Here is a 576,716-nt window from a genome sequence, read left to right on the forward strand (position 1 = left end):
GTTAGTATTACTGTTGCTATAATTACATTACAGGTCATGATGTGTGTTTGTTAAGCATTGTGGGTATGAGTCCCCTTAATGATGAATCACAGGATCTACATATTAATCTGAGTATTAATATCGCATACATTGAGTTTTTTTGCATCAGATTGTCAAAATATGGGCCTAGGTTGCTATCATAAGACAGCAACGACAGGCATGCAATGGTTAACATCTAGGCTTCTTTTGTTGACAACTGAGGAAGCCGTCATTGGGAGTTTCTGTAAGCTGGACACAGTTATCTCTTGTGAAGATCCCCAAAGCTCATTGAATGCTGTTACCTAAGTTACTGAACCAATCCAAATTGTAGAGGGTTTTCCACAATGTCATTTGAAGCCTATACGATATTACGACTTAACTAACAGTAACAAGATGGCCTTCTTGGAGGAACCAGTTGGTAGTTAACAGAGAAGACTACAGTAACTTGCAGGAGAGTGGGCAGTGCAGTGTCAATAGGAATTTTGTAATTGGGAAAAATACTATTCACCCTATAACCACAGTGCTGATCTGATTGAGTGAAAGTCCCCGTGTTGAAGAATTTTTTGAAGATGTTCTATGGGCAACTAAATGGGAGTTTTGTTTAGAAAGGGGTGTTGAAGTTATTTGAAATCCTGTCAGGTGCATATCCAATGTCTGGGTCTGGAGTAGGTCACAGTGTGGTCCCCTCTTCAGTCCCCCCTCAAATGTAACTTCCTTTTAGCTCCACTTACAACAAATTGCAGATACACAGGATTTTGATAATTATAAAATAAAACTTATAAAATGAACAATAAAGGAAAAGACAGAGTGCTACTTGCTGTAAAGAAGACACATTAATTGCAGATAGGTGAAATTAAAAGACACTGATATAAAGCTTTCAGCCACAGCATTCATCAGTCAAAGAGAGACACACACCATCCATACAAACAAACAAGCACATCTTGTGCACACATAACTGCCTACTCCAGCATCTCAAGCTGGAATGTTGCTTGCATCCCCCATGATAGTAGCATTCTGGCCCGATATGCTGGAGTTAGCAGTCATGTGGGTGACCTGTGCATGCTTGCATGTATGTTTTTTTGCATATGAAGGCTCTGGCCAAATGCTTTATGTAAGTGTATTTTAATTGTGCCTGCCTGCAACTTAATGTGTCTTCTTTATGGTAAGTAGCAATCTGTCTTTTCCTGCCAGAGTTTCCATTGCTTAAACTTATAAAATGATTTAATATGGTAATAATATTTTGTTTATATCAGTGGTAAGAGCATCACTTTACCAGCAACTTCCTGGAAATTGCAATTAAGAGAAATGCATCATTTGAAATGCAGTCATCCAAAAATTTGAAAAGACCATGTTTCAAGCAATTGATTTAAGAACTGTTATAGCAACACACTCTTAAAATTTCATCACTGACATACCTGATGTGATATAAACATGGAGTGAGCACTCAGAGTTATCGGTAATTCGGTAAACACTACTGTTGTGTACAGATGTCTGCATACTATTGCTATGTGAAAGTATTAATCTGGAGGGGGATACTGGTCTTTTACAGTTGTTTCTGATTATGTTCCAGAAAGTTAGTCCTTCTCTTATTATTTTTTCCTCAGCGGAAAGTATTTCCCTTTCTGCCATGCCTCACTGAAATGCATGTGGTTCACCAATTCAGAAATAGTCGTAAATGCATCTACCGATTGTAACTTCATACTTTAAGCTTAATTATTTACCACAACTCTAGGGGGAAAAAGGGGTCTTTCAAAGACTAATCTTCACTACTATCAACCCTGTGGGATGCAGGTGTGGTTTGAAGAGGGTAGGTGAGGGCGGAGGGGGCATTGTCATAGAGTCATCCATATCTACACTGATACACTGTCATACACAGTACAGCACCTGACAGAGAGTACCCTGTACCACTACTAGTCATTTCCTTCCCTGCTTCACTCACAAATAAAGTGAGCAAAAAGTGGCTATCTATATGCCTATAGAAGCTATTAGATTGGCAACCTGCAGCTAGGTTACTGGAAATTTTCCTCACTGACATCTCCCACAAAATGATGAAAGGTAAGAAGTTTATCAGTTACTACATTTTCGCTGTTCATGCAGTAAAATGTCATAAGGCATAATATTGTCATTTATTAATTCTTGACTACAAACTCTATTCACAACACATTTTGCAGACAGTATTTATATATACCACGGAATGTACCTGCTAAATTACATCATTGTGTGACACACAGTTCAGGATATACAATTCCATAAACATTGAGATGCATGAGAAACTAGCTTTTCTTAAAATGGAGCTGTTATATACATGGGAGTCTGATTCTTTAAAGAACTGGGGTAGATATTACTGGCAATTTTCTGAATTATAATTTCATGGACATTATGCTAAAGCAATTTATTATTCACTAATGTAAACAAATTATTATTATTATTATTATTATTATTATTACTGTACATTAATGTATCTTATTCTAACTGAACAATTTATTGTCATATTAAAACATTTTATGTATTTTATTGCTGCTATTACTAAAATTGCACATATCTGTGGCACATTAAAAGTGGCAGTGGGGAACAGAGAGGTCGGGGGTTGGCGGCAAGACAGAAACAAACTATGACCCCACCCACCAAATATACCCCCTCGAACTTAATCCTGGATCCACATGTGTAATTAGTGCACAGTCGAAGTAGTGTATGAAACTGGCATGTTCCCAATAAAGCTGAGCTTGCACATGTAACTAAAGTGATACTGTTTGAGTGAAACCACTAAATCTGTATGTGCAATCATCCATATTGTGGTGTTGTAACTTGAGAGACGTCACGTTTGGCTGTGCCACTAAAAGTTGACTTATAGAAACTAATTTTCCCTGGCCAACAAACACCACTGATGTCATGACTGCATGATGGACAATTGGCTGGAGGGGGCCAAATATTTTTCCCATTCACAATTCAATTAATATTAAAATTGCTCATAACAAATTTTCTTAATGTTGGAGCCATTATTTTCAAACTGTCCATGAAGCATGCCAGTATGTAAGAACATCAACTGTCCACGTCATTCAAGGAATTGGTACCCAAATAGGCTTGGTAACCTAAGCCTCAAAGGCCGAGCTGAATTGCTGGTATGGGGCCGTAAAAACTGTTAACGCTTCTCTCTAAATTATGTTGGCCTCAGGCACTTCTCCGCCTACCACTGCGAGGTGGTGCCTAAGGAACAGGAGCTCAGATCTGATCTCCAGATCTCAGTGCCTTGAAGACAAAGATGTAGGACATGTCTCTTTGAGTAGTTGCTGCAGCATGGAAGTAACTGCCAGCTTAAAGTTACGGCCACCTTAGAACACAGTTGTCTATCCATGACCTCGGAAGACACAATGTTTATGCACCAAATAGCAATCAGGTAACATGACAGGTGACTGATAGTTTGTAGCACATACAGTAGCTGCTCTTGTTCAATCACATTGAGGAGCCATATCAGGCATCAAGGGTGAGGGGCGTCTGTGCTCTCCACTCCGCCTCCGCCTCCACCTGCCCCTCCCCTTCCCCCTGCCAACAAATTCTCAGGAAAAGGAAAAAAAATAGTATTGCCAGTTTTTTTTTCTCCAAGAAAATGATTTAAAAGTCGCTATTACACAGTTTTTAACTTTTTTTGTGGCTACTTACAAGTTGCCATTTGTCTTCCAAGATATTAAAAATACTCCATACCCCCAAGTCTTGCCCCCCACCCCCAACCATCCCTGTTATGAAATACATCAACAGCTAGACACCATCCACTGCAAGTAGGTGATGAAGATGAATGTCTATGTTGTCATTGGACAGCAGCTGAGTGACACTCTTGGCATACTTCATTCTTGTTATCTCAGGCATGACTGACATGATGACAGCCACAATCGCTGTAACATTGCATTACGACTGAGTGATAAAATTCCAGTCACTACAAGTTGGACAAACATTTAATTTATTGAAACTTCCTGGCAGATTAAAACTGTGTGCCGGACCGAGACTCGAACTCAGGACCTTTGCCTTTCGCGGGCAAGTGCTCTACCAACTGAGCTACCCAAGCACGACTCACGCCCTGTCCTCACAGCTTTACTTCTGCCAGTACCTCGTCTCCTACCTTCTCGGTCCGGCATACAGTTTTAATCTGCCAGGAAGTTTCATATCAGCACACACTCCGCTGCAGAGTGAAAATCTCATTCTGGATTTAATTTATTATTGCTGCATTCACAACCAGTACATAGAAATGTAAACATTTTATGTTGTACAAAAACATTCTAGTAAACATGACAACAAAATGATGGGCTTTATGTTGTGGTAACAGAAACATGATATTCTCTTCTGACCTTTTATTTATAAACTTTCTGACTTGTCATTCCTCTTACGGGCTCATTGTGCATTGTCCTGTGGATAAGACATGCTCCTATATAAATTACATTTCAGTTAAATAAGCACAATTCACTGGCCTATAACAAAGACTGTTTGTAGTTTCCCAGTCTCTTTTTTTTAAAAAAAAAAAGAGGAGAAAATTAAAGAACTACAGTGACTGAGACCATGTTGTTCACTACTGGGAGAATATCTAAGTTCTGATAATGGCATTTCAATCTGCCCATAAACGGAGTATGAAGACAACTTTCTGTAGGCTAGGTGCACAATAATTTCGATTGGACTTACCATCTTATTGAGACATGAAAATCTAAACACCATCTGTATTTATTATTCAGTACTTAAAGACAAAATTAATGAATGGAGTACTGTATTTATAAATTTGCATAAAACATGATACCAGTAGCTCCTTATTTGGCACAGAATAATTAACAACATTGTTGATAATAGTGTTTAATATTCACATGTTGTTTGTGCATGCCATCCATTTTTGAACACTATATTTTTTATTTATATTCTTCCTATTTAGTCCTTAGTGCAGCTTTACTTCTATAAAGTATATGGTATTAACTGTTAAAGTAATTGATTGCCTGAGGGGGTAGTGGAAAGTGGAGGAAAAGAAGCCCTGCTCCTGTATACACTGCAATGAGGGGAGAACGAGCCATGCCTGCCTCTGTTGATGTTAGTATCCCTACCTGTCATTTATGCTTCCGTGAAAGAAGTAGTCAGAGAACGAGGTAAAAATTGCTTAATTGTTATTTGTAATCGAAAGTGAAATTGTCTTACATATTAACATGTTTAATAAGATCGTAACTTCAACAGTTATGTACACTTATCACAAGGGAAGGAAACAGTGTGAGGTACAACTAATTAACAAGCAGACAACAATGGATATCTCAACCAGTACTGTCAGCTACCTAACATAGGCTACAACCAAAAATAGCTGACTACCAGCCAAACACTTCCAACTTCTGTCAATTTCTACCAGTTCAGGACTAGGAAGCTGACAGATCAATTTAAAGTTAACACACTGTAATGGCAGACAACATATTTCCAGTTGATGCCATATTGAAAACCGAGTCTCTAGAATTTTTAGCTCAGTTGTGGAAACCAGTTAACTCAATATAAACTGGAGAGAGAAATCACAGGTATAATCTTCCAGAAAAAAAAGTTAAGGATGCGTCATACTGGTGAGGACTATTTTGGAGTTGTTAGCAGTGTTTGTGTTAACAACTTTCAAATGATTGTTTCTCTTAAATTTGATATAAAAAGTCAAGAGGTGTAACATATAGATACAGTAATCAACAGACAACAGGAAGTGATATTTGTGTCCACAATGAAGTTCTATATGCTATATAACTGCAAGAAAATTATCTTTGAGAAAAACAAATAATGCTACTATGAAATGTAAAATATTTTTAGAAATCCTCATTTGCACCAAGAATTAAAAAACCATTTTCATGCTGTACTCAGGGAATACTGGAGACCATCAAAATACATATGACATCATTTGTAATGATCATTTTGTAAAATAGAACTACTTACGTACAATAACCAACAGTTAATTTATAGCTGCTGAAATATGATGATGCAGCTAGTTTATTCAGTTTTGTTGACCATTTGCAAAAGAAAATCAGTCAGACTAGGTAATTACTCGTACATTTGCCAATGTTTGACACAAAGTTGTAATTAGTTATGTATTGCAATGGAAAAAAAAAGACAGAGAAACAGGAAGAAAATGTGTTTCTTTCTCTCTCTCTCTCTCTCTCTCTCTCTCTCTCTCTCTCTCTCTTTGTCTATTTCCTACATTCTCTCTCTCTCTCTCTCTCCCCATCTCCCTCTCCCTCTCCCTCTCTGACCATATCTTTCTCCTCCCTCCCTCTGATCATATCCTTCTGTCCCTCTCTCTTTCCATCAGCACCTCTCCTCCACTTCCTTTTCCACCTGCTCACTACCCATCTACACCTTACACCTTCCTAATACATCTCCCCAGCCCTCCCTCCTTTTGTTTGTCCATTTCGTCCTCTGCCTCACACTGTCCATCCCCTCCTTTGTCCTTCTCAACCTGTCCCCAGCTCTTATCAACCAAAGCGTGGTTTTAAAACCACAGTACTTTATTAGGCATGTTCCTACTGGTGGTTATGCACCATTATCTGCCTCTGACCTTTGAACAGATTGACCCAACCAGTTACAGAGGGATCTACAGCTTAACATGGTCTCCAAATGACACTACAACTAGGCATTTTTTGCATTAAAAAATACTGCCAAAGATGAAGGAACTGATATGTTATGAGTAAAAATTGTAGGAATGACTGAGGATTGAACCTAAGACCTTTGGATCTGTTATTGTATTAACATCAAAGCATTTTTCATTGTTTGCAACTAGTTTGATTTATTATTTAGGTTGATTATTTAGGATTACGTATAAAGTAGGCACTGGAAAATAAGGAATGATTGAGTAGTTATGTTGCCTAATGACATATAAAGATATTTTTTGTAGGCATAGGGAGAGAAATGTTTCCATCAGAAAAGACTATCAGGATCCAAAAGTGGCCACATTAAAATGATTTACTGAATCTTCACAAATCATTTGGTGAAATAATCATATGAAAAAGTTATGATGTTACTGCTTCCCCCATTTGGTATTGATATGCTGTCTCGTGACTCTGATATGTAAAGTGGAAGCTAACCTCTTTTGTACAGAAGTAAGATTTCTGAGGAGGTGATTACAGTAAATCTTCAGCAATATAATGAAAATTACATCTGACAATGGAACATAACAGTTGTGAAACTGATCTTGCAGAGGAGAACTGGCAGATACAAATCAATATTAACAGTGAACTAGAAATTAAACAGGGACATTGTTGCATAGTATCAGTAAATAGTTATTGCATTTCTCGCGTCTGTCAACAGAATTCAACAACTTGTCTAGACCCATCTTGACAGTTGTGAAGTCATGGCTTTTTGGCTTATTGTTATCAAATTCACTGCCACCATGCCTCTCTCCAACCAAAAAGTTTAAAAACATATAAAGAAGAAACAGTATAATACACAGGTGAAATATTTACAAATGTTTTTAAAATTAATTAAAGAAGAATTTGGATAGTGGTTCATGCATGAATTTCACTGTAAACTTTCCCAATTTTTGCTTTATATTAAAAAACTATGAGATACAATGAAAAGATATTTAAAGACTTGGCAGACTGCTGCTGATCTTAAAAAGAAGCACTGTGCTTTCACTAAAAATGAAGGAGCTGCTCTGGAGAAATGTTTTTTAAGATATGGGTATAAGCAGAGGGATCAGGTGGACAGAGATGTGAATAGGTGTTGGAGTGGATGGTGGGGAGACAGAAAGGGAGTACGAGTTGGCGTGTGGACAGTGCCATAGTATGAGCAGGAAGGGATAGGGAAGATGGAGAGCGAAGGGGAAAGGGGAAGCCACACCTGGGAGGAAGAGGGGGGGGGGGCAGAAGAGGTGGGTGTATGCTGTAGGAAGGAAAGAGTTTTAGTTAGTAGGATGGATAATTACTGGAGTGAGTTTCATTTTCTGGGAAGAGATTATGACTTGAAGTCCTGTCAAGAATGAGGTAATTAGAGGTGGAACGCAAGCTCAGACTAAGGATATCAGCACTGCCCTGTCAAAGAAACCACCCTGACTTTCACTTTAAGTGCTTTAGGGAAGTCATGCAAAACCTAAATCTGGATGTTAGATGAGGAAACAAACTGCCGTTCCCCCGCATACGAGTCCAGTGTTTTATCGCTGCGCTATCTCACTCGGTCATTCTCTAGGAGAGGTAGTTGACTGAAATTTTTGGTACGGGAGTGGCAGCGTATTGGGATTGGAAAATATAGGCTACTCAGTACAGTTGTTAGAGTCAAGTTTGCAGATAGTAGTAGTCAGTGTTCAATGTGAGGATAGTGGGAATTCAGTGAGATGGTAAATGGACTCACGGAGAAGGTAAAGGGATGAGGAAAGTGAGGTGGAGTCTGTCGTGTTTAATGATTTGGATGGAGTGACATAGCTTTGGTGGAGTGGACATCTGTGCAACATTGGCATAGGTAGGATCTAGGTTTCGTAGGTGTGGAAGGATGCAATCCCACGTCGACGTCGTGCGTAATGGCATATCTCCCCGTGGAGTAGTCTCTCCAGTTTAGTACTGAGCTCTCTGGCGTTAACTGTAGCTCACGACGCCACTGCTGACTGAGCCTTCACGTCACTCGCTGCTGTGGATCTCCATCTCCAGACACTGCGAGACTTGCGTACGGTGGCGGGCAGCACAGCCGCCCCATTGGCTGCAGTGCGTCGGTCACCGCGAGAGGAGCTGCCGCAGCGCCCCGCACAGCAGGAGCACGGCGACGGTGGCGCCGGCGCGGCGGCTGCCGGACCTGCCGATGCCCTCGGCGCGCGTCACGTTGAACTCGCGCGCCTCGAAGTCGCGCTGCACGCGGAACGGCCAGTCGACGCGCAGGTAGGGACCGCCCCGCGGTTCGTACGGCGGCCACTTCGGCACGCCGTCCACCCGGCTCGTGTTCGGCGTCGGGTCCCTGCGCAGTGGGGATGGGCCAAATTGTCACTTTCCGCTATGTGAATGCTACCTTCCGGTCACTGTGATTCCTAGTTGCGATTTGTCACAGTTTAAAATCGCAGTTCACGAATTCTGAAGTTGTATCCCTCCGTACCCTACCAACGTTGAAATGCGATTTATCTGATTCTGACCATTGTGAATGGTTTTCTTGAAAGCCTGCAACTGTAAAAACCATGGGTTTGTTTATAAATAACTTTCTGCTACCAGTAACGATTTTGTTTTATTTATGTTTTACACGACGCGTTTCGGGAAATGATTCTCATTGAAATAAACATTTCACATAATATGCAAAAAACTGGTGATTTCTCAAACTGGGGAACAATCAAGAGCGGGGTGCCGCAAGGTTCGATCTTGGGTCCTCTGCTGTTCTTAATATATATTAATGACTTACCATTCTATATTCACGAAGATGCAAAGCTGGTACTTTTTGCCGATGATACAAGCATAGCTATCACACCCGACAGACAAGAATTAACTGGTGAAATTGTAAACGATGTTTTTCAGAAAATCATTAAGTGGCTCGCTGCAAATGGGCTCTCATTAAACTTTGACAAAACACAGTATATACAGTTCCACACAGTAAATGGAATGACCCCATTAATAAATGTAGACTTCGATCAGCAATCAGTAGCTAAGATAGAATATTCAAAATTTCTAGGTGTATGCATTGATGAGGGGTTGAACTGGAAAAAACACACTGAGGATCTGCTGAAACGTTTGAGTTCAGCTACTTATGCTATTAGGGTCATTGCAAATTTTGGCGATATACATCTGAGTAAATTAGCTTACCATGCCTATTTTCATTTTCTGCTTTCGTATGGCAGCATATTCTGGGGTAACTCATCACTGAGTAAAAGAGTGTTCATTGCACAAAAGCGTGTAATCAGAATAATTGCTGGAGCTCATCCAAGATCATCCTGCAGACACTTATTTAAAGAGCTAGAAATCTTCACTGTAGCCTCACAAAATATATATATATATATATATATATATATATATATATATATATATATATATATATTCACTTATGAAATTTGGTATTAACAATCCGAACGAATTCAAAAGTAATAGCAGTGTACATGGCTACAACACTAGGAGAAAGGATGATCTTCACTACTCAAGGTTAAATCTAACTTTGGCTCAGAAGGGGGTAAATTATGCTGCCACAAAAGTCTTTGGCCGCTCACCTAATAGCATCAAAAGTCTGACATATAGTCATATAGCATTTAAAAGGAAATTAAAATAATTTCTTAATGGCAACTCCTCCTTACTCATTAGATGAATTTTTGGATATAGTAAGTGGGTAATTTCCCAACCCCCACAAAAAAATTATTGAGTGTCATGTAATATTTTGTCTAATGTAATATCTTGTATAGACACCTTTTATTAACCTGACACGTTCTACACCATTACGAAGTGTCGTATTCATGATCTATGGAACAAGTACTAATCTAATCTAACCTATTTTCAGGTATGTATTACTCTGTACTATACCATTTTTTTGTAATGTTTTCGATGTTTGACGTTCTGCTTTGCTTTGTTGACTTTATTGCAATACATAAAAACCGCTCAATTTTTAGTTTACTACATATAACCATCGATACCTAACGAAAAATTGCGCAGTTTTTTATATATTGCAGTAAAATCAACAAAACAAAGCAGGACCCCACACATCGAAAACATTGCGAAAACATAGAAATACACATTTGAAAATGGGAGTCATATCCCGAAACGCATCGTGTAAAACATAAATAAAAGAAAATCGTGACTATTACCAGAAAGTTATTTATAAACAAGCCCATGCGTTTATCACCGTACATGTTACTGTGTGGTTAGTCACAACTCGCAATTAATACGTGCCTTTGCTTGTATATACTGTACGAGAGGTACTGTGGCTGCGCGGGTCATGTACGTTTCACACAACTTTTTTGCAGAAACTGACGTAATCGTGACCTAGTGGCGCTGTGAACGAGACCAAGCACGAGACTATTTGTCGATCGCTATAGCGCCGAGTTGATGTTTACGGACGTGAGAATCTCACAGCTGTAACGAGAACTCTTTGTAGGAATGTGTTGGTGATTGCGCGACGTGCGAAATATACTATGTGATCAAAAATATCCAGACACCCCAAAAGGATACGTTTATCATATTAGGTGCATTGCACTGCCACCTACTGCCAGGTACTTCATATCAGCGACCTTAGTAGTCATTAGACATCGTGAGAGAGCAGAATGGGGCGCTCCGCGGAATTCACAGACTTCGAACGTGGTCAGGTGATTGGGTGTCACTTGTGTCATACGCGTGTACGCGAGATTTCCACACTCCTAAACATCCCTAGATCCACTGTTTCCGATGTGATAGTGAAATGGAAACGTGAAGGGACACGTACAGCACAAAAGCGTACAGGCCGACCTCGTCTGTTAACTGACAGAGACCGCTGACAGTTGAAAAGGGTCTAATGTTTAATAGGCAGACAACTATCCAGACCATCACACAGGAATCACAAACTGCATCAGGAACCACTGCAAGTACTATGAAAGTTAGGCGGGAGGTGAGAAAACTTGGATTTCATGGTCGAGCGGCTGCTCATCAGCCCACATCACGCCGATAAATGCCAAATGGCGCCTCGATTGGTGTAAGGAGCGTAAACATTGGACAATTGAGCAGTGGAAAAACGTTGTGTGGAGTGACGAATCACGGTAAACAATGTGGCGATCCGATGGCAGGGTATGGGTATGGCGAATGCCCGGTGAACGTCATCTGCCAGCGTGTGTACTGCCAACAGTAAAATTCGGAGGCAGTGGTGTTATTGTGTGGTCGTGTTCTTCATGGAGAGGGCTTGCATCCCTTGTTGTTTTGCGTGGCACTATCACAACACAGGCCTACATTGATGTTTTAAGCACCTTCTTGCTTCCCACTGTTGAAGAGCTATTCGGGGATGGCGATTGCATCTTTCAACACGATCGAGCAACTTTTCATAATGCACGGCCTGTGGCGGAGTGGTTACACGACAATAACATCCCTGTAATGGACTGGCCCGCACAGAGTACTGACCTGAATCCTACAGAACACGTTTTGGGATGATTTGGAATGCCGACTTTGTGCCAGGCCTCAACGACTGACATCGATACCTCCCCTCAGTGCAGCACTCCGTGAAGAATGCGCTGCCATTCCCCAAGAAGCCTTTCAGTATCTGATTGAACGTATGCCTGCGAGAGTGGAAGCTGTCATCAAGGCTAAGGGTGGGCCAACACGATATTGAATTCCAGCACTACCGATGGAGGGCGCCACGAACTTGTAAGTCATTTTCAGCCAGGTGTCCGGATACTTTTGATCACATAGTGTATTTGTGACAAGGAAGAGTATGAATGTTATTTTTCGTCGTTTCGTTTTCAGCAATCTAAGCTGTCCTCTTAGGTTCCTCCCTGACCACACAGCGGAAATCGACACGTATTCGGAAATAAACTGCGAAGTATCTGTGACGAGGAAGAAAATGATTTTTTTTCTGTTGGTTTCACATGCAGCGACGTAAGGATGTCCTCTTATGTTCCTGCCTAAACAAACACTCAGTCGGAAATGAGCACCCAAATGTTTATTTCATCTTTCGTTCTCTAATCAGACGGAAATGTTAAATCGGAACATACTTATATTACATTCGTAACAAACTCCAAGACTGTGTTAGCAACGCTAAGATGAAAAAATATTGGCATGTAGCGGGATGCGAACCCATACCCTTTTACTGCGGAAACCATGACGATATCCATTACATTGAGGCTCCATCATACGACTTTTATCTCAAGTCTTCATTATCGTAATGTTTCTTCAGGCCTTGCATTGTTGTTGCGTTGTGAACTGACATTTAATGGTAAGAGTGACTTGTCTGTGATACATCTTCATTGCGCCATTGCTTTAAACAGCATACTGGGGCACACACACTACTAAGTACATGAATGCACGCAGTTCACACAGGGGTCGTTCACACGCGCTCGGTAAAGTCGGAAGTCCTGTAGTCACGTAACGACTGCAAAATACGAGGCCCAAGCTTTGGACCCGTAAAAACAGTAATGTGAAGTCTACCCGACCTGGGCTGCGCTCCTTCCAAAGAGGTACTTTGGCTTTCTCGAAGGCATCGTCCTGATTGCGGTAGCCATTACAGCAGACGAATTAAAGCAGAAGCTTTTTATATATTCAGCTGATTCGTTCATTGCAATTCTGGAAACTATTGTTGTCCTTTCTTTTTTTTGAAAGTTTGAAGCTGCCCACTTCGTACTCGTTACTTACATTGCGGTATGTAGTACGAAAAGTACTTACGAATCTCACCAGATGCTAAATAAATATACTGGTTGTGTAAAGTGTGTTCTAATTTCTGCTAAAAATTACAATGCTGTATTTTCTTTCTTTAAAAGTGTGAACCTGTCACCTACATACTAGTTATTTACATAGTGGTATTTATCACAGAAAAATCTTGAGAGAAAGCTACCTCACTGAGAAGTAAATGTGCTGGTTGTGTGAAGTATGCTCTAATTTGTGCGAAAAATTACAGTTCACTGCCAGGAAGGTAAATTCTTGCTTTGCTCTTGAAAGTAACTGGAACAACGAGAAAAAATACCAGCGGGAATACGCCTTTACCACTGCCAGAATATATTTCGTCTGCATATTTGCTTAATTTGAAGACATTCTTGTTCGGGAAAAAAATCTGCTAAAATAACTAGCTTGTAAATTTTCTTTTATACTTTATATGCGGCTGACTGTAAGTCACATTTTAATTTTTTCTCACATGTGTCAGTCCTTTTTATGTTTTTTGTTCTCACAATGAATGGTAGCTTGTTTTTACCAGATAATCAACTCGTTTTGAATATTCAGAATTGTAAATTATTGACGATGACAAGTCCCAGATGCTCTCAGAAACGTGAAAGCGAATAATAAAATTTGCCCCGATGGCAAGACAAGAACCAATATTTCTATAAACACAGTTCCATCTCTTCATTCCCTATATAAGATGCCGACCATTAAACCACAGTAACAGAAGAAAACTTGATACTTTGACCTGTGCCGTACACGTCATGAGAACTGTATACACCGATAACTCATTATCTAAACCTTAACGTCAATATCTTTTCGAGAGATCCTCAATGTGCTTGAGTATTGGGACAGCATTTATTTATAGAAGACAAATTATAATGTGGCTATAGTACGAAACAAATCAAATATAAGATTGACGAAATCCAGTATGGCTTCAGCTGGGTGCTTCAGCCAAAGTTTATCTTTGAAAGCAGTCACAATACCTTTCGTACGTATATGTAGATAAAGATACGTGCTAATACAGCGACTGGCAAGTATATTTGCTAAATGGTATTTCTGGCCAGGTGAACTGTATCAATGCAACGGAAAGTGATACGTTGTCGCCAGTAAAGTGCGCAAATTGTCAACAGTGTGTCATTGAAGTCGTTATGCAACTTGAAAGAGGCGATAAGTGAATGTGAAATACTCCTAAATTTTCTGCTAAGTAGTTGTATTAAAGACTTCGTTAGGTGTTTTAAGGTTGATGATATGCATATGGAAAGAGTGGGAAGTACAGTTTAAAGTTGACATTGGGAATAGTTTGAGAGCAGTGCTTGAACATACATACAAAAGTTTACCGTTACCTGTGTACTGTAAAAAAAAAAAAATGCATAAGTTATGCAGTGGATAAATCCTGGTATGTTTCGTCGTTTATGTACATTTATTTGTATAACACACATGAAAGTGCTGGTCTCAGCCTTGTACAGTACCAAAAATATATTTTCTGAATTTACATTGCAGTTTCAGTTTTTATGATGAAAAGTGCATTGCGTGTGCTTAAATATGGCAATGTTTCTGATGTTGCTTGTATTAATTAAGGGCGAAACGGTCAATAAAACGTACTGGGAGAGACTTGTGTCTGCGTTTGGCCATATGATTACATTTTCATTTATAGAATGTCCCTTGTGTCTGTATTCTGAATTACATTACACACTGACAGGTTAAAGCGTGAACAAAATTCCCTACACATTTGAAATGAAGTCTCGTAATTGATTCGTATTCTTCACTATCAGATTGTCATAGACCGACGTAATTACCAATTTCTTTTCAGTGTCCTATAAAAATTCATATCAGTTTGCGTTATAAAACACAAAGGATAAATATTATTCTTAGAAAGCGTGTTCATATAACGTTTTCAAAGTCAGTCTTATTATATACGGTACATTTGATCAGAGATTCCTGTATCAGTTACGTTACAATCATCGACATCGGCGATTTAAGAATGAGGAAAGAAGAATAAAAAATTGTTTTCGGAAAATAGATGCCATCCTTTTTTTGCACGAAAGGAAGGCTTATCAATCATGTAAATTTTATCTACAACGATATAGACAACAACCGCAGATGTCCCGGCACACAAATCGTATTAAAAGGAAACGTGAAAGTGCTGCGAATCTTCAGTACTTGACGCCTCTACAGGAAACACGTAGAGCGTTCCGTATGTACAACTGCATATTGTACGGCGCAGTTCCCAGGCAACAGCTGCAAATATGTATCAATACAAAGCGCTGTCACTAAACAGAGGAGACTTCAGTACTTTTGAGGAATGCACTATTAATCAGAACAATGGAAACAACTTCACCAACATGTAGAAAGTACCTCAGCAGGAAAATTATTCTGAAACACTACCAATGATTTGAGGATGAGCCGATACACAAAATTTTGCAATCTTACAGTAAGGTGCTACACCATCCGGTATTGGACCCACAAATCAACAGCATCAGCATTCTCAATGCTAAGCACGTTTCAAAATCACACACAAAGAATGCGACTGCTACCCAGTTCTGAACAACAGTACGAAAATACCAACTACGTATGGGAAAAACAGACCGTTCAAAACAGATGCCATTATTTTAGTTCTGAGCAACGGATACTTTTCGATTTTGTTTGGTCTCGGTTATAAGTCTTTTTTAAATATTTTATTAATAACTGAAAAAACAGGGATATCAATTTGCCATAGCAGAAGTGCTAAAATTTATTGTTTCCGAATGATTTTTTTTTTACAAATGGTTAATGTGTATTTGTAAAATTCCCGTTGCTTTGAAATATTGAATTATTATAGAAAATGGGAAAAGCGATCAGCGCTACTTTAATCGCAACGACGACAGTTAGAAACTAGCAACAAACAGATGGCATAATAATCAGTGCAGCATTGCTGAAATAATAATGTTCGGTACACTTGTACGCGCAAGACTTGTCTCCGCCTGGTCTGTATGGTAATTTCTCCCCGTCGTCACTCGACGCTGGCTGTGTTGCAGAACGACACGATCCCTAGTTTGGAAGTATTTTACGAAGTGTCGTAGCAATGGAGGAAAATGCTTCATTTTCTGTAAATGAGTAGAAAAGGGAGGGGGCACAACAAACCCGCGACGTCTTATAAGGAGAAAGCATCCACAATGTTCCTTGGAAGGGAAGGGAATTTTATTGATGTATCATAAACTTGGGATAGTAACCGAACCCTTAATTTTGAAGGTGAAAAACTTATACCATTCAAAAGTGGCAACGGAGGACGCGTCCTTCATCTTCACCATCTTTACTGGAGACAGTGGGACCTATTTCTGACACAACCTCAACCTCATATTGACCGAAGTCTCTTACTCCTTCACTTTCATTAGAATTTTTCAGTCTTTGTTTGTAGTCTACGTTTATTGCTGGAAATAACAGCAATAAAAAACCGAAAATCGGCTATCTCAGAAACGGGTAATTTTGAGCGGTTTTAACGGTCAGGTTAAACTGGAAACAAAAAAAGCGATGCAGCTAAAAACCGGTTGTTTCAGCTACAACCGCCATCCCTAGTATCAACCCAGTACTGGACTTACACATTTATATAGATTACTCTAATAATCCAGTAATTAACAACAGCAGTTTAGAAACCCATCTGCAACAACGGCCAAGTGCTGCGTGTATACCGATGGGTCCATGTATACCGAAGCGCCAAAGAAACTAGTATAGGGATGCCTATTCAAATACAGAGATATGTAAACAGGCAGAATACGGCGCTGCGGTCGGCAACGCCTATATAAGACAACAAGCGTCTGGTGCAGTTGTTAGATCGGTTATTGTTGCTACAATGGTAGTTTATCAAGGTTTGAGTGGGTTTGAACGTGGTATTATAGTGCGCGCACGAGCGATGGCACACAGCATCTCTAAGGTAGCGATGAAGTGGGTTTTTTTTTCCGTATGAACATTTCACAAGTGTACCGTGATTTTCAGGAATTTGGTAAAACATCAAATCTCTGACATCACTGCACCCGGAAAAAGATCCAGCATTAACGGGACCAACGACAACTGAAGAGAATCGTTCAACGTGACAGAAGTGCAATCCTTCCGCAAATTGCTGCAGACTTCAGTGCTGGGCCATTAACAAGTGTCAGCGTGCGAACCATTCAACGAAATATCTTCGATGTGGGCTTTCAGAGCCGAAGACCCACTCATGTACTCTTGATGATTGCACAACACAAAGCTTTACGCATCGCCTTAGCCCGTCAACACCGACATTGGATTGTTGATAACAGCAAACATGTTGCCTGGTCGGACGAGTCTCGTTTCAAATTGAATCGAGCGGATGGACGTGTACGGGTATGGAGACAACCTCGTGGAATCATGGACCCTAGTCAACATACGACTCTGATAGGTGACACGTGCATAATGATCCTGTCTGATCACCTGCAGCCATTCATGTCCATTATGCATTGCGACGGACTTGGCCGATTCCAGCAGGACAATGCGACAGACCATACGTCTAGAAACGCTACAGAGCGGCTCCAGGAACACTCTTCTGAGTTTAAACACTTCCGCTGGACACCAAACTCCCCAGACATGAACATTATTGAGCGTATCTGGGATGCCTTGCAACGTGATGCTCAGAAGAGATTTCCACCCCGTCGTACTCTTACGGAATTCCTGCAGGATTCATGGTGTCAGTTCCCTCCAGCACTACTTCAGACATTAGTTGAGTCCATGCCACGTCGTGTTGTGGCACTTCTGCCTGATCGCGGGGGTCCTACGCCATGTTAGACAGATGTACCAGTTTCTTTGGCTCTTCAATGCATAATTACTGCGTTGGCTGTGCTTATGTAGGCTACAAAAATAAAAATGGCGGACTGTTCCGTATACTGAAAGAAATATCTGTTTACACAGAGGAATTCTTAGCCACTGAAAGAGCATTAAAAAGCTGTAAGATATGTTATATGACGATCCAAGCTGACCATTACGTAATGATAACGGACTCTCTCCGGCTTGGAAAAATTAACATCAATTGTAAAGACAAAGCAACCTGCTATTTACCATGTAAAATAGCTGCTCCTGTATCAGAATTACGAAGAAACACTACAGAAGTATAATTTGTATGCCTGATAGGAAAGGGAGTCTTAGCGTAAGTAAAAGTAGGTCGAGTCGTGACTCGTGATTGGAAAGCTTCGTCGATAGTTCACTTGGCCACAAAAGGCAATGGTCTCAGGTTTGAGTCCCGATTAGGTACACACTTTTAATCTTCCAAGAAATTGCATCAGTTATATTCGCCAAAGGTCGTTGTGGGATTGTGGGGAGAGACAAGGAAGGTCAACTGCCAAAGAAGATAAGAAAGAATGAGATACAAGACATGTGACCTCCAGTTGGAGATCTTATTGCTGCAGACAGCTACATAGCAGAAGCAGATGGAATAAGGAGTGGGAGATTGGAGATCTGTATAAGAGCGCCTGTTACAGGCAAATCCAATCATGTACATGGAATGCAAATGGTCTGCCACAAAGTTGAATACGGAACGTAACTCCACTGGCTAATGGAACAATAGGCAGTTCACAATGAGTATCAGTAGACCGAACGATAGCTGCTATCGACAACACATCCACAGAATCCATGTCATAACATCACCATGCTGATTCAGGAAATCAGTCACATATTACTTAAGCCGACATAAACACGAAACAAATTACACTGGCTACATACGAAGCTGTTTACAAGAAACAAGAATTTCTCTTAGAATTTAATGGTACTCTCGATAACAGTGAATTTATAAGCTTCATAGAATGGCTCTGAGCACTATGGGACTCAACTGCTGAGGTCATTAGTCCCCTAGAACTTAGAACTAGTTAAACCTAACTAACCTAAGGACATCACACACATCCATGCCCGAGGCAGGATTCGAACCTGCGACCGTAGCGGTCTCGCGGTTCCAGACTGCAGTGCCAGAACCGCGCGGCCACTTCGGCCGGCAAGCTTCATAGAATTCTCGTTAAAAGTAGACATTAAAATCTATCTGAACAGGTCGTCTGAGTGTGTGTGTGGGGGGGGGGGGGGGCGTTCATGCATATTTATTTCGCTTATTGAGAAATTGGTTTGTTAACTTCAGTTACGGAACCATTTGGTCACTTAGCTTACTTTTGGATTATAGGAACTTGTGGAAAGGGAGTCCTGTAATTTTGAACAGGCTCTGTTGGTGTAACCAGAATAAAATAGAAGATTATGTAAATTTACTCCAAAGGATTTTATAAGTATAATTTATTACACTTATTATTACAACGTCATATACAACAATCGAGTTGATCATTGAACATGTGTTAGATTAGAGACACGGATTGATACGTTCAGGCGTTCAGAGTCGATGGGCATTATAAGGGAAAACAAATATGAGTTAACAGTTGAAGGAACAGGCAAAGATGCGAATAACTCAGCTCGAGAGGGCAAGGTGTGTGATATATGACAGCCAAAAATCGCTTGATTTTAAGACCTTTATTCCAATTACTAATTTCGACAGAATCGTGCTTTCATCCTCAGATTGGCATTATACTGTACAAAAAGAAAGTAGGTAATCGGTAATCTGCGCAAGATACAACTGCTCCCTCGCCTTGGTCATTGGATTTATTTTTGTTTGACTAGGCTTGGATGGCTCACTGAATCATATGTATAGGATATAATTAAAAGATCGTCGTCTACAGTGGGCGAGCTCATCGGCTATTGTAGTGTAATGAGAGCCTTGTAGCACATAATGACAGTCTAAGAGAATTACGAATGACACTGAAGTAAAGGTGTGAGTACCGGCTGCGAGTCGTGCTTCGGTAGCTCAGATGGTAGAGCACTTGCCCGCGAAAGGCAAAGGTCCCGAGTTCGAGTCTCGGTCGGGCACACAGTTTTAATCTGCCAGGAAGTTTCATATCAGCGCACACTCCGCTGCAGAGTGAAAATCTCATTCTAGAATTACGAATGTTTGTTACCATTACGTTTTTCCATACATGTAATTTATATTGGTGAAATGCGCCATATCTTTGTATATGAATCAGGCGTAAAGATTTACCTTTTTGATTCCTATAGTATATAATATGCTTTCTAAATTGTGTAAAAATTTTCATGAGAGTAATTTCAAAACATTTCAATATATCGTCGGTTAATACGATGGTGTCACCTGACTTCTACACGGCAAGTTACATGGGCTCTGTAGCGCCTCAGTTTCGTCCTCGTGAGGTCGTCGACATGGCGTATAGTTTTAACCCTATTGGTGCTATGGACGTTGTACTTTTTATACCTTTTATTCATTTCACATCCCATTTGGGAGCATTCTGTTTTATAAACGACAAACCATATGGAGTTTTTTAATGTATTTACGCTTTGTTCTCAAACTGTCGACGGTACATTTATGTGAACATATACGCAAAGGTATGTTGGAGGTTTCTGTAACATTTGGATCATCCCAAAAGATGGTTGTTTCTTGTGAAGATTGCCTGTTTTCATTTCATACAATGTAATGCTAATCTGAAGATGACAGCAGGTTTCTGTCGAAACTAGTAATTGGATTTAATGTCTTAAAATCAAGCGAGGTTGGTTTTTATAAAAAAGTATAATCAGTACTGTATTTCCGAGAAGCTGTAAACGCTTACTTTGAAGTCAGATAGTTCTGAGAGACGCGACCACTTACCCATACATGATGAAGTTCGCGTGCAGATGAACGAGCCTCCTCGAAACTTTTTCGTCTTCTTCAGACAGTCTGAAGTCCGATCTCGGTGAAAGGTACAGCACATCCATACCATGTTCGACAGCTGAAACACAGAGTTTATCCAGAACTGTGTTAAACATGATCAGTGTGTCGAGCATGAGTTTGAGGTATCATGTGAAACTCTGAAACTACGACGAAAATGTGTGACCTACTTGTGAAAAAAACCCTTACCTTGATTGGGGAAACGGCCCACATGATTTAGCGTGTACACATACGTCCTTCCACCGTGGTTTGTGTTGCAGTTGGCTGACTTTATCATGGGACCTTTAAACTTAGCCGCACCGATGAACTGAAACACAGAAAGCGACGAATATGTCTGTGTTGATTGTGTCGGTAGGCACAAACGTAATTAAGCTACAAGATCACGAGCTACAAAACATTCTAGGCACATTTTATGTGCACAATCAGATCTTTAAGTCAGTTATCTTAAGGGTTTATATGGGTTCAGATATATGCTGGAGTGGTTCCAGCAGGCAGTATTAGAGCTAATAATCTGCCGCTCCTTTGTTGACCTATGTTAGTGCTCCATCTTCAATGAAGAATATTTTGTTCAGCCACAGTACACTCAGAAGAGCTTTTGACCAACTTTAAAGCACGCCATGCCCTGGATAATGTATGAAGGCTAGTCGGAAAGTAAGGTCACGAAATGGAAACCACTGTGAAAATCCCATGAAGCTCTGCACACGTGTGTTGGACAGTTTTTCTGGTATGCCAGTCGATCGTGTCACTTCACTCTTTTCAGTTCTGAGAGCAAACGACCACGTAAAAATATCTAGAAAGTAGCGTCTCCCGTCAAGTGTGAGTGCCTGCGAGAGATTTCGCCTGATTTCATGCAGCCCATACAACGTAACTGTCAGGCATTTCCTTCTTCGTGACAGTTCTTGGCTGCACCCTGCAGGGGCAACGAGAACGCTCCTGCAGCGTTTTCGATGGGAAATGTTTGATCACCCACCATACAGCCCGGACTTGGTCCCCTCTGATTTTCATTTCTGCTCACATGAAACGCCGCCTATGAAGACAACATTTTGGCACAGACAAGCTGCAGATCAGTGTAGTATATTGGCAAAAAGCACAGGCGGCTGCCTTCTACGACGAGGGTACTGGAAAACTGGTACAATGTTACGACAGATACATCAATCGGAGCGGCGACTATATAGAGAAGTAGCTGGAAGATACAGCGAACTGCTACAAATAGAACATTTTGATTTCTCTATGGTCCGCAGCTCGAGGTCGTGCGGTAGAGTTCTCTCTTCCCACGCCCGGATTCCCGGGTTCGATTCCCGGCGGGGTCAGGGATTTTCTCTGCCTCGTGATGACTGGGTGTTGTGTGACGTCGTTAGGTTAGTTAGGTTTAAGTAGTTCTAAGTTCTAGGGGACTGATGACCATAGATGTTAAGTCCCATAGTGCTCAGAGCCATATGAACCATTTTTCTCTACGGTTTCCATTTCACGACCAATCGGACCTTACTTTCCGAACAGCCCTCGTATGTCAAGTAAGGTGAAAGCATTGCAAAGATTCACTTTGGACTGAATGTAATATTCGTAAAACAATGACATATTAAAGACTGATGCAGATTAGCTTCAAATGAAAACAGGGGGAGACTGAATGACAAAATTTAACAGTAAATCACACATAAATCTAATCTCTCTGTCGGCAAAGGGTTTTTGAAATTACTCCAGAAAATTAAGATTCCCTGTCCAACAGCTTAGAGAACTGAAAAGTTCTGAGTCGAGTTCCTTCACCAAAGAAGACGCAGTAAATATTCGAGAATTCGAGTCAAGAACAGCTATCAACATAAGTAACTTAGAAGGAGATATCCTCAGAGTAGTGAAGCAGCTTAAATCACTCAACAAAAGCAAGTCTTCCGGTGTAGACTGTACACAGGTAGGTTCCTTTCAGCGTGTGCTGACGCAACAGCTCCATACTTAACAATCATATACAACCACTCCCACGAAGGAAGATCCGTACCAGAAGACTGGAAAGTTGCACAGGTCACATCAATATCCAAGAAAGACAATAGGAGTAACTCATTAAATTAAAGCCCCAGATCATTAAAGTTGATATGCAGCGGGATTTTGGAATATACACTCTTGCTCACAAATTAAGGATAATTGCAGAATGTGGTACCACACAACGTAACACTACACAAAACTGGTGCTAATAGCATAGGCACATAGGGAACACACACGACACAGATCTGTAAGTCCACGGTATTGGTGATAAGTTGGGAAAACCGTCCCGAAACACATGCGATACAAAATGTCACTGTTCCCTGCGCATGTACCCCGACATCAATATGGGATATTGTCACCATGCACACGTACACAGGCCGCACAACTGGTTGGCATACTCTGGATCAGGTGGTCGAGCAGCTGCTGGGGATTAGCCTCCCATTCTTGCACCAGTGCCTGTCGGAGCTCCTGAAGTGTCTTAGGGGTTTGAAGACGTGCAGCGATACGTCGACCGAGAGTATCCCAGACGTGGTCGATGGGGTTTAGGTCTGGAGGACAGGCAGGCCACTCCATTCGCCTGATATCTTCTGTTTCAAGGTACTCCTCTACGATGGCAGCTCGGTGGGGCCGTGCGTTATCATCCATCAGGAGGAAGGTGGGACTCTCTGCACCCTAGAAAAGGCGGACATACAGGTGCAAAATGACGTCGCGATACACCTGATCTGTTGCAGTTCCTTTGTCAAAGACATGCAGGGATGTACGTGCACCAATCATAATCCCACCCCTCATCATCAGACCGAGTGGCTTTCAATCAAATCGCGTGCTTATGGAATAGAGTCTCAGTTATGCGACTGGATTCGTGATTTCCTGTCGGAGATGTCAGTGTTCGTATCAATTGACGGGCACACTTCGAGTAAAACATAAGTGATTTCTAGCGTTCCCCGAGGTAGTGTTATAGGTCCTCCGTTGTTCCTTATCTATATAAACGATTTAGGAGACAATCTGAGCCGCCGTCTTAGGTTGTTTCCAGATGATGCTGTCGTTTATCGCGCAGTAAAGTCATGAGAATATCGAAACTAATTATAAATAAGATATCTGCACAGTGCAAAACTTGGCAATAGATCCTAAATAATGAAAAGTGTGAGGTCATCCACATAAGTGTTAATAGGAATCCATTAAACTTCGAACACACGAGAAATCAATCAAATCTAAAGACCTTAAATGCAACTAAATACTTAGGAATTACAGTTACGAACAACTTAAATTGGAAAGAACACATAGGAAATGTTGTGGGGAGTCAAATCATAGTCTGCGATTTATTGGCAGAACACTTAGAAGATGCAACAGATCTACTAAAGAGGCTGCCTACACTGCGCTTGACCGTCCTCTTTTAGACTACTGCTGCGTGGTGTGGGATCCTTACCAGATAGGGTTAACGGAGTACATCTAGAAAGTTCGAAGAAGGGCAGGACGTTTTGTATTATCAAGAAATGGGGGGAGAGTGTCACAGACATGATACAGGATTTGGGGTGGACATCATTAAAACAAAAATGGTTCAAATGGCTCTGAGCACTATGGGACTCAACTGCTGAGGTCATTAGTCCCCTAGAACTTAGAACTAGTTAAACCTAACTAACCTAAGGACATCACAAACATCCATGCCCGAGGCAGGATTCGAACCTGCGACCGTAGCGGTCTTGCGGTTCCAGACTGCAGCGCCTTTAACCGCACGGCCACTTCGGCCGGCATTAAAACAAAGGTGTTTCTTGTTGTGGAGGGGTCTTCTCACGAAATTTCACTAACTTTCTCCTCCGAATGCGAAAATATTTTGTTGACTCCGACTTACATAGGGAGAAACGATCATCGCAGCAAAATAAGGGGAGTCAGAGATCGCACGGAAAGATATAGGTGTTCTTTTTTCCCGCACGCTGTTCGAGAGTGGAATAACAGAGAATTATTGCGAAGGTGGTTGGATCAGTCCTCTGCCAGGCACTTGAATGTGATTTACATCATAGCCATGTAGATGTAGGTGTAGAAGAAGTAAGAAAATTTAAAGCCTAAATGATAGGTTCTGAGTTTCACAATTTTTTTCCGATAACTATCACCCTACGGTATCCCTGCCTGACCGTCATTTTCATTTAAAAATCGGGAACTGGTTAGGAAAAATCATGTACTAAATGGGAGGAATCTAGGCCCACGCTGACGGCATCAACCCAAAATGAGCGTATTAAAAATTTACTCTCGGAACTTAACGTTCTTTTTGTGAAACCTTGCTATATTATTTAATAACTAACTATTCCATGCAGTTGTAACCATTCTGCAATCTCCATTGCGCAATTAACGCATGAAAACAAAAAAAAATTGAGGCGGGGAGAGATATTTGCCTTCGTCTTCTCAGAGGAAATATCCAGGCGTTCCCCTCAATCGATAAACCACATAAATTGGAACGAGAATTTATACCCCATTCCTCTCAAATGCGAGTCTTGCGCTTTAATCACTGTTCCACCAAGCTTCATAGAAAATCATCGTGTGTGTGAAAGTATTCAATAAGTTATTTTATTGTGACACCATTTATCAACGAAAGATTTACGAAAGTTACCCCAACAACAGAATGTATTTTCTTGCACATTGGCTTGCAGAGTATATCCGCTAAATTATTTAAAAAAAAAATTGGCAGCTATGAACTCCTTCTTAAGCAACAGGTGACAGTTTATATCAGGACAAAACAGATATTCCTCAGTGAAGGAAGATGGAACTGGTGTACCTCAGGGCTCGATCTCAGTCCATTTCTTTTCATCTTTGGAGTAAATAATTCTAAGATTAATTAAAGTTGAAAGACTATAATCTGTCTGGCTTTCCTTCTTCAATTAATAAGCTAACACTGTCTGATCATTGTCGTGACTGGAGATATGAGGAACACTTGATCCTCACAGCTTTATTTAACTCTGATTACCGCGCTTCATTTTGAGTATTGTATTTGATAAAAAAAAGTTGCAGGTGTTGTCCGAATGAACTTATATCGCTTCGGCCAAGGGAATTCATGGGAACGTTGCAGTTCGTTTCGACAGGAGTTGTGGAACTGTCGAGGCACACAAGATTGGGAATAACGGGACAGTCTGCTCGCCACTCAGACTCACAGGATTAAGTCACTTTCTGACGCGAATGGCAGAGCCACACGAGTGAGGCTTGAGGGAGTCTCGTGTCACTCAAAGGAAGTCGGGGTTCTCGGAGTTGTGGCTTACGGTACTGTCCGGTGCCCAGCCAATTGGTTTTCGGTCTTGGCCCACCACCTGATAACAAATGGGCATACCTCACTGTTCTCGAAGAGGTCAGGCCAACTGCTGTGGGTACGGGACCTGTTGGAGTTCCCAATGAGTTCGTTTGGCGTGTTGGAAATTCTGAGTAGTATTAACAACGCTCTTATTTGCCTCTCGCCTCTTGGCGTAGGGCGGGAATTTCTGCAACAGAGTTTGAGAGACGGGTGTATCCTGATTGGTCCTCTTTTCCGCGGCGGGGAATTACTTACCATTATCGTACCACTGAACAGATGTAATTAACGTTTTGCCTGATTGGTGTCTGCTGGCGCAAACGGGGGAGTCCGGTGCAGAGACGCATGATCGTGGACACACTTTGATCGGTCGTCTTAGAGGTCACTTCACACGCTCGATCGCTGAGGGAGCGACCATTCTGGTGTTCTGCGGTGGGACGTCGTGCTGACGACTTAGCGCCATGCGCAGATTCCGGGCTGGTGCAGATTTCGTGCTGCCCCACATCTTCACGTCCAGCGAGACGACAAGAGACTGGCGAGCATACCGTGCACCACCGGCTCGTTAGGTGGGAGTTCACCGCTTTATAAGGCTACATCGACACCGTAGTGTCGTTAGGTTCCCGTTACAAAGCTAGGTTATTTTCAGTTTAGTTCGGACAACCCATCACTGCGTAGCCAAATTCGGATTCGTAGTGTTTATTCACGTCACTGAGGGAATATACAACTTGACTCCCTTATGCTTCCCTGCAAGTCATACTTGTGCTGGTTAATTGTTTTTCATGTTGTTGTTGTTGTGGTCTTCAGTCCTGAGACTGTTTTGATGCAGCTCTCCATACTACTCTATCCTGTGCAAGCTTCTTCATCTCCCAGTACGTACTGCAGCCTACATCCTTCTGAATCTGCTTAGTGTATTCATCTCTTGGTCTCCCTCTGCGATTTTTATCCTCCACGCTGCCCTCTAATACTAAATTGGTGATCCCTTGATGCCTCAGAACATGTCCTACCAACCGATCCCTTCTTCTAGTCAAGTTGTGCCACAAACTCCTCTTCTCCCCAATCCTATTCAATACCTCCTCATTAGTTATGTGATCTACTCATCTAATCTTCAGCATTCTTCTGTAGCACCACATTTCGAAAGCTTCTATTCTCTTCTTGCCCAAACTGTTTATCGTCCATGTTTCACTTCCATACATGGCTACACTCCATACAAATACTTTCAGAAACGACTTCCTGACACTTAAATCAATAATCGATGTTAACAAATTTCTCTTCTTCAGAAACGCTTTCCTTCCCATTGCCAGTCTACATTTTATATCCTATCTACTTCGACCATCATCAGTTATTTTGCTCCCCAAATAGCAAAACTCCTTTACTACTTTAAGCGTCTCATTTCCTAATCTAATTCCCTCAGCATCACCCGACTTAATTAGTCTACATTCCATTATCCTCGTTTTGCTTTTGTTGTTGTTCATCTTATATCCTCCCTTCAAGACACTGTCCATTCCGTTCAACTGCTCTTCCAAGTCCTTTGCTGTCTCTGACAGAATTACAATGTCATCGACGAACCTTAAAGTTTTTATTTCTTCCCCATGGATTTTAATACCTACTCCGAATTTTTCTTTTGTTTCCTTTAATGCTTGCTCAATATACAGATTGAATAACATCGGGGAGAGGCTACAACCCTGTCTTACTCCCTTCCCAACCGCTGCTTCCCTTTGATGTCCCTCGACTCTTATAACTGCCTTCTGGTTTCTGTACAAATTGTAAATAGCCTTTCGCTGCCTGTATTTTACCCCTGTCACCTTCAGAATTTGAAAGAGAGTATTCCAGTGAACATTGTCAAAAGCTTTCTGCAAGTATAGAAATGCTAGAAACATAGGTTTGCCTTCTCTTAATCTAGCTTCTAAGATAAGTCGTAGGGCCAGCAATGCCTCACATGTTCCCATATTTCTACGGAATCCAAACTGATCTTCCCCGAGGAGTTTTTCCATTTGTCTGTAAAGAATTCGCTTTAGTATTTTGCAGCCGTGACTTATTAAACTGATAGTTCGGTAATTTTCAGATCTGTCAACGCCTGCTTTCTTTGGGATTGGGATTATTATATTCTTCTTGAAGTCTGAGGGTATTTCGCCTGTCTCATACATTTTGCTCACCAGATGGTAGAGTTTTGTCAGGACTGGCTCTCCCAAGGCCGCCAGTAGTTCTAATGGAATGTTGTCTACTCCCGGGGCCTTGTTTCGACTCAGGTCTTTCAGTGCTCTGTCAAACTCTTCACGCAGTATCGTATCTACCATTTCATCTTCATCTACTTCCTCTTCCCTTTCTGTGACATTGCCCTCAAGTACATCGCCCTTGTATAGTCCCTCTATATACTCCTTCCACCTTTCTGCTTTCCCTTCTTTGCTTAGAACTGGGTTTCCATCTGAGCTCTTGATATTCATACAAGTGGTTCTCTTTTCTCCAAAGGTCTCTTTAATTTTCCTGTAGGCAGTATCTATCTTACCCCTAGTGAGCCTACATCCTTTCATTTGTCCTCTAACCATGTCTGCTTAGCCATTTTGCACTTCCTGTCGATCTCATTTTTGAGACGTTTGTATTCTTGTTTTTCATGTCAGGTTCGTATTGCAATCTGTTGGTTTTCTTGTGTACGAAGTCGAACTTTTGTAATAAATCACTAGTTTATTTTGATTTGAATTTCATTTAAAGTAGGTAGTGTTCCCTTCATCTCCCTTTCATGGTTTTTAAAATATATTTAACAACTGATTTTATAACAATTCTCTATCTTAGGATCTCAAATTGGGGCCAAATTTCAGATAGCGTATTTCCATTGTGTTAAGTGTATCAACATTGGGTATTGTTGTGTTGGAGCCTAGATACACCAGTAACGATTCCTAAGTTCACTCGTGCAGGGTATTGCAAAGTTGCGTAAAGGAAGCCAGTACAGTTGTGAGTCAAAATTAAACTGGGAGGAATATATCAGGTATTTCTGCAAGAGAATAGGTCAAGCGTGTCATCTCATGAGGAAACTGATAGATGCATTCCGTAACGAATATGTGATGCATTGCTCTTTTCCAGTCTCACACCTCCTCTGACACTGATAAGAGGACACTCCTGTTATACCAGTGAAATACAAAAAAAATAGAAAAGGTAATCAGAATACCGAGCAGATTGAATCCTACAGAACACCGTATTCCACTCTGTATCAAGTAGAACGTACTGACTGTCATAAACCTATATATCTGTACAGCATTACTTTATGTCAAAAGCAACTTAAGTGAGTCTGACTCCATAAAGATCGTTTATCATTACAACACTAGAAGTAAACTGGACTTCGATAACTGTGGAGACTGACTCACAAAGAATCAAGTGAAATAGAGGGTTCAAATTATTTTAATAAAATTCTAAAATCTGTTAGATCCTTGTGATATAATGTTTTTAAAGTTAAAATGCATCATTTGTTGCTGCAACACTAATCTACAGAGTAATAGAACTTTCTGACGTAATACAGATGTTGGTTTTTACAATATTGTTAAGGAAGTTGGTATTAAATTTTACGATATTTGCTGTAAAGAGATCCTTCTATTTAGTTGTTCATTTAATACCTAAACCTATACAGCTGTAAGGGATCATTGGTTGATGAAAAATCTTGAACCTGTATCCAGACTCAGGTTATGAGTCGGACGGTGCATCTATAAGTCATCCAGCCTGCAGAGATATGGCGCTCGTACAAGCTTAGTAGAGCCCCCTGTTTTGTGATTAAAATTCTGTGTTCCGCAGAGCTCAATCAGAGAAGAGTCAAACGGAACGAAACTGTTAAAGGAAATGCCAGAAAGTCTCGTCAACGTCAAAGCGTGCAATACCTACACATGAGTTCAGACGGACCAGACGAACTCTTTCCGTAAAATCGGTTTGTTGTACTGACATATTTCGGCTCGCGGGGCATGTTACTAAGACGGTGATGGAAATGTGGAGGCAGTGGGTAGAAGAGGGTCATACACAGAAAAAAAATGGTATTGGACCACGCAATGTGAGCGCAAACGAGATTACTGCACCTCTGTCACAGTTTTGACGGAATCTAGAGAACTGAAGAGCCTGTGTACGTTTCTGTGTCGACTGTTCAGAACCGTCTGCCTGTTAGTCTGGCGGCGAACACAGCAGTACCTCCATTCCCGTTGTTCCGAAACTACAAACACATCAAAATGCAATGGCGAGGCGAATCTCGTCACTTGTGTGCAAAATGCAGTGTTTGTAGACGAAACCACAGCTCCGCACTAACTTGTAGTGAACAAAATACGAACTTAACATGTAAAAGATCAGATTTATGTCATGATCCAGGACTTGCTAGGAGAAGCACAGAAAAAGGAAAAGTAACACCCTCAAAGACTGTTGTTAGAAAATGAAACACCTACAACCGTCCTCGTTCGAATCCTGCCTCGGGCATGGATGTGTGTGATGTCCTTAGGTTAGTCAGGTTTAAGCAGTTCTAAGTTCTAGGGGACTGATGACCTCAGTAGTTAAGTCCCATAGTGCTCAGAGCCACTTGAACCATTTTTTTACAACCGTCCTTATTTTCTTATATACTGTGTAGCTACCAGTCCCGGGGCTTCAGTGCGCCATCTTTAGGCCTTAGTTGAAGCTGAAGGGGTTATCACAATCCATACATACGCTGCATCGGTGACCAACATAACTGCTGTTATGCAGACTATCTGTAACTGTGATGTCAGCACTCCAACCATCAACTGACAACTGTGCTGAGATCACAGTTACAGATAATTTACTTAAACCAGTTACATTGGCCACTGATGCAGCCTATATATGGATCGTGATAACGCGTTCAGCATCAACTAAGGCCTGTAGATGGTGCACTGAAACGCCGAAACTGGTATCTACACAATAAATAAGATCATAAGGACGGCTGTATCGGTGACCAACATAACTGCTGTTATGCAGACTATCTGTAACTGTGATGTCAGCACTCCAACCATCAACTGACAACTGTGCTGAGATCACAGTTACAGATAATTTACTTAAACCAGTTACATTGGCCACTGATGCAGCCTATATATGGATCGTGATAACGCGTTCAGCATCAACTAAGGCCTGTAGATGGTGCACTGAAACGCCGAAACTGGTATCTACACAATAAATAAGATCATAAGGACGGCTGTAGCGTTTCATTTTCTTACAATAGTAAACGGCTGTGGTTCCCAAGACCTCCAGTCGAAAGGGTGGACGTACAAAAAACTCAAAGAGTGTGTTCAGTGTCACCAGGGTATAATATGCCCTGGCTGTAGTGTTAGTGATTCATTTGTTACGGTCATCGCTGTCAGATGGCGTTCAGGAGGACTGTCTGTGCGCCCTGTTTCGACCCTGCAAGCAGTAACTGTGCTGAGTTTGGAGACGAACAGCGTTTGCGACGTCCATTATAGGTTACAACCATGCCTCAACGGCGACTATGTACTACTGCTGAACAACTTCAGCTGTTTGAATGGGGGCTGGCTGTGGGCCTGCGAGAAGCTGTATGGATGTATCGCTGGACTGCTGCACAAGTTGGGCGCAGTGTATCGATGGCGTATCGCTGCTTTCGACAGAGGTCTGTGGAACATTTCCACACGTGCAGACCAGGTTCTGGACGTCCGCCGTCCGCGTAGCACAGAGGCACATCAAGATCGACGCATAGTACAAGCAGCGGTGGCTGACTGAACATAATCGAGGGACAAAATCCAGGAATATGTTGCACCTGCTGAGCAATCAGGGACCGGTGGGAACCGTCTGTATGGAGGAGGATTACGATCATTTGCGTGTTTGCCGAGTCTATCACTGACGAACACCCCGACACAATCAAGCGTGGCTACTCTGTTGTCGTGAAAGAGTTGACTGGAAAGTGGACCGTCACGCTGTTGTTTTCCGTGATGATAATGGGTTCTGTCTGCATGAGAGTGATGGACGTTCACGCTACTACTGCTACCGTGTGAAATCTGATGGAACTTAACTGCTAAGGTCATCAGTCCCTAAGCTTACACACTACTTAACATAAATTATCCTAAGGACAAACACACACACCCATGCCCGAGGGAGGACTCGAACCTCCGCTGGGACCAACCGCACAGTCCATGACTGCAGTGCCCCAGACCGCTCGGCTAATTCCGCGTGGCGGACGTCCACGTGTATTGCGTAAAGCTGGTGAGCTGATTATGTCAGAGTGCATTCGCCCACGATACACAGGTCAGGTCCCATCCCAGGCCTCATGGTATGGAGGGAGGTGGCATCACTTACAACTCGCCGTCACATCTGGTACTTCTGCAGGGTAAAGTAACGAGTGCCCGCTACATTGCACCGGCTGTTATCTCCGCGCTACTGCCATTTCATCGACAGAGAGATGATGTGCTTTTTCAGCAGGACAATGCACATCCACACACGGCTGCCGCGACACAAAATGCTCCCCATGATGTAAGACAACCGTCCTGGCCAGAAAGATCACCAGATCTCTGGCTAATTGAACACGTGTGGGACACAGTGAAGCGGGAACCTTCTCGTTCTCCAGGGCCTGAAAGAGCCACTGCCAAATTATAGCAAAAGTCGCAAGATGCTTCGGACAGTCTATTGCAAGATGCCATCCGGCACATTTACGATCATTTGTGTGGTAGAACACACGTCAGCACTGCCGCCAGAGAGTGGTACACAGTGTATTGATGCGACTGTTTGGGCCCTCTTAACTGTGACATGTGTGATTTCATTTGGCCTGAGTTCGTTATCATATACTCCCACAATGATGAAGTACCTACTGCGGTATCTGCCGCTATCCGGTCGGCCGCACTTTCAAATTACGCCGCCGCGATTCGAACAGCCGCCACCGCTGCACGAGGGCGCTGACACGAACAATTACGCCGCTGCCGATGAGATGCAAACATAACCTCTCCGGAACTCCAGCGGCAGGTGAATTTAGGTTCGAAGATTCATGCACTGAGCCTTTTATGCGTTTACCAGTTGAATAATATTTACAGATTTCATAGTGGCTAGGGCTTGTGATCTACTGAATAATGATTGTGTTGAAGTTTTACTGATTTGTGAATCAGCCGGCCGCGGTGGCCGTCCGATTCTAGTCGGTTCAGTCCGGAACCGCGGGACTGCTACGGTCGCAGGTGCGAATCCTGCCTCGGGCAGGGATGTGTGTGATGTCCTTAGGTTAGTTAGGTTTAAGTAATTCTACGTTCTAAGGGACTGATGACCTAAGATGTTAAGTCCCATAGTGCTCAGAGCCATTTGAACCATTTTTTTTTTGATTTGTGAATCTGTGCTATGTGTCCATGTGCATAGCACAATACTAACACCTCATCCTCTTTCTGAGCTCAACATCTCACTCATTATAGAGGGATGCTGACTCAGTTTTTCAGGATAGCAAATGGGAAGTTGCGGTACAGGAAATGGCCCAGAGATCACCAGTGTGTGTGTGTAGTGAGTGAAGTGTTATGAAACAATGCCTGTATACCGCGTGCAGTGACTGATAGTCAGATATAAATGTACAGCGTGGCATTATATTATTTAATAAGTTATTTGTAAAAGAAGTATTGTATACCAGGAGTAAATCTAATGATTATGTCTAACTAGAATTCTGTAAATACATGTGTATAGGAATTAGCTTATTTTATATTGGTCTAAAGTTGTAAATCCTTTGACATGTCCTATATCCTTGTAAAATGAGATCTACAGATGAATAAAACTACTACTACTACTATGCATCAACATTCAAAGCTACGAGGGTCAGTCAAAAAGTAATGCCTCCTATTTTTTTTCTACGTTTAATTGTCAGGAAATTTAAATGCAATTACATAGGTTGAAAACCACAACATTGAGGATCATTTTGTCATTTTTCAATGTAATCTCCGCCCATCTCTACAGTTTTGGTCCATCTTTGAACAAGGGCATGTATCCCAGCACGGTAAAAATCACAGCTCTGCGTCCTAAGCCATTGACGCACGGATGTTTTGACGGCCTCCTCATCTTCAAAATGAATCCCACGATGAGCTTCTTTTAGTGGCCCGAACAGATGGAAGTCTGATGGTGCCAGGTCAGGGCTGTATGGGGGATGAGGCAAAACTTCCCATCCAATTTTGACAATCTCGTCAGAGGTGTGACGATTGGTGTGTGGTCTTGCATTGTCATGCAAAAGAAGAACATCTGCCATTGATTTTGTTGGGCGAACTCGCTGAAGACGTGCTTTAAGTTTTTTGAGGGTTGTGACGTATTGAACAGAATTTATTGTGCATCCCTGCTCCAAAAAATCAACCAGAATCACACCCTCTGTATCCCAGAAAACTGTTGCCATAACTTTCCCTGCCGATCGCACAGTTTTGAATTTTTTCTTCCTCGGCGAGCTTGTGTGACGCCACTCCATTGACTGCCTCTTTGATTCGGGTTCAAAAAAATGCACCCATGTTTCGTCCCCGGTCACAATTTTTTTCAGAAACTCATCTCCCTCCAAACGGAAGCGCTGCAAGTGTTGGGAGGCTATTGTTTTCCTTGCCTCTTTATTCTGATCGGTTAACATTCTTGGAACCCACCGTGCACAAACTTTTGAGTACCCCAATTGTTTAATAATCGTGATCACACTGCCTTTACTAAGAGAAATAATGCGACACACTTCATCTGCAGTCACCCGACGGTCACCACGAATGATGTCATCAACTTGCTGAATGTTGTGTGGAGTCACTGCACTCACCGGCCTGCCGCTCCGCTTTTCGTCAGTCAACGGTGTTTGCCCTTCAGCTTCCTTACAACGACGAACCCATCGTCTAACAGTGCTGACATCCACTGTCACAACACCATACACCTTCTTCAGTCTTTCATGAATGTGTATGGGCGTTTCACCTTCTGCATTCAAGAATTCAATCACACAACGCTGTCTCAAACGAACATCGATGTCGGCCATCTTACAAACTTCTGCTGTGCTGCCACCTGTTGACACAGAAAGTTACTACTGCAGTGGATTGCAGAAGAAGGTTTGAGGAATGGCGCCAAATTCAAATTTTTCACTTAACTTAATTTCTTTAAGTAGAAAAAAAATGGGAGGCATTACTTTTTGACCGACCCTCGTACTATTAGCAACTGACGCTGCAACTACAGCAACAAAAAGCATTCCGTCTTCAGACCACAAGTGGTCCATTGGGACCATCCGACCGCCGTGTAATCCTCAGCTGAGGATGCGGATAGGAACAGCGTGTGGTCAGTCGTTATGATGGTTTTCTTTGACCGGAACCGCTACTATTCGGTCGAGTAGCTCCTCAATTGACATCACGAGGCAGAGTGTACCCCGAAAAATGGCAACAGCACATGGCAGCCCGGAGGGTCACCCATCCAAGCACCCGCCACGCCCGACAGTGCTTAACTTCGGTGATCTGACGGGAAACGGTGTATCCACTGCGGTAAGGCAGTTGCCCACAGCAACAAAGGTGTGTATTATTTTTACTGTTTGATATAGTATGTAGACTAAAAAAATATCATAAAGAGCATCTGTTCCTCGCTCCTGTATCGTCTAAAGAACCACACGGCGTGCAAGGAAGTTATGACACCTGACACGTCACGCGTCACTAAAATGACTTGGTTCTTAAAAGTTTTGCATTTTTACCGGCAGTGTGGACCTCAACATGTTGTTCTTAATGAGAAAAAAATCGTCATATGTGGCAAGGGTAATTTTGGGGAGTGTCCAAAGCGAGTACTACATCACCGTTACTTTTTAAATATAAATGATCAACTGATGGTTCAAATGGCTTTGAGCACTATGGGACTTAACTTCTGCGGTCATCAGCCCCCTAGAACTTAGAACTACTTAAACCTAACTAACCTAAGGACATCACACAGATCCATGCCCGAGGCAGGATTCGAACCTGCGACCGTAGCGGTCGCGCGATTACAGACTGTAGCGCCTAGAACCGCTTGGCCACTTCGGCCGGCTGATCAACTGAGTAATGTCGAAGAGTCTTTGAGGGTGTTCGCGGACGATGATGATGATGTTGCAACGCTAGAAGACCAGCCAAATACAGGAAGACCTGCAGGGGATCGGCGTTGCTGCAGAGACTGTCAGTTGACCCTGAACGTAAAAAAATGTGCGCGTAAATAAGCGAAGCAATTCGTTACTGTTGATTACCCTGTTGATTATAAATCACTGGAAACGTAACGACCGTAAAATATCAAGGAGTAAACGTCCGGAGCAACCTACAGTGGGGTCGCAACATAGAACTAGTTGCAAAAGCGGGTGCCAGTCCCAGATTCATTGGAACAGTCTTGAGGAAATGTAATTCATCAGCGAAAGAAGTGGCTTCAAAAAACTTTTAAGAGATACTTGTTACGTCCTCCCAAACAAAACCTCCATCTATTTAAGATTTGGAAGAGCTGCTTGGAACATACAAGGCAGATTTTAGCCTTAACAACACGCACAGCTCGAAATGCTGTAAACCATTACGACCGATCTACAATTGTGTAACATGTCATCAATTGAAAGAAAAATTATTGCTGAACTCGGACGGATTAAAAAACTGTTTGAAGACATTATTTGCGTCATCGTCCTAAGCCTGACATTTCCAGTACTCCCAGTGTCCTCAGAAGCGTCATTAGGCATCTTTCAATGACTTATAACTTGCTTCATTCAGATCAACAGCGACACAATCGAGATTCGGCCATCCACTCATCGATGTTTACCAAGACAGAGCTGCGAAAAATAACGTTACGAACGTTGTGAAAGAATTTGTTTCCTAAACTGTGGAAAGAAAAACTAAGGTTGGAAAATTGCACATAACAGTTTACAGGCCTACAAAGAAATAAAATAAATGTCTTCTTTTTTTTGAAAGAAATGATGTTTGTTTTTCATCAAAGACCTGTGGTGTCACCGCCAGACACCCTACTTGCTAGGTGATAGCCTTTAAATCGGCCGCGGTCCGTTAGTATACGTCGGACCCGCGTGACACCACTATCACTGATTGTAGACCGAGCGCCGCCACACTGCAGGTCTAGTCTAGAGACCCTAGCACTCACCCCAGTTGTACAGCCGACTTTGCTAGCGATGGTTCACTGACTACATACGCTCTCATTTGCAGAGACGACAGTTTAGCATAGCCTTCAGCTACGTCATTTGCTACGATCTCGCAAGGCGCCATATTCTTCAAGAATGTATTCTGAACAGTTAATATTGTGAATCATGTACCGTCAAGAACGACGTTCATCATTAATGGATTTAAGTTAAGTACGAAACTAATTACGTCCGCTTTCTGAATTCCAATTCCTTGTCATGTTCCAGACCTCACGTCAGTATAGTTCTTCCCTCCTCACGCCAGCCTGCGTGAGCTAAAACGCGTGCATTTCGGCCTCCTCTAGTAACACGGTGTTGGCTCTTCTGCCAACACAACAACAACAGTGTTTCTAAAACGGGAGTAATATAATAATAATAATGATAATCAGAGGTATTACTATGGCGAATTGATATTCCAATACAGAGTAAATCTGACGTCTAGTTCATACGTGGTCTCACAGCAAAATATAACTAGTGTTCCCCAAGATTTATGACTATTCTGCCTTCAAAATTTAAAAAGTAGTTACCAAACAGGTTATTTTGCTGAAACATGTACAGGAGGCGGACAAAAATATGGAACCACCAAAAACACTGCACATTAAGTGGCTAGTACGGTTTGGGATGCCTGTTGATACACAAAACAGGTACCACGCGTCTATGAATGGATAAATAAAGGTCCTGTGTGGTTTTCAAGAGAATCGTATACCATTCTTCCTGTAAAACAGCGGCAAGTTCAGGTTACGGTGCTGGAAGTGGACAGCGATGACGCACCTTTCTCTCCAAAGCACACCAGAAAGGCTCAATAATACTGAGATCTCGTGACTGTGGTGGCCAGGGGAAGTCCTACAGGTCATCCTCGCGCACATAAAACCAGTCCTCAACGATGCGAGCTGTGTGAACAGGAGCCCTGTCGCCTTGAACACTGCATCACCATTGAAGAAGAAACAATGTAGCGTGGGATGGACTTGATCAGCCATAATGGCCACATAAACCTTGACAGTAATGCGATCTTGCAGAGTGACCATGGCACACATGGAATACCACGATATTGGCGCCCAAATCATCATTCAACACACGCCATGTTTCACTCCTGGGACGTAAAGTGGTCCAGGAGTTGGAAACAGTGTGAAACAAGATTCATCCACCGAGCGAGGAGGCGCAGTGGCTAGCACACTGGACTCGCATTCGGGAGGACGACGGTTTAAACTCGCCTCCGGCCATCCTGATTTAGGTTTCCCGTGATTTCCGTAAATCGCTTCAGGCAAATGCCGGGATGGTTCCTTTGAAAGGGCACAGCCGACTTCCTTCCTCACTCTTCTTCCCTAGCCTGATGGGACCGATGACCTCGCTGTTTTGGTCCCCTCCCCCAAATCAAACAACTAACCAAAACTCATCCCACCAAATGACTTTCTTCCATTGCCCCATAGTCCAGGTTGTCTGGCTTCGGCATCACGTTTTTCTATTAAAGGCATTTGCCTTTGGAATTACAGATCGTACTCCAATTGCCTGCTTACGGAGCTCCCTTCATGTTGCTTTGACGCTGTCAAGGTTCGCGAGTGCGACGTACAGACTTACAGTGACGTCAGTAGCTGTCGTTCTTTTATTTTTCGTAGCAGTCCTCTTCAACGACCTTCTCTCACGATCACTCAGCACACATTTTCGTCTGAGTCATGACTTACCGGATGATGTTTTTCTGCTTTCCCTGTATGCGGTATAAATCTTCGATATGGTGCCTCTCGAAACACCAAACTCCTCGTCTACCTTGGTTACGGAAGCACACACCATATGACACCAATAATCTGCCCACGCTCAGCTCCGACATAACGCGCTCACAACGACACAGAACACTGGTCTGACTACGACTGACACTAGCAACGTGTTGAGGAGATTTCACAGGTGCCGTTCGTTGTAATATAAAACAGCGCAACCCGCAGGCTTGTCTAGCATCTGCATTTATGTCCAAGCATGCATATGTCGCGGTGTTTCCATATTTTCTTCCAACTCCTGTACGTCTAATTCACATTAGACGATATCAATTGACAGGGCTGCTTATTCCCCCCTAAAGAAAAAAAAAATAGTACACTACTTTATGGATGCCTGGATAGATGGTTGTTTAAAGGTCTGTAATTTTGAATGGTATGGCTGTGAATTTGGACGAAATATCCATTTACGATTAGGCATAGACATTATGGACAGCCGCAAAAACAGTTGCGCCTGCTGTGCTGGTGTACATTCTTAGTGCATGTGAAGCACGACAGTAGTGACAAGCTCTTTACTCACGTCCGTCAGGGCGATGAATATGTCCTCGGTCCTGTTATATCCATTCAAGTACTTCTCGTACAGGGCGTCCGCGATCACCGGGTCGTACTCGGTTTCTGCATCAGAAAAGTGTGCTGCATATCATCGTTACACATCGTGCTAGCAACGCGTTCGTCTCTCTGTCCGTGACTTGTAGTGGACTTACTCAGGCTCTCCATTAGGAAGGACTGCATCCGGTATAGCCGCTCTCTCTCCGTCACATTTGAGTTCATCCATACGTGAAGGCCATCTGAAAGGGAAAAAAATGCTTTTATCATGCAGTGCAGATACTACATTCGTACAAAAAGAAAGTATTGCACTAAACAGAAGTGAAGTTGTCTACTTTGTGATGCTTATTAGACTATGAGAGACTTTTGTCTCAAATCCTGATTGGTATCGGTATTTCACAGAGGAGAAAACAGCATTTCTCACAAAAGATTTTTGTGACCTAAATGGAGGACATAACATATGCACTAGGTGTTTCGTGTACAGACAGTCCCTAAGTGAACAATGAAACAGCAGAAGACAGATCCAGTGCAGCAGTCATCAAACTTCTTTGCTCACGAGCCTCGTAGTTCCATTACAATACATTCCAATACAAGTAGATCCATTGTGGGATGCAACCTCGGGACACTTGTGCACCGATCTTATTACTAACTGCTAACCTAAATAAATAACAATGTTACGAGCCGCCTACAAACTAGTTATTCTCAATGGCGCGATAAGTTGGCCGACTGCCCCCAAGAAATGATCGTTAAAAGTCGGCATCTTCAGGAACACTTCGTGTCGACTGTTCTGTTTCACAGTTGTGCCACCTTCAGCGACTCCACGTTTTGCTACTGTGCTGCCTGACGAAGTGCTGTTGTGTTGTCAGTGTGACCGGATGAGTAACTGATCAATAGCAGTAACTGTGCATTTATTTAAATGCATTATGCAATCTGAAACACGATCGCAAACGTTATGAATTTCATTTTTCTTCTACACATCGTGTTGTATAACACTAGTCTTAATTTAATTTTATAATCCTTGCTACAAACATGTCTCGAATTTGAACATGTCCCTCTCTATACTGCGCAATCATGTATCCATCTTTCTTCGGTTTGAAATTTATACCACAGCTCTTGGATGGTACGAGTCGCGCACGCCCGTGAGTTGTCAGCACCGGAAGACGAACAGCAAAACATTCGCCCGCTCACACCTTCTAACTACACAGTAGCTGCGCCACTTACCCCTTTGTCTCTAAGGTAAGCTGGTAACTTTACTTTCCTAACAGCCGAATTCAAGAACGGCAATTAAAATTATGCACGTGTTAAAATATTATGGTGTATTTATTTGTTACTGAGCAGGAAAACCACACTTAAGAATATCTTAACATTGGTTGACATTTTTGAATTTGGCTGTTAGCTGCTAGATTCAAATCTCTATAAAATACGACTGATAACCGCAAGCCTCACCAATACTTGATTCGGGCTGCAGTTTGATGACCACCGTTCTAATGGATGAAAGTTTCGGCAGGGTCTTATCAGCAAAGAACACTCTGTAATCCCTCCAGAGTTAATGACAGTAATCTTACAGTTTTTCAAATATATAAATCAAGGTTGAGACTTTTACACTCTGTATGCAGTAATATAGTATAGTGAGCCCACCTTGTTTGAGCTTCTATAGCTACGAGACCTGGTCGAGCAAACGCTTTAGTTAACCAGTACTTCGCTGAATCTACTGACGACAAGAACAAATGAGAAACCTCGGTTAGTGATACAATAATTTCATCACTGGTCAATGGCACACCCAGTCGGGTGTGTGTGGCCTGGTGAATTCCCGGAGAAAGGCTTTTAGCTGAGTGGAGACCTTATTGACAATGGTGTGAAGTATTGTACATGTTTTTGCTTTTTTGTACTCGTAATGTTGTCAGAATGCACGCAGGTGCTTAGAAAAAGATTTTAGCCATACGAGGTTTTTTGGCGCGCCTTGGCGCAAAAACTGTTTTTTTATACCTAAACTTATTTTGGAGGGATCTCTACTATCAACAGTGCACCATTATCATGAAAAACTCGTTAACTAAGCATGATGATATGTTGAAATAACGTTTTCCTCTTTTGACCCTTTTTGCATATCACCGTACATGCTGTGTTTCTGCATACAGTGTGGCACCTTTAACATTAGCGCCTTGTCTAATTGCAGATTGCTATTGCTGTCTATTTTTTAATTATTCGGGGAAACTGTGAATTTTGACTGTAAAGGGATGCTTAGGCGACTGTAAAGAGAAGATGATTTGTCAGCACTTTTATAACAGGTGTGTTGTTACTGTGAACTGTGTCATCATTTATTACTTTTGGAATTCGACTGATGCCTTTTATATATACCAATTTTCGGCTAATCATTTCCACTATCCACTGTTTCTTCTCCTTTTTTTTTTCTTTTTTTTTCTGGAACAACCTGTATATATGTTTTAATTGTGTTTCGATGGTGGGTCTGGTTCATTACATATTCTGTGAAACTGGAATATGAATGTCACTCCTTAGTGCTCTCGTGTCACCTGTGTACCTGCTTATGAAAAACTTACATGTTTGACATGTTTGTCCCACCTAGTGAGAGTGGTTTGTTCCTGCATTGCTAAATTTGTCTGCGATTCTATTGTTAGCCCTTGGACTTGCACATGTTGTCTGCTCTTGAGGCTAAGGTAAGCTTTCAGGGGCATTCTGTTTAATCTGTCAAGTAGGAGTGTAAAGGTAGATTATTTATGACGAGATCCATGTGTAGTGAACGACTGTTCTATTGTCTATGGGCTTCCTGTAGACGAAAAACTCAGATTAATTATTTTTCTTCGTTTTCCATGAAATTCGCATTCTTCCCATTTCCTTTACAGTATAAAGTGTATCTTTCGTTGAGGCATGTCTTCTAGAGGTTCTATACTTCACATAAGAGACAAATTATCTCATTAACAGACTGGTACAAGTACGTTATTTTCTGTTAAATTGGATTCACACTGTTGTTAGATATTTTGTTGTCAATTTGCTCCAGAAAAATTCTGGCACAGCTCCTATTAATGTAAGGTACCTCAGGGAAGCAGTGATTGCTCTGGGCTTGCTCATCTGAGTCTGCTAATACCAGGACGCGTTAGAGATAAGAAGTGTAATTAGAAATCAGATGTAGTTTTAACTTAATAGCACATAAAAATTTGTAATGCATATGCCAAGTAGATCAGCAACGTACACGATCTGAACTGTTCTCATCAAATACACTGAGCGAGGTGGCGCAGTGGTTAGCACGCTGGACTCGCATTCGGTTCAGTCACGCGTCCGGCCATATTGGTTTAGGTTTTCCGCGATTTTCCTAAATCGCTTCAGGCAAATGCCGGGATAGTTCGTTTGATAGGGCACTACCGTCTTCCTTCCCCATCCTTCCCTAATCCGATGAGACCGATGGCCTCACTGTTTGGTCTCCTCCCCCAAAACAACCCCCTCATCAAATACACTCCTGGAAATGGAAAAAAGAACACATTGACACCGGTGTGTCAGACCCACTATACTTGCTCCGGACACTGCGAGAGGGCTGTACAAGCAATGATCACACGCACGGCACAGCGGACACACCAGGAACCGCGGTGTTGGCCGTCGAATGGCGCTAGCTGCGCAGCATTTGTGCACCGCCGCCGTCAGTGTCAGCCAGTTTGCCGTGGCATACGGAGCTCCATCGCAGTCTTTAACGCTGGTAGCATGCCGCGACAGCGTGGACGTGAACCGTATGTGCAGTTGACGGACTTTGAGCGAGGGCGTATAGTGGGCATGCGGGAGGCCGGGTGGACGTACCGCCGAATTGCTCAACACGTGGGGCGTGAGGTCTCCACAGTACATCGATGTTGTCGCCAGTGGTCGGCGGAAGGTGCACGTGCCCGTCGACCTGGGACCGGACCGCAGCGACGCACGGATGCACACCAAGACCGTAGGATCCTACGCAGTGCCGTAGGGGACCGCACCGCCACTTCCCAGCAAATTAGGGACACTGTTGCTCCTGGGGTATCGGCGAGGACCATTCGCAACCGTCTCCATGAAGCTGGGCTACGGTCCCGCACACCGTTAGGCCGTCTTCCGCTCACGCCCCAACATCGTGCAGCCCGCCTCCAGTGGTGTCGCGACAGGCGTGAATGGAGGGACGAATGGAGACGTGTCGTCTTCAGCGATGAGAGTCGCTTCTGCCTTGGTGCCAATGATGGTCGTATGCGTGTTTGGCGCCGTGCAGGTGAGCGCCACAATCAGGACTGCATACGACCGAGGCACACAGGGCCAACACCCGGCATCATGGTGTGGGGAGCGATCTCCTACACTGGCCGTACACCACTGGTGATCGTCGAGGGGACACTGAATAGTGCACGGTACATCCAAACCGTCATCGGACCCATCGTTCTACCATTCCTAGACCGGCAAGGGAACTTGCTGTTCCAACAGGACAATGCACGTCCGCATGTATCCCGTGCCACCCAACGTGCTCTAGAAAGTGTAAGTCAACTACCCTGGCCAGCAAGATCTCCGGATCTGTCCCCCATTGAGCATGTTTGGGACTGGATGAAGCGCCGTCTCACGCGGTCTGCACGTCCAGCACGAACGCTGGTGCAACTGAGGCGCCAGGTGGAAATGGCATGGCAAGCCGTTCCACAGGACTACATCCAGCATCTCTACGATCGTCTCCATGGGAGAAGAGCAGCCTGCATTGCTGCGAAAGGTGGATATACACTGTACTAGTGCCGACATTGTGCATGCTCTGTTGCCTGTGTCTATGTGCCTGTGGTTCTGTCAGTGTGATCATGTGCTGTATCTGACCCCAGGAATGTGTCAATAAAGTTTCCCCTTCCTGGGACAATGAATTCACGGTGTTCTTATTTCAATTTCCAGGAGTGTACAAATACAAATACAAATAAAGTAAGTTTCGCATTCTGTGTCACTGCCACGTAACACAGATCGACGAAACTTGCCCCGTACTTAGAAACAAGTGCTATAGTGTAGTACAGAAGGTAACAGAAAGAAATACGAAATGAGACGTACAGAAACGACACTGTGATTCAAAGACAATAATTACACTGAAGTCATTGCGATTTATGATGATCCCTGCACATTACAAAAGGCGGAACATGGTTGTTAATGCGATGTGTGATCAGAGCGGGCATGCTCTGAAATGTGCTCGCATGCTGGCCACAGAGTCGGTTAGGAGTTCTTGCGGTAGGGCGTTCCACAGCCCCAGCGCGGTTGACAACTGATGGAACGTATCCCCTCGTTCCAAGATCTCCTTGATATGCGCTGTTCGATGTCTCATATTGTCATAAAAAAATGAAATCAGGGCTAAATGCACCCCTGAAATGGAAATGAGCGTACGGCATTGTGGGCCAGGAGTCCCCCATTCGGGGAAGTTCGCCCGCCGAGGGCAAGTACTTATTGCATTTGACGCCACACTAGGCGACTCGCGCGTCGGAGATGGCGATGAAATGATGATGAGAACAATACAACACCCAGTCCCTGAGCGGAGAAAAACTCCTTCCCCAGCCGGGAATCGAACCCGGGTCCCTTGGTGTGGCATTCCACAGCGCTGACCACTCAGCAAATGGGGGCCGGACAAAATGCACCCCTTAAAAGACGCACACGGGAAAGGGGTACACAGTAACATTGACCGGCGAGTGTATCGAATTCAGAGATTTGGTGGTAGGTCCGTCCATGCAACACTTTGCCTTCCCACGCCATAACACGTGGAACACCGAAATGATCACCTTCGATATTGTTCCTGGGTGCAATACGTACCCTCAGCTGGCGAGAGGTGAACACAGGTAATGAACCCAGGAACCCTGTCGAACCTGACAGTTTTTGTGGTGCAGGTGTTGTGGTGTAGGGAGACTTCATATTCACGATCTTGACAAGTTGTAACGGGACATTCTCCTAGCATTACGTTGAGTTAGTTAATTAGTTACGTGTTTCATTGATCAGTTTTACGGTAACCGTTATGATGTGAAACGTGTCAAGTGCATAAGAAATGGACACATGAATGAAGGTTCTTTTTTTTATTTTTTATTTTTTTAAGCCTAAAATTTTTATTACCTACCCCATTCCCTGAAATGGCACAAAATGCATATATTATACCTATAGATTTATTCAAGAATTGATCTGTGGTATAGAAGAAGTTTTCAAGGAGACAAGATTTCAATTTCTTTTTAAAACTGTTACTAATGTCTATCATCTGGTAATTTATCGAAATGTTTTACGGCAGCATATTTTACTCCTTTCTGTGCCAAATACAGGTTTAGTAGAGGATAGTGTAAGTCTTTCTTTCTTCTGGTATTATAATCATGAATGTCACTGTTGTTTTTAAACTAGTCCATGTTGGTGAAAACAAATTTCATTACTGAGTAAATGTACTGTGAGGCTGTTGTAAGGATTCCTAACCTTTTGAAGAGATGCCTACAAGATGTGCAACTATGAGTCCCACAAATTATTCTATTCTGATTGCAAGAGTTGCTGAACCTACTAGCTTTAGGAGATCAAAAATATGAATTTTCCAATTACGATTCTTATCTATATGAATCCCCAAAAACTTAATATCCTCTACCCTGTCTACTGACATGTGTTAACGTGTTATATTTATTGAAGGAACTGTACTCCTTGCAGTAGAAAATTGGATGAACTGTGTTTTTTCAAAGTTCAGAGCAAGCCCATTCGCAGAAAACGAATCAATAACATTATTTGTGTCATTTTCTATTAGGGTTTATTTTACTGGATTAATAATGATGCTTGTATCATCAGCAAACAGTGTCAGTTTAGCTTCTTGTTTCAGATGAGAAGGGAGGTCACTCGCATATATTAAGAGCAGCAGGGGACCCATGATCGAACCCTGTGGAACACCTAATATAATTTCACCCCAGTTAGATGAAGTGGGAAACTTCCTTAAATCACTTAAACCATATAAAGAAACTTTTTGTTTGTTGTTGTGTAGGTATGACTTAAACCACTCATATACTGTTCCATATATACCATAGAATTGTAATTTCTGTAACGTTGTGTCGTGGTTCACACAATCAAACGCTTTGGATAAGTCACAGAAAATTCCTATTGTAACATTTTACACAAGTGTCCGCTGTGACGTCAGGCAACACACCACTGTTCACTCGATTTCGCAATACGGGCATAAGTAAACACATTTTTAAGTATATATGAAGATAGTAACTGTTCTCGAAAGAACAGATACCCTTGATGACCGTGCAGCTTCTCTAGAATAAATGATAATTAATTGAAACCCTCAGCTACCGACAGGTGTTGTTGGTTCAAAATGGTTCAAATGGCTCTGAGCACTATGCGACTTAACATCTGAGGTCATCAGTCCCCTAGAACTGAGAACTACTTAAACCTAACTAACCTAAGGAAATCACACACATCCATGTCCGAGGCAGGATTCGAACCTGCGACCGTAGCGGTCGCGCTGTTCCAGACTGAAGCGCCTAGAACCGCTCGGCCACACCTGGGTCAGATGGCTAGTGTGTCTGCCATGTAAGCAGGAGATCCTGGGTTCGAGTCCCGGTCGGGGCAGACATTTTCAACTGTCCCCACCGAGGTATATCAACAACACCTATCGGTAGCTGAGGGTTTCAATTAATTATCATACATTTTTAAGTAATTAATTTTGTGTACACCCACTCACAGTCCACATACATATAAACATCTTTTTTTTTCTTTTTCTTTTTTTAAGCAGAAAAGTTACAAGCGGCAGCAGTGAAGCAGAGGTAGACGTACGGCCCACGAAGAAGTGCCCGTCGTGCTTGGTGACGCCGACCATCATGGGCCGCCCTCGGTAGGCGCTCCTGGGCGCGCACAGCTCCCGCGGCGAGGCAGGCAGCACGGCGGGAGAGCGCAGCCGCCTGTCCTGCACCACCGGCGTCACGCCCACCAGCGTGTCCACGTCGTTGTCCCAGAACGACATCTGTGGAAACAGCAGGCGAGCACCAGGCCCGCGTCTTTATCAGCGAATCACACAAGCACCGGGGCTGTGTTTAGGGTCTACAGGTCACTGGGCTGAACCTGTGGTGCGGGCCCCGCCAGGGGAAACCACACTGATGAGACAAAACATGATGACCACCTCGTTAATAGCTCGTTTGTCCGTCTTTGGAACGAAATACATCACTGAGTCTGCGTACCAGGGATCAGACAATTTATTGGTTTGTGGAGGTATTAAGGTGTAACGATCCTGCCTTGGAGGCGGTTAAGTGGGAGATGTGTCTCAGAGCCGGATAGTGACAGATGGTGACGCGAGACTGGACGAGCACGTAGTTTATGTATCAGCCGATAGAGGACAATATTGGATAGGGGGACTGTGATTTTAGTTTCGATTGTGCCCACTAGAGTGCACTAAAGTAATTGAATGTTTTTCATAAAGTGTTCTAGTATTGTATTATATCTCTTTTTATGTATGTAAAATGTTGTAAATGTGTTTTACAGTATGAACGATACGTGAGTGTGGTTTAAGGTTAATATGGAGATAATTGTTTAACGAGTTATGTAGTAGGATATAGTGTGGGAACATTTCGAAGAAGTATTGATATGGACAAAGGGGATTTTTGTAGAATAGATTTGTAAAGTAAGTTTATGGTAAAGGGAAAGATAATTCAGGTATAAATAACAACATTAAATAACTTTATGCATAAGCAAAACTTCAGCATATTAGATAATAACGTCGGTAAAAAGTGCAGTCGTGAGGTTTACTATTTTGCGATTGGTTATGGATGAAAAGCGCGGACTGACGCGGGAGAGTGTTATTTGATATTGGCTGTTGAGTAAACTGACCAACGGTAAAGCAATATTATTCGCGCGCCTTTCTCCGCTGGTAGAGAAGACTTAGAGTATTCTAAGGAGGGGTCGAAGGCTAGCCATGAAAGAGATCGGACGTGTGCAGTAGTAGTTCCGATGGAAATGATAAGTTGCCGGATCTAGCTGTGTTTCATACATCAAAAGTATTGGAAAGTGACGGCATAATTATTCCGATGTGTGTGTAGAAATTTCGAAATATTTAAGTGAATTTTGTGACGAGATAAGACATATATTCCGCGTGGCGTATTGAGCAGGTCGGTGGCTAAAGACTGTGACTGCATTTGGTACCGACAGACTTAATATTTGGCCAGCATTATCAATAAAAAAAATTAGTATTTTTGTAGCTATTACGTTTTCGGGAAATGCAATACCATAAACTTGCTAACGTGAGTGAAAGGGATTGTGAGTGACTGTGTTAAGACTAGCACGGGCTTGGCAGTGGAACTTGTTCACCTAAGTTTCAGAATATATTAATTGAGGACAAAATTTCCAAACTTTCATTTCGTGTTTCTCCCAAAACGTAGATTAGTGACTTAAATTGCAGCCTGGTTCACGTCGAAGTACAGTAGGTTTCACTCGGCTTTCCTACTGATGATCTGCTGAGACAATGTTCACAGGTAGGTGCAGGTTCGTCGTAAAGGGACGGAAAGAACCGCGCCGCCGCAGTATGTGGCATTAGATGACCGCGCACAGGTCATGTAATTCGCGTAAATAACGGGCAGCGGATTTGCGTACGCGGTGATGACGCCCGACACCGACCCAGATGGGTTCCACAGGTGAAGTTGGCCCCCGAGACATCAACGTGAGCTCACTATAATGCTCCTCAAACCACTGTAGCACGGTTCTGGCTCCGAGGCACGGACCATTATACTACTGAAAGATGATGCGGCCTTTGGGGAAGACATCAAGCATGAAGGGATGCAGGTGGTTGACAGCTGTCAGCGTGTCTTCGACTACTACCACAGGTCCCATGCAAGCGCAGGAGAATGTCTCCCGTAGCGTAATACTGCTCCCACCATCCTGCGTCCGCGGTGCGCTGTACGTTAAGAGCCACCGTTCATCTCGACTACGGCGTTTGTGGAGACGACCATCGACATAGTGTAGCAAAAATGTGATTCACCCGAAGAGCCGAGACTTTTCCATTGAGCAAAGGTCGAATACTGATGTCGCGTGCCCACTGCAACCGTAACTGACGATGTCATTGGGTCAATTAGCAGTGGTCTGCTGTCAAACTGCATGTTCAAAAATGTACGATGAACGGTGTGCTCCGAAACACTTGCGCGTGCACTGGCATTGTGCTCTTTTGGCAGAGATGCCACAGATCACCATGTATTCTACTTTACATAGCATACAAGCCTCCGAACCCAGCCCTCTGTGAAGAATCGTGGACCACCAACCATTTAGCGCCTAGTGATAGTTTCTCTGTCTTTCTACCTTTTTCCGTAGATGCTCGCGACGATAGCACGTGAAGATTCGACCAGCTTCGCCGTTTTCGAGATACTCGTTCACAGGCACTGCGTAATAATAACCTCTCCTTTGACAAAATCGCTTATCTCAATGAATTTGCCCGTTTGCAGCCGATATCTTCGCTAGTGTGATCCCCCGTCCGTGTCTGCTCCGGTTGCATAGTTTTGCCATCGCGTCACGCCATCAGACGATATCCAACGTCGCAGTGGACAGTCGTCAGAATGTTTTGGCTCTTCAGTGTATCTAGTGTCTACAGACCACTAGGCTGAACCTGTCGTGGGTGCCCCAACAGTGGATATTACGTGATGAACAACCCGCAAAAATAACATTATACAGCAATTTTCGAATTACAAGTCTTTAAACACAGTGCTTAAGTGCAAATGTTCAAATGTGTGTGAAATCTTATGGGAATTAACTGCTAAGGTCATCAGTCCCTAAGCTTACACACTACTTAACCTATTTTATCCTAAGGACAAACACACACACCCATACCCGAGTGAGGACTCGAACCTCCGCCGGGACCAGCCGCACAGTAGTACTTAAGTACCTGTTTTGTAAATAAAACTGCCTTTTCCTGCTGCTAGTTACTTTATTTATTCCATACGCGTTTCGCCTCCTCCTGTTCTAGGGCATAATCAGTGGGATCTGTAACGATACAGTTTTGTTAGTTACAGATTAACACTGTTCGACATGGGTTCTATTTCTGATATTAAAGTATGTGCTTCTAGACCATTTTACCGTGGGAAATTCAAATATGTAAACAAAATATCATTGTCAGGGATACTTTTTATGTAATATGTATGTATATGTATATTCACAATTCGTGGCATACACAGAGACGTTATAGAGAAATACGGGTATGTTGCCGCATCCAGTAGTCACAGCACGTGATAATTTCTTGTGCAACAGCAGGTGGGAAGAATCAGACATCATTAGGTTATCCCCCGCCACACCTACGTCACTGAGACCACCGGAAACATCTCATCAACTCGAACGGCGACAGCCGGTCGCTGCCTCGGCAGTAAAGCTTCACGCCTCCTAGGGGCAGGTGCATCGAGTTTACAACAGTGGTGTTAGCCGCAATTTGTGTCAGTCTTAACGAGTGGGTGTTTTGGCTGACAAGTAACTGTCTGTCATATTTCCGAGCACGGTTGAATGCCAGTGCAGCATTCCGACAACCTTCCAGTACCTTCAAGAGCTCGAGGTCAAATTCCGAGTGACAGTGAAATAAGCAGTACTGAAGAAATCACAGATGATGATTCTTTATATCACTGCACAAGTGAGTCATCGCCACATTTGTTAACACAGGCAGATTTAAATGATTTAGTACGTGATCTAGGACTAAGTAAACAAAAGGCACAGCTGCTTGGTTCAAGATTACAACAGTATAATCTACTGCACCAAAGTACTAAAATCAGTGTGTTCAGGCACAGAGAACATGCCTTTATTTCTTATTTTTCAACTGACGAAGCACTGAAATTTTGCAATGACGTTGCTGGCCTGATGAAAGTGCTGAAATTCACTTATATTTCACAGGAGTGGAGACTTTTCGTAGATGCATCGAGAACAAGTCTGAAGGGTGTTTTGGTCCATAACGGAAATAAAATACCCTCTGTTCCAGTAGCTTACGCTAGTTTGACAAAAGCGAATTACGAATTCGTACAAAGGATGCTAAATTCATTAAATTACAATGAACACAAATGGAAAATATGTGCAGATTTCAAGGTAATTGCTGTGGCACTGGGAACGCAACAAGGCTACACAAAGTATGCCTGTTTTCTTTGCGAGTGGGATAGTAGAGACCGAAATTCTCACTACGTGAAAAAGAAATGGCCTAGGCGAAGATGCAAAGTTGGCGAAAAGAATGTACAACATGAAAGTCTGGTAGCTCCTGAATATATACTACTTCCACCGCTTCACATCAAACTTGGCCTGATGAAACAATTCGTGACGTCCATGGATCCAACATGCTGTGGGTTTGCATATCTAGCTACCAAATTCCCCCGTCTTTCAGCTGCAAAAATAAAGGAAGGTGTATTTGTGGGCCCAGAAATCAGGGAGCTGCAGAAAGATGCAAATTTTGAAGCATGTTTAACTGATAAAAGAAAAAACCGCATGGGACTGTTTCAAGATGGTGTCGGAAAACTTCCTCGGAAGAAGAAGAGCTACTAACTACAAAGCAATGGTAAAGGATATGATCAAAGCATATCAGGATTTGGGGTGCAATATGTCTTTGAAGGTACATATGATGGACTCTCATCTGGACTACTTCACAGGGAGTTGTAGTGACGTATCGAATGAACATGGGGAAAGATTCCATAAAGACATTTCTACCATAGAAAGGCGCTATGAAGGGAAGTGGGTACCTTCTATGTTAGCAGATTATTGCTGGAATATCATTCGAGAGAAGAAAGATTCACAATACAAGAGAAAAAAGTAATGTGCATTACAAAGCAGTGGCTCATTGTTTGACGATTTTCTGTAATTTCTCATGTCGAATAAATGCTTCAAAGTGTATACACAAAGGTTACTGTGTTATATGTTAGATCCCACTCTCCATTAATGTGATGAACTTATAACATCATAAAGATGTGCATTTGTTTGTCGAATTTCACCTCACGTTTGCTGCACTATATCAGAAACTGAAAAGAGAAATAAAATTGCGATTACTCATAAACTATCCCTGACAGAAAAAAACCAATAACAGTTTTCAATTCAGCACTCAAAATACAACTAGGATCACAATATTTTTTAGCAAATCGTAAGTAATTACTTTTTTTACAAAAAATCACGAAGTGAACTGTTTGATAATCTATAACTAACAAAACTGTATCGTTATAGATCCCACTGATTATGCCTTAGAACAGGAGAAGGCTAAACGCGTATGGGATAAATAAAGTAACCAGCAGCAAAAAGGCAGTTTTATTTACAAAACAAGTATTTATATGCTTGCTGCGGAGGATGCGAACAAACTTGACAGTACTTAAGGTTTATTGTTTTAATGTTTAGAGTTTTGGTATTCACTGAGGTGACAATAGTCGTCGCATACCTCCTAATATTGTGTCGGATCTCCTCTTGCCTAGCTGCTTCGCGGGTTAGCTGCAAGGTCAGGGGCGTTTTGTCACTGTCCTCGCGGCTTCCCCCGTCGAAGGTTCGAGTCCTCCCTCGGGCATGGGTGTGTCTGTTGCCCTTAGCGTAAGTTGGATTAAGTAGTGTGTAAGCTTAGGGAGCGATGACCTCAGCAGTTTCGTCCACAGGACATTGCCACAAATTTCCAATTTCTCAACGTTGTGCTGCAACTCATCGTGGCATGGAATCAACAAGCCGTCGGAAGTCCCCTGCAGAAATAATGAACTATGCTGCCTCTACAGACGTCCAAAATTGCGAAAGTGTTGCCGATGGAGGAGTTTGTGCACCAACTGACCTCTCCATTATGTCTCATAAATGTTGGATAGGATTCATGTAGGCCGATCTGTGTGGCCAAATCATTCCCTCGACATGTCCATAATTTTTTTCAAACCAATCGCGAATAATTGTGGCTTGGCGACATTGCGCATTACATCCATAGAAGTTTCATCTTTGTTCATGAATTCCCTGAACGGCTGCAAATGGTCTCTCAGTAATCGAACATAACTGTTTCCAGTCAATGATCGGTTCACTTGTACCAGAGGACCCAGTCCACTCCATATAAACACAGATCATACCATTATGGAGCCAACACCAGCTTGCACAGTGCCTTGCTGGCAACATGGGTATATGGCTACTTGGGGTCTGCTCCACTCTCGGACCCTACTATCTTACGATTGCTTTGAACTTTTTCCGTTAACACTCAACATTGTCAGTGACGGAACAGAAATTTTCGTATTGATCTGTTAGGTAGTCTGAAATCTGCCTCCTATTACTCTTGCTAAACAGATAAACCTTTCTCCCTTTTTTTATATTCCTATTTACTTCCATATTCAGGGATGCTGCAACGGCCTTATGATGACTGATTCCCTGTTCTGCACTTACAGAGTCGAAAAATTCGGCTCTGTTTGTTATCAGTAGGTCCAAGATGTTATCTCCACGAGTCGGTTCTCTGTTTAATTGCTCGAGGTAATTTTCGGATAGTGCACTCAGTATAATGTCACTCGAGGCTCTGTCCCTAACACCCGTCCTGAACATCTGAATGTCCCAGTATATATCTGGTAAATTGAAATCTCCACTTAAGACATAACATACTGAGGAAATTTATGTGAAATGTTTTCCAGATTTTGTCTCAGTTGTTCTGCCACGAATGCTGCTGAGTCGGGAGATCGATAGAAGGAGCCAATTATTAACCTAGCTCGGTTGTGAGTATAACCTCCACCCATAATAATTCACAGGAACTATCCACTTCTATTTCACTACAGGATAAACTACTACTAACAGCGACAAACACGCCACCACCGGTTGCATGCAATCTACCCTTTCTAAACACCGTCTGTGCCTTTGTAAAAATTTCGGCAGAATTTATCTCTGGCTTCAGCCAGCTTTCCGTACCTATAACGGTTTCAGCTTCGGTGCTTTATATCAACGCTTGAAGTTCATCAACACAACGAGACCAAAGATCCTTTAATTACAGAACTTCCATTAACACTCCCCACTAAGGAACAAGAACCATTTATTGACAATTCTTCAGACTCCACAATGAATCTCTGCTTGAGCGAGAGTATCCGGAAGTTGCTAACGACATAAATTAATAACTGATGGTACTTGCAGAAGCAGCGAAAAAAGCATGCCAAACTTAAAAGAACGCAAAATCCCCAAGATTGGCAAAGTATTGCAGAAGTTCGAAATATAGCGCGTACTGCAATGTGAGGTGATTATAATAATTTCTACAACGAAACTCTGTCTCGGAATCTGGCAGGAAACCGAAAGAGATTCTGGTCATAATTAAAGCACACCAGTGGCAAGACGCAATCAATAGCTTCACTACGCGATAACAACGGTGAAGTCACTGATGACAGTACCACAAAAGCAGAGTTATTAAACACTCTTTTCCGAAACTCCTTCACCAAAGAAGACGAAGTAAATATTCCTGAATTCCAATCAAGAACAACTGCCTGATGAGAAAAATAGAAGTAGATATCCTCGGCGAAGCAAAGCAGCTTAAATCACTTAATAAAGACAAGGCCTCCGGTCCAGATTGTATACCAGTCAGGTTCTTTTCAGAGTGTGGTGATACAATAACTCCATATTTAGCAATTATACTCAACCGCTCGCTCACAGAAAAATCCGCACCCAAAGACTGGAAAATTGCTCAAGTCACACCAGTACTCAAAAAGGGAGATAGGAGTGATCCGCTGAATTACAGGCCCATATCACTAACGTTGATTTGCAGTAGGGTTTTGGAACATATACTGTGTTCGAACGTTAAGGATTACATCGAAGAAAACGATTTACTGACACACAGCACGGATTCAGAGAATATCGTTCTTGAGGAACACAAAAAAATGGCTCTGAGCACTATGGGACTTAACATCGGAGGTCATCAGTCCCCTAGAACTTAGAACTACTTAAACCCAACTAACCTAAGGACATCACATACATCCATGCCCGAGGCAGGATTCGAAACTGCGACCGTAGCGGTCGCTCAGTTCCAGACTGAAGCGCCTAGAACCGCTCGGCCACTTCGGCCGGCTGAGGAACACGACTAGCTCTTTATACTCATGGAGTAATGAGTGCTATCGACAGCGGATGTCAAATTGACTCCATATTTTAAGATTTTCAGAATGCTTTCGACACCGTTCCCCACAAGCGTCTTCTAACCAAACTGTGTGCCTATGGAAAATCACCTCAGTTGTGCGACTGGATTCGTGATTTCTTGTCAGAAAGGTCACAGTTCGTAGTAATAGACGGAAAGTCATCGAGTAAAACAGAAGTAATATCCGGCGTTCCCCAAGGAAGTGTTGTAGGCCCTCTATTGTTCCTGAACTATATTAACGGTATAGCAGACAATGTTAGTAGCCGTCTTAGATTGTTTACAGATGATGCTATCATTTGCCGTCTTGTAAAGTCATCAGATGGCCAAAATGAATTGCAAACTGATTTAGATATCTGTATGGGGTGAATAGTGGCCATTGACCCTGAATAAAGAAAAGTGTGAAACTATTCACATGAGCACTACACCTGCATCTACATCTACATCCATACTGCGCAAGCCACCTGACGGTGTGTGGCGGAGGGTACTTTGAGTACCTCTATCGGTTCTCCCTTCTATTCCAGTCATGTATTGTTCGTGGAAAGAAAGATTGTCGGTATGCCTCTGTGTGGGCTCTAATCTCTCTGATTTTATCCTCATGGTCTCTTCGCGAGATATACGTAGGAGGGAGCAATATACTGCTTGACTCCTCAGTGAAGGTATGTTCTCGAAACTTCAACAAAAGCCCGTACCTAGGTACTGAGCGTCTCTCCTGCAGAGTCTTTCACTGGAGTTTACCTATCATCTCCGTAACGCTTTCGCGATTACTAAATGATCCTGTAACGAAGCGCGCTGCTCTCCGTTGGATCTTCTCTATCTCTTCTATCAACCCTATCTGGTACGGATCCCACACCGGTGAGCAGTATTAAAGCAGTGGGCGAACCAGTGTACTGTAACCTACTTCCTTTGTTTTCGGATTGCATTTCCTTAGGATTTTTTCAATGAATCTCAGTTTGGCATCTGCTTTACCGACGATTAGTTTTATATGGTCATTCCATTTTAAATCACTCCTAATGCGTACTCCCAGATAACTTATGGAATTAACTGCTTCCAGTTGTTGACTTGCTGTATTGTTGCTAAATGATAAAAGGATCTTTCTTTCTATGTATTCCCAGCCCATTACACTTGTCTACATTGAGATTCAATTGCCATTCCCTGCACCATGCGTCAGTTCGTTGCAGATCCTCCTGCATTTCAGTACAATTTTCGATTGTTTCAACCACTCGATATACTACAGCATCATCCGCAAAAAGCCTCAATGAACTTCCGATGTTATCTACAAGATCATTTATGTATATTGTGAATAGCAACGGTAATACGACACTCCCCTGCGGCACACCTGAAATCACTCTTACTTCGGAAGACTTCTCTCCATTGAGAATGACATGCTGCGTTCTGTTATCGAGGAACTCTTCAATCCAATCACACAATTGGTCTGATAGTCCTTATGCTCTTACTTTGTTCGTTAAACGACTGTGGGGAACTGTATCAAACGCCTTGCGGAAGTCAAGAAACACGGCATCTACCTGTGAACCCGTGTCTATGGCCCTCTGAGTCTCGTGGACGAACAGCGCGAGCTGGGTTTCACACGATCGTCTTTTGCGAAACCCATGCTGATTCCTACAGAGTAGATTTCTAGTCTCCAGAAAAGTCATTATACTCGAACACAATACGTGTTCCAAAATTCTACAACTGATCGACGTTAGACATATAGGTCTATAGTTCTGCACATCTGTTCGACGTCCCTTCTTGAAAACGGGGATGACCTGTGCCCTTTTCCAATCTTTTGGAACGCTACGCTCTTCTACGATACACCGCTGCAAGAGGGGGGGCAAGTTACTTCGCGTACTCTGTGTGAATTCGAACTGGTATCCCATCAGGTCCAGCGGCCTTTCCTCTTTTGAGCGATTTTAATTGTTTTTCTATCCCTCTGTCATCTATTTCGATATTTACCACCATTTTGTCATCTGTGCGACAAGATAGAGAAGGAACTACAGTGCAGTCTTCCTCTGTGAAACAGCTTTGGAAAAAGACATTTAGTATTTCGGCCTTTAGTCTGTCATCCTCTGTTTCAGTACCATTTTGGTCACAGAGTGTCTGGACATTTTGTTTTGATCCACCTACTGCTTTGACGTAAGACCAAAATTTCTTAGGATTTTCTGCTGAGTCAGTACATAGAACTTTACTTTCGAATTCATTGAACGCCTCTCGCATAGCCTTCCTCACACTACATTTCGCTTCGCGTAATTTTTGTTTGTCTGCAAGGCTTTGGCTATGTTAATGTTTGCTGTGAAGTTCCCTTTGCTGCTAATTCACTAAAGGCTGCTGATAGCTGACTAAACTGTGGTTACTAGACACTTATTGTTGAAAACAATGAAAATAAGCAGTACCTACCTCTGGACTGTATTCAGAACAAACACTAGCACTACTGGCGCTAAGGTTGACTAAAGGGACTTTCTCTGACTATTCAAAACAAACACGAAATCTATGGAACGCTGTTACTAGTAGTCGAAAATTAAAGCTTCCTAAAAGCAAAAAGACACGGAAGAAGTAAAAAAGTAAGAAAAATATAGTTAATACTTAAATTAACGTAGCTCGGTGCACAGCAGATGTGAAGCAGACGGCAGTTACGACGAAAAAAAATCCACTAAATTACGCGATAACTCACACAAATCTGAAGGCTGTAAATTCAACTGAATACTTAAGGACTACAACTACAAATAACCTAAACTGGAACAATCACATAGATAATGTTGTGGGCAGAGCAAACCAAAGACTGCGATTCATTGGCAGAACACTTAGAAGATGCAACAATTCTACTAAAGAGATTGCTTACACCACGCTTATCCGCCCTGTTCTGGGGTACTGACGTGCGGTGTGGGATCCGCATCGGGTGGGACTGACGTATGACATCGAAAAAGTACAAAGAAGGGCAGCTCGTTTTGTATTATCGAGAAATAGGGGAGATAGTGCCCCAGACATGATAGGTGAATTGGAGTGGCGATCATTAAAACAAAGACGTCGTTGCGACGGGATCTTCTCATGAAATTTCAATCACCAGTTTTCTCCTCCAATTGCGAAACATTCTGTTGGCACCCAGCTACATAGGGAGAAATGATCATCACGATAAAAATAAGAGAAATCAGGGCTCGCAAAGAAATATTTAAGTGTTCGTTTTGCCCGCGCACCGTTCGATAGTGGAACGGTAGAGAGACAGCATGAAGGTGGTTCATTGAACCCTCTGCTCAAAAATGGTTCAAAAGGCTCTGAGCACTATGCGACTCAACTTCTGAGGTCATCAGTCGCCTAGAACTTAGAACTAATTAAACCTAACTAACCTAAGGACATCACACACATCCATGCCCGAGGCAGGATTCGAACCTGCGACCGTAGCGGTCACGCGGTTCCAGACTGAAGCGCCTTTAACCGCACGGCCACACCGGCCGGCGAACCCTCTGCCAGCACTTTACTGTGAATAGCAGAGTAATCACGTATATGTAGGTTGGTTGGTTGGTTGTGGGGAAGGAGACCAGACAGCGTGGTCACCGGTCTCATCGGATTAGGGAAGGATGGGGAAGGAAGTCGGCCGTGCCCTTTCAGAGGAACCATCCCGGCATTTGCCTGGAGTGATTTAGGGAAATCACGGAAAACCTAAATCAGGATGGCCGGACGCGGGATTGAACCGTCGTCCTCCCGAATGCGAGTCCAGTGTCTAACCACTGCGCCACCCCGCTCGGTTCACGTATATGTAGATGCAGATGAAACAAGACCCTACGAGTTTTGATACCATTTGCAACATCCTACTTACGTGAGGTCGTTTTTCAGCATTGGGAGTCATCATCACGAAATATAGTTCTCGACTGAATATGCAGAAGGAAGTGCTAGACGTAATTTGCAATATGGCGAGATTTGAAGAGCTCTTGATGATGAAGAAGCCAATGACCTTGCCACAGTAGTAACACCGGTTCCCGTCAGATCACCGAAGTTAAGCGCTGTCGGGCTTGGCTAGCACTTGGATGGGTCACCGTCTGGGTCTTCCGAGTGCTGTTGGCAAGCAGGGCGCACTCAGCGCTCGTGAGGCCAATTGAGGATCTACCTCGCTGAGAAGTAGCTGTTTGCTGATATCGACGGAACTGATTTGATACTATGGAAGTTCAGATGGTTATGAGCACTATGCGACTTAACTTCGGAGGTCATCTGTCGCCTAGAACTTTTGAACTACTTAAACCTAACTAACCTAAAGACATTACACACATCCATGGCCGACGCAGGATTCGAACCTGCGACCGTAGCGGTCGCTCGGCTCCAGACTGTAGCGCCTAGAACCGCACGGCCACTCCGGCCGGCTACTATGAAAGTGGGCACTATTATTTGCAGTGGAAGAGCAAACAGCGTGGGCGCCAGAAACCGACGGTGCTGCCTCGTCTCTATTTATAATGTTATATGCCAAGAGTCTCAGCTGCTTCCATTAAAACTGTCCCAATAACTAGACGCATCATAAAACATTCCACACCCCTGGTTAAGAGAGTGTTCCACCACTACGTATTTCACATATTTGTCAGGCTGCATTAATCATGTATGGCGATAGTACTCAGTACATCTGTCGTGAATGATGCGAATGCTTTAGCTAATATACGTTTTCACACAATGGCAAGATTCTTGTAAACGTCGGGCTTCCTCAATCCTAGGTCATCTTTTACTGAGCCAAGGAGGGCTCTAATATTGGCTGGCGAACGAAATAAATTTTGGTATTATATCATCCTAAACTCAGTTCTCTCCTGAAGATATTCCCGCAGCATATGGTAAGAAAGCCGCTGATCTACACGCATCTTGTACTGTTTCCGGCGAGGGTCAAATCTCGAAGGCACGAAGGATCTGTTTCTCTATGTAGCCATTTTGCACTAACACGTGCTTGACGTGTTGCATCTCTTGTGTCAAGCCTTCTGCGTCTGAGATGGAGTAAGCCCTCATTTCGAACATCCGCAGGACTCCGATACTTTGGTAAATAGAGACAAGAGTTACGCTTTAAGTAAGATTTGAAACCCTGTTTTATCTGACAAAACAACGATCGAATGTATCGGCAGTGGTTCTCGATAACCATTCACCGTTTTTGCTATCACTTGCGCTAGAGGGCAGCAACGTCGATTTCTGGCTCATACGCTGTTGTGCTGGTCTTCCCCAGCATAAAAGAAATGACTGCCATTGATGGCATCGATCACTTCTAGCCAACAGCGCTCTCACGTGAGGCTCATGGCCAGATGGATCGTGATAGTGTTAGGTGTATATGATTGCATGACCTGGCTGCAAACGTGACTAGAATATCATTGTTGCTTTTTCAGCAGATTTGTTTTTAGATACTAACCTAAGCAGAGGCGACAGTAGATCTTTTAGAATGACCACCATGCAAGTCTGGGTGGGGAGTGGCTGCACTCAATATTTACAAAAAGTGTGAGCCCCTCCAGGGCTCAGCATTTCCCCTACAGCGCCTGCCTGCAACCCCCACTACTCTCCGGTGCTCTCCCCATGTGCCCTACCGACTGTCTACCGGCCATCTTACTCGTCGTGAAGGTTCCAATGGACCACAGCTGACCCTAACAAGGGAGAACCACTGCATTGTGTAGCACACACATCATAACCCTATCACATCAGCTTCTGTCATCCGTTAACAAGTAATGGATTCCCTGAAACATTCAGTGTCATTCTACCCCGCTGGTTACAGACAGGCAGCAGCCAGAGTAGGGAATTACCACCCCACACGTAGGCTGTCGTTAACACAACAAAACAAACGGCTGCGTTTGGTGTCCTGCCTTGACCGGGAAGCATGGTCTGCTGACGAATGGAGTTGCACTGTGTTTAGCTACGAACTACGAATCGTCATTCTGCATTTCCCTGGACGACCATTGTCAGTGAGAATGTCAGGGCTCAGGGTAGGTCCCATTCTTCCAATGCTTTGCAGAGACATAGCAATGTTAGTCCTGCTGTCATGACATGGGATGCAATCAGAAATGTCTTCAGGTCAGAGCTGATAACGATTGAGGGAACTCTGACAGCACAATGGTACATCATGGACATGGTGCATCCTCTCGTATAATATTACCTCTCATGTGAAAGTATCGTGATGCCATTTTCCAACAGGACAATGCTCGTTCATATGTGGCACGTGTCTCTATGAATTGTCTGCGTGATGTTGAGGTATTCCCGTGGCGGGAGGGATCCGTAGACCTGTCCCCAATAGAACGCAGGTGGAAAAGGAGGAGATTAGTCTTTAATGTCCTGTCGACAATGAGGTCATTACAGACGGAGCAGAAGTTCGGATTAGGGAAGCATGGGGAAGAACCATCTCGGCATTTGCCTGAAGCGATTTAGGGAAATAACTGAAAACCTAAACCAGGATGGGCAGGCGTGGGTTTGAACTCTTGTCCTCCCAGTGCGAGTCCAGCGTGCTGACCACAGCGCCACCTTGCTCGGTCAACACGCGGGCAACCAGCTCGGATGTTCACTCTGTCGCAGTGCCAGCGTCCAGGACTTCGAGGAACAGCTACAGCAGTTGTGGGTCAGCTTACCTCAAGAGAGGATACAGTGGCTTCGTGACACCTTTCCCAAACGAATCAGTGCAGGCCAGAGGGCGAGCAACGTAGTACTGATCAATCATACTGCCAAGTTCTGTGTGAATTTGACTTCGATTTTGTGATCACTGAAATAACATCACACACCCTCTCAACGTCTGAAGTTTCATTCCGTTTCGTCTCCTCCTTTTTTCAGCCAGTGTATTTTATGTTATGTTACCACCTGCGACTACGAACTCCTTCACTGTGATACTACCAAAACCGTTTTAAAATGGCGTGTACATACGTGGCATTGCTCTTAAGAAAAATGGCTCTGAGCACTATGGGACTTAACTGCTGTGGTCATCAGTCCCCTAGAACTTAGAACTATTTAAACCTAACTAACCTAAGGACATCACACACATCCATGCCCGAGGCTGGATTCGAACCTGCGACCGTAGCGATCGTGCGGTTCCAGACTGTAGCCCCTAGAACCGCTCGGCCACTCCGGCCGGCTGCTCTTAAGAACTCCCACTTTCTCATACTATACAGATATGCATACAAGACCAGCAGTTGCCTAGTGCTACGCATGAATCAATCAGCTGGTTGTACGAGACAATTTATCTTCATAATTCGTGAACACTGGTAATAGCCCCACTTTTATGGAGTACTAGCTACTTTAAAGCTGTTTTACGTGCAAAACGTTTCCACAAAAATCTAAAAGCTTCTCACGTTATCTTTTTTCCGAAAAGAAGACCATAGAAATGAAAGTTAGAATAAATACTTGCTGCGTGTTCCATGTAAATATCGGAGAGATTTGCGATGGGGACGGAGCGCAGACAGCCGACCATCTCCTCGGGTCTGGTCGAGTTGCAGCCCGCGAGGCGCGCGATGTTCTTCGCCGCCCTGATGGCGTCCTCGGGCTTCTCCATGGCCCACGCCGCGTGCGCCGACCCGCTCATCGGCAGCACTTGGTGGAACAGCTCTGCGGGCAGCGCGCCACAGGGGTAATGTACGTACTGGGAATCTCGCTGCAGACTTGCAAAGGTAATCAGCACACGGAGAACAAAGATACTATGCAATAACTCACTTATCTTGCTAAATATCTTTACGCTAATGTGACAAAACTCGTGGGATACCTCCAAATACTGTGTCGGACCTCCCTTTTCCCGGCGTAGTGCAGCAATTCGACGTGTCTGGACTCAACAAGTCGTTGGAAACTCCTGCTGAAATACTGAGCCATTCTGCTTCCATAACCTTTCCGTAACTGCAAAAGTCTTTCCGGTGCAGGAATTTGTGCACCAACTGACATGATTATATCACATTGGTGTTATATGGTATTCATGTTTGGCTACTTGGCTAGCCAAATCATTCGCTCGAATTGTTCAGAATGTTCCTCAAACCAATCGCGGACAGTTGTGCTCCAGTGACTGTCACTAATAAAATAAATGGCAGTAAATGGTATGCAAGTGGCCGAACATAACAATTTCCAGTCAATGATCGGTTAACTTAGACCAGAGGATGGAGTCCATTACATGTAAACACAGCCTATACCATCATGGAGTCACCACCAGCTTGCACAATACCTTATTGACAACTTGGATCCATGGCTTCGTGGTGTTTGCCTCACACTCGAACCCTGCCCTCAACTCTTACCAACTGAAATCTACATCTACATGGCTACTCTGCAATTCACACTTAAGTGTCTGGCAGAGGGTTCATCGAACCATTTTCATACTACTTCTCTACCATTCCCCTCTCGAATGGCGCGTGGGAAAAAGGAACACCTAAATCTTTCCGTTCGAGCTCTGATTTCTCTTATTTTATTATGATGATCATTTCTCCCTACGTAGGTGGGTGTCAACAAAATATTTTCGCATTCGGAAGAGAAAGTTGGTGATTGGAAATTCGTAAATAGATCTCACCGCGAAGAAAACCCCCTTTGTTTTAGTAGCTACCACCCCAACTCGTGTATCATATCAGTGACACCATCACCCCTATTGCGCGATAACACGAAACGAGCTTCCTTCTTTACACTTTTTCGATGTCGTCCCCTCAACCCTACCTGGTAAGGATCCCACACCGCGCAGCAATATTCCAGCAGAGGACGGACAAGGGTAATGTAGGCTTTCTCTTTAGTGGATTTGTCGCATCTTCTAAGTGTTCTGGCAACAAAGCGCAGTCTTTGTTTCGCCTTCCCAACGATATTATCTATGTGGTCTTTCCAATTTAAGTTGCTCGCAATTGTAATTCCTAGGTATTTAGTCGAATTGACAGCCCTTGGATTTGTGCGATTTATCGTATACCCAAATTTTATCGGATTTCTTTTAGTACCCATGTGGATGACCTCGCACTTCTCTTTGTGTAGTGCCAATTGCCACTTTTAGCACCATACAGAAATTCTCTCAAGATCATTTTGTAATTGGAATTGATTGTCTGAAGATTTTACTAGACGGTAAATTACAGCGTCATCTGCAAACAATCTAAGGGGGCTGCTCAGATTATCACCTAGATCATTTATGCAAATCAGGAACAGCAGAGGGCCTATGACACTCTACCTTGCGGAACGCCAGATATCACTTCTGTCCTACTCGATGATTTACCGTCTATCACTACGCACTGTGACCTCTCTGACAGGAAATCACGAATCCAGTCTCACAACTGACACGATACTCCATATGCAAGCAATTTGATTAATAGTCGCTTGTGAGGAACGGTATCAAAAGCCTTCTGGAAATCTAGGAATATGGAATCGATCTGAGATCCCTTGTCGACAGCACTCATTACTTCATGGGAATAAAGAGCTAGCTGTGTTGCACAAGAACGATATTTTCTGAATCCGTGTTGGTTATGTATCAATAAGTCATTTTCTTCAAGGTGATTCATAATGTTCGAGTGCAGTATATTCTCCAAAGTCCTGCTGCAAATTGAGGTCAGTGATATGGGTCTGTAATTCAATGGGTTACTCCTATTCCCTTTCTTGAATATTGGTGTGACCTGTGCTACTTTCCAGTCTTTAGGAACAGACCTTTCGTTAAGTGGGCGGTTGTGTATGATTGCTAAGAAAGGCGCTATTATGTCTGCATACTCTGAAAGGAACCTGATTGGTATACCATCTGGACCAGAAGACTTGCCTTTCTTAAGTAATTTGAGTTGTTTTGCAACACCTAAGGTATCTACTTTTATGTCACTCATGCTAACAGCTGTTCTGGTTTAAAATTCTGGAATATTTACTTTGTCTTCTTTCATGAAGGAATTACCGAAAACTGTATTTAGTAACTCCACTTTAGTGGCACCGTCATCGGTAACATTTCCATCGCTATCCCGCAGTGACAGTATTGACTGTTTTTTGCCACTGGTGTACTTTACATACGACCAGAATCTCTTTGGGTTTTCTACCATATTTTGAGACAATGTTTCGTTGTGGAAACTATTAAAAGCATCTCGCATTGACGTCCGCACTAAATTTCGAGCTTCCGTGAAACTTAGCAAGTCTTGGGGATTTTGCGTTCTTCTGGATTTGGCATACTTTTTTCGTTGCTTCTGCAACAGTGTTCTGACGTGTTTTGTGTACCATGGTGGATCTGTCCCGTCTCTTATTAACTTAGGCGGTGTGAATCTATCTATTGCTGTCGATACTGTAACTTTGAATTTGAGTCATATCTGGTCTACACTTACATAATTAGTGTGGTGTGCGTACAGTAAGACCTTCGGTACACACACCATCAGATTATTTGACTTGTCGCTCTAACGAAGTAGGCGAGTGTCAGCAATATGTCTTGTGGTCTTATCGTGGCGTGTTTACCTTCTGCCGTTACGTCAGACGATAGAAATGCCACTTGCACGCTTAGAGTAACAGATTGACGGTGACCAACTTTAAACAGAACTTGATTAATTTTCACACACATTTATTAAAATAATAAAAAGCATAGATATTACGTATCTTGATTCTGGATGCTTTTTACAATTGACAATTTGAAGTTCCTTTAGTCTCGGTACGTTAATCTTATTCTCACATATCTCTGATACGTGACAAAGTGTCTATACATTTCTCTTCATGGCTATGCACAGGAATATGATAATCTTATTAGGCGCAGACTGAAACTTGACTATAGACTGGTACAGATTAATGCAGACTGACTAATCGGAGGTCTGTACACTCGTTATAATACCTCGAGCGTTCAGGTATAACTGCGCGAGTGTGATCCGCGAGGAGAAAGGTTCTACATTAGCAGCAATCTCATTGGCTGCGTTACATATTAATACGCGGATCGGCGGAAGCAGAATTTGATCCGTCTCTAAGACAGCGCCATCTCGTAGTGCTCAGACGGACGAGCGCTGCGCCTGCGCTATTGTGCTTAGCGGGGCGCTCTTTAGTGGGAAAGTTGTGTGCGCGCCGACTACGCTGAACTATGTACACAACAATTAGCTTGGAGGGAATGGAGACTCTCTCTTAGGAAGGTATCTAGCGAATTTTTATCTGCTGTTTTAAATAGATATATTTTGCGGGACTCATACGACTGGGCCACGGTTTTTCTGTGGTCTAGGATCCAACTGATTAAGTGATGACACCAGAACAGACGCTGCAGCAATTTCATGCTGCACTCGCATCGATCGTCTGCTACCACAGCCCATTAATGCAAAAGTTCGTTGCACCGTCGTAACGGATACGTTCGTCGTACGTCGCACACCGATTTCAACGGTTATTGCACACAGTGTTGCTTGTCTGTTAACACTGAGAACACTATGCAAACGCCACTGCATAAGTGAAGTCAGTCGGCCACAGCGTTGTCCGTGATAAGAGGTATTGCCTGAAATTTGGTATTCTCGGCACATTCTTGACATTGTGGATCTCATAATATTGAATTCCCTACGATTTTCGAAATGGAATGACTCATGCATCTAACTCCCATTCCGCGTTCAAAGTGTATTAATTGCCATCGTGCAGCCGTAATCATATCGGAAATCTTTTCACATGTCTCACCTTAGTACGAACTGCAGCTCCGCCGATGCACTACCATTATATACCACGTTACGCGATGCTACTGCCATTTGTATATGTGAATACCGCCAACCCATGACTTTTGTCAGCTCAGAGTAAACTGAAATTTCGAAACTTTACAATATATTAAATAAATTACAGTGACTTTGGAATACCAAGATGTCTTCCTTCAAACAATAATAATAATCACGATCAACCACAAGTTATTAACAGCTTATTAAAAACAGACAAAACGATACTAATAAAAATCTAATAATTAACGGCAATGAGTCATTGATCGAAATTCAGTGTCTTTCCATTAAATGAAATATTTGTTATAAAAGTAATTTGGTATCATAAAAATGTTCGTAAAGTATTCCGAATAGATATGTAAAATTGCATATAATGTCCAGTAATCACCAGAAACGCTAATGCTATCTGGAATGATTAAAAGAACTGAATTTTGCCTGCAGACTTACATATACGGGTGGTAAGAACAGTGAAATAATTACGGAAGTTAAAGCTTGGCAGTTGTGTCGTGAGATCGTAACTAGAAATTGAGTATATTTTTTTTAATTACAGTCTAGAGACATGGATTATCTCCGAATGGAAGGAGAACATTGATAAGATTAAACGGTATGATTGACTACGTATTAACAATTACGGTTGCTGGAATAGAGATCTTAGTAGGCGCACCATTTCCACGACGTGTTTTCATAAAAATAAAAAAAGTTACTACTAGACACGACGCGAAAACCTTTCGTTTCTACTATCTATATAATCTGATACCTTTTTTGCGACTGTATAATAAGTAAATCGAAAGGTAGTCTTGCACGTCGATTTATGCGTTTATCGACAGACCTGCTACACTTTTGAGCCCAGCCTTCCTAATTTGTGCAATATACATAGAATAAAAACAAACTACCAGACGAAACTGAAGAAAAATTCGTAGTGTGGAGCGTCGTATGAAATTGTGACATGAGCGTTTGAAAATCAGACTGTGGAGCTACTTGTGAATCATATAAATTAAATGAAGAGATGCAATGTAAAGTGAGGCAATATTAGAAATACTGGCCGGAGAAAGAAGTATGCAGAAAATCTGTATCGGAGGAAGGAGAGAAGTTGATGATTTACATGCTAAGGCGGCCATGAAAAGTGAAGTTCCAGTCATCACATCAACGAAGGACGTAGAAGATCGCTCAACAGGGGAAAGGTGTGTGATAGGATACCGGTACGTATCTATATAGATTATGGGAAAGTCTTTGCTCTAAATCTAGCAAAATTTTATCGCAGGTCGCTGGTGCGACGATGCACCCAAAACAACTGGAAAATGCGTAGGTCATTCCCATTTTCACGAAGGTATCTTGAACACATGTGCATAAAAAAGGCCTGCACATTAAGCACAGCTGACTGAGGTGCCACTATTAGTTTATTGTATACTTTGTCGAAAGGAATGATTGAAATATAGTAACGTAATCATGACAAAAAAGATTCGAATAAAACTTCAACTTTCGCGAACTGGACGGCATTCCTACTTGCGGATTACTGTGCAATGCTCTTCCGAAAGGCAGCCGTAAAATTCAGAGCACTACTTGGCTTTCATTCAAATACTTCCTCCGACCAACTGTTGGCTCTCGACACGTCTGTAGGTTTCACTTTAACGCTTGTCTGCCGCGCTGACGCTCCTTCAAAAACCGCTAACCGTCAAACTCATTTTCGAGCCCAGAGGTGATTAACGCATAGAGGTTGTATTTGTTCTTGTGAATGTCAAGAGGTAGCAACGGTGACTCACAAGTTGAACAGGTAGGCTGCCTCTTCCTAGATGGCCTTAAAGCATTTGACTCTGCACCGCATTGTCAAATACTAAACAATATAAGATCACACGGAGTATCCGAAGCAAGTATGTTATTGCATAGAGGAATAGTTGAGTTAATAGGACCCAAAACGTTATGCTGGACGACAAATCCTCAATAATAATGACTCAGGACAATAATAATTAATATTATCGATCGAAAATAGACGACAATAGTAACTTTTAACTACAAAGTACACATTATTGTGAACATCCGCAAATATATCTGTAGATAGCTGCATCGATGCAGCTTTTCATCGACCAAGTATGAAGAGCGTTCATTTAGTATTTCAACACTTTTTCTGCTCGGCCAATTTCGGTTGAAGATATGTAGAACTTATTGTGCGACACTGTGGAATATTCCGGCTTCAGGTTCTACAGTTTCATGAAGTTCCTACACGTGACGGAGCCATATGTAGCTTTCACAATTACATTTGTAAGAGGAGGTGCTTTCAAAGCAGAGAGCTGTCATTGAACTTCTTTTGGCGGAAAACGCACATATTTTTAGGCGCTTGCATAATTTACGCGGAGACGTGGCAGTGGAAAAAAGCACGGTAAGTCGTTGGCTGAGGCGTCTGTCATCATCATAACAGGGTCGGGAAAACCTGTCCGATCTCCCGAGTGCCGGACGGCCGCCCACAGCTGTGAATCCTGAAGTGTTGGAACGTGCGGACATACTCATTCGTTGCGATTGACAGATGACAATTAAACATATCGCTGCTCAACTGAACGTCTCTATTGGTACTGTTGACACACCCGTCCTCTACTCAAAGGTGATGATGATGTTTGGTTTGGGGGGGGGGGGGGGGGGGGCTCAACTGCGCGATCATCAGCGGCCGTACAATGTCCCAATTTTTACACAGTTCAATTTTTTCACAATCCAATCTAGCCACCGTCACGAATGATGACGATGATGAGATGATGAGGACAACACAACGCTCAGTCCCAGGGCAGAGGGAATCCCCAACGTGGCCGAGAATCGAGCCCGGGACCCTGTGATCCAGGGGCAGCAACGCTAGCCAGTGGACCACGAGCTGCGGACCTACTCGAAGGTGTGTGCCCCGTTGGTTTCCTCGCCGTCTAACAGAAGACCCTAAAGAGCAGCGAACGGCCATCTGTGTGGACTGCTTACACGTTACGAGGCTCATCGTGATAATTTTTTCGTTGAGCATCGTAAAAGGCGGTGAAACATGGGTTCAGCACATAGACCTGGAAAGAAAACAGCAATACGCTGAATGGCGGCACACCACCTCTTCTCCGAAGAAAAGTCGCATCCTCAGCCGATACAGTCATTGTGAATGTCTCCTGGGACTCTGAAGGAGTTTGTAACACCGAAAATGCAGAATGCATGGCACCTGCTACCGATATATAATTTTTTTTTTGCTGGATTGTATGCAAATATTTGTAATTTAAATGCTTTCTTTTAATAAGTAAGGATGTTGCTTCACTGTATGTATAAATTTAGGTAGAAGTCTGTTGACATTACATTATATTTATCTGTGTCTTCCTGTGAAACTTATAAGCTCTGGGTAAAAGCCAAAGGAATTGTTATTTGCATCGACTAGCGACGATAATAGCAGTGCTTGTGCGTTGTAAAATCTTTGTGTAGTTTGTTGCTGCATGGAGCGCGTGGAGAGAGAGAGAGATGGGTTCCAGCGCTTGTAGTGTGCGGAAGCGGGAGTGTGGTCTTAACGCTCTCGCAGTAGAGAGTACCATTTGGCCGCATCATGTATGCGCGCCGGCCAGATGTTTAGTAACAGGAGTAAGGACAGTGGACGGGGGAAGAGGCTGTCATAAGTACGGTTGCCCGTTCCTGTAATTAGCCGTGGCTCCACACGATGCTACCGTCTTCAACAACAGCAGCGGTTCCAGCAACACAGATTCGTCGTCAGCTCCGAGTTTCGTCTTATGCACAGTGCTGAAGTAAGACTGTTCATTGGTAGAAAGTATTAACGGCTAACACAGCAGCACAACTGAATGTGATTTGATTGATAAAATTTATTTAAATAATAATCAGTTAAACTCAGGACGATTGTGTCCTCATTGTCCTCAGACATTGTTACCAAGCAGGATCCTTGTTCCTTTTTTTCCTTATATGCTAACCGAGTATCATAAGAAACAAATTGAATAGTTACAGCCAGTTTATTAATGAATAATTTCACTTTTAAGAAATTTTGCCTCAGTCTACTTTCAATAAACTGTTGTACAACAGAGGTTTCAGTATATGAGTAATCTAAAGCAATTTCATTTTTCAAATTTGAGAATCAATCACCGGAAAAATCCAAATCTAAGGAAATGCACAAATTAAGAGTGCGGAAGCTTTATTTATTTCATACATAGCTTGGACCACATAGCTGTTTGATTTGGTACGTAATCTATTATTTATTTTTGTGCAAGTAAGTAAAAAAAAAGGCTCAGCTGTTCAGACAATAATTTGAAATTCAATTTGCAAAATTAGTAACTGCAAAGTAAAAAGTGCTTGCTCATTTTTTCTAAACTTCTTTGATGACGTTACATTGAGGCAATTTAATTGCATATTTTCAAATCATTATTCGATTGTCTTTTTTTCAAAATTTCATGACAAACATAACGTAAGAGTGACTTCTCAGTTTTCTTTATCATTACATACTCACTTAAAATTATTGTTAAAAAATGACAACCTTCAGTTGCCACGTCAGTGTTTAATAATACATGTTTTTCTTTCCCATCATCTTGTACAGGATTTTGGATGTAAATTGCCATAGTGAGCTGGCGACCGTTAATTATTTCCTTTTCGTTCATTAGTGTAACTTTTGGATTTATGATCAGTTGTACCCCTTTTCTGTCCAGTGTTGTTCGTGAGTGAATGCACAAAATAACTTTCATTTTTCCAAATTACAACCCTGTTTGGTTTAATTACTTTTTATTTTTGGTAGACTTTTCCATCAGAAGAGTCTGTTGTACACTTTCCTCCTACTTATCGGTATTATTTCTTCGGGAAAGATAGCCTTATCCGATTAGAAAAAAATCCATTAGGCATACACCAGATCCACGGTCATATTTTATATCGCAAGCAGGACAGGCCGATTACTAAGGGGGAGGTTACAAGTTATTGTTTGATGTCCTCCCTCATGGCGCAATAATCAAATCTGATGTGTATTGCGCTGTGGCGAAGGCCATTTAATTTTTAGTCTGGGCCCCGGTTTCTCTACGGCGCATTTTGTAGACGATTCTCCAGATCCCTGTTTTTAGCTGTATTATCTTCCGTCGACTGGGGTTGACGTATAGTCGTTTTTAACTCCTCTCCATGTCTTCGTGTTTCACAGTTTTAACAGAGTATGATCCTAGTTGTTTTTGCGCCCTAAAACATAAGAAACATACAAATCCTCAGGAAATTGGCTAAAAGAATTCAACAGGTCTGTCGCCACAAAAACGCAAAAGAAATTCTCCTTCACCATGACAACTCAAGGCCTCATACAGTTTTGCGCACCCAAGAGGAGTTCGCAAAGCTTCACTGGACTGTTCTTGGTCATCCACCCTACAGTCCTTCCAACTTCCATCTGTTTGGCCCCATGAAGGATGCACTCCTCTGGAAGCAGTACGTGGGTGATTGGTCGGGGGGGGGGGGGGGGGGGAGGGTTATACAGTTCCGCACTGTCGCCTGATAAACAAAGTAAGAGCCTACGGTATATCAGACCAGCTGTGTGGCTGGATTGAAGAGTTTTTAGCAAACAGAACACAGCATGTTGTTATCAATGGAGAGACGTCTGCAGACGTTAAAGTAACCTCTGGCGTGCCACAGGGGAGGGTTATGGGACCATTGCTTTTCACAATATATATAAATGACCTAGTAGATAGTGTCGGAAGTTCCATGCGGCTTTTCGCGGATGATGCTGTAGTATACAGAGAAGTTGCAGCGTTAGAAAATTGTAGCGAAATGCAGGAAGATCTGCAGCGGATAGGCACTTGGTGCAGGGAGTGGCAACTGTCCCTTAACATAGACAAATGTAATGTATTGCGAATACACAGAAAGAAGGATCCTTTATTGTATGATTATATGATAGCGGAACAAACACTGGTAGCAGTTACTTCTGTAAAATATCTGGGAGTATGCGTGCGGAACGATTTGAAGTGGAATGATCATATAAAATTAATTGTTGGTAAGGCGGGTACCAGGTTGAGATTCATTGGGAGAGTGCTTAGAAAATGTAGTCTATCAACAAAGGAGGTGGCTTACAAAACACTCGTTCGACCTATACTTGAGTATTGCTCATCAGTGTGGGATCCGTACCAGATCGGGTTGACGGAGGAGATAGAGAAGATCCAAAGAAGAGCGGCGCGTTTCGTCACAGGGTTATTTGGTAACCGTGATAGCGTTACGGAGATGTTTAATACACTCAAGTGGCAGACTCTGCAAGAGAGGCGCTCTGCATCGCGGTTTAGCTTGCTCGCCAGGTTTCGAGAGGGTGCGTTTCTGGATGAGGTATCGAATATATTGCTTCTCCCTACTTATACCTCCCGAGGAGATCACGAATGTAAAATTAGAGAGATTAGAGCGCGCACGGAGGCTTTCAGACAGTCGTTCTTCCCGCGAACCATACGCGACTGGAACAGGAAAGGGAGGTAATGACAGTGGCACGTAAAGTGCCCTCCGCCACACACCGTTGGGCGGCTTGCGGAGTATAAATGTAGATGTAGATGTAGACGTTGGCTCCGACGTCGGCCAGTAGAGTGGTGCCATGCGGGCGTACAGGGCCTCCCAGTAAGGCGGCGTCAGGCCGTCGCACTGAACGGAGGTTTTGTTGTAAAATAGGGTTTTGTAGCCAAATGAGTGCGGAATAATATGGTGTACTGGAATCCAGAATAAACTGCTTTCAGAAAAAAATGTTTTGCACTACTTATTGAACGCCCCTTGTAGTTACTAGTGCGGATGTCCGCTTATACATCTGATTCGACGCAGGCCTCTAGCTGTGGTATACGTTAGGACGGAACAGGTGGAGAGGGAGACTTACGCGAGGCGATAGGGCTGTAGGCGAGCAGTTCGACGGCGGCCGCCCCCGCGCTGCCCCCGGAGATGGTGACGCGGCCGGGGTCGCCGCCGAAGCTGGCGATGTTCTGCTGCACCCAGCTGAGCGCCGTCGTCATGTCCAGCAGGCCCATGTTGCCCGGCGCGTCGTCCGTGCCCACGTACAGGAAGCCTGCGCCAACCACACTCACTCACTGGCTGCCACTCACTTACTTGCTGACGGCATTACACACTAAATCTGCGTCAATGTTTGAAAGTTGCTTTCCTAAAAAATTATCAAAAAGATCCATGAGACAAACAAGTAAGTTGTGGATAAATAAGGGAATTAAAATATCATGTGAGAGAAAGAGGAAAATTTTCTGTAAGGATCTGAGTAAGTCAAGATCTGACATTAATTGCATACTACAAAGAATAGCCGGCCGGAGTAGCCGAGCGGTTCTAGGCGCTACAGTCTGGAACCGCGCGACCGCTACGGTCGCAGGTTCGAATCCTGCCTCGGGTATGGATGTGTGTGATGTCCTTAGGTTATTTAGGTTTAAGTAGTTCTAAGTTCTAGGTGACTGATGACCTCAGCTGTTAAGTCCCATAGTGCTCAGAGCCATTTGAATCATTTTTGAACTACAAAGAATACTGCAGTATTTTAAGGAAATTCATTAAAATGTCCAGAAGTATGCTAGTCCTGATAGAAATAAATAATGCAGCTAATAGGATTAAAACTATTAGGTTGTCTCATAAGTTCGTTAGTTTCGCTCTCGCGTTCCACCTATGTCCTTGTTGTGGTCCTCAGTCCAGAGAGTGGTTTGATGCAGCTCGCCATGCTACTCTATCCTGTGCAAGCTTCTTCCACTCCGAATAATTACTGCAACCTACATCCTTCTGAATCTGCTTAGCGTATTCACCACTTGGTCTCCGTCTATGGTTTTTACCTTACACGCTTACCTCCAGAATTAAATTTGCGATCCCTTGACGCCTCAGAACGTGTCCTACCAACCGATCCCTTCTTCTAGTCAAGTTGTCCACAAATTCCTCTTCTCCCCAATTCTATTCAGGAGCTCCTCATTAGTTACGTGATCTACCCATCTAATCTTTAGCATTCTTCTGTAGCACCACATTTCGAAACCTTCTATTTTCTTCTTGTCTAAACTAGTTATCGTCCATGTTTCACTTCCATACATGGCTACATTCCATACAAATACTTTCAGAAAAGACTTCATGACATTTAAATCTATACGCGATGTTAACAAATTTCTCCTCTTCGGAAACGCTTTCCTTGTCACAGCCAGTCTATATTTTATATCCTCTCTACTTCCACCATCATCAGTTGTTTTGCTCCCCAAATAGCAAAACTAATTTACTACTTCAGGTGTCTCATTTCCTAGTGTAATACCCTCAGCATCACCTGATTCAATTCGACTACATTCCGCTATCTTCGTTTTGTTTTTGTTGATGTTCATCTCGTAACCTCCTTTCAAGACACTGTCCATTCCGTTTAGCTGCTCTTCCAGGTCCTTTGCTGTCTCTGACAGAATTACAACGTCGTCCCAAACCTCGAAATTTTTATTTCTTCTCCATGGATTTTAGTTCCTACTGCAAATTTTTCTTTCGTTTCCTTTACTGCTTGCTCAATATAAAGATTGAATAACATCTGGGATGTTCCACCTATAGCGCCTGCATACCCTTCACCCGCCGTGTCTGCCGGGGTAACACAGCTGCCTAACCACACCTACGACGCAGATGTCGACAACCTGACACGACATTGCATACGTCAGTGTGTGTTTGTGCCTGGAGTTGGATGGAACAGTGTGGACGTTTGTTTACAGGCTGTGTAATGCAAGAAGGAACATATCCGTCATCTCATGCTGTTTTACTATAGTAAGGGTAAAACCGCCTACAATGCCGACAGAAGATTTGTTCTCTATACGGGGTCGATACAGTAATGGCTCGAGCATGTCAAAAATGGTTTAGTCGATTCCGAGCTGAGAATTTCGCCCTAACAGACAAACCTCGACCTGGACGGCCAACGGTTACACACGTGGAACGCCTTAATGACACGATAGTCAACAATCCACGAATGATGTCTCTGGTGTTTTTAGTGACTGGGGTAACATCACAAAGATAGTTTCACAGGCTTCGATTTTGGGTCCAGCCCTACTTCTTAAAAATGTGAACGACCTTCAATTTAACATTTAACAAGCAAAATTGGTACTTTTTGCAGATGATACTAGTGCTATAATTAATCCCATTACAGAGAGAACAACAGAACAGTAAGTAAATGATATTTTCCAAAGAACTGTAAAGTGTTTATCTGAAAATATGCTCTCCCCGAAATTTTGAAAACAAAAAAACAAAAAAAAAAACACGCTACATTCAGTTCTGTACAGCAAATAGAGTCATACCAACAATTGATGAAACACATTAGCAGGAGACAATATATTCAACAGAATGTTCCAAATTTTTGGGTGTACATAGTGATGAAAACTTGTTCTGGAAGAAGCATATCACTGAGCTTCTCAAACAATTAAGTTAGCTACTTTTGCTCTTCGTATAATAGCTAATCTTGGAAACAAATATGTCAACCTCCTGACATATTTTGCTTATTCCCACTCAATAAGATCATACAGAATAATCACTTGGAAAGAAAGTACTGATTGTACAAAAGCGAGCAGTAAGAATAAAACGTGGTGTTCACCTATGGATGTCATGAAGGAAGGAGCTACGCATTTTAACTGCGCCATCACAATACATATTTTCGCTAATGAAGTTCATCATAATTCGAGACCAGGAAAGAACGTAACTGCAACACTAGAGGGAAAAAGATCTTTATTACCCATTGTTAAAGCTGTCGATGGCTCAGAGAGGAGTTCAATATGCAGTAGCAAAAATTTCTAATTATTTGTCCAATAACGTAAAATGTCTAACAGGTAGACTTACATCTAATTTAAAACCACTTCTGCTGGACAACTTCTTCTATTCCATTGACGAATTTTTAGTTAAGAAAAAAACTTGTTTTAACTGTAGTTGATGAGTAGGAACAAAATGATGTGTTTATTAGTCTTAACACTAATCACGTTCACATATCCTGTAAACTGACTCGTTTCACAACTTTTCGATACAAAATTGTTCCAATGATATATGGAACATATAATTAACCAACGAACTGCTCTATTATCAAAGAACTGAAATACACAGGCGGTGGCAAAAATATGAAAACGCCAAAACCACAACACATTACCATATCTAATACGGTGTACAAAAACAGTTGCCATTGGAAACAGCTTCCAGTCGTCTGGAAATGGATAAATATAGGTCCAGTATGGTTTTCAGGGGAATCTTATACGATTCTTCCTGCATAATAGTGACACAGGTAACGATGATGAAGATGGATAGCAATAGCGCGCTCTTTTCTTCCAAGTAGGCCACAAAGGCTTAATAATACTGTAATCTGGTGAGTATGATGACCAGGGGAGGTACGACAATTCATCCTCGTGGCCACAAAACCAGCACTGGGCGATGCGAGCTGTGTGGTCAGGGGCCTGATCGACTTGGAACACAGCATCACTACTGGGATGGACCTGATCAGCCGAAATGGTCACACAATCCTTGGTAGTAATGTGACTTGGCGGATTATCCATGGGGGCCCTTCGGATACCACGAAATAGCTGTCCATATCATCAGTGAACGCCCGTCTTGTGTCGCTCTTGGCAGTAAACACTCTAGATTGTAGGCTTGGGATGGCGTACGCCAGACGTATACTCGGCCAGAAATTGGAAAGCGTGTGAAACAAGACTCATTCGACCAAATGACTTTCTCCACTTGCTCCACCGTCCAGGAGTGACGGCTTTGAGAACACGTTTTCCTTTTAAGGGCATTTGCAGCGCTGATGTGTAGTTCTGGAATTCCAGCACGCTCTGCAGTTCCCACCTTATAGAGCTTCCTGCGTGTAATAAATCAGATAGTATACAATCTTTTAATTCTTCTGCTTCAGTAGGAAGGTGACAGACAATGGGCAAAAATGCATACCAACCTCCTCTTCGCAATGTACAAGTTGTTGTTGTGATGGTGCTTGTAGTCTCCAGCCCGGAGATTTGTTTCATGCAGCTGTCCGTGCTAAGTCTGTTCTGTGCAAGGCTCAACACCTCTGTGTAACTCTTACAGCCGCGCGGGATTAGCCGAGCGGTCTAGGCGCTGCAGTCATGGATTGTGCGGCTGGTCCCGGCGAAGATTCGAGTCCTCCCTCGGGCATGGGTGTGTGTGTTTGTCCTTAGGATAATTTAGGTTAAGTAGTGTGCAAGCTTAGGGACTGACGACTTTAGCAGTTGAGTCCCATAAGATTTCACACACATTTGAACATTTTTGAACTATTACAAACCATCCAACTGGGCCTGCCTACTTGAGCGCCATCTACAGTTTATGCCCAACACTTTCCACCATCATCAAACTGACTTTTCCTTGATTCCTTGATTCCTTTTCCTTTAGTCGGGTTGTGCCATAAGTTTCCTTTTTCTCTCAGTTCAATTATGGACCTCTTCATTAGTTAGTCTATCTACCCAACTAAGCTTCAGCATTAATCAGTAGCGCCATATTTCAAAAACTTCTCTTTTTTTCTTGTCTGAACTGTTTATATTCCCCGTTTCACTTCGGTACAAGGCTACATTCCACAAAAATAACTTAAGAACGTATTGTCTTACAACAAAATTTATGTTAAATGTTAAAATAATTCCGTTTTTCTGAAAACTCTTTCTTCCCACGCACTGTCTGCATCTCCCCCCCCCCCCCCCCCCCCCCTTTTCCCCTGGTTTGGCCATCGTCACTTACTTCACAGCCCATACAGTAAAGCTCAACTACTGTTTTTAGTGTCTCAGTTCCAAAACTTATTCCTTCAGCGTAGTCTGATCTATTCGATCAGATGCCCTAGTTTTTCTTTTTGTATATTCATATTACAATCTCTTTCTAGTACTCCATCCATTTCGTTAATCAGCTCTTCGAAGTCCGTTGCAGTCTCTGTAAAATTACTACGTCCCCGGCGACCCTCACACTTTTCATTTCTTCTCCTTGGATTTTAATTCCCTTCCCAAATTTCTCCTTCACTGTAAGCGCATTGTTCAGATTGAATAACATCAGAGGTCGGTTATAACAGTGTCTCCCAGCTTCCTCAACTACTGGTTCCCATTCATATCAGGTGGCAGACCTAGTTGCTGTATAAGTTCCAGAAAAAAGGTTTCACTCTTTGTATTTTGTTCCAACAGGATTTGAAAAGCTGTATTCCAGTCAACACAGGCAAAATCTTTCTCTAAATCCACAAACGCTGTGAACGGAGTTTTATCTTTCTTCGACCTGGCTTCTAAGACATGTCATAGCGTTAGTATTGCCTAGCGCGTTCCACCATTTTTTCCCAAGAATGGCTTTCATAGGTCTTTTCATTCTTCTGTAAATAATTTTTGTTTAAATTTTGCAGCCGTCACTTGTTAAACCTCTCTTGTTTAAGATTTACTCCGAAGCAATTCTCAGAAAAGTGTTGGCGGAAGAAAGCAATGGGATCATTATACACTCCTGGAAATGGAAAAAAGAACACATTGACACCGGTGTGTCAGACCCACCATACTTGCTCCGGACACTGCGAGAGGGCTGTACAAGCAATGATCACACGCACGGCACAGCGGACACACCAGGAACCGCGGTGTTGGCCGTCGAATGGCGCTAGCTGCGCAGCATTTGTGCACCGCCGCCGTCAGTGTCAGCCAGTTTGCCGTGGCATACGGAGCTCCATCGCAGTCTTTAACACTGGTAGCATGCCGCGACAGCGTGGACGTGAACCGTATGTGCAGTTGACGGACTTTGGGCGAGGGCGTATAGTGGGCATGCGGGAGGCCGGGTGGACGTACCGCCGAATTGCTCAACACGTGGGGCGTGAGGTCTCCACAGTACATCGATGTTGTCGCCAGTGGTCGGCGGAAGGTGCACGTGCCCGTCGACCTGGGACCGGACCGCAGCGACGCACGGATGCACGCCAAGACCGTAGGATCCTACGCAGTGCCGTAGGGGACCGCACCGCCACTTCCCAGCAAATTAGGGACACTGTTGCTCCTGGGGTATCGGCGAGAACCATTCGCAACCGTCTCCATGAAGCTGGGCTACGGTCCCGCACACCGTTAGGCCGTCTTCCGCTCACGCCCCAACATCGTGCAGCCCGCCTCCAGTGGTGTCGCGACAGGCGTGAATGGAGGGACGAATGGAGACGTGTCGTCTTCAGCGATGAGAGTCGCTTCTGCCTTGGTGCCAATGATGGTCGTATGCGTGTTTGGCGCCGTGCAGGTGAGCGCCACAATCAGGACTGCATACGACCGAGGCACACAGGGCCAACACCCGGCATCATGGTGTGGGGAGCGATCTCCTACACTGGCCGTACACCACTGGTGATCGTCGAGGGGACACTGAATAGTGCACGGTACATCCAAACCGTCATCGAACCCATCGTTCTACCATTCCTAGACCGGCAAGGGAACTTGCTGTTCCAACAGGACAATGCACGTCCGCATGTATCCCGTGCCACCCAACGTGCTCTAGAAGGTGTAAGTCAACTACCCTGGCCAGCAAGATCTTCGGATCTGTCCCCCATTGAGCATGTTTGGGACTGGATGAAGCGTCGTCTCACGCGGTCTGCACGTCCAGCACGAACGCTGGTCCAACTGAGGCGCCAGGTGGAAATGGCATGGCAAGCCGTTCCACAGGACTACATCCAGCATCTCTACGATCGTCTCCATGGGAGAATAGCAGCCTGCATTGCTGCGAAAGGTGGATATACACTGTACTAGTGCCGACATTGTGCATGCTCTGTTGCCTGTGTCTATGTGCCTGTGGTTCTGTCAGTGTGATCATGTGATGTATCTGACCCCAGGAATGTGTCAATAAAGTTTCCCCTTCCTGGGGCAATGAATTCACGGTGTTCTTATTTCAATTTCCAGGAGTGTATATGGAAAGCTAAGTAACAATATTACGTACGCAGATGAGGACAGATAATTTAATCTCGCGCAGTGATGAGTTTAACATGTTTGTCAACACTTACAAGTCCAAGGTTGTAGTCTTCTCTAAGAGAACAGTGCAAGCAGCCTTGTCAATAATAGGAAATAAGATTGAACAGGGCACTATGCAGTCTGACCGCAAGAAAGAGATCAGATCTAGAATAGAACAGGCCAGAAGTCAATTTATTAGCATCAAGAAACTTTTCAAAACATCTGCTCTTAGTCTGCAACTGAGAATGCGTGTTCTCCATTTTTCTCTATGGATGCGAAAGCCGGATCCTTGACCTACAGAAAAGAACTGATGCTTTTGAAATGTATCTGTATCGCTGTCTCTTACGCATACCTCGCGTGCTGAAAACTAAAAAGTCTTTCATTGGATTGAAAATCAAAAAGAACTATTATCATGGTAAAACAAAGGAAAACTAAATATCTAGGATACATTATAAGAGGCAAAAGATATCAGTTCTTATAACTCGTCATTGAAGGGAAAATAAAGGGAGAAGGTCTGCCGGAAGACGAAGGAACTCGTGGCTGAATGATATTCTGAGATGGTACAATTGCATGCCAGAAGATGGCTTCCATGCTCCAACGTCACGTCCAGAGCTGGATACGTGGACCGCCAATCTCCTCCAGAAGAACGCGCCTTAATAAAAAAATAAAAAAAGGAAGGAAGATTGGTTTTAACTTCTCGTAGACATCGAGATCACTAGAGACGGAGTACTAGCTCGGATTGTGTCAAACGTGGGGAGCAAATCGGCCGTGCTCTCTCATAGAAACCATCCCGGCATTTGCCTGTAGCGATTTTGGGAAATCACGGAAAACCTAAACCTTTATGAACGGACGCGGGCTTTAACCGTCGTCCTTCCGAACCCGAGTCCAGTGTGCTAACCACTGCGCCACCTCTTTCTGTACGCGCCTGAAGACGAAGAATTCATTAAACTGATGCTTCGGCATTATTCACACCTGTCAGCACCTGCATTCATTAGATGTGGAATTATTATATTCATTGTGAAGTCTAACAGTATTTCGCCGGTCTCATATATCTTGCAGGCCACGTGGAAACGGTTTGGGTCTCAACGATTCTGGGAGAGTGGCGCCTAATTCAGGAGCCTCTTTTCGACTATCAATATCTGTCAAATTATTTTCGCAGTAGCATATCACATCTTCATGTAGTTTAATTCCTCTTCTCTTTCTAAATAATGTCTTCAAATCCGTTTTCCTTGTATTATTTTCTTACATATTCCTTTCACCTCTAAGCTTTACCTTCTGTGCATAGTACTTGCTTCTCATTTGGGCTCTTGATATTCATACGTCCGCTTCCGTTTCCTCCAAAGATCCCTCTAATTTCCCGACAGGCGGCATCTGTATCTCCAACAGCCATGCGTGCTTCTACTGCTTTTCATTTCTCCTCTAGTCATTTGTGCCTAGCCATTTTGCACTATCTTTTAATATTTTCCTCTTTCGTCTGCTTCATTTGTTATATTTTTATGTTTTCTCTTTTCGGCAGTTACAACCAATGTCAGCTGCGTTATCCACGTGTTGAACTGTGCGTTGCTTTAATGAATGGCGCTGGTGTTAACTTTGTGCTAGGTCGGTTGGCGGCTGTGGTTATTTGCTAAAATTGCTGGCAATTGGGATCGGATCCATTTCATACTTACAAGCATGGAGGTTTCGTTCTAGAACATGATTTTGGCTGGAATAATTGCACAGCAGAAAATTAGAGAGCACCAGGATAGCAGGTTCAATAAATTGACAGAAAAAAGTCACACAGATGGAAAACAACACAGTTGTTTTATTCAATAAACGATGAGATTTGCACAGAAGGAAATCACTGGCAAATAACAGCAGTCTTCACTGCACTAAACATGCCGAAATATTGGAATGGTTGGAAAGAGTAAGAAGATAGAGTAGGAATGAGACTGTTGTGGAAAACTGAACTCCCAACTAGTGCGAGTTCTAGAGGGGAAGTGACAGTATTTGGTGCTGCGGCAGCTGCATCGGCGGCGAATTGCGAACAACATCGGGATGCGGTCGGTGAAATTACTATTCTGTAACACATGGCTTAATGTGCAGAGGTGTACTTGACATCCTCCGCTAACAGTTGCTAAACATTCCTGTGTCATAAAACAGGCAAAGATTGATTGCCTATGCTAACGCTTTTGTTTTAACGGTCCATCTTCTGTGTCGCATAACATGTCACCACCAAGATGAAGCGTAGCCACAACGTGAGCTAAAGGCGAGGCGTGCTCTCTGTTTCATTAGCTCAGACTCCAAAAAACAGGAGACTGCCAACTCTGCAACTCTCTGTCGCTTCCCTAAGGTCCTAGGGGACCGTTGTATGGTGTAAGGGCCGCTTGCCTGACAGACCTGCAACTCATCTCACACCTGTGATATGCGAGTGGCCTAACCTGGAAGGGGTTATATCAGCAGACGACAGAACTTCAATGAAGTGCGATGACTAGGCCAGCAGGCAGCAGTGTGAGCTTCGCTAGCGGTCGCCGGCACTGTGGACTCGTTTGCTTATGAGGGCCCCGTGATCGCAAATAGTTGCTCTAGTATCACTACGTGGGCTGGATATTTAGGGCCGTCCGTGGTCAGTGTCCTTCGCCACCAGTACCAGGGCATGGCTTATGAATCAGGAATGACTGGGGCTTGGACATCAGCTGTCAACCTGATCTTCGTACAACATTCTTCTACAAAGTAAACCATAGACCTTGTTCTGTTTCCAAGTGAATAGTAAAGTTTGACTATTTTATCATTACAGCCTTTATCGTAAGTTTTGTCTGGTGTAAATTCCATGCTAACGACGAACTTTCACAAACTACTGTAGTCATCAAATTTCCTCCGACAGAGAAGTATTCTGATTTAGGTACTTTTCAGTACAAATGTTCTGCATCGTCTGCTTGGTCTCTGTTCTCATTGTGCCTCACCCAGCATGAGAAACATCTGGTGGCACTCACAGTGTGTAATGAAGACGACCTTCTAACGAAAGAGCCACGTTCAAACTGCACAATGGTTCCTTCTCGTTAGCCACCATCTTGTCGATATTAATTAGGAATAAACAACTAATGCTGTCAGGGTGTAGCTTTGGGCAGAGCTCTTCCTGTACCCAGAGAAGTCTGGATAATTATATCACAAATTAAATTACATAACTATCTTTCTTTGATTATTGCTGATTATACGATACGACGATTTACGGGATGCTCTCGATATTTGAGGTGCTACACATGGAGTTATTGGGCTTTGTCTTTTTCCTACTTGGTCCTCTGCTTACCTCAAAATTTCGTCTCTCAAAGTTACCCATTCGTTTCTGTTCCCTTTCCGCTGTTTCAATCAATATTTGTCTAATACTTTCAACACCACGTAGTTATTTCAGTTTATCCAGATCTTATCTCCTTAATTTTCTACCTTCGTGTAATTCCTTCACTTTTAATGTGCAGTTAGCCAAAAATTATGGTCAGAGTCTTCATCTGCTCCTGGAAGTGTTTTGCAATTGAAAATTTGGTTTCGAAACATCTTACCACTAAGTAAGCTGTCTAAAACTTCAGTGTCTCCACATCTCTTCCACATTTACAACTTTCTTTCGTGGTTAAATTGTGCTGTTGCTGTAAGTAACCTACTGCTATTCAAAATGAACAGTTATGTACACAATTGCAATAACAGAAGAAAAAATTCCATTCATCGCTCCACATTAAGTTGTATTTAGCAAAAGAAGGGGGTGCACAATGCTACAACCAAAATTTTTGATTACCTACACAATGATATAATGTCTAACAGATAGTAAAATTAATTTTGAAAACAAACCAAAAAAGTTTGTACTGGATAACTTTTTCTATTCCGTAGAAGAGTTTCTATTTTTGTAATGTGTCAAGGTGGTGCGTAGGAATTAGTAACTCAAATCTTAATTAAAGAAGCTTGTAAATTTTACGCATGTAGCCATATTTGCATACGCATGTGTGATGTGAATGTAAAATGACTCGTTCTACAACATTATGATAAATCATACTAATGATCCATGGCATATGAAACGAAATAACTAATTAATTCTGTGCAAAATTCTACCAGACTGTCTCCCTTTTCATTGATATTCCCAGTGCACATCCTATTACTTTGCGTTCTCTTCATTTATCCTACTTTTGAACTCAGCCCTCAAGACAGTTAAATTTTCTCTCCCTTAACTACGTGAATAATTCGTTTTATCTCTCGTATGTTCTTTCAGTCTCTCCATCTTCTGAGGCGAAAGTGGGCATATGAACGTACACAACCGAGGTGGTAGTTGGTTTTGTATCTATCTCGGCTACGGTAATGCTTTCATTAAATTTTATTTTTTGAATATTAGTTTATTATCACCAAGTACTCTATTTTAGGCGCCCCCACATGTTCAATAACACGGTCAAACCGTCAATATATTTACTATGAGGGCGTGTATTGATGTGTTATCAATATTATAAATTGCCCTAACAATAGTCTCAGTATCGTCAATACGTACTGAGCATGTGAAGTTGAGAATGGATGGTTTGACAGTCATATGCTGATAGAGCTTCATCAAACAACCACATGGCGTTTGCGTGCACTGTTTATATTTTCAGTTTGTTTTTGTGCGCATCATTCCTCAGAAGCCGTTTTCAAGTTGTATTTTAATGAAACAGGGCTATATAGGGGTAATCGCTATATTTACCCCTTTGGGGTAGTCAGTGGAGGATTCACTAAGGCACTCCTTTCTCTGTTAATCTGAAAACGTAGTAGACTATTAGCTTGTTGAATTACAGGGCGGTGTGGAAAAGGCTTGCAATTCGAGAAGTATGTCATATATATAGAATAACTGGCAAGATATCTGCGAAGTACATGTGAGCCTCACTACATTATCATAAAAGTTAAAAAATATTTTACGTTCATTAACTGCATACATCATTGCAGGACAGATATAATTACTTCACAGGTCTCAATAACAATACTGCTAATTCTGTTTGTTGATATTGCAGCACTAAGCTTCAAGGAATCGACTGACCTGCTCGTCACCAGGCTGTGACTGCAATGCCCTCTCCAATTAACTTAGTTTTATTCTCCATTTTATGTTGTATCAACATTAATAATTTGTCATAAGACGCAGGAATCATCTGAGTGTAGTTTATGAAATCTTTTGGGTCCGTGGTTACGATTTCATTCAATAAATTAACATAAAAGTCCGCTCCTTTTTTCAGCCATTGTTGGGCCCATTTCATCTTTGTCGTTGTTTTCTGTTGTTTACTAGCTGTAGCTAAATCCAATAGTGGCATATGTTTTCTTGTGCTTGTTGGACATTTTAAGCTTGTAAATGCGCGTTGCTAAATGACAATGTTATTGATATAAATGAAATGTATTCGCGATTGAGAATGGGATTTCATCAGCTGTATAATGAAAGGACGACAGTAAAAATCTGCGCCGAACCGCCGGGACTGCCCCCGGGTTTCCCGCTCGTAGTAATCTTACCATTGGGCTGTCCGAGCACGACTCATGGACAGGCTCAATCTCCCACATGTCCTCAGCGATACGTCTACAATCTATAAACGTGCATATATTATGTACAGTATATTCCCGTACAGAGAAGACTTTTACTTGAATGTCGCTTGCCCGGTGTCGGCGGATAAATACGGCGCTTGCTTGTCCGAAGGAACATTATATTGTAATTCAGAACACCACAGACACTGCAATATCGTGTTTATCCGCTGACACTGTGAATATACATAATGGATGTACGAGTACTGGTTGTGAACGCATGGTTGACGACACATGGAAGATTGTGCTGTCCGTAAGTCGTGCTCGGATAGCCAAATGTAAGGCGCACACTCGCGATACGCGGGAAATCCGGGTTCGAGTCCATTTACGGCACAAATGTTCTTTTTTGTCATTCCATTATACTGCTGATGGCTGTCCATATTCGCAGCTACGAATACATTTCATGTGACTTCGTAGGCTTTCCCGACGTAATAAGTGTTGAAAATCTCTTCAGTTTTTCCTAAAATCAACTCGATTCAATATTTGGGGGATCCAACTGTTAGCCATCTTCACGAGAACGCTGCTTCTGCTGATGAGTCCCGCTGAGAACTGACGTCAGGCTTTTTTTTCCCTTTATTGTCATTTTAGCTCTCTACCAGGGGCGGACTGGCAGCAGCATAGGCGCTGCTCTTCAGCCTAGAGATTTTACAATCAGACAGGAGGACATTTAAACCAATAAAAAGGAGAAATGGTTGAACATATACAGGAGGGAACATAATGGGAGAAATTTTTTAAACAGAAACCGCACACTGTCAGAATTAAAACACAGAGCCAGACATAAGTAAAAGGTTGGCAGGAACATGAAAAATTTCATAACGATTAAAACAGCCATGTGACGGGCGGCGCAGCGCAGAAAAACCACTGACGCCAAAACTATATACAAGTCGAGCGCACGATTAAAAACCACACTACTTGATGACACTTCAGAAATTCACAGAACAGATAACTGACGCAGCACACATGACGATGAATAAAGTCTGGGAGGATCTGCCAGGGGTGCGGATACGAAAGTGAATGGAATAGGGGGAGGGGGGGAAGAGGCGTTGCTAGAAGGGGGGGGGATAGAAGGGGAATGTGGGATCAGGTGGGAGCGCACCGAAGGGACGGGAAAGGACGGGAGAGGAAAACAGTTGAGGAGGGAGTGCAGAGACTCAGGGGGGAAAGGTAGATAAACGTCTCAGGGGGAAGGAGGGGATGGGAAAGGGGAGTCCTGGGGAGGGGAGGAAACAAGGCCGGGCTACAGTTGGGAGGAGGGGTAAACAACACAGCAAAGTTCATCAAATGGATCTGAGCACTATGGGACTTAACATCTGAGGTCATCAGTTCACTAGAGTTAGAACTACTTAAACCTAACTAACCTAAGGACACCTCACACATCCATGCCTGAGGCAGGATTCGAACCTGCAACTGTAGCAGCAGCGGGGTTCCGGACTGAAGCGCCTAGAACCGCTCGGCCACAACGGCCGGCAGCAAGGTTCATCATCTGGGAGGGGGAGGTGTTTGATGAATGATATAGAGGTTTTGGAGGTGGAGAGAGGGAGGGATACCGTGTAGAGGCGCGGCAAGGGGCAGGGGGTGGAGAGGAAGGGGGACACCAGGGCAGGCAGTGTAAAGGATTTGGATACGTTGGAGGAAAAGGAGGAGATGGAGGAAGGAGATGAGTTTGTACAGGATCTGTGTGGTGAACGGAAGGCAGATATGGAAGGCAAGGTGGAGCGCATGGCGTTCACAGATTTGGATGGCTTCATAAAAGCGGGAAGGGGGGGGGGGGAGGGGCAGAGATCCAGGCAACGCTAGCATAACAACATAACAAAGGATAGGGCGGATTAGGGATTTGTAGGTGTGGAGGATGGTGGAAGGACGCAATCCCCAAGTCCTGGCAGACAGGAGTTTTAGGAGGCGGAGGCAGGGTACAGGCTTTCTGCTGTATGTCAGATGAGGAGTCCAGGTGAGCTGACGGTTGAGGGTGCGGTTAAGCGCCAGGCTGCAAATCGACCTTGTACGAGGGCGGTTCAGAAAGTAACCTCCGATTGGTCACAGTGCGGGTTGTGGGGGGAGTAGCGACGCCATCTGTGCGTTCACGCACTCAACAGGTCAGTCGGCATCAAGCCGTGGTCGAGTGAACGTCGTACCTGCGCTAGTTTAGTTTTTGTGGCAGTTTGAAATGTGTGCTGCAATAGAAAACCCCGCCAAATGTGAAGTGCGTGCTGTCATAAGGTTTTTTACAGCCAAAGGATATTCTGCAGCAGCTATTCATCGTGAGCTTTGTGCCGTGTACGGACCAAGAGTTATGAGTGAAGGAGTTGTCCGTGAATGGGTACGTTTATTTAAAAGTGGACGAGAAAACGTTCATGATGAAGAGAGGAGTGGTAGACCATCATTGGTGACTGACGAACTCGTTCAGACAGTTGATGCAAAAGTTCGTGAAAATCGACGTTTCTCAATGTCGGAGTTGTCTACTGGTTTTCCACAGATTTCTAAGACTCTCTTGTACGAGATAGTGGCAGCAAGATTGGGTTACCGTAAGTTCTGTGCACGATGGGTGCCCAAAATTCTTACCGACCACCACAAAACTCAAAGAATGGCCTCTGCATTAGACTTTCTGTCACGTTATGAGGACGAAGGAGAACCATTGTTAAACAGAATCGTGACCGGTGACGAAACCTGGATTAAGTACGTGAACCCTGAGACAAAAGAACAATCAAAGATGTGGACACATTCAAATTCGCCTACCAAACCAAGAAAAGCCTCGCCAGATTTTTCTGCCAGAAAACTGATGGCAACGGTGTTTTGGGATGCCAAAGGGGTGTTGTTGGTTGAATTCATGGAACGTGGTACGACCATTAATCAAGACGTGTACTGTGAAACAATAAAAAAGTTACGACGGGCTATACAGAACAAACGCCGTGGTATGCTGACTTCCGGTATCGTTTTTTTGCACGATAACGCCCGTCCTCACTCTGCTCACAGAACAACAGCCCTTCTTGAGTCCTTCAAGTGGGACGTTATCAACCATCCACCTTACAGCCCAGACCTGGCGCCAAGTGATTATCACCTCTTCATGCATTTGAAGAAATGGCTCGGGTCACAGCGGTTTGATGACGACGAAGAGCTCAAAGATGGCTGGCTCCAGGCACAAGCGGGTGATTTTTATGCAGAAGGAATTTCAAAGCTTGTGAAGAGATACGATAAGTGCCTCAATCGCTATGGAGACTATGTAGAAAAATAGTGCAAAGATGTAGTTGTAAGATGTATATATTAAAATATTTTTATTTAACTTGGTGTATTTTTTTAAATCAACCGGAGGTTACTTTCTGAACGGCCCTCGTATATAGGTCTCCATACCGTACAGGTCGAATTCGGTGCCCATCACGGTTGCTTCCCTCCAGGACTGGGCAGGTGGAGCCGCCCTTAGTAGAACACCGACGGCAACGATATATCGCACTCAGGGACGATTTTAGAACACTCGGAATGGCCCCACCGAAGAACGTTCTGCTTTGATGCGGGGCAGTACAGGATTCCACATCCTGCTAAGAGGAAACTCATTGTCTTTAATAATTAAATTATTCGTCAACCTAATTTCAATTGCCTGTTTATATACAGTTCTAAAAACCGGAAGTACTGGCAACTATCACAGTTTCGTCAAATTTCATACTGTGTCCCTCATTTAGGTAATGTTCTGCTACAGCCGATTTTTCCGACTGTTGCAGCCTCGTGTGACGGCGATGTTCCACACACCGGTAATGTACTGTGCGAATCGAACGACCGATATAAGCCTTCCCACATTGACACGTATACACCGGGTTTCCTAAGCCCCAAACCATCTTTCACAGAGCCGAGTAGTGCCATACCGCCAGCATAAGAAATAAAGGCCACCAATCTATGTTCGTCTTCTTGCAGCTCTGGTGATGGTCCAAACTCTATAGCAAGACGATCTACTTATCAGAGTATCCATTTTCCTTAAAAACAGCAATCAAATGCGCAAGTTCTTGGGTTAAACTGTCCGCGTCGGAAAAGGGAAATGCTAAGGACGCCACTGCGTTGGTGTGGTGGATGACAACTCTTAGAGTGCAGATACCGATCTGTGTGCGTCGGCTATCGGTGAGCACTGTGTCCCAAAGTACCATCTGGTTTTTTGTAAACCATAACGTCCAAAAATGGAAGCATCCCATCACTTTCAACCTCCATGGTAAATTTAATGCTGGGATGAAGACAGTTGAAGTGGTCCAAAAATCTATTAAGAGCATCACGTCCATGTGGCCAGACGAAAAAGGCATCATCCACATATCTCCAGAAGCACGTCTGTTGCAAAGCCGAAGTCCTCAGTGCCATATCCTCGAAGTCCTCCATAAATAAATTGGTGACTACGGGTCATAAAGGACTATCCATAGCCACTCCGTCATTCTGTTTGAAGACGTTGGCGTCAAATAAAAAATACGTGGATGTCAGTACATGACGACAAAACTACACCAATTTAGAATTATATTAATACCTTCATCTGCTAACGGGCGTTGATATATATCAACGGGGACAGGTGAAAATGTGTGCCTCGACCGGGACTCGAATCCGGGATCTCCTGCTTCCATGGCAGACGCTCTATCAATCTGAGCCACCGAGGGCACAGCCGACAGTGTAACTACAGGGACTATCTCGCTCACGCCTCCCGCGAGACCCACATTCTCACCTTGTATGTCCACACACTACATTCGTATTGTCCCACCCCAACACACTCATTACTCGTGGAAGACATTCTTACCAAGTCCCGTAAGAGTTCGGGGAATATGTGTGCATCCGCACAGAAGAAGAAGGTCATGGCCGGTTTTGCCTGAACTATATAGTTATATGTCCCAAAGAACAGACACCATATCCATATAAGTATATACACTCCTGGAGATTGAAATAAGAACACCGTGAATTCATTGTCCCAGGAAGGGGAAACTTTATTGACACATTCCTGGGGTCAGATACAGCACATGATCACACTGACAGAACCACAGGCACATAGACACAGGCAACAGAGCATGCACAATGTCGGCACTAGTACAGTGTATATCCACCTTTCGCAGCAATGCAGGCTGCTATTCTCCCATGGAGACGATCGTAGAGATGCTGGATGTAGTCCTGTGGAACGGCTTGCCATGCCATTTCCACCTGGCGCCTCAGTTGGACCAGCGTTCGTGCTGGACGTGCAGACCGCGTGAGACGACGCTTCATCCAGTCCCAAACATGCTCAATGGGGGACAGATCCGGAGATCGTGCTGGCCAGGGTAGTTGACTTACACCTTCTAGAGCACGTTGGGTGGCACGGGATACATGCGGACGTGCATTGTCCTGTTGGAACAGCAAGTTCCCTTGCCGGTCTAGGAATGGTAGAACGATGGGTTCGATGACGGTTTGGATGTACCGTGCACTATTCAGTGTCCCCTCGACGATCACCAGTGGTGTACGGCCAGTGTAGGAGATCGCTCCCCACACCATGATGCCGGGTGTTGGCCCTGTGTGCCTCGGTCGTATGCAGTCCTGATTGTGGCGCTCACCTGCACGGCGCCAAACACGCATACGACCATCATTGGCACCAAGGCAGAAGCGACTCTCATCGCTGAAGACGACACGTCTCCATTCGTCCCTCCATTCACGCCTGTCGCGACACCACTGGAGGCGGGCTGCACGATGTTGGGGCGTGAGCGGAAGACGGCCTAACGGTGTGCGGGACCGTAGCCCAGCTTCATGGAGACGGTTGCGAATGGTCCTCGCCGATACCCCAGGACCAACAGTGTCCCTAATTTGCTGGGAAGTGGCGGTGCGGTCCCCTACGGCACTGCGTAGGATCCTACGGTCTTGGCGTGCATCAGTGCGTCGCTGCGGTCCGGTCCCAGGTCGACGGGCACGTGCACCTTCCGCCGACCACTGGCGACAACATCGATGTACTGTGGAGACCTCACGCCCCACGTGTTGAGCAATTCGGCGGTACGTCCACCCGGCCTCCCGCATGCCCACTATACGCCCTCTCTCAAAGTCCGTCAACTGCACATACGGTTCACGTCCACGCTGTCGCGGCATGCTACCAGTGTTAAAGACTGCGATGGAGCTCCGTATGCCACGGCAAACTGGCTGACACTGACGGCGGCGGTGCACAAATGCTGCGCAGCTAGCGCCATTCGACGGCCAACACCGCGGTTCCTGGTGTGTCCGCTGTGCCGTGCGTGTGATCATTGCTTGTACAGCCCTCTCGCAGTGTCCGGAGCAAGTATGGTGGGTCTGACACACCGGTGTCAATGTGTTCTTTTTTCCATTTCCAGGAGTGTAGTTCTGGTAACACCTGCCATGACCTTCTTCTGTACGGATGCACACATATTCCCCGAACTCTTACGGGACTTGGTAAGAATGTCTTCCACGAGTAATGAGTGTGTTGGGGTGGGACACTACGAATGTAGTGTGTGGACATACAAGCTGAGAATGTGGGTCTCGCGGGAGGAGTGCGCGAGGTAGACCCTGCAGTCGCACTATCCTCTGTGGCTCAGATGGACAGAGCGTCTGCCATGCAGGCAGGAGATCCTGGGTTCGAGTCCCGGTCGAGGCACACATTTTCTCACGTCCCTGTTGATATACAGGGTGTTACAAAAAGGTACGGCCGAACTTTCAGGAAACATTCCTCACACACAAAGAAAGAAAATATGTTATGTGGACATGTGTCCGGAAACGCTTACTTTCCGTTAGACCTCATTTTATTACTTCTCTTCAAATCACATTAATCATGGAATGGAAACACACAGCAACAGAACGTACCAGCGTGACTTCAAACACTTTGTTACAGGAAATGTTCAAAATGTCCTCCCATGGAATGGAAACACACAGCAACAGAACGTACCAGCGTGACTTCAAACACTTTGTTACAGGAAATGTTCAAAATGTCCTCCGTTAGTGAGGATACATGCATCCGCCCTCTGTCACATGGAATCCCTGATGCGCTGATGCAGCCGTGGAGAATGGCGTATTGTATCACAGCCGTCCACAATACGAGCACGAAGAGTCTCTACATTTGGTACCGGGGTTGAGTAGGCAAGAGCTTTCAAATGCCCCCATAAATGAAAGTCAAGAGGGTTTAGGTCAGGAGAGCGTGGAGGCCATGGAATTGGTCCGCCTCTACCAATCCATCGTTAACCGAATCTGTTGTTGAGAAGCGTACGAACACTTCGACTGAAATGTGCAGGAGCTCCATCGTGCATGAACCACATGTTGTGTAGTACTTGTAAAGGCACATGTTCTAGCAGCACAGGTACAGTATCCGGTATGAAATCAGGATAACGTGCTCCATTGAGCGTAAGTGGCAGAACATGGGACCCAATCAAGACATAACCAACAATGCCTGCCCAAACGTTCACAGAAAATCTATGTTGATGACGTGATTGCACAATTGCGTGCGGATTCTCGTCAGCTCACACATGTCGATTGTAAAAATTTACAATTTTATCACGTTGGAATGAAGCCTCATCCGTAAAGAGAACATTTGCACTGAAATGAGGATTGACACATTGTTGGATGAACCATTCGCAGAAGTGTACCCGTGGAGGCCAATCAGCTGCTGATAGTGCCTGCACACGCTGTACATGGTACGGAAACAACTGGTTCTCCCGTAGCACTCTCCATACAGCGACGTGGTCGACGTTACCTTGTACAGCAGCAACTTCTCTGACGCTGACATTAGGGTTATCGTCAACTGCACGAAGAATTGCCTCGTCCATTGCAGGTGTCCTCGTCGTTCTAGGTCTTCCCCAGTCGCGAGTCATAGGCTGGAATGTTCTGTGCTCCATAAGACGGCGATCAATTGCTTCGAACGTCTTCCTGTCGGGACACTTTCGTTCTGAAAATCTGTCTCGATACAAACGTACCGCGCCACGGCTATTGCCCCGTGCTAATTCATACATCAAATGGGCATCTGCCACCTCCGCATTTGTAAACATTTCTCTGACTGCAAAACCACGTTCGTGATGAACACTAACCTGTTGATGCTACGTACTGATGTGCTTGATGCTGGTACTGTAGAGCAATGAGTCGCATGTCAACACAAGCACCGAAGTCAACATTACCTTCCTTCAATTGGGCCAACTGGCGGTGAATCGAGGAAGTACAGTACATACTGACGAAATTAAAATGAGCTCTAACATGGAAATTAAGCGTTTCCGGACTCATGTCCACATAACATCTTTTCTTTATTTGTGTGTGAGGAATGTTTCCTGAAAGTTTGGCCGTACCTTTTTGTAACACCCTGTATATCAACGCACGTCAGCAGCTGAAGGTATTCATATAATTCTAAATTCGTTCTAGACGACTGTAGGTCATCAATGGTGTCTGTTCTTTTGAACATGTCCAGACACCATATCCATATAAGGATAAACTTCACCAACTCTTCATCCAGTTTTTCATGTTTTCATAACGGCTGTAGTCGGAATTATTCGGAATAACGCAGGCACTGCGATACGGTAATGTTGTCGATGGTGTGACAGCCGCTTAACTGCATGGAAGGTTTGATAAGCAGGTATTGTTTGTAAGTACCGAGCGTGTGCGTGCCCCTTGTGACTGACCTGGCACGAAGAGGCGGTACTGGACGGTGACGAGCAGCAGGTCGTGCTCCAACATGAAGCCGGGGCGCGCCAGCAGCGGCGACCCCGCGATGTAGGAGCCGCCGTGGATGTGCACCAGCACCGCCATCCGCGCCCCGGGGTCCAGCTGCAACACGGCGAGCGGCGCGGGTAGCCAGCAGGCTAGGCGCAGTGCAAAGTGCTGGGCCGCGGGGGGCAGGCAATGTGACAGCTGACGGGTAGCGCGTTTGAAGTCACGAAGCCACAGCGAGTCGTACACGAAATCCCCACTCATTATTTCACATCCAGTAGGCTACGGCCGTGTTTTTTTGTAACGTCTCGTATGTTTCCCACCCTCCATCACGAGTAGAAGTTATAACGTAAGTTTCAATAAAATATTAAGTACTAATTCTATGAGTAAATTCAACTTCAGATTACGTATAAGTGTTCATCGGAGGTGAGGGTATCATCTGGAGTGCCCCAGGGAAGTGTGGTAGGTCCGCTGTTGTTTTCTATCTACATAAATGATCTTTTGGATAGGGTGGATAGCAATGTGCGGCTGTTTGCTGATGATGCTGTGGTGTACGGGAAGGTGTCGTTGTTGAGTGACTGTAGGAGGATACAAGATGACTTGGACAGGATTTGTGATTGGTGTAAAGAATGGGAGCTAACTCTAAATATAGATAAATGTAAATTAATGCAGATGAATAGGAAAAAGAATCCTGTAATGTTTGAATACTCCATTAGTAGTGTAGCGCTCGACACAGTCACATCGATTAAATATTTGGGTGTAACATTGCAGAGCGATATGAGGTGGGACAAGCATGTAATGGCAGTTGTGGGGAAGGCGGATAGTCGTCTTCGGTTCATTGGTAGAATTTTGAGAAGATGTAGTTCATCTGTAAAGGAGACCGCTTATAAAACACTAATACGACCTATTCCTGAATACTGCTCGAGCGTTTGGGATCCCTATCAGGTCGGATTGAGGGAGGACATAGAAACAATTCAGAAGCGGGCTGCTAGATTTGTTACTGGTAGGTTTGATCATCACGCGAGTGTTACGGAAATGCTTCAGGAACTCGGGTGGGAGTCTCTAGAGGAAAGGAGGCGTTCTTTTCGTGAATCGCCACTGAGGAAATTTAGAGAACCAGCATTTGAGGCTGACTGCAGTACAATTTTCCTGCCGCCAACTTACATTTCGCGGAAAGACCACAAAGATAAGAGAGATTAGGGCTCGTACAGAGGCATATAGGCAGTCATTTTTCCCTCGTTATGTTTGGGAGTGGAACAGGGAGAGAAGATGCTAGTTGTGGTACGAGCTACCCTCCGCCACGCACCGTATGGTGGATTGCGGAGTATGTATGTAGATGTAGATGTAGATACGTAAATCACAGATGTAGAACAAATGTGCACTATGCTTACCTTCTTATGTTTTGATAATTCCATAATGCAATACAGCTTCACTTTTTTGGGGTAGCCATCAGGCCAGCTAAAGTTTTCCGAATCTAAAAATCGTTTAATATGAATAATTTATGGTGTGAAATCAAGAACATTTTGCAGAGGTCTGTTTAGGACTGGGGATACTAACTACAGCTTCCCACTACATGTATTCCTTAAAGGTTTGCTCTAAATTTAAAAAATAATCTAAGTTAATGCGGATGAGTAAGAAACAACATTCTGTAACATTCCAATACAGCATTAGTAGACTGCTCCTTGAAACAATCACATCTACCAAATGTCTGGGAGTAACGTTGTAAAGCAGTATGAAATGGAACGAGCTCATTAGGAGACAGACAGTTCCGAGTCGTTTACGTGGTCGCTGATAGGGGAGCAGTCTGGCGTATGCCTGCAGGTAAATGGATCTCTAACCTCAGATGCCAGCTGATTTATGTCAGACTGTACGCTCAGGACGAATAAAATATTTGTTTCAAAATGATTCATTCGAATCCGCAAGGCTAGATCTTCTACATCAATGGAGATAGGCACTTGGAGTGATTTTTAGCTTACGCATGGAAACTAAAAGTATACTTTGGCATCAGTTATAGGTTGCCATTTCATATTGTTGGTCCATGAGTCTGCCAGGTGCAGCTAGTTCGGTCACTGGTTCATTACCCAGTGTCAAGTCGAGATGGTGCTCACACAGCAACAATTGGTGGTTTGTGTTGTCCTTTTCAACAGGTACAATTTACTTACAATTGTGCAGCGTGATTTGCGTCGAGAGTACGCAACAGATAGTACGACAGCAGAGCATAGTGGGGTGATGACAGCTTGTCCGAAACAGAAGAGCTGCCGGAACTAATAACGAGGCAGCAGAATCTGCTTACAATTTGGGCGCAAGACTAGAATACTTTAGTTACGAATATTAAACAATATAGTCAATAACCATAGACGAGGACAAAGGAATAAATCTCCTTATAAATTTCCTGTATTAATTGTGTTCTAATAACCTTAAAAGCAAAAGTTTATATATATATATATATATATATATATATATATATATATATATATATATATATATATATATATATATATAAACTTTTGTTGCTGACGCGTTGGTGAGCAGGAAGTAGAAAAAGATGGCATGAGGCTTTTCGAAAATCTAACACTGGAATTTGTTACGCTAAGGACTACGTCTTGGCCACAGTTTGGTCTGGGGCACGTGACGTGTCACTTATGAACTTTTCATTATACGAGATACCTTGATGTTGTATGTTGATAGGTTTGTTTATACTTGAGGTAGAAAATGGTTCAATAGCTCTGAGCACTATGGGACTCAACTCCTAAGGTCATTAGTCCCCTAGAACTTAGAACTAGTTAAACCTAACTAATCTAAGGACACCACACACATCCATGCCCGAGGCAGGATTCGAACCTGCGACCGTAGCGGTCTCGCGGTTCCAGACTGCAGCGCCTAGAACCGCACGGCCACTTTGGCCGGCACTTGAGATAGAGAATGGAGACTTTAGAACTATGACACATCACGATTGTTTTTCAGTAATAAATAGACCTGAAGTGATGATCAGTTTTTAGTTTTGTACTTTGCAGTTCTGGGGAACGGTACACTTGGCTGCCTCAAATAGATATCGATTAATGGCATCCCTCTTTATTATTCATGACAACTGCACCATAACCCAGAGGTCAAATAATCAGCTTCATGCAAATAACTTAATTTTCAGCCAGTAAATGCTATATATGTGACAAGGGGTAACACATTGAGTGGTATATACATCGCCGAGACCACGTCAATGCCTGCACAAGGCTTTAGCACATATAAGTTCTTTATCCACACCGCAGCTCCCTTTAACTTCGTGACACCACTTTTCTTCCCCCACCACCGATTAGCATCAGAAGAAAAACAAACCGCCATCATCTTGATTTCAACGCCTCCGAATCTTTTGATAGTTTTCGTACATATATTTGCATACTGCGCAAATATGCGGTTTCAGTGAAATATCACATTCAAGATCCCTCAAAAATGCGTCGTTTTTAGTACAATGTGTTGTGCTACAGTGGCCGGAAGTGTAACTTTTGTACATAAAATCTTTATGAGCACATAATAGTTAATTTATATTCTATTACATGAATTCATGTTTCTATTACATGATGCATGGATTTGCTTTGCGTATAGTTATGAAAGTGTTATTGAGTAATTAATGAAAAGTAGTTTGTAGTTTCACGGAAAATCTCTTAATTCGAGAAGTGTTGAAAACTAATGCAATGCTTGCAATATATTCAGAGTCTAGTACCGGCAGCTTTAATGCTTTTAAACACTTGTTCAATGGATTTGAGAAAAGAAGTAACAAATTTTCCGTTGGCAGTATAATTTCAGATTGAGTGTAGCTAAGGAAATCAACAAAATTACAAGGTCTTTTAGTGCATTTGCACAGAGCGTAACTCCAAAATTCAGTACAGAAGAAGTTCAATATTTCATCGTATTTAGCCGATGTGGGATGCAAGAGTGAAATGAATCTGTAAGGCATCGTAAATAGTATCCAACACGTCACTCGAGAACTCTGAATTTTTACTTTTGAGAATGTCGTATAAATATTGAAAAGGTGATAAGTAATCGTTGCAAGTCAAATATCGAAGTGTCACTTCTAGTTTCGCTAGGGCCAGGACTGCCTCTCTGAAGAATCAGATTTTTTAATAGAGTTTAGAACCCGAATCACAGCCCTACGAGTACTTGAAGCTGGCTTCTGTTACTCGAAAGTGTTTAAAAAATGGGTCTTTGTTTACGAATGCTACATCTTTACAAGTCTATTCAGTGCCACTATGTTTTCTGTGCGTAATGTCCACTCCCAAATCCAACTGTTGTGCTCTCTCTTCTTAATATTATATTCTGGGCTCGGTTCTAATGCTATAACCTGAATATCAATACTTGCGTCCGCAAAAATAATCCCAGCTGGGGCCATACTGAATACTGACAGGACCGTGCGGAAACAGTAGAGTCACTGCCAGTGACGTGTCAGCCGTCATACCACCTACTGTAGCATCACTTTTGTTACCTGTCGAAACCCGGCTTCAGACAGACCACGGAGGTAGATTGTACAACTCTGATGTTTGTTCCAAGTACACTAAATACTGCAGGGTGCACCCGGAACATGGCTGAATTCATTCAATTGCCGTTTTCAGTGCTTCAGGAGGACGTGTTGTTTCTAGCAGGCAACAGTGGTGCACCCACGTCTGGTTTTGCTCAATGTGCTCTCCAAGATGTACGCCAGTTTTTCTGGCCAACACTTTCACAAAACCCGGCATCCACTGACTGCGATATGATGCATAATGGGATAGCTCGTGGTCCCATCAGTCTAAGTGACAACATCCCTTTCCGAAATTTACATACACGTCGACGTAGCGTGTAACACTGACAAACCTGTTGTTGTCTCTCTGCACGAATGAAGAACTGCTTTGTAGCTGTACAAGATACAAAGGCTATTTTTTTCCCAATGTCCGAGCGGCCGCGAAACGCAAACCACAGTGAAAACCAAAAGTGTTTTATTTTCAACATTAAGCTACACCTTACAGTTACCCCTCTACATAATCGCCGGTCCGACTTAGACGTTTATCGTACCGTTGTACAAAATTTATAATATCCTCGTTTTTCGCTAATTCACCATGCTAATCTGCAGTTCGTTGTCCGCTCCAGAATACTGTTGTCATAGCCGGTGGTTCATGTAAGCAAAGGGATGAAAATCAGAGAGAGCTAAGTCCGGGGGGTATTGGTAGGTGAGCAAACACTCCCCATTGATAATGCTGCAGGAGCGTCCTTTTTGCAGCTGCAGTCTGCAGTCGAGCATTGTCATGATGAAGGACAATGCTTGACGACAGCATTTCGCTTCACTTGTTCTGAATTGCCCTTCGTGGACTATTTTCTCGAACTGCCTGGTTCCACTTGCAGAACAAGATCATCGGTTGACGCTTACTTCACTCCCTGACTGATGCGGGATGAACAGATGTTCATGAAGCAGGCAAAGCTTCTGCGCCATGCCGCACTTTGCAGTCACGCATGATACTTAAGCTTTGTGGGCTGCCTGAAATCAGGCGGAACCCTTCAGCACGAAGAAATACACCGAAGCGCCAAAGAAACTAGTATAGGCATGCGTATTCAAATACAGAGATATGTAAACAGGCAAATACAGTGCAGTGGTCGGCAACGCTTATATAACACATGTGCCTGGCGCAGTTGTTAGAACGGTTACTGCTGCTACTATGACAGGTTATCAAGATTTAAGTGAGTTTGAAGGTGGTGTTATAGTTGCGGCACGAGAGATGGGACACAGCATCTCCGAGGTAGCGATGAAGTGGAGATTTTCCTGTACGGCCGTTTCACGAGTGTACCGTGAATATCAGGAATCCAGCAAAACATCAAATCTCTGACATTGCTGCAACCGGAAAAAGATCCTGCAAGAACGGGACCAACGACCAATGAAGAGAATCATTCAAAGTGACAGAAGTGCAATCCTTCCTCAGATTGCTGCAGATTTCAATGATGGGCCATCAACAGGTGTCAGCATGCGAACCATTCAACGAAATATCATCGATATGGGCTTCCGGAGCCGAAGGCCCACTCGTGTACCCTTGATGACTGCATGACACAAAGCTTTACTCCTCGCCAAGGCCCGTCAACACCGACATTGGACTGTTGATGACTGGAAACATGTTGCGTGGTAGGACGAGTCACGTTTCAAATTGTATGGAGCGGATGGACGTGTACAGGTATGGAGACAACCTCATGAATCCATGGACCCTGCATATCAGCAGAGGAATGTTAAAGCTGGAGGAGTCTGTAATGGTGTGGGGAGTGTTCAGTTGGAGTGATAAGGGACCCCTGATTCATCTAGATACGACTCTGACAGGCGAAACGTACGTAAGCATCCTGTCTGATCACCTGCATCCATTCATGTACACTGCTGGCCACCGTAAATGCAACACCCTGTAGGAAGCATCCGAATCAAGTGAAATTTACACCATGGGTTTGCAGCGATGAGATATGCAACTGATTAGAATTTCAGCGCAGACGCAGATCACGCGAGCCTGTGGCGCCACCTCATAGCGCCATTTAAGGCTTGGCGATTTCGACGAGTGTACGTTCGGCACGTGTGTTTACCTTGTGGTTGTTTCACAAGACGATCAGTTATGCCTCGTAGACAACAGCGAACATCTTTTGATCAAGTATCCGAGTTCGACAGAGGAAGGATAGTGGCTTACCGAGATTGTGGATTATCATACAGAGAAATCGCTAGTCGTGTTGGACGAAACCAAACAACTGTAACGCGGATATGTGACCGTTGGATGCAGGAGGGTACGACGGACCGACGTGGTCGATCGCATTCACCTCGGTGCACCACTGCACGTGCTGATAGGCAAATTGTGCGCATGACAGTGACGGATCGCTCAGTGACATCCCGAACCATAGCACAGCACATTGCGTCTGTAACGCATCATCCAGTGTCTGCGCGTACCATTCGACGCCGTTTACAGCAGAGTGGTCTGTCCGCAAGACGTCTATTGCTTCGTCTACCATTGACGCAGAATCACAGACGTCTCCGTCGCCAATGGTGTGATGACAGACGGATGTGGACGGCAGAATGGAATGACGTTGTCTTTACTGATGAGGCACGCTTCTGTCTGCAGCACCACGATGGTCGGATTCGAGTGTGGTGACACCGCGGAGAGAGGATGCTGGACAGCTGCATTATGCACCGCCACACTGGTCTTGCACCGGGTATTATGGTATGGGGCAGCATTGGATATTACTCTCGCACGCCTCTAGTATGCATTGCCGGTACTTTAAATAGCCGGCGCAACATATCCGAGGTGCTGGAGCCAGTTGTCCTTCCTTACATTCAGGGCTCGGCCACAGCCATATTTCAACAGGATAATGCGCGACCACACGTGGCAAGCGTTGTCCAAAGGTTCTTCGTCAATAACCAGATTGAATTGCTTCCCTGGCCGGCTCGCTCTCCGGATCTTTCGCCGATAGAAAACATGTGGTCCATGATTGCTCAACGAGTGACCCAGATTACATCCCCAGCTGCCACACCAGATGATCTTTGGCAACGTGTGGAAGCTGCTTGGGCTGCTGTACCCCAGGAACACATCCAACGTCTCTTTGACTCAATGCCGAGACGTGTGGCAGCGGTGATCTGCAACAATGGCGGCTACTCTGGCTACTGATTCTGGCAGGAACCACATGTCACAGACGTCTGTAAACGTAATCATTTGATACTTGGTCAACATGTTATTCACAAAATAAATCTTGTTGTGCTACCTCCTGTCTTTCTTGGTGTTGCATTTACGGTGGCCAGCAGTGTACATTGTGCATTCCGATGGACTTGGGCAATTCCAAAAGGACCATGTGACACCCCACAGGTCCAGAATTGCTACAGAGTGGCTCTAGGAACACTTTTCCGAGTTTAAACACTTCCGATGGTCACCAAACTCCCCAGACATGAACATTATTGAGCATATCTGGGCTGCCTTGCAACGTGCTGTTCAGAAGGGATCTCCACCTTCTCGTACTCTTACGGTTTTATGGACAGCCCTGCAGGATTCGTGGTGTCAGTTCACTCCAGTGCTACTTCAGACATCAGTCAAGTCCATGGCACGTCGTGTTGCGGACTTCTGCATGATCGCGGGGGCTCTACACGATACTAGCAAGTGCACCAGTTTCTTTGGTTCTTTAGTGTAAAATGACAGCACGCACTTCACAATTGGCAGATGACTATTTTTCTGAGCAGCTTTACATGCTGACTCTGTGCTCAGAATTAAAGAGTGAGACGTGACGCAATCGACAGGCATACTAGGGGCACTGTGCAACACATCTGCGAAAGCTTCATTGCGTTTTCACTGTGGTTTTAATTTCGCGCCTGTCGGACCATAAAAAATAGCACTTGTATTAAACTTGTCTGAGATCATGCATCTGTATATTAGATTAGATCAGATTAGGTACGCTATTACTTACGTAGTCGATTATATTAATGATGCAGAACGTGTTAGAGAACTGAAAAACACATTAAAAATAATGTACTTAAGTGTCTTTCAAAGTTCGTAACTGACATTTTTGTCTAGGAAATGGGAAAAGTAATATATACACAAACCAGCTGCATCAGTGCCCTGAAGATCTACAAAAATCAGTTATGAGAGATCTATTTCTCGTATTACATAACATTCATTTTATGTGATGGGGTAAGATAGATACTGCCTACAGGAAAATTAAAGAGACCTTTGGAGAAAAGAGAACCACTTGTATGAATATCAAGAGCTCAGATGGAAACCCAGTTCTAAGCAAAAAGGGAAAGCAGAAAGGTGGAAGGAGTATATAGAGGGTCTATACAAGGGCAATGTACTTGAGGACAATATTATGGAAATGGAAGAGGAAGTAGATGAAGATGAAATGGAAGATATGATACTGCGTGAAGAATTTGACAGAGCACTGAAAGACCTGAGTCGAAACAAGGCCCCGGGAGTAGACAACATTCCATTAGAACTACTGACGGCCTTGGGAAAGCCAGTCCTGACCAAACTCTACCATCTGGTGAGCAAGATGTATGAGACAGGCGAAATACCCTCAGACTTTAAGAAGAATATAATAATTCCAATCACAAAGAAATCAGGTGTTGAAAGATGTGAAAATTACCGAACTATCAGTTTAGTAAGTCACAGTTGCAAAATACTAACGCGAATTCTTTACAGACGAATGGAAAAACTGGTAGAAGCCGACCTCGGGGAAGATCAGTTTGGATTCCGTAGAAATATTGGAACACGTGAGGCAATACTGACCCTACGACTTATCTTAGAAGCTAGATTAAGGAAAGGCAAACCTACGTTTCTAGCATTTGTAGACTTGGAGAAAGCTTTTGACAATGTTGACTGGAATACTCTCTTTCAAATTCTGTAGGTGGCAGGGGTAAAATACACGGAGCGAAAGGCTATTTACAATTTCTCAGAAACCAGATGGCAGTTATAAGAGTCGTGGGGCATGAAAGGGAAGCAGTGGTTGGGAAGGGAGTGAGACTGGGTTGTAGCCTCTCCCCGATATTACTCAATCTGTATGTTGAGCAAACAAAAGAAAAGTTCGGAGTAGGTATTAAAATCCATGGTGAAGAAATAAAAACTTTGAGGTTCGCCGATGACATTGTAATTCTGTCAGAGACAGCAAAGAACTTGGAAGAGCAGTTGAACGGAATGGACAGTGTCATGAAAGGAGGATATAAGATGAACATCAACAAAACCAAAACGAGAATAATGGAATGTGGACTAATTAAGTCGGGTGATGCAGAGGGAATTAGATTAGGAAATGAGACACTTAAAGTAGTAAAGAAGTTTTGCTATTTGGGGAGCAAAATAACTGATGATGGTCGAAGTAGAGAGGATATAAAATGTTGACTGGCAATGGCAAGGAAAGCGTTTCTGAAGAAGAGAAATTTGTTAACATCGAGTATAGAGGTATTGAACAGGATTGGGGAGAAGAGAAGTTTGTGGCACAACTTGACAAGAAGAAGGGATCGGTTGGTAGGACATGCTCTGAGGCATCAAGGCATCACCAATTTGACTTGGTAAGATATCCCAAAATGTGGTACCGTATGACGTAACAGAATGAAAGACAGCAAATTGTGCCAGGTTATTCCGTCTACATCACCAATGTCTGATAACAGTCGCATTTCGGAGATTCAGAGGCGCGGCCGTGTGCTCTTTTGAACGCAATGTGCTATCAAATTTTAATTTCATTTCATAAATTTAGGACTGTCAACCAGCGCTTTCTCGTATTTTAATAATACGTCGCATGGTAACCTCTTCTCAACAGCATCTAGTAAGTTATTCAAAATTTAGTGACTGAATTGCCTAGAAGCCATTTAGCCTTTAATCAGTGTAGCGGGAGCCGCCGAGCCGAGAGGACACGCAGCAGAGCAGCAGCAGCACTTGCCTGATAAACTGTAAATTAACTTAGTCTGTGTTTTTTTCACGTGCTTCTCCAAAGAAGTGAACTATACTTGTGCATTTTACTGTATAGACTAGTGGTTAGAAAATTAATACAGCTTTTGTTTTTGGTAAGTTTTGTGAATATCCGTGTAGCGTAAATTTTGCCGTCGCCAGATACTCCGCCACGCCACTAAGTTTTAATTTTGTGTTAATAGACAGCACACAGTTTAAATCAGTGCATTCTAGTTCGAATATTCATCTCGCGCAGTAGCTTTTCGGTAAACAGGATTTCTAATAACAGATATATGCAAATAAATCAACTTCATTAGAGAAATTTATTTCTGTTTAAAAGCTTGCGGTCTCAGAGTATAGTGACAAATCCGCACAGCAACTTTCAGTCTTACTTTATTCTCGTTTGGTATACTTCCAAACTTACCAGCGCCGTTTGAGAGCTTATATCTATTTTATCCACAGTACGATATGGCTAGGGACTGTGCTTGTTGCGACTGGACACAAGTAGAGTTGGCTGCTGTCCGTAAACAGCTGGAAGCTGCGTAGGCTACCGTCGACAAGCTTCTAGCTAATGCTCTAAGTTGCGGTGACGTCTGGGCGCCAGTGACGAGACCTGCGACACCTTTGGTGCTACTGGAATCCCCTGGTGACCCGGACGCTTCTGATGCGCAATATCTGACCGGTCCGTCCTCACTCCAAAGTGAGTGGCAAGACAGTGGTGGGTTCGCGTGTCACTGGGGGGGGGGGGGGGGGGGGGGAGGCGAAAGAGGGAGCAGGCCGTGCGGCTGGCTCCCTACGTCTTACCGACAGGTACGAGGTGTTACCCAATGTTGATGATAACTCTGAGCCAGTACGGGATGCCTCTCCTGTTGGGCCAGCGGTCGATTTTCCTGCCCAGTCCGGACAAGTACAGAGGGTGGGTATGCTTGTCATTGGGAGCTCAATGTTAGGCTGGTGATAGAACCCCTCAGGGAGATAGCAGGGAAGGCGGGAAAGAATTCCAGTGTGCATTCGGTATCTTTGCCGGGAGGTCTCGCCCGTGATGTGGATGAGGTCCTGCTGGCGGCTACTGAGCGCACTGGGTGCAACCGGCTGCATGTAGTGGCACATGTCGGCACGATCGACGCTTGCCGCTTTGGTCCTGAGGCCATCCTCGGCTCCTTTCGGCGGCTGGCTGATTTGGTGAAGGCAACTAGCAACGCACGCGGGGTGCAGGCTAATCTGTCTATTTGTAACATCGTACCCAGGGTTGATCGCGGCCCTCTGGTCTGTAGCAGAGTGGAAGGTCTAAACCAGAGGCTCAGACGATTCTGCGACAGTATCGGATGCGAATTTATCAACCTCCGCTATCGGGTAAAGAATTGAAGGGTTCCCCTTAATAGGTCAGGCATGCACTATACGCAGAAAGCGGCTACTAGGGAAGCGGAGTACGTGTGGCGTGCACAAGGGGATTTTTTAGGTTAGAGAACCCCTCCCTTGGGATCAAAGACGATTTGCCTGTTAAATCAGCAATAACGACCTCAGAGAATCTTGGTCCTTGCAGATCAGAGATAGAAAAAATTAATATGATGTTAGTAAACTGCAGGAGACCCAAGGAAAGGTCCCAGAATTAGTATCGCATACTGAAGGTGATAACGCACAGATAGTATTGGGAACAGAAAGCTGGTTGAAAACAGACGTCAATGACAACAAAATCGTAAGTTAAGACTGGAACTTTTATTGTAAGGATAGGCTTGTCGCCAATGGTGGCGGCGTGTTTATTGCAGAAAAAAAATCGATAAAATCTAGCGAGGTTATCGGATTGCGAATGTAGATTAATATACGTGAAACAGAGTATCAAAGAAGAGTAAAAAATGGTGATCGGATGCTTTTATAGACCATATAGGTAACCGAGCGAGGTGGCGCAGTGGTTAGCCCACTGGACTCGCATTCGGGAGGACGACCGTCCAATTCCGCGTCCGGCTATCCTGATTCAGGTTTTCCGTGATTTCCCTAAATCGCTCCAGGCAAATGCCGGGATGGTTCCTTTGAAAGGGCACGGCCAACTTCCTTTTCCATCCTTCCCTAATACGATGATACCGATGACGTCACTGTTTGGTCTCGTCCCCCAAACAACCCCAACCATCTGGGTCAGGATCTGTAGTTGTAGAGCGCTTCAGACAGAACTTGCAGAATACGATTAGTAATTTTCCTGATCATGCCGTTGTAAGAGGGAGTGACTTTAACTTTCCAGGTATAGATTGGGAGTGTTATACCATCAAAACTGGTGCCAGAGACAGGGATTCGTGTGGTATTGTTCTGGATGTCTTGTGCGAAAATTACCTTCAGCATATAGTTAGAGAACCAACTCGTGAGGGTAATGTCTTGACCTCCTGGTAACAAACAGACTTGAAATAATCGAATCAGTTAAAGTAGAGGAAGGTATCAGTGATCATAAGGCTGTGACAGTATCTATGACGACGGATTCTACAAGGATTGTTAAGAAAGGAAGGAAAATATATTTGCTCAGCAAGGATGACGGGAAGCAAATTTCAGAATATCTCGGCGGGCAGCATCAAATATTCGGTGATGAGAACGAAGATGTGGTGAATAAATGGAAAAAAAAAATTCAAAGGCATCGTTCAATATGACCTAGACAAATATATTCCAGTAAGGTTTCAAGGGAAGGGAAAGACCCACCATGGTTTAATAGCCGTGTTAGAAATGCGCTACGTAAACAAAGAGCGCTTCTTCTCCGATTCAAAAGAAGTAAAAACCTAGCTGATAAATAAAAGCTGAACGAAGCGAAAATGAGCGTAAGGAGAGCAATGAGAGAAGCGTTCAATGATTTTGAAAGTAAGACGTTGTCAATCGACCTGGGTTAAAACCCTGAGAGTTTTTGGTCGTATATAAAATCAATAAGTGGATCAAAATCATCTATTCATTCTCTCAGCAAACCACAGCGGGACATTAACGGAAGATAACAGAGAGAAGGCCGAAATATTGAATTCGGTCTTCCGAAGTTGTTTCATTGTGGAAGATCGTAACACTGTCCCTCCTTTCGACCGTCGTACGAACATTGAAATGGCAGATATTGAAGTAATCGATGACGGAATTGGAAAGCAGTTACAGTCTCTTAGTAGTGGAAAGGCTCAGGAACAGATGAGATACCTATAAGATTCTATACAGAATATGCGAAAGAACTTGCTCCCCTTCCAGCAGTAATTTATCGTAGATGGCTTGAGCAACGAAAGGTAACTAACGACTGGAAAAAAGCGCAGGTCATTCCCGTATTTAAGAAAGCCCTTAAGACAGATCAACACAATTATAGACCTATATCGTTGACGTCAACATGTCGTAGAATTATGGAAAATGTTTTATGTTCAAGAATTATGACTTTTTGGAAAATGAACATCTCCTCTATAAAAATAAACATGGATTCCGGAAACAGAGAACCTGCGAAACTCAGCTCGCTCTGTTCCTCCATGAGATCCCTAACCCTGTAGACAATGGCGCTGAGGTTAATACCGTGTTCCTTGATTTCAGTAAGGCATTAGACACCAACACGCATTGCCGTTTAATGGAAAAAATAAGAGCTTACGGAGTATCGGAGCAGTCTTGCGATAGAATTCAAGACTTTCTTGCAGATAGAACTCAACACGTCGCTCGTAATGGAACTAAGTCGAGAGTGGTAAAAGTAATATCCGGAGTACCACTGAGAAGTGTGATAGGACCGTTGCTGTTTACAATATGTATAAATGATCTAGTAGAAAGCGTCGGATGCTATTTAAGGCTATTCGCAGATGATGCAGTTGTCTATACCAAACCAGCAACGCCAGAAGGTAGTAAGAATTTGCGAACGACCTGCAGAGAATTGATGAATGGCGCAGGCTCTGGCAATTGACCCTGAAAGTAAATAAATGTAACATATTGCGCATACGTAGGAAAAGAAATCCACTACTGTACAGCTACATTATTGATGACAAACAGCTGGAAACAGCGCCTGCCGCGTAATATCTAGGCGTAACTATCCAGATCGACCTTAAGTGGAAGGACCACATAAAACAGAAAGTGGGAAAAGCAGACACCAGACTCAGATTCATCGGAAGAAACTTTAGGAAATGTAACTCATCCACGAAATAAGTGGCTTATAAGGCGCTTGTTCGCCCGATTCTTCAGTATTGTTCATCCATCTGGGATCCTATCAGATAGGACTGATAGATGAGATAGAGAAGATCCAACGAAGGGCGGCGCGCTTCGTCACGGGATCGTTTAGCTGGCGAGAGAGCGTTACGGAGGCGCTAAACAAACTCCACTGGCAGGCGTTACAAGAGAGGCGCTGTGCATCACGGAGAGATTTACTGTTTCAATTTCGGGACAGCATTTTTCAGGAGGAGTCGGGAAAAATATTACTTCCCCCCACATAAATCTCGTGTATTGACCACGGGGAGAAAATTTGAGAAATTAGAGCCAATACAGAGGCTTACCGACAATCATTCTTCCCACGCACTATTCGCGAGTGGAACAGGGTTGGAGAGATCAGATAGAGGCACCGAAAGCACCCTCCGCCACACACCATTAGGTGGCTTGCGGAGTATGATGTAGATGTAACAGCTCTTCCTAAAACTACATTTAATTTATGGCAATGTTTGAATCCTCGGCAAACTAAACAAAATTAGCATCTGGTAAATAACACATTGGTGATGGTACTAGATGGAACTTCCAAATGCCACATGTATATTGACGACCTCCAGTTATACCCTCATGTAAAACTATTTTTAACTTGAAGACAGCTATCGAGGATTTCATTCTAACCTGGGTGCACTATCAGAATTGGCATAGAATATAAGGGTAAAACTCAATCCATCCAAAAGCCAAACCGTTCTGGTCAAACATTCTAGGCTCTTTAGCCCGAAATATCTGGACTTCTTACCATCCTTAATCCTAAATGAGACAAATATCAGTTTCTCCAGGAGTCATCATAGATGAAAAGCTAAAATGGGCTGAGCACATAGCTGCAGTGTGCCAGAAACCGCCAGCTCCCTCCATGCCCTACCAAAATATAAAAAGCTCTTCCCTTTTGACCTGAAAACGAAATTTGTGCAAACGTTTGTAGTTTAGATTGTTCATTAAAGTAATATAACACTGTAAGGTAGTTTTCCGAAAGCTCATGGTTCCTGGAACTGGTGATGAACGCTTGCGTTCTACATAGCTGTTACGTATGACTTTTTGATTATATTTCACAATTTTACGCACAGTTATCCAGGCTACGTAAAACATACGCAAAGCTTTACATACTCTCTGTCTCCTCTACGGTGTTACTCAACGTATACAGACCCTCAAATCTCTTCTCGACCTTAACGCTGTTGTTTGGAAAACACAGCAGAAACATTGATTCTCATCAGAGCAAAATCCTCTCCGTAGCAATCCATCACTTAGTCACTTTCTCGAAATTCGTTTCAGTAGCAGGAAATCCACTCTGAAATGGCTGCCCTCATTATATCAGAGAACGCTTCAAAACACAGTTAATGTCGTGTCTCCTAAAACAACAGTGTCTACCTTTGCGCTGGTTCTAACAGAGTATCCTTCGCACGAACCAGATCTTCCCATTTCTTAAAGCCCCTAACTGGTGCAGTCTACCTAAGTTCTCTCCCTCTCAGAAAATATGACTTTTGCACACATGTAAATGCATATTGCATGTGTTGTGATGTTGTTGGTGCGGTCTCCAGTTCTGAGACTGGTTTGATGCAGCTCTCCATGCTACTCTATCCTGTGCAAGCTGCTTCATCTCCCAGTACCTCCTGCAGCCTACATCCTTCTGAATCTGCTTAGTGCATTCATCTCTTGGTCTCCCTCTACGATTTTTACCCTCCACGCCGCCCTCCAATACTAAATTGGTGATCCTTTGATGCCTCATAACATGTCCTACCAACCGATCCCTTCTTCTAGTCAAGTTGTGCCACAAGCTCCTCTTCTCCCCAATCCTATTCAGTACCTCCTCATTTGTTATGTGATCTACCCATCTAATCTTCAGCATTCTTCTGTAGCACCACATTTCGAAAGCTTCTATTCTCTTCTTGCCCAAACTATTTATCGTCCATGTTTCACTTCCATACATGGCTACACTCCCTGCAAATACTTTCAGAAACGACTTCCTGACACTTAAGTCTATACTCGATGTTAACAAATTTCTCTTGTTCAGAAACTCTTTCCTTGTCATTGCCAGTCTACATTTTATATCCTCTCTACTTCGACCATCATCAGTTATTTTACTCCCCAAATAGCAAAACTCCTTTACTACTTTGTCTCATTTCCTAATCTAATTCCCTCAGCATAACCCGATTTAATTCGACTACATTCCATTATCATCGTTTTGCTTTTGTTGATGTTCATCTTATACCCTCCTTTCATGACACTGTCCATTCCGTTCAGCTGCTCTTCCAAGTCCTTTGCTGTCTCTGATAGAATTACAATGTCATCGGCGAACCTCAAAGTTTTTATTTCTTCTTCTTGGATTTTAATACCTACTCTGAATTTTTCTTTTGTTTCCTTTACTGCTTGCTCAATATACAGATTGAATAGCATTGGGGAGAGGCTACAACCCTGTCTCACTCCCTTCCCAACCACTGCTTCCCTTTCGCGCCCCTCGACTCTTGTAGCTGCCATCTGGTTTCTGTACAAATTGTAAATAGCCTTTCGCTCCCTGTATTTTACCCCTGCCACCTTCAGAATTTGAAAGAGAGTATTCCAGTCAACATTGTCAAATGCTGTGATAATAATAATAATTATTATTTTTTCCCTTCTCGGATGAGCAAACTAAGGGCCACGTGCCAATCTCAGTTTTTTGTTCGTTGATGTCTTTTTAGCGTTCCGTATCCTAGTCGGTAGAAACGGGCAGACTTTGTTGTTTGTCTGCCGTACTACTAAAACCCATATTTCAGTAACGGGTAGAGGTGTCAAATTGCAGTTCTTGTCATGTACTAAGGTCCTCTGGCGACGTAAAAAATTGAAGCTTCTAAGTCACTTCTGTCAAAACATACGGCCACTTATTTCGCGTATTTTGAAACGCGCAAAACCGCTTATCAAAACCCTGTAGTATACTTCCCGTTGACCTAGAATCATGAAATGTGGCAAGCAGCAAGCTTTCACAGTAAAAGTAAAGGGAAAAAAACGAAAATTGTTATCTGTGTACGTCACAAGAGAAAAAAAATTTTTTTTTTGTTGCTTGTTATCCGACTTCAAACTTAAAATGAAAACATTCTCTAAATTCTTGGAATCCCCGTGACCGATATCCTGCCAGTATCAATGTCGACAACAGGGAAAAATCGCGGAAATTCTAGATTCCCAGGATGGATGACCTGTCTGTATAATCATCAAATTTGTGCAGAACGCTAAGAGCGCAAGTCCTACTCGCCCTGACCACTGTTTTTCTTCCAGTACACTTTCAGCTGTTCGCTATGTTTTTTTCCTTTCCGCCTTCTGACTACTTCTTACCAATTTCGTTCTCTCTTCTACCTCGGAATGCAACCATATTTAACACTTCTTTCCTAAACCCTTCTCTGTCATTCGTTTCTTCAGCTTTTATATTATTCTTTTTCTAAATATTTTTTTTAATTCATGGATTCAAATTGTTTACTTCTTATCCCACAAATACTCGAAGATCTTTATTTCTTATCCCACAAATACTCGAAGATCTTTTTGTTTAGTATGCTGTCTTGCATTTGAATTAAATGTCGAAAAAATACCAATCTACTTTTTTCCATTACTTCTTATATGTTTTCAATGTTTCTATAAATTTTATCATTAATACGTAATTTCCAACCTTCCATAGTTTTTCGTGGGCCTAATATTATCCTAATGATCCACTTTTCTAGTATTTCTAATGTATCTAAACTATAGTTTAATATTAGACATTCGCCTACATATAGACATTCTGACTTCACTGCTGTATTGTAATGTCTTATATTTGCATTTTTAGATATGTATTTTTTCTAAGGGTCTTTGGTTATACCAAAGGCCCGTCCCGTTTTATGTATCTTTTCCTCTGTACCAGCTTTTTCCAAAACATTTTCTTGCATTATCTCCCCAAAATATTTTAATTGTTTTCCCTTTTCAATTTGTGCAATATCTGTTTTCATCAATTTCGGTGCAATTTTAATGTTTGTAAATAAACTGATTTTCTCATGCACAAATTCTTAAGCCGATCCTACTGGATATTTCTTCTAAAAGATTAATTTCTTTCCAGCAGATTTCGCGTTTTCAGAAGTTGTAGCAAAGTCGTCTACAAATCATATTATTGTTTGCGAATAAGCCCATCACGATTACGCAAAGTACATAGAGGTGGGAATTTACCCACCTTTGGGCCCATACTTATTTCATTCAGACTCTGCTGCTCCAGTCTTGTTCTTTGGTTTTTTCTTCGTGGTCACTTGCTATTGCCAGCCGGAGTGGCCGAGCGGTTCTAGGCGCTACAGTCTGGAACCGCGCGACCGCTACGGTCGCAGGTTCGAATCCTGCCTCGGGCATGGATGTGTGTGATGTCCTTAGGTTAGTTAGGTTTAAGTAGTTCTAAGTTCTAGGGGACTGATGACCTCAGAAGTTAAGTCCCATAGTGCTCAGAGCCATTTTTGTAAACAGGCGCTACTTCAGACGTCGAGTCCATGCGACGTCGTGTTGCGGCACTTCAGTGTGCTCGCTGGCGCCCTACACGACTTTAGGCAGGTTACTAGTTTCTCTGGCTCTTAGGCGTACATTACTGCATTTGTCTAATGTACTGTTGACTGCATTCGCAGGCGATGCTATAAATAGTTCCTCGTACGTTGAGTTAAAATGGGTCCTTCGTAGAGCCAATCCACTCTCTCGTCTTCGACGGTGGTCGAAAGACGGTTTTTATGTTCGATTTTTCCAGAAGCCGTCTTCCGACTACCAGCGCAGTTTTATTATTCTGCGACTGGGCTACAAACCCGAGAGCTTTTCATCATCAGCACATACTGCGAAAGTCTATATTCACAAGCCTCTTACTACTATTTCAAGCAATTTGGAACATCCTGTATGTCGAGCTGTGAAGATGGTGACATTGATTACCGAAACCGGTTTTGTAGAGTAAAAGCTATTATTAGCGACCTTGGCAAACAAGTTAATCTTCTCTAATCTGTCATAACAAATCGTACCTTGCGGCTCAAAATGAGCAAACTAAAAAACTGTTTATTATATTAAAGTTATTGTCAGTTCTCAAGTAACTATTATGTAAAGCATACAGTACATGTAAAACCCCGCTCTGATGAAAGAGAGTGCCTGAAGGCCGTAATCCGATGGCGTTGAATACGAAAACAAAAATAAATTCGTTTAGTAAGTTTCTCTACGGATGAGGACGGATAGCGTAAGCCGGGAATCTTTCCTGTTTACATTTGGAAGAGTCTTGTATTGATTAGATTAGATTAGATTTACTTTCATTCCAATTGACCCGTAGTGAGGAGGTGCTCCAGGATGTAGAACAAGTCAGAAAAACAAAAATACATGACAAACATTTACAACTCAAACAAATAAGCTACTGTACCATTCCACAGCTCCCAAGTGGCATGGTCGTCATTTTTTAATGAACGCTATATGAAAGAATAATTTTACAAATACTAATGCACTGAATGTAAAATAAAAAAGTTTTTTATTTATTTATAAGGTAATAAACGTGTAATAGAACCACTAAATACTTATTTATAATGAACACATTGCTGCACTGAACTGGTGCAGGAGTTAGATTGTACTTATACACACTCACACACACACACACACACACACACACACACACACACACACACACACACACACACTTGTTTACAATGAACACATTACTGCACTGAAATTGTGCAGAAGTTATCAGTTGGTTCTACTGGGAAATTCATCAATGGAACAGAAGGAGTTGGCCACCAATAAATCCTTCTCTTAAACTGAATTTCATTGGTTGTTAATTTTTTTATGGCTGCTGGCAATTTATTGAAAATGTGTGTTCCTGAATAATGCACACCTTTTTGTACAAGAGTAAGTGACTTTAAATCCTTGTGAAGATTATTCTTATTTCTAGTACTGATTCCATGAATTGAGCTGTTGGTTTGAAAAAGTGATAAATTTTTAATGACAAATTTCATTAAGGCATAAATATATTGGGAAGCAGTAGTTAGTATCCCTAGTTCCCTAAACAGGCTTCTGCAGGATGTTCTTGAGTTCACACCACATATAACTCTTACTGCACGTTTTTGTGCCCGGAAAACTTTAGCTTGGCTTGATGAATTGGTTCAAATGGTTCTGAGCACTATGGTACTTAACTTCAGAGGTCATCAGTCCACTTGAACTTAGAACTACTTAAACCTAACTAACCTAAGGACACCACACACATCCATGCCCGAGGCAGGATTCGAACCTGCGACAGTGGCGGTCGCGCGGTTCCAGACTGTAGTGCCTAGAACCGCCCGGCCACTCCGGCCGGCCTTGATGAATTGCCCCAAAAAATAATCCCATATGACATTATGGAATGAAAGTAAGCATAGTATGCCAGCTTTTTCATTTTTATATCTCCTGTGTCTGACACAATTCGCATTGCAAATAGAGATTTGTTAAGACGCTTCAGCAGTTCTGCAGCTGTGTGAAGTATCAGCCTTCGTGCAAATAGCAGTAGGTGCGCGATCGTGTGATATAGTGTGCTACCTGGAACTTCGTTCAAGCGGACCATTTCTTCCAAGCCCCTACCACGCCGTAGCGGAGAAGCGAGGCCACTGTCCCACAATTGAAGCAGCTGATCGCCGCCATTTGCAGGGATGAATCCTTACAAGGGAACCTCCCCATCGCACCCCCCTCAGATTTAGTTATAAGTTGGCACAGTGGATAGGCCTTGAGAAACTGAACACAGATCAATTGAGAAAACAGGAAGAAGTTGTGTGGTACTGTGAAAAAATAAGCAAAATATACAAACTGAGTAGTTCGTGGGAAGATAGGCAACATCAAGGACACTAGAAACGCAGGAGCGCTGTAGTCTCGTGGTAACGTGAGCAGTTGCGGAAAGAAAGGTCCTTGGTTCAAATCTTCCATCGAGTGAAAAATTTAATTTTTTATTTTCAATTTATGTGACAAACTCTTATGTTTTCATCACTTTTTTGGGAGTGATTATCACATCCACAAGAAAACCTAAATCGGGCAAGGTAGAAGAATATTTTTACCCATTCGCCAAGTGTACAAGTTAGGTGGGTCGACAACATATTCCCGTCATGTGACGCACATGCCGTCACCAGTGTCGTATAGAACATATCAGAAGTGTTTTCCTGTGGAGGAATCGGTTGACCTATGACCTTGCGATCAAATGTTTTCGGTTCCCATTGGAGAGGCACGTCCTTTCGTCTTACTAATCGCACGGTTTTGCGATGCGGTCGCAAAACACAGACACTAAACTCATTACAGTGAACAGAGACGTCAATGAACGAACGGACAGATAATAACTATGCAAAAATAAAGAAAGTAAAATTTTCACTCGAGAGAAGACTTGAACCAAGGAACTCTCGTTCCGCAGCTGATCACGCTACCACGGGACCACGGCGCTCCTGAGCTCACGTACTCCATGCTGTTGCTTATGTGGCCCATGGACTACTCAGTTTGTATATTTTGCTTATTTTTTCACAGTTCCACACAGGTTTTCAAGGCCTATCCACTGTGCCAACTTATAACTAAATCTGAGGAGGGTGCGATGGGGAGGTTCCCTTGTTAGTACTGGGGTTGTGATTTGAAGTATATAAGACGCAAGAAGAGCAAATTGAAGCACAAATTAAACACAAGTTTGTTTAAAAAAGTACTGAGTATTCGAGTCTATTTTAAAAGTATACTTAAATGAATGAAGTTTCCTTATTTCCGAAATACGTCTGCATAGAGACGCGAAATTTAAGAATGTAAGGCTCTTTCCTGACAAGGTGGAGCGAGTTTACATCGAGTTATTTGCATTTGATAATTACATGAAACTTTTAAAGTAGCAGACAGTACGATTATTATTTAATTCACGTAATTTTCCTGCCAGGTCCTGTTTGCTTTTTGCCGATTACTGTGTACATTTTGCACGTTTACTTTTGTTTAGCACAGTATTATTTACACTCGAATTTTGGTATCATTAATTGTAATAGCCCATGTCACTTTAAATGCCGTAGTAATTTCATTCGCACATTAGTTTTTAACACTGATAGCACCTCTGAAAGTGGTTGAGTTTGCAACATTTGATCAAATATTTGACCATTTACGAAATATAATCACCACCTGACAACACATGTTAAGTATCTAAACGCAATTATTCAACCTACCACTGATTCATACTTAATATATATTTGATTGCCCTGGTAATCTGGAAAACGAACATTCAAAATTATACACACTGACAGCATTTCCACACTATTTAACCTAGGCCTATATTGCACGATTTCCAGGACACTATACCTTTTTCAAATGAGTTGGAAATCTAAATACTGTCGGTATAGCATCGTCCTTCAGTTGACGTCTATTTATATAATTTTCCATCTAACAATTCTCTTCAAAATGAAGAGAGCACTGCAAATAATTTGCTGAATGAGATTTTCACTCTGCAGCGGAGTGTGCGCTGATATGAAACTTCCTAGCAGATTAAAACTGCGTGCCCGACCGAGACTCGAACTCGGGACCTTTGCCTTTCGCAGGCAAGTGCTCTACCATCTGAGCTACCTAAGCACGACTCACGCCCGGTCCTCACAGCTTTACTTCTGCCAGTATCTCGTCTCCTACCTTCCAAACTTTACAGAAGCTCTCCTGCTCCTGCTAGAGCACTTGCCCACGAAAGGCAAAGGTCCCGAGTTCGAGTCTCGGTCGGGCACACAGTTTTAATCTGCCAGAAAGTTTCAAATAATTTGCTGTCGGTTGGAAGTTCTCTCTCCGAGTAGCAACTATCCATTTCCGATTTAGGAAATCATTTGTAAGGGGAAACCTAAACAAAAACAAACACTCATGATGTATTATTTCTCCATGAAAATACTATATACAAGTAATAGAAAGTAACAAACAACCAGAAATGACTGACCTGTGAAATATAACATTGTCTCCGTCTTCGTCTTTGCTTCCATTATACTGTTACAATTAAAGGCAGCACACGAACGAACCATGTTTACGCACTGTTTCCCTGCAAATGGTGGCTTCTATCACGTTCAATGTGGGGACGCGACACTAGCGCCAATGCGCGGTCTAGTTTTTATTTAGTAAGTCTATGATTTCTTCGGGCTGTAGGTTTTTGTTTTCCACTAGTTTGATACAAAGCCTGCAGGCGAGTTTGTTCGCACACAGCGGCGCACTCACCGTGGGCGTGAAGACGTTGAGGAAGAGGCAGTCCTCTTGGTCCTCGTCCTCTGCGGGCTGCCGCAGGTTGGCGAGAACTTCCGGGTCGGGGTCGGTGAACCAGTCGTTGGACCAGCTGAAGGCCGGCGGGCAGGGTGGTGCGAACTGCGTCGCGTTGTAGACGCCCAGGGGACCCACCGGCTGCGAGTGCTGCGGGCACACACACAGACAAGTGTCTGGGGGGCTCGCCTTTGAGTAATCAGCACGCACTGGATGTCAAAAAGTTTGCAAAGCTGTGGCACAGTACTCAAAAACGACGCCGCTGCTAGAAACTGAAGGGGTCTACGGAAGAAACTGTAACCCATAGAGCATAGTTTTGAGTTATTTCATGTTATACGAGGTCTGTTCAAAAAATTCCGGAACATAATTTCGCACCAATATTGTGCTGGAACGAAATACTGTTGACACCCCTGAACAGGCCTGTTTTTAATGTGTGACTGCCGGAAGATCCACTGTCGTACGTCCATTACACTACTGGCCATTAAAATTGCTACACCAAGAAGAAATGCAGATGATAAACGGGTATTCATTGGACAAACATATTATACTAGAACTGACATATGATTACATTTTCACGATATTTGGGTGCATAGATCCTGAGAAATCAGTACCCAAAACAATGACCTCTGGCCGTAATAACGGCCTTGATACGCCTGGGCATTGAGTCAAACAGACCTTGGATGGCGTGCACAGGTACAGCTGCCCATGCAGCTTCAACACGATACCACAGTTCATCGAGAGTAGTGACTGGCGTATTGTGACGAGCCAGTTGCTCGGCCACCATTGACCAGACGTTTTCAATTGGTGGGAGATCTGGAGAATGTGCTGGTCAGGGTAGCAGTCGAACATTTTCTGTATACAGGACCTGCAGCATGTGGTCGTGCTTTATCCTGCTCAAATGTAGGGTTTCGCAGGGATCGAATGAAGGGTAGAGCCACGGGTCGTAACACATCTGAAATGTAACGTCCACTGTTCAAAGTGCCGTCAATGCGAACAAGAGGTGACCGAGACGTGTAACCAATGGCACCCCATACCATCACGCCGGGTGAAACGCCAGTATGGCGATAACGAATACACGCTTGCAATGTGCGTTCACCGCGATGTAGCCAAACACGGATGCGACCATCATGATGCTGTAAACTGAACCTGCATTCATCCGAAAAAATGACGTTTTGCCACTCGTGCACCCATGTTCGTCGTTGAGTACATCACCGCAGGCGCTCCTGTCTGATGCAGCGTCAAGGGTAACCGCAGCCATAGTCTCCGAGCTGACAGTCCATGTTGCTGCAAACGTCGTCGAACTGTTCGTGCAGATGGTTGTTTTCTTGCAAACGTCCCCATCTGTTGACTCAGGGATCGAGACGTGGCTGCACGATCCGTTATAGCCATGCGGATAAGATGCCTGTCACCTCGACTGCTAGTGATACGAGGCGGTTGGGATGTAGGAACGATTCCACATTCTGCTAACAGTCATTGGATGACGACCAACGCGAGCAGCAATGTCGCGGTACGATAAACCGCAGTCGCGATAGGCTACAATCCGACCTTTATCAAAGTTGGAAACGTGATGGTACGCATTTCTCCTCCTTACACGAGGCATCACAACAACGTTTGACCAGGCAACGCCGGTGAACTGCTGTTTGTGTATGAGAAATCGGCTGGAAACTTTGTTCATGTCAGCACGTTGACGGTGTCGCCACCGGTGCCAACCTTGTGTGCATGCTCTGAAAAGCTAATCATTTGCATATCACAGCATGTTCTTCCTGTCGGTTAAATTTCGCGTCTGTAGCACGTCATTTTCGTGGTGTAGCACATTTAATGGCCAGTAGTGTAGTTACTGTTCAGTGATGTATGGAATAGAACGGTGTGTAGCGCAGTTTGCGGATCTCGAGATGGTTGAGTTAGAGGAGCAACGCAATAAATTTAGCGTGAAACATTAGAAAACCTTCACAGAGACACACCAAACGATGCAGGAAGCCTGCGGTGATGGGTGCTTAAGCCGTACTCGGTGTTATGAATAATTCACACCGTTTAAAAAAGGCCGGACGAAAGTTTAAGATGACCCTCGCTCAGGACGCCGTTCGTCGTCTACCGACGACGCTCATATCAGGAGCGTCAAAGAAACTGTGCGTGCTAATCGAAGACTGACTGTCCGAGAGATTGCGGAAGAATGTAACATTTATGTTGGATGATGTCATGAAATTCTGACACAGCATCTTGGAGTGCATCGTGTTGCCGCCAAGTTCGTCCCACGGCTCATGAGTCAAGACCAGAAAGACCTTTTCCCCGCAGTCTATGAAGAGCTTTTGGATTACGCAAATGAGAAAGAGGTGTTCCTTAAGAGAAATGTAATTGGTGATGAGACGTGGGTCTACGGTTATGATGTTCACATCAAGGTTCAGTCTTCAAAATGGGTCGGGAAAGGTTCTCCAATACCAATTAAAAAGCTCATTAGGTCAGGTCGAATGTCAGATACATGCTGATGGTTTTCTTTGACTTTGAAGGTTTCGTTCATAATTAATTCGTGCCACAGGGACAAACCGTTAATCGATGGTACCATCAGGACGTGTTACTAAGACGCCGAGAAAATGTGAGAAGGAAATGGCCTGAAATGTGGCGAGACAATTCATGGCTCTTGCATCACGATGACGCACCCACATATTCATCCCTGTTGGTGCGAGACTATTGCACAAAATACGAAATCACTGTGCTGCCTCGCCTCCGTGCTCTCCAGACCTGGCCTCTGCCGATTTTTTTTTATTTACAAAGTTGAAAACCCCGTTGAAAGGACTAAGATTTTCAACGATAGAAAAGATAAACGAAAATTCGCAGACGGCGTACGAAGACTCTTTCCGGTAGCGGAAACGGCGTTGGTAGCGGCGTATTAATTGCGGAGGAGAGTATTTCGGAGGAGACAATGCACAATAAGTAAAAGGTAAGCGTAGAGAAATTTTTTGGACGAAGTTCCGGAATTTTCTGAGCAGACCTCGCATGTTTGGTTAACTCTGTACACCATAAATCACAATCCACTTACTTGTAACTTTTTCTACAAATAGTTACACTATTCGTTAAACCATTTAATCTGAAATATGAGTAAGAAAACTGTTAATAACTCTTAGAAAATAGTTTGCTTATAATTTTGTCCCTACTATTGTGGGTTAGCACTGTCATCATCAAAAATTACCTGGAAAAGTTTTGAGAGTGGAGAGATTAGTACTCTAGAGATGCTAAACAAAAGAAAGAAAAAAGACTGTTATAGAAATTTTCAATGAGTAACTATTTCAGGTTTTCTGTAGTGACTCAATTAATACACTCAGTGCTTTCCAGCTTTCGCGTTCGTTTTCTTTTGCATTAAAAACAGAATACTGGATAGTCAAAGTGTTTCCCATAAACTACAGTCTGACGATGTCAGAGTTGAAACTGCAAGTCACTGCAATTGAAAAAGTGAAACGGGGGAAGATTATGAAAGATTGACAGTTAACAGACGACACGATACTAGCTGTGAAATTGAATTGGGCTTAAATTCTGGTGGTACACAATTTGAAAATGGACCATCAGCAATAGGTGCCGATTCACCACCGACAAATCGTTCTTCTCAACTTCAAGATAATCAGCAAAATGCATAATTCACCAGTGACAGTGGATGATTCCAAGGTAATGAAGAAATTAAACTAAAAAAATTATAAATACCAGGCCATGCAAGCCTCACGGCCCTGTACCTTGAGACACTAAGACCAAAAAATCATTTAGCTACGATTAATATTGTAATTATACTAAAACAGGCCACAAAATTGACCGATTCTGGCTATACTGTTCCGCTGCTCTAGATGCAGTATACTGTGTAGCGTGCTGCTTATTCGAATATGGAGAAAACGCACGGCTTGATCGACAAAATAATGATTATCAAGGTCTAAGCAACAATATTAAAAGTACATGAAACTTGCACTACACATTTAAATGTGTGTGTTACATACAGCAATTGGAAACATGGCAAAACTATGAACACTCTTTTAGATGAAGGGCATGACCAAATGAAAGCTATAATTTCTAGAGTACTGGATGTAACAAGGACATTAGCTTTATGTGAAATTGTTTTATGCGGCTATCGTGATTCTGAAATAGGGAAACAGAGCCGAAATTCCCTAAATATGATAGGCCTCGTCTCCAGATATAATCCTGTTCTGGGAGTACATCATTTAAATGAAAGAAAAAACTAAAATAAAAGATCAGAGTCTATAAATTCGGACCGAGATGATACAACTATTAAATGATAGTGTTTTAGAGTGTAACATCGGTGAAATTAAACAGCATCCGTTCTTTTCATTATTGTAGATTCAATCCGTGTTGTTGTAAGATATTTGCACTTAGATTTAAGCAAACCAAATATAAAGGAGTTATAATAAAGAAATCGTTTTTAGGATTCCTTGCAGTAAGGGTCCATGATGCCTAGACCTTTGAAAAAGAACTACAATAAGTTCTAGATTATCTGCAGTAAATTGGGACTTGAAAAGCTTGTACAATCGAATTCCGCAGATAATCCGCAGTTAAAGTGCACAGTAACGTACCATTAACACAATGTAACACAATTATGTTTTCCTTGCTTGAGTACAACCAGGTGCAGTAAACTCCTGAAAATCATTACAAAATTCAGAACCATCCTTATTATCCCCACTTAACCTTTCTCCATAGAGTGCAACATTCCGGATACCATGACACTGTTTAAATGTTGTTGACCAGCCAGAAGATGCATCGAAATCTCCTTCAGTATCCATTGGTTTGAAGAAAATGTTCCGGCATGAAGTCAGCGGCGGCACGCCAGTCGGGAACGACAGAGAAGAGAAGGCTGTGAGAAGAGGTCAGCCAATCGTATGCTGATCGACCTCCCTCCAGGACAATAACGCGACAGCAGCGGCCCCTACGTGAAACGACATAATCGCCGAGCCCGACTGGTGGCAAGCCACGTCGATAGCATCTTCAACATTAGCCACTTCGTTAGCCGACGCATCATAGCCTCTTCTTTAGCAATCTCTACGTAGCTCAGAGACCAGCAGTCACTGCAGTTCAGTTGACAGGCTTCGGTTAGTAGCGGTCGCTAGGACCAGAAGTGTTACTTGTGTTTGTCTATTCTGAAGAAGACTGATTATTTTGTTTTGTCGCCCTTTGGTTGCGACACATCTGTGTAATTGCTCTTGTGGATGATCATGTATGAAGGACTACAAGAATTCTCTGATCAAAGTTAAGTATTTGTACTTGTCTTGTTGTAATAAAACTCATTAATACAAGTTGTTTGATTGTTTGTCTGGCGAACCGAGTATGCAGGATTTCTAGACACAACAATATGGCGACGAGATGTACGAAGAAGATGGTGCCGTCGATATAGGAGCAATAACATAGCGACAAACTGTCCATCTTTCGAACGCAGAGCCACCAGCTGCCACAGATTGTCTCTGTTTTGTTTTGTCGTGGGCTTTTGTGTTTTGCTGGTGCCTTAGTTCTAATTTGTCTTTCTTAGCAGGGGTGTGTATACATCTTTTAACAGTGTCTCTTATAGTGTTTTTTCTATTCAGTTTTTTCCAGTGGGCGTTGCAGGTATTTTCTTTGCTTGTGGCTTATTTTTATTGCTTGCATTGTCTGTTTATTGCATATGCAGATTCCAAAATAAGCATCCCACCACCTTCTCAGGCGCCTCAGCTGAAAGCGATAGATGCAACGCAGCTAACGTACATGTTTCAGTTTCAGACGCAGCAGATCGCCCTTCTAAACACGGTACAGCAGTTACCGTGTAAGTAGCCTGTTTATGTGTTTGTATGTTGGCAGCGCTATGTAGCGCTTTGCATTAATAACTCTGACAGCTCTGTGCTCACTCTGTAAGAGACTCTGTGGCTGGTCAGACTAATAGTTGGAGGCGAACAGCTAGCAGTGATGGAAGTTGAAGGTAAATAGCCAGCAGTGATGGAAGTTGGAGGTGAACAGCCAGTAGTGATGGAAGTTGGGATTGAGTAGTCAGCAGTGATCGAGGTTAGAGGTTAATAATTAACAGTGTTGGAGGTTCGCAGTATTAGCGAGAGCGGATGGACTGAATGTATATCCGTCATTGAGATTTATTACTGATGATTATAAAATTTTTGATCTGGTTGTCACATTCTTAAGGTAAATACATTGTTTGCTCTGCAACAAAACCTTTTCTTTGCTAACCACATGCCTATTAGTAGTTAGAGCCTTCAGTAGCTGGCTGTATTGGCGCTTGCTGTATTGCAGTAGTTGGTGTAATGCAGATTTTTATGAGGTAAGTGACTTATGAAATGTATGAGTTATTGTTAGGATTCTTCTAATTCAGGGCCATTCTTTTGTATTAATTATATGAACTCAGGTTATCAGTCAGATCGCATTATCCTTGAATATTGTGAGTAACTAATGAATAGAATAAGTTTGAGCTGTATTAATTAGGACAATTCTGTAGGTCAGAAATGGAACGATAAACATAAGCAAAGAGAGTACATTCTACTTCACTCAGCAATATAAGCAGTTTCAGAATTAAATTAAGAAGTTTCACCTTCTCAGTTATTTCAATTTAAGTAAAAAACTTTTTTTTATAAAGAAGTTTTAACTGGCCAACCAAGCAACAAACGCAGCGCGCCCAACCGACCAACATGCAACAACTGTAGCCTCAAGTGCCATACCGCCTTTCCGCCAGTTTAACGAAAAAGAAGAGGAATGGCTCGAATGGTTGCAGACTTTTGTTAGTAGCTGTCGCTAGAACCAGAAGTGTTACTTGTGTTTGTCTATGCTGAAGAAGACTGATTATTTTGTATGTCGCCGTTTGCTTGCGACATACCTGTGTAATCACACGTGTGGATGATCATGTATAAAGGCCCACCAGAACTCTCAGATCAAAGTTAAGTATCTGTACTTGTCTTGTTATAATAAAACTCAGTAATACGAGTTGATTGATTGTTTTTCTAGCAAACCGAGTATGCAGGATTTCTAGACACAACAGAAAAAGTGGTCCTATTTGTCGCATATTGGGATGGATACTTGTAGGCCCTCTGCTCTTTACTGTTGAAACCATTCCAACATGGCTTTATCGAGTTCCGCATAAATAGACATTTTCATAGCCTTCCGTTTTGACAAACTTCTAGACAAGTCAGGCCAGCTAGACAACTGACTTATTTTGTCATTGTTTTTCTGAATACCAAGGATCATAGCTACACCTAGATTGAGAAACAATGCCAATTTATGTGTACGAATACTGCCTTCTTCGACCTTGTGTATTAGTTCCAATTTCTGCTGTATGAATTGTTCGGCTGTAAAAATGACTATCTTCCGCAACAACTACTTTCCATGCTGGGAGTGTTCGAATAGCACATTGCTTACTACACCGATTTGAAGAAAAAATTTCAGCGAAAAATAACTGTGACAAATATGCTACGGATAATCCGCAAAGCAGATAGTCCATCCGCGGGAAACCGAGAGTTTACTGTAATAACCGATTTAGAGAAGATGAACATACAACTGGGTAAGTGCAGAGTTTGAGGATATTATGGTGCTACGTCTATGAGTGGCAAATACTCAGGTTTTCAGTCAAGAGTTAAAGCATGTGTCCCAAATGGTGAGCTTATCAATTATTCAACACGTAATTTAAATCTGGTACTAAATGATTCCGTTATGAATATAGTGGTATTAAAACAGTTTTATGAGAAAATACATTCCATTTATGTTGTCTTTAGTACTTCTGTATTTAGGTGTCAACAGATAAATGAAACTATGTCAAATGGCAGACTCTGAAGCAACTGTGCGTAACTATTTGGTCTTCCAGATTTGATTCATTTTTATCAATCAAATAGAAGTTATACAAATTTTGCAGTGTCTAGCCAGTATCTTTTTAAAGATTAAAAAGGAAGCAGCGAGGAAAGAAGCTTCTAATTTGATAAAAAATATGGAAACTTTTGATTTTGTCCTGCCTTTCGTAATTAAAAGTGATGTTTTGGAAAATATTAACCTAGTATCCAAGCTACTGCAGTCCCCTAATTCTGATGTACAAAATACATTTGAACTCCTTCAGACTTCAAGAAACGATCCAGTGACACTAAGAAACAATTTTGAAGTTTTTGTAGCAGAAACGAAAGTCCTAGCGAAAGTTGAACTTAGAACGTACCCGTAAAGTGAAAAAAGTTTTTGACGAGCTGTCTGTAAATCAGAGAATTGTGGTTACACTAAAGTCTTTTGTAGTCACAATTCTCAGTGACTCTGTTGATATTTTAATTCATCAATTAAACAAACGGTTTATCAGCCTACGCGATGTTAACGATTATTTTTCTTTTTTACATATGGTTCAACTTTTTAAGTTAGAAAAAAGTATAAAAGTTGGTAGAAAGCACGAATCAGATTTAACCATAAATCTACCACATGAACTTATTAGCTTAGAAACACTCATAGCGAAAGAATATGGAAATAAAGGAAACATGTTGCCAATCAAAGATGCAGCAAAATCTTTGTTTCTTAAGAATACATTTCTACCAAGTGGTCTCCCTAATTTATGCATAGCTCTTCAGCTCTCTCGGCTCTGCCAGACACTTCTGCTCTGCCAGACACTTCTGCTAAGGCAGAAAGATAATTTTCTAAATTGAAACTAATCAAAACGTTTCTTACAAAACTCGACTGGCAGCATGGCGACGGGCGTTATGGTGCAACTTCGACTGCGCCGGTCCTCTGGTCGTCGAGTTCTTCCAGCGTACAATGACAATCAATGCTCAGAGCTATGAAGACACTTCGCAGAAACTGTTACGCGCCATTGAGTCATAACTCCCGTTGGACGGAACCAGAAATTGCGCGATAACGCCCGCCTCCTCACTGCCAATAGGACGAAGGCTACGCTTGACCTACCTGGTTGGGAAACACTGCAACATCATCCACATAGTCGGGAACGCTTATCTTTGGCGACCTGAAGAAAGACATGCGGACGTCGGTTTCCGTTCGGATCACGGATTTACTTCAAACTTTGTACATCTTTAGTAGACCATTAAAGCAAGATAATTTGCAGTTAGTGAGGTCCTCTATTCTGGAAATTCCGAGAAAATTGCAAGAGGAGTCTTACGCGTCTATTACGTAACCCCTGTATGTTTGTGTAGGTACAGTACGTTAGAGTTCAAGGTGGTCAAGTGGTTAGCGTTCAAGCTAGATAAGACGAACTTCTATGAGGTGGTGGTTCGACTCCCTCTGAAAACTTTAATTTTGTAGTTCAAGTGAAAATTCTGTGACATTAAAAAAAATTGCACCTATACTATTCGTTCTTGCTACATTAGCAACGTTTCACCGCTACGCAGGTTAACTGCCAAATGAGGCCTGCCTCTGTGTCTGCAGCTCGAGGCGTCGAGGTGCAGAGTGCTTCCGGGTATCTGACCAGATTGCATGTATAAGGGATTTCGCAAACCACGACAGGCATACATTTTCAGGAAAACACTGTGCGTTTCTTCCTTTGCTTATTGATAGCTATAAACACATTCGTCCTAATAATTAAATGTAATTAAAAATAGTAGGTAGCCAAATAACATGAAATTCGCTGAAACTTCATGCAAATACACGTGTTTTTAAAGTATTATACCTCTCAAATATTATGTAAATTAAATAATATGACCACTGGCGGAAAAAATATAGATTAAAAATACTGCTTGAGCGGTAGTCGAACCGTCGCCTCATACACATTCGTGTTATGTAGCTTTCTTTTTTTCCATTTTTTTAAGGAGCCTTCCCCGCGTCTAAAGGGAGGTCTGGGGCCAAAGTGGGCAGAGGTGACAATCCGAGGCCTGGCCACGATATCCCGTTCCCATCCTCCAGGAACCAAGGAAAGCGTAGGTAACGTGGAGTTGAGGTACAATGAGCATCATTTATTTATTTATTTTTATTTTCGTTCTTTTTTTAGTTTTCTATTTTTTTGTCAGTAACACCACCGAGAACATCAGGAAACGGGCGTCATGCGAGGAGAAGGGCGCAGCAAGACGTCAGACTAAGAAGAACATTCCGATCACCGGTTTAAAGTGTGGAAGAGACGGGGATCTTCATGTCAGGAACACCCCAGCTCTGGGGTGGATTAAGGAAAACACTGCAGAGGAAATTGGAGAAAAATTGTCTGTATTGTGGATTGCGGACAAATGCGCAGTGGCGCTCATTAAGGAACTGCCAAAAGTCGAGGCTACATTTCTCGCCATCAGAAAACAATTAGTGTGCTGCGTGTCTACAAATCCACCTCACATAGTTTGTCTTTTCTTGCGGGAAGTATCCCGCGTCCGGAAAGAGGAGCACTTGAGTAGGTATCTGATGAGGGATCGTATGGGTAATTAGGGACAACATCTGTCGCACCGAAAACCAGAGACCTCTCGCCAATCTGCACACCAGGCGGTGCTCATCTGTGTCCATGACGTCACAATCGACATACAACGGGGTGTCTGCGAGGTGAATCCTGTGTAGGCGTGACCAGCATACTTGTTTCCCATTGACAGTAAGGTACCATGCAGACTGGACATCAGTGTCAACATGAAAAGCACACACCGATCGCCAAACTGCACGCCAGTCTACGTGGGGAAGCTTCCCCGACCAAAGTCGGTGGCCTGTGCTGCTGGCTACCGCTTTGTCAGGCACATGACACAGACCTAAACCGCCCCTGCACCGTGGGAGGGAGAGGGTTTCGCACCTTATATGAACAGCAGGCCGCGGCAAATAAACGAACCCAATGCTGCCAGCATGCGGCGGGCCATGGACGGAGGAATAGGAACTGTCTGTGCCGCTTGGGGGATACGTGACGCCAAATATGTATTTACGTATTGTGTGCGTTGCAGGAGATCGAGTGCTCGTAAAGGGTGATCTAAGAGCCTAGCTCGTAGTTGGGAAAGTAGACGTCGTCAGTTGAGGGCAACTGTCCGCCACAGATCACTAGCGAAATCGAGTCCTAAGCATCGGAGAGTATCAGCTACACGCAATGGAGTAGCACTGTCCGCAGGAAATAGCTTGAACGCTAACCACTTGTCCACGAATAACTGCAAGGTGCGGCCCCTACGCACAGATACATGAGTTACGTAATAGACGCGTAAAACTTCTCTTGCGATTTTCTCGGAATTGCCAGAATAGTGGACCTTACTACTTGCACATTACTTGTTTCAATGGCCTACTAAAGCTGTACAAAGTTCGAAGTAAATCCGCGATCCCAACGTCGTGGTCCCCCTTGTTAGACGGTTTCGGTCACAGCTAAGCAGTGTGTCTGCCGTGTTTGAAGATGTCAGTCATTTGCGCAGATGAAGTGACAGGGGAATTTCACGATATCCAATGCCTCGCTCGAGAACCATTTCTACAATTAGCCCGTTGGGAAAGCCTCAGGCAACCCAAAACAACATTCAAACTGGATTTCTGAATGAGAAACCAGCTGCGTAATCTTTCCTTCTACACAAGGTGTAACTGACGTTACACCTACATATTTTGACCGGTGCGGTAACTGCTAATAATTTGCACATCCAAGCATGAAGTAAACTCCGTACTAATTTGACATTTGTTGCACGCCACCATTGTTGTTGTTGTTGTAGTGGTCTTCAGTCCTGAGACTGGTTTTATGCAGATCTCCATGCTACTCTATCCTGTGCAAGCTTCTCCGTCTCCCAGTACCTACTGCAGCCTACATCCTTCTGAATCTGCTTAGTGTATTCATTTCTTGGTCTCCCTCTACGATTTTTACCCTCCACGCTGCCCTCCAATACTAAATTGATGATCCCTCGATGTCTCAGAACATGTCCTTCCAACCGATCCCTTCTCCTAGTCAAGTTGTGCCAACAAGTTGTGGCACAACGCCACCATTATGGACAGCAGCGTAATACTGCCGCGTACTGCTGAGAACAGAGGTGAGAGTCCTCGTGAAACTCTAGTTCTTGCTGGATATTTATCTCGTTTGTAACGCTCGTTACAAACAAGTGTAGGAGCAGCGGAGGCAGGCCGAGATGGAATAAAAGCAGCAAAGACGGGGCAGATTAGCGCCGTCCTACACGGGTGGCTGTTGTTGTGCGGCCAGCGGTCTCACGTTTCTGGCGGAGCGGCTGTTTTCTGGAGGGGGGTCAAATGACTAAATAGAGACATCCGACGTGGCGCAACACTTGTCTTAGCCGCACACGTGTCAGCTGCCAATAGCGCTCCCTCTCTGCGTAGTCGCTAATGTGTTCTCAGACTGAAATCTGAAACACGTCCTTAAATGGACCATGCTCTGTTCTCCTTAATTCTCAGTTTGTGACCCTCATAATGTTTTCCATCTTACTATCAACCATTAAACAACAAAAATGTTATTTTTGTGGCGTATAGTGCAGGCTATGGCTGTCGGCTTTGGTTGTGTCCCATAAACAGCCTGGAATTAGTTTACTGAAAAATGGACATGAGCATAGTTTAATCCTATCAACAGACTGAATTTTTTTCTCGATAGGCAGCTGAAGCTCAATTAAACTGTTGATAACCTTTTCATGTTTTGGGTTCACAGTCATTTAATAATGTCTGAATGATATTTCCGTCGTTTGACTATGCAACTCTATTTTGTACACTAATCAGCCAGAACATTATGAACACCGACCTATTATCGGTATAAACCCGTCCAGGCGATAGCAGCATCACTTGGCGAGGAATAACTGCTAGTCAGACACACGCATGGTGCATGTAGTATTAGTGAGCGTGCAGTCCTTGTGTAGAATTGGGAAGGCGCAAAATCAATCTGAGTTTGACCAAGGGCAAACTTCGATGGCCCGCAGGCTCGACACGAGCATTTCGGAAACTGCTCGACCTGTCGAGTGTTCGAAGAGTGCTGTGGCGAGTGACTTCAGCGCTTGGCGAAACCACGTCTTGGGATTGGGTGGCCACCCCTCATTACAGACGTCAGACGTTGCAGGCTCGGTAGACAAGTAAAACAGGACACGCGGCGGTGTGTGGCGGTACTTCAAAATGGTTCAAACGGCTCTGAACACTATGGGACTTAACACCTGAGGTCATCAGTCCCCTAGAGCTTAGAACTACATGAACCTAACTAACCTAAGGACATCACACACATCCATGCTCGAGGCAGGATTCGAACCTGCGACCGTAGCGGTCGCGCGGTTCCAGACTGAAGCGCCTAGAACCGCTCGGCCACAATGGCCGGCGCCGTGGAACTAACGCCATACTCTATTACTGGGATGACTGCAAGTGCGTCTGAACACACAGTGCAAGGAACACTCCTAACGATGGGCCTTCGCAAGCGACTACCCACACATGTGCCATTGTTAACGATATCGGCAACTACGACTGAAATGGGCACATGACCACCAGAATTGGATGTTGGCGCAATGGCAGAGCGTTGCATGGTACGATAAATCCCGATACCTTCTTCGTCATGGCGATGGGAAGGCACGAATCCGTCGTCTTCCAGGGGAACAGCTCCTTGACACCTGTAATGCGGGACGGAGACAAGCGGAGCCTCCATTACCCTCTGGGAAACACTCACGTGGGCATCCATGGGTTCAGTGGGGCTCGTGCAAGACACCATGACGGCCAAGGAGTATCGTACACTGGTTTCAGACCACGTACACCACTTCATGGCAATTACGTTTCGCTATGGCAGTGCCATTTTCCAGCAAGATAATGTGTCATGTCACAAGGCCAAAAGTGTGATGGAGTGGTTCGAGAAACACAGTAGTGAGTTCCAACTGAAGTGCTGGCTTCCAATCGCGCCAAATCTGAACCCGATCGAACACATCTGGGATGTGACTGAACGTGGCGTCAGAGCCCATCGCCTCTTCCCCGGAATTTACGGGAATTAGGTGTCTTCTGTGTGCAGATGTGGTGCAAACTCCCTCCAGCGACCTACCAAGGCCTCATCGCTTCCATGCTACGACGCTTCGCCACTGTTACCGGTGCCAAAGGTGGACATATCGGCTATTGGTTAGGCGGTCATAATATTCTGACTGATGAATGTTTACTATCACGATTTCGGCCTTAAACCATTATCAAGTACAACTGTGTATAATTAGACTGTCTTAAGTGAAATCATCGTCAAGATCTATTGAACTGGGTATCCCAGCGTGTAGATAAGTACAAAATCAACGAAATGTATAGCAGACAGGAAGCGAACATGTTTTTCAGCCATAAAACAATTGACCCAATTGGGGAAGGATGGGGAAGGAAATCAGATATGCAGTTTCGAAGGGACCATCGTCTTAAAGCGGTTTTGGGGCATCGCGTGAAACATAAAACCAAATAGCTAAGAGAGGATTGGAATCTCCCTCCTCCTGAATATGAGTCCACTGTATATCTCACTCGGTTAACATTTTTTTCTTACAGTAGTTTCACTAACGTCGTGTATTCAAATGGTTCAAATGGCTCTTAGCTCTATGGGACTTAACATCGGACGTCATCAGTCCCCTAGACTTAGAACTGCGTAAACCTAACTAACGTAAGGACAGCACACACATCCATGCCCGAGACAGGATTCGAACCTGCGACCGTAGCAGCCGCCTGGTTCCGGACTGAAGCGCCTAGAACCACTCGGCCACCGCGGGCGGCTTAACGTCGTGTAGTCTCGCTGCAACGGTGTAGCGAAACAAAGCAAACACAAGATAACAGCGACATACCTTTATTCACTTTTATTGGCCACTATAAAATTTCTGTAACATTAATAAACTGGTTTGAAACTGTCAGCTAAGGGATCTTTCTGAAGTGATCGGAGCGTTGACAACACACGTCTTTGGACCGCCTTGAAATACGGCGCAGGCAGCTACGCTCTGCACATAGTCTCTCGTTCACAGGCACCGGTGACATTTTCCTAAGTGTTCCGTTGTGTTCATCACTCAATTTATGTCGTAAATAGCTGTAAACACACGCTTTTCCGACACTTTGCGAAAGATGCATCGACACTGTCCTTGCTAACACCAATTCCTCCATCAATAGCCCATTTGTTGGCAGCACCTGTGTGCTATGTGTTCGATGTTGTTCGACACTGCCCTTTGACAGCAGAGTTATTTCCCCACTGAAAGCGGCTGGACTAACAAATACGGCTCGTTCTCATAGCTTTGGTTCCGTGCAATTGCACCAACATAACAGTTGACTCCATCGATGGGTCTTTCGTTTTCTGACGAACCAGAGTGTTTATTAATTGCTAAATTCCTCTATGATGCAAGCCTTCATACTGACTGCGTTACGCTGGCCTCAGCTAACAAATCTGTCTCAGGCTAGCGCGTTCGATGGAACGTGGTTCTTCACTATTTTTCTCTCCGTGAACATATGTGTGCATACACTTTTAAATAGTCGCCATTTACATATCAGACCATAAATCGAAATTTTAAACTCATTTTAAGATATTTTTTCTCAAGAAATGGTTCAGCATCAAGAAATATCTGTAATTTTCGTCATGATACTGGTCTATTCTTCCTTGCTGATGCTACCCTCCATATTGTCGTATTTATGCACTTATTCTACTGATAATTACAGTTATTTATAAGGTTCTCTACGTGTCAGCTGGTTTAAAATCCACGAGCTTTCGACCGAGTACTTCTCGCCCATTTTCAAGTGGTGACTGGCTTTTGGTTGCTGGTATCGTCGTTATACAGCCTCGCAGCCTTCTCTGACGTCACTGGTGCTCGCTCCAGCGCGATATAAGGTAATGTTTGGGCGCCCGCCGTGCCGCCTTCAACCTTCCGATAACCGGGAGCCAAGCCGTGCTTAGCTGTGGGCCGCCGTCTTTACTGAGCGCGTTGTCACAAATTTTTATCTCGATCGCCTCTTTTATTACAGCGTACAAAAAATATGATAAGATGAGCGAGTGCTTAAATAAATCCACAAAAGGGTCGTTCCTTGTATGACGGAGAATATTTTAACCAGACGGACGGCTTCGCTATGCGAAGTCATCAGTTCCCTAGAACTGAGAACTACTTAAACCTAACTAACCTAAGGACATCACACACATCGATGCCCGATGCAGGATTCGAACCTGTGACCGTAGCGGTCGCGCGGTTCCAGACTGAGGCGCCTAGAATCGTTCGGCCACATTTTCACAATTCTCTATTATTCCAGTCTCGTATAGCACTCGGAAAGAACGAACATCCATATCTTTCCGTACGAGCTCTGATTTTTCTTATTTTATCGTGGCGATCTTTTCTCCCTGTGTAGGTCGGTGCAACAAAATATTTTCACAGCAAGCTAACAGCTAGCACCATCCGTCGCGCTAGCGGTTCTAGGCGCGCAGTCCGGAACCGCGTGACTGCTACGGTCGCAGGTTCGAATCCTGCCTCGGGCATGGATGTGTGTGATGTCCTTAGGTTAGTTAGGTTTAAGTAGTTCTAAGTTATAGGGGACTAATGACCACAGATGTTAAGTCCCATAGTGCTCAGAGCCATCTGAGCCATCCGTCGCGGAAACGTTCTGCTCTGAGCACGTTGGTGCATCGAGCGGAAACCGTCTCATACGCTGAGAACCTGCCGAACGAACTGCGCCTCTTACGGAAAGTACTCAGGGACAACGGCTACAACAACCGCCACATTTCGCAATACATCTTTCCGAAAACACGTAATCGGACGACACCGAGGAGGACTAAAAGAAGCTTGCGGTTTTTGCCGTTCTGTGGCTCAACACCAAGAAAGATTAGCCGGCTCCTAAAGAGGCATAAAGTCGGTTCTGTCTTCAGGGCTACAGCAAGAATTCGACAACTAATGAGGCCTGTGAAAGACGATGAAGGCCTCAGAATACCAGGAGTATATAAAATACCGCATGGGAGTGGACATTTTTGTATCGGGCAGGGCGCGTACTATTGAATAGCGCTGTATAGGTACCCTGGGAAATCAATAGTGACAGAGCATGCTGTAGGAAACGGACATCGTGTTGCATTCGACGAGAGACCTTTTGTTACACGGATTAACAGTTTCTGGGATAGCGTTATAAAAGGGCAGCAAGCAAAAGACAGTCACCACTCGACAATGACCGAAGAATACTCGGCCTAAGACTCGTCACTTTACGCGTTTCATTTTTGTAGCACGCAACAGAAGCACAACTTCACTGATGGCGCTGTCAAAAATCACGTGACGTGATGGCTGTGCGGAGCTGGAAAACGGCCTGGCTATCTGAAAGGGATCAGCACACTGGTCTATACAAATGGAATACTACAGCGTTTTCAGATCGCTCGTACTGCTGTCAGTCTCATTAATTTTGTGTATACAGTGTACAAGCAGGTTACGTGCAGGTACATACGGACAATTTCTACATTCAAATTTTAATGGTTTTTAGTAGTATCTGGTAACACGAGAAAAAAATCACAAATTGTAGGTACAGCGTTATTCATACAGTATTCGGGAGTGAGACCACTTAGCGACTCCCCACAAACTTGGCAGATAATTGCAAACCTTCACGAAAAATTTTGTCGCTGACACGCCCACAAAATGACGAAAACAAATTAGTTCCATTCTTACTGCATTTTTGCTGTTCATGCAGTAAACCTTGAGTATCAGATGTGACGAATACCAATGACTGCACCTGCATAATTATATCATTGCACTGTACATGGTTCCGGAGACATGGCGTCATAACCAAGGTGCGTAAAAGCTAATTTTTGCTTCAAAAGAAAAACCATCAGGCTTCTCTGTTTTATGCAGAGAAGTCGCAAAGTTATAAAATTGCAGCGAAAAGCAGGAAGACCTGCACAGGAACGACGCTTGGTGCAGAGAGAGGCATTTGACGCTAAACATGAACAATTGTAGCGTATTGCGTGTGCATAGTAGGGCTGTTGACATTTTTAAAAATATCAGAAATTCGATATATAGATATTTAAAAAGAATCATCATATTCGGCTCTTGATAAACCGTAAAAAGTATCGCTACATTTATATATCGACGGAAAAAATATCGACGTACTGGCCTATAAAAAGATCTGCAGCACACTGTAAATGCATTGCCGGTTTTAGAGCTGTATATTGAAGTATTGATTTATTATTACATATTCTGTACATCAATAAGCTAGCACCCTGCCTATCCCTCTCAGAGGAAGAAAGTAAAACAATGCACATTCACGCTTGGCGATAACCACTTTGCATACAATGGTAACTGCATTGAGTGGCACAATAATAGGAGTGTGATGGGTCGTCGCTGGATTTCGTCACATATGGATTTGTCCGGAACACTTCTTGTCTACTTCCGCGCACTTTCATTGTCACCAACAGCAGTGACGTAGCAACTGTAGCAACAAAATTGCATGGTGAAGCTAAACTTAGCAGTTTCTGTTGCTAGTGCCGAGCGCCGATTGTGTCAGCATTTCCCCTCACACGTCTCCGCCCACGCTAAGACCAGTCTTGTCATTCAGATTTTTTATCATCATTTACAGGAGCTGTTATCTGAAGAGTGCCTATGTGAAGAAATAGCACATTAGCTGCAATCGGACTTCTTTTGTGCCACCTATACTTCCTTGCTTCACACATTCAAAGACAAAGATTGGACTTTTATGAAAGCTCAAAAAGTAGTAAGACTTCCCCACACAATGAAAGTTAAATTATGTTCTGCTACAGTTTCAAAACAACAGCTTCAAATATTTACCGAAAATTGTGAAAAAAATGTAATATAAAATGAAAATACTGGCACCCGATATTTCCTGTTTCTTATCGATATGTCGGAAGGAGAAATATCGCCAATATGTATTGATATCTTCTGGAAAATGTATTGATGTATTGATATTTCATCAATAGCCCTAGTACATAGACAGAGTGAACCTTCACTGTATATTACATGCAGAACAATCACTGGGAGCACTTCCTTCCTCATAATTAATATCTTGGAGTATGCGATGGGGGGCGATTTAAAGTCATACACAAACTACCCTTCGTCACACACCCCAAGGTGGCTTGCGGCGTATGTGTGAAGAACGATAGATACACACTGTATGACGCATTACTTAACAAAGACATCCCTAATATTTCATTAACTTTTAGAGATATCTACGCAATGCTTATGATAAATGATGGTGAGCTAAAAGAGTGAATGGCTCAACGATCCGCGTTTCCTATTTACTGAGATATTGAAGCAAACACTATTTTTATTCTAGATAAGATTTTCTGGCGAGACGTCGGCATCTTCAGGTGCGTCGTACACACTGTTTTCCGCACCTGCAGACGCCGGTCAGTTGCGCCGATGAAGTATTGTGCAAACTGCACAACGACATCCGACGTCTCGCTAGAGAACCATATCGGGAAAGCCTCAAGCAGCACATACATTTTTATTGTTTTTGTACGGAGCTGTGACCCATTTTAAGGACTATCGAAAGCTGTTGAAGAAGTAACTATACATCGATGAATAATGTTTGCCGTAAAACTAATCGGCTCATGTGCTAAATGTGAAAAGCTGGTGACACAGTTCACGATAACTTCTGTCGGAATGTAAACGATGCCCAACGATGCTCGGACTGTTTCCTTGCCTGTCGCGTCCGAAACTTTTCCTTCAATTTTTGCAAAAAGCTTATCCGAAAAAATTAAAGTATGTTCAGCTGTTGCTGTCTACTTTTCAAGAGATCTCGAATTAAGTGTGAAAGTACATAGTCTAACAAAAGTACGTTTGCTACAAAGTCTCCACAGATAAAAATTCTGAAGGTTAAAAATGCAGCGAGATATCATTTTATGTCCTATCACCTATCAGAAACTCACTTTTTCGATACCTATAACCGTTTAAGAAATATCAAGAGTTGTTCACATATGTAGGATCTTCTTCAGAGGATGCATGTATGAAAAAAGAGTGTAAGATTAATGCTATAGCAATATTAAATAGGACACTACTGACATTGAGGAAAATGATATGTAAGTTCTACGCCAGTTCCTGCGTAATCTTCTTGCTGACGCGCAGTTGAAACGATCGTGAGAACAGTAGACAGTTCAATGTTTTTTTCTCTTTCTTGTCTTGTCAAAAAAAGTTAAATCACTGAATTGTCCGCACACCTATACTATTCTGACGCAAAAAATACCTTTATCCAATGTTATGGAATGGGAGAGAGACAAATGTGTAAGCAGATACGAGCGCAGATGATGATGTTGTGACGGACTGCATCAAACCAGTTAGAATAGGGTTTTGCAGCCAATCAACCATTGTCTCAGCCACTTTCTTGTCATATGATAACGGTCAAAGTTCCGGCAATTGGCAGTTTTAGGAAGAACACCTTGCGTAGTGTGTATATTGAAACGTGTCTAGACTTGTACACCGTTATACTAGTTATGTTAATGTCAGATTAAATGTCAGCAGACACGAGGACATTTCAGATTACAGAATTTTACTCAATACGAACTTAGTAAAAAAACTAAAGATAATAACTTTTGGATTGTTGTATTCATCAAATGCTCTTGGAGTCATAAATACACTACTGGCCATTAAAATTGCTACACCACGAAGATGACGTGCTACAAACGCGAAATTTAACCGACAGGAAGAACATGCTGTGATATGCAAATGATTAGCTTTTCAGACCATTCACAAAAGGTTGGCGCACGTGGCGACACCTACAACGTGCTGACATGAGGAAAGTTTCCAACCGATTTCCCATACACAAACAGCAGTTGACCGGCGTTGCCTGGTGAAACGTTGTTTTGATGCCTCGTGTAAGGAGGAGAAATGCGTACTATCCCGTTTCCGACTTTGATAAAGGTCGGATTGTAGCCTATCGCGATTGCGGTTTATCGTATCGCGACATTGCTGCTCGAGTTGCTTGAGATCCAATGATTGTTAGCAGAATATGGAATCGGTGGATTCAGGAGGGTAATAAGGAACGCTGTGCTGGATCCCAACGGCCTCGTATCACTAGCAGTGGAGATGACAGGTATCTTATATTCATGGCGGTAACGGATCGTGTAACCTCGTCTCGATCCCTGAGTCAACGGATGGGGACGTTTGCAAGACAACAACCACTGCACGAACAGTTCGACGACGTTTGCAGCAGCATGGACTATCAGCTCGGAGACCGTGGCTGCGGTTACCCCTGACGCTGCATCACAGGCAGGAGCGCCTGCGATGGTGTACTCAACGACGAACCTGGGTGCACGAATGGCAAAACGTCATTTTTTCGAATGAATCCAGGTTCTGTTTACAGCATCATGATGGTCGCATCCGTGTTTGGCGACATCGCGGTGAATGCACATTGGAAGCGTGTATTCGTCATCGCCATACTAGCGTATCACCCGGCGTGATGGTATGGGGTGCCATTGGTTACACGTCTCGGTCACCTCTTGTTCGCATTGACAGCACTTTGAACAGTGGACGTTACATTTCAGATGTATTACGACCCGTGGCTCTACCCTTCATTCGATCCCTGCAAAATCCTACACTTCAGCAGGATAATGCACGACCACATATTGCAGGTGCTGTACAGGCCTTTCTGGATACAGAAAATGTTCGACTGCTTCCCTGGCCAGTACATTCTCCAGATCTCTCACTAGTTGAAAACGTCTGGTCAATGGTGGCCGAGCAACTGGCTCGTCGCAAAACGTCAGTCACTACTCTTGATGAACTGTGGTATCGTGTTGAAGCTGCATGGGCAGCTGTACCTGTACACGCCGTCCAAGCTCTGTTTGACTCAATGCCCAGGCGTATCAAGGCCATTATTACGGCCAGAGGTGGTAGTTCTGGGTACTGATTTATCAGGATCTATGCACCCAAACAGCGTGAAAATGTAATCACATGTCAGTTCTAGTATATTTGTCCAATGAATACCCGCTCGTCATCTGCATTTCTTCTTGGTGTAGCAATTTTAATGGCCAGTAGTGTATATGAAGTAAGGGAACCCACTACCACCGAAAGGACTTGCTGCTCTGAAGTGGATTTCTTGCATGCACCAGCCTTTTCACAGGGCCAAAATGCGTTAGACAACATCCATAGCAAAAAGTAGTAAAAAGGATGGAAATACAGATTATCATGAATTTACAACAATTAATTTATAGGAACTTCTTACTACATTATTGAGTTCTCTCCTTTAATCTGGGATTCTTACCGGGTTGGATTAATGAAAGAGATAAAGAAGATCCAACGAAGAGCGGCGCGTTTGGTCGCGGGATCGTTTAAGCGGTGCGGGAGCGTTACAGAGGTGCTCAACGAACTGCAGTATCAGACTCTACAAGAGAGGCGTTGTGGATCACGGAAATGTTTACTATCGGAATTTGGAAAGTTTGGAAATTTGAAGTTCCTATGGGACCAAACTGCTGAGGACATCGGTCCCTAGGCTCACACAGTACTAAACTAACTTACACTAAGGATAACACACACATCCATGTCCGAGGGAGGACTCGAACCTCCGACGGGGGGAAGCCGTGCGAACCGTGGTAAGGCGCCTTATACCGCGTGGCTACCGCGATCGGCGCTATCAGAAATCTGAGAGAGTATGTTTCGGGGAAGAGTCGGGCATTCCGTCTCACAAAATGAGCACAACGAGAAAATCCGAGAAATGAGAGCTAATACGGAATTTTACCACCAGTCATTCTTCCCAAGCGCCACCCGGGAATGGAAAATATAGCGATACCAGGAGTATTCTCTGTCGTACACCATAAAGCATAAGGTTTAGAGCCTTAAGAAGGAAGTTAACCTGATGGGATTACGTTTGGCGCACAGCGAGGGCTACGAATGTGTTACTCCAGGACCGTCACAAACGAAAATTATTCGGTGACAAACTTATGTTAAACTTGTTGCTGTCATCGCTTTGGGTGTCACCCAAAATGTGGCACTGAACATTTACCTTTTCTGCTTGATATGGTTAATGGTTTACTTGTGTGCTTATCAATATAAGTGTGAGTGATAGCAGTTACCGATATTTGCCGTATATGCCTTATCTTCCGCTGGATCTGCTGCTTACTGTTGAGTACTGTGTTTAATGTATTTCAATTTATTTCCTCGGCCGCTTATTCAGATAATTCAGCGAGTCAATTGAAGTGGATCACTGCTGTCAGCTGCAGCGGGATTAGGCGGAATCAGCGGCGACGAGTGAAAATGTTTACCGCACTGGGATTCTAACCCGTGATCGCCTGCTTAATAGGCAGGTGCGTTAACCACTGCGCCATCCGGAACACAGTGTTATTGCAACTGCGCGGAATACCTCGGCACCCCTCACGGCCGACCCACATTCCGACCGAGCTCCACCTGTCCGTTTCCTCCGAGCTCGCTGCTCTGAGATTCCCACAGGAGTTTGGACGCATTTGTGCAGCCGCACTGAAGAAGGTGGAACTATTGCCCAGCTAGGCGTATCAATTATACGAATGTGTGGTGTCCGTTCTTTTCGACATGTCCGAAAGAACAGATACCGTGCATTCAAATAATTCAGGAAGTGCCAAAACAGAAGAAAGTTTTAGTAGCACTTAACTACAACTATCTTTTATTTATATTCTGCTGTAACGTTTTAAATAGTTTCAGAGAGAGGCAATTAAACCTTGGGTAATTAAATCAGTTATAATTGGCATCTCCCGCCTTTTATACAGGAAAATCTTACTAGTTGCTTAAATTGTTGTTTTTGCTCTTTTTAACTATGGTTGTTTCTCTCTGTTATACGAGGGAGTACAGAGAAGTTGTTGTTGTTGTGGTCTATAGTCCTGAGACTGGTTTGATGCAGCTCTCCATGCTACTCTATCCTGTGCAACCTTCTTCATCTTCCAGTAACTACTGCAACCCACCTCCTTCTGAATCTGCTTAGTGTATTCATCTCTTGGTCTCCTTCTACGATTTTTACCCTCCACGCTGCCCTCCAATGCTAAATTTGTGATCCCTTGATGCCTCAGAACATGTCCTACTAACCGGTCCCTTCATTTTGTCAAGTTGTGCCACATACTCCTCTTCTCCCCAATCCTATTCAATACTTCATCATTAGTTATGTGATCTACCCATCTAATCTTCAGCATTCTTCTGTAGCACCACATTTCGAAAGCTTCTATTCTCTTCTTGTCCAAACTATTTATCGTCCATGTTTCACTTCCATACATGGCTACACTCAATACGAATACTTTCAGAAACGACTTCCTGACACTTAAATCTATACTCGATGTTAACAAATTTCTCTTCTTCAGAAACGCTTTCCTTGCCATTGCCAGTCTTCATTTTATATCTTCTCTACTTCGACCATCATCAGTTATTTTGCTCCTCAAATACTACTTTAAGTGTCTCATTTCGTAATCTAATTCCCTCAGCTTGATATATTTCGTAATCCACATCAAATACTGACGAATCGATTCCACAGACCGAATGTGAGGAGAGGGGCTAGTGTAACTGGTTAATACAAACCATAAAAAAATGCACGGAAGTATGTTTTATAACACAAACCTACGTTTTTTTTAATGGAACCCCGTTAGTTTTGTTAGCACATATGAACATATAAACAAATACGTAATCAGTGCCGTTTGTTTCATTGTAAAATGTTAATTACATCCGGAGATATTGTAACCTAAACTTGACGCTTGAGTACCACTCCTCCGCTGTTCGATCGTGTGTATTGGAGAGCACCGAATTACGTAGGGATCCAAAGGGAACGGTGATGGACCTTAGGTACAGAAGAGACTGGAACAGCACATTATGTCCACATCCTAACACCTTTTTATTGGTCCTTTTCACTGACACACATGTACATTACCATGATGGGTGAGGTACACGTACACACGTGGTTTCCGTTTTCAATTACGGAGTGGAATAGAGTGTGTCCCGACATGTCAGGCCAATAGATGTTCAATGTGGTGGCCATAATTTGCTGCACACAATTGCAATCTCTGGCATAATGAATGTCGTACACGCCGCAGTACATCTGGTGTAATGTCGCCGCAGGCTGCCACAGTACGTTGTTTCATATCCTCTGGGGTTGTAGGCACATCACGGTACACATTCTCCTTTAACGTACCCCACAGAAAGAAGTCCAGAGGTGTAAGATCAGGAGAACGGGCTGGCCAATTTATGCGTCCTCCACGTCCTATGAAACGCCCGTCGAACATCCTGTCAAGGGTCAGCCTAGTGTTAATTGCGGAATGTGCAGGTGCACCATCATGCTGATAACACATACGTCGACGCTCTTCCAGTGGAACATTTTCGAGCAACGTTGGCAGATCATTCTGTAGAAACGCGACGTATGTTGCAGCTGTTTGGGCCCCTGCAATGAAGTGAGGACCAATGAGGTGGTCGCCAATGATTCCGCACCATACATTTACAGTCCACGGTCGCTGTCGCTCTACCTGTCTGAGCCAGCGAGGATTGTCCACGGACCAGTAATGCATGTTCCGTAGATTCACTGCCCCGTGGTTTGTGAAACCCGCTTCATCGGTAAACAGGTAGAGTTGCAACGCATTCTCTGTTAATGCCCATTGACAGAATTGCACTCGGTGATTAAAGTCATCACCATGTAATTGCTGATGTAGCGACACATGAAACGGGTGACCCGTTTGCGTGCTACGACCATACCTGTTGCATACAGTTGGCGGTAGATGTTTTGCAGTGTGCGGCACGTTGGATGCTCTCTGTCCGGGTACCGTTCTGCATACACCCTGCAGGCTTCAGCTGCATTTCGTCGACACTCGCCATAGATGAGTATCATCTCCGCCTTTTCAGAGTTCGAATACACCTTGGTCACAGTTCCTACAACACTACACTATCACAGAGGTCTGGTAACACGGTGTACTACAGTAGGTCTGCGTGCGGAGACGAATGCAGAATAACAATAGCAGCAAGCGCTACATGCGGACACTGCGACAACTAGACCAAACCACAACAGTGCACTAAAGCCACACTCGTAAACACGGTCGTCTTCGTAAACATGTCCCTGCAGATGCTGCTCGCCGACCGTGGCCCGTGTTTGTTACAACACGCAAGTGAACGTCGGAGGTTTTAAGCGTCAACTTTAGGTTAGAATATGCCCGGATGTAATTAACATTTTACAATGCAACAAACGGCACTGATTACGTATTTGTTCATAGGTTCAGATGTGCTAACAAAACTAACGTGGTTCCATTTAAAAAAAACGTAGGTTTGTGTTAAAAAACATACTTCCGTGCATTTTTGTATGGTCTGTATTAAACAATTACACTAGCCCCTCTCCTCACGTTCGGTCTGTGGAATCGGTTCGTCAGTATTTGATGTGGTTTACGAAATATATCCAGCGGTAACGTTAGGTGACTCACCCTGTATTTATAGCTGTTATTTTAACAACCGCAACCTCCGGTCCTTAAGAGGGACAATATTAGAATCGTGTCTTTTCATTTGAAATAGCTCGATAAACTGTTTACGTGCTTCTGATTCGTTATGCGACGCTTAATGCTGTTGACAAGAAATCAGATTTGAAAACACGCACGGGATAAACACGGTCCAGTTTCCGGGACCAGCTCTCGAGGACCAGATGGGAACAGCGGGGTCGGCCGCCGCCATCTGATCCGAACATAGAACCCGCAGACTATTATCGTTCTGTTTTTTGGCCGTCCTTAGTTGTTTGTCTGGCGTCTTGCCTCGCACCCGCGATCATAAGACACCGATCGATGGTGTAGGTACGTATCGCTCCGGATGGCGTGAGCATTATACCACAGCTTTGCCGGCCGAAGTGGCCGTGCGGTTAAAGGCGCTGCAGTCTGGAACCGCAAGACCGCTACGGTCGCAGGTTCGAATCCTGCCTCGGGCATGGATGTTTGTGGTGTCCTTAGGTTAGTTAGGTTTAACTAGTTCTAAGTTCTAGGGGACTAATGACCTCAGCAGTTGAGTCTCTTAGTGCTCAGAGCCATTTGAACCATTTTGAACCACAGCTTCAGGCAACCGTCTCATATTCGCCTGTCGTGTCCAAAGTGATTTGCGAACGCAAAAATTATTAGCTAAAACGATTCACAACGAACGACGCGGCACCTGGGGGAAGCGGCCCACATACTCGTTCGGTCATCCCGATCTCCGTTTTCTGTGATCGCCCCAAAAGAACTTCAGCGGAGAAAATTTGCTCACAAGGAGAGGTATCCAGTGGTGAGATCGACTTTTTGAAACAATCTGTGCGTTGACGTTGGTTGAGATCCCAGGCATCACACAGTGCAGCCATTCGAGTGATTGTTGAAAAAGTAATTCGGAAATTTACGTGACACTCAGTAACGTTGGATAGGATAACAGCTTTACCCGTAAGAGGTTGTGGGTTCTGTTCTCGTCAGGCGCGTTAAATTTGTTTCATTTTCATATCTTCATCGAAATGACTTTGATCATCATTTTTATTCAGTTATATGATTTGAATGTAATTTTTTATTTCTATTCCTTTGTCACATCATTTTAATCATAATATCAACTTCTTCATTTGCTCTCATTTTTCTTCCTATCATTCTTTTTCCACTTGTGTTTCTAATTAAATTTACGTATTACTTGTAATTTCGAATTTTCTTTTGTTTTATCACCCTGTTTTTTCTTCCACATTACTGCGTTAATTTTAAAGTAAAGCGTACAAAGAAACTGATATTGGCATGCGTATTCAAATACAGAGATTTATAAACAGCTAGAATACGGCACTGCGGTCGGCATCGCCTATATAGGACAACAAGTGTCTGGTGCATTTGTTAGATCGGTTACTGCTGCTGCAATGGTAGGCTATCAAGATTTAAGTGAGTTAGAATGAGATGTTATAGTCGGCGCACGAGCGATAGGACACAGCATTTCCGAGGTAGCGATGAAGTGGGGATTTTGCCGTACGACCATTTTGCTAGTGTGCCGTGAATATCAGGAATCCGGTAAAACATCAAATCTCCGACATCGCTGGGGCCGGAAAACTATCGAGCAAGAACGGGACCAACGACGACTGAAGAGAATCGTTCAGCGTAACAGAAGTGCAACCCTTCCGCAAATTGTTGCAGGTTTCAATGCTGGTCCACCAAAAAATGTCAGCATGCGAACCATTCAACGAAACATCATCGATATGGGCTTTCGGAGCCGAAGGTCCACTCGTGTACCCTTGATGACTGCATGACAGAAAGCTTTACGCCTCGCCTCGGCCCATCAACACCGACTTTGGGCTATTGATGACTGGAAACATGTTGCCTTGATCAGACGAATCTCGTTTCAAATTGTATGGAGCGGATGGAAGTATACGGGTAGGGAGACAACCTCATGAATAAATGAAGCATGCATGTCAACAGGGGACTGTTGGAGGTGGTGTGTAGCGTGTGCAGTTGGAGTGATATGGGATCTCTCATACGTCTAGATACGACCCTGGCAGGTGGCACGTACATTCCGACGAACAATGCGACACCCCATACGTCGGGAATTGCTACAGAGTGGCTCCAGAAACACTCTTCTGAGTTTAAACACTTTCGCTGGCCACTGAACTCCCCAGTCGTGAACATTATTGAGCATATCCGGGATGTCTTGGAAGGTACTGTTCAAAAGAGACCTCCACCCACTCGTACTCTTACGCATTTATGGACAGCCCTCCAGGATTCATGGAGTCAGTTGCCTCCAGCACTACTTCAGACATTAGTCGAGTCCATGCCACGTCGTGTTGCGGCAGTTCTGCGTGCTCGCGGGGGCCCTACACGATATTAGGCAGAGGTACTAGTTTCTTTGGCTCTTCAGTGTTATATTCCTCATTTTGTTTCAATTTTGTTTTACTTATAAACCTATCTTCCATTTACCTGTGTTATTTTGTCCATAGTGCAATAGGTACTTAGGTTATGTTTTAAATGTTTGTGTGACGATTACTGTGCAAAAAAAATTGCAAATCTGGTTTAAAAAAATACGTTTTCACACCACTGCCTAAATATAAGTAGATTATTTCGTCTTTTGTTTTTTAAGTGATGGATCGGAATTTTGAATCAAACAACTGAATATTATAACAGATAAATATAATTAAATTCATATTCACAAAAGTTCCGATTGAAAAAAGGATGATGTAAAGAAAAATGAAAGAAATGAAAAAATTAATACAGTGAGTAAAGTTATGTGGCAAGGACATAGAAATAAAAAAAATACATTTAAACGAATTAATTGAATAAAAATAATGTTCGAAGTAATTTCGATAAAGATTTAAAAATAAAAAATTGTGTATTTGAATCAATAACCTCCTGCACCGTCGTGCCTGTAAAGTTGTTATCCTGTCCATTTTATCCGTTAAACCACGCAGCGGTTTTCACACCACTGAGTACCACACAGAATTCCGAATTCTTTTTTCGTCACTTACTCGTAAACGAGGCCCACCAGCGTGAATCGTTGCAGTGTGCGATACATTGTATCTTAACCTACATCACAGTACAGATAGCTTCAAAAAGTCGATCGCGTCGCAGGGTACCTCTCTTTGTCAGTGTATTTACACTGGATTGTGTGCTGGAGGACGACAGTTATAATCTCTGTCCGTTCATCGAGACTTTTCCTTGATTCACTTGAATAACTTAATACAAACTACGTGATGGTTCCTTGGAAGGGTCACGGCAGTATCCTTTCACCATCCTTTCCAAATCCCAATATATGCTCCAATACTAATGATCTCGTCGTCGACGAGACATTAAACAGCAATTTTCTTTAAAAAAAGTACAGCTTCGAGCAACAGCCGAAATAGGTACTTCCGGATGACCATTATAGATTTTCTTCGTTGTCTTCGTAAGGTTATCCATATGTAATGACCTAACAGTAGACCTTGTTTCTTTTCTTTCACACGCCTTCAACTGTATTCTTTGGGTGGTCATTAAATTTTATCTGGAATCGCATACGTAACAGGACGCCTAAATACAAGTCAACGTGAGACAGGACGTGATTATGAAAGTGCTTCAAACCAATGTGCTGTTTTCTCTCTTGGTTATTGCGTTATTGAGCAGTTATTAACTAGCCGTGGAATCTGCTATTTGCACTTTATTATTAATTAAACATATCACTATGTTTCACAGCTTTGGTTGCCACTTTGCTGCTGCTTGTATTTCTTAACGTAATTCGGAATGAGAATCTCAGCCGAGCACCATTTTTTAACCTCGTACAGTATTAATAATGGGTTTTGCGCAGCTTAATTTTAGGATTTCTGAATGTTTTATTCAACGTTTTAATTAATAATATAACGCACATACAGCAGACGTATCAAATCGAAGCAGTGAGAAAAATTCATGGTACAACTTGAGTGAAAGAAATGACCCGTTGTTAGGACATATCGTAAGGAATTGTCAGTTTGACTATGGAAGGAAGTGTGAGGAATAAAAAATTTTAGAGGGAACCAAGGCTTCGTCACACAAAGGTGGTTCAAATGCATATAAGTTGCAGTAGTTATGTTCGAGTATAATGAATTTTCTGGAGACTACAAATCTACTCTGTAGGAATCAGCATGGGTTTCGAAAAAGACGATCGTGTGAAACCCAGCTCGCGCTATTCGTCCACGAGACTCAGAGGGCCATAGACACGGGTTCCCAAGTAGATGCCGTGTTTCGATACAGTTCCCCACAGTCGTTTAATGAACAAAGTAAGAGCATATGGACTATCAGACCAATTGTGTGATTGGATTGAAGAGTTCCTAGATTACAGAACGCAGCATGTCATTCTCAATAGAGAGAAGTCTTCCGAAGTAAGAGTGATTTCAGGTGTGCCGCAGGGGAGTGTCGTAGGACCGTTGCTATTCACAATATACATAAATGACCTTGTGGATGACATCGGAAGTTCACTGAGGCTTTTTGCGGATGATGCTGTGGTATATCGAGAGGTTGTAACAATGGAAAATTGTACTGAAATGCAGGAAGATCTGCAGCGAATTGACGCATAGTGTAGGGAATGACTATTGAATCTCAATGTAGACATGTGTAATGTGCTGTGAATACATAGAAAGAAAGATCCCTTATCATTTAGCTACAATACAGCAGGTCAGCAACTGGAAGCAGTTAATTCCATAAATTACGCGTTAGGAGTGATTTAAAATGGAATGATCATATAAAGTTGATCGTCGGTAAAGCAGATACCAGGCTGAGATTCATTGGAAGAATCCTAAGGAAATGCAATCCGAAAACAGAGGAAGTAGTTTATAGTACGCTTGTTCGCCCACTGATTGAATACTGCTCAGCCGTGTGGGCTCCGTACCAGATAGGGTTGATAGAAGAGATAGAGAAGATCCAACGGAGAGCAGAGCGCTTCGTTACAGGATCATTTAGTAATCGTGAAAGCGTTACGGAGATGATAGATAAATTCCAGTGGAAGACTCTGCAAGAGAGACGTTCAGTAGCTCGGTATGGGCTTTTGTTGAAGTTTCGAGAACATACCTTCACCGAGGAGTCAAGCAGTATATTGCTCCCTCCTACGTATATCTCGCGAAGAGACCATGAGGATGAAATCAGAGGGATTAGAGCCCACACACAGGCATAACGACAATCCTTCTTTCCACGAACAATACGAGACTGGAATAGAAGGGAGAACCGATAGAGGTACTCAAGGTACCCTCCGCCACACACCGTCAGGTGGCTTGCGGAGTATGTATGTAGATGTATATGTAGATGTAGATGTAGATGTAGAGAGGGTGCAGAAGTTGGCGTAGGACAGACTGACTTGAAAGTTACATCAAACCTATATTCTCACAGAAGAATATAAAGGATTTAATGCGTTTTCTGAGGGAGCTAGTCATCCCGAGCCGTCTTGACCTGAAATGTACTTTCAACAGTAGTTTGAAAACGCTTGTAGTAAATTAACGAATAATGAAGTAAAGCTAGACGTTCGTCAGGATTATTACCATACAACACGTGGTTATGATGAAGTGTCCCTTCAAGAAGAGCAAATCCTGAAATTACCTTTTAGCTCTGGATACAAGCACGTTTACAGGACGAACTAGGAAGGAGAAGCTAAAAGGAATAAAAACGGTCGTCTCTGTGGTATGTGCTGTCTCTCACCATTAATACAGAACAGACACATTTCACTTGGAGAGAAAAGAGGCGGTTGGCTGAGAGTTAGGCAGCTCACATTATGGTTTTACATGTCGCGTGGGCTGATATCCCTTTTAATATTCACATCTCAGGAAAATACCATTAGAAGAATCAACTCCATTTGATTTTCGTGTAGTGCTGGATTTGAAGTAAACACGTTAGAGATATCCATCGCACTAAGTTTAATAAGCTAATGCAGCATTTAGAATTTTTAAATGAAGCATTGAAAATCAATTTATTGTCCCTGAAACCTGTTAGATATGCAAAACGCAACTGGCTCTTATAACCGTGAATCATGAACTGAACGGTGAACCATGAACCGGTATAGGCGTGTAGTAATATACACAGAAGAGCCAAAGAAACTGGTACACCTGTCTAATATCGTGTAGGGCCCCCGCGAGCACGCAAAAGTGCCGCAACACAACGTGGCATGGATATGACTAAGTCTGAAGCAGTGCTGGAGGGAACTGACACCATGAATCCTCCAAGGCTGCCCACAAATCCGTAAGAGTACAAGGGGGTGAATTTCTTCTGAACAGGTATCTCAGATATTCTCAATAATGTTCATTTCTGTTGAGTTTGGTGGCCAAAGAAAGTATTAAAACTCAGAAGAATGTTCCTGGAGCCACTCTGTAGCAATTGTGGACGTTTAGGATGTTGCATTGTCCTGCTGGATTTGCCTAAGTCCGTCGGCACGCACAACGGACATGAATGGATACAGGTGATCAGACAGGATGCTTACGTACGCTTCACCTATCAGAATCGTATCTAGACGTATCAGGGGTACCATATGCACACGCCCCACACCATTACATAGCCTTCATGAGCTTGAACTGTCCCCTCCTGACATGCAGGATACATGAATTCATGAGGTTGTCTCCATACCCGTACACGTCGATCCGCTCGATACAATCTGAAACGAGACTCGTCCGACCAGGCAACCAACATTTTTCCAGTCTTCAACAGTCTAACGTCGATGTTGACTGGCCCAGGCGAGGCGTAAGGCTTTATGTCTTCCAGTCATCAAGTGCACGCGAGTGGGCCTTCGGATCGAAAGCTCATATCGATGATGTTTCGTTGAATGGTTCGCACTCTGACACTTGTTGATGGCCCACCATTGAAGTCTGCAGCAATTTCCGGAAGGGTTGCACTTCTGTCACGTTGAATGATTGTCTTCAGTCGTCGATGGCCCCGTTCTTGAAGGGTCTCCTTCCCTCCGCAGCGATGTCGGAGATTTGATGTTTTACCGGATTCCTGATATTAATGGTACACTCGTGAAATAGTCGTATAGGAAAATCCCCACTTCATTGCTATCTCGGAGGTGATGTGTCCCATCGCTCGTGCGCCGATTATAACACTACGTTCGAAATCTCTTACATCTTGACAACCTACCATTGCAGCAGTAACCGTTCTAACAACCACGTCAGCTACTTTTTGTCTTATATAGGCGTTGCCGATCCCAGCGCCGTATTTTATCTGTTTACATATCTCTGTATTAGAATACCCATACATATACCAGTTTCTTTGGCGCTTCAGTGTAGATGGCAAGTGCGAAAATATTTTGTCGACACTCATCTACATAGGGTGAAATGATTTTTGCACTAAAATAGGAGAAATTAGCGCTTGCATGGCAAGTGTTCATTTTCCCTTGGCCCTCTTCGAGAACTGAATAGCAGAGAATTAGAGCGAAATTGGTTCGATGAACCCTGAAATAAATGAAATGATCGTATGTCATTCTTGGTCGGGGTGTCCCAGTCGGGTTCGGCCACCAAGTGCAAGTCTTATTTCAGTCGGTGCCACATTGGGCGTCCTGCGGCCGGGGATGAGGATGAAATGATGAAGAGCACGACACAATACCCAGTTCCCGAGCGGAGAAAATCTCCAACCCTGCCAGGAACCGAACCCGGGCCCAGAGCATGGGAGGCAAGCACGTTACCACCCAGCTAAGCAGGCGGATTTCGATAAACCGTTTTCCAGGTAGTCAAGCGTGAATTTGTAGGAGAAGATCGACATTATATTATAAGCAGAAATTAATTGACGATATTGTGTTAAGATGCTACTCTGAGTTGAAAAGGTTATCAGAAGAGAATAAATCGTGGCGGCCCGCATTAGACAGTCAGAAGACAGAAGACTGACAAACGAACAAAAGAAAGCTATGTCATAATCACGCTGGTACTCGATTGTTCTTGTCTAACTTCCTAAGATGAGTATTGACCGCAGTGCATCTCTTAGAGTGATCGTGTACTCTGCGATGAAAACGGACGAAATAACTAACGGACGAAAATCTATTATAATACGTGACAGGAACCTATGAATCAGATCGAATTAGCAAAATGGCTGTGATCGTGAGAAGACAGTTCGCAGAAACACAATAGCAGTCACCCTGTTCGTCGTGACTACGAAGTGTTACCCTTTCAGACCCTCTGGCTACAATTCTGTACGTGAACTTTTACTGTGTCTTAGTTGTAACACAGCCGGCCGCTGTGGCCGAGCGGTTCTAGGCACTGCTGCTACGATCGCAGGTTCGAATCCTGCCTCGGGCATGGATGTGTGTGATGTCCTTAGGTTAGTTAGGTTTAACTAGTTCTATGTTCTAGGGGACTGATGACCTCAGCAGTTCAGTCCCATAGTGCTCAGAGCCATTTTTAGTTGCAACACAAATATTTTTCCCAATGGAGACCTGACGTACACATTTCTGAGTGTTCGAACTTTTCATCATGCGTAAGTGCTGCCAACTGTTGGGCATCAGTAAGAAAATATCAGTAAGTCGGCGTAGCGGTGCACAGCACCTCATGACACCCAGAATGCAGGGATTTGGCTGGTTCGCTATATTCCATAGTATAATTATATGTGGTTATTTTGCATGGTAATTGTTGAACGATCATAGTACAGTAGAGAATATTTCGCAATTATTTATTTTAGTCAATAAAATGAAACCAAGTGAAAAAAATATGTTTTGAAAGGGATTACATATTTTTCTATAAATCTTGCATCTAAAATCATTTAAATAGACCACCTAAGACCATTGCCACATAAATAAAAATTTTCGTTCCTCCAGAAAAAAACTGGTCTGAAACGGTTCAAGTGAAAGAGAGGTGGAGGTTATTTGGGGAATGAGACCAAACTGCGAGGTCATCGTTCTCATCGGATTAGGGAAGGAAGTCGGCCGTGCCCTTTCCAAGGAACCATCCCGGCTTTTGCCTGGAGCGATTTAGGGAAATCACGGAAAACCTAAATGAGGATGGCCGACGGCGGGATTGAACCGTCGTCCTCCCGAATGCGAGTCCAGCGTGCTAACCACTGCGCCATGTCTTTTTTTATTTATTTTTTATTTTTTGCGTTATTGATCGTTGTGTTTGGTCGTTGCGGACTTCGCAAGACATCCTGTTCAAGTTCGGTGGTTGATCCACTCAGTTGTTTTGTTAAAGAGGTCAATCGGCTCTCTGAACGAACACGCTGAGCTACCGTGCCGGCTGTCGGTCGGTTAGTGAAAGGGAGGACCGCCTGTGGTCGGTTTAGGAAACGGCCGCACGGGATTCTTCGACCAAAACAAATTAATCCGTGAATTTTATGTTCGAAACTTGACTTGCTGTTTGCCCCACTCAAAGAGTGGCGTTAACGTGCGGCCGGAACCAATGATACTGAATCTCGGACATAAAACAGTTTAGACGAGTTCTCATCACACCAACTGAAACTTTTCTCCGGTTGTTTACTAAACGGAGCTACAAATTACGGGAATAAAACCGCCTCATACGTGTCGCCCCAGCAGCTGCGTCAGTTCGCTTCCTAAGCACATCGACGTAAACTTCTCTCGACGTGATTATTTACTTTTCCCGGCGACTAAAGGCCTTTCCAGAAGAACAAGCAAAGCTAGCGGATCAAGTATTGCCCTGCCGACCTGAATTACGCTGGCGTTGTGGACATAAATAATGCAATCGCTAGGAGCAGTCCTGATCTCACTACTGTACAGGGCGAAGGGAAGAGAAATTTTTCACTATACTGAGAAGTTAATGAAACTTGGAAGCCATTTCAGTAAAAGTATTAATGACCTGCCCATTGAAGGTACACTGTCGTTAATCTGAAGGCTGGTTTTAGTTTTCTCGTTCAGATATCGGAGAAATATTAGACATTACAGAGTAGGCAAACGCCAATACGCGGTATCCCAGAATGCTTGACGGATTATACCTTACGCATTCTGCCCCTAATCAGAATGTGTGATGTTTAATTTCATTCAAACGAGAAACAGCTAGAAAAGGGAAATATGCGCGGAAAACGTCTTAAACGAACAACAAAGTAAACCTAATTTTATAAAAATCTACTGCAAAAGCTTTATCCTTATCATCTCTGCATCAGATTATTATTCCAGCAGTGGTATGTTATGAAATGTGGGCCAGTTTCGCACGGTAGTACAAAATTTTAGGTTTCTAGTAAAGTAGCGGCTCGTCGAGTGGGTCAGACAACAAGAAATGTAATGATGCGTTATTGGAGTAGTAAGAATATACACTGAGGTGACATAAATCATGGGGCAGAGATATGCAAAAAATGGACCAAATGGCTCTGAGCACTATGGGACTTATCTTCTGAGGTCATCAGTCCCCTAGAACTTAGAACTACTTAAACCTAACTAACCTAAGGACATCACACACATCCATGCCCGAAGCAGGATTCGCACCTGCGACCGTAGCGGTCGCGCGGTTCCAGACTGTAGCGCCTAGAACCGCTCGGCCACTCCGGCCAGCCGCAGAGATATGCATATATACAGATATCGACCCAAGATGTAGGAGGCCAGTGCATTTTTGGAGCTGTCATTTGTACTCACATGATTCATGTGAAAAGGTGAGAGGTGGCATGCCTTTACGATGCACACAATGACTTGCCCCCTCTCATATTTATATCTTCCTCTGAGTAATTCGAGCCGGCCGAAGTGGCTGTGTGGTTAAAGGCGCTGCAGTCTGGAACCGCAAGACCGCTACGGTCGCAGGTTCGAATCCTGCCTCGGCCATGGATGTTTGTGATGTCCTTAGGTTAGTTAGGTTTAACTAGTTCTAAGTTCTAGGGGACTAATGACCTCAGCAGTTGAGTCCCATAGTGCTCAGAGCCTGAGTAATTCGATTTGGGGAAGTATAGCAGAGTATGGTCATTATAATGCTAGTATTGAGAACTCAGAAGTTATAAATATTTTCCTCTCTAATTGCATGCGGTGAAAAGTTGCTATTCCTTCACACGCGGACTTCCCACGCAGCATCTCTTGTCACCCGGGTGGTCCGGTGACAGGCGGGAGCTGCTGATCTTGAAAGGGTTATGCCGACAGGTGTGAGGGAGCCGAGTAGATGCTGTCCAAACACCAACATTGTCATAAGAGCGGGGGCGACACGCCCACAGAGGCCTGAAGGAACGGCTGGGGTTAGAGATTCCGTTACTTCTCAGAAACTTAGTGAAAAAGCTTTCTGACGGGCTCCGAGTGAGGCGTGGGAATTACTTGTGTTCCCAGGCAGTCTTGGCGGACAAATTCCCGCGTTTTCTGTAAAATCATAACTGTGATTGGCTTGATCAGTGGATAGCTAAGTGATGTAGCAAAATAGGCGCAGAAATTGGCGCCAGGTATCTCCATTGGTGGAATAGTAGTGCTTCGGCAATAGAGTGGAATTTTCTACCAGTTTTCGAGTTTGGTGATTGGCACGTTTAACCACGGCCACTGTGGTTGGGGCGTTCATGTGGGACGTACGACAAACGTATGCATTAGGACAGTGTGTCTAAATATGGCTTCAATGGGCTATTGCAGTAGACGACCGACGCGACTACCTTTGCTAACAGCACGACAACCTCCGCAGCGCCTCTCCTGAACTCGTGAGCATATTGGTTGGACCCTAGATGACTGTAAAACCGTGCTCTGGTTAGACGAGTCCTAATTTCAGTTGGTAAGAGCTGATGTATTCAATCTGTATATTGAGAAAGCAGTAAAGGAAACAAAAGAAAAATTCGGAGTAGTTATTAAAACCCATAGAGAAGAAATAAAAACTTTAAGGTTTGCCGATGACATTGTAATTCTGTCAGAGACAGCAAAGGACTTGGAAGAGCAGTTGAACGGAATGGACAGTGTCTTGAAAATAGGATATAAGATGAACATCAACAAAAGCAAAACGAGGATAATGGAATGTAGTCGAATTAAGTCGGGTGATGCTGAGGGAATTAGATTAGGAAATGAGACACTTAAAGTAGTAAAGGAGTTTTGCTATTTGGGGAGCAAAATAACTGATGATGGTCGAAGTAGAGAGGATATAAAATCTAGACTGGCAATGGCAAGGAAAGCGTTTCTGAAGAAGAGAAATTTGTTAACATCGAGTATAGATTTAAGGGCCAGGAAGTCGTTTCTGAAAGTATTTGTATGGAGTGTAGCCATGTATGGAAGTGAAACATGGATGATAAATAGCTTGGACAAGAAGAGAATAAAAGCTTTCGAAATGTGGTGCTACAGAAGAATACTGAAGATTAGATGGGTAGATCAGATAACTAATGAGGAGGTATTGAATAGAATTGGGGAGAAGAGGAGTTTGTGGCACAACTCGACTACAAGAAGGGTTCAGTTAGTAGGACACGTTCTGAGGCGTGAAGGGATCACCAATTTAGTATTGGAGGGCAGCGTGGAGGGTAAAACTCGTAGGAGACCAAGAGATGAATACACTAAGCAGATTCAGAAGGATGTAGGTTGTAGTAGGTACTGGGAGATGAAGAAGCTTGCACAGGATAGAGTAGCATGGAGAGCTGCATCATACCTGTCTCAGGTGATGCATGGCTGTCTTCACTTAGACGCATTAGCTACGCAAGGTGGGTGACCTTGAACGAGCTTCGCCTGGCTGCCGCCAGACCTTGAGGATCGCGCCTTAGTTTTAACAAGGCGCGATCCGCTACGAAAAAGGCAGGAAGTGCGGGCAACGCCCATCCAGTCGGGCGCTGATTGGCTGGCGGTTTCTTATCAGCAGCTGCGTCAGCAACTGCTGCTTTAGAGGCAGCAGCACGCTCAGTCGACTAGAGGCAGCCGCACAGTACAGACAGCCATGCCTTACAGAAGGAGAAGATATGCTAGAAGAACGAGACTACCAGTATACAAGAATGTTGATACATTTGATCTGAAACCGAAGCAGACTGCTCAACAACAACTACTTGGAGGACCTATTACTTTTGTAGGATGTAAGATCAATTTTTCTTGCACTACTACTGAGGTTGTGAGTGGTAACTCATGGTTTACGATTGCTATACTACGAGGAGGTGATTCACCACTTGGGGGATTGGAGAGCTATAATGAGAGAGAGATTATAAGCTTTCGTACGTTTTCCATTGGTGTAATTCCAAATAAGAATTATGGTACTGCAGTGGTAACAACTGATAAGCCACAACAACAACAAGAGCTGATGGTAGGGTTCGAGTGTGGCGCAAACCCCACAAAGCCACGGACCCAGGTAGTCAACACGGGACTGTGTAAGATGGTGGTGGCACCATAATGGCGTGTGCTGTGTTTATGTGGAATGGACTGAGTCCCCTGGTCCAATTGAATCGATAATTGACTGGAAATGGTTACATTTGGCTCCTTGGAGACCACTTGAAGACATGTTCCCAACAAGGGAATTTTTATGGATGACAGTGTGCCTAGTCTCACGGCCACATTTTTTCGCGATTGGTTTGAAAAACATTTGCACAATTCGAGCAAATGGTATGGTCACCCAGATCGTCCGATATTAAGTCCATCGAACATTTATGGGATATAATCAAGAGGAGGAGGAGGAGGAGGAGGAGATTACTGTTTAACGTCCCGTCGGCAACGAGGTCATTAGAGACGGAGCACAAGCTCGGATTAGGGAAGGACGGGGAAGGAAATCGGCCGTGCCCTTTCTAAGGAACCATCCCGGCATTTGCCTGAAGCGATTTAGGGAAATCACGGAAAACCTAAATCAGAATGGCCGGACCCGGGATTGAACCGTCGTCCTCCCGAATGCGAGTCCAGTGTGCTAACCACTGCGCCATCTCGCTCGGTATATAATCAAGAGGTCAGTTCGTACACAGAATCCTTTATTCGCAGTAATGAACGGCTATAGAGTCAGCATGGCTCAATACTTTTGCAGGAGACTTCGGACGACTTTTTGCGTCCACATCTGACACGATATTAGGACGTATCCCATGACTTATGGCACCTCAGTATATACGGTGATTACACTTAAACTTTTCAAACGCTGTAGAAATAACACCACTGGTCACAATGGCGTCAAATTGCAACGAAATATTATTGGACAAGGGGGAAAACGTATGGCAGGAGAAAAAAAATAGGGTAAAAATTGATCAACAGATGGCGCTGTATGTGTCAGAATACGTAAATGAAAACAACTGTCATGTGCACGACCCACTGAAGTTGGTATAAAGACGCCGGGTACACGGCTTTTCCTCCTTTCGCGTCTGCGATGTTCACTATTTCTGTCTCAATGTAGGATCCCGCTCTGCTTGTAAAGCTGTATTACAAGAATGATGTCTATGCGCACGTCACCCTGCAGAAGTTCCGGACACTGAAGGGTTTTAAGAAAGGCGTTGGTCCGATGACTGCTGTGGGTTTGGAGAAAATGATTCGAAAATTCGAAAGGACGGGTTCTTTTGGTATGCAACCTGGTAGAGGGAGGAAACGAATTGATTCGACGTCAGTGGAAGCGGTGGCCACACCAATGCAGGAGCAGACGAGTGGTGGTTTGCAAACGTGTAGTGCACGAAGAACTATCCGAACATTGGACATGCCCGTGAGCACGGTGCGTAAAGTCCTACGGAACATCCTTCTTTGATATCCATTCAAAATTACCCATGTGCACAGTTGCTTCCTGTTGACCTGCCAGCAAGAGAGATCTCTGCTTTAGAATTTCTTGCTCTCATGGAAGTGGTCAATGATTGGCCGTGGCCGGCCGGGGTGACCGAGCGGTTCTAGGCGCTACAGTCTGGAACCGCTCGACCGCTACGGTCGCAGTTTCGAATCCTGCCTCGGGCATGGATGTGTGTAACGTCCTTAGGTTAGTTAGGTTTAAGTAGTTCTAAGTTCTAGGGGACTGATGACCTCAGAAGTTAAATCCCATAGTGCTTAGACATTTGAACCATTTAATTGGCCGTGGAAGATTTTGTAGTCAGACGAAGCCCACTTCCATCTGACAGGATATGTCAATACACAGAATTGTGGAGTATGGGCAACGGAAAGTCCACACGCAAATCAACCAGTACCTCTTCATCCTGAAAAGGTCACTGTGTGGTCCGGGTTTACAGCATCATTTATCATAGGGACATACTTTTTCGAAGAGACAGGTGCTTCCGGTTCCGTTACCTGTAACGTCACTGGTTAGCGCTATGAGTGCCTTTTGCGCTACAACATCATACCAGCTCTCAAACAGCGTGGATATGTGGATGGGATCATTTTTATGCAAGATGGCGCTCCTCCGCACATTGCAAATCCAGTTAAGCAGCTATTGAAGCGCCATTTCGGAAGTGCTAGAATTATCAATCGCCATTTCTATACAGCCTGGCCGTCCCAATCACCTGATCTTAATCTGTGTGACTTCTGGCTGTGGGACTATCTGAAAGATGCTGTGTTCAGTGTTCCGATTGCAAACTTACCTGCATTGAAGGCACACATTGCGCAACACATTCTCAATGTGACCCCGAAAACAGTTCGATCAGTTGTGGAACATGCTGTTCCTCGATTTCAACTTGTTGCAGAAAACGGTGGACTGCATATTGAATATATTTTGCGTCAGTCACGTGGAAATTAATAATCCTATTTGATTTTGATTGATGCTTTTTATGCGGTTTTTGACCTCAGAACAATTAAAAACCGATGTGACTGTTTTTTTATGCTGTTTTTGGCCTCAGAACAATTAAAAACCGATGTGACTGATGCTTTTTATGCGGTTTTTGGCCTCAGGACAATTAACAACCGATGTGAGTGATGCTTTTTATGAGTTTTTTGGCCTCAGGACATTTAGAAACCGATTTTTCCCATCCGATGTGATGTGAGCTTGCCGTGGTGGATGGCTTTACATAACCAACAGTATCACACCTGTACACCCATGCAGACTGAATAGTTCAGGGCGAATCAAAACCGATGTGATTGAAAAACCGATGTGACCGATGCTTTTTATGCGGTTTTTGGCCTCAGGAGAATTAAAAACAGATTTTTCCTGTCCGATGTGATATGACCTTGCCTTGGTGGATGGGCTTACATACCTAACAGTATCACACCTGTTCACCCGTGCAGACTGAGTAGTACAGTTTGTTTAACGTCAAACGAACCTCTTAGGCATTGCTGTATGATTCATTTGATCATTTGTAGTCGACCACTATTAAAGTATGATGCACCATCTGTCGCTACATTTCGTAACTATTTATTTTTCTTCTGCCATACGTTTTCCCGCTTCTCAGATAATATTCCGTTGAAATTTGACGCCATCCTGACAAGCGGTGTTATTTCTGCATTGGTTTGAGAGTTTAACTTTAATTATAATCACCCTGTACATAAGAACTCCTTACGTGAAATGTCTTATAGCTTAAATCCTCACATTTTAGCAGTGGACGTTTGAGATTTGTCCTGGAACGACGGAATTATTTTATGCAGACTTCGTCGTATATGCAGATTTGGGTTTTTGACCTACCAGCAAAGCATTTGTTTCATTTACAAGCATGTCTTTGAGTTTAAAATTTCTGGCAGATCATGATTGTGTAATAGACTAAGATTCGAACGTGGAGCCCTCTCTCTCTCTCGTGGAATGATGCTGTTTCCGACTGAGCTATGCTGGCACGACTAGCGTCGCCCTCAGATCGTCAGTGATATCAGTAACTCCGCCTTACTTTCCGAATTTCGCAGAAGTTATTCCGCATTCCCCGTTGTACTAGTAATACTAGAAGATACAGTAGGATGGAAATAAAATAACTCCGTCCACGGGCCACGGCGGGCCCATCGGTACCGACCGACCGCCGTGTCATCCTCTGCCATTGGCGTCATTGGATGCGGTATGCAGGGGCGTGGTTGAGCACACCGCTCCCGACCGCTGTCAACTTTCGTGACCTGGGGACCTACAACTCGGTCAAGTACCTCCTCAGCTGGCATCATAAGGCTGAGTGCAGCCACTTCCAGTCCTCCTAGCAAGGAAAAATCCCCGGCAGTACCGGAAAGCTACAGCAGGAAACTGGGGAAAGATGGCTCAGACATATCCTGGGTGTTGTTTCAAAGCTACTCCGCTACTGTGCTATTCAATGTGGACGTCTTTGTTTTATTGGCAGAAAACTAACGTGTAGAAGGTCAGAGAAAATGGAATCGCTGATTTTCAGACGTCCTACATGTGGCGTCGCTCTTTACACGACTTCAAGGATGGCTTTGGCATGACCACAGAAATGTGTGGCTTATGAAGAACTGGTCGACCACTGCGCTACCCTGTGGACAGTTACTGTGCTATCTGTAATGCTGACAGCACTTGTAGACTCATGAGCGATTCCTTCCGCCGAGTTCATACGATTTATTACAGCTGCTGTCCGTATGCTCGATGGTTCCTGTCCGTCAGTAAATGAGGTCCGGTTTGTTTTGCTTTAGCTGTGATGCCTCCTTCGCGTTTCCACTCCACACTCACCACCAACAGTGGACTTCGGCAGCCTTAGAAGAGTTGAAATGACTCTGATGGAGTTGTTTACTCAAGTGACTTGCAATGAGTAGTCAACGCTCGAAATCACTGAACGCTCCCGATCGACCCAGTTTAGTGTTAGTGGTTTTCTATTGAGAACGAAATACTCCCTGCCGCCTTTTATACTAGCAGATCCGCCCTCTAGTGGTCAGTTACGCACTGCATAGGGACGCCCGGATACTTTAGATTTGATATTGTATGTGGCACACACAGTCAATAACGGCGTGTATTTAAAGTCCACAGTGGACACTGACCCGGGATTCGAACTTAAGACTTATATCTTGCTTTTTCAAAGGTAGGCTCGTTAGCAAAGTGACTGAAAAGAGAGACTGCAGAAATGATGCAGCTATTTGGACGTTGTAGTGCTGCCATATGCGTACAAATGGTGATGAGCCCTAAGCAGACGACCATGACACACCTGATAACATGTTTCCCAAGAAGTCTTGCCTATAAAGTACAGCACGTCCCAATGGGACACTGGAGACACGTGTGGAGAAAGCGCAACTATACTCTCAGACGAAGAAAATGGCACAATTATCCGGATGGGACGGAAATTGGTAGACGTGATGTACATGTACCGACAAACGTAAGACTATTATTTCACAAAAACTGGATGACTTATTCTAGAGAAAGACCTTCATCAAACTGAGCAACTCGCTAATGCGTTGGTCCACATATGGCCCGTATGCAACCATTTCTTAGGCTCGGTATTGATTGACGAGTTATTGAATGTCCTCCTGAGGGATGTTGTATCAGATTCTGCCCAATAGGCGTGTTAGATCGTCAAAATCCCAAGCTTGTTGGAGTGCCCTGGCCATAATGCTCCAAACGCTTTCAATTGGGGAGAAATCAGGCGACCTTACTGGTCGAGGTAGGCTTTGGCAAGCACGAAAACAAGCAGAAGAAACTCTCGCTGTTCGTGGGCGAGCATTGTCTTGCTGATACTAAGCCCAAGATGGCTTGCCATGAAGTCAACGAAATGGGGCGTAGAATATCATTGACGTACGGCTATGCTGTAAAGATGCCGCGCATTACAGCCATAGAAGCCCTGCTATGAAAAGAAATGGTACCCCAGGCCATCCTGGTTGTCGGTCCGTATGTCGGGCGACAGTCGGTTTGGTATTCCCCCACCACCCCACCCCACCCCCACCCCAACACCTCTGTCCAGGGCGTCTCCAGACACGTCTTCGACAAGAAATTTCATAAACTTTAGTAGAATTTTCTTCGACTGAGCCCCGATGACAAACGAAGACGTGTCTGGAGATGCCTCGGACGGTGGTGAAATACCAAACCGCCACACGGCCCGACAGCCAAGAGTGATGGTCAGAGGCGCCATTTCATTTCATAGCAGGATCCCTCTGGTTGTCATACGCGGCAGCCTTACAGCACAGCCGTATGGTGACGATATTTTATGTGTCGTTTTGTTGCCCTTCATGGCAAATCGTTCTGCGCTTACATTTCAGTAAAATAATGCCCCCCCCCCCCCGCACACGGCGAGAGGTTCTACTACTAATCTTAGTGCTTGCCAAACTGTACCCTGGCCTACAAGGTTGCCAGGTATCCCCCCAACAGAGCATTATGGGCAGGGCCCTCCAACCAGCTCACGATTTTGACTATCGAACGAGCCAGTTGCACAGAATTCGGTACGAAATCCCTTAGGAAGACATCCAACAACTCTATCAATCAATGCCAAACCGAATACTACTTGCATAAGAGCCAGACGTGGACCAACGCATTCATGACTTGCCCAATTTTTCATTTACATTTGTTTGTCTGTACATGAACATCACATTTACCGATTTCCGTCTCTATCGGATAATTATCTCGTGGTGCTTTTTTTGTCTTATATTTTAGGTCTGCAGTGATCTACTATTCCACGGTGGCTAATTAAGGCCTTTAATGGCTAATTTATTTCATAAAAACATTGCTGTCGTGAGAAATGACAATGAAATAAAATTTAGTTTTCTTTTCACTGATGAGACAAAGAGCACGGGGCTGCGAAGTACGAAACATGATATTTGTTAAGATTGATGCTGCCTTGTGATGAATATCTGTTCGGACGAAGTTTAAGCGGACATCAACATGTATTTTGTCGCTATTTTATTCTCACGTTAAACATATACTACCGCATGCCACTCAGTGTCTCTTACTTTTCTTTCACTAAAGCATCAATTTCCGTGAACAGATAGCTCGGAGATAACCTTTCAAGGTAAAGTGCGTTAGTGGCCTTCTGTGGGTGGATTTCGATCTCTTCTTTGCAGAAAGAAGTTGCTCTCAGAAACATGTAAACTGAAGCGCCAAAGAAACTGGTATATACATGCGTATTCAAACACAGAGACATGTAAACAGGCAGAATACGGCGCTGCGGTCGGCAACGCCTATATAAGACAAGTGTCTGGCGCAGGCGTTACATAGTTTACTGCTGCTACAATGCAGGTTATCAAGATTTAAGTGAGTTTGCACGTGGTGTTATACCCGGCGCATGAGCGATGGAACACAGCATCTCCGAGGTAGCGATGAAGTGGGGATTTTCCCGTACGACCATTTCACAGTGTACCGTGAATATCAGGAATCCGGTAAAACATCAAATCTCCGACATCGCAGCGGCTCGCAAAAGATCCTGCAAGAACGGGACCAACGACGACTGAAGAAACTCGTTCAATGTGACAGCAGTGCAACCCTTCAGCAAATTGCTGCAGATTTCAGTGCCGGGCAATGAAAAAATGTCTGCATATAAACCATTCATCGACACATCATCTATATGGGCTTTCGGAGCCGAAGGACCACTCATGTACCCTTGATGACTGCACGAGACAAAGCTTTACGACTCACCTGGGGTCGTCAACACCGACATTGGACTTTTGATGACTGAAAACATGTTGCCTGGTCGGACGAGTTTCGTTTCAAATTGTATCGGGTAGGTGGACGTGTACTGGTATGAGGACAACCTCATGAATCCATGGGCCCTGCATGTCATCAGGGGACTGTTCAAGCTGGTGGAGGCTCCGTAATGGTGGGGGGCGAGTGCAGTTGGAGTGATATGGAGCCCCTGATACGTCCAGATACTACTCTGACAGGTGACATATACATAAGCATCCTGTCTGGTCATATTTATCCATTCATGTCCATTGTGCATTCCCACGGACTTGGGCAATTCCAGCAGGACAATGCGACACCCCACACGTCCGGAATTGCTACAGAGAGGCTTCAGGCACACTCTTCCGAGTTTAAACACTTCTGCTGGCCACCACACTCCCCAGACATGAACATTACTGAGCATATCTGGGATGGCTTGCAACGTGCTGTTCGGAAGAGATCTCCGCCTCCTCGTACTCTTACGGATTTATGGACAGCCCTGCAAAATTCAGGTGTCAATACCTTCCAGCGGTACTTCAGACATTAGTCCAGTCCATTGCCACGTCTTGTAGCGATACTTTTGCGTGGTCGCGGGGGCGCTGTACGATATTAGCCCAGGTATACCAGTTTCTTTGTCTCTTCAGTGTAGATACAAACATGCAAATACAAACATCGATGTAATCGTAGCTAAACGCTTGTGACATTGTGGGAAATTGTATCAAATGAAGTTTTTATACTAGTCTACAAGACTTATTTTATTCATAAGTGAACTGCCTGTCTCGGTGCAGGTCTGTAAGTTCTAACTGTAGCTAGGCATACCGCTCGGCCTGATATAGACGCAGAAAGATGGCGGCGGTATCACTTAATCACTTACAGAAGGTAAAAAATGGCAGTGGATTGGCGGATCTGTCATTTGTGCTCAGGTGATTCATGTGGAAAGGTTTCCGATGTGATGTGGCCGCTCGACAGAAATTAACAAACTTTGAACGCGAAGTGGTAGTTGGAACTACACGCGTGGGACATTTCATTTCGGAAATCGTTACAGAACTCAGTATGCCGAGATCCACACTGTCAAGAGTGTGCTGAGAATACCAAATTTCGATCGTCACGTCTCACCACGGACAAAGCACTGGCCGACGTCCTCCACTTAATGACCGAGAGCAGCGGCTTTTGCGTAGAGTTGTCGGTGCTAAGACACAATCAGCACTGCGTGAAATAACTGCAGAAATCAATGTGGGGCGTACGACGGACTTAGCCGTTAGCGCAGTGTGTTAATGGGCTATAGCAGCAGACGCGCGACGCGAGTGCCTTTCCTACACTAATCGCCTGGAGCGCATCTCGTCGGCTGGTAACTATATCGCTTGCACCCTAGACGACTGGACACCGTGGCATGGTCGGAGGAGTCACGATTTCAGTGGGGAAGAGGCGATGGAAGGGTTCCACTGTGGCGCAGACGCCACGAAGCCATGGGCACAAGATGTCAACAAGTCACCGTGCATGCTGATGGCGGCCCGATAACGGCGTGGGCTTTTTTCACGTGAAATGGACCGAGTGTTCTGGTCCAACTGAACCGATCATTTGACTGGACATTGTTGTGTTCGGCTACCTGGAGGCCATTTGCAGCCATTGATGGACGTCACCAAACTTGTCCCCGAGTGATTGGTCTGAAGAACATTTTGGATAATCCCAGCGAATGATTTGGCCACCCACATGCACGACACGAATCCCATCGAATATTTACGGTACTTGGTCGAAGGGTCAGTTCGTTCACAAAATCCTGCACCGGCCAAAATTCACATGTTTGGCTGAATATTTCTGCAGCGGGCTTCCAACGTCTTCAGAATGAGATTTTCACTCTGCAGCGGAGTGTGCGCTGATATGAAACTTCCTGGCAGATTAAAACTGTGTGCCCGACCGAGACTCGAACTCGGGCCCTTTGCCTTTCGCGGGCAAGTGCTCTACCAACTGAACTACCGAAGCACGACTCACGCAGGAGAGCTTCTGTAAAGTTTGGAAGGTAGGAGACGAGATACTGGCAGAAGTAAGGCTGTGAGGACCGGGCGTGAGTCGTGCTTCGGTAGCTCAGTTGGTAGAGCACTTGCCCGCGAAAGGCAAAGGTCCCGAGTTCGAGTCTCGGTCGGGCACACAGTTTTAATCTGCCAGGAAGTTTCCAACGTCTTGTTGAGTGCATACCAGGTCGAGTTGCTGCATTACGCCGGGCAAAAGAAGGTGCGTCACGACACTGGGAGGTATCCCATGACTTTTGTCACCTCAGTGAAAATTGATACTGGTGTGTCTGGCCTCCGCTTTGAGTTTCCTAGTACCGCCCTTGATGTCGCTTTTCGTCGACTTTAAAAGAGCTACTCTCCGCTTCAATCACTGTGCCGTTAAGTACACTACTGGCCATTAAAATTGCTACACCAAGAAGATATGCAGATGATAAACGGGTATTCATTGGACATATATATTACACTAGAACTAACATGTGATTACATTATCAAGCAATTTGGATGCATAGATCCTGAGAAATCAGTACTCAGAACAACCACCTCTGGCCGTAATAACGGCCTTGATGCGCCTGGGCATTGAGTCAAACAGAGCTTGGATGGCGTGTACAGGTACAGCTGCCCATGCAGCTTCAACACGATACCACAGTTCATCAACAGTAGTGACTGGCGTTTCGTGACGAGCCAGTTGCTCAGCCACCATTGACCAGACGTGAAAATTGGTGAGAGATCTGGAGAATGTGCTGGCCAGGCAGCAGTCGAACATTTTCTGTGTCCAGAAAGGCCCGTACAGGACCTGCAACATGCGGTCGTGCATTATCCTGACGAAATGTAGGGTTTCGCAGGGATCGAATGAAGGATAGAGCCACGGGTCGTAACACATCTGAAATGTAACGTCCGCTGTTCAATGCGAGCAAGAGGTGACCGAGACGTGTAACTAACACGCTTCCAATGTGCGTTCACCGCAATGTCGCCAAACACGGATACGACCATCATGATGCTGTAAACAGAACCTGGATTCATCCAAAAAAATGACTTTTTCTCATTCGTGCACCCTAGGTTCGTCGTTGAGTACACCATCGTAGGCGCTCCTGCCTGTGATGCAGCGTCAAGGGTAACCGCAGACATGGTCTCAGAGCTGATAGTCCATGCTGCTGCAAACGTCGTCGAACTGTTCGTGCAGATGGTTGTTGTCCTGCAAACGTCCCCATCTGTTGACTCAGGGATCGAGACGTGGCTGCACGATCCGTTACAGCCATGCGGATAAGATGCCTGTCATCTCGACTGCTAGTGATACGAGGCCGTTGGGATCCAGCACGGCGTTCCGTATTACCCTCCTGAACCCACCGATTCCATATTCTGCTAACAGTCACTGGATGTCGATCAACTCGAGCAGCAATGTCGCGATACGATAAACCGCAATCGCGATAGGCTACAATCCGAGCTTTATCAAAGTCGGAATCGTGATGGTACGCATTTCTCCTCCCTACACGAGGCATCACAACAACGTTCCACTAGGTAACGCCGGTCAACTGCTGTATGTGTATGAGAAATCGGTTGGAAACTTTCCTCGAGTCAGCACGTTGTAGGTGTCGCCAGTGGCGCCAACCTTGTGTGAATGCTCTGAAAAGGTAATCATTAGCATATCACAGCATCTTCTTCCTGTCGGCTAAATTTCACGTCTGTAGCACGTCATCTTCGTGGTGTAGCAATTTTAATGGCCAGTAGTGTATATATACCTGCGTTTAAAACCACGGTGAACTTAACACATGTTTATTGCTACGAAGACGGCGCACATTTTTCACTTCTCCTGTGCCACATAATGACATGTGACAGCCATGTTTTACCACGAGGGCTGACTACGCAGGCGGCGAACGAGACTGAGCGCTCGTGTTCGCTCGGCCGCGTGCTGGAAAGACCTACCCAAGAGACTGATTCAAAACTATTCCACTGCAGCTGCTGTTCCAATTATGTTACAGAAAATAAGAGAAAGTTTTAACTTCAATAAACCGCCAGACTCTTTCATCAGCTGATGGGCACGGCTGGAATTTTTTGCCTCGGGGGAGGACCGAAAACTTTAAAACATTCGATATTTCCTCCAACACATTCGTTAGTAATAATGTATCCAAAGCCCGTCACATTCTCAGAACACTTGAAAAATCCAACACCTTTGTAATAATGAATGTAAGATTACTGAGAACCACAATATTCTTAGCATGAAATTTTCACTTTTCAGTGAAGTGTGCGCTGCTATAAAACTAGCAGGTTAAAAGTGAGTGCTGGGCGAGATTCCAACTCTGAACCTTGGTCTTTCGCGGGCAAGTGCTCTTCCGCTGACTTATCCAAGCACGACTCACGACCTGTCCTCACAGTTAGGAGACGAGGTATTGGCAGAAGTAAAGCTGTGAGGACAGACCGTCAGTTGTGCTTGGATAGCTCTGCCGGTAGAGGACTTGTCAGCGTAGGGCAGAGGTCCTGAATTCGATTCTCGGTCTGGCACGCCGTTTTAATCTGCCAGGAAGTTTTCTGTATTTCTATCCGACCATATCTTGACTCTCGTCCTATATCAATATCAAATCTACTAATAATCCCTTGTCACGTTATTCTGTCTGTATATGAAGGGTTCAAATGGTTCAAATGGCTCTGAGCACTGTGGGACTGCCCGCATCTCGTGGTCGTGCGGTAGCGTTCTCGCTTCCCACGCCCGGGTTCCCGGGTTCGATTCCCGGCGGGGTCAGGGATTTTCTCTGCCTCGTGATGGCTGGGTGTTGTGTGCTGTCCTTAGGTTAGTTAGGTTTAAGTAGTTCTAAGTTCTAGGGGACTTATGACCACAGCAGTTGAGTCCCATAGTGCTCAGAGCCATTTGAACCATTTGAACTGTGGGACTTAAGTTCTGAGTTCATCAGTCCTCTAGACTCAGAACTATCTAAAATTAACTAACCTAAGGACATCACGCACATCCGAGGCAGGATTTGAACCTGCAACCGTAGCGGTCGCGCGGTTCCAGACTGTAGAGACTAGAACCGCTCGACCACAGGGGCCGGCCTTGGCAGTTGTCATACTGTACATTGGTTATAGAATATCAGTCACGTTGTAAGAAGATATTACCGTCGCAAGTAAATTTCATGAGTATTGAGAGAAGGTGAGACGCCGCATAGACCTCTCACAGAAACGAAACTAAGAAATAAATGAATGTGAACTATGTTACAACAAACGAATTCAAGAGTCAAAACTTCCAAAACGGAACGTAACAGTCATAACGTGCGGTACTTGAGTAGAAGAAATAGGATGTAGGCATGTGTGGAGGTCCCTTCATTACACCTCGCTGTTGCAAACGGACGTTACACAACGATAGCGAATAGACACGTCAGTGACCGAACGGACAGTTCATAATTTTGTGAGGAAAAAGAAAACGGGACACGAGAGAGATTCGAAGGCGGATCTTGCACTTAGCAGCCCAATACCGTGACCACATTAAAAATGGTTCGAATTGCTCTGAACACTATGGGACTTAACATCTGAGGTCATCGATCCCCTATAACTTAGAACTACTTAAACCTAACTAACCTAAGGACATCACACACGTCCATGCCCGAGGCAGGATTCGAACCTGCGACAATAGCAGCAGCGCGGTTGCGGACTAAAGCGCCTAGAACCGCTCGGCCACACTGGCCGGTGTGACAACATTACCACGACGCTGTGTCCCAAGTTCGCTCCACGTTGCACATCCTGAGATTGAACGGTTAAAATTTTCTATTTTGCTTCTTTTTTCTTATTTCAGCACATCTGCTTCCTATTTTCATGATTGGTGGGCTATCCACTTGGCCATCTCACCGCTAAATCTGAAGGAGGTGCGATGCGGAGTTTCCGTTGTTAGTAGCGTCGTGCAACGTAGATGAAATTTCCTCGGCGCTATCGGCAGTACCCAGGTTGCTAAGTCTGTACGTTCACTGAGCCAGGAGCCGAAGCTCTGGTTGCTTAAAAATACGCGCCGGAACGCCGGCCTTAGGCAGAGCTCATGTCCATTCAACTTCTTTGAGCTGGCGAGTTTCTGGCGCCAGTTTCCATCGACCGTCATTTTGATCTTTGAGTCGATTTCGATGCTGTTTTGTCTTCTGCTCACCTTTGGCGGCGCGGATTTTACGGCAGCGCGTGCGCTGTGCTAGGGAGGTGTGTCGGGATTGGCGGTGAGGGAGAGTCACGTGGGACTGTGTACGTAGGCAGGACGGCAAGAGGACGAGTCGGACAACGAAGGAACGGAGCCAGCGGCTACGGCGTGTTGGGTCGTGAGGACAGATCGGCTGCCCATGGTGATTTGGTTTGGTTCAGAATGGTTCAAATGGCTCTGAGCACTATGGGACTTAACTTCTGTGGTCATCAGTCCCCTAGAACTTAGAACTACTTAAACCTAACTAACCTAAGGATATCACACACATCCATGCCCGAGGCAGGATTCGAACCTGCGACCGTAGCAGTCGCGCGGTTCCGGACTGAGCGCCTTAACCGCGAGACCACCGCGGCCGGCAATTTGATTTGGTTTGCCTAGAGGTCGGAAGGACAAGCTCCTTTGAGTCTGTTATAAGCTACTCCGGCCGATTGAATTGGAGTCGCCGAGTTGCTTCGGTGGGTTGCGTGCGGCTTAATTGAATATGCCAGTGTACTAAGAATTCTTTGGAATTGTTTTAGTTGTTTATCACCGACTCGGTGTCACGACTATCTTGACGGCAGTTGAGGAACTCTGGTTACGCCCAACCAACCGATATGAAGCGTGGTTAAAGACGTAGCCAGAAGTGCAACGAGTAGTGAGTAAGTCCGGCTCTGGCGTTTAAAGACACGCCTAGATACGTCCTCTATTCTACCTTGTAGTTCATTTGGTAGTTTGACGTGTAAATGTGCACCGGGATAATTCTTGTCATCTTAACTTTAGGGTATGATTTTTAGTGAACTTATTAATGAAAGTTTAAGGGCTGGCACTGGCCAAGTAATTCACTGAGGCTAATTTGTTTCTATTCAGTTGTATTGATCACCTGTTCTCTAGATAAGATTGTGTAGCTTATGTGTCAGAATACTGTCTGCCGTTCATGTGTGTTGTGTTACCGATAATTGGCAGCGGTCGACGCGAGTTTACTGGGAGCAGAGCACCACGAGGGCAGAGAGATATTTAAGGCCCTGTCCTCTCCTTTACATCTTGGGTTATATTGTCACTGTTGCGTGATTCCATCTTTCCAGTGGAGAATTCTGGATTCTGAAGTTCAATTGCAGTGCCAAGTAGAGTACATTTCTATGTCATTTCCACTCTCGTGGATGTCTCGCATTGATTTGAATCGCCGGCCAGAGTGGCCGAGCGGTTCTAGGCGCTACAGTCTGGAACCGCGCGACCGCTACGGTCGCCGGTTCGAATCCTGCCTCGGGCATGGATGTGTGTGATGTCCTTAGTGTTAGTTAGGTTTAAGTAGTTCTAAGTTCTAGGGGACTGATGACCTCAGATGTTAAGTCCCTTAGTGCTCAGAGCCATTTGAACCATTTTTTTTATTTGAATCCTTGGTCTGCTCGTGTCTATCGCTAATTCACAAGCAGTATTGGAGGAAACTCATTTTAATGATATTGTCATATGGTCATGTTCTAATTGTAATCATTCTAAGAATATTGTTGATTAATCAACTGAGTAAGTAAATTAGAAGATTTGTTTGGTTAAAATTGAAGCCCATCTCTAATTGTCTTGGTCATTTGTATATAATTTTGTTTAGGAAAGTTGGCTATCCAAACTCTGAAAGATCTGTGTGCTTACCCTTAATCTGTTCCTCAGCTGATTGGAAGTAATGAGAGTTCTGATGGGAATTGTATGGACATTTGTACTATTAAAGTAAAGCTTTACCTGAGTATATTTACCGAGTTATATTCAAATTTCAAGTTTTACGGGTCTTTCCAGAATGAGATTTTCACTCTGCAGCGGAGTGTGCGCTGATATGAAACTTCCTGGCAGATTAAAACTGTGTGCCGAACCGAGACTCGAACTCGGGACCTTGGCCTTTCGCGGGCAACTGAGCTAGCCAAGCACGACTCACGCCCCGTCCTCACAGCTTTACTTCTGCCAGTACCTCGTCTCCTACCTTCCAAACTTAACAGAAGCTCTCCTGCGAACCTTGCAGAACTAGTACTCCTGGAAGAAAGGATATTGCTGAGACGTGGCTTAGCCACAGCCTAGGGGATGTTTCCAGAATGAGATTTTCACTCTGCAGCGGAGTGTGCGCTGATATGAAACTTCCTGGCAGATTAAAACTGTGTGCCGGACCGAGACTCGAACTCGGGCCTTGTTCCGGTTAAAGAAATTTGTTTGTTATTTGTCAAAGTGATCTGGCCTTGTAATGCAGTCTGCTGTATTATAGTGATTGTAATTTTATAATGCTTCTGATTGTAATAAAATATGTATCAACTGCAAAGGATTACTATTGTGATTTTGGTGTATCACTACCATTAAACATTTCATTCCTCTCGTGAGAAGTGTGCGTGGCGCTCGCAATAGGAGACACTGAGCGATGGAAGAGCGAGGCCTCGATATGCAGGAACCAGGAGCACCTCTGAAAATGTCACGCGCAGCGCTGGACGAAACGTCAGGGACGACCATACAAGTCGGAATGTTCGCCAGCGGCTGCAGAGAGAGCCTGGACTACGTGTAGCTCCTTATAGGAGTGTACTAAAGTGCGCGTCATTTATGACGGCGGCCGAGTTTAGGTTCGTTCTGCACATCTAACGTCACAAAACAGTGTCAGCCAATGAACAGAGAACGACGTTGCCAGAGCTCGACTGCAGTGCAGAGCACGGACGAGTGTCTTCAGTTTTAGAAACGTTCAGTCATAAATAAAGTAATTGAACAAAAGCAATCTCTTGATAGCAGACTTTCTTTTATAGAAAGTTTGGAAAAAAATTCTTTATACCACTTGCTTCATATTCTATTAATTAATCAAACCAAACAAGCAATAAGACTCCTAATTCAGGCGATAGCAAGGAAAGGTATTTATATCATTCTCACTAACCGCTTTTTCACAATAAAGAACAGCGGTAATTGTTTATTTCCTATTGTACTTCGACGAAACATGAATAATTCATAGTCATACCAGCAGTGTGTGTCGATATTGTGTGTGATGTTTTAGAGTCCTCCTGGAGTATATTAAAATGATGAGCTGCAGTAGTGTAATGGTTCAGGTAGTAGACTACGAAGCAAAAGGTTCTGAGTTCAAACCTTGTTCATTGCTTACTACTTTGTTTATTTAAAAACAATATCGAAGTGTCTTACTTCATGAATTTTATTCCTTTGATTGTCATTTTTTGAAATTTCTAGTTCTTTGTCTCTTCATTATAATCGTAATAAGTTTTCGGTTTTTCTAATTTTGTCCTCCAATATTTCTTTTCACAGCAATTAAAAACAATGAAGAGGCACACACACAATATCTATGTTACCTGTTTTGTTTGTATATCTTCTCTTCCGCAGTCGCTGTTTTACTATTCATATTGAAATATATTGTTTGCGACAGTATTAAGTATTATTTAGAGCAGAATTTCGGCTCGTACGTTGCCGAGCTACTTGATTGTCTGACGCTATTCTTTGCTTCGCTGCTTTGGCAATATCATCATATTCAATGTTTTCGGTAACCGATCTCTGTTTTGGCAAGTATTTTTTGTCCGTTGTGGCAAACACAAATTTTTTGCGCACTGCGCCTCACTGACAATATATTTTAGTTTGTATGTTTTATTACGTCCACAACTCAGTTTTGTGTACTTCGCCAATTTTGTTTTAATCAGAACTTTTTAGAAAAAAGCGAAATGACTCTGGTATAAATAAAACTTTTATTACAGTCACGAAAGACGGAATATTTCTCAATATTACATACGACACCTATCTGGTACTTAAATTAAATGAGATATTGTTATACAGTAAATTTTATATGAATTTTAGGTATATTGTCCACATTCCATTCTCAACATTGTGGCAACTAAAATGGACCATACGGAAGTATATGCTATGGAGTTTTACCTTTGCAAACTCTTCAAAATTTCGTGCAATGGTTTACTACATTTAATGCTGCACAATAACTGCGTTGAACATCGAAACAAAATGAAGTCGTTTATTGGGGGAAGGTATCAGTCAATGAGATGTGTAAAAATCAAATTTTTGGGCCAAATAGTTTTTTGAAATCGAATGATAAGTGTGTCAAAGCAGTCAGAACACCATGTGTCTGCACAGGCGAGCAGTGAAGTGATGACAAAATCACGCACAGCGCGGAATGCGGGGAGCACGTCTCTGTAGCAGCGAAAGGGTTAATGCGGCCGTGGTGGCTTTACTTCATAAACTGCGCACTCCCCCCAAACGTAAGTTTGCGATCTATACATGGTGCTGCTTCTCTTGACGCGTGCGTCGTTTGCAACTGGCAACGCAGCAATCTCCCGCGTCTGGGCGGGCATGCGCGAGCCGCTAAGATAAAAGAATTGAACTATAGCTACAGAGCTTGTAGACGCAGCCGTCCAGTACTGACCTTGAAGCGCTCGCTGGAGGGCGCGGAGGCGTAGCGCACGCCGCGGAACTCGTAGACCGGCCGCCCCGTCCTGGCGGTGGAGGAGGCGGCGCCGAGCAGCCGGCTGCCGTCGGGGAGGCGCACCCACACCTCGGAGGCGGCGGGGGCGGCCGTCAGCAGGCACGCCCACACCTGCACAGCGGGGTGGTCGCTTAGTGAGTCTGCGGCCAGTGACGAAAAGAGCCGGCGGAGGGTGTAGGAGAATGTGAAGGTGTCAGGCAAATCCAACACCTTCCATGAAAACCCGGACATGATAGCAAATCCGGCAATATGTCACATAGTTCCGAATAAATCCTGACATTAAATTAACCAAAGTAATATGATCAACGAGTGAACAAATGGAATACCACAGACTAACACAAGAACGTCTAAATGCATGTCATACCTTCCCACAGTGAAACAGACGCAGTCCCGAGGGGAGAAACGAGAAGCCGAGAGCAGAGCCGTGTAGACTAGAAGGCCCTACGATAAGAACTGGACAATGGGACACCCGCATCGCCGGCCGACCTCCAGGAGGTCCATCCCCCAGCCCAAGTTAAAAGATAGAGCCCTCCAGAAGAACAGTATAGATCTTACGATAACACTAAAAGGGCCACACCAACTGCAAGTTTTAGCGTGTGACTATACGTGTCCCTGTTACGTAGCAAACATTAAAAACAGTGTCCCACCACGAAAAGTATAACGTTTCTCATTGGATAGTCAGAATTTTTGTAGGCGGAGCTTAAGGTTAGCATTGAGACGCTGATTGGTCAGTTGAAAACACAGCCAGATATCTTTTTCTTAAACCAACTTCGGTAAACATGTAAGTAGGCTGTTTAGGTTTTTATGTTGGTAACGCCATGTAGCGCTGTATATGAAAATCACTGACTGTGCTGTGTGAAGGCTGTGGTTGGTTTGCATTGTTGGAGTAATATTCGCCATTGTAGTGTTGGGCAGTTGGCTGTTAACAGAGTGTAGTGTTGCGCAGTTGCAGGTGAGCCGCCAGCAGTGGTGGATGTGGGGAGAGAAATGGCGGAGTTTTGAGAGCGGATGATCTGGACGTGTGTTCATCAGAGACACAGTAAATTTGTAAGACTGGATGTCATGAACTGCTATATATATTATGACTTTTGAACACTTTTAAGGTAAATACATTGTTTGTTCTCTATCAAAATCTTTCATTTGCTAACTATGCCTATCAGTAGTTGGTGCCTTCAGTAGTTTGAATCTTTTATTTAGCTGGCAGTAGTGGCGCTCGCTGTATTGCAGTAGTTCGAGTAACGAAGATTTTTGTGAGGTAAGTGATTTGTGAAAGGTATAGGTTAATGTTAGTCAGGGCCATTATTTGTAGGGATTATTGAAAGTCAGATTGCGTTGCGCTAAAAATATTGTGTGTCAGTTTAGTGTTGATCAGAATAGGTAAAGAGCGAAATGTCTGAGTGCGTTCAGTTCTGCTCAGTTGTTTGAAAATGAAATAATGTAAGAGGTTTATCTGCATAATAATTCATTAAGTTTTCTAAGGGACGTTACAAACAGAAGTAAGTTCGAGAGAGTTGCTACCGAGACGGCGAGGTGTGTGGAGTTGCGCCACCAGCCGTCCCTGACGCTGCCTAACCACCGACAAGGTAATGAACGCTCGCGATGCCGCATAAGAGTGCACAAGGCTTCACTCAGAACTGCAGAAGTCTCATCTGTTACATCCCCGTTTTACATAATACTAGTGTCGATCGTCAATTAAACTTCGTGGTATTCACATTTGCCCCTTGAAGTTAAAATCTGAAACGCGATGATTTTTCTGTTATATAATTATTGAGAAGCCACATCAGCCACTGTCATTTATGACAAGTTAGATAAGTAATTAAAGAAAATTGAGGATCACTGTAGACCATTTTTGATAGTTTTCTCTTTTATGAAACTTAATTTAAAACTAGATTATAGATGTGATATGGCATAGGTCATCCTTCGATCCGTTATAGAATTTGGAAACCCATTCAGGGAATATTCATTCCCATTTTTGCTGAATGCAGTTGGTTTTTATCATCCTATATTAAAATATTTCCTTTTACCAAGAGTACGATTTATAAACAATGTCTTGTGAGTAGAATAGAAATTCCAGTGGTAAACTTAACTGCTTTTTCGACGTTATTTTACCAGCTAAGTGAAAATAGGAAAGCCTTGAACCCCTTCCACTAAATTTAGTTAGTATTAGATTCATTTACAGGGAGTGCAGTGGAGCGGACACTGAAATCATTAAGTATTTGATTATATCATCGCTAGTCTCACTGAACTCTTCTGAACTCTACATGTCATGTGTGGTCTGGCGTCTCCTTACCAGCAACAGGTCCCAGGTTCAAACTAGTCAACACGCTCAGAGCGTCGTTGCGCGAAAGTGGTAGGGAGACACGACTTAGAACAGACACCACGCAGAATGTTAGAAATGGCCTCTTCCCACAGGAGAGTGCGCTGGCTCCAGTATTAAATGACACACAGGGTGAATCATCACTACGAACGTGGGTGCACTCGCCGACTGTGATCACATTTATAAATGACAGAGCGCAGCGATCAGTCGTCCTTTTTTGCAGGTTTTATTTGGAAAACCCACATTTCGTCTAATGCCTAGCCGTTATCAATCCATTGTTTCCTAGTCTCAATGCATGTCAGTGAATGACACCCAAACAACAGGTAACTGACATGCATTGAGACTAGAAAACAGTGCACTGATAAAGGTTAGGCACTAGCCGAAATGCGGATTTGCAAAAAAATATAACCTGCAAAAAAAGGATGACTGATTACTGTGTTCTATCATTTATAAAACAGGGAGAATCATCTAAAACTACCATAGCAAATATTACAAAAATGGAAAGTAGTGTGAATTTGGGTTTATGACTCGACGTATTTCCATGTATTTTCTTTTTCTTGTTTACCAAGAAACAAAGAGAAAAACTTAATGTTTTCGAAAGAAAAGTGGTGAGGAAAATCTGGGGACCTGTGTCGGAGAATGACGTATAGAGCCGGCCGCGGTGGTCTAGCGATTCTAGGCGCCCAGTCCGGAACCGCGCGACTTCTACGGTCGCAGGTTCGAATCCTGCCTCGGGCATGGATGTGTGTGATGTCCATAGGTTAGTTAGATTTAAGTAGTTCTAAGTTCTAGGGGACTGATGACCACAGCTGTTAGGTCACATAGTGCTCAGAGCCATTTGAACCATTTTTTTGACGTATAGAGAGTTCGAAAGAACACAGAAATTTATCAGTTAATGAAGCAACCCACTGTCGTCCAGAAATTAAAAAGTGGGACACTGCAATGCACTAGGGATGTGGCTAGAATGGAAACCAACACAATCCCTAAGAAGGCGTTTGAGGGCACTCACCAAGCATCAAGACCACTGGGCCTACCTCGCACACGGTGGTAGGATGAGGTAGAGAAGGACGTCACAGCATTAAGAATTACCGCAGGATGGAGAGACAGAAGCAGATGGAAGCAGATTGTTGATGCAGTGTTTCGACTATAGAGCCTGCGATCTCTGAAAAGAGTAAGAAGAAGAAGAAGAAGGAAAGTAGTACTGAAGTGCGGGTTCCAAAAAATTGACTGGTACTCAGTTCTCCTTTTCTTAGCCAATTAACATGTTTTAATAATACTTACAAAGTGTATTTTTGTGCAATCAAACACTTTTTAATTATAACAATACCTATTGACACTAACAAAATAAAAATAGGACAAATTAGAATATCATTGGTGTTAGCGGCAGGTTTCAGTGTAGTCGTATTTTGAAATATTGGAGGTAAGAATTAAACAACGCCTTCAGTCACAACTTTTTCGTGTTTTATCAACCACACGATACAACACGAAAAAGTTGTGACTGAAGGCGTTGTTTAATTCATACCTCCAATGTTTTGAATACAGTCACGGTTTTAAGCTGCATAATATCGATAAAATTAAATTGTATTTTCAAACGTTCAGACACCGACACTATGTTTGCTTGCAGTGTGCTTGCGTGTTCCTTGAGCCCATTCCGACTTGCTAGTCAGTGTGTGGCGGTACAAGCAGTACGTCGTGAGTGGACAATGGAATTTACCAAAACAGAAAAAGCCGATATGCTGATACAGTATGGAGAGAGTAGAAAGAATGCAGATCGTTTTTGTATGGTGTATGGTAAGATATCCCAATAGAAGTCAATCATCTCGGCAATTATTTATGAAACCTTTTCAGCCAATTACCTAGACAACGTAACAGAAGGAAATAGTTGACGACAAAAGATGGGGAAACTGTAGTTCTTGCTGCTGTTGCAGTTGATCCGCACGTTAGCTCCAGCGCAATCGCACGAGGAGGCGGAATGAGTCATGTAAGTGTACTACGCATTCTCCATTGACATAGGTTCCATCCGTATCAAGTCTCTCTCCATCAAGAGCAGCATGGAAACGTTTGTGATAATCGTGTTAACTTCTCTATATGGCCATTAAGACAGGATACCGCAGACATATCACGTAACTTGTTTAGTGATGAAGCCACATTTACCAATCACGGCCAGGTAAACCACTGAAACTTGCACTATTGTTCCATTGGCAAAACCTTTGGCTTCATCAGGTGGAACGTCAGCGTCCAAGAAATGTAAACGTGTGGTGTGGCACAGTGAACTACTGCCTCATAGGCCCGTTTTTCATACGTGCACAAGTATGGCAGCCACCTAACATACCATCTTCCAAGGGTGCTAGAAGATGTTCCTCTGCAGACTAGGAGGAACCTGTGATACCAACATGATCGCTGTCCAACCCGTAGTGCACGAAGTAATACAGAATATCTTCACGAATTGTTTCCAAATCGTTGTGTTGGACGCAGAGGACCTCTACCTTGGCCCGCATGTTCCCCATATTTGACGCCTGCAGAGTTTTTCTGTGGGGAAAGCTGAAAGACGCAGTCTGCAAGGACATACCAACTACACTCAACGATATGCAACGTTTTATTACAGCAGCCTGCACGGACGTATCCGCTGAAAATGCGAGCACGTGTGCAGCTGTCCTTACTGAAAGCATGTATCGCCGATGCCGGTGGTAATTTTGAACACAACGTCTCGTTACTGGTCAGAATCTATACAGGGTGTTAGAAAAAGGTATGGCCAAACTTTCAGGAAACATTCCTCACATACAAAGAAAGAAAATATGTTATGTGGACATGTGTCCGGAAACGCTTACTTTTCATGTTAGAGCTCATTTTATTACTTCTCTTCAAATCACATTAATCATGGGATGGAAACACACAGCAACAGAACGTACCAGCGTGACTTCAAACACTTTGTTACAGGAAATGTTCAAAATGTCCTCCGTTAACGAGGATACATGCATCCACCCTCCGTCGCATAGAATCCCTGATGCGCTGACACATCCCAGGAGAATGGCGTATTGTATCACAGCCGTCCACAATACGAGCACGAAGAGTCTCTACATTTGGTACCGGGATTGCGTAGACAAGAGCTTTCAAATGCCCCCATAAATGAAAGTCAAGAGGGTTGAGGTCAGGAGAGCGTGGAGGTCATGGAATTGGTCCGTCTCTACCAATTCATCGGTCACCGAATCTTCTGTTGAGAAGCGTACGAACACTTCGACTGAAATGTGCAGGAGCTCCATCGTGCATGAACCACATGTTGTGTCGTCCTTTCAAAGGCACATGTTCTAGCAGCACAGGTAGAGTATCCCGTATGAAATCATGATAAAGTGCTCCATTGAACGTAGGTGATGAACACTAAACTGTTGATGCTACGTACTGATGTGCTTGATGATAGTACTGTAGAGCAATGAGTCGCATGTCAACACAAGCACCGAAGTCAACATTACCTTCCTTCAATTGGGCCAACTGGCGGTGAATCGAGGAAGTACAGTACATACTGACGAAACTAAAATGAGCTCTAACATGGAAATTAAGGGTTTCCGGATACATGTCCACATAACATCTTTTCTTTATTTGTGTGTGAGGAATGCTTCCTGAAACTTTGGCCGTACCTTTTTGTAACACCCTGTATAACTAGCGTATGCACTTCCGTTGCTCATTAGTTTGTGCTACTACTGGTATTGTACAAGTGTTAGCGTCGGAATTTCTCAGAACGCGATATCTCTTAAACGACTCACAACGAACACCGCTGACATTCTAATTTACCCTAATTTTAGTTTGTTAATATTTGATAGACAGTTTTCCATTTCAAAAACTGTATGTCTGCACAAAAAACACATTTTCTAGGTATTATTACTACCTGTATATTGGCTAACAATAGGAGCCCCTGACTACCGACCCAGTCTGTCAAAACCGCGCGTCAATAACATTTTTTCCATTTCCGCAATATTTGCGTTCCAAGTTTTAGGTGATTCGTTGTGTATATCAATGTTCAGCGACTCAGAACTGAAGCCTGGTCCTTCATCTAAGCAGATGACACAGCTGTTGCTGCTCAGGGAGCGATATTTGAAGAAGCAGAATCGAAGCTATCACCTGCTCTACAAGAACTTGTCGTCTGCTATGACGCCGACCGCTTGAAACACAATCCGCATAAAACTCAAGTGTGTGTGTTCTACGTACCCAATAAGGGGGCAAGAAGGAAGTTGAACATCACCTGGATAGGACGAAATCTATATCACTGTGCCCACCCCCAATATCTATTGTTAAAGTTGGATCGTGCATTAACCTACAAACAATGTATAGACACCAGACAGAAGTTATGCATCAGGAACGTCGTTACCCGCAAGCTGACAAATACCACACGGGGAGGGCATGGTAAACATTCTCCGTACAACCACAATTGATCTGTGTTAATCTGCTGTCGAGTATGCCACACCAATTTGGAGGACCTCTGCACGTGGTAATAAAATTGGCTTAACAAACTGATGAGGCTCTCCATGAGACGGGCCGCATAGTCACATGTTGCCCAAAGCCAACCCCAGACAACAATATATTTACACTGATGGGAGTAGCACTTCCAGGTGTAAGAAGGTGGGTAGCGACAGAGAATGAAAAGAAGAAGCGAGAAACAGATCTAAGGCATCCACTCTTTGGAATTCACACCTGTCCATCACGTCTGAAATCCAGAAGATACTTTCTGCTTACAACCGCTCCAGTTCCAAGTTCAGCAGAAGCCTGCCGGTCTGAGCTGTGGAGAACAATGTCTCCTGGAGGATTATGGACAGGAAAAGGGAAGCTACGACCACGCTGCCATCTCCAATACGGGGCCTGGAAAACCAACGGGTGAGAAGGTGCAAGACTATTTGAAGAAGCAGTGTATCAGTGAATATTTACATTGTACACGTGAGGCGAGGCGGGAATCTAAACATTTGTTGGTCTGCAGATACCTGAGTGAACCCTGTCACATGGGAGACCTGTTTGCAGCGAATACCCCTGCCAGTCTGGTTGCTGAAAAATGAACTCATAAAGTGTAAAATTCTCTGTAATTAATATCACATCGAAGTTTTTATTGCATCGTATTTTAGTGTTCTTAGGACTAGATAAATAATTAAATAACTTCTACATCTTACTATCTTGTGCTAGTCTCTACACGCTTATACAACTACTTTAATATTTTTTTATGCTCTGATCGTTCACGAAATTAAAACCACAGTTAAAATCCGATGAAGCTTTGCGCAGATGTGTTGCGCAGTGTCTCTGACTATAGTAACAGATTGTTAGTCACAGCCATTGTGATTGTCCACTCTATTTCAGCCAGGTTCTAAGATAGTAAGAAAGCTAAAAGTTGAATTCTAGTACGTGTTTAGTGGAAGTAGTCAACCGTATTTAAAGTAAAGTGATAAAAGTTCCTCCATTTCTAAGGATATGTGCAGATTCGCAGTGGTAACAAGAGATCCCACGAAAGTGATTCACCGAGTGTCGCTTCTGTTTCTAAAGTATGCAGTTCTAGTAAGGAAAAATATTCGAATTCAGTCAAACTACATTCTTGTTGCACATTTTCCTCTGTTCTTATTAGCAACGTCAAATCTAAACGTAAAGCCAAAGTGCGTAAATATCGACATTAGGCTTTTGCAGCATTATTTTGAATAATGAGGGCGACCAAAACGTGTTTTGAGGTGTCAGAAGGGCAGTGGACGTGTTACTGCCCATCGCATCAACTTACTTGTGTGAATCAAACTTACTTGTGTGAGTCAACAATTCTCGCAGTGGCATTAATCAAGACGAAACATCAGTCTCGACTGCAGCTGAAAGGAGATCTGAGAGGCGCTCTTTCAGAAATTCAACCAAGACTAGAACTGATTTCTTCACAAATTTTAGCCCACGTGCGTGTGTCAGAAAATTTCCGAATTTTGAACCGTGTGCATTTTTACTCTCGTTTGTTTCCTCTTTGGATCATCACTTTTAATATAACATTATTTAAATTGGCTTTTAAATGTTGACACTCTAAATGAATTAAAGTAATAGAGATGGAAATTGTTACACTTTAACCAACTAATTTGTGACCTAATTCGTGAAAATAATATGTAGTGGAACACACATATTTTTTCAGTTCTAATAACTCCACACACAGCCGTCTTTATTTATAAACTTGTTCTAACTGTTAAATTTCACCACCATTGAATAATACAAATGCATGATACTTAAAAAAAGTTTATCTCTGATGTACTTGAAGGGCACTCTCTAATTATTATTATTATTATTGTTGTTGTAACTGATTACTGAAAAAAATAGAGAGAAGTAAATAGATACCGTGGGCTGTTTTATGCCAAGTATCAGAAATTCTAAGGAAGGAAAGAAAAGTGTGTGTGTGGTGGGGGGGGGGGGGGGGGCGGGGGGGGGGGGCAAAAATAGTTACAATTCGGAAGGGGTGCGTGAGGGACTAGGATATAGAACCCGTTCTATAAGGGAAAATTATCTTTGCTGTGTGTTAGACAGTGTTAACGCTGTATCGATCGAGATTTTGAAACAAGTAAGATATTTTAAATAAAATGATATATTTCTTAACGGCATCCATAAGTGCTTGAAAAAATGAATACAGTGATTACAATTATTGTTGGTTTTTGAGGTAGACACTCTTCAAAAAGAATACGAGAAATCAAGAAAGAAATTTTCACTCTGCAGCGGAGTGTGCGCTCATTTGAAACTGTGGGAAGGGATCTAGAGTCGTGCTTGAGTAGCACTTACCCGCGTGAGGCAAAGGTCCCGAGTTCGATTCTCGGTCCGGCACACAGCTATAATCAGCCAGGAAGTTTCATATCAGCGCACACTCCGCTCCAGAGTGAAAATTTCATTCTGAAAACATCCCCCACGCTGTGGCTAAGCCATGTCTCCGCAATATCCTTTCTTCCAGGAGTGCTAGTTCTGCAGCGTTCGCAGGAGAGCTTCTGTGAAGTTCCGAAGGTAGGAGACGAGGTAGTGGCGGAAGTAAGGCTATGAGAACGGATCCTGAGTCGTGCTTGGGTAGCTCAATCGGTAGAGCACTTAAACCGGAAAGGCAAAGGTCCCGAGTTTGAGTCTCGGTCCAGCACACAGTTTTAATCTGGCAGGAAGTTTCAATCCAAGAAATATTCTGAAATTAAAAGCCAATTCGCCCGGAATAGGCTTTTGAGTTGTAAACACGCTCATGTCAGGCTATGTCGTTGTATGGAACCTTTCGACACTTGTCTGCCCTGCAGAACTAGTAGGAACTGCGTTGCCTATCGGCAGGTCATTTCTGCTTTAACATTCCTTGCATGTAGACATCAACACCAGTGATGTAAAGTTATACTGTTACTTTTATACGGCGAATGTCAAAGAAACGCTGTCTCAACAGTACCGCAGTATAGGAATGTCTAACCTGATCGTCGCTGTCTGTCACGCCAGGCATTTGCACGAATTATTAGGTCACTGGTGCGAACAGGCAGCTTGAACGTCAAACGGAGGCCAAGAACAGAAACTGCAACTGGCAGAGGACTAGAAGAAACTGTTCTGGTTGTGAAGCTTATCAGTCCGCATGATGGCACGTGAGATGTTGCCAGCGAACATAATATCAGTAGGACGAGTGTCATTCGCATCTTGCACTGACATAAATTTATCCTTATCTGGCAAAACATTAGGCACTCGGAAGACGTGTTTTCGAAAATCGTGTAGAATTTTGTCGGTTTGCACTGCTGCGCCTGGAAGACAAAGCTACGTTTTTCTAACGTGTGCTCTTTACCGAGGAAGCAACGTTTACGAATCACGGTAATGTAAATTTACGTAAATGTACTACTGACCAACTGAAAATCCATGCTGGCTTCCTCAGATACCACATGGACCACCGTGGAGCGTAAACGAATGGTGCGTCATCATAGGAAATGCTATTGTGGGACCTTACTTGAGTTTAGCGTTGTTAAATGGAAATAAGTTTGCACACTTTCTTAAGAACATTCTGTCTCTTCTTCTAGATGGCAGTGTATGTGGTTCCTTCACGACAGCTACGTAGCTCACTCTTACCGCGGCGCAACCCAAGTGCTGAAAGATAAATGTCCTGACCATGGGATATGACAGAATGCTGCAGTACGATGGCCACCCAGGCCGGCTGTTTTCACTTGATTTCTTCCTACGGCGAGCACTGAAAGCTGCAGTGTATCAAATGGTTCAAATGGTTCAAATGGTTCAAAAATGGTTCAAATGGCTCTGAGCACTATGGGACTCAACATCTTAGGTCATAAGTCCCCTAGAACTGAGAACTACGTAAACCTAACTAACCTAAGGACATCACACACACCCATGCCCGAGGCAGGATTCGAACCTGCGACCGTAGCAGTCCCGCGGTTCCGGACTGCAGTGCCAGAACCGCTAGACCACCGCGGCCGGCGCAGTGTATCACGAAGCCTCCAAATCAGTATGACCGAAAGGGAATTTGACTCCAGATCCTACCCACTGCGAGTCCAGTGAGCTAACCACTGTTTTAGTTTGCTCGAATAGCTTACTGGGAGCGGTGTAGGCGGGGGGCGGAGAGGGGGGGCCGGGAGCGGGGGACCGACGACAATCTCTTAAGCGGGGTAGGACGTCAAACGGGCTGACTTGGAGCAGGAGAGGCACCACAGGACATTTTATTTTCTACTGTCTATACTTTTACAAATAAATTTATAAAACTTTGTCAGCATGACCAGGAAGGATTCAGGATTCACACTCATAGCAGTGGAAGTGCAAAAACATAACAAAATAAATTTTTTTAGATTTGAAATTTCATCATTTTTTTCACTTACTGTTGACTACATTTGTTGCTATAGGTACTTTTCTCTTCACAAGTAAGAGATATTCTTTGATGATTTTTGCACAGCATACAAACCACACTTTCAGGTGTATGAAACTCTAGAGTTTTCCAAATCTATTAAAAACTGTGGTAAAAATTGAGATAATTAACAACAAAATTTGATTTTTTCTAAACATAAAGTTTAAAACGTAACAGCTCATTCATTTTTTCATAAATGAAATAGATTATAAAGTTTCAGACACCTGAAAGTATGGTTTGTATGCGGCGGAAAATTCATCGATCAGTCTCTCTTACTCATGAAGAAAAGTGTACCTATAGTAACAAATGCAGCCAATAGTAAGTGCAAAATGATGAAATTTCACACGTAAAAAAAATTATTTTGTTATGTTTTTGAACTTCTGCTGCTGTGAGTGTGAATACTGAATCCATCCTGGTCATGCTGGCAAAGTTTTATGAATTTACTTGTAAAAGTATAGACAGTAGAAAATAAAATGTCCTGTGGTGCCTCTCCTGCTCCAAGTCGGCCCGTTTGACGTCCTACCCCTCTTAATGCCCAGCAGGACTGGCGAAGAAAGTCTATCCTAACATTTTTAAAGTATACCGGTATTCACTGTAAATAATTTAAGGCAACATCGAAGAACCTAAATCTGTACGACCACGCTTAAACCAGTGCTCTAATCGCCGCGCCATTTCTGGCACTGATACATTACTGCATTCCTCTGTATGGTTTTCTCAACTGATAGGCCCAATGCCCACCATTAAAACCTTCAGTTCGATGCGCTTGATGATGAATATTTCCGGACAATTTTTGATATACGTCCCAGTTTTTTTTTTTTTCCAGCTAAAAGCGACACAACAAACAGAGGGCATACGTGGCATACACTGTAGGAAGGTTGGTAAAGCAGGAAAACGCAGTGGCTGTCGAGATTTGACACCCTAACACTTATACATGCCCTGCTTAATTGTCACCTTTCGCTGTGAGAAACACCTCTGAAGTATGATCTACATTCGCAGTTATCGACCAGAGGTCAGTATGATATCCACGGTCACGCTGAACATTTTACTTGCTCCCTTGGTTTCCATGGTTGTTGTACAAGCATTTTATAAATTCTATTTTCGTCTCCTAACCTCAAAATCGCTCTTATTTTTAGATAAATGCATTTCGTCTTAAAGACAAAACCCATCTTCAACAGCTGTTTAAAAAATGATACAGCGTCCGCGATTGGGAATAAAAAGTAAATATTCGAACTTTCCCACCGACATCTTGAGAAATTGTAGAGCGTTTGAAATGCAAAATGGATTTTAAAACAGTTCCTTCCAAAAACTAAGGTGGCAATGAAAAGTGCTCTAATGTAGCCTGTTTTCCACGACGACAGAAACAACAATAATACGACAAAAGTGTTAAAATTATTTGTGTTTATCTATAAATCGAAACGTGTGTGATGACGTAGCATGCGAGTAGCTAATTAGAACTTCGCCGTTGCGCATATGGAGATGTTGAGGAGCCGGAATGAAAATTCTTTCACTGCATCAGTCAGTATTTTGCTTTAATCTTTCTGATGGGCGATTAGAATTTCAAGAGAGCGGCGTCGTCACCATATTCCGTTACGTTGTGTTCACATGGTACCTGTTTCCGCAGTCATATGCATTGTGTAACGTAATGTCAGTCAGAAGAAGATACTCTCCAGACTTACAAAGAGAGACAGTGAAAGAACTATAGAACCTGCAGCTGTTCAGTAACGAAAGAAGAAACGTGCATAATCGTTCATCATTAATTGGCAAGCACGAAGATATATCCACTGTGGGAGATACTGAAACGTCTTTATTATATTCGTTTCACTGTATTTAACTTGTATTTCGTGCTGTCACGCTCAATTATTTGTAATTTAGTTTTGTGCTCCGTATTGGTCCCTATTCAGTGGTACATAATTACATTAAAGTATCAGTTTTTCCAGTAAGCATCTAGTCGTATGAACATTACCTACCGTTTGTGCTACCCAATTTCCGTTCTTTGTTTATCACGGGTATAAATGAGTGAGAGAGTGTGTTTGTTGAATTTGTCTTATATATTGTGGTAGTACAGCATCTGGTTGTCTGCCATGGTAGCAACAGTGTAGCGAACGTAGCTTTCTCAGTCAAGGCGAAGAGGTTTGTACCCTTTCGGTCGTCATACGACAGTAGTTAAGTTGGTGGCGCAAAGGACCCCACTGGTCCCTTCCAGCAATCTGGGGGAAGTTCGTTGCAGTGAGAGCGTGATCTCGTCTCTCGGGACTGGATCTTTGGTGAATGAAGACGGTACTCGTAAGAGCAACTTGGCGCTGATGAGTGTGTAAGTATGTGATGACGTGTACCTATTCCAGCTGATATACACGTCTGATCTGCTAGTTCATTTTCACGTTCGATATTCGAATTCTTACATTTTTCAGAGTGTGGTCACGAGTATATTTTTCTCTGTGTAGCAATTTTTTACGGTTCTTGCTTCGTGTAAGCACAATACGTGGCTTAGGAACTCCGTTACTCCAGCACAGGATTAAAATTCAATTATCTGATTTCTCTTTTAACTGGAATGTATGACTGAACTTTTCTCGCGTCTATGTGTTTCATTCTCCTACTTTTCATTTCGTGCTTTTTTCATACCACGTGGTGGTGATTCCACCGTGTGTAATTTCAGTACCATCTTGAATAAGTTTTATTCTTAATTCCGCGTGATATTTTATTGCTATTTGTGTATGTACGCTTCACATCTGTGGTCTTGAAGTTTTCGTGAGTCTTAGCAATTTTGCTTTGTTCAAGAATATTCACGGCATTTGCGGGTGTCTCACGCCAGAATAGCTTAGTTTGATGTGCAAGGTAATGCAGATAAATTTCTTTGTTGGAAAGTATTCAATAGTATTCTTAATCACAATAATTGGATCACAGCGATAGGGATGAACCTCTGAGCCTTTGACTTATTGTGATGCGCGAAATTCTTTTCATCTTTATTCTTGTACGTGTGAAACGTGTATGTCTGTGTGAACTTTTCCCATGCACGCCTGAGATTTCTTTTTCATTTATCAACGCAATGTACCTCAGCACTCAATATAATAATAATAATGTGAGTTAATTAATCAAATAACAGGCAACGACAGATCATAGTTTAGAATTGCTTTGTGAATTATTAGTATGGTTTTAATAAACTATGTTAAACAGTGATGACTGTTTCTCAGGCAAACCCGACCCCTTTTGTAAGAGTGTTTTTAATGCACCTCAACCGGCGTTTCAGAAGCGCAAAAGGCAGGCCTTGTATTTGTACACTTTCATCTGATCATCTTATTCTTTTTGTTGAAGCTTAAGCTCTCGCTTGCTCTGAATTATTTAATTTTTCCCATATGCCCATTCCAGATATTCACTTGCATCTTTTTATTATCACGTTACTTATGCTTACCAATTCAGTGATTAATTCAGCTCTTATATTAAATCTTCGCAATTTTAATTAAATTGGGTGGCGGCCCAGAAAAATTTTGTGGCACAGGAAACTTACTGTAGACTTCTGAGTTCCACATTAGCTAATTTCCCCCATTTCTGTTTCCTAATCACTTTTCCATTAATAGCCATTCAATATGTACACAAAATGTATATAGTAGTAAACGTTTGACGTACACACAATAACACAGATTTTTAAATCTATCGAAACCACATATCAAAAATGACTTACACTCTATCAGTAAAATGTCACATTTAAGATATGCATGGACGACTGAAGAGAGATGGTATTTTTTTCTAATGAAATCTCAGAGTCTATGAAAATTACAGATGTTTCTACAACGCCGTAACATTTTTGAAGTCTGTTTTCGTTCAGCAATTTATTGTTGACTATTTCCATATTTATTTCCATTTATTCATACAAAAAAAAAAATGGTTCAAATGGCTCTGAGCACTATGGGAGCTGCTGAGGTCATTAGTCCCCTAGAACTTAGAACTAGTTAAACCTAACTAACCTAAGGACATCACAAACACCCATGTCCGAGGCAGGATTCGAACCTGCGACCGTAGCGGTCTCGCGGTTCCAGACTGCAGCGCCTTTAACCGCACGGCCACTTCGGCCGGCATTTATTCATACATCTTTATTTTGTGTTCTTTATTCATTTTACTGAGTATGTTATGCCTCCTATATGGCTGACCAGATTTGTGGATATGGGTGGCGATGTCAAGTGGCAAGTAAGTGTGAAATTATTTATATAATCCTTATCTCATACACCTTTCAAGCCATGAAAAATCAGTTACATGTGTATCTGTGATCCATGCTTCGCAAGTATACGAGACACTTTTGTTTTCGTTGCTAGTAAAAAAAAAAAGGTTCAAATGGCTCTGAGCACTATGGGACTTAACATCTGAGGTCATCAGTCCCCTAGAAATTAGAACTGCTTAAACCTAACTAACCTAAGGACACCTCACACATCGATGCCCGAGGCAGGATTCGAACCTGCGACCTTAGCGGTCGCGCAGTTCCAGACTGAAGCGCCTAGAACCGCTCGGCCACCGCGGCCGGCGTTCCTAGTCACGCGGAGTGATATACACATATGCAGACAGAGGTAGTATCGCGTACACAAGGTATAAAAGGCCAGTGAGTAGGCGGAGCTGTTAGTAGCTGCAGTTTGCATGGAAGTGCTGTGAGTCCAAGCGGCCATTTTGAATCCACTTTAATAAATTTTGTTATGCCTTGAGAAAACTTTTATTATTTCCAAAAACGCCTTACGCTTTTCGACATTACATCATTTTCAAAGACAGTGCTATGTCCATCATATAACATTGTTCGTTAGGGACATTGTGTCCCGTCAACATTCTCAATCATGAGACAAGAGAAAGGAGCTGTTGTTAGGTGATTCATGTGGAAAGGTTTTCAAAGTGGTTGTGACCGCACGATTGGAATTAACTCACTTTGAACGCGGAATAGTAGTCGGAGCTAGACCCACGGGACATTCCATTTCGGAAATCGTTAGGGACTTACATTACGAGGTGTCAGGAGTGTGCCGAGAATACCAGATTTCAGGCATTACCTCTCACCACTGACAACGCAGTGGCCGGCGGCCTTCACTTAACGATCGAGAGCAGAGGCGTTTGCGTGCAGGTGTAAGTGCTAACAGACGAGCAACGCTGAGTGAAATAACCACAGAAATCATTGTGGGACGTACGATGAACGTATCCGTTAGGATAGTGCGGCGAAATTTGGCGTTGATGGGCTATGGCAGCAAAACGACCGACGCGAGTGCGTTTGCTGACAGCACAACATCGCCTGCGGCGCCTCTCCCGCGCTTGTGACCCTATCGGTTGGACTCTAGGTGACGGGAAAACCGTGGCCTAATCAGCTGAGTCGCAGTTTGAGTTGGCAAGAGCTGATGGTAGGATTCGAGTGTGGCGCAGACCCTACGAAGCCATGAGCCCAAGTTGTCAACAAGGCACTGTGCGAGCTGGAGGTGTCTCCATGGTGGTGTGGGCTGTGTTTACAAGAAACGGAATGGGTCCTATGGTCCAATTGAACCGATCATTCACTGGATATGGTTAAGTTCGGCTACTTGGAGACCATCTGCAGCCATTCACCGGCTTCACATGTTCTCAAAAAACGATGGAATTTTTATGGTGAAAATTTGCGCCATGTCACCGGCTCACTACGTTCACTCCTGCTTTGAAGAACATTCTGGACAATCACAACGAGTGATTTGGCCACCCAGATCACTCAACATTAATCTCATCGAACACTGATGCGATCGAGAGGTAACACTGCACCGGTAACACTATCGCGATTCTGGACGACTGTAGAGGCAGTGTACATCAATGTGTCTTCAAGGAGCTTCCAACGACTTGTTCAGTCCACGCTCTGACAATCCGCTGCACTACGCCGGGCAAATGTAGGTTGGATACGGTATTAGGATGTATGCCAAGGCTTTTTATCATCTCAGTGTTCGTTCACTCTCTCCCTGTCGTTTGGAGTCCCTCTTGTACATCACAGAGTCCTAGAAAAACGTAGTGCCTATGTAACTAGCAAAAATCAAAAATGACTGATGGTGACTGATATTAATGGTTCAAATTGCTCTAAGCACTTTGGGACTTAACAGTCCCCTAAACTTAGAACTAAGTAAACCTAACTAACCTAAGGATATCACACACATCCATGCCCGAGGCAGGATTAGAACCTGCGACCGTAGCGGTCGCTCGGTTCCAGACTGTAGCGCCTAGAACCGCACGGCCACTCCAGCCGGCGTCGATGAAATGAAATGACCGTATGGCATTTATGGTCGGGAGAGAATCCGGAACAAAAAGGTCCAATGAACGTATGTGGGGAAATACATGGTATCCATTCTAGAGACCATTTATTCAATCATACATTGTTACAGAGACTGCGGTCTAATACGCGATGTACCACGCAAGCACAGTCGCAGTGTGTGCTGGAAATGGTTTTCATGTGCCTAAACACGTGCGTGCACGCGCCTTACCATGTACTGTCTCACACGTTCACATCGGCCAGGCTGCATCCGAACAATGTCAAAGGCAGCATGAATAGGCTGCTTCAATGTTTCCAAATCTGGAATGTGTTCTGCATGCACGATACTTTTCTGATGGCCCCATAGTCAGAAGTAGCACGGATTGATTACCGGTGAACGAGCAGGCCATGCAACTGGATCACCTCGTCCAAGTCATCGACCACGGAAGACACGATAGAGATGTGTCCGGACGTTAACGGCGAGGTGGGCTGGAGCATCATGTAGCAGCCATTTAGCCTTTCGAATCATTAATGGCATTTCTTCCAGCAGGGGAGGCACAGTCACCCGCAAGAAACGTCAATAGGTCCGGCCTGTTTTGCGGTGCGGAAAGCAGACTGGTCCCAAAATACAGTCGCCAATTATCACGGCCCACACTGGTGAAGAAACTGCTCCAGGTGTGGAAAAATTGTCGCTAGTAAGCCCTGCACACGCTGTAAGTCATAAGCGTGGTAACAATTGTCGTGGAGAATGTTCCACACGGTCGTCTGGTTTACCCTGTGCTGTCGGGCCAACTGCCTGGTACTGACACCGAGCGGGGTGGCGCAGTGGTTAAACACTGGACTCGCATTCGGGAGGACGACGGTTCAATCCCGCGTCCGGCCATCCTGATTTAGGTTTTCCGTGATTTCCCTAAATCACTCCAGGCAAATGCCGGGATGGTTCCTCTGAAAGGGGACGGCCGACTTCCTTCCCAATCCTTCCCTAATCCGATGAGACCGATGACCACGCTGTCTGGTCTCCTTCCCCAAACCAACCAACCAACCAACCAACCTGGTACTGACACGACGGTCGCCTTCCACAGTGTTAATCACATTTTACTCCAAGTCTAGAGTCTGAACATTTCGGGTACGTCCTTCATGATTTCCTGCTTCCTGAAACGACCCTGTGTCAGACAAACGGTGAAACAATGTTGTAAACATTGAATGCTGTGGTTTTCGTCGGCGGGGATAGGCCTCCTGACACAACTTTGATGCCCGCCGCCCGTTGCCATTTGCCTTTCCGTCGGCAAGCTCTCGATTCGAGTACGGAACCATTAGTACAGCTCTGTATCACATACAATACACGGTGAGTCAGCAAGAAAAGTCAATCGGACACAACGTCACCAATTAATATGGCAGGAGAGGGCGCTAGGGCACGACGTATGAGGAACAGTACCACGCTATAGGAGGAAACCATGCATGCTGTATCGGTGGTTGCATGGTACAGCGCGTATTAGACCACAGTCTCTGTAACGAAGTATGATTGAACAAATGGTCTCTATCATGGATACCATGCATTTTCGAACATAAGTTCATCAGACCTTTTGTGTTCCTCATTCTCTCATCTATCAACCCGCAAAGTTCGTACATGGTGGAAAAAAATCATCCTGTATACACAACCTAAAACAATAAATTATTCACTTTTAATATTATTTAGTTAACTTTGTAGGAGACGACCAACAATTGCTCTTAATAAACGCTTTTTATGGAAAAAAGGGACTCTTTCCACCGAACTGTGACTTACAGTTATCTACGTCCCTATCAGATAGTACAGCTGGCGTGTCTGTACAAAAGAACAGTAACATTGTTACGAATCGTTGCGAGACAATCAAACAGCACAAAGATACATTCAAAAGCTATTTATGGAGGAAAGCGACGAGAGATACAGTAACACTCAACAATCAACACACACACACACACACACACACACACACACATATATATATATATATATATATATATATATATATATATATATATATATATATATATATATATACTCAAGCCATAATTCGTGGTACCTATTGATTGTAAAATTTCCTTTTTAGGAATATCGGAAGCTTTGTTTTCTATTTTGTTTACGAAAAGCATTCCAGTACACTTTATCTCTACATTTATTTTTTCCTGTCCATCCAGACGTTATATTCAGCTGCCGAAACGCAGGTGGTTATATGATTCTATTATTGTAGTCCTATTTTAGCAGATTTTCATGCATATTTTCAAACTTCCTCTATTAATTCTTTCATAATTGTCACCATAATTCAGTGCTTCAAGTATTTTCCGTTAAATGTATTCCTTCTTCTTTTTAACAGTTTATAAATCTGAAAACTTGCTCTAAGGCTGCTGAGAATAGGCCGCGCGAGATTAGTCGAGCGGTCTTAGGCGCTGCAGTCATGGACTGTGCGGCTGGTCCCGGCGGAGGTTCGAGTCCTCCATTGGGCATGAGTGTGTGTGTTTGTCCTTAGCTTAATTTAGTTTAAGTAGTGTGTAAGCTTAGGGACCGATAACCTTTGCAGTTAAATCCCATAAGATTTCACATAAATTTCTCCTGAGAATAGATGTGACGACATGGAATCTCGTTGTCTGCCTTTTGTTTCAGTTCCGAATTTTCCATTATCCCGATGACGTTTAATGTAAGTCGTAGCGCCGATACTTATATTCTTCAGTGTAATTAGATTCAGTCACTACCTCGTTTATCATGGGATGTTGGAACTGAGATAAAAACTTTCCCAAAATCTATTAACCCCGCGAGAAGTGGCAATTGACAGTCGTTTCTCCGTCTTATAACTTGATTGACGACTTGCAAATGATCAGCTGCGCTAAATCCACTCTGAAAGCCCGATGGTTGAATTTGCCCCTTTCACTGGAACACGAGGGCACGAACATTGCAATCAACTGCTGCTTCCGCACTAAAAAGCTTAGTGGTAATAGGAACCTCGAATGCTTCGAAGGAGGAAAGTAAGAAACGGCTCTCGTCATATCAGCAGCGGATCGCCCCCTTGCTGCGTCGTCAGAGGCCAGCGGATACATCTCATCGTGGCGGAAGCGGATGGAGCTGGGTCGCTGCAGAGGGCAGCCGATGACGTCAGGACATTCTGGAGGCCGTCTGATAGACCCACCACTGTGTTTCGTGTTCTACTGGAAGCCAAGCTGACTCAGAACCGTCCGTTCCGTAACGGCATATTACGCATTCGAGGTTAATCTTCAGCTCAGACCACCACTGTAGAAATAAACATGTAGTGGAACTGTATACGACAGGGATCTTACGGTACCATTTCAACGCACAACATTTTAACCTGGGTCCGCAGCTCGTGGTCGTGCGGTAGTGTTCTCGCTTCCCACGCCCGGGGTCCCGAGTTCGATTCCCGGCGGGGTCAGGGATTTTCTCTGCCTCGTGATGACTGGGTGTTGTGTGATATCCTTAGGTTAGTTAGGTTTAAGTAGTTCTAAGTTCTAGGGGACTGATGACCATAGATGTTAAGTCCCATAGTGCTCAGAGCCATTTGAACCATTTTTTTTTTAACCTGGATGTTTGTTTCAGCCGCTGAATCAGCACTAATATCGATAGTACAAGGTGAAATGTTCACTAGGTTAGATAACGACGATATCGAATCTTCTTCCAATCCATCTGTGGCATCAATCAGCAAACCAGTGTTTAATAGTATTAGTTGAAAACAGTCTTGGTTGCAATTTTAGTTCTTTTTTTTTGTTTATCAACTACGCGTTTCACCTTATTTAGGCATCTTCAGGCTGATCTACATAGAAAACAGAGAACAAATACACCTATTTAAGGATCGCGATGGCGTTGTGCAGACTTGGATAAACTAAAAGCATGTATAAACAGATCTAATACCGAAAGAGCAAATACCTTAATTTGGTATTTCTTAGGACGATTCTTTAGACAGTGTAGCTAAAGCGCATCGTACAGTACATCAGGCCAACATCGCTTTCGGTTTTTTTTTCCCCTTTATTGTATTTCGATTCCCCGGGAAGGGGACGGGCTGGCAGCAGCTTATTACGCTGCTCTGCAGCCTACAGACTTCTTAAAATGTAAGGAGAAGTTAAGAAACAATAAAAGCAGGCGATAAAATGGGGACTTAAATTGTAAAACGGCGGAAAATTGGGGAAAGTTAAAACATAAAGCAAAGGGTTGGCAAACCGAATAAAAATACACAGAATGCAGACAGGTAACATAGTAGACAGACAATTAAAAAACATGGCGACAGTCTGGTTTCTGTTCGCAAGAGATTTAAAATCACACCCAGCGACAGTACGATGGCCGTTCGCAACTCTTCGGAAAAGACACACAACACTGAACACTCACTGTACACACTGCACTAAAATGTCGGGGCAGGGGAGAGTGGCAGGGTAGACGCGAGAGGGAATGGGAAAAGGCAGAGGAGGGAAATGCAAAAGCACTCGGGGGAGATCGCTTTCGTTAACCTCAATAAATACTAGGTATACAAAATAGTAAAAACTGGTAAGAGAATTGACCAATGATCGGACACTCAGAAATGCTGAAGCCTTACGATAAGGCCTTACCTTTCTAAATGGACACCAGTGACTCTAAGACCTGCATAACGTTTACACGTTCACAGGAGCAAATAATAGAATAAGATGGGGCTTAAGTAGTAAGCATAATGCGCCACAGCGTCGTGTGCTGGTACTGACGCATAATACAGAATCTCCTCAATAGGTGGGGGTGCCACGCAGCTGCAGGTAAGAATGAGAGATCGTAAACCCGATATGCATCGCCACTACAACTTTATATATACACTCCTGGAAATTGAAATAAGAACACCGTGAATTCATTGTCCCAGGAAGGGGAAACTTTATTGACACATTCCTGGGGTCAGATACATCACATGATCACACTGACAGAACCACAGGCACATAGACACAGGCAACAGAGCATGCACAATGTCGGCACTAGTACAGTGTATATCCACCTTTCGCAGCAATGCAGGCTGCTATTCTCCCATGGAGACGATCGTAGAGATGCTGGATGTAGTCCTGTGGAACGGCTTGCCATGCCATTTCCACCTGGCGCCTCAGTTGGACCAGCGTTCGTGCTGGACGTGCAGACCGCGTGAGACGACGCTTCATCCAGTCCCAAACATGCTCAATGGGGGACAGATCCGGAGATCTTGCTGGCCAGGGTAGTTGACTTACACCTTCTAGAGCACGTTGGGTGGCACGGGATACATGCGGACGTGCATTGTCCTGTTGGAACAGCAAGTTCCCTTGCCGGTCTAGGAATGGTAGAACGATGGGTTCGATGACGGTTTGGATGTACCGTGCACTATTCAGTGTCCCCTCGACGATCACCAGTGGTGTACGGCCAGTGTAGGAGATCGCTCCCCACACCATGATGCCGGGTGTTGGCCCTGTGTGCCTCGGTCGTATGCAGTCCTGATTGTGGCGCTCACCTGCACGGCGCCAAACACGCATACGACCATCATTGGCACCAAGGCAGAAGCGACTCTCATCGCTGAAGACGACACGTCTCCATTCGTCCCTCCATTCACGCCTGTCGCGACACCACTGGAGGCGGGCTGCACGATGTTGGGGCGTGAGCGGAAGACGGCCTAACGGTGTGCGGGACCGTAGCCCAGCTTCATGGAGACGGTTGCGAATGGTCCTCGCCGATACCCCAGGAGCAACAGTGTCCCTAATTTGCTGGGAAGTGGCGGTGCGGTCCCCTACGGCACTGCGTAGGATCCTACGGTCTTGGCGTGCATCCGTGCGTCGCTGCGGTCCGGTCCCAGGTCGACGGGCACGTGCACCTTCCGCCGACCACTGGCGACAACATCGATGTACTGTGGAGACCTCACGCCCCACGTGTTGAGCAATTCGGCGGTACGTCCACCCGGCCTCCCGCATGCCCACTATACGCCCTCGCTCAAAGTCCGTCAACTGCACATACGGTTCACGTCCACGCTGTCGCCGCATGCTACCAGTGTTAAAGACTGCGATGGAGCTCCGTATGCCACGGCAAACTGGCTGACACTGACGGCGGCGGTGCACAAATGCTGCGCAGCTAGCGCCATTCGACGGCCAACACCGCGGTTCCTGGTGTGTCCGCTGTGCCGTGCGTGTGATCATTGCTTGTACAGCCCTCTCGCAGTGTCCGGAGCAAGTATGGTGGGTCTGACACACCGGTGTCAATGTGTTCTTTTTTCCATTTCCAGGAGTGTATAACGCACATAAAACATTAGTAAGATATAATTGCTAAAAGCAACAGCTGTGCATTAATTTATCCAAAAATTACAACGGAATAAAAATATAATACCAGGGTATATAATACAACACACAGATGCGGTGCCTAAACAGGTATTACGTATCATATATCACTAGAACGAGAACATTACTAACACAGGACCATAATTTTGGATGAAGGGGCCGACCTATAACACGCAATACTGCGTCATACGGAGCAAGAACTTTTAACTAACAAGAAATTCTTTTTATAAAAATACCAAAGTAAAATTATTGCGCTTGAAAGATACACACCAGCGTGGGATGAAGACGTAATGCGGGTGAGCTTTTTTCCATTTCCATTTTATACTTACATTAAATTGTGTAAGATACGTCGACATTTGAAGCGACAAACTCGCAATATCATTTCTAGTCAAAATACTCTAAGGGCTTGGCTAACATAAGGTGAAACACGTAGTTGATAAATAAAAATATAAAAAAAAACTAAAATTGCAACCAAGACTGTTTTCAACTAATTATATCGGATCTTCTTGAAATTATTGATTCTCATACAACAGTAGTATGGCTTTAAACGGAAATAAAATTAATTGTAGAAGGAAAAGTATACTGGCATTGCAATATGACGTTAGCGAAAATAAAATTAATTGTAGAATGAAGAATATGCTGGCATTGTCAAAAGACGTAAACTGGTACGATATTTCTTCTTCCACAAAAACTCGAAAAGAATGGATTCGAAGCATTCATGGTGTGGTACTAATGCGCCCACATGTCAAAAGGCTGAATAACCACCTTTTGCAGCTCGAGACGTGCAGAAAGAGTCTATGAGGTTCTGGAAGGTACAGACAGATATGTGGTGCGATGTGGATTCCAGTGCCATGGCCATTTGCGCAAGGTTTCTCGGTTGAGAATCCATGGCGCGAACAGCCCGATCGAGTTGGCACCGTAGTTTCTCGACTGGGTTTTAATCTAGGGAGTTTGCTGGCCAGGGCAGTACAACAAACTCATGCTGGTATTCTGTGAGCAACATACGAGGGTCACTCCAAAAGAAATGCACACTATTTTTTTAAAATCCATCTTTTATTCTATATGTTTGGAAGTTTTATTACAGTGTGTAGATACATCCTTTAGGAACAATATTTTCATTTCTCCACATAATTTCCATCCCTCTTAACTGCCTTACGCCACCTTGGAACCAGCGCCTGTATACCCACACGGTAAAATTCTGGACCAACCTGTTGGAGCCACTGTTTAGCAGCGTACACAAGGGAGTCATCATCTTCAAACTTTTTCCACGAAGAGAGTCTTTCAGTTTCCCAAAGAGATGATAGTCACATGGAGCCAGGTCAGGACTGTAAGGCGGGTTTTCACTGTTGTCCATCCGAGTTTTGTGAACGCTTCCATGGTTTTTTGACTGACATGTGGCTGTGCATTGTCGTGCAACAGCAAAACATCCTGCTTTTGCCGATGTGGTCGAACACGACTCAGTCGAACTTGAAGTTTCTTCAGTGTCGTCACATATGCATCAGAATTTATGGTGGTTCCACTTGGCATGATGTCCACAAGCAAGAGTCCTTCGGAATCGAAAAACACCGTAGCCATGACTTTTCCAGAAGAAGGTATGGTTTTGAATTTTTCTTGGGTGAATTTGCATGATGCCACTCCATTGATTGCCTCTTCGTCTCTGGTGAAAAATTATGGAGCCATGTTTCATCACCTGTCACAATTCTTCCAAGAAATTCATCTCCACCATTCTCGTACTGTTCCAAAAGTTCGCTGCATACCGTTTTTCTTGTTTCTTTGTGACCCACTCTCAACATCCTGGGAACCCACCTGGCACAAACCTTTTTTAACGCCAACACTTTCAGTATTCTGCAAACACTTCCTTCCCCTATCCCAACGTAGCGTGACAATTCGTTCACTGTGATGCGTCTCTCGGCAGTCACCAATTCGTTAACTCTGTGCATATAGTCTAGAGTGTGTGCAGTACGAGGCCTGCCGCTGCGAGGACAATCCTCAATATTGCCGTGCCCGCTTTCATCACGTAACCTGCTTGTCCACCGACTAACTGTACTGCGATCGACAGCAGCATCTCCATACACCTTTTTCAACCTCTTGTGGATGTTTCCCACTGTCTCGTTTTCACAGCACAGGAATTCTATGACAGCACGTTGCTTCTGACGAACGTTAAGTGTAGCAGCCATCTTGAAGACATGCCGTGACGGCGCCACTCACGGGAACAGGTTGAACTAAGTTCGAAAACAAGCAGGAAGGATGTATCTACACACTGTAAGACTTTCACATGTGCAGAATGAAAAATGTATTTTTAGAAACATAGTGTGCATTTCTTTTGGAGTGACCCTCGTACGTACACTGTGAGCTCAGTGATACGTTGCATTGTACATCTGGTAGATGCCATCGTGCCGAGCGGAAGCAAACCGCATGTAGATGTGGACTGGTCCCCAAGGATAGATGCATAGTTGTGTTGATCTATTGTGCCTTCCAGAATCACGAGATGACCCAGGGAATGCCACAAAATTCCCCAGACCATAACGTTCCCTCCAGGTTGCTTACAAACGTTTCACGTCGCACACGCCAACGACCATCTTTTCGATGTAGCATAAAACGTGATTCACTTGAAAAGGCCAGCCGGCGGCGGTGGCCGCGCGCTGCTGCTGCGGTAGCAGGTTCGAATCCTGCCTCGGGCATGGATGTGTGTGATGTCCTTAGGCTCAAGTACACTACTGGCCATTACAATTGCTACACCACGAAGATGACGTGCTACAGACGCGAAATTTAACCGACAGGAAGAAGATGCTATGATATGCAAATGATTAGCTTTTCAGAGCATTCACGCAAGGTTGGCGCCGGTGGCGACACCTACAACGTGCTGACACGAGGAAAGTTTCCAACCGATTTCTCATACACAAACAGCATTTGACCGGCGTTGCCTGGTAAAACGTTGTTGTGATGCCTCGTGTAAGGAGGAGAAATGCGTACCATCAAGTTTACGACTTTGATAAAGGTCAGGTTGTAGCCTGTCGCGATTGCTTTTTATCGTATCGCGACTTTGGTGCTCGCGTTGGTCGAGATACAACGACTGTTAGCAGAATATGGAATCGCTGGGTTCAGGAGGGTAATACGGAACGCCATGCTGGATCCCAACGGCCTCGTATCACTAGCAGTCGACATGACAGGCATCTTATCCGCAAGGCTGTAACGGATCGTGCAGCCACGTCTCGATCCCTGAGTCAACAGATGGGGACGTTTGCAAGACAATAACCATCTGCACGAACAGTTCGACGACGTTTGCAGCAGCATGGACTATCAGCTCTGAGACCATGGCTGCGGTTACCTTTGACGCTGAATCACAGACAGGAGCGCCTGCGATGGTGTACTCAACGACGAACCTGGGTGCACGAATGGCAAAACGTGATTTTTTCGGATGAATCCAGGTTCTGTTTACAGCATCATGACGGTCGCATCCGTGTTTGGCGACATCGCGGTGAACGCAAATGTTCAAAAAAATGTTCAAATGTGTGTGAAATTTTATGGGACTTAACTGCTAAGGTCATCAGTCCCTAAGCTTACACACTACTTAACCTAAATTATCCTAAGGACAAACACACAGGCCGGCCGAAGTGGCCGTGCGGTTTAAGGCGCTGCAGTCTGGAACCGCAAGACCGCTACGGTCGCAGGTTCGAATCCTGCCTCGGGCATGGATGTTTGTGATGTCCTTAGGTTAGTTAGGTTTAACTAGTTGTAAGTTCTAGGGGACTAATGACCTCAGCAGTTGAGTCCCATAGTGCTCAGAGCCACAAACACACACACCCATGCCCGAGGGAGGACTCGAACCTATGCCGGGACCAGCCTCACAGTCCACTACTGCAGCGCCCTAGACCGCTCGGCTAATCCTGCGCGCGATGAACGCACATTGGAAGCGTGTAGGCTATTCGTCATTACCATACTGGCGTATCACCCGGCGTGATGGTATGAGGTGCCTTTGGTTACACGTCTCGGTCACCTCTTTTTTTCATTGACGGCAGGATAACGCACGACCGCATGTTGCAGGTCCTGTACGGGCCTTTCTGTACACAGAAAATGTTCGACTGTTGTCCTGGCCAGCACATTCTCCAGACGTCTCACCTATTGAAAACGTCCGGTCAATGGTGCCGAGCAACTGGCTCGTCACAATACGCCAGTCACTACTCTTGATGAACTGTGGTATCGTGTTGAAGCTGCATGGGCAACTGCACCTGTACACGCCATCCAAGCTCTGTTTGACTCAATGCCCAGGTGTATCAAGACCGTTATTACGGCCAGAGGTGGTTGTTCTGGGTACTGATTTCTCAGGATCTATGCACCCAAAGTGCGTGAAAATGTAATCACATGTCAGTTCTAGTATAATATATCTGTCCAATGAATGCCGGCCAGTGTGGCCGTGCGGTTCTAGGCGCTTCAGCCTGGAACCGCGTGACCGCTACGGTCGCAGGTTCGAATCCTGCCTCGGGCATGGATGTGTGTGATGTCCTTAGGTTGGTTAGGTTTAAGTAGTTCTAAGTTCTAGGGGACTTATGACCACAGATGTTAAGTCCCATAATGCTCAGAGCCATTTGAACCATTTTTGTCCAATGAATACCCGTTTATCATGTGCATTTCTTCTTGGTATTGCAATTTTAATGGCCAGTAGTATAGTTCTAAGTCTAGGGGACTGATGACCTCAGATGTTAAGTCCTACAGTGCTTAGAGCCATTTGCACCATTTGAAAACGCCACTTGTCGTCACTCGGTGGACGTCCATTTGCGGTACTGGCGTGCAAATTCCAGCCTTCGTCGCCGATGAACTGCAGTTAGAATTGGTGCACGAACAAGGCACCTACTGCTGAACGGTGGTTGGTGGCGCCTTGGTTCATTTGGGCGGTCAGTTGCTCAACAGCTGCACGTCTGTTTGTCCGTATACTTCTCCGCAGCCGTCGTTCACGCCTGTCATCTATGGCCCGTGGTGCAGCACAGTTACCTCGGCACCGGTTTTGGATAGCGCCAGTTTAACCACAGAGCACGCGAACAGTTTACGAACTTATCCGTTTCAGAACTGCTTCCACTCTTTCCCCGTAAACGAATGATCATGCCCTTTTGGACGTCAGATAAATCGCTCCAGTTTCCGCATTACGACAACTATTGCATTGTTACCCGCGTCCCTCCTCCGCCGCCCCCCTCTGGAAATTTGGAAATTTGTGGTAAGGTCTTATGGGATCAAACTGCTGAGGTCATCGGTCCCTAAGCCTAAACATTACTTAATCTAACTTAAACTAACTTACGCTATTGACACCACACACACCCATGCCCGAGGGAAGACTCGAACCTTCGACGGGAGGTGCCGCGCGGACCGTGACAAGATGCCCTAGACCGCGCGGCTACCCTGCGCGGCTCCACTGTTAGTGTTGCCACCTGACGTCTGTGACTGATTATTGCACGTTGACGTAGAACATAGGTGTTGGTCACATTACGAACTGGACCGTATACAAAATAATGCAGAAAATTAAGTAGACTGATAAAGGAGGTACTTGATACAATGAGTGAAGGAAGGAACATGAGGAGAATTCTATATAGAAGGAGCTTCAGGATGACAGAACATGTGTTAAGATATCATGGAATAACTTCCGTAGCACTAGAGGGAGCAGAAGTGGGGGAAAAATGTGGGGGAAAACAAAGATTGCAATATATTCAACAAGTAATTGCGGACATTGGGCGTTGAGTGCTACTTTCAAATGCAGAGCTTGGCACAAAAGAGTAAATCGTGGTGGTTCGCTTTAAACCATTGGGAAGAATGAAGACAGAAAAATGCCTCTACCTGAGTAATACTCAGGGAGAAGGGTTTGAAGAAATTTTTTAGATTCCACAGCGAAAACTACAAAGAGCTCTTCCTACGGGGCAGCATTATTCTGTTCCTGGTCTCGCAGCACGGGGCAACAGTAGTTATGGAATTTCTTCCATTTTACCCTTTTGACACGGAACCTTTGATTCCACGACAACATTGGGGTGACGATGACCTCAGATGATTAAGTGATTTTATTTCTTACACCACATGATAGAACTTTAAATCTTCCGGAACCTATCGTGTACGCAATAAAAGATTGTGGTTTAAGCAATTGTTGTGCGGTTTCTTTTCAAAAGACACAGAAAACCAGTTGCTACAATTTTGTAACTAGGTTTCAGTGAGGTTTTTGACATCCCTCATCAACCGTAAATCAGTTACAATGTTTTTGAATAGTTTTTACGCACTGATGGCACTCGAACAACCGCTGTCCTTGTTCTTATACTCCGACGTCTGCGGTCAATCTTACATGATATGTAACCTGCAAACTTGGGCAGTATTCGATTATGGTCTGAACAAGTGGTTTTTAATCAATCGCTCTCGTGAACTTAATACAATTTTGCAGTACCGTAGAGGTATATTGCTTTAGTTGCAGCTAAGCGTATGAGACTGCTGCGCGTCATATCCCTATACGTTCCTATCTCCATTTATGACAAGACACCTATTTACCAGTCCTCGTACGAAACTGATAGTTTTGATGCTGTATTATATTTCCTGGTGTACTGGTATACAGGGTGAACCAGAACTCCTGTGCCAAAATTTCGGAGGCTCGCCAGGGATATTTTCTGAGAATTTTCGTATAAGGGATCAATAGTCTCCGGTGACCCATTACAGAGTGATGATGTAATTATGATCTGGACTTCTGATTCAGCTTATATATGGGCTACCATTGAAGCTGGCTGAGATAACAGTAAAATAAATCTGCTTTGTTATAGAATGCAATCATTATCTTTCTGTGGCTGAATCTCGAATCTAAACTATGTGCCTCTCTACGTTGGATTATCGTTTTTGTGGTTGCAGTGAACCATTCGACAACATCCTGGTACAGACACTACACTGAGTAAACACGGTCGTCGGATCGCGTGAAATCGAGGTTGAATCCTTTCGTAACTCTTTTACTGAGCATCTACGGAACTCGTTGTTAGTAGGAACTCAGGGCTAAAGAAAAAAGATTAAACGAAAGAATTTATCAGTGTTCAGTAAAAGTCATATAGAGGATATATCTGAGCATTAGTACTTAAAACACATCGAGATGTGAGAAAAGAAAATGGCAATCCGTAGGTACGACTGTGGAGGACAGCATGATTCAAACGGTTCAAATGGCTCCAAACACTATGGGACTTAACATCTGGGGTCATCATTCCCCTAGACTTAGAACTACTTAAACCTAACTAACCTAAGGACACCACATACAGGCATGCCCGAGGCAGGATTCGTACCTGCGACCGTACCAGCAGCGCGGTTCCGGACTGAAGCGCCTAGAACCGTTCTGTCACAGCGGCCGGCTGGACAGCATGAGATTCGTAAACAAGACGATGGTCGGTAGCAACAGACATATCTGAAGATCAGCTGTTCCAGTACATCCGCGATCAACCCCTCAGCATACAGTGCTAAGCACCGGCTGCATATACATTCAGTTACCGAACAAGGGTGTTTCGTGCTAATGACAACATTCGTATCCAGTAAAAGTGGAGTTCTAGTAACATCCCGGTCATCCATATTTAGTTTTTCCGTGATTTCTCTTCAACTTGGCCACATGGTCGACTTACTCTCCAATCACTAGCCACATAGACAAGCATGATGTTAAACTGTAACTTTATTTCGAGCATTCGAGCATAATACCTAAGAGCCAAAGGGGAATTCATTAGCGGAAACAATTCGTTCGAGCCCGCACTTTTGATGGATGACGACCGTAAAACAGTTGGGTGATTAGAGAAGTCGTGACACTCGCTCGTCACAGTGGACGCATGTCTACGCCACGGTTTCCACGTTTAGGGATTTCGTCCTATTTAGAGCAAAACGTCCTAAATTATGTGCGGCTTAAGGACATTTAATTTTGACAGGGATCTAGGGAAATTTATTTATAGTTGGCAGCACTAGTGTATTACTTAACTCCATGGCCCCACCGAATTAGTAAAGGGAATTCCCTTGTACTCTTATTGAATTCAATCTAAGTTTAACCTACTATATTAATTGTGCTACTACTGTTGTTAAAGGCGACATCGGAACTTCTTCGTATTATACCAACAACAATCGCATGAAAACACCTGCTGTATAAAAGTGTAATCGACAAATAGCATGAAATCTAGAGGAAGTCTGTGAAAGATGTGTTTAGCTATTTTAACTTTTTGGTGACAAAAAGCAGCATGCAAAAAGCACACAATGAAAAGAAAATTCAAGCTCTCATCGCAGTCAGGCATTTTAGGGCTGAAGGTGAGAAGGAAAGAAAAAAAATTGACAGCTGAAATTTGCTGGAATAAGTACTAAGCCTGAAATATTACTGTTTCATTTTTATTAATGAAAACCTCTAAGTTATCATTTCATTTTTACTAGCAGTTCCATCTACAGATACCGAGCTGGAAAAATTATTCAGTGTTCTCAAAAACGTAAAAACAGACAAAAGAAATAGACTTAATAACGAAATGCTTAATGGGTAGCTTCACTCAAAACTGGGAGGCTAGAAAACAGTTGCTCGGTTTCAGAATCCAACAGTGTCATGCTAAGTGCAGCAAAAAGGAGTATAAGGAATGCTTCAGTTTCTAATCCTGTAAATATGCGAATTTTGCGTATAGTGTATTATAGGCTATCCGTGTTATGAAATACGTGGAATAATACAGTTTGTATTTTGCATATAGTGTATTATAGGCTATCCGTGTTATGAAATACGTGGAATAATACAGTTTGTTATGTTATGTGTCCTAAATCACGGGATTTTTAAAATTTTCGGTGTGTTTTAGGGATAATTCTGAAAGAATCTAGGATAAAACCAAAATCGTAAATGGATACACTGCCTACGCAGTCACGGGGCAATGGATCATCGTGCATTAGGTCCACGTTGCATGTGCAGCTCTCGTTTGATGCGTGAACTAACACTGGTCTTTGGAATTATGATGCTCTTTCATTCAATTTCGACATAGCAACGAAGCGATATCGAGTATAGAAAAGGAGCTAACAACACTACTGGCCATTAAAATTGCTACACCAAGAAGATATGCAGATGTTAAACGGGTATTCATTGGACAAATATATTATACTAGAACTGACATGTGATTACATTTTCACGCAATTTAGGTACATAGATCCTGAGAAACGGGTACCCAGAACAACCACCTCTGGCCGTAATAAGGCCTTGATACGCGTGGGCATTGAGTCAAACAGAGCTTGGATGGTGTGTACAGGTACAGCTGCCCATGCCGCTTCAACACGATACCACAGTTCATCAAGGGTAGCGACTGGCTTATTGTGACGAGCCAGTTGCTCGGCCACCATTGACCAGACGTTTTCAATTGGTGAGAGATCTCGAGAATGTGCTGGCCACGGCAGCAGTCGAACATTTTCTGTATCCAGAAAGGCCCGTACAGGACCTGCAACATGCGGTCGTGCATTATCCTGTTGAAATGTAGGGTTTCGCAGGGATCGAATGAAGGGTAGAGCCACGGGTCAAAACACATCTAAAATGTAACGTCCACTGTTCAAAGTGCTGTCAGTGCGAACAAGAGGTGACCGTGACGTGTAACCAATGGCACTCCATACAATCACGCCGGTTGATACGACAGTATGGCGATGACGAATACACGCTTGCAATGCTGTAAACAGAACCTGGATTCATCCGAAAAAATAACGTTTTGCCATTCGTGCACCCAGGTTCGTCGTTGAGTACAACATCGCAGGCGCTCCTGTCTGTGATGCAGCGTCAAGGGTAACCGCAGCCATGGTCTCCGAGCTGACAGTCCAAGCTGCTGCGAACGTCGTCGAACTGTTCGTGCAGATGGTTGTTGTCGTGCAAACGTCCCCATCTGTTGACTCAGGGATCGCGACGTGGCTTCACGATCCGTTACAACCATGCGGTTAAGAAGCCTGTTATCTCGACAGCTAGTGATACGAGGCCGTTGGGATCGAGCACGGCATTCCGTATTACCCTCCTGAACCCACCGATTCCATATTCTGCTAACAGTCGTTGGATCTCGACCAACGCGAGCACCAATGTCGCGATACGATAAAAAGCAATCGCGATAGGCTACAATCCGACCTTTATCAAAGTCGGAAACGTGATGGTACGCATTTCTCCTCCTTACACGACGCATCACAACAACGTTTCACCAGGCAACGCCGGTCAACTGCTGTTTGTGTATGAGAAATCGATTGGAAACTTTCCTCGTGTCAGCACGTCGTAGGTGTCGCCACCGGCGCCAACCTTGTGTGAATGCTCTGAAAAGCTAATCATTTGCATATCACTGCATCTTCTTCCTGTCGGTTAAATTTCGCATCTGTAGCACGTCATCTTCGTGATGTAGCAGTTTTAATGGCCAGTAGTGTAGTAGTTATAAGGAGATCAGAAAAACGCTTAACTGCAACAAAACGTAATACAAAAAATTTCTGTCACGGAACTCTTGTAAAAGGGCGATTTTATTGACCGAGGTTGTCAAACAGTAAGTGACGTTGGGTATTTTAAATTATTAGGATTGGAGGTAGATGAATATCTTTCTTCGAAGTATCACGTTCAAGATCTTGTGAAGAAACTGAGCGCTGCTATCATTACTACAATAATCTTCTCAACTGTCTCCGACACTGAAATACGATAAATTGATTGCTTTGCTTATTTTCACTCTGTTATCTCATCTGGTGTTACATTTTGGTGCGAGTATATGTACTCGCAAGAATATTCTTAGCCCAGCAAAGAGCATCAGTTGATGTAAGCTGTTTTTCAGTTGTTTTGGAGTTCTAGCTCTGATGTTCCTGTAAATATACACTGAACCGCCAAAGAAACTGATAAATGTATGCGTATTCAAATAAAGAGATATGTAAACAGGCAGAATACAGTCCTGCGGTCGCCAACGCCTGTATACAGGTAAGACACCAAGTGTCGGGCGCAGTTGTCTGTTACTACTGCTACAATGTCGGTAACTGCTGCTACAATGGCAGGTTATCAAGATTTAACTGAGTTTGAACGCGATGTTATAGTCGGCGCACGAGCGACGGGACACAGCACCTCCGAGGCAGCGATGAAGTGGGGATTTTGCCGTTCGGCTATTTCACTAGCGTACCCCGAGTATCAGGATACGGAAAAACATGAGATCTCCGACATCGCTGCGGCCGGAAATAGATCCTACAAGAACGGGACCAACAACGACTAAAGAAAATCGTTCAACGTGGCAGAAGTGCAACTCTTCCGAAAATTGCTGCAGATTTCAATGTTGGGCCATTAACAAGTGTCAGCGTGCGAACCGTTTAACGAGACGTCATCGATATGGGCTTTCAGAGCCGAAGACCCCCTCGTGTAACCTTGATGACTGAACGACACAAAGCTTTAGGCCTCGCCTGGACTGTTGATGACTGGAAACATGTTTCCTGGTCGAACAAGTCTCGTTTCAAATTGTATCGGATGGATGGAAGTGTACGGGTATGGAGACAACCTCACGAATCCATGGACCCTGCATGTTAGAAGGGTACTGGTCAAGCTGTTGGAGGCTGTGTAATGGTGAGGAGTTTGTGCAGTTGAAGTGGTATGGCACCCCTAATGTGTCTAGATACGAGTCTGACAGGTGACACGTATGTAAGCATCCTGTCTGATCACCTGCATCCATTCATATCCATTGTGCATTACGACGGACTTGGGCAATTCCAGCCGGATAACGCGAACCCCACAATTGCTACAGAGTGATTTCAGGAACACCCTTGTGAGATTAAACACTTCCGCTGGCCACCAAGCTCCCCAGACAAGAACATTATTGAGCATATCTGGGATGCCTTGCAATGTGCTACGCAGAATAGATCTCCACCCATCGTACTCTTACGGATTTATGGACTGCCGTGCAGGATTTATGTTGTCAGTTCCCTCCAGCACTACTTCAGACATTAGTTGAGTCCATGTCACGTCGTTTTGCGGCACTTCTACTTGCTCGCGGGGCGCGACGTGCTATTAGGCTGGTGTACCAGTTTCTTTGGCTCTTCATTGTATATAGGATTTGTAGATAACAGTAATGTTAACACTATTGACTCACTCAGAAAAAACTGCAACTTTCATTCAATGAACAGTAGCACATAGATAAACATTTCGTTAAGCATTGTACAGACAGTTATTCTCTATTCAGCTGGTTTCAACAGGGTAGCCACGAGCAATAATCTCTGCTACGAGAAATAACCTGTGTCATCGCCGGCCGAAGTGGCCGCGCGGTTCTGGCGCTGCAGTCCGGAACCGCGAGCCCGCTACGGTCGCAGGTTCGAATCCTGCCTCGGGCATGGATGTGTGTGATGTCCTTAGGTTAGTTAGGTTTAACTAGTTCTAAGTTCTAGGGGACTAATGACCTCAGCAGTTGAGTCCCATAGTGCTCAGAGCCTGTGTCATCTTTTGGAAAGTATGACAAGGAGGATACAAGCGTGTTTCAGTGCGCTGGTTCGAGCAACACAATACTGAGTGATACGCAGTAGGTTAGCTTGATTTTGCAGATTTATAAAGAACCCTTGTTAGTGTTTAAGAACTAAAAATACGTACGTTATGTTATTGATAATTATAAAAAATTAGATTCTCAAAAAACGTGTCTCTAAGTAGATCACAGTCTTTACAAACAATCTTGGTTTGATTTCTGAGGAAAAAGCTGACAATGAGTGAGTTCATAAAACATTTTTGACCAGCAAATACACTGAAAGAATTTTACAATATACGGTCGAGGTAAATGTTCCAGGTTCTTAATTTTTGTACTTCGTGATCGTTTGCCATATTAGCGGTATTGGCCTGGAGTAAATATTAAGTACCGTAGGGACAATATTTTCAAATGCGTAAACCGCCACTCAGGACGACCACACGTGTGTGTCGAAGAGACGTGAGGTGACTTGAACTTCGCAGAGCCATGCAGGGCTATCGATGATGTACAGTGAGTCAGATCATGGTCGATTTGAATACGGGGGTCAGGAACCCATATCACTCAGGGTAGTAGGGAAACAAAACCACCGTATAGGCTCCAGCTGTCTAAAATAAACTCTTGTCCACCTCCTTTAAAAAGATTAACAGTCCACTAACACTGTGAATGGTTGCGGTGTGTAAACATAACCTTTAGTATGTGATATCTACACTATTTCACAGCACAATGCTGTGATCCAGCTGGAGGTCATTAGAGACGTGTGGACAGCTGTACGAACGAGTAGACATTTGCGTCATATGACCTCGTGATGAACTTTTTATTGCCGTGCAAAGTGGATGACGCCGAGCTCGTAAAATATAATCTCAGTGGTGGCATTCGATAACCTTCTTATCATCGTGTCACCATTCAGAATAACCAACAGCAATAAGAACTTTGATATCTTGTTCGACTGTATTTCTCTCTAACACACACACACACACACACACAACGCGATGATAGTGTTTCTTGTTGATACTCTAGTATTTTGCTCTTCTCGTAGTACAATCCGTACTGCTAACGAAACAATCAGCTACGTAAGTCCTCTTCAGTACAGCCACATTCATTGCCAGTTCCGTGAAATTCGAATTGTCTTATCATTATTTCTCGCTTTGTCAGCGCCCCAATAAAACGTATCTTCCGGTTCCGGAAGGGCCTGCTTGCTATACTTACGTGTAAGCTACCGCATAATTTCAGCAACTTTTCCTCACTGTCTTTCGTTTCTCTTAATCCATAATTTACCACTATAAGTTTCCCCGACAACACTGCGCTCCAGTCAGACATTATAATCTTTATAACATTCTTCATAAATTCCTTTTTATTCTCAATATACCCTTTTCGTCAGTGACTAATGTTATGGATATGTAAAGTTTTTACAATGATTGTTACCTGGTAGGCCCAAGAATCCGGGCCTTGTTTTCTTTTCATCTCACGTTATATATCCGTCTACATCTAACTTTACCTAAGTATCCCTCAACTGTAATTTTCCAGTTTCTGCACAACACTAAATATAATCGTTTTCATATTGGTCGCACATTTACGTGTTGGTAGTCCCTAGCTGGTGCTGTAACGGTGACACTACTTTCGTTCGAGACTTTCCTGCAAATAAATAGATCTTCAGGTGAGCAAAGATGCAGCATATCTTGTGAATACATATTACCATTCCCTTTTTTTCACTTCGTCAAAGTATTTATCACTACAAATGGTACTGTAAGTAGGCTGTTTAGGTTTTTATGTTGGTAACGTCACGTAGCGCTCTGTATGAAAATCACTGGCTGTGCTGTGTGCAGTCTGTGGAGGTTTATCAGCACAGTAATTTATAATTTTCCAAAGGGGACGTTTCAGTACCTTCCGCTACACCACAGCATCAAAAGCAAACAGCCGCTGCTCTGCCTGTCCGTCAGATCATTCATGTATAGAGGGTGTTACAAAGAGGTACGGCCAAACTTTCAGGAAACATTCCTCACACACAAAGAAAGAAAATATGTTATGTGAACATGTGTCCGGAAACGCTTAGTTTCCATGATAGAGCTCATTTTATTACTTCTCTTCAAATCACATTAATCATGGAATGGAAACACACAGCAACAGAACGTACCAGCGTGACTTCAAACACTTTGTTACAGGAAATGTTCAAAATGTCCTCCGTTAGCGAGGATACATGCATCCACCCTCCGTCGCATGGAATCCCTGATGCGCTGATGCAGCCCTGGAGGATGGCGTATTGTATCACAGCCGTCCACAATACGAGCACGAAGAGTCTCTACATTTGGTACCGGGGTTGCGTAGACAAGAGCTTTCAAATGCCCCCATAAATGAAAGTCAAGAAGGTTGAAGTCAGGAGAGCGTGGAGGCCATGGAATTGGTCCGCCTCTACCAATCCATCGGCTACCGAATCTGTTGTTGAGAAGCGTACGAACACTTCGACTGAAATGTGCAGGAGCTCCATCGTGCATGAACCACATGTTGTGTAGTACTTGTAAAGGCACATGTTCTAGCAGCACAGGTATAGTATCCCGTATGAAATCATGATAACGTGCTCCATTGCGCGTAGGTGGAATAACATGGGGCCCAATCGAGACATCACCAACAATGCCTGCCCAAACGTTCACAGAAAATCTGTGTTGATGACGTTATTGCACAATTGCGTGCGGATTCTCGTCAGCCCACACACGTTGATTGTGAAAATTTACAATTTGATCACGTTGGAATGAAACCTCATCCGTAAAGAGAACATTTGCACTGAAATGAGGATTGACACATTGTTGGATGAACCATTCGCAGAAGTGTACCCGTGGAGGCCAACCAGCTGCTGATAGTGCCTTCACACGCTGTACATGGTACGGAAACAACTGGTTCTCCCGTAGCACTCTCCATACAGTGACGTGGTCAACGTTACCTTGTACAGCAGCAACTTCCCTGACGCTGACATTAGGGTTATCGTCAACTGCACGAAGAATTGCTTCGTCCATTGCAGGTGTCCTCGTCGTTCTAGGTCTTCCCCAGTCGCGAGTCATAGGCTGGAATGTTCTGTGCTCCATAAGACGGCGATCAATTGCTTCGAACGTCTTCCTGTCGGGACACCTTCGTTCTGGAAATGTGTCTCGGTACAAACGTACCGCGCCACGGCTATTGCCCCGTGCTAATCCATACATCAAATGGGCATCTGCCAACTCCGCATTTGTAAACATTGCACTGACTGCAAAACCACGTTCGTGATGAACACTAACCTGTTGATGCTACGTACTGATGTGCTTGATGCTAGTACTGTAGGGCAATGAGTCGCATGTCAACACAAGCACCCAAGTCAACATTACCTTCCTTCAACTGGGCCAACTGGCGGTGAATCGAGGAAGTACAGTACATACTGACGAAACTAAAATGGGCTCTAACATGGAAATTAAGCGTTTCCGGACACATGTCCACATAACATATTTTCTTTCTTTGTGTGTGAGGAATGTTTCCTGAAAGTTTGGATGTACCTTTTTGTAACACCCTGTATAGAGAACAACAGCGGTCCAATCACAATTCTCTGGGGCACTCTGGACGACTCCCTCCTGGAGGACACCGTACTGGGTTCCATTACTTAGGAAGTCTTCGAACTACTCACATATGTGGGAACCCGTTCTAATGGATACTTGGTCCTCCGCATTCCTAATTGAAGCTGTAACTTAATGGCTTACCATCATACTTTGAAGACAACTAAACGTCGTTCGGAAACGTACAGTAATCAGCCTATTGCTTTAAAAGGCCAAGTAGGAGTCAACGTTACCTGTAAACATGTACATACACAAATAACATATTTAGTCGTTCTTACAACAGTAGCAGCTTACGTTTTTGGTCTAGATGCCTTCATCAGTTTCAGTTTTAAAATACAAGGTCCAGTTAACATCATATTTAAATGTATTCCGTTTAGTGATCTGGACACTTAATATAAGGAATATTCTGATTCACTTGATCCTTATTTTAGTGCACAGCACTGTGAAGCGTACGTGTCGTTAAAGCCTAATCCTACTCCTTGCTTTTTCGGAGCATTGCCCGTGCCTTTTGCCGCGAAGAAAGGAGTCAAAGTTGAAATTGTCGTTTAGAGGCTTCAGCTGTTTTGACACAAATAGCATCTAGCCAACGGGAAACTCCACGGTGGTAACTAAAAAGCCTAACGGCAGATTTCGGAGCTGTGGCAATTTCAAATCATCTATCAATGCTTGACGTAATGTAAATGTTTATTCAGTTCAGCGTCCAGAAGATGTATTGGCTAAGTTATCAGGATGCCATTTCTATTCTAAGAACGCTTACGCTTATCTGTAGCTGTCCTTCGATGCAGAATCAAAGCCTGTTATGGGTATCAATATGCTTATCGGCGTGCGTGTTGATATTGTGATCCCGCAGTACTTATACAGAAGGTAATACAAACCGCGAACTATTTGGATGACACTACATTCACTCGGTGTGGTCTCTGGTTCCTGTCTTGAAAGTACTGCGTTCCGGATGGGGGCGGGACTTCTTCCTCGTTCCAGTCCTTCCAGGACGAGGCGTCTCTGCTATCAGATGAGTATCTTAACGCAGACAAGTGTAATGTGCTGCGAATACATAGAAAGAAAGATCCTTTATCACATAGCTACAATATAGCAGGTCAGCAATCGGAAGCAGTTAATTCCATAAATTATCTGGGAGTGGGCATTAGGAGTGATCTAAAATGGGATGGCCATATGAAATTAATCGTCGGTAAAGCAGATGCGAGACTGAGATTCATTGGCAGAATCCTAAGGAAATGCAGCCCGAAAACAAAGAAAGTAGGTTACAGTACACTTGTTCGCCCACTGCTTGAATAATGCTCACCGGTGTGGGATCCGTACCAGATAGGGTTGATGGAAGAGAGAGAGGAGATCCAACAGAGAGCAGCGGGCTTCGTTACTGGATCATTTAGTAATCGCGAAAGCGTTACGGAGATGATAAACTCCAGTGGAAGACTCTGCAACAGAGACGCTCAGTAGCTCGGCACGGGCTTTTGTTGAAGTTTCGAGAACATACCTTCACCGAGGAGACAAGCAGTATATTGCTCCCTCCTACGTATATCTCGCGAAGAGACCATGAGGATAAAATCAGAGAGATCAGAGCCCACACAGAGACATACCGACAATCTTTCTTTCCTCGAACAATACGAGACTGGAATACAAGGGAGAACCTATAGAGGTACTCAAGGCACCCTCCGCCACACACCGTCAAGTGGCTTGTGGAGTCTAGATGTAGATGCAGATTTAGAATCGGCGATATTTGCTGGGCTTAAAAGGCGCGTAGGGCGTTGGGACCCCCACCCTCCCCTACCTAAAGTGGTAATGAAGAAATGCGGTACTCACCCTACTGTCTGTCCAACAGCTCGGTCGGTCACGGGCTGGTGCCACAGACTTTATTCTTTAATTCTCTCCAGGGCAACCAGTCAGCAACCCCTCAACAATTTACAATAGTTGTTTAAAACATCTACAGTTAGTAGGCCCAAACTGCAAAACTTTTTCAACTACGTGTTCAGAACCTCAGCCGTATACTGCAAAACAGTGACCTCAAGCCCATGTATGCCCTTGCTGAAGCAACTGATAATATCCCACACACAAAAATCTGAGAGAGCCCCAGTAATTTTTGACAAAGATAAATTACACACTGGTGTGCAAAACTTAAGGACGAAAGTAACTTATGCATGTTGAGTCAGTCCCAAACAACTGCTGTCACTCTATAACACTTGGATTATGTTGTTGTTGTTGTTGTTGTTGTTGTTGTGGTCTTCAGTCCTGAGACTGGTTTAATGCAGCTCTCCATGCTACTCTATCCTGTGCAAGCTTCTTCATCTCCCAGTACCTACTGCAACCTACATCCTTCTGAATCTGCTAAGTGTATTCATCTCTTGGTCTCCCTCTACGATTTTTACCCTCAACGCTGCCCTCCAATACTAAATTGGTGATCCCTCGATGCCTCAGAACATGTCCTACCAACCGATCCCTTCTTCTATTCAAGTTGTGCCCCAAACTTCTCTTCTCCCCAATCCTATTCAACACCTCCTCATTAGTTATGTGATCTACCCATCTAATCTTCAGCATTCTTCTGTAGCACCACATTTCGAAGGCTTCTATTCTCTTCTTGTCTAAACTATTTATCGTCCATGTTTCACTTCCATACATGGCTACACTCCATACAAATATTTTCAGAAACGACTCCCTGACACTTAAATCTATATTCAATGTAACTAATTTCTCTTCTTCAGAAACGCTTTCCTTGCCATTGTCAGTCTACATTTTATATCCTCTCTACTTCGACCATCATCAGTTATTTTGCTCCCCAAATAGCAATACTCATTTACTACTTTAAGTGTCTCATTTCCTAATCTAAATCCCTCAGCATCACCCGACTTAATTCGACTAAATTCCATTATCCTCGTTTTGCTTTTGTTGATGCTCATCTTATACCCTCCTTTCAAGACACTGTCCATTCCATTCAACTGCTCTTCCAAGTCCTTTGCTGTCTCTGACAGAATTACAATGTCATCGGCGAACCTCAAAGTTTTTATTTCTTCTCCATGGATTTTAATTCCTACTCCGAACTTTTCTTTTGTTTCCTTTATTGCTTGCTCAATATACAGATTGAATAACATCGGGGAGAGACTACAACGCTGTCTCACTCCCTTCCCAACCACTGCTTCCCTTTCATACCCCTCGACTCTTATAACTGCCATCTGCTTTCTGTTCAAATTGTAAATAGACTTCGTGATTGGATTATACAGAGAAACAATTACCACAATATACACTGAAGAGCCAAAGAAACTGGTACACCTGTCTAATATTATGTAGGGCCCCTGCGAGCACACAGAAGTGCCGCAACACGACGTGACATGGACTCGACTAATGTCTGAAGCAGTGCTGGAGGGAACTGATATCATGAATCCTGCAGGGCTGTCCACAAACCCGTAAGAATACCAGGGGTGGAGATCTCTCCTGAACAGCACGTGGCAAGGCGTCCCACATGTGCTGAATAATGCTTATGTCTGCGGAGTGTGGTGGCCAGCGGAAGTGTTTAAACCCAGAAGAGAGGTCCCGGAGCCACTCTGTATCAATTGTGGACGTATGGGGTGTCGCATTGTCCTGCTGGAATTGCCCAAGTCCGCCGGGATGCTCAATGGACATAAATGGGCGCAGGTGATCAGACAGGATGCTTACGTACGTGTCACCTGTCAGAGTCGTATCTGGACTCCACCAGCTTGAACAGTCCCCTGCTGACATGCAGGGTCCATGGATTCATGAGGTTGTCTCCGTCCGTCCGCTCGATACAATTTGAACGAGACTCGTCCGACCAGGCAACATGTTTCCAGTCATCAACAGTCCAACGTCGGTGTTCACAGGCCCAGGCGACATTTAAAGCTTTGTATTGTGCAATCATCAAGGGTACACGTGTGTGCCTACGGCTCCGAAAGCCCATATCGATGATGTTTCGTTGAATGGTTCCCACGCTGACACTTGTTGATGGTCCAGCATTGAAATCTGCAGCAATTTCCGGAAGGATTGCACTTCTATCACGTTGAACGAGACCCTTTCAGACGTCGTTGGTCCCGTTCTTGCAGGATGTTTTTCCGGCCGCGGCGATGTCGGAGATTTGATGTTTTATCGGATTCCTGACATTTACGGCTCACTCGTGAAACGGTCGTACCGGAAAATCCCCACTTCATCTCTACCTCGGAGACGCTGTGTTCCGTCGCTCGTGCGCCAACTATAACACTGCATTCAAACTCTTAAATCTTGATAAGCGGCCAGTGTAGCAGCAATAACATATCTAATAACTGTGCCAGACACTTGTCTTATATATGCGTTGCCGACCGCAGCACCGTATTCTGCCTGTTTGTATATCTCCGTATTTGAGTACGCGTGGCTACACCAGTTTCTTTGGCGCTTCAGTGCAGCACAGGAAGTAACTGAAAGAAATACGCAGTGAGACGAACAGAAATCACACTTTTATACAAAGACAATAATTACCCTGAAGTAACTGCGGTTTATGATGGTTCCCTGGACATTACAAAAGGATGCGTGACCACCTCAGACGACAGTGCATGCACTGCAATGTGCGCCTATGCTGGGCTCAGAACTGGTAAGGAGTTGTTGTGCTGGGGCGTTGCATTCCTCCACCATGATGGCTGACAACTGCTGGATGGTACTTGGTGCATGTGGACCTACTGCAACACGACTCGCCAACGCAGCGTCTACGTGCTTGATGGGATTTAAGTCGGGGAAACAGGCAAGCCAGTTTATTAGCCGAATATCCACTCGTTCTAAGAGCACCTCAATCTACGCTGATCGACGCGGTTGCGCATTGTCATCTATAAAAATGAAGCCACGGACGAATGCACCCCCGGAAAAACGAACATGGTGAAACAGCAAAATATCACAATAACGTTGACCGGTGGATGTACTGTGTTCAAGGATTTCGAGATCAGTGCGTCCATGCAACATTGTGCCTCTGCGCACTGTAACACCATTGCCAGCAAAACGATCATGTTCGACAGTGTTGCTGGATGAATGACGTTGAGCCGTAGTAAAGTTAGCTTTGAAAAGCGCGCCGCAGCGCGTAGCGTGAAGCAGTCGCCCTCCGTTTTCTGCGGTGGCGCCTTTGCCGCAATTGAAGGCTTCGGCGTCTCCCTCTAGCGGGAAAGGGGAAAAGTGCGCGGTTCGCGTGGGTTCGAGAAGTGACTGTATGGGCTCTCGTGGAGAGTTGGCAGTCGGGGCATCAAGAAGCGACTTCTCTGTCGGTGCTAGAGGGACAGCACGCAGACCGCGACGTCATCGTAAGCGACGCGAGCAGCGGCTCCGTGGTATGGGGCGTTAACTGCTCGTCGCGAAAGGAATCTTCCTGAGCGTGGGTCCGCAAGGGGCCTAATCTGCAGTTCGGCCGTATGCTGTCGACCGGCGAGGAGGTTCTGAAAATCGGCGCGCCTTCCTGCGTCCGTTGAAACGGCTGGCAGCGGGCGGCTAGGCAGGGCATTTGGAGGTGCTGCGTTGGTTCAGTCCTGGGAGTCGTAATGCACCAGAAGTTGAGTATTCATTGTAACAGACTTTATGAAGTTTAATCGAATTCAATTTATTTATTCTTGTTAATTATACCAGCCGTACTTTTGGAGGGGTGGGGAGGGATTTCCCGCCATTCATTCTCGTCTGCCCACCCGCGGGAAGGTGGTAATATTAGAAAGGGTGGTCCATTTGCCCCCTTTTGAGGACGAAAGGGGGGGGGGGAGTCAGAGTAAATCTGTGTGGTTCGGATTGCTTCTTTCCCCTCCCAGCTTACCTGCGGGTTTATTCGACTGTTAGCCTCTGCCATGTCTGTGAAAGTCTAAGGCACCAATGACTGTACTGTTTAAAATGCAAGGCACTAAGACCTGATCCATTCTCTCGCCTGCCATAACTAGTATTACTAGACTCACGTGTAAAAGATTAAGAAAGAAGAAAAATTCCTTTTGCCTCGTGGTAGAAACTAGTCAATTGCATAACGAATTCCTGCTCATCTGGAAGCGGTAACTTACGTAAATTTGTGTTGAAAGGTTTCTGTTGGATTCCTTTCATGTTAATTTCTTAAATCTGTTGTCATTTACGGCATAAATTCCTCTTCTAAATTTACTGTGGTGTTTCTGACTATCTGGGAGGAGGCTGAGCAGTGAAACGTGTTACTTTTACACATAAACAAGAACGATCTGTCACACTACTACACTTTAAATCACAGTTTATATGTAATTCATGTCTCATACGGAACCTACATCCGCTTTCTTTTATATACTGTATATGATAAAATACTGTCATCCCCCTTCCCTTCTGTGTGAGAGGATGAATGAGCAAATGTATTTGTAGTTGCATGCTGGATGGTAGCAGACAAGCCTGTCTGCTAGAGAACAGTAGGACCAACGTCGGAACAGGTAGCTACGCTCTCTAAAAGCAGAGAGGTTTCTATGCTTAGTATGGTCCTGTCCGTCCCTTGTCATGTTGGTATAGGAAGCTGCCTCTCTGGTCACTTCCGTTTGTATTTGGGAAGCACGCTCGGTAGGAGCGCAGGTCAGTCTGTCCGCGGCGAGCGTCTGAAGTGGTAAGATCTCCGGCTAAGCGCGTGTCTGCTAAGTCCGTAGGACAATGAATTTCTTAAGTTCAGCCTAACTGAAAATTTAATCACCTTTATTTCAGGTTTAGCTCTAAAACATCTAATGTTATCTTAAATTGCAACACAGTGTATTTAGAGTGTGAAGTGCAGAATATGTTCCAGTAGTTACTTTGTCACTACTTTGTGAGTAAAGTGGAACCACGTGTTGATCAGTAACTCTAACTAAGATCATCCATCTTAAATGCGAATGTGCGTGAGATTATAACGTCTCGTCTTGACAATATTTTTCAATATAGCAACTTTTCTTTATGTTCAACCCACGTGGGGTGTACTTTGTGAGACCAGTACCACGTGCTTATACAATTGTTTGACCCATCAGGTTAATAGTAAGACGATAGTAACCAGTTCGAGGTTTTTCTTTTGTAAATTGCTTTTCGATCTAATTTATTTTAATTATCAAAATTATGGTGGAGTTACACTCTTTGCGTAAACCAAGTTGACCACGTGAAGCATGTGGTGTAATCATCAAAGTAGCCCTCAGCTATTCTTTTCGCGAAGATTTCACAGAGAGTTAGTATGAATTTAGTATACCAGTGTGTGGTAATTACATGACGGACAGGATTGCGCTGCGAACGTAACTTCTTTGGGGGAAAATTGAATCGGTTGGTTATGGTTAATTTCCTCTTGCATATGTTTCAACGTTCTTCGTGTGTTATTTTATGAATGCAGTATTGTATGTAGTCTCCCAATCTTGGCTCCCTATTTGATGTGTTCCGTAAGATTACAAACTCACATTTACACAATCCTAAATAAGGCACCAGCTTAGTTATGACTCAAGTTTAATATGCTGAAATTTCAATGACCAATGTTAAAATAAATTTCCAAATATAAACTGATTTATTTCTTTTTATTTAAATTCTCTTTTATATATATATATATATATATATATATATATATATATATATATATATATATATATATATATATATATATAAGGGTCTTTGACTGTGGAACTCTGACTGTCTGTGCTGTGATTAAAGAGGATTCTGTCTTTTTCACTCGTACTGCCTTGAGTCGTAAGATTTGCTCTCTTCTGTGGTTTGTGGCCGCGCGGTTTGAGGCGCCATGTCTCGGATTGCGCGGCCCCTCCCGCCGGAGGTTCGAGTTCTCCCTCGGGCATGGGTGTGTGTGTTGTTCTTAGCAGAAGTTAGTTTAAATAGTGTGTAAGTCTAGGGACCAATGACCTCAGCAGTTTGGTCCCTTAGCAATTCACACAAACACACACACTCTTCTGTGTTTTTGGCCATCAACTTGGCTCGATGTTGGTATACACATGCTGTATGGTTCGCGGCAGTGACTTGCCTATGATATAAACACATCCCACACCGCAAGCTTAGGGACCGATGACCTTAGCAGTTAAGTCCCATAGGATTTCAGACACATTTGAACACACACAAATCAGGAAATTATGTTGTCGCACGTGCCATCGACATTACTGTTTCTTCTTCGTGTGACCCAACGCCAATTAGAAATAGTCAAGTAATGTATACAGATGACGCGTTAAAAACAAAAGCTAATTTAAGATAATTCTCATTTACTGCCCATTCACAGTGGCACATAGTAGTCTGATGTGTAGCTCTGAATGGAAAGCACGCCTTTATGACGCACATGGTTGGATCTGAAGATGACCCTGAGTGATTGAAACATGTAATCTAATTAAAAATGTGCAACTGAGACCGAACAATGAATGAGAATAATTTTAAATACCAACACAGTTTCTAACTCTCACGAGACGAATATATCGAGTACAGTGCAAAAGCTTGTTTTATATCGCCATCGCAGGCAACACCTAACGACAAAGCTGCGACTGCTTCATTGCTTAAACTTGCGGAAGCTGCTCAAGCTCCTCATCTTACAAGGGAACCTACAACTGCATACGATCATATGAAGGAGGATACTTATAGAATGAAGTTTTCACTCTGTAGCGGATTATGCACTGATATTAAACTTCCTGGTAGATTAAAACTGTGGCCGGACCGAGACTAGAACTCGGGACCTTTGCCTTTGGCGAGCAAGTGCCATACTATCAGAGTGACCCAAGCACGACTCTCGACCTGTCCTCACAGCTTTAATTCCGACAGTACCTCGTCTCCAACCTGCCAAACTTCACAGAAGTTTTCCTGCAGACCTTGGAGAACTAGCACTCCTGGAAGAAAGGATATTGCGGAGACATGGCTTAGCCACAGCCTGGGGGATGTTTCCAGATTCACTCTGCAGAGGAGTGTGCGTTCATAGCTCTGCAAGGTCTGCAGGAGAGCTTCTGCGATGTTTGAAAGGTTGGAGACAAAATACTGGCGGAATTAAAGCTGTGCGGACGGGCTTTCAGTGGTGCCTGGGTAGCTCAGATGGTAGAGCACTTGCCTACGAAAGACAAAGATCCGGAGTTCTAGTCTCGGACGGGCACACAATTTTAATCTGACAGGAAGTTTCAAGGAGGGTACTGTCAAAACAGACGAAAGACTGATCCGAAAAGAATAGCTGTATTCACCACTGTTGATACACTACTGGCCATTAAAATTGCTACACCAAGAAGAAATGCAGGTGATAAACGGGTACTCAGTCGACAAATATATTATACTAGAACTGACATGTGATTACATTTTAACACTGTTCGGGTGCATAGATCCTGAGAAATCAGTACCCAGAACAACCACCTCTGGCCGAAATAGCGGCCGTGATACGCCTCGGCATTGAGTCAAACAGAGCTTGGATGGCAGCTTCAACACGATACCACAGTTCATCAAGAGTAGTGACTGGCGCATTGTGACGAGCTAGTTGCTCGGCCACCATTGACCAGACGTTTTCAATTGGTGAGAGATCTGGAGACTGTGCAGGCCATGGCAGCAGTCGAACATTTTCTGTATCCAGAAAGGCCTGTACAGCACCTGCAACATGTGGTCGTGCATTATCCTGCTGAAATGTAGGATTTCGCAGGGATCGAATGAAGGGTAGAGCCACGGGTCGTAATACATCTGAAATGTAACGTCCACTGTTCAAAGTGCTGTCAATGCGAACAAGAGGTGACCGACATGTGTAACCAATGGCACCCCATACCATCACGCCGGGTGATACGCTAGTATGGCGATGACGAAAACACGCTTCCAATGTGCATTCACCGCGATGTCGCCAAACACGGATGCGACCATCATGATGCTGTAAACAGAACCTGGATTCATCCGAAAATATGACGTTTTGCCATTCGTGCACCCAGGTTCGTCGTTGAGTACACCATCGCAGGCGCTCCTGTCTGTGATGCAGCGTCAGGGGTAACCGTAGCCACGGTCTCCGAGCTGATAGTCCATGCTGCTGCAAACGTCGTCGAACTGTTCGTACAGATGGTTGTTGTCTTGCAAACGTTCCCATCTGTTGACTCATGGATCTAGACGTGTCTGCACGATCCGTTACAGCCATGCGGATAAGATGCCTGTCATCTCGACTGCTAGTGATACGAGGCCGTTGGGATCCAGCATGGCGTTCCGTATTACCCTCTTGAACCCACCGACTCCATATTCTGCTACCAGTCATTGGATCTCGACCAACGCGAGCAGCAATGTCACGATACGATAAACCGCAATCGCGATAGGCTACAATCCGACCTTTATCAAAGTCGGAAACGTGATGGTACGCATTTCTCCTCCTTACACGAGGCATCACAACAACGCTTCACCAAGCAACGCCGGTCAACTGTTGTTTGTGTATGAGAAATCGGTTGGAAACTTTCCTCATGTCAGCACGTTGTAGGTGTCACCACCGGCGCCAACCTTGTGTGCATGCTCTGAAAAGCTAATCATTTGCGTATAACAGCATCTTCTTCCTGTCTGTTAAATTTCACGTCTGTAGCACGTCGTCTTCGTGGTGTAGCAATTTTAATGGCCAGTAGTGTATTATGGTGTTCATATTAGTGCTTAATTATAGACTACTGTCCCCTTTTGTGCGACTGTTTCAGGGCTTTTATCTGAATGATGGTCAGCCAACTCCAGTGGCAGACGGTACAAGACAGGCGATGTGCATCTCAGTGTAGTTTCTACAGTAGTTAACCGTATAGTGCTGCCTCCTATCTGACGAAACGATCCTAAAAGAAAATTAGATCTCATACGGAGGCTCACCAGCAACTGTTGTTCCTAGGGATCATTCGCGAATGAAACAGCAAGGGGGGGGGGGGGGGGGGAGGGAGAGAGGGATGGAGTGGCAGTGTTATACAAGGTACGCTCCATCACACGCTATACGATGGCTTACAGAGCATAGATGCAGAGGTACATGTGGACTAAATGTCGATCCCGTGACCCTGTTGTAAAGATGTAGCGATCTCTAAGTTTTCTTTCAAACACCTAGAAGCATTCAACCAAAAACAGGTATTTTTAGCTGGAATTTGAGCTTTGAAAAGTACGTGTGACACGTATGTAAAATAAGATTAGTGTCGATATAAATAAACAGTAAAAGTCTCAATCTACTCCAGTGATAGCCATAACGAAAAATTCATGTCACATTCGAGAACTGCGATTACACTTTCCTAGGCGCCATATATCCAGTCACGGTGGTACTATATATGTACTAAGATGGTATACCATCTTAATATATACATATAGTTAGGGTTCACAGGCCACTTGACCATCTTCTTCTTCTGTGCGAATGCACAAACAGTGCCCGAACTCATACGGGAATCGACAACGCACCGCGAGTAATGAGTATAACGGGCGGGGGCACTACGAATGTAGTGCGGGACAATACGGTGAGAATGTGGGTTTCGTGGGAGGCGTGCCAGAGATAAATCCCTGCAGTCTCGCTATCGTCTGTGTCCTCGGTGGCTCAGATGGATAGAGCGTCTGCCATGTAAGCAGTAGATCCCGGATTCGTGTCCCGGTCGGGGCACACATTTTCATCTGTCCCCGTTGACGTATGTCAACGCCTGTAAGCAGCTAAGGGTGTTCATTTTATTGTAACAGTGGTTCTATTCGTGCTGTTGCCTATTTCCTCTGACTCCGATCGTCTGCAACCACGCACTTCACAGCACAAGCTTCTAGTGTGTATCTGGAATCGCTTTCCAAACGAAAATTTACATGTAGATACATGTGATATCGAAAATAGCCCTGGTAAAGGTAGTCCTTGCAAAAAGAACGCCTTTACAATTTTGTACATGACAGGAACATGGGCTGATGCCTTAAAAAGGTCGCGTTCTCTTTCTTTCCCCAGATAACTGCACTATTTTTCCGTAGTTAATGACCTGATGTGAACAAGACGTTAAACTCTAACACTGATTTCTTTCTTGGGCATTTCATTAAAGATACGATCGGAGATTATTTCGTTGAAACATAGTGACAGGGTGAGGCCGAACGACACAAGTCATTTCTGTCTCCGCATGTTGCTCCTAAGATGTTGGTGTTGTTTATATCTGTTGCTCCTACTATTCACGCCCACGTCGTTAAGCCAGCTGGTCTCTGCGTAACGTGAGGCTTCTACAACGGCCCTTCGAATTATAGTGAACGCATACAAATGATCGTCAAGCAGTTTTGTAAGAGGTCGCGATTCCATACAAGTGTCACTTCGATGTGATCAAAAACGGAGGATACATACGTTTTTAGATTATGTTAATTTAAATCCCGTAATTCAGAATGAGTATTGGAGTGTATGTCCAATTTTTGTTTTGGTTCAAACCACAGTGCGGCCAACACTCTGCTCAGTGACCCCATTTCCTGTACTTTCATTCTGTAATATAACACTAGATCATTTTTTGTGGTTACTCTCTAAAGTAAGCAATCTTTTCGAGTCCATAAGTGTGTAATGAGAATTACTTGTTGTGTGAACACAAGAACATCCTGTAGAGGCCTGTTTGGAAATTTGTGGTAAGGTCTTACGGTACCAAACTACTGAGGTAATCGGTCCCTAAGCTTACACATTACTTAATCTAACTTAAGCTATCTTACACTAAGGGCGGCACATACACCCATGCCCGAGGGAGGACTCGAACCTCCGACGGGGGGAGCCGCACGGACCGTGACAAGACGATAGGCCTGTTTAAGGAGCTTGGGGTACTAACTATACCAGTATCAATGTTGTTATTGTTATTATCGTAGAAACATGATTCATGATAGCGATACAGGTGAGGTAAAATAAAAGAAAAGACATTACTCCAATGTACTTCGTGCAGACATGTAGTCTGCTGCTTCAGCCGTTCGCGCTAAGCCGCTGCTTAACAAGCCCGTAAAACATGGAACTTCGATTCTTACAGTCACTAGACAATCGAACAGTTCTAGAGCAGCATTGGTTACTTCTAAGTATGAGCTACAATCGCGCGACGGTGAGCGAAATCGATGGGTGTATGATGGGCGCAAAGGCAATAGCCGAAAAATCACCAGAGAGCAAACATTAGGATTGCAAGTCATGTCAGGTCAAGTGTCTGCCAATGAGCAAAGACTGTGTCGTCTTTAACAGCAACACACAGACTTTTAAATTCCAAGTCAAGAAATCAAGATGACAGTTGTATTCGACATTCGGCATGTAGAGGCTTCAACAACGAGATACGATCTACCGTTGCAGCTGCCATTCCAGGTATTTTTCACTTGCTGTGGGCAAAGGCCATTCCCACGTTACGAGTTAGACTCGACCTCTGGGATACGAGCATGACTGCACAATTGCTACAGTATAGTGCAGAACGGGCATGAGAGAAATACGAAGTGGGACGAACATAAATGACGCTTTCATTCAAAGGTTATAATTACACTGAAGTCACCGCGATTCATGATGGTTCGCTGGACATTACAAGAGGCGGTAAGGGTTCTTAATTGGGCGTGTGATCACCACAGATGGCAATGCATGCTCTGCAACCCGCTCCCACATTGCCCACACACCGAGCGAGGTGGCGCAGTGGTCAGCACACTGGGCTCGCATTCGGGAGGACGACGGTTCAAACCCGCGTCCGGCCATCATGATTTAGGTTTTCCGTGATTTCACTACATTACTTCAGGCAAATACCGGGATGGTTCCTTTGAAAGTACACGGCAGATTTCCTTCCCCATCCTTCCCTAATCCGATGGGACAGACGACCTGGCTGTTTACTCCCCTCCCCCAAACCAATCAACGCTGGCCACGAGTTCTTGTTCCACTCTTCGAACAGCACGACTGGTAACTGCTGGACGGTCATTGGTGCATGTAGACGTACTGCCACACGTCTCCCCAACGCATCCAACACGTGCTCGATAGGCTTTAAGTTGGGGGAACGGAACGGGCAGCCCAGTCAATTGACTGAATATCATCTCGTTACAAGAGCTCGTCCACTAGCGCTGTTCGAAGCGGTCGCGCATTTTCATCCACAAAAATCAAGTCCGGGTCGAATTCACCCCTTAAAACCTGCACGTGACAGGGAGTACAATGTCACAATAAAGTTGACGGGCGAATGTACCGTGTTCAAAGATTTGGAGGACAGTACGCCCGTGCAACAACATGAATCGCCACACCACAACACCTGGACCACCAAAGCTATGATGTTCGACTTAGTTTTATACACTGAAGCGCCAAAGAAACTGGTATAGGCATGCGCATTCAAATACAGAGATATATGTAAACAGTCACAAGACGATGTTGCGGCCGGCAATGCCTATATAAGACAACAAGTGTCTGACGCAGTTGTTACATCGGTTACTGCTCTTAAAATGGCAGATCATCAAAATTTAAGTGAGTTTGAATATTGTGTTATAGTCGGCGCACAAGCGATGGGACACAGCACCTCCGAGGTAGCGACGAAGTGGGTATTTTTCCGTACGGCCATTTCACGAGTGCACCATGAATTATCAGGAATCCGGTAAAACGTCAGAACTCCGACATCGCTACGGCCGGAAAAAGATCCGGCAAGAAAGGGACCAACGACGACTGAAGAGAATCGCTCAACGTGACAGTACTGCAACTATTCCGCAAATTGCTGCAGATTTGAATGCTGGGCCATCAAGAAGTGTCAACGTGCGAACCATTCAACGAAACATCATCGATATGGGCTTTTCGAGCCCACTCGTGTACCCTTGGTGACTGCACGACACAAAGCTTTACGCCTCGCCTGGGCCCGTCAACATTAACATTGCACTGATGATGACTGGAAACATGTTTCGTGGTCGGACGAGTCTCCTTTCAACTTGTATCGATCGGATGGACGTGTACGGGTATGAAGACAACCTCATGAATCCATAGACCCTGCACGTCAGCATGGAACTGTTCAAGCTGGTGAAGGCTCTGTAATGGTGCAGGAAGTGTGCAGTTGGAGTGATATGAGACCCCCGATATGTCTAGGTACGACTCCGACATGTGACACGTATATAACCGTCCTGTCTGAACACCTGCATCCATTCATCTCCATTGTGCATTCCTACGTACTTGGCCAAATCCAGCAGGACAATGCGACACCCCAAACGTCCAGAATTGTTGCAATGGGTCCAGAAACACTGTTCTGAGTTTAAACACTTCCGCTGGCCAACATATCTGGGATGCCTTAGAACGTGCTGTTCAGAAGAGGTCTTGCCGCGCGGAGTTGCCGCGCGATTTGAAGCTTCATGTCTCGGACTGCGCGGCCCCGCCCGCCGGAGGTTTGAGTCCTCCCTCGGGAATAGGTGTGTGTGTTGTTCTTAGCATAGGTTAGTTTAAGTTAGTTTAAGTAGTGTGTAAGTCTAGGGACCGATGACCTCAGCAGTTTGATCTCTTAGGAATTCACACACACACACACACACAGAGAGAGAAAGAGAGAGAGAGAAGAGGTCTCCATACCCTTGTACTCCTAGGATTTATTGGCAGCCCTGCAGGATTCATGATGTCAGTTCCCTCCAGCACAACTTCAGACAATAGTCGAGGCCATGCCACGTCGTGTGGCGGCACTTCTGCGTGCTCGCGGGGACCCTACACGATATTAGGCAGGTGTACCGCTTTCTCTGTCTCTTCAGTGTATGCCGAGATGTACTCAGGAACATTGTCGCACATGATCGTTTTGGTGGTCGAGGTATTACGGTGTGGGGAAGCACAATTTTTCATGAGCGTACAGATCGCTAAATCTCTGAACATGGAAGAATCCTAAGAAAATGCAGTCCGAAAACAAAGGAAGTAGGATACAGTACACATGTTCGCGTACTGCTTGAAAACTGCTCACCGGTGTGGGATCCGTACCAGATAGGGTTGGTAGAAGAGATAGAGAAGATCCAACGGAGAGCAGCGCGCTTCGTTACAGGATCATTTAGTAATCGCGAAAGCGTTACGGAGATGATAGATAAACTCCAGTGGAAGACTCTGCAAGAGAGACGCTCAGTAGCTCGGTTCGGGCTTTTGTTGAAGTTTCGAGAACATACCTTCACCGAGGAGTCAAGCAGTATATTGCTCCCTCCTATGTATACCTGGCGAAGAGACCATGAGGATAAAATCAGAGAGATTAGAGCCCACACAGATGCATACCGACAATCTTTCTTCCCACGAACAATACGAGACTGGAACAGAAGGGTGAACCGATAGAGGTAGTCAAGGTACCCTCCGCCACACACCGTCAGGTGGCTTGCGGAGTATGGATGTAGATGTAGATGTAGATCAACGTTATTTTAACACTGTACTGCTTCCACATGTGCACCTTTTCGAGGGGCGTATTCGTCCCTGACAACATCAATGACAGTGAGAAGGTGCAGGAATTCTTAAAACGAAAGCATATTTGGCGAATGGACTGACCTGCCCGTTTCATCGACTCGAATCCGATCGCTCACATGTGAGTTGTGTTGGGGAGACGTTTTACATGCTCCAGCGACCGTACGAAGCAGGTGGAAAAAAGGAACACCCTACCACAGTAACTCTTTATCCAACTTGCGGCGAACATGGGAGGTCATTACGGAGCAAGCACTGTTGTCCATGGTGATCCACCACACCATTAAAAACCATGTCCCGTCTTCTGTGAAGCGCGCAGAGCCATCAAGAATTGCGGTAATTTCAGTGAAATTATTGTCTTTGAATAAAAATATCATTTTCGTTCGCCTCACTGCGTATTCCTTTCAGCTACCTCCTTTACCTTTCTATGTATGGTCCAAGTTCCATCGCGTTAAGTTACTTGATAGAAACAATTCATGCGAAAGTTTCTTTCGTCCTTAAGTTTTGCACACTAGTGAATCTCGCAATGAATGTATCATAATGATTATCATTATTATACTGCTTCTTTCCGAAGAAAAATTATTCACTTTAGTGGTACGATTGTTGTTGAAAGCAGAAATGTGAAAAAGACGTATTTATTTAACTGCAATAAGCATAGTTTTAAACGATTTTGAAATAGATTTATTTGGCTGCTTAAGCTGCTGGAACCCGCAGAACCTATTTGTCCTGGGGGGCAGTGGAATACAATATATATAAATGACCTAGTAGATAGTGTCGGAAGTTCCATGCGGCTTTTCGCGGATGATGCTGTAGTATACAGAGAAGTTGCAGCATTAGAAAATTGTAGCGAAATGCAGGAAGATCTGCAGCGGACAGGCACTTGGTGCAGGGAGTGGCAACTGACCCTTAACATAGACAAATGTAATGTATTACGAATACATAGAAAGAAGGATCCTTTATTGTATGATTATATGATAGCGGAACAAACACTGGTAGCAGTTACTTCTGTAAAATATCTGGGAGTATGCGTGCGGAACGATTTGAAGTGGAATGATCATATAAAATTAATTGTTGGTAAGGCGGGTACCAGGTTGAGCTTCATTGGGAGAGTCCTTAGAAAATGTAGTCCATCAACAAAGGAGGTGCCTTACAAAACACTCGTTCGACCTATACTTGAGTATTGCTCATCAGTGTGGCATCCGTACCAGATCGGGTTGAGGGAGGAGATAGAGAAGATCCAAACAAGAGCGGCGCGTTTCGTCACAGGGTTATTTGGTAACCGTGATAGCGTTACGGAGATGGTTAGCAAACTCAAGTGGCAGACTCTGCAAGAGAGGCGCTCTGCATCGCGGTGTAGCTTGCTGTCCAGGTTTCGAGAGGGTGCGTTTCTGGATGAGGTATCGAATATATTGCTTCCCCCTAGTTATACTTCCCGAGGAGATCACGAATGTAAAATTAGAGAGATTCGAGCACGCACGGAGGCTTTCAGTCAGTCGTTCTTCCCGCGAACCATACGCGACTGGAACAGAAAAGGGAGGTAATGACAGTGGCACGTAAAGTGCCCTCCGCCACACACCGTTGAGTGGCTTGCGGAGTATAAATGTAGATGTAGATGTAGGTAACCGTTCGTTAGAAAAGTGCAAGAATTTGATAGCTCTGGAGATGGAATATTCGATCCAGTGATATACTTGTTTATTCACTGCACAGATATGTAGTAAACCCGCGGAACTTACGTAGCCATCATAGTTATCAAGCCTTCTGCAGCGACGCGGCTTCGTGACGATGTAGAGAATCAGCATGAAACACGAGTTGTGGATGGAAAAACAGAAGTCAGGTGGAAATATTGCGACAAACTCTGCCATTATTTACTGACGTTCCGATTACACCAGTATCTAAATGACCGTCAGGTGTATCCACAGTCTATTAAACGCGTAGTTTCGTCACAGCCTACGACAAGAAGCAAAGGCAGTCGCAAATAGAAGTTAGAATGGTTCAAAAAAATTGGTTCAAATGGCTCTGAGCACTATGGGACTTAACTGCTGAGGTCATCAGTCCCCTAGAACTTAGAACCACTTAAACCTAACTAACCTAAGGACAACACACACATCCATGCCCGAGGCAGGATTCGAACCTGCGACCGTAGCGATCGCGCAAAGAAATTAAAAGGTGTACTGTCTAGCCCACTTTTTGTGCATCAGCGACCAAGTTCAGGTCCCCACAGGCATTTAAGATGTCTGACGTACTGTTGCCCATACAGCCATTTGCTGTTCTATGTTTAACTTACTGTCAAAGACGGAGCAGATTAAAGTATTTCTAGAGTAGTCTACGCATTAGGTGTTGCTGCTTTCACTGTTACAATCCAAATACTGGCGAGGTATCTTCCAAAATATACAACCTAATTATGAGACACACTTTGATGCCTTCTAGAAACTGAATAACAACATCAGGCAGCTGTTAAGCAGAACATCCATAGATGATATTCGCTCGTATTAATTGTGGATAACAGGGCCATACTACGGTTAATTTCACAATAACCGCTCCGGATCCATTTCCGTACAAGCGCATTCGTTCTGGAAAGCAACAGGAATCTGTCCATTACCACACGGGTACTATGACAGGTATCAGTGATAAGAGAGGTTTTGAAAAGTTAGTCGGTGTTGTGACAGACAATGCTGAAAATATGCTGGCTGCGGGCAACATTTTCCCCAATGATAACCACATATCGCTAGCATAGGCTGCGCAGTTCACAGTATGAACTACTGATAAAAAACATTATGACTCTGGAAGTACTTCATGAACTTAACAGTGTTGTCAAAAAGGCAATTAAATCTTTGAAACACAGCCATGTTCTCAAGGTTATTCTGGAAGTTTAGAGAAAGGACAAATAAAGTACACCATGTGTCACAGTCAAACTTCCATCTCGAACGCGATGGGCTGCTGTAATACTAAGTTTTCACAGCTTGTTAAAGAAACTGTACTGAAAACAATTGTTTGTCCCAGCGTACATTTCAACAAGGCCATGAGAACCGCCATGCTAAAGGAAGAAACTTGGCAGAAAGTGGAAGAGGCTTTGCAGTTCCTGAAACTTACACGTGATGCCATACGCGAGCACGAGGAGACAGTGCCGTTTTGTGCATGAGCTTTTTACTGTGATTTCAGGTAAAGCAGAAGGAGTTCTGAACGAGATTAAAGTATTTTCAGCAGAAGACCAATTGGTTACAAAAGGCTGCCATGAAGTTTACGTGCAAAACGATCCACGCAGTAGTAACGTCTCTGGACCCCCGGTATAATAGAGGAGCTGTTACTGCAGACGAGGAAAGTCAAACAGTGGCTGCTATAACAACATCAAGTAAATTGCTTCAACTTAATTCCGGAGTTACTGCAGCAAATCTAGCCGAATTTCTAGTTGGTGTTGCTTTCTTTTCCATAGATTGTTTCTGAGCTACTACTTACCACATTTCTCCATCGAGCTTGTGCCGAGGGCTGCGCACTAAGCAACCTTTGTGAGCACCCAGGATTTTAAAAATACCACCAACACCAGCTGCGTTAGAACGAAATTTGTCCGCTTATTGTCGGATTTACACAAAATTCCAAAACAGGTTGGCTCCAATACGGACAGAAAAATTGATATCAGTGCAGTGGAACTTCAGATACAATTGCGACCGAGTAGAAATACATGGAGGCTCCAAAAGTCATGGAATACCTCCTAACATCGTGTCGGATCTTCATTTACCCGGCGTAGTGCCACAAATCGACCTGACAGGGACTCAACAATTCATTGCAGACATATTGAGCAATGCTGCCAATATAGCCGTCCGTAATCGAGAAAGTGTTGCCGGTGCAGGATTTTGCGCACGAACTGACCTCTCGATTTTATCACATAAAATATTCGGTGGCATTCATGTAGCGCGATCTAGCTGGCCAAATTAGTCGATCCAATTGCCCAGAGTGTTCTTCAAACCAATCGTGAACAATTGTGGCCCAGTGACATGGTGCATTGTCATCCATGAAAATTCCATCGTTGTTGGGGACATGAAGACCATGAATGGCTGCAAATGATCTCCAAGTAGCCGAACATGACCATTTTCAGTCAATGATCGGTTCAGTCCATTCCATGTAAACACAGCCCACACCATTATGAAGTCACCACCTTGAACGATGTCTTGTTGATAACTTGCGTCAATCGCTTCGTGGGGTCCGCGCCACTCTCGAATCCAACCATCAGCTCTTACCAACTGAAATCTGGATTCATCTGACCAGGCCACGGTTTTCCTGTCATCTAGGGACCAAATGCTATGGTCACAAACCCAAGATAGGTCACGCAGGCGTCTTTCTGTTAGCAAAGGAACTCGCAACGGTCGTCTGCTGCAGTAACTCATTGACTCCAAATTTCGCCGCACTACCCTAACGCATACGTCCGTCGTACGTCCCACATTGATTTCTATGGTTATTTCATGCAGTGTTGCTTGTCTGTTAGCACTGATAAGTCTGTAGCGACGATGCCGCGTGCTACTTCAAGCTCGCCGGTGTGTGTGTGTGCGTGTGTGTGTGTGTGTGTGTGTGTGTGTGTGTGGTGTGCGCGTGTGTCAGTGCAGTGCTGTGCGGTCGTAATTACTGTATACGACGTCTGTGTAGTTCCGCGCCCAACCTCTAGAGGCGCTGTGTTTTCTAGCTTTTATATACGTTCTGGTTATTATTATTATTCCTTGTTTTTTTTGAGTTAATTATAGTTCAATTCTTTTATCTTGGCGGCTAGCGCATGCCCGCTCAGACGCGGGAGAATGCTGCGTTGCCAGTAGCACGCGCCAAGAGAAGCAGCGCCATAGTATAGTATAGTTCGGAAACTTACGTTTAGGGGAGAGCGCGCTGTTTATGAAGTACAGCCACCACGGCCGCATTAACCCTTTCACTGCTACAGAGAGGTGCTCCCCGCATTCCGCGCTGTGCGCGATTTTGTCATCACTGCACTGCTCGCCTTTGCAGACACATGGTGTTCCGACTGCTTTGACACACTTATCATTCGATTTCACAAAAACTATTTGGCCCAAAAATTTGATTTTTACATATCTTCTTGACTGATACCTTCCCCCCATAAATGACTTAATTTTGTTTCGATGTTCAACGCAGTTATTGTGCAGTACTAAATGTAGTAAACCATTGCACGAAATTTTGAAGAGTTTGCAGAGGTAAAAGTCCACAGCGTATACTTTCCGAGTAGTTGATTTTAGTTGCCACTAGACATTTCAAAAAATTACATTCAAACGATTAAAATTCAGGAAGTTAGACACTAAGAAATTGCTTTTTAAATGAAGAAAATATTAAGCACCAAGCAAGGTTTGAACTCAAAACACTCTACTCAGCAGCCAAACACCTTAACCATTACACTAACGCAGCTCGTCATTCAACAGAATTCCTTGAGGACTTTAAAGTGTGACGCAAAATACCGACAAACACGTTTCGTCGAAATACATCAGGAAATAAACAATTACCGCTGTTCTTTATTGCGAAAAAGCGGTTAATTAATTTCCTTGCTATCACCTGAATTAGGAGGCTTATTGCTTGTTTGGTTTAATTAATTAATAGAATATGAAGCAATTGGTATAAAGAATGCTTTTTCAAAACTTTCTATAAAAGAAAGTCTGCTATCAAGACATTGCTTTTGTTCAATTACTTTATTTATGACTCAACGTTTCTAAAACTGAAGACACTCGTCCGTGCTCTGCACTGCAGTCGAGCTCTGGCAACATCGTTCTCTGTTCATTGGCTGACTGTGTTTTGTGACGTCAGATGCGCAGAACGAACCTAAACTCGGCCGCCGTCGTAAATGACGCGCAGTTTAGTAGTTCCGTGCCTCCTGGCTTGTGTGGACGAGTACTTTTTTCTCTCCAATAACTACGGAATTTTTTCCCAGGATGAAGGATCCTTTTGTAGAGGCCGGAAGCAAATTTTGTAACTCCGATCAGTCCATGCATGCCGGACGTCGTCAGATACGCGCTCGCAATAAAGTTATTGTTGCTGAACTGAAGGTCTTTATTCTTCTGAATCACGTTAAGCAAAGGTCGGACAGCCACCAGTGTAGGCGAACGCGACAAGTCTAAACAAAGGCCGCTATTCACGGTCGTTAAGTGAGGGCCATCGGCCAAAATTCAGTAATCTCGGCACACTCTTGACACTGCAGATCTTGAGATATTAAATTCCCTAATTACTTCCGGAATGTCCCGAGCGTCTAGCTCCAACTACCATTCCGCGTTCAGAGAGTGCTAATCCCCGTGGTGCGGTCATAATCATATCGGAAACCTCTTCACATGAATCACACGACAGCGCCGCCAATGAATTGCCCTTTTCTACCTTGTGTACGCTGTACTACTGCATCTGTATATGTGCATATCGCTGTCCCATGACTTTTGACACATCAGTGTACAGGAACCATCAGGAAAAAGGGCTCAGTGGAATGACTGTCTGTATATTGCATTCTGGTGTTATATTTTCTAGATCAAGTTTCGGGCTTTCAAAATAAAATGATGAAAGAATGTGGTGGCCCTCAACTACGCAGCCTCCGACTCAGAGTTGCAATATTAAAAGTTTCGGCTGATTTCGTTGTCTAGGGGCTGGGATACGTAGTTGCCGCATTACAAGCCAAATACAGATGGGTCTACAGTATACGATAAGAATGCACACCTGAATCGATTGGTCGAAGTTCCTATCACTCGGCAATAGCGAATTTTGAACGTAACATAGACGTTTATAAATGAAAGATTGCAATTAAATAAAATCTGCAGGTACTATCTTAACGACTTTAAATTATGAGTACGATAGTAGAAGTCCTTTTGAGAATGCGGTATATTTCTGCAAAACACTTATTGGTGTCGATGGTCCAGCAATTAAATAAAATATAAGTTGAATAACAGGGAAACAATAGATTCCTACTGCACATAATTAGCTATGAACAACCACATAGCTCGCGAGATATTTACTTCTAAACTCACACTACGTTTTTACTGTACTAGCCACGGAAATCTCGCAAGTGCACAAGTCGGCACTCCGAAGTATTTCTATCTTCCGCGACCACGCGCAAACCGCTCCACTCTCCAAGTACTTCCCGAGACTGCGCGTCCGCCGCGCCGTCGCGTCCAGCACTTCTCGTGTCCTGTGCGGCTGTCCCTCGCGTCGCACTCTCCCGAACTACCCCGTGTCCTCTCTCGAAACGATACTCTTCTCCCGCTTCCATCCAGTCTACCCATTCACGAGCGCTGTGATTGGCTACAGCGCTCGCGCCATGTCTTCAAGCTAACGCACCCACACAAACATAATGAAAACATTCAAAATACTGGATTTACATTTAAATAACTTGAAATTAGATAAATATTCCTATGGCTGGAACATAAACACGCTCTAACACACATTATTAGATATATAAACAAATTAGATAAACATATATCAAAGGAATAGATCAAAATGTAGGCCAGTAGCCTAATGTCTCTGTGCTTTCTAAAACACAGTAAATATTTAACCAATTTCTTCTAATCGGATGAAGCGTTTATATTTTAGAAATTCGTTGCTGGGTGTTACTTGTATAATTTACCGTCAGATACTAAACTTTAAACTAATAAAGATATTGAAAATCTGATTACACAATCAGAATCGTCGTGCAAATAATAGTAATGTACATGTTTCTTGTTGAGATATCATGATTCATCTGGTTACTATTAATTTCTATATGAACTGTGAAATGGCTGCCATTAAGGTTTCACAAAGTCCACCATCTTTGGCACTCCCAGCGTGTCTCCTTCATCAACACAGAGTCACCATGGAATACCCAGCCACGTGGCTGGACCGGCCGTTGTGCGGCATCACGTGGTTGCTAAGATAACGTTGAGCACCACGTGGTCGCTGCCGGGCCGCGGCTTTGACAAGTGTCCTGTGCGGCCGTCCCAACTCCAAACATATTTCCAGGGCGCCACAACTGACCCGTTACCTCATAAAGTTCAAAACTGTTGCCCTTAATAAAGGAGACAAACAATTTAAATAACATTTTTGAATTTAAAATAACGGTCTGTCACCTTATCTGGCAGAGCTAATGCTGGCATTCGATGGGTGGCTCTCTCATATGATATTTGAGCTGTTCCAGCAATTTCTCTGCCATCCACACGGAAAAGCAAAAGGAACTGGTACACTTGTTTAATATGGTTTAGCGCCCCCGCGAGAACGCAGAAGTGCCGCAACACGACGTGGCATGGACTCGACTAATGTCGGTAGTAGTGCTCCAGGGAACTGACACCATGAATCCTGCAGGGCTGTCCATAAATCCGTAAGTGTACGAGGGCGTGCAGATCTCTTCTGAACAGCACGGTGCAACGCATCCCAGATATACTCAATAATGTTCATGCCTGGAGAGTTTGGTGGGCAGTGGAAGCTTTTAAACTTAGAGGAGTGTTTCTGGAGTCATTGTGTTGCAGCCCTGGACATGTGGGGTTTTACATTGTCCTGCTGCAATTGCCCAAGTCCGTCGGAATGCACAATGGACATGAATGGATGCAGCTAATCAGATAGGATGTTTGCTTACGTGCATGTCACCTATCAGAGTCGTAACTAAACGTGACAGGTGTCCCACGTCACTCCAACAGCACACGCCCCACACCATTAAAGAGCCTCCACCAGCTTAAACAGTCCCCTGCTGACATGCAGGGTCCTTCGATTCATGAGGTTGTCTCCATACCTGTACACGTTCATCCACTCGATACAATTGGAAACGAGACTCGTCCGACCAGGCAACATGTCTCCAGTCATCAACAGTCCAGGCGAGGCCTGAAGCTTTGTGTCGTGTAGTCATCAAGGGTACACGAGGGGGCCTTCGGCTCCGAAAGCCCATATCTATGATATTTCGTCGAATGGTTCGCACGCTGACATTTACTGATGGCCCAACGGTGAAATCTGCGGCAATTTGCGGAAGGGTTACATTTCTGTCACGTTGAACGATTCTCTTTAGTCGTTGGTCCCGTTCTTGCAGCATCTTTTTCCGGCCGTAGCGATGTCGGAGATCTCATGTTTTGCCGGATACTGATACTCAGGGTACGCTAGTGAAATGGCCGTACGGGAAAATCTCCACTTCATCGCTACCTCAGAGGTGATGTGTCCCGTCGCTCGTGCGCCGACTATAACATCACGTTCAAACTCAATTTAATCTTGATAACGTACTATTGTAGCATCAGTAAGTGTCTTATAGAAATTTGGAAATTTGTGGTAACGTCTTATGGGACCAAACTGTTGAGATCATCGGTTCCTAAGCTTACGCACTACTGAATCTAACCTAAACTGACTCACAATAAGGACAACACACACACCCATGGCCGAGGGAGGACTCGAACCTCCGGCGGGGGAGCCGAGCGGGCCGTGACAAGGCGCCTCAGATCGCGCGGCTACCACACGCGGACGTTGTCTTATATGGGCGTTGCCGACCGCAGCGCCGTATTCTGCCTGTTTACATATCTCTGTATTTGAAAACGCATGCCTATACCAATTTCTTCGGCGCTTCAGTGTATAACAGGGGGGCTTGCCGCGACTGCAATGTGGCGAGTGTTATCTGTAGTGAAGGCAGAAGTGAAGCGCCGTCAGCTAGTGCGAAGCCAGTTACGGACTGTCTAGGGACGAGGAATTCAGCGCACTGTCTGTCGGCTGCAGTGCGATGCGGAACAAGCAGCCAGTGTACGGAGTCACCGAGATGCGACCGCTAAGCCAAGAGGGCAGCGCCGAGCCTCTGGCAACGGTTGCGTGCCATCTGTGTGTGATCTGCTCGCAGAGTACGGCATCCGGATGGATGGTTCGCAGATACCGGCAACGAAAGCGGTTTGTGTGCCCACAATTTTTCTCTGCCGTGTACGGAGTATGATGCCCAGACGGATGCTGCGGAATTACAGGCTCGCTGCCTGCCGTCTTCTCGCTGCCGTACACAAAATATGGCGCGCCGGTTCACGACATTCTTGTCACGCTCGGATGGATGCAGAAGTGGCGGGAAGATATTAGCACAGTCTAACACACACAGTCGTGACACTCACCGCTGTGAAAATTGTTACCATCTGTTCGCCTGTTTTAAAGTTCAGAGTGCTTGTCGCACTAAGGCTGTGTGACGCGTTTAAAATCTGTGAAACAATTTGACACATGTTTTACGTACGTTTAATATGTGTCGACGAGTTTTTTTTACAGGCATGGAGAACTAATTTGTAAATTTTTCTATGATTGGCCATATAAAAGATTTATTTAACTTATTGGACAATGTAACCAAATGCAGATGCCTACTAAGTTTTGTCGTGTTTGACGTTTGTAAAGTCGTTCTTACCACCAAATGTAATACGGTGACTATGTTTATTGATAAATATAACTTGGAAATATGTCCAGTAAGGAACTCCTCCGTGTCTGATTCCTGGAATTAGTCTGAAACTATTTGGGGAAATCATAAAATCCGCGTGGCTGTACAAGGCACTGGCAATCGGAATTGCGAAACACCTGTCCCGGAGTACCTGTCCATTGTCTTCAGTATTCAGCAGATTCAGTTCCGCTGTGAAGTAAATCTGTGCAAATAATGAAAACTAGCATTCTCCAATATTTACGTAAATTTAACAACAAGTGCCATTCGTGAAGTGCTCATTAGTATTTGTAACGACAGAAATTGTATGGAACCTATCTAGTAACATTAGGGATGCCCTTTAATTTGTGCCGGAACGAAAAATGTTAAGTTCCCTACGTGATCACTACAAGCCCCCGTCCGCAAATTGCCGCTAGACGAAGTACTACGAAGGGTTACTCTTCGGAGCTCACCGCCTCACCAGGGCTATAAAAAGTCTTCAAAGCGCGGTCACCGAAGCGAAAGGCGTTGCACCACCACACAAGAGGTGATTTACCAACATTCCGTGACTATCTTCACCGTCTGGGTTTCGAAAAATTGGGGTTCCGTCACGGAATCTGACAGAGGGCGCCTTGAAGTAGTAATTTCCAGTCCGCAAATGAAAGAAACCAACATCTGAGAATAGCCCTCAGGCCACTTCAGTGTATTCACACATTCATCTTAAGCTGTGTAGGGAAACAAAGGAAAAACTGTGAATCTCAACCACACACCTCCCAAGTGAATGTTCAGTGTCTTAACAACTCCGTCATCAAACCCTGTATTACTTTCATATACTTTCTCCTAATCGAATGATCATTTTGCGTTTGTGTCGTTCTGTTTCTTTTTACACACCAAAGCGGAACGATTTAGCTCAATTTATATCAAGCAGACGGTAATTTTTCGAAATGGTAGTTTTCTATTCGAAATGCTTCCCAGTAAGTACCTTTAACTTCCCGTTTAATAGTTACTAACTGTTCAAAAAATGGCTCTGAGCACTATGGGACTCAACTGCTGAGGTCATTAGTCCCCTAGAACTTAGAACTAGTTAAACCTAACTAACCTAATGACATCACAAACATCCATGCCCGAGGCAGGATTCGAACCTGCGACCGTAGCGGTCTTGCGGTTCCAGACTGCAGCGCCTTTAACCGCACGGCCACTTCGGCCGGCAGTTACTAACTGTGACCTGTAGTGTAGTCTAAACGCGTTTCGCGTAAATTTATGCATCCGATGGCGTAAAATACGATCGAAGAGGGAAGATCATTTTACTTAACTGTAGATGATAATACTTTAATATTATCTGATAGCAAAATCTATGAATTAACCAAATATAGGCAGCATTTGATTCATTCCTCTCTTGTTTAAGAAAAGGTCACTGTTTGGCTTTCTTAGCAAAGAAATGCAAATAGTTAATAATGTTCCTGTCTGTTAAGTTGGACACAAATGCTGTGAATGGTTTAAGTTTATGTAAAATAATAATATAGAAATTAGTCACACAAATAGCGTGATTTACTTCCCCGCAAGAGCTGATAGAGTTGATAACTATATGGGTCGATGGTGAATTTCTCCCTATCTTATGGGATGAACGAAGATGCACTGTCCTGCTCTGAATATGGTTCAACAGCACCTTTGAGACGCCTAATCAGACAAAAAAATTCTGTCAAATCTAGTGGACTGATTTTGGTGGTTAAAAGATTCATTTACATACCAAATTAAAAAACAATAAATCATTTGGTTATGATAGCCTCACTCAGCCTATTGTAAATAACAGTTCTCAACCAAATTGTGCAAAATGTTTTCATGGTGAAAATACATCAAATTATTTAATAAGCTCTGAACGTAAAGCAGATATGTAAATGATCCTTCTTTATTACCTCCATTCTTTGGTGGGATCCTTCTCTTTAATCTACTTTCTGTCGGCCTAAGTATCTCTCTCTCTCTCTTTGTTCTGTTTATCTCTCTGTCTATTGATTTTTTTAACGTACCGAAAGCAACGCGACGGGATTTCTTAATATCGATCGGTCATGCTGCCAGCCTTACGTTTGACGTTAATCAGAGGCGTTTTCTGTTAATGAACTTCATCGGCTGTCGTTTCGCGTCGTTGGCTTTCAGTAAAAGAAGCACTTGCTTAATAGCTTCGTGTAAAAACTAAATCAGCGTTACTGTCTTTATAAAAGGACTTGACGTTCTCAGACTCCTACTTACATAACACGTTTGATCACTAACCTATTTCTGTAAAACTTCTCAGGTCAGTTGAATGTATGGAGCAAAATAAAAAGTAAAGAACCAATTTATATTTTGGACGTGCTCAGTCTGACATATATCGTAGACCCGAGAGAAGTGGGTGCGGGTCTAACACAAGTTATCGAATTCAGTTTAAATTATATGTCCAGCCATCCACAACAGGCAAATGCATAGACGTTTCTCTATGCAAAGTCACTGGCTATTGTCTTTCCTCGGTCCTGCCCCTTCCAAGGTTATGATCCTGTCTCTTCTGAAATCGTTACCGACAGGTCGTTGAAATCTAGTATTCCTTTGATATTACGCTAACAATGTGATAACGAGCTGAAATACATTATCACTAGAATTTTCCAACCGGTCTTAGAGAATTTTTCGGAGAGAATGTTGATTTCGTTTTGCTTCTCCAGAAAAAACGTTTGATGGATTTTCAACACTCATTCTGTCTCTGATTACTTCATTTCTTATTTTTTCCTTTTCTTGGTGCAATTTCTACATAACCCCTATTATTAATATTATTGCCGCGCGGGGTAGCCGTGTGGCTAGGACGCCTTGCCACGTTTCGCGCCGCTAACTCCGTCGGAGGTTCGAGTCCTTCCTTGGGCGTGGGTGTGCGTGTTGTCCTTATTATATGTTAGTTTAAGTTAGATTAAGTAGTGTGTAAGCCTAGGGACCGACGACCTCAGCAGTTTGGTCCCATAGAACTTAACACAAATTTCCAAAATTAATATTATTATCTATAGTGGTGTAAAGCTACATTGTCCACTCACGTTAATGTGACCACCCGTGAAAAGCCTGAAAGAGAGATTTCCAGAAAGAGAGTCAGTGAGGTGCTAACAAGTACCGACACCGATGAGGAGCCATGCCGGCTTCTGTGGCGTGGCCAGCTTCACTGGGTTTCTCGGTTGAGGGGTTCCATGGCACAAACAGCCCGATTGAAGTGGCCCCATCGATTCTAGACTGGATTGAAATGCGGGGAGTTTGGTAAACTCATAGTGCTGCTCTTCAGACCTCGTACATACACAGCAAGCTGTGTGATACGTTGCATTGTCTTGCTGGTAGATGCAACTGTGCCGAGGAATTAAGAACTACGCGTAGGGCTGGACATGGTCCCCAAGGACAGATGCTTTCTTGTGTTAGGGCACTGTGTCTTCCAATACGACGATATCACCCAGGGAATGCCCTCCGGCCTGGACCCTGCCAACGATTTAAAAAATGAAACGTCGAATCAAAGTACCTCGAGCCGTCTAAATTTCCATTTGTAATTTTATTTGAGCAACCAGTTTCAGCGCTACATTACGCCATCTTCAGGCTCCCTGACGGGTGTTAGGAAGAATCCAACCTCTGATCTAGTCAAAATAAGGGGCAGCATTCAGTAACTAGTATCCGTAGATTTTTGACACAGTGATCCCTTCACTCATCACTTGCCGATTTTTAGACAAACATTCCAGAGCTGGGATATTTCCTGCACGTCGGTCAGGGGGCCTGAAGATGGCGTAATGTAGCGCTGAAATTAGTTGCTCGAATAAAATAACAACTGGATATTTAGAGAGCTGAAGGCATTTTTATTCGTTATTTTATAGTGTACAGCCGAGGTCCGGGAACAATCTGTATTAAGCCTAGTTTACACTACGACATTGGGTTGCGCCACTCCTTTCGTGGAATGAGTTGCACGCAAATGGTTTCATATTTGACTGTAGACACGGGGAAACCAGTATACACTTTAGTTTCGTTGCTTTGCTGGTTCCTGAGTGGTGTCTGGAATGAAAGTTTTGGCAGCTGTACGTCGCACAAGTTGTGATGGAGTTAAAGCTTATTGCGTGGAATCGCTGCATAAGAAAGAAATAAGAAACGTGTTTCGATTCGTGACTGGATGAAGAAAAGACGTCAGCTCGGTTGCTCAGCATCCTTGCTGCAATAATTTGTGAAGGAAGACCCAAGAAGTTCTTTTAATTATCTTAGAATGTTACCAGAGCTTTTCACGTTTGTTCTAAATAGAGTTAATTATGGATAAGAAATAAAGATACTGTAATGCATGAAGCACTATCACCAGAACTGAAATTACGTATCACACTGCGTGCATTACAATCGAGACCACTCGGCATGCTATAAGATGCAGTTTTAGATGGTGATGGTTCAAATGGCTCTAAGGACTATCAGACTTAAGATCTGACGTCATCAGTCCCCTAGACTTAGAACTACCTAAACCTAACTAACCTAAGGACATCACACACATACGTTCCCGAGGCAGGATTCGAACCTGCGACCGTAGCAGCAGCGCGGTTCCGGACAGAAGCGCCTAGAACCGCTCGGCCTTAGATGGTGATGACGCTTTTTCATTTGCACCAATAATTATTAACATTAACAGTAATAATTGTTACCATTAACAGCAGTAATTATTCGAAGCAGGCCGCATTAAGAAGAGAATAGTTTGCAAACTGCTCTCTTGAAGATTGATCTGTACAGAGCCAATATTCCAAAATTCAAACATATGTGAATGGGGAGCACTGCTATGACGTTTTAAATAGATGAATATTGAATAAATAATGCAGCTTCTTTATTTGCGTAGCCTTCCCTCCTGTCAATCATATTCCTTTAAAAAAAAAAATTAAGCGCAGTCAGCCAACTCGAACGATGGGATGTTAATCTTGTAAACGAGAGCATTTCCACAGCTAGAATTACATTTGCTTTAATTTTTCTTAATTCAGTTGTATATGTGCTCCTAATTCAATAAATTTTGCCCTTTGGTTCAGATATCGCCAAATTATCTACGTTCTGATCGCAAGTGAAGGTCTCAGGAGCTGCAGTATGTTGCTTATTTTTGTGATAAGCATCACTGAAGTCACACAAACACCTATGCAAAGCATAGATATCCAAAAAGCGAACATTATTCTCCGTTCCCCATTTCATATTTCAGTTTGTCTACAATCTAAGAACACACATAACCTCAAAGCTCATGCAACTAGCGTCGCCAAAGTTGGAACACGCCGAAAGTGTTTAGTTTCACCGATAACTTACGCAAATGCGCGGCGCGCGTGGGCAGTGGCCGGTAGCTCAGTTTCCTGCAACCCAGTGTCGTCTTGTAAACTAGGCTTTAAGATGGACTTGCATAGACTTCCGGTGATTGTTGCAGGGCGTCAGCTTTCAGCCGTTTCACGCCACACACGCCAACGGATCTGCCCGATGGAGAATAAAACGCAATTCATCTGAAAAGGCCACATGTCACGACTCGGTGGATGTCCAGTTGCGATAATGGCTTGCCAATTCCAGCCTTCATCACCGACGAACGGCAGTCAGCATGGGTGGATGGACCATCTGTTCCTGCTACCGGAGCCGAAAGCCCTAACAAAGCAACGTTCCCTGAACCGTCGTCGAGAAGACGCTGTCGGTAGCCCATTTGTTCATCAGGGTGGTCAGGTGTTCAACTTCTGCAAGTTACAAATCTCTGCAGCCGTCGTTCGCCCCTGGCATCTGTGGCGCGCGCTGCATCACAGTTGCCTCGGCGCCAGTTTTGGATAGCACTGTTTTGCCATGAACGATATACTTTAGCCACGGCGCAATACGAACAGTTTGCAAACTTAGCCGTTTCGGAAATCCCTCCACCCTTGGCCCAAAAGCAAAAATGATCGTGCCCTTTTGGATGTCAGATAAATCTCCCAGTTTTCCAATTACAATGATTGCACTGTTTTATGCATCCCACCGACACGTCTTATACACCCTCACTGCTGGTGCTACCACTTGCCGTCTGTGAGTGGTTATTACACCTTAACGTTGAACGTAAGTGGTGGTTACATTAATGTGAGTGAACCGTGTACCAGTAATATTATGAAATCATAGTACTGTTAATATAAATGGCGTTACATACATTTTAGAACACGTGTCATACGAATTTTAATACCTTGTTCTTATCCTTGGAATCACTCCATGATGCCGCGTGGGGTAGCCGCGCGGTCTGAGGCGCCTTGCCCCAGCTCGCGCGGCTCACCAGCCACTTTGTGGTGGGCTGGCCCCCAGAAATGCAAGTCTGTCTTCTGCTCCATCCCCAAAGTCAGAGTGTCCTCTGAGCATCCAATTCTCTGTATCTCCAACGCTAGAGTTTCAGCTTCCGCCCATCCGTCCAGAGCGCCTGAAAAAATTTTATCTTACCGTTCTGCTCTGCACGTGTTCATAGGGCACTAGGACGAACTTGCGCAGAGGCGGCGGACCGTGCATACACCAGATTTGGAGGACTGGTCTCTATGGGATATTTAGACGAACCGTAGTACAAGCGCCAGGCAAGTTCATGCCAACTTGGTGTAAGCCAAAGTACTCGAAATCGTCATCTGTGGGCTACAGACACAGCACGCGGTCAAAGGAACTTTCATTCATCAGCGACATCTATTGTGGCAACGATGCATTTCCAGATACATTTTCATACGACATTTTTTTCCTATATTTCCGGTCAGGAATCCGTCCTTGCAGTTTGTGCACTTTGTCGGTTTTATTCATCTTCATCCTGTATATGTAGTGTCATATAATATGGTGCGACGACCAAAAATCTTTTTTTTTTTTTCCGTGTGCATGCACCCCGAGACCTATCTCTCGCGGGAATCCGAAATGGCGAGTCAGAGATTGACGGGTAGGTCGCACTACGCTATTCGTGTGTACCAGTCTGGGATCTGGGTCAGATGGGAAGCATGCTCGGATGGCCGAGGCGGTTAAGCGGGGTAGGACGTCAAATGGGCCGACCTGGAGCAGGAGAGGCACCACATAACATTTTAATTTCCACTGACTATACTTTTAGAAATAAATTCATAGAACTTTGTCAGCATAACCAGGAAAGATTCAGGATTCGCATCCATAGCAGTGGAAGTTCAAAAACATAACAAAATAAATATTTTTACATGTGAAATTTCATCATTTTGGCACTTACTATTGGCTGAATTTGTTGCTATAGGCACACTTTTCTTCATAAGTAAGAGAGATTCTTCGATGAATTTTGCATAGCATACAAACCATACTTACAGGTGAATGAAGCTCTAGAATTTATTTAAGTTATGAAAAAATGAATGAACTTTAACATTTTATACTTCATGTTAAGAAAAAACCCACATTTTATACTTAATTATCTCAATTTTTACCACAGTTTTTTATAGATCTCGAGAATTCTAGAGTTTTGCATTAAGGAGTTTGTGTTTAATAAGCACACTAATTTTGAAATTAATAGGATATTTATTTTGAATGTTACATGTACCTAAGCACGGATATTGGTGTTTTGTGGAAAGTGGCAGTTAAAGTTTCTGTTTGTATTTGGCATTCTTTTAGAACTGTCCAGCACCACAAGCAGGTTCTTCTTCATCTTCTAAATCAGTTTTCTTCCTTTTCATGTTCCTATTAAGCACTCTTCTTGTTTTTATCACCTCCAATAATGATTTATCTACTTTCACTACACACTCTGTGTCTATCGCATACAAAGCTTTGATGCAGTTCACTCCGGGCTTAATTCCCATTTTCTCTAAAACATATCTCCTGCTTTGCACACCATCATTAAAACATGAAACTGCATCATAAACACCAATATCAAGTGCATTTGTTCCCACAAAAATGGTTTTTGGAAATCTTTCCCATACACATTGGTTAAAACTTTCATTTTGGTTTTGGGAGCCGCCATGAAGACAATTCTTCAATAAGTTTTCATATGCAAGGTCCTTGAACATAGGTTTAATGGTTTCTGTGATGTAGTCAGTCATACGACCACACCGCCGCCTGAGAGATCGATCTGCCAGATGCGATTCTCTCGATAAACGGATGAGAAGAACGGCTGTGCTAGCCAAAGACTACACAGCCAGTCGCAGTACTTACGCTCGCCGCGAGACGCCGCAAGGCCACTGCATGTGCAGCAGGAGTGTAGTGCAGTTGCACCAGTCAGCAGTTCGTAGCCGCGCTCAGTGGTCAGCCAGCGCCGATGTTAGTCAGTCATCGTCTGCAGTTCAGTCATTGCTGCCATCAAGTCTTTGTAGCCCAGTTCCAAGTTTTTAAATTCACCGGATTCGACATTCAAGATTACGAGAGATTAATTCGTCACTGCAAGATCTGTAACTTGTAAATTATGTCATTCTACAGACGCTTAGTCTAGTCGCGTCTTCTATAATTGTCAACCAGCAGATCATGGACTACAACAAAGTTAAGTAATAAATACTTTATTGTGCTCTTGCTAATTAGTTGTGTTTTCCTGAAGTAGCTACCAAGCGGTCTTTGCGTAGTAGAACCCACGTTTTCACCTCCTCGGCTACCTCATATTTGCTATCTCATGTTGATGGACTCGGTTATGGTGGAAGATCAAGAGCCATCAGTTTCCATTACAACAGTTGGTAGAGAATTCCTGTGGTGGTATTCTTCACTTACGTAGGACAGAAGAATGCTGTGCAAAGAGGTGTGTCGCTGCATCTTGGTACACTGAAGACCAAATAACGTGCCTTATAACTTCTCAGATATATGTTTTATACATCAAACTATTGAGGTAGATGTGCGCTACAAAATAGGCACACTTTTTAAAAATCAATATTTTTAAAAAAAATTTTGAGGTCCCCCCCCCCTCCTTCTCCCCTAAGGCGACTGCTCGCATGAAGTAGGAGATCCGGGTTCGAGTCCTTGTGTGGCACAAGTTTTCGCCTGTTGCCACTGATAGTGAAAATTCCCAACCATGATTCATAATTTGAAAAACTATTATATTAACTAGGAAAATATCTCATAATGAACTGAGTGGCTACCCGCAACCTGACATTCGCAGTATTCTCGCAAACGGTGCGTTTGCGGACACATGTTTAATTGACCAGTTTTGCTTCAGTTGTATACTTTCAGCTGTTAATTACGGTACACGCTTTACATTTAAAACTCGTATGCTTGCTAGAGGCGGAACTGACCCAGCGACCTCCGCTTTCCGAGGCAGCGGTGCTGCCCACGAGACCAGGGAAGCAGCTAGCCGACAGTTCCGTCACCGTAAAATAACCCGCTAATCGATATGCTGCCTTCTTGTCACGCCCTTTTCCTCGTTCACTCTAGGTTGCTAACTCTGGCCGCGCGATCTTCCGCCCGTCTTAAGTGCTCGTGGTCGAAGAGCGCTAAATATACAGCTTCGGTTTATACGGAGAGTGGCAACACGGCCAATTTTCTGCAACTGAGCTAGCGTTTCTCCCCAGTGCTAAATCCTAAGCTATATAAACGGATAGCTCTTCTAAATTGGTTTCCATTCCGCAAAATTACTACCTAGCAGTAAGGCACGTCGCCTTGCAAAACAAGAATTGCGAATTATTTATATAATTACTGTTCCTCAAGGTTACTGAGCTTGTCCTTATGGTTCTCTTTTGAATTACGAAACACTCCTGCCACAGAAGACTCTTCCACCAAAAGTGCTTACAAGACGGTCGTGGCTCTTCTTTAATATACTGCTGGATTATGAAAATGATTGCCAAGGAGCGACAAAGAGGAAATGAAGTGCAGCAGTTCGAAATTTTATGATGGCAACAGAGAAGAAGGCTGGGTACGAACAGAGTTTTACCCAACAATGGCTGTGTGATGTCAGTTGTGTATCAATGTGGCTACTGATTGCTCACTGTAAGTGCACATTGTCGCGGCCTTGGTTCCAGACTGCAGTGGCTTGTAGCTTCATTTCTGGATCACTCCATCTGATGAGCAGCCATCACAGTAGCAGTACAAGCTACGACCAGTATGGCACCCATGGTATCAGATACCACCGTAAGGGTCAGTTGGCTGGAACTATCTACGAACACCACCACACTAATCCTTTACCATCTCACCAAAATCCGTCTGCCGTCCGTTGAGGCCGAGTGGTTCTAGGCGCTTCAGTCCGGAAACGCGCGCCTGCTACAGTCGCAGATTCGAATCCTTCTTCGGACATGGATGTGTGTTATGTCCTTAGGTTAGTTAGGTTTAAGTAGTTCTAAGTTCTAGGGGACTGATGACCTCAGAAGTTGAGTCCCATAATGTTCAGAGCCATTTTGAACGAAAATCCGTCCCCATCTTGCTCTCACTGGACGCTTCTGTATGTCCTACACTATCCGTAAACTCAACTACACTGTCCTGCTCGAACTGGTAACCTTGCTATTCTGCCTTGTCTTTAGCGACACGTCGTGCCAGCATACGCTCTCCCAACGGAAATGCAGACGACTCCTTCTCCCAAACAATTAAATAAGCCCGTACATAGTTTCTCTCTACACCGTATCCTAACATCACCCCCTCCCTCCCCGTCCCGTCCCACCTTCCTCCGCAACTAGATTCCTTTGTTTACATCCAGACTCGGCAACCGTATAATATAGAACGTCTAACACTTCCACAATACGTCCCCGGTGCGGGTCCTTAAAACTTTAGTGGAGCCTTTTACTTTTGGTATCTTCACCATTCTGAGCCAACTTTTTATTTATTATACGTATATTAAGCAAAAAATACGCAGTTTATTTTTTTTAATGCCATCTATGAAAATAATCTTTCAATAATTTTAAAAATAAGAGTAAATGTTGCACATTGTTAATGTTCCGTAGCCCAGTCAGTAAAAACGAAACGCTTGTAGGATCACTGTGTTGTCCATTTGCCCGTCTGTCCATCTATTAATACCCTTTTTTCTCAGAAACAGATACACTAAAGAATTTGGACCACTGGCGGGGTAAGTCAGTGCAGTCAAAAGATACGGCCATGTATATCAAATATTTTGATACTCGCATACTCTCTTATTACAGCTTAAAAATTCTTATAATCATTTATTCAAAATGACAGTCACAATCGCATTATTTATTTTTCCGCCAACTGGTTTCAACCCGCGATGGGGTCATCTTCAGGGCAACTTATACTGTAAAGTTATAATATTAGTAAGTAATCATGTACGTAATCTACAAGCAGTTAGTCAAAGTTACATAAACAAACAGATTTTTATACCCATTTGGTCCCTCGCTGGAGTCGTCACCCTGCCTGTGCGTTGTTGGTAACCATGCATGGTTGGTTCTCTGCATGAGCTTAAATAACGGCCAACAACACGTGGGCAGACGGTAACCATGGACATAGAGGGCGTTCCAAGCCCAGTCACATCGAGGTCTGCTGAACAGGTGCATGTAAACAGCGGTCTCAGTTTATGTGATCGCTCTAAGCCTGTTGATACCAGTGCCTACCAATTTTAATTGTATATTACAGCACTGAGGATGGTCACAAAGTGACCGAAAATCGATTTTGCGGATAAAAAAACAAAAAAATACGACCAATGCTGTTTCTCCTTCCAATTATATCCATTATCTGGTCGTGGTGCACAGAACACTCCATGGAGTCGCCAATCCTTAGGACAGTGGTGCGAAATTTGGCGTTAATGGGCTACAGCAGAAGGCGACCGACGTGAGTGCCTTTGCTAACAGCAGGACATCACCTGCAGCGCCTGTCCTGGGTTCGTGATCATATTGGTTGGATCTTAGACAACTGGAAAACCGTGGACTGGTCAGACGAGTCCCGATATAGGCTGGTAAAAGCTGTTGGTAGGGTTCGTGGGAGGCCCACGAGAAAGACCGGCCGTGGCGCTCATACGTCACAGCACGTGACACTGCAGGTCTTACGAGTGCCAGCAGCCGTCTCCGGCGGGAAGCGAGTTAACTGTTTTAAGCGAGTTTAATAATTCTTGGCGGTGTGCTTAGGTACCAGCACGTTCTCGATAGCACAGGAATAAATTAAGACCTTTAGTGGGTACCTTTTCAATTAAATATCGATTTCCCGTGCACCCCGCACGGAGCCGAGAGTTCGTGTAGTGTGACGGACAAGCCGACCTTTGTGTCGTCACAAGTTCGTCGCAGGGGCCGTGTATCTCGTTCGCCCTGGGTTCGAGTGTGGCCCAGACCCCGCGAAGCCGTACACACAACTTGTCAACAAGGCACTGTGGTAGCTGGTGGAGGCTCCATAGAGGCTGGGCTGTGTTCACATGGAATGTACAGGGTCCTCTAGTGCAAATGAACCGATCAGTGACTGGAAATGGCTATGTTCAGCTACTTGGAGACCATCTGCAGCAAAAACTATGAAATTTTTACGGATGTCAAAGCACCATGTCACCAGACCACAATTGTTTGCGGTTGGTTTGAAGAACATTCTGAACAGTTCGAGCGAATGTTTGGCCCTCAGATCGCCCGACATGAATCCCATGGAACATTTATGTGACGTAATCCAGAGGTCAGTTCGTGCACAAGATCCTGCACCGACAACACTTTCACAGTTATGGACAGCTATAGAGTCAGCATGGCTCAATATTTCTGCAGCCGTCTTCCAACGACTTGTGGAGTCCATGCTGCATCGAGCTGCTGCGCTACGCCGGTCTAAAGGTGGCCCGACACTATCTTAGGCTGTATCCCTCGACTTGTGTATGTGTGTGTGTGTGTGTGTTTTTATGGAACCCAACGTGAGTCCTACTAGACAGAATTTTTAATTATATTGCTTTGATTTCAAGTATTTTAAAACATTTTGCTGAAGATGAAGATGCGTTTACCACTGACAGTACTCCACTCCACTCACCCAACCAGAGGACGAGGTTAATTAATGAAAAATCCTAGTAATAAGAATCCAACTTACTAAGCTTACACTCACACTTCATTACTTTGCAGCCTGCCACTGTACTGAAAAATACCCTACAGGGTAAAGGTCAGTGAGTAAATACCGTTGGGGACTGGAAAACACGAGAGAACAATGCGTGAAAGGTGGACAAATTAAAATACCTGGAAGAATAGGAGCAGTGATGGCATAGGAGAGAGGATACAGAAGATGAACTGAGCCTTCTGTATAATCAGATAAATGTTATGAAGTAACGGGCGAGTTGTGGCGCCCTGAAAATATTCTAAGTTCAGAGTTGGCGGCCACCACTCTTTTATGCTAATTTGTTGGTGTATCGTTTTTTTTTTGCAGCCTACATAGTTACTCTGTGAAACGCACATTCTCCCAGGGTTTCCAGCTCTGATGGATGAGATGGTCGGCTAGAATAAAACGAGTGCCAGATCCAAAGCCTTTCTTAAATTGAGACCTCCGTTGCAGTTTATTAGGTTTCCAGACACAGATTTTGTCCCAGTAACTTGGCGTCCCCAACACAATGCTGGTCTTATTTCAAAATTACACTCAAGGTAGTGCTTAGGGACAGCTGGTTTTCTTTCTTGTTTTAGTCCGCAGCTCGTGGTCTAGTGACTAGCGTTGCTGCCTCTGTATCACGGGGTCCCGGGTTCGGTTCCCAGCTGGGTTGGGAATTCTCTCTGCCCAGGGACTGGATGTTTGTGTTGTCCTCATCATTTCATCATCATTTGTGAAAGAGGCTAGATTGGACTGTGTAGAGATTGGGACTTTGTACAGGCATTGATGATCACACAGTTGACTACCCCACAAACCAACCACGATCATCATCTTTGATATTTTAATCTACATGTACATCATATTCCGCAAGCCACCTAACGGTGTGTTGCGGAGGGTACCACTATCTGATCCCTCAAAGCCCGTTCCATTCGCGAATCGTGCGTGGAAAGAATGATTGTCAGCGAGCCTCTGTATTGGCTCTAATTTCTCGAATTTTTTCCTCGTGGTCAATACGCGAGATTTATGTGGGGGGACTGTAGTATGTCGTCCGACTCCTCTTGAAAAATGCTGTTCCGAAATTTCAATAGTAAATCTCTCCGTGATGCACAACGCCTCTCTTGTAACGTCTGCCAGTGGAGTTTAACATTTCCGTAACGCTCTCTCGCCAGCGAAACGATCCCGTGACAAAACGCGCCGCTCTTCGTTGGATCTCCTCTATCTCATCTATCAGTCCTACCTGATAGGGATCTCAGATAGATTAACAATTCTCAAGAATCAGGCGAACAAGCGCCTTATAAATCACTTCTTTCGTGGATGTGTTACATTTCCTAAAGATTCTTCCGATGAATCTGAGTCTGGTGTCTTCTTTCCCACTATCTGTTTTGTATGGTCATTCCACTTAAGGTCGCCCTGAATAGTTACGCCTAGATATTTTACGGCAGATGCTGTCTCCAGCTCTTTGTCATCAATAGTGTAGCTGTACAGTAATGGATTTCTTTTCCTATGTATGCGCAATATGTTACATTTTTTTACGTTCAGGGCGAATTGCCAGAGCCTGCACCATTCATCAATTCTCTGCAGGTCATTCTGCAAATTCTTACTATCTCCTGGCGTTGTTACTTTGGTATAGAAAACTGTAGCATCTACGAATAGCCTTAAAGAGCATCCGCCGCTTTCTACTATATGATTCATATATATATTGTAAACAGCAACGGTCCTATCACACTTCCCTGTGGTACTCCGGATATTACCTTTACACCTGTCGATTTAGTTCCGTTAAGAGCGACATGTTGAGTTCTACCTGCAAGAATTCAATCGCATGTCTGCTGCGATACTCCTTAAGCTCGTTTTTTTTTTTTTTTCATTAAACGGCAATGCGGGTCGTTGTCTAATGGCTTACTGAAATCAGGGAACACGGCATCAACCTGAGAGACGTTGTCCACTGCGCTGTGGGTCTCATGGAGGAGCCGGCCGCTGTGGCCGAGTGGTTCTAGGCGCTTCAGTCCGCAGCCACGCTGCTGCTACGTCGCAGGTTCGAATCCTGCCTCAGGCATGGATGTGTGTGACGTCCTTAGGTTAGTTAGGATTAAGTAGTTCTAAGTCTAGGGGACTGATGACCTCAGATGTTAAGTCGCATAGTGCTTAGAGCCATTTGAACCATTAAGTGTACATATTGTAAATAAGTGCTTTGATGTGAACAGCAGTCATAATTCTTGAGCATAAAACATGTTCCATAATTCTATAACAGATTGACGTCAACGATATAGATCGATAATTGCGTGGTTATGTCTTACGGCCTTCCTTAAAAACGGGAATGACCTGCTCTTTTTTCCAGTCGCTAGGTACCTTTCGTTGCTCAAGCAATCTAAAAATGGTTCAAATGGTTCTGAGCACCATGCGAGTTAACATCTTAAGTCATCAGTCCCCTAGAACTTAGAACTACTTAAACCTAACTAACCTAAGGACATCATACACATCCATGCCCGAGGCAGGATTCGAACCTGCGACCGTAGCGGTCGCGCGGTTCCAGACTGAAGCGCCTAGAACCGCTCGGCCACAGCGACTGGCTCAAGCAATCTGCGATAAATTACTGCTAGAAGGGGAGCAAGCTCTTTCTCATAATCCTTATAGAATCTTATAGGTATCTCGTATGGTCCTGAAGCGTTTGATGCTCCTTGCACATCTTCTCGACTGCTCTAATTGTCTGCCATTTGGGCAACATTTGCATGTGTAAGGTGACCCTTTGCCTGTCAGCAGTGGAGATTGAAATGAGACATCAGGACGACATTAGATTTGTTCAATTAATTTCTTTATTCTGGCCCTCAACCTTGGTACATCAAGAACAGGTTGGTGGAGGCATCCAGTCGCCTCTTATGAAAAACAATAGACATCTGGCATTCGTGACAGCAAGAAGAGTGGGGCCGTGTGTGGCGTGTCTCTATTGTCACTGTCAGCGCCGTCTTTGGCTGCAACAGTGATGACAGCAAGGCGATGCAGCTGACGATGGCAGTGAGCCAACAGGCGGGCGGCTCCTTCAAGACTGAGAGCAGGCTGCCCTGTCTTGTGGTCGAACAGCGGACCCCCTACTGCACTTTATTCCGGGTGTCATATGCTCGTGGTGTAGGCTGTGATGCTGAGACAAGAATAATTTAGTACACGAATGTCTGAGTACTTACATGCTTCAGACTATGTTCGTTTAGGGCTAACGGCACATAATCTAAACTCTTCTGTGGTGGTACGTGAGGAAAGGCTTCTGTCCTTCTGCTAACACACTGCAGCGTCGGCTGTTGCTTCACCGCACAATACCATCCGTCCATATTTTGCTTTGCAAGACATGACACTCTTGCCCAGCTGCAGCTGGCTCTATTGCAACTCAATTCCGCTTTGTCGTATTTTTTGACCAAATACTGCCGATATGCTGCAAATGGAATGCAGTACATACCCAACTTTTTGAGTCGTACATCGTCATTAACATTACAGAGAAGACTTTCTACCTTTGTTAACAGGACAGAAAAACAAAGAATTCTACATTTACGTACGAGTCTACGATAAGCTATTCTTGAGTTTTACTTTTCTTTCTCAATCTCAGTCTCTTCATCAGGCCGGCCGAAGTGGCCGAGCGGTTCTAGGCGCTGCATGACGGTCGCAGGTTCGAATCCTGCCTCGGGCATGGATGTGTGTGATGTCATTACGTTAGTTACGTTTAACTAGTTCTACGTTCTAGGGGACAGATGACCTCAGAAGTTAAGTCCCATAGTGCTCAGAGCCATTTGAACCATTTCTCTTCATCAGGCATTGTTGATGTTGAGTGCAACATCCGCCCAATTTATTGATGTTATTACCCATCCTTCGGATCACGATTCGTAGGTGTCATATTTCTTCAGTGGGGCTCTTCTTGTCAAACCGCACTCGAACTCCAAGCGTCAGTGTCTTCAGCGCGGAAATTCTTTGTGTCGGATAGTGATGACACAAGGCGTGCAAACAGAGGCTAGTGTGCATGTCCTAGGGATCCGTCCCTTCTTCGCTTGATTAAAAATAGCATGATTGGCGTCAAGGTAGCGAGTACGAAATTTGCAGAAAAATGGAATCGGGAGCTCGACAGAACACTCAGAAACATACCATTAATCAATCAAACAAACAAAAACTGACGTCGTAAGATGATAAGCAATTCTTGCAGTCGCTTGAAGGGATTTGAGTAAAAACTAAAACGACTGCAGTCGGTTGAATACACTACCGGCCATTAAAATTGCTACACCACGAAGATGACGTGCTACAGACGCCAAATTTAACCGACAGGAAGAAGATGCTGTGATATGCAAATGATTAGCTTTTCAGAGCATTCACACAAGGTTGGCGCCGGTGGCGACACCTACAACGTACTGACATGAGGAAAGTTTCCAACCGATTTCTCATACACAAACAGCAGTTGACCGGCGTTGCCTGGTGAAACGTTGTTGGGATGCCTCGTGTAAGGAGGAGAAATGCGAACCATGATGTTTCCGACTTTGATAAACACTCAGAGACACACCATTAATCAATCAAACAAACAAAAACTGACGTCGTAAGATGATAAGAAATTCTTGCAGTCGCTTGAAGGGACATTGGAAGCGTGAATTCGTCATCGCCATACTGGCGTATCACCCGGCGTGCTGGTATGGCGTGCCATTGGTTACATGTCTCGGTCACCTCTTGTTCGGACTGACGGCACTTTGAACAGTGGACGTTACATTTCAGATGTGTTACGACCCGTGGCTCTACCCTTCATTCGACCCCTGCGAAACCCTACATTTCAGCAGTATAATGCACGATCGCATGTTGCAGGTCCTGCACGGGCCTTTCTGGATACAGAAAATGTTCGACTGCTGTCCTGGCCAGCACATTCCCCAGATCTCCCACCAATTGAAAACGTCTGGTCAATGGTGGCCGAGCAACTGGCTCGTCACAATAAGCCAGTTACTACTCTTGATGAACTGTGGCGTCTTGTTGAGGCTGCGTGGGCAGCTGTATCTGTACACGCCATCCAAGCTCAGTTTGACTCAGTGCCCAGGCGTATCAAGGCCGGTATTACGGCCAGAGGTGGTTGTTCCGGGTACTGATTTCTCAGGACCTATGCACCCAAATTGCGTGAAAATGTAATAACATGTCAGTTCTAGTATAATATATTTGTCCAATGAATACCCATTTATCATCTGCATTTCTTCTTGGTGTAGCAATTTTAACGGCCAGCAGTGTAATTGTCTCCTGTCCCTACCAAATACTTCTAAGAAGTGCACTGATGTAGCCAGCTTCGACTACACTTTTAATGCGTTTGTCTTATTTATTTGCCGAGCGCTACAATAGCTCTTCATTTCAAGGAGAATTTCATTCGATATCCGTGCCTGCAGACAACTGTTATTTTGAGGCGACCGTAACCGCTCTCTGGCAGCGGAGAAACCCACACCGGTCGTTCCCAGTGGCTCGCCTTTTCTGTGTTTGCCGGCGAGTTTTGCTACTCGCAGTATTAATATGCCTGCGATTCAGAACTGCAGCGACGGCCAGGGATTTCAGCCAAAGCCGGGCCTCTCGGCAGGACGGGACTTTTCAGGCTGGCCCGCTTTCACGAAACGGACACAAAAGAGGTCTTTACTTCCGCCCTGAATGAAGAAGACGTGACGTGGCTACTCGCAGACACGATGTGCCCTGCCGAGCCCCGCTGAGTGCTGCTGACGTCATCTCGTGTACATGCGGAGCAGGCGTCCGAGTGCGGTGCTCGAACTTTTCTCCTTCTTTCTTTCGCACCGACGAAACAATACGCTTGGCGGCAATTCTCTGTGGAGTCTTCAACTACACGTAAACGCGTAGGTATTTCGAACCACGTGTCTTCTCTGGAAGGAACGTTTCGAAATGTAAGCTATTTTGCCCGCTGCTGCATGCCCAGGTACGTATACCTTAGACATATTGTGCCTTCAAAATCACTTACGTTACAAACAGCAACTGAAATTATTTTCACAGCAATGTGGACGAATATCTCTTGCTTCTATTAGTAGTGAGGTGAATCGAAAATACACTACTGGCCATTAAAATTGCTACACCAAGAAGAAATGCAGTTGATAAACGGGTATTCATTGGACAGATATATTATACTAGAACCGACATGTGATTACATTTTCACGCAATTTGGATGCATAGATCCTGAGAAATTAGTACCCAGAACAAACACCTCCGGCCATAATAGCGGCCTTGATACGCCTGGGCATTGAGTCAAACAGAGCTTGGGTGGCGTGTACAGGTACAGCTGCCCATGCAGCTTCATCACGATACCACAGTTCATCAACAGTAGTGACTGGCGTATTGTGACGAGCCAGTTACTTGGCCACCATTGACCAGACGTTTTCAGTTGGTGAGAGATCTGGAGAATGTGCTGGTCAGGGGAGCAGTCGAACATTTTCTGTATCCAGAAAGGTCAGTACAGAACCTGCAACCCTGCAGCCGTGCATTATCCTGCTGAAATGTAGGGTTTCTCAGGGATCGAATGAAGGGTAGAGCCACGGGTCGTAACACATCTGAAATGTAACATCCACTGTTCGAAGTGCCGTCAGTGCGAACAAGAGGTGACCAGGACGTGTAACCAATGGCACCTCATACCATCACGCCGGGTGATGCGCCAGTATGGCGATGACGAATACACTCTTCCAATGTGGGTTCACCGCGATGTCGCCAAACACGGATGCGACCATCATGATGCTGTAAACAGAACCTGGATTCAACCGTAAAAATGACGTTTTGCCATTCGTGCAGCCAGGTTCGTCGTTGAGTACACAATCGCAGGCGCTCTTGTCTGTGATGCAGCGTCAAGGGTAGCCACAGCCATGGTCTCTAAGCTCATAGCCCATGCTGCAGCAAACGTCGTCGAACTGTTCAAATGGTTCAAATGGCTCAGAGCACTATGGGACTTAACATCTGTGGTCATCAGTCCCCTAGAACTTAGAACTACTTAAACCTAACTTACCTAAGGACATCACACACATCCATGCCCGAGGCACTGTTCGTGCATATGGTTGTTGTCTTGAAAACTTCCCCGTCTGTTGACTCAGGGATCGAGACGTGGCTGCACGATCCGTTACAGCCATGCGGATAAGATGTCTGTCATCTCGACGGCTAGTGATACGAGGCCATTGGGATCCAGCACGACGTTCCGTATTACCCTCCTGAACCCACCGATTCCATATTCTGCTAACAGTCATTGGATCTCGACCAACTCGAGCAGCAATGTCGCGATACGATAAACCGCAATCGCGATAGGCTACAATCCGACCTTTATCAAAGTCGAAACGTCATGGTACGCATTTCTTCTCCTTACACGAGGCATCACAACGATGCTTCACCAGGCAACGCTGGTCAACTGCTGCTTGTGTATGAGAAATCGGTTGGAAACTTTCCTCATGTCAGCACGTTGTAGGTGTCGCCACCGGCGCCAACCTTGTGTGAATGCTCTGAAAAGCTAATCATTTGCATGTCACAGCATCTTCTTCCTGTCGGTTAAATTTCGCGTCTGTAGCACATCATCTTCGTAGTGTGGCAATTTTAATGGCCAGTAGTGTAGTTGATAATACTTACGTGGAAAACCTGGAAACTGGGCAATCCGCTGAGAAATCTAATTTCCTGTGTAAGTCAGGCATGAAAATGTCAGTGAGATTTGAGAGACTCTGGGATGTGTTGAGATGATCGATGACGGAAAGAAATTTAATGAGACGTTCTGTTACAAATCATTCTGAGATTCAGCCTCTGAAACAACCGCATCTGAAGTCGCATACAGGAAAGGTGAAGGAATGCATTGCATTGGAACAACTTGCGGCCGCGTATGGCGCTGTCAGATATCTCAGGCATCTTCGCTATTGTGCACGCGTTCTCTTGCTTAAAGTCCGTTTTCCATTGCATGATTGAGATTGATGCGGAATGTAACGTCAGGATGACATTTCGTCGTTTGCACAAAAACAATTCCGGGTTTTTTATTTTAGCATTATACCTGGTGACACAAAAAAACGAGAATATTTCCAGAATCCAATAAAACTTGAAGTAATGAAGGAAAGAAATTACATTCATAGTAACTGAAACCGTACAACTTTTCCATTTACGAAACAGTGATGGCATTTATCATTTTCTAGAAAGAACGTTCTTTAGATGGCGTCCTCCTATACGAATACATTCGTGAAATCTGCTGTTGAGATTCCTCTTTGACCGCTAAAACATCTCAGCTAGGTTATTGTGAATTGCATCTCGAATTCTCTGTTTTAACTCATCCAAGGTTCTTGGTCAAGTCGCGTAGACTTTGCTCTTGAGGTAGCCCCACAAGAAAAAATCGCAAACGGATAAATCTGGCGATCAAGGGGGCCAGGGAATGTTACCGAATCGCGAGATCACACGGTTACCGACCAATTCTCGCACATATGCAATTGATTGCCGTGCAGTGTGAGATGTCGCTCTCCTGTTGAAACCAGTATTCTTGAACGTTTGGCAAGTTGTTCAATGCAGATGTAACGAAAGTTCGTAACATCTCCCCGTAATGACCGGCATTGACAGTTATTGGGTTTCCGTGTTTATTTGCGAAAAAATACAGTCCGATAATCCCAAGCGATGAAACACCACACCATATTGTCACTTTACTAGTGTGTAAAGGGCGCTCATGAACGTCATTAGGATTTGTGTTTGCACAGTAACGGTAGTTCTGTTTATTCACGTAACCTGTGAGATGGGAATGTGCCTGTTCTGACATCCACAACTTGGTTTAGAAATTCATCGTCATTGTTTATTTCTGTTATCATTTGTTGACAGAATCCTAATCGTAACCGGTAATCGTTGTCCTTCAGTTGTTGCAGCATTTGTAGTTTGTACGGATGAAATTTTAAATCAAGATGAAGAATTCCGCGAACTCTCTCCCAGGACATTCCAACCACTGCTGCTTGCTCCGCAAGACAGACTCGCGTAGAACATCAACGTTCGCTGCAGTACGCACACTCCTTGGTCGTCCTGTTGATTTCATCTTGAGGGCACATCCAATCTCTTCAAAGTTATTAATCCAACATTTTTATCGCGTGTTTCGACGAAACGGCATCATGTGGTCCTAAATTTAAAAAACATGTAAACTCCCTCTGCGCCGCTACCAAACTATCACTGTTTTTATAAAACATTTTTATGACTGACACACGCTGTTGTCCGTTCCACTGATCCATGATTACTGAAATGGCGGACTGTTTACTCGCTGTCTGTCACGAACCCGCAGTGCTGCCACCTGTCCATGGCTACCACTAATCATTTCAAACATTCCCGTTAGTCCGTGTCACCCTGTAAAAATGCAGATCCATGTTTGAACAAGCATGTTTTGGCGATCTGCATTGCACTTTCAGGCCTGGATTCTTTTTCTCTAATTCCAGTTCAAAGTAGTACTTTGCTGATTTCCTCACAGTGCGATGCACCATTGTGCGTATTCTTCTATCTGCACTACACAACATAATTGAAGGGTCACTTTGTGGTGCCGCGCGGGTGTGTGTGTGTGTGTGTGTGTGTGTGTGTGTTGTCCTTAGCGAAGTTAGTTTGAGTTAGATTAAGTAATGTGTAAGCCTAGGGACCGATGACCTCAGCAGTTTGGTCCCTTAGGAATTCACAGACATTTGAACATTTTTTACTGCAGAAACATGTAGCTTGCAGGAGCTGCTGGACCGCTGTATCCTATTCTTTTTATCTCCCTACTCACGACAATTCTGCTAGGTGGACTGCAGGTAGCATCGTAGAACTCACAAGTGATTCCTTTCGCTGATTTCATGCGTTTTTTTAAAACCACCCTTTGCAGTGCTTGGCGGTCACTGTGCGTCAGTACATTAAGTCTGTCTAGTACTGATTTTTCCTTTTCTTTTATTATTGGCTTTCGAGCTGTGCCCGTTCAGCTATCTCAATAGCGTAATGTCAGTTATGACGATAGGAGAGTTAGCACGACACCTAGCCTCCAATCGGAGAAAATCTCCGACCCGGCCGGGACACAAACCCGGGTCCCTTTGCGGTCTTGTTGTATCTGCAGCTCTTCCTTTGCATTGCCACTTCACTGACACATCAGTAACGGTCTACTTGGACAGCTTTTGTACGGTTGGAATTTCCCTGATGGATCTGTTACTCAGGTGATGTTCACTAACTACCCGCCCGCTTAGCCGGCCCCGGATCGAATTTATTCGATGCATTAACGACCCTGGGGTCGGTGTGCGAGCCACCCTGCATGTGGGTTTTGGGCGGTTTTCCACATGCCACTAGGTGTATATCGGGTTGGTCCCATGTTCCGTCTCAGATACAAGGTACGTAAACTTTCAGAACACTTTCTCACACTTGCACGTAGAATTTACCCCATACCGTGATAGATTCGGTACATTGCTTCTGTCCTGGGGGGTGAACAGGAGACTGATGATCTTAAACACTCTGTCCGAATTAGAATTCAATGATTATTACATTCGAAATCAGAATTCTCCTTATCGACCCACTCTGCTCTTACTGCTTCTGAACAGACAAACTCCCTGCCTCCTTTTATACCTGCGGGCCCGACTCTCCTGAAATCTAGCGGTCAGTTCCGCGTCATATAGGGATGTCCGGATACTTTTGATCACACAGTGGATGTTTGCAGCCCTTTTAGCCCTTTCACCCCTCCTCCCTTTTCATTCTGGCTGAATCAACATATAAACACAATTTGCAGGCAAACAGAACCGGAAATATTCGAATGACTCCGAACGACATTTACAGGCAATGGATAATCCATATCACTGGCCATCAGCATAAGTTAAAACTTACAGATAAATGATCGGTGCGTTGTAGGCTGCATATTAACATACTTCACTTAATCTGAGGGAAGAGCTAATTTGGGCTTTGCGTCGTTGTCAAGCACACCTGTGACATCACCTTATGTACATCACGTTTTAAATTGTGTAACTATCGAATTCGTCTTACGTATGTCTTGGTTACCATTCACAACGTAACGAGATGTACGTAAGCTGAAATCGCGTACGTGCTTAAAAATTACGCAAAGTTGAAATTAGCTAATCGCACAAATGAAATTAAAAAAAACATTAATGTATAGTCTACAACAGACTACGTGGTTTAATAACAAGAATTTTGGCAATAGGTTGCGCAAAGCTTGGTTTTCTTTTCATTTGTGAAATATTTATAGGCTTCGGACCCACACGGAAACGGAATTTTAATAATAACATATGTTGGTTGGGGTCCGCCTTTAGCAAAACACAATTTTGTATGTTGTCACAGAATTTTAATAACTTAAAAATGTATGAAACTTGATTCATGAGAGACGTCGTAATTTTGACAAAGGGCTTCCTTGACGCCGTAGGAACGTCGCCAGCCATCAGACTAAAAGAAGCGGCGTCATCTCACGTTGAGCAGAAGTGGCAGCTCTGTGAATGGTTCAGGAGACTGTAGGAGTTAGTTAGTCTAGTGACTCCGATTTTTCGATTTTATTGAATAAAATGTTGGCAGTACTGTCTATGACAAGTGCAAGCTGTCTTTGTTTTTGTACTGAACAATAATATACATTACACAATGCTTTCGTTTATTATTAGTAAAATTAAATCACCATAAAGATAATAGATAAAATGGATTCGTATACCTTGCTAGGTCGCACTTCAAACTGACATGCGCAGTGGTTACGTATTTGTTTTTCTTTCCTTTTATTTTGCTCTTTACACTCGTATTGTCCGGCTTCGTAGCTGAGAGGTCAGCGCCTGACTCCTACGCGGAGGATCTGGGTTCGAAACCGGTACTGGCCATTTTCCATTACATGGTGGGAGGACTCGAACGTCGTGCAGTTAGCTTCGGTAACGGCCCGAAGAGCGGTGCGTTGAAACTGAAGCGTCTCCTTATCACAATCTCCTTATCGCATCCAATGATGCCATTGGCGTAGGCTGACACGGCGGTCGGTCGGTGCCGTTGGGCCAGTAAGGGCCTGGGGTTGAGTTTACTTTTACCATCTTACTAGTAAAGATTGAGTACGAACGTATATAAGGATACGAAATAAGAATCTAAATTTTTTTGTGTTTCTAACACATAACAATGTAGTCTGGGTTGTGAAATCTTTCTACCAGAAGAAGGAGCGATCTCTGAAACGCTGAGACGATACAGAGAGCGGGAAACAGTTACACCAATAACTGCCAACAGAGAGCAATTCTGGATCCAGACGAGCGAGGTGGTGCAGTTTTTAGCACACCCGGCTGGCACTCGGGAGGACGTCGGTTCAAATCCCCGTCCGGCCATCCAGATTTAGATTTCCTTTAATTTGGCTAAATCACTCCAGGATAGTGCCGGAACGGTTCCTTTGAAAAACTCACGGCCGATTTCCTCCTCCAACCAATCCTTATCCAACCTTGTGCCCCATTTCTAATGACCGCGCTGTCGATGAGAGGTCACATTCTAATCTTGCTTCCTTTTCCGGATCCAGAGACAATAAATGGTACAGGGGGACTCTGGTAGAATTACATGGAGCAATGGAAAGCTCTTTCAAGTGACAATGTGTATTAACTAAGAGAGCAACGAACTTTTTCTTAAAAGACCAAGAAAAGTTATTCAGGAATAGATTTGACAGAAAAAAAGCAACGGATAGAAAAAATAGCATAGGTTTAGTTATTTAATTAATAGAAAATTATTTCAGATCCATATTTGAATGCATAATGAATGTGTAAAGCGCGCGCGCGCACACACACACACACACACACACGCACACACACACACACACACACACACACACACGATATTTCGGGAACCCGTGGTCCAGAGAGAGCATCTTTGATTAGTTATCAAAAGTCTTCGGTACCGAGTTCGAAACACGCCACCGCTTAAATTTTGATTAATAAACAGCATCGGCAGCCGAAGACTTCCGGTATAAGAAAAAGTCACCGTCATTCTGTCAACGGCTTTGTCAAAGAGGACGTAGGAATGGACAGAGGTCCAGGGCACTCTCTTGTCCTTTGAGTGGGAAACTGGGACTATAGGCGGAAGAATCAGTAGCGATTAACACCATGAGGATTCAGAAGCAATGCAAACCATTGCATTAAATACACATAACATTTAAACACAGGACATATGGCCAGTAACTGATAAAGTGTCAGGATGATCTCTCCATTGGCAAAAGATTCCGGAATAGTCCCCCATTTGGATCTCCTGAAGGCGATTGCCAATGGGGAGGTGGCCATGAGAAAAAGATTCAATAATCGACGAAAGGATAACATTCTACGACTCGGGGCGTGGAATGTCGGAAGCTTGAACGTCTACGTTAGAAAATTTGGAAAGGGAAATGCAAAGGCTCAATTTAAATATATCAGACGTCAGTGAAGTGATATGGAAAGAAGACAAGGATTTTAGCATTCGTTATGAATACACTCCTGGAAATTGAAATAAGAACACCGTGAATTCATTGTCCCAGGAAGGGGAAACTTTATTGACACATTCCTGGGGTCAGATACATCACATGATCACATTGACAGAACCACAGGCACATAGACACAGGCAACAGAGCATGCACAATGTCGGCACTAGTACAGTGTATATCCACCTTTCGCAGCAATGCAGGCTGCTATTCTCCCATGGAGACGATCGTAGAGATGCTGGATGTAGTCCTGTGGAACGGTTTGCCATGCCATTTCCACCTGGCGCCTCAGTTGGACCAGCGTTCGTGCTGGACGTGCAGACCGCGTGAGACGACGCTTCATCCAGTCCCAAACATGCTCAATGGGGGACAGATCCGGAGATCTTGCTGGCCAGGGTAGTTGACTTATACCTTCTAGAGCACGTTGGGTGGCACGGGATACATGCGGACGTCCATTGTCCTGTTGGAACAGCAAGTTCCCTTGCCGGTCTAGGAATGGTAGAACGATGGGTTCGATGACGGTTTGGATGTACCGTGCACTATTCAGTGTCCCCTCGACGATCACCAGTGGTGTACGGCCAGTGTAGGAGATCGCTCCCCACACCATGATGCCGGGTGTTGGCCCTGTGTGCCTCGGTCGTATGCAGTCCTGATTGTGGCGCTCACCTGCACGGCACCAAACACGCATACGACCATCATTGGCACCAAGGCAGAAGCGACTCTCATCGCTGAAGACGACACGTCTCCATTCGTCCCTCCATTCACGCCTGTCGCGACACCACTGGAGGCGGGCTGCACGATGTTGGGGCGTGAGCGGAAGACGGCCTAACGGTGTGCGGGACCGTAGCCCAGCTTCATGGAGACGGTTGCGAATGGTCCTCGCCGATACCCCAGGAGCAACAGTGTCCCTAATTTGCTGGGAAGTGGCGGTGCGGTCCCCTACGGCACTGCGTAGGATCCTACGGTCTTGGCGTGCATCCGTGCGTCGCTGCGGTCCGGTCCCAGGTCGACGGGCACGTGCACCTTCCGCCGACCACTGGCGACAACATCGATGTACTGTGGAGACCTCACGCCCCACGTGTTGAGCAATTCGGCGGTACGTCCACCCGGCCTCCCGCATGCCCACTATACGCCCTCGCTCAAAGTCCGTCAACTGCACATACGGTTCACGTCCACGCTGTCGCGGCATGCTACCAGTGTTAAAGACTGCGATGGAGCTCCGTATGCCACGGCAAACTGGCTGACACTGACGGCGGCGGTGCACAAATGCTGCGCAGCTAGCGCCATTCGACGGCCAACACCGCGGTTCCTGGTGTGTCCGCTGTGCCGTGCGTGTGATCATTGCTTGTACAGCCCTCTCGCAGTGTCCGGGGCAGGTATGGTGGGTCTGACACACCGGTGTCAATGTGTTCTTTTTTCCATTTCTAGGAGTGTAGGAAGGTAGGCCAGAGAGTGTGTTATTGTGAAAATTTCAGTAATAGGGTTGTTCTTATCCGAATCAACAGCGAACGAACACCAACAAAGATAGTTCAGGCATACATGCCGAGGATGCATGCTGAAGATGAAGAGACAGACAAAGTATATGAGGATACTGAAAGGGTAATTCTGTACATAAAGGGAGTTGAAAATATAGTCTTGGGGGACTGGAACGCCGCTGTAGGGGAAGGAGTAGAAGAAAAGGTTACAGGAGAATACGGGCTTGGAACAGGAATGAGAGAGGAGAAAGACTAATTGACTTCTATAATAAATTTCACCTATCAATAGTGAATAATCTGTTCAAGAATCACAACCGGAACAGAAGAGAATCGAAGCACTTGAGGTGTGGTGCTACATACGAATGGTGAAAATTACGTGAACTGATAAGGCAAGGAATGACGAGGTACTACGCAGAATCGAAGAGAAAAGGAATATATGGAAAACCCTTACAAAGAGAAGGGACACGATGATAGGACATCTGTTGATGCATCAGGGAATGACTTCCATGGTATTAGAGGGAGATGTAGAGGGAAAAACCTGTATAAGTGGACAGATATTGGGATACATCCTGAAAATAGTTGAGGGAGTAGGTTGCAATTGCTACTCTGAGATGAAGATGTTGGCACAGGACAGGAATTCGTGGCGGGCTGCATTAAACCAGTCAGAAGATCGATGACTCAAAAAAAAAAAAATAAAATAAAATAAAATAAAATAAAATAAAAATAAAACTTGCTCACTGAGCAAGCTCGATTAATAAACGTTTGGTTCAGCAGCCACGTGGGCTGCCAACGGTTGTACCAAGTACGTAAGTACTATAGTAGCCGTCACCAAAGTACGCAGCTAAGGTCATATCCGCTGCGTGACGTCTTCAGACGCTTAGCGCTGTGATGTGTCCGCTTGATAACTTCTTTGCCACATACATACTAGCAGTAAAGGAGATTAGCGCTGACCGTACGTTCAGCATTCCCGTGCGGTATCGTGCGTCCACGTGTGGATTCGGTGCACTAATGAAGAGTGTTTAACACCTGCAAATGAAAAATTTTTGGACGATAGGTAATATTCTCGGTCCTTTTAATCCCAGCTGTCGGAGCAAAAGTCATAAGTAGCGTACAAGTGAGACACAAAAGACTTACAAACATTGGCTGCGAGTGGGTATTCATTTAAATCAATGGGGAAATTTCAATATTTATATCGGACTGGGATCTGAACTCGGGTATCCTACTTACTAGGCAGACGCTCTTATCACTAAACCATCTGGAAACAGTAACGAGGATGACAGGCAGGGGACGCTACATTAGTAGTGCGCGGATAAGTTGAGAATTTATGTCTGACGGGAGGTGTGCTCGGGTAGTCCGTCCAGTTGTGAGGATCACTACGTCCAGATGGCTTAGAGGTCAGAGCGTCTGGCTAGTGAGCAAGAGACCCGGGTTCGAATCCTGCCGGCACGGTAGCTCAGCGTGTACGGTCAGAGGTCCGATTGTCCTTTATAATAAAAAATCGGAGTAAAGGAATCAACGATCAACTTCAACGGACGCCATGTGACGTCCGCACAGGCCAAACGCAACGAACTATACTGAACAAACTGGAAAATAATAAAAAAGAAAAAAATCCCGTTCCGCCACAAATTTTTAATTTTTCCAGTGTTTTAAACGAAAGCCCACTTGCACTCAATGTCTTTAAATCCTCTGTGTCTTAATTGGTAGTGGCTGCTGGATCAGAGAAAGAACAGACACCACATATATGAGTATACAAGTATTCGCGTGCTGCAACGCACGGAGCCTCTCGGAAATTAAGTCTGCTTCCACAGGTAACATGATATAATAATGATGTCTTAGATGTTGCCAAAATTAATTTTATCGTTTCCTTAACAAATTTCTCACTGAAAGTTTCTACGAGACCCTGGACAACGCATATGCCTCAGCGACGACATTTGTCGTTACACACGCCAAGTTCTATGTTTCTCACCTCTTACGGTATGTAATTTTTTATCTCGAAATTGTTTTACGTTTTCACTATACAATATGAACCACGCGCATCTATAAAATTTGATAATGTTCACATATCTTTTTCAGTTCAATTATGTTAGTACTTCTGTTTTTTCCCACAGGCAGAAGCAAAATATTATTTATCTTGAAGGTTTCTGGCAACGTTAGCTTTCTCTCGTAACGAGTGACAAGTATTTTCTTTTGGAAAGTATTCCATCATATTCTAGACTAAAAATAGAGACATCTAATATTTTTTTCAAAATTTTTACTAACAAAGCCAATTATCGCTAACTGGCAATGCTGCAAAGACGTTGAGATGACCTTGAGCTAGCTGCCAATTTTCGTGACGACGTCTTTAGTGTGGCTACAATTCCTTTCATACAAGGGACGGTGTTGACTGAGAGTGATTTTTAACTGCGGAATTGACGACGGTAGGCCCACTAATTGATGAACAGAAATCATAGCCATTTATCACGATAACCGATATCACGATAAGCTAGAACCCTGGACAACCAGCGACCACAAGATAAGTATACCCTCCGGATTTCGCTTTTTGTAAACTAAACAACGAAACACAGATCTCAACAGAGATACATGCTGGAAGTACTGAATGTCGTTTCACGTTAGCGTTGCCTCATCCGCCGCACAGATGAGATCATAGAGTTGGGCGACCTCTCGTTTGTCGTCGTAATGGACCGCCAGCACTCTCCGCTCCCTTCTTTACGTATTCACCGCAGCACGACCAGCCGTCAGTCTCACGATACAGAAGCGTACGTGAGGCTCTACAGGCTGAACACGAACCCGACCAACAAAATTTCGGAAGACGGTTCTGGTATACATTCCGAGTACGATTTAGATACGAAAGGCCCACGGTCACCGGTGGTTCAATACAGAGTAATAATGTAATTGCGCTTTATTCGATTAGCTACCTCAGCTACCACTGTTTTTGTGAAAATGCTTTCACAGCAGTGAAAAAGCCTGCGATAGGGAATCACCAAACCGTACAATACAAAAGACAGAGTAATCCCGCAACTTTCAAATTGTGTGGTTGCCGTCAGTGCGGGAACAGCAAGGCATTACGTCATTGTGCTGTTTCCGTTGCATTTAGTGAATCCATACACGACGTGCATATCGATCAGTTATTCACCAATAAACCCGCCCGAAATGCTGTGTATCGTTGTTAAAATTGAACTAACACTGGCCAGCCCTGTGGCCGAGCGGTTCTAGGCGCTACAGTCTGGAACCGCGCGACCGCTACGGTCGCAGGTTCGAATACTGCAGCGGGCATGGATGTGTGTGATGTCCTTAGGTTAGTTAAGTTTAAATACACTCCTGGAAATTGAAATAAGAACACCGTGAATTCATTGTCCCAGGAAGGGGAAACTTTATTGACACATTCCTGGGGTCAGATACATCACATGATCACACTGACAGAACCACAGGCACATAGACACAGGCAACAGAGCATGCACAATGTTGCCACTAGTACAGTGTATATCCACCTTTCGCAGCAATGCAGGCTGCTATTCTCCCATGGAGACGGTCGTAGAGATGCTGGATGTAGTCCTGTGGAACGGCTTGCCATGCCATTTCCACCTGGCGCCTCAGTTGGACCAGCGTTCGTGCTGGACGTGCAGACCGCGTGAGACGACGCTTCATCCAGTCCCAAACATGCTCAATGGGGGACAGATCCGGAGATCTTGCTGGCCAGGGTAGTTGACTTACACCTTCTAGAGCACGTTGGGTGGCACGGGATACATGCGGACGTCCATTGTCCTGTTGGAACAGCAAGTTCCCTTGCCGGTCTAGGAATGGTAGAACGATGGGTTCGATGACGGTTTGGATGTACCGTGCACTATTCAGTGTCCCCTCGACGATCACCAGTGGTGTACGGCCAGTGTAGGAGATCGCTCCCCACACCATGATGCCGGGTGTTGGCCCTGTGTGCCTCGGTCGTATGCAGTCCTGATTGTGGCGCTCACCTGCACGGCGCCAAACACGCATACGACCATCATTGGCACCAAGGCAGAAGCGACTCTCATCGCTGAAGACGACACGTCTCCATTCGTCCCTCCATTCACGCCTGTCGCGACACCACTGGAGGCGGGCTGCACGATGTTGGGGCGTGAGCGGAAGACGGCCTAACAGTGTGCGGGACCGTAGCCCAGCTTCATGGAGACGGTTGCGAATGGTCCTCGCCGGTACCCCAGGAGCAACAGTGTCCCTAATTTGCTGGGAAGTGGCGGTGCGGTCCCCTACGGCACTGCGTAGGATCCTACGGTCTTGGCGTGCATCCGTGCGTCGCTGCGGTCCGGTCCCAGGTCGACGGGCACGTGCACCTTCCGCCGACCACTGGCGACAACATCGATGTACTGTGGAGACCTCACACCCCACGTGTTGAGCAATTCGGCGGTACGTCCACCCGGCCTCCCGCATGCCCACTATACGCCCTCGCTCAAAGTCCGTCAACTGCACATACGGTTCACGTCCACGCTGTCGCGGCATGCTACCAGTGTTAAAGACTGCGATGGAGCTCCGTATGCCACGGTAAACTGGCTGATACTGACGGCGGCGGTGCACAAATGCTGCGCAGCTAGCGCCATTCGACGGCCAACACCGCGGTTCCTGGTGTGTCCGCTGTGCCGTGCGTGTGATCATTGCTTGTACAGCCCTCTCGCAGTGTCCGGAGCAAGTATGGTGGATCTGACACACCGGTGTCAATGTGTTCTTTTTTCCATTTCCAGGAGTGTAGTTCTAAGTTCTAGGGGAGCCCTACAAGTACTCAACAACCTCATCTCCATTGGACACAAACGTTTTCATCTCCCACCACATCTCATCAAACTTTATCACAATAGCATACTCACCTCTATAGTGGGTTACGGCTCGGGAGTCTGGGCACACAGGCTCACGAGGGTGGTGCCCGCCATGACAGTGAGAAGAGTGCAGAGAAATATGATTATGAGATCAGTGGGGGCATACAGGACTACACTGGGAGGAGCCCTGTTAATCATAATGGGGCTCTGCCCCTTGGATATCGGAATTCGGGAGCAGGCCGCATGGTACTGGGCAAAGAAGGGGAATTTGGAGCAAACAGAGGAAATTCTAGGCAGCAGGACTGAAAAAAAGTTGAGATTAGGCTGAGGGGATCAGCTATGGCAACATTCGTGGGAAGGCGAAGAAACAGGGCGCAGAACCTTCTATTTCTTACCAGATGTTAGGGAAAGGATGGGAATGTCATATTTCGAACCAACCCGGGGACTAATTCACTTTCTCACTGGACATGGACCCTACTTATGTCGATTCGGGAAAAAGGCGACACCTGCGTGTGACTGGTGTTCCGGAGGGTACTCCTGACCATGTAGTCTACGAGTCCCCCCTTTTCAATGATGTGGCCTCAGCGTTACGTGACCAACTACCGCACAATGACACATATAGACTGCTCAGACAACACGACACCTTTCAGACTATTAATGAACTGGCTATCGCAGTATCACAGAAAGTCTTAAAGGACTGTCTGAGAGAATTAAATTAGCACCTATAAGAGACCTACCTAAACACCGATAGAGTCCGGTACCCTATTCCCTAACCGCCTGGGCCGACTTCCTCAGTCTTGAATCCGCCGCGCCTCGGGATTTAGGGGGAGTGGGGTGCAATCTTACCGATCTGGACAACGCACCTGATTCGACCTTCGGATAAGTTTAGTTGTAGGACTTAGTTTTAGAGACTATCCTTAGGAACCTGCAGTGATCAACATCTTGGCCTGCCCAGTGTCAGGGGCACGCTCATTGGGGTTAGCTCAATGAGCAAGGCTCTATAGTAGGTTTATATTTTTCAACTGACACATTTGTAACGCTGCAGGCTTTAGTGACTAATCTATAGTAACGTTACCTGCTTAGTAGTAAATTAACACACTAATTTGCCCAATTGCATTTTCCTCATACCTTACCTACTAACTAGTTACTAAAATAGAATAGCTGCAACTTATATCACCGTATCACTATTTTCGGCCCACTAATCACATAAGGCAGTGGGCTAGATTGTATAATTAATAAGTTTTTCTGGAAATAAAGATTTAAAAAAAAAGAAAAAAAGTTCTAGGGGACTGATGACCTCAGAAGTAAAGTCCCATAGTGCTCAGAGCCATTTGAACCATTTTTTTAAGGGGACGACAGCTGCAGAAATGAATGTTGGACTCGCGAACCCTGTCAGCACCAAAACAACACGAAGAGGGCTCCGTAAGGAGGGAATTGCAGGGTGAGCTCGAATTCCAAAACAAGTCATCAGTGATGTAAATTCCCGTATCAGTAAAACGTGGTGCCTGAACCTTGAAACATGGACTATGGAGGACTGGAAGAAAGTAATTTAGCCTGATAACTCTTATTTCACACTCTTTCCACCATCTAGCCGAGTTCACGTCCCAAGAGCGAAACATGGCGCGGGCTAAGTGACGATTTTGGCAGCATGGTATTCCATGGGCCCCAAGGTTACTCTGCGAGGAATTATTACTACCAAGGATTATCTGACCATTTTGGCTGATCATATCCAGCCAATGAAACATTTTTTGTTCCACAATGGTCACGTTGTGTTGCAAGATCACCCTTGTTCACACAGCTTGCATCGACCGTGACTGGTTTTGTGAGCACGAGAATGAATAGCTGGCCAGAGTGGCCGTGCGGTTCTAGGAGCTACAGTCTGGAACCGAGCGACCGCTACGGTCGCAGGTTCGAATCCTGGCTCTAGCATGGATGTGTGTGAGTGATTTCCTTAGGTTAGTTAGGTTTAATTAGTTCTAAGTTCTAGGCGACTGATGACCTCAGAAGTTAAGTCGTGTAGTGCTCAGAGCCATTTGAACCATTTTTGAGAATGAATACCCGGGCCACCTCAGTCAACAGATCTCAATGTTACTGTTCCTTTTTGGTCTGGTTTGGAGAGGAGGGTACGTCATCGCGACCTATGCTCATCACTGTTACCTGAAGCTACCACTGTCTTACAGGAAGAATAGAATGTGATTCCCTTGAAAAACATACACGACCTATGTGGCACCATTTCGAGACGACACGAAACTGTTTTTAATGCCATCGAGTTTCCTACACTGTATTAAGCATAATGATGTGTTGAGTTTTTGGTGTTTCCATATTATTCTCCACCCCCCTGCATCTTCAATAAACTCTAGAGAAATGGTAAGAGCAGGAGAGCTTCTGTGATGTTTGGGAGGTTAGGGGATGAGGTGCTGGCGGAAGTAAACCTGTGAGCACGGATCGTGAGTCGTGCTTGGGTAGCGCAGTCGGTAGAGCACTTGCCCACGAAAGGCAAAGGTCCTGAGTACGAGTCTCGGTCCGGCATACAGTTTTAATCTGTCGGCAAGTTTCAACATATCAAATGTTACTGTAGTTCTAAGATCAGCAATAGATGGTCTACAGATTGTTCCAGTCCGGCTGTATAGATCTGGCCATTTCTTCGCATAGTCCAAACACTTCAGTAGAGGCTGTTATATAAAAGAGAGTTAAACTTGTCGAGCCGCTTCGCGTAACCCCGCAGGAGTGGTCGTCTTTAGTCTCCAATGGAGGCGTATTCATACGGTCACTGATTTCTATACCCGGTCCTCGTTTTTCCTGAAACGTTTTAAGGATTTTGCCGCTTCCTGTCCCCCTCTCAGCAACCCCGCCCCTCCTCATTTTATACGCTGTTGATCTAAAAACACTGAAGATTAAACGCACAGATAAGGTGAGGAGTAAAGAGGTTCTAGCAGGGCGAACAAAGACTTTCGTCAAAAGAGGAAACAACTGTGTAGCACTTGCGCTGAGACGTAGCGTGTATAATTAGCTGTTCAGACGATGAGAAGAGCAGCGGACAGCAAACTGGTAGGGGAAGAAACACGTGAAAAAGTACAACAAAGTTTTTTAACGCCTGTTCCAAGTGTACGTGGAGACTAACTTGTAAGATAAAATAACTGATCATACTCTAAATTTAAAAAGTGATCAATGCAATTGACAGAACGCATCATTATATGACACATTAGTTTGTAATAACGAGCTTTTTTTTTTTTTAGCATCTGCAGTAGTGACTTACATTCGGTGCTATTACGAATGTATTGCAAAGTAATCATTCAGTGCAATGAAATAAAGTTTCTGACTTGCTTCTAATTTATTTCACATAACAATGTATAGCCACCACTGTTAAAAGCTAAAGTCCGAGTTAGTTAACACATGCATAAGAGTCCGTATACCCTAGAATTCTCTTCCGTCATTAAAAAAAATTATTGAAGTTAACATGGGAGATTTAGTTTTTGCTGTCCTTGCAACAGAGCGTTTGCGATATCGTGCCGATTAATGCAACCGAGATATGCTTGGTGTCTTCTCTTCATCATACCTACACCTGGGGATGGTATGAGCCTTTTATCGTGCAAATGTATCAGGAATCAGCTGTGATTGAAGCTTAGGAGTGCAGTGCTGGTCCTTACGCGCCTTGAACATCGGCAGTTGTCATAACAAAGACGCTTTGGTAGCGAAGGACACATTCGTCTGTAAATTCTTTCTCTCTCCCCCTCCCCCTCCAACCCCTTTTTCCCGAAGGACCCCTACGAATTTTCTTCATCACTTCCACAGGTGTCGGCCGAAGTGGCCGTGCGGTTGTAGGCGCTGCAGTCTGGAACCGCGTGACCGCTACGGTCGCAGGTTCGAATCCTGCCTCGGGCATGGATGTGTGTGATGTCCTTAAGTTAGTTAGGTTTAACTAGTTCTAAGTTCTAGGGGACTAATGACCACAGAAGTTGAGTCCCATAGTGCTCAGAGCCATTTGAACCATTTGAACTTCCACAGGTGTATCTCAAATGCAGAAATACGTACCATTTTGTTTCCTTTAATGCGACATTGTCCTATTACCTATTAAAAAGTGATTTCCCGTTGAGAAATAATGTTGACAATTCCTGTGTGTCACTCACTGTGGCTGAATAGCCTTTCAGCTTCAGGAGAGTAAGTGCTGACCTGGAATCCGATTATATGATAATGAGCTCTTCCACCTGTTGTTAAGCACATTGAAGACTCAGCAGAATGTCTGTCAGCTGTTCTGTTAGGATAATCGTTTCCTGTGGCTGAATACCTTTTCCTTTCCTTTTGGCAACAGGATCTCAATATATGAACGTGGCGATTCTCCATCTAAAGATGTACTAGTTTGTACGAATACTGCGTCGCAGTCCGTAGAAATGAGGTCTAATAGGAGGCTCCCAGCTGAAAAACGATGAAAAAGCTGTAGTTACCATCGAAGTAGAGCTGTCGTTGGTTTCAGCTGATTCTGGTGAAATAAAGACTTGCAACAACCCTACTTCCGTTACGAGTAGAAGGTTGTGGTTGTTCGACCAATATTTTGAGATAAACCACACGTCAGTTACTTCAAGATATTCGGCAGGAAAATATTTCCCGTCGCTCAAGTTCGTTTAGTAAGAATTACTCACTGAGATCATCAAGTCTATAAAGCAGGGGTTGGTTCACCTTCAGCAGTAGGGCGTTCATCGCGTGAATACCATAGCGTTCTTAGAGCTTTGCATTGGCGCCTGTCAAGGTAGCGTAATGTTGCATTAGAAGTCGAATCGAATCATAAGTAAGCATAATCAAAATAAACTCGAACAAAATCACGCAATATACGTAGTCCGACCATTTGGTCTACTCCTTATTCGACTTCCATTAGGGAAGCAGAAAATTAACTGCTTTTTCGCACGTTTCATCAATATGTTTAATGCAAGGATTTCATCGAGGCTATTTGTCAGTGAAAAGACCGGTATATTTGACCGCTCTCTGAACTTGGAACTCATGTGGTCATAGGATTTGTCGACCTGGAAAAAGCGTTCGACAATGTAAAATGGTGCAAGATGTTCGAAATTCTGAGAAAAATAGGGGTAAGCTATAGGGAAAGGCGGGTAATACACGGTATGTACAAGTACCAAAAGGAAAAAATAAGAGTGGAAGACCAAGAACGAAGTGCTCGAATTAAAACTGGTATAAGACAGGGTGTTGTCTTTATCCTCTAATCTTCAATCTATACATCGAAGAAGCAATGAGGGAAATAAAGGAAAGGTTCAGGAGTGGAATTAAAATTCAAGGTGAAAGGATATCAGCGATAAGATTTGCTGATGACATTGCTACCCTCACTGAAAGTGAAGGAGAATTATAAGATCTGTTGAATGGAATGAACGGCAGTCTAATGAGTACAGAATATGGACTGAGAGTATATCTAACAAAGACGAAAGTAACGAGAAGTAGCAGAAATGAGAACAGCGAGAAACTTAACGTCAGAATTGGGGATCAAAAAAATGGCTCTGAGCACTATGGAACTTAACATCTGAGGTCATCAGTCCCTTGGACTTAGAACTACTTAAACCTAACTTACCTAAGGACATCACACACATCCATGCCCGAGGCAGGATTCGAACCTGCGACCGTAGCAGCAGCGCGGTTCCCTACTGAAGCGCCTAGAACCGCTCGGCCACAACGGCCGGCAATTGGGGATCACGAAGTAGACAAAGCAAAAGGAATAACTCATGATGGACACAGTAAGTAGGATATAGGAAGCAGACTAGCATGGACTAAAAGGGCATTCCTGGCCAAGAGACGTCTACTAGTATCAATGATAGGTCTTAATTTGAGGAAGAATTTTTCTGTGAATGTATGTTTAGAGCACAGCCATTGTAACGTGGTAGTGAAACATAGTCTGTGGGAAAAGCAGAACAGAAGAGAATTGAAGAATGCTGAAAATTAGGTGATCTGATAACGTAAAGAATGAGGGGGTTCTCCGCAGAATCGGCGAGGAAGGGAACATATGGAAAACAATGATAATAATAAGGAATAGGATGATAAGACATCTGTTAAGGCAACAAGTGATAACTTCCGTGGTACTAGAGGGAGCTTTACAGGGTAAAAACCGTAGAGGAAGACAGAGATTAGAATACATGCAGCAAATAAATGAGAAAGTAGGGTGCAATTGGTACTCTGAGATGAAGAGGATTGGTGAAAGAAGATAAGTATTACAGTAGATTTTAAAGAGATGAAATGAAGAGTAGGACACTCTACGAAGACAACGCATACTGCAAGATACTTGAGAAGGAATGGTGAAAGGAAAAAGAAACATGAGGAAAAGACACCAGTTGATAGAAAAGGTGAAAGTGCAAAACTTTTAATTAACATCAAAAAGAATAGCAGAATACAGAAAGATGGAGAGCCAAATCGGTAGTGGAAGCGACAATTGCGTGCACAGGGTGCAGGATGAGTGCGTAACATTTATTAATTAAAAATAAAATAATTTCTCGCAATCAAAATTGAAATAATCGTATGCCACAGAGTGGAAGTACCATAAAAAACGAATTATAGGAAAAGCAGATGCCAGGCTGAAATTCATTGGTGGCATCTTAAGGAAATGTATATCATCCACGAAGCAAGCGGCTTAAAATTTGTTCAGATTTTTGAGGATTGTTCTTGGAGCTGAAACCCATGCAGGGATGGATTCGTGGAAGAAATAGAGAAAATTCAACAAAGAGCACCACCTTTCGTCACGACATCATTTGAGTACGAGTGTTTTCTGAAGCAAACTGAGCATATGACTGCCAAAATGAAACGTTATTTGTAAACTATATGTGTTACTATCGAATTATCAGACTTTTTTCTAGTAATCAGCTAGTCTGTGTACTGCTGCAAATATGGTTCGAGATTGTAGTGTTCTGGCATTATTTTTATAATATATTAAACTTTCTTATACTCCTTGAACGTTGAAACTTTTTAGAATAAAACAGGTACAAGTGCAAAAAAAATCTTCTTTACTGTCCTTTATTCTGAAGATTTTTTGCTGCAACATAGATTATACTCATAGTACAATACATGATTCAATATTAAATTTGAATATGTGCGTAATTAATGCAAAACTACTGTAACTGAAAAACAATAGGTAAATAACGAATAAAATAAAAATACCAAAACTAAAATATATTGGTGTAGTTCCAACACATACCGTACGAGAGATTATTCATCGTCACTTTCTATAATCCCACTCACAGTAAGTACCATAATATAGAATGAGAATCATTTCCTTCTGTGGTATCTCTGAAGAATGTCTTTCCTGGGGCAACACTCAGGCTGTACCGTCGTGTTGTGTATTTTCAGCCTTCTTTGTCCCCTTCTTTGAACACGTCCTCTTCTTTCTCCTTACATACTGTTATAGATCTCTTGGTAAGTTGGAGGGCTGTAGTTCTTTATTTCCTGAAGTTTTTTCCACTTCTCAAATTTTAGGTCATACTCATCTTGATGCAGAAGAGGCATTGATGAACGACCCAACTTTGTGTCTGCTAAAATCCACTTCAATAAACTCAACATAGCGAATACTTGAACAGCAAGTTAGAGGCCTTTCTTTGCTGATTCCGATTCTACTACTAAACCTCCATTGTATTTTGTTTCCTTGAGTGTTCTTACCAACTTTGTCCTTTGCTGTGGCATTTATGTCGTTAATTAAATGAAAGTTTTCGATTTCCACTACATAAAACTATAGGCTCACCGTCTTCACTGTTTCCATGCTTCCTTGGGGAGAAAATACATATTTCAAGTGTTTCTTTGCGTTATCACATCTCACATTCAAGGAACTTGTAATCTGTTGTGTCAATATGCTGAAAACATGGCTCTGAGCACTATGGGACTTAACTTCTAAAGTCATCAGTCCCCTAGAACTTAGAATTACTTAAACCTAACTAACCTAAGGACATCACACAAATCCATGTCCGAGGCGGGATTCGAACCTGCGACCGTAGCGGTCGCGCGGTTCCAGACTGTAGCTCCTAGATGGCTACACGTGATAATACTGCCCCCTATGTACAGAGTTACTTTTTCACCTTTTTAAAAAAATCACAATATATCTAGAAATAGCATAATATTTTAAATTGAGAAATTACATATAAAATTAGTCCCCACTGTAATAAAGCGTTAAAAATAAAATCGCAGCCGCGCGGGATTAGCCGAGCGGTCTCAGGCGCTGCAGTCTTGGACTGTGCGGCTTGTGCCGGCGGAGGTTCGAGTCCTCCCTCAGGCATGGGTGTGTTTGTTTGTCCTTAGGATAATTTCGATTAAGTAGTGTGTGAGCTTAGGGACTGATGACCTTAGCAGTTAAGCCCCATAAGATTTCACACATATTTGAATATTTTTGAGTAAAATCGCAAACATGTTTAGCAAAGTTCACACTTTGCCGTTATATACAGTTTATACCACTAGGAAATATGTTCTTTACTACCTGTATAAACATAAATTCGAGTTTTTAATGAAGTATTCACAAATTTGAAAACGGGCAAGACTTTTTAATACATGGTATGGCAATTAAGTCAGTCCATTCAAAATATATCCAGTATGAATAAGTATATTGAAGTTCGCCACGAACCTACTATGCTGTCATAGTAGGAGGAGAGGTGATACTCCTACGTGGCGCGTCCCAGGTGGCGGATAGGGAAGTCCTCACCGGTTTACTGGCGGACTTGAGTGAAATAAAATAGCTCTCGCGGACCAAACACACCCTCTGCGGTTAACAACCGTAGTTGTAAATCGGAGGTTGATCCAACTAAGGTTGACAACCTTCGAAAGTCAAAAATGGAAAGGTCTTATAGGAAAAAAACTCCACCGTCCTGCTCAAAAAGGCAGGAAAAGGCTACATCGGATTCGGTGGGTAGTCAACTAGAAGACAGCAACGAATCGGAACGTTTTCAACCATCCAAATGCACACTATAACACAAAAAGAAGATTAAACATGAGCAAATAAATTATATAGCAACACACAACATAAACTCACTACTTCAGACCGGAAAACTCAAGGAGCTCACAGATGAACCAAATAAACAAAAAATTTTAATAACAGGGATCCAAGAAATGAGAAACACCACAGAGGACCCATTCGAATCACAAGGATACAGAATTTATAATGGGAAACCAGGACCGAGGGCAATGAACCAATGTCCCCAGTTTGGAACAGGTTTTTAGTAAACATAAAAATAATAGATTCAGTAACGGATTTCCAAGCAGTATCACCAAGAATTGCGACTCTAAGCTTTAAAACAATGAATAAGAAATGGTTCAAATGGCTCTGAGCACTATGGGACTTAACATCTGTGGTCATCAGTCCCCTAGAACTTAGAACTACTGAAACCTAACTAACCTAAGGACATCACACACATCCATACCCGAGGCAGGATTCGAACCTGCGACCGTAGCAGTCGTGCGGTTCCGGACTGAGCGCCTAGAACCGCAAGACCACCGCGGCTGGCAAACAATGAATAAAACCTATACAATAATAAATGCTCATGCCCCAACAAATGAAAAAAATTGTCTAACAAAAACAAAGGAAGAGGTAGATAAATTTTGGGACCTTCTAGAACAAACTGTGAACAGAGTAGCCGGCCGCGGTGGTCTAGCGGTTCTGGCGCTGCAGTCCGGAACCGCGGGACTGCTACGGTCGCAGGTTCGAATCCTGCCTCGGGCATGGGTGTGTGTGTTGTCCTTAGGTTAGTTAGGTTTAAGTAGTTCTAAGTTCTAGGGGACTTATGACCTAAGATGTTGAGTCCCAAAGTGCTCAGAGCCATTTGAACCATTTTGTGAACAGAGTAAATAAAAAGAATGTAAAAATCTTATTGGGAGATTTCAATGCTCAGTTGGGAAAATATAGGAAATATAAAGATATAATTGGAAAATGGAGTCCACATAAATTTACGAACAAAAACGGTCAAAGACTTGTAGAACTCTGCAGAGAACACAACCTTATATCTAAATCAACATACTTTAAGAGGAAGCCAAGTAAACTTAAATCATGGAAACATCCAGACTGGAGGAAGGGCGAGTGGCAGCTAGACCATGTCTGTATGGACAAAAATTTTCATAAGGAGATCCACAATGTTAAAGTACTGAGAGGAGTAGACACAGGCTCAGACCATTATATTGTTAAAATTAAAATCAAATTCACTCCGTTAAAGAAGAGGACCGGAAAAACTAATAAAATAAAAAGGAGCTTTGACCCACATCAGCTAATTAAAATTAATAAGTACCAACAAATAATACAAACCATCAAATTAACAGATGATCTAGAACAACTAGTGCCTAATCTTAAAAAAGGAGAGAATCTAGCTCCCTTGAACCCACGAAGGAAACATGCATGGTGAACATCAGAATGTGACAAATTCCATGAAGATAGACACCAAGCATGGTTAAAGTTTCAAACACATAAAACTGAAGAAAATGCCATCAACCTAAAAAATGAAAGAAAAAAATTCACTCAAAATATTAGAATAATCAAGAGAGGATTTCATAAAGATATTATAAACTCTATAGAAGGTAATTAGCATAAAACCAACTCCAGGAACTACTATAAAATCTTTGGGAAACAACTACAACAATATGAGGTCCCTACACTAATACTGAAAGATGAAGATGGAAGAATGACACACAGTAACAAGGAAAATGCAGAAATAATGGCAAAAGCATTTAACAAACCTCTGAATTGCGAGGAACCCAAAGAATCCTTATAAATCAACATAAATACCCCAATAAAAACCAAACCTAACAAACTAGAGCCTCCAACTTTCGAAGAAGTAGAAAAAATTCTTAAAGAACAAAAAAATTATAAGGCATGTGGAGAAAATCAGGTTTTTGTTGAAATGTGGAAATATGCAAGTGACACAGTCAAGACCTCCTTACACATGGCTCTAACAGAAATTTGGGTAACAGAACGATTTCCCGAACTTAGGACCACAGCTATCATCCACCCACTACACAAAAAGGGAGATAAGAGCAACCCAGAGGAATCTCTCTCCTAGATTGCACATACAAAATTCTATCCAAGATCCTATATGAAAGAATCAAGGAGCAATTAGAACAGGAGTTAGGGGAATATCAGGGAAGTTTCAGACCATGGAGATTCTGTGCAGAGCAGATAATTAGTTTAAAATTGATTATGGCATACTACAAGAAACGGAACAAACCTCTGGCAATAACATTTGTAGATTTTAAGAAGGCATATGACTGTCTCCACAGACCTTCAGTATTAAAAATTTTAAGATATCTAGAACTCCATCCAAAACTAATTAAAATAATACAACTCATTCTAACCAACACCAAATCAAAAGTGAGGTTTAGAGGAGAAATTTCGGAAACATTCCTCATAAAAACAGGCTAAAGACAAGGTGATTGCCTTATCGCCATTACTGTTCAACAGTGCACTGGAATACGTAATGAGAGAATGGTACAAGGACAATCCAAAGAGGATAAGAATTGGAAGTGCAAAGGATGATATTAGTTTAAACTGCTTGGGATTCGCTGATGATCTTGCTCTCCTAGCCAACAACGTTCAAGAAGCCAGGCAACAAGTGAAATCACTACAAGAAATAGCAGAGAAAGTAGGCCTTAGGATAATCTCCGTTTTTTCAAATGATATTCTAACTGTCCACCACTTGCAAACAAAATTTCAATAGGAGAACAGGAAATCAAAATTGTTAATAAATTTAAATATTTAGGCGAAATAATAACATACAATCTAAATGAGAAGCCATCATGGCAGAATAGAATAAAAAAAACTGAACTATGCAAATTACATTACCAAAACTACATACAACACAAAAAGCCTATCTATAGATGCAAAATTAAAACACTATAAAACAGTTACACAATCAGAAATAACGTATGCAGCTGAAACTATCTGCAAAACAACTAATACAGCAGAAATTGACAGAATACTAAAAATAGAAAGAAGAATAATTAGGACATTTGTAAATAAACAGTATAAAATAAATGGACATTGGAGAATAGCATCAAATGAAACAGTACATGGTGAGTCACCTAACATTACCGCTGGATATATTTCGTAAACCACATCAAATACTGACGAATCGATTCCACAGACCGAACGTGAGGAGAGGGGCTAGTATAATTGGTTAATACAAACCATTAAAAAAATGCACGGAAGTATGTTTTTTTAACACAAACCTACGTTTTTTTTAAAAATGGAATGCCGTTAGTTTTGTTAGCACATCTGAACATATAAACAAATCCGTAATCAGTGCCGTTTTTTGCATTGTAAAATGTTAAATACATCGGGAGATATTGTAACCTAAAGGTGACGCTTGAGTACCACTCCTCCGCTGTTCGATTGTGTGTATCGGAGAGCACCGAATTACGTAGGGATCCAAAGGGAACGGTGGTGGACCTTAGGTACAGAAGAGACTGGAACAGCACATTACGTCAACATGCTAACACCTTTTTATTAGTCTTTTTCACTGACGCACATGTACATTACCATGAGGGGTGAGGTACACGTACACACGTGGTTTCCGTTTTCAGTTACGGAGTGGAATAGAGTGTGTCCCGACATGTCAGGCCAATAGATGTTCAATGTGGTGGCCATTTGCTGCACACAATTGCAATCTCTGGCGTAATGAATGTCGTACACGCCGCAGTACATCTGGTGTAATGTCGCCGCTGGCTGCCACAATACGATGTTTCATATCCTCTGGGGTTGTAGGCACATCATGGTACACATTCTCCTTTTACGTACCCCACAGAAAGAAGTCCAGAGGTGTAAGATCAGGAGAACGGGCTGGCCAATTTATGCGTCCTCCACGTCCTAAGAAACGCCCGTCGAACATCCTGTCAAGGGTCAGCCTAGTGTTAATTGCGGAATGTGCAGGTGCACCATCATGCTGATAACACATACGTCGACGCGTTTCCAGTGGGACATTTTCGAGCAACGTTGGCAGATCATTCTGTAGAAACGCGATGTATGTTGCAGCTGTTTGGGCCCCTGCAATGAAGTGAGGACCAATGAGGTGGTCGCCAATGATTCCACGGTCGCTGTCGCTCTACCTGTCTGAGCCAGCGAGGATTGTCCACGGACCAGTAATGCATGTTCCGTAGATTCACTGCCCCGTGGTTTGTGAAACCCGCTTCATCGGTAAACAGGTAGAACTGCAACGCATTCTCTGTTAATAACCATTGACAGAATTGCACTCGATGATTCAAGTCATCACCATGTAATTGCTGATGTAGCGACACATGAAACGGGTGAAAGCGGTGACGATGCAGTATGCGCATGACACTACTTTGACTCAGTCCACCGGCTCTCGCAATATCCCGTGTACTCATGTGTGGGTTCATGGCAACAGCAGCTATCACACCAACTGCACCCGCTTCTCCTGTGACGGGCCTGTTACGGCCCCGTTTGCGTGCTACGTCGATACCTGTTGCATACAGTTGGCGGTAGATGTTTTGCAATTTGCGGCACGTTGGATGCTCTCTGTCCGGGTACCGTTCTGCATACACCCTGCAGGCTTCAGCTACATTTCGTCGACACTCGCCATAGATGAGTATCATCTCCGCCTTTTCAGAGTTCGAATACACCATGGTCACAGTTCCTACAACACTACACTATCACAGACGTCTGGTAACACGGTGTACTACAGTTGGTCTGCGTGCGGAGACGAATGCGGAATAACAATAGCAGCAAGCGCTACATGCGGACACTGCGACAGCTAGACCAAACCACAACAGTGCACTAAAGCCACACTCGTAAACACGGTCGTCATCGTAAAAATGTCCCTGCAGATGCTGCTCGCCGACCGTGGCCCGTGTTTGTTACAACACGCAACTGAACGTCGGAGGTTTCAAGCGTCAACTTTAGGTTACAATATCTCCGGATGAAACTAACATTTTACAATGCAACAAACGGCACTGATTACGTATTTGTTTATATGTTCAGATGTGCTAACAAAACTAACGTGGTTCCATTTAAAAAACGTAGGTTTGTGTTAAAAAACATACTTCCGTGCATTTTTGTATGGTTTGTATTAAACAATTACACTAGTCCCTCTCCTCACGTTCGGTCTGTGGAATCGGTTCGTCAGTATTTGATGTGGTTTACGAAATATATCCAGCGGTAACGTTAGGTGACTCACCCTGCATAAGAAAATAGAACCAGTCATGAGCACAATCAGGAAGAAACGCATCTCATTCTTTGGACATCTGATGAGAACTCCAGAGAACAGAATTAGTAAAAAAATAATACAAAAATTGTGGAATAGCAAGAGCGACATTAAATGGATCACAGAAATTAAGGAAGATATAAAAGAACTTCAAATTACAGTAGATGACCTAAAAAACAAGACAGAGAAAAACAGAATACTGCAAGACCCGCAAACCAGACTACAAATGAAAATCAAAAAAAGGAGTACAGGAAGAGTTGTCTCAGATGAAGAAAGAAAGAAAATATCTGAAAGAATGAAGAAATATTGGGCAAACAGAAGAGCAAAACACCTTTCATATAAGAATAGACTCTAATAATTATATTACCTAAATATCATATTAAGTTATTGTTGAACCAAATTGTATCCTTGTGTAACAAGAACTTTGAACTTTGTATTTTTGACTAGAGTGGTCGAATGGAGGCCATAAAATAAATAATAATAATAATAAAAATATTGAGGTTCGGTTTTCGCCAAGATATCGAGGACAATATGATAAATTTGCTGACCATCGCAAGCAATTTTTATCGTTTATGGTCTCAAAATTACGATACTGAATTTGTTATTTTTTTTCTAATGGAACTACATACTTTTCTCTGTGATACTGGAAAGAAGCTTCCAAGAGAACTTGATGAAATTCTATCAAGATAACATCGCCGCAAACTACTGTCGCACTGTTAGGAGAAGAGGTTCCACAAACGTCTTCCTTATTATACCAAATGTAAGCAAACAGGTACGGTTCGTGTGTTCATTATGACAACTGTCATATTAAGTATTCGAAATGTTGACCTTGAACATTGCTACACGCCATAAAGTAATGCTGGAGAAACGATATCGCACGTTGAATTTCATGTGGAGGTAACGGCAGCACAGTCCCGTATTATAAGGCGTTTCATGTCTTCGGGAGTTGTCGGTGCTTCCTTATAGAACGCTTGTTTTAATTTTCGCCACAGATAAAAAATACGGAGTTGTTAAACCAGGTGAGTGTGCAAACCACTTCGCTTTTCCTGATCTGCCGTTCCAGTGTTCTTCATATGTTCCATTGTGAACATCTGTCTATATGTGTGCGGAATGAGAAGGACATGCGTCTTGTTTGTACCATCCTAATTGCCTTATGTCCAGTAGGATGTATTCCAATAACTGCTGCAGCAGCATATGTTTCGAACTCGAGATACTTGAGTGCATTCAGATTCCCATCAATAAAACAGGGACTAATGAAGCGCGTCTTCAAAAATACGTACTAAACGTTGATAGACCAAGATCGTTGTTTTTATCCACTTTTTTCAGTCAGCGTGGATTTTCAACTGACGATTATTGCATATTGCGAAGAGTGACTTGCCCAAGGTTTGTAAACTATGATTCTTGCTTAAACAAAATTCAGCGTAGATATGATGTTAAGAAGAACTCCTCTCCAGTTGGTAAAACTGTTGTTTATTAAAAAACGACTGGTTTCGCGGCTTTAAGCCGCATCATCAGACGAACAATGTTAAAAGATCATAGGCATAACTATCGCTCCTTGTCAAAAGTTATAATAGTTTGCGTAGATATACCGTACCCCGCGCACTTCCAGTGCGTAGCATTCGGAGAACCGTAAGTAAGTTTGGAAGTCATTGCTATGAAGTTGTAGATACAGCGACATGTGAAGAGGATGAACGGCAATGGAAATGACTGTTCGCGGAACACTCGTTTGGTTGATCCTTCTCGTGCTCCGAGATGTCTCTTAGTGACTTTAGCACTTTGTGCTACTGCTGTTAAAACGTTAGTTTGAATTATTTCGTCAGTTGCTCTTCTTTTCCCTTGGCGTATTTTATTCTCCACGCTTCCACTTTTTTGGTAATGTTTGCACAGACAGATCGTCAGTGGTTTGCACGATATTCACACTCATCAGCACACAACCACGCCGCTGCTCCAGTAGCTATGAACTATATTCACTTTTTTGACTGTCATATACATTGTGCGTGTCTCAGCAGTTTTATGAGCTAGTAATGCCGTTGCTACAACAACAGAACACGGACTGATGGGCTTCAAGCGCACAGGTAAACACAAGAACCATATCTGAGTTACATGTTTGCTTACATTTGGTATAACTGGCTAGACATTTGTGAAACCTCTTCTCCTGATGGCGGGACAGTGGTTTGCGGCGCTGTTGTCTTGATACTATTTGATCAAGTTCCATACATGTTACGTCGTTGAAGTTCTATTGGAAGCTTCTTTCAAATGCCACAGAAGAAAGTACACTCCTGGAAATTGAAATAAGAACACCGTGAATTCATTGTCCCAGGAAGGGGAAACTTTATTGACACATTCCTGGGGTCAGATACATCACATGATCACACTGACAGAACCACAGGCACATAGACACAGGCAACAGAGCATGCACAATGTCGGCACTAGTACAGTGTATATCCACCTTTCGCAGCAATGCAGGCTGCTATTCTCCCATGGAGACGATCGTAGAGATGCTGGATGTAGTCCTGTGGAACGGCTTGCCATGCCATTTCCACCTGGCGCCTCAGTTGGACCAGCGTTCGTGCTGGACGTGCAGACCGCGTGAGACGACTCTTCATCCAGTCCCAAACATGCTCAATGGGGGACAGATCCGGAGATCTTACTGGCCAGGGTAGTTGACTTACACCTTCTAGAGCACGTTGGTTGGCACGGGATACATGCGGACGTGCATTGTCCTGTTGGAACAGCAAGTTCCCTTGCCGGGCTAGGAATGGTAGAACGATGGGTTCGATGACGGTTTGGATGTACCGTGCACTATTCAGTGTCCCCTCGACGATCACCAGTGGTGTACGGCCAGTGTAGGAGATCGCTCCCCACATCATGATGCCGGGTGTTGGCCCTGTGTGCCTCGGTCGTATGCAGTCCTGATTGTGGCGCTCACCTGCACGGCGCCAAACACGCGTACGACCATCATTGGCACCAAGGCAGAAGCGACTCTCATCGCTGAAGACGACACGTCTCCATTCGTCCCTCCATTCACGCCTGTCGCGACACCACTGGAGGCGGGCTGCACGATGTTGGGGCGTGAGCGGAAGACGGCCTAACGGTGTGCGGGACCGTAGCCCAGCTTCATGGAGACGGTTGCGAATGGTCCTCGCCGATACCCCAGGAGCAACAGTGTCCCTAATTTGCTGGGAAGTGGCGGTGCGGTCCCCTACGGCACTGCGTAGGATCCTACGGTCTTGGCGTGCATCCGTGCGTCGCTGCGGTCCGGTCCCAGGTCGACGGGCACGTGCACCTTCCGCCGACCACTGGCGACAACATCGATGTACTGTGGAGACCTCACGCCCCACGTGTTGAGCAATTCGGCGGTACGTCCACCCGGCCTCCCGCATGCCCACTATACGCCCTCGCTCAAAGTCCGTCAACTGCACATACGGTTCACGTCCACGCTGTCGCGGCATGCTACCAGTGTTAAAGACTGCGATGGAGCTCCGTATGCCACGGCCAACACCGCGGTTCCTGGTGTGTCCGCTGTGCCGTGCGTGTGATCATTGCTTGTACAGCCCTCTCGCAGTGTCCGGAGCAAGTATGGTGGGTCTGACACACCGGTGTCAATGTGTTCTTTTTTCCATTTCCAGGAGTGTGTATAGTTCTAATAGGAAAAAAAATTCGTTGTAGTAATTCGGCGGCTATAAACAATAATTATTACTTGAGAACGTCAAGAAATGTACCATATTCTCCGCTAAAACTTGGCGAAAACCGCACCTCGACATACTTTTTCATTCTGGACGTATTTCTGGTAGCGTGTCTTAGATATTTCATCCACAAGAATAGGCTGAAGGTCAATAGCGTCGACATATAATGAATTAAAAATAGTTCCAGTCCCTCGGTTTTCAGGAGATTTGTCGTTGGTTGTGTGTAAAAATGCTAGAAATGGCAGTCCCCTCTCATTTATATCCCACTGGCGCTCTGCCGCACCGGCAGCTTGTCTCGTAACTGGTTGAAATGAACGGCGACTCTGTAGTGGATTAACAGCCCACTCTATTCCTGGAGGAAACCAAAAAGAAAAAGAAAAAACCTTGGCCGCTACGGAATGGAAGACTCACGGAAATAAAAGGGATACCAGGAACCGGGATTCGCGTAAAATCGTTATGAATATCTGTTCTGTAAAATTACTTCCAGCATGTAATGGATCTGGGAGATGTTATTTTTTTTACCGTATTTGTCGATACCGAATTGTAAATGTTTTCTTACATTTTTTGTCAGAATTTATTATAATTTGTCTTATTATATGTTAATTTACATCTGTTTTTGAGAGTGGAAGCATATTGATTACTATTAGTAAATGTATCGAAGAATAGCAAAGAGACTGATTACAGTGGAAGCTTGTGTATTGTGTAAAGTGTCTTTGACGTTGGAGTTGTCTTTGACTATAGTCAGTCGGCAGCTAACTCTTGGTGTGTGTTGACGGAAGAACAATGTGAAGGTCGCCGTCATAAACAATTTTGAATTATGTTACTATTTTTTTGTATTAACTATAAAAAAGAAACTACATTTGAAGAAATGGTATTTGAAACACCAAAATGAGGCAAACACGTTGAACCACGTCATTTCTGCAGCCGACAAAGATGCATTGTGGAATCATACTTAGACAACTGAAGCCAAGACTAATATCGCCTTGCAAACGTCTAACGGAAAAGGTACTGTCACGAAGTATGGAAAATTTAAGTAAATAAAAAATAGTGACCATATTTTCAACTTGTGTCTTAGCCGGGATAGCAATATTTCAAGCAGTTTCTGCAATATTTTATATCTTCTCGTAAGTAAAACATCAGAACATTTATAATCAGTAAATATAGAGAAGGAAATCGTTGACCATAAGGCTGTTTTATAGCATCAGTAACTACAAGTATTAAAAGAAATTTTAATAAAGGCAAGATAAAAATTTTTGCTTAGCAAGTATGACAGGAAGAGCTGGTAAGTCATCTCAGCACTCAGCATCAAACGTTCAACTGCGGGGACGAAGATGTAGAGCATGAGTATGTGAAATTCTGAAACATTGTACCAGGTAGTGTATGTGAAGAGAGAAATTGTGCGAGATGAGTGACATCAGCTGCAGTTCAACAACAGTGTTGGAAGGCTGGTGCGAGACAAAGAGAGCTTAACGACCGATTTAAACAAAGTCAAAGTATTGTTGACAAACAGCAGTTGAAAGAGGCTGAAATGAACGTAAGGAGACCAATACAAGGAGACTTCAATGAATTCGAAAGTAAATTTTGCAGACCAATCTGATGATAGATCCTACAACGTTGTGGGCTTACGTAATGCCAAAAACATTTATCGAATCGCTCAGCGATCGTACTAAGAATAAAACGAACGATGCCAGACAGAAGGACAAAATATTCAATTCTGTTTCCCCCAACTGTTGCACTGCTAAAGATAGTAATAAGATCCCTCCTTTCAATCATCACATGAACGCTGAACTAACAGATGTTGAGAAAAGGGATTTATTTATTTATTCGTGTCAGAAGCATTTACGATGTGTAAAATAATGTACAATATTTACATGTCGTGTGCATATATATTTACAAGACAGTTATTTACACTTTTGCCGCCCAGGAGTTAGGGACCTCTATTGCATTTGGCGTTGCATGTAGCAGGTCTTCTGTTGTGGATGTTGCCGGACATTGGGTACACTGGAGCAGGTGGAAAGTCGTCTGCTTTCGTGACACCCTAGCGTAGTCTGTTGAGGGATCTCCGTGTACTCCAATTCTCTGTGTAGCCGGGTGGTAGTCTTTAGCAAGGTGTAATCCATCCCACAGTACTGGTAAGCCTTGCACGCCTTAGTTCGATTCGGCATTGCTGTGGTGCCGCAACTAGAGCCTCGGTAGATCTGAGGAAGCTCTTTCTGGATTTTAGTCGTGGATTTGCTGGTTGATAGCCATACAGGGGGCGAGCTTCAGAAATTTCTGATTTTTCCTTCTCACTTTTTGCTGCTACCCCTAGGCGGATGTCGGGGGGTGCAATTCCCGCGAGGCTGTACAGTTTATCCAGAGGAGTAGGGTTCAGGCACCCGGTGATGATACGACAAGTATCATTAAGAGCGACATCTACTGTTTTGGCATGGCAAGAATTGAACCACAGTGGGCTTGCGTATGGTGAAATAGCCGGCCGCGGTGGTCTCGCGGTTTTAGGCGCGCAGTCCGGAACCGTGCGACCGCTACGGTCGCAGGTTCGAATCCTGCCTCGGGCATGGATGTGTGTGATGTCCTTAGGTTAGTTAGGTTTAAGTAGTTCTAAGTTCTAGGGGACTTATGACCACAGCAGTTGAGTCCCATAGTGCTCAGAGCCATTTGAATCATTTTTATGGAGAAATATAAAAATCAACTACAGTCAGTCAACAGATGAAAGAGAGCTGGACTGAATGAGAGCTCTTCGATTTTATATAGATCACACGAAAGGCCTCCTCATGTAGCTATAGTTTATCTTACGTCGCTCAAGCAACGCAAAGGATAGCAAGCAATAAAAAAACGTATATATCATTCCTGTTTTCAAAAAAGGTCGCCAGACAGATGAAGCTAACTGTAAGCTTCCTTATTTATGTATGAATCTTAAAATACTGTACACTGCTGGAGCAGCAACCGAAGGAAATAATAAACAACCAATCAGTAGCAAAATGGAAAGTTTATTTAAACCGCCATGCCACTGTTTCAGCATTTATAAAAATTTCTTTTGCAGAAGGAACTATTTACAACTGGGTTATATGTTGCATCAATCTGTTGTAGAATTAAGGAACGCATTCTATTTTCAAGTATTATGGCACTTTTCTAGATCGCAAATTTCCTCCGTTGAAATAAAAATTCATTCCGTGATCAGATATTTTGTGACATTCTGGTATTTCGGTTCCTGCGTAAGATCCAGAAGGCAGTAGATGACTGCACCCACCTTAATGCCTTTTTCCTCGAGTTCCGGAAGGTATTCGGCAAAGATTCGCACCGTTGCCTTTTACACTGATCAGCCGGAACACTATGACCACCGGTGCACTATCGATATAAACCCGACTAGGCGACAGCAGCGTCGCCTGGTGAAGAGCGACTGCTAGTCACAAACACGCACAGTGCGTGTAGCGTCAGTGAGCATGCTGTCCGTGTGTAGAATGGGTAAGGCGCACGATTTATCTGAGTCTGACCGAGGGCAGATTCTGATGGAGCGGAGATTCGGCATGAACATTTCGAAAACTACACGACTTGCCGGGTGTTCGAGGAGCGCTGTGGTGAGTGTCTCCAGAACGTAGCGAAACCAAGGTGAAACCACGTCTAGACTTCGTGGGGTTGGGCGGCCACCCCTCATTACAGATGTCGGACGTCGTAGACTGGGTACAAGTGTGTCTCCCCAGCCGACGACGCGTGCTTGTGACAATCTTAACATCACGACGTCGGCAACTACTACTGTAATGGGCACTTGACATCGGCACTGGATATTGGCGCAGTGGCAGAGCGTTGCATGACCTGATGAATCCCAATACCTTCTTCATCATGCCTATGGGAGAGCGCGGATCCATCGTCTTCCAGGGTACAGCTCCCAGACACCTGTACTGCGGGGACGGAGGCAAGGTGGCGGAGGCTCCATTATGCTTTGGGGAACATTCACGTGGGCATCCAGTGGAGTTCGTGCAAGGCACCATGATGGCCCAGGAGTATCGTACATTGGTTGCAGACCACGTACAGCGATTTATGACGCTCGTGTTTCCCGACGGCAGTGGCATTTTTCAGCAAGATAGGGACCCATGTCACAATACCAGGAGTGTGATGGCATAGTTCGAGGCAAACAGTGGAGAGTTCCAATTGATATGCTGGCCCTCCGTCTCGCCGGATCTGAACTCGATCGAAGACATCTGGGATGTGATTGAATGTGGGGTCAGAGCTCATCGCCCCCCCCCCCCCCCCCCGCAATTTACGGGAAATAGGTGACTTGTGTGTGGTGCCAACTCCCTCCAGCGACCCAGCAAGGCCTCATTGTTTCCAAGCCACGACGCTTTGTAGCTGTTATCCGTGCCAAAGGTGAACAATACAATAGTGAAGGGGAAGTTGAAGAATGTGGAGAGAATAATGAGAAGTTTGCTTGGTTCAAATGGCTCTGTGCACTGTGGGATTTAACATCTTAGATTAGATTAGATTAGATTAGATTAATACAAGTTCCATGGATCATGAATACGATATTTCGTAATGATGTGGAACGAGTCGAATTTTACAATACATGACATAATTAGGTTAATTTAACAACATACTTAAGTTAATATAACAACTTTATTTTTTGTGTTTTTTTTTTGTTTTTCTTTATTTTTTTTATTTTTATTTTTTTAATATTTTTTTTCTTAATTTATATCTAAAAATTCATCTATGGAGTAGAAGGAGTTGTCATTCAGAAATTCTTTTAATTTCTTCTTAAATACTTGTTGGTTATCTGTCAGACTTTTGATACTATTTGGTAAGTGACCAAAGACTTTAGTGCCAGTATAATTCACCCCTTTCTGTGCCAAAGTTAGATTTAATCTTGAATAGTGAAGATCATCCTTTCTCCTAGTATTGTAGTTATGCACACTGCTATTACTTTTGAATTGGGTTTGGTTGTTAATAACAAATTTCATAAGAGAGTATATATACTGAGAAGCTACTGTGAATATCCCTGGATCCTTAAATAAATGTCTGCAGGATGATCTTGGGTGGACTCCAGCTATTATTCTGATTACACGCTTTTGTGCAATAAATACTTTATTCCTCAGTGATGAATTACCCCAAAATATGATGCCATATGAAAGCAATGAGTGAAAATAGGCGTAGTAAGCTAATTTACTAAGATGTTCATCACCAAAATTTGCAATGACCCTTATTGCATAAGTAGCTGAACTCAAACGTTTCAGCAGATCATCAATGTGTTTCTTCCAATTTAATCTCTCATCAATGGACACACCTAAAAATTTGGAATATTCTACCTTAGCTATATGCTTCTGATTAAGGTCTATATTTATTAATGGCGTCATACCATTCACTGTACGGAACTGTATGTACTGTGTCTTATCAAAATTCAGTGAGAGTCCGTTTACAAGGAACCACTTAGTAATTTTCTGAAAGACAGTATTGACAATTTCATCAGTTAATTCTTGTTTGTCAGGTGTGATTACTATACTTGTATCATCAGCAAAGAGAACTAACTTTGCCTCTTCATGAATATAGAATGGCAAGTCATTAATATATAATCTGAGGTCATCAGTCCCCTAGAACTTAGAACTACTTAAACCTGCGACCGTAACAGTCGCGCGGTTCCGGACTGAAGAGCCTAGGGCCGCTCGGTCACAGCGGCCGGCAGAAGTTTGCTATAAATTCTTGTACACAGAAAACGAGCAACGTGTTCCTGCTTCACTGTGGAGTAAAAATTTCACGGTAGTTTGAAAGACACAGGGTGATAGATAACAAAACCATTCTTTTTTTCTCCCTGTTTAACCATCGAAATAATGGTGCTGAAGATCGAAGTTCCATGGCGTGTGGCGTGTTCTGTGTTAACTGCAAATATTTGGGGCAAAGTAACGGTGGATGTATTTTACAAATGAATAAAAACCTTTGTAATATATTCTGTTTCATGATATTAGCTGTGAGGGTACAGCTGAGCTTTAGACATACCTCTGGGTATGTCTAAACGACTCGCGCCTGTTGGAACAACTGACAGTCAGACCACTCCCCATGGGCTCATGACCATTTAGTAAAAGATGTCACACAGCAGATAACTAATACGACAGGGATGGTCTTAGGAAATATGAGACATGGGCGTTGCACCTCACAAAACATGACAAACAGGATGATCAACTAACTATGGAAAGAAACAGTGGTCCACATTAATCCCTGTTTATTACCTGCTAACATACCTGAATAATAAATTATTAGCGGACCATTTCGATCATACGAAATGCAGAGAGTAAGAAAATTACCTGTTGTTGACGTGGACAGTGTTAATCTAACACTTGAATGCCATGGCAAAGGCTGGGTATACAGTGAAGGTTTTCACGACCGGATGTCACAGCTGCTGCTGAGTCTTCCGGGCTGTATGGTTGTGCTCGAGAAAACTTTTAAACTGCTGACGTTTCGTTCAGAGCTGCGTTGGACATCTTCGGAGGTGCTCCTGATGACGCTGAGTCTCGGTGAATGACTAGTCGGACATAAGAGAGCGACACGAAGCTGTGCCAAGTGAGCATGCTCGATTTTACTCGTGATCAGCAGAGTTAATCTTTGTCAAAGATAATGCTTAACTATCGATTGTCGTCTGTCAAGAATAAAAACTTATTTACCGATACTGCAGAGCCATTGTCCATGCATAATTGATTTTCACTGTTCCTTCTTTCCTGTTAAAATTATCACTATGCCTCTATATTTTTGGCGGCTTCTCTATCAGTCATGGATAGTAGTTTAACGTAGTATATAAAATTTTGGTTTCGGAAAATTTCACTTAATGATTTCATGACTGAAGAGCAAGGTTGATTTTTCTGTTTTCCGTAGTCGGCAAAGACTTTTATGTTCTTCCAGTCTTGCATTCACGCTTCTTTTGGTAGTTCCAATGTAGACCTTTCCACAAGTACACGGAATCTTACATACTCCAGTTGCTGACAGAGGAGGACGTTTGCTCTTTACAGATCGAAATGCTTGACACATTTCCTTAGTTGGTCTATAATCCAGGCTGATTTCATGTTTCTGTAAAATGTTGCCGACCTGATCAGTTACTTTTATCGATAAAAGGGGGAGAAACTATGTTCTTCCGTCACAGTGATTTTACTGGTACATAACAAAGTGATTTATTTATCGTATGGCATAGATTATCAGTTACTGAATCACAAGAATAGCGTTACATAATAAAGATTGCTAAACTACTACATATCAACATTTCAACACAGCTCTACAGCATAATATAACACAAATGACAACGGCTGTATGCGAATATCACAGTCTTTTGTATAGTTTATGAGACAACACGTCACTGTCTGAAAATTTTCGAAAGGACCGTTGCAGGCACGTGAGGGACATGATGATACAACACGAGCAACTGTCTGTCGTTCCGCACCACAGTTATAAGATGGTGATGAAAATTTTCTCCATTTGTGGAAAGTGTCTGCACATCTTCCACGGCCCGTTCGAATGCGGTTCAGGGTAGTACAAATTTCCAGGGACTGGTCAAGTTCAGAGGAGTTCTGCTGTATGCAAGGCAGTTTCAGACTATGTGCATGACTGTTTTGCTCCTCACGGCATTTGTATTCATCGATGGCACTGAATCCACTTTCAGTAAGAGTCATGGTTGTGACAAGAGTGGTATACTTTCATCTTAAATTTTTTTCGCTCTACAAGGATTATGTCATTCAATATTCAAAGGTCGGGGTTATCAACTGTTTTCTGATCTTCACGTTTCAGGGCACTTTTCCGTCTTGTTTCAGGAAGTGGAATGTGACTCACGATAGGTAAACAGTATGTGGTAGTAGATCTGATTGATCCATTAACAGTGCGTAAGGTTCTGTTAAGTACTACATCTATGTTTTTCACACTGGACTACTAAGCCAGAAGCACAGTACTGTGGTGCTGAGTACGCCAGTCCAAGTGCCGATACTCGAAGAGTATCTGCTGATGATCCCTAAATAGTGCCACAGAGCTTGTGAAAGCTGTTATTTCTACTTTTGAACCTAGCACATGTTCGCGCCAAGTGCTCCTTAAAGGAAAGTGTCGTGTCTAACGTAATACCACGGTATTTTGAAAACATGTTACGACGAAGTTCGTCTGCGTCATAATAGACACCAAGGGCTTTGTGTGCCAATCTATTGGCCAGGTGAAAACATGCCATAGTTGAGGTTCTTTGTACAGTAAGTCGCGTGTTCAGCGCTCGTGTTGGCTACTAGTGGGAGAATGTGCTACGTGAATGATCGGAGTTGGTAAATGCTTTTACATCGGGGACTATGTGTTAGGGATACGATAATGCAGCACAGAGATTTCAACCAAGAACTTGTTTTATTTAGTGGCTTCCGTCAGACCAAAGACAATGAACGCTCTTTTCAATTAAGAGACAAAAGCATTTTCTGCACCCCACTACCACGTATAATGCAGTCTTTTAAACAGCATCTCCAGGTCGAACCACATTATACGTCGCTTGAGAGCATGCAGTGGTTCTGAGGAGCTCACTCAGCTAAGTGAGTTAAGTTCAGCAAAATGAAAGAGACCGCGCAACCGCAGCACTTCCTAGGAAGGTAGCGGCCTCATATTAGATCATGGAGACATTAGCTAGCAGGAGCGGTGTTTAATGAAAGAGGTGGCTCGATCGAATTAAAGCCAGTACATTGCAATTGTTTCTGTGGAAGCTGCGCGTGTGGAGTTTTTGTGTGACTTTTAACCTAGTGACTGTGACCTGTTATCCTGTTTTGTCTTTGTAGAGATTGTCAGCGGAACTTGCAAAGCACCAACTTGAGGAAGTTTATTGACTGCCAGCGATATACGATTTCCAGTCCCACGTCGGATTTCGGGATCTTTCTGAATGCGGTGGACTGGAGAAAGAACATTAACCATTGGCTCCGGAGCACTGACAAGTTTACCCGTCTCTGGGGTGTCAAAGAAAAGATGGCGACCTTCGTTACGACTGCATTATAAGTGCAGCAGTGCAGAAGATTAATCCCATTTCTCCTGTTTCGCCAATAAACTTTTCCTAGTTAATTTTCAGTGCAGTACACTCTCTGAACAAGTATCGACGACTTCAGCTCCGGTGGAACATTTTCAATGAGGTGTCTGGATGTCTTGGAGGAATGACTGCCCATTCTTCCTCAAGAGTCGAAACCAGAGAAGGTACGGATTTTCGACGATGAGATCTGGAGCAAAGTCGACGTTCTGGCTCATCACAGAGGTCGGTTCAGCTCGGGACTCTGGGCAGGGTATTCCATTTCCATGTTATTATGCACAAACCACTGCCTTACAGAAGCTGCTTTCTGACAAGGTGCACAGTCATTCAGATATTGACCGTTCCGGCGTAAAGTCAAACGCCGGCACACGGGTCGGGAACGTTAAAGCAAAGTGGGCTGTGAAGAAGACATCAGCCAATTGCACGCGGACCGAATCCTCTCTAGGACGACAACCCGACGGCAGGACCCTCGACACGAAGAGGACATAAGCGCCGCGCCGCCTGACCGCGGCCCAGTTGAAGACTGGCAGTTCTACGACTCCCACAGCACTTGTATAGCAGCGACTTAGGAATTGTATTACTTCTCTTGTATTACGAACTGTATATACCGAAGAGATTTCCTATTTTTTTCTGTCGCCCTTTGTTTGCGACACATCTGAATTTCACAAAGTGAAGTATTGTAGTCATTTCCATTTGTAATAAACTTCATTAGTACGTTTTTCTTGAATTGTTGTCTAGCTATCCGAGAAAGCAGGTTGCCTAGACAGCTCATCTTTGAGAGCAGGCAGGATACACCATAAACAATCACGGTATACGAACTGTTGCTGTGTCGTGAGCAGTACACAATGCTGAAATGTGTGGTCATATCCCCCCGCATTTAGCGTTGTCTTAAGTGCGATAAGTGAATCACACTCTAACCACGAAAAGCACTCCCATACCGCAAGACCACCACCTCCTTACTTCACTGTTGCCACTACACGTACTCCAGGCATCCGCCAAACCCAAGCCCTTTCATCGGATTGCCACAGGATATAGTGTGCTTCATGTACGTCTACATCTACGTCATATTCAAACAAATGTTCAAATGTATGTGAATTCCTAAGGGAACAAACTGCTGAGGTCATCGGTCCCTAGACTTATACACTACTTAAACTAACTTACGCTAAGAACAACACACACACCCATGCCCGAGAGAGGACTCGAACCTCCGGCGGGAGGGGCCGCGCAATCCGTGACATGGTGCCTGTAACCGCTCGGCCACTAGCCGCGGCACGTCATATCCCGCAACCCACCTAATGGTGTGTGGCGGAGGGTACTTTTTGTACCACTAACTGAGCCCACCAACTCTGTTCCACTCGCGAATACGGCTTGGCAAGAATGAGTGTCTGTAAGCCTCTGTACGGCTCTAATTTCTCGAGTTTCTCCCTCACTGTCATTACGCGAGACGTATGTAGAGGGAAGTAATATGTTGTTCGACCCTTCCCGGAAAGTGCTCTCTCGAAATTTCAATAGTAAATCTCTCCGTGATGCACAACGCCTCTCTTGTAACGTCTACCAATGAAGTTTGTTGTGCATCTCCGAAATGCTTTCGTACTGACTAAACGAGCCCATGACGAAACGTGCCGCTGTTCGTTGGATCTTCTCTGTCTCTTCTATCAGTCCTATCTGGTAGGGATGCCAGATAGATGAGCAATACTCAAGAATCGGTCGAACAAGCGCCTTATAAGCCACCTCCTTCGTGGATGATTTACATTTCCTAAAGATTATTCCTATGAATCTGGGTCTGGCATCTGCTTTTCCCACTATTTGATTTATATGGTCATTCCACTTGAGGTCGCTCCGAATAGTTACCACTAGATATTTTACGGCAGATACTGTTTGTCATCAATAGTGTAGCTATACAGTAGTGGATTTATTTTCCTATATATGCACAGTATGTTACATTTCTTTACGTTCGGAGTCAACCGCCAGAGCCTGCGCCATTCATAAATTCTCTGGACGTCATTCTGCAAATCGTTACTATCTCCTGGCATTGCTACTTCGTTACAGAAAACCGCATCATCTGCGAACAGCCTCTGACAGCATCTGATGCTTTCTACTAGATTATCTGTACAGGGTGATTCACCAAGGTATGCAAATATTTTAATATGTTATTCTACAAGTAAAACTAAAGAAAAAAGTTCACATAAACATACGTCCGAAAATGTTTAGTTACGGAATTACGGCTAATAAAGATTTTGCCTGAAATTTAGCAACTTCTGTAATATGAAGCCATCGCAAAACTGTATGAGGTTAAACTACAGCACGATTTCAATTTATTTTGTTGTTATTAGTCTGGTGAGTCTAATAACACATGTCCCAGACATGTATCTGCAGTATTTTTCCAGAACATTCAGAGAAGCAAAGATTATTATACAAGTACATTTGTTTACTTTCCATTAAGAATGTAGAAACGTTTATGTCATTGTTGGCAACCTTGAAACGAGTTACTTCTCTGTATTGTTCAATGAAAGAACGTAATAACAACAGTGTATTTAAGTGAAACCACATAGTAACTGTTGTACTTTGTACATTATTTATGAAATTTACGACAGACGAATAGGCCGATATGGTGTTTATTTATGGCAAATGTGATGGTAATGCTAATGCTCCAGTTAGTGAATATCGCGTACGTTATCCAACTCGGAGCATTCCTAATGCAAGTGGAGTATTTCGAATGTTATGGGAGATAGGTTCTCTACCTGGCGTTCGTAATCAATACTAGCGCTCTATAGCCGATGAGGATATTATAGATGCTGTTCAAAGTAGCCCGGGTACCAGTACGCGACGTATCTCTCAACGATTAGGCATTTCACAGTCTAAGATATGGCGTACACTGAAGTACACTAATCTGTATCCTTACCATAAACAAAAAGTGCATCATTTACATCCGGGAGATCCTGCCCTTTGCTTGGAGCTGTGCAACTGGTTAAATACTAATCGGCAGTTACAAAAAAATGTTCAAATGTGTGTGAACTCCTAAGGCTTAACTGCTAAGGTCATCAGTCCCTAAGCTTACACACTACTTAACCTAAATTATCCTAAGGACAAACACACACACCCATGCCCGAGGGAGGACCCGAACCTCCGCCAGGACCAGCCGCACAGTCCAGCCCCCTAGACCGCTCGGCTAATCTCGCGCGGCACGGCGGTTACACAAACACATTTTATTTACTGATGAGGCGCACTTTTCTGGGGATGGTATAAATAATTTACATAACGAGCACATATGGTCTGAAGAAAACCCACATGCAACAATGCAACGCAAGTTCCAGCAGCGATTTAGCATAAATGTGTGGTATAATCAAGACACACTTTCAAATGGTTCAAATGGCTCTGAGCACTATGGGACTTATCATCTATGGTCATCAGTCCCATAGAACTTAGAACTACTTAAACCTAACTAACCTAAGGACATCACACAACACCCAGTCAAGACACACTTTATTGGACCATTCATTTTCCCAGGACGTCTAACTGGCGAGACGAACTTACAATTTCTTCAAGAAGAACAAGAAGAGATTTCCCGCTTGGTCGAAGATGTTCCACTTGCTACGCGACTGCAAATGTGTTTTAAACATGACGGTGCGCCTCCACATTTCACCAAATGATCATCTTCCCTAGAAGTGTATCGGTCGTGGTGCTGCACGTCTGTGGCCACCCTGATCGCCCGATTTAACACCAATGCATTTTTGTGTACGGGGATGGATGAAAGACATAGTTTATGAGGGCAAAGTCAATAAACGTGAGGCATTACTTGCTCGCATTATGAATGCAACAGACGAAATTAAGAACAACCCTGTGAAACTGAAACGAGCAACAAAATCTGTTTGTACACGTACAGCTAAATTCACTGAACTCGTTGGAGACATTTTTGAACATTTATTGTGAATGTGTTGTGAAACTGTATGTACACTGTACAACTTCCTTATCACTGAGCTTTGTTTTATCCGGTTTAACATTAATTCACTGTGCAAAGGTATTAATAAAAGCAGATTATCTGACACATTCATACAGTTTCAGTGAACGTTATTACCATCATTTTTCCAAAATTAAATTCTCTACAACTTCTGTTGAAAACTTTGTGCAATTGTCTGGAATTTTAGAAACAAATTGAGCTAAGTAGTGAAACACGTATGTTGTGCGGCAGCGATGATGAGACATTGTAGAATCTCTGACCAGAGCTGTTGCGCTCGAGGCGCAGTAGTGCTGTTGCAGTTGTAGCCGAGTAGAGTTGCGGTCTAGTTGCGAGAGAGTTCAGTAGTGGTAGCCCAGAGCAGTCGGCGGGCGTCGGCACCGCAATGGTCGAGATTCAGGATGAGGTATATTTTTATTAAATAAGTATTCATGCAGCTTTGCGCTCATCAGATAATCTAGTGTATATTCATTGCGGGAAGGTTACACATGGCTCCGTTTCTATTAAGTATTGTCATTTCAAAATTTCTGTGGGGAGGTTACAGTAGTTAATAAATTAAATATTTTACGAAATTACTTCTTTGCTTCTCTGTATGTCCTGGAAAACTACTGCATATACACGTTTGGGACATGTTTTATTAGATTCACCAGATCAATAACAACAAAATAAATGGAAATAGTGTTTTGCTTTAATCTCGTACGGTTTTCCGATGGTTTCATAATAGCGATGTCGCTAAATTTCAGGCAAAATCTTTTATTAGCCGTAACTCCGTAACTAAACATTTGCAAACCTATGTTTATGTGAACTTTTTTCTTTAGTTTTACTTGTAGAATAACATATTAAAATTTTTGCATATTTTCGTGACTCACCCTGTATACATTGCAAACAATAACGGTCCTATCACACTTTCCTTGGGTACAACGGAAATGACCTTTACATCTGTCGATTTTGTTCCGTTAAGAGCGAAGTGTTGAGTTCTATCTGCAAGGAAGTCTTGAATCTAGTGGCAAATCTGCTCCAATACCCGATAAGCTCATATTTTTTCACTAAACGACAGTGAGGAATGGTGTCAAATGCCTTCCTGACCTAGTAGATAGTGTGGGAAGTTCCATGCGGCTTTTCGTGGATGATGCTGTAGTATACACAGAAGTTGCAGCATTAGAAAATTGCAGCGAAATGCAGGAAGGTCTGCAGCGGATAGGCACTTGGTGCAGGGAGTGGCAACTGACCCTTAACATAGACAAATGTAACGTATTGCGAATACACAGAAATAAGGATTCTTTATTGTATGATTATGTGATATCGGAACAAACACTGGTAGCAGTTACTTCTGTAAAATATCTGGGAGTATGCGTACGGGACGATTTGAAGTGGAATAATCATATAAAATTGATTGTTGGTAAGGTGGGTGCCAGGTTGAGATTCATTGGGAGAGTCCTTAGAAAATGTAATCCATCAACAAAGGAGGTGGCTTACAAAACACTCGTTCGACCTATACTTGAGTATTGCTCATCAGTGTGGGATCCGTACCAGGTCGGGTTGACAGAGGAGATAGAGAGATCCAAAGAAGAGCGGCGCGTTTCGTCACAGGATTATTTGGTAAGCGTGATAGCGTTACGGAGATGTTTAAGAAACTCAAGTGGCAGACTCTGCAAGAGAGGCGCTCTGCATCGCGGTGTAGCTTGCTGTCTAGGTTTCGAGAGGGTGCGTTTCTGGATGAGGTATCGAATATATTGCTTCGTCCTACTTAAGCGCGCACGGAGGCTTTCCGGCAGTCGTTCTTCCCGCGAACCATACGCGACTGGAACAGCGAAGGGTGGTAATGACAGTGGCACGTAAACTACCCTCTGCCACACACCGTTGGGTGGCTTGCGGAGTATAAATGTAGTTTTTTACGCAGGAGATTTTCCTTCTCCAAGAACGTCATAATTCTTGGGCATTAAACATGTTCCATAATTCTACAACAGATTGACGTCAACGATATAGTTCTATAACTGTGTGCTTCTGTTCTACAGTCCTCCTTAAAAACGGGAATGACCTACGCTTTCTTATAATGGCTGGGTACTCTTCGTTGCTCAAGCGATGTACGATAAATTACTGCTAGAAGGGAAGCAAATTCTTTCGCGTAATGTTTGTAGAATCTTATAGGTACCTCATGTAGTCCTGACGCCTTTCCACTGCTAAGCGAGTGTAGTTGTATTTCTATTCCGCGGCAGGGTATCTCAATATCTGCCAGTTTGACGTTCGCACGACGATTGAAATGAGGGACCGTGTTACGATCTTCCTCTGTGAAACAATTTTGGAAGACCGAATTCAGTATTTCGGCCTTCTCTCTGTCATCTTCCGTTTCGGTGCCAGTGTGATCACTGAATGAGTGGGCAGATGAATTTGTCCCACGACGAAAACCTCTTAGGGTTTTTACTCAGATCTGTTGACAAGCGTTTCGCTTTCAAAGTCATTGAACGCTTCTCTCATTGCTCTCCTTACTCTCATTTTCACTTCGTTCAGCTGTTGTATGTCAGCTAGGATTTCACTTCTCTTTAATCTGAGGTGAAGTTCTCATCACTCCAAATTACTCGTTTCCAATCGTCCAATGTTCAGTGACGTCGCACTTTACGCCACTTCGAGCATCACTTTGTGTTGACTAAAAAAATGTGTGGCTTACGAGAAGCAGCTCGATCGTTGTACCCCATTCTTTTTAATTGCCTACTCACACTCACTGCGATAATGTTACTGCTGTTAGTACTTTGGAACTCCGCTGATTTCATCAAATCTTCTACAACCACCGCCCTTCATGCTCGATGGTCCCTATGCGTCAGCACATCAGACGCGCCTGGTCTTAGTTCAGGTGTAGTTGTTGCTTCGATTTTCCACTTCACAATCACATCAGCAACATTCGACGTGGGGAGCTTAAGCAGTGCTGAAATGTCTCTTATGGATTTGTTACTCGACCGAGATCCAATGGCTAATCCACGTTGGGATCGATGACCTCGCTGTCTGGTCCCCTCCCCCAAATCGACCAAGCTAGTCCACGTTCGAAGTCATTGGGCTCACACGACTGACCAGTTCTTCTGTCTTTGTTTCTCTACTGACAACACAGCACACCTTGGCTCTTTTTAATATTCAGGGGTCAATACCGCATTACATTCTGATGTCTGGATACTGCTGACCAAATAGGGTACAGTAGGTCGCGTAATTAGTCTCGCGCTCCAACTGCGCGTGTGTTGTGGCCGCAGCTGCAAGTGAACCTTCGCGTGACTGCGGCGTAAGCCCTGATGACAAGATGAAGGAACGTTTCAATATTAGGCACTTTTTGCCGCTGGGATAATGATGTTCTGACCGTACACGCTCGACCTTAATTTTCACAGTCACTGTCGTCATTTGAACCCACACAGTACTCACAATGAATTTGACCGCGACGTTATTTACTGGCAAGATCCAGAAAACATTTACAGCATACAGCATCCACTAAACTTTGGGCTTCATTGGATACCAGTGAACCTATTGCTGCCCTGTGGTGTGTAGGTCACTAATCACTCAGGCAGCGGCATGTGTTTGACACAGTCGTTTCCCATATGAAGTTCGCTACACACTCACCCTGAACAATTGTCACTGTATCGCGTTCGGTCAAATCCGTCATTATAGTTTTGACGATATCTATCTGATCCGTATGAGAAACGTAGGCACTGAGAGCTGAAGACATTATTTTTGGCTAGGATATGGAAAACAGTGCTGTTGTCAGTCAATCCTGACATTATTTCAACCAAACATTATTGTTAATTTGGAGACCTTTCGAGGTGAGTTTTGGTACAGTGTGGAGATTCGCTACACTTTTACGTTCAATTTCTCATATAACAATGTAAGACGTTACATCATTCTCGTAAGCAATATATCTATGGTGATTACATCTCACTATGGCCTTTACTCTTCTGGTTGCCTATAAGCAGGGGCAGAGGCTAGAGTTAATCCCAAGGCCAATGACGTCACCAATTACCTTGTATGTGTACTGTCATAATATACAGTCTGGCAGGAATTTAAGAATGAAATTTATTGGATAATGAGAAATTCAAAAATCGAAGGTGTTGTATTCTGGGAAACTTATAAATAAAGGACGGCTCTGGTAAGAAGTGCTAAAATGCAAGGTGGCAGGAAACTAAAAAAAAAGGAAATCCGAGATGGCTGATCTAGACCAGTTGTACTTTGCAACACCTCCCATTCGCCTACCCTCCTTTCTTCTCCAAACACAGGTCAGTACGTTACAGACCATTAAAATGAAACCGCTAATCACAAAGGAGCCCAATAACAGCCATTTTGACCATGCTCAAAAGCACCTGAACGCTCTGAATTTTTTATGCCATATTCGAAATTAAAAAAGTGTATAACTTTCTGTATTTCTACATTTAAAAGTACTTTACAGAAAAAATAAAATGAAACAGACAGTCACAGTCTAGTCATCTTGGTCGTGCTCAAAAATATCCTGATACTCAGAATATTTTTTTCTTCTTGCACTATGTTCAAAAGTGATTATCCAAAAAATTATGTATAGGCTGTACCTAGCAGTATTTCCACATCTAACAGTGTTTTACAGACCATTATAATCAAACTATCAATAGCCATACAGACATCTTGGCCATGCCTAAAAGTATGTGAATGCTGAAATTGTTTTGTGTCATTTTCAAAAGTATTTATCCAAAAGTAGCATTTGTGTACATGCGAAGATTGATTCTTCTACTATAGATGGTGTAAGACACAGTGTAATCTCAAATTACATAATTTATAATTCTAAACTGTTCTATGACTAAAAATGCTGAAAAAACTGCTTTAAAGTCTATGCACTACAAAATGAACTGGGTTACGTGGTACCATAAAGGAACTGAATGATTTCTCTTGTGAGATTTTTGTTTGTCTGTACAGATTTTTTTCTTTATCGTATAGATATTACAAGGCAGATTCGCAGGCATTAGCACAACTGAACTCACTGACCCAGAATATTGCTTGGTCGAACTGTTCTTATCTTGCTGACACCCACTGCATTTGAGTGTTGTCTCAGCACAATATTACATTCATACCACATTGCAAACCACACATGGCGACTACTGTTGATCTAACTTACGACTTAAAGTGAACTTGTTAAAGACAATTACCAGAGTAAACAATGTCTTTCCCAAGACTATATACCTCAAAAACTATCCTCTAAAACTGATTTCAAACACAGCCAAACCTTATAGTGACATCATGCTATGGTATTAACTTGACCTTAGAATTCAAAACGTTTGCCATCTTCCACTGTCACACAGTGGAAATTATGTTACACTTGGACCAAATACCATATTGAGCAGTAGTAACCCACATTCGTACAGGTAAGAAAGGAAGAACGTCTGCTATGCTTACTACTAATCACATATAAAGTAAGGCAGTGACTTGACCTCACAGTACAAGATGTTTGTCATTTTCCGCAGATAATATTAAATCATGCTGTCACTCAGTGAAAACTACTGTCTTAGAACTGGTTGTTTCCCAGAAATTTTACATTAGAGTTGTACTAGCACCTGCTATGGGATGTCAGCTACTGGGAGTGTCGGCTACTGGGGGGAATGTCAGCTACTGAGGCATCACCTACGCCGGCCGTGTGGCCGAGCAGTTCCAGGAGCTTCAGTCTGGAACCGCGCGACCACTACGGTCGCAGGTTCGAATCCTGCCTCGGGCATGGATGTGTGTGATGTCCTTAGGTTAGTTAGGTTTAAGTAGTTTTAAGTTCTAGGGGACTGATGACCTCAGATGTTAAGTCCCATAGTGCTCAGAGCCATTTGAGCATCACCTACTGGGGATGTCACCTACTGACAGCCTTTTCCCAGTGAAACAGGTTAAAGGGTAACAGGTAATAGGTAATGGTAAATAGTAAAAAGTAAATAAGTAAAAGGTAAGGGTAACTGGTAAACAGGTAAAATGTAATAAGTAACAGGTAACAGTAAACATTGAATGGTAAACAGCAAATGGTAAATGATAATGAGTAACAGGTAATGGTTAATGGTACATGGCAAATGGGTTAAGCATTAAAGAAAAACTGTAGCAAATTGTCTCATTTGTCACCATGGGTGTGACATGTTGCAGGTTGTTACTCCACAACAAATTGTTCCATACATTGCTGCTATAACAAATGCAGCTAGATCAGACTGCCCCATATGCTGCCATTTTACAGACAAAATTGTAACAAATCACCCCATATGTCAACCTGTTAGAAATGAATATGTGAAAAATTGACCTATACTTTGTAATATTAGAGACAAAATTGTAATAACTAGTCACTTACATATCACCAAGTAACCACACGTACAGGGCGACTCATAAAGAACAGATGTTTAAAAAAAAAACACAAAAAAGCAATGTATCGTTACTTGTGCTCCAAAAAAGTTTTTATTTGCAGAATAACACTCAAATAATGTTTCCATTCTAAAAAATCAATGCTTGAAAAGAACATCTCCCAGGTGATGACCGTTTTCAGCGTTGCAATTCTCAGGTTGCTGTTGGAAGTTTACTTCCACTCTCTCCAATACTGCTCCGTGAATTTCAACGACATCTGCACGAATTGCTTCCGCCAGTTCTTCAAGTGTACAATAATGTCACCAAATCGAAAAATGACACGACCATGGAAAACAGTCTGAGTAGGTTCCATTGACATTCTTGCTGTGTGAGCTGTGGTCCCGTCTGCTGAGATCAAACTCGCCATATAGGAATACGTTTTATTCTCAGTTCAGATAGGACGAATTCAGTAAACATCTGTCTATAACGTTCCGAGGTTACTGTTACAGTGTTCCCATTACCGTCGTCGAACAGTATGGACCAACAACATCTCTACCAGCTATAGCAAAACAAACAGTCACCTTCAGACTATGTAATGGTCTCTCATGCATTAGTTTTGGATTTTCACTGGCCCAATAACGACAGTTCTGCTGATTTACCATGCCATTCAAATGATAATGAGATTCATTACTGATAAACTAAATAAGGTTCTCATCTTGCTCTAGTATGGCCTCCATTTCTCGATCAAAATTTAGCTGCCGTACATAATCTTTAGGGTACAATTGTTGCACCGAGACCATTTTGTAGGGATGAAATCCTAGATCGACAGGAAAAATGCGCCTTACTGAACGATTACCGAGGCGCAGTTCAGCAGAACGTCTCGTAGCAGATCGATCAGAAAACCATGACTTGCCGAACTCTTTCAACATTTTCAGTAGTGCGCACTGAGCTAGGAGCCCCTGGTGGTTTTCTATTTATCACTGTTCCTCGTAAACGAAATGATTCAGCCCAAAGCAAAATGATGTTACCAGAGGGATCACTATCATGTCTCGCAAGATTGAAATGGCGACGAAATTCACACTGAAGTGCAACGATAGACTCATTATTATGCACAAAACTATCGTACACAAACACACGATGTTGCACAGTTCATGGCCATGTTGTTGTTGTTGTGGTCTCCAGTCCTGAGACTGGTTTGATGCAGCTCTCCATGCTACTCTATCCTGTGCAAGCTTCTTCATCTCCCAGTACCTACTGCAGCCTACATCCTTCTGAATCTACTCAGTGTATTGATCTCTTGGTCTCCCTCTACGATTTTTACCCTCCACGCTGCCCTCCAGTACTAAACTGGTGATCCCTTGATGCCTCAGAACATGTCCTACCAACCGATCCCTTCTTCTAGTCAAGATGTGCCACAAACTCCTCTTATACCCAATTCTATTCAATACCTCCTCATCAGTTATGTGATGTACCCATCTAATCTTCAGCATTCTTCTGTAGCACCACATTTCGAAAGCTTCTATTCTCTTCTTGTCCAAACTATTTATCGTCCATGTTTCACTTCCATACATCGCTATACTCCATACAAATACTTTCAGAACGACTTCCTGACGCTTAAATCTATACTCGATGTTAACAAATTTCTCTTCTTCAGAAACGCTTTCCTTGCCATTGACAGTTTACATTTTATATCCTCTCTACTTCGACCATCATCAGTTATTTTGCTCCCCAAATAGCAAAACTCCTTTACTACTTTAAGTATCTCCTTCCCTAATCTAATTCCCTCAGCATCACCCTACTTAATTCGACTACATTCCATTATCCTCGTTATGCTTTTGTTGATGTTCATCTTATACCCTTCTTTCAAGACACTGTCCATTCCGTTCAACTGCTCTTCCAAGTCCTTTGCTGTCTCTGACAGAATTACAATGTCAACGGCGAACCTCAAAGTTTTTACTTCTTCTCCATGGATTTTAATACCTACTCCGAATATTTCTTTTGTTTCCTTTAGTGCTTGCTCAATATATAGATTGAATAGCATCGTGGATAGGCTACAACCCTGTCTCACTCCCTTACCAACCACTGCTTCCCTTTCATGTCCCTTGACTCTTATAACTGCCATCTGCTTTCTGTACAAATTGTAAATAGCCTTTCGCTCCCTGTATTTTACCCCTGCCACCTTCAGAATTTGAAAGAGAGTATTCCAGTCAATATTGTCAAAAGCTTTCTCTAAGTCTACAAATGCTAGAAACGTAGGTTTGCCTTTCGGTCAGTATTGCCTCACGTGTTCCAATATTTCTACGGAATGCAAACTGATCTTCCCCGAGGTCAGCTTCTACCAGTTTCTCCATTCGTCTGTAAAGAATTCGCGTTAGTATTTTGCAGCTGTGACTTATTAAAGTGATATTTCGGTAATTTTCACATCTGTCAACACCTGCTTTCTTTGGGATTGGAATTATTATTTTCTTCTTGAAGAGTGAGGGAATTTCGCCTGTCTCATACATCTTGCTCACCAGATGGTAGAGTTTTGTCAGGACTGGCTCTCCCAAGGCTGTCAGGAGTTTTAATGGAATGTTGTCTTCTCCCGGGGCCTTGTTTCGACTTAGGTCTTTCAGTGCTCTGTCAAACTCTTCATGCAGTATCATATCTCCCATTTCATCTTCATCTAGGTCCTCTTCCATTTCCATAATATTGTCCTCAAGAACATCGCCCCTGTATAGACCCTCTATATACTCCTTCCATCTTTCTGCTTTCCCTTCTTTGCTTAGAACTGGGTTTCCATCTGAGCTCTTGATATTCATGCAAGTGGTTCTCTTTTCTCCAAAGGCCTCTTTGATTTTCCTGTAGGCAGTATCTATTTTACCCCTCGTGAAATAAGCCTCTACATCCTTACATTTGTCCTCTAGCCATCCTTGCATAGCCATTTTGCACTTCCTGTCGATCTCATTTTTGAGACGTTTGTATTCCTTTTTGCCTGCGTCACTTACTGAATTTCTGTATTTTCTCCTTTCATCAATTAAATTCAGTATATCTTCTGTTACCCAAGGATTTCTATTAGCCCTCGTCTTTTTACCTACTTGATCCTCTGCTGCCTTCACTATTTCATTCCTCAAAGCTACGCATTCTTCTTCTACTGTATTTCTTTCCCCCATTCCTGTCAATTGTTCCCTTATGCTCTCCCTGAAACTGTCTACAACCTCTGGTTCTTTCAATTTATCCAGGTCCCATCTCCTTAAATTCCCACCTTTCTGCAGTTTCTTCAGTTTTAATCTACAGGTCATAACCAATAGATTGTGGTCAGAGTCCACATCTGCCCCTGGAAATGTCTTACAATTTAAAACCTGGTTCCTAAATCTCTGTCTTACCATTATATAATCTATCTGAAATCTGTCAGCATCTCCAGGGTTCTTCCTTGTATACAACCTTCTTTCATGATTCTTGAACCAAGTGTTAGCTATGATTAAGTTATGCTCTGTGCAAAATTCTTCCAGGCGGCTTCCTCTTTCATTTCTTAGCCCCAATCCATATTCACCTACTACGTTTCCTTCTCTTCCTTTTCCTACTGTCGAGTTCCAGTCACCCATGACTACTAAATTTTCATCTCCCTTCACTACCTGAATAATTTCTTTTACCTCATCATACATTTCATCAATTTCTTCATCATCTGCAGAGCTAGTTGGCATATAAACTTGTACTACTGTAGTAGGCGTGGGCGTCGTGTCTATCTTGGCCACAATAATGCGTTCACTATGCTGTTTGTAGTAGCTTACCCACACTCCTAGTTTTTTATTCATTATTAAACCTACTCCTGCATTACCCCTATATGATTTTGTATTTATAATCCTGTATTCGCCTGACCAAAAGTCTTGTTCCTCCTGCCACCGAACTTCTTTAATTCCCACTATACCTAACTTTAACCGATCCATTCCCCTTTTTAAATTTTCTAAGCTACCTGTCCGATTAAGAGATCTGACATTCCACGCTCTGATCTGTAGAACGCCAGTTCTATTTCTCCTGATAACGAGATGGCCATAACTAAACAAAATTGCAGGAGCCTCAATACATGTGACCACATCAGTCTCCCCTCTCCTAATACCTGAGCCTGAATACTACCTGGTCGAAAAAGTCCATCCTTTCTGTCTCATCCTTTATATACCTTAGAATGTACACATATTCACACGAGTGGTGATGTATGGGGGCACGTTTTTCAGATTTCTTTGTAATTTTGTCGATGTATGTGGCCATTTCTTACAATTGTGGCTGTAACAAAAGTGATGTATGGGACAAATTGCTACAATTTTGTTTGTAACAGTTGTGATGCCTGAGATGATTCGCTACAATTTCTTCTGTAACATGGCATGGTGTAGGGCAATTTTTTACAATTTTGTTATACATGGTGACATGGGGGTATTTTGTCCATATGATAGTGATGTGTGGGGATACTTGTTTTGATGGTGATGTATAACAAAACTTGTTACAATGCTACTACCTGCCCCATCTCACATGGTTGGTGGTGTATGGGGCAAACTGTAACAGTTTTGGTTGATAGTTAGTCCAATTAACATTTACTTTTTACTGTTATCCGTTACCTCCTAACATTTACGATTTACCATTACATATTACCCATTACCTGTTACCTCTTACCTTTTTACTACTTAACATTACTTGTTACTTGTTATCCATTTACCATTTACTGTACACCATTTCTCATCATCAGTTACACTGGAAATTAGCCCCCAGTAGCTGACACCCCAGTAACTCTGACACCCTCAATAGCTGACATCCGCAGTAGCTGACACACAGTAACTTAGACACCATAGGAAGTGCTATTATGTTTCTGGAAAATATCCAGTTCACAGAGATTAGTTCCAACTATATGACAGCATGATTTATTAGCATTATCAGCAGAAGACAACAACAGTTTGAACTGCAAGATAAAGTTAATACCCAAGTTAATGTTTGTCTGACTATGATATCAGTTTTAGAAGTGTGGTTTTGACGAATTTAGATGTGTAAGTAACTTCGTTTACTTTGGTAATTCTCATCGACAAGTGCGCTTTAGACGTTAAGTCCGCAGTAGTATCCAAGTGTATTTTGCAGTATGACATGCATATCATACCAAGCCAAGAACGAAAGGCATTTAATGTCAGTAAGACATAACTTGTTGGAAGAAGCAAAACGCGGGTTCAGTCCTGCTGATGCTTGTCAGTCACTTAAAAATCAACGTAGAACAATTTAGATTGGGAAAATAATTGGTTTCATACTCTGTTGTGGCATATACTGTCTACAGTACGGAAATCAAACTCTGCAAGTACACAAGTGCTGCTTTACGTAATTTTTTGATAAATACTTTTGCACATTACACAAAAAATTTTACTCATACCTGTTATTTTTTCTGCAACTGTAGTATACATTTCAGAATAAAATTCATTCATTAGTAACAAAGATATTTTTCTTTCGCTTTACTGGTTTCAACAGATTGATCGGTTATCTTAAGAAGCCTAGGAATATAATAAATCATTAGACCTTGACAATACATTTATGTAAAATGTAGGAAGTAGGAAACCTGACAGGAAAAGTTCAAAGTGAGCTGGAGTCGCCATAGATATACTGTTACCATATTGTTCATAGCCATTTGTAGTGCTTCATTCTACCTATTCTTGGTGAACAGGATATAAGTTAATTGCATTTCGTTCTGGGAATGACAAAGATTAATTCCGTATCCATGCGTTCTAAGATTTACTGGTGCATGTCCGATTCATTTCTGTGAATCTCTCCTTGTACTGCAGACGAAATTTCTTGGTGCTTTGAAGTTCTAGCGGCGACTACCTCTCGAACATTCGAAATTCCATCTGATTGTTCACTTCAGCCGTCACTACTGAAGTAGTCATTGGAGACAGCAAACACATGCATTACTGAACCAAAACAGTATTGCCTCCTACTACATAGTTTATTGATCCACCTGTGCAACTCACACAGCAACGATTTTGCGTGACACGTATTCGAAACTTTCTTGGTAGCTTTCCTGGGGTGCATAGCACCAGATGTTTACGCAACAGTCACGTAATTGCAGTAAATTATGGGCTGGTGGTGTGTAGGTGCAGAGATGCTGGTGATAGCATACCACATACGTTTCACTGAGTTCTGATAACCAAGAATTCAGTATGAATTCATTATTATGCTCCTCAAAACTCTGTAGCATATTTCTTGCCTTGTTACATGATCAGTTATTCTAATGGAAGATACCATTACCATCGAGGAATACATGAAGCATGAAGGGATGCAGTTGATCCGCAGCTGTAACGTTGCCCTAGATTACACCATGAGTCCTGCGGAAGCCCAGTTTAATGTCCTCCATAGTGTAATAATTCCCCCAATCAACCTACATCCATGTGATGGTGTTTGTACAGACCTTCGGTGGAGGACGTTGTTTCTGGACACAACCATTGACCTAGTGTAACAAGACACGTGATTCATTCGACAAAGTCACATTTTCCCATGGATCTACTGCAAAATTTTGATGTTGCTAATGTGTGTTGAACCGTGTACTGCGAACACTTGGACCTACTCTAGCAGTCACGCTGTCATCAGGTCTGCCACAGATCACCGTCTGTTCTGCTCTACTGAAGGAACAAGCCTGCGGCATTCACGTTCTGTGATGAGGCTTGGACGTCCAACTCATTGCCATTCACTCGTGGTTTATAGACCACCCTTCAATCACTTTCCATTGATGTTCATGACAGTAGCACAGGGTTAGCCCACCAGTTGCGCTGTTTCCGAGATACTTGCTCCTAGATACGCGTTCGTAACAATCGGCCTTTTTATTGCACAATGTCTCCATGTCTGAAGGAAGAGACATAAAATAAAAATAAGCCTATACGGGCAAAACGACGATAATAATATTGATCTCATTCTCCCTCCCCCCTTGTCTTTTTTTTTCATGTCAAAATAGAGCTTGCAGCCTACGTCCTCGTTTTATTTGTTGGAGGCATTCCAATCTCTGTCTTCCTCTACAGTTTTTACCCTCTACAGTTCCCTCTGGTACCATGGAAGTTATTACCTGATGTCTTAACACATGTCCTGCCATCCCGTCCATTCTTCTTGTTAGTGTTTTCAATATATTCCTTTCCTCGCTGATTCTACAGAAAACTTTCTCATTGCTTACCTTATCATTCCAGCTAATTTCAAACATTCTTCTGTGGCACCACATCTAAAATGCTTCGATTCTCTCTTGTTCCGGTTTTCCCACAGTCCATGTTTCAGTACCATACATTGCTGTGCTTCAAACGTACATTCTCAGAAATTTCTTCCTCATATTAAGGCTTATATTTGATATTAGTATACCTCTCTTGGATTGGAATGCCATTTTTTTCCAGTCCTACTGTACATTCTATGTCCTCCTTGATCCGTTCGCCATGGGTTATTTTGCTATCTAGGGAGCAGAATTCCTTAAGTTCATCTACTTCGTGATCACCAGCTCCGATGTTAAATTTCTCGCTGTTCTCATTTCTGCTACTTCACATTAATTTCGTCTTTCTCTGATTTACTCTTAATCCATACTCTCACCCATTGTACTGTCCATTCCCTTCAACAAGTACTGTAATTCGTCTTTACTTTCACTGAGAATAGTGATGTCATCACCTTGAATTTAATCCCACTCTTGAACCTTTCTTTTATTTCCTTCATTGCTTCTTCGCCGTGTAGACTGAATAATAGGGATGAAAGACTACATCCCTATCATACACACTTTTTTAATCTGAACACTTCGTTCTTGGCCTCCCACTCTTATTGTTCTGTCTCGGTTCTTGAACGTATTGCATATTACCCGTCTTTCCCAGTAACTAACCCCTATTATTCTAAGTATTTCGAACATCAAGAACCATTTTGCGTGGTTGTCTTGATTTTTCTTCAGTCTTGCTTCCATTATTAACCACAATGTCAGTATTGCCTCTCTGGTGCCTTTACCTTCCCTAAAGCCAAACTGACCATAATCTAATCGATATTCAGTTTTCTTTTCCACTCTTCTGTACACTATTTTTGTCAGCAACTTGGATGCACGAGGTGTTAATCGGATTGAAGATTCATAGCTAGTTCTTTTTGCTGATGATACAAATATAATAATCACATCCAAAAAAACAAGAATTAGAAGGGGGAATTGAAAATAACTTCTTTCAGAAAATTATTAAGTGGTTCTCTGCAAATGGACTGTCACTAAATTTTGAGAAAACACAATGTATACAGTTCTGTAACACCATTCATAAATATAGAGTTTGAACAGAAGCCTGTTGCTAAGACAGAATATTCAAAATTTCTGGGTTTATGAACTGATGAGAGATTGAACTGAAAGAAACACATTGATGATCTGCTGAAATGTTTAGGTTCAGCGACTTATGCTATTACGCTTATTGGAAATTTTGGTGACAAACATATCAGTAAATTAGCATACTATGCCTCTTTTCTTTCATGCTTTCACATTTTGGGGTAAGTGAAAAAGTATCCATTGCACAAAAGCGTGTAATCAGAGTAAGAGCTGGAGCCCACCCAAGATTACCTTGCAGACATTTATTTAAGGAACACGGGATACTAGGAGTACCTTCGCAATACATTTATTCACTTATGTAATTTGTTATTAATAATCCATCCCAATTCAAAAATAATAGCCATGTGCCGAACTACAGCACTAGGATAGCCAACTAGCGTTTAAAAACAAATTAAAAGAATTTCTGGACGACAACTCATACTCAATAGAAGAAGTTTTAGATATCAAGTAGTAATTCGAAAAAAAATGAATTTTTAGATATGAAGTAGGAAAAACAATTATATTGTGTAAAGAAAACTTACATTAATTTGACACTTCACACATCATTACAAATGTCGTATTCATGATGTATGGAATAAGTATTAATGTAATATAATGCAACCGTGTCATAATTATCACACTTGTCTGCTCCTGTAATATTGGTAATTGTGTGGAAGATATTTTTCTGAAAGTCAGATGGTGCATCGCCAGACTCATACGTTCTACACACCAACGTGAATAATTGTTTCGTTGCCACTGCTTCCAATGATATTAGAAATTCCGTTGGAATGTCACCTATCCCTTCTGCCGTGTTGGATTCTCAGTTTCCTAGAGCTCTTCAAAATACAGATTCTAATACTTGATGCCCTATCTCTTCCGCATCAACTCCTGTTTCTTGTATTCCGTCATCACACAAGTCTCCCCCCTCATAGAGGTCTTCAATGTACTCTTTCCACCTAGCCGCTCTCACCTCTGCATTTAACAGTGGGGTTCCTGTTGCGCTGTTAATGTGACCACCCTTCCTTTTAATTCCACCAAAGGTTGTTTTGACTTTCCCACATGCTGAGTCAGTACTTCCAACAATCATTTCTTTTTCGATTTCTTCATATTTGTCATGTAGCCAGTTCGCCTTAGCTTCCCTTCACTTCCTGTTTATTTCATTATTAAGTGACTTACTTCCGTATTCCTCAATTTTCCGGAATATTTTTGCACTTCTTTCTTTCGTGGATCAACTGATATGCTCCTTCTGTTACCCATGGTTTCTTCGCAGTTACCTTACTTGTACTTATATTTTTCTTTCCACCTTCTGTGATTGCCCTTTTTAGAGATCTGCATTCCTCTTCAACAAAAATGTCTACTGAGCTCTTCCTTATCGCAGTATCTAGAGCGTCAGATGAGATTAGATTAGATTAGATTAATACTTGTTCCATAGATCATGAATACAACACTTCGTAATGATGTTGAACGTGTCAGGTTAATAAAAGATGTCTGTACAAGATATTACATTACACAAAATATTGCATGACACTAATGTTTAAGTTTTTTTCCCCTTAATTTATATCTAAAAATTCAGCCAATGAGTATAATTCTTTTAATTTATTTTTAAATGTTAGTTGGCTATCTGTCAGGCTTTTGATGCTGTTTGGTAGGTGTCCAAAGACTTTTGTGGCAGCATAATTTACCCCTTTCTGTGCCAAAGTCAGGTTTAACCCTGCATAGTGAAGATCATCCTTTCTCCTGGTGTTATAGCTATGCACCCTACTATTACTTTTGAACTGGGTTGGATTATTAACAACAAATTTCATAAGTGAATATATATACCGTGAGGTTACTGTGAGGATCCCTAGATCCTTAAATAGATGTCTGCAGGTTGACCGTGGGTGGGCTCCAGCAATTATTCTGATTACACGTTTTTGAGCAATGAATACTTTTCTACTCAACGATGAATTACCCCAGAATATGATGCCATACGAAAGCAGTGAATGAGAGTAGGCATAGTTAGCTAATTTACTTAGATTCTTATCACCAAAATTTGCAATAACCCTAATAGCATACGTAGCTGAATTCAGACGTTTCAGCAGACCATCAATGTGTTGCTTCCAGTTTAACCTCTCATCAATGGACACACCTAAAAATTTTGAAAATTCTACGTTAGCTACAGACTTTTATTCAAAGTCTACATTTATTACTGCAGTTGTGCCATTTACTGGACGGAACTGTATATACTGTGTTTCATCAAAATTTAAAGAGAGTCCGTTTGCTGAGAACCACTTAATAATTTTGTGAAAAACATCATTTACAATTACATCACTTAGTTCTTGGTTTTTGGATGTTATTACTATACTTGTATCATCAGCAAAAAGAACTAACTTTGCATCTTCATCAATGTGGAATGGTAAGTCATTGATGTATATCAAGAACAGTAAAGGACCTAATACCGAACCCTGTGGGACCCCGTACTTGATAGCCCCCCAGTTTGAGAAATCCGCTGTTGTGTTAACATTACATGAACCACTTATTTCAACTTCCTGCATTCTTCCAGTTAAGTATGAATTAAACCATTTGTGCACTGCCCCCCTCAAACCATAATGATTTAGCTTATCTAAAAAAATTCCATGATTTACACAATCAAAGGCCTTTGAGAGATCACAGAAAATACCAATGGGTGATGTCCGGTTATTCAGAGCATTTAATATTTGATCAGCGAAAGCGTATATAGCATTTTCTGTTGAAAAGCCTTTCTGAAAACCAAACTGACATTTTGTTAGTACTTTACTTTTACAGATATGGGAGGCTACTCTTGAATACATTACTTTCTCAAAAATTCTTGATAGAGCTGTCAGAAGAGAGACTGGGTGGTAGTTGTTGACATCCAATGTATCCCCCTTTTTATGCAATGGTTTTACAATGACATATTTCAGTCTATCGGGGAAAACACCCTGCTCCAAAGAGCTATAACATACGTGTCTGAGAATCCTACTTATCTGTGGGGAACAAGCTTTAAGTACCTTGCTGGAAATGCCATCAATTCCATAAGAGCTTTTACTTTTCAGTGAGTTTATTATTTTACTGATTTCAGAAGGAGAGGTTGGTGGAATTACAGTTGTTTCAAACTGCACAGGTATGGCCCCTTCTATTAGTAGCCTTGCCTCTTCTAGTGAAGATCTAGATCCTATTTTCTCCACAACATTTAAAAAATGATTATTGAAAATATTTTCAATTTCTGATTGTTTGTTAGTACACTTGTCATTCAGTTTTATGGCACTAAAGTCTTCCTGTGCTCTTCGTTGCCCTGTCTCCCTTTCAATAAGATTCCAAATTGCTTTAATTTTATCATCAGAGTTACTGATCTCAGACATGATACACATGCTTCTGAACTTTTTAATAACTTTTCTTAGTACCGCAAAATAGTTTTTATAATATTGAACAATTTCGGGGTCAGTACTCCCTCTTGCTGTAAGATACAGTTCTCTTTTACGGTTGCAAGATATTCTTATTCCTTTAGTTAGCCAAGGTTTTTTATATGTTTTCTTGGAATTATGTTTAACTATTTTCTTTGGAAAACAATTTTCAATTACCCTTAAAAATGTATCGTGAAATAAGTTATATTTCAAGTTTGTATCAGGTTCCTTATACACTTCATCCCAGTCTAGCTGCTGTAGGCTTTCCCTAAAGTTTGCAATATTTATATTGTTAATTGAATGCACTGCTTTGAAAGTCTGATTTGATATACTACATGGAGCTATGTCATGTTCTGTAACTAGCTGTGTACCATGATCTGAAAGACCATTCTCAACAGGATAAGCATTTATGTCCTTAAACTTATCTTGGTCTATAAAAAAGTTATCTATCAATGTACTGCTGTTCTTTGTTATCCGAGTAGGAAAATCAATGATGGAGCTCAAATTGAAAGAACTGAGTAATACTACAAGGTCATTCTTCATATTGCACTCTTTCAGGGAATCAACACTGAAATCCCCATAAATGATAATTTGCTTCTCCCTGCCTGACAGATAACACAACAAAGCATCCAAGTTTTCTAGAAATAGCTGGGAATTCCCTGAGGGGGACCTATACACTGTTACAATTATGAAAGTGCCATCATTTAGTTTAAGTTCAGTGGCACATGCTTCCATATGTTGCTCTACACAAAAATTTTTAGTTTCTAAATTTTTTACACTGTGGAAGCTTTTGACATATGTGGCAAATCCTCCTCTCATCATATTATCTCTACTTACATGTGCAGCTAATTTGTACCCATTGATGCTAACCTTTTGCATATCAGTGACAATGTGATGCTCAGACAGGCATAGTTTATCTATTACATTCTCAGTTTTTATATCTTCTAAAGAAAGCAGAAGCTCATCAATTTTATTCTTCAATCCCCCAATATTTTGATGAAATATACTAACATTATTTTTCACTTTACTTTTGTATCTTGAACTTTATAACATCTTTAGAACCTTTCCTGGCTGAGTTTCCCACTGGACACTGATCTTACACTAAAAAACAGTTTCCACCATGAGATGTAGTTCCTCCCCCCTTTAAATTTCCTGCTATCAGCCCAGCCAGTTTACCCTTACCAGAGAACTTCAAGTGTATCTTTTCATCCTTAATATTTCCGTATTCCACTTCTTTGCACTTTGATTCTTCCTGACTAGTCTCTTAAACTTCAGCTTCATCATTACAAAACTGATCTGAGTTTGTATCTGACCCTGGGTGCGCCTTACAATCCAGTAACTGATTTCGAATCTCTGCTTGACCATGATGTAATCTGACATATCTTCGCGTATCCCGTGGCTCTATCCAAGTGTTCCTCCTCCTCTTGCGATTCTTGAACAGAGTTTTCGCTACTGCTCTCTGAAATTCATTTCAGAACTCAATTAGTCATTCTCCTCTCTCATTCCTAGTACCAAGTCCATTTTCTCCCGTAACTCTTTCTTCTGCTCCTTCCGCTACAACAGCATTCCAATCTCTCATGACTATTAGATTTTCATCTCCATTCACGTATTGAAGTGCCTTCCTATTCATGACGAATACTACACCCGCTATAGTATTTTCTGCTGCTGTTGATAGTACCCTATACTAGTCTGACTGGGAATCCTTGTGTCCATTTCACTTCACTGACCCATACTCTATCTAGACTAAGCTTTTGCATTTCCCTTTTCAGATTTTCTAGCTTCCCTACCGCGTTTAAACGTCCGACACTCCTCATATACTTTCTCTATTCTTCATCTTCTACTTGCGATGTTGACGTGTATACCCGAAGTATTGTTGTCGATGATGATTTGCTGTCGACTCTGATGAGAGCAGCACTGTTCACAGTAACGCACTCTCTGTCGTACCTTTCTATTCATGATGAATACTACACCCGCTATAGTATTTTCTGCTGCTGTTGATAGTACCCTATACTAGTCTGACTGGGAATCCTTGTGTCCATTTCACTTCACTGACCCATACTCTATCTAGACTAAGCTTTTGCATTTCCCTTTTCATATTTTCTAGCTTCCCTACCACGTTTAAACGTCCGACACTCCACGCTCCGACTCGTAGAATGTTATCCGTACGGTGTTATTCAATATTTTCCTCATGGTCACCTCCCCCTTGGCAGTCCCCTCTAGGAGATCCGAATGTGGGACTATTCCCTATTGTGGGAATATAGGTTGTGTTGCGGGCATTAAGGGATTTAGCAGTGTGGCACATGGAGGTTTGAATCGCTCCGTGGATCGTGCACGGATAACCGAAGTAGTTCTACATCTACATGGGTACTGTGCAAATTACATTTAAGTGCCTGGCAGAAGGTTCATCTAACCACCTTCACAATAATTTTCTATTATTCTACGCTCGAATAGCACGAGGAAAATACTAACGCCTATATTTTTCCGTGAGAGATCTGAGGTTTGCGTATTTTATGATGATGATCGTTTCTCCATGTATAGGTCGGTGTCAATAAAGTATTTTCGCATTCTGAGGAGCAGCTTATTGACCGAAATTTCGAGAAAAGAGCGCTCCCCCTCCCCATCCCCCCTCCGCAAAGAGATATGCCTTTGTTTTAATTACGTCCGCCCCGAATTCCCGTATCATGTCCGTGACGCTCTCTCCTCTGTTTCTCGATAATACAAAACGTGCTGCCCTTCTTTGAACTTTCTCGATGTACTCCGTTGATCCTGTCTGGTAAGGATCCCACACCGCGTGGCAGTACTCCAGAAGTAGACGGACAAACGTAATGTATGCAGTCTCTTTTGTAGATGTGTTGCATATCCTAAGTATTCTGCCAATAAATCGCATTCTCTGGTCACCTCACCAACAACATTTTCTATGTGTTATTTGCTATTGAAGTAATTGTAATTGTAATTCGTAGGTATTTAGTTGAATTTACGGGTTTTAGATTTGATTTTTTGTGTAACCGAAGTTTAACGGACTCCTTTTAGCACTCATGTGGATCACCTCACGTTCTTCATTCTTTAGGGTTAATTACCAATTTTCGCAACATACAGACATCCTGTCTAAGCCTTTTTGTAATTTGTTTTGATCTTCAGATGACTTTAGTAGACGATAAGCGATATTATCGTCTGCAATAGCATCGTCTGCAAGACAGCTGCTCAGATTGTCTCCTAAATCGTTTACATAGATAAGGAACACCAGAGGGTCTATAACACTACCTTTGGGAATGCCAGAAATCACTTCTGTTTTACTCAATGACTTTCCGTCAATTACCTTGAACTATGACTTTCTCACAGGAAATAACTAATCCACTCACATAACTGAGACGACATTCCATAAGCAAGTAATCTGATTACAAGTCGCTTGTAATGTATTGTGTCAAAAGCCTGGAATCAATTTGAAATCCCTTGTCGATAGCATTCAACACGTCGTGTGAGTAAGGAGCTAACTGTGTTTCACAAGAATGATGTTTTCTAAATCCGCATTGACTATGTGTCAATAAATTGTTCTCTTCAAGATAATTCATAATGTTCGAACACAATATATGTTCCAAAACCATCTTGATATTGTCGTTAATAATGTGGACCTGCAATTTAGTGGATTACTCCTTTTTTCCTTTCTTGAATATTTGTGTGACCTGTGCAAATTTCCAGTCTTAGGATACGGACCTATCGTCGAACGAACGGTTGCACATGATTGTCAAGTATGGAGCTATTGCATCAGCATACTCTGAAAGGAACATAATTGGTGTACAATATGGACCGGAAGACTTGGTTTTATTAAGTGATTTAACTTGCTTCACTACTCCGCGGATATCTACTTCTAAGTTACTCATGTTGGCAGCTGCTCTTGATTCGAATTCTAGAACGTTTACATCGTCTTCTCTGGTGAAAGAAGATAAGGCGACTACTCACAATAAGCGGTTAATCCGGGTTCGAGCCCCGGTCTGGCACAAATTTTCGTGTGTCACTAATAGGTAGTATATCTATATCCAATACATCTGATGTCAAAGAAATCGCTATCAACAAATAAAATTCGTAGTAATCTGCCTTTTGTCGAAGTCGCCTATGTCAGAGGAATTCCTCATCTGCGGCCCGCATCGTCGCTGGAATGATCCCTAATTCGTCTCTGCTCCGCTTATGAGATATCATCTCTCAGAGATCGCAACGTTACCAGCCCGCGTACAGTCCCATGGCGAGCTGACGTCATAATGAATTGGCCACTATTCACGGTGGTGGTTACGAGAAAGGTTACTGACTCACAAGGGAACGGTCCAGTCCGACATGTCGAAACCCACCCTGCAATTTTTCACATGGAAAGGATAAATCGGAAGAAATGCACTGTAAAAAACTTATCTGCTAAGGCGCACTGAAAGCATTTTAAAAAATGTGAAAGTTACTTAGTTTTTCCACTCGAAGAACACTTATGACAGCGGTTTGCGCAGACCATCCTGCCTGGCGCGCGGTCAGGCGAATAAGCAGACGCAGCCGTGACAAGAAAACGTAGTGCCACGTAATGCGAAGTCCAAGGTGCACGCACACGGCGAATTTCAAGCTCTCAAACCATAGCAAAAATGTCCGTAATCGTTAATTTTTTCAGTATCTTGCAGTTCACTTTGCCAGATAAACTATTGCAGATGTAATTGTTACACAAGTGAGTGGAGAGAAATTAAAATCAAGGCTGTGCATCACGTTACATTACAGACTACTTCCATCAGTCGGGAGACTAATTTCTTGACACGAAATATTTTATAAAAATTGTTGTAGGATAGTTCTTATGAAAATTTTTAAATAACGTATATTGTATTAACAATGAAACAGTTCTTTGTTCATTCTTTGTAGCTTCAGAAAAATACGAGGTGTGTACTAGATGACTAAAACAAACGTTTCTCTTACGCAAGACACGCCTGGTAAAAGAAAAATTAATGCATTCAGGCACTTCACAGGAATTATTAGTTTTATTTAGAGAGAATTGGACTGCAGTAAGAAATGTTCCTGGACGTTGTTCTGCATAATGTGTTGCGTCCCAGGCACACTTGGTCAAATTCGTGAAATATGGTGATGCAAATTGACAATGCAGAAATGAATAAAGTAGTTAAACATACTGTTACTCTCATAAATCTGTCATGACAAAGACATGTCGGTAATTATAGCGTCTGACAGTTTTCAGAAAAACGGTTTACACTATAGCAAAAATTGTTTGTTGAGGTCCCGGATCCTGGTAGAAGCCGAATTATATTAACAGTCCTCCTAAAGACAGAGATATCGCTATGTCCAGGCCAACAGTCCAACAAAAACAATGAATTATTTTCTGTAGTTGGTAGGAAGAAGTTTCAGATGTAGTACTGAAAATTATTCTCTTCCATTTTCCAGATTTTGCAGGTAAACAAATCAGTTTTTAAAAATGTTTAGCCCTAATTTGCACTGATATTCCTGAGTGCAGTAAAATGGCTGTGGAAAAAAACTACTCCACGCACTTATCACTGGCACTGATGAATACTAATGTAACACAGCATTCATCGGCTGCAGAAATGTCTCTGTATATTTTTTTTTTTCGCTCAAAATGGGTCAAATGGCTCTGAGCACTATGGGACTCAACTGCTGAGGTCATTAGTCCCCTAGAACGTAGAACTAGTTAAACCTAACTAACCTAAGAACATCACACACATCCATGCCCGAGGCAGGATTCGAACCTGCGACCGTAGCTGTCTCGCGGTTCCAGACTGCAGCGCCAGAACCGCGCGGCCACTTCGGCCGGCTCGCTCAAAATGATAAACTGCGGTTTGCCTGCAGTTCTTGTAGGAAACGTGACGGATTGCCTTTATACACAGCATTCTACGTGATAACAAGAAGCTACGAATTTTTCTATAATGTTAGCTATTAATGAAATCTTTTCTACGTGTTTCCTTGAAGTTAACTTCGTAATTTTGCGACATCCCTTTCCTTAAAATATTCTGAAACTGTTTAAACAGGTCGAAGAAGCCAGGAAATCAGTAATTTTCATCCCTCTTGCAATTTAGAAGCCTAGTCTCGTAGCTCTCTATCGATAACTGTGAACTGATACTCATGAGCAGCTCTAAATCTTTCGAATACTTATTGTTTCACATTTCTGCGAGTTTCATTTTGGTGCACATTTCGTACTGTATGTAAATCATTCTTCCATTTACACAACTCACGTTCAGATGTTACGAAACAAAACTGCAATTTTAAGCGTTTTCTCCCTCCTTCGTTTAACCAAAAAACTTATAGCCTTCTTATTTTGTCACTAAAAGCTATTATCTCCCATGTTTTCCTTGGGCCAGGAAGTTACTGTATTTTTGTGGTAGCACAACAATCATCGCTCGAATCGCAATTCCGTAATCATCTGAGTTACTTTATCTTTCAGCTAATGATCCACAATTTCTAAGGAAATGTCGACATCTTTTGAATAAATGTCCAAGATATTAAGTAATAAGTAACACATATGGTCGTCTTCAGGAGAGGATTTCTATTGCATACACGTTCTTCTTATTTCATCTTTGCGTGGGTGGTAACATTAATTAGATACCACATTGCTGTGAAACTCTGGAACTAGCCCAAAGACAGATGCTATTAGCAAGTGTATACGAAGAAAGCACAAAGATAATTAATTCAGTTTTAATTCCACTGCTAACATTTAGCGATGCCTCAAAGTCAACTGCTAATTATTATGGATATTAAATGAGTTACATATTCGAGCGAAAATTAACTATGAACAACTGTGTCAGTGAAACTATCAATGAAAATTGAAATTATGTATACAAGTTGCTATTACGTTGTGCCATGTTATCTGTGAATTTTGCACAGAGCATAACTTAATCATAGCTAACACTTGGTTCAAGAATCATAAAAGAAGGTTGTATACCTGGAAGAATTCTGGAGATACTAAAAGGTATCAGATAGATTATATAATGGTAAGACAGAGATTTAGGGACCAGGTTTTAAATTGTAAGACATTTCAAGGGGCAGATGTGGACTCTGACCACAATCTATTGGTTATGAACTGCAGATTGAAACTGAAGAAATTGCAAAAAGGTGGGAATTTAAGGAGATGGGACCTGGATAAACTGAAAGAACCAGAGGTTGTAGAGAGTTTCAGGGAGAGCATAAGGGAACAATTGACAGGAATGGGGGAAAGAAATACAGTAGAAGAAGAATGGGTAGCTCTGAGGGATGAAGTAGTGACGGCAGCAGACGATCAAGTAGGTAAAAAGACGAGGGCTAATAGAAATCCTTGGGTAACAGAAGAAATATTGAATTTAATTGATGAAAGGAGAAAATATAAAAATGCAGTAAATGAAGCAGGCAAAAAGGAATACAAACGTCTCAAAAATGAGATTGACAGGAAGTGCAAAATGGCTAAGTAGGGATGGCTAGAGGACAAATGTAAGGATGTAGAGGCTTGTCTCACTAGGGGTAAGATAGATACTGCCTACAGGAAAATTAAAGAGACCTTTGGAGAGAAGAGAACCACTTGTATGAATATCAAGAGTTCAGATGGCAACCCAGTTCTAAGCAAAGAAGGGAAGGCAGAAAGTGGAAGGAGTATATAGAGGGTTTATACAAGGGCGATGTACTTGAGGACAATATTATGGAAATGGAAGAGGATGTAGATGAAGACGAAATAGGAGATAAGATACTGCGTGAAGAGTTTGACAGAGCACTGAAAGACTTGAGTCGAAACAAGGCCCCGGGAGTAGACAACATTCCATTAGAACTACTGATGGCCTTGGGAGAGCCAGTCATGACAAAACTCTACCATCTGGTGAGCAAGATGTATGAGAGAGGCGAAATACCCTCAGACTTCAAGAAGAATATAATAATTCCAATACCAAAGAAAGCAGGTGTTGACAGATGTGAAAATTACCGAACTATCAGTTTAATAAGTCATGGCTGCAAAATACTAACGCGAATTCTTTACAGACGAATGGAAAAACTGGTGGAAGCGGACCTCGGGGAAGATCAGTTTGGATTCCGTAGAAATGTTGGAACACGTGAGGCAATACTAACCTTACGACTTATCTTAGAAGAAAGATTAAGAAAAGGCAAACCTACGTTTCTAGCATTTGTAGACTTGGAGAAAGCTTTTGACAATGTTAACTGGAATACTCTCTTTCAAATTCTGAAGGTGGCAGGGGTAAAATACAGGGAGCGAAAGGCTATTTACAATTTGTACAGAAACCAGGTGGCAGTTATAAGAGTCGAGGGGCATGAAAGAGAAGCAGTGATTGGGAAAGGAGTGAGACAGGGTTGTAGCCTCTCCCCGATGTTATTCAATCTGTATATTGAGCAAGCAGTAAAGGTAACAAAAGAAAAATTCGGAGTAGGTATTAAAATTCATGGAGAAGAAGGTTCGCCGATGACATTGTAATTCTGTCAGAGACAGCAAAGGACTTGGAAGAGCAGTTGAACGGAATGGACAGTGTCTTGAAAGGAGGATATAAGATGAACATCAACAAAAGCAAAACGAGGATAATGGAATGTAGTCAAATTAAATCGGGTGATGCTGAGGGAATTAAATTAGGGAATGAGACAGTTAAAGTAGTAAAGGAGTTTTGCTATATAGGGAGTAAAATAACTGATGATGGTCGAAGTAGAGAGGATATAAAATGTAGACTGGCAATGGCAAGGAAATCGTTTCTGAAGAAGAGAAATTTGTTAACGTCGAGTATAGATTTAAGTGTCAGGAAGCCGTTTCTGAAAGTATTTGTATGGAGTGTAGCCATGTATGGAAGTGAAACATGGACGATAACTAGTTTGGACAAGAAGAGAATAGAAGCTTTCGAAATGTGGTGCTACAGAAGAATGCTGAAGGTAAGGTGGGTAGATCACATAACTAATGAGGAGGTATTGAATAGGATTTGGGAGAAGAGAAGTTTGTGGCACAACTTGACTAGAAGAAGGGATCGGTTTGTAGGACATGTTTTGAGGCATCAAGGGATCACAAATTTAGCATTGGAGGGCAGCGTGGAGGGTAAAAATCGTAGAGGGAGACCAAGAGATGAATACACTAAGCAGATTCAGAAGGATGTAGGTTGCAGTAGGTACTGGGAGATGAAGAAGCTTGCACAGGATAGAGTAGCATGGAGAGCTGCATCAAAGCAGTCTCAGGACTGAAGACCACAACAACAACAACAACAACATGTTATCTGTTTACTGATGTGCCGTCAGTCAAGGACATATGCTTGCCGTGTTGTGCATGCACTGTCTGCTGCAGCTACGGTAGGGATGTACGTTTCTCCAACTGCCTGGTGAGCTACCAATTTGGCAATTTTTAATATAAAAAAAATACTTCCAGTGTGTCTTAGGAGCTAAAATTTTGACTGTATGTTTCATTCGCTGTCTTCTTCCTCTATAAAATTTCGCTATACTGTTTATACGGATAGCTATCCTTCAGCTGTCCATGCGATAGATTGTCCCGTAACAGTGTTTTAGAATGGCATCGATAGCACAACTGTTGGTAGGTAACTGGCATATTACCTTGTCGGTATTGTTGTCAAAGACGATGGTGACTAGGCTTTCCTGTTTTTTTTTTTTTTTTTTTTTTTTTTTTTTGACAGGATCTTTAGCTATGGGTTCACCTACTACGCAGAAGTTTAGAAGTTCCTAAAGATCGTAAGATTTTGAAGGGGAAAGTCTAAGCTGAACGATATTCCAACTATATTCTATCAAAAAACTATATTAGCATGTGGTGCTGATATAGGTTACTCGCTGACTGGTTTGATGCGGCCCGCCACGAATTACTCCCCTGCGCAAACCTCTTCATCTCAGAGTAGCACTTGCAACCTACGTCCACAATTATTTGCTGGGTGCATTCCAGTCCCTGCCTTCCTCTACAGTTTTTACCCTCTATAGCTACCTCTAGTAACATCGAAGTTCTTCCCTGATACTACATCTTAACAGATGTCCTATCATCCTGTCCCTTCTCCTTATCAGTGTTTTCCACATATTCCTTTTCTCTCCGATTCTATAAAGACTCTCTTCATTCCTTACGTTATCAGTCCACACATTTTCAACATTCGTCTGTAGTATCACATCCCAGATGCGTCGACTCTCTTCTGTTCTCGTTTTCCAAAAGTCCATGTTTAACTACCGTAAATGCTACGCTCCAAACGCACAATTTTCAGAACTTTCTTCCTCAAATTAAGGCCTATGTTTGATACTAGTAGACTTCTCTTGCCCAGGAACTCACATTTGCCAGTGGTAGTCTGATATTGATGCCCTCCTTGCCCCGTCCGTCATGAATTATTTTGCTGCCTACCGAGCAGAATTCCTTAACTTCATTTAATTCTTAACCATTAAGTTCCTCGTTGTTATCATTTTTACTACTTCTCATTACTTTCTTTTTTCGTCGATATACTCTCAGTCCATATTCTGTAATCATTAAATTGTTCATTCCATTCAGCAGATCCTATAATTCCCTTTCACTGAAGGTAGCAATGTCATCAGTGAATCTTGTCATTGATATGCTTTCACCTTGAATTGTAATTCCTCTCTTGAATTTTTCTTTTGTTTCCATCATTGCTTCTTAGATATGTAGATTTAACAGTTATTCTACTCTTAAATTTTTATTTTGTTTCCATCGTTGTTTCTTGGATGTGTAGACTGAACAGTAGGGGTGAAAGACTACATCCCTGTCTTACACCCTTTTTAATCCTAGCATTTCGTTCTTGGCCGTCCTGTCTCATTTTACCCTCTTGGCCCTTGTACATGTTGTATATTACCCGTCTCTCACTATAGCTTACCCTATTTTCCATAGAATTTCGAATATCTTGCACCATTTGACGTTGTCGAACGCTTTTTCCACGTCGCCATGCCTATGAACGTGACGTGACTTTTCTTCAGCCTCGCCTCTGTTATCAACCGCAGCCTCTCTGGTGTCTTTACCTTCCCTACAGCCAAACTGATCGTCATCTAACGTGTCCTCAGTTTTCTTTTCCATTGTTCTATACATTATTTGTTGGGTCTTGCCCACTCGTTTCGTATAGGATGCCTAAGGCATGCTGCGTTCTCGGAATTCTATACAACAATTCAAGCAAATAACATCAGTTCAAATGGTTCAAATGGCTCTGAGCACTATGGGACTTAACATCTATGGTCATCAGTCCCCTAGAACTTAGAACTACTTAAACCTAACTAACCTAAGGACATCACACAACACCCAGCCATCACGAGGCAGAGAAAACCCCTGACCCCGCCGGGAATCGAACCCGGGAATAACATCAGTAGTTATATTTCTATAACACAGATTGACAATACGTAACTTTAATGTACAAAGGCGTCGCAAGCGATGGGCGACATGTGATATAAATCCGAGCGAGTCCTTGCTGTACACAATGTTCAAGCAAGCCAGTCTGTCACACAGTTTGTGGATCACTACTAACTGTTCTTGTAGCACTCTCTGTTAGGTCGGGCTATGCTCCGCAAATACGTTTCACTAATGTCCGGCGGAGGCTGGCAGGAGCGACGAATATATTCACTTCTTGCAGGTGTCGCTCCTGTCGTTGTGCGGCCCTAATCAGCGCACCATTGGCCGACGTCGTTTCACCGCCTTCTCTGGTCTTCCGTTCTTCGTCTTCGTTCCGACGCTTGTGATTACACCAGAACACTATTGTTGTCAGCATCGAGGATGCATGAGCTGTTAAGCTGATTCTGAGATAATTCTCGCACTTGTCAGTTTATTTTTCCGAAAGTCAGGTGGTATATCGTCAGACTCGTACATTTTACACACCAAGGTGAACAGCCGTTTTGTTGCCACTTCCCCAAATGATTTTAGAAATTCTGATGAATGTTATCTCTCCCTTCTGAGTTATTTGATCTTAATTCTTCCAGAGCTAATAAAGCCAATCCAGAACCGTGTACTGCATGCGGCACAGCCCATGCCAAGAAGAATCCATACTCTTACATCATACCAGACCCAAAGCCACTATTACACATAGTTCAGTATTATGACTTATATAAAGTTTTATTCTCAAGGATTCAAAAGATAGTTCAACATTAACAGAGCCAGCTGGAGTGGCCGAGCGGTTCTAGGCGCTGCAGTCTGGAACCGAGCGACCGTTACGGTCGCAGGTTCGAATCCTGCCTCGGGCATGATGTGTGTGATGTCCTTACGTTAGTTAGGTTTAACTAGTTCTAAGTTCTAGGGGACTGATGACCTCAGAAGTTAAGTCCCATAATGCTCAGAGCCATTTTTTGAACATTAACAGAATTTTCCGTCAGTGCATGACAGAAACGATGAGAGTACTAAATGGGGAACACTTTCCTAATGTTCTGCGAAATTGTATTGAACCAGCTTTCTGCGTCTTTAGCAATCGTCAGGCGACAGCAAATTCAGTTGTTAGTTTCAAAAGACAGTAGCAGATTTTTTTTTTAAATCTTCGTCTCTGTCTTTAATTGATGCAACTGTGCGTTCTTGGTGGAAAACTGTACATTGAATTATTTAAAAAAAACACTTTTTTAGCCTTGTTTCAAACTTTATTGCTGGCCGTAGTGACCGAGCGGTTCTAGGCGCTTCACTCCGGAACCGCGCTGCTGCTACGGTCGCAGGTTCGAATCCTGCCTTGGGCATGGATGTGATATCCTTAGGTTAGTTAGGTTTAAGTAGTTTTAACTCTAGGGGACTGATGACCTCAGATGTAAAGTCCCATAGTGTTTAGAGCCATTTGAACCATTTGAACAAACTTTATTATTACTATACGACCTAGGTTACGGAGTGTAAGTCCATTCTATAATACACAACTGAAAATGGGCTTATAGCCTGAAACCTAAATCGCACACTGATAACAGAGTTATATGACCAGTTACGCTTTTCCGACAAATACTTGTCTTTCATACCAGTCTGATGTCTTTTGACATATAAAAAAGTTTTTGTTCTTGAAAAAGGCCCAAGACGGAAACCTGGATAGTATAACAACAAATTAAAAACTTCTACAGTCAAATGGCGGCAGCATCATTAAAAAAAATTACCATACTGTGGCTCCAGACAAGATAAAAATTACCTATAGGGCCCGTTGCTCAGATTTAAGGTTGTTTACATATGACAGCTAGCGAACTGAGCTGCTCCCACCAGCAATGCACTAACCGGAAACCGAGCGAGGTGACGCAGTGGTTAGCACACTGGAGCCGCATTCGGGGGGACGACGGTTCAAACCCCCACCCAGCCATCTAGATTCAGTTTTTCCGAGATTTCCCTAAATCGCTCCAGAAAAATGCTGGGATGAGTCCTTTGAAAGGCACGGCTGATCTCCTTCTACATCCTTTCCTGGTAAGAGTTTGCACTCCGTCTCTAATGATTTCGCTGTCGATGGGATCTTAAAACGTAATCACCTTTCCCACTTTACAGCAATGGGAACCTGGGATTGTCGGCTGCCACTCTGTTGCCACTTCTGCTGCACAAAAACTAATGTCTGCCACTTCTCAAGTAGAGCCTTTTACGGAGTTGGACATTTTACCTATTTCAACTTCTGCTATAATTAAAATTAAGAACACATTTATTTACATGCTTAGAAGCACTGTGGGTATCTATACCATGCGTAAATTACAGATTTCTAGGTGATTTTTCTAGGAGATAAGAGCCTTCAAAGCGATTTTCTATACTACGGAGCACTGCGGCAGCTCCTTGCACACAATGTCGCAACTTCGGGCCTTAAACGCCACATGGCAACTAATTTAATCTCAGGCTTCTATACTGAAGAGGTACAGGGGTTGGACAAAACTATGGATATACGGCATTAAAAGCATGCTTGTATATAACTACAGATGCTTGCCCAACCTGCATGTTGTGCAGTTGTATTTCACCACAACGGCACCTGTGCAGTGTCAATAAGCTGTGAGTGTCAGTCGTGGTCAGAACGCTGTTCCGTGTAGTTGTGAGCGCATTACGTCACATTCGAACGTGGGCAAATTGTTGGTGCTCATATGATGGGTGCTTCTGTAACCAAGGAAGCCGAAGTGTTTGGTGTTTCAAGAGGCAACGTACCGAAGATTTAAACCGCACACAGGGAAAGCAGAAACTAAGTCGCGACACGGACGAAACTGCATGTTGAGTGACAGTGACAGACGGTCGCTGAAGAGGTCTGCTTCGAAAAATAAAAGGACGACAGCTGCAAACGGCATTGAAGAACTGAAAGTCGTATACGGGAACCCTGGCAGCGCCAAAACGACGGGGAGGGGGCTCCAGAAATAGATAACGCCAGGAACAGCTTGAATTCCAAAATTACTCATCACTGATGCAAATGCCCGCAACATGAAATCGCGGTGGTGAGGTCATAAAAACTGGACTGTGGAGTAATGGGAGAAAGTCATTTGGTCAGATGAGTCTTGTTACACATTGTTTCCAGTTTCTGGCTGAGTGAAACATATCGTGGTATTCCATGCTTCCCATGGTTGCTCTGCAAGGTCGTATTACTCCCAATATTTGTGTGACCATTTTGGCTGCTCAGGTCCATCTCAAGGTACAGTGTTCGCTCCCCTATTGGTGACGCTGTGTTTCAGACGACAGGACCTTGCTCACACATCTCGGATCTTAAAGGACTGTTTTTTGTGACCACGAGGATGAACTGTCACTTCTCACTTGGCCCCCTCAGTTCAAATGGTTCAAATGGCTCTAAGCTCTGTGGGACATCTAAGGTCATAAGTCTCCTAGACTTAGAACTACTTAAACCTAACTAACCTAAGGAGATCACACACATTCACACACAGAATTCGAACCTGCGACCGTAGCAGCAGCGCGGTTCCGGACTGAGGCGCCTGGAACCGCTCGGCCACAGCGGCCTGTTGCCGCCTCAGTCACCAGATGTCGATATTATTGAGCCTTTGTGGTCTACTTTGGACGGGGAGATGCGTGATTGCCGTCCACTTCCAACTGCCACTATTCAACAGGAAGACTGGCATCAGATTGCCTTTAAATGCATACAGGATCTGTATTTATTCATTCCGACACGACTGGGAGCTGTTTTGAATGTCAACAGTTTTCCTACGCCCTATTAGGCATGATAATGTGTTGCGTTTCTTGGTATTTCCACATTTTTGTACATTCTCAGTAGCGGCGCTTGTGGTGGTAGAAGTAGCCTTTCCTGGGTGTTCGCTACACCGCCGTACATCTACACTATGAATGTTTCCTGTCTAGCAGCACATAGCAGCGTGGAGTGATGGACGTACATTCTGTTGATGTGCACTTAATTGCATTAATCATATTAATTACTAATTTTTGTATCTCCTGGAGACTTTATTAGCATTTAGTGAAACATAAATACTTCTGCGCAGGTTCCTCCTCCTTTGCCGGATTACTGCAGTTCATTTAATTTCAAGGCAAACCGATAGTTATAAGGGAGACAATTTACAAGCAGATCACACCAGGAAAGGAATAAAACAATATAGCTGCTGCCGGCGACGACGACATAATTAATAGCAATAATGAGGAGGATCCTATGCAATAAACAACGACGTCCATTTACGTGATTTATTAATCTACTAACAGTGGAACACGCCAAACTACGTTCTTCTCTTCCATACGGATATAATTCGCAAATCAGAACCCAATTATTCCAGAGAAGACACAGTTCGTTCATGTTGGTTCCGCACGAATCTGGTTGTAAATACAGTAAGGTGGCCTACAAGCAATTCCGCGCGCCAGTGTTTGCGCTAACAACGGGTATCTATATTATTAGACTGCTATCCCGGTAACCGGCACCTGTTCCAAGACTGGCTACCTAATGGGCTGCCAGAGGCAACAAAATTTTGATTTTCAATATTTTGCGTAATTATTGACCAAATTTCAAAAATGGTTCAAATGGCTCTGAGCACTATGGGACTCAACAGCTGTGGTCATCAGTCCCCTAGAACTTAGAACTACTTAAACCTAACTAACCTACCTGCGACCGTAGCAGTCGCACGGTTCCGGACTGCGCGCCCAGAACCGCGAGACCACCGCGGCCGGCGACTAAATTTAAAAATTTAAAATTCTGTTATAGTCAACTCATTAAGAGGTACAATCTGATGTTAAATTTTAACAATTTTTTGTCGTCAGTCTTCTCGTTGGTCTGATGAGGCCCGCCCCGAATTCCTCTCCTGTGCCAACCTCTTCATCCCGGAGTAGCACTTACGAATTACGTCCTCAGTTATTTACTGGAAGTATTCCAATCTACAGTTTTTATCCTCTACAGCTCCCTCTAGTACCATGGAAGTTATTGCGTGATGTCTTAACAGATGTCCTAACATCCTGTCCCTCCCTCTTGTCAGTGTTTCCCACATATTGCTTTCTTCGCCGCTTCTGAGGAGAATTTCCTCATTCCTTATCTTACCGGTCCATCCGATCTTCAACATTCTTCTGTAGCACCACATCTCAAATGCTTCGATTGCCTCCATTTCCGGTTTTCCTGCGAAATGGCTCTGAGTACTATGGGACTTAACATCTGAGGTCATCAGTCCCCTAGACTTAGAACTACTTAAACCTAACTAACCTAAGGACATCACACACATCCATGCCCGAGGCAGGATTCGAACCTGCGACCGTATCAGTCGCGCGGTTCCGGACTGAAGTGCCTAGAACCGCTCGGCCACCGCGGCTGGCGGTTTTCCTGCGGTCTATGTTTCACTTCCATACAATGCTGTGCTCCAAACGTACATTCACTGAAATTTCTTCCTGAAACTAAGGTCTATGTTTGATATTGGTAGACTTCTCTTGACCAGGAGTGCCCTTTTTGCCAGTGCTAGTCTGCTTTTGATGTCCTCCTTGCTCCGTTCGTCAAGGGTTATTTTTCTGCCTAGGTGGCAGAATTCCTTAACTTCATCTACAGTACTTCGTGACCATCAATCCTGGTATCAAGTTTCTCACTGTTCTCATTTCTGCCACTTTTCATTACTTTCGTTTTTCTTCGATTTACTCTCAATCCATAGTCTGTACTCATAAGACCGTTCATTCCATTCAACAGGTCCTGGAATTGTTCTTCACTTTCACTGAGAATAGCAAAGTCTTCTTTGAATTCAAAGAAATGTGACTGACGCCCGAACAACAAGGACTTACATGCATCGAGAATAGAAAATACTGCATTGAGAATGGCTAGCCACTAGTCGAAATCTGGATTTGTGTAATAAAATCTAAAAAAAGGACGACTGATTGCTGCACTGTATAATTTATGAGCCACATAGTAATCGATGAGTGCATCCACTTTCCGAATGGAAGGTAACCTGCTTAAATAGTTCCTAGCTCAACTTTCACGTGCCGATGTTCTTCAGCACTATCCCAAGATAACTCATTCGACCTCATCTTCCATCTCGAAAACCATTGCTGACTTCGCGTGCTCACTACAGTAAGCATTTTCGGCGCGACACAACGCCCCAGCTGGCAGAGATGACGCATAACAACGAAACATACTAGAAGGTAATGCTCACTGTCTAATGTATGCTAAGGCAAAGAGTAGAAGTATCAAAGACACTGACCTTTTACAGGCTGCATCGTCACTGATTTAAAAGTGTATTATCCCATTTCATGAACCTGAGGTCTAGAGATAGCGCTTTGACTATCCTGACAAGAATAACGTACAATGAATGAAAAAGAAAGTTGAGAATCTGTTAGACGACGATCAGTTTGACTTTAGGAAAGGTAAAGGCGTCACAGACGCAGTCCTAATTTACTTGATAATGGAAGCAAGACGAAGCAAAACCAAGTCACGTCCATAGGTCGACCTAAAAGAAGCGTTCGACAATATAAAATGATGCAAGATGTACGAAATTCCAAGAAAAATAAGAGTAAGTTATAAGGAACTGCGGACGATACACAATATGTACAAGAACCAAGAGCGGATAATAGAATTGGGATACCAAGAACGAAGTGCTCGGATTGAAAAGGGGTGTAAGAAGGGGATACAGTTTTCACCCCTAATGTTCAATCTATAAAACGAAGAAGCAATGACGGAAATAAAAGAAAAGTACAAGAATATGATTAGAATTAGGAGTGAAAGAGCATCAATGATAAGATTCAAAAATAAATGGTTCAAATGGCTCTGAGCACTATGCGACTTAACTTCTGAGGTCATCAGTCGCCTAGAACTTAGAACTAATTAAACCTAACTAACCTAAGGACATCATACACATCCAGGCCCGAGGCAGGATTCGAACCTGCGACCGTAGCGGTCACGCGGTTCCAGACTGAAGCGCCTAGAACCGCACGGCCACACTGGCCGGCAATGATAAGATTCGCTGGTGACATTGCACTGAACTGTCTAATGAGTACAAAATATGGGCTGAGAGTTAACCAAAAAAAAAATAAAGTGAGAAGTGGCAGATACGAAAACAGCAAGAACTTAAAACATCGAAATTTGTGGTGACGACGTAGACGAAGTTAGGGAATTCTGCTACTGCGGAAACAAAATAACCCATGACGGACGGGGCAAATAGGACATAAAAAGCAGACTAGCATAGGCAATGAGGCCATTCCTGCAATCCTGCAAAAGAGAATTCTACTGGTATCAAACACAGATCTTAATTTGAAAAAGAAATCTCTGAGAATGTCTGTATAGTGCACAGCACTGAATCACGGATAACGGGAAAACCATAATAGAAGAGAAACGAAGCATTTGAGTTGTGGTGCTACAGAAGAATGATGCAGATCATGGAGACTGCTAAGACACGGCATGAAGAGGTTCTCCGCAGAATCGGCGAAGAAAGGATCATGCAGAAAATACTGACAAGAAGAAGGCATACGATTATAGGACAAATGTTAAGACATCCGGTAATAACTTCCACGGTAATAGAGGGAGATGTAAAGGGTAAAAACTATAGAGGAAGACAGAGATTGGAATACATCCAGCAAATAATCATTGAAGACATAGGGTGGAAGTGCTACTCTGAGATGAAAAGGTTGGCACCAGGAGATGAATTCGTGGCGGAGAGCATAAACACAGTGAGAAGACTCACGGAAAAAAAAGCACTCTAACACTTACATTCACGAATCTCCTTCTGATTTTTTAATTACTGCGACAGGTACACTGTTGAATACGATATCACATGAATGGGGATAGTATCGTGTATATTAATTAGTAATATAGTTTGTACAAAATTCAGTGTACGTAACGCAATAAAAGAAGACACAAAATTTGTCATGCTATAGGTTTCCTGAAAACCACGAGGGATCTTTAACGACAGCACCTTACAGGACTGTTCAGTTACGATTTTCCTGTAACTTACAGACATTTGTTGAAGAATGGCGTGAACAGGAAATATACAGTAAACAACAGAAGACATGAACTACAGAAAGATGTCATATACACTCCTGGAAATTGAAATAAGAACACCGTGAATTCATTGTCCCAGGAAGGGGAAACTTTATTGACACATTCCTGGGGTCAGATACATCACATGATCACTCTGACAGAACCACAGGCACATAGACACAGGCAACAGAGCATGCACAATGTCGGCACTAGTACAGTGTATATCCACCTTTCGCAGCAATGCAGGCTGCTATTCTCCCATGGAGACGATCGTAGAGATGCTGGATGTAGTCCTGTGGAACGGCTTGCCATGCCATTTCCACCTGGCGCCTCAGTTGGACCAGCGTTCGTGCTGGACGTGCAGACCGCGTGAGACGACGCTTCATCCAGTCCCAAACATGCTCAATGGGGGACAGATCCGGAGATCTTGCTGGCCAGGGTAGTTGACTTATACCTTCTAGAGCACGTTGGGTGGCACGGGATACATGCGGACGTGCATTGTCCTGTTGGAACAGCAAGTTCCCTTGCCGGTCTAGGAATGGTAGAACGATGGGTTCGAGGACGGTTTGGATGTACCGTGCACTATTCAGTGTCCCCTCGACGATCACCAGTGGTGTACGGCCAGTGTAGGAGATCGCTCCCCACACCATGATGCCGGGTGTTGGCCCTGTGTGCCTCGGTCGTATGCAGTCCTGATTGTGGCGCTCACCTGCACGGCGCCAAACACGCATACGACCATCATTGGCACCAAGGCAGAAGCGACTCTCATCGCTGAAGACGACACGTCTCCATTCGTCCCTCCATTCACGCCTGTCGCGACACCACTGGAGGCGGGCTGCACGATGTTGGGGCGTGAGCGGAAGACGGCCTAACGGTGTGCGGGACCGTAGCCCAGCTTCATGGAGACGGTTGCGAATGGTCCTCGCCGATACCCCAGGAGCAACAGTGTCCCTAATTTGCTGGGAAGTGGCGGTGCGGTCCCCTACGGCACTGCGTAGGATCCTACGTCTTGGCGTGCATCCGTGCGTCGCTGCGGTCCGGTCCCAGGTCGAAGGGCACGTGCACCTTCCGCCGACCACTGGCGACAACATCGATGTACTGTGGAGACCTCACGCCCCACGTGTTGAGCAATTCGGCGGTACGTCCACCCGGCCTCCCGCATGCCCACTATACGCCCTCACTCAAAGTCCGTCAACTGTACATACGGTTCACGTCCACGCTGTCGCGGCATGCTACCAGTGTTAAAGGCTGCGATGGAGCTCCGTATGCCACGGCAAACTGGCTGACACTGACGGCGGCGGTGCACAAATGCTGCGCAGCTAGCGCCATTCGACGGCCAACACCGCGGTTCCTGGTGTGTCCGCTGTGCCGTGCGTGTGATCATTGCTTGTACAGCCCTCTCGCAGTGTCCGGAGCATGTATGGTGGGTCTGACACACCGGTGTCAATGTGTTCTTTTTTCCATTTCCAGGAGTGTATGTACAAAATAACATGAAATATTGTTAGCTACACTTCGAAAAACAACCACAGTTTATAAATGCATAAAATTTTGAGACATGCACAGAAAGCATTACATACGTTATTTAAAGTACCAGATAAGCTACCATAACTGTAGCTGAAGAGAAAACTACAACACAAGAGTGATAATGAAACGAAAAAATCAACAATAAATTTGTTTTCCGCCACAAAAGAAATCAGTTTCGCAGTTGCTGCCACAAAAGTGAAAAATTTTCTGTACTATCGTCGTTTGAAGAAAAAGTAATTGCATCACACAAATATTCGTGAATTGAAACTCGAGTAGAGCGCAACAACCGGAAAATCTTTTACCTTCGAGCAAAATTGTTCCGTCACAAAGAAAGTGCCGGTCATAAGAACAATCAGCAAAAGAAATATATGCTTCTCATTGATGAAATAATTGTATTCCCTTGCTTTCAGTGGGTTATGCGCCCTTTGGAGAGTATTGCTTCATGAAGATTTTTAGCTTATGACATTTCATTTTTCACTCGTTTCGATTTATTTTGCGATTATTCAGGTCTGTTGATGTTTCACTAACGATTGGGTCGCAAGCTTGTAATAACTATTTTGTAAATTAAGTAGAAAAAGAATTAAAAACAAACATTCTTATGGCTGGGAGCACTAGTGCGTCTTCATCTGTAAGAAGGTACCAAAGTCCATAGCATTGAATGTCGCGATTGGCCAGCGCCTTGCCGCACTGCTAACACCAGTTCCTGTTAGACCGCCGAAGTTAAGCGCTTTTAGGAGTGGGCTACCACCTGGATCGGTCACCGTGCGGGTCTGCTGGGCGCTGTTGAGAAACGGGGTGCACTCAGCCCTTGTGAGGCCAACTGAGGAGCTACTTGACTAAGAAGTAGCTGCTCTGGTCACGAAAACTGATAACGGCGGGGAGAGCTGTGTGCTGACCACATGCCTCTACATATCTGCATCCAGGGACGCCTATCGGCAGATGTCGGTCGGTACCTTTGGGTATTACGAGGTCTGTTCGGATGGAGAGAGAGAGAGAGAGAAAAGATTGCACCCGGTGATCAAAAAGTCAGTATAAATTTGAAAATTGAATAAATCACGGAATAACGTAGATAGAGAGGTACAAATTGACACACATGCTTGGAATGACATGGGGTTTTATTAGAACCAAAAAATACAAAAGTTCAAAAAATGTCAGACAGATGGCGCTTCATTTGATCAGAATAGCAATAATTAGCATAACAAAGTAAGACAAAGCATAGATGATGTTCTTTACAGGAAATGCTCAATATGTCCACCATCATTCCTCAACAATAGCTGTAGTCGAGGAAGAATGTTGTTAACAGCACTCTGAAGCATGTCCGGAGTTATGGTGAGACATCGGCGTCGAATGTTGTCTTTCAGCATCCCTAGAGATGTCGGTCGATCACGATACACTTGCAACTTCAGGTAATCCCAAAGCTAATAATCGCACGGACTGTCTGGGGACCTGGGAGGCCAAGCATGACGAAAGTGGCGGCTGAGCACACGATCAACACCAAACGACGCACGGAAGAGATTTTTCACGCGTCTAGCAATACTTTTTTTTTGTTCTAATATAACCCCATGTCATTCCAAGCATGTGTGTAAATTTTTACCTCTCTATCTACATTATTCCGTGGTTTATCAAGTTTTCAAATTTATACTTACTTTTTGATCACCCGGTATATGTTAGACTGTGGTATAAGCTGAACGAATATGTTGTTCTTACGACATAGTTGGGCAGAGTGAATGTGGTCTCACATGTTCACTTTCCAGGTCGCAGAACACTGTTAGAAGCAACGTGAAAACAAAAACAAAAAATGTGTCAACTGCATGTTGTTTAGCTTCCAGGGGGATATTAAACAGCATGATTGTCGTTCTTACATTTTTGCTCATTACGAAGATACGAACAGCAGTACGACTTATTTATATAGCCCCCTATATTTATTATTCGATAATCCACTTTCACACATATCACAGTGTGCCACGCACGTAAACATGACGCTACTAAAAAGGTAACACAAATTTCACTTGAACTGCACTCGTAACGTAACTCGTTCACTTGCTGGAGCTGACAGTAAACAAATGGAAACACAAGGAAATGAACGTCCATGGTTCAAAAATTGGTTCAAATGGCTCTGAGCACTATGCGACTTAACTTCTGAGGTCATCAGTCGCCTAGAACTTAGAACTAATTAAACCTAACTAACCTAAGGACATCACACACATCCGCGCCCGAGGCAGGATTCGAACCTGCGACCGTAGCGGTCATTCGGTTCCAGACTGTAGCGCCTAGAACCGCACGGCCACTCCGGCCGGCGTCCGTGGTTCATCTGACAGTCTTCAGTTAGAAGTTTTTGTGAGTACAATGTTCACCAACGAAGAGAAGACAGAAATGTTCGTCTGTCAAGAATGTATGAGCTGAAACGTCCCGTTTCCTTAAGCGTTACAAAAGGAGGAGTCTTGTCAGAAGACCGCTCTCAGTGGAGTTGCCCTCCCAGAGTAGCATTACGCCTACCACCAATCAAAATAAAAGAAAAGCAATAACGATGCATTTTTAAATCAAGGACTGCCTTTAATGCGCATGACATATCGTTACTAATACGGTATGGTACAACATTTACCCGTATTGTGAATAAAAGAACAATTGTTATTCAGCTAACCTGTGTCCGTCACGGATGAGTAGCATTTCTACGTTCTCTTTGCTGGTGTAGGTTGTACTCACAGAAACCTTCAACTGAACACTGCTGCCGGAATGACCAATGTTTAGTTTTCTTGTGTTTTCATTTGTTTACTATCAACACCAGAAAGTCAACGACTTACTACACCACATGAATGTACATTGCGTGCTAGTACTGGAAGAATGATAATCAGCTTTGTGTTACGTTTTTAATGGTGTCATGTTTACGTGAATGATACCCTGTGATATGTATCTGAACAGATGTTGAGCGAAGGATGCGGAATACCGACAATAAATTTAGAGGGATATTTAAACAAGATGTACCGCTGTTCATATATCTCTAACGTACAAAATTATAAGAAAAGCAACCATGCTAGTTTATATCCCCCTAGTAGCTAAAAAGCATTAACTTTATACATTTTGCCGGCCGGAGTGGCCGAGCGGTTCTAGGCGCTACAGTCTGGAACAGCGCGACCGCTTCGGTCGCATGTTCGAATCCTGCCTCGGGCATGGATGTGTGTGATCTCCTTAGGTTAGTTAGGTTTAAGTAGTTCTAAGTTCTATGGGACTGATGACCTCAGAAGTTAAGTCCCATAGTGCTCAGAGCCATTTGAACCAAGCCTTTATACATTTTTCGTCAAATGTTTGGGCGGAGCGAAAACAAGGCTCCATAGAAATTACACAATGTACCTGTATATGTGTTGGAGTTTTCATAGCCATATGAAGAGTGGGAAGTGGTCAAATGAGCTATCAAATTGCCCAGAGTGACGTCTAGTTCAGCTTAACTGCTTCAAAATAATCAGGGTAATTAAGAAAAGCTTAATAACTTGAGGGAAAACCCAATGTTTCACGAACAGCTGCTGTAGCTATATAAATGAAGTGTCAAAAAGTTCACCTCTTCCAGGCCTAGCTAATTTGAGCAAAAAAGTTACATTGATCTAGAAATTGTGGAATTCTTTCTTTCATGTTGAAAAATAAAATAAATATAAAATTACAGTATAAATAGCAACCCTTCTGCTTTCTCTTGATCTGCATATTCTTAGACTCGATATTTAAATACAGGCTGACCCAGGAAGAATGATGAATATTCAAGGATATGACAGGAACGATCATTAGAAAGCAAATAATTCTAGTAAGTGAGGGGTATAAAATTCATGCCTTAAGAGCTACGAGTCACTTCCTCATCTTAGATACTGTGAAACAAATCTTTTGTCCTGCAAGCTCTTCGCTTTCCATATTTTCGGAGGAGGCAGTGTGGACCAAAACAAGAACAAATTTTCAAGTAAACATGGGCTGTAAAACGCATACCCTAAGAAGATGAGCTCTTGGTCACCTCTGCTGATGTAGAACACATCTCTCCTACTGAACGAGTGCTCATAGCTGTTAAGGTACACGTTTTAGATCCCATGTTTACTAGACATTTTTTTGCTTCGAAAGATAATTCCTGTCATGTTCCTGAATATTGATTATTCGTTGTGTGACACCCAGTATATTATATTTCGTGCTCTCTGAATAAAAATATAAAACAAAAAGTTGAGAAAAAACACGGTCGAATGTTTTTTTAAATGGTTTGTCTGAAAGTAAGAAATGATATAGATTAGAGAAACTATTTGCTGTACGTGATTTCGAGCACCATTCAAGAGCGTGTCAAACATTTCTCCAATTTGTTTATTCCGTACTTTAAGACAAATGATTTCACAGCTGTAGCCGGCCGATGTGGCCGTGCGGTTCTAGGCGCTTCAGTCTGGAACCCCGTGACCGCTACGGTCGCAGGTTCGAATCCTGCCTCGGGCATGGATGTGTTTGATGTCCTTAGAACTACTTAAACCTAATTAACCTAAGTTCTAGGGGACTGATGAGCACAGATGTTAAGTCCCATAGTGCTCAGAGCCATTTAAACCAGTTTTGAACAGCTGTAGTTTGGATTGGGCCTAATTGCTTGAAAAAAAATAACTTGAGGAAAATAAATAACTTGAGGAAAATAAATAACATGAGGAGAATAAATAACTTGAGGAAAATAAATAACTTGAGGAAAAACTCCAATATTTCACGAACAACAGCTCCAGCTATATAAATGGAGTGTCAAAAAGTTCATCTCTTCGAGGCCTAGCTAATTTGCGCAAAAATGCTACGCAGTAGAAAATGTGAAATTCTTTCTTTCGCGTTGAAAAATAAAATAAATATCAAATTACATTATGAATACGAACTTCTCTGCTTTCTCTTGATCTGTATACTCTTAGACTCGATATTTAAATACAGGGGGCTAGGAGGAATGATCAGGATACAGAGGCATGAAAGGAATGATCATTCGAATCAAATAAGTCTGGTAAACACGGGCTGTAAAATACATACCTTAAGAGCTATGAGCACGCCTCCGTCTCAGATACTGTGAAACAAATGTCTTGTACTGCAAACTGTTCGTTTTCCATATCTTCGGAGAAGGTAACGTGGACCAAAACAAGAAAAATTTTCGAGTAAACGTGGGCTCTAAAACGCATACCCTAAGAGGAATGAGCACTTGTTCATCTTCTAAACGTGGGCTCTAAAACGCATACCCTAAGAGAAATGAGCACTTATTCATCATCTAAACGTGTTTTAGACACATACCCTAAGAGTAATGAGCACTTGTTCATCTCTGCTAATGTGGAACACATCTCTTTCACTGAACAAGTGTTCATAGCTGTTTTAGAGTCCACGTTTGCTAGACACTATTTTGCTTCGTATGACTGTTCCTGTCATGTCCTTGAATAGTGACCATTCCTTCTGGGACACGCTGTATGTTGTATTTCGTGCTTTCTGAATACGAAATAGAAAATAAAAAATTGAAAAAAACGCTGTCAAGTGTTTTTTTTGAAATGGTTCGTCTAAAAGTAAGGAATGATACAGATTAGAGACATGTTCGATGCGCCTCGTTTGCTGTATGTGATTTCGAGTGTCATTCAAAGGAGTGTCAAATGTTTCTCTAAACTATTTTATTTCTCACTTTAAGACAAATTATTTCACAAAACATTTGGCAGTTTTTCTCCATTTTTTATTTTCCTTCTAGCCAAATGTTTTTCGGGAGGGGTGGTGGGGAGGCAAGGTAACGAGACAGCCAGCATATCAGCAATATCATGTGCCAGTGTTTGCTTCGACTAAAGGCGGTGAACTCACCAAGCAGATAGCGAGCGGGGCCATGGCTGGTGGCGTGGGCTCGCGTGCGGCACTTAGCGTTGTCGAGGTGGGCCCTCGGCGTCCGTTGCCAGCGGCAGCTACCAGCGGCCTACCATCCCACGCCGGCGGACCTTGCAAGCGCGGACTCTCGCCCGACCTCTTCTCCTTGCTATCCGGGGCGCCGGTGTCCACTGAGAGGCGCCGAGGTAGTGCGGTGCCGCGCGGGGCACCCGGCGGCTGCTGCGCTCTTTGGTGTCTCCTCCTCCTCCTCCTCCTCCTCCTCCTCTTCCACCCCTTCCACCTCGATCTCCCCCTCCTGCTCCTCCTCCTCCACCTCCACCTTCGCCCCTCCCGCTCGGTCGCCTGCTACGCCAGCCCTGCCGCCGGGGGGGGGGGGGGGCGCTATTTTGTCGCCGCCGCTGGCCACGTGGCTATTTCGGACACCGCGACGCTCCGATCGCCAAAACTAACGACGCTACACTCCTCCCCCTCCCACCCACCCCCCTCTCTGATTCTCTTTTTTTTTTTTTTTATTCTCTACCTCTTAGACTCTTTTGCCTCTTCTAAGAGTGTTTAGCCGCAGCAATCGAAGAGACAATAAATTACGACACTTGGCACGCTTTCCCGTGGCCGTTGACGTAAGTAAGAGAAGTGGGAATTCCGGTCGATTCCGACCAGGGAAGAGGAGACACACATTTCTGCGAGCGACAAAACAAAATAGTCTGCTAATATATTCTTAAGTATCACTTTGTATCCGTCTAATTACAACTGATAAAACAAATTTTTAGGGCCCTACATGTTTCGCCTTTGTTATTTGAAATGCATCATCAGTGGCCTGAAACATATACATACGAGGGTTGCAACTTTAATAGTGGCAGCTATTTATTTACTGCTCGTACAAAATAGATATGTGTTTCAAAGTTTTACTGACCTTCAAAGTAGTCACCAGCATTGTGTATAACCCCTTGCCAGCGATGTGGAAGTCGTAGGATACTCTTAGCAGTGCCAGTTGTGTTGACAGTACGAGCGGCGCGGGCTATTGCCCGACGAATTTGTAGCAGTTCTGAAGCGAATGCTGTGAAGTGTGTGCCTCAGTTTAGAAATCGAGTTGAACTTACGAGGGCTTAAGTCAGGGGAGTGCAGTAGGTGGTATAGCACTTAGCAGCCCCGTCAGTCAAACAAATCGGTAACAGCTTGCACTGTACGTGCTTGAGCATTGTCCTGCAAAATGCAAGTCAGGTCCTGCAGAAAGTCTCATCACTTCTGTCTCTATGCTGTTAATTTTTGGAACACAACCTACGGCCAGCTTAGAGACAGAAGTGATGACACTTTCTGCAGCATCTGACTATCATTTTGTGGGACAATGCTCCAGCACGTACAATGCAAGCTGTTACTGAACTGTTTGACTGATGGGGCTGCTAAGTGCTATACCACCTACTGCAAAAATGGTTGAAATGGCTCTGAGCACTAAGGGACTTAACATCTGAGGTCATCAGTCCCCTAGAACATAGAACTACTTAAACTTAACTAACCTAAGGACATCACACACATCCATGCCCGAGGCAGGATTCGAACCTGCGACCGTAGCGGTCACGCGGTTCCAGACTGAAGCGCCTAGAACCGCTTGGCCACATCGGCCGGCCCCAGCTACTGCACTCCCCTGACTTAAGCCCTAGTACCTTCAACTCGATGTCCCCCCTCCCCCCGGTAGCTGAGTGGTCAGCGCGACAGAATATCAATCCTAAGGGCGCGGGTTCGATTCCCGCCTGGGTCGGAGATTTTCTCCCTAAAGACTTGCACCCGGCGAACGGTCTACCCGACGGGAGGCCCTAGTCATACGACATTTACATTTAGTTCAACTCGATTTCTGAACTGAAGGAAACACTTCAAGGCATTTGCTTCAGAACTGCTACAAATTCATCAGGCAATAGACGGCCCCGCTCGAACTGTCAACACAACTGGCACTGCTAAGAGTATCCTACGACTTCACATTGCCGGCAACGGGTTAAATGTTCAAATGTGTGTGAAATCCTACGGGACTTAACTGCTAAGGTCATCAGTCCCTAAGCTTACACACTACTTAATCTAAATTATCCTAAGGACAAACACACGCACCCGTGCCCGAGGAGGACTCGAACCTCCGCCGGGACCAGCCGCACAGTCCGTAACTGCAGCAACGGGTTATGCACAATGCTGGTGACTACTTTGAAGATCAGAAAATTTTGAAACACGCATCTATTTTGTACGAGCTATAAATAAATAGTTGCCATTATTAAAGTTCCAGCCCTAGTATTTGTATTGGCGATGTATCTGGTAATAAATATGTAATCAGACGCTTGAATGGTTTGTCGATACAAATATGTTTTCGAGCCACTGCGGGCTTATGCTTAAATAAATCGTATAAAAAAACTAAAAAAGCGACTGGTTTCATATTTATTACCAAATAAATCGCCAATTTAAATCACAGTTCGTCATTCACGGTGGATATACTGAAATATACATATTTGTGTTTGTACTACTTTGTTTTACACGCTTCACATTGTTAATTGAGGCTATAAACAATTCTGGCGCCTTCTAACGCAGTAATAGTTTTTTTTTATTTCGTATGGCGACAAGAATACATTACATAGATTAAACAGCAATGATGTTAACGGTAATACAATATACAGGGTGAGTCTCCTAACGTTACCGCTGGATATATTTCGTAAACCACATCAAATAATGACGAATCGATTCCACAGACCGAACGTGAGGAGAGGGGCTAGTGTAATTGGTTAATACAAACCATACAAAAATGCACGGAAGTATGTTTTTTAACACAAAGCTATTTTTTTAAATGGAACCCCATTAGTTTTGTTAGCACATCTGAACATATAAACAAATATGTAATCAGTGCCGTTTGTTGCATTGTAAAATGTTAATTACATCCGGAGATATTGTAACCTAAAGTTGACGCTTGAGTACCACTCCTCCGCTGTTCGATCGTGTGTATCGGAGAGCACCGAATTACGTAGGGATCCAAAGGGAACGGTGATGGACCTTAGGTACAGAAGAGACTGGAACAGCACATTACGTCCACATGCTAACACCTTTTTATTGGTCTTTTTCACTGACGCACATGTACATTACCATGAGGGGTGAGGTAAACGTACACACGTGGTTTCCGTTTTCAATCACGAAGAGGAATAGAGTGTGTCCCACTGGAAACGCGTCGACGTATGTGGTATCAGCATGATGGTGCACCTGCACATTCCGCAATTAACACTAGGCTGACCCTCGACAGGATGTTCGACGGGCGTTTCATAGGACGTGGAGGACGCATAAATTGGCCAACCCGTTCTCCCGATCTTACACCTCTGGACTTCATTCTGTGTGGTACGTTAAAGGAGAGTGTGTACCGTGATGTGCCTACAACCCCAGAGGATATGAAACAACGTATTGTGGCAGCCTGCGGCGACATTACACCAGATTACTACTGCGGCGTGTACGACATTCATTGCGCCAGAGATTGCAGTTGTGTGCAGCAAATTATGGCCACCACATTGAACATCTATTGGCCTGACATGTCGGGACACACTCTATTCCACTCCGTAATTGAAAACGGAAACCACGTGCGCACGTGTACCTCACTCCTCATGGTAATGTACATGTGCGTCAGTGAAAAAGACCAATAAAAAGGTGTTAGCATGTGGACGTAATGTGCTGTTCCAGTCTCTTCTGTACCTAAGGTCCACCACCGTTCCCTTTGGATCCCTACGTAATTCGGTGCTCTCCGATACGCACGATCAAACAGCGGAGGAGTGGTACTCAAGCGTCACCTTTAGGTTACAATATCTCCAGATGTAATTAACATTTTACAATGCAACAGACGGCACTGATTACATATTTGTTTATATGTTCGGATGTGCTAACAAAACTAACGGGATTCCATTTAAAAAAAACGTAGGTTTGTGTTAAAAAACATACTTCCGTACTTTTTTTTATGGTTTGTATTAACCAATTACACTAGCCCCTCTCCTCACGTTCGGTCTGTGGAATCGAATCGTCAGCATTTGATGTGGTTTACGAAATATATCCAGCGGTAATGTTAGTTGACTCACCCTGTATATAAATTACGCAAGAAATAAATTACATTCGCGAAATTTATTCCCAGTTGCGAATATAGACTATTATCAGCTGTGTAGTGGAATGACGACAGTGAAAATTTGACCCAGAACCCGGATTCCTCAGTTATCGCGAGCGGTCGCCTTACCATCAGGTTACCGAGCACGAATCACGGCCACACCCAAACTTCCATATGTCGTCAACCGTGTCTCTACAACCTGTACTCGTACATCCATTATGTATATTCCCATATGGGCGAGACATTTTACTTGAAAGTCGCTTGTCCGGTGTCGGCGAGTAAATGCGATATTGCATCGTAATTTGGAATAACACAGGTATTGCAAAATCTTAAATACCGTAGTCTTAGGTTAAGTCGATAAGACAATATTATCCGCGTGAATAGAGTAAATATGAACAACACCTGGGTTAATTACACGTAAAAGAAATAAAAAGGTAATTTTATAAACAGAATATGTATTCTAAGTTGTGATAGGAAAGTTCTTTAAATATTCGCAAGCAGTTGGTTACAGTTGGACATCTAAGGTTTCTAGACACCAGACTGCCTCTTCAGAGAGTTCATATATGCTGGACAGAGTTCCAGCATATTTCCGCGGAGGAAATTCTGTGACTATGTGGCGTATTGTTTATCGCTGGTGTCCGCCCATCGCACTTGGCACTTTCAGCGATTCCCCACTTGTGTTTAAAGTCTTGGCATCTTCCGTGCTTGGTGCGTATGCGATATAGGATGATCCACAGCCTGCTAGGTAGGAGTTTCGTGTAGGATCGACAATGAGACCTTGATATTTAGGATTGGCTGCGAACCACTCATACCGCCATGCAGTTTCTGGCTGGAGTCCTTCAGAAATAAACCTTTTCCCAAGTCTCCAGGAGTTCCTAGACTTTAATCGTTGCCTTTGAGTGGCATCACAGTCACGGTCTAGAGGCAGCTCGGCATTTCTGGAGAATTTCTGGAACATTTCTCCCATTCCCTAACTGTTTAAATATACACTTAAAAATTTTGTGAATGCTGCTCTACATCTGTTCTTGTTCGGGTTTTGGCGCTATTCTTCTACTAACTGCCATTCGAAATTTCACAGCAGTAGAAAAGTAACACTCATTTACTTCATGTTATGTTATGGAAGGGAAAACTGAAAGGTGGAACGAGTTCAAATGGGGTTCAAATGGCTCTGAGCACTATGGGACTTAACATCTATGGTCATCAGTCCCCTAGAACTTAGAACTACTTAAACCTAACTAACCTAAGGACAGCACACAACACCCAGCCATCACGAGGCAGAGAAAATCCCTGACCCCGCCGGGAATCGAACCCGGGAACCCGGGCGTGGGAAGCGAGAACGCTACCGCACGACCACGAGATGCGGGCGGTGGAACGAGTATATAGAGGGTCTATACAGGGTAGATGAACGTAAAGAAAGTTTTATAGGAATGTAAGAGGACGTAGATGAAGATGACATGGGAGATATGATACTGCGAGAAAAAATTGACAGAGCACTGGAAGACCTAAGTCGAAACATGACCCCAGAAGTAGACGACATTCTGTCAGAGCTACTGATAGGCTTGGGGCAGCCAGCCATGACAAAACTTTTCCATCTTGTGCGCAAGTTGTGTGAGGCAGGCGAAATACCCTCAGCTCTCAAGAAGGATGTAAACATTCTAATTTCAAAGAAACAAGGTGCTGACGGGTGCGAATATTACAGAACTATCAGTCTGATAAGTCATGGTTGCAAAAATCAACACGAATTCTTTACAGAAGAACGGAAAAGCTGGTAGAAGCCGCCTTCGGTGAAGATGAGTTTGGAATTCGGAGAAATGTGGGAACACGCTAGGGAATACTGACCCTACGACTTATCTTAGAAGATAGATTAAGGAAAAGCAAACCTGTGTTTACACCATTTGCTAACTCAGAGAAAGCTTTGGATAATGTTGACCGGAATACTCCCTTCAAAATTCTGAAAGTAGCAGGGTTAAAAGACAGGGATCGAAATATTATTTACAACTTGTAAAGAAACCAGACGCTTTTGTAAGAGTCGAGGGGCATGAAAGGGAAGCAGTGGTTGAGAAGGAAGTAAGACAGATATAGCCTACCGTCGATGTTATACAGTCTGTACATTAAGCATGCAGTAAAGGAAATAAAAGAAATTTTTGGAGTAGCAATAAAAGACCATGGAGAAAAATTAACACTTTGAAGTTTGCCGATGACACTGTAATTCTGCCAGAGACGCAAAGGACTTGGAAAAGCAGTTGAATAGATTGGATAGTGTCTTGATAGGAGGACATAAGATGAACAGTAACAAAAGCAAAACAAGGATAATGGAATACACTCGAATTAAATCAGGTGATGCAGACGGAGATTAGGAAACGAGATACTTAACGTAGTAGAGGAGTTTTGCTGTTTGGACAGCAAAATAAATGATGATGACCAAAGTATACAAGACATAAAATGTAGTCTGGCATTGGCAAGAAAACCGTTTCTGAAGAAGAAAGATTTGTTAACATTGAATATAGATTTAAGATTTGGGATTTAAGTGTTAGGAATTCTTCTCTGGAAGTATTTGTATGGAATGTAGTCCTGTATGGTAGTGAAGCATGGACGATAAACAGATTAGACAAGAAGAAAATAGAAGCTTTTGAAATGTGGTGTTACAGAAAAATGCTGAAGATTAGGAGGCTATTTCACGTAACTAATGAGGAGATACTGGATAGAATTGTAGATAAAATGTTATGCGTGTACTACGTGGTACTTCCTGGGGAGCGGATCGGACCACCCTCCATCGTTTGTACCGATCAGTTGTCCGTTCTAAACTAGACTGTGGGTGTTTCGTTCATGCATCTGCACAACCGTCCATCTTACGCCGTCTTAATACAGTCCACCATCGTGGAATCCGTTTGGCCACTGGCGCCTTTTACACTAGCCCGGTTGAGAGTCTCTGCTGCCGAACTACTGCTGCCGAACTACTGCTGCCTCCTCAGCAGACAAACATACCGTTCGTCTGCCACCCATCCTATGCCTCCTTCTTCGATGACTCCCTTGACCGCCAGTATGGCGCGCGTCCTTCTCTGTTACCGCCCGAAATTCGGTTTCGGCTGTTGGTCCTGCAGCTTAACTCCACACTACCTGTCACGTTCCCGATGGATGTGAACCCTTCGCCACCTTGGCTTTGTACGGCGACTCGTGTTCGTCTTGGACTTCATTTGCTTCTTAAGGAAACTACTCTGGATTCGATCCATCACTGTAAGTTCAAAAATGGCTCTCAGCACTACGGGACTTAACATCTGAGGTCATGTCCCCTAGAACTTAGAACTACTTAAACCTAACTAACCTAAGGACATCACACACATCCATGCCCCAGGCAGGATTCGAACCTGCGACCGTAGCGGTCACGCGGTTCCAGACTGAAGCGCCTAGAACCGCACGGCCACACCGGCCGGCTCACTGTAAGTTTCTCAATCTTCGCACTCAGCGATAATACCCCGTGTACACTGATGGGTCTCGAAGTGCCCGTAGTATCAGGTTTGCCTCCATCATTGGCACCGACGATTTTCGGTATCGGCTTCTGGAACATGCTCACTATTTACACCAGAGCGCTTCGCCCTCTATCAGGCTATGCAGTACATCCGGGGACACAGACTTTTTAACTGCGTTATGCGCTAAGATTCTCTCGGTGCGTTCAGATCCTTGTGTGCTCTACACAGTCTATCCCTCAGTTCGACAGGTCCAAGAAAACTTCAGCTTGCTCAGTCTTGATGGAGCCACTGTAATGTTTATGTGGGAAACGAGGCAACTGATGCTGCTGCCAAGACCACAGTCCTCCTACCTCTGCCCTCTAGTTCTTCCATTCCTTCTGATGATCTTCGTGTTGCCGTTGTCGGCGAGTGGTGTCACTTTGGCATCACCACCGGTGTTCTCTTCATGGATACAAGTTCCGTGGAATTGAACCTCTCCTAGCAATTTAGCCGATCTCCTCTCGGCCCTCTCGCCGCGATGACATCATTTCAGCTAGGTTGCGTATTGGACAATGTCGTTTTAACCATCGTCATATGTTAGGTGGTGATCCCCACCACAATGGGCTCATTGTCGTCAACTTTTGACGATTCGCCATTTGCTGACCGAATGCCCTTTTTCAACCACTTATATTGTAGTGTCCGTCTGCCGTCTGAGCTATCGGCAGTTTTATCGAACAACGCGCGGGCTGTCAGCCGCGTTTTACTTTTTATCCACCGTAGCAATATGGCGAAGGACATTTAATCTATAGTTCGAACCTCTGTTGTCTCTACAGCGTATTTTGTGGACCTTCCTCCAAGAGGAAATCCTTGTCCTTAGCTCTCTTCTCTTCCGTCGGTTGGACTTAACGTGTAGTTGCTTTTAACTTCTTTTTTCTATGAGTGTTCTAAGGTTATGTCATGGGCGCGTATGACGTCAATTTTTCAATTTTTTTGCGTCCTCATGCAAAACAAACCACCTGACTAGGAGAAGGTATCTGTTGACAAGGCACATTCTGACACGTAAATCACCTATTTAGTATCGGAGGAAAGCGTGGGGGTAAAAACTGCAGAGGGACACCAAGACATGAATACACTAGGCACCTTTAGAAGCATGTAAGTTGCAGTAGTTATCCGGAGATGAGTGGGCTTGCACAGGATAGAGTAGCATGGACAGCTGCAGCAAACCAGCCTTCGGACTGAAGACCGCAACAACAACAAGTATTTGTGTCGTTGCCAATTTTTGCAAATTATTGCCAACTATCGAATACGTGTTTGCGATATATACAGGGTGGTCCATTGATCGTGACCGGGCCAAATATCTCACGAAATAAGCGTCAAACGAAAAAACTACAAAGTACGAAACTTGTCTAGCTTGAAGGGGGAAACCAGATGGCGGTATGGTTGGCCCGCTAGATGGCGCTGTCATAGGTCAAACGGATATCAACTGCATTTTTTTTAAATATGAACCCACATTTTTATCGCATATTCGTGTAGTACGTAAAGAAATATGAATGTTTTAGTTGGACCACTTTTTTCTCTTTGTGATAGATGGCGCTGCAATAGTCACAAACATATGACTCACAATTTTCGACGAACAATTGGTAACAGGTAGGTTTTTTAAATTAAAATACCGAACGTAGGTGCGTTTGAACATTTTATTTCGGTTGTTCCAATGCGTTACATGTACCTTTGTGAACTTATCATTTCTGAGAACGCATGCTGTTACAGCGTGATTACCTGTAAATACCACATTAATGCAATAAATCTTCAAAATGATGTACGTCAACCTCAATGCATTTGGCAATACGTGTAACCACATTCCTCTCAACAGCGAGTAGTTTGCCTTCTGTAATGTTCGCACATGCATTGATAATGCGCTGACGCATGTTGTCAGGCGTTGTCGGTGGATCACGATAGCAAATATCCTTCAACTTACCTCAGAGAAAGAAATCCGGGGACGTCAGATCCGGTGAACGTGTGGGACATGGTATGGTGCTTCGACGACCAATCAACCGCTTCAACCGCACGCGAGCTATGTCCCGGACATCCATCTTGTTGGAGGTACATCGCCATTCTGTCATGCAGTGAAACATCTTGTAGAGACATCGGTAGAACATTACGTAGGAAATCAGCATACATTGCACCATTTAGATTGCCATCGATAAAATGGGGGCCAATTATCCCGCCTCCCATAATGCCGCACCATACATTAACACGCCAAGGTCGTGATGTTCCACTTGTCGCAGCCACCGTGGATTTTCCGTTGCCCAATACTGCATATTATGCCGGTTTACGTTACCGCTGTTCGTGAATAACACTTCGTCGCTAAATAGAACGCGTGTAAAAAATCTGTCATCGTCCCGTAATTTCTCTTGTGCCCAGTGGCAGAACTGTACACGACGTTCAAAGTCGTCGCCATGAAATTCCTGGTGCATAGAAATATGGTACGAGTGCGATCGATGTTGATGTAGCATTCTCAACACCGACGTTTTTGAGATTCCCGATTCTCGCGTAATTTGTCTGCTACTGATGTAAGGATTAGCCGCCACAGCAGCTAAAACACCTACTTGGGCATCATCATTTGTTGCAGGTCGTGGTTGACGTTTCACATGTGGCTAAACACTTCCTGTTTCCTTAAATAACGTAACTATCCGGCGAACGGTCCGGACACTTGGGATGATGTCGTCCAGGATACCGAGCAGCATACATAGCACACACCCGTTGGGCATTTTGATCACAATAGTCATACATCAAAACGATATCGACCTTTTCCGCAATTGGTAAACGGTCCATTTTAAAACGGGTAATGTATCACGAAGCAAATACCGTCCCCTCTGTCGGAACGTTAAGTGATACCACGTACTTATACGTTTGTGACTACTACAGCGCCATATATCACAAAGCGAAAACAGTGGTCCAACTAAAACATTCATATTTCTTTACGTACTACACGAATATGTCATAAAAATGGGGGTTCTTATTTCAAAAAACGCAGTTGATATCCGTTTGACCTACGGCAGCGCCATCTAGCGGGCCAACCATAGCGCCATCTGGTTTCCTCCTTCAAGCTAGACGAGTTTCGTTCTTTGTAGTTTTTTCGTGTGATGCTTATTTCGTGAGATATTTGGACCGGTCATTAACAATGGACCACTATATATGGAAATGGAAAAAAGAACACATTGAAACCGGTGTGTCAGACCCACCATACTTGCTCCGGACACTGCGAGAGGGCTGTACAAGCAATGATCACACGCACGGCACAGCGGACACACCAGGAACCGCGGTGTTGGCCGTCGAATGGCGCTAGCTGCGCAGCATTTGTGCACCGCCGCCGTCAGTGTCAGCCAGTTTGCCGTGGCATACGGAGCTCCATCGCAGTCTTTAACACTGGTAGCATGCCGCGACAGCGTGGACGTGAACCGTATGTGCAGTTGACGGACTTTGAGCGAGGGCGTATAGTGGGCATGCGGGAGGCCGGGTAGAGGTACCGCCGAATTGCTCAACACGTGGGGCGTGAGGTCTCCACAGTACATCGATGTTGTCGCCAGTGGTCGGCGGAAGGTGCACGTGCCCGTCGACCTGGGACCGGACCGCAGCGACGCACGGATGCACGCCAAGACCGTAGGATCCTACACAGTGCCGTAGGGGACCGCACCGCCACTTCCCAGCAAATTAGGGACACTGTTGCTCCTGGGGTATCGGCGAGGACCATTCGCAACCGTCTCCATGAAGCTGGGCTACGGTGCCGCACACCGTTAGGCCGTCTTCCGCTCACGCCCCAACATCGTGCAGCCCGCCTCCAGTGGTGTCGCGACAGGCGTGAATGGAGGGACGAATGGAGACGTGTCGTCTTCAGCGATGAGAGTCGCTTCTGCCTTGGTGCCAATGATGGTCGTATGCGTGTTTGGCGCCGTGCAGGTGGGCGCCACAATCAGGACTGCATACGACCGAGGCACACGGGGCCAACACCCGGCATCATGGTGTGGGGAGCGATCTCCTACATTGGCCGTACACCACTGGTGATCGTCGAGGGGACACTGAATAGTGCACGGTACATCCAAACCGTCATCGAACCCATCGTTCTACCATTCCTAGACCGGCAAGGGAACTTGCTGTTCCAACAGGACAATGCACGTCCGCATGTATCCCGTGCCACCCAACGTGCTCTAGAAGGTGTAAGTCAACTACCCTGGCCAGCAAGATCTCCGGATCTGTCCCCCATTGAGCATGTTTGGGACTGGATGAAGCGTCGTCTCACGCGGTCTGCACGTCCAGCACGAACGCTGGTCCAACTGAGGCGCCAGGTGGAAATGGCATGGCAAGCCGTTCCACAGGACTACATCCAGCATCTCTACGATCGTCTCCATGGAAGAATAGCAGCCTGCATTGCTGCGAAAGGTGGATATACACTGTACTAGTGCCGACATTGTGCATGCTCTGTTGCCTGTGTCTATGTGCCTGTGGTTCTGTCAGTGTGATCATGTGATGTATCTGACCCCAGGAATGTGTCAATAAAGTTTCCCCTTCCTGGGACAATGAATTAACGGTGTTCTTATTTCAATTTCCAGGAGTGTATATACACTCTTTGTGTGTGTGTGTGTGTGTGTGTGTGTGTGTGTGTGTGTGTGTGCAACGCGTGCGTGCTATTTTTGTTAGTTTTTTTTAGATTTCATCAATGGAATGTGTGTGAATTTGTATTTGTTTTAAAATAGGTAGATGTCTAAATGAATACTTTTATTTATCTCATCATTCCTTTTATTAAGTTTAGCACAGAGTTTGTGTTGACGTTTCGAATGGCAGTGACCAGAACAATAGCATCAAAACCGGAACAAGAACACCTACGAACTTTGTAAATAGAAATTTAAGCTACTATTACGTCGTAGAAAAGCAGAAAGTGACAGCATTGTTCATAAGCTCAATCTATAATGTCCTGTGTGTAAAGCAAAATAGTACGAACACAAATATGTATATGCTTCTGGACATTGGTGATACACTTCAAATAATAAAAGTGAAGCGTGTGTGGCACTAAAGAATCGTTTTATTCAGTCGCAATTTGAAGGATCCAGAGTGATAATTGTCAACGTCATCCGCATCGACGCGCAAGTCGCCGAAGTGGCGTCAAATCGAAAGACTTGCACCCGGCGAACCGTCTACCCGACGGGAGGCCCGAGTCACACGACATTTTTTTTTTTTTTGTCAACGTAATATTACATGCAACTGAAGATGAGAAGACGAAAAGTTGAGGATTTTATAATATTCTCCATTCTCCTGTTTTACTGAAATAAATAAGCGGACAATGGTTCCAGCCATAGCGGGTCTGACTTTACAGCGTGCCGTCTTGAGATGTCTCCTAGAAGCGTTACAGTCCTGTAAAGTCGAGATCCCGAATCTGTTTCGACTCAGCAACGTGTGTGAGTTTTAAATGTACCGATACTACATGATGCTGCACATATTGGTGAGGCTTAACGAAACGAAGACGAATGGCAAGATAAAGTAAGGGCTAGAAGGGAAGGATGAAGATCGAACAATAAAAAATAAAAATAAAAGAATTTTTAAAAGAATGGGTGATGTGAGACTGTCCGATTTGGAAGCTGAGCGGTCTGATTGCCATATGGAGGATCCGCGTGGAATTTCCAACAGTGATAGAGATTTTTCATTGTTGGGGCAAATGGAAAAGGCTGAGGCCAAATGAGAATCTACTTGAACGACAAGTAGCGTCTCCAAAGGTCTGGAAGCAAGACAAAGGCCAGGGGAGCGGTTTACTTAACCCATGCGCCTTAATGCTGATGGTGTTGTACCTTCAGTTCGTGGACAGCTATGAAGCTCTCCACGCAACTATAACCTGTGCAAACCTTTGCATCTTCAAATAACTACTGCAACCTACATCCATCTGCACCTCTACATCTACATTTACAAAAATACTCCACAAGCCACCCTATGGCGCGTGGTGGAGGCTACTTTGTACCACTGCAAGTGGTTTCCTTTCTTGCTCCATTCGCAAACAGAGCGAGGGAAAAAAAACGACTATCTATATGCCTCCGCACGAGACATAATTTCTCTTATCTCCGTGTTCCCTATGCGTATGTATAATGGAGGCAACAGAATCGTTCGGCAGTTAGCTTCCAATTTCCTCAATAGTGGTCCCCGAAAATAACGTCGCATTCTCTCCAGCGATTCCCATTTGAGTTCCCGAAACGTCTCCGTAATACTTGCGTGTTGTTCGTACATCCAAGTAACAAATCTAGCAGCCCGTCTCTGAATTGATTCGACGTCTTCCTTTAATCCGACCTGGTAGGGATCTCAAACACTTGAGCGGTTCTCAGAGCTAGATCGCACCAGTGTTCTATACGCCGTCTCCCTTGTAGGTTAGTTACACTTTACCAGAATTCTCCCAATAAAACGGCAGCTAGCTGTAAGTATAGAAAAATGTAAGTGAGTGCTGATGAGTTGGAAAAACAATCCCGTAATGTTCGAATCCAATGTTAGTAATGTTCTGCCTGACAGTCACGTCGATTAAATATCTAGGCGTAACGTTGCAAAGCAATGTGAAATGGAAGAAGTAGTAGGGAAGGTGCCTTACCGATTTACAATATTCATGTTTTAGTCTCACTCTACAATCCCCTCCACAGACCTCCCCCCCCCCACCCCCCCCACCCCCCCCCACCCCCCACACACACACACAAACACTTCCCTTCAGTACTAAATTAGTGATCCTTTGATGTCTCATAATGTGTCCTATCATCCGATCCCTTATTGTAGTCAAGTTGTGCCACCAATTTCTTTTTCTCGCAATTCTGTTTATTCCTTTCTCATAAGTTACGTGATCTACCCATCTAATCAAAATGTTGAAATGTATGTGAATTCCTAAGGGACCAAACTGTTGAGGTCATCGGTCCCTTGACTTGCACACTACTTAAACTAACTTAATATAACTTATGCTACGAACAACACACACACTCGTGCCCGAGGGAGGACTCGAACCTCCGGCGGGAGGGGCCGCGCAATCCTTGACATGGCGCCTCAAACCGCACGGCCACTCCGCGTGGCCCCATCTAATCCTCCCATTCTTCCATCTCACCACATTTTAAAAGCTTCTCGTCTCCTATTTATCGTCAATGTTTCATTACCACACAAGGCTACACTGCAAAAAAAAAAATACCTTCAGAAAAGACTACCTAATACTTAAATTTATACTGCCGGCCGCTGTGTCCGGAACTGTGCTGCTGCTACGGTCGCAGGTTCGAATCCTGCCTCGGGCATGGATGTGTGTGTTGTGTATATAGTTCCGCGTAGTCAGCGCGTACACAACTTCCCCAATAGAGTGCGCCCCGCTAAGCACAACAGCGCAGGCGCAGCGCTCGTCCGTCTCCGCACTACGAGATGGCGCTGTCTTGGACTAAATTCTGCTTCCGGCGATCCGCGTATTAATATGTCACGCAGCCAATGAGATTGCTTCTAACGTAGAACCTTTTCTCCTCGCGGATCACACTCGCGCAGTGATACCTGAATGCGTGAGGTATTATAACGAGTATACAGACCTTCGATTAGTCAGTCTACATTGGTCTGCATTAGTCTGTAGTCAAGTTTCAGTCTGCGCCTAATAAGATTATCATATTCCTGTACATAGCCATGAAGATAAATGTATAGACACTTTGTCAAGTATCAGAGACACGTGAGAATAAGATTAACGTACCAAGACCAAAGGAACTTCAGATTGTCAATTGTAATCCAGAATCAAGTTAAGTAATTTTATGCTAGTTATTATTTTAATAAATGTGTGTGAAAATTAATCAAGTTCTGTCACCGTCAATCTGCTACTCTAAGCGTGCAGGTGGCATTTCTATCGTCTGACCTATCGGCAGAAGATAAACACGCCACGATAAGACCACGAGACATATTGCTGACACTCGCCTACTTCGTTAGAGCGACAAGTCAAATAATCTGATGGTGTGTGTACCGAAGGTCTTACAGTATGCACACCACAGTTAGTTAGGTTTAAGTAGTTCTAAGTATAGGGGACTGATGACCTCAGATGTTTAGTCCCATAGTGCTTGGAGCCGTTTGAACCATTTAAATTTATACTGACGGAAATAATCGCAGTACCAAGCAGGAACTGTGCGACATAAACGAAATTTGGCTCAGTCGCATCCACTCTGAGGATGCAAATTAGGTTTGCTTTAAATACACGCTGTAATGATCGTGAGCGTCAAATGCCTTCGAGATTGAACCTACTGACCTGATGTTAGTCAAGAATGAATAGAGCTATGAGAAGCTGGATATTCCTTCTGCAATATTTCAGAAAGTTTTGGGAGGAATTTCGGCACTGTATATGATAGCTGGCAGAGGTGGTCACGAGAATGTACGGTCGTAGGAAGACTGGCCTGCAGGCAGCCACATGGCGCTACCAACAGGGAAGACCACCGTGTTTGGCGTGTGGCTCTGGCGCATCGTACTGCGTCTGCAGCAGCAATTCGAGCAACGGTTGGCACCACAGTGACACAACGAACTGCTACAAATTGATTACTTTGAGGACAGGTCTGAACCAGACGCCCTGTAGGGTGCATCCCACTGGTCCCAAACCACCGCCATTTGCGACTTCAGTGATGCCAAGCGAGAGCGCATTGAAGGGTGGAGTGAAAGCCTGTAGTGTTTTCTGATGAAAGCTGGTTCTATCTCGGTGCCAGTGATGGCCGTGTGCTGGTTAGGATGAGGCCAGCTGAGGACTACAACCAACCTGTCTGTGTGCTAGACACATTGGACCTACACCTGGAGCTATGGTCTGGGCTGACAGCAGCAGCAATCTCGTGGTTATCCCACGCACCACGACTGCAAATCTACACTTCGGTCTGGTGATCCCATTTATGAACAGCATTCCAGAGGTTGTTTTCCAACAGGAAAACGCTGGTCCACATAACGCTCTTGTAACCCAACATACACTTCAGAAAGGTGACATATTGCCTTGGCCTGCTAAATCATCACATCTGTCTCCAATCGAGCACATATGGGACATCATCGGACGACAACTGAGGCGTCATCGATAAACACCATTTAGCGCCCCTTTATTGACCGACCAAGTGCAACAAGCATGGAACGCCATCCCACAAATCCCACGTTTGCATGCTTGCATTCAACACTATGGCGGTTACACCGGTTATTAATGTACCAGCATTTCACATTTGCAATGGCTTATCTCACGCTTACTTAAACCTATTATCTTGCAATGTTAATCACTTAAACATGTTACCCAAACAAATGTATTCCCAGAATTTCATTGCTCGACATTAATTAGTTTTGGGTGCTGCAATTTTTCTTCCGTCAATGCATGTGTTAATAAGTTCCTGTTTTTGATAAACGCTTTCAAAAAAAAAATGGTTCAAATGGCTCTGAGCACTATGGGACTTAACATCTGAGGTCATCGGTCCCCTAGAACTTAGAACTACTTAAACCTAGCCGGCCAGAGTGGCCGAGCGGTTCTAGGCGCTACAGTCTGGAACCGCGCGACCCCTACGGTCGCAGGTTCGAATCCTGCCTCGGGCATGGATGTGTGTGATGTTAGGTTAGTTAGGTTTAAGTAGTTCTAAGTTCTAGGGGACTGCTGACCTCAGATGTTAAGTCCCATAGTGCTCAGAGCCATTTGAACCATTTTGAACTTAAACCTAACTAACCTAAAGACATCACACACATCCATACCCGAGGCAGGATTCGAACCTGCAGCCGTAGCGGTCGCGCGGTTCCAGACTGAAGCGCCTAGAACCGCTCGGCCACACCGGCCGGCGATAAAAGCTTTCCTTGCTATGAGTAATTCATTTTATATCCTCTCTACTTCGGTTTTTTATCAGTTGTTTTTCTCCAAAAATAGGAAAACCCATCTCCTACTTTTAGTAACTCATTTCCTAATTTAATTCCCTCCTCACCGCCTTACTTAACTTGATTATATCCCATTGCCCTTTTTTGCTTTTCTTGGTATTCGTCTCATAACCTCTTTTCCAGACACTATCCATTCCGTTCTTCTGCTCTTCCGACTTTTTTGCCGTCTCTGAATTACAATGTCATCGATAAACCTGACAGCCTTTTATTTTTTCTCCCTGAATTTTAATTTCGTTTTCCAAATTTGTCTTTGATTTCGTTTACTGTTTGCTCAATGCACTGATGGAATAACATCAGGGACTGGCTACAACCTTTTCTCACTCTCTTCTTAATTTAATGCCCTTCTATTCGTACAGAAACCAGACTGCAGTTTTAACAGTTACAAATGACCATTCGCAACCTCAATTTTATCTCTAATACTTTCAAAATGTAGAGTGTAGCCCAGTTAACATTCTGAAAAGGTTTCTCTAAATCTACAAATGCTATAAATGTAGATTTTCTTTCTTCAACCTAAGATCTAAGATTAGACGAAGGGTCAGTATTGCCACGTGTTCCGACATTTCTGTGAAACCCAAACTAGTTTTACCCGAAGTCGGCTTCTACAGTTTTCCCAATCTTCTGTAAATAATTCGTGTCAGCGTTTGGCAAGCATTATTTATTAATGATTCTGCAATATTCGGAAAAATATAGGGAAAGAAGCAGCCTTCATGGGGACCATCGGAAAGCACAGTTTACATGATGTGAGCAGTGATAACGGCACTAGGCTGGTTAGCTTTGCGACTGCAAAAGGCTTATTTAGAAGTAGTACTGATTTCGACAGGAAGAGAATATATAAAGGAACCTGGGTGTCTCCAGATGGGAAAACAGTGAACCAAATTGACCACCTAATTGTAGAGAAGAGAATAAAGAAGTGGATACAAAATGTTAGAACGGCAAGAGGTGCGGAATGTGGATAGGACCACTTCCTTGTCAGAGGAAGGATGAAAACAATATGGAGAGCCAGGAAGCACAAAAGAATGCAAAGAGTCACTCGATATGACCATGAGAGTCTGACTGAAGATAATATAAGAAGAACTTTCAAGATAGCACTAACAAACCGTTTTGAGGCTTTGAATGAAGAGGAAGGAGATACTGTGGTAGATCAGAACTGGAAGGCGATTGCAGAGACCATTAAAGAAACAGCCCAAGAAGTAATCCCAAAGCGAACTAGGGGAAAAAGAGTGTGGTTCAATGAGGAGTGTGAGGGAGTTATCAGGGAGAGACAACGGGCCAAACTACTGTGGATACAAAGCAATATGCAAGAAGAAGAAAAATCGAAGTTTGAAGAAACACGACGGCAGACCCAAGCCACATTGAGGAAAGCAAAGAGAAAATATGTTAAAAGTATCATGGAGGAAGCTGAACAAGACTTTCATGGAAATAGGTATAAAGAACTTTATAGAAAAGTGAAAAGTTTTAAAGGAGGGGCATACCATCAACACAGATTTATAAAAGATGCCAATGGAAGAATGTTAACAGAAGATCAAAAAATTGGAAGAAGATGGATGGAATACTTCAGAGAATTACTAAACTCTGATGAACCAACCGAACTACTTTGATGAACCAGTAACAGTTGACCCAGAATATCCTCCACCCACCATTGAAGAGATAAGGAACCAGATTAAAAACCTTAAGATTGGTAAAGGTCCAGGTGAGGACGGTATTCCTGCTGAACTTCTCAAGGCTGGAGACGAAATCCTCTGTTTCAAAATCCACAAGCTAATCGAGCAAATTTGGGTAAAACATGAAATACCAGAGGAATGGAAGGTAGCTGTGATATGCCCCATATATAAAAAGAAAGACAAATCCGTATGTGACAACTACAGGGGCATAGCGCTACTCAACACCTGTTAGAAGAGCTGTACAAGGAGCCTAACATCTTGGGAGTGATGAGAAGCAAAAGACTGCAATGGGCTGGACATGTTGTTAGAATGGAGGCAACAAGATGGCCCAAAATCGCAATGGACTGGATCCCGTCAGGCAGCAGACCAGTGGGAAGACCTAGAAAGGTGGATCGATGGAGTGAGAGAAGACCTGTTGCAGCTGGGAGTCACGGAAAACTGGAGACAGATAGTAGAAGACAGAGACGGATGGAGAGCTCTAACTGTGGTGGCGCGCGGTCCTCTGGGCCTGATCGAAGAAGAAGAAGTAATGTTTGGACCTCTCAGTGCCGTGCCTGCTTTCTTTGGAATTGGAATTATTGCAGTCTTCTTGAAGTCTGAAGATATTTGGCGAGTCTCATATTTTGTACACCGGGTGCACTTGTTTCATCATGGCTGGCTCGCCCAAGGAGCACAATATTTCTGAGGAAGTGTCTACATCGGGAGCCTAGTTTCAACTTAGGTCTTTTAGTATCCTGTCAAGTTTTCTCGCAGTGTTCCATCTCATCTTGACCTACTTCCTCCTCATTTCCTTCGCAGAACCCCATCTCCATATTCCTTCCATATTTCAGCTTTCCTTTGTTTGCTTAGTACTGGCTTGCCGCCTGAGTTTTCGATATTCATACAACTGCTTCTTTTTTTTCTCCAAAAAATCTCTATCTTTTCCCTAGTTATATGTGCTCTTACATTCTTGCATCTGTCCTCTAACCATTCCCGCTTAACCAGGTTTCGCTTCAAATGTTCAAATGTGTGTGAAATCTTATGGGACTTAACTGCTAAGGCCATCAGTCCCTAAGCTTACACACTGTTGTTGTTGTGGTCTTCAGTCCTGAGACTGGTTTGATGCAGCTCTCCACGCCACTCTATCCCGTGCAAGCTGCTTCATCTCCCAGTACCTACTGCAACCTACATCCTTCTGAATCTGCTTAGTGTATTGATCTCTTGGTCTCCCTCTACGATTTTTACCCTCCACGCTGCCCTCCAGTGCTAAATTTGTGATCCCTTGATGCCTCAAAACATGTCCTACCAACCGATACCTTCTTCTAGTCAAGTTGTGAAACAAACTTCTCTTCTCCCCAATCCTATTCAATACCTCCTCATTAGTTACGTGATCTACCCACCTTATCTTCAGCATTCTTCTGTAGCACCACATTTCAAAAGCTTCTATTCTCTTCTTCCAAACTGGTTATCGTCCATGTTTCACTTCCATACATGGCTACACTCCATACAAATACTTTCAGAAACGACTTCCTGACACTTAAATCTATACTCGATGTTAACAAATTTCTCTTCTTCAGAAACGATTTCCTTGCCATTGCCAGTCTACATTTTATATCCTCTCTACTTCGACCATCATCAGTTATTTTGCTCCCTAAATAGCAAAACTCCTTTACTACTTTAAGTGTCTCATTTCCTAATCTAATCCCCTCAGCATCACCCGATTTAATTTGACTATATTCCATTATCCTCGTTTTGCTTTTGTTGATATTCATCTTATATCCTCCTTTCAAGACACTGTCCATTCCGTTCAACTGCTCTTCCAAGTCCTTTGCTGTCTCTGACAGAATTACAATGTCATCGGCGAACCTCAAAGTTTTTACTTCTTCTCCATGAATTTTAATACCTACTCCGAATTTTTCTTTTGTTTCCTTTACTGCTTGCTCAATATACAGATTGAATAACATCGGGGAGAGGCTACAACCCTGTCTCACTCCTTTCCCAACCACTGCTTCCCTTTCATGCCCCTCGACTCTTATAACTGCCATCTGGTTTCTGTACAAATTGTAAATAGCCTTTCGCTCCCTGTATTTTACCCCTGCCACCTTCAGAATTTGAAAGAGAGTATTCCAGTTAACGTTGTCAAAAGCTTTCTCTAAGTCTACAAATGCTAGAAACGTAGGTTTGCCTTTTCTTAATCTTTCTTCTAAGATCAGTCGTAAGGTTAGTATTGCCTCACGTGTTCCAACATTTCTACGGAATCCAAACTGATCTTCCCCGAGGTCCGCTTCTACCAGTTTTTCCATTCGTCTGTAAAGAATTCGCGTTAGTATTTTGCAGCTGTGACTTATTAAACTGATAGTTCGGTAATTTTCACATCTGTCAACACCTGCTTTCTTTGGGATTGGAATTATTATATTCTTCTTGAAGTCTGAGGGTATTTCGCCTGTCTCATACATCTTGCTCACCAGATGGTAGAGTTTTGTCATGACTGGCTCTCCCAAGGCCATCAGTAGTTCTAATGGAATGTTGTCTACTCCCGGGGCCTTGTTTCGACTCAGGTCTTTCAGTGCTCTGTCAAACTCTTCACGCAGTATCTTATCTCCCATTTTGTCTTCATCTACATCCTCTTCCATTTCCATAATATTGTCCTCAAGTACATCGCCCTTGTATAAACCCTCTATATACTCCTTCCACCTTCCTTCCTTCCCTTCTTTGCTTAGAACTGGGTTGCCGTCTGAGCTCTTGATATTCATACAAGTGGTTCTCTTTTCTCCAAAGGTCTCTTTAATTTTCCTGTAGGCAGTATCTATCTTACCCCTAGTGAGACAAGCCTCTACATCCTTACATTTGTCCTCTAGCCATCCCTGCTTAGCCATTTTGCACTTCCTGTCGATCTCATTTTTGAGACGTTTGTATTCCTTTTTGCCTGCTTCATTTACTGCATTTTTATATTTTCTCCTTTCATCAATTAAATTCAATATTTCTTCTGTTACCCAAGGATTTCTATTAGCCCTCGTCTTTTTACCTACTTGATCCTCTGCTGCCTTCACTACTTCATCCCTCAGAGCTGCCCATTCTTCTTCTACTGTACTTCTTTCCCCCATTCCTGTCAATTGTTCCCTTATGCTCTCCCTGAAACTCTGTACAACCTCTGGTTGTTTCAGTTTATCCAGGTCCCATCTCCTTAAATTCCCACCTTTTTGCAGTTTCTTCAGTTTCAATCTGCAGTTCATAACCAATAGATTGTGGTCAGAATCCACATCTGCCCCTGGAAATGTCTTACAATTTAAAACCTGGTTCCTAAATCTCTGTCTTACCATTATATAATCTATCTGATACCTTTTAGTATCTCCAGGATTCTTCCAGGTATAAAACCTTCTTTTATGATTCTTGAACCAAGTGTTAGCTATGAGTAAGTTATGCTCTGTGCAAAATTCTACAAGGCGGCTTCCTCTTTCATTTCTTTCCCCCAATCCATATTCACCTACTATGTTTCCTTCTCTCCCTTTTCCTACTGATGAATTCCAGTCACCCATGACTATTAAATTTTCGTCTCCCTTCACTACCTGAATTATTTCTTTTATCTCGTCATACATTTCATCAATTTCTTCATCATCTGCAGAGCTTACACACTACATAACCTAAATTATCCTAAGGACAAACACATATGCCCATGCCCGAGGGAGGACTCGAACCTCCGCCGGGACCAGCCGCACAGTCCATGACTGTAGCGCCCCAGACCGCTCGGCTAATCCCGCGCGGCCAGGTTTCGCTTTCTGACAAAATCATTTTTAGATGTCAGTATTCCATTTCTCCTACATGATTCTCTTCATGTCTATGTTTCTCCCTTTCGGCAGTTAAATTCAACATCTCCTGCGCTATCCACGGGTTTCTACAAGCTCTTGTCTATTTACCTTTTTGATCATCTGCTGTCTTCGGTGTTTCGTCTCTCAAGACTACCCACTCGTCACCTATAACATTTCACTTCTCTGTTTCCCTCAATCGTCGCCTTACGCTATATTTGAAACTTCGAACAACTTTTCGTTCTTTCAGAGTATCCATTTCGCGTATTGTGCCTTTCTGCAAATACCTTCAGTTTTAATCTGCATTTTATAACCAATAAATTATGATCGAAAGTTCATATATGCTCCCAGAAATGTTTCGGAGTTTAAAACATAAGCCGGCCGGGGTGGCCGAGTGGTTCTAGGCGCTGCAGTCTGGAACCGCGCGACCGCTACGGTCGCAGGTTCGAATCCTGCCTCGGGCATGGATGTGTGTGATGTCCGTAGGTTAGTTAGGTTTAAGTAGTTCTAAGTTCTAGGGGGCTGATGACGTCAGATGTTAAGTTCCATAGTGTTCAGAGCCCTTTGAACCATTTTTTAAATCATAGTTTGTCTCTGTCTTACCATTTATAGTTTATCTGAAACCTTCCGGTGGCTCCACGTCTCTTCTACATACAGAGTCTTCGTACTTGATTCTAAAATCATCAGTAATGACTAAATCATGCTGTGCGAAATTCTGCGAGGCAGGTTCTGTATTTATTTCCCCAAGTCCATATTCTCCTATTATTTTCCTTCTTTCCCTGCTCCAGTCACCAATCACAATTAAATTTTCATTTCACTTAATTATCTGAATAATTTCTTTTACCTTACCACACATTGTTTCAATCTCTTCATCATCTGCGGTACTACTTGGGAAGCAAGTGCTTCGGTGGTTAGTATTGGCTTCGTGCCTCTCTCGGCTACGATAATGCCCCGACTGAGCCGATCTCAGAAGCTTACCCGATTTACAATTTTGTAATTATTATTAGGTCTACTCCCGCATTATCTCTATTTCTTTTCATAACCTCGCACTCACCTGCCCATAAGTTCTGTTCTCGCGCCACCACACTTCACTAAAACCCACTATATTTATCATTAAGCTATCTATTTCCCTTTTTAAATTCTCTAACCTGCCTTAACATATTAAGAGATCTAATATTCCACACCCCAACCCGTGAAATGCCAATTTTACCTTTCTTGACGACGATATTATCCTAAGTAATCCTCACCCGGAGATACAAATAGGGGACTGTTTTATCTGCGAAATATTGTACCCAGGAGGATGGCATCGTCATGTAACCACATCATGTAATCATACGGAAAAGCTGCATACTCATGGCAATAATAACGTCTGTCGCTTCCCCTTGTTTTCAGCCGTTCATAGCGTCACTACAGGAAGGCCACGTTGGCTAACGTTACAAGGCCAGAGCAGTCAATTATCCAGACGTCCGTGTATCTAGTGAAAAGGCTGCTGCCCTCTTCAGCAACCACATGTTTGTCTGGCCTCACCACACATACCGTTCCGTTGTATCTGTATCGTCGAGGCACTCATGCTATCCCGCCTGACAAGGTCCAGGGTTCATGGGGTGAGTACCCTTTAATACCACATCCAAACAACGCTATATGGAAGAGGATGACATGGCGTTAGATCTGCATCGCGTAGTCCTCTATTGCCTAGTTTAGTCCGCAGCTATTGCAGATGTGGAAAAAGTTACATCATGGTTAGGTGTCAACGTTAAACTGCGGCCTCCCATAACAGAGTGGGTAAATCAGGTCAAAGATGGGAGGAAACAGTGGAACATACTACCTCCAACAGGACCATTCTTATCAAAGCGCTTTGGTCTCCCGAACAACTTTCGTGACAAAATGTATCTACTGTGTGTTGTCATCGGGACAGTATCAATAACAGAAATGAATATGTGCAGTTACCCACAATCGAACACCTATTTTGCGTCTTCTGGAAGTGTTTAGAGTTGCAGTAGAACAGAATCAAAATTACAGCGGTTCCAGGCTTAGTCGTAGCCAATAATCTAAGTAAAAGAAGTAGAAATTGCGAGCATGGGTCGGGGTATGGGGAGGGGAGAGAAGGAAGGAGTGGAGAAAGACGTTCGTGCGAAGGAGAATACAAAATATCCTGTATTTGCATGTTTCACTCAAAAATAATAACTATGGTCCTAGTTCTAGAGGGGTGCAACTTACTTGTCGTCTGCGTTGTCTCCTGATAACATTACTGTCGAGATCCCGAGTTCAAGTACCACCTCGGGAACGTGTGCACGTTTTAAATGGACCACTACTAGGTGACGCAGTGTGTGTGTGTGTGTGTGTGTGTGTGTGTGTGTGTGTGTGCTTGTGTAGGTTGGCGTGTGGCTGGTGGACGGGTGGTTTTGTTTGCAGGATCACGCGAACGAAGTGGGTCGAAGGCGAAACGGAAAGAGAAAGGAAGGTCTAGAATAAAAGGATGGAGAAAATAAATAGAAAAGTGGTAAGCGTCAGACTACCAAACTATAGGTTCAGGGTTTAAGACCTCAGCCGTGCATATGTGGTGCAAAACTTGGATCGTGATTTCGAATCAACGTAAGACTACGATTCAAAGGTCGGAGGAAGGCATGGACATAGCACTTAATATCAGCAAAGGTACTATATTAGTTCTCCTGCGCAACTCTGCTTCTCGATTATTCTTTCTCAGTCTGAAATATGAAACGAGAAATCATGTGTGCAGGAAAAAACGTAATTAGCAATAGGAGTGCAACATTAAATTCTTGGCAATGAAACAGCCAGTAGTTTGTTTTGACGTGACAAGCATTTTGCACCTCGTCCTGAGAGTAAATGCTGGCGAAGTGACGGTTTGCGACGACTATTGACAAAAGAAAGTGCAGTCATAGCTAGACTTTTAACTCGTAACAACGATCAGTTTTCAAAAAACGAGAGTGAATCTAGTTTGTATCTCTCTCTCTCTCTCCCTCTCCCTCTCCCTCTCTCTCTGTCTCTTTTCTGGTGTTGCCACTCCGTCCAGAACGTTCTAAAAAGAACTATTTAATAGTGAAAAGGCAATATTTTATTTACTTGAGATAATTCTGGTAATTAGTTACACGGCTACGGACATTTAGGTCATTAGCATATTACTCCTGTCAAGTCTAACTCATTGATGTTCAATATATGTTGACTAAGATCATTAAACTTCTGTTTACTAAAGTCTGTTATATACATCCGTTCAAGTTCCTTTAGTGGATTGAGAAAAAGGTATTAACGAAACTGACAGCAGTTTGTGTTTGTTGGATACGCTGCTCTGTATCTCGTAGAGCAGAAAATGTCAATAAGACGGTCGCCGTAGAATTCTGTATGCTCCATATCGCTGCAGATGCTCTTCGCTGTGATGCTAGAACTTGAAAAAGGATTCAGCGGAGCGCTTCAGACTGGACACTGCCATGCAGTGCAGTGCTCTTCATGGAGTAATGATCACTGGTCTACATCAGGAGAAAATTTATTTTTGATGGAACGACTTCAAGGAAGAAAATTCTTCAACATGTAAGGCCGCTATCATTCGTCACGGATTTCAACTGCCTGAATGCTGTCTATATATAACGGTAATTACAATATCTCGTTAACTTTTGCGAAGAAAAATATTTTACCTTGCTAAATATCTTGGATTTATTCATAGAACGGCGTAGCTAATCCAGAAGAAAAATAAAATTATAATTAATTCTTCTCGTTACATACAATGAATCAGAGATAATCTAGCATCCCCGAGTAATGCAGCACTTGTAAGAGTTTATATATTGTTATCGCTGCTTGCGAACTACTCGCAATCGGAAGAAATGTTGATTTCAACTGTTGCGCGAAAGACGCCGAAAGTCACAATTACATAAATTGTCTCTGAGGTCTGCGATCTGTATTAATACTATTTCATGGCAATATGTTTCAACTTATGACAAATTAGTAGACACATCACGTCATTATATTTTATACAAGAGATAGAATACTGTAGAGAGGCAACACCGCGATCAGAATTAAGCAAACTGAACAACCCTCCGTCATGTTTTTGGGAGTCAAAACAAAGAAGCATGGTACATGATAGTGCGTAAGGAAATTACGAAACCTAGCCTAAAATAGTAAATTTACATATTCACGTAAAATTAAACATATGAAACTCCTTTCCGTGCTGGTGTGTAACATAAATGAACAAAACCACCAACAGATAATATTTTTAAACAGCGAGCACATGAAATGAGATGTATTCATAGTTTTCCTGCTTATGTGCGTGCACGCTCCGCAAACTTTATGCATGATTTCGAAAAGAAATTAGGGAACTGCACATCTTACAATTTCGCACACGCTTTTAAAACAACCACAGAATGGCAAGAACACCACAGGACCTCTCCGAAACGCTGGAAGAATGGGACCTCTCCTCATATCGCCGCCATAGCCGCCGGCGATAATCATCTTGGATATTGCAAATCAGGATTAATCGTTGAACAAAATGCGACGCCCTTCAACAATAGTCTATGCTTCCTGACGCTATCACTGGAAACCCAGTCGTCTGTTTTGTTCTGTTAACAGCAGCCTGCGGATGAGACGGTAATTCACTAGTTTGGCTGCTGCTAGCCGTGAAAAGTTGTGCTGGACGAAGGAAAATTTTGCAGGGAGACCGTTTCTTGTTCTGGATGGCAGGCGCACATATGAAGAGGACAGAATATGCTTCGTCCACAATACGGCGGGTCTTCTCTTGTGGGAGTGAAAGGTGATTGAACGTAATCTTAAATATCGAACATGTCTTCCCTCACGTTTCCAACATCGTCCACTGTCTCATCCGAACGACCTACAAATCTGTATACTGCACGATTCCATCAGCGGCTAAAATGGCGACCCACAACGAGGCCCTTTTTCAAACTTGGTCAGGTGCTGAAAACACTGTGTCAAGGGAGTACGCGGTCTGTCAGCGTCCTTCACAATGATTACTCGATAGCTGAAACTATTCGCGCCTCTTATCTACCTAGCCATGCCTGGTGAAAACACAGAACACGAACAACACTAATGCACCTGTCACAAAGCACTGCTGTTTAATCATGTGCATACACACAGTGGTTTCGAATGTAGCTACGAAATATTATCAATGTGATGTCCAAACTACGGTTCGAGCGCTGTCACATGTTGTTTATGTGTCAACAGTGATAAACGTATACTGTGTTGCCAGCGTTGCCTCTCTCCTTTAATGAAATAATAATTAAATCGACACCCTAGTTGCAAACAGGCGGTGATATACATAATTGGGGAAATGTTGAAAATGTGTGCCCCAACTGGGACTCGAACCCGGGATCTCCTGCTTACATGGCAGACACTCTATCCATCTGAGCCACCGAGGAGACAAAGGATAGGGCGCCTGCAGGGACTTATCCCTTGCACGCTCCCCGTGAGACCCACATTCCCAACATGTCCACACCACTACATTCGTAGTGAGCGTAATAGATGTTCTCCCATCACACTAATTACTCGTGGCAGATTAATCTATCAAGTCCCGTACGAGTTGGGGCATAGCGTGTGCGTTCGCACAAGGTAAATGGCCGGGTAGCCATATTTTAACTATATATGAAGGCAGTATCTGTTCCCGAAAGAACAGATACCATTGATGACCGTGCAGCTTCTCTAGAATGAAATCATAATTAAATCGACATCCTAGCTGCAAACGGATACTACCTTCATATATAATTAAAATATGGTTACCCAGCCGTTGACCTTCTTGTGTGAACGCACACGCTATGTCCCAACTCGTACGGGATTTGGTAGATTAATCTGCCACGAGTAATGAGTGTGATGGACAAACATCTGTTGGGCGCACTACGAATGTATTGGTATGGACATGTGAATGTGGGTCTCACGGGGAGCGTGAAAGGGATAAGTCCCTGCAGGCGCCCTATCCTCTGTGCCCTCGGGGGCTCAGATGGGTAGAGCGTCTGCCATGAAAGCAGCAGATCCTGGGTTCGAGTCCGGGCCGGGGCACACATTTTCAACATGTCTACAATGATGTATATCAAAGCCTGTTTGCAGCTAGCGTGTCGATTTAATTATCATTTCATTCTAGAGAAGCTGCGCGGTCATCAGTGGTATCTGTTCTTTCGGGAACAGATACTGCCTTCATATATCTCTCATCTAACGTGTTTACTGACTAAATGTGAAAGTTTTTTTGCAGACATTAACGACATCTTACTACTAGTTCAGGGCCCTATCGCAGTGGTCACACCGGTTCCCAGCAGATCGAAGTTAAGCACCGACGGTTGCGGTCAGTACTTGGGTGGGTGACGGTCCGGGTATGCCACGTGCTGTTGACAATTTTCCCCTTGCGTCTACGGCAGAGAGGTCTGATGTGGTGGTACCGTGAAATCCCTGATCACTAATCTTTGCGCCAGAACCCTGGATTACATTCCAAACCTCTCCGAAGTATCTCGTGAAGTGTGGGCATGTGGCGCTGTTGATGGTGATCCATCAGTTGAGTGGGGACGTTAGACTCGCCCCCCTCCCCCCCCCCCCCCCCCCTCTTGGTGCTATTCGCGAGGGGTAGTCTGTTTGCTGGAACCGCGTTTCACCCTCTCCCTTCGCTCTTCGGTACCCAACAAACACATAGCACGACATTACACACACACCCGTTACAGTCACCTACGCTTAACAACTCAACTTAATCAACAAATGGTTCAAATGACTCTGAGCACTATGGGACTTAAACATCTGAGGTCATCAGTCCCCTAGAACTTAGAACTACTTAAACCTGACTAACCTGGGGACATCACACACATCCATGCCCGAGGCAGGATTTGAACCTGCGACCGTAGCGGGCGCGCGGTTCCAGACTGAAGCGCCTAGAACCGCTCGGCCAAACCGACCTGCACTTAATCAACACACAACGCTTACACTTCACGAAGGAAAGATGGCGACGGGTGTGAAGAATAGGAAACACGTTTCCAATTCAGGTAGCTCAACCTGCCCTTCCGGACCTCCCAGCCATTCACGCCATACGACTTCACTTGTTCATGCATCAAGTGAAAGCAGTAACGTTACTTTATCCATGACGGCATGAAAACCTCGCTGCTCTTTTCGGGAATATCGATGAGGAAGGAAACAGCAACTACCCTCACAATTTTTGTGTAGATCATTTACTTTTCTGTAATCAGTTCTAGGTCTAGGCCTATCATCAAACAGCAGCGCGGATTTCTCGTAAAAATTTCACAAGAAAATCATTCCTCAGGGTAAATATATGTAAAATTTCTACGAGAAATTTTCGCTGCTATATGACAGTAAGCCTAGATACGCAACTACAATGACGGAAAAAAATCACAACACCGAGAAGTGAGTCCCGGTCGGGGCACACATTTTCAACATTTCCCCAATGATGTATATCAACGCCTGTTTGCAGTCAGCATGTCCCCAATGATGTATAGCAACTCCTGTTTGCAGCTAGGGTGTCGATTTAATTATCATTTCACACCGAGAAGTATTTGTCCGACATAAACGAAAGTTAATAGGCGTCTTTCTACATCTGAAAGATGATGTCTATTCAAATTCTGCGCCAGTCGCATAAGAGTGGCGCTAATAGCGCCACTATGAGGATGCAAAAACTAGGTTTGATTAAAAATACACGCTGTCATGGTCGTGAGCGTTAGTTACCTTTGAGATTGGACGTGGTGAGCTGATGTTAGTCAAGAATGCCCTTAAGGCGACATAAACGCCATTATCAACATGTCACTGAGTTTGAACAAGATTCTGTAGTAGGATTACGAGAAGCTGGTTGTTCCTCCAGCGATATTGCTGAAAGAGTTGACAGGAATATAGCCACTGTATATGACTGTTGGCAGTGGTGGTCAAGAGAATGTACGGACGCAAGAAGACCGGGCTCCGGACGGCCACGTGGCACTACCGAGAGGGAAAACCATCGTGTTGATCGTATGGCCCTGGCGCATCGTTTTGCATATATAGTAGCAATCTGAACAGCAATTGGCGCCACAGTGACACCACAAACGGTTACAAATCGATTACTTCGCGGAAAGCAACGAGCCAGGGTGCATTCCACTGACCTAAACAGCTATTTGCGACTTCAGTAGTGTCAAACGAGAGCTCATTGTAGGGCAAGGTGAAGGTCTGTTGTGTTTTCTGACGAAAGCTGGTTCTGCCTCGGTGTCAGCGAAGACCGTGTGTTGGACAGGAGGAGGCCAGTTCAGGGCCTGCAACAAAGCTGTCTGCATGCTAATCTTGTGCAGCCATTCATGAATAGCATTCCAGGGGGAGTTTTCCAACGGATAACGATCGTCCACATACTGCTGCTGTAGCTCAACGTACTCTACAAGCGTCCACATGTTGCCTTCACTTGCTTCAAATTGAAATGGCTCTGAGCACTATGGGACTTAACATCTTAGGTCATCAGTCCCCTAGAACTTAGAACTACTTAAACCTAACTAACCTAAGGACATCACACACATCCATGCCATTCGATGGATTCGAACCTGCGACCGTAGCAGTCCCACGGTTCCGGACTGCAGCGCCTAGAACCGCACGGCCACCGCGGCCGGCTAGACTTGCTTGAGTACCATATCTATGCCCATTCGAACGCATACGGGACACCACCTGACGATAACTCGAGCGTCATCCACAACCAGCATTAACCGTCTTTATGCTGACCGATCAAGTGCAACAAGCGTGGAACTCCATCCCACAAATGTGACATCCGGAACCTGTACAACACAATGCAGGCACAGTTGCATGCCTGCATTCAATATTCTGGCAGTTACACGGACTATTAGTGTACCAGCATTTACATTTCCAATGGCTTACCTTGCGCTTACATTATCCTGTGATTTTGCAATGTTGATCACTTACATGTGTTACCTAAGCAAATACGTTCCCGAAATTTCATTACTCATTATTTCCCGGGGTTGCTATTTTTTCCGTATTGTAGTTACGGAGAACATATTATTCTTTCAGATATTGGCTGGTTGCAGTTCGCTTCAACAATGATGGTTTTGAAAGAGATAACTTGCGTTCACTCGTCGCCATGGCCAAAACAGGAAAACTTGGTGACATATTTTTACTTGTAAGTAATGACCAAATAGTCGCGATTAATGACTGAAAGACGTTCGGAAGGAAAATTGGAAATTTGTGGTAAGGACTGTGAGACCAAACTGCTGAGGTCATCGGTCCCTAGGCTTACGCACTACTTAATCTAATTTAAATTAACTAACGCTAAAGACAACACACACACACATACACATGCTAGGGGGAGGACTCGAACCTCCGACGGGGGGAGCCGCGCGAACCGTGACATGACGCCTGAGCCGGCCGAAGTGGCCGTGCGGTTAAAGGCGCTGCAGTCTGGACCCGCAAGACCGCTACGGTCGCAGGTTCGAATCCTGCCTCGGGCATGGATGTTTGTGATGTCCTTAGGTTAGTTAGGTTTAACTAGTTCTAAGTTCTAGGGGACTAATGACCTCAGCAGTTGAGTCCCATAGTGCTCAGAGCCATTTGAACCATTTTTGAACATGACGCCTGAGACCACACGGCTACCTCGCGCGGCACGTTCGGAAGGTTGGCGTTATGTGTCCTGACGACAGTGGTAAAGCTAAGAACAGAGGACTAGCTCAAGTGAGAGAAATGATAGAGGATATCGGCCCAGCCCTTGTTGAAGGATCCATCCCAGCCTCGAACAACCGAAGGAAACCTACAACAAGAGGATCGGATGAAGGATTCGAACGCGGTGATCTCCCAATACGAGTGGCGTGTTTTACCCAATGTGCTAGCCCACTCGATGCTTACAACTGGGCCTCTTTGAGATAACAACATGCGAAAACGACCCGTGTCTGCCCGATGACGATATACACTAAATGCTGGCTACACACGAGAACGGCGAAACTGCACGCTCTTGAGAAATGTAGCTTACGCGTTCCTTCTATCTTTTACTTCATTTTTTGTTCCTAAGTATAACACTGTCGACATAACTGTGATGCGCCAGCTTAGCTGCTCAGGAACAGGAAAAATACACTGCTAGCCATTAAGATAGCAACATGATGAAAACGGGGCCCAACAAACGTCATACTGGCATGAAGCGTATTACATACGTAAATGATTAGCTTTTCAGCTCAACCATAGAAAGTATATAGGAGTAATGCTATCTATATCATGAATGCCGGGTGAATCACCTAAAACTCGCTTCATAAATATTGTGGAAATGGAAAATGCTATTGATGTGCGGTTTTCACAGAATGGATTACTAGACAGGGGCTCGTATTGTTAGTCAATCAGCAGATTGTAATGATACTTAGAAAATGTACGAGGGTTGGAACTTAAATAGTGGCAACTACTTATTCACAACCGGTACAAAAGAGTTACATGTTTGCACCTGTTACTGTCCTTCAAAGCAGTCACCAGCGTTGTGTAGAACCCGTTGCCAGCGATGCGGAAGGCGTAGTATACCGTTAGCAGGGCCTGTTCTGTTGATTGTGCGAATGGAGCGGTCTAAAGTTATGGTGATTCTCGTGTACGACTGTGACGGTGTTACCCTAACGCATTACGTTCCTCCACGGCAGACCGTCAGAGCACAGTATTACTGTTCGTTTTTTGAGCATCACCTGCGACCAGCTTTGCGAAAGAAGCGGCGACACTTTCTGCGCAACCCACCCACCATTTTGCACGACAATGCGCGGGCGCATACATTGCAAGCTGTGGTTGCTCTGTTCGGTCGATGGGACTGGGAAGTACTGTACCATCCACCATACTCCCCGGACTCAAGTCCTTGTGACTTTGATTTGATTCCGAAGATGAAGGAACCACTTAGTGGCATTCGCTTCAGAACTGTTCCAGAGATTCGACAGGCAGTAGACCGTTCCATTCGCTCCATCGACAGAACAGGCTCTGCTAACGGTATACTGCGCCTTCCACATCGCTGGCAACGGGTTCTCCACAACGCTGGTGACCACTTTGAAGGACAGTAACAGGTGCAACCATGTAACTCTTTTGTATCGGTTGTGAATAAATAGTTGCCACTATTTAAGTTTCAACCCTCGTAGTTTTTGAACTGACATACACTTTTTTAAATGAAATAATGGCTGTTGACGTTTACAAACTATACCTATAGTTATAGTAGAGTAAATTACAATGTTAGTGGTATTTGTTGCAGGATTCTAGTGCGAGTCGTTTACGGGATATTGTATTTTGAAAAAACTTTCCACACCGACACTTATTCGTGCCATTCGACATACTTAGTTGCTAGGTATGGTGTTGTTATGTTTGCTTACACTGTGCTTGTGTGTTGTTGGGGACCATTGCGATTCACTAGTGAGTTACTGTTGGACTGTTTAAGCAGTAAGTGGTGAGTGGGCGACGGGATTTACCAATGCAGAAAAAGCCGACATGCTCGTGATGTGTGGAGAGTGCAGGAAGAATCCAGTTCGTTGTTGTACGGTACGTGCGGCAAGAATCCCAATAGACGTCAACCATCTCGGCAGTTATTCGTCAACCTCTTCAACTAGTCACGTCAAAGTGCTACTGTACCATCTAGACAACGTAACCGAAAAAGAAACAGATGACGACAGATGAGGGGGAAATTAAATGTTGTGGCACGTCAGCTCCAATGCAGAAAAAGCCGACATGCTCGTGATGTGTGGAGAGTGCAGGAAGAATCCAGTTCGTTGTTGTACGGTACGTGCGGCAAGAATCCCAATAGACGTCAACCATCTCGGCAGTTATTCGTCAACCTCTTCAACTAGTCACGTCAAAGTGCTACTGTGCCATCTAGACAACGTAACCGAAAAAGAAACAGATGACGACAGATGAGGGGGAAATTAAATGTTGTGGCACGTCAGCTCCAGCTCCAGTTGATCCGCACGTCAGCTCCAGCGCAATCGCACGAAGAAGTGGCATGAGTCAGGCAAGTATCCTACGCTGTCTCCATCTACATAGGTTACATCCCTGTCACGTCTCTCTCCACCAAGAGCTGCATGCAAACGATTAAGAGAATCCTGTTAACTTCTGTACACGAGCGTTAATGCAGTATATTCCACAAAAAATGGTTCAAATGGCTCTAAGTACTATGGGACTTAACATTTGAGGTCATCAGTGCCCTAGTCTTAGAACTACGTAAACCTAACATAAGGACATCACACACATCCATGCCCGAGGCAGGATTCGAACCTGCGACCGTAGCAGTCGCACGGTTCCGGACTGCGCGCCTAGAACCGCGAGACCACCGAACATATTGTTCGCTTGCCCGTGCATGATCATACATTCTTGTCACTTTTCCTGAGTCTGAAAATGGGCTTGCATCCAGCAAAACATCAACAGGACAGTGCGATGAGTCTTGGAGCACAATGGACTCTCAACAAGGTGGTCATTGTTACAGCTTCGCTTAATGCGCCAACAGAGAGAGGCATGCCGACAATGGTAGGCCCAACGGCAATACTGGATACAGACGAGGCACCATTTCGGTTTTTCAAAGAAGTCCTGGCTCTGTTAGCTAATCCAAATTGGCTTTTTTTCTCAAGTTTGACCAAAAACATTTTTGGGGGGTAATTTCCGGAATTGGAAAACTTGGGGAAATTTTTGGGGAAGGAAATTTCGGTACCGGATAAACTGAATAAGTATTTTATCTGCCTAGCGTTACTGCTCAAACGATCTCTGATACTTTGCTTCAAAAAACAGTACTTTGCTTTTCATATACTGACTACATATCACTCTATCTTCAAATCAATCGTCACATCTTTGCTGTTGTGGGAGACGTTAGGCTCACAGTGTTCATCCCTCACCGTGATGTCATTATGACGTGCACATGCCTAGTTTCGACAGATTGAGATGTCTATCGACTTTCATGGTCGTATCGAATTCTGAGTAGACGCCGTACCTTATTTTGTTGTTTTAGTTAAAGCTTGTATTTAATGGGTTTTATATTATAAACTATTTCCTAAGAATATATGCCGTTTCTAATATTGAAGCTCTTTTCAAAACGTGTAGGTTTTGCGATGATTTCTTATAATTATAGGTAATAACAAATCGGCGATCAAGAGCCTTCAGGAAATGTAGGTAAAAACACAGTCATAGATTTTATGTGTTCTCAGTAGCGTAGTGGATAGAGGGTGTCCAGTTGCGAAGTTCGATATAGGTGATGCGCCAATGGCAGTAGAACAACGAAAAAAAAAAAAAAAAAGAATGCAAATGTGGCGCCCCTAGAGCAATTTATTTTGTTTTTCTGGTGAGCCTATTGCTTTTATTCACAAATTAAAAATTTTTGTTTATGTACTATAATTTTTTGTACATACAGTAATTTTACGGCCCTAAGCACATAATGTCACCTCCACAACCGGACAACACTGATAACAAACATAATAGTTTAAAGGAATATATATTTGGGGAGATGTTGCCAAAATGGTATATTTTGGGGATTTATTTTTGTCTGCAACCGGGGAATTTCGAAAACTCAATTTGGAAACGCTGGGCTCTGCGTAGAAAGTACAATGGACACATCCGTGCGTGGAGGCCCCGAGGAGGTCGAAAGTAGCAATACTGCATATTTGTAACATCATGCGGACTCAGCACCTGACACGGTGGTATGAAGTGTCATCGAGTACATAGCACGATCACCTCTAATTAAAGTTAGTAAAAAACAATATTGACAATACAGTCATTTATTAAAAATATTGCCGATTTCGACCTCTAGTAGTAGGCCATCTTCAGATAATGTACCATCCGGCAGCACACTGGACTCGTATTCAGTTCAAACCCGCGCAGGGGCGATTCTAGAAGTCGGTCAAAGGGGGTGGGGGGGGGGCGGTGGGCTAATGTGGGTTGGGGGGAGAGGAAGGGGATTGAGGGGAATGGAATACCGCTTAACAAAAGGAGAGTTGGGGACCTCCACAGACAAACTGTTAAAATTTGGTGTTGCTTAAAGTAGTTTTTGTTACGTCTTGGAGTTCAGGGTAAAAAAACCTTATTTTAATATGGGAGATTTTATAAATTACATAAACCATAAAAAGGCCAATTTGCAACAAATACATTTTCATTGATTTTCTGTATACAGTAGATGACACGAATAAAAAAGCTTGAACTTGACATGAATATTTTAAAACAATCTGTAAGAAAATTCACTAGAAATTTCCGTCATCTGTCCAATTTGTCATGCTCATTCGTCTCTGTTTCTTTTTACTGAATATATCAATGATATTTTCAATGTCCACATGTCTTACTTTAGGAATATTTGCAAGAGCCAATCCATTTAGTCTCACCTGCCCCAGTGTGTTACGCAAATAAGTCTTTCTTCGTTCAGGAGTGCTTGTGGTGACAGGAATAGTCCGAAATATTTGAAGTAAAACATGTACATTTGGGAGAAACTGCTTGTCACAGTTCTTTAAAGCTTCAGTTGCTTTTTCAGGTCTCTTGTTTTCATCAACCCACTTTTTCTTCCATAGTTTCAGCTCTCCTTTCATTAACATATATCCAATGTATATTAATAAATTATAAGACGCCTATTTTAAGTTAAATGAAATTTATTGGTTTGGATAGTAAGCTATTTGTCGCTCTTATTCTTTTGTTAAAATATGTTGGAAATACATTGCAACCAATATTGATACATAATTATTTAAAAAATGATTGAATCCGTTGAAGTAATATATTCACTGAGTTCTGTAATCATTTGTCATTTTATCCTGTGTAATATGATACTCCATTGGAGGTGGGGGGGGGGGGCTATAGGCCCCATAGCCCAACCCCCCCCCCCCTTTGCCACCGCCCCTGAACCCGCGTCCGACCATCCTGATTTAGGTTTTCCCTAAATCGATTCAGGCAAAGGCAGGGATAGTTCCTTTGGAAGGGCACGGCCGACTTGCACTAATCCGATGGGACCGACCACCTCGCTATATGGTCCCCTCCCCCGGATCAAGCAACAAACCAACCAACCACCCACCAGCCGGCTGACACTTGTGCTGACCCCATTCGCAAAATTGCTGCTGTTTTGCGACTGGGGTTATCGCAGCCGTTTCAAGTGTCTTCATAGCCAGCCGGATGGAACATTAACTGAAGATGATCTGCTACTAGAGGCAGAAACCGGTAGTATTTTTAATAAATGATTGTGCGAGCGAGACTTTTTTTTACTAATTTTACTTAACTGAAATATCACTGCTATATTCCAATAATGATCGACGACTGTTCGTATGGTTTCAAAATAGAACGACAGTCGGAATTTAAGGTCCAGAAACACCCGAAAATATTCCACAGTTCATGTACAGTCGAAATATTTCTAAGTTCCTAGCAACTATCTGGAGGCCACTGTGCAGCCGTTTCACAGTTTATCTCCCAACACTAGCAAGAATGTCCCTCGAGAATCACAGTCAGCTACTGCCCGCGCAAACGTCGCTCTGTTTCTGTTTGTAGTTGAGATGATAGTTTTTCAGTGCCATTTAAGCGTTTTAGTTTACATAGGTGTCTCTTGTACACGTCATATTACTCACCATTCCAATATCCATCTCGTGATGTGCTTATAAATTCATTGTGACTAATATATCTCCTATAATCTGTATAGTATTGAAATCATACAGTCCACTATTGGGTGATTCAGCTGTCCCTACCACTGGGTTATATGCAACATGCTATGTCTTCAAACATCACGTAAAAGAGTTTCACGTTCCGTCGCTTGCTATGTGCAAAGTATTCGTCCTACAGAAAAAATTAACAAGATCATATTTTTAGGAATTTTAATGTAGTTAAATTTTGTATTGGGATACGTTTTCGCTGGAGGCCATGGTTTTCAGATACTCAAGAAAAGCGCGTTAGGAGGTCACTTTTGTTTTTCTTGTATAATTCGAGAATTACCTGTATAGCCCCTAGAGAAAACAGATACCAACTCGGAATTTAACTATATTAAATTTATATTAAATTTCCCACGAAAAGGTCCTCTTCATTTTTTCGGTAGGACTAATGGTTTGCGTGTAGCGAGAGAGAGAATATTAAAATCTTATGCGTGGTATTTGAAGACATTGTGGGTTGCATAAAATTCAGCAGGAGGAGTAGCTGAATAAACATATATAAAAGTTTACAGAAAAGCAGGTCATTTGAAATTACTATTATCACACGTTGAGGAAGCGTAAATCATCAGCTTTTATACGACGGCTGTTACTGGGAGTTAGTGCTGTTTTTAGGTACTGTTTTGGGGGTCGCATTTAGAATCACCTTTTTTCATACGGCCTACTATCGATTTTCTCGTCAGATTGAGTGCCCCATAAGCCGTAGCATCTCCATCGACGTGTCTGTAGCTCTACCACAGCCTGCTGCTTCGGTTTTCTTATCCTCAATTAACATTAACAACGTTTTTTACTGACTTCACTTGCAAAATATTGAATAGTTTTAATAACACAAAAATAAATATTAAATCCCAACTTTTGACACTAGAACAACATTTTGTAACAAGCCTATTTTAAACCATTGCTCACCTCTGTACAATTAGTACCACAAATGTTACTAATTTATTAATTTACAATTAAATGTGCATATTTATGACTTTGTTGCTACAAAACCAAGTGTGCTATGAGTTCCAGCATAGGATCATCTCTTTAGTTTCGATGAGACCTTCAGTTTCATATGCTTAACTGTTACACAGTTTCGGTGCTTCAAACACCTCGCACTGCGGCTGTAGTTTTAAAATGACCGTTACGCAGCCGTATGCATTCAAGGATGTTTCCACTAAAACTCGGCCCTATTACCTCGACAAACACGTCTGTTTAGAAATCACGTGATGAATACTGTGGTCTAGAGGCCGAGCCGCCTCTGACTTGTGTGCCCCGGCAAGCTCGCGCCGGATGGCCACGACCCCCTTGTCTGCGACCCGCCTGTGTGCCGCGGTGCCTGATATCGCTCGGTGGTCAAAGGGCCGTACCGCCACAATGCGTTCTCATTCGGCAGACCGCATCGCTCAAGTGACCCCGCCACGAGCAGAGAGACAGAGAGAGAGTGCAGAGCGACTCTGGCAGTTCGTTTTACTACCCAGTGCAGACCACCTTAGCAGTCTTTCACTTTCAAAAGAAGGTAAGAGTCGTACCACGTAAAATATTCTAGTCCTCAGTTCGCTTACAAGAGATAATACACTACTGGCCATTACAGTTGCTACGCCACGAAGATAACGTACTACAGACGCGAAATTTAACCGACAGGAAGATGATGCTGTGATATGCAAATGATTAGCTTTTCAGAGCACTCACAAAAGTGCTGACATGAGGAAAGTTTCCAACCGATTTCTCATACACAAACAGCAGTTGACCGACGTCGCCTGGTGAAATGTTGTTGTGATGCCTCGTGTAAGGAGGATAAATGCGTACCATCGCGTTTCCGACTTTGATGAAGGTCGAATTGCGGTTTATCGTATCGCGTCATTGCTGCTCGCGGTGGTCGAGATCCAATGACTCTCAGCAGAATATGCAATCGGTGGGTTCAGGAGGGTAATACGGAACGCCGTGCTGGATCCCAACGGCCTCGTATCACTAGCAGTCGAGATGACAGCCATCTTATCCGCATAGCTGTAACGGATCGTGCAGCCACGTCTCGATCCCTGAGTCAACAGATGGGGACGTTTGCAAGACAACAACCATCTGCACGAACAGTTCGACGACGTTTGCAGCAGCACGGACTATCACCTCGGAGACCATGGCTGCGGTTATCCTTGACGCTGCATCACAGCCAGGAGCGCCTGCGATGGTGTACTCAACGACGAACGTGCGTGCAAGAATGGCAAAACGTCATTTTTTCGGTTGAATCCAGGTTCTTTTTACAGCATCATGATGGTCGCATCCGTGTTTGGCGACATCGCGGTGAACGCACATCGGAAGCGTGTATTCGTCATCGCCATACTGGCGTATCACCCGGCGTGATGGTATGGGGTGCCATTGGTTACACGTCTCGGTCACCTCTTTTTCGCATTGACGGCACTTTGAACAGTGGACGTTACATTTCAGATGTGTTACCACCCGTGGCTCTACCCTTCATTCGATCCCTGTGAAACCCTACATTTCCTCAGAATAATGCACGACCGCATGTTGCAGGTCCTGTACGGGCCTTTCTGGATACAGAAAATGTTCGACTGCTGCCCTGGCCAGCACATTCTCTAGATCTCTCACCAACTGAAAACGTCTGGTCAATGGTGGCCGAGCAAGTGGCTCTTCACAATACGTCAGTCACTACTCTTGATGAACTGTGGTATCGTGTTGAAGCTGCATGGGCAGTTGTACCTGTACACGCCATCCAAGCTCTGTCTGACTCAAGGCGTACGCCCAGGCATATCAAGGCCGTTATTACGGCCAGAGGTGGTTGTTCTGGGTACTGATTTCTCAGGATCTATGCACCCAAATTGCGTCAAAATGTAATCCCATGTCAGTTCTAGTACAATATATTTGTCCAATGAATACCCGTTTATCATCTTCATTTCTTCTTGGTGTATCAATTTTAATGCCAGCAGTGAATATGTACTCTAGTACTCACAGGAAACAAATTCAATTAAACTGTCATTTATCAAAGAAATGTTAATGGTTTCCTTTTAAAATTTGTGGTATTGTAAATCAACTGCGCATCCAACTGCCACAACTGTTACGAGGGAAGTGGTGATTTTTTGGCAAAATAATTATTAATTCCGACTCAGAACTGAGAAAATGCTTATCTACGTACCTACATAGCTACGTATATTCTCAGCAAGCCACCGTGTGGAGCGTGGCGGCGGGTACCATTTACCACAATTAATCGTTTCCCTTCGTGTTCCACTCGCAGACAGAGCGAGGGAAAAACGACTATCTATATGGCTCCATCTCAACACTACTGCCGTGCGGTTAAAGGCGCTGCAGTCTGGAACCGCAAGACCGCTACGGTCGCAGGTTCGAATCCTGCCTCGGGCATGGATGTTTGTGATGTCCTTAGGTTAGTTAGGTTTAACTAGTTCTAAGTTCTAGGGGACTAATGACCTCAGCAGTTGAGTCCCATAGTGCTCAGAGCCAGCCAACACTACTTTCCCGTATCTTGTCTTCTTGGTCCTTACGCGAAATGTATGCTCGCGGCAGTAGGATCGTTCTGTAATCAGCTTCAAATGCCGGCTCTCCAATTTTCTCAATAGTTTTCCTCAAGAAGAACGTCGCCTTCCCTCCAGAGATTCCCATTTGAGTTCCCGAAGTACCTCCGCAACTCTTGCGTGTTGTTCGAACATAACGGTAACAAATCTAGCATGCCATCTCTGAACTGCTTCGATGTCTTTCTTTAATCCGACCTGGTGAGAATCCCAAATATTAGATCAGTACTCAAGCACACATCAATCATACCGGCGCCCGCCGGAGTGGCCGTGCGGTTCTAGGCGCTTCAGTCTGGAGCCGAGCGACCGCTCCGGTCGCAGGTTCGAATCCTGCCTCAGGCATGGATGTGAGTGATATCCTTAGGTTAGTTATGTTTAATTAGTTCTTAGTTCTAGGCGACTGATGACCTCAGAAGTGAAGTCGCATAGTGCTCAGAGCCATTTGAACCAATCATACCGGCGTCCCATATGCGGTCTCCTTTGCAAAAAAAAAAATGGTTCAAATGGCTCTGAGCACTATGGGACTCAACTTCTGAGGTCATTAGTCCCCTAGAACTTAGAACTAGTTAAACCTAACTAACCTAAAGACATCAAAAACATCCATGCCCGAGGCAGGATTCGAACCTGCGACCGTAGCGGTCTTGCGGTTCCAGACTGCAGCGCCTTTAAGGGGCTCCGGAAAGGCTCAAAATCATGAAAAGTTCAATTTTTACTTTTTTGCGTTTTCTGAATCTGCAGACTATTACCTTTTAATAGATATACACTCCTGGAAATTGAAATAAGAACACCGTGAATTCATTGTCCCAGGAAGGGGAAACTTTATTGACACATTCCTGGGGTCAGATACATCACATGATCACACTGACAGAACCACAGGCACATAGACCAGGCAACAGAGCATGCACAATGTCGGCACTAGTACAGTGTATATCCACCTTTCGCAGCAATGCAGGCTGCTATTCTCCCATGGAGACGATCGTAGAGATGCTGGATGTAGTCCTGTGGAACGGCTTGCCATGCCATTTCCACCTGGCGCCTCAGTTGGACCAGCGTTCGTGCTGGACGTGCAGACCGCGTGAGACGACGCCTCATCCAGTTCCAAACATGCTCAATGGGGGACAGATCCGGAGATCTTGCTGGCCAGGGTAGTTGACTTACACCTTCTAGAGCACGTTGGGTGGCACGGGATACATGCGGACGTGCATTGTCCTGTTGGAACAGCAAGTTCCCTTGCCGGTCTAGGAATGGTAGAACGATGGGTTCGATGACGGTTTGGATGTACCGTGCACTATTCAGTGTCCCCTCGACGATCACCAGTGGTGTACGGCCAGTGTAGGAGATCGCTCCCCACACCATGATGCCGGGTGTTGGCCCTGTGTGCCTCGGTCGTATGCAGTCCTGATTGTGGCGCTCACCTGCACGGCGCCAAACACGCATACGACCATCATTGGCACCAAGGCAGAAGCGACTCTCATCGCTGAAGACGACACGTCTCCATTCGTCCCTCCATTCACGCCTGTCGCGACACCACTGGAGGCGGGCTGCACGATGTTGGGGCGTGAGCGGAAGACGGCCTAACGGTGTGCGGGACCTTAGCCCAGCTTCATGGAGACGGTTGCGAATGGTCCTCGCCGATACCCCAGGAGCAACAGTGTCCCTAATTTGCTGGGAAGTGGCGGTGCGGTCCCCTACGGCACTGCGTAGGATCCTACGGTCTTGGCGTGCATCCGTGCGTCGCTGCGGTTCGGTCCCAGGTCGACGGGCACGTGCACCTTCCGCCGACCACTGGCGACAACATCGATGTACTGTGGAGACCTCACGCCCCACGTGTTGAGCAATTCGGCGGTACGTCCACCCGGCCTCCCGCATGCCCACTATTCGCCCTCGCTCAAAGTCCGTCAACTGCACCTACGGTTCACGTCCACGCTGTCGCGGCATGCTACCAGTGTTAAAGACTGCGATGGAGCTCCGTATGCCACGGCAAACTGGCTGACACTGACGGCGGCGGTGCACAAATGCTGCGCAGCTAGCGCCATTCGACGGCCAACACCGCGGTTCCTGGTGTGTCCGCTGTGCCGTGCGTGTGATCATTGCTTGTACAGCCCTCTCGCAGTGTCCGGAGCAAGTATGGTGGGTCTGACACACCGGTGTCAATGTGTTCTTTTTTCCATTTCCAGGAGTGTATAATTTATTCAATTCCGAAGACTACAACTATTTTTAATTTTTTTTAATGTGTTCTACAAGGGCGTGACCTACTGTGACGCTGTTAAACTGCTGTCAAATGGTGTTATTATTAACGTCCGTGTTCATCAGGTACATTTTAGTGATGTGAGATAAAGTATGTGTTGTGGCTAACCTGTGATGGTTCAATATATATCGCTGGTGTGATTGTCGATTGTTTCATGTTTATTTACTCTGTCGTTATCTCGAAAATATTCGTAATTAATTCTGTTTCTTGAGTCTCTGTTTTGTTGAAGTATAATAATGAGTAAAAGTAAAGTTATTAGAAATCCTCTGAAGGCTTTTAAGAAAAGGAGAAATGTTGGAAAGCCAAAGGTATGTGTTATTACTGTAAACAATAAAGACGATGAAAATCCCCAACATAGCTTGTGTCCCAAAGAAGAAGACAGTTGGTGTAAATATAACAAAGGATTGCTAACTGGTGAAGTGTACACTCATAAGCATAGTCTGCCTCATGCAATAATGGAGGTGATAAAACCTATTTTCAGAGACTTAGCAGCACCTGAACTGTTGAAAAAGTGTATTCACGGAAAAACTCAAAACCCCAATGGAAGTGTAAATAGTGTTATATGGTCGAGAATCCCCAAGACTGTATTTGTTGGAATAGAAACACTTCACTTTGGTGTGTATGATGCTGTTGCGACTTTCAATGATGGCAACATTGTAAGGTGCAAGGTATTTAGAAATATGGGAATGAAGATAGGTTCTAACATGGTACGAGCGATGCTTGCTTTAGAGAAGGAACGCCTTCGGGCTGCAGACAGGGCTGTAAAGAGTCTAGAAATACAAGCAAGAGTAAACAGGAGGAGGAACAAGAGGAAGCTGGAGGAGGAGTTTGCAGAGGATGAAGATAATCCATCCTATGGACCTGGAATACACTAAAAAGTTAATCCAATCTTTGTCGCTCGATTCCCAAAACTTTTATTTTCTCATACTAATTACATGTTTTCTAAGGATCTTACAAACATATTTGTTTCAAACTTTCAGTAAATGTTACACCGTACCTTCTGCATAATTTAACACAGCCTTTTTCCAAAAAACTGTATATTTTTGAATATACAAATAAAAAAGTGTAAAAAAATGTTGTGAATTTTCATTACAATTGAAAAAAAATCATCTTTAATAACTGAACTAAAATTTTGTAAAATCCCTGTGTTAAGTTGTAGCCCATATTCCAATAAATAATCTGTAAAAAGTTCAACTTCCTACCTCAAATACTTTGTGAGGAAAGATGTAATTTATAAGCGTTATTTTAACATTGCAAGTATAGGGCGTTCCGGAGCCCCTTAACCGCACGGCCACTTCGGCCGGCGGTTTCCTTTGCAGCTGGACTACTCTTTCCTAGACTTCACCAATAAAAGACCATTCGTCTTCCCTGCCACAATCCTCACATGTTCGTTCCATTTCATATCGCTTTGCAATGTTACGCCCAGATATTGAAACGGTGTGACTGTGTCAAACAGGACACTACTAATGGAGTATTCAAACATAACAGGATTATTTTTCCTACTCATCCGCATTAACTTAACATTTTTCCACATTTAGAGAGAGATGGCGTTCATCACACCAAATAGAAATTTTGTCTAAGTCATCTTGTATCATCCTACAGTCTGTCAACTTCGACACCTTCCCATACACGACAGCATCATCAACAGACAACCGCATATTGCTGCCCACCCTGTCCGCCAGGTCATTTATGTATATAGAGAAGAAAAGCGGTCCTATTACACTTAATTGGGGCACTTCTGACGATATCCCTGTCTGTGATGAACACTCACCGTCGAGGACATACTGCGTTCAATTACTTAATAAGTCCTCGAGCCATTCGCATATCTGAAAATCTATTCTGAATGCTCGTATTTTTGTTAACAGCCTACAGTGGGGTATCATGTCAAATACTTTTCCGAAATCCGTAAATACGGAATTTGACTGTTGCCTCTCATCCATAGGTCGCAGTATATCATGTGAGAAAATGGCAAGCTGAGTTTCATGCGAGTTACCTAAGTAAGACGGTTCTAGACGCTTCAGTCCGGAACCGCGCTGCTGCTACGGTCGCAGGTTCTAATCCTGCCTCGGGCATGGATGGGTGTGATGTCCTTAGGTTAGTTAGGTTTAAGTAGTTCTAAGTTCTAGGGGACTGATGACCTCAGATGTTAAGTCCCATTGTGCTTAGAGTCATTTGAACCATTTTTTTTTTCAATTAGCATAAACAAGAATACCTTAGACTCCAAAGTATTTCTTCTACTTACTCGTAAGGGCGAGAACTTACTATCGCGTGTGGTTGAAATGAAATCTAAATGTGAAATTGTTTTTGTGCACTGGCACCCAAGAAGAGGCATTTATTTCTTCCTGTTTGCTAATGACTGTCTCCGATTATCAGCTCAGAAAAAAATCCTGTTCACTATCATAAATATGTACTGAAAATATACGTACTACGACGGGGGATATTAATCGTATAGCCAGACTGAGAGTTTTACACTTTCTGGTCTCTTGGCTCTCATACATCGTTCGACAGTCAAAATCTTACGAGGCTTCTGTCAAAATTTACTGAAACGATAGTTTTCAGAGCTACGGGAATGACATGCGGCAGGCCTGTGGACACAAACATCCGTCCGTTCTTCGACATCATTTATGTAGAAATGACCACGATGTTGAAGTAGTAACAATAATTAACAGAATCAGACTTCTGTCAGCGTGGAAAACGTGAAACGCAGTTAAAATGATTAACCCTTTAGGTGGCACTGGTAAATATATATACCATTGGTCTTAAATGCTGCTCATTATTTTATTTACGACAGACAAAATCGATTTTATAGGTATTAATTATACATTTAGTCTCTCTGATAAGTATGAATACAATTTTTTTTATTTTTTGAAGTCGATAGGATTGAGATATCAGCGAACAAAGGAACTGGTATGATTATTTACCGACGGTCTTTGAGCCAGTCGTCTTCAGAGCTGCCTTTGTATTCAGCTTCCATTTGTCACCTGTGGATTTAGTGATCTGAGATAAACGACAGTTAAGTTGAAACGTCCCCTTTTAACAATTTTATACAACTGTGCTTCTTTAAACAATTATACAGGACTGTGCTTAACCTGACACACAATATTTTTTAGCGCAACGCAATCTGACTTTCAACACACAATATTTTGTTAGCGCAACGCAATCTGACTTTCAAAATTCTCTACAAGAGAATGGCCCTGACTAACATTAAACTATACGTCTCACAAATCACTTATCTCACCAAAAATCTTCGCTGCTCAAGCTATTGCAATACAGCGAGCGCCACTACTGCCAGCTAAATAAAAGATTCAAACTATGGAAGGCACTAACTACTGATAGGGATAGTTAGCAAATGAAAGATATTAATAGAGAACAAACAATGTATTTACCTTGATATCATCATATATATATCAGTTCATGACAAATTACAAAACTCCGCCATCTCTCTCCCCACATCCATCACTGCTGGCGGCTCACCTCCAACTGCCCAGCGCTACGCGCTGTTCACAGCCAGCTGCCTAACACTACAATGGTTGAGTATTACAACAATGCAAAGCAGCCACAGACTGCACACGGCACAGCCGGTGATTTTCATACTGAGGTGGCGTTATCAATAAAAAAACCTAAACAGCCTACTTACATAGCCCCCATGCTCCCCACAAAAAATTTTACAAATTGGGTTGGGCAGTGCCCAATACAGATTTGAAAAAAATTTTCATAATTACAATAACAAAGAAATCAAATGCACACACTTATTGATACAATGTTGGTCAAAAGCTAAAATTTTCTCACAGTCCATAAAGACAGTCCTGATCATTCATCACATTGCAGTGTTTTTCTCAAAGTCTGAGCAGTAAAAGAAAATGCACACGGAAGTAGTGGATTTCCACGCAGTCTTGAAGAAGTATCGTTGTCCTTCCAACGGAAAGACAGTGCTGACTCTTGACATGCAGACAGGTAATGGGCCACAACAGAGCAAACCCACAGCAGAGTCAGTCGAAGTTTTGAAGAGTATTGGTGGGTAGGTCATCACAGAGCAGACCCACTGTAGTCCTGGTAGAGATTACGGTATTGGTGGGCCACCAGAGGCGCAGACCCACTGCAGTCCTTGTGGAAATAATGGTATTTATGGATCATCAAAGATGCAGACCCACTGTAATCCTTGTAGAGATTACGGTACTGGTGGGCCACCAGAGGCGCAGACCCACTGTAGTCCTTGTAGAGATGGCCAGCAGCCATCTGTTGTGACTGTGCAGGTGCACAATCACCATTGAAGAGTCTTGCAGATAATATAGCAAGTCCATAACCACCACTTGTGCACTCACAAAGTTTTTGGAATTGTCCTTAGAACCAGCAATGCTGTTATCCAGTCCCTTGCTGAATTATTAACACACGTGCAAACACTATCAGTCCTTACTTCTCACATATTGTCCATATACTATGACCAACAGAAATGTGTGCAGTGAAATGTAACTTACAATTACTTAATTTGATGAACTGGTGTCAATTACAATTTTATAACATAAGAATACAATTACAAAGATACAGAAAACATCATTAAAACATAATAGTAGAGATAACATTCGTAGTAATAGGGGCTTTACAAAAGAATAGAAATAAACATATACATCAGTGTTACAAAAATAATGACATAAGTACTTACATAAAGATCAGAATAACTTTTGAAACATCACCTCCACATATGAACAACAAAACAGAATTTACCAAGTAAATAACATAGTATTAGAAAAATTCTACAACATAGCTCTAATCAGCTAAACACATAAAGACAGGAAAAACACAAATACACAAGGGTACACAAACACATAGAGGGATGACACAAAAGGAATGGATAGGGTTCGTTTTCAGTGTAACTTTTGGTACTGCAGTATTGTGCGAACAAAACCTTTTTTTGTTCTTGGAGATCTCCCTGTGTTCATCATTATTCCCAAAAAGTCTTATCTGTACCTCTTTTCTGTATTCCAACCATAAGTCTTTCAAAATAAATATGGCTCATTGTACAATACTCATTTAGGCCCAAATCTTTTTTTATATACCTTGTCAATGCATTGCTTCCAATTCATCATAGTTAGTTTCTTATATAGTCTACCCCCTCTTAAGCTAACTTAAATCTACTGAGTTCAGATATATATACCAAGGGACGAGGCAATGCAGCATCACATAAAACAATAAACATCAATGACAAAAATTTCAAACTGGCAAAGCAAGCTACAGTAAATCTAAATTACCAAGCAATTCAACATTACAACTAATATGAGGCAATGCGCAGCAAACAATAAAATAATCATTAGTAAAACTGGCTTAACAGCGTAATACAAAGTCAAATTCAGTAACATTATGCCTGGCAAACAGCAGAAGCAAAAGCAATAAATTATATCTAAACATGACAACGCTCAAGCAGAAAAATATTACAGTAAAGACAACAATGCAGATAAGGGAAATGTATAATCACATCTTAATGTCTATGTAATTAAAGTGGTGCACCACAAAAACTAATTCTACAAAAGATTCGTAAGTACTAGAAAAGAAAATTATGTATGCAGTTCCTGTTATTAGTCCCTTCTTATTGTTCTTTCCATTCCAAGAGCTCCTATTTCGAAGAATATGGGTCATAAAATAATTATTTAATAGATCTGTTGACAGAAAGTGTTCACATTAGCAAATGAATTTTTCTTTTTTTTTTTCTTTTTTTTTATATAAAACCCATGCTGCAAAACAGCTGGAAACTAAATATCAAATGAAATAAGCAACTATGAAAGGCAAAGCATAAAAATATCATTCAATAGTCATGTGACATTTCATAAGTTAACTCTCGTAGAAAGACGCTTGTCGTAATCAGGTGTGCAGATGTAAAAATATTTCTCGTCATTTCATTAGGCATTTCTGTCGCCATATGGCATTTCTCTCAACTAGCACGACAATAGCCGTGAAATGTTGCGATGCTTTCTACAAAGGAACGTCAATAGCGATTATAATGGCCTCTTTTTTCTTCTACCTGTGCCGCTGGAAGGCTAATGGCTTTTTTTTGTTCGGGCGGCTGTCGCCCAGGTGTCTGACACAGCTGTGTGCCCACGACGTATTACGTGCAGGTGGTCACTTAACTTTCGTACGGAAATATTTACGACAGCAGTTTCCGCTACAATGGCAGTCTTAAATAAAAATATTTCACAGGTCAAGAATTAGCGTTGCAAACCTGTAAAAACAAAATCCCATGAATATAACAGTGTCCAAAAAATTTTCGTCGGCATTGTGATACATTCACGCATTTACACACATTTCATAATTCTAAAAGTACGATTCTCGGTTTCCAACATACGTCTTCACAAATCAGAGTGCCCTAATCACTATTCATTACTCCTTACCTTATTATACATATACATATCGTCGACACATAATCAAATTCCTCATATAGCATCAGCTTATTGATCATAAATATACTGCAACAGCATAATACACATAGTCATCGTAATAATAACATCATAACACCTCAGTCAACTCTCAAAATCGTCGTAGCTTTCTAATTTCAAAACCTAAAAAAAATTCTCTGCTCATGTCAAAAGTGTCATCTGCCTCAAACGTACTTTAAAAATCATGATTCCATACCAAACACATCATTCAAAGCTCACATAGTATCACAATGGTTCCGAAAAAATATGAACAGTTCACAAAGTACAGACAAAATACAATTTCATAAGTGTGAAGGTATCCAACTGTGTAATTACGTAAGCATCTGTCACTGACGTAAAAAAAAATGTTTGTCTCTCTCAGTTAAATGATCTGATAGCTGTGTAATACTGTGTTGGAGAAATATGGTACCGATGTGTAAAGTTGTATAAGCAAATACCATATTAGCTAGGGTTCCTTGTGGTTGCCACACACATGGTACACAAAGTAAGTGTGTACCCCCCTGAGGATTAATGTATTTATACCCACAGGTGTTACAAATTACAGCAATGGAATGAAATGTATCACGGAAAACTAGCTTTGTAATTCAAAAATCTTAAAAAATAAATGTTTTAAGTATAAGATTAATCACTCAAATGCGTGTACTGTAGCGCTAAACTGTGCGTCATGTTGTAAGATAACCTCTGTGGAAGTCTCGTAGTTATCGTCCTCCGAAAGCTAAGTTCTGCAGAAGTCAATGTACTTACCTGATGATACACAAAAGTGAAATGCTTTGCGTATAGATATCTTAGTTATTATGTATCTTACCGTGATCAAGAAAGCACTATAATGTAACGTATTGTTGTGCCACGAAAAAGGCTGTCTCATTGTAGCTATACCACAAAAGTTAAATACTAAAACATGTTTTACTTTCCAAAAGAGTTCAGAAAAACTGTGCAGATATAAAACAGATACACCGCAAAAGTAACATTGTAAATTGTCACTCATTAGTAGTGTCGTGATATAGTCGTGTAGTTGTCAGATAAACTAACCACTGTGTCACCTGGTATCTCTCAGAAAGCACCTTGAATCCATAATGTATTTGCAAGTAAACCAAAATGTAGCATTAAAATCTCAAGTTAAAAAAAGCACATTATCTCTCAATAAACAGTTTTACGTGTGAAATGTGGTGTAGAATGCGGTATAAGTCGGTAAAGAATACTGGAATTTTTTTTTCAAGGTTAGCGCTATGTTATTTTTCCCTGAGCCAGCTGGCGCACGCGGCTGCCTGCTGTGCGGGTCAGTGCCTACCTCTTTGTTGGCGCGCGTCGTTAATGGGATTTGGAGACCTAACTTCTACAAATTCGCCTTGCCGAAAGGGCCCAGCTCTGTTAGAATCCCGCCAGTTCTGATGCAATTCAGGTCTGTCGTTACGATCATATCGTCTGTCGTCATGTCGGTAGATGCCATAGTTTCTTTCTTGTCGGTCACGAGGTGGAGAATTTCTCCCTGAATCGTAACTGCGCGCTGGACCGTTGCGTCTAAAGTTATTCTGTCTCCCGTGATAATAATAGTTCTGGTTGCCAAATTGTCTGTTTCTATGATTGTCTCTGTCATATTCATTACCGCGGAGAGGTGATCTTTCCCTGTAATTATTACTACTCTGCCAACGGTTGTTATACGGGTGGTGTCTGTTTTGGTCACGATTTGTGTTGTGAGAATAGCCTTGTCGTGTCCAGTTCTTGTTTCTGTCGTCACGGAATTGTGACGTATGTGACCTGTAATTGTTGTGTTCCTGTTCTCGCGTTCCGCGATTGTCAGTGTCAATTTCCAGTTCTTGTAACAGTCCCTGAAAAGCTTCAATGTCGTCTTTGCAACGTCCTGCCAAAATAATATGTCGTAAATGTTCAGGCAATTTGATTAAGCAAATGCGGATGAGTTCTGAGGGGCTGTATGGGTTTGACAGGTACTGATTCTTATGCAACATGTCTTCAAAATATTTCACAAGACTGCAAAATTCAGATTGTTCGAAATGATTCATCATTATGATGCTATGTTTTACTCGGTCTTGTGTAGCTTGAGACCAATATGCTGAGAGGAAGGCATGATAAAAATCTCCTTCACTGTGACAATCGTGAATGACCGATCGCATTCTTACAGCTGGTTCATTCTCTAAATAGCCACACATAAATTCTAATCTGTGTTCTAACGACCAGTTGGGAGGAAAACAATGAGAGAATTGATGAAGCCACGCTTGTGGATGAATGTCGTTGGCAGAATTCTTAAACGTTTTGAATTTACGTGTAGTAATGAACAGCTTATAGTCAAAGTCATCATGTCGGCGAGTCGCATATCGGTCATTGTTACGTCGTGTCGGCGGTTCCATCTCAAAATTCGGTGTGCCTTGCCAATTTCTTTCATAATTTCCGAAGTGTCCTGTGTTATTATTTTGTGGTTGTTCCGTATTTCTATGTCCCTCTTCCCGTACTGGAGCGCGAGTGTCCTCTGAAATACGTAATTCTTGTATTACCTGTGTCAGCTGACCTTGTACTTCGCGGATTTCTCTTTGGTGTTGCGTATTAATTTGATTCAGATTTTGTTTCAGTTTCCTAATTTGTTCGCTCTCTTCTGTGTCATTAAAGACTACCGGTTTTGTGTCGTTCAGATTATCATCTACCTTCGTAGATAAGTTAGTGAACTGATCCGAAAGTTCGGCTACTTTCTCCGATAGTGAACACATTTCCTCAGTGTGTTTTTCTGAACCAAGTTTCAGATTGTCCATTTGTGTTGAAATCGAATCTACTGTGTCCTTCAAGTTTTCCTGAGTTTTTGCAAGTTGCGTAACCGAATCGGTAGATGCAACTGAGTCAAATTTAGCTTGTAAGGTCTCATGATTTTCATGAACAGTAGTTTGCAGTTCTTTTATGGCTGCTTCGTGATTCTGTAGTTCATTTTCATGACGCGAAAAAATAGGTTGGAAATGCTCACAAATTTGTGTTTTTACGTCGTTACAGACTGTTTGACATTTCGATTCGATTTCATGTAACTCAGTAGTCAAATCTTCACGTGTTTGTTCAAGTGTGGTGTCTAACTTTTTAAGATTTTGTTCCACTATGTCTAACTTTTGAAGATTTTGTTCCATTGTGTCTAACTGTTGCTGTGTTTGTCTCTGGTATTGTTCCATTATGTCTAATTTTTCAAGCTTTTGTTGTGTTTGTCCCATTTGTTGTATTAATTGTAATAATAATGTATTAGTGTCTGGAATCTGTTTCTCTATGCTTTTTGGCAGTGCATTTTCACCGGCAACATTCACATTTTGACAAGCAGAAAATGTGTCTTGACTCATTTGAGAAAACGGTGAGGATCCAAAACCTGAATCTACAGTATTTGCGAGATCGTGTCCTGTCATTTCGGATTCCTGAGGCGAGCTGTTGCCGACCGACCGATCGATAATGCTTCCCTGCTCACTGATTGTTTCACTGTCTACGCCATTGTTTGCAACCCGCTCCATCTCCCTATGCGCAATTACCAAGTTACCACTTTGAATGTTAGTTAATTCATTACACGGTGGCGCTAACACACTGCTTGCGTCTTCGCTGTCATTTCTCAATTTACTTTGGAGCCTAGTGTTACGTTTTTCACACGCCATTATTGTCACAGTATTTCACACGACAACACAGAAAAACACAATTTCAAGAGCAAAAATAAGAGAACACATTAACATAACACTGAAAATAATATCTAGTTAATTGCAGCTGCGAAATACTTGGTGCAAATCTACATGCATGCCACAACTGTTTTACTGTACAACAATGAAAAACTGCAACTACAAAGGAAATTCTCTCTATAATTACGCGCTAGCAATAAACAAAATCTACACTAATTACACACACTATAAGAAAAAAATCAGAAGATTCCAGTGAGGTATCCTAGGCTAAGGGTCGACATATGAAACGTCCCCTTTTAACAATTTTATACAACTGTGCTTCTTTAAACAATTATACAGGACTGTGCTTAACCTGACACACAATATTTTTTAGCGCAACGCAATCTGACTTTCAACACACAATATTTTGTTAGCGCAACGCAATCTGACTTTCAAAATTCTCTACAAGAGAATGGCCCTGACTAACATTAAACTATACGTCTCACAAATCACTTATCTCACCAAAAATCTTCGCTGCTCAAGCTATTGCAATACAGCGAGCGCCACTACTGCCAGCTAAATAAAAGATTCAAACTATGGAAGGCACTAACTACTGATAGGGATAGTTAGCAAATGAAAGATATTAATAGAGAACAAACAATGTATTTACCTTGATATCATCATATATATATATCAGTTCATGACAAATTACAAAACTCCGCCATCTCTCTCCCCACATCCATCACTGCTGGCGGCTCACCTCCAACTGCCCAGCGCTACGCGCTGTTCACAGCCAGCTGCCTAACACTACAATGGTTGAGTATTACAACAATGCAAAGCAGCCACAGACTGCACACGGCACAGCCGGTGATTTTCATACTGAGGTGGCGTTATCAATAAAAAAACCTAAACAGCCTACTTACAAAGTTCATTTCACATTAGCAGTTCCTACATTATAGTAAGAGAGAACTGAAATACATTAACATTTCTTTTAGATCTATGAGAGTGACCTCGTGGAGGTGGCATAGTTTCAAGGCAGATGATGTTGAGGTTGACTGTCAAACGAACGACTGGGAAGAAGTTACAGAAGAGCACGCAGACGATTTAGAATTTGGAGGAGATCTGAGGCAGATGATGTAACGGCTATTTTTGCAGTTTCAAACATTATTATAGTAGCTGAAGGTAGTCTGGATAATACAGAGTCGAGTGGGGCAGTGGATGAAACGATGCTTGAAGAACTATTTCATGAAATTCGTGAAACTCACTCTGTCACTGAAGTGGCTACAAATGTAGATGTATGTGCTTGGTCTAAAGTTGGTTGTCAACCCCAGTCTTTTTGGAAACTTCATCCTCCTGAGGGACTATGTTTACCAACAGAAGTTAACACTGCTCTTTTTCTGCAGGTTTTTTTTTTTTCAAACTTTATCAGCAGATGTTGTGCTTCACTGATATGGATATTTACCACCTCTTAACTGATGGGTACTTATAAATTCATAATAAATTGATGAGTTTTATTGATTGCTATTCCTGAAGAGTACATAATGACATGGGTTTGTACGAATAATGGAGAAAGCTACAAAACATGCTGGGAAATGAACGATTCTCGTAGCAGAAAAGAAACTTTTTTTTTTTAAGATTGAGAACACAGTACTTGTTAGTGCTTTGAATGTCGTTACGATTTTAGAAGATAGCCGGTTTTTGTTCAGCCAGTTTTTGATGCATGGAATCTACCTCCAGTTGTTTGGCAAAGAGAGCGTCCGAGGGATCAGAGGCAGTGTTTACGAGATGGGGGTAAAGCGACTGTGAAATTCAACAGTTCAGGAAGTTATGTATTTATAATATCCATTGATGAGACAAAACATGAGGTCGGAGTTCGTCATTTATTGGTCCACATCTGGAAAGCAATACAGCAGCAGTTCTGAGTGACACGAATTTGCCAAGTCCTTGGTAGGATTCCACAGGTGTATGGCACCAGAGGTCTACACACAAGTCACGCAATTCCCGTAAATTACGGGCCTCTCGTAAAGTGTTCACGAAGCTGACTACTGATAATAGTGTCTCTGGTCTGTTCCACCTGGTTTAAATCAGAACAATTTGATCGCTAAGACATCACTACCATGCTCCTCAAACCGCTGTAACTAGTATGGCTACCTGAGATCTCATCCATAGTTTAAGTTTCCGCTGCTAGTTGTCGCTGCAGTCGCCGAAAAATCCAATGTGTCGGTGGTGGGAAGCTAAGAAAAAAAATGGAAGTGACACGGACAATTTTCCAGCTGGAAAATGCCAGTTCAGTTTAAGTGGAGCCTAAAGGCTTTATTATTAGCCAACTGCTTCGACTCCACTGAAGAATTTCGTAGTAGAATCAGTTGACGTGCAAAGAAAAGAGAAAATGGTCTTACGCAATACACTGGATCTAGATTACAAAACCAGGATCTGTAGTACATAAAAAACTACATATAAAATACATTCTAAAACAGAACAAAATTAGGACACAATGCACAAAAGCAGAGTTTATTTCTGCGGTGACATAAGAAGAATGAAGGATTCAAAACGAAATTCAGAACGAAAGAAACGCATTTTCAACATGTTTGACTGAAAACAGAAAAGAAGACTACCGAGGTACACGAACGTCAAAAAGCATCTACAATAAGTAGGTATACAGCCGGAAGACGAGCAGAACCGAGAAATTTTCCCAACAGCTGTAGTAACGTTTGGGATTTTTAGAGATAAGAGAGGAACGACTGGTGCCAAATGAACACCGTCATAGACACAGTGTGATCTACATCTACATCTACGTGGATACTCTGCAAATCACACTTAAGTGTCTGGCAGAGCGTTCATCGAATCACCTTCACAATAGTTCTCTGTTATTCCAATCTCGAAAAGCGCGCGGTAAAAACGAACACCTTTACCTTTCCGTGCGAGGTCTGATTTCACTTATTTTATTATGATGAACGTTCATCCCTATAGGTCGGCGTCAACAAAATATTTTCGCATTCGTAGAAGAAAGTTGGTGATTGAAATCTCGTGAGAAGATCCCGCCGCAACTAGAAACCCCTTTGTTTTAATTATGTCCACCCCAAATCCTGCATCACGTCCGTGACACTCTTTCCCTACTTCTCGATAATGTAAAACATCCTGCTCTTCTCTGAACTTTCTCGACGTGCTTCGTTAATCCTATCTGGTAAGGATCCCACACCGCGCAGCAGTACTTCAAAAGAGGACGGACAAAGCGTAGTGCAGGCAGTCTCTGTTGCTTCTTCTGAGTGTTCTGCTAATGAAACACAGTCTTTGGTTCACCTTCCCTACAACATTTTCCATGAGTTCTGTCCAATTTAAGTTTTTCTTAAGTGTAACTCCTAGATAAACGACAGCATCATCTGCAAACAACCTAAGACGGCTGCTCAGATTGTCTCTTAAATCGTTTATATAGATAAGGAACAGCAGAGGCCCTAAACACTAACTTGGCAAACGCCAGAAATTTCTTCAGTTTTACTCGATGACTTTCCGTCAATTACTACGAACTGTGACCTCTCCGACAGAAAATCACAAATCCAGTCATATAACTGAGACGATATTCCATAAGCATGCAGTTTGATTACAAACCGGTTGTGAGGTACAGTGTCAAAAGCCTTCCGGAAAACTAGAAATACGAATTCAATTTGAAATCCCTGGTCAATAGTACTTATCACTTCGTGTGAGTAAAGTGCTAGTTGTGTTTCACAAGAACGATGTTTTCTAAATCCGGATTTACAGTGTGTCAATAGACCGTTCTCTTCGAGGTAATTCCTTATCTTCGAGCACAATATATGTTCCAAAATCCTGCTGGATATCGAGGGCTGTAATTTGGTGGATTACTCCTGCTACCTTTCTTGAAAATTGGTGTGCCCTGTGCAACTTCCCAGTCTTTGGGTACCGATCTTTTGTCGAGCGAGCGAGCGGTTTTATATGATTGATAAGTATGGAGTTACTGCATCAGCGTACTCTGAAAGGAACATAATTGGTATACAGTCTTTACCAAATGGTTCAAATGGCTCTAAGCACTATGGGACTTAACATCTGAGGTCATCAGTCCCCTAGACTTAGAACTACTTAAACCTAACCAACCTAAGGACATCACACATATCCATGCCCGAGGCAGGATTCGAACCTGCGACCGTAGCAGCGGCGCGGTTCCGAACTGAAGCGCCTAGAACCGCTCGGCCACAACGACCGGCAGTCTTTACCGGAAGACTTGCCTTTATTAAGTGATTTAATTACATCACTACTCCGAGGATAACTACTTCTAAGTTACTCATGTTGGCAGCTGTTCTCGATTCAAATTCTGGAACATTTTCTTCGTCTTCTTTGATGAAGGAATTTCGGAAGGCTGTGTTTAGTAACTCTGCTTTAGCAGCACTGTCATCGATGGTATTTCCATTGCTATCGGGCAGAAAATGCGTTGACTGTCTCGTAGCTAGCATAATTTACATACGACCAGAATCTCTTTGGACTTTCGCCAGGTTTCCAGACAAAGTTTCGTTATGGAAACTATAGTAAGTATCTCGCACTGAAGTCCGCGCTAAATCTCGAGCTTCTGTAAAAGAGCGCCAATCTTGAAGATTTTGTGTTCATTTAAATTTGGCATGTTTTTTCGTTGTTTCTGCAACAGTGTCCTGACCCGTTTTGTGTACCAAGGGGGATCAGTTCCGTCGACTGTTAATTTATTTGGTATAAATCTATCAATTGCTGCCGACACTATTTCTCTGAATTCAAGCCACATCTGGTCTACACTTACATTATTAATTTGGAAGAAGTGGAAATTTTTTCTAAGGAAGACACCATGTGAACTTTTATCTGCTTTTTTGAATAGGTATTTTTGTTTTTTTTGTTTCTTTGCGGAAGAGTTTGGTGTTAAAATATTCAGTGTCCCTACGACAACCCTGTGTTCACTAATCCCTGTATCCGTTTTGATGCTCGTTATTAGTTCAGATTATTTGTTGCTAAGAGTTTAAGTGTGTTTTCGCAACCTTTTGCTGTTCGAGTGGGGTGGGGGGGTGGGGGGGGGGGGGCTCATGAACTAACTGCTCGAAATAATTTTCAGGGAATGCATTTAGCACAATTTCGGATGATGTTTTATGCGTACCTCCACATTTAAACATGTATTTTCGTCACCGTATCGAGGGTAAATTAAAGTCACCACCAAATATAATTATATTAGTCGGGTACATGTTTGAAATTAGACTCAAATTTCCTTTGAACCTTTCAGAAATTGTATCGTCTGAGTTGGGAGGTCGGCAAAAGGAACCGATTATTATTTTATTCCAGTTGCCAAGAATGATCTCTAGCCATACTAACTCACAGGAACTATCTACCTCAATTTCGGTACAAGATAAACTACTTCTAAAAGCAACAAAAACGCCACCGCCAACTGTGTTTAGCCTGTCCTTTCTGAACACCGTTAGGGCCTACGCGAAAATTTCGGCTGAACTTATCTCCGTCTTCAGTCAGCTTTCAGTGCTTTCAACGAGTTGGGCATCAGTGCTTTCTATTAACGCTTGTAGCTCTGGTACTTTCCCAACACAGCTACGATTATATACAATTGTTACGCCAATGGTTCTTGAATCTACATTCTTCTTGTGTCCGGCCTGCGCACTTTGCGACTGACACCCTTTTTCTGCTTCCCCGAAAGCGTGTAGTGGACTCCTGACCTTTTTAGTGGAATTATTAAACAATGCAGCTTAAACAAAACAAAAAAGCAAAAAAATGTCGAAATGGTCGTAAGCTTATCGCCGTTTTTAGATGGCCGAGTAACGAGATAACTAATAATAATATCTACTACGTAAAATCTGACTTCTACATATCTTCAGTGAAGTAATGTGATCAGTTTAATAAATGCTGCAAACATCTTTCTCCTTCATGATAAATGGTGACAATGGTTTAAGAATTACCTTATACACATTTACGTATTTATGACAAGTTTTGATAACACCTGTTAAATGAAAATATGTTTCAGATTTTTTACTTATTCCACATCCATAGAACCATTTGTCTTAAATCCTCGGAACGAACATTTTTCTTGCAAAAACGTATGTTTTCTTATTTTATGATAGCTCTCGCTACCTTCAGAATCTACTTACTATGGATCTATGGATCCCGGAAGATACGGGAAGATTTCAGTTAGATTTCACCATGGCCAGAGATTCCGAAATCAGGTAGTGAATTGTAAAGCATACCCGGAAGCAGATACAGACTCCGGACAGATTACCGTAATGATGAATGGTCTGCTGAAGTTTAAGAGAATATTCAGGAATAAGCAATGCACTAAGAAGTAGGCTATGAGAGTACTAAGAAATGAAGAGATACGCTTGAAGGTCTCTAAGGCTATAGATACTGCGATAATGGATAGCTCAGTAGGCAGTTCAGATGAAGAGGAATGTACATCTCTAAAAAGTGCACTCACAGAAGTAGGAAAGAAAAACATATGTACAAGAAAAGTAACTCCGAAGAAACCGTGGATAATTTAACGAATACTTCAGTTAATCGAAGATAGAAGGAAGCACAGAAATGTTGAGAGAAATTCGAGAATACATAAATACAACTTACTTAGGAATGAAAGGTTGCATGAAAAAGTGAAGAAATTGAAAAAATAATTGATTGGCGGAAGGAATGACTCAGTATATAGAAAAGTCAAAACAACTTTCGGTGAAATTAAAAGCAAGGGACGTAACATTGAGAGTGCAATGGGAATTCCACTGTTAAATGTAGAGGAGAGAGCGGGTAGGTGGAAAGGCCTCTATGAGGGGGAGAACTGGTCTGATAACGTGATAGAAGTAAGAGATAGTAGACTCAATATTAGAATCATAATTTAAAAGAGCTATGGAGGACAAGATCAAATAAGACAGAAGGGATACATAACATTCCATCAGGATTTCTATAGTCATTGTGGGAAGTGGCATCAAAACGATTGTTCACGTTGGTTTGTACAGTGTATGAGACTGGCGATATACCATCAGACTTTCGGAAAATCATCACCCACACAACTCCGAAGACTGCAAGAGCGAGAATCATCTCACAATCAGCTTAACAGCTTATGCATTCCAGTTGTTGATAATAATATGCGGAAGAATGGGAAAGAAAATTGAGGAAGTGTTAGTTGGCGATCAGTTTGGTTTTAGGAAAGGAACGCATCAAAAAATGGTTCAAATGGCTCTGAGCACTATGGGACTCAACTGCTGAGGTTATTAGTCCCCTAGAACTTAGAACTAGTTAAACCTAACTAACCTAAGGACATCACAAACATCCATGCCCGAGGCAGGATTCGAACCTGCGACCGTAGCGGTCTTGCGGTTCCAGACTGCAGCGCCTTTAACCGCACGGCCACTTCGGCCGGCGGAACGCATCAGAGTGGCCTTTCTGGCGTTCTGGGTGATAATGGGAACACGACTGAAGAAAAATGTAGGGACGTTCATAGAATTTGTCGACCTGGAAAAAGCGTTCGACAGTGTAAAATGATGCGAGATGTTCGAAATTCAGAAATGAATGAAATGATCGTATGACATTGTTGGCCGGGAGGCCCCAATCGGAGCAGTTCGGCCGCCGAGTGTTATTTCAGTTGACCCCACATTGGGCGACTTGCGTGCCGGTGATGAGGATGAAATGATGATGAGGACAACACAACACCCAGTCCACGAGCGGAGAGAATCTCCAACCCGGCCGGGAATCGAACCAGGGCCCCCTGGCATGGGAGGCGTGCACGTTTCCACCCAGCTAAGGAGGCGGACTTCGAAATTCAGAGAAAAATATGAATAAGCTATAGGGAAAGACGGGTAATATAGAAGATGTACAAGAACCAAGTCGGAACAATAAGACTGGAAGACCAAGGACGAGGTGCTCGGGTTAAAGAGGGTGTTAGACATGGATGCTGCCATTCACCCCTACTGTTCAATCTACACATCGAAGAAGCAATGACGGAAGTAAAATCAACGTTCAAGAGTGGGCTGAAAATTCTATCCTCAATAAAAGCGAAGAAGAGTACAGATTATACACTCCTGGAAATGGAAAAAAGAACACATTGACACCGGTGTGTCAGACCCACCATACTTGATCCGGACACTGCGAGAGGGCTGTACAAGCAATGATCACACGCACGGCACAGCGGACACACCAGGAACCGCGGTGTTGGCCGTCGAATGGCGCTAGCTGCGCAGCATTTGTGCACCGCCGCCGTCAGTGTCAGCCAGTTTGCCGTGGCATACGGAGCTCCATCGCAGTCTTTAACACTGGTAGCATGCCGCGACAGCGTGGACGTGAACCGTATGTGCAGTTGACGGACTTTGAGCGAGGGCGTATAGTGGGCATGCGGGAGGCCGGGTGGACGTACCGCCGAATTGCTCAACACGTGGGGCGTGAGGTCTCCACAGTACATCGATGTTGTCGCCAGTGGTCGGCGGAAGGTGCACGTGCCCGTCGACCTGGGACCGGACCGCAGCGACGCACGGATGCACGCCAAGACCGTAGGATCCTACGCAGTGCCGTAGGGGACCGCACCGCCACTTCCCAGCAAATTAGGGACACTGTTGCTCCTGGGGTATCGGCGAGGACCATTCGCAACCGTCTCCATGAAGCTGGGCTACGGTCCCGCACACCGTTTGGCCGTCTTCCGCTCACGCCCCAACATCGTGCAGCCCGCCTCCAGTGGTGTCGCGACAGGCGTGAATGGAGGGACGAATGGAGACGTGTCGTCTTCAGCGATGAGAGTCGCTTCTGCCTTGGTGCCAATGATGGTCGTATGCGTGTTTGGCGCCGTGCAGGTGAGCGCCACAATCAGGACTGCATACGACCGAGGCACACAGGGCCAATACCCGGCATCATGGTGTGGGGAGCGATCTCCTACACTGGCCGTACACCACTGGTGATCGTCGAGGGGACACTGAATAGTGCACGGTACATCCAAACCGTCATCAAACCCATCGTTCTACCATTCCTAGACCGGCAAGGGAACTTGCTGTTCCAACAGGACAATACACGTCCGCATGTATCCCGTGCCACCCAACGTGCTCTAGAAGGTGTAAGTCAACTACCCTGGCCAGCAAGATCTCCGGATCTGTCCCCCATTGAGCATGTTTGGGACAGGATGAAGCGTCGTCTCACGCGGTCTGCACGTCCAGCACGAACGCTGGTCCAACTGAGGCGCCAGGTGGAAATGGCATGGCAAGCCGTTCCACAGGACTACATCCAGCATCTCTACGATCGTCTCCATGGGAGAATAGCAGCCTGCATTGCTGCGAAAGGTGGATATACACTGTACTAGTGCCGACATTGTGCATGCTCTGTTGCCTGTGTCTATGTGCCTGTGGTTCTGTCAGTGTGATCATGTGATGTATCTGACCCCAGGAATGTGTCAATAAAGTTTCCCCTTCCTGGGGCAATGAATTCACGGTGTTCTTATTTCAATTTCCAGGAGTGTAGATTTCAAGTAAATCGAAGAAAGACGAAAGTAACGAGAAGTAGTAGAAATGAGAACAGAGACAAACTTAATATCAGATTATGGGGATCACCAAGTAGACGAAGTTAAGGAATTGTGCTACCTAGGCAGTATAATAACCTATAGCGAGCGGAACAAGGAGAACATAAAAAGCAGACTAACACTGGCAAAAAGGCATTCCTGTCCAAGAGAAGTCTACCAGTATCAACCTCAGGTCTTAATTTCAGAAAGAAATATCTGAGAATGTACGTTTTGAGCACTACATTGTATAGTTGTCAATCATGTACTGTGGGGAAACTGGAACAAGATATCGAAGCATTTGAGATGTGATGCTACAGAAGAATGTTGAAAATTAGGTGGACTGATGGGGTTCATTTAGAACAAGTTGAACAGTTTCAATGTCTGCTCTGTATTGGTGTGTTTCTACTCCATGTAAGGAAGAAGTTCGAACCTTTGACTAATTTACAGTGTTAAATTAGAGAACTCCTGATGCATAAGTGTGGTGTCACTGCCAGACACCACACTTGCTAGGTGGTAGCCTTTAAATCGGCCGCGGTCCTCTAGTATACGTCGGACCCGCGAGTCGCCACTATCAGTGACTGCAGACCGAGCGCCGCCACACAGCAGGTCTAGAGAGACTTCCTAGCACTCGCCCCAGTTGTACAGCCGACTTTGCTAGCGATGGTTCACTGACAAATTACGCTCTCATTAGCCGAGACGATAGTTAGCATAGCCTTCAGCTACGTCATTTGCTATGACCTAGCAAGGCGCCATTATCATTTGCTATTTATCTTGTGATGCATGTTCCATCAGAGCGATGTTCACCAATTATGGATTAAAGTTAAGTATTCCAGCAGCTACATAATTTTCTTGATAGTATAATTACTTTACCTGTTCCAGACCTCACGCCAGCCTGCGTGAGCTTAAACACGTGCCTTTCGGCTACCTCCCAGTGGCTTGGCTGTCTGGCCAAGTCACAACAGTTTGGCGACGAGCTAAATCGCGTTTGTACCAATTCTGCCCTGATTTACTTGTGTAATGGCTTCGCCACCATCTCCAGATGTACTGTCCGAATTTTATCGCTTACAGAATCAGCAGACGCAGGCCTTGCTGGATGCCCTTGGACAGCTCGTCCAGGGTCAACGTGCAATGCAAAACGATGCGGCGGCCGCCGCTCCACCGCTCACGCAGCCGCAACATGCAGTTGCACCACCTTTTCGTCCTTTTGATGCGGCACTGGAAAGCTGGACTGAGTGATCACGCCAGTTTGGATTCCATCTCGCCGCCTACAGAATTCAAGGTAATGAGCGGCAGCCTTTTCTCCTTTCCGTCGTAGGCGTCCAAACATACCGTGTGAAATTATTTCCCCGACGCGACGTAGCAACTCTGTCCTATGACGAAATTTTGTCTGCATTAGATGCATATTTCAAAGAATCAGTCAATGTAGTTGCCAAAAGGTATACCTTCTTTCGTACCCAACGTACGGCAAGTCAGACTAATCGGGAGTGGGTTGCACCCTTGCAAGGCCTTACTAGGGATTGTGTTTTTGAGTGTGAATGTGGACTCCCTTATTCAGATACTATGGTACGTGATGCAATTGCACAGAACGTTTCTGATGTTCGTATACGGGAACAGATTTTGAAACTAGTCAGTCCCTCCCTTAACAAGTGATGGACATATTAGATCGACAGGACACACTTGACTTTGCTCAGGAATCATTTGAAACTTCGCCAGCCATGTGTCAGGTTAACCGGCCCGCCGGGCGCGCTGCACGGAACAGTAAACAGCCCTCGCGCCCGTCCATGCAGCTGCCGCCAAGCTCTCCACCACGTGTGCCGCGCAAGCAGGCAAATGCAGTGAAATCATGCTCGCGGTGTGCTACTAGACATTCGCGTGAGAATTGCCCGTCACGCCAGGCTATTTGCTTTTTCTGTAATAAAAAAGGCCATGTTCAAAGTGTTTGCCAGGAGAAGCTCAGATCGGACACTCACAACCATTCCAGGCCCTTTGCTTCGTGCCGGAATCGGAATCGAACCAAGAATACTCAGGCTCGTGAACCTTCGCCCATGGAAATTCATGCAGTTCATTCCACTCCACCCAGTGCCACTTTCTCTAACAGTGACTGTGTTCCTCCCACAAATAGTGTGCATCGACGTCGCCGGAAATCACGTCACGTCGCACGTGATTCTGTACCAGTGTCAGTTCACGTTGCACGAGACAGTCGCTCTTGTCGTCAGCAGGACAATAAACTTTTTGTAGACTTGGACATTAATGGTAACGTGATACCATTCCAGCTCGATACCGGAGCTGCAGTTTCCTTGATCAATCAAGACACGTACGAACAGCTGGGCAAACCTCCGTTGCATGCCGCAAATGTTAAGCTCAGTAGCTATTCCGGTCAGCATATCCCTGTGTTAGGACAGTGCAGCCTTCTTGCAACATACAAGGGACAAACAAAACTTGTGTCATTTTACGTACTTCGTTCTTCTGCTGCAGTGAACTTGTTTGGTTTAGATTTATTTCAGTTGTTTAACTTGTCTATAGTCAATCAGGTCCTATCAGTGAACCAGACTGTGCCTTCAGCCAGTGTTTCTCGTCTATGTGAAGAATTTGCAGACATTTTGGACCGGGCATCGGTTGCGCTAAGAACTATGATGCACATTTGGAACTGAAAGTAAACGCGCAACCAAAATTTTTCAGAGCGCGCAATGTTCCCCACGCATTGCGTGATGAGGTCGCAAAAACATTACACGATTTGGAATCACAAGGTGTGATTGAACGTGTGCAGGCTTCTCTCTGGGCATCACCCTTAGTAATTTTGCCAAAATCTTTCAGAAAATTGAGACTTTGTGTGGACTTCAAGGCAACAGTGAATCCACAACTAGCGACTGCAACTTTTCCTTTACCCCGCCCGGAAGATCTTTTTGACAAACTGTGCCCGGGTAAATATTTTTCGACGTTGGATCTCGCAGATGCGTACTTGCAAATACCGGTGGACGAAGAATCCCAGCGCGTTTTGGTGGTTAACACGCATCTTGGTATCGATTCAAACGACTGCCATTCGGGTGTGCATCCGCCCATGCATTGTTTCAGCAATATCTGCAAACTGTTTGTGCGTCGGTCCCTACTGCAGCAAACTATCTGGACGATATTGTGATCTCCAGAAAGACGGAAGAAGAACATTTAGCTAATCTCAGAACATTATTTCAGGTCTTGCGACAAAATGGTCTTCGCTTGCGGAAGGACAAATGTGTGTTTTTTGCTCGTGACTTACCCTATCTGGGACATGTCCTCAATGCCCAAGGCATACATCCCAGTCCAGAGCACCTCCGTGCCATACAAGACTTGCCTTCGCCGCAGAATTTGAAGCAGCTACAGAGTGTGCTGGGAAAAATAAATTATCATCGCTATGTGCGCCACACCTCTTCCATTTCACCTCCGCTTCATCGCTTACGCCGTAAAGGTGTTCCGTTCGTCTGGACGACGGAATGCGAACGCGCCTTTCGCCAGTTGAAATCGGCGTTGCTTTCCAATACTTGCCTTACGCCATTCGATCCCCAGAAACCCCTCTTGTTGATGGTGGATGCATCGGATTTCGGGATCGGTGCTGTGCTTGCGCACAAAGATGATTCGCACGATCGCCCTATTGCCTTTGCGTCCAAATTGCTCTAGTCTGCGCAACGAAATTATTCACAGATCGAGAAAGAAGTATTGGCTCTCGTCTTTGGTGTTACTAAGTTTCATGATTTCTTGTATGGTCGTCACTTTACCATCATCACAGACCACAAACCTTTGACATCGCTTTTTCATCCGACCAAGCCTGTACCTCCACGTACAGCTCAGAAATTCATTCGCTGGTCTATTTTCCTCTCGCAGTACCGCTACGATACGGTCCACTGCTAAGCACGGAAATGCCAATGCGTTGTCCCGTTTGCCTGTTGCTGAGGATAGAGCATTCGATTCCTCCGAACTTGCTTGCATGTTCATTGATTCGGAAACCGATGACGTGGTAGAATCGTTTCCGATTGATTTTCGTCATGTAGCTACAGCCACAGCTGCTGACCCTGTCCTTGCTACCGTTTTGCGTTTTGTTGCTACGCAATGGCCCTTGTCAAAGTCATGGATCGGGGATCCGTTGGTTCGCCGATTTTTTGCTCACAAGGAGAGACTTTTTGTTCGACGTGGTGTTTTGCTGTTGCGTTCTGATAATGATCAGTCCAGGGTCGTGGTCCCACGATAGTTACACTCCTCTGTCTTACGGCTTCTCCACCAAGGACATTGGGGTATAGTGCGAATGAAACAACTTGCTCGTCAGCGCTGTACTTGGTTCGGAATCGATGCTGCGATTGCGAATATGTGCTCTTCTTGCATGGTGTGTGCCGAACAACAATCCGCACCGCCGCGGAAATTCTTTGCATGGCCGAAAGCCACTACCCCTTGGCAACGCTTACACATCGATTTTGCTGGTCCGTTCTGCAATGCTCGATGGTTGGTTGTTGTCGATTCATTCAGTAATTTTCCTTTCGTTGTCCGGATGTCTTCCACGACGTCATCTGCCACCATCCAAGCGTTATCAGCTATCTTTTGCATTGAAGGTCTTCCACAGACTATTGTTTCCGACAATGGCCCACAATTCCTGTCCGCAGAATTTCAATCATTCTGCAAGGCCAATGGTATTCAACATCTGACATCCGCGCCGTTTTCGCCTAAGTCAAACGGACCCGCTGAACGATTGGTCCGGACTTTCAAGTCACAGATGTTGAAGTTGAAAGAGTCGCATTCTCGGGAGGACGCGATATTGCTCTTTTTGTCCTCGTATCGCTCTCAGCCCCGAGATGGTCACTCGCCGGCTGAGTTGCTCCACGGTCGTCCTCATCGAACCTTGATGTCTTTGCTACATCCGCCGCATCAGGTTCCTGTGCAGCGGCAGACACCTGATTTTGCCCCAGGCGACGTTGTATACTATCGCAACTATCGAGGTTCACGGCGTTGGCTCACAGGGCGCATTCTTCGCTGCCTCGGCCGCGCTATGTATCTCGTTTTGGGGGCCTCTGATGAGGTGCGTCGGCATCTCAATCAGCTGCGCCTCTGTCGTCGCACGGGTTCTTCCGCTCCCCGTCTGCTGTCAGCGACGGTGCCGTCCGGTCAGCGCCCTGGGGACCCATCTACTGGCTCGCCTCAGCCCCAGGTGTTACCGACGATGCCTTCCATTTTGCCCCACGGCGACGCGCCGCCACCGCCGCCGTCGCCTGTTCTCCCGCCGGCGCCGCCCGCAGTGGACGCGTCGCTGCAACCGCCGGGCGCCTCCCTGGGTCACGCGCCGCCAATCGCTTCCCGTGACCAGCTGTCCTCCGACATGGAACTCTTGCCCGCTCCGGACCACATGGCGTCTTCGCCCGTCGGGTGCCCCGACGCGATGCAGGTCGACCCTTCGGCCCCTCCTGTCTCTCTACGGGCGCATACACCGCATGTTGGCGTGCACCCTGGACTAGGTTTTCAGTCGTTTCCTAGCTCCCCTCGGACCGAATGGCAGGATGCGGGTGGCACAGCCTCGCCTGTTGTTAGGCTCCCCACCTCGTCGCATACGTCAACATGGGGTCCTCCCCACGGCGGGCGGAAGCCTTATAACACAACCGTACGCCGATTTGCGGGGGAGGAATGTGGTGTCACCGCCAGACACCACACTTGCTAGGTGGTAGCCTTTAAATCGGCCGCGGCCCGCTAGTATACGTCGGACCCGCGTGTCGCACATTGCAGACCGAGCGCCGCCACACGGCAGGTCTAGGGAGACTTCCTAGCACTCGCCCCAGTTGTACAGCCGACTTTGCTAGCGATGGTTCACTGACAAATTACGCTCTCATTAGCCGAGACGATAGTTAGCATAGCCTTCAGCTACGTCATTTGCTACGACCTAGCAAGGCGCCATTATCATTTGCTATTTATCTTGTGATGCATGTACCGTCAGAGCGATGTTCACCAATTATGGATTAAAGTTAAGTATTCCAGCAGCTACGTACTTTGCTTGATAGTATAATTACTTTACCTGTTCCAGACCTCACGCCAGCCTGCGTGAGCTTAAACGCGTGCCTTTCGGCTACCTCCCAGTGGCTTGGCTGTCTGGCCAAGTCACAACAATAAGGAAACAGAAATACACGCTAATGAACTAGACAGAAATCAAAGATCTGCCATCGCTCACTTACATTTCACTATACGGTAACCATTTATGTAAAACAATCCAGATTGCTGCTATAGCAGGTCAACGATTTATTTATTTTGATGGATCCGTTTCCACTAGAATGCGGTCTTCAGATCATCTGCGAAAGTTACATAACATTTTTTGTTTTATTATAATGTTGTTAATCATATTTTCGGATATACATATGTATTACAACGGGGTGGATGTTTAGAACTCTTATGTCATTAGCGGTTTTGTGGTTTGCTCGTGTTGTTAATGGTCCTTTCTTGTAATTTTTATAATCTGACGTTCTAACGTCAGATCTGACAGATTGAGAGTCTTGACAGTTGTCCAAAGGTGCTGTATAATTACAGTTGCAGTGGTGTGTTGCTTTTATCATTTCGGGCTGTCTGTATGATCTTTGCAATCGATGTGTTTGTGGGTAGTTTTATGTGTCTGTTATCCTTGGTTAGGAAATCAATAAAATATTCTATGAAATGTTTATGTTATAAATCCGGTTGTTCATTTAAAATGTCATCATGGCGCTGCATTGTGTGTATGCAGATACCTATGTTGTCAAGTACGTTCTTCGTGAAACCTTTAGGTAAACTGCGTAAAATTTTCATTAACTCCATTTGTTCTGCGTAGTGGATATCATTCTTTAGAGGGTTGAAGAATGTGCATGGATTATTGTCGCTAATTCTCCTGTGTTCCTTATATCTTATAGTGAACTTGCGTCCTAACTGTCCTACTTAAAATTTATTGCAGTCCTGACATTTGATTTTGTATATGCCTTGGTTTGTATATATTGGTAGTTTTGTTTTTCGTGAAGTCTATGCGGGATATTATTGTTGGTTCCATACGCGAATTGCATACCTGTGTTCTTCATTAGTGCATTTACTTTCTTTTATATTGTACCTAAGTATGTTGTAGGTACGTATGTTGGTTTAGTCTTGTTTTCGTGTTTCTCTGGACAATTTCACAAGTACATAAAATTGTCCAGAGAAACACAAAAAAATCGAAACGAACTTATACACCTATAACATATTTAGGTACAATATCAAGTCAGTTACACGCACTAACGGAGAACACAAGTGTCCAATCCGCGTATAGAACGAACAACAATACCGGTAAACGTAATCTTTACTCAGCAACAACGAATTTATCAATACACACAAATCCAAATATACACAAAATCGAATATCAGGATTTGCAATAAATTTTACGTAGGACAGCAGGGGCAACTATCGGCACACTATAAAATATTGAAAGCACACGAAAGTTAGCGAAAATAATCCATCTATATTCTTGAGCCACCTGAAGAATATCCACAACACAGAACAAATGGAGTTAGTAGTGAAAATTTTACACATATTGCCTAAAGGTTTAACAATGAACGTTCTTGAAGAGGTAGAAATCCACATACACGCAATACAAGGACCTATGACATTTTAAATGAACCACGGGATTTAAGACATAAACATTTTGTAGAAAATTTTATTGATTTCCTAACCAAGGACAACGAATAGTCACAAACAACTACCCACAGACACGTCGATTATAAATTACCATACACACATCCCGAAATGATAACAGCAACACACCATAGTAACTGTGACTGTATGGCGTCTTTGGCCAATTGCCACAGTTCTCAATCTGTCGAATCTGATGATAAATCGTCAGATTATAAAAATTACCAGAAAGGACCGGTAACAACAGGAGCAACACACAAAACAGCTTATAGCGAAGGAGTCCTAACCGTACACCACGTTATTTTACAACACAGAGTGACAGCGACCACTTGTAATAGATAGAAGTAAGTACCACATTCGTATATCCGAAAATATGATTAACCAACACTACAATAAAATAAAAAAGTTATGTAACTTTCGGAAACGGTCTGAAGATGGTATTCTAGCCGAAATGGATCCATCACAATAAATACACGGTTAAACTGCTATAACAGCAATCTGGATTTTGTTACATTACTCCTCTAAGAGACATCTAGGTTGCGGGAGCATTGAATCGAAAATAGCAACCATTTATTTACTTAACTTCTTCCATATTTTCCTTAGATATCTTAGTATCTGACGGTGATTTGGATTCCCCGCCCAAGCTGTCGTCATGGAAGAAAGGTCAGAGATGCTTGTGCTTCATACCATGCCCACAGCTTGAGGCTGTGGAGGGCGCCACCACAACCGTGTGTCACAGGGACAGATCCAGTGCTGCAGGAGCGCTTATAAATACTGTGGCCCGCACCTGTTCTGAAGTTGTAGCTATGCTCATAAGCCTTCGATATGCGCCATTAATAGTTGAATAATTGACCTTTGTCCGTTTTTATGTTTTCTGTTTGGGTCTCTACTTGGAGCGCTGAACACTTTTACGACGACTTTTGCTACGCTCTGGTCTTTGGTTCTGGCTAACAGTTCACTTAGTGAATTCCGCAGTCATCGACCTCAGGAATCACCTGTTTGTTCTTGATCTCTACCTCACTGCTAGTGCGAGTGATCATAAATTGTGTTCTACCTACGCCCAGTAGGATAGAGAAGGACGCCTACTTCCTCATTGTGCTCCTATTCACTGTGAGACATGGATCCTGACTTTCTCAAGATTTGGCAGCAGCAATTGCAGCTGCGACAGTAACAACAGCTGCAGCAACACCGACAGAAACTAAAGCAGTGGGAACTGCAATGGCAACAAATAACGGCATTAATTGCTATTACAACTACTGCAAAACCAACAAGTATTCAGCTACAGCATCACTGCCTTCCCATTAACCATTCGCTTGGTTCGACGAGTCTAACGAGAATCGGGAGGCCTATTTACGCCGTGTTCTTCTTCACTGCAACTCCATTCAATTAACTGAACTGAACACTCTTATTTTCTTCTACTGATAAATTGTTCAAAATGAGAAAACTATGAATACTTTCGGATGCCAGTAGTTTGAAATTTTCTGATGTAGTTGCAACTAGACTCAAATTTAATCAGTATAAGCCAACATAGACTGCTTACTTACATAGCTTAGCAAGCGTCAATTTTCGTGTAAAGAGTGTGGGTCACAGCATGTGGAATCATTAATCATTGATGTTATACGTCTATATCCTGATAGAGAAGTAAATGCAAAGGCTTTAGAGTCATCTGATTCAACCATGAGCGATGTATTAAAAATTCACAAAGCTTACAAAGTAGCAGCGTCAGTGCACAGCTATATTTCACGATACTTTTAGTGTCAACTTCCTTAGTAGTTGCTGTTGTGTTCCACAGTCAATCGACCATAACCAATCAACAACATCTGATTTAGCGAACACCCAGTCGTCCGATAAAGATCCCTACACACGCACCAGTTTATCAGTCGGCTGGCGATCGATCAATTTCGTGGCAGACTATACACGTCCCGAACGGCCGCAATCAGTAATTACAGCACCAGCCTGTTGTGATTTGTTTATCCTAAGTTGATCGAGTTTATGTTCTACATGATCCCGCTTGGTTTTACACAGAAACGAAAACAGGGTTTTGCTTTGGCTGTTTTAGAGGTAACGAGGCCGAAAAGAACCGAGAGAAAGAAGTGGCTAATGGAAGGAAAGAATTCCATCCACGTTCTGTCAGTTAAGCAGCTAAGAGCCCACAATTTTCGCAATTATTCAAGAATGGATCAATCTTGTTTCAGAGCTGCTGAGCACCCAACCATTCTGAACGAAAAAGAGTACAGTCAGGAGAAAATCTGTAAGTTGCGAGGAAAAGCTGTTAATTACATTACAATTTTTACCCACTGGCAGAAGTTATGAGGACCTCAAACTCAGTGTTGTATCTTCTTTTTCTTTAGCACTTGCCTCACCTGGTGACAGGGTCTGCTGAGTGGATTCGCTGTATCCATCTTCTTTGATCGGGAGCCATATCTGAATGAAGATTTACAGCCTTCATTACGTTGTGCAGAGTCTCCGTTTATCGCTGTCTAGATCGTCCTTTGGGTCTTTGTCCCATGACTTACAGTGTGTGTGCTGCTTTTGCGATAGAATCGCCCCCTAACCGCTCCACATATCCAAACCATCGAAAACGGCTTTCTTGAATTTTCTTCTTGATCGCGAAACGTTTCCTGAGAGTATCATTCGAAACGTGATCCATTCGAGTGATGCCACCTGTCCATCTAAGCATCTTAGTCTCCATGACGCCCAATCGTCGTTCTGCCTCTTTTGTAGTTGACCAACACTCAGTGCCGTAGAGAACAACAGGAAGGATGACAGCCCGGTTGATCTTTGACTTCAGATAAGCCTTAATCCGACGACCGCATGTGACGTCTGTTGGCGATCACCACTTCATCCAGGCTGCCTGAGTCCAGGTGTTGACCTCGTCAGCAAGTTGGCCATCCCTAGAGATTGTAGAACTGAGATGTTTAAATTTTTCTAATCTTCGTAAATCTTCACCGTCAATGTTGATGATCCCAAATTCTCACTCACCGATCTGATGTACTCAGCTTTTCCTTCGTTTAGCCGCAAGTCATATCGCGCTAGTCGGTCGTTCCACTCTTCTGTTTCACGCTGGATATCAGACTTGTTCCATAGTGAAATTTTCACCCTGCAGCGGAGTGTACGCTGATATGAAACTTCCTGGCAGATTAAAACTGTGTACCGGACCGAGACTCGAACTCGGGACCTTTGCCTTCCGCGGGCAGGTGTTCTACCATCTGAGCTACCCAGGCACGACTCATGACCCGTCCTCACAGCTTTAATTCCGCCAGTACCTCGTCTCCTACCTTCCAAACCTTTCGGTGGTGGATGTAAAATGAATTTCGTAGTTACAGCGCTTAAAAACAACGCCCACCACTGCAGACACTGCTCTGTCTTTTCTGGGAGCTTCGACAAATGCTCAAAAATTGATATTAAGCGATGTGGTCGGTTAACAGGTGGAGTTTACTGAAATACAAATACGCATTTAATTATTGCCAAAGCCTCTTTCTCAATCTGAGAATAGTTCATTTGCACCGCTGTTAATGGTTTGCAGATATAGGCGATTGGTCATTCAGAGCCATCTAACAATGTATGGGACAAAACGGCCACAGTCCCTTATTGGGACACATTCATCGCGAGTGTCAACCACAGCCTCGGCATATGTGGCATCAGGAATTCAAAAAACTGTTATCAGTAAGCCAACCACACAAATTTGACGCCATTTTTTCGCAAATAATTGAGCAGGCGCGCGATTTATACTGCTTGGGAAATAAACTTTGCATAGCAAGATTATCTTACCTGAAAAAGACTGTAACCGTAAGAGGTTACCATGTGCTGGCATTTTTATTAATGTGCCTATGTATCTGTGTGTGGGCGTAATGCCATGGCCACTCGGCATGTATCCCAAGTATTTAACATTGGAGGCGGAAAAACTGCACTTGTTCAATCGACAACATAAGCTGTGCTCCAAGAGTCGCCTGAAAAGTAATTCAAGGTGTAACGCCGGAAATGCATATCCTCCTATTTCCATCTATTGTACTGTAAGTTTTTTCCTTATTTTGTTACCTGAATATATGACGTTTCTGTGCCTTTATATATTGTAAATGTTTTACTATTTGTATATATATATACACTCCTGGAAATGGAAAAAAGAACACATTGACACCGGTGTGTCAGACCCACCATACTTGCTCCGGACACTGCGAGAGGGCTGTACAAGCAATGATCACACGCACGGCACAGCGGACACACCAGGACCGCGGTGTTGGCCGTCGAATGGCGCTAGCTGCGCAGCATTTGTGCACCGCCGCCGTCAGTGTCAGCCAGTTTGCCGTGGCATACGGAGCTCCATCGCAGTCTTTAACACTGGTAGCATGCCGCGACAGCGTGGACGTGAACCGTATGTGCAGTTGACGGACTTTGAGCGAGGGCGTATAATGGGCATGCGGGAGGCCGGGTGGACGTACCGCCGAATTGTTGTCGCCAGTGGTCGGCGGAAGGTGCACGTGCCCGTCGACCTGGGACCGGACCGCAGCGACGCACGGATGCACGCCAAGACCGTAGGATCCTACGCCGTGCCGTAGGGGACCGCACCGCCACTTCCCAGCAAATTAGGGACACTGTTGCTCCTGGGGTATCGGCGAGGACCATTCGCAACCGTCTCCATGAAGCTGGGCCACGGTCCCGCACACCGTTAGGCCGTCTTCCGCTCACGCCCCAACATCGTGCAGCCCGCCTCCAGTGGTGTCGCGACAGGCGTGAATGGAGGGACGAATGGAGACGTGTCGTCTTCAGCGATGAGAGTCGCTTCTGCCTTGGTGCCAATGATGGTCGTATGCGTGTTTGGCGCCGTGCAGGTGAGCGCCACAATCAGGACTGCATACGACCGAGGCACACAGGGCCAACACCCGGCATCATGGTGTGGGGAGCGATCTCCTACACTGGCCGTACACCACTGGTGATCGTCGAGGGGACACTGAATAGTGCACGGTACATCCAAACCGTCATCAAACCCATCGTTCTACCATTCCTAGACCGGCAAGGGAACTTGCTGTTACAACAGGACAATACACGTCCGCATGTATCCCGTGCCACCCAACGTGCTCTAGAAGGTGTAAGTCAACTACCCTGGCCAGCAAGATCTCCGGATCTGTCCCCCGTTGAGCATGTTTGGGACTGGATGAAGCGTCGTCTCACGCGGTCTGCACGTCCAGCACGAACGCTGGTCCAACTGAGGCGCCAGGTGGAAATGGCATGGCAAGCCGTTCCACAGGACTACATCCAGCATCTCTACGATCGTCTCCATGGGAGAATAGCAGCCTGCATTGCTGCGAAAGGTGGATATACACTGTACTAGTGCCGACATTGTGCATGCTCTGTTGCCTGTGTCTATGTGCCTGTGGTTCTGTCAGTGTGATCATGTGATGTATCTGACCCCAGGAATGTGTCAATAAAGTTTCCCCTTCCTGGGGCAATGAATTCACGGTGTTCTTATTTCAATTTCCAGGAGTGTATTTATGCATTTATGTCGATGTATAATTGGTTTGTTTCGTAAATATTATTTGTATTTTTACGCTGGGTCTTGCCTAGGGCAAACTGCTATCGAACGATTACATCGATAGGTCGTGTGAAGAATCAAAGTGTGTAGGATCTTTGGTAGTGTTAACTCTGCCGCGTGGAGCGCGGGCAAAGAGAGTCTGGCTGGAGTAGCGAGTGGAGCAGGTGTGTTGTGTGTAGCTCCCGCGAGTTGCCGCGCTTTCGGGGTTTGGCAGCATGTAATTGCGCTCGACTTGCGATGATAGTTTCTGACATGGTGTCGCGGACGGGAAGCATTAGCCGGCGCACATCAAGAGCCCGTTTCGTCTGGTGACCGTGTTGAGAAGAAGGCGCGCCAACATCCAGCTTCTGCAACAGCGACGGCCGACAATGAGTGACTGTCGCCACCTCCTCGATCGACGGCTTCAAACCTTCAATCAACCAACAAGGAAGACTAAAAGCACGTAAGGTTTCAGAACTGTATGGCAGACCTCAGCTTTTCAAATTGTTCCATTTGCCTCGCAAAATTACAGCAACTTAGCATGAACCTTTGTTGCTCATTGTCCCAATTGCATTGCCAAGCAGGGTCCCTTCCTTTTCCGAAATGAACCCGAGTGTCGTTGAAATTCAAACGCCAGCATTAAAATAATATAATTAGATTTCACTGCTTTAATTTCAAAGTTCAGTTAAAGTATTCATAGCTGGCTACAATATTTAGATTAGACGAGCACAAATTAAGAGTGCGAGTTTTGTTAGCATATTTTAGCTTACCTGTGACTGCAGCTCAGCTTGGTACGTACTAAATTTTACTATTGTTAATTATTCAGAATCATTTAATTCAAGTTCAAAGTTAAATCTCTTGTTTCTAAATTGCGTAGAGTCAAGTTGCTTTTGAAATGATTGTTGAGGTAGTCCAAGACTAACCGTATTTTACTGGATTTCGATGTGCTTCAGAAAGAAAGCTCACTATTAACTTCAGTCACTAAATTAACTTTCGATTTTCCGGTTTTATTAATTCTTTTGCTAAATTAAGTCAGAGTGTAGCGAAATTTATTACTTCTGACAAACTTTCAGTTTTCACACTACACGTGTCAACCTTCAGTTGCCACGCTTCTAGTGCTAATTACATGTGTAATAACCTTTCTTTTTCAGTTACTATAGTAATTGTCCTTAGGACTGGCGACCGTGATTTCCCCCAAATCTCAAATATCTAATTACCGCTAGTTAATTGTTAACGTAACGGCCGCACATTTACTTTCTTTATTAACTTTACCCCTTTTCAAAATTAATTTCCACCAGTTTCATTTGCATTTTTTCTTTCATTTAGATGTAACCCTTTCCTCCCTCTTTACCGACAGATTAACTTCAGTGACGATTGCTTTCCCAAATTTCCAGTAGGTACACGCGGTTTAATTTTTCACTGTCATTAAGGTCGATAAGTGACGGGGAGGTTACACGTGGCGACCTGGTGACAGGACAATCATCAGATTTGAGGTTGTTCTGGACACGAATTTTGCACTGTGCAAATCTCGTAACAAAGTGCTGGTTACGAAACAGATAGTTACGTCAGCGAGATTAAGTAGTGGGAGGAATCCTAGTTAGATTTGAGAGTTGGCATTTATATTGAAAATTATTAAAATGAGTGAAGGCAACAATTACAAAAATTTGGTAGACTTGGATACGGAACAATCGGTCGAACAGTGGGAAACGCGCACCGCGGTACCCATTGTTCAGGGGCAGGCGGCTAGCATGAAAGACGCGACCGCCGAAACGCAACAAAGAGCAGAAATGGAATTCCAAACATTAGAAAATGTTTCGGAATCGGAAGTGAAAATCAAATCTGAATCCCTTGATGACGAATACGCGGGGACAATTAAACAGGAAGCCGCTACGGAAGTAAAACCGGTAGTGCCCGGGAATTTAACTGATTTATTGAATGTTTTGATTAACGAAATCAAGAGTCAATCGGCAGAAATTAAAGCTCTGTCTGCCAAGCAAGAAGATCAGGCTGCCAAGCAAGAAGCTCAAGCTGCCAAGCAAGAAGCTCAAGCTGCCAAGCAAGTAGCTCATGCTGCCAAGCAAGAAGCTCGGGCTGCCGAGCAAGAAGCTCAGGCTGCCAAGCAAGTAGCTCAGTTTGAAAAAATTGAACGAATGCTAGACAATCAGAACAAAGCTATTAATGTTGTTAACAACAATGTTGAAGTTGTTAACACAAAAGTTGATAAAATCAATGACGATATTGTAGTGATTAATACCGAAATCGGTAATCTTAAACAGGAAATGATAGGCGTTCAGGCGGAAATTGCGAGCATAAATACTCGTTTTGATTCCGAAATTAGCAGAATCGAGAAAAGTGTAGGAGACGCAGTTGCTCCGATCATCGAGAATAAGGTGACGGAACAAATTCAATTAGTGAGAAAAGAGGATCAACAGAAGGTGGAAATTTTAAAGGCTTTAGTATCCGAAGTAGATACCAAAGTGAGGAAGCAGGCTAATACCTGCGAAGAGAAAAAGAGGGAAGTGGAAACGCTTGCGACAACCACTTGCCAAGTGATTACGAGAGTGTCGGAATTAGAAAAGAAACTTGAAGAAAAACAGAGCTATGTGCCAATCTGTGCACATAGTTCGGAATTGTTGACGAAAGAGGAGCGGTTCGACCCCTTGAAAAAAGGCGGGATACACCCGACGGATTTCATTAAAAATTGTGAAAGAGTTTTACCCAGATCATGGACTAATGAGAGAAAAATTAATGCGGTTATAGATGTGTTGGCTGGTGATGCCAAGCGTTGGGGCTTAAACCTCAACATTACGAACCTGACTTTTGACGAGTTTAAAAATTTGTTTCTGGCTGGATACTGGTCAGAGCAAAAACAGCAAAGTGTCTGGCGCGAATTTGTCGTATCGAGGCCTTTCGATGCGAATTCGCGCGGCTCGATGAAGGAGTTTTGTGAGGGCTGGATCCGCAAGTTGGAATATTTGCGTGATCGCCGCACGGAATCCGAAATAGTCTGGGAACTCTACAAGAAGCTTCCAGATGATACAAAACGCTACGTAGGAAGCAATTACAGGACAATCAATGATTTCCTGGAAAGAGTTGAGGACGAGGACAATTGGCGCAATAATCGCGATACTGGTAGAGGCCGTGGTAACAACAACGGGTACCACAGCAACCACAACAATCATAACTATGGGAATAATGCATACCGCAGTCTTGGCAGCAATAACAATAGTGGTTCGGGCCGTAATGACAATCGATACAATGCAAATAATAACAGGAATGACGGAAACCAGTATCATACTAGCGTGATACGGGCTTCGCAGAATAGTAATAACGCCAGAGTGTGTGATCAGCCGCCTCAGCAGCATCCGGGGAGCGTATCTGCTGGGACGAGACAGGGAAACCATTAGCCGCGCCGGTGAGGGGCCGACCGGGCGTGGAGAAATTTTGGCGGCCCAATAACAGTAGAAAACCGAGGTGTAGTCGTTATGAGAATTCCGTATGGAATAATCAACGGCGGGAGAGTGTGCCAGTGTTAGGAGAAAGGAGTGCGCCCACTAGTAGTAGATCAGCTGTAGACACGGCAGTAGAAAATACATTCACTGTCAGTGAGAACAATTTAAGTAGTGTTCCGGAAATCGATTATAAAGTGGCAGCTGTAATACCCACAGCGGAACTGGAGATTGAGTTTAAGAATGATTCGCAAGTGTTGAGAGAAGATCAGATGTCGGATAAAACGTCCGTCATCGAGCGAGGGGATACAGAGAGGGATGAGGTCTGGTTAAGGCAGTTCGGTCGCTTATACGACGAACTAAGAGATTATAGGGGCCTGTATGGGAGAAGTGTTTATGGGGAGCGCGGGCAGGATTTGCCGCGTTTCGTCCCACAGGAAGATAGTATTTGTGAAGTGATAGAAAGTTCTGGCCCTAACCGGCAGACTTTACCAGAAATAGTTGATGCTAATGGGGAGCACGAGCAAGATTCGTCGTGTTTCGTCCCGCAGGAGTTGGATGTTGAAGTAGTAACGGAAAGTTCTGGCCCTAACCGGCAGACTTTACCGAAAGTTATAGTGGTAGAAGTAGCCGACCCATCCGACGCAAAACTCCAGTTTAAACATTGCGAAAGTATTGAGGAGAAAGATTACGAGAATTTTAGTGATAGCCGGACACGATTGGTAGAAAAGCATGTGGATTACAGCGTGTATGAGGTTAGAGCTGACATTATACGGTCAGACGATGACAGTGTGGGTTGCGCAGATCCAGAGGAAGTAATTGCAGATACTACTGGGCACATTCCTCCGGGTAGATTGGCAGATGAGATCGATCTGACCAAAGAGGAATCAACGAAGGTGACAATTCGTGAATCGATAGCAAAGCAACACTCACTAGTTGACGAGTTACAGGATAAGGTTTCGGTATTGGAGGCGAAGCTACAGACTAAGCCTCAGGGCAAACGTGTTGAAATTAAAACTATATGTGAACAGAGGCTGAAAAAGCCGCCAGATAAGTCGGATTTAGGATCAAAGCCGGATGGGTTTTTCTGGAATGAACTGGATATAGACGAGGATTTATTGTGGGAAAATAAAGAAACAGTCGAGGACAAGTGTAGACAGGTAGTAGTGTCTGTTAATATGCACGACCTACAACTAAACGTGAAGGGGTTAATATGGATACCCATCAACATGGAGGCTTACCAACAATCGTTCTTCCAGTGAACCAGTTGCGACTCGAACGAAAAAGGGGTAAAAGGGGGTAGTGACAATGGTATAGAGGTTACACTTCGCAAGGCGGCTTGAGGATATAGGTCTAGACGTAGACAGTACAAGCGTAGGTGGTATGCTCTTTCCTTTCGCTGACTTCCAAAGTCTCATGAAGGAAACGTGCAGTTTAATGTGGACTGCGCTCCACGACGGCGCGCGCCATTTTCCACGTTAACCAACAACACCAAGGGGGGAATAGAGTAACAAGTACATGATATAAATCCTAGGACTAATCAGGAATTGAACCTGAGTGTCTAGAATTCGTAGTCAGGCACTTTACCGCTGAACTATCTCCTTAATCTCACCAAAATCCAAACTAATGGACCATTTGAGTGACGGTAAGGAAGCTGTTGGACGTCGACTGGGACAGTGAGTGTGATTCCTAGTTATGAATATGTTTTCACTCTACAGCGGGATCTGAAATTTCCTGACAGGTCAAAACTGTTGCCAGACTCGAAACTGGAACCTTTGCCTCTCGCGTATAACAGCTCTATCAACTGAGCTACCCAACCACCAGTCACGACAGGTTGCTTTTAGTCGGTCTTGGATATCTCGGTCGGTTGAGCACTTGCCGCGAAATGCAGAAACCAAAGGTTCGAGCTCCCTGTCTGGCATTCAGTTGTGATATATACACTCCTGGAAATGGAAAAAAGAACACATTGACACCGGTGTGTCAGACCCACCATACTTGCTCCGGACACTGCGAGAGGGCTGTACAAGCAATGATCACACGCACGGCACAGCGGACACACCAGGAACCGCGGTGTTGGCCGTCGAATGGCGCTAGCTGCGCAGCATTTGTGCACCGCCGCCGTCAGTGTCAGCCAGTTTGCCGTGGCATACGGAGCTCCATCGCAGTCTTTAACACTGGTAGCATGCCGCGACAGCGTGGACGTGAACCGTATGTGCAGTTGACGGACTTAGAGCGAGGGCGTATAGTGGGCATGCGGGAGGCCGGGTGGACGTACCGCCGAATTGCTCAACACGTGGGGCGTGAGGTCTCCACAGTACATCGATGTTGTCGCCAGTGGTCGGCGGAAGGTGCACGTGCCCGTCGACCTGGGACCGGACCGCAGCGACGCACGGATGCACGCCAAGACCGTAGGATCCTACGCCGTGCCGTAGGGGACCGCACCGCCACTTCCCAGCAAATTAGGGACACTGTTGCTCCTGGGGTATCGGCGAGGACCATTCGCAACCGTCTCCATGAAGCTGGGCTACGGTCCCGCACACCGTTAGGCCGTCGTCCGCTGACGCCCCAACATCGTGCAGCCCGCCTCCAGTGGTGTCGCGACAGGCGTGAATGGAGGGACGAATGGAGACGTGTCGTCTTCAGCGATGAGAGTCGCTTCTGCCTTGGTGCCAATGATGGTCGTATGCGTGTTTGGCGCCGTGCAGGTGAGCGCCACAATCAAGACTGCATACGACCGAGGCACATAGGGCCAACACCCGGCATCATGGTGTGGGGAGCGATCTCCTACACTGGCCGTACACCACTGGTGATCGTCGAGGGGACACTGAACAGTGCACGGTACATCCAAACCGTCATCGAACCCATCGTTCTACCATTCCTAGACCGGCAAGGGAACTTGCTGTTCCAACAGGACAATGCACGTCCGCATGTATCCCGTGCCACCCAACGTGCTCTAGAAGGTGTAAGTCAACTACCCTGGCCAGCAAGATCTCCGGATCTGTCCCCCATTGAGCATGTTTGGGACTGGATGAAGCGTCGTCTCACGCGGTCTGCACGTCCAGCACGAACGCTGGTCCAACTGAGGCGCCAGGTGGAAATGGCATGGCAAGCCGTTCTACAGGACTACATCCAGCATCTCTACGATCGTCTCCATGGGAGAATAGCAGCCTGCATTGCTGCGAAAGGTGGATATACACTGTACTAGTGCCGACATTGTGCATGCTCTGTTGCCTGTGTCTATGTGCCTGTGGTTCTGTCAGTGTGATCATGTGATGTATCTGACCCCAGGAATGTGTCAATAAAGTTTCCCCTTCCTGGGACAATGAATTTACTGTGTTCTTATTTCAATTTCCAGGAGTGTATATATCCCCCTTTTTTTACTCTTTATACTGTATAAATTCTGTTCCTTTGTGATAGAAATGTATCTACCTTCTATCAAATAAATGTTGAAATGATGTTATTTAACAAGCTGATCATTGTGTTTGCTTGTAAAAAGATTCCATACTCTGGTTTGGAATAGTTTAAAACAGTTTACTTAGAGATGGTGGTTTGTCAGATGAACAAAGTGTCGACACCAAAAAACCTGGTGCAAGCAAGTGTTTACGATGCCGCGCACAGTAACAGCTCGTGGGAAACGAAGGCTTCCTGGAAATGGTCCGTTAGCTCTCATCTGACGTCTTGGTAGGCCCGTCTGAATACCGAAACACATGTCTCTGGAGAGCAAAAAATGGTTCAAATGGCTCTAAGCAGTATGGGACTTAACATCTGAGGTCATCAGTCCCCTAGACTTAGAACTACTTAAACCTAAGTAACATAAGGACATCACACACATCCATGCCCGAGGCAGGATTCGAACCTGCGACCATAGTAGCAACGCGGTTCCCGACTGAAGCGCCTAGAAACGCTCAGCCACAGCGGCCGGCTCTGGAGAACAAATGCGTTGAATAAAACCACTAAAGGCGTCACAGCAAAATTGCGAGTCGAAAGGCACCTAGCCGTCCTAGGAGGATTTCTCCCAAGGACAGAAGGACGTGCAGCTTAACACTGAAATTTCCGATGGTAACATGTTTCTGCAGGAGTGCTAGGTACAGATTTCTGGTTAAAACCCGAAGTTGACAGTACTCATATTTTTAGGTAAAATTTAAGTGTATCGAAAAAATAGGCTAATGGGAAATTGAGGTGATGCACTTGTCGCAGTAGACAAGAAACTCAAATCCATCGAGATAGAAACTGGAGCTGCAGGCGAGATTGTTTGGGCAATGCTTAGTATCAAGAGTGGCCATAAAATTACGGTTGAATCCTGCCTTGACGTCAAATATGACGGGGTCTACGAAACCTGCCTTCTCGAATCGCTAGACAACATTCAAACAAATCGTATTAATGAGTTTTATTACGAAATGAACAATAACAATACTTAACTTTGACAATAACACAGAAATGTCGCAAGCAAAGGGCGACATGCAAATAAGAAATCTCTTCAGTATATACAAATTTCTGAGTCGCTGGTCTTGAAGTGCCTAATCTTGATGCTGCTGTAGATTTGGACAGCGACCATTCGGGAGCGGCGCTTATGTCCTCTTCACATAGAGGTCACTGCTGTCGCGTTGTCCTCCTGGAGAGGGGTCGGTCAGCGTGCAATTGGCTGACGTCTTCTTCACAGCCCTCTCCCGTTTCCGACTGGCGTTCCGGCCCTTGACTTTACCGTAACAGTAGGATCCCTCTATCGACAACCAGACTCATCCCCTGGTGAAATCGAAAAGTTAACAAAACGTCGGTTCGCTTGTACCTAAGTTCCCTAATCTTACTGTAATCATTGGAGGAGGCTTTAATCATACAACAATCAACTAGGAAAATTGCAGTTTTCGAAACAATTTCGCTGAATGCGAATACCTTGGCAATACCCGATATTTGTATTAATATCAGCACTATATATGAAGTCTTCACGGGTTGTCAGCCGAGTAGCATCGTCGTCTCGCAGCAACGTTTCGATGGAACGCGTCTCCATCATCTTCGTCTGAAGATGATGGAGACGCATTCCATCGAAACGTTGCTACGAGACGACGACGCTACTCGGCTGACAACCCGTGAAGACTTCATATATGAATTAGCCGGGAAAGCCTGCACTCACATATAATATCAGCACTCTCTGCCCATTTCAGCCCTGTTCTGTTCCCACTGTACGAAGATATTCGTAATAACGTCCTTTCATTGCTAAACGTTGTACTTCATTGACGACTGTGCTTTCGGATTGGGACTTCATTCTGTATATATATATGTCCGAAAGAACAGATACCATCTTAGTACATATATAGTTCAGGCTCACCGGCCACTTGACCATCTGCTTCTTCTGTGCGAATGCACGAACAGTGCCCGAACTCTTACGGGAATCGGCAACGCGCCTCGAGTAATAAGTACGAGTATAATGGGCGGTGGCACTACGAATGTAGTGCGGCACAATACGTTGAGAATGTGGGTTTCGCGGGAGGCGTGCCAGAGATAAATCCCTGCAGTCGCGCTATCCTCTGTGTCCTCGGTGGCTCAGATGGATAGAGCGTCTGCCATGTAAGCAGGAGATCCCGGGTTCGAGTCCCGGCCGGGGCACACATTTTCATCGGTCCCCGTTGACGTATGTCAGCGCCTGTAAGCAGCTTAGGGTGTTCATTTCATTGTAACATCATTCTGGTTGCGTCGAGACAATACATATATGATGGTCTATTGATTAACGTCGGTAGCTCCTCATCTGTTGTCTATAGAAAGGTTGCAAAGACAGCATCGACGATTGGTCAGAGACTGATCAGAGCCCCTGAAGGTAAATGAATGCAACGTATTACACATAAGCAAGTGAAAGTAAGCATAGCTTTCGATAAACCAGTGGGAACAGTAACTGTTGTGTCTAGGAATCCTGCCTACTCAGCCGGCGGCGGTGGCCGAGCGGTTCTAGGCGCTTCAGCCCGGAACCGCGCGACTGCCATGGTCGCAGGTTCGAATCCTGCCTCGGGCATGGATGTGTGTGATGTCCTTAGGTTAGTTAGGTTTAAGTAGTTCTAAGTTCTAGGGGAATGATGACCACAGATAACTCCCATAGTGCTCGGAGCCATTTGAAGCAATTGAACCTGCCTACTCGGTTCGCTAGAGAAACAAATAAACAACTCGTATTAAGGAGTTTTATTTCAATAAGACAAGATACAATACTTAACTTTGACAACTACACCGATGTGTCGCAAGCAAAGAGCGACATACGAAGTAATCAGTCTTTGCAGTGACTGCTGATGTCTAACTGACAAAAGTCGGTCCTGAATGGCTATAAGTCGCTATCGTTGACGCTGCTATCCACGTGGGCTGCCACCAGTCGGGCCCAGTGCTTATGTCCTCTTCACACAGGGGCCGCTGGTGTCGCGTTGTCTTCCTGGAAGGGAGGTCGGTCAGCGATCAATTGGCTGACTTCTTTTCACAGCTTTCTCTTTCCTGTTGTTCCCGACTGGCGTGCTAACGCTTGACTTTACGTCGTAACAGTAGCAATTGTAAAATCCGTAGCAGTAGCCATCCGAGGTGACCTACGGTGGAAAGGTCACATAAAACCACATTCACGTTCAGAAAAACAGAACACCTTGAACGACTGGAGATAGGATGTTCATATTTCTGTGACAGGTACGTTAGTATGTTCTGCAGAAATGATTAATATTTCAGTCACCTCGGCTCAGCTTGTGTCCTGTTGCCTAGTAGGCACAGCGTCCAACATGAGTGATAGCATCGACTATCCAGAGCAGCCTTAAGTACAATGACCAGATAAAACAGGTAGTGGGAAGAGCAGACACAAGACTCTGATTCATCGGAAGACTCTTAAGGGAATGTAACTCATCCACGAAAGAAGAGGCTTATAAGGCCCTTGTCCGCTCGATTCTTGAGTATTGTTCATCTGTCTGGGATCCCTATCAGATAGGGCTGATAGAGGAGATGGAGAAGATCCAACGAAGAGCGGCGCGTTTCGTCACGGGATCGTTTAGCTGGCGAGAGAGCGTTACGTAGATGCTAAACAATCTCCACTGGCAGACGTTACATGAGAGACGTTGTGCTTCACGAAGAGATTTACTATTGGAATTTCGGGACAGCACTTTTCAGGAGTCAGACAACATAGAACTTCCCACACATACATCTCGCGTATTGACCACGAGGAGAAAATTGGAGAAAATAGAACCAATACAGAGGCTTACCGACAATAAATCTTCCCACGCACTATTCGCGAGTGGAACAGGCTTGGAGGGATCAAAATCCGAAAACACCCTCCGCCCCACACCATTAGGTGGCTGAGTATGGTGTGGATGTAGATGTATAAATCGCGAATGGTCTCCTGTGTTAAAGTCATCCATGCTGCATTCACCTGGTCCCAAAGTTCATGTGCGGTGGTTGGCACTAGGTCACAGCGCCGAACCGTCGTTTCACCACATCCCACACATGTTCGATTGACGACAAGTCTGGTGATCTGGCGGACCGGGGCAAAAGGCTAACATCCTGTGACATCAAGAAGGCACGCGTTCGTGCAGCAAACGTGTGGTCGCGCGTTGCCTTGCTGAAAAATGGCGTCTGGGGTGTTGGGCAGAAATGGTATGGCTACAGATCGCAGGATGTCATTCACGTAGGTCACACTGGTCACAGTGCCCTAACACGGACCACCTGTGATTCGTGGCTGTACCCAAAGGCACCCCACAATATAAGGCCTCGAGGTGGCGCTGTATGTCTCGTGCGAATGCAGTCATTGTGACGTCTTTCCCCCTGTCTGCGGCGAACCAAAATGCGGTCATCATTTTCAAACAAACAGTACCTGAATTCGTTCGAAAACACTATCTGATACCATTCCTGTCCCCAGTGACTTCGTTCCATACGCCACTGCGTCTAGTATGTTTCTGCGCGTTCGTCAAAGATATGAGGAGAAGTGGACGACTCGCACGTAACCCAAGCCGTAATAAACGGCGACGGACTGTCACCCCTGATAGTGTGCGAAGTGTTCCACTGTTACACTGTTGCGCCAAAGCCGAGGAGGGCGTAGATCTGTCTTGTAATTCCATTCGGATGAGGTGCCAATCTTCTCGGGGGTTGGTCTGGTTGGTGCGACCTGACCCATCTCGTCGTGTACTACGGTCTTCCGTGAACCATTCTGTACAGACCCGTTGCACTAGCGAAAAACTTGATCCCACAAGAGCAGCAATTTCCCGGATAGATGCATCACATTCCTTCATGCCAATAATGTGCCATCTTTCAAATTCACTGATTTGACGGTTTGGTTCCTGCATACGTCTGCGAGGCCTCCTGCACGTCTGCTCAAGTCACACCGCTCCGTTACCTTCGCTTTATAGCGACAACGAGAGCAGCAGGTACATTTTAACGGTAGGTGGTGTTGCGGCACGATATCGATGTTGACCTTGAACCCGCTGGCCGACATGGCTCCAATGCTAATCATTTCTGCAGAACATACTATTGTACATGTCCTGTGAATGTTGTTGTTGTGGTCTTCAGTCCTGAGACTGGTTTGATGCAGCTCTCCATGCTACTCTATCCTGTGCAAGCATCTTCATCTCCCAAAACGTACTGCAACCTACATCCTTATGAATCTGTTTAGTGTATTCATCTCTTGGTCTCCCTCTATGGTTTTTACCCTCCACGCTGCCCTCCAATACTAAATTGGTGATCCCTTGATGCCTCTGAACATGTCCTACCAACCGATCGCTTCTTCTTGTCAAGTTGTGCCACAAACTCCTCTTCTCCCCAATCCTATTCAATACCTCCTCATTAGTTATGTGATCTACCCATCTACTATTCAGCATTCTTCTGTAGCACCACATTTCAAAAGCTTCTATTCTCTTCTTGTCCAAACTATTTATCGTCCATGTTTCACTTCCATACATGGCTACACTCCATACAAATACTTTCAGGAACGACTTCCTGATACTTAAATCTATACTCGATGTTAACAAATTTCTCTTCTTCAGAAACGCTTTCCTTGCCATTGCCAGTCTACATTTTATATCCTCTCTACATCGACCATCATCAGTTATTTTGCTCCCCAAATAACAAAACTCCTTTACTACTTTCAGTGTCTCATTTCCTAATCTAATTCCCTCAGCATCACCCTACTTAATCCGACTACATTCCATTATCCTCGTTTTGCTTTTGTTGATGTTCATCTTATATCCTCCCTTCAAGACACTTTCCATTCCGTTCAACTGCTCTTCCAAGTCCTTTGCTGTCTCTGACAGAATTACAATGTGTCCTGTATATGAAAGTCCTATTTCTAGGCGTTCAAACTGTTCTGTTTTTTTCTGAATATGAGTGTAATTGCAGTAAAAGTAGACTGACACTGATGGGAAACTCTTGCGCAAACACAATTCCACGATCAAAGAAGTGGCTTGTGAACACTCGTGCGACCTAATTTTGTGTATTGCTCATCAGTATGGATCCTTATCTCTTAATAGAAGGCACGGACAAGATTCAAGGAAGTGTGTCGCGTTACGTCACGGGATCTTTAGTGGACGCGACAGCGTAACGGACATCTAACCGCAGTGAATGGCTCTGCAAGAGAGAGGCGTTGTGCGTCACGAAGAAATTCTTCTTCTTTTTCTTTAGTGTATATGTCTTATGACAAGTTCTAACTTGAGACTCTCCATTGTCTCCTGTTCTCAGCATCGTCCTTCATCCGCTTGCAAGTTCGTCTTCTTCTGTCATCCATTTCTCTTCCTGTATCTTCCTCTCATTCCTTCCACTTTTTCCTCTATGATACTTCGTTGCAGACAATTCCTTCGTAGCATATGTTGCACCTGTCTCATACATCTTGCTCACCAGATGGTAGAGTTTTGTCAGGGCTGGCTCTCCCAAGGCCATCAGTAGTTCTATTGGAATGTTGTCTACTCCCGGGGCCTTGTTTCGACTTAGGTCTTTCAGTGCTCTGTCAAACTCTTCACGCAGTATCATATCTCCCATTTCATCTTTTTGCAATTTCTCATGTCCTATGTCATTGTAAAAAGAGATTTACAGATGAATAAAGCTACTACTACTACTACTACTACTACTACTACTACTACTAAAATCCGCAAATTAACAGGAAAGAGGGGAACGGCAGTGGTAACAGAAGTGTAGATGCAGATCAAAGCAGAAATATTAGGATGGAAATGTTATAACGTATTTGGCTTTAGAAAATGCACGTTAGTGCATAGTTCTAGAAGGAGATATAAGCCGGCCCCGGTGGCCGTGCGGTTCTAGGCGCTGCAGTCCGGAACCGCGGGACTGCTACGGTCGCAGGTTCGAATCCTGCCTCAGGCATGGATGTGTGTGATGTCCTTAGGTTAGTTAGGTTTAAGTAGTTCTAAGTTCTAGGGAACTGATGACCTAAGATGTTAAGTCCCATAGTGATCAGAGCCATTTGAACCATTTGAGCCAAGGAGATAAAGAGATAAATTTACGTAATTGATTTGCAAATGGCAGCTTGAGCGCATTATGTTGAGAAAATTGAAGACTGACTTCAAATGTAGAAACTTTACCTTTTTTTAACGTATATCCACTAATGTACAACGTTCTTGTGAACGATCAGCTGCTTATGAGACAGAGGGCCTGTGGTTAATTGTCGGCACCGCCGACGATTTTTATTGGCGAAATGAATCAGTCCCGCGAGAACAATTGAGGAGACATTTCAAGGAGAAGAACGCAGACACTAAAGGCCGCTAAAGTTTTGTGCTAAGCCGCGCGTGATTAGCCGAGAGGTCTGAAACGCTGCAGTCATGGACTGTGCGGCTTGTCCCGGCGGAGGTTCGAGTCCTCCCCCGGGCATGGGTGTGTGTGTTTGTCCTTAGGATAATTTAGGTTAAGTAGTGTGTAAGCTTAGAGGCTGATGACCATAGCAGTTAAGTCCCATAACATTTTCACACACATTTGAACATTTTTCAGTTTTGTTCTAAGCACATTCCTTCCCCATTGACGCTGCACGGTAGAGAACGACACATTGGTCGATGGGCAGTACGTAAACACGAGGTCTGATTATGGAGTAACACTGTTGATTAAAGTATGATAGTAGAAAAAAATGATGTTAGAAAGAAGCCAAGATCATGGAAGACATGTGACTCGACTGACTGTATTCGCTATTTTTTTTTTTCGAAATAACTGTGTGGGTAATTCAGATTAAATAAGAGGCAGTGAGTGTTCAGATAAATTTCGAGAAAAACAGCATGAAATTCACAGTTGACGTCGTGAGCAAAAGTGAATAAAAACAAAAAAATTTGATTAAGATTACATGGACAATGTCAAGGTAATATGGATGGTAATGAAGGTAATGTGGTTACATTCAGACTGACGATATGATTCTGTTATAAGGGACTGCCTTTAGTATTAAATGCCGATAACATTATTGTGGGATATTATTTGCAGAGACTGGTGAATAAATTTAGCTTATCGGCGTTGAACAGATGAGTTGCAAAAGAAAATCAACTAACTGCTGACGCAGATGAAGCAGCTAGACCGTTGACTTACAGATTAGTTTCACTGGTTTTGAGGAAGACGTCCTTCGCACGTTCAACTTCACGGAACTTCACGGAACTTCACGTGCAGTGTTATTACGCCTTTTCGCGCAGTGGAGTCACCAAACCTTGAAGGCTGTTATGTAAGTTACACACTAAACACTATTTGCCGCTCAGTAGGGAGTAATGAGGGTCATAGAAAGATGGCCTTCATTTGGAAATTAGTTTTTCTTTCCTACAGAGCACCCATTTTTTGTGACCCGTCGAGTGCAGTGCAAGAAACGAAAATATTCCCCTTAGTTAAGAGAAAAACACTCAGCCACGTGCGACATCGAATAATGATATGCTCGCTGGTGGTGATAAGTACCGGCGGTTATTTACTACAACCCACAGCAAGATCTCTGATAAAAGTATCTGGAAACAGTACATCAGTATTGGTCTGAGTCCCTACCGCATTCATAGATCGGAGGAAACATTCATTTCCATTTATGTCCTGAAGATAAGTGTTCTGTAAAGAGGTACCGTGCGCAACTATTCAAAATTGTGGTCACGATTGATCCAAAAATAAGAACTGTGCTATCCGTGTAGGAATGGAACTCTGTCTGCTTGAAAAGGCTCGTGGTCCAGAAAGTATCAGCAGCACTGTAGCCGGCCGTTGTGGTCGAGCGGTTCGAGGCGCTTCAGTCCGAAACCGCGCTGCTGCTACGGTCCCAGGTTCGAATCCTGCCTAGGGCATGGATGTGTGTGATGTCCATAGGTTAGTTAGGTTTAAGTAGTTCTAAGTTCTAGGGGACTGATGACCTCAGATGTTAAGTCCCATAGTGCTCTGAGCCATTTGAACCAAGCAGCACAGTAAGATGAACGGTGTCTGCTGTAATCATTCATCTTTACATACGTTCCATTAACTTACATGTGGATCGCTGGACGCAGTTTTGCTTTTGATTTGGTAACACACTGATCGTTTTCCACATTTTCTCTGCTACATCGCCTTCACTTGGTGATCTTTCACGCGAGTTTTTGGCTCTGCCAATGAATATGGAGGGTGTGGTCGCTTTGCTTGGTGAGACCAGTTTTCGAAAGGAGGAAGTGCCAAGCAGTTGAATGTAGCAGTCAGTTGAAGTGTGTTTGTTCTGTGGTTGCGAGCAAGTACACAGTATTAACCAGGAAGTTGTCGCTATAAGCTGTATGTGACAGTTCTCTGATGTATTTTGCTTTGGCACTGCTGTAGACAGAATGCGTGAGACCGGTATGAAACGGTAATGAGCTTCGCGACAATAAGATGCACCGAAAAGGAGAGAGTGTGTTACACATGAGTGCAGTAATTAATTAGTACACAGAAGGTAATGTGTAATTTTTCTTCACAACTTGGCGTGTTACATTAGAGCGGTGTGATTGCTTAGGAGTTTGTAAGGGGTCCGCAGGCCCTTACTGCTAAGTTTGCGCTCACACAGGTCGACAGGGCAACTATCGAGTAGTGTGTGCAGGGCGCGAGAGCTAGAGGGGATTCACCGGAGTGCCGAGTGCTGCTTGGGTAGATTCCCGCGAGGCGGGAAGAACTGGGCGGAGAGAGTTAGTGTTGAGATGTGCCGAGTCAGGGTGTGGTAGGTTCCCGCGAGGCGGGCAGAGCTGTGCAGAAGCCAGCAGTTGAATTAATGCAAATTATCGACAAAGGGAGTGGCCATCGCCGCGGTTTAACCCCTTTGTGTTAGTATTATACGGGAAAGTGAGAAAGTTTAATTACAGAGTGATTTCAGTGATATTGAGTGCCGCTATTGAACTTTCGCGTGTACCGCGCCGGCATTACTTGGATTACAGTGATTGGATGTTGCGTGTGACGATTAAGAATAACTAAAGAAACCTGTGATGAGATTAGCCGTCATTAACAGTGTATTGACGAAGGCAGTGGCTGTCTCCTTATTTTGCGCTTTTGCTAAGAATATAGATCTTGTTTGTGAAACTGTGTTGTGTCCTTCTTACCACCAAACAGTACTTATTACAGTATTTGCGAAGGACAATATGGAATGTAACATCCCCTGAGCAGTCCAATCCGATTGCCAGCCCATTAGGTACACGGTCACATTAATAAATTATCTAAATTTGGGCTGCTATTTTGATCCCGAACGAGCGGATAAATAAAAGGGCATGTTACACCCTTGGCTTACCGTGAAAGGACAAGTGCAATTTTCGGACGAGTCATAATGAACAATAGGTAATTTACCGTGCTTAACGCCAGAAAACTAATTTTTCAATGTGGAATCGGGACAGTGCATGAACGTTAAAATCGCGATAAGGAACAGTGCATTTTTTTTTAACAACACGAAGTAATAATATCTTACGATTGTGACTAAACTGTTTTTCTTGCTATATTAAATAGAACAATAGCATCATTAAACTGTGTTGTAAAGTGCAAATGCGAAAATCCGCGCAAAAAACTGTGAAAAGTGGACACTAAAGAGAGACACGTGTGAACAGTAAAATAGTGAGACGAGCCAAGATTTCGTCACAAAAGTTGTTAGAAAGGTGTTTAGTGATAACATGTTGACGGAAATTGCTTTTTGAACGGTGAAAATCGGACAGTTCGTGTGGACCCACAAACTGTTATGCTGACAACAAGGTATTGTGGCGACGCAATTAGTGAGTGACGTCACGCAGAGCCACGTAGCAGTTGCACCAAAGAGCTTTGATCCACGAAGTGATTTCACACGACACCACGGCGAGCGACGCAACTTCGAGATACCGAGAGCAGTCCCGGTATCTAGCGGCCGAACTACGAACTACGCCCGCCTGCAGCGCCACGGAGCGGCCGACGGGGAACTACGTCGCATTGCAGCTGATCTTCAACTTCACGTGAGCTCCAGCGGCGGCACAGCCACGCCCATCTCCAACGTCAAAACATCGCGACTCGCGGTAACGTCGGTTGGTGAGTGAAGACGACGGGTTAACATAACAGTAAATTGCAGTGTGCAGTCTTCGTGATAAATAAGCAATTTTTAAATGATATTTAAATTAGGAAAAGTGCTCAATTGCAGTAATTTCAGAAAAGTTGCGAAGCATACTCTGAAGTCTAGCATGCTTACTTATGCACACTGCACTGTATAAATGGTAATTGTTTTGATGATTTTGCATTTATAGATTTTGTGAGTGTTATGATTATCTTGTTTAAAACATTTTTACATAAACTGTGTATGTGGAAATTGTTACTGGAAATTTAGGTTTTTGAGAACGGTTATGTTCAGTACTCATGCATGTTGTATCATTTTGGGAATTAACTGAAAGGATTGCAGGTACTGTTTGATTAGTTTCATGATAATTAGGAGTGTTTTGGGTTATTGGAGGTTAATTTGTATTACTTGCCTGGGCATTAAAAATAAACCAAACATGTCTACGGAAGATAAGCAGGTCTGTGAGGCAGTAGTTGAAAGGAAAGGGGTAGAACAGGGAGACAGAGATGATTCAGGAATCAGTGATTGTGGACTGTCATTAGGAAGCCCGTCAGCACATTCAACTAGTTATCCCGAGACACCGGGACAAACGACGAGAAATAAGTCAGTTTTAGAGGATGAAGATAAGTGGTCGATGTTGATAGACTTGATAAAGAAGAGTTCGCAAGAAATAAGAGAATCATTTAAGAAAGATTTACAGGAATCATTAAAGAAGAGTTCACAAGAACTCAGAGAAGCAATAGAGAAGAGTTCACGAGAATTCAGAGAATCACTAAAGGAAGATTTACAGGAGATCAAAACATCGTACACAAAGATGGAAGATAATCTGAAGAAGGAAATGCAGGAGTTACCAGAACGATTGAAGATGAACGTCGACGGAAGAGAAAATAAGCTACAGACAAATATAGACCAGGTCCAGGGAGACGTGGAGAAGATGGAAGAAAAGTTAACAGAGAAGATAGAAGACGATGTTGAAGAAACTAGAACCGAATTGGGAGAAAAGATCACCGAGGTGACACAGATGCAGAAACAATGCAACGATGTGGTTGAGGGGATAGGAAATAAGCAAAACCAATTGGCAGTCAATCCGAGAAATGCTATAGCCGTGCAGCGAGAAGAAGATGACCAGTGGGTTGCAATCGAAGGTGAGGCCTTCACTTGTGGAATCAAAAGGAAGAAAGGGACTACTAATTATGATCAGTTTGGAGGAGGATTATTGAAGAAATACTGGTCCACGAGTCGTCAGTGTGCAGCACTTGAGAACCCACTACGATGCAGACCACTTAGTAATTGGAAAGGAACGTCGGAAGAATTTGCCAAACATTTGTGGAAATGGAACGAGATTTTGGAACAACCCCTGAGTGACAACGTAATGGTATATGCGATAAAAGGAAGATTGAATCAGAAAAGGCAAGGAACTGTATCTAGGAGCCTAATTAAAGGTAGAGAGGCCTTAATGAAGATACTGGACCAATTAGAGACTATTAGATCACAGAAATACAAGCAAACTAATGATAGAAACAGAGAAGGGAGTAATGACCCAAGGATTCATATTAATCATTCGTCTGACTACCGAGGAAGAGGCGGAGGAACCGAAAAATCGAATGACACTCCAGATGAGGTCCGGTCTAGAGTGAGGACTACAAGGACCCGAATAAACCTGCTAAGACATGGTTAGGACAATTAGCTGTAAAATGGACATTTGAAAGAGGGAAGGGTTTGTTTACATTGTGTTTTGTAAGGTATTACAATTAGAGTTGCATATTTCATATCAAAAATTAGCTAAGGATGAATATAAAACTTGTAAAAACTATGTTGTAGTAATAATTCATATATCCTGTGTTTAGGTAATGAATTTTTGAGTGTATATGTTGTGTGTTGTCATCTGGTATTGGACTAGAGAGGACTATTGCTGGTTGAGATGAAAAATTGTAAATTTTGGACAATGCCATTTATGTGATGTAATAACCTTTTTGTAGAAACTATTGTGGAGGCAGCCCACTACCGGAGTCCAGGATTATTTTGAAAAATTGTAAATTCATTAATGATTTGTATTGTATGTTCTGTTCAAATGTAGCCATGTTTTTTTTTAATCCCTTGCCGATTCTTTTTCACCTGCGGTTCAAAAGAAGTTTTTGAGGGCGGGGATGTAAGGGGTCCGCAGGCCCTTACTGCTAAGTTTGCGCTCACACAGGTCGACAGGGCAACTATCGAGTAGTGTGTGCAGGGCGCGAGAGCTAGAGGGGATTCACCGGAGTGCCGAGTGCTGCTTGGGTAGATTCCCGCGAGGCGGGAAGAACTGGGCGGAGAGAGTTAGTGTTGAGATGTGCCGAGTCAGGGTGTGGTAGGTTCCCGTGAGGCGGGCAGAGCTGTGCAGAAGCCAGCAGTTGAATTAATGCAAATTATCGACAAAGGGAGTGGCCATCGCCGCGGTTTAACCCCTTTGTGTTAGTATTATACGGGAAAGTGAGAAAGTTTAATTACAGAGTGATTTCAGTGATATTGAGTGCCGCTATTGAACTTCCGCGTGTACCGCGCCGGCATTACTTGGATTACAGTGATTGGATGTTGCGTGTGACGATTAAGAATAACTAAAGAAACCTGTGATGAGATTAGCCGTCATTAACAGTGTATTGACGAAGGCAGTGGCTGTCTCCTTATTTTGCGCTTTTGCTAAGAATATAGATCTTGTTTGTGAAACTGTGTTGTGTCCTTCTTACCACCAAACAGTACTTATTACAGTATTTGCGAAGGACAATATGGAATGTAACATCCCCTGAGCAGTCCAATCCGATTGCCAGCCCATTAGGTACACGGTCACATTAATAAATTATCTAAATTTGGGCTGCTATTTTGATCCCGAACGAGCGGATAAATAAAAGGGCATGTTACAAGTTCTTGTCGAATATTTACTAGACTGGCACTAACTGCCCATTTGTGAATTGAATTTGACTCGTGATCGTATGTAACAAGTTGGTATTTCTTTCACCATACAAATCTTGCACTTCTCTTACAGTTTTCAAACGTTTGCTAAGGAACAGGAACGTTGAGAGCAGCAGGTGTTTCTTCATTAATCACTTAAACTGTCGAAGGCTTTTATAAATTTAGAAGTACATTAACAATTATAAAGTTAGTACAAATCTCATATCTTTATTTCAAATTCGCACCTTATGTAAATTTAACTGAAGAATAAATTTTATAAGATAGTGAAAGAGAAACAAGCATGAGACATGGCCCAATAGCCACGTGGAAGTGTATACTACATGCTCTTGTACGTCATTGAAAGCAGCTTTTTCAATCATAGAAACCATTTCTGCTCATAATAGGAGCTCACATAAGACAACTTGTTGGATTAGTCAGTTATTTTCACGACAGACAAGGTAAGTCATTTCGGGAGCATTTTATTCATTTGCTTTTTTGGTGTTGTGACGTTGAGAAATTATTTCGACGAAATACGACAACTTTACAAATTAAATCATAAATCTGAGTTTCTGTCTTGCTAATCTAGGAGATTAAATGAAAAAAAAATGTTCCGTTCCGCTATATAGGGTGTTTGTATTAACTTGAGACAACTAAACAACTCGTAAACGAAGCATCGTACAAAAAAAAAAAAAGTTCTAAATGAGAAGTTAATATCAGTAAATGGGGCGTTTGTCTGTGCTACAACTGGCAACTTCCTAACCTGCGTGGGCTGGGTCAACTTCGTACATTCAAATGATAATCCCCCTCCCCCGTCCATATTATCGCACATACGGCCTACGCCAAAAAATACGTATAATTTACTCACACCATTGTTTCCCATTCGTGGTAGATGGCACTGTAATCGACAAATATCAAATGGGCCTGTTCTTGCAACTACGAACCGACGGATTTATTCCTCATTTCATTTTACTATGTAAATGTAAATCTTTGTGTTCTAGCGGTTGATATTGATGTTCAAACGTTACCTGAGTGTTGCAAATGTGATTATACGTACAAATAATATGGCCACACAGTGATATTTCTGAAAATAAGCTACTTGTATAGTAAGGTGGTTTTCTGTTCCCTTGGGGTTGATTGTCGTGAGTCCCCAAACTATCGGAAAGCTTGATTTCGGGGACCACCCTCGAACCCCACCATTAGGGTGACTCATTTCGGTGTGTGTTTCCATCCAACCGCCGTAACTCTTGCTGCTAAGCGGCTATAGGCGGAATGCAAACCACATCCATGTCCACGAAGTGATACCGCCAGACGCACATTCCATGGATACTCACCGAAATCAAGCATCCTAATGATGAGAGGGAAGGGGACTCAAACCAAGCATTTAATGGTGGGCGAGGAGACTCAACGACATCAAACTTCCCGATGGGAACAGGAAACTATTACATCCATCTCGTTGTTCCAGGAAAAGCTAAAGGAGTTTCTAACCAGACAATGAAACTGTTAAACATATTGTACTGTACATTCAAATTTGCAACACTAAAGTAAATTCCCAACATAAATATGAATCGTTAGACGACAAACGTTTACATTCGTGTCGTAAAATGAAATGTGGAATCAAATGCTATTAATTGCAAAAACAGGCACACTCGATATTTGTTGATTATAGCGCCATCTGCCATTAGTGGGAAACAATGGCTTGAGTAAACAGTACGTATTTTTTGGCGTAGAACACAAATATGCATTAAAAATTTGGGGGCTCCCATTTGAAAATACAAAGCTAACCCCCGCCTACGCAATAGGAGTGGTTAAGGGGTGGCTATTTGTAGCACAGCCACATGTCCTTTACTAATGTTCACTGTTCATATGTAACTTGCCGCTGTCTAGCTGAAATATTGTGCAGTTTCCACAACACCATCCAACTTTCTTTTTCCTTCGCACGATGCGTCCTTTTAGAGATATTTAGTTGTCTCAAGTTAAAACAAACACCATGTATAGGTATGGATGTCTACAGCATCACAAGGAACTCCATTTAGGTTAAATTGGGCCTTATTCATTTTTGAAAGAGGTAATACACTACTGGCCATTAAAATTGCTACACCATGAAGATGACGTGCTACAGACGCGAAATTTAACCGACAGGAAGAATATGCTGTGATATGCAAATGGTTAGCTTCTCAGAGCATTCACACAAGTTTGGCGCCGGTGGCGACACCTACAACGTGCTGACATGAGGAAAGTTTCCAACCGATTTCTCATACACAAACAGCAGTTGACCGGCGTTTTTATCGTATCGCGACATTACTGCTTGCGTTGGTCGACATCCAATGACTGTTAGCGGAATATGGAATCGGTGGGTTCAGGAGGGTAATACAGAACGCCGTGCTGGATCCCAACGGCCCCGTATCACTAGCAGTCGAGATGACAGGCATCTTATTCGCATGGCTGTAACCGATCGTGCAGCCACGTCTCGATTCCTGAGTCAACAGATGGGGACGTTTGCAAGGCAACAACCATCTGCACGAACAGTTCGATGACGTTTGCAGCAGCATGAACTATCAGCTAGGAGACCATGGCTGCGGTTACCCTTGACGCTGCATCAAAAACAGGATCGCCTGCGATGGTGTACTCAACGACGAACCTGGATGCACGAATGGTAAAACGTCATTTTTTCGGATGAATCCAGGTTCTGTTTACAGCATCATGATGGTCGCATCCGTGTTTGGCGACATCGCGGTGAACGCAAATTGGAAGCGTGTATTCGTCATCGCCATACTAGCGTATCACCCGGCGTGATGGTATGGGGTGCCATTGCATATACGTCTCGGTCACCTCTTGTTCGCATTGACGGCACTTTGAACAGTGGACGTTACATTTCAGATGTGTTACGACCCGTGGCTCTACCCTTCATTCGACCCCTGCGAAACTCTACATTTCAGCAGGATAATGCACGACCGCATGTTGCAGGTCCTGTACGGGCCTTTCTGGATACAGAAAATGTTCGATGCTGCCCTGGCCAGCACATTCTCCAGATCTCTCACCAATTGAAAACGTCTGATCAATGGTGGCCGAGCAACTGGCTTGTCACAATACGCCAGTCACTACTCTTCATGAACTGTGGTATCGAGTTGAAGCTGCATGGGCAGCTGTACCTGTACACGCCATCCAAGCTCTGTTTGACTCAATGCCCAGGCGTATCAAGGCCGTTATTACGGCCAGAGGTGGTTGTTCTGGGTACTGATTTCTCAGGATCTATGCACCCAAACTGCGTGAAAATGTAATCACATGTCAGTTCTAGTATAATATATTTGTCCAATGAATACCCGTTTGTCACCTGCATTTCTTCTTGGTGTAGCAATTTTAATGGCCAGTAGTGTAACACTGTCTTTTCTGGTAAAGTCAACATGCCACGGTTGCTGGCCCGTCACACTCCCAAGGCGTACTGTGGATTTACTACATCAATCGTGATGGTGCAACAACGTAAATACAGATAAAATACCTTCTGCACAATCCAAAATTTTTCGCCGTTGAATATCTGTTGATAACTTGTAATATGCTGCTATTTCTGAATCTGTAATCTTTTTTACAGAAATTGTATTTAATACGAGGGTGAGTCAAATGAAAACCTTAAATTTGTAATAACAAATCGAAATTTCGCGCCGTTATCCTGTAAGTTGGTAAGCGTGCTACAAATAGCGTGCAGAATGGCCTGTAGGTGGCAGCATAGTGAAGATGCACACATACCGTCGCAGTATCAGTATAAAGATGGCCGCCCCACTTGCGACTTGCACCAGGGAAGAACAGCGTTCTGTTATTCGGTTTTTGCGTAGTGAAGGTGTGAAACCTATTGAAATACATCGACGAATGAAGGTTCAGTACGGTGATGCATGTTTGTCACAGCAGCAAGTCTATGAATGGAGTAGGAAGTTCGCAAATCGTGTGACTTCAGTGGAAGATGCTCCTCGTCCAGGTCAGGCACAACGAGTTGTGACTCCACAGAACATTGCAGCAGTTGAAGCCACAGTGAAGGAAAACCGCCGAGTACACTGAATGATATTGCAGCATGTTTACAGATTAGTCATGGGTCAGCACACCACATTGTGCATTATGTGCTCCAGTTTCACAAAATGTCTGCAAGATGGGTGCCACGGCAGCTGACTCCTGAAATGAGAGAACCAAGTGTTGATGCTTGTGAAGAACGCCTTTGGCGCTTTGAACGAGAAGGTGGTGGTTTCCTTGCAGGAATCGTTACTGGGGACGAAACCTGGGTTCACTTCCACCAACCGCAAACGAAGAGAGCGAGCAAGGAATAGCGCCATTCCTCATCACCAAAACCAAAGAAGTTTCGAACAGAACCACCAGCAGGGAAGGTTATGCTGACTCTCTTTTGGGACGAAAAAGGCGTCATTTTGGAACATTACATGCCTAGAGGGACCACTATCACCAGGGCATCACACACAGATCTCCTAAAAAAAAAAAAAAAAAAAATCGCCGGCCGCTGGTGGCCGAGCGGTTCTGGCGCTACAGTCTGGAACCGCGCGACCGCTACGGTCGCAGGTTCGAATCCTGCCTCGGGCATGGATGTGTGTGTTGTCCTTAGGTTAGTTAGGTTTAAGTAGTTCTAAGTTCTAGGGGACTTATGACCTCAGCAGTTGAGTCCCATAGTGCTCAGAGCCATTTGAACCATTTTGAACCTAAAAAATCATCTGCGGCCTGCAATTAAATCAAAGCGACGTGGATTGCTGTCAGCAGGTGTCCTTTTGCAACATGACAATGCAAGGCCCCACACTGCCCGTACAACAGTTGCAACAATCACAGACCTGCATTTTGAGTGTCTTCCTCATCCACCATACTCACTAAACCTTGTCCCAATGTTTGGACCACTCAAAGACGCAAGGGGAGGAAAGAAGTACCGTTCAGATGAAGAGGTACGCCACGTGGTGAATATGTGGTTGCGCGGACTACCAAAAGATTTTTTTTCTAAAGGAATTTATGCACTTTGTAAGCGCTGGAGGACTTGCATTGAGCGTGGGGAAGATTATGTTGAAAAGTGATACAGCTTTGTACCACTTCTGCACAATAAATAATATTTTAAAAAAATATTTAAGGTTTTCATTTGACTCACCCTCGTACGTAATGTGTGTAATAGTGTATTTGTTTGTGAACGTACATAATTGCTTGTAATTATAAAGTAAATATTGTAAATTGCTGGCTAATAGCCAAGAGAACTGTGTTTAAACGTATGCATAGCAACGACGAAGTGGCAGCAGCTGTGCCGTTGTTTATCTTTCCTTATGGAGAGTCTCTGTCGCGTTGGGAGCAGAGAGGAGGAGAGCAGCTTGAGTCATGAAAGGGTGCGGCAGTGTTTGTTGGGCGCTCCTGCAGACGCGCCGTGCATCTACGATCGCTCCTACTTCCTTACCCTGCGAGTATTGAGAGCACGATAGGAGTGGACATGCCGAGGTAGCTACAATTCTAAGTACTGCCTGTCGCATAATTATCCGTGGCTCTGGAGACGACTCGTGGTTCTCAACCAGCACCAGCTGCAGCATTGTCGTCGGTTAGATTCTCCGTCGTCTGCGCAGCTACAACATCGTAAGACTGTTAACTGACAGAGCAGAACTAATATTGTAAAGGCATTACCCAGTGGCACTTCTTAAAAAACTTTGACGACTAACTTTCTTGACTAATAACTTGCAATAATTAAAACTTGTAGGGCCCCTGTGGTGTCATTATCCTCAGACATTATTAGCACGCAGAGATCCTTTCCTTTCCATGCAATCACCGAGTGTCGTAAAATATGAACATTACTTTCCATAAGCCAGACAATTTAACCAAAGGGTCACAAGTGTCTAATATAGGGCGTGTAATGCGACACGTGTGGTTCAACCCCTTGACGAGTTTGAGCCAAGACATTTCGACGAAGAGGAACCGCTTGTGATCCCGAACATCTCTGGGATGTTAGCCTGTACGCCAGCAATCGTGGCAAGTTGACTTTACTAGCAAAGGCAGTGTTAATGAAGCTTTACTATCAGAACAGAGAATCCGCTACCTCTGCTTTGCGATCCTGTCACCAGAGGAAGAGTATTAGAACGGGCAAAGGTTCCATGACAAGTGTCGCTGTGAACAAATGATCACGAAGTTCGAAGCCATGGTTTGTTTAGACTATCGGCCCTGAAGTTGGCGACCAGACACAAATTCTACTACTGCTCGGACAGTTCAGGAAGAAATGGAGCCTTAGCAGGTTCATCTCCACATGATGACATCAGCACCGGAATTCCTCACACTGATGGTTGGAGAGCACTATGGCGTACCATCCAATGCTGTCCGTACAGCGTCGTCATAAACTGTTTGTCACCGATTTTGTGACGCAGAGAGCGTTTGCGGTGTGGACACTTCAAAAAATGGGGGAAGATGTCGATTGATTATCTAACGTGCTGCGTACCGTCGATGCCCATTTCACACTCTGAGGGTATGTCAATACTCACAACTGCAGAAATCGGGCTAAGGAAAATCCTAGAACAGTCGTGGAAACCACATTGCAAGACCAGAAAGTCAATGTGTGGCGTGGATTTACCACATCAGTAGTGATCGGACCTTCTTTCTTAGAGGAAATGTGGGTGCTGCTTATCAAACTGTCAGCGTGACGAGTGCGAGGTACGCCGATATGTTACAGAATTGCCTCTTCCCTAGCCTGGCTGATGAACACCTGCAAGAAGGTACGACTTTTGTGCTGGCTGGCGCTCCACCACATTGCTACACATGTGTGAAAGCTCTCCTGAACACATCTTTTGGTGAGGATCGCGTGCTGAGCCGCCACGCTCTCATGCTTGGCCCCCCAGGTCCCCAGAACTCAATCCAGGTAGTTATTAGTTGTGGGATTACCTGAAGTCGCAAGTCTGTACCGATCGTCCACCTAATTAGGGATGCTGAAAGACAACAACGCACCATGCCTACTGATATGCTGTACAGTGCTGTTAACAACATTTTCCCTACACTACAGTCATTGTTGATGAATTACGGCCGACATGTTGAGCATTTTTTCTAACGAGTATCGTTTTTCCTAAATATCAATTGTTATGCTAATTGTTGGTTTTGTATCACACACTGAAGCACCAAAGGAACTGGTTTAAGCATGCGTATTCAGATACAGAGATATGTAAATAGGCATAATACGGTGCTGCGGTCGGCGGTTTCTATATAACACAACTGTCTGGTGCAGTTGTTAGATCCGGTTACTGCTGATACAAGAATCCGGTACCTCTGCTTTGCGATCCTGTCACCAGAGGAAGAGTATTAGAACGGGCAAAGGTTCCATGACAAGTGATTTTGAACGTGCTGTTATAGTCGGCGCACGAGCGATGGACACAGCATCTCCGAGGTAGGGATGAAGGGGGGATTTTCCCGTAGGACCATTTTACGAGTGCATTGTGAATATGAGGCAACCGGTAAAACAAATCCCCGATATCACTGCGGCCGGAAAAAGATTCTTCAAGAACGACCAACGACGACTGAAAAGAATCGTTCAAGTGACAGAAGTGCAACCCTTCTGCAAATTGCTGCAGATTTCAATGCTGGGCCATCAACAAGTGTCAATGTGCGAAACATTCAACGAAACATCACCGATATGGGCTTTCGAAGCCGAAGGCCCACTCGTGTTCCTTTCATGATTGCACGACACCCTTTACGCCTCGCGTTGGCCAGTCAATACCGATATTGGATTGTTGTTGACTGGAAACACGCTGCCTGGTCGAACGAGTCTCGTTTCAAATTGTATCGAGCGGATGGACGTGTACGGGCGAGAAAACAACCTCATGAATCCATGGACTCTGCATGTCAAAAGGGGACTGTTCAAGCTGGTGGAGGGTCTGTAATAGTGTGGGGTGTATGCAGTTGGAGTGATATGGAACCCTATATACATCTAGATACGGCTCTGACAGGTGACACATACGTAAGCCTCCTGTCTGATCACATGCATCCAGTCATGTCCATTGTCCATTCCGACGGACTTGGGCAATTCCACCAGGACAATGCGACACTCCACACGTTCAGAATTGCTACAGAGTGGCTCCAGGAACACTCTTCTGAGTTTAGACACTTCCGCTGGCCGCCAAACTCCACAGACATGAACGTTACTGAGCATATATGGGATGCCTTGCAACGTGCTGTTCAGAAGACATCTCCACTCGTACACTTATGGATTTATGGACAGCTCTGCGGGATTCATGGTGTCAGTTCCCTCCAGCACAGCTTCAGACATTAGTCGAGTCTATGCCACTTGTTTTGGCACTTCTGCGTTCTCGCGGGAGTCAATTTCTTTGGCTCTTCAGTGTATGAAGCTCCATATGTTAATTTGCGCACTTTTATTGGTTTCCATGTCACGTCAAGCATGTGTATCAATTTTTACCGCTCAACCTACATTATTACGCCGAGTATTAAATTTTCGAGTGTTAACGGAATTTTTGGTCACTTTGTACACCGTCCGTCCAAACGTTCCGAGACTATAGAGATGGGGCCCCTCCACGCCCGCACCAACGTGGTGATCAAACCAAAAGTTCTACTGTCACCTCCGTAAACATGTTAGTTGTCTAGTAAGTGGATCACAGGATGCTGGGCTGTGATGTTGTCCGTGCGTCTGGGTAAGGCTACGCATTAACACGGTCCATCAGGTGATAGATAGTGGACGAAACGCGAGTGAGGGTAGCGATTTGAAGAGCAGAGGGAAAAAAGTGCCATGGCTCGTGCCGTGGGGAAAAAACCTCTGCGACAGTGGGATGGGTAGTAAGAGCAGCAGTGGCTTACTAGCTGCGATAGCTCATGCAAGGTTGGATTTGTTAGTATAGGTATCATGCATCATTACCGTGACAAGCGATGGCGATGTGTCCCAGTTGCTGCAGCTGCTACATTCCTGGAACAATCAAGATCGTTATACAGTACTGGGAGATCGGCCATAGATCGTCTCACTGTGTGGGGGATGTGTGGAGCTTGTTTGCATGCAGTGTACGGTACGGCTTCCCTGTGTGGTGCCAGTTATTCGACAGTGTATTTCAGCTGGATATCCACTAATGGCGTCTGATTAACAGGGGCTCGCCTGTGCCGTTATGTTTGCGTATACTTGGCCATTAATGTTATGTCCTTACAAGTATGTCTTTTGGTCTTTTATGTTTCCATCTATGGTTGTGGTCGTAGTTCCCCGGTTTAAGAATAAACGGGTTCTGCGAATGTCTGGAGTTTCTGTATAGTCTTGTGGTGAGTTTGTGGATTACCTCCGTGAGAGTCTCAAGTCGGTATTCCCGGTGAAGGTCCGCGATGCGTGTGTATCGTGGAGCATTGCTTATGATTTTGAGTACTTTGTTTTGTATGAGCTGCAGACGGCGCAGGCGTGTAGGCGCCGCGTATCCCCAGACAGGAGCTGCGTACGTCATCAGGGGTCGGATAAGTGTCATGTACATGGACCTCGACACCCTTCTGTTCAGTGTGCTACGCCTGTTGAGCATAGGATAGAGCTGTTTGAACCTCGCGCTAGCTCGGTTGGTCATGTGTTGTATGTGGTCCCCCCAGAGTAATTTCCGATCCAGCCAGACACCGAGGTATTTGACTTTCTCGCGGAAACGTATTGGACGTGCATGTAGAGTTATTGGTCTGCAGTAGCGGTGTTTGCGCAGTTGCTTCGGTCTTCTAGTGAACAGAACGGCTTCGCACTTGTCGACGTTTACTCTAACACGCCATTTCTCCAACCAAGGCTCGGCCACTCTGAGTGCAGTCTGTAGGCGTGACGTAATGTTTGATGGTTTCCAATTTTGCGCAAGGATGGCTGTGTCATCCGCGTAGATTGCCATCATTGTGTTGTGTGTGGTTGGGAAATCGTTTATGTAGAGGTTAAACAGTAGGAGCCCTAGGATGCTTCCTTGGGGTACTTTCGCGTGTATACCGTGTCGTGTTGATTGTTTTCCCTGCACGTCAGTGTTGAAACTCCTGTCTGTGAGGTATGAGTGTATTAGACGCAGCAGCCCGTCGGGGAATCCCGCGTCGCTGAGTTTGCGGATGAGGCCGTTGTGCCATAGACGGTCGAAAGCCTTTTCGATGTCCAGGAACACTGCCCCTGTAGCTTTGTTTATGTTGAAGCCATGTGTTATATGTTCAACGACCCGTAGGAGTTGTTGTGTTGTGGAGTGGTGATTCCTGAAGCCGAATTGCTCCGGTCTCAGGATGTCATTTGTTATGCAGTGCCTAGTGATGCGTTTGAGAATCACCTTCTCAACAATCTTACTGAGCGAGCTCAGAAGGCTGATGGGTCGGTAATTTTGTGGGAGGCTGTCGTCTTTCCCCGGCTTCCTGAACATCAGGACCTTGGCTGTCTTCCAAAAGGCGGGGAAGTGTTGGTGTTTTAGTATGGCATTCGTTATGTGTGTACGTTCCGAGACTGATTTCATTCCCAGCGTAGAAGCAACGTCAGCGCACTAGCCTCGGTGTCAGCTTGGAGTAACAACTGCAAACAACAAAATGTGCCGTCGTCCAGTCATTTGTGAGCTGACGGTGTTAAGTAGCGGGCTCGCGGCCGTTGTGTGTCAGTGTTGCTGCTACACAAATCTTAACGGAGCAACGTCTCTAACTCAAGTGTTCAAGAAATTCCCCAGAATGTTCCGAAGAAGAGAAATGTGGGTGCAAAATTTGTCCAGCACACCTTGAGTTTCGAAGAAACGGAGGACCCTACGACCACTGTTGCGAGTGAATCGAAATGAACAGTGTATAAAATTATTTCTGGAAAAAATCACAGTGTGTTACGACACTTGATATTATTAATACGAACCTACCACAAAACGACAATGCACAAAAATTCACTTCAGGGTTCAACGCTTTGACGACATAACTGACACTCAAGCCAATGGGTACGCGCGAGTCGAACAACATCCGAAAGAAGGATTTTTGTAACAGTTTCACATCGTTTTATGAACATTCTGTGAGTTATGTTCACCTGGAGGAAGGCTGTTACTTCCATCTTGAAGTTTACAGCGAAAAGTCGTAAAGTCGCCATTTGAACAATATTTTTCATACTAGATTACTTGCTCATATTGACTCAAGTCAGACACACTAGCTTTGAAAAATTAATTCAGAACCATGGCGACGGTTCTCACACACAAGAAATGTTCACTGTGAGCCAGTATAATATCGACCAATAGCGGCTACTCCATGCCAGAACTGATATCTGGCCTTTACCGCACTATGAAATATAACTATGCCCACAATGCAATCGCCTCCCAAGATGATACATATACAGGATGTCTGATAAGTAAATTCTTATAGTTAAACAGTTATAATTTTTCTTATTTATGAACCATTTTTCTTAGAGCTACTTTTGTTGGAAACAGCACTCCTTGCGGTTGTTTTTAACATCTTTTCTTCCTTTGTTTCAGTTGGAAAATGCCGCCTGTGTTTAATGTGGAAGAACGGACCAAAATAGCAGCTCGTTATAAGGTCTGGGGATCTTTGGTGCGAGTACAAAGTTGGTGAGTGCTGAACGAGGGATCCATGCAACACTGAATGCAGAAACTATTAAAAATTGCCATTCCAAATTTCTAACAACAGGGAGTGTCAGCGATGCAGGAAGACCGGCAAGACCATCAACTAGAGAATGTTGACAGAGTTCATAAAATGTTCAGGAGTCCTAAGAAATCACTGCATCAAGGATCTCGCGAAAATAGTCTTCCACGTTACGCAGTTGCAACGATTCTTCAGGAAGATTTCACTTTTACACAGTGAAATGCACATTATGTGTAACAGTTGTTTACTGATAACTCCTGCAGAAGAGTGGAGTTTGGAGAAATTTTCTTGGGTTGGAAGGATAATTGATCTGAACTTTTTGAGAACGTTCTGTGAACTGATGAGGCAGTTTCCCACATTGACGGATCTTTAAATAGGCATAACTGCCATTATTGGTCAGCTGAAAACCCACACTAACGTCTTGAAAAAGCACAGGGGCATCCGAAGGCGACAGTAGGGTGCGTTATCACGTCATCCGAAGTTGTTGGTCCTTTCAATCTGCGGAACACAATGAGTGGCGAAAGATACCTGAAAATGGATGTGTACGGCCAGTAATTTCACAATGGAACAAACCACAGCTTCACTTCATGCAGAACGGAGCACCTCCACATTTTGTAAATGGTGTCCGCCAATGGCTGCTGTGTGGTCATTTCCCAGGTCGTCGGACTGGCGGACGTGGTGCACATGAATGGCCTGCTCGCAGACCTGATTTAACGCTTTGAGATTTTTTTTCCCCTGGGGTTGAGCTCAGGAGGAGGTTTACAAGAGAAAACCCCGGAACTTGGATGAATTGGAAACAGTGGTCTCTGATCTGCTAGTCAATGCTCCACGTAATTTGTTGCAGGCAGCATCATTGCCCATACCAGTTCGTTTAAAAAAATGTGTAGAGAATGCTGGAGTTTATGTGGAAGTTTAAAATGATGTTAAGCACAGCCTCAAAAAGTGTGGTTTCTAACAAAAGTAGTTCTAAGAAAATTGTTCATAAATAAAGAAATTAGAACTGTTCAAAAATAGAGAGTGACTTGAAACTTCCTGGTAGATTAAAACTGTGTGCATGACCGAGACTCTAACTCGGGACCTTCGCCTTCCGCGGGCAAGTGCTCTACCATCTGAGTTACCCAAGCACGACTCACGCCCCGTCCTCACAGGTTTACTTCTGCCAGTACCTCGTCTCCTACCTTCCAAACTTTATAAAAGCTCTCCTGCTAACCTTGAAGAACTAGCACTCCTGCTTGGGTAGCTCAGATGGTAGAGCACTTGCCCGCGAAAGGCAAAGGTCCCGAGTTCGAGTCTGGGTCCGGCACACAGTTTTAATCTGCCGGGAAGTTTAATATCAGCGCACAATCCGCTGCAGAGTGAAAATCTCATTCTAGAAACATCCCCTAGGCTGTGGCTAAGCCATGTCTCCGCAATATCCTTTCTTTCAGGAGTGCTAGTTCTGCAAGGTTTGCATGAGAGCTTCTGTAAAGTTAGGAAGGTAGGAGACGAGGTACTGGCAGAAGTAAAGCTGTGAGGACGGGGTGTGAGTCGTGCTTGGGTAGCTCAGATGGTAGAGCACTTGCCCGCGAAAGGCAAAGGTCCCGAGTTCGAGTCTCGGTCCAGCACACAGTTTTAATCTGCCAGGAAGTTTCATATCAGCACACACTCCGCTGCAGAGTGAAAATCTCATTCTAGAGAGTGACTTACCAGACACCCTTTAGTATTAGGACAAACTGTGTTTTACAGACTCAGAGCAAACGTCCATCATTGCGTCTCCTGCTCATGCTAGTGCGAAGCTGGGTCCCTGTGTTGTGCAACCAAAAATATCGAGACTGGAGCAGTAATGAATGAAGGCACGTACTGTTCACATACAAACCCCGCTTCAGTTTTCAGAAGAATTCTTTTTAATAATTTTATGTGTAAGTCTGAGCATAGACACAAGTCTTCGGGATGAAAATAGTAGCAACTTCCTAAACACTTCCACCACTTTTGGTGTGACACAATCTGTGCTGGCGTAAGGCGTCGACAGCACACAGGTCGGCAAAGATGTAGCGCAGAGATCGGTAGTGGGCGCTGGATCAAGCGAGAGAAGCCAAATACACACTGACAGGCAATACGCCGCCAACGCCCTCTCGACAGTAAGTACTTAGGCCGCCACCGCTGACCGGAGGGCCTCACTGACTCACTCACGACACGACATTGCATAGCGACCAGATCGAGACAATCAGCGAGAATAGTGTTTGTAATAGCAAGGTTACCGATATTGTCTGCAAGAGGACTATTACGGATGAACTTGTACCACAACACATGGACTCTATTAAAGTTAAGTAGCAGCTATCTGTTCATGTAAATTAAGGACCGTGTTAATCCACATCTGCATTTGCCTGTTGTAGGAAGAGGATACCGGTCACCGATAATGACATCCTCTCCCTGGCTTCCAACGGTACAAGACTCTACGGTGGTGACGAGGCTGGGATACTACAGTCGCGATGAGGACACTACACAATCCTGCTACGAAGGTAATCAAACATTAAGCATCAGTGTGAGAAAATCCATATCTAGAAATCAGCAGTGAAAATTGCAGTATATACATAAAAGCTTTTGGGCACTCAGATCATTACTGTCAGATAATAAAGTTAATGGCGGGTTGTAAAATCCTATGAGACTGCCCGCCTGCAAAAGCTATATCTCTAAGCCTAAAGTACATACTTTTTCATGCAAGAAGTCGGGAATAGCATACAAAAATTTTACAAAATAACATGTCAGGGGGCGATGGGATGAAAATTTATGTTCTGAGGGCATTTATGGATAACATGCAAACTCCGTTAACGAACTGAATTGGTAGGGAGCTAGGATGTGGAAGTAGTAAGATGCTGAGCGTAAATGAAATAATCTTTACGGCTAATTATTTATTTACCACAGAGGCCAAACTTCAGATTACTGGAAGAAGCGTGTTCGCCACAGACGCCAAACTTTCAGTTACAAAGACAAGCAATACTTATCCACCAAAGAGGCCAAACTTTAAATTACAAAAAAAAAAAAAAAAAAAAAAAAAAAAAAAAAAAAAAAAAAACTTATTCGACACAGAGGCCAAACTTTAAGTTACATTGACAAGCAGTACTTATTCGCTGCAGAGACCGTGTTGAAAACATTAAGTTCTGATAAACACTCCTATACATTAGCAGAATTTCAAAGTCTCAACCTCTGTAATAGACAGCAACAGATAGCTGACACTTAAAAATAATATAGACGTTTGTGAGGAAGACAGAGCAGAATTATCAAGACAAATACAAATTTTTTGAAAATTTGTTGGAGAAAGTCAACGATCACGAAGTACTGTTTGAAATTATTATAAAACAGGCTAGGTCGCGAGGCACGTTTATTGAAGGTGACCGGTTTCGATCATCACATAATCATCTTCAGACCTTCAACTGCAGTTGACTGTCGTCATTCAGCGCTTCCTGCTCCATGCACAGCAATTCTCCTTCAATACAGTTGAACGTCTAAACTTGATTGCGTGATGATTGAAACCGGTCACCTTTTAATAAACGTGTCTTGCGACCTACACTGTTTTATAATTAATTCAAACACATACATAAGACTGCAGATGGAATTTAAAAAAAAGAATTATATACACGGCTGTGAAGCAGCCAGAGGAGATTGTTACCTCACTAATACACTCATTCATAGAAAGTAAAAATTTTAGATTAATGTACACATCTGTGAAGCACAATGAGGAGACTACAGTAATAGCATATGTGACTTCTATAAATTACAATAGAAAGTGCTGACAAATCACCAGGCGTTAGCACCTACTTTTATAAGCAACAAGTGAAGGGCCCAGAGCACACAATTAGGCAAAAACAGTAACCGGCTCGATTTCCACCTACACCGCAGATAGTTGCTCGATTCAGCACAGACTATAAAATATACACACAGAATACAAATTAAGTTTCCATAACGAGTGAACAACGTGCAACAAGCGGGCTCCCCAAACACAGAAGAGATATGAGGGCATAAAACTGATCCGGTTTGGCCCACAAGTACTAAAAATAAAAACTATGTAAAAGTTACTTAAATCTAGGGAATATCAGATTCTAAAATTACAAAACACACGTACCTATAGTGCTCAATGAAAACAATCTTTTGAAAGTGATATCCTCGTACAGTTAAATAAATGTTTGACTTAGCCAGGTTCTCATCGCCAGGATACTGATCCACAATAAAGGCATCGTCAAAACCACGACCAGCAGATAGATCCGAATCAGTTTATGGCAAGAGCAACAAATGACCCTTAGAAATATTGAACAGGAGCGTGTCTCGTTGATCGCGACTAACAACGCAGACAAACAACTGTTCTCAAAATTTTTGCTGTATCAGGCCAAAGTCAATGATGGATGGTGTTTGCTGCCACGTTCACCAACCAGTGCAGCAGGGAACACTCCAGAACGCAAGTTAACAGTTGGTTAATAATAATAATTCGCATGGCTCAACATCCAGGTGCAAGTCTTTCAATTTGACACCACTTCGGTGACTTGTATGTCCCTAATCTACCCCAGTAATCCACTCGGAGGAAAGAGGAAACACCGGCCGCTGTGGCCGAGCGGTTCTAGACACTTCAGTCCGGAACCGCGCTGCTGCTACGGTCGCAGGTTCGAATCCTGCCTTGGGCATGGATGTGTGTTATGTCATTAGGTTGGTTAGGTTTAAGTAGTTCTAAGTTCTACGGGACTGATGACCTCAGATGTTAAGTCCCATAGTGCTTAGAGCCATTTTTGAAAGAGGAAACATTGAGAGGTGGAGCCTAAATTCAGGGCATACTGAAAATATCCGTGGTGCAATGGCAGTTCTATCCTGCGACCTCTCCAGGCGCGCATGAAAAACACACACTGTTCAAAATATGCACCAAATCCGCAGTTTTAAAGATACGGCAACGTAATTTTGTACCTTACTTTACACGGAATTAACACATTTATTGTTAAGTTCCTTGGATTATGTATATTTAACTTCTTTTTATGGCATTTAAAAAAGTTAACAAAATAATAAATGTACCTTTCTCTCAGAAACTATTCAAAAGATTTCTACAAAATTTTCTCTGTTTAACCTCTTCCCACATAGTAAGCTTCTTTCATGAGGTTTTTTGAATATATTAAGAGAATTTTTATATTTTTTTAATTATAATCCTGTAAGTATAATATAAAATTAATGCAAAGTTCTAAGCACTTTGCCCCATATCTCAGCGTACACTCAGAATTTCAAAATTTCCTCTTGAGACAACATTTACTGGGTTTATAGAAATGTGTGTGGAAAATGTCATAATTCTAGACTTCGTAGAGTCTGAGAAAAAGGTACATAAACTTTAAAAAAACATCATTTTCAGGAAATGCCATTTAATGTTCAACCTAGGGATTTTTTCTTATGTCACCTATTCAGAAAGCCCCAGATTTGTATTCGCGGTCCTGTTTAACTTCAAAGTTTCTCTTCTGCTTTCTTGTTTTCTCTTTTCTTTCCCTTACCAGGTCTCCAACAAGCTTTCCAGCGGCGGAGATGGGCTGTGAATCTATGTTTCTCGTGATGTCTTCAGTGAAATTCACTACCTTAAAGTCCATTCTCTCTATTACCGTTAGCCTCCCTACATTCCCATCATTAAATACAAGAACTACATCATAAGTTGAAATTATGACAACTGTAGCAGTTGAAAATGTCGCCAAACAAGAACTGATTCTTCGTAAACAAATGAGCTGGTTTGTTATTGCTTCTAAGATACGCAACAAAGTCACAGATGATCTATAAAACCAAAGAGTATATGTCAAAGCCTTCTGGGTGTACCTGATAAACTTTTCTTGTAAGTAATCCACAGAATCGTTCTTCATCGAGCTAGTACTGAATTTTTGCTTCAAAAAGTGGGCGTGGCAGAAAGGTGGTATCACACAATTAATTATTTTTCAGGCACGTCTGATTAGATTTCATCACTGAAACTTTGGGAACTTCAGTCAGCTTCAAGAACGCCCCCCCCCCCCCCCATTAACTTCACTGACATGAAATGTTAGAATCTATGACAATGAACTGAATAAAATCCACTGTGACCAACACTCAGAAAATGTTGAATGCCATTGTAATAGACCGAACGGGATGATGCATCAGTAAAGCAATGGACTCGGGACGACTACAACTGAAATCCCCGTCCTGCCATCTATATTTAAATTTTTCGTGATTTCCCGAAATCAAAGCAGTTGGTGGAATGCGAACCACAACAGCGAAATTTTCCGGAAAAGGTATGGCCAGTTTTTTTCTGGGATGCACATATGATTGTTCTTATCAGCTACCCTGAAAAATGTTATACCGTAGGTAGCGAATACTAGACAAGCCTTCTTAATCACTTGGAAGAAAAATATTCTGAGAAGATGTCTAGTTTGCAAAGGTAAGGAAACCGCCATTCATCAGAACAGTATACCTACCTGCAAGAATTCATTGGAATAACCTCGAACACCCGGTTTAGCATTCTCTGACTTTCTCCTTTCGTACATGTATAGAAATTTGTGGCTATACACCATTTTCAGTACGGTTAAAGAGTGGTGGCAGTCATAGATAAATTTTTCATACCTTCAAGAATCTCTCCTGGGGATAGAATACCCTCTGTAGCAACTGTGCCCTAAATGGGGCCTACGGACAAAAATAAGTGAAATTTTGACCTTAAAAGTAAGCATTTCACTACTACATCGAAAACGTCTCACCTTGGGCTTGTACCGAATATTCTCTCCTTTAGATTGACGTACCCTGGTAATATAAAAAGTATTCTTAATGACAAAGTTAATTACGTTCCACAGTTGTGCAACAAAGACGTGTCGATTCTGAATTCCTGCTATAGTATCCTTGTTCTACAGTGGTTTTGCATAACACACTAGAGACTCAAGTAACGGCAGGACTGTGCTCTGATGCACATCAGCATTGTAAAAAGTCGCTGAAAAAATTTACATTGAACTTATGACATAGGACATACATCTTCTTATGGACACTAGCGACCCTGTGGTTAGCGACACTCTCCTAAACAAGCACAGTTTAACAGTCCGGCCAAATATCTCACGTTGTTAATATAAATGTGTGGTACCGAAGCGCTGTCTGAATCTCTATTCAGTATACAACAGTTGCTCCACTTTTCTTCCGACTTACATTAAACCAATAGTTGATGACGGTCCTGTATGCGCCGTGGAAAGTGACACGATCCGTATAAAGTTCTGTACGTAGTCTGCATAAATGTTGATTTGTTGTCAACTAACGATGCGATAAGGTACAACATTCCTACCCTGTGGACTGCTCACTGTCGTGATGCTAATCGTCATCATTCCATGAGACATTGTAGAGAAACTTGTTAAGTCGTCTGCTTCCTTTATTGCCACGTGAATCTTTTAGTGGTAGACCCTTCACTAAAACAATAAGCTAAATGAGTCTTAATTTTACAAAAGTACTTGGTTCGCATTACAGAGCATTCTTAAAATTTGTTATAGTCATTGATTATGGAAAATTTTTAAAAAAAGTATTTGTCAGTCACTGAGTGAGCTGGAGCTAAAGCGTTATGAATGTCGTAACTGTAACGTCGCACTAGGCACCAATAAAACCTTCCTAAATATTCTAGGGGCACTGATGCCCTCCAAATGCCGTAAGAAGCATGTATACAAACTGTGACATACTGAACATGGTTCAAATGGCTCTGAGCACTATGGGACTTAACATCTGAGGTCACCAGTCCCCTAGAACTTAGAACTACTTAAACCTAACTAACCTAAGGACATCACACACATCAATGCCCGAGGCAGGATTCGAACCTGCGACCGTAGCAGTCGCGCGATTCCGGACTGAAGCGTTTAGAACCGCTCGGCCACCGTGGCCGGTTGACATACTGAACCTTTGGACAAGACATCCCAGTAGTACCAATTTCGTAATTTGGAAAATGAAAAATGATAATTATATTTAAGACAGCAAGAAGCTGAAAATAAATAAATTACGAAATAATAAGGAAAAGTCGGATTCGTGGATTTTACGCTATAACGTTTCTGAATGCTATTGTCACATACATTAATATTCACGGAAACAACATAAAAATTGTACTGTTCAGTTGTCTGATACCTTAAAAATATTATTCTAGCGCTTCCAACAAAATTCGTGTAAACAAGTGACACAGTTTTTATTTTACTGATTGGGTAAATATGTAGAAAGTAATGAAGAAATTTTGATCCTTCAGCATACTAAAACTCGATCAGAAATTTTCTGCGTTTACAGCTATCATCAGAGCAATAAAAGAGTAAGTCGTAAAAGAAATAATGTGGTAAGCTAGAGATGCAGTTTCGCACTTCAGCAGGCAGTTTTTGTGATGTACAAGTTATGAACGATATGAAGAAAATGTTGATGGCGGCAGCAAAACTGCAAAGATAGATGTCAAGCAAGAGAGTATCGGTGGATAACTCTCTCTTTTTAACATAATAGTCCGAGAGACGGTCTTGATTCGCCGTCTAACGTAACAGTCCTACGCTCTGTCTGTTTTTTGTTACCCACAGCGATAGCAGCGCGCCAAGCGGTCTGCAAGCGACATTTTTGTTTTCAATATCGCATAAGTGCGAATACTATCGTTTGTATTGATTTTTAACATAGTTGATGCAGTACAGAGCGTATGTAATGCAATAAAAATAGACAATAACAAAAACATGACAGCACATTTTCTTAAGTTTAGTAAGGACCCTGGAAAGTTTGAAAAGGATCCCTACATGGCAGTTTATTTCTGATTATCTTGCAACGTACAGATATTTACCGAAGGATGTCGTTCTCCTTTCATAACAAAAAATTGCTAGTAAACACATCAACACATGACCTTTTGCAGAAAGACGTCGTACATTTTCCCGACATTGCGAAGTTTTGTTCGCTACACTTTTATCCAAATCAGTGAATGTGGAATGTAGTAACCATGTACGTAAAGTTACAGTTTCATTATTTAACATACAATATAAGCCACCACACCTGTATCTGAAGGAAAGCCACACAGACGTGATAATAAAACTCAAAAGGAAATAAAACTGTTTCCTAAGATGGCAGAAACCAACTCCACAATAGTTACCACACCTAAACCACAAACGACAAGAACCTTCAACATATTCGCTTTTGAAGCAAAAGTAAATATATTTACAAAAATATTGATGAATTAGAGAGTGATGGGTGAGAATGGGCGGATCATTAGACTCCATAACAAGTTGACGTGTCATGCGAAGTACCTGTCATAAAAAGAACAGACAGCAACAAAAATAGATACTTCTCTAGCATGAAATACGTGTTTATATTCTCTTGCTTTCAGTGGTATAAGCTGCAATTAAACAGATATTTTAAAGTATTTCTTCATGAGTAAGTTGTAGTTTGTAGCATTAAATCAGCAAGAGTTGGCTGTTTTTACATTTTTTTCACGATAGTTTATGTCTCTTGGTAATTTACTAATGCATGGAACGAGAAACATAACAACTATTTCGTTAATTAGCATTGCTCTTACGGAGCAAGTAACTCAACTTTCGCACCAGGAATGAAATTTCGAGAAGCCGTAAAATTACATTGCGAGAAGGCAATGGTCAGAGTTAACAGCAGATATGCTCAAGTCAAAACATAAAACACGTTCCAACCTTTGGCACGTATTCCTAGCTAGGAACAAAATTAGAATGTGGTTGAATTATTAGGCTACAAGACACAGAAATAGCTTCAGTTTGCACAATGATTCTCGTCGTACATGCATTTGGAGGGTTCTGGGCTGATTTGGGGAGACGTCGCATCCATCGGTGTGCACAAACGAAAGGAAGCGGGTGGGGTGGGGGGGGGGGGGGTGAGGTGGGGGGGGGCGGTAATGGGGTAGCCAAGAATGGCACTCGCCGCTTCCTGGATTCTACGGTGCAGATTTCTTATCCAGAGCAAAATTATAACGCGTTTTTTGTAATCGATTGTCTTCATTTCTACTACACAGAGAATGACGGGAAATTACCTTGGGATTGTTTGGTGGTCACTCTTCACTGGAAAGAAAGCCATTTGCGTGGCGTGGTGGAGGCTTTTGTTCTGTTTTGCAATCAAGGCCGATATGAACCTTTATAAAATAGATACGAAATACAGTCCCCAAACTTTTTAAGTCACTTCGTCGAACCCACCCTTACCGAGTTCAGAAAAAAGGACTGTTGCAACACGTTTGCGTGCAGAGACTTTCTCCAGTTCCCTGGTCGCCTGTCTCTTTCCTTACCTCACTAGCAAGTCGTAATCGGGACTATCACAGCATGGGAGTCGCACAGCCAATCGGTTGCTAATAACTGTTTGCCACATTGACCTAGGTTTCGACACCTCGAAGGATGGCTTCATCAGAATGAAATTTTGAGAAACCGTAAAATTACATTGCGAGAAGGCAGCGGTCAGAGTTAAGAGCAGATTTGCTCAAGTCAAAAAATAAAATAAAACACGCCCGAGTCTTTGGCACTTATGCCTAGCTAAGAGTAACATCAGTCTGATTTTGTTCCTAGCTAGGAATACGTGCCAAAGGTTGGAACGTGTTTTATGTTTTGACTTGAGCATATCTGCTGTTAACTCTGACCATTGCCTTCTCGCAATGTAATTTTACGGCTTCTCGAAATTTCATTCCGATGAAGACATCCTTAGAGGTGTCGAAACCTATGGTAATGTACCAAACAGTTATTTGCAACCTGTTGGCTGTGTGACTCCTATGTTAAAACTTATATACGGTTACTGAGAGACACCCATGTTTAAAACTATAATAAAGACCTATTAACCCTAACCAATATCCATCCGCAATTTCCACCAAGACTCCATCTCTTCCTGCCATACAGCTTAGTTAATCACAGCAGAGATTATTTTTTGTTTGTGCACTACGTGAACCTGTAGTGGCTGCTGGCACTAACTTAAGGCTTCCACGGCAGGTCGGCTGAAGTAGGCTCTGAAGTATATTTGCTTGCTATATTATGCATATCAAACAATACACAGCTAAATTCAGCTATTAAATTTTGGATTCATCAGAATAGCCACCCTCTGCTTTAATCACTGCCCTACATACTTTCGCCATGCGACGGGTCAATTTTACCAGCGATTAAGTTGGAATTAGTCTCCACTCTTGTTGCAGGACCTACCACACGTGTGTCTCGCCCATGACTCTCCGTTTTCGGATCCTCCTGTCTAACTCATCCCATAGCGGCTCGTTTGGGCTACAATCAATGGTCTGCAGAGGCCATTCCATGTTTTTCAAATTTTTCTGAACATCTAGAAATTTCACATAGTTCTGACACCAGTGGGATGTATCTTTCGGGTAGTTGTCTTGCTGCAAGACAAACCCTTTTCTAATCACACAGAAACCATATGTCTTGGTGTGTCGCTGAAGAATAGCATGATAATACTTTTGGCTCATTTTTCCACCTACTTTCACTCAATCTCCGACTTTATTCCCTCAAAAAGATCCCCTACAATCACGGAACCCCTTCAACGCGTCAAAGTTGGAATTCAAGCGCTCATAAGGTAAACGGCGTACGAATTTACGGCGTTTACTACAAAATATTACAAAACTTCATTAAGTCACTGGTTCCCAAACTTTCTTAGACTACTACCCCTGACTGCAGTTAGAGATTAGCTACTACCTCGCCCCCCCCCCCTGCCTGTCCCCCACCCCTCTACATTATCACCAACTTTAGCTGCTAACTAAACTGTAGAATGAAATGCTTTTCTAGGAACACTTTTATTTTTAAAATGCTGAAAGATGAATGATTTTTAGTTTGTGTGTGTGTGTGTGTGTGTGTGTGTGTGTGTGTGTGTGTGTGTGTGTGTGTGTGTGTGTATGGGGGGAGAGAGGAGGGGAGGGGGTGGTGCTGGAATGAATGATCAAAGAATTCGTGGTGCATCAGAAGTTTGCCCACAAATCCTTCTCAGATAAGAAAGCTAACTATTCACAGTGAGCATACACACTTATTACAAAGCATGCTTCATCCGCATTACTCCTCTCCATTATGGCACTCGCTTGACCTGCACAGTGCAACCCCATTTAAAATCAAACAAGTTCAGATGTGTGCACTATACTTGCTCTCCGTAAATCACTTCATTGCTGCACTTCTTACGTCTGAACTGGCTTAAATGGGAAGACTTCAGGCCCTTAATCCTTTATGCCTGACCACAGTCACTAACAGTAATAGTACTAGTAATAATAATAACAATATAATAATAATAATACTGTGTACAGCACTATGGCAGCAATGTAGTAGTATAGTAATGAAGCAATTTCTGAACTGCTGCAGATACTATCTGCAACTTGGAGAAGACATTTTCTTGACATATTTAGCATTTGTTACGTATGTGTCTCACTTTCATCATCAGCGATGTACAGGACAGAGCACATCACATGTGTGTAGTGGGTGGACTACATGAGGAACCTGTAACCTCTACCGCATTATTGCTACTAATTATTGATAACTTATACGAGGGCCGCTTTTCTTTTTCAACCTCCGATAGGTTATAAATAAGAGACACGTTCACAGAAAACAATTATTTTATTACCAAAAGTTTTGTACACTTATGGTTACTTTTCATCACAATCACCGAAAAAAATTGAGACATTTATCGTACCTGTGGAGAAGTTTTGCAATACCCTCATCAAGAAATGTTGCCGTCAATGATTGGAAATGAGCATTGACATGTTTTGAAGATTTTAGTTGGTTTGAAAGTGCTGCCCTCGTAGCCACGTCCTCAGTTCAGGGAAAAGGTGAAAGTCGCTGGGTTCCAGGTCAGGACTGTACAGTGGATGATCGAAAATGTCCTACTGAAATTGTTCAAGGAGCCGCTGGGTTGCGCCAGCAGCTTGTGGACGAGCGTTTCATGGATCAACACAATTCCTGAACTCAAATGCAAATTTGGTCATTCAAAACAAATGAAGAGGAATGTTGAGTGAATACGTGGCTAGGAGGGCAGTACTTTCAAACCAACGAAGATCTTCAAAACAACGTCAATGCTCATTTGCAATCATTGGCGGCAACATTTTTTGAAGACAGTATTGCAAAGCTTCTCCACAGGTACGATAAATGTCTCAATCTTTTCGATGATTATGCTGAAAAGTAGCGAAAAGAATACAAAACTTTTGGTAACAGCCGGTGTGGCCGAGCGGTTCTAGGCGCTTCAGTCTGGAACCGCGAGACCGCTACGGTCGCAGGTTCGAATCCTGCCTCGGTCATGGATGTGTGTGATGTCCTTAGGTTAGTTAGGTTTAAGTAATTCTAAGTTCTAGGGGACTGATGACCTCAGATGTTAAGTCCCATAGTGCTCAGAGCCATTTGAACCATTTTGGTAATGAAATAATTGTTTTCTATGAACTTGTTTTTTATTTATAGCCTATCGGAGGTTGAAACAAAATGGCTCTCGTATAATCGATATTAGTGCCTTACAGAATTGACATAATAGTAATGATCTTTTCAAAATAATTTAGTTTCGTGACTGAAATAGAATCGAACCATTTAGTTTTTACCACTCAGAAAATTTTATTACCCACAGGTTGGGAACCACTACATTAAGTAAATAAGAATCTCTACCAATCCCCTGCTGTCCAATGATGGCGCCGTCTCACTGTTGACTGCCCAATACTCAACCTGGCGCTCTGGTATTTCCCTGAATGCACCTAAGCGAGGACGATCACCATAGAAGGCTCTGTCTCGATGCCACTGATGGAAATCTTCAATTTCTTTCGTTTATGTCAGACACTATTGCCTTATTAGTGTAAAGTGGTTACCTTTAACAGATAATAATAAGGAATCTGGCACATTGGGACTATTTTCAGTTACTTACGTTGTGTGTGCACCTACTGTCGCAGTGTGTACTAACTAATACTGCTTTCACACAAGCGGAACTACAGCCGGACAGAACTGTAAACAATGTACCTCTACGCGGTCGTGCCGTCTATTGGCGCCACCTGACGTGTTTAGTAGAACTGCTTGGACAGGTAAACTCAGTTTATGTAAAATCAATAGGTATTAATATGCATACTGAAGAGCCAAAGAGACTGGTACGCCTACTTAATGTCGTGTAGAGCCCCCGAGAGCATGCAGAAGTGTCGCAACACAACGTGGCATGGACTCGACTAATGTCTGAAGTACTGCTGGAGGGAACTGACACCATGAATCCTGCAGGGCTGTCCATAAATCCGTAAGGGTACCAGGGGGTGGAGATATCTTCTGAATAGCACGTTGCAAGGCATCCCAGATATGCTTAATAACTTTCGTATCTGGGGAGTTTGCTGTCCAGCAGAAGTTTTTAAACACAGAAGAGTGTTCCTGGAGCCACTTTGTAGCAATTCAGAACGTGTGGGGTATCGCATTGTCTTGGTGGAAGTGCCCAAGCCTGTTAGAATGCACAGTGGACATGAATGAATGCAGGTGGTCAGATACGATGCTTACGTACGTGTCATCTGTCAGAGTCGAATCTAGACGTATAGGGGGTCCCATATCACTCCAACTGCACATGCCCCATCCCATTACAGACCCTCCACGAGCTTGAACAGTCCCCTGCTGACGTGCAGAGTCCTTGGATTCAAGATGTTGTACACGTCCACCCGCTCGATACAATTTGCAACGAGACTCGTTCGACTAACAGTCCAATGTCGGTGTTGACGGGCCCAGGCGAGGCGTAAAGCTTTGTGTCGTGCAGTCATCAAGGGTACGCGAGCGGGCCTTCGGCACCGAAAGCCCATATCGGTGATGTTTCATTGAATGGTTCGCACGATGACACTTGTTGATGGCCCAGCACTGAAACCTGCAGCAATTTGCGGAAGGGTTGCACTTCTGTCACGTTGAACGATTCTCTCCAGTCGTCGTTTGTTCCTTTCTTACAGGATCTTTTTCCGGCCGCAGCGATGTCGGAGATTTGATGTTTTACCGGGTTCCTGATATTTACGGTACACTCGTGAAATGATCGTACGGGAAAATCCCCACTTCATCGCTATCTCGGAGATGCTGTGTCCATCGCTCGTGCGCCGACTATAACACCTCCTTCAAACTCACTTAAATCTTGATAACCTGCCATTGCAGCAGCAGTAACCGATCTAACAATTCCGCCAGACACTTGTTGCTTTATATAGGCGTTGCCAACCGTAGCGCTTTGTCAAATCTGAATTTTTTGTTTTTGTTAGAGAATTTGGCCAATTTTATACTGCTTTGAACCTAAGACAAAGATACAATCTTTTTCTTTTTATCTTCCCAGAACTTCTTCATGCGTTGGCTAATGGCATGTCTCTGTTCATTTGACATCACCCTCCTAAGTTGTAATTTTCGTTGCTGGACAGAAAATTTTCCAGTATTGATCAGTAGCCTGGTACTTCCCTGTTCTGTACGTACGTTAAATTTTTTCAAGTACTTTCATGTTTCTTCCAGCCATCCTGTCGTGTTTTTTAACAATGAAATGAAGTTAAAAATTTTCTTCATTAGCTTATTGTTATTCACTCTGTACGTAACGACCGTAAAACTTTAATCTCCACTTTCTTATTGTGTCTGTGATTGTCTTTGTGTTTCTTTATAGATCTTCATTTCTCCTCGTCGTCTAGTTCTCACCTTTGTTCTTTTGTGGCCTAAATTTTTTCTGAGTATTTTCATTTCTATCTCTTCCAGTTCTTCTTGTTCACCTCTTTTATTCAGTGTTAGGCATTCAGATCCGTAAAGTGCTTCTGGTTTAATTACTGTTGCATAGTGTTTAATTTTTAGTTGGAATGATACTGATCTTTTATTACATCGGTTTTGGGTGAACCTGTATGTTAAATCCATTTTCTTCGATTTTTTCTTATTTTTGATGTTATCTAACGCATTTGATTGTATTCATTTTCGCAAATTCTTAAACTTATCAATTCTTTTGATGTATCCGTGTTGTGTCTGTATATGTTTTTCTCTGTTGTGTTTATGTTCAATGTATTTCGTTTTCTCATACGATATTAGTAATTAGGTTTTAGCTGCAGTTTTGTGAAGTGTTTCTATCATTATCTTTCCATCTGTTCCGTCCTTAGAAACTACTGCAATATCGTCAACAAAAGTGAGACATTTCACCTAAAATCTTCCTCTTCCTTGTCCTATATGGATTCTCTCGATGCTTTTCTCTTGTAGTTCTTTATCCCACTCTCTCATGGACCTTATCTAAGACCAGATTGAAGATAATCAGTGATAGCCCATCGCCCTGCCTAGCACCTGTGTTTACTCCGAAGTATCTTCACAGCTAAAAGGTATTAGTCACCCCTTTACAAGAGCACACTGGTAGCTATGGTAGTTATGGAGCTCTGTGGACGGTGAAGTGACCTGGTACCACGTGGGCATGTGACCCCGCACCTTTGAAGTACGTTATGGCAGTGAAGTGGTGTGTAAGTGCGAGTCGGTTGTATGGCATCAGCGCAATAACATGTGTCAATTTGGAGACGTAACAGAACGGCAAAAAGGAGCTATCGCATCTGGATGTGCCCGTGACCATACCGGGAAAGTTATGTGCTACAGTCGCGTAAAAGATGGCGAAAGTGGTTAGCTGTTGGGTGTACGCTCCCAAAAGGGTATTACATTTTCATCATATTTTTCGTCCAAGTTCAAGGTGGCGGACAACATGAACTTCTTACTATACGGTGAAGTTTCTTGTACCACAAATGCATTGTATGTGCATTTGGAAGAGAAGCGGCAGAAGAAAAAGGAGACATACTCGGGTGAAGCCGTGGGTTTTACATCGAGATAATAAAAGCAATCAGCAGATTTTTTTACGAGATCTGCATGTGGAGGAAGTCGAGTCTTATATAAATTACTTATCAATGAATGAGAGTGCATTTCATATTTGCTCAGTAAAGTGGCTCCCCATATTACAAAACAGAATACTCAGTTCAGAAACGCTAAACGTGCACAAGACAGGATCACCGTGACACTGCGATTTCCTGTTACAGGAGAGAGCTATTCTAGCTTAACAGTACATCACTCCAATGCCACAGAGCACATTAACCAAAATATTTCAAGAAGCGAGTGAAGCCATTTATAAAGCAATGAAGGAGGAATATCTGAACATAAATAAATCTGTAGTACACACATTATGGGCAGTAAGAACTATTTTTGCGTGTGAACAATTCAATTAATAGAATTAGTGTTCAAACAATTACAAACTTAATAAAAGGTACGAAGCAGATGAAGCACTTTCTAACTTATGACATCCAGAGCTAAAAAATAAACAAAGTAGAATGGAGAGCTAAAATTTTTTTTATTTTATTTTAAAGTGTTTCCTTCTCCTCTATTCCGGCTAGCTGAAAAGCTGCCTGATGTTTACAGATGTAGAGGCGGACGGCTGTAGTTGTGATTGTGGATTTTAAATCGTCTGCATCATATCCCACCTGCCCGCAGCACACGATTAATAGCGCACGTTATGCCCCTTGTTCGCGCCCCAAACGAGTCAAAGCAAGGTTATTAAAAAAATGGAGAAGCAATACATCAACTAAACTATATTGTCATATTTACAAACACACTAGAGACGCCAAATAGCTGTTGCGATGCTACAGCTCCAAGCGGTTACATTTCACACGACAGTGCACAGAAGACGAATGACTTTTGTGATCCAATCTACGGCGAGGTCCTTGATTTGATCATATTTCTTTGACGAAAGGCGCGATTTGACAAAGTTCCCTATTAGACTATCAAATTTCTCTGACATAAATATTTGACATACCAACTTTGACAAAGAAATATGGTAGTGTAATACCAGAGCCACGTCAGAGAACTTTGTCAAAGAAATTTGACGAATATTTGATAATATCTCTTTGTCAAAGAAATACGATAGTGTAATACCGGCCTTAGACACGTCTGGCGGCGTCGCCTTTTACTGAAAACGCTAAAGACCTTAGCGGCCACGCGAAACAGACGTTTCACACATCGTGCGATTCGTGACGGCGATGGCTCATCTTTCGCAGTAACAGGCGTCATCGCCCCAGAACTAATCTACCGCCCGCGTGCCGTCGGTTATGACCGGCCTAGATGAAGCGGTGCCACAAACAAGCCACGCCATCTGTCATCATTCTAGCGTCCATTGTGCTCAATTTACAGAGGAGAGGCGGCACGATATAAAACGAAATGGTGCGTTTCGCTGCTGTTTTGTAATGCGCGGGGGCTTTTATGTCTTTAGCAAGGATGTTTACTACTTTGCCTGCACAGGCGTAGTACTATATTGTTTATGCTTGACAAAATGAACACAGCGTCACGTAAGTTACGCAAGTGTCTCTCTGCTTCAAACTCAATCATTCGCTCAATTATAATACTGTTTTATTTGTTCCGTTGTTAGCAGCAACAACTTCCACATCACATTACAAAATATGTTCTTGACCGTGCAATAATTTTGTCAGTACAACGCATAGACAATAGTTTGATGTGAAAATGGTTTCTAGAAACAAAGCGGGTACACCTGTTTAGTAAGAGACTGATTTCATCGCCAAACTTTTTTTTTTTTAAATACTGAGAAGACATTGTCCTCGAGCATGCAATAATTTTTAGTAGGAATCAGAACAGAAGGACAAGGTAGGAAGTTCATTAACTGGCTCAGATGTGGCACTGTTTCTGTGATGTTGATAAATGTTATATTAGTGTTTGTGTGTGTGTGTGTGTGTGTGTGTGTGTGTGTGTGTGTGTGTGTGTGTTTGTGTTTGTTTGTGTGTGTGTGTGTGTGTGTGTGTGTGTGTGTGTGTGTTCATGGATTTAGTCCAGATGTAGTCCAAGCCGAATGTTGCTATAACAGCCAACATTAAAAATGCAAAAGATATAATTTCATTTAAAACTGCAATCACTCTTCCCCATTTTCATTCATATTCGCCTAACCAATCATACCAAATCACGAAGAATGTAGTATTGTGAAACTTATATTGTTACAATATACTATTAAAATCCTAACTGTACTATAGAATTTATTATTTATTTGTTACTGGATTAATTAATGCAAAGACCAATTAATAACAATTTGATGTATCCCTGTTATCTTCCCCAACAGTATTCAAGGCATCCTCTTTGTGTACACTGTGATGCTCCATTATTTCGATGATTTGTTTTCTAAAAAAAAAAAAACTATGTGTGAAATCTTATGGGACTTAACTGCTAAGGTCATTAGTCCCTAAGCTTACACACTACTTAACCTAAATTATCCTAAGGACAAACACACACACCCATGCCCGAGGGAGGGCTCAAACCTCCGCCGGGACCAATTTGTTTTCTCCAGTGATATCAATGTCTACCGCGTTTAGGTCTGTTATGTGGTTTCCATTTAAAATGGATCTGCAGTTCTCTCTTTCAATCCTAAGTACAGTATCACGGTTTCATTTGCCCCCATTCTAGCTGTTACTTCGTCTTTAGGTTTCCTCGATTCTTCAGATTTGGCGCTCCTTCACAAATAATTCATTTTCACAGCTATTAGTCTTGTTTTGAGGTCAGCATTTAAAATCCATAATTCTGATCCATACAATAGGACAGATTCAACCATCAGCCCACACACTCTTTTCTTATTGTTGTTAGAAATGTTCTTTCCCCCTGAAAAAGAATTCATACACCCTATTAATTTACTCCTTTGTTGTGTTCTGTACTACTCAATACACTTTCGTCAATACATGCCCCTAGATATTTAACTCTTCCTACCTGTCTCATAACTGCTGCGTCACTGATTTGTATTCCAAGTCTAGTGTCACTATTCACTACTCAGTATTCGGTTTGTGTTAGACAATGTAGTCCCTATTTGTCGTATTTCTGATATAAACTTCTTATAATTAAGCCAAGGTCTTATTCATTTTGTGATAGAGTGGTTTGATCATCAGAAAAACTTAACGAAAACACCTTTACATCCTTGACAATGATTTCCATTCTTACACAACTATTATTCAATCTTCGAAAAGCAACTTCAGTGCAAACTTATCTCAGCCACTAGCGCCCATACATTAGTTTGTAGGGGGGAGATGGGTGTTACACTTGTGGGTACGTAGTACTATTAATGCTTTGGAAGACGAATGGCGACTTGTAGTTAGCCATAAAAAGTTCCAGATTCGATCCTTTTACAAACCAGTACAATACCAAATTTAAATTATTTTCTTGAAAGAAAGGAGCCTGACTGCTCTATATTTTTTTCTTTCCCTGACATTTAAACGGCGGAGAGGGGGGGGGGCGTCTCCAGATACGTGTTGGCTGGTCATTGGGACTTAACCCGAGGCGGAACTCAACACTGAAGACAATTCTTCTCCGATCAATGAGATTCCAGGCCGAAGAAGTGTCTGGAGACGTACTGGACAGTGGTGGGATTCCAACCAAACTGTCGTTCGTCATACGGCTCGACAACCAGAAGTGATGGTCTCGCGTATCATTTCTTTTCATGGCAAAACCACTTCGGCTGTCATCTGCAGTACCCTTACACCACAGCGGCGAAAGTCTACACCCAGTTATGTTGCCCTTCAAAGCAAGCGCCGAGAGTTTCTATGGCTTTTCTTCCTGCCCTGGCGAGCAAGGTAGCTGGAGCTTTCCCCAATTGAGAAAGTTTGGAGAATTATGGGCAGCTCCCTCCAACCAGCTCTGGTGCCCAACGACCTGACGCTCCACTTGGACAGAATTTGGCACGTTATCCCTCAGGAGGACATCCAACAACTCTGTCAATCAATACCAAGCCTAATAACTGGCTGCATAAGGACCAGAGGGGGAGCAGGACGTTATTGATGTGCTCTGTCTGTGAAGCTCTTTATCTTGAATAAATCATCCAATTTTTCTGTAATTGTAATAATTTGTTTGTCTGTACATGTACATCACTTTTTTTAGTGTGCATTAAAATTTTTTCCTTATCAGTTAGGGGGCACGTCAGGTATCACGAAACTTTAAATATATTCGTCTCATTGTCTGCTGGCCGGCCAGTGTGGCCACGCGGTTACAGGCGCTTCAGTCTGGAACCGCGCGACCGCTACGGTCGCAGGTTCGAATCCTGCCTCGGGCATGGATGTGTGTGATGTCCTTAGGTTAGTTAAGTTTAAGTGGTTCTAAGTTCTAGGGGACTCATGACCTCAGATGTTGAGTCCCATAGTGCTCAGAGCCATTTGAACCATTTTTTTGTCTGCAACATTAAGAAGAATGCAGCTTGTAAATTAAGCTCTGCCCTCTTGTCTGAATATAAAATACATCCAGTTAAAATGTGGCATCCTGTAATGTGTACGCCACAAACATCCCACAGTGGAGGCTCCTCCTGCCGGAATAGGAAGCTATGCGTCTCTGGACTGTGCCGTAAACGATGACGAGTGACGCCTCTCTGGCCGGATGGATGTGCACTACGACCAATACAATGAGAGTGTCAACTTGACCTGGCGAATGACGTTGGTTGAGGTCATGCTGTTGCGTTTCTTTGTCCCAGTGTACCAAATGATATATAATGCATCATACACTGTAGAGCCAAAGAAACTGGTACACCTGCCTAATATCGAGTAGGGCCCCGGCGAGCACGCAGAAGTGTCTCAAAACGACGTGGCATGGACTTGACTAATGTCTGATACAGTAAGAAAGACAATAAGCTAACGAAGAAAATTTTTAACTTCATTCCATTGTTAAAAAACACCACGGGATAGCTGGAAGAAACATGAAAGTACTTGAGAAAACTTAACGTCCGTACGGAATAGGGAAACTACCAGGCTACTGATCAATATTGCAAAATTTTCTGTCCAACAACGAAAATTACAACGTAGGAGGGTGATGTAAAATGGACAGAGACATGCCATCAGCCAACGCATGAAGAAGTTCTGGGAAGATAAAAAGAAAATGAGTGTACCTCTGTCTTAGGTTCTAAGCAGTCTATAATTGGCCAAATTCCCTAAGAAAAAAAAAACACACACACACACACACACACACTTCAAATTTAACAAAGCGCTTCTGTCGGCAACGCCTATATAGAACAACAAGTGTCTGGCGGAGTTGTTAGATCGGTTAGTGCTGCTGCAATGGCAGATTATCAAGATTTCAGTGAGCTTGAACGTTGTGTTATAGTCGGCGCACGAACGATGGGACACAGCATCTCCTAGATAGCGATAAAGTGGAGATTTTCTCGTACGACCATTTCATGAGTGTATAGTGAATATCAGGAACCCGGTAAAACATCAAATCTCCGACATCGCTGCAGCCGGAAATTGATCCTGTAAGAACGGGACCAACGACGACTGAAGAGAATCGTTCAACGTGACGGAAGTGCAAACCTTCCGCAAATTGCTGCGGATTTCAATGCTGGACCATCAACGAGTGTCAGCGTGCGAACCATTTAAAGAACGGCATGGGCTTTAGGAGCCGAAGGGCCACTCATGTATCCTGATGACTGCACGAGACAAAGTTTTACGCCTCCTCTGGGCCCGTCAGCACCGACATTGGACTATTGATAACTGGAAACATCTTACCTGGTCGGACGAGTCTCGTTTCAAATTGTATCGAGAGTATGGACGTGTACGCGTGTGCAGACAACCGCAAGTATCCAAGGACCGTGCTTGTCAGCAGGGGACTGTTCAAGCTGGTGGAGGCTCCGTATGGCCTGGGGCAGTTGGAATGGTATGACAGGTGACACGTACGTAAGCATCCTGCCTAATCACCTGCATCCATTCATGTCCATTGTGCATTCCGACGGATTTGAGCAATTCCAGCAGGACAATACGACACCCCATTCGTCCAGAATTGCTACAGAAAGGTTTCAGGAAACTGAGTTTAAACACTTCCGCTAGACACCAGACTCCCCAGAAATGAACACTATTGATCATATCTGGGATGCCTTGCAATGTGCTGTTTAGAAGATACCTCCACCCCCTCGTACTCTTACGGATTTATGGACAGCCCTGCAAGATTCATGGTGTCAGTTCCCTCCAGCACTACTTGAGATATTAGTCGAGTCCATGAAACGTCGTGTCGCGGCACTTCTGCGTCCTCACCGGGGGCCCTACACGATATTAGCCAGGTCTCCCAGTTTCTTTGGCTCTACAGTGTAGTACTCCACCCATGAACGTACACGACACAATAGCTCATGTGCGTGCCGCTTCAACAATGTTGGATGCAGGTGTGTTACGAAGGGCCTTTGAAAGTATGATCCAGCGATTGGCGAAGTGTTTGCATACGCAAAGTGGTCGCTTTGAACATCTTCTCTAAAGTGAACGTTGCTCGTATGTGCACTGCCTCTGTGAAGATAAGCCTGATCATGAAACGTACAGAATGGAATTATTGTGCGTAGCATAATGTGCAGTCTAGAGTTTTTTGTACCTCATTGGATACAAACGATGTTACTGTATCCACTATTATTTTCTGTTGCCTTTGTTTGTGTTATGATGACGACGAACGAATCGTCGCCAATGTGAATGACTGGTGGCCAGTGCTACATAGAAATATACAAATCTCTTCTTTGTATATACAGCAGGTCTGTCAGTGAAGTCGATAAGGAGCTGGCTTTATGGTCTGGGTCTACAACTACTAAAATAATTAGAAGTCGTTGGTAAAAAAAATATATATATACTGTACTTAACTGGTGGTACAAGAGTCTTCGTAGTCAGGAGGAATATAATCACAAACAGAGAGCTATAGAGGCATCACATAGGCCATACTTTAACTAAGCACCTTCTTAGAGGTTGCTTCCTATCAGCTGAAGGCTATACTACGTTCCTACTTGTCCCAAGCAAGAATGTGCCGAGCGCGCGCTAGAGACTTGGTGCAAGCCGCGGAGCGGCGCTAGTCTCGACTCGCGGGTCCAGCGATACTACACTCCTGGAAATGGAAAAAAGAACACATTGACACCGGTGTGTCAGACCCACCATACTTGCTCCGGACACTGCGAGAGGGCTGTACAAGCAATGATCACACGCACGGCACAGCGGACACACCAGGAACCGCGGTGTTGGCCGTCGAATGGCGCTAGCTGCGCAGCATTTGTGCACCGCCGCCGTCAGTGTCAGCCAGTTTGCCGTGGCATACGGAGCTCCATCGCAGTCTTTAACACTGGTAGCATGCCGCGACAGCGTGGACGTGAACCGTAGGTGCAGTTGACGGACTTTGAGCGAGGGCGTATAGTGGGCATGCGGGAGGCCGGCTGGACGTACCGCCGAATTGCTCAACACGTGGGGCGTGAGGTCTCCACAGTACATCGATGTTGTCGCCAGTGGTCGGCGGAAGGTGCACGTGCCCGTCGACCTGGGACCGGACCGCAGCGACGCACGGATGCACGCCAAGACCGTAGGATCCTACGCAGTGCCGTAGGGGACCGCACCGCCACTTCCCAGCAAATTAGGGACACTGTTGCTCCTGGGGTATCGGCGAGGACCATTCGCAACCGTCTCCATGAAGCTGGGCTACGGTCCCGCACACCGTTAGGCCGTCTTCCGCTCACGCCCCAACATCGTGCAGCCCGCCTCCAGTGGTGTCGCGACAGGCGTGAATGGAGGGACGAATGGAGACGTGTCGTCTTCAGCGATGAGAGTCGCTTCTGCCTTGGTGCCAATGATGGTCGTATGCGTGTTTGGCGCCGTGCAGGTGAGCGCCACAATCAGGACTGCATACGACCGAGGCACACAGGGCCAACACCCGGCATCATGGTGTGGGGAGCGATCTCCTACACTGGCCGTACACCACTGGTGATCGTCGAGGGGACACTGAATAGTGCACGGTACATCCAAACCGTCATCGAACCCATCGTTCTACCATTCCTAGACCGGCAAGGGAACTTGCTGTTCCAACAGGACAATGCACGTCCGCATGTATCCCGTGCCACCCAACGTGCTCTAGAAGGTGTAAGTCAACTACCCTGGCCAGCAAGATCTCCGGATCTGTCCCCCATTGAGCATGTTTGGGACTGGATGAAGCGTCGTCTCACGCGGTCTGCACGTCCAGCACGAACGCTGGTCCAACTGAGGCGCCAGGTGGAAATGGCATGGCAAGCCGTTCCACAGGACTACATCCAGCATCTCTACGATCGTCTCCATGGGAGAATAGCAGCCTGCATTGCTGCGAAAGGTGGATATACACTGTACTAGTGCCGACATTGTGCATGCTCTGTTGCCTGTGTCTATGTGCCTGTGGTTCTGTCAGTGTGATCATGTGATGTATCTGACCCCAGGAATGTGTCAATAAAGTTTCCCCTTCCTGGGACAATGAATTCACGGTGTTCTTATTTCAATTTCCAGGAGTGTAGTACGGACCGCGGTCGATAACTGCAACCACTAACAAGTGTGGTATCGGACGTTGATACCACAGTTTGTGCCATGGACGAAACAAAGTGGTCGTTTACGTCTGTAAGAAGCTCATGTTATGTCTTAATGTTTAAATAAACGCAACAGTAACAGAAACAAAAACACAAGGTACCGCATTGTGGAGGTGTAAACTCGATACTATTTCATGCTTTAACTGAAAAAAATAATTTGGCGTGAACGTGACTCGAACATAGGCGAGTCCGCACATCGTTTCCCACTGCACTGTCTCGTTTCACTGAGCTCATGGGACAGTTCCAGCACAGTGCAGACTACATGCTGCCAGTTCTTGGCCACGTAACATGCAGTTACAGCGTCGCCAGACCCTCGGTTTTAAAATAGCTTTTCTATTAAGCCTATTGGTGGGACTAGGTTTTCATAGATATACTTTTGTCCTGTACTGGGATGAGGAACCGAACGCCGACAGCCAAATGCGACATTTTTTCTTTACCCTGTATATATAGTATACAATTACCAGGTGTAGAAGTATGAAACCGGAATTTGGTAACAATAATTACGTATATGTTGTTTCAAACGTACTGAATGGGATTATTAAGCGTACCATAACGTGCAGTCTAGAGTTTTTTGTATCTCACTGGATACAAACAATGTTACTGTACCCACTTCTTGTTGTTGTTGTGGTCTTCAGTCCAGAGACTGGTTTGATGCAGCTCTCCATGCTACTCTATCCTATGCAAGATTTTCATCTCCCAGTACCTATTGCAGCCTACATCCTTCTGAATCTGTTTAGTGGATTCATCTCTTGGTCTCCCTCTACGATTTTTACCCTCCACGCTGCCCTCCAATGCTAAATTTGTGATCCCTTGATGCCTCAGAACATGTCCTACCAAACGGTCCCTTCTTCTTGTCAAGTTGTGCCACAAACTCCTCTTCTCCCCAATTCTATTCAATACCTCCTCATTAGTTATGTGATCTACCCATCCAATCTTCAGCATTCTTCTGTAGCACCACATTTCGAAAGCTTCTATTCTCTTCTTGTCTAAACTATTTATCGTCCATGTTTCACTTCCATACATGGCTACACTCCATACAAATACTTTCAGAAACGACTTCCCGACACTTAAATCTATACTCGATGTTAACAAATTTCTCTTCTTCAGAAACGCTTTCCTTGCCATTGCCAGGCTATATTTTATATCCTCTCTACTTCGACCTTCATCAGTTATTTTGCTTCCCACATAGCAAAACTCATTTACTACTTTAAATGCATCATTTCTTAATCTAATTCCCCCTCAGCATCACCTTATTTAATTAGACTACATTCCATTATCCTCCTTTTGCTTTTGTTGATGTTCATCTTATATCCTCCTTTCAAGACACTGTCCATTCCGTTCAGCTGCTCTCCCAGGTCCTTTGCTGTCTCTGACAGAATTACAATGTCATCGGCGAACCTCAAAGTTTTTATTTCTTCTCCATGGATTTTAATTCCTACTCCGAATTTTTCTTTTGTTTCCTTTACTGCTTGCTCAATATACAGATTGAATAACATCGGGGAGAGGCTACAACCTTGCCTCACTCCCTTCCCAATCACTGCTTTCCTTTCATGCCCCTCGACTCTTATAACTGCCATCTGGTTTCTGTACAAATTGTAAATAGCCTTTCGCTCCCTGTATTTTACCCCTGCCACCTTTAGAATTTGAAAGAGAGTATTCCAGTCAATATTGTCAAATGCCATCCCTAAGTCTACAAATGCTAGATACGTAGGTTTGCCTTTCCTTAATATATTTTCTAACATAAGTCAAAGGGGCAGTGCTGCCTCACGTGTTCCAACATTTCTACGGAATCCAAACTGGTCATCCTCGAGGTCAGCTTCTACCAGTTTTTCCATTCGTCTGTAAAGAATTCGCGTTAGTATTTTGCAGCCGTGACTTAATAAACTGATAGTTCGGTAATTTTCACATCTGTCAACACCTGCTTTCTTTGGGACTGGAATTATTATATTATTCTTGAAGTCTGAGGGTATTTCGCCTGTCTCATATATCTTGCTCACTAGATGGTAGTTTTGTCAGGACTGTCTCTCGCAAGGCTGTCTGTAGTTCTAATGGAATGTTGTCTACTCCCGGTACCTAGTTTCGACTCAGGTCTTTCAGTGCTCTGTCAAACTCTTCACGCAGTATCATACCTCCCATTTCATCTACATCTACATCCTCTTCCATTTCCATAATATTGTCCTCAAGTACATCGCCCTTGTATAGATCCTCTATATACTCCTTCCACCTTACTGCTTACCCTTCTTTGCTTAGAACTGGGCTTCCATCTGAGCTCTTGATATTCATGCAAGTGGTTCTCTTTTCTCCAAAGGTCTCTTTAATTTTCCTGTAGGCAGTATCTATCTTACCCCTAGTGATATGCTCCTCTACATCCTTACATTTGTCCTCTAGCCATCTCTGCTTACCCATTTTGCACTTCCTGTCGACCTCATTTTTGAGACGTTTGTATTCCTTTTTGCCTGCTTCCAAATAATCTCCATTGCTACTTATACATTTGTCCCACCTCTCCGGTAAGCTATTAATGCCACGCCAAAAAAACAAAAAAAAAGTTTCAGATGGTTCTGAGCACTATGGGACTTAACAACTGAGGTCATCAGTCCCCTAGAACTAAGAACTACTTAAACGTCACTAACGTAAGGAAATCACACACATGCCCGAGGCAGGATTCGAACCTGCGATCGTAGCGGTCGTGCTGTTCCAGACTGAAGCGCTTAGGACCGCTCGGCCACATCGGCCGGCCGAAAAAACAGTTCTTCTTTTGAAACGAACCAGTCAGCGAGCCATTTTCGTACATTCTCATACGAACTGAAGCGTTGTTCAGAGAGAGCGTGTCCCAGTGATGCAAATACATGATAATCGGACGGAGCCAAGTCTGGAGAATAAGCCATATGCCCTATTATTTCCCAACTGAACCCCTCGATCGTTTCCCTGACCCGTTTTGGTGGGTGTAATGAGGCGTTATCTGACTTTGTGTTGCCTTTTTCCACATTCCGGTCGTTTTTCACGTAATGCTCGATTTAAATCGGTCATTTGCTGCTGGTAGCGATGAGTGTTAACGGTTTCAACAGGTTTAGGAGCTCATAATAGATGACACTCTTCTGATCCCACCAAACACTGAGTATTGTCTTCTTTCCAAAGCGAATTGGTCTTGTAGTAGATGTCGATGGATTGCCTGGATTCACACACGATTTACGACTCTTAGGATTCTCAAAATATATCCATTTTCATCACCTGTCACTATTCGTTGGAGAAACGACTTTCTTTTGTATCTGGCGAGCAGCATTTCACAAGTGGTCTTTCGATCTGCTTGCTGTATTTCATTCAATTCACGCCGAACCCATTTCCCACTTTCTGCACCTTTCCCATAGCTTTCAACCGAAGAGAAACGGTTTCTACGTCACATTCAATTGTTCCAAGAGTTCCTGTTGAGTTTGAGCATCATCTTCATCCAATAAGGCCTGCAATTCCATATGACGAGGAAAGACCGGGCAGGCCATCGACGTCAACAACTGAGGACAGTTTGGAACTCATTGAGGGTACGCTGATGGAAAACAGACGAATCACAGTGGCGAAATTGCCAATAGTTAAGATACCAGTCATAGTTCAGCGTATGCCATCTTACACGACAAGCTAAATTTTCGGAAAGTGTGTGCAAGGTTAGTACTGAATGAATTATCAGCACAGCATAAGGCACAAAGGATGGACATCTCTCGTAAACATTTGGGACGTTATCATCGCGAGGGAGATGAATTTTTACAGCAAATCGTTACTGTACACAGAACGTGGGTACACCAGCACGAAAGTTAAACATCAATCATTAGCTGGTAAGATTATGCTAAGACTATTCTGCAACATGGAAGGTGTGGTAGCAGTTCGTTTCACCCCAGGAGGCGAAACTAGGCGCAACTGTGAACAGTAAGAACTATCGTGATGTGTTGCGAACTAAATTGAAACCTGCAATCAGATCCAAACGTTGCGGAAAATTGCAAAAGGGTGTCATCCTGCAGCAAGATAACTCGGTGATTTTCTGCCAAACGGACGGCAGAAACAATAAAGGTGTAGGAATTCGCATTGCTGGAACATCCACCATACGGTCCAGACCTGGCTCTAAGCGATTTCCATGTTTTTGGACCATTGAAGGAAGGGCTCAGGGGGAGAAGATTTGCAACCGATGCAGAAGTCTATGACGCAGTTCAAAATTGGTTACAGGCGCAACCGAGAAAATTTTTTCCGACTGAATCAAAAACTTACGAAACGTTGGACTAAATGCGTTAAAGTGCAGGTTGGTTATGTAGAAAAATAACGTATGTTTCAGTTTTCTACCTTCAGAATAAATATTCCTTTTCTCAGAAGTCCGTTTATTTTTTGACCTCACTTCGTATGTAAAACACAATAGGCAAACGTTGTTGACAAAAATATCGAAAAGCTCTTGATCTATTTCAGATTTTTGCGCACTGCTCCAATAAACATTCAGACGGACATAGGCTGAACATTTTTTTAAACACTGCACAAGTTCTGTGTCAACAGTGACTGCGAGGAAAAACAATTGCTGTACTGTGCTGTGAAAATGAGTGGTTTAGTTTTCTTCGTTTTAACTACAGTATCAGGGCATATGAACCATTAGACAGAGTGTTTCTCCTATACGCACTGTTTCTGCTCTTAAGCAAAATCTATATGCACAACAACGTGATGTTTCGTTTATATTCCTCGCAGTCGATTTAAACAGAAAACGGGAAAGATGCATTTATGTCATATCGGCTGATGATTAGAATACTGCTATGGAATCTGGATCACCCGATACTTTGTAATCCTACACATTTGCAGGTTAGAACCACGTCAAATAGTGTCGTTGAATCTACTGTCGTAACAGATGCAGCAGTCTGTCTCGTACTCCGTATACCAATGATGCCAACTGATTTACCCGTTCATTTTAAGCGACCTCAGTTTCGAATCAAGGTTTCGTTTGCAACACGAACAAAGAATGCTGAAAGTTGTAGAGAGTGAGGAAGAGGAGGTGGGCAGAGGGCTGCAGGGGGGGGGGGGGGGGAGAACGACAGAGAGACGGAATAGGAGGTGGTGGACAGACAAAGGGAGGCAGGATGAGAAGATGCACAGAGAGGAGAGGAGGCGATGCACAGAAAGGGGGAAGGGGGGCGATGGAGTTAGGACGCACATCCAGTTCCCAAACATACTTACCAATTGCGAATAATTCAAAATGGTGCAAATGGCTCTAAGTACTGTGGGACATCTGAGGTTATCAGTCCCCTAGACTTACTACTCAAACCTAACTAACCTAAGAACATCACACACATCCATGCCCGAGGCAGGATTCGAAACTGCGACCGTAGCAACAACGCGGTTCCGGACTGAAGCGCCTAGAACCGCTCGGCCACAGAGACCGGCTGCGAATAAATGCCGAGTTCGGTAGTAACACACAGGGTGAACATTACTAAAACCGACAAATGCAGGGACGGATTCGTGACTGGAAATGGAGGAAAAATGGTCCTATGAAGATGTGCCTGGAAATGCATCGTTGGCACGGTAGACGGCGCTGACGAATGACAGTTCCTCTGAGCACGTACCGCGTGTTCCTCGTGTGTCGCAGGCTGTGTGATTGACACAGTATAATGTAAGCAGCGGAATGGTACGGTATTCATGTCGGGAACAAGCCGAGACGGTGATTGCAGATCGCAACGGTCGAGAAGCGGCGCGGCTGTACGAAAACAAGTACCCTCACAGACACCAACCACATCAATAAACATTCCAAGCCTTTTTTGGGCATTTGTGTTATCGTTGGTCCTTTCAGACAGACGAACGTGCAGGTATGTAGGAGACTGTGTGTACACCAGACTTGGAGAATTGGGCTCTAGAGGATATTGAGACGAATCCTAGTACAAGCTCCACGTAAGTGGCCCGCCAACATGGTGTACGCCAAAGTACGAGTATGTGTATCCTGCATGGCAACCGCCACTATCCCTATCACCTGAAAATCCATGGAGACCGCTTTGGACATCTGTTGTGACGTGGATGTAGATGAAACTCTGTACTGTGTTCCGGGACGATTTGTTGTCGCTGATGCATTCCCACTATTTCTGGACACATGTTCATAGGACCTTTTTTCTTCCACTTCCAGTCAAGAATCCTTCCCTGTAGTTTGACACTTTTATTAGTGCTCACCCTATGCAAAGGGGGAAGATTTTTCCCAAAAATCTCGAAAAGTTCGTCACCGATTTACTTCAAATTTTTACACGTTACTCTAATAAACATCCAGATGGACATAGGCCACTTGTTCCATTCCAAATATATAATACGTAAGTAAGTATTTATCTATACTAATATATAAAGAGCGATAAAAAGTTTCTGTTTTAGGGCTTTGCTGCAGCGCATATACATCGTAACGCGAGTCCAATGCGGGTATATAAGCACCGACTCGTAAGCAAGCGTTTAGTGTGGCATTCGTGTCTTTCTGACGTGCGTGCGGTAAGTGAGGAAACGTAAATGAGCTATTGCGACGTTATTACCAAGAGCGTCGAGACTGGACCAGTATGCTGTTATTCTTTTCTTGGCTACCTAAGGACAAACACCGGTAAACGTCCTTCTGAGAATGTGTGGGGGCAGCACGTCTCTCGAAAACCAGGAAAACAGCGACAAGGGATGCTGCTGCTCCACGATGACGCTCCTCCCGATATCGCAAATGTCGTAATGCAGAAGTTACGCCAACTCAAGTGTGAGACACTAGAGCACCTGCCCTGTAGTCCTGATCCCTCCACATGCAATTTTAACGCTTCGATCCCTTAAAAAAGGCCTTGAAGGGTCAGCGATACCTACTGGACGCGGAAGTGCAGCAGTCAGTTACGAACTTCTTCACGCAGCAGAACACGGTGTAATGCCAAACGGATATCTTCAGCCTGGTGCATCCGTGAGATGGTTATCTCAACGCTCACGGCGATTTTTGCCTGCTTGGCATACCGAGTCTGGACTATACGGCCTTCGAAGAGAAACATTTTGATCACCCCTTACGTAAAGACGAAACGTTGTTTCCAAAAATCTCAAAAAGTTGTTGACCGATTTACTTCAGATTTTTACACGATACTCTGACAAACCGTCAGGCGTACATAGGCTATATTTTTTTTTTTGTTTTGTTTTGAACAACAATGTAAAGGTATTCTCTGGAGATGGGTCGTTCGCGAAGTAACAGGTCCAAAGGAACGGTTCACAAAGATGAGCGGAACGAACGAGGAACAAATTCTAAGGTCTTTCATAGTTCACTTCGGTCGCGGCTTTCTACTTATAGTTCTCGGGAACGGGAAACGGCCGGTCTCGTTCCCGCAACGGCACGTCGGCCTATCTCAAATGGTTCAAATGGCTCTGAGCACTATGGGACTTAACATCTGTGGTCATCAGTCCCCTAGAACTTAGAACTACTTAAACCTAACTAACCTAAGGACATGACACACATCCATGCCCGAGGCAGGATTCGAACTTGCGACCCTAGCGGTCACGCAGTTCCAAACTGAAGCGCCTAGAACCGCATGGCCACACCGGTCGACCGGCCTATCTCGTTCCAGCCTCGGTCTCGTTCCCGTCTGTCTCGGTCGCGTCTTTCTACTTACAGTTCCCGCGAACGGGAAACGGCCGGTCTCGTTCCAGCCTTGGTCCCGTTCCCGTCTGTTTCGGTCTCGGTCTCGCTCGGCCGCACTCGTCCTTCTTCGCGTGGCCACTCGTCTGAGTTCCACTGCCGACTGTTCATAATTGGTTCAGTATCGAGTTGTTCGTTTCGTTCGCTGCGCGCACCCATTCTAGATCTGTTTCAAACCTTTTTTGAACTGTGAACTTCTGGATCTTCTCGTATTCTACCCAGCGTCCACGACCGGTAATTAAAATGAATTTTGTAATTACGTAAATTACATAAAAATTACGTGGTATGTAATACATAAATCTTTTCAGGTAACAAAACGACATATCAGCTTATTTCACTATTTCGATAAACATCAGAAGAAATACTTGCAAAAACGCAAGATTTTTTTGTTGTTACACATGTAAAGGAAGTCGGCACGGCACACACGAGTGCCATTTTCCGTTTTTTTTTTTTATCCAAGGTAAAAGGGTATGTTCATTGTTGTGGAAGACAGACCGACTTACAACCGAATGAACCCCGCGCTCCATAATCGAGTGTCTGGTGTCACATTTTGTAAAGAGAATATGATAACTTCTACAATATTATTTCAGTGGTACAGGGCGGCGCATTAAAAATCGCCCCCGAATACTAGACTGCTCATTGTCGCCCACCAAGTCGTCTATTGTTTCGAAGCTGTTGTTTGCATTAGCTTATTTGTTATTTCTTGACTGCCTAATTATTACATGTTTATCTATTCTGCTCGTAGCGGTCAACAAATCGTGCGTAATTGGCGAGCAGTCTGTACTCGGGGCCGGTTTTTCGTGCGCCACCTCATATTATTTCACTGTGATCAGCCACATAACGCTACAGTCGGCTAAACGACAGGTTTTGCACAATCATGACAATTACAAGTGTGTGAGAATTCTGTTATGAATAAAAACTCTGCACTCCAAAGAGGAGGCAAGTGCCCCCTCTTGGCGCCTTCCATCTTCAGTCACCTATGCTACCAATTTTCAATTTTTCATAAGAACCATATACCAAGCACCAATGAACGGTGAACGAGTAAAAATGAATGGTTCCGAAAAAAGAGCGATCACCAGTGAACTAGTTCCCAAGGATGAACGAGTTTGCCCATCTCTAGTATTCTGTTAAAAGCGACGGTGAGAAAAGATGCTGCCCTGGAAAAGAAAGCTGTTTCATTTCCGTTCTTGCATTCAATTTTAACTACGATATCGTGGCATTTAAACCATTAGACAAACTATTTCTCCCGTATATTCTTTCTCCATATAAAGGGTGATTCAAAAGTAACTGTACACACTTCATGGGTTTAATCAATGCATCAAAATAAGAGTAAAATGTTAAATAATTTATTTCGGAATTATGCTGTAGATAGAGATCACAAGTGCAACACAAAATTAATTCTTCTCAGAAAGCAACATCACGAAGGGACTCGGAATTCAACTCAACTACATACTGTACATTTACCGTAGAACATGTTCAAAATGACGTCTGTGTAGATAAAGACAGTGACAAGCTGGACGTCTTACCACTCTCAAAATGTTACAGGCAGCGTTCGTCTCATTCTGCACAGTTGCTCAACCATTTTCAGTTCACTGCTGTAGATATGCTGCATTCTCCATTTCAACACCATACACTAGCTCCTTGATACAGCCTCGAAGGTAGAAGTCCAGGGGCTTAAAATCCGGAGGTCTGGCGGACCAATCGGCTAGTCCTGCGCGATTTGTCCACTTATCGAGATAAGCAACAACTGAACAACTGAGGCACTCTCTTGCCTCCCGACTGAAATGTGCGGGGCACCATCGTGAATAAACCATAACATGGTTCGTGTAGCGAACGGGACATCATGAAGCAGACCACCCAGTTCATGTCTCAAAAGCTGTCGATATACTCTGCCAGTCGGAGGATGTGGCGTAACATGCTGTCCGAGTAACTCATTTTCCACTGTAACACACTGCATGTTCACTGCAAAACGATGTTGATATCCTCGTACTGTGGTTACGCGAGGATTCTCATGCGCACAGACGTGCTCCACATATGGCTCTGAGCACTATGGGACTCAACTGCTGTGGTCATTAGTCCCCTAGAACATAGAACTACTTAAACCTGACTAACCTAAGGACATCACACACATCCATGTCCGAGGCAGGATTCGAACCTGCGACCGTAGCAGTCGCACGGTTCCGGACTGCGCGCCTAGAACCGCGAGACCACCGCGGCCGGCACGTGCTCCACAGCGCCATAGAGTAAAAATGGTTCAAATGGCTCTGAGCACTACGGGACTTAACTGCTGTGGTCATCAGTCCCCTAGACCTTAGAACTACTTAAACCTAACTAACCTAAGGACAGCACACACATCCATGCCCGAGGCAGGATTCGAACCTGCGACCGTAGCAGTCACGCGGTTCCGGACTGTAGCGCCTAGAACCGCTCGGCCACATCGGCCGGCGCCATAGAGTACAGCAGACCACAGCGAAGTCAAGCAAACAAAGATATTTCTTACCAAAATCAACCAAGCTGTGTAGAGAGGTGTACAAAGCAGCGTCAGTCGATATACAGGGGAACACGACACGTCAAAGGCCTGTACTAGTCAATGACGTAACGCCTACCACAAACGATATCATGTATCATAACTTGGAAATCAAGGAATTTCATACGAAACTTTATTTAATGTTTTACTCTCGTTTTGATGTACACATTACACCCACGAAATGTATACAAATGCTATTGAATAACTCCGTGCATAATTTTAAAGAAAAATTGTATACACAAGAATGTATAATGAAATAATAAGCGACCAGTTGCATAAAAGAAATTTAACTTTTTTACCAGTTTCGGACATTTAGTGCCCTTCTTCAGAAGGTCATGCATATCGCTTCGTTTGCGAGTGTGTCAATAATGTGCATACAGCACAATGCCATGGTCCTAAAAAATGTGTGCAGGGGCAATAAGTAGTATAATACTGAGTCTATTAATACAATAAGAGCTCTTAGGCCCCTATATCAAGGCTTACTGCTCCTGCATATATTTTTTTAGGGCCATGGCATTGTGCTGTATGCACTTTATTGGAGACACTCGCAAATAATGCGATAGGCACTAAATGCCCGAAACCGGTAAAGAAGTTAAATTTCTTTTATGCAACTGGTTGCTTACTGTTTCATTATATAAGACTACAGTTGCTGAAGATGGATAAAATACTAAATATAACAATATCTTTTTATATATACTAAGATGGTATCTGTTCTTTCGGACATGTCCGAAAGAACAGATACCATCTTATTATATATATAGTTAAGGCTTACCGGCCACTTGACCATCTTCTTCTTCTGTGCGAATGCACAAACAGTTCCCGAACTCTTATGGGAATCGGCAACGCGCCGCGAGTAATGAGTATAATGGGCGGGGGCACTATGAATGTAGTATGTAGTGCGGTACAAATACGTTGAGAATGTGGGTTCCGCGAGAGCCGTGCCAGAGATAAATGCCTGCAGTCGCGCTATCCTGTGTGTCCTCCGTGGCTCAGATGGATAGAACGTCGCTGGCACGGTAGCTCAGCGTGTTCGGCCAGAGAGCCGGTTGACCTCTGTAAAAAAAAACTGAGTGGAAAGTCCAACAAAAGAACTTTAACCGATGTCACGTGACGTCCGCAACGACCAAACCTAATGATCAACAACGAGAGAAAAAAAAAGAAGATGGATAGAGCGTCTGCTATTTAAGCAGGAGATCCCGGGTTCGAGTCCCGGTCGGGGCACACTTTTTCATCTGTCCCCGTTGACGTATGTCAACGCCTGTAAGCAGCTAAGGGTGTTCATTTCATTGTAATGTGTTTTTTGTTCTCTCCCTCACCTTCGGTTTTACAGAAAACAAGAAAGTCGTTTTTATGAATTATCGGTTATGTTCAGAATGTCAATAGAGAACCTGCATCGTCTGAAACTTTGCAATCTTACCCATCCGCAGACTAAAGAAATGCAAAATGCTGTCACTGAAGCTGCTGCCCTAACAGATCCAGTAGCTGGAGAGGTGTCTTCTTTCTGCAGCTCTACTTTTATGCAAAGGCGTTACCACTTCTCATCTTTTTCTGGTATGAAACAATGAGACGTCGTCGTCTCCCTCTTTCAGTAACATCGCAATAACAGCGACGGAGTTACCAGACACTCGCCTCGCGTAGTTTTTACAAGCGACTGCACTGTTAGTTTGTCGCTGCGATCCACTACGCATCGACTGTAGGCGGCATCGTTGCCGTCCGTCTTCTGCAGTTGTGATCGGTGACTGTAGCCCTGATCGGAATCGTACCTTAATGGTTCATCATTGTTCCTTCTTCATAAAACGTTTTTTTTTCTCTTCTTCAGTACAAACTTTCATTTTGAAATCTGGACGACATTTGTTGAAACCCGTTTCTTCTTTTTGTTAAAACCTTTCTTGGCCTAATAATTTTCATGAAATTTTAGTGTCTTCTGCAAATTCCTGATTACCTTTCATTCATAAAAACGCTTCTTCCAAATTTTCCTCTTGATCTGAGAAACCATAAAATTCCTCTTCAATGCTCTACTCTCCTCTTTCACTTCGGATTTACTCTTCAGTACTTGGGAATGGTAATACCCCTTTATTTACAGTTCAGTAAACTATTTCTGTTCTCTATTTTCAGTTGAGTATTCACCATTCAAAAATTCTTTGAACATACAGTCCTTGGAGTCCATAACCTTTCTCGTCTCTGGCTTGCAGATCCTAAATACAGGGCCACGTAGAGTGTAAAAAATGGTTCAAATGGCTCTGAGCACTATGGGACTCAACTGCTGTGGTCATAAGTCCCCTAGAACTTAGAACTACTTAAACCTAACTAACCTAAGGACAGCACACAACACCCAGCCATCACGAGGCAGAGAAAATCCCTGACCCCGCCGGGAATCGAACCCGGGAACCCGGGCGTGGGAAGCGAGAACGCTACCGCACACGTAGAGTGTATTCAATAAGAATGCCTTTTTATGCCTTTGTGGATAATTTAAATCGACGGCTTCGTTTGGGTGTGCGAATGAAAACTTCGCATCCTATACGTGTAAATGGCGTGCACTAGACTCTCTATCTGTCCACAGTTCGTAAGGCGTTTCTTCGTTGTTGCTGCTGTTTCTAAGACTTTTCCTTATGAATGCTGCAGCGTACGTCTCAGACGAAGAGCTGTTCGGTAAATTGCTTCCTAGCAACTGCGACCGTGGATCCTTTAACGTTCTAGTGAAGTGTTCAGCCGTATCATTTTCTTGTGTTGCTGTTACAAAAGAGGCTCAATATGGTGTCTGTCAGTGTCGCAAGGCCCCACAATCGCGTGAGTGGCTTGCTGGGAACAGCGGACAAATTGAATAGAGTCTCAGCGGCCAAACTAGTGGTAAACTTAGACGCGAACTTCGAATGTATTTACGTCGCCTGTAATTATTATTCGTTTTACTTTGATTTAGATCACGGCATAATGCCTCAATTAAGTGCGCAACTAAAGAATAGCCTTTTAGCGTTTGAACAAACACTGAGTCCATGTTTACCAATTTATTTTGCGTACTAAAAGGAATTTTCCATAGGTACAAATTATGTAGTGGCCCCTCACGTTTTTCGCAGTTTATCTATGATGTATTTACATAATATGCATCAAAATACTCGGAGAATTTAATGAAGCTTCACCGCAGTCAGTGGCGTAATCAGATTTTATTAAGCAGATCTAGATATCGACTATTAAATATTTGTCATCAATTTATTACCATAGGAACAAGCTGAGATTCATGTGTCAAGCAGAATACCATTACAAAACTAGTTTTTGTAGCAATGTTGTTGTTGTTGTTGTGGTCTTCAGTCCTGAGACTGGTTTGATGCAGCTCTCCATGCTACTCTATCCTGTGCAAGCTTCTTCATCTGACAGTACTTACTGCAACCTACATCCTTCTGAATCTGTTTAGTGTATTCATCTCTTGGTCTCCCTCTACGGTTTTTACCCTCCACGCTGCCCTCCAATGCTAAATTTGTGATCCCTTGATGCCTTAGCACATGTCCTACCAAACGGTCCCTTCTTCTTGTCAAGTTGTGCCACAAACTCCTCTTCTGCCCAATTCTATTCAATACCTCCTCATTAGTTATGTGATCTACCCATCCAGTCTTCAGCATTCTTCTATAGTACCACATTTCGAAAGCTTCTAGTCTCTTCTTGTCTAAACTATTTATCATCCACGTTTCACTTCCATACATGGCTACACTCCATACAAATACTTTCAGAAACGACTTCCTTACACTTAAATCTATACTCGATGTTAACAATTTTTTCTTCTTCAGAAACGCTTTCCTTGTCATTGCCAGTCTACATTTTATATCATCTCTACTTCGACCATCGTCAGTTATTTTGCTCCCCAAATAGCAAAAAATCCTTTACTACTTTAAGTGTCTCATTTCCTAATCTAATTCCCTCAGCATCACCCCACTTAATTCGACTACATTCCATTATCCTCGTTTTGCTTTTGTTGATGTTCATCTTATATCCTCTTTTCAAGACACTGTCCAATCCGTTCAACTGCTCTTCCAAGTCCTTTGCTGTCTCTGACAGAATTACAATGTCATCGGCGAACCTCAAAGTTTTTATTTCTTCTCCATGGATTTTAATACCTACTCCAAATTTTTCTTTTGTTTCCTTTACTGCTTGCTCAATATACAGATTGAATAACATCGGGGAGAGGCTACAACCCTGTCTCACTCCCTTCCCAACCACTGCTTCCCTTTCATGCCCCTCGACTCTTATTGTGGTGTCACCGCCAGACACCACACTTGCTAGGTGGTAGCCTTTAAATCGGCCGCGGTCCGTTAGTATACGTCGGACCCGCGTGTCGCCACTATCAGTGATTGCAGACCGAGCGCCGCCACACGGCAGGTCAAGTCTAGAGAGACTCCCTAGCACTCGCCCCAGTTGTACAGCCGACTTTGCTAGCGATGGTTCACTGTCTACATACGCTCTCATTTGCAGAGATGACAGTTTAACATAGCCTTCAGCTAAGTCATTTGCTACGACCTAGCAAGGCGCCATATTCAGTTACTATTGATATTGTGAATCATGTCAAGAGCGCCGTTCGTCATTAATGGCTTAAAGATAAGTATCAAACTAATTCCGTCCGCTTTCTGAATTCTAGTTCCTTGTCATGTTCCAGACCTCACGTCAGTATAGTCCTTCCCTCCTCACGCCAGCCTGCGTGAGCTAAAACGCGTGCATTTCGGCCTCCCTTCGTAACATGGTGTTGGCTCTTCTGCCAGCACTACACTTATAACTGCCATCTGGTTTCTGTACAAATTGTAAATAGCCTTTCGCACCCTGTATTTTACCCCTGCCACCTTTAGAATTTGAAAGAGAGTATTCCAGTCAACACTGTCAAAAGCTTTCTCTAAGTCTACAAATGCTAGAAACGTAGGTTTGCCCTTCCCTAATTTTTCTTCTACGACAAGTCGTAAGATCGGTATTGCCTCTCGTGTTCCAACATTTCTACGGAATCCAAACTGATCTTCTCCGAGGTCGGCTTCTACTAGTTTTTCCATTCGTCTGTAAAGAATTCGCGTTAGTATTTTGCAGCTGTGACTTATTAAACTGATAGTTCGGTAATTTTCACATCTGTCAAGACCTGCTTTCTTTGGGATTGGAATTATTATATTCTTCTTGAAGTCTGAGGGTATTTCGCCTGTCTCATACATCTTGCTCACCAGATGGTATTGTCAGGACTGGCTCTCCCAAGGCCGTCAGTAGCTCTAATGGAATGTTGTCTACTCCCGGGGCCTTATTTCGACTCAGGTCTTTCAGTGCTCTGTCAAATTCTTCACGCAGTATCGTATCTCCCATTTCATCTTCATCTACATCCTCTTCCATTTCCATAATATTGTCCTCAAGTACATCGCCCCTGTATAGACCCTCTATATACTCCTTCCACCTACTGCTTTCCCTTCTTTGCTTAGAACTGGATTTCCATCTGAGCTCTTGATAATCATACAAGTGGCTCTCTTTTCTCCAAAGGTCTCTTTAATTTTCCTGTAGGCAGTACCTATAGCCTCTACATCCTTACATTTGTCCTCTAGCCATCCCTGCTAGCCATTTTGCACTTCCAGTCGATCTCATTTTTGAGACGTTTGTATTCCTTTTTGCCTGCTTCATTTACTGCATTTTTATATTTTCTCCTTTCATCAATTAAAGTCAATATTTCTTCTGTTACCCAAGGATTTCAACTAGCCCTCGTCTTTTTACCTACTTAATCCTAGGCTGCCTTCACTACTTCATCCCTCAGAACTACCCATTCTTCTTCTACTGTATTTCTTTCCCCCATTCCTGTCAATTGTTCCCTTATTCTCTCCCTGAAACTCTGTACAACCGCTGGTTTAGTCAGTTTATCCAGGTCCCATCTCCTTAAATTCCCACCTTTTTGCAGTTTCTTTATTTTTAATCTACAGATCATAACCAATAGATTGTGGTCAGAGTCCACATCTGCCCCTGGAAATGTCTTACAATTTAAAACCTGGTTCCTAAATCTCTGTCTTACCATTATATAATCTATCTGATACCTTCTAGTATCTCCAGGATTCTTCCATGTATACAACCTTGTTTTACGATTCTTGAACCAGGTGTTAGTTCAAATGGTTCAAATGGCTCTGAGCACTATGGGACTTAACATCTATGGTCATCAGTCCCCTAGAACTTAGAACTACTTAAACCTAACTAACCTAAGTGCAGCACACAACACCCAGCCATCACGAGGCAGAGAAAATCCCTGACCCCGCCGGGAATCGAACCCGGGAACCCGGGAAGTTAGTTATGATTAAGTTATACTCTGTGCAAAATTCTACCAGACGGCTTCCTCTTTCATTTCTTACCCCCAATCCATATTCACCTACTATGTTTCCTTCTCTCCCTTTTCCTACTATCGAATTCCAGTCACCCATGACTGTTAAATTTTCGTCTCCCTTCACTATCTGAATAATTTCTTTTATTTCATCATACATTTCATCAATTTCTTCGTCATCTGCAGAGCTAGTTGGAATATAAACTTGTACTACTGTAGTAGGCGTAGGTTTTGTGTCTATCTTGGCCACAATAATGCGTTCACTGTGCTGTTTGTAGTAGCTTACCCGCATTCCTATTTTCCTATTCATTATTAAACCTACTGCTGCATTACTCCCATTTGATTTTGTATTTATAACCCTGTCTTCACCTGACCAAAAGTCTTGTTCCTCCTGCCACCGAACTTCACTTACTCCCACTATACCATTTAGCAATATGGCAGACAAAAAGACTTCTAGAATTGTGTATTTTGTAATATGCATTGTCTGTATTTTATTTTATGACGAAAAGTGCATTAAATATGGCAAAGTGCTTCCCCCAACTCACGACTAAATTATCACCTTTCATCCTAACCTAGTCCTCAGATTGATCTGTAGCGTAGCCAGTCACCATAAACAAGATTTCTGTCAGACATCAGGCATCCAGTTTCACACGGTAGTCACAATATCAATTTTCGAATATTTACATTTCAGTTTATACCTGACTGTGGTATTTTCACCAATATCTGAGCTTTATGAGAGTGAGGTGAGGAAAGTGTGTCTAAATCGTGTTTTCTTCTTGTATTGAATTTATATTTGTCCCAGAAAATACGTGGAAGAAAGAAAATACAAATCAGTCGACAGAAGTTGTGAAATCAGTTCAAGATTATTACACAGCCAGTTGCATTTTATAACAATAAAACATTTGCTAACTCAAATCTCCTGGTGCCTGCATATCAGTCTCTTCAAAAGTTCTACAGTTAAAACATGGTTCACAAAAATAATTTACCTTCTGCTGTATATGGTTCGGATAACGAAAGAGAGATGGAACAGAGTCATCTTTCAGCCTTCGGCAATTTACGTAGTTTGCAAGGAAACAACTTTCTTCGAAATGTTCAGAACATAAAAAATGATTTTCTGTTGGTTGGAAGCCTTCCCTCCAGACAGCGTTTAACCACTTTTGTAATTGTAGTGATTTTGAAACAGGAAACCTGCCAATAAATGCACGACCATTGTATCAATATTATGTTATAAACAAAGTTGTCAGGTACGTGCACTAACATACAAAACTTCTAAATATAGCCACTTACCTGTGAAAGGTAATATTGGTTCCTGCCTGGAATTTATTTGTACAATTAAATGCTACGCAGCTCTTCACCATTTTTCTTCTATAAACTGGAGTATGTAAACTGTACAATTACGCCAAAAAATACTGTGTGCATACTCCAATGAATGTAGAATGTTCTACCTCTGTCTTTACAAACCACAACACAATTCAACTCGCCACACTATTACCACTACAATGGCGTCCAGCCGCAGGTTCAAGATATACTGCGACTGCAGCGCCTTCGGGAAGTCTAGTTATTTTTACAAGGTCTTTACATTGTGCAGAGGAGTCTGAAAGCACAGGATTGCATTCAGCACAGCAGAACGAAGCGTGTCCGTAGGTATGCTGGCTACCTCTCTTGACATGCTGCGCTTCAGATCAGCACATGTGTGAGTGTTCTCCTGGTAAATCCTATCCTTCAGGTAGCCCCATGACCAGAAATCACATGGAGTGAGATCAGGCGATCGTGCTGGCCAAGCATTTGGTAACGATCGGCTGATAATGCGGTCGTTTCAAAATGTGTTTCGGAGAAGCAGGTGAACTTCACGAACGATGTTTGCATGAAAACTGTTGAGTTCAATGCGTCTCTCTCCTGTAGGGCGGGCATGACATGCTGGCTGTGGCGTTCCCTGTGTTATTCAGTGGTTTGGTATTTAACTAATTTGTAAATGAAAATGATAATCTTATTTTATTACATTGAGTAATTACTAAATAATCTTTCTCCCGGCTAAAGATTTGGTCAAGTTGCTAAAGAACTCCAAGTTAACGTCGTGTTAAAGTGTTGTCTGTAAGTTGTGTAAGTGTCATTAAATCACAGTTCATACAACAGATTCTATACAACTATTGATTATGATGCATAATTTCCTCTCGTCGCACTGTAGCTAAAATTTATCTCGTGGATGTTACATGGCAAAGCATATCGCAGCAATGCTGGTCCGTGACACTGCAAGCATTTGGGCCCTTGAGCACCAAAAAAGTGTTGTGTTAACTATTAGGACAGGGAAAATATTAGTTGCTAACGACTCACCATATGTATCAGGAAGGTGACATAAAACAAGTGTCCGGAAGGTGCAGAGATCAACCTTCTGTGGGATGTGTGTATTACACTTGACAAAATGGACATCGTTCAAAAAAGAATGGGCCGATGATGGACGTAGCCATGAAGCCACACTATATGGTGACACGTTCACCATACACAGGAACTTCATGCACAGTGACTGGAGGTGAAGGTTCCCACACTCGGCAACTCTGTGTCTTCACCTCACCTGTCAGAGAAAAATGAGCTTCGTCTGGCCATAGGATGGTCCAGGGCCGGCCCTCCTCTACTTCTATCCTTGTGAGAAAGCGGAGAGCTAAGTCAACATGTCGTTGTGCATCCTATGGTGCAAGCTGTCGTATGATATGGATCTTGTACAGATACCATTTGAGATGGTTTGAAGCACCTACCATGCACTGTAGCACAGTATGTTTAACTGCCATGACACAGCACGCGCACTGCCTGACGATCGGTAATTGGACGCAGCGTTGACTGCCATAGCAACTGCGATTTCATCAACCACCTGTGGTGCAACTGATCGTCAGCCTCTTCCCGGAGCGACGCCCAGTTCTCCAGTTGACTCGAACTTCTTCATCATGCTCCGCACAGCTCCGTAATCCTTTCAACCGGCGATATTCTCCAAGTTCAGCGGCAGCATTACTGTTGTTTTGACAACAGAGCTTCACCAATAATGCCCTGCTCCTTTTTTCCAAGCTCATGTTTACACGTCAACAAGTGCACGGCGACTGGTCAGGTGTGTGAGGCTATGAATCACGATGACTGATCACGGCGCCTGGTGGCCATACTTGGAACTGGACAGTGGCGCTGTGACGCATGGAAATCATGCACCCCATACTCTGTACATTAATGCTACCAAGTTTGGTACTCGTACGGTAATTAGCTCCCGTGGTGTAACGTGTTAAATAGGGAAGTATAATTATAACCACCCGGTAATTGAGTTTCGTTTTCTTAATAAAGTTATTCTTTTAAAAGTGTCTTCCATCAGTCATCAACGCGAGGGTACTTTAGTGACCATCTCTTGAAAACTTCCACTCCTTCTTACAGGATGTTTCAAAAATGACCGGTATATTTGAAACGGCAATACAAACTAAACGAGCAGCGATAGAAATACACCGTTTGTTGCAATATGCTTGGGACAACAGTACATTTTCAGGCAGACAAACTTTCGAAATTACAGTAGTTACAATTGTCAACAACAGATGGCGCTGCGGTCTGGGAAACTCTATAGTACGATATTTTCCACATATCCACCATGCGTAGCAATAATATGGCGTAGTCTCTGAATGAAATTACCCGAAACCTTTGACAACGTGTCTGGCGGAATGGCTTCACATGCAGATGAGATGTACTGCTTCAGCTGTTCAATTGTTTCTGGATTCTGGCGGTACACCTGGTCTTTCAAGTGTCCCCACAGAAAGAAGTCACAGGGATTCATGTCTGGCGAATAGGGAGGCCAATCCACGCCGCCTCCTGTATGTTTCGGATAGCCCAAAGCAATTACACGATCATCGAAATATTCATTCAGGAAATTAAAGACGTCGGCCGTGCGATGTGGCCGGGCACCATCTTGCATAAACCACGAGGTGTTCGCAGTGTCGTCTAAGGCAGTTTGTACCGCCACAAATTCACGAAGAATGTCCAGATAGCGTGATGCAGTAATCGTTTCGGATCTGAAAAATGGGCCAATGATTCCTTTGGAAGAAATGGCGGCCCAGACCAGTACTTTTTGAGGATGCAGGGACGATGGGACTGCAACATGGGGCTTTTCGGTTCCCCATATGCGCCAGTTCTGTTTATTGACGAAGCCGTCCAGGTAAAAATAAGCTTCGTCAGTAAACCAAATGCTGCCCACATGCATATCGCCGTCATCAATCCTGTGCACTATATCGTTAGCGAATGTCTCTCGTGCAGCAATGGTAGCGGCGCTGAGGGGTTGCCGCGTTTGAATTTTGTATGGATAGAGGTGTAAACTCTGGCGCATGAGACGATACGTGGACGTTGGCGTCATTTGGACCGCAGCTGCAACACGGCAAACGGAAACCCGAGGCCGCGGTTGGACCACCTGCTGCACTAGCTGCGCGTTGCCCTCTGTGGTTGCCGTACGCGGTCGCCCTACCTTTCCAGCACGTTCATCCGTCACGTTCCCAGTCCGTCGAAATTTTTCAAACAGATCCTTTATTGTATCGCTTTTCGGTCCTTTGGTTACATTAAACTTCCGTTGAAAACTTCGTCTTGTTGCAACAACACTGTGTTCTAGGCGGTGGAATTCCAACACCAGAAAAATCCTCTGTTCTAAGGAATAAACCATGTTGTCCACAGCACACTTGCACGTTGTGAACAGCACACGCTTACAGCAGAAAGACGACGTACAGAATGGCGCACCCACAGACTGCGTTGTCTTCTATATCTTTCACATCACTTGCAGCGCCATCTGTTGTTGAAAATTGTAACTACTGTAATTTAGAAAGTTTGTCCGCCTGAAAATGTACTGTTGTCCCAAGCATATTGCAGCAAACGGTGTATTTCTATCGCTGCTCGTTTAGTTTTTATTGCCGTTTCAAATATACCGGTCATTTTTGAAACACCCTGTACAATCACCTGTAAATGGAAGCTATATTAGTTACATGTTTTCGTGCATTTCAGATTCTTGGCTACAGACGAAAGCTACTGGTCTTTGCCGTTTGCATATCGTATAACACCGTATCACGTATCAAAAATTGTGAAACATGTACTGAAGATTTTAAGAATAAGAGTACTACCTACATTAATGCCACCTTCTGCTGTATCAGATTCCAGATGTACTGAACTCGAATTTTGCCATAAATGGAAACTACCTAATTGCGTTAGTGGTACAAATGGAAAACATGTTCACGTAAGAGCACCAGAGAAGATTATAATTACAAAGAATTCTTTTCAGTTGTTTCGTTGGCTATTGTGGATGAAAATTGTAAATTCATTGGCGTTGATGTTGGCTCTTACAGAAAAGAATCTGATGGGGGGATATTTCAAAAATCGGCTTTGGGGAAGAAAATAGGAGCAAAGGAGTTTAATATCCCTCCCCCAAACTCTTGGCTGCGCACAACTGCGATGTTTCCCCATTTTCTTCTGGGACGAAGCGTTTGCTCTTAGTAATTGTATGATCAAACACTATTCGAGAAGAGCTGCTACATCACAACGACATAAACAAATCTATAACTATAGATTATGCTGTGCTCGTCCCTTGAAGGTAAACACCTTTTGGCTATTAAGTCTAGTGTTTTATAGTCCTGTTGCTGGTCACATCACACGCCATGTGACGCAGTTTGATTCAGGTGATCGTTGACTACAGGACTCCAACAGTAAGTGCAGTGGCAAACGCCAAGACGAGAGTAGCGTACGTACCTGTAGCAGTAGCGGCAGTGGCGGTTGTCTGGTACTCAGTAATTTAGTTTAGTTTATGTTTTCTTTCACGTAGTCTTGCGAAGAAGTGAACCGTACCAGTGTATTCTACCGTGTAAACTAGTGTTTACCAAGTTATTATAACAAAGAACTCCTTGAGTACAAGGTCGCAAGTTCAGTCAGTAAGGCTTATTTGAAACTGTTGTGTTAACAATTAGGACAGGAAAAATATTAGTTGTTAATGACTCACCGTGTATATCAGGAAGGCAACAAAAAATGAGTATCCGGGAGGTTCAGATGGCTCTGAGCACTATGGGACTTAAATTCTAAGGTCATCAGTCCCCTAGAACTTAGAACTACTTAAACCTAACTAACCTAAGGACATCACACACATCCATGCCCGAGGCAGGATTCGAACCTGCGACCGTAGCGGTCGCGCGGTTCCAGACTATAGCGCCTAGAACCGTTCGGCCACCCAGGCCGGCGTGTCTGGGAGGAGCAGAGATCAACTTTCTATGGGATGTGCGTTACACTTCACAAAATGAACATCGTCAACGTTCAAGAAATGTTCAAAACAAACCATTAACTTGCACCATGAACACCCAATGCAAAATGGCGGACTACAGTGATCACAAAGGTTCGCACCGTCAAGATCGAAGGCAAACTCCTCGGGAGCCACAGAAGTGCAGGACGTCCAGCTAGGCATTCACCCCTAAACAATGCGTATAGAATCACATTTTTGTAACGGAACGACGAGAACTGATGAAATGTGATGACATGCAACCGAATGCAAAACAGTCTGTCGTGGAGCTTATCGTGAAACTGGCTATGGTTTAAGGCGTAGTTGCAGATAGTGCGATAGACACGGAAAAAACGAACTTTGAGAGATTTAATTTGTCCAGTGGTTCCAGGTGATGTCACACACTTTTGAGGAGGCATAGTTTGCTCTAAAGAAGTATAATTTTTATACGCAGACCACGAATGAAGCAAAAGCAAGTTATTTTGACCAGCTATTGACCACAAGCAGTGCTCATACAACAGCTGTATTTCTCTCACGCTCATTTTCTCATTGCAAGATCACGCTTACAAGAAACAACCGTAGGAGGCAGAGAACTTCCAACTACTCGCAGCACAGTAAATAACTTTTCAGTCAATTCACCATCCAGATTAACAGTCGGCATAACTGCGTACGAATGCGTTAAGGCACTGATGTTATTTGATCTTCATACAATACTCTTGGTACTTCCAATTCTTAGGGTTACTTTCATACACATTTCTTCTTCAAACCCCGATTGGTTGGAGTTCAAAACAAATTCCTTAGTGAACGATGGGATACGTTTTCTTTATCTCACCTACAATTTCTCGAGTCGATTCCGCAGTTTATTGTGCAAAGTCAAGTTGGCACTTTGTTACAAATTTCCTTACCTTCCGTCTTCCAATTCTTTATCGCTTTTTGAAGCTATGCAACCGTCCACTGCTTCCCTTGAAAACACTATAATCTACGTCGTGCATAGTTTGATGAGCATAACGTAGTAGGTCGACCGCGCAGGGTAGCTAAATAAGGTTAAGTAGTGTGTAAGTCTAGGGACCGATGACCCCAGCACTTCCGTCCCGTAGAAGCTTACCACAAATCTCCAAAATAACAACGTAGGTCACTAACATGCAATCCTGTAAATTGTATCGAGAATCCTTGAAACGCATAAATACCACTTTTATAACAAGTGTGCATTGTTCTTCCTTGAATATCCGTAGTTTTCTTATGCACTACACGGTCATATTGTGACGGATTTATTCTAAATCTGTTCATATTTTTTTTTATTTTTATTATGCTACGGATGATCTTCCATGTAAGTAATTATGTTTATTACCCGCTCCTTGGACAATGATTGTCCATACGTTTCACTGGAGACGGGGTTTCTGGCTCTCAGTCCTATAAGTATGATGACTACATGGATCGACTCCTATTTCAATATCAGTTTCACTTGTTAAGTACCTATCGTCGACATTGTACTCCTCGTGTACATTGTCCGCACAGTCGAGCGTATACGACGCCACACATTCCGCTAATTCGTCTTGTAGAAATGCTAATATTTCATCTGCCACTTCTCTCTCACTCTGCGAATTGTTTTGTGTTCCTTGCTGACGAACTGTCACCTTCGTTCGTGACATGGAGGAGGCCCTGCCAGTGGCTATCGAGCGCACTGGGTGCAACCGGCTGCAAATAGTGGTACATGTCGGCACGAATGACGCTTGCCGCTTGGATTCTGTGGGAATTATCGGCTCGTTTCGGCGGATGGCTGATTTGGTGAAGGCAACTAGCATCGCCGCGGGGTGGAGACCTCGGTGCCTATTTCTAGCATCGTACTCAGGATCAATCGCGATCTCTGGTGTGGAGCAAACGACTCTGCGACGGTATCAGGTGCAGAATTATAAGGCTCCCTTAATACGTCAGGCGTTCATTACCTGTAGGAAGTGGCTACTAGGTTATTGGAGTACATGTGGCGTGCGCATGTGGTTTTTGTTTTATTTTGTTTTGTTTTTTTACCCCTTCGGATCAGACGCGAAGTACGTGCCAGAAGCGAAGTTACAGCAGCCACAACGTTATCAGAGAACTCTCGTCCTCGCATATCGGATATAGAAAGGGTTAATATGGTATTAGTAAACTGCAGGAGAATCCAAGAAAAAGGTCCCATAATTAGTATCGCTTATTGAAGGTTATAATGCCCAGACAGTATTAGGAAGAGAAAGTTGATTGAAACCAGAAGTCAATAGCAACGAAAGCCCAAGTTCAGATTGGAATATTTGTCGCATGGATAGGTTAGTCGCAGTGGTAGCGGCGTATTTATTGCAGTAAAGAACTCGATAATATCTAGCGAAGTTATCACGGACTCCGAATGTGAATTAATGTGGGTGAAGGTGAGTGTCAAAGGGCGGTCAAAAATGGTAATCGAATGGTTTCCTAGACCGCCTGGGTCTGGTGCTGCAGCGGTAAAGCACTTCAGATGGTTCGAATGGCTCTGAGCACTATGGGACTTAACTTATGAGATCATCAGTCCCCTAGAACTTAGAACTACTTAAACCTAATTAAGCTAAGGACATCACACACATCCATGCCCGAGACAGGATTCGAACCTGCTACCGTAGCGGTCGCGCGGTTCCAGACTGTAGCGCCTAGAACCGCTCGGCCACTCTGCCCGGCATCTTTTTGGCAAGCGGTTGCCGTTAACGTTCAAGAAATGTTCAAAACAAACCATTAACTTGCACCACTTCAGAAGGAATCTGCAGAATACTGTTAGTAATTTTCCTGCTCAAGCTGTTGTAAAGCGGGGGGCGGGGGGGGGGGGGATGAGCCGGCCGGCCGGGGTGGCCGAGCGAACGGTTCTAGGCGCTACAGTCTGGAACCGCGCGACTGCTACGGTCGCAGGTTCGAATCCTGCCTCGGGCATGGATGTGTGTGATGTCCTTAGGTTAGTTAGGTTTAAGTAGTTCTAAGTTCTAGGGGACTGATGACCTCAGAAGTTAAGTCCCATAGTGCTCAGAGCCATTTGCACCATTTTTGAGGGGGCGACTTCAGCTTGCCACGTATAAATAGGGAGAACCATGCTATCAAAAATGGTGCCAGAGACAGGAATTTGCATGACATTATTCTGAATATCTTGTCCGCAAAAAAAAAAAGAGAACCATCTAGCGAAAGTAACAACACAGACCTCAGAACAACAAACTGACCTATACCTACAGAATCATTTAACACAGAAGAGTGTATCAGTAATCATAAGACTGTGGTAGCAACTATGACTATGGTTTTTAAATGGAGTGTTGAGAAAGGGAGGGAGGTATTCTTGCTTAGCAAGAGTAACAGGATACAAATTGTAGATTATCTGGTAATCAGCATCAAATATTCGGTGAGGAGGACGAAGATATAGAGCACAAATTGAAAAAATTCAAACCCATCGTTCAATATGCGTTAGAGAAGTATGCTGCGAACGATGTCTTAAGGGATGGGAAAGACACGCTGTAGTTTAATAGCCGTGTTAGAAAACTGCTATGTAAACAAAGACAGCTTCATAACAGATTCAAATGAAGTCAAACATTAGCAGGCAAACAAAAGCTGAGATAAAGAGTTCAATGACTTTGAAAGTAAAATTTTGTCTACCTATCGCCGGCCGGAGTGGCCGTGCGGTTCTAGGCCCTACAGTCTGGAACCGCGAGACCGCTACGGTCGCAGGTTCGAATCCTGCCTCGGGCATGGATGTGTGTGATGTCCTTAGGTTAGTTAGTTTTAAGTAGTTCTAAGTTCTAGGGGACTGATGACCTCAGAAGTTGAGTCCCATAGTGGTCAGAGCCATTTGAACCATTTGTCTACCTATCTGAGTAAAAACCTCAAATGGTCTTCGTCCTATGTAAAATCAATAAGCGGTTCGAAATCCTCTATTCATTCATCGAGTGACCATACGGGCACCGAAACGGGAGATAACAGAAAGGAGGCCGAACAACTGAATTCGGTTTTCCATAATGGGTTCACTGCGGAAGATCGTAACACGGTGTCCCCCACCTCCCGTTTTCAACCGTCGTACGAATACCGAAGTGGCAGATATTGAGTTAACCGATCGCGGAATATAAAAGCAATTACAATCGCTTAGTAGTGGAAAGACATCAGGACCAAATGATATACCTGCGAGATTCTACAAAGAGTATGCGAAAGTTCTTGAGCTCCTTCTAGAAGCTGTTTATCATAGACCGCTGGAGCAACAAAGAGTACCTAACGACTGAAAAGAACGAGCAGGTCATTCTCGTTTTCAAGAAAGGCGTTCGGACTGATGCACAGTTATAGACCTATATCGTTGACGTCAATGTGTTGTAGAATTATGGAACAAGTTTTATGCTCAAGTATTATGACGTTTTTTGAGAACGAAAGTTTCCTCTATAAAAATCATCATGGATTCTGCAAACAGAGATCTTGCGAAACTCGGCTCGTTCCGTTCCTCCATGAGATCCATAGCGCTGTAGACCACTGCTCTCAGTTTCATTCCGTGGTTTTGACTTCAGGAAGGCATTTGGCAGCGTCCTGCATTGCCGGTTAGTGAAAAAATGCGAGCCTATCAAGTATCTAACGAGATTTGCAACAGGATTCGAGACTTTCTTGCGGATAGAACTCAACACGTCACCATTAACGGAACGTAATCGGCAGATGTGAAGGAAATTTCCCGATTACCTCGGGGAAGTGCAGTGGGATCGTTACTGATGAATTCTTCTCGGGTTATCAGCCGAGTGGTGACGTCGTCTTGTCGCGTCGTCTCGGCCAGAAGATGACCGGTACGAAACTCATCGAAACGTTGCGACAAGACGACGCCACCTCTCGGCTGATAACCCGAGAAGAATTCATCAGTGGAATACGCCGAGAAACACTGCAATCGCAGTGATCGTTACTGTTTACAATACATATGAATGATTCTTTAAGGCTGTTCGCAGGTGATGCGATTGTCTATAGGAAAGTATCGGTTTCCAGAATGACATGCAGGGGATTGATGAATGGTGTAGTCTCTGGCAGTTGACCCTGAGCGTGATTAAATATAACATATTGCGCATACATAGGGAAAAAAATTCCACTACTTTACAACTACTCTACTGATCACAAACTTCTGGAAACAGTAACTGCAATAAAATACCTAGGGGTAACTATCCAGAGCGACCTTAAGTGAAATTACCACATAAAACAAACAGTGGGAAAAGCAGATGCCAGATTGAAATTCATAGGAGGAGTCTTAACGAAATGTAACTCATCCACGAAGGTTACATATAAGGTGCTTGTACGACCAATTCTTAAGTACTTTTCATCAATCTGGGATCACTGATAAAAGAGGTCGAGAAGATCCAACGAAGAGCGGGACCTTTTTTCACGGGATCGTTCAGTCGGCGCGAGAGCGTTATAGACATGCTCAACAAAATCCAATGGCAGACGTTACAGAGAGGTGTTGCAGTTCACGGAGAGGTTCACTATTGAAACTTTGAGGGAACATTTTCCGGGAACAGCCGGACAGCATATTACTTCCTCCCACATACATCTCGCGAAGTCACCACGACTAGAAAATTCTATAAATTAGAGCTAACACGGAGGTTCACTGGCAAATCATTCTTCTAACAAGCCATTGGCGAGTGGAACAGGTGGGGGGAAGGGGGGGGGGGTCAGTTAATGGTACCTCCGCCACACACAGTTGGGAGGCTTGCAGAGAATGATGTAGACGTAGATATTATCGACATGTTTACACAGTTTGCTATGTGACGGTTACCTTAAAGAGAAACGTACTCCATTTTATAGTTATAATGTTAATGAAACGACCAGCCAAAACAACATGCTTAGCATTTCTCGATTTGGAGGCTTTATAAAAGTCAATGGATTTGAAAATAGAGACAAAGATTTCTTTTGCAGTATATATGGTTATCTGGCTGGCAAGCGGTTGCCGTTAACGACAGCTGTAAATAACGGTTTAAAGAAAACAAAACGTTTGCCTTTTTAATATTCTAGTGTAATAACTGTCATAAACAATGCACATTTGAAACTATTCGTTAATGAACAACAGCTTTAATGTATTTTCCTCTTTTATTTCACTGCTGCGTTACAGCATTACAGATTTTATCTTTTACTAAAACATTTCTGTATCTTTCATATCCTGCGTCATAAATGACAGAATATTTTACCACACTGTTTATTAATTTTTCTTGATATGAGCTTGAAAAACTTATTTTCACCAATGAATTCAGTTTATTTGACCAGTAAAAGCAGTCTGCGGCTGCTCACTCTGAAGATCACTGAACGATACACAGCTGACATACCAAAAGAAGAGGTGGAATTAATGAGGCTTCGTGCCTGAAATTTAATGGAGCATTAAAGAAACTGACTACCTGGAGACTTATAAAGCTTGGACGATGATAAAGCCACCATCTAATGTAATTCCAATGAAGAACAGATGGGTATTAAAATGAAGGCAGTTCCTCAAAAGCAAATTGTTATAGTTTATTTACTTGCGAAGGGCTTTAGTCAAGCAGAAGGTGTGACCACAACAAGATTTGTATCCTGTCTCAAATTTTGAAACAACTCGTCTACAGACAACAGCCACTGTTGAGAAAAGTCGGCATATTGATCAATTTTATGTGAAGGATGTATATCTACATAGAAAATTAAGAGGAAATGTATATATGTTCCAGTCAGAGGGTTTCATTAAGAAGGGCCCAGAAATTTTGGTGTGCCAGTTAAACAAGTCAATATATGGACTAAAATTTAAATAACTCTCTAGAAAAACTGGGATTTATCCAAAATGATACACTCTGCCAGAAAAAAATAGCACACCAGGAAGGACGATGTCGATTTTGAGCTGACGGTGGCCTGTGCCACTTATGGGATAAAGATGTACTGAGAATGGTCCCAACGTCATCCGCCAACAGATAGCGTAGTGGCATAGCTACCAGAGCCCCATCTGTCTGTACCCTTTAATACGAAATGCTCACAGCCAAAAGGCCAGTGTGGTGCAGATGAGTGAAGCAAGCAAGCAACCATGCCATGGAGAGCCACTCGTACTTCCTGCAGCCATCTGAGTGAATCTGAAAGGGGTCGAATTGTGGCGACATGAGTAGTGGGGTGATCCTTTCAGTGAATTGCCACTCAAGTCGGGTGCGCTGTATCAGTTGTGCAACAATGCTAGTGTCAGTGGTCACATGTACACTTTCAAACCCGTAGGTGAGATTCTGGATGTCTACATAGCACAGACGCCTGAGAGGATCATCATATTGTAAGGGGAACAGTGGCAGATCATACAGCTACCACAGCGCAGATAAGAGATTGTGAACACAGATGTGTCAACACGAACTGTTGCGAGCCAGTTGTCAGCAGTGGGGCCACGAACACTCACATCTCTAGCCCATCTTTCACTCACACCACAGCATTGGCTTGCACAGCTATACTGATGCCATCAAGAGATCTCTTGGAAGTTGGACTAGCGCACCTCTGAATGTAAGTGATGGTCATTTGCGAGTACAGTGTAGACTTGCTGAGTGCTGTCTTGTACGGCTCATTCGTCCAAGACACACTTACCCCATCCCAGGCCTTATGATCTATGATGCGATAAGTTACAACTCTCCTGCACCTTTGGGGTTTCTGCAGGGGATGCTAACGAGCACTCATTGCGTGCAGAATGCTATTAGGCCTATTCTTTTGCTGTTCTTGTAAGTGGAAGGAGTTGTGTTGTTCCAACAGGATAATGCTCACTCACACACTGCCTGTGAAACTCAATGTTGTGCAAGACATGTAGCAACTTCCCTGGCCAGCACGCTATTCAGACTTGTCTCTAGTCGAACACATGTGAGATATGATTGGACGAGAAATGACACACAACTCGTCAACCAACAGCTCTCAAAGAACTATGTGAACAAGTCAAGGAGCCATGGTGTTACGTATCCCCCAGGACGGTATTTGCCATCCGTATGATAGACTAGATACCTGAGTCTGTACCTGTATTACTGCCTGTGAAGGTTACAACATATACTAATGTGAGTGTTTCAGTATGTAAATGTAATCATTTCATATACTCCATACACACTGTTGCAACAATAAATCTTAATGAACTGGAAACCTCTAAAAGGGTGTACTATTTTTCTCTAGCAGTGCAGATACATGTGTATCCAATTTAAGTTCAAAGGAAGGTAAAGTTTTTTTGAATGAAGATGACATGCTTGTATTTGCACAGAATGATGAGGCAAAAGATGAAAACCCTCCTAGGAAGTCCTTTGAAATCTAGGATATGGGCTTGGTGACACACCAGCTAGGGATGATGTTAGGAAAAATTCCTCTAACAGCTGGTAAAACTTCTTTATTGAAACACAACTGGTTTTCCGGTCTAAAGCTGCATTATCTGGTGCAACCTGCAAGTAAAAACCAAAGTACCATGTCACCAGATTTTGTGGATTTTAAAATTAATAAAGTAGTGGCTCAAATATACCCACAATGTTAAATGATGATAGGCATACCCATCGCTCCTAGTCAAAATTTACTATTCTGTGAATATTGTCAATACTATAGCAAGCAAAAGGAATGAATACACGCTCAATTCATTTAGGAAAAATTGCTCATAGATGAAACTTGCCATGTTTTAAAATTTGTCTGCATCTAAAAAGGAAAAGAAAAATATTTTATAGTGAGAGGACGCTAAAAGTTTTTAAAGGGGCCAGATTGGCAATAAAAATTGTCGCTGCTAACACCTGTTATGAGTGAAATTTAAAAACAATGGATATAGAACAATTAGTCCTCCTCAAAAAGAGTGTATTAATCAACCACTCGACAGATATGGACTTCAAAATACTAAAGGAACCAAGACCCAGATGTAAATGAAAGCAAATTTGCTTGATGAGTTGAGGATGAAGTTAAAAATCTTCTATATTGTGATCTTATTGGTGCAGTCCTTTACTTTTCACAGAGGAGGCGACCAGATATAGCTTTTTCTGTGGCAAAGTTGTCAAAATATTCGGAATTTTACATGAACTAATGGAATGCAGCAAAAAGGGTATTAAGGTGTCTAAAGGAAATAGCACATAACAAACTCCAATATTATCCCACTGGTCAAATACTTGAAACATTCTACAATGGTGATTGTAATAATTGATCACATAACTGCAAGAGTATTGCCATATATATATATATATATATATATATATATATATATATATATATATATATATATATATATATATATATATATATATAATAAAATTGGTAGGATCTCCAGTGTGCTGGAAGAGTATGAAACAAACTGCAATTGCTTTGAGCACAATGCAGTGGCAGTCTGCGCAAGAGAGGTGATACAAGGAAGGTGGTATGAGAGAGGTAGCATGTATGAGAAACCTATGGAAGAGCCTTGACCTGAAAGAAATGATTGAAGGGTCAACACCTGTGTGGTGTGACAATCAAGCAGTAATTATACATTCCAGATATGATACAGATAAGTCAAGAACAAAATACATTGCCATAAAACACCATTTTATAAGGGTGAAAGTAAAGGATGGAACAACTGACGTTTGATACATTTTGATGTATAGAAATCAAGCAGACTTTTTAACTAAGCCACTGAATCAAAATATACACAAATATAATTGTAAAAAATGTTAAATAAAGAGATTGATATGAAATGGTATATGTGACGAGAGTTTACTTTTAGATATTTTTTCGAGGGGGAGGGGGAAGTACGGTGAGTTAAAGCTAAGCTAGTGCATGAGGGCTTCTTTATTTGTTCCATTTTTGTGATTGCATTATCTTTGAGGTTGCAGTTGTTTAAAATGACAATAATGAAGAACCTTTTGTTCTGTTAAAAAGTGTAGTTAGTCTCTCTGCTTTAATGTTGTCTGCTACTATTGTTTCAATAAATATTAAAGTGTATAATACGAGAGTACAACTGTTTTTTCCTACCCAACAAAATGTACCATTGGAAATCATAAACATACTTAACTGGTCAGTGTCAGCCAAGACAGTTTCAACTGAATTCACCAATTACTTTCTTACACCATAAGGGAAGTAGAATGGCAGTACAGACGCTTCAGATTTGAGCTGAGTGTTAGTGTAAACATTACATTTGTACTAAAACTAATTAAGGAATATTGCTTGAAAAAATCGAAGAGTGACTAAAAGGCGATCTGATGGTGATACAGATTGTCCCATTTTTGATTGTACAATAACAGTTTGATGTTCGAAATTTAAGTATATGACATTCTCAGTAAGTCTTTTATATGGGTAATGTCCACTGATTTTATTTCATTCAATAGTGCTTCTTGATAACACATATATGTACACATCGGTATTCATTTATTCAATGGGACTTTTTTCCTTAAATTAATTTTTGTCGCCATTTTCCTTCAGTAAAAATAATACAGTGACAGTGACGCCTGCTCTGGTTTTTAAGCACAACATTTTAATTTTTCCACTTGTCTATCTCATAATGCGGTGCTAGTGGAAACACTTCTGCAAGTACTTGCAGCATGTTCCTGGAACTAACTTGCCCAACTCACTTGCAAAAATAAACTTACGCACGTTTTTGCTCTAAAGTGTCTACATCAGCGGGTACTTGCAGAAGTTACAGTGTAGTTGACACATGCACAGTGGTAGCCTATTTCTTTGTATTTGTGTGTATTTACTTTGATCATTTTCTTCTAGATACAGGCCGCAATCTCGATTAATTTCAGTAAAGACATCGTTAGATGGAGCTTATTTTATTCAGCACGATAAAAAATTAATTATGTAACTTAATTTGTTTTGAGATGATAATACTTTATGAGTATCCCACATAGCCAGTACAGCACATACTACACTAACTTATTTTGTTTAGTAAGTAACATTTGACAGAAAAACAGCATAAACTGAACCTTAGGATTCAACAACAAGCAAAAGCACATAATTTTAATAAAGTTATTCTTGAAATAAAACAGCATATTATTAACATGGTAGTTGTCACTATAGATGGCCTAGTATTATGAATGAAGTTATGGGAACTCGTATATCATATTAATCCAATAAATAATATAATTGCCAAGTTATGTAACGAAAAAGATAAAACAGAAACAAAAGTAAACAACTGTAACCATGCTAACTGCGGCAAAGTTACTTTTGTATAGCCAGCTATGTGTCCGCTGGCGAAGTGGATTAGTAATATCGCCACAGACTAAACTCTCTATTTAAAGAACCAAAATTTCGCATTTATATCTTTCCAGTAGTCATTATTCAAGAAGCGAAAAGTGTGTCGAAGTCTTTCCCAAGAACATTTATGATAGACGCATGAGCAATTGTTGTACACTCTCTCCGTCCGATTTTTAGGGAACACACAGTGCAAACTTCTTGATTTATCTGAGTTTTGCCGTGCCACGCTGAATAAAACACGATTTTTTGGAATGATGTCGTTCTTCGAAGATATTCAGGTCGACCACTGATACTATAATCGAAGGCATTCAGATAAATAACGTCTTTGCACTTGTTTACAGTGTTTCACTAAGGTATTGCCGCGAAATATGAGTTGTGATGATGTCGTAGAACAGTTTTATGGAGTTTACCTGTTATACTGCATGAACCCGAAATATAAAGGAAGGACATATATTGGCTACACAGTGGATCCTAACAGAAGAATAAAACAGCATAATAAAGGAAAACAAGCAGGTGGTGCTTGGAGAACAAATAATCATGGACCATGGTAAGCCACCATTTCGTGGTTTGATATCCAGTTTGTATGTATCTGAAGAAAGTGATTGACATCAGTAAATCCCGTGTAGTTTATGCGTTCCATAAGTTATTTTAAACTATGTCTGTGCATGTATTTATAAACAAGGACAAGTGTGAATATAACACTAAAGTAATTGACACTGGTTTCTCGAATCACAAGGGTATCAAATTGAGTTTAAATGTCACATTTTACAAGGACCCTGTTATCAATAACAATTACAGAGAAAGGAGATTTATAAAAGATGACAGCATAAGAATTTTTAATTACATTCTGGAAAATAACAACTGGTGTAGTGAATCAAGTGGTGATGTCAACACAAAGTTTCACTCATTCCTTGAAAGCTACAAACACTGCTTCGATGTTGCCTTTCCTATAAAAAGAGTCAAAACTAAACATAAAACCAAAACATGGGTTACACAGGGGATTAGAAAGTCATCAGACACTCTCAGAAAGTTAAATAAATCAGCCAGGAAGAATGTAGCACTGAAAGCACATGTGAAATGTTATAGAAGCCTGTACAAGAAAGTAATAATTGCAGCTAAGAAGCTTGATAATGATTCATATGTTGAGAAAGGTAACAACAAAATGAAGTCAACTTGGAAGGTAATAAAAGAAAATATAGGTAGACACAAAAGAAAAGATAGCAGCTTTGTCATTAAAAGTGGGGGTAAAACTGTTAAGGACCCACTTCAGATTGCCAACATATTTAACAAACATATCACAAATATAGCCTAAATTTAATTAAAACTAAATGCAATTCCAATAGCAAGGTAAAAATCCCCATGAATGACATAACAATATTCCTTTATCCAGTAACTGAATCAGAGGTACTAAATGCTATAAATAAGTTAAAAAATAAAATGCCATGTGGGTGTGAAGGGATTCCTGACAAAGTCATTAAGCAAAGTGCAAGAAACATAGCCTCACACCTCACTGAAATTATAAACGAATCTTATATGACAGGGGTGTTTCCATCAAAACTTAAAATGTCAACTATAAAGCCACTTTACAAGTACGGTGGTAAATATGATGATAGTAACTTTAGGCCTTTATCAGTGTTGTCAGGTTTCTCAAAAATAATAGAAAGGATAATGTATCATAGACTATACAAATTTCTTATTAAGAATAGAATATTGGTTAATGCGCAAAAAGGTTTCCGTAATAATAAATCAACTGAAACAGCTATCTTCAATTTTTTGCAACTTGTTCGAAATTCCATAAATAGAAAGGAATTAAATTGTGGATTGTTTTTAGACTTATCAAAGGCCTTTGATGTCTCCGACCATAAGTTACTGCTTAGGAAGTTATATGCCTATGGGATACGTGGAGTTGCTCACAAATGGTTTGAATCATATCTGTCGGTCAGGTATCAGAAGGTGGAGATAAGCCATGCAGATAGGACATATTCATCAAGATTCGAGAGAGAGTTTTGAACGGAGTACCCCAGGGATCTGTATTAGGGCCATTACTGTTTTTTAATATTTATCAATGACCTACCAAGCCAACTATCTGAAGCAGAGGCAGTACTGTTTGCTGACAATACAAGTTTGTTTGTTGAAGCAAATAGTGAAGCTGACTTACAGGAAAAAGTCACATTAGCAACAGACGAAGCAGACAGCTGGTTTAATGAAAACTGACTCATTGTGAATGCCAAAAAAACAACGTGGATCAACTTCAGCCATATTACAAATAAAATAAAAACTAACCTTACAGTAGAAATGGGTAAGTGTAAGATTGAACAACCATCATACACTAAATTCTTGGGAGTATGAATTGATGAACACTTAAGATGGGGAGAGCACACAATATTATTGAACAAAAAATTAAGTCAAACATGTTATATATTTAGAATGCTTAAAAGCTCATGTAATATTAAAACAGTGTTGTGTGTTTATTTCTCATTCATGCACAGTTTATTAAGATATGGTGTACAGTTTTAGGGGAACAACAGTCTAACAAAGCATTCATTTAGACTACAAAAGAAGGCAGTCAGAATAATAAAAGGTATAGGATATAGAGACTCCTGTAGGCATGCTTTCAAAGAATTAAAAATCATGACACTACCATCCTGATACATTTATGAAAGCATATGTTTCTTAAAAGAACACGAGGAATTTTTTACATTAAACAGAGAATTTCACAACTACAAAACAAGGAATAGGAATGATTTCCACAGAGAAATTCATAAAACAGCTATGTATCACGAAAGTGTACTATACCAACCCAAAATCCTCCACAGTGCTCTCCCCAAAGAACTAAAAATAATACCAAAACTGCACATATTTAAAAGAGATTAAAAAACATGTTATTGAGCAATAGTTTTTACAGTATTGAAGAGTTTATGAATCATTGACAATAAAAGTGCAGTTAATATTTCCATGACATAATAAATATGTCCCCCCATGAACCATGGACCTTGCCGTTGGTGGGGAGGCTTGCGTGCCTCAGCGATACAGATGGCCGTACCGTAGGTGCAACCACAACGGAGGGGTATCTGTTGAGAGGCCAGAGAAACATGTGGTTCCTGAAGAGGGGCAGCAGCCTTTTCAGTAGTTGCAGGGGCAACAGTCTGGATGATTGACTGATCTGGCCTTGTAACATTAACCAAAACGGCCTTGCTGTGCTGGTACTGCGAACGGCTGAAAGCAAGGGGAAACTACAGCCGTAATTTTTCCCGAGGACATGCAGCTCTACTGTATGATTAAATGATGATGGCGTCCTCTTGGGTAAAATATTCCGGAGGTAAAATAGTCCCCCATTCGGATCTCCGGGCGGGGACTACTCAAGAGGACGTCGTTATCAGGAGAAAGAAAACTGGCGTTCTACGGATCGGAGCGTGGAATGTCAGATCACTTAATCGGGCAGGTAGGTTAGAAAATTTGAAAAGGGAAATGGATAGGTTAAAGTTAGATATAGTGGGAATTAGTGAAGTTCGGTGGCAGGAGGAACAAGACTTTTGGTCAGGTGATTACAGGGTTATAAATACAAAATCAAATAGGGGTAATGCAGGAGTAGGTTTAATAATGAATAAAAAAATAGGAGTGCGGGTTAGCTACTACAAACAGCATAGTGAACGCATTATTGTGGCCAAGATAGACACAAAGCCCATGCCTACTACAGTAGTACAAGTTTATATGCCAACTAGCTCTGCAGATGATGAAGAAATAGATGAAATGTATGACGAGATAAAAGAAATTATTCAGGTAGTGAAGGGAGACGAAAATTTGATAGTCATGGGTGACTGGAATTCGTCAGTAGGAAAAGGGAGAGAAGGAAACATAGTAGGTGAATATGGATTGGGGGGAAGGAATGAAAGAGGAAGCCGCCTTGTAGAATTTTGCACAGAGCATAACTTAATCATAGCTAACACTTGGTTCAAGAATCATGAAAGGAGGCTGTATACATGGAAGAAGCCAGGAGATACTGACAGGTTTCAGATAGATTATATAATGGTAAGACAGAGATTTAGGAACCAGGTTTTAAATTGTAAGACATTTCCTGGGGCAGATGTGGATTCTGACCACAATCTATTGGTTATGAACTGCAGATTGAAACTGAAGAAACTGCAAAAAGGTGGGAATTTAAGGAGATGGGACCTGGATAAACTGAAAGAACCAGAGGTTGTAGAGAGTTTCAGGGAGAGCATAAGGGGACAATTGACAGGAATGGGGGAAAGAAATACAGTAGAAGAAAAATGGGTAGCTCTGAGGGATGAAGTGGTGAAGGCAGCAGACGATCAAGTAGGTAAAAAGACGAGGGCTAATAGAAATCCTTGGGTAACAGAAGAAATATTGAATTTAATTGATGAAAGGAGAAAATATAAAAATGCAGTAAATGAAGCAGGCAAAAAGGAATACAAACGTCTCAAAAATGAAATCGACAGGAAGTGCAAAATGGCTAAGCAGGGATGGCTAGAGGACAAATGTAAGGATGTAGAGGCTTGTCTCACTAGGGGTAAGATAGATACTGCCTACAGGAAAAATAAAGAGACCTTTGGAGAGAAGAGAACGACTTGTATGAATATCAAGAGCTCAGATGGAAACCCAGTTCTAAGCAAAGAAGGGAAGGCAGAAAGGTGGATGGAGTATATAGAGGGTTTATACAAGGGAGATGTACTCGAGGACAATATTATGGAAATGGAAGAGGATGTAGATGAAGACGAAATGGGAGATAAGATACTGCGTGAAGAGTTTGACAGAGCACTGAAAGACCTGAGTCGAAACAAGGCCCCGGGAGTAGACAACATTCCACTAGAACTACTGATGGCCTCGGGAGAGCCAGTCATGACAAAACTCTACCATCTAGTGAGCACGATGTATGAGACAGGTGAAATACCCTCAGACTTCAAGAAGAATATAATAGTTCCAATCCCAAAGAAAGCAGGTGTTGACAGATGTGAAAATTACCGAACTATCAGTTTAATAAGTCACAGCTGCAAACTGCTAACGCGAATTCTTTACAGACGAATGGAAAAACTGGTAGAAGCCGACCTCGGGGAAGATCAGTTTGGATTCCGTAGAAATGTTGGAACACGTGAGGCAATACTGACCTTACGACTTATCTTGGAAGAAAGATTAAGAAAAGGCAAACCTACGTTTCTAGCATTTGTAGACTTAGAGAAAGCTTTTGACAATGTTGAATGGAATACTCTCTTTCAAATTCTGAAGGTGGCAGGGGTAAAATACAGGGAGCGAAAGGCTATTTACAATTTGTACAGAAACCAGATGGCAGTTATAAGAGTCGAGGGGCATGAAAGGGAAGCGGTGGTTGGGAAAGGAGTGAGACAGGGTTGTAGCCTCTCCCCGATGTTATTCAATCTGTATATTGAGCAAGCAGTAAAGGAAACAAAAGAAAAGTTCGGAGTAGGTATTAAAATTCATGGAGAAGAAGTAAAAACTTTGAGGTTCGCCGATGACATTGTAATTCTGTCAGAGACAGCAAAGGACTTGGAAGAGCAGTTGAACGGAATGGACAATGTCTTGAAAGGAGGATATAAGATGAACATCAACAAAAGCAAAACGAGGATAATGGAATGTAGTCAAATTAAGTCGGGTGATGCTGAGGGAATTAGATTAGGAAATGAGACACTTAAAGTAGTAAAGGAGTTTTGCTATTTAGGGAGTAAAATAACCGATGATGGTCGAAGTAGAGAGGATATAAAATGTAGACTGGCAATGGCAAGGAAAGCGTTTCTCAAGAAGAGAAATTTGTTAACATCGAGTATAGATTTAGGTGTCAGGAAGTCGTTTCTGAAAGTATTTGTATGGAGTGTAGCCATGTATGGAAGTGAGACATGGACGATAACTAGTTTGGACAAGAAGAGAATAGAAGCTTTCGAAATGTGGTGCTACAGAAGAATGCTGAAGATAAGGTGGGTAGATCACGTAACTAATGAGGAGGTATTGAATAGGATTGGGGAGAAGAGAAGTTTGTGGCACAACTTGACTAAAAGAAGGGATCGGTTGGTAGGACATGTTTTGAGGCATCAAGGGATCACAACTTGAGCATTGGAGGGCAGCGTGGAGGGTAAAAATCGTAGAGGGAGACCAAGAGATGAATACACTAAGCAGATTCAGAAGGATGTAGGTTGCAGTAGGTACTGGGAGATGAAGAAGCTTGCACAGGATAGAGTAGCATGGAGATCTACATCAAACCAGTCTCAGGACTGAAGACCACAACAACAACAAATAAATATGTATAGTTGCTCACATTTAAATACTTGCTGTTTCTATGAAAGTGTGAAACAGTGTTAATGTAAGAATGGAAATAATCTTTCATGTGAGAATCACTAGCTTTCTTTCTTTCTAAGTCCTATGTCATTTTGTTGATGTACTACAAGGATGCTAATAAATTGAATTGAATTGAATTGCAGTAAGGTTGGTTGGTTGTTTTGGGGAAGGAGACCAGACAGCGAGGTCATCAGATTAGGGAAGGACGGGGAAGGAAGTCGGCCGTGTCCTTTGAAAAGAACCATCTCGGCATTTGCCTGGAGCGATTTAGGGAAATCACGGAAAACCTAAATCAGGATGGCCGGACGCGGGATTGAACCGTCATCCTCCCAAATATGAGTCCAGTGTCTAACCACTGCGCCATCTCACTTGGTGAATTGCAGTAAGGCAGTATAGGTGACCCATACAATGAAGGCTTTCATGAACGAATGCCTTAGTTGCTAATGAGCCTTCCGGTTTGTATGGCCATGGTTCATGAAACATTTCCTTTCCGTTGTTTTTTGTAACCATTTCAACTATACTTGTTATGTGCTTTGGGGATAGTTAATGGACCCTTCATTGTATTGTTCAGTTGTGGTTGGTCATATGCCCACTTACCTGCTGTGAAGTGTCAGGTGGTGTGTATTTCAAGTGAGTACTTGTGATGAGTGCTTTGTTTAGTGCTGTAAGTTTTCGTGAGTCAATAGTCGAGGATGAAATAATGCCTACAACGTTATTATAGAAGCAGTGGCCTCACTGAGTTAGAGCTCTGCCATAAGTACTAAATGTTCCCATTAACTGAAAAACAGCAGAGGTGTTTTAGATTTAACACAAGACATTGGCACAGAGTTTGACAATTCCCATTAAATCATATAGGCCAACTGAATGAAACTTTCTTCCATGGCTAGTATTCCAACTGGGTACCTCGACCTTGCATTGAGGAAAGTGTGCAGTGGCTCGTTTGACCGGATATTTTTTTTTCCCCCTCTAACCCCACAATGCCAAGAATCTAACAGAAAATAAAATTAATTTCAAACACAATGTTTAATCATATTTGCTGGGCAATTCCTACTTTATAGAAAGAGTAGCTTAAGATTAATGTTAAGACAGTTATGTAAGTTACCATATTTTTCATTTACAAAGTGTGTTATAATTTTACACATAGTCAGAAGTTGTTTTTATGGACCATGGAATATACCAATAACGAACCAACTGCAGTCTGGTTTGTGCACAAGTTTTAGATAACATCTGTCCTTGTATTTTCGGCGTAATGAGTTGTAAAATATGCTGAAATATAGTAATAATCTTAATGACTTAATAGCCAGTAAAAACTGTAAATTTGTGGATTACATTGAATAGTTCTGCTTGAAACTCCAGTTGTATGGGAAAATTTGTTGTATTTTAACAGTATCATTCATAAAAACTAGGCCCAAGTTTATTTTATTTATTTATTCCATATTCCATTAATCCGTATTATGATACATCACAAGGATGTGGACCAAGTCATGATTACATAACACAGATATAATACATGTATATAAAATGACAAAAATGTACCATAAAATGATGCGTAAGCGTGACAGTTAAAATCAAATCAAAGGTATAGTTCAAGTAACATAAAAGAATAACTGAAAAAGAAAATATAGTACATTCTCCAACTTACAGTTAAGATGAGTTATAGCAAAACACATTAAAACAAAGTTTTAAGAATATAAATACCAATGGCAATACGATTTATAAAAAACAAAAAAAATTGCTTTATCTGCAGGTACTCATCAAGAGAGTAGAAGGAAATTACCATTAGGTATTCTCTTAATTTATGTTTAAAAGTAGGTAAAACATTAATATGAACTTTTATATCTGAAAGAAGCAAGTTGAAAATTTTTGTGGCAGAATAATGAACACCTTTTTGTACAAGACTTAAATGTTTCAGATCCCTATGAAATCTTTTTTTGATGTAGTATCATGATCATGACATTCACTATTAATTTGAAGAAGAGACTGGTTATTAGAAATAAAAATCATCAAAGAAAATATGTATTGAGAGGTGGCTGTTATTATTTGTAATTTACGGATCAGATTTCTGCAAGAATATCTTGGATGAACACCGCTCATGATTCTCACAGCTCTCTTATGTGCAGTAAATATTTCTTTGGCTAAAGGCTGGTTACCCCAAAATATTATGTCATATGACATGATAGAATGAAAATAACCAATGTAGGCAGCTTTGATAGCGTCCACATCACCAACGGGGCTGATTACACGCAGAGCATAAGTTGCCTTCTATGCAAGTCTAGGATGTGCACAGATCTGTTCATCTTGCCATCAATTACAATGCCCAAGAACTTAGATGATTCAGATCATAGTATATTTAGTTTACCACTGTTTAAGTGGCATACTTCATTTTCTTGTTGCGATGTATGAAATTGCATAAATTGAGTTTTTTCAATATTTAGAATTAGTCCATTGCACTTAAACCAATGTAGGATGTCAACAAGTACGTCATTATATTTATTTTCTAGGTCGTTGATGGTTTGACTTTCAAGCAGAATAGTGGTATCCTCTGCAAAAAGAGTAAATTTACACTCTGTGTCTGTACAAAGTGGGAGATCATGGATGAAGATAAGAAAAAGCAAAGGTCCCAAAATGGACACTTAAGGCACTCCACACATTCATGTACCCCAATCAGATGAGATAGAACCATCATCGGCACCATTATCACCTTCTGTTATCTGTTTTGTAGATATGATTCAATCCATCTACTAATGCTACCTCTCAAGCCATAAGAATTAGCCTTCTGTAAGAGAATGTTGTGGTCTACACAGTCAAAGACCTTTGACAAGTCATAGAACCTTCCAATAGGTGACATTTTAGTATCTATTGACCCTAAAATTTCATTTGTGAGAGAAAAAATTGCCTGCTCAGTTGACCTACCATTTTGAAAACAAAACTAGTTTCTGTTGAGTATGTTGTGGTTAAGATGTTCTACAATTCTCTTACACATTAGCTTCTCCAATACTTTTGAGAAACTGCTTAGTAGTGATATTGGACGGTAGTTGGATAAATTGGTTTTGTCATCCTTCTTGAAGAATAGTTTCACAACAGCAAGCGTTAATCTCTCTGGCAACACCTTTCTGCATACACTCATTAAAAATGTGACACAGGACTTTGCATATGTGGTCACTACAATGCCTTAGAATTTTAGGTGAAATGTTGTCAAAACCTCTGGAATTGTTATTTTTTAAGACCTTGATGGTATTTTTAACTTCAGTAATAGTGACAGGGTCAATACAAATTGGGTCATATGTTTTGGGATTAGCTCTTTGTAATAAACACATAGCAGCATTTAAGGAATCCCTACCACATACATGTTCTGCTGCAGTTAAGAAGTAATTGTTGAATATGTTTGATACTGTTGCAGGATTATGAATAACCTCATCATTACAGCTTATCTGTATGGTATTAACATTCTTGTTACTCTTGCCACCTTCATAACATTTTAGACTAGGCTACTTTTATTTTGTTTTTGGATTTGTGGTTATCACGTATATACGAACAAACATGGCAGACATACAAGTTGTTCACCGAGAATCATCTAAAACAAAGCCACACCATGGAGACCCCCGCCTCCCCCGCACACGCACACACACACTCACGGCAGAGGAAAGCTACATCACAATCATTCATAATTATTGTGCCAGCAAGGTGGTTGTAGGCACTGACAGCTGCGAGAAGTAGGCGCGTTGGAATCTGCGGTGCAAGGGTCCCGTGGTTCCAGTGGCTGTGCAGGCGGAGACTTCGGCCAAAGACAGGTTGGTGAGTGACCACACCGGTTTCAGTCAATTAACAGACACAGTCTGCGGTCATCCGCATAGGTGGATGACGAACGTGTTCGTACTGCGACATAGCACACAGTAAGGGCCCGAATAAGGCAGCTGCAAGGTTGTTCGCACAGTGTCATCCCGCAGCATCACAAAGTTGAACAAAGCAAGGTCCTTGTGGACAAACACAGGCAGGTTGGAGTGAGGACGTGGAAGCGGGGGTGCGGAGACGTGCGATGTGTGTACAAACCCATTTAATCAGAGCAGGAAGATCCACGGTAGCAGCTGATGGTGAATACTCAACGAACTTGGTGGGAAGGAGGAGGGGTTCACCATATAGAATCTCAGCGACCAAGGCATTCAAGTCTTCTATATGGGCCGAGCTAAGACCCAGCAGAACCCACCAGAGGGCCTCAGACCATAGGCCACTGTGCCACATAAGTGTGGCCTTGAGCGTGCGGTGCCACCATCTGACCAGGCCGTTCGCCTGCGGTTCGTAAGCCGTGGTGTGAAATTTGGCAAAGCCACAGAGTTCGCAGAGTCGTGCAAAGAGGGTGAACTCAAACTGCCATCCCTCATCGGTTGTGAGAGACGGGACAGCCGAAACTAGCAACCCACGCTGAGACGAAAGAACGGGCGATGGTCTCAGCCGTGATGTGAATAAGAGGGACCGCCTCGACCCAGCAGGTCATGCGGTCGATGATCGATATGATGTATCTGTCATCCTCGGAAGGGGTCCAACAACATCGTTATGGACATGCCGAAAACGCCCCTTTGGAATGTCAAACTTGCCCAATGGAGGTTGATTATGCTTGCTGACCTTGGTGCGCTGGCACAAGACGCACGCATGGGTCCAAGTGTGGCAGTCGTGCTTCATGGCAGGCCAGACGAAGCGCTCTGTAACCAGCCACGTTGTGGCTCGCATTCCAGGGTGGGCCAAGCCGTGCAAGGCAGTAAAGACCCCGTGACAAAGGGGGTTAGGGACCAGGGGGCGGGGTGTGCCCGTAGAAGTGTCACAAAGGACAGATATCATCGACCCGTGTAGTATATGGGGCTGGACAGAGTGTGATGATGACTCATTGTCTGAAATTCACTGTATATCATCGTCTTCGGTCTGAAGTCGGGCGAGCTCCTCCAGATTCAGCGGTGCGGTTAGCATGTGGATGCGGGTAAGGTAGTCCGCAACAACGTTCTCCGCGCTGCAGATATAGCATGCATTGGAAGAGTGTTGACAGATGTAGTCCATATGGCGGAAACGCCTAGGCGGAAGGTCCTTAGCAGGATTATGAATGGCATCCACGAGTGGCTTGTGATCTGTATAGATTGTGAAAGGTCACCCCTTAAGGTCACTATGGAAATGCTTAATCACCTCGTACACTGCAAGGAGCTCACGGTTGAAAGCCGACCAATTACGCTGGCTCTTTGTCAGTTTCTTTGAAAAGAAGTGGAAGGGTTGGATGGAGTCGCGGTGTGCTGTAGTAAAACAGTGCCCACAGCTTAGTCATGGTGTTAGTAGTGATCAGACATGGGCCTCAGGATCAGGGTGGGCAAGTGTAATGGCCTTGGCAAGGGCAGTTTTAAAGTTACCAAATGTGTTAAGCTTGGGTTTGGTCCACTCCAACTTCCGTTTCTCAGTGGTGTTTTTGCCGGAGAGGGCGTTGGTGAGGGCCATTTGACGGAGGCAGCCTAAGGAATATGGCAGCGATAAGTTAGCCATACCCAGGAAACGCCGGAGCTGAGCATAATCCTTAGGGAGAGGGAGGTCAAGTATGGTTTTGACATGAGAACTCGTCGGTTAGAGGCTATCGGTGGAGACAATATGGCCTAGGAAGATCACTGATGTGGACCACAGATGAGATTTCTCATGATTGATCACCACACCGTTGGCAGCGAGGGTCGAACGAACCACATCGAGGTGAACTTGATGCTCCTCAGTGGAGGAGGAAAAGATCGGTATATCATCTAAGTAAGCACATAAGCAAATGGCAGAGGGAGCAAAATTGAATAAATGAACCGCTGCCATGTTTGCGCTGCATTTTTCAATCCATAATGCATATAACAGTATTCAAAGAGGTCGAAGGGTGTGATGATGGCTGTCTTAGAGATATCTGGTGGATGCATAGGGATCTGATGGTATGCCTTGGAACAATCTGAAACAGAGAAAAATTTAGAACCACATAGTAATTGGGTTATGTCCTGTATATGAGGAACGGGATAGCTATTGATAGTGGTGCGAGTGTTACGGGACCTGTAGTCCGCGCACATGCGTAAGGTGCCGTCCATCTTAGGAACAAAGTGAATGGGAGAAGACCAGTTGCTATCGGAGGGGCAGAGGACACCCAGAGCAAACAGATTCTGAAGGATCTCCATGGCGCGCAGAAGTTTGGATGCATTAAGACGCCGGTCACAGGTTCGAATCCTGCCTTGGGCATGGATGTGTGTGATGTCCTTAGGTTAGTTAGGTTTAAGTAGTTCTAAGTCTAGGGGACTGATGACCTCAGATGTTAAGTCCCATAGTGCTTAGAGCCATTAGAACCAGTAAGGCACCTGGCCTTATAACATACAGGTGGACTGTCGGTGGTGCGAATCCTATGACAAGTGCCATTGTTGATGGCTGATACTCGCATAGGAGGGTCGGCAATAGGGGTCAAGAAGCTATCCGCAGGCAACGTCGGTTCACTGACTTTGGTGAACAGGGGTGGCGTAGGCGGGGTGTCAGCTGTAGTCGGAGATGGAAGATGTGATGCAGGAGCGAAGCATGCAGATGCAACTTGTAGATTTGTCAGCATTGGTGAGAAGAAAAACAGCAGGTGGTGAAACACTCAACACAGGAACAGATTGGCGAGAAGACACTGTAGAGGCGTGTGATGGACCGCCTCGCTGCATGGCTGCAGATAGTTGATGTATGGTACACCGTGCATCTGGCAATTCAGCAGAGGCGATGTGGGTGTGTAAGGCATCATTTTGGGTGCGGTGATTGTCGATTCGTTGGCGCACATGTGACAGACCAAAGAGCCGTGTAGTAATGCACTCAACCAGGGAAGCACATGTGGAAAGTATAACCAAGGAGGCGGAGAGCGAAGTTGTGCTGCACTCGTGTGAGTAGGGAACAGTAGAGCCAGATGCGTAGCAGCCTGCAGGTCTGCTGAAAGTTCGTGATGGTGTAGAAAATCCAACCCCATCAAAGGTTCATCCACATCGGCAACGTGGAAGGTCCAAGGGTAGATGTGAACCGGTGATAGGTGATGAGACATCTTTACGGAGCCATGGATCACGGTTGGGGGGGGGGGGGGGTGGAAGCTGCTATGATACTGTACAAATTAGAACACAGGTAACAGCGTAGATGAAGGATAAACCACAATATCTTTAACAGGAAGATTTTCCACATTGTCATTAGGGGTCTTGCACTGTCCATGTTGTGGCTGTTGTGCTGCCATGCTGGGCAGTGACGATGTTGTTCCAGATAAGGTTAGGTGGCCACCAGTGTGGCCTGGCGTAAATAATTGTTCACTTTTAACCAACATCGAAGTAGGTACACTTGTCCATTCATGGTTGCAAGCATAGCTAATAGTGCCCATTACACTTGCACCGAAAGACACTAGTAGATCCATTGTGGTGGAAACAATGTGGGCTGGCACACGAAGTTCCTAACTTACGAAAACAAGCACAGTATAACTTGCGATGAGATGATGGCGGTGTTGGGCTCACCACTGTGGTTATCATATATGGTTGGTAGGCATTAACACATGTTAAGTAATGAATACGCATTTATTAATCACAGGCACAATGAACAAACATGGCAGAAGTAAAAGTTGCGTACCGAGAATCATCTGGAACAAAGCTGTCCAACGAAAATAAGAGTCAAAGGTAGGGCTCTGCGCCAGAGATGCCACAGATTTATCAATTTCTGACTTAATATACAAGCTCCTGGATTTGTTTACCACACTTTTTTAAAATTTTACAATATAGTTTATAATGAGACCTTTCAAGGGGATAAATTGATACTCTTAGTGAGGCATGTAGCTTCCTCTTAGTCCTACAAGAAATTTTAATACCTTCAGTAATCCAAGTTTGTCTTTTTTTTCCGCCCCCCTTGGAAGGCCATTTCAAATAAGAAGAAAATTCATTTAAAAAAGGTTAAATTTAACATTAACATCTGATTTACTATACGCTGGATCCCAGTCCATCTTTGCCAAATGGTAATTAAAGGCAGACATAGTTTCAGTGTTTGTAAGTCTGTAGGACCTACACTCCTGGAAATGGAAAAAAGAACACATTGACACCGGTGTGTCAGACCCACCATACTTGCTCCGGACACTGCGAGAGGGCTGTACAAGCAATGATCACACGCACGGCACAGCGGACACACCAGGAACCGCGGTGTTGGCCGTCGAATGGCGCTAGCTGCGCAGCATTTGTGCACCGCCGCCGTCAGTGTCAGCCAGTTTGCCGTGGCATACGGAGCTCCATCACAGTCTTTAACACTGGTAGCATGCCGCGACAGCGTGGACGTGAACCGTATGTGCAGTTGACGGACTTTGAGCGAGGGCGTATAGTGGGCATGCGGGAGGCCGGGTGGACGTACCGCCGAATTGCTCAACACGTGGGGCATGAGGTCTCCACAGTACATCGATGTTGTAGCCAGTGGTCGGCGGAAGGTGCACGTGCCCGTCGACCTGGGACCGGACCGCAGCGACGCACGGATGCACGCCAAGACCGTAGGATCCTACGCAGTGCCGTAGGGGACCGCACCGCCACTTCCCAGCAAATTAGGGACACTGTTGCTCCTGGGGTATCGGCGAGGACCATTCGCAACCGTCTCCATGAAGCTGGGCTACGGTCCCGCACACCGTTAGGCCGTCTTCCGCTCACGCCCCAACATCGTGCAGCCCGCCTCCAGTGGTGTCGCGACAGGCGTGAATGGAGGGACGAATGGAGACGTGTCGTCTTCAGCGATGAGAGTCGCTTCTGCCTTGGTGCCAATGATGGTCGTATGCGTGTTTGGCGCCGTGCAGGTGAGCGCCACAATCAGGACTGCATACGACCGAGGCACACAGGGCCAACACCCGGCATCATGGTGTGGGGAGCGATCTCCTACACTGGCCGTACACCACTGGTGATCGTCGAGGGGACACTGAATAGTGCACGGTACATCCAAACCGTCATCGAACCCATCGTTCTACCATTCCTAGACCGGCAAGGGAACTTGCTGTTCCAACAGGACAATGCACGTCCGCATGTATCCCGTGCCACCCAACGTGCTCTAGAAGGTGTAAGTCAACTACCCTGGCCAGCAAGATCTCCGGATCTGTCCCCCATTGAGCATGTTTGGGACTGGATGAAGCGTCGTCTCACGCGGTCTGCACGTCCAGCACGAACGCTGGTCCAACTGAGGCGCCAGGTGGAAATGGCATGGCAAGCCGTTCCACAGGACTACATCCAGCATCTCTACGATCGTCTCCATGGGAGAATAGCAGCCTGCATTGCTGCGAAAGGTGGATATACACTGTACTAGTGCCGACATTGTGCATGCTCTGTTGCCTGTGTCTATGTGCTTGTGGTTCTGTCAGTGTGATCATGTGATGTATCTGACCCCAGGAATGTGTCAATAAAGTTTCCCCTTCCTGGGACAATGAATTCACGGTGTTCTTATTTCAATTTCCAGGAGTGTATATGTGGGGGAGACTTTGTTGCACAAACTAATGTTATTGACTTTAAGAAGTTGTCAATCATAGTCTGACAGGCCATAAATTACTTTGCGTAGTCTTGCACTGTTGACTCTACTCTTGTCAATGGAAATATTATCTAAAAGGCTTACACAGTTTTGTGTAACTCTAATGGGCCAGTTAACCATAGCAGTCAAGTTGTAAGAATTCATTAAATGGTCCAGCTCAGTCTTAAGGTGGTTATCAGTTAAGATGCAAAACTTCCCTGCTTTTTTTAATAGCATTTTTCCCCAAATGTGGGATGGTCTTACTTAATGTTCACAGGAAATATCTACATTTCTTTGTGATATGACCGTACTGTTGCTGTTTGTTAGTTGATACTAAAATGTATGTACTGTACTTCAAAAAACTCTCACTTTTAAGTGAAGTGGTAATAATATGACACTCTTCTTTCAGGGAAATGGTACTGATCGTTCATGGTTTCCCCAATGACATTTCAGCTTTGAGGGTGAGTGTTACAAATAGAAGAGTTAATAAGTTAATAAGGACTTCCATAACAATTATAGTATATGCTGGTATGTCGTTCCCCAACATTGCACTAGATGGGACGTAAACACCTATTGAAGTGGTTCGGGTGATGTAAAGTTGCTGTACATAAAATATTTTCCTCATCTGTGAGTATAAGAATCATATTGTGCCACTAATTGTTTAAACTACAGGTGTAAGTGGTACTGCAAGAGTTGAATTGGAGAACTGATTAGTAGAAATAGCAGTGTTTTAATACGTAGCCTACCTATTCTAAGGTTTGTTCTTAAACTGACCCAAATTTATTAACATAGGATATTATTTATGTGCAGTAACTTTAATGTTGCAGTTTGAATGGGCTTGGCAACACCCAGATAGATCAAGAAGATTGCGCCACGTGTCAAGTAAAAGTCGGACAGAGAAAGTGTATGACTACTGCCTTCGTGTTCTGTCAGAAATGTTACGTGTGGGTCCTTGGAAAAGACTTCCATTGACTGTTCGCTGGTTGAATCAGGATTACTGTAGAGATCTAAAGGTGAAATTGAGATTCTTTACAGATAGAACAATTACTTCATACTGAATGGCTGTAGTGACAGATTTCATGTTTAGTTTGCTGTTTTGTTTCTGGAATAACTTAACTTTAATTGTTTGCTGTTGCTTTTTGTAGAATCCTAAGGTTCAATTGATGCAATTCTCCTGTCTACTGTTTGTGGACTACTATTGTAGAATGTGTTGAACCAAATACAAAGGGTAATCATAGTATTGCCACTTTGAAAAGAATTAAGTTAGCCTATTATTATTTCTTTCCTTTCTCAGACATTATGTCTGGTTAAAAATGGAAAGTGACGCGGACCTTGATCAAGCGTGACTTCCTTTTAACTGTACGGTATCTGTTATATTGCATTTAGGAACTTTCGGGTAATTGAACATGTATCAATAATTACGTATTTCTGTAGTTGTATATATAAGTTTGGATGTAGCTGTATTGCATTGATGTACTGGTGGATATTGTGTGGTATGACTCCTGTAGTTGATAGTATAATTGGTATAATGTCAACTTTATCCTGATGCCACATGTCCTTGACTTCCTCAGCCAGTTGGATGTATTTTTCAATTTTTTCTCCTGTTTTCTTTTGTATGTTTGTTGTATTGGGTATGGATATTTCGATTAGTTGTGTTAATTTCTTCTTTTTATTGGTGAGTATGATGTCAGGTTTGTTATGTGGCATTGTTTTATCTGTTATAATGGTTCTGTTCCAGTATAATTTGTGTTCATCATTCTCCAGTACATTTTGTGGTGCATACTTGTATGTAGGAACGTGTTGTTTTATAAGTTTATGTTGTAAGGCAAGCTGTTGATGTATTATTTTTGCTACATTGTCATGCCTTCTGTGGCATTCTGTATTTGCTAGCATTGTACATCCGCTTGTGATGTGATCTACTGTTTCTATTTGTTGTTTGCAAAGTCTGCATTTATCTGTTGTGGTATTGGGATCTTTAATAATATGCTTGCTGTAATACCTGGTGTTTATTGTTTGATCCTGTATTGCAATCAAGAATCCTTCCGTCTCACTGTATATATTGCCTTTTCTTAGCCATGTGTTGGGTGCGTCTTGATCGATGTGTGTCTGTGTTAGATGATACGGGTGCTTGCCATTAAGTGTTTTCTTTTTCCAATTTACTTTCTTCATATCTGTTGATGTTATGTGATCTAAAGGGTTGTAGAAGTGGTAATGAAATTGCAGTGGTGTAGCCGATGTATTTATATGAGTGATTCCTTTGTGTATTTTGATAGTTTCTGCTTGTTCTAGAAAGAATTTTCTTAAATTGTCTACCTGTCCATAATGTAGGTTTTTTATGTCGATAAATCCCCTTCCTCCTTCCTTTCTGCTTAATGTGAATCTTTCTGTTGCTGAATATGTGTGATGTATTCTATACTTGTGGCATTGTGATTGTGTAAGTGTATTGAGTGCTTCTAGGTCTGTGTTACTCCATTTCACTACTCCAAATGAGTAAGTCAATATTGGTATAGCATAAGTATTTATAGCTTTTGTCTTGTTTCTTGCTATCAATTCTGTTTTCAGTATTTTTGTTAGTCTTTGTCTATATTTTTCTTTTAGTTCTTCTTTAATATTTGTATTATCTATTCCTATTTTTTGTCTGTATCCTAGATATTTATAGTCATCTGTTTTTTCCATCGCTTCTATGCAGTCGCTGTGGTTATTCAATATGTAATCTTCTTGTTTAGTGTGTTTTCCCTTGACTATGCTATTTTTCTTACATTTGTCTGTTCCAAAAGCCATACTTATATCATTGCTGAATACTTCTGTTATCTTTAGTAATTGGTTGAGTTGTTGATTTGTTGCTGCCAGTAGTTTTAGATAATCCATGTATAGCAGATGTGTGATTTTGTGTGGGTATGTTCCAGTAATATTGTATCCATAATTTGTATTATTTGTAATTTGAATTACAAATTATTATTATTATTATTTCTTTACTTTCTCAGACATTAAGTCTGGTTAAAAATGGAAAGTGACGCGGACCTTGATCAAGCGTCACTTCCTTTTAACTGTACGGTATATGTTATATTGCATTTAGGAACTTTCGGGTAATTGAACATGTATCAATAATTACGGATTTCTGTAATTGTATATATAAGTTTGGATGTAGCTGTATTGCATTGATGTACTGGTGGATATTGTGTGGTATGACTCCTGTAGTTGATAGTATAATTGGTATAATGTCAACTTTATCCTGATGCCACATGTCCTTGACTTCCTCAGCCTGTTGGATGTATTTTTCAATTTTTTCTCCGGTTTTCTTTTGTATATTTGTTGTATTGGGTATGGATATTTCGATTAGTTGTGTTAATTTCTTCTTTTTATTGGTGAGTATGATGTCAGGTTTGTTAGGTGGTGTTGTTTTATCTGTTATAATGGTTCTGTTCCAGTATAATTTGTATTCATCATTCTCCAGTACATTTTGTGGTTCATACTTGTATGTGGGAACGTGTTGTTTTATAAGTTTATGTTGTAAGGCAAGTTGTTGATGTATTATTTTTGCTACATTGTCATGTCTTCTGGGGTATTCTGTATTTGCTAGTATTGTACATCCACTTGTGATGTGATCTACCGTTTCTATTTGTTGTTTGCAAAGTCTGCATTTATCTGTTGTGGTATTGGGATCTTTAATAATATGCTTGCTGTAATATCTGGTGTTTATTGTTTGATCCTGTATTGCAATCATGAATCCTTCCGTCTCACTGTATATATTGCCTTTTCTTAGCCATGTGTTGGATGCATCTTGATCGATGTGTGGTTGTGTTAGATGATACGGGTGCTTGCCATGTAGTGTTTTCTTTTTCCAATTTACTTTCTTCGTATTTGTTGATGTTATGTGATCTAAAGGGTTGTAGAAGTGGTTATGAAATTGCAGTGGTGTAGCCGATGTATTTATGTGAGTGATTGCTTTGTGTATTTTGCTAGTTTCTGCTCGTTCTAGAAAGAATTTTCTTAAATTGTCTACCTGTCCATAATGTAGGTCTTTTATGTCGATGAATCCCCTTCCTCCTTCCTTTCTGCTTAATGTGAATCTTTCAGTTGCTGAATGTATGTGATGTATTCTATATTTGTGGCATTGTGAACGTGTAAGTGTATTGAGTGCTTCTAGGTCTGTGTTACTCCATTTCACTACTCCAAATGAGTAGGTCAATACTGGTATAGCGTAAGTATTTATAGCTTTTGTCTTGTTTCTTGCTGTCAATTCTGTTTTCAGTATTTTTGTTAGTCTTTGTCTATATTTTTCTTTTAGTTCTTCTTTAATATTTGTATTATCTATTCCTATTTTTTGTCTGTATCCTAGATATTTATAGGCATCTGTTTTTTCCATCGCTTCTATGGAGTCACTGTGGTTATTCAATATGTAATCTTCTTGTTTAGTGTGTTTTCCCTTGACTATGCTGTTTTTCTTACATTTGTCTGTTCCAAAAGCCATATTTATATCATTTCTGAATACTTCTGTTATCTTTAGTAATTGGTTGAGTTGTTGATTGGTTGCTGCCAGTAGTTTTAGATCATCCATGTATAGCAAATGTGTGATTTTGTGTGGGTATGTTCCAGTAATATTATATCCATAATTTGTATTATTTAGCATGTTGGATAGTGGGTTCAGAGCAAGACAGAACCAGAAAGGACTTAATGAGTCTCCTTGGTATATTCCACGTTTAATCTGTATTGGCTGTGATGTGATATTATTAGAGTTAGTTTGGATATTAAGTGTGGTTTTCCAGTTTTTCATAACTATGTTTAGGAACTGTATCAATTTAGGATCTACTTTGTATATTTCCAATATCTGTAGTAACCATGAGTGGGGTACACTATCAAAAGCTTTTTGGTAATCAATGTATGCGTAGTGTAGCGACCTTTGTTTAGTTTTAGCTTGATATGTCACCTCTGCATCTATTATCAGTTGCTCTTTACATCCTCGTGCTCCTTTGCAGCAGCCTTTTTGTTCTTCATTTATAATTTTGTTCTGTGTTGTATGTGTCATTAATTTCTGTGCAATGACTGAGGTTAATATTTTGTAGATTGTTGGTAGGCATGTTATGGGGCGATATTTAGCTGGGTTTGCTGTGTCTGCTTGATCTTTAGGTTTCAGATAGGTTACTCCATGTGTAAGTGTATCAGGGAATTTGTATGGGTCTGCAATGTAACTGTTAAATAATTTAGTTAGATGTGAATGTGTTGAGGTGAACTTCTTTAGCCAGAAATTTGCTATTTTATCATTTCCAGGGGCTTTCCAATTGTGCGTAGAATTAATTGCTCGGGTGACTTCATGTTGTAAAATTATCACTTCAGGCATTTGTGGTATCATCTTGTATGAGTCTGTTTCTGCTTGTATCCACCGTGCATGCCTGTTATGTTGTACCGGGTTTGACCATATGTTGCTCCAGAAGTGTTCCATGTCTGTTATGTTTGGTGGATTGTCTATTTTAATGTGTGTGTTATCTATTGTCTGGTAAAATTTCTTTTGGTTTGTGTTGAATGTTTGGTTTTGTTTCCTTCTATTTTCACTTTTTTTTGTATCTTCTAAGTCGTTTGGCCAATGCTTGTAATTTCTGCTTCTTTTCATCTAATTGCTCTATTGCTTCTTGTTGTGAGATTTTACCTAACCTTTTTCGTTTTTTGTCTGATATTTCATTTCTTATAAATTGTGTTAGCTGTCCGATGTCTTTTCTCAGTTTTTCTATTCTGATCTGTAGCCTGTGTTGCCATGCTGGTTTTGTGGGTTTCTTCTGTGTGTTGGTTGGTTCTGATCTCTGCCTAGTGTGTATATTTAGTGTAGTGAGTGCTCCTACATAAACCAGTAGTTGTAACTCTTCCCTAGTTGTGTATTCATTTATTTTGTTGTGTATGATTGTGTTGATAGTTTTTATTGTTGTTTCGACTTGTGGGTTATTTGGTGGTGTATGCAAGAATGGTCTAATGTCTGTATCTGTGTCTTTGTATTCTATATATGTCAGCTGAAATTTCTCTTCTATATCTAACATGTGTGTCACTTCGTGTTCTATTTGTGCTTGTTCTGGTGGCTGTCTTAAGATGTCGTTTTCCTCTGATTGTTTAATTGATGTGTGTTGTTCTTTGTTTGTTTGCTCTGGGATGTTTGAGTCCATTACTGTATTTTCTTCTTCTTCTTCTTCTGATTGCACATTATTTTGTTCTAGTATTTGTTGTACTTGTTGTTTGATGTTTTCTAATTCTGACTGGGGTATCCTGTTATTTTTTATTATTACATGGATCTGATCAGCTAGTCGTTGTTCTGTTAAAAATTTTAATTCTGGGTATCTGGTAATAAATGTTGTGTATACTTGTGATCTGTATCCAGTTGTGTTGGTTCCTAGGTTTGTTGCTTGGTAATAACAGAACATGAGGTGTCGATTAACTTCATCTGACCATCTCATCCTCTGTCTTTGTTTTCCTTCTTGGGTGGTTGCAGGAAGCATATCCTGCAAAACACCTCTATTTGGATTTAAATCATTATCCAGTTGGCTAGCAGTGTCGTTACCATTGTGGGCGGGCATAGGGTTCAAGCGTCGTCCCCGACCATGACGGCGCTTGTCCGAGGCTTCTTTAGTTCTGTCCTGAACCAAGTAATCACACTAAAAGGGGGGTTAGCCCTATTAGTGGTTTGTTCTTTTCGTCGCCTTTTACGACTGGCAGAACATACCGGAGGCCTATTCTTTTCCCGGGCCTCCACGGGGTTTATTATTATACTATTATTATTATTATTATTATTATTATTTTACCTGTCTGCAGGTAAATGGTTGCAGTTCTGATACACATTGGAATTCCCGTGCCACACTATCGTAGCACGTTTCTAGGAGAGCCACTTTTAAAATGTATGCCCCATTGCTTCACTCAGCTTCCACTCATTATTCCTTTTCCGTACACATCACAAAGATCGCAATAAATTTCAACCGGTTAGCAGTTTTTTTCCCAACAAAAACCTAATCACAGAATGTACTTCACAGGTGACAGGATTGTTTTTTTTTTTTTTTTTTTTTTGCAGTGCACATTTTAACACATCACAGGAGGCAAAGTAGGAGAGAGACAGACCTCACACTACTGCTGCTGGATCTGTACTGAGTGTAGGAATGCTATGGCACCAAGAGGGTGGCTGTAGCCCATCCCACTGTCGCAATAGACCAAACGCCTGTTACTTTCTGGACAGTCCTTGTAATGTATTGTTTGTTTGCAGATATACATCTTCAGTTCTGTCATACACTGAAATTTTGATGAAAGAATACCACAACACATCACCAGAGGGACAAGAAAAACGATGCTGTCCTCTGATAAAGTGGAGATGGGCTGAGATTTTTGTCTTGGCTCTCCTAGAAACGTGCTACGATAGACTAGGCAAAGTAGTGGTATCATATCTCAAAGAGGAAATTGAAACTGTTAGCTCAGGTCATGAGCACGTAGAAGAACTGTGGATCAAGTTTAAAAGAATAGTTGACAATGCAGTGGACAGATATGTACCCAGCAGAGCAGTTCATGGTGGGAGAGATCCTGCATGGTGTACAGATTACTGCGTAATAAGTATAGAGGGCTATAGATAGAGAGATGCTGAATGAAATGCATTTGGCAGTTGAGAGCAATGTGTGAAGCCTTCAGTGACTAATGTCACAGAATATTGTCAAAATGTCTTTCTCAAAACCCAAAGAAATACTGATTGTCTGTACAGATGGTAAGTGGCACCAAAGTTAGTGTCCAGTCACTCATGGACAAGGCAGACAGAAATTAAGAGTAGCAAAGCAAAAGCAGAAATGCTTAACTCAGTGTTCAAATCTTGCTTTACAAAGGAATACTCAGGAGTATGGCCCCAATTTAATCCTCATACCACTGAAAAGATGAGTGAAATAGATGTTAGTGTCAGTACCATTGAGAAACAAGTCAAACCATTAAAATTGAATGAAGCCCTGGTGCTCTGTGTAATGCCCATCAGCTGCTGTACCCAATTTGTGGCTGAGCTAGCCCTCCAGTTAATGGTAATATATTTTAAATAGCTCAAACAAAAATCTGTGCCCATTAGCTGGAAGAAATAATGGATCACACTTGTCTGAAAGAAGGGTAGCAGTAGTAGTCTGCAAAACTGCTGCCCAATGTCCTTGACCTTCGTTTGCTGTAGGATCTCAGAAAATATACTGAGCTCAAACATGAGGTATCACAGACAGAACAACCTCCTCCGTGCCAACCTGCATGGGTTTCCAGACCAAATAAAACCCAATTCACAGTTTTCTCACATGACATCCTGAAAGCCATGGATCAAGGCAGTCATGCGAGTGCAGTATTTCTCAATTTCTGAAAAACATATGACTTAGTACCACATCTATGCTTATTTTCAAAAGTACAATCACATGGGGTATCGGATGAAATATGTGACTGGATTGAGGATTTCTTGGTAGGTTCAAAACATTTATCTTAGATGAAGAATCGACGACAGATGTAGAAGTAACTTTGGGTGTATGTCAGGGAAGTATGTTTGGTCCCTTACTGTTCATGTTGTATGTTAATGACCTTGTGGACAATATTAATAGTAACCCCATTCTTTTTGCTGATGATGCAGTTATCTACAGTTCAGCAAAGTCTGGATGAAGCTGCTCAAGTGTTCAGTCATACCTAGACAAGATTTCAAAGTGGTGCAAAGATTGGCAACTTGCTTTAAATGTTCAGAAATGTAAAATTGTGCTGTTTGCAACACGAAAACCACATAGTATTTTATGAATATAAAATCAGTGAGCCACTATCAGAATCAGTAAAATGCAATCAGTCTACAAGGGAAATTGCTTACAAATCACCCGTGTGACACGTCTAGAATATAGCTCAAGTATGTTGGACCCATGCCAAATAGGACTAATGGTTGATGTTGCGCACACACACAGAGAAGGGCGGCACAAATGTTCACAGTTTTGTTTGACCCAAGGAAGAGTGTCACAGAGATGTAGAAGAAACTTAACTGTCAGCCCCTTGAAGGCAGACAGAAACTGCCCTGAGGAAGTCTTCTAATGAAGTTTGAAGAACCAGCTTTATATGACGACTCAAGGAATATACTAAGCTGCCCTACATCTCTCTTTCACAAGGGTCATGAGGACAAGTTTAAAATAATTACAGCACCCCCATAGGCATTTAAACTATCGTTCTTCCTGCACTCCATACCGTATTTACTCGAATCTAAGCCGCACTGGAATCTAAGCCGCACTTGAAAAATGAGACTCGAAATAAAGGAAAAAAAAATTTCCCGAATCTAAGCCGCACCTGAAATTTGAGACTCGAAATTCAAGGGGAGAGAAAAGTTTTAGGCCGCACCTCCAAATCGAAACAAAGTTGGTCCATTGTAATATGAGACACAATTTAGGTCGAATGAAAGACGATACAGCCACAGTAGTTTGGTTCAAGTCGTAAGCTTAGCAGTTAAGCTTTACCAGGTAGCCATTGCTATGCGTCAGGCGCTCCGTCCGTATTTATACGGGTCCCCTTCCTTTTTCACGTGCTTCGTCTGGTTTGAATCGATTGCTTATTTTGCTTTGATCTGATAAGTGCCGTTTTCTTTGTTATAGGTGTTTGTCACTCTAAGCTGAAAATGCATTACTGTACTATGTCATGCATTGTTTGTCGCATTTTGATAGTGCGTGTTTACGGCCTGTCGCCGCTCGCGGCATGACTTGCTTTTGTGCGCGCTACCGCCGCTTAAAAAAAAGAGGAATCGTCTCATTAGCGAAATAATGGCAAGAGACTGCTATTTGTTGTTACTTACACTGCTGCTTTCTTTGATAATGATCAACAAGAACCAAATAATAGACTGCGTATGATAGAACATGTTCTGAACGAGAGTTTAGCGAAAATTTTTCTCCGTTTGAAAATCTTTGCGGCCGCTTCTTTAGTACATCAAATTCTGCACAGAAATTAGTCATCTTACATTTAACATCTAGTCAGTTGCCGTGCTTCATTTCTGACTGTATCACTATTAGGCATAAGAATAATACGAATATAAACATGACACGATACGTATATTCTTCCGCGTTTGCTGTTGTCTCACTCTAGTTTCGTAGTTTATTAGGCAGACAGGATTTAAATGAGATAGCAGCAAACACGAAAGAATACATGGCAAAATGTTTATATTCGTATTTTTCTTATGGTGAAGAGAATAGTGCATGTGATTCACATTTCATCAGGTTCATATTAGCAACCATCTCTTCTCACAGGTAGGAAAAAACTCGGAACGTAGAGTTGGCCATATTGACAAACATCCCTAACAGTCTTGCCAGTCGGATTTTCATAGTACATTGAAATTCTGCTACATTCGAAGATGAACAATACGGAATTTGTATTTACTTCGTTGGATAATGTATGAAAATGCAGTGGTCGAAACTCGGGGCGGAGAAAAAAAAGCTCGTCTTCTACCTTTTTTTTTTAATTTATTTACTGATGCAGAGGTTTTGGCGCCAGTATTTATCTTTGTGCCCACAAAGCATGCTTGTGTAGCGCTACATATATTCGACGGCAGAAGTTAGTTGTTGCGGCACCTACCAACATTTTTCAGAACTTCCGCTTGCTTTGCACTCGATTCTAAGCCGCAGGCGGTTTTTTGGATTACAAAAACTGGAAAAAAAGTGCGGCTTAGATTCGAGTAAATACGGTATGTTGCGGAAGAGGAAAAAGCCCTAATAACTGGTACAGTGGGACATACCCTGTGCCATGCACTTCACAGTAGTTCACAAGAATATAGATGTAGAAGTAGAAGAGCTACAACACTATCATATTCTTCCTTAGGATTCCACTACTTTGCTGCTGGATACTGTGCTCCAGTGTGGCTTAATAATTCTCGTGTGAGAAAAATCCATGTTCAGCTAGAAGCAACAATGAGGACAACAACAGATTACAGCAGATCTTCTACTCTTCATTAGTTACCACATCAAAGCTACATTATACCACCAGATCTTCGAAGACAGGATGCCCTTCTCAAGGAATATGAAAAATTAATTAAAATTCCCAAACTCCCAATCCACTCTGATGTGCCTGCACTTATAAGAACCGATTAAAATGCAGGAAATCACCTCACATATTGACGGAATCACTGCGAGTAGTGGATTTCAACATAAGCAGGCAGTGGTCAGAAATGTGGAACAACATTGCCCATGGGGAATATCAGACCACTGTAAACCTGACATGAGACCAAATGACATGGCCCCCCAAGGGGTCCACAACTCTTTTGTGGATACGTGTGTGGCAAGTACGGGGCCCCGAGCTAGTGCAGTTCTCCTTCCTTTCCGGACTGCCCCACCCCCCTTCCCCATCCCTCCTCGTCCCCAATCCTTCCCCCCCCCTTACCTCCCCTACCTCCCCTTCACACTCCCTCTTCTTGGGAGTAATGCATCGGGCCTTCGTCCGGAGATGGACGTTTGAAAACTCCAAGATCCTGTTTCCTTTGTTTTTCTCCATCCTCATGCTTTCTTTCTCTATTGTTCTTTCCCTACGTTCACTCTTCTCCTTGCTTTCATGCCCTTACTTCTATCTCTGCCTCATTCTCCTTGCCCTATTCTCCTTGTCTTCTTTTCCGTGTCTTATTCTCTGCTTCGGTGTTAGAGATTCTTTCTTCTATCCCTCTCTCTCTGTCCTCTCCTTTTCCTCCCTGTGCGTATCTGAAGGCCAACCCACGCACTCACACGTGTAGCCTGTGACGGGGTAACGCGTATTTCCCCGCTCTGGGTAGACAAGTAAGGCACACACGTACCCCCTGGTAAAGGCCAGGCCCAGGGAGGCGTGATTGCCTGAGCCGTTACCTTCCGAACGTGCCGATTGGTCCCTCCGTCGTTTCTCGGGAGGTGTGACCTGAGGTGTGAACAGTCACATAAGGCGGGAGTGCCCTCTGAGAGGCCCCCCCACAAGGAAGGAGCGCACCATCGGAGACACTGGCGAACATGGGGGATTCATCCACAATGGATTTCTCTTTTTCTTCTTCCCTGTCTTCTGCCCAAAAAAGAAAGCTAGATGAAACTCCTGTTCCGAAAATTCTACCACAAGCACCGAAGTTTCTTGTTGTCACAAGATCTGACGGTCACGATTTCTGAACAGTCAACCCTTTCGTCATTCACAAGGGTGTAGATGCGATTGCAGGACCAGTGAAATCTTGTACTCGGTTGTGCAACGTTACCTTGCTGTTGGAGACAGAGAGCGCCTTCCAGGCCCAAAAATTACTTCGAGCCACTCTCTTACACACATTTTGTGTACGGGTGGAGGCCCATCGCACTTTGAATTCGTCGCGTGGCGTGGTGTATACCAGGTCACTCGATGGACTAACTGATGAGGAGATTCTGTCTTTCCTCTCCAATCAGGGAGTGACGGCCCTCTATCTGCTCATGAAAAGGGTCGACAAGGACCTCATACCAACCCAAACCATATTCCTGACATTCGACAATGTGCAATTGCCTTCACGAATTAAAGCAGGTTATGAGATCATTTCTGTTTGGCCGTATGTACCCAGCCCTACAAGGTGTTACCGATGTCAGTGGTTTAACCGTACATGGTAGTCTTGTTCAAGTGCGGCTTAATGCATTACCTGTGGCAGGGACGCCCGTGAGGGTGACTGTCCACCTCCGTCCCCTCATTGCATCAACTGTATGGGCGACCATGCTGCCTCCTCTCACGACTGCCCCATCTACAAAGATGAGAAAAGTATACAGGAAATTCGAGTGAAAGAGAAGGTGTCAGCCTCGGCTGCTTGCCAGTTATTCAATAGCAGGAAGTCCACTGTGCTTCCGGCAGGTAAATACAGTACTGTTCTCGCCTCTCCTCGGCCTACCAGGGAGATGGCTACACAGACATGCGATCTAACATTTAGCGATTCAGTCGTCAGATCGGCCAGTGCTAAGATCGCCCGATCAACGTCTCCTCTTCCTCCCACCAACCCTAAGGCTCAAACATCATCATCTGCTACTGCTAAGACAAGGACCTCTACATCAGATGCTCGGACCTTCAAAAAAGAACCGACACGTGAAGATTTCTTGCATGCACAAACTTCACAGCCATCAACTGTTCTTTTGACAAAACGTACTTCTTCAAAGAAGGCTCATAGAAAAAAAGAGTTCTCCATCTCCGCCGAGGCGCGTTTCTTCTCCTGTGCCACCCAGCGGTTGCCGTCCCCGGCCATCTTCAGTTTCGCCAGGCCGCACCATTGGTTGCCGATCATCTGGCCTTTCATTGGCGGAGGAAGCTGCCCCTCCTGACCAGCTCAGGAAGGTGGCAGACACAACTGTTGAGTTGATGGACCGTGACTCACCACCTATCGATTGCAGCAGCAGTGCTCCCTCAAAGCCAGGCCCTCAGCGGCCATCGAGGTGACCCTTTCTTGTTTCTCCTTTTTCTTTTCGTTTTCATAATGACACTTCTTCAATGGAATATTTGCGGCATTCGGTCCAACCGAGAGGAACTAAAATTGCTCCTTCGAATGCACTGCCCGCTTGTTGTAGGTCTCCAAGAAACGAAGTTCCGCCCATGCGATCATATTGACCTGGCACACTATACCTCGTTTTGATCTACCCCCAGTGGCAGGTATTCTGGCCCATGGAGGGGTCATGTTGCTGGTTCGGGATGATGTCTACTACGATCCAGTCACATTGCACACAGATCTGCTGGCAATTGCCATCCGAATTACTCTCCCCACTTTCATATTTTCCATTTGTACTGTTTACACTCCATCATCGTCTGGCTTTACTAGGGCAGACATGATACAACTGATTGCCCAGCTTCCTACACCATTTTTGTTGATTGGAGACTTTAATGCCCACCATCCCCTGTGGGGCTCTCCAGCATCCTGCCCAAGAGGATCCCTCTTGGCAGACCTTTTCAACCACCTCAATCTAGTCTGCTTGAATACAGGTGCACCTACCTTCCTTTCGGACACAATGCATACCTATTCCCACTTGGACCTCTCAATATCCACTATCCACCTTGCACATCAGTTCGAGTGGTATGCTCTGTCTGACACATACTCGAGTGACCATTTCCCCTACGTAATCCATCTCCTGCATCACGCCCCTTCTCCGCGTTCCACTAGCTCGAACATCTCCAAAGCCGAAGGGGCTTTTCACCTCCCTGGCGACCTTCCCTGGTCTCTTATAGTTACTTTTGCAGTTTCTTTATCTTTTTGCAGTCTAATCTTCAGCATTCTTGTGTAGCACCACATTTCGAAAGCTTCTATTCTCTTCTTGTCCAAACTATTTATCGTCTATGTTTCACTTCCATACATGCCTACACTCCATACAAATACTTTCAGAAACGACTTCCTGACATTTAAATCTATACTCGATGTTAACAAATTTCTCTTCTTCAGAAACGCTTTCCTTCCCATTGCCAGTCTACATTTTATATCCTCTCTACTTCGACCATCATCAGTTATTTTGCTCCCCAAATAGCAAAACTCCTTTACTACTTTAAATGTCTCATTTCCAATCCTGTTCAATACTTCCTCATTAGTTATGTGATCTACCCATCTAATCTTCAGTCGCTAGCTGATACCGACGCCCGTGTCCTTTTTTTTTTTTTTTTTTTTGTGGATTCCTGGCCACGTTGGTGTGCCTGGGAACGAAGCTGCTGATGCAGCAGCCAAGGCTGCTGTCCTCCTGCCTCGGACGGCTTCCTTTTGTGTGCCATCAACTTATGTTAGTGGGGTTCTTTGACGGCGTGTTTCATCATTGTGGCTTGAGGCTTGGTCCTCTCTCCATGAAAATAAGCTTAGGGCCATCAAACCGATCCCGACGGCTTGGACGACCTCCTCACGCCCTTCCCGGCGAGAGGTGGTCATTGTGGCCAGGTTTCAGATTGGGCATTGCCGATTTAGCCACCGCTACCTGTTGTCCGGTGACCCTGCCCCGCAGTGCCCCTGTGGTCATACACTGAGGGTGCACTATGTTTTATTGTCCTGTCCCCGTTTTATTCACTCTCGTGTTGTTCTGTTTCTGCCGTCTACCTTACAGGAATTTTTTACTGATGACGCTCGAGCAGCTGTTCGTGTCCTTAGTTTTATTACATTGATGGACTTGTCCAAAGACATCTAATTCTTTTATTTTGTTTATCTGCATCTTTGTAAGTACTTTCTGGTGTTGCCCCCTTGCATTTTTCTACGCTATTAGTGCTCTAATGTTTGTGACTGGGCGCTAATGGCCTTAGTAGTTGAGTGCCCCCACAAAAAAAGGGGGGGGGGACATGGAATTAATGTCATTTGCTTGGAAAACAGTAGGATTCATATAGGCCATGGCATCTTTATAGAAACTCTCCATTGGTCGGGAAAGACTTCGTCATCTCATTGTGACTGTGGCAGCAAACATCAGATCAACAAACACATTGTGACAAGCTGCAGCAAATGAGCTACCCTGTAAATCTATATTATTTCTTTGAAGTGACAGAGAAAGCCTTTGAATGGATTAAAAACTTAGATATTAATTTGTAGATATATTTTTTTTAAAATTTCACTATTCCTGTACGTTAGTTGCACTTCAGTTTATATTGTCATGCACTGAAAAATAACAAAATTTCTTGGCGTGATAATACTTTGAATACTCCTCATATGCAGTGGGGTTGGGTTAACTGAAGCGTTAGATACCCCTTTGCAACTGATTAGACTATGTATCTTATAGCATATCAGTTAGAAGCCTAATTTTGCCATGCATGTCTGTGACGTACATCAGAATATGTGTTGAATGTTTCTCATTGATTCTTGTGTTATTGCATAAGAAGGAAATTTCCTTGAAGGTTCTAAGTGGCCTCCCCAATCCCTTGCCTGCACTTGAATAGTATCCTTTTTTTCTGAAGAAGGAAACTTGGTCTCTTATAGTTACTTTTGCAGTTTCTTTATCTTTTTGCATGTCTGTTGCAGATACTGAGATTTGTACTTCCTGGAGGTAAGTACTGGCCATCCCAAATGATTCTTTGTGAACTTGTTAGACATTTCACATATTAGTTTATTCCTCCCATTTCCAGAAATTTTGTGTTAAAGGAAACAATTAACATGCAGATGTTTGACTAGAGTGTAAAAGTACCATTTTTTTTACTTGCTGATAGAGCAGTGTAAACATTTAAGAACAACAAATGGTTCATTTAGCACACACTTCTCTTGTGGTTCAAGTTGTACTTTTTCTACCCGTGTCTTACATTTCGGAAGCAACATTCTGCTGAAGTTATCATCAGTTGCACACTCTGCATGTATTTAGTGAAATCAGAGAGAAAGTGTAGAAGAATTGTAAACATAAATAATCCAACTGTAGCCTACATATTCCAGTTTTGCAGAGACTGCTTTCACTTAGTGAACCAAGAACAATTTTAGGAATACAGTTACTATTATTCAGCAAAATTGGTATCTGATTTCATTGTTGTTTTTGTGGTCTTCAGTCCTGAGACTGGTTTGATGCAGCTCTCCATGCTACTCTATCCTGTGCAAGCTGCTTCATCTCCCAGTAACTACTGCAACCTAAATCCTTCTGAATCTGCTTAGTGTATTCATCTCTTGGTCTCCCTCTACAATTTTTACCCTCCATGCTGCCCTCCAATACTAAATTGGTGATCCCTTGATGCCTCAGAACATGCCCTACCAACCGATCCCTTCTTCTCGTCAAGTTGTGCCACAAACTTCACTTCTCCCCAATCCTGTTCAATACTTCCTCATTAGTTATGTGATCTACCCATCTAATCTTCAGCATTCTTGTGTAGCACCACATTTCGAAAGCTTCTATTCTCTTCTTGTCCAAACTATTTATCGTCTATGTTTCACTTCCATACATGCCTACACTCCATACAAATACTTTCAGAAACGACTTCCTGACATTTAAATCTATACTCGATGTTAACAAATTTCTCTTCTTCAGAAACGCTTTCCTTCCCATTGCCAGTCTACATTTTATATCCTCTCTACTTCGACCATCATCAGTTATTTTGCTCCCCAAATAGCAAAACTCCTTTACTACTTTAAATGTCTCATTTCCTAATCTAATTCCCTCAGCATCACCCAACTTAATTCGACTACATTCCATTATCCTCGTTTTGCTTTTGTTGATGTTCATCTTATATCCTCCTTTCAAGACACTATCCATTCCGTTCAACTGCTCTTCCAAGTCCTTTGCTGTCTCTGACAGAATTACAATGTCATCAGCAAACCTCAAAGTTTTTATTTCTTCTCCATGGATTTTAATACCTACTCCAAATTTTTCTTTTGTTTCCTTCACTGCTTGCTCAATATACAGATTGAATAACAATGGGGAGAGGCTACAACCCTGTCTCACTCCCTTCCCAATCACTGCTTCCCTTTCATGTCCCTCGACTCTTATAACTGCCATCTGGTTTCTGTACAAGTTGTAAATAGCCTTTCGCTCCCTGTATTTTACCCCTGCCACCTTCAGAATTTGAAAGAGAGTATTCCAGTCAACATTGTCAAAAGCTTTCTCTAAGTCTACAAATGCTAGAAACGTAGGTTTGCCTTTCCTTAATCTAGCTTCTAAGATAAGTCGTAGGGTCAGTATTGCCTCACGTGTTCCAGTATTTCTACGGAATCCAAACTGATCTTCTCCGAGGTCGGCTTCTACTACTTTTTCCATTCGTCTGTAAAGAATTCGTGTTAGTATTTTGCAGCCGTGACTTATTAAATGATAATTCGGTAATTTTCACATCTGTCAACACCTGCTTTCTTTGGGATTGGAATTATTATATTCTTCTTCGCTTACTTTTCCTCTGTAGACCAATGAAAATGGTATTAGACGTGCCTACATGTAGTTCGAAGCCAAATGACTTGTAAATAAAAATTGTATAAAGCTTTCATAATACAAGTATGGAATGTAAAGTTTTAAGATAAGCACGAGATAACTTGTAGAAAAATGTGAATTAAAAAGTGGAGACTTTTGGAGGTGTGAAAGGGAATCTAAATATAGGTGACAGAACAAATGTTATAACATCTTTATTATATTTTGGTTAATTGTTTCCTATTTTTTTTCTTTTTTATAGGCTGTTCCACCTCTGCACATGCCAATGTCATATGGACCAGTTGTGAGTGCCAAAGTAGTGAGTGCTGACAAGGCGTCAGATCCAGAGAGCACACTGCCGCTGTGTTTATTCTGTCATGATGCTGTCTCTGATGCCAGCAGCCTTTCTTGTGTTACTCCAGGATGCCCCCTGATTGCACATATTATTTGCCTTGCTCAGCACTTCTCACAGCCTGGCCAATTATTGCCTGTGGAAGGCAATTGCCCATCCTGTAAGAGCAGCATGTTGTGGGGGGATCTAGTACGTAAGAAGAAGGGATGCTATAGTAACCTAAGAGCTGCTCCTGACCCTATTTCGATCATTGATTCTCCATAAAGCTAAAATCAGTTGTGTGGAAAATATGAGAGAATTCATAATATCTTTCTTTCTGACAAGTGATTTTCGTATGAGTGCATAAACTTCTGCTTCTCTGTTGAAATGCTCAGAAATAAAATAAAGATGAGTGTTTAGTGAATCAATGTTTGAAAAGATATTTTAACTTGCTGAGAGTTGTGCGATGTGTTCATCTTGGATTAAAATCAAAGACAAATGCTTAAGTCTGTGTAAAACTTCTGTAAATGCTGGTCATGGAAGACTACATTAGAGTTAATATACTTCTTGTAGTTTCAAACATCTTTCCTTCATGTCAAATGCGTATCATCCTGAATCCATCATTTTCTTTCATTTGTACAAATGGAAACATAAAATTACTATTACTGGCTGTTCCAGCTTTGGCTGTAGTTATGTGATTGATGAATTATCTTAGTACCGTGAAGATGAGACACTGCCTAAACATGCAATAAAATTTAAGTAATATCACAATAAAAGAATCATTTTGTGTCGTCTGTCAGTTAGAATTAGAAAATAAGTTGAAACTGCCTGCTATGAATTATTACTTTATGGAAATGAAACTGTAAATAAATTAGAAGTAAAACATCTTAGAGAATTCTAGCAGAAGTAAAACACTTCTAAGAAGGTTTCTTATGATACTCTTGTCATATGTATAGACAGTTGCTGCTGTAAAGTTGTAACTCTTTGACGAAAAAAATAGTTACACCATGAAGTAATTGTTTAATTACATGGTTTCCAGACTGCACAAGAAAGATCTAAAAGGACCATGATACACTACATGTAGACAACGTGAGGATAATTGAACTGACTCTCAATGGTGAAGGTTTATTTTATTGTTATTGTTTGTTCCATATGCACACACCACATGCCTGTACCATCGCAGACAGCTTTCTCGCATTTTCTTCTGGATTGGTGCAATCCTAAAATGTTTCCTGATAATATCATTTGAAACGTGGTCCAATCGAATGATGCCACCTGTCCATCTAAGCAACCTTATATCCATGCCCCTCGTTTGTCAGTCCAACTCTTTTGTAGCTGGCCAATGCTCAGTGCCATGGAAAGCAGTGGGATGGATGACAGACGATCCTTTGTCTGACGATCGTAGGTGACTCCTGCTGTTATCCACCACTTCATCCAGGCTGTCTGGATTCTTGTTGACATCTTCTGCAAGCTGGCCATCAGTAGAGATTGCTGATTCGAGATACTTAAATTTTATTATTCATGGTAGATCTTCTCTGTCAGTGTTGATGGTCCCAGCTTCCTGTGGATCTGACGTTATGTACTCAGTTTTCTTTTGTTTAGCCATAGGCCGTATCGCACAAGTCAGTCATTCTCCTCTTGTGTTAGGTGCTAAAGATCAAGCTTGTTCTCCGCAGCCAACATGACATCATCAGTGTGGAGAGGTGCCATATTCGTGTCGTTCAGGTCTGATGTGGCAGTGTCCATCACAAGAATGAACAGCAATGGTGATAAGGCTGACCCTTGGTGTTCTCCTTCTGTGATGCAGAAGTAATTAGACGCTCATGTAGCCACTTGGACATGGCTACTTGGTTCAACAGAAAGAAGCTGTAGTCAGTTAACAAAGTACTCGGCAATCCAAAGTTTCGAAGCGCTGGCCAGTTAAGATCATGCAGTACACAATCAAAAGCCTTTTTGAGTTCTGTAAAAGCGAGGTGCAGTTATTTGGATTGCATCAGTTTTGCCACAATTTTTCACAAGTCTGTCTTGGTTTCTAGTGATTTGGGCTAGCTAGTTAATCCTTTTGTTGAGGTTCAAAGATCTTAATCACTTGGCTTAGTAGTCTGACCAGGTGGTAATTAGAACACTCAATGGGGTTGCCCCTTTAAAAAAAAAATAAATAAATAAATAAAAAAAGATTGGAACAGTCATTCTTTGCTACCTGTCTTCAGCTATTCGAACTTGTCTGATCTGGTTGAAAAGATATATCAGCCAACCAACCAAACATTATTCAGAGCACCATAAATCTGCTGGAAAATCATCAGCACTAGTGGCTTTCCCTCTCTCCTTCAGAGTAATCTTGACTTTGGTAGCATTAACTTCCTTGACTGGTCCTTCAACAGCTGACATGATGGGTATTGGTAGATGGGGAAATTGCTTGGGCGAAACTGTCTAAAAGTAGCTCCACCAGCATTCCCTTGCTTTTTCCAGTTGATCAGTAGCTCACCCATTTTGTTGTGACAAAAATGTTGGACCAATTGCACGGATCTCCATCGCATCTCTTTGAGCTTGTTTGTAAGCATTGCAATAGTGTTTTGTCTGCAAGAAACTCACGGTACGATTGTTTCTTCTTGCATACAGCATCCTAAGATAAGATAAGATATTTAATTGTCACCTAACATGTTTTTATACAATCATTCGATTGAGAACATTGGTGACTCGTCAGTCTTGAACTTAAGTTGTTACAGTATTTTATATACTACAGGCAATACGTAATACATACATTGCTTATAATAAAAATACAACATTATATTTTAAATCTTTTCGTAACTCATCGAATCATTATCATAGCCTTCACACACCTATATGAAGTATGGATGTACTCAGAAGGAGAGACAGTATTGGTCGTATTTTTTTGTTTTATTAACCGCAAAATCGATTTTCGGTCACTTAGTGACCATCCTCAGTGCTGTAATATATAATTTAAATTGGTAGGCACTGGTGTCAATAAGTATGGATGTACTGAACGGGATACAAACCGCCATTCAAACTATTATTCTATATATAAACATGAATATACAGTGAACGTGTATACTTTGTATATATATGGCTTCGAAAGTATACCATTTGTACTTGTATCTTTACTCCCTATTCCTATTTACAAATTCTTCTAAGCTATAACATTGCTTTTTATTCATTTAGAAATTCTTCTAGGCTATAATAACATTTGCTTTTTAGGTATGTGCCAATGGCCTCCAATGTGGATTCCCCAAATATTGACCTTACCTTATTTCTGATCTTCAGAGCCATGTAATATGGAGTATTTTCATATACTGTGAGTCGGTGACAAGGTAGCATGTATTTCAATTTATGTCTAGTTTCATAGGCATGTGTGAATGTATTTCCTTCAAACAGATGCAAGTTTTTCTGTTCAAAGAGAAGTATTTCATATATGAAGATGGAAGGGAGTGTCATGAAGTCCAGGCTTTCAAATAGTGGTTTGCATGAATATCTACTATTGGTTCCTGTCATTGCTCTGATTATTTTTTTATTTTTATTTTTTATTTATTTTTTTTAGTTTGAAGACTCAAAGGAGGTTGGTCTTTTCAGCATCCCAAAATATTATTCCATATCTTATAAGTGTTATGAAATGCGCGTGGTATACAGTTTTCTTTACCGTTAAATCCGTTACTTTGTTTAGTACCCTCATTGCATAAACTAAACTATTTAATCTCTTCAGTAAACTGTCCACATGTTCGGTCCATTGCAAGTTTTTATTTAAAGTTATCCCAAGAAATTTTACAGAATCAACTGTGGTCAGTTCTTTACCTGAATATTCTATTTGTGATATACATTCAGTAGTTTGTTTGGTCCTGAAGTGTGTGATTTGGGTTTTTTCAAGATTTAATTTCATAGCATTATGTTTTATCCATTGTTCAAGTTCTTGTTGAGTTTGTTTCGTGGTCCTTACTAATTCATCAGTGTTTTTGCAGCAGACTACAGCAGTTGAGTCATCTACGTAACATATTGTATCTGTATTTACGTTGCTAGGCATGTCATTTATGTAATATAAGAACAGAAGTGGTCCTAATATCGAGCCCTGGGGCACACCTGCTTGAATTTCTTTCCAGCTAGAGCAAGTTTTCTCTCCCTTTTGATGTATCACCACCCTTTGGTATCTGTTTTTGAGATAAGATGAAAACCATCTTATAGATTTTCCATGGAAGCCATAGGTACCCAATTTTTGGAGCAGCAGCTTATGGTTTACTGTGCCAAACGCCTTTGAGAGGTCACAAAAAATACCAGATACACTTTGTTTGTTGTCAAGGCATTTACTTACTTTAGAGATTAGTTCATTTACAGCTTGTAAAGTGTTTCGTCCCATCCTAAACCCATATTGGTTATTGAGAATAATATTACCTTCCTTATTGTACTTTTCTAATTGATTACATACTATTCGTTCAACTATTTTAGAGAAAACTGGGAGTATAGACACTGGGCGGAAATTTACTAAATCGTCTTGTTTTCCCTTTTTGTAGATTCAGCATATTTCAGTCTGTCTGGAAAGCAGCCCTCATGAAATGATTGGTTTATTATTTTACAGAGTTGAGGGGCAATGCTGTCACTTCCTGCCTTTATGATATTTGTTGGAATTTCATCCCAGCCCCTGTGGGCTTTAGGGATTGTATGACATTAGCTACTTCATGACATGATACTGCAGTAAATTTAAACTCTCTTGATTCCTGCAGTACTGCATCAAGTCTTATTTGTGTAAGTAAGAAGTTATGAATTTTGTTTGTGGTTATGAAGTACTTATTAAATTCTTCACAGATGTGCCGAGTGTTAGTAATAATATTCCCACCAATTTCTAGTTTGTAATTAAAATGTTTTGTTTCTTCGGTACCTGTTTCTTTCTTGACAACCTGCCATACTGCTTTTGATTTATTTGAGGCATTAACTGTATATTTACTTGGTTGGTTGGTTTTGGGGAAGGAGACCAGACAGCGTGGTCATCGGTCTCATCGGAGTAGGGAAGGATGGGGAAGGAAGTCGGCCGTGCCCTTTCAGAGGAACCATCCCGGCATTTGCCTGGAGTGATTTAGGGAAATCACGGAAAACCTAAATCAGGATGGCCGGACGCGGGATTGAACCGTCGTCCTCCCGAATGCGAGTCCAGTGTCTTACCACTGCGCCACCTCGCTCGGTATATATATTTACTGTTTGCCAATTGTTTTGCTTTTTTACCAGTAACCACCCGATCAAATATATATATATATATATATATATATATATATATATATATATATATATATTTTTTTTTTTTTTTTTTTGTATTTGATTTTGTACCTAATAAATTCAGCATCATGGTTGGTTTTTGCTTCCTTATGCATTTCCCTCTTTCTAATACTAGAGATCCTGATACCTTCCGTAATCCATGTCTTACTTTTATTCTATTTATCACGTGTTGATATGAGGAGAAAGCATTCATTGAAAATGTTCTTGAATGTTGTAATTATTGTTTACTGAACACTGGTTGCTAAAGGTCAAGTGGGTTTCCTTTAATTTCAAGATAAATGTGTTTGTATTTGGCTGGCTGAAATTTCTGACCAATTTCACTGTGGGCCTATATGTTTTGTCTATGTATGGCAATGACATAAAAAGTGCTGAGTGATCAGATATTCCTAAGTCTAATACTTGTTTTTCTGTATTCCCATAATTTTTGCTGCTCACTATATTATCAATGCTTGTGGCAGAAGTGGTTGTTACCCTGGTGTACTGACTATCCTTCCTGTGTACTCATCTCAAATGCGCTCTCTCTCTCTCTCTCTCTCTCTCTCTCTCTCTCTCTTTTATGCTCTCTGTTAGAGCATTTAGACCACTGAACACACAACAGTGCATACGCACTGAAGATTCGGAAAGTCAAAGATACTCTCTGAACTCTTCAACTAGCTACAGAGTCTTTACGAAACCACACAAAAACATAGTATAGTACTATTCATACTGGGACAGCCATTTGTAATGTTTCAATATGATTACTGGTATTTGAGCTGACCCATCCTCACATTGCGTAAGCAGAGTTGCTGTATCTGTGAAAAAAATCAGGGAAAATGTGCTTGACTATTCATAGGAGAGTGATCTGGTAGGGGGTGATAGCAAGTCTAGTGCACCTAGATCACTTTTTTGTAATCTGTTATAATAACAAATGCATGACATTTGTAGATTTAATGAATATCACTGTAGGTACTACTTAATGGAGATAGTACTGTATTAACTTCCAAGCTTCTTGCACTTGTAAAAAGTTTTCTGTAGCTTTGCAAATAGCCAATGTTCAAGGTGGCACTGTACCTAGGTCCATCACATTTGTTTCTAGAGAAGGAGCCTTACTTCTAGAGTCGCTATACAGTTTTTACTTCAAAACATCATCATGTAAAGGATAGTTGCTACTCACAATATAGCGGAGATGCTGAGTCACAGAAAGGCACAGTAACAATACTGTATTTAATATTGTTACATTCCATCCTGGATTTTCTATTGTTCAGTTTTTACTTTAATGTTATATACTTCTGCACAGGTATTCTATAAACACCAACAAAGTTACTTTCCAAACACACTTTATTTCTGGAAAAAAGGTAGAATGAAAACACTTTACTGCAGTTTTTGGAAGTTTCCTTGCATTTGTTGTAATACACCATTCTGTCTCTTGCTATTTTAAGGCAAAATTATTTATTAAACTTACATAAGTATAATGCAACATGAGACAAAAGTAAGTTCTTAATAAAATAACAATAAAATTGGCCTATAAAATAAAATAATTACCCTAAGCCCCAAGAACATTATGTTTGCACTAATAATTCATTATGCATGCAGATTAAACTGACTAAAGGGAAGCTGCCGAATAGTAACACACATGTGGCAATATTGATAGATGGTTGAGAAAACTTATGCAATAGTTTATTCACTTGGCTGAATAAACATACCAGCCCATAGGTGCCAAAATGTGACTTCATTCAAGTAATCTGGTACACAGGCATAGTCAACCTGCCCAATGGCAAGAGCACTCCAGTTTGTTATCCAACAGAGTCCGTAAATATAACTTCATCATCTAGGGAAGCATTGGTTAAGATAGGAACACAGTGTCGGCTGACTCGCAATGAATGAGAGCAAGCTCATGGTTACTCAAGCTTAAATTTGCTGGCTAGCTGGTCACACGTGATTGACTGGCTGGAGATAATTTGAGAAACGTACAACAAACATTAAAGCCTAAAATCAGGCCAGTAACCCTCAGTTGTAGCTTTCAGACTACACCACCTCCTGATAGTTCATACACATCCTCTTTACCATACAGGAATTTATTTGCTGAGGTAGGAACTATATTCACTGAAAATATGTCCCTATCAATACTAGTTATATCAACCATTCTTTACACCTACTATTGTGTAGCACATGTTCCCAATTGTTATTGCTTCATCTTATTCTCCTGGTTGTTTTGGTGGTAAAAACAGATCCCAGACATCTACAGAGTCAGAATCAATCTCTGAGCTGTCTTCAACAAAAGCTGAAGAACCAGACACAGATTTCAACTTTTTCTTTGCAGAACTTGGCTTGAGTTAATTCCTTTCAGTCCAATGTGGAGCATAGGGCACATATTAGAGCTCACCATCTGACCCTCTTCGTTTTCATATGATTTTAACTGTGGTTAGGTAACATGTAGCTCGTTCTATATCTAGTATCATATTGATGCAAGAAACAGTTGCCCATAAGTAGTATTGGGTTTCTTTTCATGAAAGTGAGAGTTTCATAGATGTATATGCTTGGAATGCTCATTAGATCTAGTTTTACAAATAAAGGCTTACAATGTTGCTTTCGTTTTGCTCCCACCATTGCTCGGATGATTCTTTTTTGTCGTCTAAAAGCTCTAAGTAAATTTGTTTTTTCAGACCCAAGAAAATTATACTATACCTAATGACTGAAATGAAATATGCATTATATACAGTTTTTCTTACAGCTAAATCAGTAATACTATACTAGATATTCATAATATATACAAGGCTATTCAGTCGACCCAGAATGTTGTCCACATGGTGACTCCATAATAGGTTTTTATTGACTAATACGGCAAGGAATTTGACACAGTCTGCAGTCTCTAATTTTTTGTCCGTATACCTTATTTCACTTACAGACTGTGCAGATTGTTTTGTCATGAAATGAACAATTTCTGTTTTTTGTAAAATTTAATGTCAAGTTATTGTTTTTGAACCATGCCTCCACTTCCCCAAGTGTTTGTTCAATATGACGAATTAGGTCTACCTCATTTTTACAACAGACTACAGCTGTTGAGTCATCTGCATAGAGAATAGTATCAGATTGGACCTGGCGTGGCATATCATTAATATAATACAGAAAAAAGTAGTGGCCCTAATATTGAGTCTTGTGGAATACCTAATTGAGTGTGTTTCCAGCCAGAGAGAAATTTCTTGCCATTGATGTTAATAAGTACTCTTTGTTTTCTGTTTGCCAAGTATGATGACATCCAGCTAAGAGATTTGCCGTGAAAACCATAGCGTGCCAATTTTTGGAGAAGCGGGTAGTGATTTACTGTGTCGAAGGCTTTGGACAGGTCACAAAAGATGCGTGACACACACATTCTATCATCAAGACATCTGCTGACTTTTGTGACTAATTCATTTATTGCATGGATTGTGCTGCGGCCTTTTCTGAAACCATATTGACTGCATAAGATAATGCTGTTAGATGAATTGCGATCTTTGATCTGATCACATGCAGCTCTTTCAAATATTCTTGAGAAAATTGGTAACAGTGTGATTGGCCTATAGTTGCCCAATTCATCTTATTTGCCTTTTTTTGTACTGGCCAAACTTCTGCATATTTTAATCAATCTGGGAAACATCCATCAAAAGATTGGTTGATTATGAAAGAGAGTGGATATGCAATACTGTGACAGACTATTTTTATTATTTCAGTGAGGACCTCATCCCACCCCACAGATTTTGAATTTTTTAGGGACATTATGATTTTGATGACAATCTGAGATGGAAACTTGAGATAAATTAAAAATATGGGCAATTACTGTCTGTCATATTGGGCTTTGTTTTTGGTGGCGAACAGTCACCAAATTTGTTACAATTTATGAAAAAGTCATTGAATGATTCACAAATGGCACTGGGTTCTGCTGTAACAGCTCTACCATTTATCACTATTTTAGAAGGGCATTTTCTCTCTGCCTCACTGCCAACTTCGCTTCTTATAAGTGTGTTGATGTGGTGTAATGATGTTGATGACAAGAAAACACACAGTCCCTGGACAAATAAAATCTCTAGTCTGTCTGGGAGTCAAACTTTGTTAAAAAAAATCCTAAAATTTTCTTTCAGTTTTCCTTTTAAAATTTCTCTCTTATTGCATTTACATTGAATTTCTTTTTCATGGTAGCAGTTTGTTTAGTTTTTGTTCATAGGATATTTACCCTTGCATTTGACGATCATCGGCAGGTTAATAATTTTGTCACTAGCTTACGTAAGTTTCTACAACACAGTAATTTGAGAATACGTTGACACTTCACTGCTGCTAGTTTGCTAGTGGAATCTTTATTATATTTCAGTTTTTTGGGGCTACATTTAATATTTCAGGGGGCTATATTTCATGTGGAATATGTGACACAGACAGTTCTCATAGGGGCAATGCATACAAAAACACTTCATGGTTATAATATAATTATCGTTTTAGCAATATTAAGCATTTGAAACAGGTACTATGATACATAATCTGAAATAAACAAGGGGAAACCCACATTGTGTGCTTTTATAAGCAGTAGATGGCTTCTCATTGGCTGTTTGGCGTCACGGTGGAAATGGCGCGTGCGGAGGTGGTGGCCTCTATGTCCATAGTTTTTGTTTGCATGCTTTATCCAGTGTTGCTTGCAGCGCCATCCATTGCAACAGGCGGAGAACTGCGAGGAATGTAAGAAGTCTCCCTCTGCGCTCTTTCTTTATCAACTGCGTGCTTCCGTGCTTTGGTGAGTGCATATCCGGAGTCTCTATTGAAATTATTTTCACATAGTCTAATTTCAGTTGCTTCGCTGATGACAGAGTCCCAATAGTTTGAAGCATGAGCAAGTATTCCTGTTTCATCGAATAGAATATTATGTTTATTTAACAAACTGTGCTCAGCCACTGCTGATTTTTCTAGATATACCTGTATTTCAGGTGACACTGATGTTCGACACAGCGATCGGCAACAGTTCTTATAGACCGGCCCACATAATTTTTGCCACACTCGCAAGGAATGCTGTAAATTCCCGGTACTCTCAGGCCGAGATTATCTTTCACGAGTCACAACATTTCCTTAATCTTCCTGGGTGGCTGGAACACTAATTTGATTCCCTGCCGGCTCAGGACTGTACCGATCTTGCTGGTTGTTGGACCACAGAATTGTAGGCGCGCTATGTGTTGGTCCTCTTGATCTGTTCGAACAGCATCCTTCCTAGGTTTCTTCGCCAGAGTAGATCTGATATCATGATCAGAATATCCATTTTTTCTGAATACCATCATCAGATCGTTAATCTCAGAGCCGAGGTGATTCTTGTCCGAAATAGTCCTTGCTCTATGTACCAAGGTATTCAGCATAGCTCTCTTCTGGACTGCGTGGTGATAACTACGTGCATTTAGATATAAATCTGTACGTCAGTTTTCTGTACACAGAATGTCCAAGACGACCATCTGATTTTCGCTCCACCAGCACATCTAAGAAGGGTAACTTTCCATCCTTCTCCACCTCCACTGTAAATCTTACGTGCTTGTGTATTCCATTCAAATGATCAACAAACTGCTGCAGTGCCTCATTGCCATGTGGCCAGATTAAAAATGTATCGTCAACATACCTGAAGGAGCAGGATGGACGTAAGGGAGCACTGTTAAACGCTCGTTCCTCGAAATCCTCCATGAAAAATTTAGCTATAGCTGGTGACAGTGGCGAACCCATGGCTGTTCCATCAGTCATTTCATAATATTTTCCACCATACAAAAAATAGGTGGTCATCAAAGTGTGTCGAAATAACTTCAGTATTTCAGAAGAGAAATGAGCAGCCAACAGTTTTAACGTATCTTCCACTGGTACCTTTGTAAACAAAGAGACCACATCTAGGCTTATCATGATGTCATTCGGACCTATCCTCATCTGCTCTATGATGTCAACAAACATTTTTGAGTTATTAATATGATGGCTGCAGTGGCTGACTATAGGTGCTAATAATTTGGTTAAGTATTTTGTCAGCCGATATGTAGGAGACCCAATAGCACTAACAATAGGTGTCAATAGGACCGTATCCTTATGGACCTTGGGTAGACTGTATAACCTGGGTGGCCTTGCTGCTCTTCGTTGTAGATTATTGACTAGTTCTTCTGGGAGGCCAGAGTTCTTCAGTAGCTCCCCTGTCTTCCTGCTAAGTGTTGCTGTGGGATTCCGTTTAAGAATCTGGTATGTGGTATCTTCCAATAATAGGGCCACGTTCTTATGATAATTGGTAGCATTGAGGATAACTGTGGCACTCCTTTTGTTGGCTGTTAGCACAACTAACTCTTCATCCTTCCTCAACGATTTCAATGTCAGTTTCTCCATTCTGCTTATATTGGACTTAGGAGGTTTGGTTGTTGCTAAAATCTGACTAGTGGCAAGCCTTACCTCATCTGCTGCCATTTCAGGAAAGTGCCGAACCACTTGTTCTGCTCCACTGATAATCTCGGCCGCTGGTAGCTTTTGTGGAGCTGGAGAAAAGTTCAGTCCCTTACTGAGAACCGAGATGGTGACATCATCAATTTCCTTGTTGGAGAAGTTGATAACAGTGTGATGTGCGTCGCTGGACCCAGAAATTCCTTTTCCACGGTTAAGGCGCACAAATTTATCAGCCTGTTTTGCTGTAGTCTTGCTTAAATTAGCTCGCTGATGTGCTGCCAAGGTCAAGTCTACACATTCCCACTCCCAAGGTGACAAAACTGCAGACAAAAACACATGGCAACTATATAAGGAGCGAGCGTTGGCATCCAGTTCATACCTCGTATGATGTATCCTCTTCCTGACGATCGCATGACTTGTCTTCCGCAAAATTCTATTCACCACAGCAGTTTGTATGTGATGTTTGACAACTGTGAAATTTGGTACAACCTCCTTGTCACAACAACGTTGTAGAAAAACCAGCTTACTCAGCAGCTGTGACTGTTTCAAGCACAGCTTCTCCAGTCGACTACCACTGCGCGCTACATCCTCCCCGTAGAGGAAACTAATATGACTATGAAGTCTTTCGTGACAGAGTCCCTGCATAAAAAGTTCTTGCTTTACTTGCTGCATCAAATTTGGATAAAATCCCAAGCTTTCGATGACTACCTCCGTCATCTTCATCAGGGGTAAAACTGACTGTCGTGGACCGGTGAGGCTTCCGCTTTTATAAGCAGTGGATGGCTTCTCATTGGCTGCATGGCGTCACGGTGAAAACGACATGTACAGAGGTGGTGCCCTGTATATCCATAGATTTTGTTTGCGTGCTTTATCCAGCATTGCTTGCAGCGCCATCCATCGCAGTTATCACCTGCACGCTTCCATGCATTGCTGAATGCATATTCTGAGTCTCTGTTGAAATTATTTTCAGATAGTCTAATTTCAACTGCTTCTCTGATGACAAAGTCCCAATAGTTCGAAGCTTGAGCAAGTATTCTTGTTTCATCAAATAGAATCTATGTTTATTTAACAAACTGTTCTCAGCCACCGCTGATTTTTTCTAGGTACTTGTATTTCAGGTGACGTTGATGTTCCACACAGCGATCGGCAACAGTTCTTATAGACCGGCCCACATAATTTTTGCCACACTCGCAAGGAATGCTATAAATTCCCGGTACTCTCAGGCCAAGATTATCTTTCATGGGCCACAACATTTCCTTAATCTTCCTGGGTGGCCGGAAGACTGATCTGATTCCCTGCCGGCTCAGGACTCGACCGATCTTGCTGGTTGTAGCACTGCAGAATGGTAGCTGTGCGATGTGTTGGTCCTCTTGATCTGTTCGAACAGCGTTGTTCCTAGGTTTCTTCACCAGAGAAGATCTTATATCACGATCAGAATATCCATATTTTCTGAGTACCATTGTCAGATGGTTAATCTCGGAGCTGAGATGATCCTTGTCTGAAATAGTCCTTGCTCTGTGTACCAAAGTATTCGGCATAGCTCTCTTCTGAGCTTGTTAGAATTTTTTCCTTTATACAGCATGAATCACGTAAAACTTGCACCACAGTGCGGAAATGGAAAGTGCTATTGATGTGCAGTTTTCACAGAATGGCTTGGTAGTCAGAGGCTCATATTGTTAGCCAATTGACAGATTGTGCAAATGTAAACTCTTTAAGTGGGACAATGCATATTGACATTAACAGACTAAAAGTAGAGTAAATTAGAATGTCAGTGGTGTTTGTTGCAGGATTCTAGTGTGAGTCATTTATGAGATATCGAATTTTGAAACCTTCCCACACCAACGCCTCTACAATACCTGTGCCTCTCATTGCACACAGACCCAGTCTCTCCCATCTACTCAATCTCCCACTTCCAGCTCCACTCCCCCTAAAATCTCAAAATTCTAATCAACACAATCTGGAACCACAACACCCCAATTCAGTAGTTAACCTTTCCTCCAAACCTCTCTCCCAATCCGAAACCTCTGTCCTATCCAAAGGCCTCACCTTCAGCCCTACTCCCAGATTCAACCAAACAGCCCTCATCAAAGATTTACTGTCCTACACTCGTACTCTCGGCTGGAAATATCACTTTGCCACGAAGAAAAATAATCCTGATCCTACTCCTAATGATCCAACTCCCCAAGACACTATCCAAATTGAACCCTGCCTGGAACAGTTCCGTCCTCCGTCACAGCGGGAGCCACCTCCTCTTCCTCAAAATCACCCTCTCCAAACCTTCCAGGAATTTCTCGCTTCCAGCCTTGCCTCTTAATACTTCTTGAAAAACCTTAATCCTACTCCCAACATCACCACAGCTGAAGCCCAGGCTATCCGTGATCTGAAGGCTGACCGATCCATCGTCATTCTTCCGGCGGACAAGGATTCCACGACCGTGGTACTTGATCTTCGGGAGTATGTGGCTGAGGGACTGTGTCAGCTTTCAGACAACATTACATACAAAGTTTTCCAAGGTAATTCCATTCCTGATGTCCAGGCGGAGCTTCAAGGAATCCTCAGAATCTTAGGCCCCTTACAAAACCTTTCACCTGACTCCATCAAACTCCTGACCCCACCGACACCCCACACCCCTACCTTCTACCTAATTCCTAAAATTCACAAACCCAATCATCCTGGCCACCCCATTGTAGCTGGTTAACAAGCCCCCACAGAACGTATCTCTGCGTATGTAGATAAACACCTTCAACCCATTACATGCAGTCTCCCATTCTTCATGAAAGACACCAACCACTTTCTCGAACGCCTGGAATCCTTACCCAATCTGTTACCCCTGGAAACCATCCTTGTAACCATTGATGCCACCTCCTTATACACAAATATCCCGCACATCCAGGGCCTCACTGCGATGGAGCACTTCCTTTCACGCCGATCACCTGCCACCCTACCTAAAACCTCTTTCCTCATTACCTTAGCCAGCTTCATCCTAACTCACAACTTCTTCACTTTTGAAGGCCAGACATACCAACAATTAAAGGGAACAGCCATGGGTACCAGGATGGCCCCCTCGTACGCCAACCTATTTACGGGTCGCTTAGAGGAAGCCTTCTTGGTTACCCAGGCCTGCCAACCCAAAATTTGGTACAGATTTATTGATGACATCTTCATGATCTGGACTCACAGTGAAGAAGAACTCCAGAATTTCCTCTCCAACCTCAGCTCCTTTGGTTCCATCAGATTCACCTGGTCCCACTCTAAATCCCATGCCACTTTCCTCAATGTTGACCTCCATCTATCCAATGGCCAGTTTCACACATCCATCCACATCAAACCCAACAACAAGCAACAATAATTCCATTATGACAGCTGCCACCCATTCCATATCAAACGGTTCCTTTTCTACAGCCTAGGTCTTCATTCGCCTCATTCCTGATTGTGTCCTTTCTAGTTGTTTGATTCATAGTTTTAATGAATCTCATTTTTGTTGTCTGAATTCTGGTCTTTGTTTAGTAGGGTACATATTTCTAAACCGTATGTTAGGAATGGTACAAAATAAATGTGATACACGATCGCTTTTGCTTTTCGTGGCATTTTATCATCCCAGAGAAGATTCCTGATTTAACTGAAAAAATAGGATGCTTTCTGCACCCTGCTGAGTAGTTCCTTCTTAATAGTGTTATCTTTCGAGATCATGCTTCCTAGGTACTTGAAATGTGAAACAGATTCTACTTTGACTACTCCTAGAAATATATTTGGGGTTTTTCCTTCCCTGTTGATGGTAATTTCTTATTGTTTTACTTATTTTTAGTCTGAAATTTTTGAACGTTTTGTTCCAATCATTTAGTTTCTTCTGTCTCTCCCCATGTTATCAAATCATCAGCAAAAACCAGGGCATTTGTTTCACTGTCTATTTTCTTGATGGATTTTATGATCTTGTCCATTACTATTACAAACAGGAGTGGTGATAGGGCACTTCCTTGTTGGACACCTCTCTTTGTTTCAAACCATTCTGATTGTCCATTGCCTATCTGGACACAGCTGTAACACTTTTGATACAGCATCTTGACTTTATCGATTAGGTACTTTGGCACCTTTAGATCTTCGAAACATTCCCATATCTTGTTTCAAGGAAAACTATCACACGCTTTTTCAATGTTCACAAATACAATCACAAAATTTCTTCCATATTTCCAGTACTTTTCTGTCAGCATTCATATTGCAAAAATAAGATCCATAGTTCCTCGGTCTTCCCTGAATCCACATTGTTGTTCCTCAAGTGAAGGTTCTACTATCTTTCTAATTCTCATTTCTATTACCTTTTTTAACAGCTTCAGGGTGTGTGACAGCAGTGTGAGCCTCTGTAATTTCCACATTTTTGTTGATTGCCCTTTTTGAACACGGGGATGATGACGATTTTCTGGGATTTTGTTTTCTTTCCCAATCACTGATAACACTGTATATAGTCAATTTAAACCTAATATACCAGTTGCCTTTATCATGTCTGAGCTGAGATCATCAAAGCAAGCCGACTTTCCATTCGGCATGCTCTTTAATGCTGTTTTTACCTCACACCATGTTAATGGGTGTCCGGTGATTCGGACTTCATTAATTACTCAGCAGTCGATGATGGTTGTGTTGTCCCCATCTCCATTTTGCAGCATTTTGAAGAACTAATTCATTTCATCCCTGATCCCTTCCTCTGTTCTTATCAAGTTGCCGTCACCTGTTTTCAGCGAAAGGATGTTTACATATTCATTTCATTTACTTTATAGTACTTTGTATAGTAATTTCCTATTTCCCTGACAGTCTTCCTCTACCCTTGTAGTAGAGTCTTCCCAGCACTTTCCCTTTTCTTCCTGGATCAGTCTTTTTACAACAATGTTCTTTCTCCGGTATTCCTGAGCTAGATGTTCAGTTGCTAATTCATTTCATCTGTCATTTGTTTTCTGTTTTTTATGGTCTAATTTTCTTTTCAGCACTTTCCTGTCTTTTACTGCTGACTTTACCTGATCATTCCATCAAGGTATTGCCTCCTCTTTTGGTATGTCACTTGTTTTTCCACAGATGTCTGTGGCTTCTCTAACAGGGATTTCTTTGAATAAGGACCATTCTTCTACTCTCCCTTTCACAGTTTTGGATAATTTGGCTGCTATTCTTGCTTTATACTTTCTCTTCTTTTCCATGTCCTTCAATAACAAAGTCTTAATCTATAGCATTTTCTTTTGTTTCAATTTTGGCACTTGAACATCTTTTAGGCCCCCCTGCGGCTCCAGGGGTTAGAATAGGCTTGAGGTATCCCTGCCTGTCGTAAGAGGCAACTAAAAGGAGTCTCACACGTTTCGACCTTTATGTGACGGTCCTCTGTATGGTTTGACCTCCATTTTTCAAAATTTTCCCGAAGAGTGAGCCATTTGGGGGAGGGCGCCTTACATGGTGCATAGTGTCCATCATGCACTGAGACCTCTCGCATCCTTCGTCAATGTGGATCTGCACGTCCACTCATTCTCCAACTGTTGGGAGAGGTCACCCTCCTGGGTGCGTTTTCCTCCATCCTCTGTGCAGTATCACTTTCTGCACTGATGACCATAATGGACTTCTTAGCTCTTTTGCACCTGATATCTAGCAAGGTAGCCAGTCTGTTGTGGTGGGGCCACCATGTACCCTGTTGGTTGTAGCCCCCTGACCACACAGGGATCGCTCTGCTGATGCCTGCACCGTTAACTCCCCACATATGCCAAGGAGTAATGCCCATCACCCTGGGGCATCGAGACTCCCGGCAATGGCCATTCTGTCAGGTGGCCTTTGCTGCAGCTGGGTAGTGCCTGTTGGGAGGGCCCCTGGTCGGAGTGGGTGGCATCAGGGTGGATGACAAGCCATGAAGCATAGTACATCATCTCTTGCTGGTGTTCAAACACCAGCAGTCTCTAACGGTCAAGATCTAACTTCAGTGCTAAGGAATATGACACAAAATCGTCCCCCCCCCTCCGCCCCTGGCCTCACCATGGCAGTAAAGCTTATTCACCCTGATACCTCTTATGTACGAGAATTGATGGGGGATCTTTCTTGTCAATGAAACCTCAGTTTTACGTGGAGCATTTAGATGACAAGTTTGGGGAGGTGGAGTGCTTGTCCAAAATGCGGTCAGGGTCGGTCTTGATTAAAACAGCATCCTCTGCCCAGTCATGGGCACTAGTCACCTTTGACAAGCTAGGGGAAGTTTCCGTTTCCATCATGCGCCACAAGAGCTTAAATATGGACCAGGGTATCATATTTCACAGGGACCTTCTTTTGCAGTCTGACGATGAGCTGTGCACCAATTTAGAACGGCGAGGTGTCCATTTCATCCAGCGCATCCACTGGTTTCCGAGGGATAATTAGGTTGCCACCAGAGCCTTCATCTTGGCCTTCAAGGGTGATGCATTACCCGTGAAGGTCAAGGTGATGGGCTACTGCTGTGACGTAAAGCCATATATGGACCAGGGTATCATATTTCACAGGGACCTTCTTTTGCAGTCTGACGATGAGCTGCGCTCCAATTTAGAACGGCGAGGTGTCCATTCTATCCAACCCGTCCACTGGGGTCCGAGGGATACTTAGGTTGCCACCAGAGCCTTCATCTTGGCCCCTTCAAGGGTGATGCATTAGCCGTGAAGATCAAGGTGATGGTCTACTGCTGTGATGTAAAGCCATATATCCCTCTCCTGATGTGGTGCTTTAAGTGCTAGAAGTTCGGCCATATGTCTTCCCACTGTATTCCAGCGTCACCTGTTGGGATTGTAGATTTCTTCACATCCCACTACTCCCTGTGTCCTGCCTCTCTTCTGTGTCAACTGTGGGGAGCACCATTCGCCTTGCTTGCCAGACTGCAGGATTCTCCAGAAAGAAAGAAAAATAATGGAATACAAGACCCTGGACCGACTGACCTACAGTGAGGCTAAGAGAAAATATGAGAGGGTGCATCCTGTGCATTTGACGTCAACCTACGCTGCTGCTACGACAACGGTTCTACCATCTACCATTCTAAGAGCTATCGGACTCCACGGACATCAGTCCTCACTTCTCAGCCAGAGAACATCCTCTCACCAGGAAGGGATCCCTTGGGTGGTAGCAGGTGACCCTGAGGTGTAGACTGCCTCATTGAGTGGTTCATGCCTTCCCAGTCTCACGATCATGTAATCTTCCAATGGAATTTGCCAGTTTTTTCCACCACCTGGCTGAGCTAAGGCAACTGTTAAGCTTTACACCTGCTTTCTGCATTGTCCTCCAGGTAACCTGGTTCCCGGCAATGCAGACCCCTGCCCTCCATGGCTATAAGGGATATTACAGGAACCATAGTGAGTATAATAGTGTGTCAGGTGGAGTTTTGTGTCTATGTCCTGAACTCAGTGTGTAGTGAACCTGTGCTCCTTCAAACCTCTCTTGAAGCTGTGGCTGTCAGGATAGGGACGACGCAGGGAATAACTGTCTGCAATGTATATATTCCTGCAGATGGTGCACTACCCCTGAACATATTGGATGCACTGATTGATCAACTCTCTAAACCTTTCCTACTTTTGAGAGATTTTAATGAGCATAACCCCTTGTGGTGTGGTGCCATGCTTACTGGCTAAGGTAGGGAGGTCGAAAATTTACTGTCACAACTCGACCTCTGCCTCCTAAATACAGGTGCCCCATACATTTCAGTGTGGCACGTGGCGCATATTCGGCCATTGATCTCTCGGTTTGCAGTCCTGGCCTCCTCCCATCTAGCCACTGGAGAGCACATGATGACCTGTGTGGTAGTGACCACTTACCAATCTTTCTGTCACTCCCCTGGCATCATGCCCATGAACGCCTTCCCAGATGGGCTTTAAACAAGGCAGACGGGGAAGCCTTCACTTCTGCTGTCACCGCTGAGCCTCCCCCACATGGCGCCATCATTGTTGTCATTTATCAGGTCACTATAATGATCGTTTCTGCGGCGGAAAACTTGATCCCTCGTTCTTTATGGTGCTCCTGGCGAAAGACAGTCCCTTGGTGGTTGCCGGAAGTCGCTGAGGCAATTAAAGAGCATTGGCGAGCTCTACAGCGACATAAGCGGCACCCTTCCCTAGAGCACCAAATAACCTTTAAGCGGCTCCATGCCCATGTTCGCCAGCTTATAAAATGACGGAAACAGGAGTGTTGGGAGAGGTACGTGTCGACCATTGGATGCCATACATTATCTTTCCAAGTCTGGATGAAGATCAGAGATCTTTTTGGGTAGCAGACCCCAACAGTTGTCCCTGGCATTAACATCAATGTTGTGCTATCTACTGACACAAACGGGATTGCTGAGCACTAAGCTCGAGTCTCTGCATCGGGAAACACCTTCCAGCCTTTCACACCCTCAGACGGCAGATGGAAAGGAAAGTCCTCTCGTTGACTACACACCACAGTGAATCCTATAATGCCTTTACACAGTGGGAGCTCCTCAGCCCCTTGCATATTGCCCTGATACAGCTCCTGGGCCGGATCGGATCTACAGTCAGATTATTAAACATCTCTCATCTGACTACAAGCGACATTTCCTTGCCATCTTTAACCAGATCTGGTGCAATGGCATCTTTCCATCACAATGGCAGGAGAGCACCATCATTGCGGTGCTCAAACCCAGTCAAAACCTGCTTGATGTGAATAGCTACCGGCCCATCAGCCTCACCAACTTTCTTTGCAAGCTGCTGGAATGTATGGGGTGTCAGCAATTGGGTCCTGGAGTCACGTGGCCTACTGGCTCCATGCCAGAGCAGCTTCTGCCAGTGTCGCTCTACCACTGATAATCTTGTGTCCCGCAAGACAGCCATCAGAACAGCTTTTTCCAGATGCCATCATCTGGTGCCATCTTTTTTCACTTACGTAAAGCTTACAACATGACCTGGCAACATCATATCCTTGTCACATTGTATGAATGGGGTCTCCGGCACCCACTCCCAATTTTTATCCAAAACTTTCTGTTGCTCCGTTCTTTCTGTATCCAAGTCGGTGCCTCCCATAGTTCCCCCAGTATTCAGGAGAATGGCGTTCTCCAGGGCTCTGTATTGAGTATCTCTCTATTTTTAGTGGCTATTAACCGTCTAGCAGCAGCTGTAGGGCAATCAGTCTCTCCTTCTCTGTGTGTGGATGACTTCTGCATTTCATACTGCTCCTCCAGTACTGGTGTTGCTGAGCGATGCGCCGGCCATGGTGGCCGAGCGGTTCTAGGTGCTTCAGTTTGGAACCATGCGACTGCTACAGTCACAGGTTCAAATCCTGCCTCAGGAATGGATATGTGTGATATCCTTAGGTTAGTTAGGTTTAAGTAGTTCTAGGGGACTGATGACCACAGATGTTAAGTCCCATAGTGCTCAGAGCCATTTGAACCAGCTGAGCGGTGCCTACAGGAAGCCATTCACAAGGCACAGTCATGGGTTCTACCTCACAGCTTCCAGTTTTCAGCCATGAAGGAATGTGTCATGCATTTCTGTATGCATCGCACTGTTCTTCCAGAACCAGAACTTTATCTTACTGACGATCCACTCACTGTAGTGGAGGCATATTGATTCTTAGGACTGGTTTTCGATGCCCAATTGACTTGGCTACCTCACCTTCGTCAGCTTAAGCGGAAATGCTGGCAGCACCTCAATGCCCTCCGCTGCCTGAGCAACACCAACTGGAGTGCAGATCGCTCTACGCTGCTGCAGCTCTACAGAGCCCTTGTTCAATCCCGCCTTGACTGTGGGAGTCTGGTTTATGGTTCGGCAGCGCCCTCAGCATTGTGTTTAGTCGCTGTGATGTTAACCTAGTGAAGGGAGCTTTTACAACGAGTCCAGTGACCAGTGTCCTGGTGGAGGACGGAGTCCCTCCATTGAAGGTTAGGCGTGCACAACTGCTGCCAGTTACATTGCACACGTTCGTAGTTCTCCTGCACATCTGAATTACCGTCTCCTTTTCCCAACCACAGCAGGTCATCTCCCGCACCGGTGTCCCAGGTCAGGGCTTACGATTCCGGTCCCTTCTGTCTGAACTAGAGTCCTTCCCGTTACCACCTCTCCTCGAGGTCCATTCACATACACCTCCATGGTGTACACCGAGGCTGCAGATTCTTCTGGACCTATCACATGGCCCTAAGGACTCCGCTAACCCTGCCACTCATCACTATCACTTCCTCTCGATTCTCGACATGTACTGGGGCCATGAAGTGATTTACGCCAACAGCTCGATGGCTGATGGTAACGTAGGCTTTGCGTATGTTCATGGAGGAGGTATTGAACAGCACTCCTTGCCAGATGGCTGCAGTGTTTTCACTGCAGAGCTGGTGGCCATATCTTGTGCTCTTGTGCACATCCGCTCATGCTTCGAGTCATTTCTCCCGTGTACTGACTCCTTGAGCAGCCTACAAGCTATCGACCAGTGCTACCCTCGCCATCCTTTGGTAGTGTCCATTCAGGAGTCCATCTACACCCTAGAACAGTCCTGTCTTTCAGTGGTGTTTGTGTGGACTCCAGGACACGTCTGAATCCCAGGCAATGAACTCGCCAACAAGCTGGCCAAACAAGCTATGCGGAATCTGCTTCTGTATATGGACATTGCAGTGTTTTTCGGCTTTGGGAGGCAGAATGGCATAACAGCACACACAACAAACTGCATGTCATTAAGAAGACTACAAATGTATGGAAGTCTTCCCTGCAGTCCTCTCTAAGGGAATCAGTTTTCCTCTGCTGGCTCCACATTAGCCGTACATGGCTAATGCACGGTTACCTCCTCTGTTGCAAGGGCCCACCTGTGTCGCTGTGGCTCACAAATGATGGTCGTCTGCCTCTTGCTGGACTACCAACTGTTGGCCGCTCTACAGCAGACGTTTAACTTTCTCAGCACCCTACCTTCGGAGATGAGCGACAATGCCTCAACAGCAACTTCAGTTTTATGTTTTACTCGTGAGGGTGTGTTTTATCATTTGATCTAAGTTTTAGCACATGTCCTTTGTCCCTCTGTGTCCTCCACCCTAGTGCTTTTAGGGTGGAGGTTTTAATGTGTTGCAGAGTGGCTGGCTTCTCGTTTTTATTCTCATTGTCAGCCAGCCATGGTAAATCTGCTCTCTTGTTTTGATCTGTTCTACATGTTTCTTGCATCTCTCTGTGGTTTTCTTGTCCGATTTTGCCCATTTTAGTGTCTGTTGCCCTTCTGTCATTGTTGTCGTTTTCTCCTTTTTTCCAGCTGTTTTGTATGTCTCGCTTATTTTACTCCCACCCTTGTGGAATTATTTTTATTGGAACAAGGGACCCATGACCTAGCAGTTTGGTCTTTCCCCGCTTGTAAACCTACCAACCTTCTTTTAGGTCAGCAGTTAATAGTCAGTGGTCGCTGTCTAGGCACCCACTGACATCTGTAACATACTGACTACCTTTTCTATCAGTGATTGTCAAGTCTATCATAGCGTTGGGCATACCATCCCAGATGTATCTCTTTATTTTATGACTTTCCCTCTTCTGATATTACGGGTTCTTTATGGCTAAGTTGTTCCACACACAGAAATCAATTACGTTCCCTCCTTCCGTGTTTCTGTTCCCATAACTATGAGGACTGATAATGTTTTCACATCTTAGTCTTCCTTTACCAACTTGAGCATTCAGATCACCAATAATGATGGTGTCATCCTCTGTTATTACTTCTTAAAGTTCATTAAGGAAATACTCTTTCTCCTCCATGGCGCAATCATGTCTGTGGTGCATATACTTGCAAAACAGTATGTTGTGTATTACCAGCCCTTAGTCTCATCTGGATGATCCTGTCACTCACGTATTTAACATCTGTCTGTATGTCTTTATCTTTATTGAGGACGAGGCTAACTCCATTTTTGGATTTATTGCTGTTATCACTCCAGTATAGCACATCCGTTTCTCAGTGGTTTCTCCCTACAGCTTTTCCACTTTGTCTCACTCAACCGCAATATCCTGGGCATACACCTGTTCGTAAGATCTACTAGTTCTTCACATTTGTTGGTGAGAGTGAGGTTATTGTGTGTACCAATTTTCAGTCGTTCATTTTTGGGAGGGTTTTGTGTCTTCTGGTATCTTCAATGAGCATAAGGTACTTGAGCGTCATTACTTCGAGCACTACTAGAAGAACTGTCATATCTTGTGTTTAATTCATACTTCCATCCAAGGCTTGGTTTACTTTTGAAAGCATAAGAGATAACCTATCATTGAAGAGATAACATGTCATTGTACTTTTTTTGAAACTCCCGTAACCATTCCCTTCCACCACTTTTATTTTCCAACTGAGGGAAGTTCACAATTTTATTATTTACCTTTGCAAAGTCATACGCCAATCTCATTACTGGAGGTTTTGATAATCCATAGTGTATGTTTGCTGCGAGAGTTAAATAATCTATTAGTAACAACTCCTCATCATCAGTGAAGACCTTTTTCAGTGTTTTGGGGGATTTATATAGGTTGAGTTACCAGACTCCTTGAACTTATTAAGATGGAAAATTAACACTGGTTTCTTCAAATCAAAATGTTGTGTTGATTGATCAGTAGTCTTTTTTTTTCTCAAACTAACTTAATAGAGGCTTCCAGATCATCGTTGTTTATCATCAGATGTTTAACACCAGTTCTGCTTGTAGGCACCATTGAATCGAAAAATATT

General features: G+C 43.3%; 2 protein-coding genes, 1 non-coding gene and 2 pseudogenes across 3 annotated transcripts; 3 read left to right on the forward strand and 2 right to left on the reverse strand.

Annotated features, from left to right (window-relative positions):
* Nucleotides 1-2,134: 2,134 nt before the first annotated feature.
* Nucleotides 2,135-350,293, reverse strand: LOC126194891 (cholinesterase 1-like). Its single transcript, XM_049933240.1, has 12 exons — nucleotides 350,102-350,293; nucleotides 175,885-176,055; nucleotides 118,908-119,096; nucleotides 95,154-95,298; nucleotides 74,004-74,189; nucleotides 62,968-63,164; nucleotides 47,375-47,561; nucleotides 39,775-39,858; nucleotides 39,591-39,685; nucleotides 21,199-21,316; nucleotides 20,950-21,070; nucleotides 2,135-8,940 (listed from the first exon to the last, which is right to left on the reverse strand). The coding sequence occupies exons 1-12, from the start codon at nucleotides 350,123-350,125 to the stop codon at nucleotides 8,703-8,705; spliced, it is 1,755 nt and encodes a 584-aa protein (XP_049789197.1). The 5' UTR covers nucleotides 350,126-350,293; the 3' UTR covers nucleotides 2,135-8,702.
* On the reverse strand, nucleotides 35,567-35,684 carry LOC126195970 (5S ribosomal RNA; annotated as a pseudogene).
* LOC126196829 (5S ribosomal RNA) lies at nucleotides 59,569-59,687 on the forward strand (annotated as a pseudogene).
* An 85,698-nt stretch (nucleotides 350,294-435,991) lies between the features above and the next one.
* On the forward strand, nucleotides 435,992-436,065 carry Trnat-ugu (transfer RNA threonine (anticodon UGU)). The gene has a single exon. It is a non-coding gene; the product is annotated as a tRNA-Thr (tRNA).
* Nucleotides 436,066-518,840: 82,775 nt separating this feature from the next.
* LOC126194951 (structure-specific endonuclease subunit slx1) lies at nucleotides 518,841-552,834 on the forward strand. Its single transcript, XM_049933337.1, has 4 exons — nucleotides 518,841-519,048; nucleotides 534,730-534,781; nucleotides 535,148-535,333; nucleotides 552,342-552,834. Exons 1-4 carry the CDS (start codon nucleotides 518,870-518,872, stop codon nucleotides 552,693-552,695), a joined length of 771 nt encoding a protein of 256 aa, XP_049789294.1. The 5' UTR covers nucleotides 518,841-518,869; the 3' UTR covers nucleotides 552,696-552,834.
* Nucleotides 552,835-576,716: the final 23,882 nt, after the last annotated feature.

Source organism: Schistocerca nitens, chromosome 7, assembly GCF_023898315.1.
Source record: "Schistocerca nitens isolate TAMUIC-IGC-003100 chromosome 7, iqSchNite1.1, whole genome shotgun sequence".
NCBI classification, from domain to species: domain Eukaryota; kingdom Metazoa; phylum Arthropoda; class Insecta; order Orthoptera; family Acrididae; genus Schistocerca; species Schistocerca nitens.

Bases quoted from the DNA above. Each gene is read 5' to 3' on its own strand.
- LOC126194891 (XM_049933240.1), bottom strand. From the start codon at position 350,125: ATGGCCCCGCTCGCTATCTGCTTG. The intron at 47,562-62,967 runs GCAAGTATTTAT...CTGTTTCCACAG, and splicing joins ATATTTACATGGAACACGCA to ATGTCGTTCTGGGACAACGA. The intron at 21,071-21,198 runs GTAAGGGTTTTT...TCTGTGTTTCAG, and splicing joins GGGCCGTTTCCCCAATCAAG to CTGTCGAACATGGTATGGAT.
- LOC126194951 (XM_049933337.1), top strand. From the start codon at position 518,870: ATGAGTTGTGATGATGTCGTAGAACAGTTTTATGGAGTTTACCTGTTA. The intron at 519,049-534,729 runs GTAAGCCACCAT...CTCTTCTTTCAG, and splicing joins ACAAATAATCATGGACCATG to GGAAATGGTACTGATCGTTC. The intron at 534,782-535,147 runs GTGAGTGTTACA...TTAATGTTGCAG, and splicing joins ATGACATTTCAGCTTTGAGG to TTTGAATGGGCTTGGCAACA.